This window comes from Pelodiscus sinensis, chromosome 6 (assembly GCF_052426305.1).
Source record: "Pelodiscus sinensis isolate ZL-2025 chromosome 6, ASM5242630v1, whole genome shotgun sequence".
Taxonomy (NCBI): domain Eukaryota; kingdom Metazoa; phylum Chordata; order Testudines; family Trionychidae; genus Pelodiscus; species Pelodiscus sinensis.
This window is the reverse complement of record NC_143057.1, coordinates 22,814,815-23,319,609: the sequence shown is the minus strand read 5'-3', so window position 1 is coordinate 23,319,609 and position 504,795 is coordinate 22,814,815. Positions and strand designations below refer to the sequence as shown.

Below are 504,795 nucleotides of genomic sequence, written 5' to 3'. Positions count from 1 at the left end.
TGGGAAGTGCAGGAATACTATAATAAATTTTATGAAGTAAACATTATTTAGTTAAATAAAAGTAAAATTCTACTGCTCATGCTTCCTTTTTCATTAATATTTGCAGCTAAGGCTATGTCTAGACTGCAGGCTTCTTTCGAAAGAGGCTCTTTCGAAAGCATCTTTCGAAAGAGCCTCTTTCAAAAGATCGCGTCTAGACTGCAGGCGGATCTTTCTAAAGAGAAATCTGCTTTTTCGAAAGAGAGCACCCAGCGAGTCTGGATGCTCTCTTTCGAAGACAGCCTCTTTACATTGAAGAACGCCTTCTTTCGAAAGAGGAGCTTTCGAAAGAAGGCGTTCTTCCTCGTGAAATGAGGTTTACCGCCATCGAAAGAAAAGCCGCGTTCTTTCGAAATAATTTCGAAAGAATGCGGCTTGAGTCTGGACGCAGGGGAAGTTTTTTCGGGAAAAGGCTTCTTTTCCCGAAAAAACCCCTGAGTCTGGACATGGCCTAAGTTACTATCTCAAATGCTATGACAATAAAAGTAAGATGAGTATACCACACACACAATTTGAGGACATGGCTGAGACTCAAAACATTTGTTATGTGGAAGATTATAATTATTATTAATAATAATTTTGTGTACTAAGATAGTACCCAGGAACTAACCAATAACGGGGTCCCACTGTGCCATACAATGTACAAAAAAAGTAATAGACGCTCTCTGCCCTGTAGAGCTTACAAACTAAATAGACAAGACAAAGAGTAGGGGAAAGGGACATAACACACAAGCAGAGTGAACAATGTGAAGGCTTGCAAAGCATCATGTTAGTTTCACAACGGTTGGCAGGGAGGCACTCCTCTAGTATCATGATATCAGTAAGTGACTTAGAATCATCTTTCCCTACCACACTCTGGCTACTTCTATACTGCACCTCTCTTCTGCAAAAGCTTATGCAAATGAAGTGCAGATTAGCATATTGCCACACTTCATTTGCATAATTAATTAGGGGCCATTTTTGCGCAAGAGCCATTCTTCCTGAAAAAAATGAGGATGAACGACTGTTGTGCAAGAGGGGTTTTTTGCACAAAATGAGCCATCTACACAGCTCCTTTTTGCACAAAAGCCTCTTGTGCAAAAATGGCCCCTAATTAATTATCCAAATGAGGCACAGCAATATGCTCATACGTGCTTCATTTGCATAAAATTTTGTGGAAGAGAGATGTGGTATAGATGTAGCCTTTGCCTCCTGCAGCAAGTACAGCCCGGCCGAATTCAGGGATCTTGTCTATAAAATGTAAATCAACCTGGATGTCCACATTTGTGACTGTAAGAAGTATGTCAGTCAAGAAGAATATACGAACAGCTATACTGGATTAGACCAATGATCCATCTAGCCCAGTGTTCCATCTCTGACAAAGGCCAATGCCAAGTGCTTCAGAGGGAATAAACAGCATAGGTAAAGACTAAATGATCCATTCCCTGTTGTCAGTTACCAGTTTCTGGCAAGCAGAGGCAATACACAGTATCTGAAAATGACATGACTATAGAGCAGGGGTGGAAAACCTGTGGCTCGGGACCGTATGCGGTTCTTCAAAGGAAAAATTGCGGCTCCCGCAGCTATGGCTCTTCTCACAGTCCCCTGCTCTGACCCTTTTTTCCTTGTCTAGGCAGGGCGCCGTTTGGCACAGTGAGATCTGATGCTGCAGCCAATAGAAGCCTGATTGGGGCCACATGCAGCTCTTAAAGGGGCAGAGCTTTTTTTTTTTTTTTTTTTTTTTGCTCAACAACTTCTTTCCCTTGGCTCTTTATGCTGTATCCACCACTATTTTGGTTCTTCGTCTGTAATGGGTTGGCCACCTCTGCTATAGAGTCACAGAATTTAAGGCCAGAAAGAACCACTAGATAATCCAGTCTGATCAACTGTATAGCACAGGCCACAAATACCACCCAGCACCTACACAGTTACTTTGTATTGTGGTAGTTTTTCACAATAAAATGTAAATATTATTTTACCTACCTTTTAAAATGGAAACCACTTTTTAAAAAACAGTTACCATGCCATTAGGGATTTGGGATACAGACATTGCCTCACTGTGCTAGTGCATGAGAATGTGAAATTCAAGAGTTCTAAAAATGAATTATGAACAAATATGAAGTTGATTACTGTCGTTACTTTTAATCTTTGTAAAATTCCTTCAGATTGAAAAGAAGATGTATTTTTACATTCTCACTTAGGGCTTTGTCTACACTATATAGCTTTTAGTGACACAACTGTTGACATGACTATGTCACTAAAAGTCTGGCAGTGTAAATGCTCTTTGCTGGCACTTTTGCCAACAAAACCCTGCAATGAGCAGGGCTTGCATTGCATTGTGCTCTGTAAACTGCCACTTGCAGCAGCAAAACTTTTGTCTTTCCTGTGGCGGTGGGGGGGGGGGGGGGGGAGAGGATGATTAAGCACCGTGAATGAAAAAAGTTGTATCGTTCAATTGTCAGTATAGACAAACCTTTGATGACATAATACGTCATTAGTAACATGGTGGAACTAATAATCCATGAATGCATATCCTGCATAGTAATTTACAGCTGTGTAAAGTGGGTATAAAACACTACCATTTCTAAGTATCTCATAGCCTACTCTGCATGCGAATGAAAGACTACATAAAGCAAAAGGCAGCAGAGAATGAGAATCCCTTTGATTCCCACTAGAACTAATACTGGCCTTTCTCATATGATTTTTTTTATTAGCTTCATAAAAAGGAGATGATTATCTGCAAATTCTCTAGTGTATAGAGTTCACAGGATCTTTGAAACATCATATTTCTTTCACTAAGCCTTGTTTGTGCATATCTTGTTGTATAGTTTGTATACGAAGAAAATAAAGAAAAGGAAAACTAGGGTGACATCACCCGATGGGAATTTTCTGTCTCACATTTACAAATAAAATACATAACTAAATAAACAAACAAATAAATAAAAATTTTACAATAAAAAATATTTTCTCTCTGCCTCCTGCTTTTGTTTTTTGACCTCTCTCATATAGTATGTTTTCAGCAGAGCAATGTGAGCAAATGGTTGCACATTCTCCCGCATCATCAAAGAATGAAAATGCCTGAATGGAAACAAGATAATAAATAGACTGAAATTTTCACATACATGCAAAAATGCTCCAATTTCCATAATGGAATTTAATTAATCTCTGTGGATGGACCTTCTGTGACTTCAGTCATGTGGCAATAGTATATAAATGGAGAATTTGTTGTCATAGGCCCTTGATTCGTATTTTAGGAAATGTATGGGAGGATCTCTTACAAAATCATTTTATTACCAATTTTAAAAAAGGCTCTTTTTAGTGACAGGCCTGATACCATCATCTGCTCCTATAGGAGAGACAGTGAAAATTCTGCCACTGTAGAAATGTTGCAACATCTGTATTCCGCAGCCTCTGACAAGGTCCTAACAATACAAGATTGCAGCTGGGGAATAGGATGTAGTCCAGTGACTTAGAGCCAAGGGCATGGAGGAGACAATCTTGTGCATATTCTCTGTCTGTACAAATGACAGTATAATCTACCAATGAAAACTCTTGGTACATGTGTACAGAGGGCACATTGCTAGGCCCCTGGGAAAAGTGGGGGGCCAGGTCTATGCTCCTGAAAGGGGTGGGGCCTGGGGCTGAAGGGGTGGGACTGGAACCAGCCAGCCCTCAGCATCACATAGACCATACCTAGCCACACCCCTTCACCTATCACTCTTTGGGAACATCCAATCCCAGCTTCTGGCAGTTAGAGATTTACAGATCCCCAAGGCATGGGGTTGCATTCCTCACTACCTTGGCTTATAGCCATTGATGGGCTTATCCTGCATGAACTTATCAAATTCTTTTTTGAACCAAGTTATACTTATGGCCTTTGCAACATCTCCTGGCAATGAGTTCCACAGACTGACTGTGCACTGTTGGTGCTCTAGAATTAATAGGGAGAGCCCATGCACTGTGGGAGCTATCCCACTGTGTTGCTTGCCACCTTCTGCTGCTAAGAAAACACAGGTTTGGTTGCAGAGCATCATGGGTGTGGGCTCAAATCCCATGATGCAGTGTATCCATCCCATCATTCCACAGGCTTATGATTGCATTTTATAGCATTTTTAAATGGTCCTTGTGCAGGTCTCAGATTGTGAGCAGTGGCTGAGGAACTTTTGGGTGCATGAAACCCCACTCTTGTAACTGTGTATGGTGCTTACCCCAGCACTACAGTGCAAGAACACCAGAATGGCAGCTGCCAACTTGATGGAGAAGTGAGTGACCCCAGATTGCTAGCAGTTGGTCATGAATCAGTTTGATGTTGGAAAGTCCACCACTTGGGCTGTGTTAACCCAAGAGCGCAGGCCCATTTTTATTTCAGTTTTAATGTAAAATCTAAATAACAGATGTAACTGAAACCCTTCAGAAGAGTTAGTCTTTATTCACACTAGAACACATTGCTGACATCCATTAAAGTTGTCAGGCTGTAGTATAAGAACAAGTGTTGAATTGAGATAAACTTTTCCTCCAAACCCTTAAAATCTATTTACCATTGCTATCCTGAATTATCCAATCCCTCCCTAGTCCCTTCAATAAGCATGCTTGGTAAAAGTTGCTCAGATGTCATTCATCTCAGAGAAATGAATGAAAACACTTCTAGAATGATGAACCTATCCAGGCTGATGTTTATATTAAATATCCTAAAACTTGGTTAACACAGAGTTATGGTTGTCCAATGGTCCTTGTGCCTGTTCAGAATGCAGAGTGACTACACTTAAACCGCTGAAAACCAGTAAATACAAAGTTAAGGTACCCACAACCCTATAACAACCTTATTCCCACCTGGAACTATCAATAAACATTCTAAATGGAATCTGTAATGGTGATGGAAAAATTAACAAAATACCAAGGGAAGCAAGTGATGGAGTCTATCTCTTGATGTCTTCTGAACAGAACTGGATGCCTTTGTAAAGTAAATATGCTTTACTCAACCACAAGTTATTAGACTCTATCCAGAATTAACTGGGTGAAATTGTATGCCCTATGTTATATAGAATATCAGTCCAGATGATCTAACGGTCCCTTCTGGTCCTAAAAATATATTAATTTATAGTAAATAAACACAAAGAAGGACTAAGGGATTGTGCCTCTGTGTTGTATTGTGTTCCATAAATTTGTATTCCAGAATGTATCTGTGTGCACTCCAGCTGTGTTCACAATGCTAGAGAGTTGTACTGAAGATTAGCTGGAGCAGGTTGGTAGAGTTGTCACTGTGATATAAAGAGATCTGCATATGTACTTTGAGAGATGAAGAATGTCTTATTTCAGCACTGAATTTTGTAGGATGTCAAAACCAAGATGTACAAGGCTGTCTTCTTACCATGAGGATGGTTAGGGATCTGGTGGCATATACGCCTGTGGGCTCTAGTTTTTAGTTAAGGTTAAAGTAAGGCAATGTTTCAGAAGAAATCCTCAGGACAAGAGAGAAGGGAAGGTGTGAGGGGGTTCACTCACCACCATAGCACCCTCTGCCATCTGTCCTAGGAATTAGCTCCTTCTGCTGGCAGGGTACCTTCCCTCAGGTGGCGTTTCCCCTCTTTCCTCCAGGCCACGGCATTCTCTTCAGGACACTGCCCTCCAGCAGTGCCCACGTCAGTCTCTGAGTCCCCCCTTCCAGGGATTGTTGTTTCTTCAGCAGGCCATTCTCCAGGCCCTGCAATCTGAGGGTTTGCTTGGCCAGAGCTTCCCTAACCCTGCCTTAGCTCCAGGGAGCCTCCTACTCCCCCAGCAGCCAGACTCTCACTGCTCTCCCTAGGAGCAGGGGCCCATCCTCTTATATAGCTCCCAGCTGGGCCCTAATCAACTAATGCAGCCTCAGCTGGGGCTAAACTCCCAGGCCCTGCTCCAGGCTGGGGTTTGCCCTTAAAGGGCCAGTGCAGGGCAAACACCCTGTCACAGAAGGTAACATTTGAAAGTGTGGGTGGTTTGTATGAATCACACTCAATATCTGAGTCTTCTTCCTTCATTATGGCAACTTGAAAAGCAACATTAAAAAGTCACCATTCAAGTCTGTCATCCATTCCATGGCTTTCAGAGACATGGAATGAATCACAGTCCTCCCTGATGTAAAGGGCAGTGGTTCACTGGATGTTCTATGGTTTGGTCATCTTCTCCACTTTGTCATATCAGCCTATTCTGTTTGAATGAAGTTATATCATAGCAAAGAAAAATCCCAGAGGGGTTTAATGGATCATAGCGGACTTGGTAAGAGTAGGGCACGTGATCTCTGCTGTGATGAGGTGAATGAAGCCTGGAAAGAATGTATATGTGCATAACTATTAGTACCTTGCAAATCAATCACTCAAGGATGCTCAGAAAAGTCACCAGCTGACAAACATCAACATCACTTTTATGTTAATTTTCTGCTATCTTTCAAAGTTTTCAAGAAAGTATTGTGTAAGAAATATTCTAGTAGTTCCACATGCTAGAGAGCCTTTGCTTCCCATTTATCATACATAACTTCTGTTGTTAATTTTTAAGTGGCATTAACTTGCAAGATGAATATCCACACGACATTCAGCATCTTGTGACTATTCAGAAAAGCTACTAACAAGACAAGATATTTCACACTCAAAGGTGTTTTATTTTAGTTACACTAACTGAATTATCTCTAATATATAGCCTCCAAAGAACCACATTCTTGGGGGAAATCCTATTGAATCCCCTCCGATTTCTCAGAATTCCATGAATATTTAAGTACTATTTTATGTATATGAATTCTGTAGTTCTTGTGAACATAGTATCTGACCACTTTACATACCTTAATGGATTTATAAAACCTCTGAACCTCTGTGAGACGAGAACTATTATTACCCCCCATTTACAAATAGGGAAAATGAATCACAGAGAGGTTACCAACAGGTCCACTGACAAGGAGGGAAAAAAGGGGCAATTACCCCAGGGTAGTACTGAGGGCTGACTGCTCCCATCCCTCCCTATCTGCTTGAGACCCTGCTCTTTGCAGGAGTACAGAGTCACTGCCCCCATGCCCAGGGGCCCACCAAGACTGTCAGCCCTGCTGGTTATCAATAAGTGATTTTGAGAAGTCACGCAAGGAGCCTGTGAGGGTATGTCTACACTACAGCGCTAATTCGAACTAACTTATTTCTAATTAGTTAATTCGAAATAAGCTAATAACGCATCTAGACCCAAAAACTAATTCGAATTAGTGTTTTGCTAATTTGAAATAGCGCGTCCACACTGATTGGACGCTGGGTCGCATTTAAGGGCAGCTGAAACCGGTTCTGGCAGGGCATCAGGTCAGTAGTTGCTTTGTGTGGCTGCTGTCTGAGGCTATCTGAGGGTCGTGCGTAAAGGGACACCCCTGGAAAGCCAGTTCTCAGCTTTTTTGCTTGCTTGCCTACCACGCCGAGAGACAGCAAAGCGTTTTCCTCTCCGCCTGCCTGTGTCGGTGGTTCCCATTGGGGATGCCACCGCAGTTGGCACCATGGAGCCAGAGCTTGCACTGGGCATGCTGCTCCAGTTTTTGGATTTGCTGCTGCAAGCCAGCCAGCAATGGCTGGAGGCTGCCTGGCACCATCTGGTGCACGTCAGCCTCCTGCCTCTCCCCGTGGCCTCCCTGGGGGTTGTGGAGGAGCCGCAGCAGCGGCCGGATGCCAGCATGCCCCGCCTCATCTGGCATCTGGACACCAGCAGTGACTTGTGGGACTGCATCCTCCTGGAGCGCTGGGGAGACCAACAGTGGACCCAGAATTTCAGGATGAAGAAGGACACCTTCCTGGAGCTCTGCAAGTGGCTCGCCCCTGCTCTGCGGCGACAGGACACTCGCATGAGGCCCGCCATCCCCCTCCAGAAGCGTGTGGCCATCGCCCTGTGGAAGCTACCTATCCGTCGGGAACCAGTTCGGCGTGTGGAAATCCACCGTCAGAGCAGTGCCAATGCAGGTATGGCACTCACCAGCCACTGGGCTGGGAGGGAGGGGGGCTGCAAGGAGGAAGGGGGGCTGCAAGGAGGGGAAGGGCCGCCCCAGGGAAAACAGGGGGGAGGAAGCGAAAGTGCCCCGCACGGGAGGGTTCGGTCTGTCCCAGCCGTACTACGCTGCCCGGATCGCAGCGGGGGGTCACTTCCATGAGTGGGGCAAGGGGCAGTGCCAGTGAATGAACACTCCCAGCCACCCAGGTGCCCCAGTGATTCGCGGTTTGCTGTGTCTCTCTGCAGGTGGTCAAGGCCATCAACCGGGTGCTGCTCCACAGGGTGGTCTGCCTTGCCGACCCGGACGCGGTCATCCAGGGGTTCAGCGCCCTTGGCTTCCCCAACTGTGGGGGGGCTATCGACGGGACGCACATCCCCATCCATGAACCGGAACACCAGGCCTCCCAGTACCTCAAATGCAAGGGGTACCTCTCCATCCTCCTGCAGGCCATGTCTGACCACCGGGGCCAGTTCCCGGACATTAATGTGGGCTGGTCCGGCAAGGCACATGACGCCAGGGTGTTCCGCAACTCCTCCATGTGCCAGAGGCTGCAGGCCAGGACCTTTTTCCCTGACCGCCACATCAGGGTCGGGGACGTGCACATGCCCATCTGCCTGGTGAAGGATGCGGCCTACCCCCTACAGCTCTGGCTGAGGAAGCCGTACACGGGGTACCTCAACCCCTCCTGGCAGGCCTTCAATGCCTGGCTCACCAGGGCCCACATTGTGGTTGAGGGGGGCCTACGGACGCCTGAAAGCCCAATTTAGATGCCTCCTCACCCACCTCGACCTCACCGAGCATAATATCCCTCCCGTGGTGGCAGCATGTTGTGTGCTACACAATTTATGTGAAAGGAAGGGGGAGGCTTTCCTGCCAGCCTGGATGGTTGAGGCTGAGCGCATGGCTGGCCAGTACGTGCAGCCCCACACCGCCGCCATCCTGGAGGCCCAGCGGGGGGCCATCCAGATCCGGGAAGCCCTGCGGGAGAGCTTCCAGGTGGAGGAGGACTGAACTGTCCCTGTATGCCCCACTGGGGCCTTCTCCCACCCTCCCCTCCTTCCCCTTTCCCCTCCCTAACCCCTCTTCCCAATGGAAAATAAACACACCTGTTTTGCCAAAAAAACCTCTCTTTAATGTACATAACTGGGATGGGGGGAGGGAGGAATGAGGGTGAGAGAGGGGAGGGGGAAACCTGGGAGGAGGGAGCTGGAAAGTGGTGGAAGGGGAGGAAGGGAAGGAAAAGCTCAGGCTTGGGGGTCCTGCTGGCTCTCCCGTCTCACAGCACTGTGGATGCGGGGGCATCGGGGGGGGGAGTGGGTGTGGAGGGTGGGGCAGGAGGGATGGGGGGTGCGGAGGAAGCGGGAGGGGGAGCAGGGGTGGGAGGAGGAGCGAGAGCTGGGGCGGCCACAGGGGCTGGAGCAGGAGGAGGTAGGAACCTGTCCACCAAGGTCTGGAGGTGACCTCTGAGGGCACGGTCCTGCTCCTCCAGCACCTCCAAGCTCCGCTGCCACAGCCACAGGTCCTCCCGGACCTAGTAGTCCTGGGTGCAGAGCTGGTGCTCCAGTAGCCGCAGGTGCCACCAGTGGTAGTCCTCCAGGTTCCTGGTGCGCCTGCTGGCCTGGGTGCGGGTGGCTGTTGCAGGTGGGGTGGTGCGCCCTGCAGTTGTGGGAGAAAAATCAAACAACTCCAATTGTGTCTAAGGGGGGACTGTGCAGGAAATCAAAATTCTCTAAAAGAAAACTGCTGTAAGGGTTAAAAGTTTTCCAGGCCTCTCTCCCTGTAACAGAGAGAAATCAAATTAACTCTAATCAAGACCCTTACAATGCCTCCTATCTCAAGTTCATGAAGACTCCTAGTCTGTCACAATTTGTCATGTAAACTCTCTCATGTGCCTTTGTTCTGTAAAACTTACTTCTAGCACTCCTGGTGTGAACAGAAACATCTCATAGTACTTCTGCTGAGACTTTGATATGTTAAAGAAAAACAATCAACAACTATTGTCTGAACATACTGTATAAAGAATCCCTGAAACTGTCTCTCAGGGCTGGCTGCTAACTCTGGTAGCGGTCAGCCTGCATGCATGCATAATAAAGTTTTCCTTCTAGGTTTCTCTCCTGCCTCACTGCTTTGACCTTCAGCCTCGGACCCTTCTGGGGGCTCTGTACCCCAGGGGAGCGAGATTTCCCCCACACAGTCCCAGGTGCTGTGGCTGTGGTGAAACAAGACAGCAGTGGTCAGTTTTCCCTGGGGACACAGTGGGTGAAACCCAGCCCCCCTCTGCAAGGCGAGGTCAGCATGTGGAGAATGGGACAGGGCCCCTGCATGACACCCAGCTGCTGCTCCATGGTGGGCAAGGCCCAGGCACACAGTCCCTGGGCTCCCTCTCCCCTATGCTCCCCATACACATAAGGGAAGCATGATGGTACTCACATGTGGAGCCCTCCCCGGCCTCGGATGACACAGGCATGTGCTCTGTGGGATGCCTCGGAGGTCTTGGGTCCTGGGCAGGCTCCCTGCAGGCTCCTGGCTCTCAGCATCCTCCTCCTCCTCTTCCGTGTCAGGGACAGGGCCCTCTGCCCTAGGGTCGATCACCACCCGGGGCACATGGACTGTGTGAGCCCCCAGGATGTGGTCCAGGGCCTCATAATGAGGGCATGCCTCCGGGTCGGCCCCTGGCTGGGAGGCCCTGGAGGAGGCCTGCCGCAGGTCTTTAATCTTGCAGAGAACCTGCTCCCGGATCCGCATATGGCCTCTGGTGGCCAGGCTGTCAGCCATGTGGCTGTAGACGGCCACGTTCCTGTGGTTAGTGCAGAAATCGGGGACGTTGGAGGCCTCCCCCCAAACCTTGATGAGGTCCATGATCTCTGCACTAGACCAGGCAGGTGCCCGCCTCTTGCGGCCCCGGACAGGCTCCTGGGAGCCACCAGCCTGGTCCTGGGAAGAGGCGGAGGGCTGGGTGGCAGCAGGTGGCTGGCTCATGCCGTGCCAGGTGCAGGGTCTGGCTGGCTGAGTGCTGGCAGGCTTGCAACTGGCACAAGCACTGTAGCCAGACCGTGTCCCTTTAAGGGCTCCGGGGCCAGGAGGGGGGCAGACAAGTTTCTCTGGTTTGGCCCAGAGTGGCCACCAGGGCAACCTGGGAAGGGCTAGCCTCCAACTAGTTCGAATTAAGTGGCTACACAGCCCTTAATTCGAACTACTTAATTCGAACTAGGCGTTACTCCTCGTAGAATGAGGTTTACTTAGTTCAAATTAAGCGCTCCATTAGTTCGATTTAAATTTGAACTAGCAGTTAGCAGCTGTTAGTTCGAATTAACTTTGTAGTGTAGACATACCCTGAGAGAGCAAGAAATAATATCCCAATAATTCTAATGTCTAACCCCATGTCTTGACCCTGGATGCATGGAAGACCCTTCGGCTACGTCTACACTGTGGCAGTTTTTCGGAGGAGGAAATGCAAATGGAGTGCTCATTTGCAAATCTTACGCCCTCATTTGCATATTGTCTTCCGATCCTTTTGGGCAGAAGAGGTTTTTGTGATAAAAAGCCCTGAGTAGACGGGGCCATGTGTTGGAAAAACCCTGTTTTGTTCAAGATCCTGTAAACCTCATTTTTTGAGAAATAAGGGATTTTGTGCAAAATGGGGTTTTTCCGACAAATGGCCCGTCTACACAGGGCTTTTTATTGCAAAAATCTCTTCCGCAAAAAGGATCGGAAGAGAATATGCAAATGAGAGCATGATATTTGCATTTCCTCTTCCAAAAAACTGCCGCGGTGTAGACGTAGGCTTACTGATTAGCAGCAGAAAAAGTGACAAAGTTGGGGAAGTTTTGCTGGCTACATGTTTCAGAATTGAAGTTTTCTCACATTCCTAATTGGAATTCAACCAAAAATACTGATAAGTTGTCCTGGTCGTAGGTAAACAGAGTTAGAACCTTAAAAGTAAATGTATTAGTTCTAAGAATTAGCTAGAGTAATATCAACGGTGTCCTAGTTCCTGTTGAGAAATTTACAAAACATTTCTGATGGATCTCTCTTCAATGTTTATTTCTTTGACAGTATCTATAACAGTTTTTCCCTCTCAATTTTCTCTATATATGGATGCTCAGCTGGATCTTTTATAGTCATGGAGATCTAGACCCTGGTATGTGTAGCTTTGTCAAATATGCTCCACTAATGTACTCCTGTTTTCCTCCCTTTTCAGGTCCTATTTATTAAAATGATTAGTTTGAATGTCATATTATACCAAAGATAATGTCTTATTTTGTGTACTTTATATTAGCTATGAATTCATACAGATTTGTGGTCCAGGAAAAACATTATTTATACTCAGAATAAGCTTATAGGATTTATTTTTCCACAGTCACAAAGCCTATTTTCTGATAACTTGAACTCTGCTGAGAGAAATACTGAAGCACAGATTGCTAGTATAGGACTATCACTTCATATGTCCAAGTAATTCATGATTTTGCTTATTTTTACACTTGCTTTTTGCCTGGCTATTCATAGTCTGATTATGTAATCTTGCTGGAGCAACAAAAGGGGTTTGAGACAGCTAATAAATACTCCCTTAGTACCATATTTTCCATTACAAATAATTCAAGGAAGGATTTGAAATGTTTGCTCAGAGGATACTGCCAACCTGATTAGACCTAAAATGTGAGCCACATAGACATTTATATGTAGAGTGAGTTCCCTTAAGGATGCAACCAATCTCTGACAAAATGCTTTGATTTTCAGTACATCTTACAGACTAACACATGTGGGTGAGTTCTTACTGTAAACACAGATGGCTATGAAATACAAAAGGTCACAGTGAAAAGTCAGACATTTATTTGCTAATTTCTTATTTCCCGCTGAGGCAAGGATTAGCCAGGAGAGAAATACATGCTTATAGCCCTTAAAACAAGACCTTTGGACTGGACCATTTTAAACAAAAGATTGAATTTTAGGCCCAGAATGGGAAATCTTAAGAATGAGACTGTCTGATCCTCAGCAAGGCTGACAGCCACTGCGAGTCCCAGGGAATGGTGTGTGGGTGCGTCGGTGGGGGTGGGTGGGAGGCGAGTCCACACTATGGAAGGGGGTAGAGCTTTGGGAAGGTGTGGGCTGAGGGCAGTCAGCCCTTAGCACTGCCCAGACTGTGGTGTCCCCTCCCCCATCCCCATCCCTCAGAGCTGCACAGAGCAGCACTCTGGCAGCAATTCTAAGAGGCCCAGGACTCCAGATACCACTGCTGCTATAGTAACAGCAGCAGCTGTGAGCTCTGGGCCCCTCTAAATTGCCAGTCCCCTGGTCAATTGCTCTTTTGCCCCTGCCATCAGTAGGCCTGCTAATCCTGTATCCCTTATTCATACCAGTTGTACTTTCTCACACACATAAGGATTGCAGGATCTCACATCCTTTCAATCTAGGGTGACCATAATGTCAATTTTAGGGGACAATCCCTATTTTTGGATCTTTATCTGATATAGGCACTTATTACACACCATTGCTTGTCTCAATTTTTCACACTTGCTATCTGGTCACTCTATTCAGATCTTGTATTTAAATGAAGGATACTGTGATAGAGACTGGCCGACGGGAAGCAGAGCTGGCTGGGAGGGAGTTGGGGGGAGCGGGGCTGGCCGGAGGAGATTGGTGGTGGTGGGGGAACCGGCTGGTGGGAAGTAGAGCTGGCCGGGAGGAGGTCGCGGGGAGCGGGGCTGGCCAGAGGAGATCGGAGTGGGGGGGAACTCGCTGGTGGGAAGCAGGGCTGGCCAGGAGCGGGTTGGGGGGAGTGGAGCTGGCTGGAGGAGATTGGGGGAGGGAACTGGCCGGCGGGAAGCAGGGCTTGCCAGAAGGGGGTTGGGGGGAGAACTGGTCAGTGGGGAATGGGGCTGGCCCAGGCGCATGCAGATCCTGGGGTGCTGCCTTTCCTGCACATGGTCATGGCGGGGTGCACGGGTGAGTCTGGCCCCAGAGATTCCATCCCACCCTGGCCCCAGCCCCTCCTCTGCCTCCACCTCCCTCCTCCCCTCCTCTCTACTGTGTAGTTACACACTGCCTGGCTGGTAGACACGTTCATGCAGCAAGAGTGTGTCTACCAGCCAGGCAGTACACAACTACGTACTGATACTCACGATAATAAAAACTTAATTAGAAAATACCGGACAGAAAGCTCAAATACCGGACTGTCTGGTTCAAAACCAGACACCTGGCAACCCTATCAGCTTTGACAGAGACAAAAGGCCAGATTCAACATATGTGCAAATCTGAGTGGAAGATTTCACGCCTGTCTGGGCCAGCATAAGAGAAGTCACCTGTGGCAGAAACCAAGGCAGAGAACTACACTGCTGCAGCACAAAATGACTCTAGAGGAGAAGGATGGTTAGCAGTTAGGATGCAAGCCTGAGGCTTGAGAGACCTTGGTTTGATTGCCTGCTGCACCACAGATTTCCAGTGTGACTTTGAGCAAGTCACATACTCTGTGCTTCAGGTCCCTATGAGGACAACAAAACTTGCTTTCCCTCACAGCAGTGTTGCAAAGAAAAGCATATTAAAGCAGGAGTGAGGAACGTAAGGCCCGGGGGCTGGAGGAGATGTCCCTTGGCTTTCCTGGATCTGGCCCCCAAGCTTCAGAGCCCAACCCCCTCAGTATTGGGGAGCCTGTGCTGGCACTCTTGTCCCCGTGCTTTCCCACTGTGGGGCAGGAGCACACAAAATTTACTAGCCTGGCCCCCCAGACTCTAGTGTACGAGAGGAATGTGAGGAGTGTCTTTCTCCTTCTCAGTTGGAGGCCATGTCAGTGAGGTTTTTTTCCCCCTTTCTCACTTGTGTGTGACCCCAACTGATTTTTCTGTGGGTCAACAGTCACTGACCCAAAATAGGTTCCCCACCCCTGCATTAAAGGCTGTGATGTGCTCCATTAGTATGATGATGGGGGCCATGCAATACCTAAGATAGATAGAAACTACTCATATGGTGACTCTAAGGGGACAGCACCTGAGAAGTAGGAGGTCTAAGCAGCAGTGGGGGGGCGGAGGGCGGCCAGAGAGTAGATTTAGTTATTCTGTTCTGTGGGTTGTGGTTCCTGCAGCTGGAATTCCTACTGAGCCCTGGTCTATACTACACACTGATGTCTACACTAGAAGATTTATCCAGCATTGCCCTGGTCCTTCAGGGCAGGGGGCTGGCAGTGTGAGGGATTTAGGAGTCAGGACAGGACCTTGGGACTGTAGGTGGACACAGGGCAGGAGTCTGGGAGCATAGGGGGAGCAGGAGTCAGAGTGGGGGGTTCGGGAGGTGTTCAGGGCAAGGGTTGGGATGCCAAAGGGTGTAAGAGTGAGGGCTAGGAGCGAGGAGAGGCTCAGGGCAGTGTGTCCCATCTGGAGGCGCTTTCTCTCCTCCCTTGGCTGGTGGGGCCTTTTCTCCCCACCAGCACCCCAGCCAGCAGGTACCTTCTCTCTCCTCCAGCCCCTCTAGCCTGCGGGGGTGGCAGGCAAGCTGGTGAGCCTCAGCCCCAGCTGGCCACTGTGGTCACTGAAGTATATCTCTTCCTTATGCTCATTGCCCACAGGGGTCACTCTGCATATCGCTCTCATCTGATCAGCCCCTCCCTTTTCATGGAAAACAGTCCTATTCCTAACTCGTCCCATTTTCCTGGAACAACAAATCTTGATCTTGCTTTAAGTTAGGAGAAGAGGAAGCTGTGTGCCAAATTTGGTGGTCCTAGCTCTTACAGTTTAGGAGGAATTCTTGAACAAATGGACTCACACAGACAGACAGATGCACATTTCTAAACTACGTAGATAGATGACTACTGTACATTATTGAAGAGTGTAGATTTTCCAAACCTCTGAGTAATATAGTTATACTACCTTAGACAGCATTATATCAATGGGTGGGCTTCTCCTTGGATCATAGCTACCATTTCTTGGGGTGGTGGGCTACCTATGCTTAGGAAACAGCTCTACATTGCTGTATCATAGGTGGTGTCCTTACTAAGTACTACTGCAATACAGCTGTATTATTGCAGTGCTGAAAGAGTAGGCAAGCCCAAAATCCCAGCAGAGATTAAAGATGTCTCTCTAGTAGCAACCACCCAGGAAAAAAAATGATACACATGTGGAAGTGGAAACAATTGTTACTTTCCAAAGAGGTGACACCTCATGGCCCATCTAAAAAAAGAGCCAGCATTTCCCCCAGACCAAAGCTGTGTCGTCAGATGATGGGACGTTAAGGAAAGAACAGGAAGACAGCTGGCAATGCAGCAGCTGCTCAATTGGTCGCCCCCTTCCCTTTCTGATGTGGGCACTGACGCAGAGCAAAACAGAAGGGGCTTCATTATATAAGGAATCAGGCAGCCAATTGCTGTGCACAGGGCATGTTGCTATTGGGAACTGCAGGACAGATTCCAGTACAGAGGCAACCAGAGAGAGCTGGATAGATCCAGACAGCCTGCGAGTCACAAATGACATTATGTTGATTCAACCAAGGAGTCAAGGATTAGGAGACCAGAATCAGAGCAGTTCCCTGAGGGCAAAAACCCATCTGCTATCCCCTCAAGGGAACAAACCATCTGCAGTCCCCAGATGCCTTGCTCTGCTTTCTTAATCACTAGGGATGAGTTGTTTCTTAATCACTAGGGATGGGTTGTTGGCACCTACAAGGAATTAAATCTACCTTAGACCAGTTCAAAAGCACTGACTTTTCTTCATCAGAATGGTATAACTCTACCATTGTTTCCATTATTTAAGTTCTTGAAACCCTGTTAGATTTAGCAGTCCCATTAGTGAAGTATGAAATCCCCTTTGTGCCCCTCTAAATAATTGTAATGACATTTAACATTGATAAAATGTTGGGATTTTTTTTCTCACGCTTATAAAAATGAGTCATATATCCCGTGGGCATCATTTGTGATGACTGTCTCAAGTAAAATAGTGATAGAAATGTAGCCGTGTTAGTCGGGTGTAGCGGAAACAAAAAACAGGACTATGTAGCACTTGAAAGACTAACAAGATGGTTTATTAGGTGATGAGCTTTCGTGGGCCAGACCCACTTCCTCAGATCAAATAGTGGAAAAAAATTGTCTCAAGTAAGAACTTGACCAATTCTTAATTCTGTGTGCGTGCGTTTTAATGTGCATGACCCCTTATTAATATTTAATGTGAAATCCTGTTCACAATGGTGTGTTGTCCAGGACTCTATCCTTTTCATTTCAAGTAGGGGAAATGAGCAAATGGTGTCTGTTGTCATGCCCACCACAGGTATTAGCATAAAAGGGTACATGCACAATAGCTTGGGGGAGTACAAAGTACCTCCCATCACCTGTTCTGATTAATTTGGCCCAAAGTTGGCATACGTTTAAACACAAATCAAGAAAATCTTGAAAATCATAATAAACATAATATGCTGAGAAACATAATAAATAAATTCAATACATTAATGAATGAATTCAGAACAGTAATGATCAAAGGGGTACACGAAGAGAAATTCCCTACTGGCATGTCCAGCACCAGAGTAATCATGTTATGCTTTTATTATTTATTACTACTTTGTTGAATAGCAGTGAGTGACAGAGATCCTCACCAAAATCACAGGCTCTGTACCATAGTGGTTTATCAGGGTCTAGCCAACCCAGGCACAGAACCGCATTGCTGGAACCCAAAGAATAAGCAGTCAAATAAACTGATGGTATACAGACTTATTATTCTATACCAGGGGTGTCCAAACTTTTTTCAAAGAGGGCCAGATTTGATGAAGTGAACATGCGTGAGGGCCGGCCATTTTGCCTGACATTCTTTGAACCATTAAAATTAAATGCAAATTAACTATTTTGTGCAAAGTTTATTGCAAACGGCATACTTGTCATTTCGTCACATGGATGACAAATCTAAACAGGTGTTAAATCACTCTGCCTTTCATATCTGAAGGCCAGATGAAAAAAAAAATCCAGGAAGATGAAATATATGTCAGGAACATTGTAAAGTACATTACATATTATTGGTAATAAAGGTTGTCTGTCAACTTTTAAGTTCAAAAAATATGAACAGGATCATAACACCAAGTATACATGTTGTGTCCAAATATATTTATAACTGATTTAGACCAACTGACATTAACTGAGATTTTACAACGTATTCATCTCAATACATATGGATTCGTTGGGGGCCATAAAAGATAGATATTGCCAAATTACCTGGGGGGCCGTATTAAACCGGAACATGGGCCGCAATTGGCCCGCGGGCTGGACTTTGGACATGCCTGTTCTATACTATGCTCCTGTGATGAGCTGTTTCTGTTGTAACATCTTACCCTCAGAAATGTTTGTCTTCCCCCTCCACCATTTTCTTGCCCATGGTCTATGACAGTCTGAAGTTCTGAAAATGGAAAGGTAATCTTGGCAAAAAGAGAATGGATTAATCATTTGAGCAGGATCTGACTTGACTGAATATGTATTAGGAAATCAACCTCACACCTGGACAGCATAGTCTGCCTAGTAAAAGCAAAACCTCAGTGACAGGAAATCCTTGATCTATGCATCTCATAAACAGCTCATACTTCCTAATTGGGGATTCTCACAATGAAACATTGGAGCAAAATGTGGCCTACGGCATCCAGAAGCTTTCTACAGTGCAAAGTGGGGGCAAACATGGTCAGTCATATGGCTGAGCTCAAGTACAAATAATAATTATGGTTATCTTTCTTGTAATTTATTTTTCAATGTAAATATTCCTGTCTGCATAAATTAGGAGTTCAGTTAGGACTCTGTCAAGTTATCAGTCTAGGCCTTAGTATTGTAAGGCTTGCACACACCTACTTCAACATGCGCTTAAAGCACACTACGATTATTCCAAACCCTTCTTCTTGACATTTGATTTGTAGCTGGCTTGAATTATGCATATTCTCTTCTTTCCTTTATTTGTCTTTTTGGCTACATCTACATTGCCCAGTCTTGCACAATAACATATGCAAATGAGGCTCAGTGATTAATATCGCTGCACCTCATTTGCATACTTAATTAGCCGCCATTTTGCACAAAAACCTTCTCTTGTGCAAGAACTGTTCTGCCTGAAAATAAGGGGCAGAACGGCTCTTGCACAGGGGGGCGGGTTTTGCGCAAGAAGGAGCAGTGTAGACTCCCAAGTGTAGACTGCTCCTTCTTGCTCAAAAGCTCCTTGTGCAAAAATGGAGGCTCATTAAGTATGCAAATGAGGCCCGGTGATATTGATCGCTGCGCCTTATTAGCATATGTTCTTGCATAAGACTGGGCAATGTAGATGTAGCCTTTATGTCTTCCTGTTCTTGGTGAAGTTCTGTCTACTGTTTCAATAGGTAGGAAGAACAAACAAATCAGTGAGACAGAAGCTATGGAGAACACTGAACATCTGTCTCCCAAGTATTTGTGATATGAAACTATTTTCTGTACCCCAGAGTGGCTAGCCTCAATCTGTATGTATGTGGGGTTCAATACCAGAGAGACTGGTGTACTTACTCTAACACCTTTGAAGACATCCTTCAACTGAGAATCTATCTCATTGTGTGCCTGTTTTTACTTGTGTGTCCCATCTCCATTTCACCAAAACAGTATTTTTTCCAGTGGAAGGGAAGAAGAACCTAATTTAAACACACAAAAATCAATTCAAAAAATGCCACAACACAGCAAACAGCACTTTGGCAGATCAATGCCCATTTTGCATGCTTATGTGACCATCTGTACATGCAAACATAGGGGCTACGTCTACATTGTCCCCTTTTCTGGAAGGGGCATGGTAATTTTTCAGATCGTAATAGGGAAATCCGCGGGGGATTTAAATATCCCCCGCGGCATTTAAATAAAAATGTCTGCCGCTTTTTTCCGGCTTTTAGAAAAGCCGGAAAAGAGCGTCTACACTGGCCCCGATCCGGCCCGATCCTCCGGAAAAAAGCCCTTTTCCGGAGGATCTCTTATTCCTACTTCAAAGTACTTGAATAAGAGATCTTCCGGAAAAGGGCTTTTTTCCGGAGGATCGGGCCGGATCGGGGCCAGTGTAGACGCTCTTTTCCGGCTTTTCTAAAAGCCGGAAAAAAGCGGCGGACATTTTTATTTAAATGCCGCGGGGGATATTTAAATCCCCCGCGGATTTCCCTATTACGATCTGAAAAATTAGCATGCCCCTTCCGGAAAAGGGGCCAATGTAGGCGAGCCCAGGATGCGCATGCATAATTTATGGAATCACATTTTAAAATAGTGCCCATCATGAATAGATTTAAGTCACGGAACTGAACATAATAAGGTCCTACACATTAAGTTCCATGGGTTTCTTGTCCTAGGCCTGTTCCCTATTCCAATATCTTTAGGGAAGGTTACAATCCCGTCAGGAAGATGCACATGGTTTCTCTCTTGGTATTCTATCCCCTGGTCTTGCCTCCCCCCCCATCCTCTCTTTTCTGTCTGTTGTTTACCATCCATCTCCTATTTCCTTTCTGAGTTTCTTACTGTAGTTCTTATCTTTTGTTTCATCTTTTAACAAGCTGCACAATCTTGCATTCCTCCTCATTTTTAACATTTGCTAAACATATTAACTCAGATAATCCAGCATGACAGACACTTTAGTGCTCCACACCCAGCTGCACCGACTACCCAGCTGCCACAGCTAAGGGCATGGTCCTTAATGTTTTAAACCACTTCTGCCCCAGATTAGAGCTCTGCCTCTTTGATTGTTTGTTATTTGCATAACAGTTCAAAGGGACTTTGTGGTGTGCAATGAGCAGATGTCCGGTTCTAAATGATCATATAGAAGATAAGTGGAAAGCAAGAAGCTTTAATTAAATTGAAATGTTCATCAAGCAGATATATGTTCTACCCTTCCTAGGAGCCTTTTCCAGCTCTCTCAGCCAAGAATCCACTGCCAGTCCTTCCCCAGACTTTTGTTCTCCCTCATAAGAACGGCCATACTGAGTCAGACCAAAGGTCCATCTAGTCCCGAATCCTGTTTTCCACCATTGGCCAATGCCAGGTATGTCAGAGGGAATTAATAGAACCATGAAGTTGGGGGGGTGGGGGAAGGGGGACACATACCCTCTCGTGCCCTTGCCTACATGTTGTCCCTGCTGGGTGAGATCATCTGTGACAGGATACAAGTCAATCTCTAAGGCTATGTCTAGACTGCAAATAAAAGTCAGAAAAAGTCTACATGGGGCCAAATTTCAGAAAAACCTCCTTTTTCGGGACATCCCTACTTCCTCATACAATGAGGAATACAGGGATGCTGAAAGAACGCATCTGCTTTTTCGGAAACTGTTCCAAAAAAGCGGACGCTTTCCTTGGATGCAGCATATCCCGGAAAAGTTCTGCAGTGTAGATATAGCCTAACTAATAGAAATCAGGAGGAACATCCTGTGGAAAACCATACCACATGTTTCTACTGCAGGGTTTCTTGCTTCTCTCTCTGACACAGCTGGTGCTTGCTCCTGCTGGAGATAGGATATTAGAATGGGTCTGATCCAGTATGGCAGTTCCTGTTATTTCTTCATTTTTTTACACATGAAGAACTGAGACTAACGGAGATACAGGACCTGATTCAAAGCTGATTGAAGGTTAATGGGAGACTTTCCAGTTACTCAAAGGGGTTTGGATCAGGTCTTATGAAATTTGCTCACAATAACACAGAAAGGTGACAATTGCCCTTACATCTCTAGTTCAGATAAGCTCAATCCATTTTGATTATATAAACGTAGCGGATACCATATCTAATAAGAAAAATTCAAATCAGAGGCAGTAACGAGTTGCTCATGTGGCTTTTTTAAAGCCAACTCCTCACTTTAACTTTAGACTAAAAATATCTTATTCACAGTTCATAGAAACTATATTAGTTACAACATACATGAAAGTAGCTTTTCAGAAAATAATATATTTTGTCCAGAGCCAATGAATTAAGCTTGTGATCATGAGGAGTATAACCATGCCAGGATGTATTTTTAAATAACCTTTACACATTTGGTACATGAAAAAAGATCATGATACAAAAAATGATTATGAAGAAATAGAAAACTGTTGGAGAAGGTTGGTGAAATCACACCAAAGAAAAATTAGGAAAGCTAAGGGGCAAGAAAACAGTGCAAATTATTATACAAACATTCTTGTACACTCAGGCTATGTCTAGACAGCGGGGTCATTTTGGGATAACAGAAGTATCCTGAAATAGCTATTCTGTGTCTTTAAACGCGCCTGTTATTTCGAAATATATTTCAAAATAATGGGTGCGCTATTCTGGCTTCCCTGTAATCCTCATTCCATGAGGGTTAAGGGACCTGTTGGAATAGTGCTTTATTTCAAAATTACGTAGAAATAAGCTCTGCAATTTACCTAGTGCAATTTGCATAGCTTATTGCGAGGTAAGGATGTTGTGTAGACGCTACCTCTGTGATTTGGACTTCAGTATCAATTTCTACCTGAGATTCACAAAACACATTGCAATAATAAATTCATCCTCAAAACACTCCTCTAGAGAGGTAAAATATCAGTATACATAATTTATGGTTGAGTAAACTGAGCCACAAAGGAGTTAAGTGACTTTTCCACAGATACAGAGTAAATAAGTCAGTGGTAAATATGGAAATAAAACTCATAGCTCCTGAATAGCTAAGCTTTATGCTTTAACCACATGACTGTTTCCTCCTGTAAAAAATATCTTGTATACTATGAAATTTTCCTAATTGCAAACCTCTAACCAATACATATTTTTAAAAAATGCTAGCAATATTGGAATGAACAATAAGACATATTTACCAAACTACTAAGTGAAACTGGGTTGCACACATCCATATTCCCACCTGTGACAGATAATACAACTCATATTCTTTACCTGTGCTTTAATTCAAGATTAAAATAAGTAACCCAATACAAGGGTTACTTAAAATAAGTAACCCAAGACATTAAACTCTAAAGCCTCTGTGTACAAATAGTTCTGGCCAAAAGCATAGCAAAGAATTTGTGAAAAAGATTAAGGAAAAATATGTAACTAGAATCCAAACAAAACACACTTTTTATCATTACACTGGTGGGCCTTGGGGTTGGATATGACAGGTTTCCCTCAGTTACATTTAGGAAAGCCATTTGATTTCTCTGTGCCTCAGCTTCCTGCTTCCTTCCTTGCACTGCCTTTAATGAAACGTATGAGATTATCAGAACAGATTGCAACAAAAGACACACACAGAATATAACACAGGCTTTCCAGAGTGCTGAAAGAATGAATGGAGTGAGAGCTGTGGATAGAGTGTTGCACATGTCAAAATAGAGAAGGTGTAAACATTTGAGACAGGTGTTTGGGCTAATAAATCTACTATAAATACTACCATTTGGGCTTTAAAAATAAAGTGTGAGCCCTGCTCTATCCAACTTTCATGTACATTATTGTGTTGAGATAGTCTTCATACCCTTGCCTTGATATGTAAAGCCCCACATTAAAAATAAAAAAGCTGTTTACACTACAGGACTCAGGACTGAGTCAGACAGTATATGTTGTTAATTTGCATATGAATAATAACGCTTTGGTGGTGGAAAGTACTGTAGAAGTGCAAAGCTCCCCAACTGCTGCACCCTTTAGCTACAAATGCATGCATTGTGCCAATGTGCCCCCTTTACCTCAACCTCCACACAGTGCTGCCTTCACTCCTAACCCCTGCACTTCCCTCCTGCCTGCTCTCCCAATCCTAGTCTTGCATTGCCATCATGCTCTGCCAAACTGCCCCCTTGCCCAGCACCTCTACCCTCTTATGCCCCATGCCCAGTGGCCCCTCAGTGGCCTGGCCTCCCTTCCCCGAACCCAACACAGTAGTGTTTGCTATTCTGCAATCCCAAAACCTACATAGAGCATATCAAAAGCATCTTTGAAGAGACACTTTTCCCCAGAGCAGGCTGGGTCTGGGGAAGGAAGAGTTGTGATGCTGGCCTGGGTCTCTTCTGTCTCAAAAGCACTTAATGTCTTGTGTCTAAAGAGTGGATTCATTTTAAGTCTTAAAAATAAACATCACCATTTGTGTGGGAGAGGATTTGACTCAAGCAGAGGTGCTTTTTAAACTATCTCCGAATGTAATATTAACTACCCCCAGTTTTTATTCTTTGCGGTTGATTTTGGTATTTTGCCACTCAGCTACTTCATTGGCTGAGGCGCCAGTCGGTGTCATTTACTTTACATCACATTTCTTCTAGCCAATTACAAAGAAACTCCACAATAAAAACAAGGTGGGAATGGAGACCGCTCCTAACACAGTGTGTGACCTTGCAGTCTCGTTCTTGGTGGGTTATACAACAAGCATGAGCCTAAAAACCACCAAATCAGGGACAGAGGCAGTTTCTCAACTGTTGTTGAAGCTGCTGATTCCAAAACATTTTCATCTTCTTTTCTGGGCAGGAAGCATCCTTTCCCTTCACCTTCCTCTCAGGGTCACCCTGAGAACTTTCTCTCTGGGAGGAGCTACTCTCTTTGGAACTGTCTAATACTTTGCCACATGCACAGATTCAGTCAGCATAATAACTTGGCTACAGTTACAGTTGCCTGAAGTCCTTTAATACAACAGGGCTACGTCTAGACTGGCATGATTTTCCGCAAATGCTTTTAACGGAAAAGTTTTCCGTTAAAAGCATTTGCGGAAAAGAGCATCTAGATTGGCACGGACACTTTTCCACAAAAAGTGCTTTCGCAGAAAAGTGTCCATGCCAATTTAGACAAACTTTTGCGCAAAAAAGCCCCGATTACCATTTTCGCAATCGGGGCTTTTTTGCGGAAAACAAATCTGAGCTGTCTACACTGGCCCTTTTGCGCAAAAACTTTTGCACAAAAGGACTTTTGCCTGAACGGGAGCAGCAAAGTATTTCCGCAAGAAGCACTGATTTCTTACATGAGATCATCAGTGTTCTTGCAGAAATTCAAGCGGCCAGTGTAGACAGCTGGTAAGTTTTTCCGCAAATTTGCGGAAAAACTTGCCAGTCTAGACACAGCCTAAATGTGCCATATTTTTTCATCTCTGTACAACAAGAGGAAAAGTTCCTAAGCGCTACACAAAGCAGCAAGAAATGCCAATGGCAAATGCAGGTGAGTATTGCTTATGATTAATTATAGTTATTAATAATGATAATAAATAAGAATATCAGGAGAAGTGATGCGGGGGTACTAAGAAAATAGTACCTTTTAAAAACACAGGTTGGCAACCCTGGTTACAACACACTTGACTGAAACTTCAAAGAAACATTTCAGCTGCAAGAATACTGGAACACTGCAGGCGTCAGCCACAGACCTCATCCCAATGAGAGCTCTGTGGTATCAGAAGAACCCTCTTGTGCTGGCAAATTCCTTGGTGGCATTTCTCTTCACCTTAGGGTACCATCCAACCCACTGAATTTCAAACCTCTTTTGTGTTGGGTCTTTTGGAGTAGACCTTCAAATCTTGTTGGCTCTGCATCAGCTTTAAAAATCCAGGGAACATTTCATAAGACATAGCATGGCCCCCAGTTCCCTTGGACACAATTTCTCCTCTCTGCTCACAGTATTTTGCCATGTGTTGGTTTTATTCCAGGCCACCATCCTCCATCCCAGAAGTGGCTATGTGTCAGCGGAGCTGTGTTTTCAATATGTAGATTATATTATTATTCATGCAGTGCCGGTTGATGTACAATGATTAATGTGTACATCAGAGAAAAGAGGATCTGCTTCAAAGAGAGGTTATTATACAATAAAGAACAAAGAGTGGGATGTGGTTTTTGAATGTGGAATGAATAACTCATAAAACATCTTATTGGGGAGAGGGCATTTATAAGTGTAAGAGAAAGAGGTAACCTTTAATCAGGATGCTGTTGCAAGGCCAAGGAGTGGCACTAATAAAAAAGAGTGATGGATGCAGAGGGAGCAGTCAAAAAGAAATGATGTGTTATGAACATGGTATAGCTATGACTGATGTAAAAGATGTAGGTGGGAATGGAATTTTGCAAAGCCTCAGCAGTGAAGATGGGCAGCTTTAATTTGAGGCATGAGAAGAGTCTTTTTCCTATGGCTAATCTAAAGATAGAGCAAAAATATATAATTTACATTTATAAGCCAGATAATTATGACTTAAGTAGCAGAGTGTATTGCTGTGATGCCTCTTTCATATTTGTATATTGCACATTGAGTTGTTATATATTCCACAGTCTGTTTTGGGTGACAACTATCATACTTTGGAGAGTCTTTAATTTTTCATTTATACAGCAAATATCTACTTCTGTCATATTTGTGTGGATATAGTTTAGGATTGCCCATGAGCTTTCTGGGAGATTGCATTGAGGGATTGCCTGTGTCAGGTCTTTCACAAGATGTTTATTTGTGACTTTTTGTGAGTTCCATTCAACTTTCCAAGCTTCATTGGGTTGCGTTGTTGAAAGTTAAATGCATGGGCTCAAAAGGCCTTAGGTGACTTCGAGCAATGTGTGAGGGACATTGGTAAGATCCTGGTGAATGGGAAAGCATTCATTTTCCATAGTCCTCTGGAATTCCCAAATGGTTGTGGCATCGCAGCAAAGGGATGGGGGAAGCAACGTGTGACAGCACCAGCAGACAAGGTGTTGGGATCAGCTTGAGGATTCCATTGATGCTCCACATTGCAGTGTTCATTTGGACACCAGCAAGTCGAATGTGGCTACTTCTGGTCCATACCACTGCACAGTATTCGGCTACAAAGAACACAAGGGCCATCTCTAATGTCCATAATATTGATGCTGATGTTCCTCAGCTTGTGTCTGCCAGTTTCTGAAGCAGGTCGACCTTTGTCTTAATCTTGCTAGCTGCCTTCTTCAGGTGGCATGGAAGTTTAGCAGGTGATTCTGCTTCAGTCTGAAATAGTTTGGAGTAAGATCATGTTGCACAGTGCTATTGCAGAAGGTCATTTTCAGGGTGCGCTTCTCATTCCTGTTATCAAAATGGAATGCAGTGATTTTTGTTTTGTGAGGGTTGGCATGAGCCTCCATTTCCAGAAATATTCCTTCCTGGTAGTCCCTATTCAAGGTGGACTTGACATTGTTGAAGGTGGTTACTTGCATTGCTAGGGCAAGATCATCCACATATGCAAATCTGTGTGACTTCACTGAAGGCATATAACTTCATGTAAACACTGAAAAGCACTGGCATGAGCAATAACTTTGTGGCAGACCATTATTGAGGTGTTGGGCCAGAATGACTTAATTGCCCAAGTAGACATGTTGCTCAGCATCAAAATCATGACTAATGCCATTAACCTGGTGACTGAACACTGATTAATGATCTCCCAGTCTTCAGAACAACTCAAACCATCATAAGAGCCCTCTTCAGTTCAGTTAACTTGACACATAGGTTCTGAAACAAGGATCCTCAAGTGTAGTATGGAGGGATTTTTTGAGTGAAACATGAGTATCTTGCAAACATGCTGAAGATGCATAACATTGACATCCTCATGCTCCAAGAAACTCACATCGCCAGTGAACAACAGGCTAGCCACCTCCATATCCATGATTACAACCTCATGACTAGCCACTATCATAAAAAATATGGATTGGTTGTTTATGTGAAGAACACCATCATAAATGTTGATGTTTCCCCCCAGCCCTAGATGAAAAAAGAACCCACCTATACCACTCCCATCGAGACAGAGGAGTTGTATATTAACAATGCATAAGCCCCTAATTTAAAATGGCCAAAGCCAGCACTCCCAGCCAATTCTAGTCCTATACATTGGTGACTGTAACAGCCACATTTGTGGGACTATGAAGTAAATGAGGCCGACAATGAAGACCTCATGGACTGGATGTCCACCGATCTGAAACTGGTCTTTGATCTCAAACAGCAAGCAACTTTACATTCTGCTTGCTGGCAATGCATCCTCACAAATACTTCCCAGGCTCCCCAACAACCAACATAGGTCCATCATCATCCATGTTGGCATCAAAATTGTTGTGCTTAAAAGAAGCACCTGGGATCTTCTCAGGGGGATAAGACAACACGCCACATTTATTGAACATACATAGATCAATCAACACTTTATCATATGCATATGAGGGTATGTCTACACTAGCTCGTTAGTTCGAGCTAGGTAGGCAAATTAAGGCAACCGGAGTTGCAAATGAAGCCCGGGATTTTGCACCTTCTCGGGAGCCACCATTTTTAAATCCCCCTTAGTCCGAACTCCGTGCCCGCGGCTACACGCAGCATGGAGTAGGTAGTTCGAATTAGGAATGAGGTGTACCGGTAGTTCGAATTAGAGATCCTAATTCAAACTACCTACTCCATGCCGCGTATTTAAAATGGGATTTAAAAATGGCGGTGCCTGGGAAGATGCAAATGATATTTAAATCCCAGGCTTCATTTGCAACTCCGGTTGCCCTCATTTGCCTACCTAGCTCGAACTAACGAGCTAGTGTAGACATACCCTGATATATTACTCTCATGCACTCCTCAGTCACTCACACACACACACACACACACACACACACACACACACACACGTACACTCTGTCTTGTTGTTACCAATAGTTGCTCTCCCTAACTACACTAGCTAGGTGAGTTAGATGGGGGAGGATTGGAGCCGGGCTTCTGCCGATCTGGATCGATGCTCCGATGTTGACAAGACGAAAACCCGGGGTCCTTCTGCAAGATACCTCATATTTATCCCTCTCATGAAGCCAGTTACTCCACACCTCGCCTTTTTTAATGCTTCAAAGAGAGTTCTTTCAAGGGTAGGCACTTGCTGCTCAACTCCCAGGGCCATCTGTATGTCCAGTCTTCTTTTCAATGAGCTCACTTATAGACTCATAGACTTTAAGGTCAGAAGGGACCATTATGATCATCTAGTCTGACCCCCTGCACAATGCAGGCCACAGAATCTCACCCACCCCCTCCTAGAATAATCCTCTCACCTATATCTCAGATATTGAAGCCTTCAAATAGTTTGAAGACCCCAAGATTCAGAGAATCCTCCAGCAGTGATCTGTACCCCATGCTACAGAGGAAGGCGAAAAACCTCCAGGGCCTCTGCTAATCTACTCTGGAGGAAAATTCCTTCCTAACCCCAAATATGGTGATCAGCTAAACCCTGAGCATATGGACAAGACTCACCAGCCAGACACCCAGAAAGTTCTCTATAGTAACTCCTATCATTCCTCTAATGACCTATTTACCATTGATAATGGTCAATTAGTTACCAAGATCATGTTACTTCACAGGTATTGTCTTGGATCTGGCTCTCAGCCCCTCTCCACCCTTGCAACTGGTGCTGGAGGTGCTCACCTTTCATTCTCCATTTACACCTCATTCATTTCAACAGGGCAATCAAGGAAAGGGGAGAGATCTATTCTTCTCCCAGCAAAAGAATATTTTCATTACCTTAACTATTCCTAAGACCTATAACATAAAGAGACAAGATCTCTCTCTCTCTCTCTCTATAAGGACGTACAAAGTTTCTCTTAATACAAAGTTATATGAGAATGATACATGGTTATATGGAAATGTTACAGATTTATCCACAAAATCCCAGTGATACTGTTGAAATGAATCCTACAATGGAACCTGACCAGAGTCAACTGGGATTGCTAGAGGAAAGACATTGAAAACGTGGTGACCGAATCCCTATGACACCAGAATGTTATCAGATATGTTTGCCTCAGCACTGCTGCCACCAGGAAGAGCATTGTGCTTCATGAAAGAAAACACTCCCTGCTGGACAAAAGAGACCCAGGACCTGCACTAGCAATCAGAGCCATTCCTAGGGTGGTGCAGAACCCGGGACAAGCCCCATCTCCATTCTGCCTCTGGCCTCACCTTCCTGCCCACACACCACCCCCAATCCAGCCCTTCCCTAAAGCCCCGCCCCTGCTTCACCCCTGCCTGCCTCTTCCTGATCCACTCTGCCCACATCCTGTACCTATTCCTCCCCTTTCCCAAACCCCCTCCCCTGAACAACATGCCCAGCGGATTAGTGGGAATGTGGCGCCAGCAGCAGGGGAGGTACCCACTCCCACACTCACCATGGCAGTGGGAAGCAGAGTGTCCTACTTCCAGCCAGCTTCACTCCATTGGCTCCCAGCCATGTCACTCCACTTCCTAGCCTCTCCTGTGACTGTGGTGGAGCGGTTCCACCCCTTCCTCCAAACCCACTACCTGGGTTATATGGCTGGGAACTGAGGAAGTGAAGCGACCTGAGCCGGGCTGCTCCGCTTTCTACCACCACTGGCAATTGTGAAGACAGACTTCACCTTTTCTCCAGATACCAGGCCCCCAAATAGTCCTTTGGGCTGCCCTAGGACCTGCAGGTTGTTATCCTGAACCATCCGATGGCTTTGCCAGCAGTACAACCAGTCAGGCAGGAAAATAGGTTGTGAAGGCCCTATTAAGAGTCTTTAGACTCAGCCAGATGCCAGCGGTGAATTGAATGTGTTGAAGGTGTGAACTTCACACACGCTAGTTGCCATGCTTGGGCCTTTCTACGACATCTCAAAGCTGCTAATATGACAGAATACTGAACCACAAAATTCTGGCCCAACTTCATAGCCTCCCAATTGGTGGAGAGTACAAAAAGGCCACTCAACAAAAACACCAAGTGAGAGATCAACTACATCAGACAGTGACCTCAATCTTTCTACGAGACCCCATTTCCATCAGTGCAGAAGAAGTGAAGAGAGTTTAGCCACAGTGAAGACAGGAATGGTGGCTGGCAGAGATGTTGTCCCCCCGGGAATTTCTTCATCTACTTCATCTGGCAAATTCTACACCAAACCATGGAATCTGGTTACCTCCCAAAGTCTGGTGTGAGATGATAGTCATGGGCCATACTCAAATCAGGCAAGCCAACAGACAACCCAGGAAGTTAAGAAAGTTTTTTTATATCCTTCCTCTTTAGTGTCTTCCCTTTACCAAAGTTTCAGGACAAACCTCACTTGTTGTCCCCCACACTCCATTCATTGCTCCTTCCACATAGTAGCTTTTGTATGGACCTGTTTTTCTGACTCCTTCTGGTCATGTCATGTCCTCTTTCAAGCAGCACTCTAAAATATACTCTTTTCTAAAAGGTTCATAGTTTTGTTTCTCAGAAAAGTACTAATAGTGGTTTGGTGAATTTGGAAGAAACTTCTCCTAAAGCCAGATGATTCCATAATTGTCCAGTATGGGGTTTCATGCACGTCTCTGTGAAGCACCTGATGTTAGACATATAGTAACTCATACGCAGGAGCGGCCCCAGGCCGGCTGCTGCAGCTGGCGCCCCAGGTGTAAGGCGCGATTGGCGCCCCCGCCTGCACGGCCATCAATAGCTGTGACGCAATCACGGGGCACTCCAGCGCCCTGTGACATCATCATTGGGCGCCCGGGCCAGCGGCGCCCTAGGCAACTGCCTAGTTTGTCTAGGCTCATGTGCCACCCCTGCTCATATGGCTACACTGCCGTTATTTTCAGAAGAAGATATGAAAATTGTGCTTGCATTTACATATCTTCTTTCGATTCTTTTTGTGGAAGAGGTTTTTCTGATATTTGGCCCCGTATAGACAGGGCCAAATGTCAGATGAAACCCTCTTTTGCAAACCTTGATATGGCCTCTACATGGGGCCAAATATTGGAAAAACCTCTTCTGCAAAAAGAGTCGGAAGAAGATATGCAAATGTGAGTGCAATTTGCATATCTTCTTCCGAAACCCCCCCGGCAGTGTAGCCATAGGGAGAAAAGCTCAATAGAGAAAAATAAGCATTAGAAATTTTCTAACAACATTATGCTAGCTTAACTGATTGGTCTTTTGTATCTTATCATTTGTTTATTGCCCACTATGGTGCTTACCCTAAATATTAGAACTGGTCAAAAATGCTAAATACAACATTTTCATTTTGTTAAAAAATTACATGTAATTTTGACAAGATAAAGCAATAAATTCAGAGAGAAATTTCCTTTCAAATATTTTGACAAATGCTAGAAAATCCATGCAACCGGAATTAAATTTGCTACTGAGTAGTTCCATTTCAGTTACCCACCTGCCTGGGCATTTGCACAACATGGTCTGTGGGTCTGAATCCTGCCATGTGAACCTCACAACAGGACCTTTACACTTGTCAGGACCTTTATACTCCCTCTGATGTCAGTGGGGCTCTAGATCAGGTTGCAGTTTGAGAACTTTAGAGTGTAATCTCTTCCAGGCAGGTGACTTCTCTCTATAATTTTTTGAAAAGAACCATGCTTACTTGGAAGCTATCAAAACACGCTGCTAACAAATGCCTTGGATTAAAGGCACTTTAATAGAGTAAAGCTATTTTTCCAGTAATTGTTTTCTTTAAAAATATTCACATATGTAGCATTGTCTTGACATCCCACACCATGACATAGGAGAGTCACCTGCTATCATCATTTTGTTTATATGGTGAATCTGCAATTAGAGCTGTGCTAATTTTTCAGGTTTTTATTAGACAATCAAAAAACCTTTTAAAAATAAATAAATATCAAGTAGTAAAAAAGAAGCTAGTTTCTTAGCAGGCTATTTCATTGTCACAAAGGTTTGGGCCACTTTGGGCCTGAACACAGTGCTCTAACAGCTAGCGCTGCCGTGCGCACAATGCGATAGGGTGCAAGGAAACCACCACGTTGGATTTCTGCCTGGGAACTGAGCCTCTTAATTGCAGAAAAGAGACAGGCGGATGGGAAACTACAAATCCCAGCATGCAGCGGGCCCTCGGGCCGCTGACCTCCCCGTGTGCTGTAGACATGGCTGGAAGCAGTGAGAGCGCTAGCAGCAAGGTGCCGGAATATGAGGTGCCCGATTTGCACACTCGCGTGTTTCACGTGGGCTCCTTGGGCGCGCTCTGGAAGGAGACCCTGCAAAGGGCGGACCTGGCTTTGCAGGAGCCGGTGGCGGAGGACGGGGCTGCTGCCGTGGCCGAGGATTTGGGCTGCCCGCTGGAGACAGCCGCAGAGCTTGGGGCTGTGTGCAGGTAACTGCAAGTGGGGACAAAAATCTTGCCCCCCCCCCCTCCTTTCTTGTGCGGCTTCCACTAGGGAAAGCAACAGCCTGTGTTGAGCCAGGACTAAGCCAGGCAGCTGGTCAGCCTGCTAAAAAATGTACTGGCGAGGGAGGTGGGAGGGAAATGCTTGAATCTATAACGTTGTTTCTCAATTGGTGCTCCGAGGAACCAGCACTCCCCTGGCCCCTCTGAAAGAGAGAGTGCCAGCCAAGCAGCTTCTTAAAGAAGCAGCACACTTGTTTCCCTTCCTGGAGATGCAGAGGCGTAGTGAGGCGCGGGCAGAGGGGAACAGTTGCTCCCAGCCGGCACACTAGGGGGGTGCCAGACAGAGGTGACCCACAGCGGGAAGGGATGCACTGCCAGCATCCCCTGAGTCCGTTAGACAGGAGGTAGCAAATTGAGAGATTTTTCTACCAAAAAACACAGTTTCTCTGAATTTGCAACCAGCCAGCAAAGGTAGCAATTCCTGAGCAGTTGTACCAAATGTCATGTATGTATGACAGAAACTGTGACGGTCACAAAAACGGAGAGGTTTCACTTTTTGCCTATACACCGGCGCGCGCTGCCTGAACAGCTGGGGCTGTGGCACCCGGTCACTTAGTTCCGCTGCCTTTCTGCCTAGTGTGGGGGTCAGGAGACCCGGGTCTGTGCAGCTCCGACTGTGCAGGCAGCGCTCTCTGCCCTGGGGCTCCCCAAACTCCCCTTCCCTGCAGGACGCATCGGGGAAGTAAGTTGCTGGAGTGCAAAAGTCCCTGCTGTTCAGGCAGCGCGCACGCCAGCAGTTTGGGGAGGGGGAGTGCAGTTGCACACTTCCTGGAAACCAGAGGTGCTGCAGGATTGCCAGGTACTGGTCCCAGCTGCCTGCATCCCTTGCCCAGACCCCCCACGAGTACTCTGTCCCCTGCCACCACCAGCGCTGTCCCCAGCACCCAGTAGTACCCTGTCCCCAGCACCCTGCCATCCACCCTAGCACCCAGCACCCTACCACTCACCCCAGGACCCTGTCCCTGGCCCCACTCACCCCAGCATACAGCAGCACCCTGTCCCCAACCCCAGCACCCTGCCATCCACCCTCACACCCAGCACCACTCTGTCTCTGGCCCCAGCACCCTACCACCCACCGCAGCACCCAGCACCACCCTGTTCCTTGTCCCAGCACCCTGCCACCCACTCCAGTGCCCAGCAGGACCATATCCCTGACTCCAGCATCCTGCCCCAGCACCCTGCCACCTGTGCCAGCATCCTGCCACCCAGCAGCACCCTCTCCCTGGCCCCAGCACTCACTAGCACCCTGTCCCCTCCAGCACAGTTTGGACCTCATTAATGAGGCTTGGGGGGGGAGGGTTTTTTTTGCATCTCACTTGTGTAGCCCCAATTGACTTTTCTGTGGGTCAGTGACTCTTGACTCAAAACAGGTTCCCCGCCCCTCTCATAAATAAAGACAATGCTAAAACCTTTTGAGATTGCCATAATATTTTATTTAAAAATGAAGCCTGGCCAGCATGCCCCCAATTGGGGCCAGATCCCCATCTCACTGCAGCATCATCATATCCTGCACCACCTGACCCCAAGTCTGAGCCTGGCATACACTGGAACCCCCTGTCCTGAACCTCTTACATCCCCAAACTCCTGCATCTCCACATCCTCAGTCTTCTGCCACAACACTCCTGCACCATTCACACATCACATCTGTGTCCTGAGCCCATCATACTCCCAGCCTCCTTGCCCTGAGCCTCTCACATATCCAACCCAAACTCCTGCACCCTCACATCCACAAGCCTGTGATTTGCTCGGCACACCAACCTTCCACCTGATCCCAACACTGCCCAGCCTGGAGCCCCTTCCCCAAGCCAGCCCCTTTTCCTGTATCCAAATTCCCTCCCAGAACTTGCACTTCTCACCCCTTCCCACATCCAAATCCCTCATTCCCACCCCAGAGCCTGCACCTCTTGTCTCAACTCACTGAGAGTGTATACGAGCTGGGGATAACAAGTGATGGAGAGAAGAGAAACAGAGAGGATGGGGCCTCAAAGGGGTGGGATTTTGGGTAAGGAATGTGATTTTTTTTTTCCTTACCCATTGGTGGGTTCTGCTTTTTTTTTTTTTGGCTTGACAAACCTAGGGGTTCCTTGAAATTCTGAAAAGCTGAAAAGGCCAAATAAAATTGGGAAACACTGATTAACTTATAAGATTTTATCGGTTAATCAACTACACTATTACATCCCTAGTTTTAATAATAACTGCCTATATAGCTAGGGCTCTATTTACTATAAAATGTCATTTAAAAAATTTCTCTAATGGATAGTACAGTAGTGGCAAAAGTTTTCTTTACCTTAGCCTGCCTTGTATTCTGCATGGGTTATTTTTGCCAGGGGCTGGCAATAAGCACCAGCAACACAGCTGACTGACCCTTTGGGGCCTCTCCACAGACTTTCAGTGTGGGTGTGAGGGACAACAGTCTTACTTTCCTGCCTCCACTGCTAAGACTGGAATCGTGTAGTAAGCTAATTTTGCTTTGCCCCTTTGGGAATCTCACACCTGCTTGCAGACCAATACAGTATATGGTAAGGCTGGGCCCTGATATCAGAGGAGAGAGTTGTTCAATGGTTAAAGCAACAGACTGGGTCCTGGCTCTGAGAGAGGGCTCAGGGCTGGAATTTGGGGTGCGCAAGGAGGTAAGGGTACACAAGAGGGTGTGGGTGCTGGCCTGTGGTCAGGAGGCAGGGATGGGATTTGGGGTGCTGGTTATGGGAGGAGGCTGAGGATTGGTGTGCGGCATTCCACTGGGCAGCACTTACCACCAGTGGCTCCCAGCAGGCGGCTCGGTGAGGCTCCCATTGGCCGGAAATGAGGAACTGCAGCCTGTGGGAGCTGAGTGGGTGGTGCTAGCAGAGAGGGGCAACATGCCTGGCTCCCCACCCCATGGGCTCTCTCCCTGCCCCACGCCCATGGGGTGGGGAGCCAGGGTTTGCATGTTGCCCCTCTCTGCTAGCACCACCCACTCAGCTCCCACAGGCTGCAATTCCTCGTTTCCGGCCAATGGGAGCTGCAGGGGGGGCGGTGCTTGTAGGGAGGAGTGGCCCTAGGAGCACAGGCATGCAGGGAGTCTATTTTAGCAGCAGTACTACACCACCACCAGAGACTGTTGTTGATTGGTTGATCGTATAATCCAGGGCTACTCAACTTTGGAAGCCCCAGGGGCCACAATGATACTCACAGCACATCCCGAGGGCTGCAGCTTAGGGGTGGTTGCAGATCCACCAAAATATATATGCAAATAGCTTCTTTCACACTGATGGGCATGAATACAAAGATTAAGGCAAGACTACACAACACATAGGCCCCATTTAAGTCAGTTCTGCTGATAATTACAGTAAAACTCCAGTTGTCCACCATCCAGTGGTCCGGCACTCCCGATAGTCTGCCACCAACCAGAATCCGGAAGTGCTTCGGCCAGCCGGACAATTGGAGCTGCTGTGAGCCCCATGGGCACTCATGGTGGGAAAGGAAGGGGAGAAGAGGGGAAGGGGATTATACCCCTGTGACGGGTCTGCCGGAACCTGCACTGTGACAGGCTGGGGGGTGGGTAGGGAAGGGCGTTGCGAGGGACGAACCTTCCGCCGTTTTGCAGGAAGGTGGGGGAAGCCCCGCGCTGCCGCCGAGAGTTTCCGGGAGGGGAGTGGGCTTCCCACCCCCCAGACTGCAGTAGTTATTTCAGAGCAGGGGGGTGAGGAGCGTGCTGCAGGACCAACCCGGCAGCACCCCAGCTGCTCTGCTCTGCAGCTTCCCTAAGTCCTGCTGCTTGTCAGTTTCGACAGTGGCGGACTTGGGGAAGTGGCGCGGAGCAGAGCAGCTGGGGTGCTGCCGGGTGCCGAGCAGGGGGTGAGGGGTGGCGCTGCTGTTTTGAACCGGACAGTCTGGTATTTGAGGGTTCTGTCCATGTCCGGTATTTTCTAATTAGGCAAGTTTTATTATTATTAGGAGTATCACTACGTAGTTGCAAACTTCCTGGCTGGTAGACATGCTTACGCTGTGTGAGGGTGTCTACCAGCCAGGCAGTATGCAACTATGCGGGTGGGGGCGGGGCCGGGACCGTGTGCAGGATGGGCAGCACCCTGGGATCTGTATGCGCCGGGGTCAGTCTAGCTCCGCACTAGCCGATTTCTCCCCCCCTTTCCTCCCTGCTCTTTTTCCCCCCGCCCCCGGCCAGCCCTGCTCCCACCAACTCCCTCCCAGCCAGCTCTGCTTCCCGTCAGCCGGTTCCCCCTCCCCCATCTCCCCTGGCCAGCCCTGTTGCCCCCAACACCCTCCCCGTCAGGCCAGCCCTGCTTTGGGCTGGCCAGTTCTCATGCCCCCTTCTCTTCCTGATCTCCCCCGTCCAGCTCCGCTGCCTCCCTCCCCCTGCCAACCCTGTTTCCCACCAGTCGGTAGTTTTCCCCCTCTCCCCCCTCCCCGATCTCCCCCAGCCAGCCCCGCTGCCCCCAACTCCCCACTTCCCCCCGGCCAGCCCCGCTGCCCTCCCATCCGATCCTCTCCCCCCTCCCGTGAGATCAAGTGTGTGTGTGTGTGTGTGTGTGTGTGTTTAAGCCATCTGGTAACCCTACAGCTAATCCATGTTGGCCTATTTAGGCTCATGAGGTTTTGGATGTGGCGCGGTGTAGATTTCTGGGCTGGAACCTAGGCTGTAGGATCCTCCCAACACACAAGGTCTTGAGCCCGGATTGCAGCCTTTGCGTGAAGATTTACACAGCAATGCAACAGCTGTGCTGCAAGCGTGAATTGATGGGCACAGGGCCAGCTGTGAATTTTTTTTCTTTCTTGTGTAGATCTATTCTGTGTCTCAGCTGTGTGCTAGGTGGCACTGTGCTGCTAGAATTGTAATCTTCTGGATGAGACATACAGTGAAAGTCTTGACCACTTGCCGTTAAATTTCACACAAGTAAAGTGTCCTGCCCAAATTCCAATTTGCCATGTTCTGCCTATCTCACATATTCTGTGTAGTTTCAACTGCACACAGTATTCTACACTTCCTGCCTTAACTAAATGATGTATCTTTGTGCTGTCAAATAGATTTTGTTTTTCATCCCAGAAGGGCTTCACTATAGTTGCTGCTGAAAGTCGTTACTGTATATATTTTATAATGTGCTTTGGGAGCTGTCAAAATGAGAAGTAATTGTGATGGAAGGCCTGTTGTCTTTCAGCATGCATTTCATCACAAGGGAAATTGATAAATCCTTGCAACTTCTCTGACCGCTAAAAAAGATAGATCGTGGCTTCATACTAGATTATCCTAACTCTCGAGTGACAGCCAAGAGTAGTGGATGTACAAATTCTGACCAGTAAGAAATATATACAGCAAGGGCATCATTTCGGGAGAGTGGGCGGTGGGGAGTGTGTATTAGAGACGTAAACGACTAGTCGACTACTCGATAAACATATGCTTATCGGGTAGTTGAGTAGTGATATGAATAGTTGCTTCCCCCCTTGCTGTGTCTATCTGAGAGAGGCAGCAAGGGGAGAGGAGCAGGAGTTGGTGGAGGGGGGAGCCAGCTTAAAAGCTGGTTCCCACCAGCATCATCTCTGTGGGGGAGGCAGAGGAGTAGAGGGGGACCAGTTGCAAGATGGGAATCAGCTGATTCCTGGCTCACACCTGGTCCCAGACGCTGTTAGGGATGTAAGCGACTAGTTGACTACCTGATAAGCATAAGTCACTCAACTAGTCACTTCTCTCCTCCCCCAGCAGCTCTTAATACATTTAAAAGGCAGAGCCACAGCGGGGTTAGCTCCTGGTCTGTAGTTTTCCCCCCTTATCGACTAAACAAGTAGTCAATGGAAATTCCATTGACCACTCGATTAGCTGATTAAATGCAATTTAATATCCGTAGGGCATACCGGGATGTGGCTTGCTTTTCTTCCCTCCATCAGAGGCATGCACGGAATCCAGGTATTTTCTCCTCACTCCCTGATAGGGGAACAGGAAGAAAAGCAAGCCAGGTCAGGAGTTGAAGATGGGAAAGCTACGGGTAAGGGTAGGATGATGATTCTTGTGTTGGTGACAAAAACTATGCTGTGTGCTCTGGACAATACATCTCCATACACTCTTAGGTAAAATTGTTTTTGTGACCTCACCCCTGGTGTGGTAATGAACTCTGATAACTGGAACTTGACAAAGAGGTTAGGTGAGGGATAGAGTCATTTTCTCTGCAAGTTGGGGAGAATCTGTGAAGTTGACCAAGGAATGGGCGGTAGGGACACTTGATATCTAGAGGTGATATTTTATTTTCTTTTTCTGGGCTTTACAGAATATTGAGTTGAGATGTGTTATTCAAATACTTCTGTTTTAGTATTTTCTATGCTTGTTTGTAATAAGTCTTCAATGTAAGAAGAAAATAGTTAAGAATACTGCTGTTGTCCTGAGTAATTTCATGCAGAATGCTCCAAAGTAAGAATCCCCAACCTACCCAGGTTGCACTAAAGGGTGAAGAGTTGGGAAGTCTGACCCCCTTCTTCCTCCTCCCCAAGTTCATGGTCTTAGTCAAATGAGGTGTAGCTTAGTATCCTTCCCCATTAAATTTACTGCAGCCTGTGCACACAGGGGAGAAGCCAGTTCCAGAATGAGAAGGGAGTTGGTGGGGGTGTCTCTGCTACTTACATATAAAATATTTTGCCTTTAAAATATTGGTGGCAAAAAGTTCTATGGGTTTTTAAATCCCTTCAATTACTATTACCTGTGATTTTTAATTTTTCAGCATCCTTCAGTTTCCCTTATTTTCCCCTGCATCTTCTGTGTGCTTGAGTTTTCCTCCTGCAGATTTTCGTTTTCCTCTGCAGTGTTGCTCCCCCTCCATTGTTAAAAAACAGCACTTCCTTCGATTTGTCTTCTGTTCTGCAGAGAGCTGTGAACTCTAATGCCCTCCAGGAGAAAGGCAGCAGCTATCTAGGGGAGAGACAAGTCACCTGATAGCAGCCTATTGGTGCTGCAGTGGAAGGAAAGCTGGTATGCATACACCGGAATAATCTGGCACTGCTGCAAACTGGCTCCCTAATCTCTCATGATGTTCTCCTCTTCAAACTAAACAGCCCTTTTTTTCTGAATCTCGTCTCATACAGGCTTTCCCTACTCCTTAGTGGCTCTGATGACTTTCAATTCTTTCCTTTATTTTTTGCCCCTCTTTCTGTGAGATAAGGTGACAATATGAATACATTTTTCTGTCTATATTAGAGAGAGGCCACAGGCCAAACTCATTCTTATTGTAACCCTGACTTCACAGCACTTGAAGCAAATGCAACCTGGATGTAATCATTTTCGGTTTTATCTGCAACTACTATTCTCATAAATGAAGCAGTGATTTCTATGAAAAAGTAAATTCATGCCCCATTATACTTGTGGGTGGGTGAAAGACAGAGAAACTTCTCCCTCACACCCTTTAAATAGCTATGAAAAAGATAACAGAAGCATTCTGTTTATAATGGGTGAAGGATCTTCATACAAAAGAATTCATAGGACATCTATATTTTCCATAGTTAAATCCTGTTAACTATACATTAAAACACTGTTAAAATACATTAAGTGGTCAAATGTTTATTCCTGACAATCTACCTCATCAAATTACCTGACATTAGGAAACAATGGAATAATATTTAACTTAGTGCATATTCTTGTATCTTATGCTTCTATTAAAGTTCTTAAAAAATCTACCAAAGCAGACAAATTGGGACATTGTCTGGCTTTGTTTTAGATGTCAGAGGTAACATTCACTTGCCTTCCTACAAATTTTATCAGGTTATATATGGAACTGATTTTTTATAGATCCCTCAGTTTCTCCTGAATTATAAATTAACTCATATAAAAAGCTATACTTATCTTACAGATGTCATGAGCAATTATTGTTTTGCTTAGCTAACCTGTACTCCAGTGGCTATGTTCAAGTCTCTTAGCACTTCTAAGCGCTAAGGGATCAATTCATTAATTTAGAGATTAAATAGGTAATGTTGGTCAAGTGCTTTGGAGACGGAAAGTACTAAGCTTTATTATTCTAGTTCACCTGCTGAATTATTCATTGTGTACATGTACAGCAGGCTTAGAATACAAGATCAGAGTGGATTTTAGCTAGGTCAGGAGAGGCGAGGTTGCAGGTGCCTTATTTCAATGCAGCCCTAATTCACCTTCTTGTTTTATTAGCAGGTATAGTTGTAAGTATCTCCAGGAGTGTGTTATAAAGCTGTGTTAAGCTCATATTAGTGTCTTAAAGTGTTAGTATTTATTGTCATTAGTATTACCCTCTCAGAGGTGATAAAAGTACTGCCCTCAGGAAAAAGAAATGTAGCATAAAGGGTAATATATCTGATTGCAGGAAGTAAATCAGATAAAATGTTCTAAATGCTTCTGTGGCTTTCCAATGTACGGAAGGTCACAATGAAGAGATGGTCTTTTATTTCCAGGGACCACAAGTCCAAGTTTGTACAAGTTTATTCAGCTTTTTATCCCTGCTATTAGTTTTACAGCTGGAAAGCATCTTTCCAGAAGAGAGCAATTGAATTGCTGTCACAGATCTAATCAAATGCTTCCTCTTGGGCACTTGAACTGCTGAGAGTGGATCCAGCCACTGAATCACTGGGTGCTTTAAGACTCCAGCATCTGAACAGAGCCCAGGCACTAACCCTGTCCTTGGGCACAATCCTTTGTTCAGAGCTGGATACTGAATCCCAGAAAGCTTAAACACACGGTCTCTCAGAACTCCAAGACTGTGTCTAGACTGGCCAGTTTTTCCGGAAAATCAGCCGCTTTTCCGGAAAAACTTGCCAGCTGTCTACACTGGCCACTTGAATTTCCACAAAAGCACTGACGATCTCATGTAAGATTGTCAGTGTTCTTGCGGAAATACTATGCTGCTCCCGTTCGGGCAAAAGTCCTTTTGTGCAAAAGGGCCAGTGTAGACAGCTCAGATTTGTTTTCCGCAAAAAAGCCCCGATTGCCATTTTCGCGACCGGGGCACTTTTGCGGAAAACAAATCTGAGCTGTCTACACTGGCCCTTTTGCACAAAAGGACTTTTGCCCGAACGGGAGCAGCATAGTATTTCCGCAAGAACACTGACAATCAGGGCTTTTTTGCGGAAAAGCGCGTCTAGATTGGCACGGATGCTTTTCCGCAGAAAGTGCTTTTGCAGAAAAGCATCCATGCCAATCTAGACGCTCTGTTCCGAAAATGCTTTTAACGGAAAACTTTTCCGTTAAAAGTAGTTCTGGAAAATCATGCCAGTCTAGATACAGCCCAACTGAGTGGGTATTCTGGGTCCTCACACTGACTCTTCCAGGCCATGCAGAGTCCTTTCTGCTGCAGTGCATGACTTGCCTTTCCAGTTAGAGAGCCTCTCCAGCCAGCTGTTCCCTGACCCTAGCTGGTCTGTCCTTCCTCTTTCCAGAATCCTGCTCCAATCCTACCTATCAACAAGTCTTTCTCATATGTACCAACCACAACACCTGATTCCTTTGTTTTCTTTCTGGTGATTTCCTCCCTCCCTGCCTCCTGCACACGACTCCTAGGGATGTGAAAGTTAACCGGCAAACATCACCCTAAATGAGACTGTCTTCCCCAAGGGACATATCTATGTTCTCCATGGTGTGGACATGGAGTCCCTATCCAGGATTCCATCCAGTTCTTTATACAAATGGCATATTGCAGGTGTGGCACCAGACTGGCTGTTTGCTTCTTTTGCCTTCTGGTGCGCCCCCTGAGTTCCTTTATTTTTGCCCTGCATTGTAGGGTTTCTCGCTTACACCCCTTCTCACAAAGGGCTTGAGAAATGTGACCATAGATATTCCAGTTCCTGTGGGTCACTCGTTCCTGTGATTGTACCATTCTTCACCACATAAACTGATAAGATCCAAAAGCTCTGCACTGTTCTAAGCAGAAGAGTGTCTTGAGCAATAGCCACTCATATTTCCCTGAGAAGATGCCATGAGGACCACTACACAATGAGCCAGACACCAGGAAATGGATTTTTAAATTTCCTGGGGTTTGCAGATGGGAAGAGTGCATCTGTTGTGTTCACGAGGGATATAGTAGTGTAGTCCGATGTAACCGATAAGCAAAAGTTTATAGGGTAATGCTATAGACTACATGCATTCCCCGCTCCCCCCGTATCGCCAGTACATTTTTAGCAGGCTGGCCAGCAGCCCAGCTCAACCCTGCCTTGTGCCGGGCCTGGGACCTGCCCCTGCTGTAGTGCTGTACTAGGAGCCAGGCGGGCAAGCAGTCTGGCTCTGTTTTGGCTCGTGCTGGGTCTGGGAGATCAGTGCCCTTCCTCCCCCCTGGACAGGCGCTGCTGCCTCTGATACAGAGGCAGCAGCATGGGGTGACAGGCAGCCGGTACATGAGGGGAGCTGGTTTTTAAACTAGCTCCCTTCCCAGACAAGCTCCTGCCATACAGAGGCGGCAGGGCGCCTCTCAGGAGTGGGGCTGGAGCGCACGGCTGCTGGCCCTCCCCTCGGGGACTGTAGAATAGTCAAGTAACCGATAAAAATTCATGAGGTTAATTGACTATTCAGTTAACTGATATTTAACATCCCTGCTGTTGACGTGGCTGCAGAGCAGCAGTGCTGACCAGACTGGCTGATTGGGCATGACGGGAAATATGCTGGAGATCAATAAACTCAACCAAAAAGATTACTGTAATTGTTGACAGTAAAGGGTGGGGGGACAGAAGTGTCACGTGGAGGTAGAAGTTTTTTGTCACCAAAACTGGGCATTTGTCGTGACATTTGTCATGTCACAATGTGAACGCTCTCTGGGTTGTGTTGCCAAAAAGTGTGGACAAGAGCCTAAAAACAAAAGCTTCACCCCTTTTGAAAATGAGCATCCCTGATTTTCTTATATTATTATGTTTCTGTGTCAGGATCCTTTTGCTTTTCTTTAAAACCTTTTCCCTATATTGGCTTACATAACTGTTCTGTCCTGGTTCTCCTCTTACCTCTTCAATTGCTCTATTACTGTGTCCTTCAGAGGAATGTCCTCATCTGCCCACCTTTCAGCTTCCTGGAGGTGAGAGAGGGGGTGAAGGTGAAAGAGCTCGGAAGGAATTCAGGTGTTCTCTCCTGTTTTTTTTAAGGGTGAAATAACTTGGGTTTTTTGGGTTTTTTTTCCCTCTCCTCTCTGAACCAGTGCATCTGTGACTCTGGGGAGCTTTTTTTGTAAGCAGAGCCTATAAAGGCAAGGTATTTAATGTCTGTGTGGGCCCCCACCTTCTGCACTTGGAGTGCCATTGTGGGGAAACATCACTGACAGTGTCCAACTTCACGTTCTGACTAACACTACTCCGATGCTTCTTACACTTGCCACCTTTACTTTTAACATCACTTGCACTTCCTTTAGGCATGTGGAAGGATTGCACAAGATAACACAATACTGTACAGTATCAGTCACAAATGTACTGTAAAGAATGATGCGGCAGGCACGCATTTCTTGTCAGAACATGACTGCACACAACAAAGACAGAGCTTCAACGCTTAGCGCGAGTTGCTACAGTGCACAATGTTCCTCTGCGTCTGCACAGTGCACGAGTTGGCCATTTTCTTTGATTTGCGTTCAGGCAGCTGACTTTCATTTGAGCAAATTTTTCTATCTGAGCGACGTAAGATAGGAGAATGGGAGGACTTCTAACAAAACAGTTCCTAAATTCATCCACTACGTTTTTGCCGAACCGACGTATACCGGTGCGACTTATAGCGTTGGGCAGCCTGTATTTACATGTCAAACTGCAGAGCCATAGGTATTCGTCGAGTCTTTTTGACAGTTGCATTTACACACTGCCCACTAATCCACTTCCCTGCAGAGATATCTAACATCCCAAACCCCTGAGCAGCTTCAAAACAGGTGCCATTTAAAATATCCTGTCACATAAATTGCTCCTTTTCCCCCCACAAACAGAACCAGACCAAGAGAAGCAACAGTCCATCCTAGACCTGCGACAGGTTATTTATTATATGTATTACCGTAGCATCTAGGAACCCTAGTCACAGCTCAAGACACCATTGTGCTAGGCACTGGATGAGTGCAGAACCAAGGGAGACCTGTCACAATCTAAAATGTAAGACAACAGCTGGACACAAGGGGCTCGTCTACACTGGCCCCTTTTCCGGAAGGGGCATGTTAATTTCAGCTATCGTAGTAGGGAAATCCGCGGGGGATTTAAATATCCCCCGCGGCATTTAAATAAAAATGTCCGCTGCTTTTTTCCGGCTTTTAGAAAAGCCGGAAAAGAGCGTCTACACTGGCCCCGATCCTCCGGAAAAAGCGCCCTTTTCCGGAGGCTCTTATTCCTACTTCAAAGCCGGAAAAAGCCTTCTAAAAGCCGGAAAAAAGCGGCGGACATTTTTATTTAAATGCCGCGGGGGATATTTAAATCCCCAGCGGATTTCCCTACTACGATAGCTGAAATTAACATGCCCCTTCCGGAAAAGGGGCCAGTGTAGACGTAGCCAGGCAGATGGGGGAAGCTCAAGTTAAGATTGGTCAGCGTAATAGGCAGTGGTCTCAGAGCATCAGCAGCCTAACGAATGCACAGGTGCTGGAACGAGGGGCATGGGGGTTGCTGCAGCATCCCAGACTTGAAGTGGTTTCCATCATACGCAGGGTTTACGGTTTGGTTCAGTGGCTCTCAGCACCCCCATTGTACAAGTTGTTCCAGCCCCCCTGAACAAAGTGTCTTGTGTTGCAGCAAAGATGAGTTTTAAGGAGGGATCTGAAGTGGGATAAGGTAGCTCTTCAGATGTTTATAGGAAATGCTTCTCTGATGGGATCTCCAGAGTTCAGCATGGGGCTTTGGGACCACTGTGCCCCCTTTTAACTAGGAAGTTGCCTGCCCCTCCCTCCACTTTGATAGAGGCAGCAGCGGGGGGTGTGTGTGTGGCGGGGATTGGGGAGGGGGAGCAAGTGGAACTGCAGAGGTGGTGCTGGAGGGAACCAGCTTTTTAGCTGGCTCCTCCCTCTCTCCCCAGCGCTGGCTCCCATTCCCCAAGGGCAGCAAGGCAGAGGGAAGCGAGTAGTCGAGTACTTGACTACTGGCTTACATCCCTACTCCTAAGAAGATGGGGGCTTGGGGGGAGGGGTGAGGTGCTTGTTTGAAAATGTAAGAAGTGAGCAATGGAGGCCGACGCCATAGGCCAACTGGACACAGCCATCAACAGGTCATAGTGAATGTGACAGGATAGCTAAGGTGGAGATGGGCCACAAATGGTCTTCAAAGACTCCCAGTGAGCAGAGGGCAGCCCCTGTCTGTGGAGGGGCTCAGTGTGGAGCTGGGACCCCTCGTGGTCAGGGACTGATGCCTGTGCAGCCTGTGTTCACCTGGGCTGCTGCAGACAGGGGCTGCTGGACCTGGTGCGAGCCGGGACTGAGCAAGCCTACCTCCGTCCCAGCTCGTGCCGGGTCAGGGAGCTACCCCCGCTGCGGCTCTGCATTTTAAATGTAGTAATAGCCACCCGGCTATTTAAAATACAGAGCCACACGCGGGGGTAGCCGGGACTGATTTGGTCTTGCTCAGTCCCGGCTTACGCTGAGTTTGGGGTCTAACCCCCACCGTGGCTCTGCAGTTGAAATGTAGTAGGAGCCAGGCTGCCTGCGCACCCTGCTCCTACTACATTTAAACTGCAGAGCCACAGTGGGGATAGTTCCTGGACCCGGCAGGAGCTGGGACAGAGTGCCTCCCCTTATCAACTAATTGTGTAGTCGATACAAATTGTTATCCACCTCTTAACATCCTGTGTGTGTGTATATGAAATGAAATTTGTTTACTAGCTTAACTGATTTTTAGTTATAAAAAGAATGAAAAAACAAGTAACAATTATTCTTATTTTTAGTATTGACATGTTAAAGTCCCCGGATAAGAAAGAAGATCCAGAGATTATTTTGGAAGACAGCGACCTTGTAACTCTTCGGTATGTTGGGTTTTGGTATCCTTATGAGCTAGATAAGATCAGTTATTCAATTGCTGTAGTACATAAAGTGTATGTTTTTCAGGCAATATTGCAACTGCTGGGCAGTTTCTAGTAATACATTAAAGATCTGGAAACTATCTTAGGGGAGCATAAGTTGCACCAACCCACTACTTTATGGTCTTTTTTTTTTTTAATGGGCTTTCAAGAATTTTGGAACAAAAAGAGAAATTTTGTGTGTGTGCCATCTTCAGTGGAGGATCTGATTTAAATAAAGATGGTCAGTTATAATACACAAGATTTTGATATGGCTCTAACACCAGATGCTTTTGGACTGACTTATAGAGAGTAAGAGAGTATAAGGCCAGAAGGGACCACCAAATTATTTAGACTAACCTCCTGCACGTCACAGGCCTCTGCTCCACCCAGTTCTCTCTCACTAACCCTAACAGCCATAGTCCGAAATAGTATGGCCGTTAGGTGAATGAATTGTGTGACACAGACAGAGCGCAGGCGGGACTGAGATGCGACAATGCCTGAGGCGAGGACATGTGGTGAGACATTCCCACGTGACCCTGGCAAGAGAGCCACTTCCTATGCTAAAGAGAGGGGCAAAAACCCTCAAGTTCTTAAGCCTGGGCACGTGAACAAGAACCAGCCACTACTGATGCACCAAAGAGAGAAAATCCTCAGTACACTGGTGGCTTATTCCCTTCCTGCCCCTTGCAGGTGACCAGCTGATGCCCTGAAGCATGAGATTTTTAGGAATAGCTGGCATGAAACAGAAAGGACCCTCAGAGAACAGGAAGCTAAAATGAAGTGTAAAATGGACCAGACACAAAGTTAGAAGAGAGGTTGTCCCAAAGAGTGTGAGGTGGCATGCTAGTCCCTGGTGATGGGTGGTTATATTGCTGTGTCCAAAGAAGCTACCCTCCAGATTTTAATGAGATCACAACACTGAGCCATAAATTGCTAAAATAACTACAGTGTTAGTGACAAACCCAGCTTTTTAAATCTTGGTTAAATTATCCCACTCTTGGCTAATATAAGCCTTGATTCATTGGCAGTACTTGACATTCTGTTTACCTTGTATAGAAAAAGAAAATGTGATTTATAGATAGAATTAGTGTGGAGGGGTTGCTATTGAAATAACACATCTGGAAAAGCCTGCAGGTAAATAGATATGCACGTGTAACACAAATTGTTAATATTTAACTGTCTGAATACATACATTTAATATTGTTATGGGTTGAGTTAAACCCTCCTTGAGATTGGATATGAACACACCCTTTAATTAACACAGTTGAAAGAATTAGTTAATTGTGAGTCTATTATGTAAAACAAAAGGAGGTTATGAACCTACCCAGGAACTCTGGACTGACTGGACAAAGGAATTTTACTGTGAGGTGTCTGAGTGAAGGCATAAGACACATATCTGAGGAGTCCCTGAGGGGCAGAGGTTAAAAACAAGAAAGTTAGCCAGCAGCCTGTAACACAGTGTGGCGTAGAAAATGCTAGTGAGAGCTTTGGGGTCTGGTGTTGAGTCTGCTGTAGGCTAAGAAACTGCTCCATTTGTTCTTGGATCCTTCTGAGTTCAGAGACCCACGGTTTCGTACATGTGTGGGAAATAAACAGGATTGCATCAAAGAAATACCCCCCATGTTCTATCACTGTTTTCTTTCACATGGAACATCGCAGGGTTCCAGTATTTTGTGTGGATCAAAAAGGGGCAATGGTGTTATGCCATACCTGAGATTTATAGTTTCTTCTAGGAAGGGATTTACAGTATGCTTTGAAAGGAATTTCCTTATCCTTTTTAATTTTACACTTGACTTTATAGTGTTGTTTAAACTAGACTGAATAGAAGTAGTTTGGGTGACTGTGTGACTGTGACTGTGACTGAGAGAGAGAGAGACAGACAGACAGACAGACACTCTCTTGCCTTGTAATTAGGGCACCCATTCGTCCCTCGGCTCCAGTCATTCTTTCATGATTTATCCACAGTGGAACAATTTCAACAGGAGATACTAAGCACCTCTGCATCAGAATACTTCATAGCTCAGTGGCAAGGCATCTTAAGAGATGGGACATCCCTGTTCAAATATATTATGTTCCTCTGGCAGAGGGGTGGAAATTTGAACCTGGGTCTTTTGCATCCCAAGTGAATGTTTTAATCACTGGGCTAAAAGTTATAGGGTGAGCACAACCTCTTCTTCCTTTCAGCTGTTTTATGTGGAATGAGGCAGGTGCCTAATTGAGTCACTGGCTCAGGAAACAGCTCCGGCATCTAAATTGCCTGACTCCAAGTGATCCACAAATGGGAAGCCACTGCCCGGAGAAGTAGGCATCTCCATAGTCATAGAAATTTAGGCGCCTGTATCCATGAGGCTTAGCGCACACCCCTGTTGTTAGCATCACTCTTCAGCTAGCTTCAACGGCTCTGGGCCTAGCATGCTGGCTTTTGTGAATTTCATTTGAAGGCACCTCTCTCTCTCCCCAAGTGCTCTTCTGATTTTCCAGGTGTCTGAAAACTAGGCACCATGATACTCTGCGTTGCAACTGGTAAACATTTTAAATGGGTTTTTACATTTCTAGTAAAACAGGTGGTCAACTGGTCAGTTGACATTATTCAGCTGATCAGCTTGCCAAGCCTCGTCTCCCTATAAGTGTTGAGTCTATTCCATTTTTTAAACCAGCATTGCAGTCTGATGTTATTTTAAACATCTGTCTAGTTGCACTAAACAGCAGGTTTTATGATGCCATTCTGCCTTGTGTCTCTCTCCTTGCCCCCTGCCCTTATCAAGAATTAGAAAGAAGGCCCTGGAGAGGCGAGAAGAAACCATAATTGTAGATCGTGCTTGCAGACAAGAAACATTTACTTACGAGATGGTAAGATTTCCCTCCCCCACCCCTTCTGCCTCTCAGGTTCTCAAGGCAATCAAACCCTGCCAAGCAAACAGCTCTCAAGAGCTTCCTTCGCTTGTGTGTGGTTGATTTGTTGGTGAAGCTAAGTATATCATTCACATTGTTGTATTATGAGTATGCAGTCAATGATTAAGATGACAGGTAGCCCACAATGCAACACGTTTGGGGCAGGAACTCTCTCTCACTGTGTTAGTACAGCCCCTGACACAGTGGAGTTACAATTTTGGCTGTGGCTTCTAAGCATTGACATAATATTACTTTTAATAATAATATGGTTAATGTTTTCTATAGGAGCCCCAATATGCTGGGTGCTGTACAAACATCGGACGAAGGCATAGGCATTATAGGCAGTGCTGCAAGCTCAGGAGTCATAGAGGTTGTGACACCATCCGCATTGGAAGAACAATATTCACAGCCATTAAGGAGAGAGACTCATTAAAAAAAAAAAATGGGGGTGAAATTCTTGAATTTCCAAATCCTGGAAGCAATTGACTATGGTGTTTTTCTTGCAAACATTTAGGAATTACCCCATGTGGCCCTACTGCACTTAAATGCACATACCACCACCACCACCACTGCCTCCCTTTGCCTTATCCTGTGTGTGTGTTTAATGCTGTTCAGCGTACATAAGAAACAAATAACAAATTGGAGGTAATGAGTTGATACAGATATTTCCTAGAAAAAAAGCTACTCAGCAGTCTTGTGATCCAAGCTCTTTAAAAAGACACGTGCACAGCAATTGATGCTCTAATACTGCCATATCCGTAGTTTCAATAGAATTTATGGATGTAAGTAAAATGTACTAGACAGTCTGAGTTTTGTTTATATTAGTAAAACAGTGATGGAATCCAGTTAGCTCATACTTTAAGGAGTAGCATTTATCTCTGCACAGGGCTACAGCAACAGCAAGCATCTCTGCTATTAAAACTAAAGAGGACTTGGTGCTTTCAGCCAGTTGGGACAACAATAGGAGATTGGTTGTTAGGGAAGGCAGAAAATTATTCTGTTATTCTGTTTGATAGCCGGGAGCTCATCTTAAGGAAAGAGCATAGCATAAAACTTTCAACTCAAATCCAGAACGTGCTAGTTTGTCCTATTGGAGGTAGTGCCTGAGGAACGAAAGAAGTCATGCTGAGTTTTTGACTTTTTGATATTCAGATAAAGAGGCATTAAGTCATGTGCATCATTAATGAGAGTCTCTTGTTTTTACAAACTTCTCCCATGTTTAGTTTCTCGAACATTGTACAATTACCAAGAGAATGCACTTGACATATGTGTTAACATTTTATCTTCCTAGGAGTCTCATGCAATTGGAAAGAGGCCGAAAGATCCAGCAGATCTAATTGAGGAAGGAGAGCTTCTCCTAACTCTGAACATCTTCTATCCTGTCATATTTCAGAAGGTTGGTATTAAATTCTCTGGGTCAGATTCTGATATAGTTTCCCACCTTAAAATAGCACCTCACTCCACAGTCTTATTTGGTGTCAAAACTGAGAATTCTTAATCTTCAATTAGCTGGTAGATGCTACCACAGTTTATCTAAATTTGGAGTGTACTGTGCTAGTTACCATATAAACATACCATAAATCACACACACAGGCTGCCAGAAATTGGCTTTCTGTGATTTGAGGTGGCAGTTGTAAAAGTTGCAGTCTTTTCATAGAATCATAGAATAATAGGACTGGAAGGGACCTCGAGAGGTCATCGAGTCCAGCCCCCCGCCCTCAAGGCAGGACCAAGCTCCACCTACACCATCCCTGACAGATGTCTATCTAACCTGTTCTTAAATATCTCCAGAGAGGGAGATTCCACCACCTCCCTTGGCAATTTATTCCAATATTTGACCACCCTGACAGTTAGGAATTTTTTCCTAATGTCCAACCTAAACCTCCCCTGCTGCACTTTAAGCCCATTACTCCTTGTCCTGTCCTCAGAAACCAAGAGGAACAAATTTTCTCCTTCCTCCTTGTGACACCCTTTTAGATATTTGAAAACCGCTATCATGTCCCCCCTTAATCTTCTTTTTTCCAAACTAAACAAGCCCAGTTCATGAAGCCTGGCTTCATAGGTCATGTTCTCTAAACCTTTAATCATTCTTGTCGCTCTTCTCTGTACCCTTTCCAATTTCTCCACATCTTTTCCAATTTCTCCACATCTTTTCTTAAAGGTTTAGTAGTAACTTCATAGTTATACTGTAGATCTAAATGCTACACGTTCTGAAGTGTCTATAGGGCTGACCCAACAATTGTACTACAGTTACTTGCTACTGTGAAAAGCTCAAAGTCTGCACTACAAATTATTTCCCTTGCTCTAAAAACTGGCTGCATCTTTACAGGAGCTGGAGAAAGCTGATGTCACCCTTTTTACGGGGACGAGTTTGACCTTGTGCGGCTGCTGTTAATGACCCAGTTAGTCATTCTGTAGAGGTATTAGTAGTAAAGGCCTTCTAGCCTTGTTGTTAATTGAAGGTTGTTCACTCTTTCTTTTGTAGCATAAAGATCACAAACCTTATCAGACAGTTCTTGTGTTGGGCTGTCAAAAACTCACTGAGCTCAGAGACTCCATTTCCTGTGTCAGCGATCTTCAGATCGGTGGTGAATTCAGCAGCCACCCTGACCATGCACCAGAGCACATTAGCAAGGTACAGTCGTCTAAACTAAAGCAGATGAGTGAGTGTGAGTGTGTGTGTGTGTACACGTGTGTGCTTGTTTTCTCCCCCTCCCCCCCCCCCACACTGAAATGTAATGGTACAGTTGGATTACATTATCCTAGGAGAATCCAGCTATCATGGTACGAGGTCAAGTTTAATAGCGAGATACATATGTAATCTGAGAGAGATTTACTGACCTTTACAGAAGGATTTCTGAGATGTATGGAGAGTAGGGATAACTTTCAGGAAAAAAAAGTCTAACTATTCTTAGTAATTAAAAATAGAACACACTGCATTTATTGTGATTTATTAAAATTAAACTCAGTGTACACAAAGTATACATATCTGTTGAATCTTATCTATCTGCTTAATTACACACGCAACATGCAGGTAAAACATTCCTAAAAGCACATCAGATTCATTTAAAGAGCTAAATCTTAAAATGTTTCCATAGGGAGTCTGGCTAACATCCCATAGCAGCCTTCTTATTTCTGTACAGAATTTTACCTTTGTAATCGGGGAGGGGGAGGAGTCTGAGAACACACCCATCAATGCTTGAAGCTTTGAATATGGATAAAAGACTACTTTTCTCAGTCCCCACGCAACTGATTACTTTTTTGGAGAAGATGGGGGTTATCTTTTAAATCCAGGCTCAACTTCCATGGTCTAGACTTTAGTAGTTTAGCACCATCTGTGCTCTGGAGTCTCTGTGAGTGCTCTGGGGCTAGGGCGCTCATGAGGAAGAGCCTGGCCCTGCACTCAACAATTCTTTCCCCACCCACTCCAGCTCCGGGAGGGAGAGGGAAGAGCAAGGATGGGGGACACTTGGAGGAAGAGGCAAGGTGGCTGTGGAGTGCCAGGGACTGGGACTGCAGCCTCATGGCTGGCAGTGGGGCCCAAGAGCACAGCCCAGTGACCACAGGGCTCGGTGTGCTCCTTCAGGGCTGCGCTTCTGGCCCTCAGCCACAGTGCTCCATTGCCACCCTGCTTCTTCCCCTGCACGCCTCTCCCCCAGTCTCCGCTCATCAACCCTGGCCCCTCTGCCGCCGCCAGCAGAATCAGAGTGGTCGGCATTGTGCTCACTTGGTCCAGCAAGATTCCCTGGTTTAGAACCAGTCAGGCCCACAGGGTGCCGGACCAGAGAGGTGCAACCTGGCATCTATAATTTCGCTTTGGGATGCTCCTAGGGGAAATTGGCATCTGACTGACTTATACATTTGGTTCTTGCTGTTCCTTTATATAAACATCTATGTATAGAGAGACCTTCTGCAGGCTCTTCACTAACTTTCAGCTGTGTATTTGTGAGGTTAATCTATCTACTTTTGTCTACCTTTCTGTTATTTTAAATTCCCAAGCCTATGAAAAAAAAAAAAAAAGCTTTATGGCGTGACTGCATTTTCTATACATATACATCCTACTTGTTGCTCATTGTAGCCTGGCCACAAGTACAGTTCTCAATGTATTGTATAGCTCAGCTGATTGACAAAACGACACATGGATATTTGCCTGATCCGTTTTTTTTGTGTGTGTTGTATGAATAGTGGATACTCATTGACTAGCTTTAGTAATTTCTACTGATGTGCAATTCTGTGAGCCCTGTTAATGTTGATATGAATGGCACAAGACACTAATTATCCTCTGTGAGGAAACTGTGTGATACAAATGGCCAGTCTGTGTGACAAATTATGTAATTAAGAGGGCATTTTCTGGGATGCTGGAACTCTCCAGAGCACCCCAAAAGGGTATGATTTGACTTTCTGAAACCGCATTTATGTCTGTCTTAGAAATGTGAGTAGCCACTGTTGTTACACAGCCACCTGTATGTGTTTTGGTGCAGGAATGCAATAGTTAGTGACTTGTCATCTTGAGGAACAGCAGGTCTTGTGGCACAGCCTGCTCTGACCTTGCCAGTTTTCAGCACTTGGGAGCAGAGCTAAACTCCGTAAACTATGTGATGGATATTAGAATGGGGAAATAAGTACAGATAATAGAGTAAATATATCCGCATGATTAGTTTGCTGTCAACAGAACGTCTCTGCCCTAAATTGAAGTTCTGTATTGTTTGCAATATCACACATTGTAGTGAGTGACTGGTTACATTGTGACATCAACATTTAAGCTGAACTCACCTATGAAACAAATAGGGGAGGTCTAGCTGTAGTATTCTGTCCATTCTTAAGAGAACATAATGTGTATATATATAAAGTGCACCAGAAACAGGCTTCATTTTGCAAGATTTCTGTTGTTTTTTAGTACTAACATTTTTTTCTCTCTTTCTCTCTCTCTCTCTCTCCAAGGATCTCTACAAATCTGCGTACTTTTATTTTGAAGGTGTTTTTTACAATGATAAAAGACACTCGGAGTGCAGAGATCTGAGCAGGTATAGTATTCCCAATCTCAGTGGACAGAGACTCTTAGGGCTCTAGGAACAGGAACTTTTAATACTTGTGTGCGGCTGAAATCATGACCCCCTATTTAGTACATTTTAAAGTGTATCCTCCTTGCCTGCCCTGTTTTTTTACACTTACATTTTCCTTTTCTTGGAAAAAATCCTAATTTTTCTTCCTCTGTAACCATTCCTAGCACAGAAACTGATTTTCCTGAAGATCTAAAACTGCTTCCTCTGTATGAGCTGGACCCATTTTTATTTATTGCCAGCTGCAGTTTTGCCTAGGCTAGACTTAAAAATGCCCTGACTATTTACAAAGGGCTTTTCTACATGGGGGGAATTAAATTAAAAACGTGCTATTTTTGTGAAGCCAGCAATATCTAGTCTTTTCCATTACTGAGTATACATTGAACACCTTTTTATAGGAATGCCTCCTGGAGTTGGCAGAGAGAAGTTGGCAGATTTTCACTGAGAGAGGAAATGGGTCAGGCTGGGTTAGAAGGTGTCTTTGAGACAAGTTTCAAATTGTGGTCCAGTTCTGAAAACATCCAGCACTAAACCATCAATACGTATTTATGCCAAGGACCAGTGTTCCCTGTAAACTCTGCACTTGTGCAATCACTCAGGAGATTTAAATGCCACCCAGCATTAGCAGAGCACCCACAGCTAGGTATTTTTTTATTTCTACTGGTGGTGTGCATTCATACATGCCTCACTGCATATAAAAATTTATTCTGCAGATGGAAAAAATCCGCACTCTAATGGAAAAGATTAGAGGGGAATATTGCCAAAGACATATGGCCTTTGTCAGGAGCTGAGCTGTTTATTATGGTGGGTGGTAGAAAACACCCTGAGAGCTGGATTTTGGTGCCACAGATTTGCAGTACGATGTTGAGCAAGATGTATAATCTCTGTGCCTCACTTCTCTGCTCTCAAAATGAAGATGATTGTATTTTCTTGGTTCAGAGAAGTGTTGTGAATAAATGCTATTTGTGGTAGCATAGCTCCTCATAACAAGGAACATATTCTAGGTTGGGAAACCCAGTAAATAAATGTGAGCTAAGGTCAGAAATAATGGTCCAAAAGGTGATGGAGACTTGGAACGCTATAAAACATATGGTTTCCATGCACATCCAGAAAGTTCTTCACTTGTACTTGGGCAGTCTCAAGGTACAGTGTGTAATGGTGAAAACATGGTGTTCAGTAAAGCCCTATGCACTAATGTAAGAAACGTTGCTAATATTTTTTCTAATCAGTGCCTTGATGAAGAGTTTGGCACACCTGAAATGCAAGATGTGCTGCTAACTTTCATCTAGTTTGAGCTAGCCTCACCTATCGTTTATCCATGAAAATTTCAGAACCGTTATTGAGTGGGCAGAATCTCATGAACGAGGCTATGAGAACCTTCAGACTGCTAAAATGGAAGACTACACATTTAATGACTTGTCCATCAAAGTTGGTTTTCCATACCTCTTCTGTCACCAAGGAGATTGTGAGCATATAATTATCATCACAGACATAAGGTAAAATTATTACCATTTGGGAGTACTCATGCTGTTACTATAAGTGCTTTGCTTTCTTACAAAGCCTGATGTCAGAGAGATTAATAAACACTAGCTGAAATAGAACAAAGTGAATAGTATAATAGTGTAATTTTTATGCAGAATTGCATATTAAAAAGGTTTTATTCTGTGTGCACCTAACCCTTTGTAGCAAGAAAGGAGCTCATCTTGCACAGTTTGAATCTCTGTTGTCTGGGGCTCTCTGGTCCAGCAACATCTGTGGGCTTGATTAGAGAGCCCCAGCGCAGAGGTTCCTGGCGAATGGGAGCAGAGCCAGCTGGCTGGGCAGCGGAGCCTACAGGGCACCAGAGCCCACAGCTGGTGGGACTGGGAAGCCAGGGGGCTGCAAGTGCCTGCTGGGGAGGTGGGTGCGCACAAGCATTGCTGCAGCCGAGGGACTGGGGGCAGCAGTGGCATGTGGCTGGGGAGAGGAGCCCAGTGGAGAGGCTGGAGTCCCCCTTCCCAGACCTCCCCTGGTCCAGCAAACTCCCTTGTCCAGGACTGGTCAAGTCATGAGGGTTCCAGTCCAGGGCGCATTTTCACCCTTGTACCTTTTGTTAACAGCCTGCTCCTGCAAGCTGCTGGGTGTCTGCCATGAGTTGGTGAGAATCCATGATATGATATGTGATGACTGTTCATGTCTTAAGATTTGTGTCCATGTTCCATAATGCTAAAAGTGACTTTTCCTGTTCTGCACTGCCCTCTAAATTGTGGTCAGCATTGTCCTCTAACCTGACTGCCCAGGATGGAGTTTAGACACAATAAAATGAGGCAGTCTAGCCAAGCCCTTATTCTGTCCTTCTCTGTGTAAGGCTTGTTCATCAGGATGACTGTCTGGATAGGACACTGTATCCCTTGCTAATCAAGAAGCATTGGTTGTGGACCAGGAAATGCTTTGTGTGCAAAATGTATACAGCCAGGTAAGTGACCTGTGCTATTTGGAAAAACTTAAACATTGAATAGTCTAGCAGCACCTTAAAGACTAACAAAACATGTAGATTGTATCACAAGCTTTTGTGGGCACAGCCCACTTTGGTTAGCCTGGTTTCTTCATGCATCTGTGACTTCTTCTGTTTACAGAAATCTTTCTAGGTGTTTGATTAAAAAAACCAAAAAACCCTCCTCTCTCCTTTTACTCCAGGTGTCTGTGTAGAATTAGTTCAAATTATTACTGGCAAGGCACAGCACATTTTTCTTCAAACAAAAATCCTCAATTACTAAGTCCCGTTTTCTGAAGACTGTCCCTGTCGTGCCCATCCTATAGACTACTGAACGACAGAGATATCTCTTGTAAGACAACCGAAAGAGTGGAAAAATGGAAAGTTAACCCTCTCTAAAACTCTCTTACTTTTGATACATAGATCTGGAGTCTGTGCTCATATTTTATTTATTTTAGGGTTTTCAATAGCATTTATTGGCTTGGTAAATTTTAATGATAGAGCAAAATCAGAGTGCCTTCTCCAGTCCTTGTGTTGTATCTGTTTAAAAAACAGTGTCTGCATTGAAATGTAAATAGTAGAGAGTGGAGGGGAGGGGGGCAAAGCAAAATAGTAAAATCAGGTCATTTCAGTGAAATCATTTTAAAGGTTAAAAACATAAAATATTAGCATCTCTTCTCTCAACTGTTTAGTGGGTCATCACACTCTCCACCCCTCTAATTGTCTCTTGAGGCTCTGTAGGCAAAAAATTACATCCTGTGGCCACTTGTGCAGTCACAGGGAGCTGTAAGCAAACCCTCTGTCCCCTGAAATACTTTACATCCCATTCGTCTGGGCTTAGGAAAAGCCTATCTGCAGATGCAGTAAAAAAATCTCTGTATCGGGAAAATAAACCAGACCCAAAAACTAGACATGACACCCTGGTATTTGGAGATTTGGCCTCTTGCTCTAAGTGATGGTTCATGTTCCTTATTCCAGTCAGGTACATGGACTGTGCTCCTTGACTGTCAGTACTTTGCTGCGGGATCACTGGGATAATTGAACAGAATGCTGTCGGGATAGTTCATCTTGGCATTCTTAGCAAGTCCCCTGGCTGCCATCAGAAATGTCCATAATCTACCTAAGGTGTCGGACCATAAGGGGAGGTGGAGCCAACGGGTCAGTGTCGGGGGGACGACAGGGTGGGCAATGCTTTACCAGAGGTGATGCGCTCTAACTGCATTAAAGTAAAACCAGGATTAAGCACTAAGATTAAGTGGGGAGATGCTGAGCCATGACTGACCAGAGCAGCTTTGGCTGGATATCCTGCATGTTCTGATCTGTGTTGGATAGCATCCTCAGTCATTTTTTTTAAATGAGTAGCTAAAGTCTTGTCTACAATGCATAGCTACACTGGTGTAAATATTTGCCTTTGTTCACTAGAGCAAACCCCATAACATGGATGTGCTGCACTGGTGCCGATGGTGACTGGAATCAGTAGAGTTTAACCTGTTTGCTTCTCGTTTCTTGCATTAGTGAAGCCATCTACTCAGTGTTTATAGGACATTCATACGGTCCCTCAGTTCATTGGGTGCAGGTGTCTTGATCTGTGTCACCTTCCTAAGTGCTATCGTATAATTATTTACTTGCACATCTACCATTCTTCATCTTGACTGCTGTATTGATAACCATCACCTCTACTGAGATGTTCTGTGCTGTGATTTAGCTCTAATTTACCCCAAATGGCTTCTAAGAGCCCAGTAAGCAGTGGAAGTGCTGGTAATGCTTTTAGACATTATTGACTACCGTGGTCCATCAAATTCTCTTTATAAATCAGCACTCTTCCTATTTAACCCAGTTTCTTCTGCCTCATTTAAGCCTATGATTTTAAAGGAAAATATAACTTTGTGTGACCAGACTGCCTCTCAAATACATTAACATACTTAAAACTGCCAGTCTTCTACTAATAGCAAGTAAGAGAACTTGGAACAGGTTAAAATCTCAATTCTAATGACTGAGAAGAAAAGCCACTAGACTTTGCATGGTAGTGTTCAGTGTCAATCACAATTATCTCAACCTCCCTTTTTAACAAAGTGTTTCCTCATTCAGTTGGGTCCTAATTCTCTGATCTAATCTTGTTATTGCTCAAGCAGTTTACTTGACAATAGCTTTCCAGCTGATGCAAGCTCCCCTCCCGCCTTTCTCCAGGCAAATAGTTTTAATTTGTATTACTTAAGTTTCCAGGCAATTATTAGATGCTTCATATTCTAATTTGAGTACCCAGAAGTTTGCTGAAAGCTTCACACAAGTGGGGACACACTTCCTGCTAGATGCTGCTACAAGCTTGTGAATGTGATTACAAGAATGTGGTTCTTGGCAGACAGGTTTGGGAAGGAGCTGCCTGTGCAGGGAGATGGAGAAAGATGACAAGGATAAGACTAACCACAGTGGGTTACTGTATCTTTGATATTTCAAGCAGACACAGGTGTTAAATGTAACCAAGAATAAGATTTTAATGGTGGGCTTTTTGTGTCCTTCTTACATCAAATATGCCAGTGTAAAGTGAAACACCTGTGTGTTAAAACTTGCAGGTGGGTGACCAATGAGGACAGCCTTGCTCCAGAGGACCCCTGTTTCTTCTGTGATGTTTGTTTTCGAATGCTCCATTATGATGCAGAAGGCAATAAACTGGGAGAATTCCTTGCTTATCCTTATGTTGACCCAGGGACTTTCAACTAACGCTTCAACAAGAATGAATGTAGTGAACTGGATCTGTGGATCTGCTGGTGTGGCAGCTGGTTGGTTCTGGACAGCTGTAGTCTGAAAGACTGCTGGGGTTTGGGTTATGCTATCGTTACTTTGTTCAGAGCGGGTTGTTGGTAAACCAGAAAGAGAGCATTTATTTTTACACTGGATTAGCGTGCAGAAAATACCGCCAGACACTAATTTTATTAAATTTTCATAGTTAAAATGAAAACAGTACTTTTTATACAAGTGCCTCAGCACATTATATGTGGGACTATAGACTTCTAGGCAGAGAGACTGACACTTTTATAAAGGGTCCTGAACAAAAGAAATCTGAACTTAAAAAGATGAGCAACTTTGGCTTCCGTTAATTTCAAAGGATGCTCCATTTGACTTGTAGGCACCCTGATTTGAAAATTTGTGTCGCAGTCCCCTCTGAACAAGGTCAAATGACTTTCATTATCTCTGGTTTGGATGACTGCCATCAGTCAAGAGGAAAGAATACAGCCTATGAAACCAGTCACAGAGTGCTAATGTATTTCTAGGTCTTTTGCACCAAACAATGGCTACTTGTTTACTTCCACACATTTTCCTTTCTTCTTTCTCTCTGTGAGGGAATAGCCATTTGTGAAGGTTGCATTTTAGCAATGCACAGTGTCACACATTTCAAATTAATTTTACATTTATTTCAATTCCTATGCTTGAGTTCATCTACTCAGTTGTTATTTAAAGTTCATAATGAGCATTATTGGTTGCAAGTGCATCTTTGCTATTTTAATATGCTTGACTTCTCTTTATTTCAAACTGAATAAAGACCAAATTAAAATGTGACCTGTCAGATGAGTTTGTTCTGCTCATGCAATATTATACAGGTAAGAGTACCTGATGTGTGTTTAAAATATATTTCAATTTTCCTGGGAGCTTAGAGGTAGGATTTTTGTTTTTAAGTAATCTGAAATTCTGCGAAGTTGAACAGAGCAGACCTTTGCTGTTTAGTAAAAGTAACAGCATGAATTGCTTTTCTCACATTAATGTGAAGAAGTCAATCAGCTTAGAAAAAATCGTCTTTGCTTGGCATGGACTTTCCTTCACCGCAAGTATATATGAAAAGATTCTATCTGTCAGAATTGATTCTATGATGTTCAGATCTTTATAAGCCACAATTCCACCAACACTTACACACGTGCCTGACTTCACTATTGTGAGTAGTTTTGCTGTCTTAAGAAATTAAGAACTTGTGTAAGTGTTGGCAACGGACCAGGGCCACCCTGTGTCCATCACTATAGTATCTGAATAGTATCCTGAAGTACATTAAATATTCGTATCCATCCGTGGTTTCCTCTCCGGTGTGAGGAATTATGTGAGGTTTATTTTTATTTTACTTCATAGCAGTTATGCTCTGTCCTTCAAAAAGAAGGTCGAAGAAGCGCACCTTCAACTTGGGAGGGACAGTAGGGAGATTTGTGATACTTCTTAGTACCTGCTAAGTGTGAGTGTATCATAGAATCATAGCAGACTAGGACTGGAAGGGACGAGAGGTCATCGAGTCCTGCCCTCATGGCAGGACCAAATACTGTCTAGACCATCCCTGATAAACATTTATCTAACCTACTCTTAAATATCTCCACAGATGGAGATTCCGCAACCTCCCTGGGCAATTTATTCCAGTGTTTGACTACCTTGACAGTTCAGAACTTTTTCCTGATGTCCAACCTAAACCTCCCTTGCTGCAGTTTAAGCCCATTGCTTCTTGTTCTATCCCCAGATGCCAAGATGAACAAGTTTTCTCCCTCCTCCTTATGACACCCTTTTAGATACCTGAAATATCTGTGCATTCGGTGGTGATCAGCCCACCAAACTCAGTCATTATCTTAGACTGGGTGTCCGGGGTCGCCCCTTTGGACCACCCCACTTTATACCGGGGTGCCGGTATAATCTCTGGGGCAATCCCTGAATTTCTCTAGTCCTGCCAGGGAGCCCACTTCTGACAACACCGCGGAAAGGCTGCCTTCCGGGGACCTCACATTATCATTGTCCAATCCCGGCCTAATCCTTGGTTTTAGCAATCACCCCTGGGAGGGGGAAGTGGCGCTCGGGCCCACCCACTCTCCAAGCCCCAGCCCAGGGCCCTAAGACAAGGGATCTGCTCGTCCTTGTCTAGACTGGCAGGGCTGTTGCCCACAACTTGCCAGTCCTTGGGTTCCTATACCTGCCCTGAGCCTCTTCCTTCCTCCATCCCCTCAGTGGTCCCTGTTCTCGGGTCCTGGAGTCTCCTGAGTATCCCCGGCATGTTACCTCATGCCCGCGGGGGGTCTCAGCATCCTTCTGCGGACCCCCCCTCCTAGTGGGGGGCCCTCCCTCTTTTATATTTGCCACCTCCATGTTGCTCCTCCCCTCGGAGTGACATAGGGGTGTGTCACTTCCCGCAGGCACCTGGCCCGCCTCCCTGGGGTCCTCTTTGGGCAGCTGCTGACCCACTACGCTGTGTTGGTCTGGCCATAGCTCAGACGCGGTGCCGGCTCTCTGTCGCTTGCCACAAGAATGCGGGGCCACATTGCCCCATCACACTGGGTAATAGTGGGGAAAAGCCAGTGAAAAGCAAGGTGATAAACATTTCACCAGTATTCCAGGTCAGCAATTCATCCAATTTTTTTTCCTTAAAGAACTTAATAGAGGCAGAGATATCTAGAATGTGAATGGGTGTGAGTAGAAATCCCACTGAGGTATGCATGCTCTTGAGCCTACCCCAGGCTCTATCTTTTCACAGAAGGCCTGATTTGTACTTCTATATTAGGTCTTCCAGAAATCACCTTTTAGAGTACAAGTTTTATTGCAACTTTCATGTTTCCTTCACTGACACTTCACCAAACTCCTCCTCTTTGGCTGCCTTCTATTAACATATGGGTTTACAATCCTCTTTAGCACTGCACTGTGATCAGACAGACAGCTGGTGTAATTTCTAAAGCTACAGTTTTGTGTTGTGATAGTTTATCCAGCTGAATTCTAAAAGACCATTCAATACAGGTTTTCTTACTAGAAAGAGTAAAAGAAATATTCTGAGATGAGGCCAAAAACTTAAGCTTGCTCTGTAGTTTTACAATAGTTCTTTATTATCCTGTTTGCTCTCAATACCCCAAGCCATTTACCACTTCACCACCTTCTGCAAGGCAAAGTCTCCAACTTGTGTTAAAATGAGTGGTTTATATAGAGTTTAAAAAAACAATCAAAATTTGCTAGATCCAGTCTTCCATTTATCGAATAATGCTAAGAGATGCAAGGTAGAGCTCTGTGAGAATTTGCTGTATGTATTTTCCTGCAGGGAAGATGGGGACAGAACACAACATGCAACATAAGTAGCATTCCTATCACATGCCAAATGAAGTGACTTGAATGCCACATTGAATAAAAAGATCACAAATTATATTTTGAAAAAACCCTTAATTCCTTGAGTCCCAGGAGCTGTCATAGGACAGCTGGGGTTGGTTCTGGTTTGGTATTTTCTTCTGAACGAGTCCTTGGAGTCAAACCCAGTAATGGACCCAGCTGTCCATGTATAATTAAATTTCTAAGATACCAGCTGGGTATTTGTGTTTTGGCTACTTATTTAATGATGTTAGCATTTAAATGATCACAACTTCAAAGTCTGTTTAATACCTCATGAAGATAAATGAGCAAAGATTGTACCTTTTTATTTTCTCTGGCTTAGTTATCCCTCAGAGCAGAGGAATAGTCTGAGATTGAATGAAGCTGACTTGTGCCTGTAGTGGAGACTGCAAGTGTAGAGTTGTGCCTGTAGTATATGCTGCTGTAGCATGGTAGTGTAGACATCTGCTCCAGTGATGGAAGGAGTTATTCCACTGCTGTAGTAAATCCACCCCTCTAAGAGACAGTAACTAGGATGACAGAAGAATTCTTCCATTAATCTAGTGGCACCTGCAGTGGTTGGTTACTGGAGATGTACTGTGAAACTCTTCATAGCCCTGAGTGAAGTAACTAGGTCAGCTTAAATTTTACATGGAATGTTTTTAACTAGTAATACTTGGTTTATGACTATCTATTACATAGAAAAAATGTTACCCGGTTGTCACTAATTGCACTGGACACATTTTCTGCCCCCCTTGCATCTAAGTATTATAGTACGGCTTAGGTTACCTGATTGCACAACATGCAGCAAATTATACATCTAAAGTTGGCCACCAACACATCAACAAGATCTTAGTTTATATTGCTATAGATGGAGCTTGTGACTCTTTTGGAAGACTGTATTATCTGAAAGAAAATAGAAGCAAGCAGTGAAAGCAAAACTCTGCAAAACACCAGCACCACCAGAGCAGGCAAGACATGCAAGGGTCTCTGATCCAAAAGTAATAACCTGGGGGAACGAGAGACTTAGTCAGGGTCACACAGCAAGTCAGCTCAATACCTGTGTATAGAACTCATCTCTGGGTTCCACTCCAATGCCTATTCACTGGACTGCAGTGCTAATTTTTATTTATACACAAAATGTCTTTTTTCTTAAACCTCCACATGATACCAATACCTGTTGCCATGACAGAGGGGTGAAAACTAGGCATTGTCAGGGTGGCATGAATCCAGACATGGCCTCACTCCTACTCCAGTATATAAAATTAGACCAGATTGGGCCTCTTCAAAACAAGTCATCTGCTTTCAAGAATTAGTCACTGCCAAAGCTCTTCCAATATCTACAGTGTGTTGTTTTTCTTCCCATTTATTCAAATAAAATTGGAAAGCTGGTAAGTACATTGCTGATTTAATATGAAATCAGAAACTACATTAGGAATTTTGGGAGATATCTCAGGAAAACCTTGCCCATTAAGAAAATTGTATAGGGATGTTCTTATCCTAAAACTCATGTCCCCTACTGTCCTGCAAGATAGCAATCAAGAGAGTCACCTTTAGACAAGATTTAAGAGACCAAACTGCTAGGAGCTGAAACGAGGGATCCATCAATTTTGCTAGAACTAAATTTAAACTCCACTGTGGAATTGGGCTGTGAAACTGTGAGGATAATCTGTGCAAACCTTCTCAAATCCTATTCCAATCAGATTTCTAAAAAATAGATCTGTTATACATGGGAGGATAGAATGGTTGCCAGGAGGACTGGGACAGAATTAAGAGCTAATTCTTGTTGAGAAAAGATAGTCCAAGGTATTGTGAGCTGGAGGGGGAATTACCTTGCAAAATGGAATAAAGTAGATGTTGAAGGCTTCGTGGTATTCAGCAGAACATCCTGCACTCCCTGAGAGCAATGCGTACCAGGTGAGACTCCTGTACCCAGAGTGACGCAACCACCAGCAGGTTAAGCAGCTCTGTGGCTGTCTCAAAAGCCTTGAGTGTAGAGGCCTCCGGGAAGGGCTCCTGAGTCTGCCATACCAAAAGGTAGAGTGGCCCTTCAGGGAGAGTGGCCCTTCAGCGTTAGGCAGCTCTATGGGGACCAGCACGCGCTGCAAGCTGGCTTAAAAGTTTCTGCCCCCATTGCTGCCTATGATGCTGTCCTTTTTCTATTGGGGTTTGAACCCTGTGCACATGTGACTCTTGACTAACAAGCATCTCAGACACTATGGCAGCTGGCTGTGGGTTGCTCACTGGCACAGACCTGCTACATGAGCAACAGGCCTTGAAGCCCAGAGAAGGAGGGATTAGTCTGGTACCATGCCTGGTTCCCAAGTAAGTAAGTAACTTTAGGGGAAAAAAACCCTCTTAAATTTTTATGTAGACACATACTGCACTAGACTGAAAATTAATACTATAAATATCATGTACACTAAACAAGGGAAGACTTGCAAATACAAGAATTGCAGCTCCAAGGAGGTCAAGAGAAGACGGGCAATCTGCTGGAGTTTGCCTAGGATGTGTCAGTGGAGTTCTGGTGAGTGTCCTATTCTGAAGTTGTGGGGGCGAGGGGGGTGCTATGCTGTGAACTGGTGAGGCAATAGTCGAGCGTGTGTCTGCTGTGACCATCTGTGACTGGAGTTAGTTGCAGGGACTGTTTGACAGTCTTATTTGTTATAAATTTCAATTGCTATTCTATTGTTTCATCACAATTAATTTGAGTTTATCTCATGAGTTAATTGCAATGAATCAACATCCCTAATTTTAATGCATATCGATAGAGAATGGACAAGAGGGTGCTGTTTAAATCTCAAATATGATTTTGCATTAGTGATTTTTTTCTCCTTACATACAATGCAGACTAAGCTGTACTGAGACTAAAAGTGTAGCATATCAATCCAACAATACAATATCATATTGCACTGCTCCTGCAATTGAGAAAATTAATTTGAGGGGTCAAATCAGGAAACATAACTGAATGTGAGACTAATTTTATGAGACCAGTACTTCTGGATAAGAAAACCCCAAACACTAATGACCCATCTGTAGCATCTGCGTAACTCAATACATAGCATATGAACATAGTTATGCAGAGCCTTTGATTAGATTCACTTACATTTGAAATGTTAATGCAATTACTATATCCTATTAAAATTGAACACTATAGGCAAATTCTACCCCTACTGGTAAACATTCACAGTTTTGCAAGACTGTTGCACACCAGTGAACTATTTTTACTTTCCAATACTAGAAACAACCTTCTGGTTAAGTACTAATGGAACAACTATATCTACACTTCCCTTTTCTCTTGGCATTTTTGATGACAGGGCACCACCTGCTGCCTTTACACCTACATTTGTCTATCTAGTAGCATTTGGTATTGAAAAAGATGAATGAATACCCGGTAAAACATTGCAATAAGTGAAATAATTGGACAGTATATACAAAGCAAATCCTTGACACCTAAGCATTTTCATCCTCCTATGAATTATGCTATCAGATAATTATTTATACTAGCAGCTGCAATGCTTGAGCTTGGATTCCTAAATTCACCATCCTCTTCTCTGTCAAAGGAATGCTACATTCATTTTCTTAACTACAATCTGAGAAAGATATATCCAAGTTCTGCAGTTTTGAAAATCTCAACTCTTTCTAGGTCTCATCAAATAGGTTTTAAAACAAGCTCAAGGTATGTTAATTTTTGAATTCCATGAGAAAAGGAGGTATTTTACAAGGACACAAAGGGAGTTCAATAGGTGTTTGGTGTTTTGACCCCTTTGTGGCTTTGAAAGTGTTCCTGATATTTCCTGAAAATACTAAGTAAAAACTTTTAGATCATGTCACAAACTAAATCCAATAGAGTCTTATCAATCTTCTTATCCTTTAGATTTTCAAAATTAGGCCTGGTGTTGGCCATGATACTCCAGGACCATATGAATGCCTGTTAATTTAAGCGATCTAAGCAGAAAAAATGCAGGGTCATTTGCTTATGTATTGGTTCAAATTCTTTAATTTTTAGAAAATGTTCAAGACAATGTTTTCTTATCTATGTGCATCAATAAGTACAATGGAAATATCAGGTCAGTTTTTTTCCTAGTGTGACATCTATAATACCAAAAGCATACCATGGAAGGTCACAGTATTATATATTGGCACAAGTTTGCAAGAACAAAACTAAACTCTTGTTTAAAAAAAATGAGTGATTATATGCACACTTATACCTTAACATTTTAATTCCTATAAAAATGCTGCTTTTAACTCCTACAAAACACAGTGAAAAGACAGTCTGACAAACAGCAGTTTTGAAAACTATGCACAAACAGAGGTCAGTATTTTAGGAATAAGATAGGTTGATGCAAATGAAGCTGTTGGCAGTTTTTAAAAAGTGCTTATACTTTTTCCTGCCATTAACTAGACATTAACATATAGCAGTCAGGTAAAAATATTACTACAGCTCCAACTCCTGTGACATACAAGAATTTTTCAGTTGCCTAAATTTTCTTTTCATATTTGAACTGTGTATAGCTTTGTCTGGTATTATACAAGCTATCAGCAAGAATGCTTAAATACTTTTAAAACCAACATTAAAGGGGACTTTTATTCCACAAAATTTTAAACATTAAAATACTATGCTTATAAAATTATTTAAAACTTTCAGCAGTCTACATTTGAAATCCAAAACTTAACAATCCTCTTCTTTTGTACTTAAAAAAATTCCAGTGGTATCATTTATTTTCAGAAGAAGAGTCCTTTGATGTTTTTTCAAGCTCTCTTTCTTCACCAGATGTTCTGGAGAAATAATAAAGAAGAAAGAGGTTAACACTCCAATCACACTTAACACGTGAAGTATCCTATGTGATAAAGTAAGATTAGTAGATCCATAGTGCAGGTCAGACCTCTTTTGTCTGACACCCTCAGGACCTGAGTGGTCCCGAACAGCGGAGTTTGCCAGATGAGCGGAGGTCAAGGCTTCCTACCCGACTACAGGCTTTGCTTCTGGGCACTGCCACACTGTGCCAGGCCTGGTCAGAACTGCGTCTACTACTGCGCCAGCCCCGGCAGGGACTCCACCCCCTCTGCTCCAGCCCTGAATGGGGCTGCACTCCAGGCCTCTAGCGCTACTACCGCCCACCCTGGCTAGGGCTGTGCTCTCCATCGCGCTGACCCAGCTGTGGCTGGGCCTCCCCACTGCCAGCCCAGTCCAGTTTTTGAACCTGGACAACTGGGGCTTGGCTGGACCATGGATGTTGCCAGACCAGAGTGTCCCAGATTTTAGAGGTTCAACCTGTAGTTTGTTACATAAAGTAAAAGCCTCAAAGCTATTCATTCTTCCCGGCAGGTCATGCTCATGTAGTAAATAATCCTCTGTGAACATTTGCTAACTGCTTTATGTTCTCCTGTAAGGTGAATATAAGGCACCACACATTTAATGTAAGTTACTAGTTTAACTTACTATTGTTCCAATGCACTAATTATTGAACATGTACCCAATTTTTTTTTTCAATATAGTTTAGTTAAATGGTAAGCATCCCTATTAAAACAAAATAATAAAAAAGATTATTCTTAACCTGTCCCTATTACACATACTTGGTCTCCACTGTTCACTCAGATTATTACATCTTCAAAAAGGTATGAAAAGACAGAGGTTTTGATTTTTCTAGCTAGCAGATTGGTTAAAGATTCATCTGATTACTTTAATATAGAGCTGTTTACACTAGCACTGTTGTGCATTAGATTGCAGTGTAAATTTAGAAAAAGGTTTACAGACTTCAGGGGTTTTGTAACCTGTGTTATCCGGCACGCTTGGGGATTAGGGCGTTCTGGTTATCTAAAAAGTCCGGTTATCTAATGGTCCCATCAACCTAGGAAAAACCAATGGTTTATAGTAGTAAAACAAGTTTTTAATATTGGTAATTTTGTAGTGTAAGACGGTTGGTCTCACATTTCTGTTTTGAGTTAAAGATGATTGGTACTTCTTAAATAAAAAAATTGATAAGCCAATCATGGTAAACCAAGCCAGGTCTGTGTGCCTGAAGATGTGACAGTATTGTGGCTGGGGGCAATGCCAGTTAAAGTTTTCTGGTTAACAGAGTGCCGGATAACAAAGGTTTCACTGTAAGTTGTTTGTTGCACACACACTCTCTCTTCTTCTTCTTTTTTTTTAACATGTGTCCACACAGGAGTTTGCACTGGTTTAACTAAATGTGCTAAAAACAAGAAACTGTATCTTCTTAACGTGAATGTGTGTAGACAAGGCAAAGAACACCCTCTGCTACCACAATTTATAGAGTCTCAGCCAATATTCCCAGGATAACCAGTTTCATTCCTTTTCTCCACTCCTTAAAATAAATAAAATTATCAGTGGGAATGCAGGTGTTTGGTGAATATCATCCCACTCTTAAGGGAATCTTTCCATGTACTACACACAGTGATACAGTAAGCATGACAGCTAGCAAACAACCAGAGTTAAGAATTTACATTTGAGAGAGTTATTTTTAAATAAACAGTTACTCTCCTTGTTTGCATTTTAAAAAGGGAATATAACAATGTTAAAACAGTGCTCTGACAAGTTTAAGTGAAAATGCCAAATAGGATAAGAAACCATTACTGAATCTTAAGGTATCAGTGATTCTTCCATGTGTGTTGTAAACATTCTGTTGTTGGTACCCATGGTGTCCAATGAACTCAAATTCAGATTTTTAGCTAGCAGCATCCTTTAGAGAGCAGGCCTTCAGAGTATCATGCTGTGTTCAAAGACATAAAGGGCAGGACTGACCGACCAACCAACCAACCAACCACCCCTCCGTCCCTTCACTGGTACCGAAGCCACATAGGAGCAGGGAAAGGAACAATGAAATAGGAAAGAACAGTTACCTTTTGTAACTGTTTTTTGAGATGTTGCTCATGTCCACTTCAATGCGCATGCGCTACATACATGATTGTTGGAAGACTTTCCCCATCAGGTCAGCTGTGGTGCCCTCTTGTGGTGATATCTACTAGCATCACTTACATATCCCTGCCAACCCGACCCCTGCTTCAGTTCCTTCTTGCCAGAACAGTCCAACGGAGGAGAGGCGGATAGGTTTGGACTGAATGTGAGCAACACACATCTAACACCAATATAGTTATGAAAGGTAAGTAATCGTTCTTTCTTCTTAAGAGTGATTACTCATGTGCATTCCAATCTGTGACTTACCAGCAGTTTGTATGGAGGAGGGAGTGGACCTCAACCTGTTCCCGAGTGCAGGTCAGCCCTGCAGAACACCATATCGCCCCAGAACGGCTGGGTGAGGGCATAATGAGTCAAGAAGGTAAGTACTGAGGCCCATGAAGCTGCCCTACAGATGTCCTGAATTGACACTTGTGCAGAAAGGCTGCCAATAAGGCTTGCGCTCAAATGGAATGTGCTGTGATAGGCAGGGCGGGCACTTTGGCCAAGTCATAGCACAGCTTGATGCACCCTGTCAGGTGGTTTTGGGGAGAAGGACATCCTGATTGAAGTGGAAAGGCGACACAAGCAGGAATGCAGGATGGGGCTTCAGCTGCACCGTACCCTTATAAAAATGTATTTGGGGGCTCGGAGCTCTGATACCTGTGTAGCAGAAGTCATAGGTACCAATAAGGCCGCTTTGTATGAGAGCAGATAGCAAGGGACTTGGAATGGGAAGGCCATGAGGCAAAATAACACCAAATTCAAGTCCCACAGCGGTAATGGCTGCTTCACCTGAAGGTAGAGTTGGTCCAGATTCTTAAGGAAATGACCCACCACAGGATCCCTGAAGAGGGACTTCACTCCCAAACCTGGGTAGAAAGCTGAAATAGCCCCTGGATGTACTTTAATGAATGAGACAGCCAAACCCTGGTGTTTGAGGTGAAGAAGGTACTCCAAAAGCAGAGGAACCACAGCCTGCTGAGGGTTAGCACCTTTATTGAGGTACCACAGGGAAAACCTCTTCCATTTGATGAGACAAGTAGCCCTAGTAGAGGACTTGCATCTGCCCACTAAAATTTCCCTTATTGAGTCAGAGCACTGGAGTTCAAGGTTGTTTAGCCATGAAGCTTCCATGCTGTGAGGAAGAGCAGCTCCAGATTTGGGTGGTGCAACTGGACAAACTCCTGTGTCAGCAGGTTGGGAACGACCCTTGGTATTAATGGTACTGGGAGCAGGGGAGGGTGTACAGGAACTGCTCTGTCCACAACAGGTGGAAAGAATCCAAGAGAGACCCTGGCTATGGCCCTGAAAGGAGCAGAACCAGGAACACTTCCTGCTTAGGCAAACCTACTTCCTGAAGATGGAGAGAGCCATATCCTCCCTGAGGGACCACTCATGGGATTGAAGAGACTGGCTGAGGTAATCTGCAAGGTTGTTCCGCATGCCCAGAAAGTACAAGGCTTGCAGGTGAATGTCAGGAGCAATGCAGAAGTCCTGCAGAATGGCCTCCTGGCCTAGGGGTGAGGCGCATGCACCACGCTGTCGTTCGATATAAAACATCGCTATGGGGTTGTCTCGTCAACAAGACACACTTGCCCCTCAGCTGAGGAGGAACTCCTGGGAAGCCAGCCAGACCACCCTGAGTTCCTGGACACTGATACGCAACATCATTTCTGTGAGAGACCAAAGCTTTGTGTCTGTAAATGAGTTAGGGGTGCATCCCATCCTATATCTGAGGCGTCCTTCAGGGTGCTCTTTGGCTGTGGGCTCATGAATGGGACCCCCCTACACACACTGTGGGACTGCATCTACCAGTTGACAGACTGCAGGGTTGCCAGCAGCATTGTGACGATGTGGTCACAGGACGAATATATGTATATGAATGAATAAAAACAAACCTCAAAACCCTATAAAGGCATTTGGGAGCGATGTTGTGTTCTTTGTTGAAGGCAGCTGCCAGAACAACATCACCAGTTCTAAAACATAAGAACGGCCGTACTGGGTCAGACCAAAGGTCCATCTAGCCCAGTAGACTGGCTGTCGACAGTGGCCAGTACCAGATGCCCCAGAGAGGGTGGACCAAAGACAATGATCAAGCGATTTGTCTCCTGCCATCCTTCTCCAGCCTCTGACAAACAGAGGCCAGGGGCACCAATTATATCCCCTGGCTAATAGCCTTTTATGGACCTAACCTCCATGAAATTATCTAGCTTCTCTTTAAACTCCGTTATAGTCTTAGCCCTCACAGCCTCCTCGGGCAAGGAGTTCCTTCATTATTGAGCATTGCGTGAAATACTAGTACTGAGAGGCATAAGATGTCCAGGAATGCGCGTAGGTGTTTGTTTACTGGACCACTTCATCTGGAATTATCAGTGCGTTGGTTCTGTACAGAATAGCTATCTAAGGTAGATCATTAAGGAACCACTTCCTACAGAGATGATGAATGAGCTGGGACACGATGGTCCTTTTCTTGTGACTATTAATCAGAGCTATTAACAGACTGGTCAACTGGCTGTAAGGCTCTCGTGTGAGGTGAAGGGTAATCTAACCCTAAATGCAAACACTGGCCTTCAAGGATGATACATTCCCCACAGAGTCCAATAAGGCCAAAGGGAGGATATCAAAGCACCATCCCTTCTTACTGCTTCTAGATTTATAGCAATACAGATTCACTTCTTATCTCACTCAACTGTATACTGGCCTGAATACCTACACCTCATGGAATTAGCTAGTGAAACCTCCCTTAGAGCCAAAGAGAAAAATGAGTAGTCTCGTAAGAAGCAACTGTACCAGCTGGTATTGTAGACATCAGTATAAGACATGTCACGCTAAGAACTTACTAGGAATTTTATGCAATACTGAGGAAGCTGGTCAATACTGAGGAAGCTGGTCAAAGGTGTGATCAGTACCTAACTGGGTGACAGAAATACTGTTTCTAAGCCTTGTGCTATCCTTTTTGTCTGGGGCTTGAGGCAGCCTTGGTGTAGGATACCTAAATCTCTTCTCCCCGTGCTTTGGAGATTTTACCAAGCATCTTTGGGAGCAGGAACTTTAGCTCAATGCATGGAGGAGCCAACAAGAAAATTTTAGATGACAAGTGCTCAAAAGTTTCTGACTTGACATCCCAGATTGAACCCCTTATTCAGACTCAGCAAGCGTCCATCATTGAGAGACATTACAATCTCACACAAAGTGCAGTTTTTAAACCTGGAGATTTACATGCAGTAATAGTGACCAATCCCAGTATTAGTGCTAAATTTTAGGCAAAAGCAAACAAGTGAGTCTTCTTTTGAAGGAAGAAAAAGAGCTGTCAAAAACAAAACCTCTAACTCTAATCCTAAAGGAAAAACAAACTAACTAGCTTAGCACCGGTCTATAATTATTTGCATATGAAACTGCAGCATAATAAGCAAAGGTTCCCATCTATAAAAATTTAAATGCATAGCCACAGGCAAAGACATTGAAATGCCAGGCAGTTGGGGTTGTCTTGCCCTTTATGCATTCTATTGGAAACACTCAAGACACAAGCATGTGGCCCAACACACAAAGAATATGAACTCAAGTGCACAGGGCACATTCACCATTAGCAGAATACAGCATATGGACAAGCCCTGAAGTTTCCGCAAATATCTGATGTTAAACTTTTCCTCTTTTAAGGCCCCCTAATGTAGCCCAGGCGTGGCCAACCTGCGGTTCACAAGTGGCTCCCCCCCGTTCCCCAAAGAGCAGCTCACTGTTCCTGAGCCTCCCTCAACAGCCCCCGCTCACCAGGTCGGCGATTCAAAACGGCGCCCAAGATGGTGGGCATTCATGGGCACCTGATATGGCAAAAAAGACTAAGCTTGCTTGCTTCTTAAAGGGGCAGTCTCCTTTATTTTTTTTTGTTTTTGCTTGACAATTCTGGTGCGGCTCTTCTCATTTTTTTCCGCCGCTGTTTTGACTCTGTTAAATGGGTTGGCTACCCCTGATGTAGCCAGTCGACTCCCCCCCCCCCCCCAAATGTATTGCTGTCCCAGCACACACAATACTGTCACAACTACCCTTGTCTACTGGCACCATACTGACAGATAATATTGTGGAATATCGCTGGAGTGATAACTATTCATAATTTTCTGCTTAAGTGATTTTACAAAGTTTTCCTTTTAAATATTTAGACTTAAGGATCAGAAATAAGCAGAAAACATCTTGATCAGAACACAACAGCTGAACTTGTGAACATATTTAATAAATCTGCCCCTGTAAACCACAATATTTTGACATTTCACAGTAAAACAGCTTGGATAAACAATCTTTTGAGGATTTTATAATTAAAATTAGCAGTGTAATAGGATTATGTATCAGTGGATGTTACACGAATAACAGATATTTTGTCAGTTTGATGGTAGAAATACAGCAGTTTCACATAATTTTCTATGTCATTTTCCCTCTTAACATGGGCTGCTTTTGCTTCAAATTTAAACAGTTTCCACCTGTGAAAATTTCTGAATTTTAGTCTGAATGTTGAGACAAGTATTAATTTTGAAATTCTCTCATTTTAATTTGAAATCCTCAGGGAAAGATATGTAAAACATCAGTCAAGTACCCAAAATAGAATTAATGTAGTAACCTAACAATAGCGCTCCATTTTATTATTCATTTAAAAAAAAAAACTTTTAAAAAACAAAAGAACAAGTAGTTCATTGTTACAATGATTAAAATTATCCTCACTTTTTCTTAGTGTTGACTTCGTGCCTTTCTCTTTTTTCTTCAGTGCTGTCTCCATTGTGCTGTGACTGGTTACTGTCTTGAGCATCAGGCCCTCCATTCAGTATTTTTGAACCTTTGAAGTTCCAAAGCAAAAAGACTGCATAGTGTCAGCAGAGTGCATTAGTAGTGAAAGGCAAAACTGTAAGTTACCGCAGAATCCTTCTGTAGCTAGCTAGGGATGTTAGATGTTGTGTATTTTAGAAATTGTGTAGCTGCAACAATTTTTAGTTATTACATGGTTACTAAATACAGTAAAACTCAGATGGTCCGGCATCTGACGGTCCGGCACTCCTGATGGTCCGGCACCATCAGGAACCCGGAAGTGCTCCGGACAGCCGGACCATTGGAGCTGCTCTGCCCCCAGCTTCCTCTATTCAGCTGCTGCTAAAACTGACCAGTGGCTGAATTGGGGAAGCTGGAGGCAGAGCAACTGGGGCACTGCCAGGTAGGTCCCATAGCGCTGCCCCTCAGGTGTCCCCGATTCAGCCGCTGCTGAAACTGACCAGCGGCTGACTCCAGGAAGCCAGAGGCAGAGCTGCTCTGCCCCGGGCTTCCTGGAATCAGCCGCTGGTCAGTTTCAGCAGCAGCTGACTTGGGGACACCTGGGGTAGAGCAGCTGGGGTGCCGCAGGGTTGGTCTCGCCGCCTCAAGGGTCGGCGCTACTGGACCAGCCCGGCATCACTCCAGCTGCTCTCCCCTAGGCGTCTCCGATTCAGCCGCTGCTGGTCAGTTTCAGCAGCGGCTGAATCAGGGATGCCTGGGGCAGAGCCGGACTATCGGAAGGGGGGGCTATGAGGGGTCTGGGGTGGCATCCCCCCCATCCCAGACCCCTTATAACCTCCCCTTCCAATAGTCTGGCATATCTGATAATCCGGCACCCCCTGGGTCCCAAAGGTGCCGGATTATCAGAAGTTTACTGTACTCCCCGGGGCGGGGGGGGGGAGAAGGGGGAGAGGTGGGTCAGCAGCCAACGTGCTCTGGCACCACTCCTGGGGAGCCCCTTGTCACCCTGTGCTGCTGCTTCTGTTTAAAAATCTGCTCCCTGACATGCTACTGCCTTTATACAGAGGCTGCAGTGTGGGGCGGCAGCAGCCCTGGTTCGCAGGGGAGCCTGAGCTCCCCACGGACATAGCCTGTGCTGGTCTCCCATGCAGCAGCCTCTGTCTGTGGTGAGCCCGGGACCACTGCAGATAGAGGTTGCTCCACAGCAGCAGCCCCTGTCCGCAGTAGGCCTGAGCTCCCCATGGACAAAGTCTATGCTGGCATCCCACCTGCTTCTCCTCCCCCTCCCCCTCCGCCCCACCCCGGCCTACACTGCTGCCTCTGATACAGAAGCAGCAGCATGGGGGGAGGGGACAGGTGGCTCAGCAGAACCGGTGCTTGGGGGGAGGCTAGTTTAAGCTAGCTCCCCTGAGCACTAGTCTTCTGCCTGCTTCCTGCATAACTGCCTATCAGAGGTGTGGGAGAGAACCATGGGAACCAGGAACTGGCAGCGCAGGGATCTTAAAAGCCAGCTTCTCCCTTTGCTACCTCTGATAGAGAGGCAGCAGGGGGGGACGTGGTGCTGTGTAGTTGTCTGTATTTACTGATAAGCCCAGGTTTATAATTGTTTAAACAGCTATACACAAATATCCGTATGGCTAGGGGAGTTTGTAATTTTTAGTCTTGAAACCTTGAACTGAAATAGTATCTAAAAAGCAAAAGCTAGTATTGTGATGAATTTTATATACCCAAATAAGCCTCAAACTTCCTTGAATATCTAAATAAATAGAGCAAGAGTCCCCATTTTCCAAAGGATATTTAAAAGATCAAAAACATATCAAAATATTGCTGAAAACTACTGATTTCATGGTAATTTTTGTTCTTGTAATTCACAACACACATTCCCAAACAAAAACTCAAGGTGGTTAGGATGAGTCCCTAAATTCAGAAGTAACAGGCTTACAAAAGTTATATTGGAAATATTAGGACAATTTGAAAAGATTTCCAGTTCTTACTGGTTTTGGCCAGATTGAGATACCAGAACAATTTTTACTCTGGCATCTCAGTTGGATCCACCTCCACTTGAAATGGAGGACAGTTTCTACAGGAAACACAAGTATGTGGAGAGGGTACAATGAAGAAGAGCGTGAAGTTGATTTACTGATGAGATTTCAAATATTAAAAAATAGTTACTGCCTGGGAACTGGTCATCCTTGAAACTATCTGTTGCTCCAGTATTACACAGGAAATTATGAGTAAGCAGAAATGAAAAGATAAGCATGATAAAGAAACCAAATACTGTTTTTGGTGTTTATTATTAGGATTGGTAGTCTAAACAGTAAAAATGTTAAGGATCTCCTATAACTGGATCAAAAGGTATTGAAAGTAGCTCCTAAGGAGAGGACATTAGTTTCAAAGGTTTTATCTCAATGGGCAGTATCAGTCTAGTTGGTATTATTGAAATTGGTATAGGTGAGAAGAGACAGAAGAAGAGTTACATGAGGGCAATGTTAAAACTTAAGCCACTGGCGGAAGAAGGGGAGAGAACGGACAGTGTCATAAATGGCATGTGCTGAGTCACTGGTAACTCTGAAGGGAATGATCTTGAATGCTTATTGATCAATGTTCTAACAGACAAAGCACATGATAGGGTCTTAGCTGGTATCTGGTATAGATTAGGGTGACTGGCTCTCTCTTTAAGCACCTATCTATAAAATGTAGGAAAATAAGCTGTGTTATATCACGGGGGACTTCAAGCTGAGTGATACGTGCTTAAGGTCTCATGCTGCCCACACAAACACACGCAGAATTTCGAGGTATTATATATGGTAGTTTCCTAATAAGAATGTACTGAGTCCAACATGGGAGAATCCTGTATTACGTCTCATTTTGAGGGATAAAGAAAGGACTGTTCACAGCTAAAAATGTATGGTGGCTTAGGGATAAGCAATCATGACTTGATCATACTTGTTTATGTACACCCAGAATAAAATAGAGTACTACATTTAATTAGTGTTTTAAAATGGCCAAAGTCTCAAAGCTTAAAACAATTATGAAACAAATTAGTTGACACAACAAAAATGTATATGGTAACAAGCAAATAATAACTGGGAACCGTTTAAGAACATTTACTACATACTCAAAAATAGCTATCAATAGCAGGAAGAAAAAGGATGGCTGCTCCTCTAAAACCTGAGGAAGTTTCAAGAAGGAAGTTTAAAACCTGCCTGGTTTACAAAGTGAAAGCAAATTTTCATGCAAATCCCCATTAGCTCCCACAGAAGAAAGGGGAAATCAGTAGTAATTAACATAAATCAGAAATTAGGAATTGTAGAAAATAAATAATATCAATCTACGGCCAGCAGAGTTAAAGAAAATAAGGACTATTTCAAATACATTAGGAATAAAAAAAATTCTAACAATAACATTGGCCAGTTAGTAAGATGAAAATGGCAGAATTGTCCATAATGCAAAGTAGTAGAACTGTGCAATAAGTATTTCTGTTCTGTATTTGGGAAAGAGCCAGATGATGTAGTTATATTACTTTCCATTTCGCTAGTAACTTAGAAGGACATTAAGCAGTAGCTATAAAAGCTAGACATTTTTAATTCAGCAGGTGCAGGTACCTACATCCAAGATTTCTGATGTGCTAGCTTAGGGACTGATGCTGTAGACTTTCAGTAAGTCTTGGCGTACGAGGGAAGTTCTAAAGTATTAGAAGAAATCTTATGTGCCAAAATTTAAAAAGAGTAAATGTCAGTCTGTCGTCAGTCTTGGGATAATGGAACTCTTAATGTGGGTCCTGATTAATAAAAGAGTTAATGAAAGGAAATGAACTGGGGAAATGCAGTTAAGCTGTCCAAAGGAAGCTTGGGGATACCACCACATACCTGTTTGCTCTTTTTCTTTTTCCATTTTCTTGTTTTGTCCTTTCTTCCACTGTTCTTTAGTTTTATTTGCTTCTTCATGCTGTTTTTGCTCAGCGAGTGATTTATTCAGCACTTGTGAGAGGACAGAATCTCCTTCCCCAACCAGAAACATGGTCTTGAACTTGTTGTACAGCATAGTGGATTTCTCCATGATAACCTGGCTAACTTTGAACTTCCGTATCTGAAGATACACATGTGAGAGATTAACATACTTGTACATAGTCTATGTTTTTTTTTTTTAAACAGATATCTGCTCCCCTTTCACATTAAACAAAGTGCTATTATGGTGCTTAATCTGCTAACTATATTCAGACTTCTAAAGAAAGAAAACAGCAACTTTCATAAGGTCCAATGAATTAAAACAGCTTAAATGATAACTCAAGAACAGCTAGTACATTATACTGTTAGGCTAAAGATGTATATTATACTGTTTAGGAAGAAGTTTCAAATCTTACTTTCTTTAGCGTCAAGATCATCTCTGTGTGCTTCTGAGCTTGTTGCATTGTGACCTGAAGTGAAGAAAGCTCATCTAGAGCCTCAATACATCTATTCACATCCTGTTAAACAAGAAGCCAGTTTCAAATCTCAACTTGAACTCATCTTTAACTTTTTTTGTCTGAAGCAGTAATATCAGAAATCAAGATTATAAGCAATACTAGAATATAAATACACATACACACACACACACACACACACACACACACACACACACACACACACAGTGCTTTTTTCATGATGGTACGGCCCAGAACGGCGTAGTCACTTATTTTCCCAGCCCACAGAAAAGGAATGGGATTTCCCCCACGTGTACCAGCACCTGTTTTCCTGGGGCGGCTTGGGTTGGCTCCTGACGAAAGCCTGCTTGGGACGCGCGGCATGTTTTTTTTTTCAGCTCCCAGCGCAGTGCTCTGGCTCTTAAAGGGGCTGAGACAGCATTTCAGCCCCCAGCGAAGTTTGTTTTTTTGGCTCAACAAGTTTGCCGCAGAGTACCAGCACCATTTTTTTAAAACAAAAAAAGCAGTGTGTGTATACACACATACCATTAGTTAAGTCTTGATTATTAAAATCTATTAGGGATACAGATTAGTTTTGGAGGGTGTCGCTCTCTTCTGTACTGAAGCCATTCCATTATGAATGACTTAAATCAGTGTTTCTTAAACTCTGTTCCTTGGCACACCGGTGTTCCGTGAGGCAGTCGGAGGTGTGCCACAGAGAACAGAATAAAAAATGGCTGCCCTTAAAGGGGCAGGTGGTTTTTCCCTCTAACTTCCCCCCCAACAAAAAAAATCCTTGGTGTTCCTTATAAAAAAAAATTGTTTGTTCTTTCGTCTTAAAAAGTTTAAGAAACACTGACTTACATATTCATTGGAGTAGAGATGTTAAATCTAGTTTAATCAACTAATCGATGGATTTTCCTGGCTCCCATATCAGGTATCTGTGGCAGACACACAGCTCCTGCCCTGGGGATTGGGGTTCAGCTCCCCCTCCCCAAGATGGAAGGACACTACTAACCTAGGATGGAGCCAGAAGCCAGCTGCACAGCACCAGACAACCCAGCTGCAGCCACATGGTCGTTGCTGGCAGGCGGCAAGAGTCTGGTATGTGCTGGGCTCAGCCAGGGAGAAGGACTCCCTGCTGCGCTTCATGTGCCGGGCTCTCCCTGCACCCACCAAGTCAGGGCTGGGCTGAGAGCTTCAGCAAGAGAGCCAGGCCTCCAGGTTACCCTCCCTGCTGGGACAGCAGGGTCAGCTCCCAGCCCTGGGAGTTAATACATTTAAAAGGCAGAGCCACAGCAGGGTTAAGAGTTGGCAGGCTCTTAATACATTTAAAAAGCTGAAGCACAGCAGGGGGGACCTGGCGCAACTGGGACAGCCGATTCCCAGTTCATGCTGGGTCCCCCCCCCCCGCTGCGCCTCAGCTTTAAATATCAAAAGGCTGGAGCACAGCAGGGGACCTGGAGTGAGCCAGGAATCAGCTGTGGCTGCTTGTGCCAGGTCCTGCCCCCGCTGCGCTTCTGATTTAAGTGTATTAAGAACCGACAGGCTCTTAATACATTTAAAAAGCAGAGGTGCAGCACCTGGGACTGGGCAGGAGCCAGGAATCAGCTGATTCCTGGCTCATGCTCGGTCCCCACTAATTCCGTGCCCCCCACGGAGACAGTGCTGGGGGGAGCCAGCTTTTAAGCCTGCTTCCCCCAGCACCAGCTCCTGCTCCCTACCCTTGCTGCCTCTGATAGAGCCATCGGGGGGAGTGAAAGGGGGGAAGAGAAGTGACTGAGGGACTAGTCGACTAGTCAATGAGCTTTTGAGGATAGTTAACTAGTTGCTTACATCCCTACATTGGAGCAAGAGAGGGAGGAAAAGAAGAAAAAGAATGACTTTATAGCCTGGCGGTTAGGGTACTCGCATTTAAGGAGGAACACTCGTCCATGTTTCTGATCTAATAAACTATACTATCAAATAGTTTTAATATGATAGATTAAAAAAAGCTATACTAGAATAGCCCATGGGCTCAGGCACTCTCCTGATACATAGGTGACCACCACATTCTCTAGCCATTTTGTGACCAGCACCTAAGTTCCTCTCAGACACAGTATGCCAAAAGTATTCAGAAATTCACATCAAATTTGCTAATAGTTTGGGGTCAGCTAAAACTGTATTTTTTGGCAAATAATCTATTTATCAAAACTACTGTCTAGCTCTATATGTGAGGAAAAAAATTAGGACTATGGTCTCTGTACAATGCACTATATTTCCCCATATTTGCTTAACAATAAACATGATCAGTTAAAATATTCTTCTTATTCTGCAATCAGCTTCCTTTGCCCCGATGAGCACACTGCCACAAAAAATAAGGTAAGAAATAAGCCAGTTCATGTTTAACTCATTAATAAAAAAAAGTCACTGAAGATGTTGAGTCTTTTTACTGATTTAGCATCTAGTCAATGATCTGCAAAATAAACTGAAGATTTAAACTGGAAATATTTTTATAAACCTAGCATCAGTGAATTATTAATTCTCAACTGCAATTAAAAATAGTTACCTTCTTGTAACAGTCGTTCTTTGAGATTTGTTACATCTTTTGAGACGTAGGGGTCTGGAACGGGTCCCATATGAGGAGAGGTTAAAGCGACTGGGACTTTTCAGTTTAGAAAAGAGGAGACTGAGGGGGGATATGATAGAGGTCTATAAAATCATGAGTGGTGTGGAGAGGGCTGATAAAGAAAAGTTATTTATTAGTTTCCTAAATAGAAGAACTAGAGGACACCAAATGAAATTAATGGGCAGCAGGTTTAAAATTAATAAAAGAAAGTTCTTCACACAGCGTGTAGTCAATCTGTGGAACTCCTTGCCAGAGGAGGCTGTGAAGGCTAGGACTATAACAGAGTTTAAAGAGAAGCTAGATTATTTCATGGAGGTTAGGTCCATAAAAGGCTATTAGCCAGGGGATAAAATGGTGTCCTTGGCCTCTGTCAGAGGCTGGAGAGAGATGGCAGGAGACAAATCTCTTGATCATTGTCTTCGGTCTACCCTCTCTGGGGCACCTGGTGCTGGCCACTGTCGGCAGACAGGATACTGGGCTAGAAGGACCTTTGGTCTGACCCAGTACGGCCATTCTTATGTTCTTATATGTCCATTACAACTATAGATTGTGTGTGTGTCCAGCATACTTGTGCTGAAGAGTTTTCCTAATGGCATCATGGGTACAGCTCAGCCCATCTCTTGGCTTCTCCTGAACAGAATGAGGGTACAGCTGCTCACACTGACTTGTGGAGTGTGCCTGTCCTACGCACCGGAAGCACTGCCAGTGGCTGTCCAAAACTGGTATGGAAAGCCTGCAGGACAGGCAGCATTTGAAACCTCGGGAATCATGCATCCCATGAAAAACCAACGGCCAGAGGGAAAAAGGCCCAAAACTAAGCAAGGAAGAGTTTTAAAAAACTAACTAGAACAAACTTAACACTATAACTAACAACTAAAAATAGCTACAACAACACAGTCTCATCTAACAAATTACAGTTAGCTGCGCATGCAGAGTAGCCACACAGATGCTTGCTGGCTGCTCTTTGTGTGCAGCTCACCGAGGGGACTGCTACCTACTCGAGGTGCAGCAGTGCCTCTGACTCCTAAGGTGGAGCACCCACAGGGACACTCCTGGAGGAAGCAGCGAGGAGAAAAGGAAACGCCCCACATATTCTGTCACCAGCTCAGAGATGACAAAACCCCTTTCCAGATGCAAACACACTTGTTCAAGTGATGAATGTATGTGAAATATACTGATCTGAGAGCCATGCAAGTAGCATTTTGAGGTGCAGCTGGTGAGAGGAATCATACTGGATATGTCTACATTGCAATTAAAAACTTGCAGTGGGTCCATATCAGCTGGCTCAGACTAAGTGGCTGTTAAATTGCAATGTCGATGTTTAGGCTGAGAGAAGTTTTCCCATAATCTTCTGTCAGTTGTTTAGCAAATACTGTATCTTCCTGTTAGAATACTTGCATCTTGACAGCAGTGGCTGGAGATTGGCAATATGGGGTTGTAAATTCACCACAGGATAAATCTTTCTACCAAAAAGGCCAAGATTATTGGCATCACTTTCTTTAGCAGAAGTTTTAGCCCAGCCTTGATGACTCCTTTCGTTCACCACAACCACTACTCGTGAGTTTAGGATTTAAATAAAACTGCTCAAATGGCTGTGACAGAACCTGATATTTATGTTCCATTCATTTGCCCAGAGGTGGGATGGAAGAAGGTATCGGTTACAGAGCTGTGTAACTATCATTTACAGGGAGGCATACCTTTCACACCATGGTGAGATGTAAAATGTCAGTCAGCTTGTGGATGTTTTCCTTCACTAGCCCCGTCCTGAATGCCAAAAGAAACTGCCATTCTGCTCAAGTGATTTCAGACCTATGTCATGTATGCAATGCTGGAAACAGCATGGATGGCTTCCTAGCCATGGTAACATGAACCATAGAGGAACTGGTACTAGAACTGATGAGGCTCAAGTGATTAGTATCTGTCTTGCAGCCAATGGTCAAAGAGAGTTCTGGTGCAGATATTTTCATGTGCACTCACACCAGCTGACAATACTCAAGCTAAAGTAATCGCAACAGTGGTGATGACAAACATAGTCCGTTCCTTTTTGTCATAAGCCTCAGGCATCATTGGTACTGACGTGGGTGGTTATCCTACTGTGATGACTGATCTGTTGCCAAAAGAACACATTTCAATGGCCCAGAGTCAATGGCACCAGAGTCAATGGCTCAGGACCCACTATATAATCCAATACCAGAGAAGAGAGTCAGTACTCAACCATCGGTACTGGACCAACCTTCTCTGAAGGAATTCCAATCTTTGAAGAACCTGATGCCATCTTATTTTTGTTTCTGACAAGTCCTGGTGATGGGGACCTTATGTGGCTCTTATGTATAGATGGAGCTAGGGGAGTGCTCTGGAAAGGAGTTGTGAAAAAACTTCTCTTGGATGATCTAGGTGGATTTTGATTGCAGTTTAAGTATCACTTCTATCAGGAGGTAACAAAGGCACTCTTTCTTCAGCATTTTCATTCTGGTTTCCATATTGCAACAAATGGATCACCTGTCTCTCAAGTGGACTTTGCCTAAGCACCTGATGCAGCATTAATGAGGATCTCAGGCAGTCATGGGCTTCCAACAACTTGAGCAAAGTCTGTAGACACCCAACCCCAGTAGCAATATTAGCTTAAATGTTTGTTATGGTTTCTACCCCCTTCCCCAATCTGTTTTATGATTTTTGAACTTGAAAGTTAGTGGACAGTAGGATTTAAACATCCCCTTGCATTCTTGTGCAAACCAAATTTCAAAGCATTATCATGTCCAAATTTCAGTGTGCACCAGTTCCAGAAAGTAGACTAGAACTCGACAGATTATTCAAGTGCATATTTTAAGAATTTACATACAATGATGAAAAGTTAGAATTTTGGAATACAGTTTGAAAGTATTAATCTTAGCATACCTTTAAATGCAAACAAATTTTCAGAGCATTCCAAAACATTGTACATATACACCTGTTAACACAATATACTTACAAGATTGTCAATTTTGAGTGAATTTTTAATTTCTGCATGTATCCTTTGAAGCCGAGAATCCATTGATGTTTCTAAAGATTAAAAATAATTATATTTGAATGCTGTAGTGAATAAATTTAAGAAATCTTAATGCAGAATAAGATTTCTATAAACCAGGAGTTGCTGACTGAAGAAAAATGTATGGATAAGCAGACATATCAGCTAACCAGAAAGTACTCATAATAGCTAACCATAAAGCATTGCCAGTAGATCTAGAGAAGTGATTATTCCCCTTTATTCGGCTCTGGTGAGGCCACATCTGGAGTATTGCGTCCAGTTCTGGGCCTCCCACTATAGAAAGGATGTGGATGCATTGTAGAGGGTCCAGCAGAGGGCAACCAAAATAATTAGGGGGCTGGAATACATGACCCTTGAGGAGAGGCTGAGGGATTTAGGTTTGTTTAGTCTGCAGAAAAGAAGAGTGATGGGGGATTTGATAGCACCTTCAACTTCCTGAAGGGAGGTTCCAAAGAGGATGGAGAAAGGCTGTTCTCAGTAGTGACAGATGGCAGAACAAGGAGCAATGGTCTCCAATTACAGTGGGGGATGTTTAGGTTGGATATTAAGAAAAATTATTTCACTAGGAGGGTGGTGAAACACTAGAATGCGTTACCTAGGGAGGTGGTGGAATCTCCATCCCTAGAGGTTTTTAAGTCTCGGCTTGACAAACCTCTGGCTGGGTTGATTTAGTTGGGGTTGGTCCTGCTTTGGGCAGGGGGCTGCACTTGATGACCTCCTGAAGTCTCTTCCAGATCTATGATACTCTATATTAATCACAAGTATCAGAGGGGTAGCCTCTGAATCTGCAAAAGCGACGAGGAGTCCTGTGGCACCTTATAGACTAACATGCATCTGACGAAGTGGGTCTTTGCCCACGAAAGCTTATGCTCCTACACTTCAGTTAGTCTATAAGGTGCCACAGGACTCCTCGTCGCTTTTATATTAATCACAGCCATTATAGCGTGTAATGTATTATGACAATTATTTTAAAAAATGGACAATATTTGGTAAACTACGCAATGTCCTCTGCAGCAGCAAAGGCTACACATTACAATAAAGTCCAGTTGTCAATTTGGAAATGCAATATGATTGTTAAACGGAGGAAAATAGTTTAGATCATGAGCAAGAGTAATTGAAACAGCCTTTAGATAAGGAGCCTAGGACCCAACAGAATGGAGTAAAGTAGGTATCTTGCAAGTGGAAGTGTGTCTAAAAACTTAGGAGTAACCTGTTACTTAATAGTTCAAATAAGATGGTTGGCAAGCAGTCAATGCATGTGCTTTGTTATGATGAATTTATTGATAGAGTAAAAAAAAAAAAAAAGGGTGATTGTTTGACTATTCATACGCACTGAACTATAATCTGTACTTTTATTGGTTAATAAATGGCTTTTTGGATAGAATACAGACAAATGGAATATTTGTTCTTTTCTAGGATTCCCAACTCTCCTCAATTCATTGATTACAAGGCCAGAAGGAGCTATTGTGATCATCTGGTCTGATGTTCTGTACATCACAGGCCATGGAACTTGCAAAAAATAATTTCTTGATCATCGATTTTAGAAAAATAACTAACTGTGATATAAAAAATTGCTAGTGATGGAGAATCCAATACTACCGTTGGCAAGCTGTTACAAGAGTTTGTTGTTATCCTTATTCATTAAAAATTTATACTTTATTTCTATTCTATATTATCTTTCCTCAACTTCCTGACTGGACTCATGCTATACCTTTCTCTGCTAAATTGAAAATCCCATTATTAAATATTTGTTCCCCATGTAAGTATTTATAGACTAATCAAGGTATCCCTTTAACCTTCTCTTTGTTAAGCTAAATAGAGTGAGCTCTTTGAGTCTATCACTGTAAGGTATGTTTTCTAATCCTTCAATCATCCTTGTAGTTCTTTTCTGTCCAATTTATCAACATCTTTCTAAATTGCGGACCCCACAACTTGATCTACTGTTCCAATATCAGTCACACCAGTGCCAAACACAGAAATAAAATAACCTTTCTACTTCTACTTGAGATTCCCCTGATTATGTTTGCAAAAGTTGAATTATATTAGACTGTCTGGCCACAGCACTGATTTTGAGCTAATGGTCAGCAGATTATCTACTATGACCCCCAAATCTCTCTCGCAGTCACTGTTGCCCAGGAAAGAGTCCCCCTTCTTGTAAAGACGGCCCACATTCTTTGTATATATAAACACATGACTACATATACACACTTATCTTAAAACAGTTTCCTATAAAATACTGGAGGAATCTCAGATTTGTCTTAGTCTCTGCAGCTTCACCACACTCAACCGAATACCTGCTAAGTAGTCTTGAAACACCTATGTTAGTTTTGTTAAAAACAAAACTTTAAACAGTAAAACCTCATTCATCTGTATTAAGGATCATGATGGGGCTATTGTAGAAGCATCCGAAGACTTTTCATGGGAGTAGAAGTAGAGCGGACCAATTCCAGAAAGGAAATAAAGCAACTGGGATTCCCTTATGGATTCTGAGCTTTTCTCCAATCTTAAATCAGGATATGGCAAATATTAAGAAATTTTAATAAGGTGGTGGTGGGGGGAGAGATATTGACTGCCCCTCAAAATTCCCCCCCCTTTTTTTTGTAAGGACAGTCAACTCTAATGATATACCCTTGCAAAGATGTCCGTAGAGTAATCTGGCTTAGTGCGCAAGGATGTGGAGGTTCCAGTAAGCTATGCAGAGCCTGAGTCCTTCCCTTGGCAGAACAGGTCTGAATAGTTGTGATAGGGCTCCTGAGAGTCTTAAAGACTGAAACACCTCTTCAACTGCTCTCTTCTGATGGGGCAGAAGAGAAAAAACAATAGAGCACTGTAACTTCCTGAGTAGCCATGTTCAAGGTGCAGAAAATGAGAAATTTTTCCTGAGAGATGGAGAAAGATATTGCTTCTTGTTATCCAAATGAACAGCTTTAAAAATGGGATGACAGTGGATAAACTGGGAGTACTGGAGATTGATTTTGTTTGCATTGCTGAAGGCAAAGAAGCACATGGGAGGTTAAAAAGGGGGGAGGAGGGAACAAAAACACACAGTTTAAAGTACTTGCAAGAAGCAGAATTGCAGCCCAAATATCTTGTATAGTTTTGATCCAGAAACCCCCCACTAGTGAAGTTTCAGTTTATAGATTTATTTAAAAATAAAGAGGTTAAAATATTCTGCATAGCTTCTTTACACTAACCTCGCTTCTTCTCCATCTTCTTGACTTCTGGTTTCTTGTTTTCCTCTTTACTCTGCCTATTAAAAATGTTAAACATTTTACAACATGTTTGTCTTCTTTTAAAGTCTGTAATTGCAACATATTTTAAAATGAGATGAGATTTCATGACTAAAGCAGTAACTCAGAACATTAGCAGAAGAAAAGGACAATGAAGTAGATTATGATTAATTTAATTACAACAGCAAGGATAACAGAATCTTCCAATTAACAAGTCGCTTTCAATAGAAATTGGCATTTACACAAAGCAAGTGATTAAAGGAAGGGTAAACAAATTAATCAAATCACAAGGAAGGATACAGATTTATAAATTTTATTCTCTGCTTTTGTCACATGTGCAAGTTAAAAGAAAAATGCACTGCATGAAAAATTCACACAACAGAATATTGTATAACTTAAGAACACTTTAATGGCTCACATCAGACTTTGAAAGGGACCCTTGGTTCTACCTTAGCTATGCAGTGTAGTGGAAGTATGTGCGGGGGCATGCTAATACTTTATTATATGGCAATTTTGTTTCCAAAAAGCACATACAAACCCTGCCTCCCACCCCCTAACAGTCAGCAGTTGAAAAGGGGGGAAAAATTGATAAAACTCAAGTGCCCTAATACAAATAGCAACATTTTGTATTAATCACTTTGAAACACCTTAATAAGCATAGAATTGTCAATAAGTGAAGTGTTTTACCCCCTTCACAGTATTTTTATAAAACTCATGGCTCTTTTCCTTAGGATGAGGGAAAATAGTACAATAAAACTGTTATTTGGCACTAATTTAAGCAGAAAGATCAATTAATTGGCATTTCTGATCTCTCAATACAAATCTTTAATCTAGTAACCAGGACTATTATACTGCCCAGCATGTTATGCAACTCTAAAGAGGCAGAAGCCAAGTAAGCAAGCCAAAATCAGGGATTTATTCAAAAAAGCAGTCCTAGGCTGTCCTACACCTTCTGGTTCTGCAGTGATAACTGATGAACCTGATGCACTGCAAGATCCTGAAATGCCTTCGGAACCAAAGAAAGATTAAACTATGTTTAGTATAGTTTACACTACACAGCAACATGACTATCTCTTAAAAGTTGGTCAGAGTAAATGCTGTTTGCCAGCACTTTTGGCAACAAAATACTTGCACCTCCTACCACTGGGATTTGTGTTGTTAACAGGAGAATGTTCCTAATGACCAATCGCTTACATTGCCACTTACCGCAAAACATGTGTCTTTCAAGGGGAGGGGGGAAGGGAAATTTAAGGACCTGTGAACAACTGGCAGTGTAAATCGAACACTGAGGGCGTCTCCGTCAACCCAGTACTCTTCACAGTCATGAGGAGTAAGGGAAGTCAATGGTTGCATTTCTCCCGTTGACCTCCTGCTGTAATGCTGCCCCAGAAAAATGATACAAAGTATGGAATCAGCCGCTGATCTGTTTCAGCAGTGGCTGAATCGGGGACCCCTGGGGCAGAGCAGCTGGGGTCCTGCTGGGTTGGTCCCGCAGCACCGTCCTTTGGCGCTGCGGGACCAACCCGGCAGCACTCCAGCTGCTCTGCCCCAGGCGTCCCCAAGAGCAGCTGGATTGCTGCTGGGTTGGTGCCGTAGTGCCGCCCCTCGGCACTGCGGGATCAACCCGGCAGCACCCCAGCTGCACTATTGCAGGCATCCCCGATTCAGCTGCTGCTGAAACTGACCATCAGCAGCTGAATCAGGGACGCTTGGGGCAGAGCCGGACTATCGTAAGGGGGGGGCTATGAGGGATCTGGGGTGGCATCCCCTCCCACCCCACTCCAGACCCCTCATAGCCCCCCCTTCTGATAGTCCGGCATATCTGATAATCCGGCACCCCCTGGGTCCTAAAAGGTGCCGGATTATCGGAAGTTTACTGTATATACAAATTCTAATTCTATGTTTGGAAAACTGTAATTACATTTTCTGCAGTGCACATTCAGTATATTTTTTGAAATAGCGGATATATAAAAAATTGACTAAAAAACAGTTTGTAAGCGTGTCCTTAATATTCTTCTCATTCTAACCAGTTATAGGTTCACAGATTTACAGGAAAACAAAACAATTTCATAGATCATCTTTCATGACACTTGTAGCCCAGAACAAAATGCAGTTTTAAATATAAAGGAATAATACAGAGGCGCAGTGAACAAATTCAAGATACACAAGCAAGATTGGAACAATTTTAAATTGTAAATTAAATCTTTTTAGATTATTAGGTCCATGAGGAATAACAGACTTCCTTCTGTATCTTGTATTGCACTAATAATTGTTGATTCTTCGATAAACAAATGGATATTACTATTCATAAGACTAATAATGAAATGTTGAAGCAAATCATTAAGATGAAGTTAAAATGGCTAGCAACAGACTAAAAATATCCAGCATATTTTCAATGTGTTGGCAGAGGGCCCTGCAGAAGGAAGTAACACATTTTTAAAGGATTTTTTTTTAATTTTAGGTTTAGTGTTGACATACTCCATGAATATTCCATGTTATGCTGAAACCCAAATGCTCTCCTACCTATGATAATTTAAATGCAATTGTTTCTAGCTCCTGAGAAGCATAAAAGAAAACTTGAAAGATATTTACACATGAGAGTTTATTTAATTAGTACTGAAATGAATATCCAATTCAGTATTTTACAATTTGTTGCAGAATTAAAAGTGTACAACAGAATTAAGCATTAATATACATTAAGACCGATTGTTAGAGGGGAACCGGTACCTTTTAGACTCTCTCATTACATGGAGATGGAAGGACAGTTTTCTCATCTCCTTTTTCTCTCAGAGCTTTGTTTCTTCCTCCCTCCCAACCAACTGTGGATGAGGACATCATGATCTCTTGGTGGTTCCTTCTTCACCCATTCCTGGAATTGCTCTCCAAAACAGCACAGAGATTTCTTCCTAATGTTTAAATCTCTCTCCCCCTGGCCCTCCCCCCCCAAAAAAAACAACCTCCCCAAACTCTGGCAGCATCTTCTCTTCACTCGTTTGTGATTGTTTCTCTTCTGAGTGCAGACTGCTCTTGAAATCACTCAACTGGCTTTGCAGAGCCAGAGCAGCATAAGCCAGAACCTTTTCCTTGTTCTGTCTGACGGTGCAGTCTCCAGCTGTCAGACAGAGAAGGAAATGTTTTCCAGGGAACCCTATGCATTCCATAACCTGATCAGAATTCTAGCGTTATGGAATTAATGAGCTATAGCACACACTCAGACTCCCATATTAAAGATTTAAGGAACAGGTATATGGATCATAGTTAAGTTCTCTTTCTTCATAACGATAGGCTTGAATATAGGAAACATTCATAGTCATGTTATTTCTAGACCGAACCTGCCAACTCTGCCGTGACATTGAGAAGCCTAAGATATTACGAGATTGACAGTATTCTTTGTTTTCTCTGAAGTTCAATTTTCTCCCACCATCCCTCAAATTATATTGGTATCTTATACTGATTTATAGTAACACATCCTCAATTTACTTAGAAGTTAGAAAAAAGGCAACCACCACCACGTATCTTCAGATTGGTCGCTAAAGGAATTCCTCTTCAGCTTTTGTCTCTTTATGTTACCCTCAGCCTCTACTAGCAGCTTGCACAGCCAGCGTATATTAAAGAATATACTCACGGCTCAGATTCCATCGGCTCTTCTTGCTTGCGTTTTTTCTCTCCTACATCTCGCTCATGTTGGCCTTTTAACATATTCTTCCTATGGGCACCCTGAACGTTTCTTCCTCCTTTTCTCTTCTGTTTCATTTAACAAAGTTTAGAGTTTGGGATTGGAAGAGAGGAATACTTATATTACTACAAATCAAAAAAAATGTTGACAGTTAAACAAAATTTCAGGACTACATCACTATATCTGTTTGATAAGGACACCTGCCAAGGTCTACAATTCTCCACAACTACATCTAATAAGTGAGTGGTAAGATTCTTATGTATGTGTTGCTAATAAATGTTAAGTTTGACTGGCACTCGTTTTCTTCTCTCTAATGGAGCTAATCATCTCTTATCCCAACTTCAGGAATAAGAGACAAAGAATCCATAAAAAGAATCAACTCTAAAATAATCAGAGCATTCTTTTTTCTTTTCCAAATAATCTTACAAGCAATTTTAGAAAAAAGCCCTAGGGTTTCGAGGTTCTAATGGCATTTTCACATATTAAAAAATGCTACTTGCCCAAGGATGGATTTAAATAAAAGCTACTTAAAAATTACTCTTGGTTAATACTAAGGATGATAGAAATGGCCTTTTTGAAGAGAGTTCTACAACTTCTCATTCCACAGCACGCCTCTGCATAGGAGTGTGAACACTAGACTGCAACTTTATTGTCCAGAACTGATAATCTGGAATAAGCTTCAGGGCATATCTTCACTAAACGATTGTTTTCAGCGGATATTTTCCTCCAGTTTAAAGGAATAAACAAGCAGCCAAGATATAAACTACTGAAAAAACCCCTCGTATCTTACCTTATCACCTTCCTGGTCTTCTCCATCCTCTTCAGAATCAGAGGCCGATGTAGAACCCACTTTACTGGCACTTTTCCTTTTTGGCTCAGACTCTCTTTTTCCTTCCTTTTTTTCAATATCTTTCCTTGGTTTGTCTTCTTCCTTTTGACCCTCCTCATCTTTTTTCAGCTGTTTTTTTGGTGGTTTTTCTTCTGGTACTTTTTTCTTGGTCTTATCCTCCTCATGAACACTAAAATGTCATAAGAATTTATCAGTTGATGTCATGCTTAAGTTTCATAATCCTTATATATATATATATATATATTTTTTTTTTTGAGTGTAAAAATAAAGACAAGTATTCTCAATAGCCAAAGGAAAAATGAATACTTGCATAAATGCTTTATTAAAAAGAAAAACTTAAAAAACAACAAATAGTCTAGTAGCACCCTGAAGACTAACAAAACATGTAGATGGTGGTATGAGCTTTTGTGATCAAAACCCACTTCTTCAGATGACAGGAGTATTAGAAGTCCAAATCCAAGAATAAATAAGGGAAGGGAAGGGAAGGGGGAAAAGGGTGGAAGAAAAAAAAAGAGAAAGAAAATAAAAAGGAGAGGAAAAAAGAGACTGTGATAGTTCAAATAGTTACAAGATGCTGATAAGAGTGCTTAAAAAAAAAAGCTTCATCACTTCATAGTTTATCTTTACAAATTAAAAAAGTTATTTCCCAATCTTTTTGATTATAAAGCTATCTTTGGAAAGTGAGTTTACTCTCTGTTGTCTCTGAATTTAGAGACAAATAATAGCAATGCTCAGTAGTTGGGCCCAACAAACACTTATGCATTCATTGTGCTTAATTGTATTCATATATACAGATCTCTGAAGTTAGTGCAAGAAGTCAGCGAGACTATTCATGTGCGTAAAGTTAAGTACGTGCTTAAATATTTGTAAATTTAGGGCCAAAGAGATGCAAAATCATTCTTCTCATTTTAAGTGAGTTAGATAGGGTAACCATATTTCCCTATGCAGAATATGGGACATCAAAAGGGAGGGGGGCAGCGGCTGAGGGTGCTTGGGGCTTTAGCCCTAAGTGAGGAGAGCCTGCTGGCGCTTATTGCTTCAGACCCAAGGTGGGAGGGGGCTGCTGGTGCTTGGGCTTCTGCCCTGCAGTGGGAGGGAATGAGGGGAACTGCTGGCACTCGCGGGTTCAGCCCCAGAGTGGAGGAGGGGGAGCTGCCGGTGCTCAGGGGTCTAGGAGCTAAAGTACTGAGTACTGGAGGATACCTGCCTCATCACCCCCCGCCCCAGGGATGAAATTCAGCCCCGCAGCATGCAAGGTAGGGAGGGGAGCTGATGGCACTCGGGGGTTCAGCTACCAGAGCCCCAAGCACCAACAACTCCTCTCCACCACCCCCAGCTGCAACGGAAATACAGGATAATGTGCCTTCCTTTTTTTTTTTTATCAGAACGCTGGGAGGAAGACTTAAATAAGGTACTGTCCCAGTAAAAACAGGATGGATGTTGACCCTGGACTTATGCCCCAATCCTATGTAAAACCTTGTTCACTTGATTAAGCGTGTGAGCAGTACCTATTACCACAATGGACAGGCTTACATCCTTAAAGCTAAGCACATTTAAGTTTGACGTAAATGCTAACCTTTTCAAATAAATTACATTAATACACATTTAAAGCACATCTCTAATATAGATGTACATATGTCCCATAAGCCTTCTAAAGAGAACTAAGTTCAGAATATACAAATAGTAGAATATTCTTTCAATTATTACGATTGTTCAAGTCTAGCATGAGCAATATAAGTGGAAAGTGATGTGTACATAGCAGTGACAGTCCCACCGTGTGCACCTGTGCAATTTTAGGGTTTTCTTCTTACACCTTTATAAAGCCATTATAAAAGGCTAGCACAGGGTTTATTTTGCAAGATCCTTCCTGCTTCTTCATCACAAAAAATGAATGTTATATTAAGGTATAAATGTACAGGAAAACTCAACAGAAAATAAAGATCTTTGAAATTTTTTTTGCAAATTAGGAAAATAAAAAGCTTTCTGTAATGCCTGAGGTTTACCTACCATAGCATACTTACAGATTATTTAACTACTTAGCAGCTGCTTCCCCTATACCAAATCAAGCAACCAGTCATATCACATACCCCAGTGAAAACACTGCTCAGGCACTCAGTAACACAGTCATGCTAAGTGGTCAGATGTCTCATTTTTAAAGGGACAATCTGATATTTAAGGCCTCCTGCATGAAATCTAACTTTTTCTTAAAAATTGGCCTGTATTTTCTGCCTTCCCTTATCAGTACTGGTGGGTCCCTACTTGCCAGCCACCTGCCCACCATCAATGGGGGAAGGTCCAGTGGCTGATGATCTTGGTGGGTGTGCAAGGCTGGTGGTGAGGCGAAAAGCAGTGCATGGGGCCTGCTGCTCTACCTGCTCGTCTGTCAGCACAGCTCCTGCTGTCTGCTAGCTCTCAGACAGTAGGGACCTGCTTCCCATCCCATTTCTAGCTGGCTGCATGTGCTGAAACCCCACATAGCACTACAAGACAGACTTTCTGTCCCTCAGCTAAGCTCTGGAGTAGCAGGAGCAGGCAAGGGAGTGGAGGAATTTCCAGAAGCTCCTGGGGCAGAGGCACAGAATCCTCTTCACTCACCTCCACCCAACCTTTGGGTCCTGTTCCATCCTCAAGAATCATAGAATCATAGAACTGGAAGAGACCTCAGAAGGTCATCAAGTCCAGCCCCCTCTTCTCTCCTGTAGTGTGCCCTCTTCTGTCCCACAGGGTGCCCTCCTCTGCTGAGTCACCTCTCTAGCTGAAGCCCCTGATTCATAATGCATCCTTATGGCTTAACCCCTTCCTTCACATATTGTAGCCAGGAGATAGATGGGTCATCTTGGTGGCCAGTAGGTGCCAGGAGATGTTAGATGTCTTTGAGTGAGCAAGGAAGGGACAAAAAGCTTCCAGTCACACTGGAGCACTGGTCGGGGGAAAGAGAAGGGAACTCTGCCATATCATCCCTCCTTCATACTCCTTCCCCTGGAACCAGCTCCCACCCCTTCCTTCCTGTACACAGTGTCAAAAGGCTACTGCTGCCCACATTCTGGTGAAAATTCTGTCAGAAATTTGGGAAGAGGGGATGTGGTTGATTGCCAGTGAAATTGCCTGAAAGAGTAATTTTACTAGGTGTTCCATATTCAGCACAGGGAAATATGGTCACCCTATGCTAGCTTATCAAAAACAGTCATTTGATTTATATTATGTAAAAAGATTATATATTAAAATCCAACTCACATGTCACTTTCTGAAGAACAAGGAGGTTTCACTAATTTGGGTCTTCCTCTTGGTTTTGGAACCTTTGCTTCTGTAGCTAATGTTCACATAGAAAGATCAGGTTAGTTTACAATCTCTACCTATTGCTTATTTAAAATTGACCATTCTCACAGCAACATCAACTAATAAAAAACAGCAGCAGAGAGCTAGATATTGAATGGGATAGGTATGCTGACCTATCCTCTTTTCAGAAATAAGGTAAAAGAACTAAATTAGTTTGGTGGTCTCATCCAAAGATGATTTTCCTCATTTTAGGCTATCAGCGGGGCTAAGTAGACAACCAGTATCGTTGGGGCCTTTGTGATAACTCTTTTTTGCAACTGTGGCACAACACAGACAATAATACACATTTTTGATGAAAACCTCCCATACTTTTTTGCATCATGCCCTCCTTTTGATTTTTTGAACCCCCCCACCCCACCCCAATAGCAGCAAAACTTGCTGAGCAAAAAAAAAAAAGGAACTGAGCAGCAAAACTATATTGGGGAGCGGGAGGCTGGGTCGCCCCTCGCACCATCCCTGGAATTTCTTCATGTCCCTCCAGGGGGCACGCCCCCCTGGTTTGGGAATCCATAGTCTAGAAGAACTGCATCACACAACTGAAGATGCCATAATTGGCTAGACAGCTATGCATATGCTAAATAAGTAACTGCTATAGATTCATCAGGATGTTGTAAACAACAGAGAAGGTGGATTGGTAAAGCAATACGAGAGGCTTACACATCATGTACCTGTTATGAATGGCAAATATCAAAGCCATCTATCAGACCTTTAATGGGAATATCAATTCATAGTGTGTGACTATAATCATGTGGCTATAGATATATCTGGTTCAGTTCTGGAGACTCTGTCACAAATATATTTAAGTTACAAGCGTGAAATGTTATAATAGCAAAGTGGTGCAGAATATCTATACAGGCAGTCCCCGGGTTACGTACAAGATAGGGACTGTAGGTTTGTTCTTAAGTTGAATTTGTACGTAAGTCGGAACTGGCGTCCAGATTCAGCCGCTGCTGAAACTGACCAGCGGCTGACTACAGGAAGCCCAATGCAGAGTTTCTCTGCCCCGGGCTTCCTGGAATCAGCTGCTGATCAGTTTCAACAGCGGCCAAATCTGGACGCCTGCAACAGAGCAGCTGGGGCGCTGCCGGGTAGGTCCCTGCAGCGCCGCACCTCAGCGCTGCAGGGACCATCCCGGCAGCACCACAGCTGCTCTACCCCAGATGTCCCCAAGTCAACTGCTGCTGAAACTGATCAGCCGCTGATTCCAGGAAGCCCTGGGCAGAGCAACTCTGCCTCCGGCTTCCTGTAGTCAGCCGCTGGTCAGTTTCAGCAGTGGCTGACTTGGGGACGCCTGGGGCAGAGCAGCTGGGGTGCTGCTGGGTTGGTCCAGTAGCGCCGAGGAGCGGCGCTACTGGACCAACCCAGCAGCACCCCAGCTGTTCTGCCCCGGGCGTCCTGATTCAGCCGCTGCTGAAACTGACCAGCAGCAGCTGAATCAGGACACCTGGGGCAGAGCAGCTGGGGTGCTGCTGGGTTGGTCCAGTAGCGCCGAGGAGCGGCGCTGCGGGACCAACCCGGCAGCACCCCAGCTGCTCTACCACAGGCGTCCACGAGAAAAGCCTCGTCTGCTGGGGGGGGGGGGCTATGCTATTAATAGCTATGCTATTAATGTAGCTGAAGTTGCATAATTTAGACCACTCTCCCCGTAATGTAGACCAGGCTGTAGAAGCAACTTATCTGTTGTTCACATTAAGGATATTAAGAGGCAGGTAATTGGGTAGTTGATACAATTTGTATCAACTACATGATTACTTGATAAGGGAAGGTGCTCAGCAGGAGATACCTCTGCTGCAGCTCTGCAGTTTAAATTCACTAAGAGCTGGGCATGTAGTCAGCCTACTATATTTAAACTGCAGAACCGCAGTAGGGGTAGCTCCTGGACCTGGTGCAAGCCAGGACCGAGGCAGGCTTGTTCAGTCCTGGCTCATGCTGGGTCCAGCAACGCCTCTCTATGGGGGCCACGGACAGGAGCTGCTGTGGAACAGCCTCTGCTTGCGGCCAGCCTGCTGCTGACAGGGCTGCCAGCACAGCCCCTGTTCACAGCCAGCTCCAGGCACCACAGACAGGGGCTGCTTTTGTTGCAGCAGCTCCCGTCTGTGGGGAGGTCCCAACTCCCTATTAGGACCCTCCACGGACAGGGGCTGCTGCCTGAGTAACCTTCCCTAGCCCCTCCACACCGTTGCCTCTGATATAGAGGCAGCAAGGGGGGAGGGGATTGTGAGTAGTTGACTCGACTATCCGATAAGCTAAGGCTCATAGTAGTACATTAAATCTTGCTACTTTCAAAAACAGAGCAGAATTGTTAGCAATATTTTTCATATTACACAGATTTCATAGGCAGTCCAGTTCTCTGTTTAAGATGTTTACCAAACTATTCACTGCTTTTACTGTTCCTCAAAGAAATCTCTGCAGTCCCTCAAATGTTTTTCTTACTCTTGTCTGAGCTCCCTATAGGTTTTGTGTTCAGGTATCCAGAAATGAATGCTTTATTCCAGGAACATTCTTATCACTGCTGCACAAAGAAATTACCACCTACATAATGAAAAGAAAAAAAGCTTGTCTGTGCAAGAGACAGAGCTTTCCCAAGGGTTGGTCTGAACATCCACAGGAACAAAGGACAATCACAAACGCCAACAACTTCTTATCCTAGTACAAGGCACATCTTCCTGGACTTTGCTTTCCCTAACATATATCAATGTGTGTTGAGTGCTTCATAAAAAAATCCAAAATGAAAGCCACTTCATTGCACCTACTTTTCATATGAGAGAGCAAATGAGAGCTCAAACTCATAACAGTTATTAGTCACGCTGCTTAATTCACTACTTAAAGGTGCTCAGACATAATGGTTGTAAGTGTGGTGTAATCTACATGGAACAGCATACCCCTATTATGTCTGAGATCCCTTTTGAATAATCACTCTTCCTTATGTTACATTATGTTACATTCCTTAACTGTTACATTATATTTATTTTGAGTCCCATCTTTGGTTTATTTCAATTTTGTCTCTGGAAACCTTTACTATTAATAGAAATGTATCTTTATTGATGGCAACTGAGAAGTCATTTTCAGTGTGGTAATTTAGAACATTTAAGATATAATTTAAGTGTTCCTTTTTACCCAGCATAATAGAGCCTGATGAACCTTTAATGAAAGGTGAAATAAATCTAGCAGCCACAAATATATATGCTTTAATTAATGGGCATACTAAAGAATCTGCAGTAATACAAAGAACATTTGCCTGACGTCCCATATAATAATACCTATCTCTTATAAAAAAAATTGCATTAGTAGCTCTCAAAGCACTTCACAATCTTTAGTACACTTATCCTCACACAGTTGCCCAAGGAGGTTATGAAACTATTGTACTACTCCATTGCTGGCAAATAATTCCAGGTAAATACTCAGTTTGTTACATGTCCTCTTCTGGAATCACAGAAATGCTGTGTCCTGCTCCAAGTGGCACCTCAGGATACCTTATGCCAGGGCTGCTCAACATGCAGCCTGTAACCCATTTGTCTGTGGCCTGCAGTGCAGTTTGAGTTGATGTGTTTTAGTAGTTAAATTCCTGGACTTTTGTATATGCAACCACACTTAAGGTGCAGCCCTCGGCATGTGCTGTGAGTATCATTTTGGCCCTGAGGGCTTCCAAAGTTGAGTAGCTTTGCCAATGCTCTCACAACTAAAACAGATATCCAAATAATCAATAGTGCTCTTCTCTTACTTGTTTAATTGTAGCCCACAGGCATGCTTTACAAAGTATCAGTTTTATAACTTTTGTGATAAATATAAATCTAGGCCACAAGGAAATAACTAGCTTTTACCAAACTCTATAGACAAAGCAGCGTTCTGCAACAGCTGTGACATCAACAGCATGGTGAGGGGATACTTGTATCGCAATTGTCACGTTACTGGATTTTAGGGAAGCAGCCAGATTACTGGTGCACCCGGGGGGGGGGGAGGGTTTTGGCCCCAAAAGTGGTACAAAGGGGGCCATTTGAGGTGTCAAATAGAAGCTTACTTTCTTCTGATTCTATGTATGCTATTCATGTAATTGTATAATGTCTGTGTGTGAAGTTATAAGCATGCACTTGGTATGGGTACTGAATGTTTCTCTGTATGTGGTTGAGTAATGGGCAGAGCTTGACCTATAGACATGCTAATGAGCAAGTCTCTATGGAACAATAGCCCTCCACAGGCCAAGAACACACCTCAAGAATAGGGACTGTTACCTAAGGGCTACCAGCAGGGAACACAAGAATAGGCTGCTGTCCAGGTGACCTGCTGTGGCCAAAAAGAGACGGGGAAGAAGGTATAAATATGCCATGTGGCCGACTCCATCTTGGTGCTCAGCTCAGCCATTCATCCCAGAGACAGCAGTGCAGGGATCGAAGAGCCAGAAAGAGCTGTGGACCCATCCTGACGCAGGATGTTCACCAAAGACTTTAAAGCCAGCAGTTATAATATCTCTGCTGCGAGCCTGCATCGAGAACTGGGAGATTCGATGCATGTAATGTATGATACTTTAGCAACCGTGATCTCATGCTTTTCTTTCTTGTAGTAATAAACCTTAGATGTTAGATTCTAAAGGACTGGCTCAGCGTGATTTGTGGGTAAGATCTAGAGGGTAAATTGACCTGGGATCTGTGGCCGGTTTCTTGAAACTGGACAGAACTTGTTCAGGGAAGGTGAGATTGGGCTCTAGAACCCCTCACCTGTGCATGAGGCCTGGGGCCATCTAGGGTGTTGGAGGGGTTTTGCTAGTGAGGCTTCAGGCAGGCAGCTGAAGCACTCTGTGGGACTGGCTTGTGGCCTGTTTGGAAAGGTCTCCAGTCTGGGGGCTATAAGGAGCCCCGAATTTGAGCAATTTGCCCTGAGTGGACACCCGGCCTGGTCCGTCACAGCAATGTAATACATATATTAATTCAGTGAACTTGTCACAAAATCTAATAGCTGAAACTCAATATTTGAATACTCGGCACACAACCCTAGTCCTACGCTGTTTAATACTTTGAGGTGACCTTTAGCACTAAGTTATGCTTACATTACGTCTTACATCACTTGGAGGTGTGATATTACACTGGCATAAGCGAAGGTACGTACAGTGCTATGCTGATAGAAGAGCTTCTCCCACCTTCACAGCTCACCACTGCCACTTGTTGCAGGTGGTTTAATTATGTCAATGGGAGAGGTCACTTCTATCAGCATAGAGCAGAAACACAAGACATCTTACAGTGGTGCAGCTACACCAGTACAGTTGTACCACTATAAAGCTCTCTAATGTAGACACAGCCCTAGAGAGCAAATACATTGTAATACTTGTATATCTATACAAGTAAATTTTCCATTCTCTATTAAAAATTAAATGGGGAAAACATTAAGTCAGACTTATGGTGAAATTACCTGCTGGTCTTCCTCTTTTAGGGCTTACTTTAGAAGTCACAACAACTGCAGTTGTTGCTGCTGCCACTGTTGCAGCTGCTCCCACAGCTACTGCTGCTTCCTCAGCTTCTGCTTGTTTTTCAGACTGTTTCAAAGGATACAATTCATATAATTAAAACCAGTAAACTTCCTTCGCCTCTGTTCTCCCACCTACTTCGCAGGGCTTGTCTATACTTACAGCTAAAACAGCACTGCTGCAATCGATGTAGCAGTGTTGATTTAGTGGGCCTGGTGAAGGCAAGCTAAGTCAATAGCAAAGCAATCTCTTGTCAAAGTCTCTACCTCACCTCCCCAAGAGCGGAAGGTAAGTCAGCGGGAGAGCATCTTGGGATAGACACTACTCTAAGTCAACCTAAGCTATGCTGACTTGAAGCAGTGTCACTTAGATCGATTTACAATGTTAGTGCAGACCAGCTCTCATTTTTGCTCTGACATAATATACACACACCACTCATATACACCACAAATGCAGCAGTGTCAACCATGACACACATGCATATGCTGGGTATCAGCTGAAAACACTTATACGAAGTTTTAATAATTTAGACTACATTTAAAATATAGTGGTTTATCCACACTATGAAAACTAGACCATACAATAATTTTCAGATTTAAATAAAAAATACACATGCATTCATGCACAGAATAGTAGCTAGTATATCACACATGTTCAGATAACTTCAGAGTTATAAACAGTCCTGGAAAAAAATTAGACAGATCTGTAAAAATTAAGTCTTTGAAAGATTACTTATAATGTACATTCTTTTACTGTTAAAGACTGCTTCTGGAACTCAAAAAAAAAAAATAATTATGGGACAGTATATGAACTTTACCTGTTCTCTGATGTGGGTACCTATTGCTATGTGATCCATGACAACTGCATAATTAATTCTCCCTTTTCTTCCCCTAACCTCTCTAGCTTCGCAATACAGTAACTTAGTGGAGCTATTCAGAGAACTGACAGCCCAAACTGAGAGGATAATCTATACATTCTGATTAATAAACATTAATAAACAAATATCTTGCCTAGAGATGGTGACTATCTACTTACTATTTATATAAAATAAATGAAAATACAGGCAGTCCCCGGGTTACGTACAAGATAGGGACTGTAGGTTTGTTCTTAAGTTGAATTTGTATGTAAGTCAGAACTGGTACATATTGTACCCCAGGTGTCCCCGATTCAGCCGCTGCTGAAACTGACCAGCGGCTGACTACAGGAAACCCGAGGCAGAGCTGCTTTTCCCCAGGCTTCCTGGAATCAGCCACTGATCAGTTTCAGCAGCAGCTGACTTGGGGACACCTGGGGTAGAGCAGCTGGGGTGCTGCCAGGTTGGAAAGGCAGCGCCCCAGCTGCTCTGTCCCAGGCGTCCAGATTCAGCCGCTGTTGAAACTGACCAGCAGCGGCTCAATCAGACATGCCTGGGGCAAAGCAGCTGGAGTGCTGCTGGGTTGGTCTGGTAGCGCCGACCCTTGGTGCGGCGGGACCAACCTGGCAGCACCCCAGCTGCTCCTGGGGACGCCTGGGGCAGAGCAGCTAGGGTGCTGCTGGGTTGGTCACGCAGTGCCGAGGAGCGGCGCTACTGGACCAACCCAGCAGCACCCCAGCTGTTCTGCCCCATGCGTCCTGATTCAGCCGCTGCTGAAACTGACCAGCGGCTGATTCCAGGAAGCCCGGGGCAGAGCAGCTCTGCCTCGGGCTTCCTGTAGTCAGCCGCTGGTCAGTTTCAGCAGCAGCTGACTTGGGGATGCCTGGGGCAGAGCAGCTGCGGTGCTGCTGGGTTGGTCCAGTAGCGCTGCACCTCGGCGCTGTCGGACCAACCTGGCAGCCCCCCAGCTGCTCTATCCCAGGCATCCTGATTCAGCCGCTGCTGAAACTGACCAGTGGTGAGAAAAGCCTGGTCTGCTTGGGGGGGGGGGGGGAAAGAGGGGCGCACTAGCTGCATCCCCCCCCCCAGCAGACCAGGCTTTTCTCACTGCGGAAGACGGGGGCGGTGGGACCGCGGCGCGTCTCGGCGGTCCCGCCGCCCGCGTCCTCCACGGCTTTGCTCTGCGTCTCCCTGGTCTGCTGGGGGGGGGAGGGGCACGCAGCTAGTTCGGGGTTCCTTCACCCCATTCTTAAGTAGGGATCCGACGTAAGTCGGATCCACGTAACCCGGGGACTGCCTGTAGTTTTATGGCAAAGGAAGATCCTAATAAAGGAAACCCAGGATTTTTCCATCTCTCTACACAAATGCTGCAAAAAGGTGAAAAATAAAGACTAAGAGTATCCCTTCCAGCTGAAACTTAATTCAAATTAGGATGCCCTGCATGGCACCTCAGGGAGCTTGAAGAGTGCCTTTCAGTGACAGAAAGTTACGGATATAGGTAGATTTTACTTTTCTCCTTTGTGGGGCTCCTGGTGCTCTATGATCAATTTACAGCTAGGAAGTAATCAGCTGTAACCAATCTCCACAAACAGGAAGAAAACAGAATCAAGAGGGAGAACAACTTACACCTCTGAGGGTTTCATTTGTTTGTTCATTCATTCTGGAGTCTACATGCCTGACTGAATGAGCTCTCAGAGAAGGAAGGAAATCTCTGATGAACAATTTATAGATCTGACAAATTCCTGAATGTATTTATCTGGAAACATTGGCTAGGGGACACTGTATCTCTTCTGAGGTCAGCCACCTAATCCTAAAATTGCACCTCATTTCCTTCAAAGATTTGTTTTGTGTAAAAAAAAAAAAAAAAAAAAAAAAAGACGGTAAGTCATGACACAGCTAAGTTTACAACCTTTTCTGGAAGGCCTTAGAACATGTGGAATACAAATAAATAATGCATCACAAGAACAGCAGGTCACCCAATGAAATTAATAGGCAGCAGACCTAAAACAAACACAAGGAAATACTTTACACAATGCACAACCAGTGGAACTGTTGACAGGGTATACTGTGAAAGCCAGAAGTGTAACTGGGTTCGAAAAAGAATGAGATACGTTCACAGAGAATACCAAAATGGTCTGGGATGCAACTACATGCTCTCGGTGTCCCTAAGCTTTCAGCCTCCAGAGCTAACACTGGGTAACGGGATGTACAACTCAATGGCTCTGTTCTGTTCTTTCCTCACCATCAGAAGACAGTGGGCTAAATGGATTACTGACCTGACCCAGTTTAGCCACTCTTATGTTTAAATAAATGGGTACAAATTAAAACAATAATTTCAGGAGACCAAAAATGTTGGTGAGGCCTAAAAATCACCACATCTGCAAAAAGCTACAAGTAAGGAACTTATTAATGCTCCTCATTTATGTAACTACTTACAGAAAAGCAGGTTAATAGGAAATAGGGGAGGATTCTGCCATACTTTTTTTTAAAAAAAGGTTAAAAGTGATTATTTGAAGCATTAAATAATGCAAATAGACTCCAGACAGTCTCTCTCAAGAGATGCAGGTTTAAAGGACTAGCAAGTGTGAGGCTGAAAGTGGAATGACTATACCACAAGATCTGTCACGGTACAAGCTGAACTTTCAGGAAGGTAGGACTTCTGTCCAATCAAGAGCCCTGTCTAGAAGAAACTTCAGATGATATAATTCTGGTTGTAATGGGATTGTTAGTGTTTAAAAATCAGAGTAAGTATCAAGTTCTCAAAATGGATTTATGGACAGTTTCAAAATATGTGCAATAAGTTCACATGCGCTACCAATTATTCATACTCTAGAAAGAAAATCTCTCATATTTTATGCCAAGTGTCTCAAGAACTGAAGGTCTGGAAATCTGAGGGGGTCCTCGACAAGAAGTTCCCCTTACACCAAGAGGTTCAGGGATGCTGAAACATAGCTTTAGAAATCTGAAAGACTCTCAACATCTAGGCAACCACATTTCTGTTAAATAGTTAAGGAATCCTCCCTACTTAAGGAATCAATGGTTTATTTCTTATTCTTTAAAATTCTTAGCCACAAAGGCCAATTTTTTGCTTAAAAAAATCATTAGATGCTTTGCATTGCAAGCTCCTCATGTGCACTTAATGAGAGTTTTGAAAACACCTAGTTGACACTACTGAAAAATATACAATAATAATCTACAAAACATCCTGCTCCAGTAAGAAGAGAGATTCCTTTGCTTTATTTGGGAATTTTAACTTTACCTACTTGTTCCTACTTGTGGGCATTACTTACTACAAACTCAAATATGCTTTTAAAAAACTGGGATATAGTTTTCCAGGTTTGTTTGTTTTACAAAAATAAAACAAAACAAAAACACCCCCACATCCTCCAGATTACATTTTGTTCAACAGCTACAGAATTTTTGCAATAGGATATATTACACAACCAGTGTTATACTCCATCCGTACAGAGAGGGAATGAGAAAAGAAAAACCAAACAGAGCTTGAGCAGAACTGAATAAAAATGTTTTCATTATTATAAACTTGCAGTGTCTAAAAGGTAAGAAAGCTGACAGTTTGTTGTGTGAAGTGCCTAGCACATTTTTTGGCACTATAAACATTTTTACCTTCCCGTTCTTGATTTCTCCATCCATTCTATAGAGCTTAATTTCTAAAAATCAAATTGGCCATGTATTATGTTATGTAGAATTAAAATACAGAACTGCTCAATAACTTATTCTAAACACCAAAGTACAAAATCCTTGATTTACACTAACTATAAACATGTCAACAAGCACCTACCACAAAGAACAGACATTCTCTTTTATGGAAGCACCTAACAAATCCAAAATCAATATTTAAAAGCATAAAAGATTAGCTGATTTGGGGAAGAGTAGAAAAATGGCACCAACTTATATGAAGCTACTGAAGTAGCAGCATCAGAACGATCTTTATTGAGACAGAGATGAAGAAAATGCCAGCACAGAGGCAACATTCCACCACTTACCAAGAAATCTGTGAACCTAAAATTTTGGGTGACTGCTCACAAATATTCTGTTGACCTCATCTGGACTACTTGTACACGCGAGTGCTCACAAACAGGAATTCAAATGATAAAAAAACTCTACATTAATACACAGTTGAAGTTGCATGGTAATATTGTGTTCCCTTGCAGAACACTGAGTTGAGTAAAACTCAAACGTCTGAAAACCAGGAAATACAGTTTGCATAGGCAAACTACTATCCTCTTTTAGTAATGTCCAGTTAACACACATACTCCCATTCTGTCAATCCTATGTCTACTGAAATGTACAAGCTCTTCGCCACTTTTTACAATCCATTCACATTCACTCATAGGATTCCATCTTTCCAACCTACCCCTGCTCAAAACTCCCACCCTCTGGGGAAAAAAAAACAACCACCAAACACCACCACAAAAACAGGTTGCCCATGCCCTCTTCAAGCAATGCCTCACTATGCACAAACTCACACTGGTCTCTGAAACTTATGACTCAGCAGGTTCCAGACCATACACTTAATACACTTGCCAACCCCCCAGAAAGAATACCATGTGTACAATTTAAGAACTAATTCAGACTTTTACAAATATCCTAACACCTATAGGCTTTCATCTCGGCCTACACTTTCACTTAAGCATCATTAAAACGTTAGAATTCTTCCATATTCTACCTCATTGCTGACAATACCTTTGTTACAAAAGCCTTATGTCCTGCTACTGATATAACCTCCACAATATTGTATGGAAATAATATGTACTGCATCTTAAAGGTACACGTGAACCTCTTCCTTTTCCTCCCACAAGACTAAAAATACCAGTGGCTGGTGCGTTTATCAAGGAAAAGAGCATCAAAACAATCCCTCCAACTACCCAGACAAACATGGAGTGGTCGCATAGAAATCCTCTCAATAATTTTTTTCTGTAATCCTTACGGGTTGCATATTTGTTCAAGTAAATGAGTGAACATGTTCATCAATAATGTCCACAATTGGTTTTCATAAAGACTAGTTTTTCCCCAAAGTAATGCAGCACCCAGTGAGAACATTTAGATATTCTGATCTTTAGCTTTGCTCAAAATTTACCTGCTAGAAACTCTTTGAAAAATGGCTATTACCTCAGGACTTGGATCTCCACAATTCCTGGCTCAAATGACCCCAAGTTTGGGTTGCTAATCCTAACCGAGAGGTTGAGACATAACCTTAACTACAGTAGCACTGCCATGCCACTATTATAAAGATGCCAAAAGGTTAGTCAGTCTCATCCCTCTTGCATTCTCAGAGCTATATCAATCTCAAGGAGATAATCATACTGAAGACATTTCTTAAATCTAAAAAACTTGAATTTAGTAGACTGCTTCTGTGTAAGCGTCCAATGAAAGGGAGCTTTTCTGTACTATGGGATTTACTGGCATTTGCATTGTATTCTAAAGCAGTGTTTCTCAAAATGGGCAGTGGGCCCACTTTGAGTAAGCTGCTAATAGGCCACTCTGATTTGTTTACTTAACAGCTCCGTAACCATGGAGGCTCATGGCTCCCCTTGGCTGCTAATGGTAAACCACAGCCAATGGGAGCCATGAGGCTCCGTGGCCGTGGAGCCAGTAAGTAAACAAGCCAGAGGAACCCCTTAGCAGCTCTCTCAAAGTGGGCCCAAAGCCCACTTTGAGAAACATTGTTCTAAAGGAATTTAGTAAATGAATGAATTGTTGATATACTGCTTGCAATTTTGTTACTGAAAAAAAAAAAAAAAAAAAAAGATTATCCAATAAGAAAGCCACCATCACAAAATGACTGATAAGGTAGAGAAATCAAGTATGTTACCTTTCTTTTTCTCCCTCTTCTAGCAACTTTAGGAACAGGTACATCATTAGCTTTCACCAGATCCTGAAAAAGTAGCATTTACAGGATTAGCAAAAAATATAAGAATTAATTCAAGTTATTATGATGCTTGAAGAATCATCTAACCGTAGCCTTTACTATATATTTTAGCAAAAGACTCTACTCTATGCACACATAAATGTATGTGTTATCAAGTATCAATATTAGGCAATTTATGTTTATTTCTAAAACTGCAGTAGAAGATTAAGAATCAGAGACACCCCTCTTCAGAGACAGTGAAAGGCATAATGACTTGTTCTGAACTTTAGTAAATTGCAAATTAAATACTAATTAAAATTTTATTTAATATGAATGGCCATATTTTATTGAACTCATCAAATCACACAGAGGCAGCAGGGGAAGGTGGGAGCCACCTCCTCCTGAGAGGAGCTCGGGGCCCCACATGGACTGGGGCTGCTATTTGTCCCATGCTGCCTCCAAAACCGGACCCTCCCACCCCCGGGGGATCAGCTCCACCTGCCACCCTACGCCGCTGCCTCTGATACAGTACTGGCTGCCAGTCCCGACCCCGGGGATTATTTTAGTAACCATTAAAATTATTGCAGCTAAACGATTACTTAAATACATAACATCTAACATCCCTAGTCAGAGCTGATAGGGGAATGAATGTGGCTCAGGTGACCTATGATGTCTGGAATATGGCCCTTGGCTGCAACCTTGGCTTTGGTGAAAAGCCCAAGGAGTCCAAAAGGACCACTGCACAGGGGGCTGCCATCAGGCTGACCACAGCACTGTTCCCAAGTAGATATGGATTTTCTGCCCTCACTGTGGTGGGACCTGTTCAAGTCAGACTCGGAAGTATCTGTGAAGGAAGACCACAGAAGAACCATACTTCTTGGTCACAAAGTTTTAGGGGTCAGGGCTCAAAGATCAATCCTGTTTCTCTGCCTGATTCGGTGCCAGGGAGAGATGTACCCAGGTGTAGGGATGTAAGTGACTAGTCGACTACCCGATAAGCAAATGCTTAACAGGTAGTGGAGCAGGTACTCGAATAGTTACTTCCCCCTCTCTGGCTGCCTCTCTCTGACAGAGGCAGCAAGGCAGGGAGGAAGCAGGAGCCGGTGCAGGGGAGATCTGGGTTAAAAGCTGGTTCCCACCAGCACCATCTCCGCGGGGCTCAGAGGAGGCAAAAGGCAGATGGGAAATGGTGCGAGTGGGGAGAGAGACAGTCCCACTCATGCCAGTCCCGACAGTCCTGCTGCCTCTCTCCCTTTGAAATGTACAAGAGCTAGCGGGTGACACATGTACATTTCAAAGGGAGAGAGGCAGTGGGATAGCGAGCAGCCCCCTTATCGACTAATTGAGTAGTCGATGGAAATTCCATCAACTACTCTATTAGTTGATTAATCGAAATTTAACATCCCTACCCAGGTGGGGGACAGGCAGGCCATCAAGGCTGGTTTACTCCTAAAAAGTGCCCTGGAAGGGGCTGCTGCTGGCAACTTTCTTCATTTGGGGAAAGAGCAGCACCAAGTACTATGCAGGAGCTTCTACAGAATATGGAACGCCTCCAGTGCCGAGGGTAGACAAAGCTCACATATAGATTCTGGTGAACAGGCTGGGAGTGGACTCAAATGCCTTTTACCAAAGGCACAAGTGGACTCAACCAACATTGAAGATGCAACTGGATCAGAGCAGCCCAACTTGGGTCTCATAGCTGCCAAGTCCTTAATTCTGGCTGGGAGAGGATCTTCCCTCCAGATCTTCCCCTGTCCAATATCCTCTTCTTCTTCTGTGGCACTGGCAATACATAGCAGTGCCTATGAGCAGTGTGGAAACTGTGGGAAGAGCCCATAAGGTGCCAGAAGTCTTTAACAGGCACCAGGGAGAGTGAGGATGGTGATGGCACACTGGGTATGAAGCAAGAGACACTCCATGCAGGGTATGTTGAGGCAGATCAGGCTAGGGCCTTTGTGCTGCCTCCATTAGTAAGACCTGGAGGTGCTGATCTCTGTCTTACAACGTGCAAAGTGAAAATGTCTCGCAAATTTCACAGTCACCGTTTTGATGGTCCTCTCCTACACACTTCAAACACTAAGTGTAAGGGTCACTTCTGTGCATATGTTTGCCACAGTTTTCATAGAATCACAGAACATTAGAATTGGAAGGGACCTCGAGAGGTCATCGATTCCAGTCCCCTGTCCTCACGGCAGGATCCAGTACCATCTAGACCATATGTCTGTCTAACCTGCTCTTAAATATCTCCAGAGATGGAGATTCTACAACCTCTCTAGGCAACTTATTATAGTGTTTAACCACCCTGACAGTTAGGAACTCTTTCCTAGTGTCCAACCTAAACCTCCCTTACTGCAGTTTAAGCCCATTACTTCTTGTCCTATCCTCAGAGGCCAAGGAGAACAATTTTTCTCCCTCCTCCTTGTGATACCCTTTTAGATATCTGAAAACTGTTATCATGTCCCTTCTCAGTCTTCTCCTTTCCAAACTAAACAAGCCCAATTCTTTCAATCTTTCTTCATAGGTTATGTTCTCTAGACTGTTAATCATTTTTGTTGCTCTTCTCTGGACCTTCTCCAATTTCTCCACATCTTTCTTGAAATGTGGTGCCCAGAACTGGACACAATTCTCCAATTAAGACCTAATCAGTGCAGAGTAGAGCAGAATAATGACTTCCTGTGTCTTGCTCACAACACGCGTATTAATACATCCAGAATCATGTTTCACAGACATTGAAACCTGGAGTCTCTGCATGCCTTGGTGCTAAAGGCATGGGGGAGGGGAAAAAACCTCCCAACTGAAAATTCTTTTAACACTAGATGACTAAGAACTGTAACCCATTAACAACTACAAGAACAGCAAATGAAGTCAATGGACTGCTGCTTCATTTGCAAACAACAGCACAGGGGAGTTCCAGCTAGTCATCACCAGTGGTTAGAAGTAACTGAGGAGGGGGTGGGTCAGCAGGGCTCCATATCTGGCACCATGAAGGCACCACTTCAGGGGATGCCCAGACCAACCTATATCTAGCTGCTAGAGGGAAAACGTTCTGGATACCATGCATTTACATACACCCAATTGGAATGCACATGAACAAACACACGGAAAAGAACAGTGTAAATTTATAAATGTTGTAAGTATTGTTCATTGTAACTGGAGTCAAAGTCTAGAACATAAGCTTAATTACCTTTACCTAATTTGCATAGATGGCTGGATAGTTACTAGGGATGTTAAGAGTTTGACTAACCACAACAAGCTGGTGCTTATCAGTTAATGGTCTCAGTTAAACTCAGCCAGTTCCTGGGGAGGCAGCTTAACTGTGGCAAAGCAGCAAAGTCTCCTTCCCCAGAGCTGGGTGGGCAAGGGGGCTCTGCAGTATAAAGCTTAGCAGTATAAAGGTTAGCTTTGCTTTATACTGCAGAGCCCACAACGCGTAAACCACTAAGATTATTAGCAGCTACACAGTTACTGTATTAAATGCTTTTTTAACATCCCTAATATTTACTCTAATAATTAAGAGCTAAAGTCTGCATTCAGATGCATGTTCTTAACTCCCAACAACTTTAATCAGTTATATAAACATATAATCAGAACTTGATTTTACATTTTAAGTCACTCTTGAAACATGTTAGAGGATTATTCTGTTAGTGACTGTAACTGATATATAATATTTGTACTTAGACTTATCAATGCATCTTTGTAGTACAGTATTACATTGCTGAGTAAGCTCAGAATTTAGTAATCCCAAACTGTGGTACACATATTACTTCACTTGTAAGTGGTATGTCAGAAACTTTTAAAAGTTTGAAACACAGTCATCATGTTCACTGCAGGGCACCAGAAAAATCACCAAGAAACAAAAAATGTAAATCAGTCTCCTGGCCACATTCAGCCCGAATGGTGAACTACACTTCTGTCACCATGCCAGTACTGCATTTATTTAGTAGTGATTTAAAATATTGTAAGTAAGTAAGTTAATAAATAAATATGTAAAAAAATGTGCAACAAAATAAAAAACCTAAGTAAATTTCAGCTCATGTTCAATAATATCCAGATAAAAATTAGTAGGAACTTTGAATTTAAAAGTAAACAGGCTAAAAAAAAGAAATCAAGTCACTGAACATATTTCAACAGCACATCAAAATATATCAAGACCTTTTATGATGTCTGTTTCTTATAATTTGACGATCACAAAAGACAAATAATAGTGGCTGCTTCATTGTGTGTTTTTGATGTATTGTCTAAAAAAGTGAGATATCTGTCAAAAAGAAAAGTCTTAAAACAGCAAACAGCCCAGTGGAAACCCAGAGAATCAGATTCAAATCCGGTGGAGCAAGAACTTAGAACATCCCAGGTGAGTGCTCTAATTACTGGACTATTAGTTATTATAGGATGACTTGTGTTTGAGTGTGTTTTGTTCCATGTAGTATTTCAAGAGGTTTCTTTTTAAACTGAAACAAAAGTAAGTGGTAAAACCTCTTTTTTCTGTCAAATAGAATTGTTGTTTTCAAGCAGCCCTACTTACAAATGAACATTTTAGGCTCCCTTATGCATTTATTTTACTCTAGCATTTGTAAACACTCAACCCTATATTAGGACCTATAATAAATGCGTATGAAGGAGAAATCTGCATGTAGTATTTCAAACATCTGCTTTCGGCAGAAAGAAAAATATCCCACATACTTCACTACTGAGTTTTTCTGAAGGGACATCTTCTTCCTTTGCAGCATCCATCTCTTTTTCCTCTGTTTCAGCTTCAGTGGGTAAATTATCCTGTTTAGCAAGTAACTGTAAATACAAAAATCAAAGTTGCTAAATTTCACAATGTATATTAATTGAAATCTAACAGAACCCCAAAGGAGAGCAGAATCGTCATTGCTATCTAGTTGCTTTCCATCTTTAGAGAGAGAGAAAGAGTGAGTGAGTGTGTGCGCGCGCGCCTAAATTTACTCACAAATATAAGCTACTAGAAGATTTACCTGGCATTGCTCAAGTCCTTTATTCAATTAATTTTCAGTTTTTGGAAAGTAAAATGAAAATGAGCATGCTTCTTTTGAATCATTGCTCTGGGCTGGGGCTAGGGATGAGGGGTTCAGTATGCAGGCTGCTCCAGGGAGAGAGGACTACCACAGCCCTTTCTCACTGCAGCAGCTTGGGGCCAGGTGAGAAGCGCCTCTCCCTGTTCACTGCAGCTCCAGCGAGCACAACAAGGGGAGGGGTGCATGTTCCCCACCTGAGGCAGGTCCAGGTTCATCTGTCCCTTGCGCTCTCCAACCAGAGTAAGGAATGGAGAAAACTGTGTGCTCAGCTGCTCCCACCCTCCTCAAGAGTGCCGGGAGGGGAGGAAGGAGATCCTGAGGGCTGGGAGCTGGGCGGGCAGCTCCTTGTGGGAGGGTGGGGCCAAAACTGCTGGTCAGTGGGGCTCCCTCCTCTGGTGTTCAGCACTGCTGCTGAGGGCCAATGGAGAGAGGAGGCCACTTACAGTGGTCGGCAATATGAAGAGCTTTGGTCCCAGCTGGCCACTCTCTTCCTGGTGCGGCTGCTCCCACCTGCGGTCACTCTGCAGTATAACTGTCCCCCATACTCGCTCCCCACTGTGGTCACTGTAGAGCTTAAGTGTCCCTCCTATCAGACCCCTTCCTCTCCATGTTATGGAAAACAACAGAATCCTAGGCACATCCCATTTTCCTAGCACAGCCAAAATTTGACCTTGCCCTAACGTAGGGTAAGAGGAAGCTGCACACCAAATTTGGTAGCTCTAGCTCTTACCGTTTAGGAGGAGTTCTTGCACCAATGGACTCACAGACGGACTCACGGACAGACAGACAGATTCACAAACTCTCTAAAATATATAGATAGATAGATACTGCTTTTTCCAGAAAGCCTGATTAACTAAGATTTAGATGCTGAAATTAAGATTTTAAAAATTAAAAGTTATATCAACTATTCCTGCCTAATTTTGTGGTTTTACAATCATACACCTCTACCCCTTAAAGCACCCTCTCCCTTTCTGCTACATGAAACATTGATACAAAGGAGATCAAACTTTACTATAGAGGGATGGGATGGGGTGCCTACTCTACACAAGGTCCGGATGGCTTAAAGGGGTTAGGCAGGCCAATTAACAGCCCAGGCTACCCCGATAAAAGAGACAGGAAACAGGCCACTACAGCCAGTCCCTGACTTACAAATGAGTTACGTTCCAAGCACTTGATTGTAACTCGATGTGTTTGTAAGTTGGACCCCACTCATTTCAATGGGACCGCGCTGTTCATTAGCGTGGATCGCCGTTCCTAAGTCGGGGACCGGCTGTAACTGAAAATGGTCTCAACTGGATAGGAACAGGAGGAGTCTGTATAAAGCCCAGAAGTGTGAGCAGCAGGAAGCTGCAAGTTACTCCCTATGAGGAGGGAGCTTGGGCTGGTAAACCCAGGAAGAGAAGGAAGCTAGATAGGCAGGAAACAGAAATTCTCTCCAAGCTGTACTGCCACATAGCTACCTACTAAGTGCTATGCAGGCGCTCAGGCCAGTGGCAGGGAGGGTATGTCTACACTACCACCCTAGTTCGAACTAGGGTGGTTAATGTAGGCAACCGAAGTTGCAAATGAAGCCCGGGATTTAAATGTCCCGGGCTTCATTTGCATCTTGCTGGGCGCCGCCATTTTTAAAGCCCCGGTAGTTCGGACTCCGTGCCCGCGGCTACACGGCTCTCTAATCCGAACTACCTACTCCGTGCCGCGTGTTCATTTAAACTAAATATGTAAAATTGTGTTATCAAAATTCTTAACTGAAAAGATTTCAAAGACAGATACTAAATAGTTATTTATAAAGTCACTTACTTTGGAAGTTGTAGACTTTCTCCTTTTGGCTCCTACTTTTTCTTCACTTCCCTCACTAGGCTCTTGACAGCTTTCCTCAACAGTCTCTTTAACAGGGTTATTAACATTTGGATGGGACTTTAAGACAAAAACAAACATTTCCACATTTATGAAGTCCATAATTTGCTAAAGTAATTAATAATATTTACATTTAGTTTTCACTGTTGGGTTTAAAATTAAAAACAAAATTGTCTTTACCTGTGTTATAAGTAGTCCTATAGCTTATTAGAACCACTAGAAGTCTTACCTGGTGTTGCCTGACTCCAGTCTGGGGTGAGGATATGCACCCTGGCTGCCAGATTCAACCAGGGTTTGACCGGCCAGGGGGGACAGACTGCGCAGGCCACCTCCCAGTGCTCCCTAGGTGTGTGCGTGCCAGCCAGCACGCACCTTTTCCTCAAGACAGGCTAGGGTGTCAGGTGCTGCCAGCCATTGGCTTCTCACTTGAGCAGTTGCTGCCCCATGTTGTAATTCCACAGTATAATTGTTCCTCCCCCCTCCCTTTCCATTTTATAAGAAACAGTTGAATTCAAGGTACATTCCATTGTCCTGACAACTAAACCCTAACCTTGATTTAACTTAGGATAAGAGGAAGCTGCTTGCCAGATTTGGTGGTCCTAGCTCTTATGGTTTAGGAGGAGTTCTTGAACAAATAGACTCATGGATGGACAGAAGACAGCCACACATTTCCAAAATAGATATATTTTAAGAAACCTAGTTTTTTCCACTATACATGATTTTAAAATTTCTCTCAGCTGAGAATAAAATAAAATTTCAAATTTGACTCTCATTTTCCATTCATTAGTAAGTAAATTGTGTTTAGATAAAATACATTTTCCCTTGCAATATTTGTTAAAAAGCTTCCATTGAGATTTAATTACAAATGTTGAGCCAAGTACAACGGGGTAAAATCCTTAGTACACCAGAACTCAATTCCAACACACTGACATTTTCTATCCCCTGCTGAACATAAAACATACTACAAAAGCATTTTCTTGCACATCCCTCCCTCACTATACACGTGACTTGCCATTTAATAATGCCTCAACAAATGCAAAATCTGACACCATTCTTTAAAGCTTTTTGGGCTGTGTGAAGGGGCATTAGACAAAAGTTTGCAGTTTGGCTACAACCAGATAGATGTCTAAGATTGTCCGTCAATGCTAGATGAATTATAAGCAAATGATTGTTTTCAGGAAAGGCAAAAAGGATAAAAAATATTCTTTGATTCAATGAAGATGGGAAGAATAGCATCAGAACTATGGAAATAATAATAAAGGGAAAATCACTTGCCTTTCATTCTGCTTCTCTGCAGATAATATCATGCATGAGTCTCACTCCTAGGACTTACATCTCTATATGAGAGTAGAACACCCCTCTTGATTTTTTCCCCTGTTGAGGGCAGTTGTTTTGGAGTAGAGCCCAAAGCCTCCATACTAATAGCTGGAAACTATCCGCAGCAAAGTATACCCTGTGTACATTCAAACCAGTTCCTTCATTGTTGCAGAGCAACAGCTCTGCTACAGTTAAATAGGTTAAGCCTGGCTTTCTGCCTAAAACTTATCTCTGTGCTCTAAAATCCCATGGTTGCTTGGGCTGCATTGAAATTGTGTGCGCCTCAAAGGAGATGTCGTAGTTATCCAGATTTGGGGCCATTTGACCAAGATAGTCCTGAGATACAGCAGCCAGAAAAAATAGTCTTTTCTTAAAGGTAATAAATTCTGTCATCCAATTTATGTTCATAGATATACATCAAATGAGGGCTCAGGTCATTGCACAATGGTCTCCAATATTCAAGGTTATCACAACAGAATGTATAGCCCTTTGAGGAAACGAAGTTAAAATGTCATTTTAAACTGTCATTTCAAAGAGTTCCCTTTTGGTGCTTATGATTAACAAATTAATCTGACCATATGCAGACAAAGGCTAACTATCTGGAAAACTATTTTTTTTAATCACAGGACCTCGAAGGCTCTAAGGGGACTATTGCAATCCTTAAATCTGAACAGCCTCCCCTCCTACCCCGAGCTCAAATCCAACTTAGTGCAAAAACCTCAAGTAAAAAAGCAAGCATAATGATACAATCTACCACTAACATAAAGGATTGGGGGGAAGAGGGGAGAGGAAAATGTGATCATAATACAACAGAATATTCAGAAAACGAACCTATTTTTTGAAAATACATCACACAAGGAAATTCTAACCAGGAAGAGTGATTAACAGTGAAGAGTAGGTAAGAGTAAGAGGAAAGGCTTTGGGGCTGGGGGTGTGACCCTAGGGGAGTGAGTGACAGGAGGACTGTGGGAGAACAGGGGCAGGGGAGCGGGTCAGCTCCAGATTCCTGTTGTGTATATGCACTGCAAACTGAGGCCCCTAGTAGGGATGTTAAATATTGGTTAACTGAATCATCGAGTAACCTCATTAATTCTTATTGGTTAGTCGACTATTCTATAGTCCCTGGAGGCGGGGCCAGCAGCCAGTGCGCTCTGGCTTCACTCTTGAAGAGCCTTCTGCCACTCTGCGCTGCTGCCTCTGCTTCATGGTGTCAGGAGGGAGCTGGTCTGTGAGGGGACCCAGTTTAAAAGCCAGATCCCATTGCAGACCAGCTGCCTGTCACCCTGTGCTGCTGCCTCTGATAAAGAGGCAGCAGTGTGGGGTGCAGTAGCCCCTGTCTGGGGGACGTATGAGCTCCCTTACCCGGCGCGAGCCAGAACTGAGACGGGCTGCCTGCCCATGTCTCCCACATGTCAAATGCAGAACTGAAGCAGGGGTAGGTCCCGGACCCATTACAAGCCAGGGCTGATCCAGGCTGCTGGCCAGCCTGGTAAAAAATTTACTGGTTTGTGGGGGAAGAAGGAGGGAGGGGGAAGAGAGGGAGGGAAACGTGTATAGTCTATATCATTAACCTATAAGCTTTAGCTTATTGGTTAAATTGACTATACTATTAAATCCCTAGCCCCTACCCATCTCTGGTAGTGGTCACCCTATCATGTGAACCAGGTTCTGTGGGTTACTTTTCTGTGGATGCTTGACCCATGCTCCCTAATCCCTTCCAGTGATTCAAGAGTAACTGCTCATATATGGCTGTTTGAGCCCTGCTCCCAGCTTACACTGTGTGGCTGCCAGGACCTGGGGACCCCTGCCCCTGGACAGAAGTTTCAGTCACATCCTTGTCGCGCTCTCATGACACCCAGATTAGAAGTGGTGGAGCTTGCTTTTTATGGTGTCTGATTTAAGAATGTTAAATACCACATAACTGAATAATCATATAACCAAATCAAATGTTAGCAGTTACATGATTATTTGATAGCCCCCGGGGCCAGGAGCCAGTGCACTCCTGGCCCCATTCCCGGGGAGCCCCCTGTCACCCTGAGCTGCTACCTCTGATACAGCACCCACGACTCCCCTTGCAGACCATCTCCCGCCTGCCGCCCTATGCTCCTGCCTCTAACACAGAGGCAGTAGTACGGAGGCAGCATCAGCCACCATCCACAGGGGGTCTAAGCTCCCCAGGGACAGAGGCTGCACTGGTATCTCACAGAGCAGCCTCTGTCCTTGGGGGTTAGGTGGAGCCAGTGCTCGTGGGTGCCAGCTCCCCCAGAGCACCGGCTTCCCCAAACTTAAAGTCAGCTCCCCCAGAGCACCGGCTTCCCCAGACTTAAAGACAGCTCCTGCAGAGCACCGGCTCCTGCCTGTGGGATACAGCATGGGGCGCGGTTAGAGATGTTTAATTTTAATTAGCTAATCGAGTAGTGGATGGAATCTCTCACTGCACTTCTGCCTTTTTCCCACTGCACCTCTGCCTTTGAAACATACAAAAGCCACGGGTGGCTCTTGTACATTACAAAGGGAGAGATGCAGCAGTTAGGACACCATGCAAGCTTGGAGTGCTTCAGTCCCTGCTTGTGCCATTTCCCCCACTGCACTTCTGCCTCCCTTTCCCCGCCCTGCGGACTGACTTTTAAGCTAGCTTCCCCCACTTGGTGCCTCAGATAGAGGCAGCAAGGTGTGGGGAGAGCAACTAGTCAAGTAGTGACTCGACTAGTCACTTACATCCCTGGGAAGGGGGCAGGTGGCTCCGCAGAGCCAGCATGCATGGAGAGCCAGCTTAAAAGCTGGTTCCCACCTCTTTCCCCCACCCCACCCAGGTGCCTCTGTTAGAGAGGAAGCAGCATGGCAACTGCGGGAATGGGGGCAGGTGGCTCCCGCCTCACCCTCCCTTGCTGCCTCTGATAGAGAGGCAGACAGTGGGGGAGTGCATGTAGTCGACAGGATTTACCAATAAGCCCAGGCTTATTAGTTAATTGTGTAATCATCTATATATTGACATCCCTAGTCTGAGACCTTCTCCCTGCCCCATGTGAGCTGGAATCTGTGGAAATCCCATCCCCTGGTTGGGAAGCTTAAACCAGGCATGATTATAGCAGGCACCAAGAATATTGCTGAAACTGAGGTGAGGAGCTGAGCATGGGTATGTTTGACACATCAAAAACTTTCCAGTGCTGACAAAAGAGGAAGGTAAAATTATACTATGTCTAAACTGGCAATTAGGGATGTTAAATTTTAATTAACTAATGGAATAGTCAATGGGATTTCCATCGACTATTCGATTAATCAAGAAGAACTTCCAACTTTGAAATGCACAAGAACCCCCGCTGGGGCGGAACGTGGCATGGAGTCTGGGGTCAGCGGGGGACTCCGTGGTGTGCCTGCTTTGAAATGTACAAGAGCTGCTGTGCCTCTGCCCCCTCCCACGGACCTGGCTTTTAAGCCAGCTCCCTCCAGCACCTCTTCCACTGCCCCCCCTCTTGTTGCCTCTTTGTGATAGAGGCAGCAAGGGGTGAGGGGAAGCTACCAGTCAACTAGTGTGTCAACTATCTGATAAGCTTTTGCTTATAGGAGAGTTGACTAGTCGATTAGTAGCTTAAATCCCTACTGGCAATCAGTGGTTTTTAATACACAACCTCCCCATCCCTAAAGACAAAATTAGTGTCAATGGCAGCGCTCTCCTGCCAACAATGCAAAAACGTCACTGGAGGCATTGACTATAGTACACAGCTTTTAGCCATTTAACCGTATCGACACATCCATGTCACTAAGGGTATGTCTACACCACAAAGTTAATTCGAACTAACAGATGTTAGTTCGAATTAACTTTGATAGGCGCTACACATGCAAACCGCTAGTTCGAACTTAATTCGAACTAGCAGTGCGCTTAATTCGAACTAGGTAAACCTCATTCTACGAGGACTAACGCCTAGTTCGAATTAAAGGCTGTGTAGCCACTTAATTCGAACTAGTGGGAGGCTAGCCCTCCCCAGCTTTCCCTGGTGGCCACTCTGGGCACCACCAGGGAAACTCGTATGCTCCCCTCCTGGCCCCGGAGCCCTTAAAGGGGCACGGGCTGGCTACGGTGCCCGTGCCAGGTGCAAGCCTGCCAGCACCCAGCCAGCAGACCCTGCACCTGGCACGGCTCGAGCCGGCCACCCGCTGCTACCCAGCCCTCCGCCTCTTCCCGGGACCAGGCTGGCGGCTCCCGGTAGCCTGCCCAGGTCCGCAAGAGGCGGGCGCCCACCTGGTCTATTGCAGACATAGTGGACCTCATCCACGACCTCCGCACTAGGCACAGGAAAGTGGCCGTCTAGGGCAGGAGAGCTGCCAGCCTGGTCACCCAGGAGCAGGTTGGCATGAAAATCAAGGTGGTCCACTGAGACCCCCGACCCTGAGCCTAGAATGGCCGTACTGGGTCAGACCAAAGGTCCATCTAGCCCAGTAGCCTGTCTGCCGACAGCGGCCAACACTAGATACCCTGGAGGGGATGGACCGAAGACAATGACCAAGCCATTTGTCTCGTGCCATCCATCTCCAGCCTTCCACAAACAGAGGCCAGGGACACCACTCCTACCCCCTGGCTAATAGCACTCCATGGACCCAACCTCCATGACTTTATCTCACTTCTCTTTAAACTCTGTTATAGTTCTAGCCTTCACAGCCTCCTGAAGCAAGGAGTTCCACAGGTTGACTCTTTGCTTTGTGAAGAAAACTGTCTGTTAGTTTGAAGCCTGCTACCCATTCATTTCATTTGGCATCCTTTAGTCCTTCTATTATGGGAACTAATGAAGAACTTTTCTTTATGCACCCTCTCCACACCACTCGTGCTTTTATAGACCTCTATCCTATCCCCCCTCAGTCTCCTCTTTTCTAAGCTGAGAAGTCCCAGTCTCTTTAGCCTCTCTTCATATGGGACCTGTTCCAAACCCCTCATCATTTTAGTTGCCCTCCCCTCTCCCACCCTCTCTCTTCCCCTCTCTCACCTTCTTTTCCCAGTCTCCCCGAGTTTTGTTCAATAAAGAGAGTTTCTATTTTTGAACACACGTGTCCTTTATTTTGTACATCAGGAAGGGGGGCTAGGGAGGGGTAAGTGGAAGGAGGTGAGGGAGGAATGGGGTACGAGCCCCCGATGGGGAGGACTGAGCTGGCTCTGCGGGCTCCTCGGGGTGGAAACTCTCCTGAAGCCCCTTGATTGACCCCGCCCCCCGGACGGCAGCCTGCGGCAAGTGCAGCCGGGCTGATGGCCGAGTGCTGTGATGTGCCGAGTGTGGGCACTCAGGGCACTCCAAGCCAGGACTGCTTTGCAAGCTGGGAACCCCTGAGAACTGTCTGTCCAGGGTGGGGGTTGGGTCCCTTTAAGCACAGCCCTCGGCTAGCCTGAGACAGCAGCTCCACGCTCTAAGTCCTAATCTGATGCCCTGCCGGCACTGCTTCCGGCCATCCTTAACCTCAGTTCAGGGTCCACTCAGTGTGGACATGCTAGTTCGAATTAGCAAAACGCTAATTCGAACTAGTTTTTAAGTCTAGATGCACTAATTCGAATTAGCTTAGTTCGAATTAACTAATTCGAACTAAGTTAGTTTGAATTAGTGCTGTAGTGTAGACATACCCTAAAAGTCTACAGGGTAGCCACTGACAAAATACTTCTAACCCTCTCCTGCAAACAATGTAAATGCTGTTTGTTGAGTAACTCTGCCAACAACACGCTGTTCACATTGGTACTTTTTGTGGCAAAACTTGACTTTTAGTGGAGTGGGGGAGGAAGCTCAGCACCTCTGAAGAATAATTTTTTTGTCATTCAATTGGAAGTATAGACATAGCCTGACTCTTGATGAAGTTCACACCTCAGAGCTATTATTTCAGGCTGTATTCGTCTCCAGTGGATATTCTCTTTCATTTGAGTACAAATTATCGAGATTAATGAGCCAATTACTAACCCCTCTGAGACTTCAAAACGTTAAAGTCTGCAACCCTCTCTGGGCAGAAATCTGAGAATGTACTGTAAACTACTGGGAAAAATATGCCCCCTCAAAATTGTTTGTTTTGTAGCTTGTTTTTTCTTAAACCAGTACAGCAAAATATTCTGAAAGTGCTAACTATGGGAGCATATCAGCTGAAAACTTAGCTGAGAACTACAGCTACCTAGGGGTACATCTAGATTACATGCCTCTGCCGACAGAGGCATGTAAAATAGGCTACCCGATATAGTCAATGAAGCAGGGATTTAAATATCCCCGGCTTCATTAAAATAAAAATGGCCGCCATGCTGTGCTGGCTCAGCTGATCGTCAGCACAGCATGCGAGTCAAGACACAGATCGGTCGACAGGGAACGGCTTTGTCAATCGCTCCTGTAAACCGCGTTTCACTATGTCGGGTAGCCTATTTTACATGCCTCTGTCGGCAGAGGCATGTAATCTAGATGTACCCTAAATGACCACTAAACTTCAACCAACAAATATTTTTCTGTTTTTAAAAAAAACAAAAACAAAAGAAAACAAACCCTTATAATTTCCTACGGTTGTCTGGTAATAATTTGTGCCCTTCCAGAGCATCAATTTCAGCAAATCTCAAAACTTCTGAAAACCAGGAAATACAGAGATTAAATAAAGGTTCATACAACATACATTCTTGCACTCTGCCTTTTCACTCTACCGGACAAAAATTATTTGCACTTGGCCTACATTCAAACACAGAGCCCACTCCCCTGACATAATACCACATTTGTAAAATTTAATGATTTCACAACCCCTTCACACTTGTATACAGGGTACCATTTACCCCTATACTTTTCCCCTACTCATCAATAAATCCATAGATTGCTTTCATAGCACTATTGACAATACCCCTGGCAAGAAGATTCCAGTGTCCTGACTCTAAACCACCTACAAAATTATGTATTGAGATGATGGAGACTGAACTCCCAAGATGCATATACCTTTCCTTTGATAAACACATGGGAAGATCTCCTATCATAATTACAGCTCTTTCAAGCTACTGCAACTTATTCCACCATCATTCAAGCTACTGCAACTTATTCCACCATCATTCAGCACAGTTTACACTTAACAGGAATGTATGCCATTATAATGGCTACTGATAGCAAGGGGGGGGGGAGGAGAGAGGAGGTAGGGAAAAGAGGGAGGGAGGCAGAGCTAAGGTTCCAGAATACTTATTTTAACTCTATTTCTTTGTTTTAAGAAGTCTGAGTTTCTGATTAAATTGATGTTCTAGAAGGGCAAGAGCTATCATCCAGAAACCTGAATTCTGCATCATTTAGACCTGGGTGGCTGAACTTGGGCTTTGGCTTCAGCCCAAGGTCATGGGGCTCAGGCTTCAAAAAGGGGTTGCAATGCAATGAATTTTGAGCACCGCTGGGCTAGAGGAACATCCTCTGAACGGAGTATTGCTGCAGTATGACGCAATTAGGCCAATACCAAGTGTTAGCAGAGAAGCATTTACAGTTAAACAGATCCTCTGTAAGCTCATCATACATAGCATGCCAGCCAGAAGAATGAACCAGAACCAGAGAAACAAACAACAAGCACATCCTAAATTAAAAAACAAACAAACAAAACCTCTCTCTTTTTGTAGATTGGGAAAAAACATTAGTTCCAGAGTATGGAGAGATCAACACACAATTCCCTCCTGAATGCCAAATCCAGGCAAAGAATACATTGTGAAAACGTGAAAGATAACATGGCTGCTTTGCTAATGCCTATAATGGAAATGTGAAATCAACAAGAGAGTGCAAGATCTACAGGAAGGATTACACAGGGGGAGGCTGTCCCGTTTGATGTATCTTCATAAAGGACTATTTTGATATACAGGTTGGACCTCTATAAACCAGATTTCCCTCATTCAGCAACATCCCTGGCCAGGCTTTTATGAGTGCTCAGGGAAGGGAGCACTCACAGGAAATAACCAGAAGCCCTGTACTCAGTACCTTAGCTTCCAGAGTGCCACAAATAGCTCATTTGTGGCATTCAAGTCAGGGAGGGAGGGGAGGAACGGGGACTGGGAGGGAGGCAAGGGAAAGAAAGAGGCAGGGTAGCTGTGGAGCCCTACATCCAGCAGCAGAGATCAAGGGGGCTGCTGGCCCACCCCGTGACTGCCTTGGCTCTTCTCCCAAGTGTCCCTCCATCCCTGTTCTGTCAATGCCAGCCCCTGGTCTGGCAAATTCCCTAGTTTGGGACCAATCAGGTCCCAAGGATGCAGGACCAAGGAGGTTCAACCTCTATCAGAGGTTGCAAAGAGACACATAGTATTCTTTATCCAGGGAACAAGCTGACAGTGTGTTCTGTCTACAGAAAAAATGAGTATGAAAGCCAAGTCTGCCTGAAATATGCTGCAAGGTCTGTGGGGTGAACACAGGCATTAACTTAATAAGATCATGTCTTATAAAGCACTAGAATGCATATTATGATTTTATTGTATATGTAACCATTTGTTTCCTCTATTTCTATTTACTATCATTTGAATCTTCCCTCTTTTTCAAATCAACTTTTGTTTTTACTATATCAAACATAGCTAAGAGCAATGTATTAAATGGAGCAGTGATGTGATGCTAACCATAGTAAGCTGGAGAGTACAACTTCTTTAGTAGCAGTGGATCTGCTAATACTGGGCACGTTCAGTGGAATATATGCTAGACAAACAAAGAGAGGTGGGCAAGATCTGGCCCACAAAGCCTTTTAATTGGGTACACCTTGCTGGGACTGCCAGGCAGAGAGCAGCTCTACGCCGCTCAAACCAGCTGGCTGCTCCATGTGGCTCTCTTCCCTATGGGCTGGGGAAGAAGAGGAGAGAGAGAGAAGCTTCACACACTGCCTCCACCCCAATCTCTCAGCTTCAGTTTGGGCATACAAAGTGAATTATGTAAACAGAAAAAAAGGACATAAGATTCCATTGGTTCACTGAAGATACCAAGAAACTATTTTTAAAAATGAAGAAATGTAGAAGCTGAGACTTGCAATGTTACCCTGGTAATGATCATTAGAAGACCTGTTCCAACTTGTAATGATTTCCACTAAACCCCATGAAACAGTTATCAAATTTCCTAAATTTTGCCATAGTAAACTCACATCACTCAATACAAAAAAATTTCCTTGATCCTATTATCTATTTACTGAAAACCTTAAGACCAATTCTGAACTATAACGTCACTGTCAGTCTTAGCTGCAATTGAATGAAACTGAACCACAATTTATCCCCATTTACATCATCTGAACTATCACTCTACTTTTTTACAACAGCATGACAATCCGAGACATTTAACTAGATTAGAAGAGAACACCAATAATACTTAGAACTCTGTAAGCAATGCATACGAACATCACTTACTTGTTGATGAGAGAATTTTACTTTGGGATTGTTGTCAATTTCCCATAATCCTTCATTAAAGCCTTTTCTTTTATTTGGTTTTCCATATTTATCTTTATTCTCAGAATATGGGAATATGTCCTTTGGTCCCAAAAATGCCCTGTAAAAAGTGAAGAAGGAAAAATTAACAAGTAATTTTTTCTATTGCAACAGTTCATTTTAAATTCTTAAAATTGACACATAAAAGAGATACAGTCACATAGTATGGAGAAATCAGATTAATTACTTAAGTACTTGAGGAGATTGAAGCTGTAAGGAAGTAAAGAATAAACATAAATGAAATAGAGGGAAGAGTCCTTAAATCTTGAAAGTGTCTTGGGATAGTACAAGAGATTATGGCTTCAGGGTAAGGAAACTATCTTGCAACAATAAAAAGCTACTGCTCTAAAAGTAACTGAAGACTTATATTTAAGATACAAACTGCTTTCAGTGTGTATTCTGTTGTAGCTGTCTCAATAATATTACACAGACGGTCCATATGCTGTTTCCACAGTCGGTGTGTATTTTGTATTAGTATTAGGGATGTGAATGCATAACTGTGTAAACAGTTAACCAATAAGCCTGGGCTTATCGGTTCATGGTTACATGCAGGCTCCTGTCCCTCTCCTGGGGAGCCAGCTGCCACCCCCCACTGCTGCCTGTATCTCAGAGGCAGCATGGGGGTGGCAGCCTGTTCTGTCCCATGCTGTTGCCTCTGATACAGAGGCAGCAGCAGGGGGTGGCAGCCGTTGCACGCCAGGCTGGCTCTTGGCACATACAAGCTTCTAAGAAGCTTCCTGCCGCCCCACGCTGATGCCTCTGTATTGGGAACCAGTATGCATGGGAAGCTGGCTGTGAGAGCCAGTATGTGCGGGGAGCCAGCTGAGGGAGCGTGTAACGGCTCTGTTTTTCATAGGTTATAATTACCCACATTTTAATATCCCTAATTAGTATAACCCCCTTTTAAGTGCTTACAGGCAAAGAAAGATTTTAATTTATGCTAACTTAAAATACTTAAGGAAAATATGTTCTCAACACCTGTGCCTTTAGTGCATCATACATCTGCAGAACAGGAAACTTAACTACGAATATCAAAATAGTGTTGCAAGTAGGATGTAAGCAACTAGTCGATTATCCGATAAGCAAAAGCTTATCGAATAGCCTACTAGTGACTTGATTAGTCATTTCCCTCCCTCCTTCCTGTCGCTCTTTGATAGAGACAGCAAGCAGGGGAGCAGGAGCCGATGCTGGGGGGCCCAGGGGCGCAGCAGGTAACTGACAGTACTTCTTCCTTTGAAATGTAGCAAGAATGTGGCTCTTGCTACATTTCAAAAGAAAAGCACGTACAGGGAGCACAGGGCCAGCAGGGGACTCAAGCAGTCCCCTGCTAGCCCCGCATTCTTTGCTTCTGACTATTTGATTAGTTGATTAATCTAAATTTAACATCCTTAGTTGCAAGATTATACTTTTAAAAAGCATAAAAAGCTTTTACTTTTTAAATGACGACAGTAACTCAGACAAATCAATATGGAGATATACAAAGATAAAAGTTATTTGATGTATTCATATTCTGTCCAGTCAGGAAACTTTTTTAATGTATAGATGTTCAAAAATACCTAATTCCTAGATTTTACCCAAATCAGTAGAGTGAATCCCTTAATTAGCAGATGAATGTTAAAAGTGCTCATTACTTTAAGGGTTTTTCCCCCCCCAATGAAGAGACCAGAAATGAGTTTTTCCTCACTACCTCCCAATTTGTTGTTGTTTTTAAATGTTTTTTTTTTTTTCCAGTTTTGAAGGCTTTTCCCATTTCTAAAACCTGGACTCTTCAGTGTTAACCAGCAAATACAAAGCACATTAGAATCAGCCTCTTCAGAAGTAGATATCAAATATAAAAGGCATTATGTGTGCCACAACTATATCTCCTTTTCCTTTTAGCACTTTCCCTTTACATCAAAATCGCAGTATCTAAAGTGCTTTTTCTACCCAGGTTCTCAGAGAACAAGATTTAAAAATAAGTACTCAATACTAGTATTTCTCTTGACATTGTAGAACACTGAAACAGATTAAACTTCTCTTTGTTCTCCTATGTTTCCATGTTAGAATTTCCTAATATCAATGCATTTGTTGATAACTGCAGAGTTTAAGAACTCAGTGGTTTTTGCTCATGTTCAAGCATGTACCTACAACTAGTTCAGTTCAAAATATAAGCCCAAGACCCAGTCACTTTAAAAGCTCCACTTTCTCTCTTTTATATAATCTATAACAGTCTCTTTTAAACTAATGTCCTACTCATCTAGGTAACAAAAGAAAAGTTACAGAACATTTAGAAGATTTTTACATTCATAGATTCCAACGTCAGAAGAGACAACTGTGATTATCTAATATGACTACCTGTACAACACACAATCCATTAGAACCCCACCAAAATAATTCTTAGTATCTTTTAGAAAAACATCCAATCTTGATGTAAAAATTGTCAACAATGGAGAATCCAACATGATCCTTGTAAACTGTTCCAGTGGTTAATTACTCTGTTAAATTCAGATGGGAAATTAGATGTAAATTTTTATCTAGCTTCAACTTCTATCCCTTGGATCATTAGATCTCTCTCTTCTAGACTGAAAAGCCCATTATTAAATATTTTCCACAATGTGTAAGAGACTAATCAAGTCATTCCTTCTTAACCTGCTCTCCTGCTCCCAGATGTAATCCCCCACCTGGGAAGCTGTCTCCCACTCCTATACCCCCTACCCTGCAAGCTGGGCTCCTGCTCCTGTCCTTGCCCCCGTCTCCCCTGCGGCCATTTTCTGCTCCCAGACCCAGTTACCCATTCATATCCCTAACACACACGGGCTATGTTTACACTGGCGGGTTCTTGCGCCAGAAATATGCAAATGAGGCTAAGCATGGAATATCGCTGAGCCTCATTTGCATACCTAATGAGCCACCATTTTTTTGCAGAAGAGGCTCTTGCACCAGAAGGAGCATCTCCACTGCCCCTTCTTGCGCAAGAAAACCCTCTTGCGCATTGCCATTATTCCTGAACATAATCAGCGTAGCAGCAATGAGCAAGAGGGTTTTTCTTATGCAAGAAGGGGCAGTGTAGATGCTCCTTCTGGCACAAGAGCCTCTTCTGCAAAAAAACAGCAGCTCACTAGGTATGCAAATGAGGCTCAGCAATATTCCACGCTTAGCCTCATTTGCATATTTCTGGTGCAAGAACCTGCCAGTGTAGACATAGCCATGGTGTCCATGAAAAGTTTCAAGTATTAATTTTATGACATTTAAGTCATAAACTTTTGCCTATGACCAATCACACCAGAAACAATTTAACAATTTTCCACCAGGAGGGATGAACAAAACTGAAACAATGACTATCAAAATGTTTATTATAATTATGCTTCTAAAGGAACTATATCATGCTTCACAGATTGCTGTATGAGAATGAATCCAATGAAGAGAAGATTATTAAGAATTTCAACGATCACATCCCATTCATAGCAAACCAAGAGACACTGAAACCTAGAATTGCGTGAAAATAATAATGCAAATTCAAACTAACAGTAAGTTGAAAAACTGCAATCCACTAATATGTTACATAAAAGTTAGAAAATAATTGATTGAGAGTTTTTTCTAGCATTGTGTGGTTCTTCCCTAATCGTACCTATAGAGAAATGCATAAGGACGCCTTTGGAGCCAGGAAATAATCACTCTTTATGTAATCCAGAAAGACTGTTTTGCATGATGACACCAACGCCTGATGGCCTGGAAAGTGTATAAAATTATGCAACTGAAAATTTACAGAAAATTGTTAGCTCCAGATATTATATGGTGAACCACTGAGCAACATAGCTCAAAACAAAAATTGGTATGCTCCATAATTAGTATACCCCCATATCAGGGGCGTCTGTTCTCTCTCATGGTTATTCAGTGCTCTCTGCCTTTAAAGTAGGTCAGTAGTTCTCAAACTTTTTGGCCCGTGGCCCACCTGGCTCAAGGCAAATCTTTCTGAGGACCACCAGTTGCTAATGGAAACTCACCATTAATTACCTAATTATGCCCAAGCCATTTTGCTAGTGCTGCAGCTAGAGAGAACGGTTTAATATAACCGGTAAGAAATGTAATATGAATTTAAATTATTAAACAGATTAAGCACTTTAACAGTCTCATGTTAGCTTATCAAACTTCATTTTAAATAAAGTAAAATATTAATTATGTCCAACACAAAAGGTTTCAATGTTTTCTTTATTTATGGAAGGGGTGGGTAACCTTTTAGGGTCAGAGGCAACTGACACACACAGAAAAATCAGTCGGGACCACACAAGTGAGAAGCAAGAAATCCCCTCCAAAACCCCCAATCCTCACTGATGTGGTCCCCAACTGAGGCACCTCATTCCTGGGGTTCAGAGCTTCCCATAGGCCATATTTAATCTTCTGGAGTTTCATGGTTAGTGGATTTTGTGGAGCAGGAAGTGGGGTGCAGGAGTAGGTCAGAGTGCAAAGGTCTGGGTGGGAGGTAGGCTGCAGAAGGAGGCGGGGGGTAGGGTGTCTGTCTAAGAGGAAGGGAGCAGAAGCAAGGAAAGGTGCAGTGTGGGGCCAGGAGAGGGGGGTGCAGGAGCAAAGGTTGGTGCAGGAGCAGGGTGTGAATAGGATGTCTGGTTGAGAGGGAGGGTGCAGAAGTAGGCTGGGAGTATGGATCTCAGCAGGGGTGTGTGGGCGGGGGGTGTGGGCGGGGGCTGGAGGGCGGAGTCTGGGCATGAGGGAAAGGAGCACTTAACTGCCTTTGCACCCCCCAGGCACAACCTCCCGCTGCTCCTATTGGCTGGATTCCAGCCAACCGGAGCAGTGGGGAAAACCTCCAGGCAGCATGTCCGTGCGCTGCTGTTCCACCAGTCAGAAGAGGGGGAGCAGCAGCATATGGTGCCACTTCTACCTCTGCTTCTTCCCCATGAGCCAGATCCGGAGCAAAAGCTTATCAGATAGTCTACTAGTCCCTTGACTAGTCACTTCTCCGTCCCCCCTCTTGCTTCTTTATCAGAGGCAGCAAGGGGGTGAGCAGGAGACAACTTAAAAGCTGGCTCCCCCCAGCATCATCTTCACACGAAGCAGGGAAGTAACAAAGACCAGGCACAAGCTGGGAATCACCTAGTCCCAGATGTGCCTCTGCTTTTTCAATGTAGTAAGAGCTGATAGGCTCTTAATCCATTTAAAAGGCAGAGCTGCAGCAGGGTTAGCTCCTGGAGCCAGAGCTAACCCCAATGCAGCTCCCCGCTTATCAACTAGTCAATGGAAAATCCAATGACTAGTCAATTAGTTGATTAAACTACATTTAACATCCCTATTAAGAACTAGGGGAGAAATGATATTGGGAAATACATTGCAACGCTGTAAGATAGGACAGCCTTTGAAAAAGTAGTAATAACGTAACGCACGGGGTTGGCCATGTTTTAATTTTGTAGTAAACATTTTTTTTAAACTGCCTAAGTTAGGAGTCTAAATCACATCTGAAAATGGAACTTGAGCTTTTGCCCAATGTTGCCCAAGATTTTCAAATATTATTAGATGTTGGCTCATGTAGATTTCTTACTTCTCTACCCCGATCTGTGATCTTGAAATCAATATGCAGATGCATTCTGGAATACTAATAAAAAGCAGCAAGTAGTAGAATCAAGAATAGTATTTAATCAGTGAGGAAAGGAACAGATGGATGGCATTCTTATTTGTATTGCTGCAATGCCAAAACAAACCCAAAAGGGTTGAGCTCCATTCCCCCCCCCCCCCCGCCCATGCACATGCAAATTTAAGATACACTGAGCGTACACAAACCTGATCCTGCAGACAGATGTGAGGGAAGATAGCATAGTGATAGGAATTGGGTAACATGGACCAAATATGCATTCAACATGACAGTTCTAACTTCTTTATAAAAATGAGCATAAAGTAGAAATCAAATCAGGGAGGATGGGTGCCATTTTTATCTTTTTTTTTACTAGAAGAAGATTTACCCAACGTTGCTTGGTCCTTAACTCAATTTTTAGTTTTTGGACAATAAATTGAAAATGTACATGCTTCATTTGAATCATTGTTCTGGGGTGGAGCCGGGGATGAGGGTTTCAGTACGCAGGCTGACCTGCATAGAGAGGCCTACCTTAGCCCTCTCTTACTACAGCAGCTTGGGGCCAGGTGAGAAACATCTCTCCATGGCTGCTATAGCTCCAGCTGAAAAAGGGGAAGGTCAAGGTTCGTCTGTCCCCTATGTTTCCTAGCCAGAGTGAGAGTGAGGAAAACAGCAAACTTTCCCATCGCTCCCTGACAAAAGGGAATAGCCAGAAATGTTCCCATACAAATGCGGGGGGGAGGGAGGGAAGTGGGGAGAAACTTCAGTCCCCTGCCCTCACAGCTGGGGAGGAGAGGCTTGGGGCTGAGGCCGTCCTAGATTGGGGGGAGGGCAGCCAGCCCCTTTCACCTGCTTGCCGATTCTGTGTCTTTTTTAAATGATTTTATGAGAAACAGTCCCATTCCAGGCACATGCCATTGTCCTGGAACAACCAAACCCTTAACCTTGCTTTAAGTTATGATAAGAGGAAGCTGTACACCAAATTTGGTGATCCTAGCTCTTACCATTTAGGAGGAGTTCTTGAACAGACTCTCTCAATTATATAGTAGATATCTTATAATTTAAGAAGCACAAATTTTCTTTTCTTTTCCTGTTCATTGAGAACAAAATAAAGGACAGATGATGTTCAAGGCCAAAATGAATACCTTATTAAAAAACAGAGGGACAGTCAGGGTAGTCATAATAGCTAGGGATGTAAATACTCATTTAATAACTGTGTTACCACTATAAGTAAGCTTTATACTGCAGAGCCCACAGCAAAGCCTCCTTGGGTCCCCTCCCAACTGCAAAGCTTCTTCCCTGGGAGCAGCTCCCTGGGGGGAGGTTTCACTGTTGCAGCAAAGCCACTTCATAGAGCCGATGTAGACTGCCAACTTTGCTGCCGTAACAAAGCCACTTCCCCAGGAGCAGGGCTAGCAAGGGTTGCCAGCCCCCGTTCTGGGGAGGCTTCATCATGTGGAGCTGGCAATCACTGCTCCTAGAGAGCCAGTGTGTGACCTGCAGAGAGGAAAGGAGGGCTGGGGTGAGTGTGTGTGTGTGAAGCACTCCCTGACATCTCATGGAAGGTTATACTCAACAACTCCCCTCAGTATTTCATGATAGATGTGAAGATGAAGCAGCCTTCATTTTAAGTTGTTTATCTTTCTGAGGGAAACTTTACCTATTTCCAAATAACAATTGTGACTGCTTCATATGCAGGCTGGCTGTGGAATTACTGTCAAGAAATTCTGCAATGAAAATGGATGTGCTTTTTTGTGTAAAGAACTTACGTCTCATGTGTTCCAAAAAAGAAAATAGGCATTTTATTTGTAGGAGGTTTCACTGCTCCATCAGGAACTTCATCCACCTAGTGGGAAAAAGTTACATTATGATAATTAAAATATTTAGTAACAACAAAAAACAGTGTGTGTGTGTGGGGACATTTAAAATGTTATTAAATCTGAAAAACAACAGTATAGAAAAAAATCTTACAATACAGAAATCTCAAAGATATGTTTCTTATAACGTAATAGAATGTAAATATCAAGTATGACAAAACAATGACAGTATACTTCAAAATTAACATTTGTTTAAAAAAAGGTACAAAAAGCATGGTTAGAAGCAGCATGGTTTCCTACATACCCAGTATTTCCTCCCCCTACTCTCATCTGCACAGCCATCTTCACCAAAACCCATAGCAATGCTTCTCAACTAGTTGAGCTGATGACTTATACTAGCACAATGTCTTAAGAGAGATGACAGTTTAAAAAAAAACAAAGCCTTTTACAATTCTTAATCCAGAATTTTATTCATATAAATTGTACACTAGTCTTTCATCTGTGAATCAAAATCACCAACTGAAATATAACAGTCTCAGAAACTTCCATCACTTTAAAGGCTACTATTAAAGTTGATGGAGAAATTAGACTGGCTTTCTGTTCCACAGTGAACAGAATACTTAGTGGTACTGTTCCTCCAGCAGACTGCATAGCATAATGCACACATTCATAACAGTAATGTTTTGTGAAATAAAGCTAGCTATTTGGGAGGCGTGCTTAGTGTTTGTCCACACCCTTGAATACTCCCACAGGTTATATACTACAGTGACAGAGATGCAGCCGTGTTAGTCTGGTCTAGCTGAAACAAAAGACTCCTGTCTTTTGTTTCAGGTTATACTACAGTCTTTATTACTAACATCTAATCACACTAAAGTGGTAAACAATGTGAGTATGGTCTGTAAATATCTGCGCTACCTCCACCTCCCAGTAACAGTTGCTTCACCATCCTCTCCCGTAAGTTCAACTGAAAAAGCTGGTGCATCCCAGAAAATCCTATTTGCCTATGGCAAAGAGTCACGAGAAGCCAAAGACAGGAATGAGCGCTGCTGAAAATACTGCTATTTAGCCAGGCATGTTACAAGTAGAGAGGCTTAAAATTCAGCCAAAAAAAAGTAAAACGCAAGACTGAGTTGCGTCCAGAGGCACCACCAGGCGGGCCCCTCCACACTAGGAAAACCTGCTCGTGTGACACGCATTTCAAACACCCTCCCCCCTAAAAAGTGGGAAACAAAAACTGCAGCGCTCCATTCCCTCCCTCAGCCGAAAGAGCTGCGCCGGTGTTAGCGGGCGTGTAGGCGCCCCGCAGTGATGGGCTGAGCGAAGGCCGGAGGGGCGCACGGGGATGGGGCACGGGCCGCGCAGGTGAGAGGCGGCGGCGGAGCAAGGGGGCGCTTACCCTCGCTGGCCAATGCGGGTAGCCCTTCATCTTGGCGAAGATCAAGTCGCCGGGTTTGAAATCTCGGCTCATGGTTCCCGAGCGAGGGGGCGGCTTTGCTGAGGCGCTCCCGGCCGCCGGAGATCCCGCTGCAACAGTGCACAGGGGCGAGTCAGCGAGCGCTGCCGGGCTTGCAAGCAGGGTGGGAACTCCCCGGCACCTGCCCCCCCCCCCCCGCTGCGCGCCTCCTCCCGCCGCCCCTTCCCCTGCGCAGCCCCCCCCCCACTGCGCGCCTCCTCCCGCCGCCCCTTCCCCTGCGCAGCCCCCCCCCCCTGCGCGCCTCCTCCCGCCGCCCCTTCCCCTGCGCGCCTCCTCCCGCCGCCACTGCGCGCCTCCTCCCGCCGCCCCTTCCCCTGCGCGCAGCCCCCCCCACCACTGCGCGCAGGCCCCTTCCGCTGCGCAGCGCCTCCCCCCTTCCCGTCCGCGCAGCCCCCCCTCCCCCCAGCGCTACGCCCGCCCCGCGCGCGCAAAGAAGAAAACCCGCCTGGGTCTCACGCGCCGCCGTCCGCGCCCTCTTACCTGGCGCGGCCCCGCAGCCTGCTTCCTCCAGCCCAGGGCAGCCGCCGCGCTGCCTCCCGCCAGCCCGGCCCACACCACCCGGCACGGGCAGGAGGGGCCGCAGCTCTCGTGTGAGTGTGCGGGGCGAGGTGGAGGATAGGCTTGGTTCAGCCCTACCCGTCTGAGAGCGGGGGGGGAAGGCGAGCGCCTCCCTCGGGAACGGGCCCTGACAAGCGAGGGAGCGGGGGGGACACTAACGCACCTACCGCCGCACCCCCCCACAGCCGGGAAATGGTGCGCTCCTCCCGCGGCGGCTGCAGCTCGGGAGGCGGGGCGCGGGTGGCTGGTGCTGCTGCAGCAGCTCACTGGAGCGGAGGAAGGGGCCGGGGAAGCGGGATGCTGCTGCCCGCTGGGAGGGGGGTTTGGGTCCCTGGGGGAAACGGCCCGGGCTGAGGTGCTGCACGAGGAGGAGGAGGCGGCTGCTGCCTGAGGCACTGGGCTCCGCAATGCCAGCTCTGTGCAGACCCTGCACCGCAGCTGAGCACCCACCTCTTATGTAAGGAGAGGCAGCGCAGCCACAGCGCACGCAGAGAATGACAAACTGCATGAGACCAAGGGCAGCTGAAGGGAGCGAAGGCCCTGGCTTGGGCTCTCTCAAAGCAGAGCCAATCATGTCATTTCAATCTATTCAAAGTATCATTTCAATCTATTTAAAGTAGCACAGGTACTGGGCAATTCATTTTATTTTAAGAATGATTTGGGCATAATAGGGGGCATAAAGATACCCCCTGCTGCAGAGAAACTCAAAGCCAGATGTGACTGGAATCTTAATATTTAGGAGACAGAGGGGAGAGCATTTCATTACACCTGGGAAGCAGCTACACAGCACCCTAAACTGGAAAGAAGATACACAGCTTGTGCTTATTTGTATCTTCTTTTGAAATTTGGCACGTCTACACAGCTCCACGTTTCAAAATAATGCTCTGTGTTTGGGCCTTCCCTTATCCCTCATGCAACAAGGTTTAGTGGGATGGTGAAATAGTGCTCCTGTTGTTTTGAAAAATATTTCTAAATAACAGGCGGCTTGTGTAGATGCAGGGTAGCTATTTCGGGTTACCACTGGTATCCCAAAATAGCCATGCAGCATAGACATATCCTTGGGCTATGTCTACACTCGAGGCTTCTTGCGCAAGTACGGCTGTTCTTGTGCAAGAATCTGCAGAGCGTCCACACTGCCCGCCTGCTCTTGCGCAAGTACATTTACAGTATGGCGTGGTAAGAGAAGGCTCCTTGCGCAAGAGCAATGCTCTTTTTTTAACAGGTGTAAGCCCTCTTGCGCAGGAGCTCTTGCACAAGAGGGCAGTGTGGACACTTGGCAGGGATTTCTTGCGCAAGAAAGCCCTATGGCTAAAATGGCCATCAGAGCTTTCTTGCACAAGAGAGCGTCCACACTGCCATGGGCGCTCTTGCGCAAAAGATGTCCTTGTGCAAGAAGCCGCTAGTGTATTCAAAGCCTTGGAGTTTGGCACTCTGCACTCAGTTACTTAGCCTGATTTTCAATAGGGATTTAAGTGAGCAGGTATGCAGAAATACATAGATTTGATTGCAAATGCCCTATTCTCAGGCATATAGCTAGGAGGTTAATGTGGAAGTTACATCCATTCGGTCCAGACCTTTGACTGCCTCCTGCTCTTTTTACATCATGTCTCAGTTTTCTCTAGGCCTTCTGAGGGGAGGAGGGGCAAAGGGAGCAATTGTGCTGGAGCTCCTGGCGGCTGATACTTCTGCTGCAACAGGAGCTGTGGTTGGACCTTCAAACCTCTTTGAATTGCTTCCAAAGCGCTGCTCCATGTAGCTCTGAGGGCTGGGAGCAAGGGGTGCTGGGGTTACCGTCCCAATCTATAGTATTCAGTTTTCCTATACACATTCTTAGATTTTATTCCTATGTTTTGGGTCATTCCCAACAAACATGGTTAAAGGTATCTTTCATTTTTCTCTCCAACATTAATTCAAGCATTCTTCATAGATTTTCTTTAACAGAAGGGCTAACTGCCCTTGGCCCTGCCCCTTCAACTCCAGACTCTACCTCCCCCTCTCCCAACTTTGCCCCTGGGCTCACCTTGGCTGTCAACCCCTCTGGTTTACTCAATTATCTAACTCAAAATCAGTTTGTTCAGGAGGCCCATTATATGCATTGTCTGGTAGGAGCCAGGTTGGTCTCCTGATACTTAAATGCTTAACTCTTCAGTCTTAACATTTACATAATACATTGCACTTTTATAGTACTCAAAATGCATTAGAATTCAGATGAAATGGCTAGCAAAGGTATGTACCAATTAACTCATTTAATTCCTGAAACCGATCTTAAGCAGTCTATAAGCCTTACGCTGCCTCTCTATACTAGGGATGTTAAATATCGGTTAATTGAATAGTCGATTAACCTCACAAATTCTTATCAGTTAGTCAACTATAGCCAGTCCCCGAATTGCAAACAGTCAACTTACGACCATTTGCGGTTACGACCAAAGCTGTTGTAAATGGCGGGCCCCGAGTTACGAACGCGATCCTCGCTTACGAACAGTGCGGTAACTCAATGGGGTCCGACTAACGAACGAACCGAGTTACGACCAATTGCTTGGTCCGTAACCGGTTCGTAAGTTGGAGAGAGGCTGTAGTCTATAGTCCCCAGGCAGCCCCTGTCCGGGTGGGAGGAGTTGGAGCTCCTGGACCCGGAACTAGCTAGAATTGAGCTCGGCTGCCTGCCCACCTGGCTCCTAATATACTTTAAATGCAGAGCTACAGTGGGGGTAAGTCCAGGACCCAGTGGAAGCCAGGACTGAGCTAGGCTGCTGACCAGCCTGCTAAAAAATTATTGGCAAGGACCAGGGGAAAATGTGTGTAGTCTATAGCATTAACCTGTAACCTTTTGTTAATTGGTTAATCAACTACACTATTACGCCCCTGCTCTGAACCAGGGGTGAGCAATAATTTTTGAAAGGGGACCACTTAGTGAGTTTCTGAAGTAGTTGTGGGCTGCCCTGGAAGGGGTGAGGCCTGAGGCAGAAGGGGCAGGGCTGGGAGACTTTGAGTGCTCCCCTGCCCACAGATCCTGATTGGCTTGGGGGAGCATGTGAAGTCTTTGTCCCCCATCCTGCCAGGGGCACCCCATACCTAGGGAGAATCACCAGTTGTCTTGAAGAGCTGGCAGTTCTCTCTAAGGCACTGGCTGGGAGCCCTTGGCACTGTGAGGAGACTTCCTGTGCTCCCTCTGTCCCCAGACCTATCAGGGGATGCACTCCTCTCTCCCCCACCAAGAAAGGAAAGAATGAAGGAAGGAAAGAAGAAAGAATGCAGTAGCTTTGTGGGGGCTGAAGGGAGGTTTTCCCCTTAGTTTGAGAGGTACCTTGCCTCCCTTCCCCGTGCATCCCGGGGGAGTCTCTGGCTCCCCTGCCCAGGGTGCGCAGTTCCCTCTGGTGCTGTGCGCCCCTGGTAGGGAAAAGGAAATGTCACACACTTCCCCCACCTCCAGGCCAATCGGGGCCTTGGGGCGGGGGACCACGCAGTCTCTTGCACCCCACCCTACCAAAGTGCACACCTCCCTCCTGGGAGGGTGGGGCGAGTAGTGAGAGACTTCCAAAGTCTCCTCCCCCTGTGAGGGGTGCATGGTTCCCTCTGAAGCCACAGGCCCCCGGAGGGGGAGAAGACTTTGTGTGCTTCCCCGTCCCTAGGTCTCAATTGGCCTGGGAGTGGCAGGGTGGCTACGAGCCGGATCAACCGCTTGGCAGGCTGGATTCAGCCTGCGGTGCCCCCTTTGCCCACCCGTGCTCTACACAGAGATGAAGAGCATTCAGTCATGAAACAAAAGTAGGTAAATGTCCAGATTTCTGTTTTACAGGTGGGAAAACTGGAGCAGAGGAGTGTCTAGCCTAAATGTCACAAAGTAAGTGTGGGCCAAAGCTAAGAAAGAAACTCAGAATGATCTCATACATTCACAAGTAGATATAAAACAGTAGGAGTCAAGCTGCCTTCTCTTTACATTTGAAAACACCCTCTATAGCAGTGATGGGAAACCTGTGGCCCATGGGCTGCAATGCGGCCTACTGGGGTACTCTGTGTGGTCTGCGAGACATTTGTTTATCATTGCTCACAGAGTTGCCAAATTCCACTGATTTCCATCAATGTTGATTTTTCCCTACTAGTATTGCTAAAGTGACATACATATAAAGCAAAGGTATGTAATGTGAGGTGTGCACTAATTACACTCATCGCACAGGCCCAAGTCATTTATGTCTGCATCCAAAGAGCTATTATGGTACAGTTGGCACACGCTGCAAATTCTAGATACGCAAGCGTAATTAGCAAGATTATCCTATTCCAGGAGATCATCTTGATGATGAAAATCTTGTGGTCCCTTGGGATGAAAAGGGCCACTCATGTAGTCCACTCACTAGCCTAAGTTGCCCATTGCTGCTCTATAGTCATACACATAAAAGAACATTAAGGTTGCAAAATCAAGCACTGCAAAGTTAAGAAATGTCATAGTTTAAGTTTGTCTGAGAGACCTTCATTTGGCTTCCTTGAACTTAATATACAGTTTCTTTTTTTGGACCAGTCCGATTCCTGCCCCTCCCACAAGCCTCCCAGTTGCAATCTCCCACATCCCAATCTAATCCCCCAGCTCCATCTTTTATCTCCTTTGGAGTTTTAAATCAGGAAGTTTCCTCCTCCATGCTGCCTAGGCCCCGTTGTAGAGGCACCAAGAGCGCTGGAAAGAAAATATTCCTGTTCTCAGTTCTGGTGCCTAGTTCCAATTGGGTCAGCAGCAGCCCAGACATACAATTGCAGGAATGTTTTTATCTGATGCAACAGTGTTTTTAGCTGTTAGATTCGAGGAAATCAGTATTGAGAATGTGCGAACAGCAAATTATATAGTCTTATAATATGGCTAAATTTGGATGGATTTTCACTGAAACAGTGAAAGGCACATGGCTGATGTAAAAGCTACCTCCCTACCAAATTTCATATCCCTTCTCCAAATATGGGGATGGTAGTGGTGCCTAAAACCCAAAGGTCACCAGAGATTATTTAATATGGACAGAATAACACATTTTTGATAGTCTCATTCTTTACAAATTGGCTGAATTGTTTGGTTGAAATAATAATAATAAAATATTTATAATAATAACTAGCTGGAGTTAGCTGGTATTGCTCAGTCCCGCTCCCCACTGGCCAATTTGCTCCGTCCCTGCCGCCAGCCCTGCTTCCTGCCAACCGATTCTCCTCTTCCTGATCTCCCCAGGCTAGCCCGCTCTCTCCGACCCCGCCCCTCCCAACAGCTCTGCTTCCCGCTGGCCACCACTCCCCTGTTCTCCCCTGGTTAGCCCCTCTGCCCCTGACACTCCTCCTTCCCCCCCCAACCAGCTCTGCTTCCCACTGGCTGCCCCTCTCCCGATCTTCCCCGGCCAGCCCCACTGCTCCCGGGCCCCTCCCCTTCCTCCCAGCCAGCCCCACTCCCCTCCTGGCTGGTTCCTCCCCCTCCCATCAAGTGTGGCCTTTTTTTTTTTCCCCCCCAAGACTACCTGGTAAACGTAGCTGCGCAGGGCAGGGCAGATACCCGAGCTGTTGTGCGTGTGGGGGTGGGGCGAATCCTGGACGGTGCTTTGGGGCCGCATGACCTAGGGTGGGCGTGGCTGCCCCTGCAGCACAGCACGGCAGGTTATTTTTTATTTTTACAGGTTGAGATCAGGCCTGATCGGGTCCAATAGTACCTTAAAACCTTCTCCTGGAGGAAAGGTTATCCCATGGAAAGTTTAGTTGCGGTAGGTCGTATAGTGTCCAAGTTATTAGAGCACAAACATACAAACATTTTCCTTTATATATTAGATAATAATTAATAAATAAATCCAGACAGACCCAAACACCCTGATTTCAGTCCAAATGGTTAAAATGTGGCAAACCTATAAGTAACTGAAAACAGTGTCTTATAAAGAGAAGTGTTCAGCCATCTTAATTAGTGGAGCTACCACCTGGCCGATAGTGTTCAGTTTGTTATATGCATTGCTAGGTTTTATTCCTGTGCTTTGGGTCATTCTCAACAAAAATGGTTAAAGGTACCTTTCATTTTTCTCTCTCTATCACTAATTCAAGCTTTCTTCATAGATTTTCTTTAACAGAGGACTGTTTAATATTTTTGTGATACTTATTTTAAATTATCCTGTACATATGCTGTCCTTCAACCCATTATGGATCCATATTATAGGAGAATTTCTGTGGCTATTTTTTTCTATTTTATCATAAAACTACATTTGTCTTCCATATCTGATTTAATAAGTTCACATTTTAGTATTTTGAAAGCTCTCATGTCTTATACAATTTATTCTCTGCAACCTTACACTTTGGCTACGTCTACACTGGCCCCTTTTCCGGAAGGGGCATGTAAATTTCAGCAGTCGTCGTAGGGAAATCCGCGGGGGATTTAAATATCCCCCGCGGCATTTAAATAAAAATGTCCGCCGCTTTTTTCCGGCTTTTAAAAAAGCCGTAAAAGAGCGTCTAGACTGGCCCCGATCCTCCGGAAAAAGCGCCTTTTTCCAGAGGCTCTTATTCCTACTTCAAAGTAGGAATAAGAGCCTCCGGAAAAGGGCACTTTTTCCGGAGGATCGGGGCCAGTCTAGGCGCTCTTTTCCGGCTTTTTTAAAAGCCGGAAAAAAGCGGCGGACATTTTTATTTAAATGCCGCGGGGGATATTTAAATCCTCCGCGGATTTCCCTACGACGACTGCTGAAATTTACATGCCCCTTCCGGAAAAGGGGCCAGTGTAGACGTAGCCTTTGTGTGGTTGTTCATATCTATGCAAATTTAGCACAAATTTGGTGTAAAATTGTATTTACTAAAAAACTGAAGACACATTTCAGTTGCCAGGAAAGTGGCCTCCTCTCCCAATGATGTCAAAAATCAAGAGATAAAATAAAGTTATTTAAAAAAATGAAAACATTACATAATTCTTGGTATTTGAAAGGATTAAAGAATTTGGGTTTGTTTGTTTTTTTTGTGAATAAGCTTTCAATTTTTGGGGGGAATTAAAATTGACAAGCTATTCAAAATGAGCCCAAATATTATGACTAAAGTATTGTATTTGTTGCATTCGTAGGTAAATAAAATGAAACACAAACAAATCACATTCTAATATAGTCAGTTAACAGTTCCACATACCCCATACTAAGCCACGTCTCAGAGGGCTCACTGTGTTAATCTGTAACTTAAAAAGGATTTGTCCTGTCACACCTCTCTAATATATATAAGCTTTCGTGGGCACATGACTCATCTGAAGAAGTGGGTTGTGCCCACAAAAGCTCATGATACTATGTATAGTTAGTCTCTATGGTGCAACAGGACCGTTCTAAGCATATTTTAAGCTCCTGTGTGTGCCGTAAAAAACTTTGGAAAGAAAGAAAGAAAATTAATATTGCAATTCAGCCTTCATTACATTTTTCATTTGAATGTGTTTTTCAAATCTCTTAAACCAGTAAAGCAAGGTCCTGCCAAGGGCTTGTCTGTAGGGGAATATTTTCCCCCTCTAATTATAGAGGTGCATTAAAGAGGTGGGATTGTGGCTATTCTCTGTATCTTGAGGGGTGAATGGTATTGGAACTGTCTCTCTTCCAGTCAGGGGAACCTAAAGTGTCTCCCAGTATCCTGTATCCACAATAATCCAGGGGTGCTGGAATATTTTTTTTTATCATGGGGCTGCTGCTGGTGGAAACCATGTATTCGGTATTTGTTACTACTTCAAGTTGGAGGATGCAATACCACCCTTGTTCCAGCACCACTGAACCTATCTGCTTCTGCACCAAGTCCAATATCTTTTCCTGTATTCTCTTTTCTTCATTTTCTGCCTTGACAATATCCCAGCCTTTCCCCTTTCTCCTCTCTTATTCTTTCCTTCCATCCCTGTGTGCCCTGTGCTAACTAAGACTCATGCATAAAGACGGCCGGCAAACATATTCGCCCTTGCCCTCTTTCTGTCCTGCCTCGCGGGAATTACAGAGCTGAGAGCGGGAGGAGCACACTCAACCCGGCTTCCCACCATGGGCCACCCTGGCTACTCGAGTCCCCAACTTCACCCGATACGCACGCTCGCTCTGTTCACGCCCCAGGGCTTCAGTAGGCAGCGCATGCTCACTTCTAGCCTGTATGGTCGACTTCAAAGCCTTTCGTTGTATCTCCGGCCATTGGGAGCGTGATGCGTCACAATACTCTCCTCTTCCAATCGGAAGCACGGCTCTGGAACAGAAGGGTGGGACCGGGTCGCCGTGGTGTTGTTACCGGAAGCGGCCGTTGTAAAGTTCTCTTCGAGCGGAGGGGAGGGGCAGCAGAGTGGATTTTTCTGGGTCACCTCTGGGTCCTAAAGCCCACCCAGTTCTATCCCCCCCTTCCCATCTAGTCCAGACTCTGCCTGCCGGCCTGCTGCGCCAAGTCTGCTCTCCGCAGAGGTGGGAGGTAGAGGGGACGGGGGGAGAGGGGTGGTGGAGCGGGAGCAGGGGGAGACGCGGACTGGTGGGAGAGAGGTGGCTGGGGGGGAGCGGGTTTATGGGGAGGGGGTGCTGGAGACTGGTTGAGCAGGGGACGGGGAGGGACAGAGGGTGAGAGGGGGCGGCATTATCTAGGTACAAATGTGCCATTTCTTTGTAATTTCTGTGTGGCTGAGGATCCTGCGCCCCAGCGCCTCTTTTCCTCATCAAATACGCTTCGGATTTGGTGGCTTTCAGATGCAGATCGTGCCTCTCATTCTGAGTGTCCTAATTCCGAAGTGTTTTTTCCAGTTGTAAACATATTACCCTTTTCAAATGCAGCCACTTCTGGGGTGGCAGGCAACAAGTTGGTGCACAGAATAGCGAAAGAAGGAGAAAACAGCAGTGGGCGCCCTTGTGTTTTCAGGGAGTTGTTAGACTACTGAGCACTTCCTTCCAGTAAAGTGGAGATTTCTTGTAGCTGGATTATAGACAAAAGCAGTGAAACTCTGGATGTGTATCAGTTCAGAACTTGTTTTCCTAAAATGTTTTTGTACTCAATAGAAAACTAAATAGCAAATTCTAATTGGTGTAAGGCCAGGGGCTGCTTCTTGTTGTGAGTTTTGTATACATTACAAATATTCCTAAAAAAACCCCAACCTGGTCATTCTTAGAATGTTCATTGCATATTTGCAGAAAACTGTTCTCATTTTGTATGATTTTGTATCCGAGTGCTCTGGCTTAGGGATGTAAATGATTAACGGATAAGCAAAAGCTTATTGGCTAATGCTATAGACTACATGTCCCTCCTCTCTTCCCCAGTAATTTTTTTAGCAGGCTGGCCAGCAGCCCAGCTCAGTCCCAGATTGTGCCAGGTCCAGGACCTACCCATACTGTGGCTCTGCATTTAAAGTGTATTAGGAGGCAGGCAGGCAGGCAGCCCAGTTCAGTTCAGTTCCAGCTCGCACCGGGCCTGGGAGCTCAGACCCGGCCTTGACAGGGGCTGCTGCCACCCCATGTTAACTGTCTCTGTATCAGGGGCTGAAGCGTGGGGCAACAAGCAACCGGTCCACAAGGGGAGATGGTTTTTAACCTGGCTCCCCTTGCAGACTAGCTCCCACCTTGCACCCTATGTTGCTGTCTCTCATACAGAGGCAGCAGTGTGGAGTGGCAGGGCGCTCCTCAGGAGCGGGGCCAGAGCACACTGGCTGCCAGCCCCACCCCCAGGGACTATAGAATCCTTGAGTAACTGATAAGAATTCCTGAGGCTAATCGACTATTTAATTAACCAATATTTAACATCCCTACTTCAGATTTGAATGTCTGAGGCTCAGAAAACTGCAAACGAGATCTGGCTGTGAAATTGAATGTACACAGAAGTAGCAAGAGAGCTTTATTTATTTATATGTTTTACTAGAAAATTGACCTAGCATTGATCAGGTCCTTCAAGGCAGGAGTCTGGGGATGTGGAGGGTGCAGGAGTCAGGGCAGTGAGTGGGGGTCTCAGGAAAGGGTTGGAGGCAGCCAACGGCTGCTCCCTGGGACGGCTGGGGCTGCACTGCCTGGCAGGCTACTGCTCTGCAGCTCTCTGGTGCTTTCTGAGTAGCAGGGGTGTGCTTGCTTGCTACCCCTTATGGTCATTCTCGAGTATAACTGTCACTGCTGTCACTGCCCTCCCTTTCTGTTTGATAAGAAACAATTGCATTTCACACACATTCCATTGTCCTAGCACAATCAAACCATTACTTTGCTTTAAGAGATGGTAAAGAGAAAGCTGCATATCAAATTTGGTAGTCCTAGCTCTTACCATTTAGGAGGAGTTTTTGAACATACAGACTCACATAGACAGATGTGCAGACAGATGCAAAAAATTCTCAAATATATAGTAGATGTTATATTATATATTTGGTTGGAAAACTCTGATTCTTGTTATGTCTAGATATTAATGATGTACCATTTTGAACAATTACTAAAATTCAAAAGATATTAGGTTATTTTGCTTTATTTAAAGGGATGCTGTTATTAACATAACATAAAAACAAAGTCTGTGCCTTTGTCACTTACCTTTGGATTATTAAGAGATTAACCTTTTAGTACTGTTATTATTTATTATTTGTATTACTGTGATGCTGAGGACCCGGTAGCAGTAGGTACCATACAAACCCAGAACTAAAAGATGGTTCCTGTCCTTAAGGGTATACAAACTAATTATAAAACAATGGATGAATATAGACACATGGGTAGTGAGACAATATTGGTCAGCATAATATACAGTCCTTTCAGTACACCAGCAGACTGCTGTCAAATTTTGTGTACGTATCATGGCCAAAGAATTTTAAGGAGGAATTTGAAGGTGGATAATGAGATTTAGGGATGTTAAATTGTGTGTAATCAGCTAATTGATTAGTCGATAAGGGGGGAACTGCAGACCACAGCAGGGTTAACTCCCACCCCGGGAACTAACCCCACTTCAGCTCTGCCTCTTAAATGTATTAAGAGCCGCCCAGCTCTTAATACATTTAAAAGGCAGAGGCGTAGCAGGGTGCCTGGGTGCAAGCAGGGAATCAACTGATTCCTGACTTCTACCTGGTCCCCCTTGCTGTGCCTCTGCTTTTCAAATGTATTAAAAAGGTGTTTCCCCCCAGCACCATTTGGGGGAACAGAGGAGGCAGAGGCATAGCTGGGACCGGGCGCAAGCCGGGAATCAGCTGATGCCTGGCTCCTGCCCGGTCCCCACCCACTGCACCTTTGCTTTTTAAACATATTAAGAGCTTGGAAATTCCATTGACTACTCGATTAGCTAATTAAATGCAATTTAACATCCTTAGTATCTATATTGTGACTTTGTAGGTCTAAGGTATTTTTTTATAGAGGGATGCAATCTGGGGAAATGGAGGGATACAGTCTACAAAGAGATAATTTTGTATGTTTCACTCTCTTTCTGTTAGAAATGTAGTCTCAAACATGCTTTTCCGCTTATTAGGAAATGCAGTTTTCCAGCTGGCATCAGCGGAGCTCTGTCTGGTAGTAAATGTTAGCCTGACTGAGCCTCCTAAAGTTTAAATTGTTTGTTTACTATTTGTGAGTAAATACCAATGGTTCCTTTTACAATGAGATATAAACTGCCCTCTTTTATATTGTTATAGGTTTTAACGTATCCATATAATGCAAAGAGAAGAATAATCTTTGAAATGGTCTCAGTTTCTGTAAAGGAATATAATTGAAAATTATGCTCGTTATAAAGCTGACGATTCATCATCATGAATTCTATCTCACCGATCAGTTATACTATTCCTGAAATCAAACGGTGAGCTTAAGTTCCTTATATTAAAATCCACTAATATATATTGTCTTTCTGTGGAAATTTTTAATTCATATGGCAATTTGGAGGTAAGTCATTCCAAAATAAAACAACTTAAAACATACATATAATCAGGGCTTGACAAACTCCAGAGAGAGCTACTCACCAGTCCCGCACCACGCATGTGCCAGACTGGCACTGCGCACGCGCGAAGCGCCAGTGAATGGGGTGCACGGAGCGACCGGCTGAAATCTACTCGGCACGGGCGAGTAGATTCAGTAGTTTGTTGAGCCCTGCATATAATCTTATACAGCTTGTTTGAGAACAGCAGGCCAGAAGGCATGAATGATATCTCTAATAAAGCATAAGAAATGCTAAGAAAGAACAGAAGGATATAAAAAGAAAAAAGGCTGTGAGATGGAATGGGTCATCAGATATAGTTAGGAGCATTTGCACTGGGTTACAGAAGTCTTTCATTTGCTGGACAAGACAGCATTTGGTTACACTTTCTATAACTTTTTCAGTTGTAGGACTAGTTCTAGAAACTTGGGTATTGAAGGGAAGAATCTGTTCAGGGAGATTGTGTGCTGAATTGAAACTTTGTGTTTCTGAAAACTTTCTGAAGTATGTCCCATGGGTATGAAGGTCCTCAAATTCACAGATGGAAATTCTGTCAGCATCTTTGCAGTGTATTGCCATGCAGGGGTGATTTGGGGAAGGAATCAAATAGTTGGCATAAATGACCTTTGTGTTGATAAATTAGGCTATCGTATAGCTGCATTTGACAGTTTTTTGGATGTAATTTTCAGGAGTAGTGAACACCACCTTTACAAATTTCAGCCTTTAGTGTATAGTTAAATAAATTATTGCCCTTTTGGAAACCACATAGTTTTCTGGTTTCTCAAGTACTTCCAATTGGTTAATTAGAACAAGTGGAATGCACAATCGCTTTTTTTTTTAATGCACACTATGGAAAGGAGAGAAGAAGGCTGCCTTATGCAGATTTATGGATATGGCCTTTATCACTCACATCAATGCTTTTGGTTTTCTTGAGCATACAGTGTCTTGAAACAATAGTGTCATTAGCAAGAACATTGTTTCATTCTAGTGATATTGATCCTAAGCACTAGCTGTTACCATTTAAAACCTAACAGTATATGATTCCTAATTGTTTTGGCAGAGGTAACAGAATTCTGTGGTAAACTCTTTATCCTTGAAACATTATCTATGTTAGATTAAATTTTTGAACATAATTTATGGTTAGGATAGGTATGCAGAATCCTCCTTTGGCTATACAAGTTTAGAAAAATCTTAAAGCCAATTAACAAGTGGAAGAAAAATCAATCTCTTAGGGTATGTATACACAGCAGTGTTATTTCAGAATGACATAGGGCATATCTACGCTACAAGTTATTATTTTAAAGTAATGTCGATCTGGAGGATTTTTTACTTCAACTCATGGTAACCCTCATTTCATAAGGAGTAAGGGAAGTTGAAAGAAGAGTGCTCTTCCTTCGATTTCCTGCTGTGTAGACAGCATCAAAAGCAGAATTAAGTTATTTCGATTTAAACTATTCAGTTGATGTAGCTGAAGTTGCATAGTTTAATTCGACTTTAGTCTGCTGTGTAGATGTACCCTTAGTTGTGGCATAATTATAATTGCACAACTTTATTTTATCAGGGGTGACGACAAACCCTAAGACAACTTTTACAATATTGTAACCAATATGATTGCAGTACGCAAGTGAACTTTAAAGTCAGCATATTGATTTGCTGAATTGCCCATGTTTAAATTTTCATTACCTAGCTACTTCATCTGCTCTTATTTTTCTTAAAGAATATTAGAGGCAGTGTGAGGGATGGCATTTTATATATGATTTTGGTAAAAGAATACTTTCATAGTGAGATTATCCATCAGGAATATTAAATAATAGAAGAACACTTTTGAACAAGGCCGTACAGTCATCTCACTTGTAAGCTTCTGTTTATTCTAATAAAAGTCCATTGTGTGTGTATTGAGCCTTATCACTTACATATGCTTTAGTTATCTCTTCTAGTTATTGTTATGGTTTGTCAGAATCCTCTGTTCATCATATGTATATGTACAGTAAAACTCCCAATTGTCTGGCATCCAGTGGTCCGGCACTCCCGATAGTCTGCCACCAACTGGAACCCGGAAGTGTTCCGGCCAGCCGAACAATTGGAGCTGCTGTGAGCCCCATGGGCACTCATGGCTGGGAAAGGGAAGGGGAGAAGAGGGGAAGGGGATTATACCCCTGTGACGGGTCTGCTGGGACCCGCACTGTGACTGGCCTGGGGCTGGGGGGTGGGCGGGGAATGGCATGGCGAGGGGCGAACCCTCCCCCATTTTGCAGGAAGGTGGGAGAAGCCCTATGCAGCCGCCGAGAGTTTCCGGGAGGGGAGTGGGCTCCCCACCCCCCAGACTGCAGTAGTTATCGCCGAGCAGGGGATTGGGGGGGGGCACTGTGGGACCAACCCGGCAGCACCCCAGCTGCTCTGTCCTGCAGCTTCCCTAAGTCTGCCACTCGTCAGTTTCAGCAGCGGCAGTGGGGGACTTGGGGAAGTGGTGCAGAGCAGAGCAGCTGGGGTGCTGCCGGGCACCGAGCAGGGGGATGAAGGGCAGCGCTGCAGGACCAACCCGGCAGCACCCCAGCTGCTCTGCTCCGCGCCGCTTCCCCAAGTCCGCTGCTGCTGAAACTGACGAGTGGGAAGGTGCAGAGCAGAGCAGCTGGGGTGCTGCTGGGTTGGTCCTGCAGTGCCGCCCGTCTTCCCCCGTTCTGCGATAACTACTGCAGTCTGGGGGGTGGAGAGCTCGCTCCCCTCCCGGAAACTCGCGGCGGTGGCGCGGGACTTCCTCCGCCTTCCTGCAAAACAGTGGAGGGTTTGCCCCTTGCTGCGCCGTTCCCGCCCACCCGCCAGACACAGTGCGGGTCCTGGCAGACCAGTCACAGCCCCCTGCCAGAGTACCTCCCGATACTCCGGCATATTCGATAATCCGGCACCATTTAGGTCCCAAAAGTGCCGGATTATCAGACTCCTACTGTACTAGGAATAGCTCTCACATAGGGTGCAAAATATCAGAATGTGTAAAATATCAGAATACTGGATACTCTGCCATTGTTCTTGTGATTTCCTTGTGTGCCTGAGGCAGGAATGTAAGAGTTTAATCATTTAACTGGTTAACCAATAAGTATTAGCTTATTGTTTTCCTTTACGGTTAATCTTTTCTGTGCTAGCGTGTGCTGACTCCTGGGGAGCTGGCTGCCACCCAGTGCTGCAAGCTCTACAGTATGAGAGAGTCCAAATTTAAGTTTGTACTGCCTGCAATCATCAAGGTTTTGCAAAGTTCCTCCCAGTTGCTCTTCTATTTCTAGCCCTTCATACCCTCCTTACTACTACTTGATTTTCCTCTACACTCCAAGCTGCTTCTTATAATAACTGTGAAATGTGGCATAATTGAATATAACACATTTTAAAGTTATTTTATTTTTAGCTACATTATGAATTTCTTGTCACCGTGCTTTGTTTCTTAACTAATTTTTACCTTCTTTCTGTTGATTCCTTTGGGTATAGCTCCCATAGTAATACTATATGTCTGTTGTGGTTCTGTTGCAATAAATCTAGGTGCAATTTCACAAATGCTAATTATTCTTCTGGGTGAAATTCACTTAATAAACATGAGAGAGAATGATCTATGACACGAACAATTGGCCTGGTTTCACATAAAAGCAGTGGACACTGTGATATAGACACAATATAAACATTAGATCTTAAATATATATGGGATACTGTCAAGACAATTACATTCGTAATAGATTATTGACTAAATTATTCATAATGCCTTGAAACAATTAAAGTTGACAATGTTTTAAAAAAACAACTTATTATTTACCCTTTATTCTATTTTTGTTTTTCATGTTCTCAGGTTGGATGACAGCATTATTCTAATAAATGTCTCTTTCTGGTTCTCATTTAGTGGAAACTGTAATTTAGTGTTTGATAAACAATACTAAAGGATAATGTTTATTTTTAAATTTAAAACTACAGCAGTTTTTGTGATACTCTTTAATACTTCTTTTAGGTTAAAATATACAAACCATTGGTGTTGTTAATTGTGTGGAAAATCACACAGACTTTTGTAAGTCACTTTGGAGGAAACCAGGTTTTTTTTTTCATATGTGGCATGGCCTCCATTTGAAGTCTATTTTATTTATAATTGTCTTGGTTGTGTACATTTTTGTACACAAAAAAGTAGCCTTTTTTCAAAAAAAATTCAGCTGCGTCTAGACTGCAGCAGGGTTCTTTCAAAAGTAAAACGAAAGAATGTGGCAGTTTTTTCGATCGCAGCAAACCTCATTTTATGAGGAATAATGCCTTTTTTCAAAAGTACTCCTTTGAAAAAAGGCGCTATTGAATGCAAACTGTGCTTTTTCGAAAGAGCATCTAGACTCTTTCAAAAAAGCGGCTCGCTTTTTTGAAAAATCTGGTTGTAGTCTAGACGCTCTCTTTCGAAAGAGGCTTTTTCGAAAGATTTTTTTCAAAAAAGCCTCTTTCAAAAGAGGCTTGTAATCTAGATGTAGTCTCAACAAGCCAAAATAACGGAGATCTGCTGGTTCTCTTTTTAAATGATAAGGTTTATGCCTTTGCAGTGTCCTTCTAACATTTAATCAAATCAGCACCAATTAAAATTGATATAAACAGGGAAGCAATGATCGTTAAAATAGACTTCTGTTTTGCAGCCTACACTGTATCCAGAGTGAGCTGAGAATAGTGCAAAATAGTGGTCAGTCAGAGCTAGATGTTACTGAAGATCTGAGAAGGAAGCTTCATCAAGCCAAAAAAGAAAAACTGGACATAACCACTAAACATAATCAAGATGTAAGTTTTTATTCATAGAAAAAAATCAATATTTGAAATTAAAGTACTCTTAGACACTACTGCCTGTACTTTAGAGAATTCACTTCTTGTAAAAATAAGAAGAGAAGAGAAATTACATAGCAGTGCTCACTTCATATCTCTTGCAATTGACCCTGATTTTGCATTTTGGAGAACTGATGTGTGTATCGGTGGGGTTGCTGTCAGGAGGTAGCAATGGAGTCTGGTTATTTAAAAGGCACAGAACTGCTGGATCCTTTAAATCAGGGGTCAACAAACTACATCAAAATTCAGAACAAGTGTTCAACAAAGGGCTGTATAAGAATGTCCATTTGCATGACTGCATTATTATTGATAATTGACATAATGATTAACAATAGTATAAATAAAACCTTTTACTCACAGACTTGATTTAATGGGACTTCTGCTGCTGCATTTTTTCGCACATTCCTTTGAAGTTTACATCATAACTGGTCAAATCCAGCTTCATGCAGGGGTATAGGATATGGGCAGGATGTGGGGTATACGAGGAGGTGAGGGTGCGAGGTCTGGGTGAGAGGTAGGCTGGGAGTAGGGTGTTTGCCCAGGAGGAGGGGGCAGGAGCAAGGAGTTCTTGGGCTCACAGACAGACAGAAAGACTCACATATCTACGATTGTATATCTATAATATATATACATTAATAAAGTTTCTGAAACCTATTTCTCTTCTAGCTGTCCAACTATGAAAGCCAGATTGCCAGGTTGCGATCTGAAGTTGAGAAAGGAGAAGCCATTCGACAAAGTCTGGAATATGAACTGGTCATTGCCAGAAAAGATGCTGGTCTTCAAAGATACTCTGCAGAAGAAAATTTATGTGAAGCTAACAATCAACTTCAGCAGATGCAAGGTATGTTTAGAAAACTTTATATGCCCAGCAATGAGTAAATATTTTAATTCAGAGCCTCTGTATTAAGAGTCAAGCAGACAGTGACTTAATATGGTTTGCTAGTCATCACTAGTTTGGTTTGATTTGAGCTCTACCATATATTTCCTGTCTCCTCTCCAGCTCCCTTTGTGAAACTCTCTTGGATCTCCCATTACCAAATTAAACATACTAAAACTGTCCTCTCCATTCCCCACTCCCAAACAACATTCCTTTGAAATGTCCTTTGAAATGTCACAATCAAATTCTCTTTCCTCCTTCTTGTCCAGGTACACGACCTTGATGGTGTTTGACTCCTTTTTTCCTTCTCTCCCCACATCCAGGTTGTTACTCTATCTTCCTGTTCTTTCTTTCTTCTCTATTTCTATGGTAGAAATCTTGCCCCATGCCTGGTTATTTCTCTAGCCTATCTGTATCTCACTTAACACTCTCTATAAAAACGTCTCCTCTTTCTTACCTCCAACTCTTAATAATGAGTTGCAGTTTGGTAACGCTTCCCAAACTAAACACTCATCAGATTGTTGTGTTTCAGTCCCACCATGCTAGACTTGTGTGTTTTATTCATAAGCTCTAGAACAGGCTCTTTTCTTGGCCTCTGGCTCACTTCCTGAATAGTCGATTAACCTCATTAATTCTTATTGGTTACTCAACTATTTTATAGTCCCTGGCAGTGGGGCCGGCAGCCAGTGTGCTTCAGTCCCACTCCTGAGGAGCTACCTGACACTCAACACTACTGTCTCTGTATGGCAAGACCTGGCCTGCGAGAGGAGCCACTTAAAAAACCAGCTCCCCTTGCGGACTAGTACAGAAGCAGCAGCATGGGGTGGCAGCGGCCTCTGTTGCAGGGAAGTGGGAGGGTGGCACTGAGTGCCCGGACCCGGTGTGAGCTGGAACTGAGCTGAGCTGCTGGCCAGCCTGCTGAAAATTTACTGGTGGGGAGGAAGTGTGTGTAGTCTATAACATTAATCTATAAACTTTTGCGTATCGGTTAATTGACTACACCATTAAATCCCTAGTCTAGACTAGTTGTAATTGCCATCATCATCATCTCCATCTCTCCCCCCCCATCTTTTTTTGATTTCCTCCTGTCCTCTTTGTCGAGTAACCCATTCATCAACCTCATCAGATGGCCATAGTCTCCCAGCAAGTGCTCCATTCCTTAATTACCAACCCACCTGCAGTTCTGACTTGAAAAATTGGTTTGCTCTGGGCATTAGACATTTTTTTTGTCTAAGGGTAAACAATTTGAATTGATCATCATCAAGGTTTAGTTCCATTTTCTGCCCAATGTCACTACCCCTTGGAATTTCACCCGAAGATGAAGATAAAAAGACAGCAGAGAAAGCACAGACTATGCAATCAAAAGGGAGTTTGTAGTTTGATATAGACATACATATGGAAGGTTCACAATATCAAACATCGACTGTACATAGAGTTCTCAAGCATCACATAACATTCCTCTCTTTGAATCTTTCCTTTGTTTGGTGCAAGAAGTTTAAACTTTTCCTAGTGTGTGTGTCAGCTGTCCTTTTCAACTTCTTTTCCTCCTATTCTTTATTCTCCTTCTCCTTACATGTTACAGGTAACCTACAACGTTTTTTAAAAAATGGGATTTGTGCTCTTTTTCTTTACTTGTCACGTGTGAAGGACTTGAGAATGGTGTGTGTGTTAATGAAGCATTTTTCTACTTGTTTTTATACGGTAGAGTAGACATTCAGGTCTTATATACTCTGAAATTCAGGTTTTATACACTGAGGCTATGTCTACATTGGCCCCTTTTCCGGAAGGGGCATGTTAATTTCACGAGTCGTAATAGGGAAATCCGCGGGGGATTTAAATATCCCCCGCGGCATTTAAATAAAAATGTCCGCCGCTTTTTTCCGGCTTTTAGAAAAGCCGGAAAAGAGCGTCTACACTGGCCCCGATCCTCCGGAAAAAGCGCCCTTTTCCGGAGGATCTTATTCCTACTTCAAAGTACAAAGCGGCGGACATTTTTATTTAAATGCCGCGGGGGATATTTAAATCCCCCGCGGATTTCCCTATTACGACTCGTGAAATTAACATACCCCTTCCGGAAAAGGGGCCAATGTAGACGAGCCCTGAGTGGATCAGTGAAGAATTGGTAGGTTTAGGATTAAAATAGGAAGTGATTTGTTTTTGTTAAACACTACTTTTTTAGTAAAACATGTCTGTGTTAAAGGTTCAGCATTTAGTGAAGGACCTAGAATGCTCTTACTACATATTTTTGAGTTTTCAAAGAAAGACAATGAGAAATCTGTTCTTTGTTTTCAGGAATGCCTTATGAATTGTAAGAACAAGGGCGGAGGGAAGGCACAAGTTAATGATGGCTTACAAATGATGCCATATTTAAACACTTAGTTGTTAGTTTCCTTTTAATAGAAATTTTCTCCATTCTTTTAAATATCAGGTTATTAAGTATCTCCTATATAAATATGGAACATTGTAAGTTTCAGTTTACATAAATAGTCAGCTGTCAAAATCTTGTTTTGTGACTTATTTCCTGGTTTGGTTAAATAATTAGCTGATGAAAAGAGCCAAATCATGATTATGTTGCTTCTCTTTATCCATGTATATGGCTTAATGTTCATTCTCCCCAGTGCAAGCCTTCTTAAGTCTTTTCTTGATTACTTTCTGCTTTAATGGCCCCTCAGTGGCTTACTGCTTTGTTAGATGGACCTCTTCTGTGAGCTTGCAACTTTTCCAGTCTTTCCTATGGATTCTGCTATTTTCCTCTGGCAACCTTTGGTTTGTTCCATTAATTATCTTTACCTCTTAATTTATCCTTTCTTTAATCTTTTTAAGAAAATCTCTTTATTTACACTTTTAAAATTTAGAAGACAACAGAAATTAATAGTGAAAGAATGGAGCTTATATTTTTGCAAGTCTTGCTCAGTACTGCACTGTGTATTAAGTAAAATGAGAAACTAAAATAAAATCAAAGTTAGCTTAATATGAAATCCAGATCTGAAAAATATACTACTACAGGTACTTCATGGCTGATCAGCCATATACATAAAATAGTGATAGTAACATGGTTTTCAACACGCCATACTGGCAACGTCTTTAGGACAGGAGTGCGCACACAAAAGCATACAGTCTTAGTTCTATGATATATCTTCATGTCCTGCATGAGTTTTCTTGTCATGTATCTTTATTAACAATGAGGGTTTTTAGAAAAGAGATCCCTTTTCTGTCCAGGTTAACTTTTATATTTTGGGATTTTCTATAGTTCCTGCACATGCATACCTGGTGTGAATCTTCACTGAAGTCATTGGGGCTCGCTGGCATGCAGTTGTAGGGTTAGGGTATAAATGTTTCCTACAGAATGAGGATTTTTAAAGAGGGTAAGTTAGGAGAGAGAAGATTTCATCTAGGACAACAGGGAAGTCCAGTATAATTTGGGATTTTTTGGGAAGAGGGTTAAGAGATTGGGTTTTGTGGAGGGAGTTGAAGAAAATCAAGTGAAGTACAGAGAGTCGGTTTGCAATTATTGGAAGGTAATAAGGGGGAGAGATTTATTATACCCAGTGTTGAGGGGAAAGGAAGTCGGGGATTCAAAATGTATATTGAATTGTTAGAAAAGGGTGGCGAGATTAGGTTTGGGAATTAATCATTTGATAAATCCAATGAAAAATTAATTAAGATTCAGGGATACAGAGAGTACAGAGAGTTTCCCCCTTTTGTCATAGTGATCTTTAGAACTGGGAATTAGAGCAATTGGAGACAGGAGAGGGCGGTATGAATCATGGTTAAAAGAAAGGAGTGTTAAAAATATTGGAAGGAGCAGTGTTACAGATATGCATTTGACTGAAGGCAGATGTGGTGAATTCCTGGATAGTATGTAATGGATGCCAAGATCAGAGATTTAGAAGGGAGATGTATTTGCTGGAGCTTTCATCAAAGGATACTTTTATCTGTTAGCAGACTATCAATATCTAATTGGATTGAAGGAAGTAAGATGAAGACAGGAGTTGAACCTGAAGAAAAAAGCCATATAGAAGACTCTTAGTGAAGGAGATATATTAGTTAGATCTGTATCCAAGTGATATCCAAACAAAACATGGAAATTAGTTGGCTAAGGGGCATTAACTTTATGGGAATATGAAGTTAATGACTGCATGTTTCAGTCTCTCCATTTTACAAATTGAGGTAATTCTTAACTATTCATAGAGGTGTTTTGAGTTCAGTTTATTAAAGTCTGTAAAGCATATTGAGATCTCTATATGAAAAACGGTACAGAAATGCAAAATATTATTGTTATTGTTCAAGTATAGATTATTTTTAATCTATAGCTCCAGAATCATTACTGTGTATCTCCTTTTCTGCTATAAATTTAAAGGATCATAATACAAAGGAGAGCTAATACTTGTTTTATCTTTTTTTAAATATTTTTAATAAGCTAGCTGATGATGTTTCTCTCTTAAATAATAGTCATGAATGCAGAGCTTCAACAGAAATTGGTGGAGACCGAGAAAGTGTTGCTTGTTTCTCAGCAGAATTGGAAGGAACAACAGCAAAGACTTACAAGTGACTTAGAGGAGAGAGAGAACATCCTCAAGACCTGTAATAGTGAATATGAATTACTCCTGAAGGAAAGGACTAAACTGGAAAACATTATACAGGTATAATGTTAAATAGAAGTAATGAATGGAGTGACATAATGATGTCTGGACTTCTATTTGTGTGTGAATAATTTTGCTCTGAACATAAGAAAAATGTTGGTATTCTGTAGAAAGTGAAATACTTCTGCATAGACTTACAAATGTACAATCCTTATTCCTTTTGAGAGTTATGCTGTAGCAATGTACAACTTCTGACTCTCTGCTACTTATATAAAAAGTCTCCAAAGTTGCTTATTAAAATAACAAACCAAATTCTGCATGCAGTTTCTCTGAAATGGGGAGAGACTACACTTATGGTTACAATGGAAACCCTGGTGTAGATCGGGCTCCAGTAATTGTTAGTCTTCTAAACACTCAGAGCAAGATGTCAGTGTTAAGACACTGTTGACTTTCAGTGTTTTGTCTGTATTAACATTCCTACAGGTGGTGCTGACCTGATGATGTCAAAATGTCCTGCCATTTGGCAAAAATGCCTGTTACATCAAGATAGATTGTCAGGCTTCTTATATTGCAGTTGCTTGCTGCTCTTCAAATAAGTATTTGCATTAATTTGTATTTCAACATAACAAAAATTACATGGAGTTAAGATTTAAGAGTATGTACCAGCAATTTAAGAGTGAAATAATTTAACAATAATGTAATTATTCCATATTCAAGCCATACAAATTTAGGAACCTAAAAGGTGAGATTATGCTTAACAGTTTAAGGTATGAAAATACACAGGTAAGGCACCTGAGTAACTTTGTTGTGCGCCGTTGTGATATCTTGCAATTGCTGTGCAACAAAGTACATCTACATTTGAACTAGAGTAGTACGTCCCAGCTTGTGTAAATATACTGGCACTAGGTCTTCTCAAGCTTGTGTACTAAAAATAGCAGTGTAGCTGGAATAACTCAGGCAGCAGCTCAGCTAAATCACACCTCCAGCTCAAATATAAACATGCCTGATGATTAAGGAATTTTAGTGTCTGTGGTCCCAAATTAGATAACATTGATTTATAGACCTATTCAATCGTTTTCCTTCAAATGTTATTATATTTGAATACATAAGTTTTCTTTATGTTTTTAAGAAATGGGTTCTTGTGAAAAAATGAGTGTCAACAAACATGGCAGACATGTCTATGCCTGTGGTGTCCAATAAGTTAGCCACTAGTTACATGTGGCTATTTGGCTGGTTGAGTGTGGCTAGTTTACTAGAGCAATAGCCACTATTGTGACTACTGCTTCATTGCTGCTTGGACATCACAGGTGTAGACATATAGAAAAAGAGCAGATCACTGCTTTAAAAATCCATCTTCATGTTTTCGACAAGGGGATGATTCTTGAATATTCCCCTTTTTCTCTTCTTATTTCTCTGGTTTTAATTCTTTGTATTGAACTGAGAACCATTGGACATGGCTTCTTGCACTCCAATTAGCTCTATTCCTGAGCTAGCTATAGGAGGCTCTGACATGAAGCATTCTTGGTCCTGGATGGCAGAGAACAGGAGTCTGTAACCTATGGTTCTAGAGCCAAATATGGCTCAATACACAACCAAATATGGCTCTTTTGCCATTGCCAAAATACACACAACTTTTTAAATTAAAATGAAAAGATAACTCAAAATTTTAAAAATGCATAATTACACATGTCAAGATGGTTTTTTGTCTTTTTCACCTTTAACTGTTCATATTAACAACTATCCATCCTCTCCACTCATTGGGGCTCATGCATATTCTCTTTTTTTTTTGATTGATCGAGATATCTTTCCATCATCATACCTGAAGGGAAACTCTGTAGGCCCCAATAGCAAAAATGGTAAAGAGAAAGAGAGATGATGAGTACTGATATTTTCAAAATGAGCAGACAGACTTGTGTGCATTTATGGATAGGTCTGGATCTCCACACTGTCTCATTTGTAGTGCAAGACTGCCCTCAAACAAAAAAAAATCAAATTTAGAATGTAATTTCAGGACAAAACATGCAGCATTTGCTACAAAATATCCCAAGGGTGGCATGTGAAACAAAACCCTGCAAGGAGTTGCAGTAAAAAATGAACATTGGGCAAAATAGCTTGCTGGCACGCGTTAAACTCTGCAAGTTTTGCAGGATCATACAGCATTATTCGAGAGGGGAATCCCCACTGATGGGGATTACATGAAGAGATGTCTGCTAAAAACTGATCATGAACTATTTGATATGTTTCACAGCAAGGACAAAATCTTATAGAAAATACAAGACATGCCATTATCAGCAAAAACAGTTCATGACAGAACTGTGAAAATGGCCCATCAAATCGACAAGGAACAAATGCAAAATTTGTAAAGTTACTTATATTTGTTCGCTTTGGACGAGACATCCAACATGTGACATTAATCAGTTGTGTATATTGGGACGATATATTTGTGGAAATGCTGTGCATGAAGAAATGACTGAGATATTACCAATGAAATCAAACAAAGGGCAAAGACATTCTTAAAACTGTAATGAACTTTGTAAACAAGAAAAAGATAGTTAGATAATCTGGTGTCTGTGCGTACAGTGCACCTAGCGTGGTCAGGAAATACAGGGTATTCTTTACTCTTGTCAGAACAGCTGAACTGGCTGCTTTTGAACTTTCATTGCATTGTGCATCAGGAGGAGCTTCTTGTGCAATCTTGTGGATCTGAACTCATGAAAGTAACAGGACTGGTTGTTCGCACTGGCAATTGGATTCTTGCTCAAGCCCTTAATCTCCATCAATTTCAGTCACTGCTATGAGAAAGTAGATTCCAAATACCCCAATCTAATAACTTGTGAGCATTGCTGTGCATTATCTCATGGCAAAACTTTGTCTCATTTTGCTGCCTGCATTAATGAGATTGACACCCTTGATACCCAAAAATGACAAATACCCCAAGCTTTCAGACTGTGCGACTGGCTGCTCAAGTTTTACTATCCCATATTCATTACTGGTCATTTGAATGAGTTGATGCTTAAGCTATAAGGGTAAGGAAATACAGTCCTGACTCCGCAGCAGGCAGTGTTTAGATTTGAGTCAAAATTGACTGACTTCATCAAACATATCAAGATGGTCTGACTGGCGCTTTTTGAAAGATTGCAAATGTTTTGTGACTTGTATCAGAGAATCCAAGTAATGGTCTCAATTTGCAGTAGCTTGCCAGGTTTGTTTCTGAGCTCCTGAAGGCATCCAAGTCTCATTTTCTTGTCTTTTGCAAACACAGTGCTCTGTTTAATTGTATGATTCCTCCACCTAAAGCATCCATTGAAGAACTGGATTTGACAGTCATTCCAGGCATCTCAGTCAGTGATTTGGAAGTGGAAATAGCAGATTTCAAGGTGCTGGATATCTGAGTGGAAAAATTCATAAAGCTGAATTCTGATTTAGAATATCTTGCTCAAGAATGTGCAGAATTGGCACAGCTGCACAAATGGGCCGACGTGAAGAAATTGGAGCATGATGATCAGATTCTGCAAGAAAGAACTTCCTGTCACATACAGCACCGTGCAGAATGTCATCTTGGCCTTACTTTCTATGTTTGGGTCCACCTGTATGTGTGAGCAGGCTTTCTCTCATTTGAATCACATCAAAAGCAATTTGCGCTCAAGACTGACAGAAGACCACCTGAATGTGTGTTTAAAGCTGAATTTGACCAGTTATGATGTAAACTTCAAAGAAATGTGTGAAAACATGCAGCAGCAGAAATCTCATTAAATAAAGTCATTGAGTACAATGTTTCATTTATGTTATTATTAATCATGTCAATTATCAATAATATTAAGTTGTATATTTTCAGTCATGCAAATGGGTATTGTTATACAGGCAGTCCCCGAGTTACGCGGCTCCGACTTACGTCAGATCTGCACTTAAGAACGGGGCTTTCTCGCCCCGGAGCTCGCAGGCAGCGGGACCGCCCAGAGCGCAGCAGTCCCGCCACCTCGACCTCCGGGGCGAGAAAAGCTGCTCCGGGTGCCCCTGGTCTGCTGGGGACCGTCTCCAGCAGACCAGGGACACCTGGAGCAAAGCCGGGGAGGCGGAGGGGTCCCGCGCCTCTGAGGCTTTGCTCTGGCGAAGGCTCAGAGGCGCGGGACTCCGCCGCCGCTGCGGCTTTGCTCCCGGTGTCCCTGGTCTGCTGGAGATGGTCCCCGGTGTCCCTGGTCTGCCAGAGCAAAGCCTCAGAGGCGCGGCACCCCGCCGCCGCTGCCGCTTTGCTCCCGGTGCCTCTGGTCTGCTGGGGACCATCTCCAGCAGACCAGGGACACACGGAGCAAAGCCGGGGAGGCGGAGGAGTCCCATGCCTCTGAGGCTTTGCTGTGGCAAAGCCTCAGAGGCGCGGGACTCCGCCGCTGCTGCCGCTTTGCTCCCGGTGCCTCTGGTCTGCTGGGGACAGTCTCCAGCAGACCAGGGACACCCGGACCAAAGCCGGGGAGGTGGAGGGGTCCCACGTCTCTGAGGCTTTGCGCAGCTAGTGGCCCCCCCCAGCAGACCAGGGAGACGTGGAGCAAAGCCCCTGGCCTGTGGTAGAGCAGGTGGGGCGCTGCCGGTTGGTCCCGCAGCACCGCTCCTTGGCGCTACTGGACTAACCCGGCAGCACCCCAGCTGCTCTGCCCCAGGTGTCCCCAAGTCAGCCGCTGCTGAAACTGACCAGTGGCTGACTACAGGAAGCCCCTGCCCCGGGGATGCCTGGGGTTCTTAAGTTGAATCTGTATGTAAGTCAGAACTGGCATCCAGATTCAGCCGCTGTTGAAACTGATCAGTTCCGACTTACATACAGATTCAACTTAAGAACAAACCTACAGTCCCTATCTTGTACGTAACCCGGGGACTGCCTGTACTGGCTTTTTGTTGACCACTTGTTTTGAATTTTGATGTAGTTTGGCTCTTTGGTTTGAAAAGGTCGCCTAGAAGCTAAATCCAAATCTTTGAAAAACTACTAGGACACTAGTCATAAAAATGAATTTTTAAATACACTTTCATTCAAAGTCTACATGTCTTAAGGCTAGACAGCAAGGGTTAAACAGTTATCTAGAGCAGTGGTTCCCAACCTTTTTGAACATACGGGCCCCTCTTCAATCTATTAAAATTTTATGGCCCACCCTTCCTGGGAGGGGAAAAAAAAGCAAAGGAAAATAAAAGTAAGGAAAGAAAAAGAAAAGTAAGTATCAGGCTCACGGTAATGGGCCTGATCCTAATTTTTACACTTCCCATGGAACCTCTGCAGTACCATCACGGACCACCAGGAATCTGCGGACCACAAGTTGGGAACCACTGCTCTAGAGTCATAGTAAATTTGATATATGTAACAGTTTTTAAAAGGATTTTGTAACTTCTTATGAGTTTTCAATAATAAAACAAAACTATCTCCATCAAGGAGACTCTGGAGCATCACAAGGAGCAGATGAATATGATGGAATCACAAATCAGGGAGACAGCAGTAAAGGAGTTCAGGTTTCAGTTAGAGCAGTGTGAAGCAGAAAGAAGAGAGTTCCAGTTTATGTTACAGGTATTTTAATTAGAGTACAACACTACTTAAAAATTGCCTATTATGCCTTTAGAATAAGCCATGCATAATATCACCACTTAATTTATTCTGTTAATAAGGAGGTCATTTTATAGCTTTAAAGGCGTTTTTAATTTTAAAAAATTGTCTTCTTGAAACATGTTATCCTATTTGATCCCTGAAGATTGCAGTCCACTATTTATCCACAGAACAAGTAACGAGTAGGCAGCAGTAGCTTTTTTTTTTTTTTTTTTTTTTATAAAGTACCTTTCTTCTGTGGAGGGGAAAATCCACAAGTTCATTACAGTCAATTTTTCCCTTTTAGAGAGAAGGTAATTTGTTTTTCATGTCCCATTTAAACCCAGGCCAGTCTTTTTGGACTGGAAATAAGCATGCCAGTCGTGTGACTGCCCTTGAAGTAGACATTGTCTCTGACACTACAGTTATGTTGCATAGGTCACTGACGTGTTGTCAGATAAGTCTTGATCACTAGTGAAAAAAGTGAGCTGAATAAAAATCAGTTAAGTTAGTAGTGAAAAGTTAGTCATGTCACGTTAATCTCTGATCCTCTGAACATTCAGACCCATATTTTTGGGGCTTTAGTTGTGATTAGGACTCTCAATTGACCTCGGTTAATGCCTGCGATTAATGCAGGGCAGGATTAAGGCATTAATCCTTTAACATGTTAATTGCAGGTGTTAATGCTGCACTGCCCCTTTGAAGTGCCCCTCTGCGCAAGAGGACCCGGGAATCAGCTGGAGCCCCCATCTGATCCCCGGTTCTGAGTTGCAAACCCCTTTGAAGCACTGGAGTGGCACTTCAAAGGGGCTTTGCAACATGGAGCCGTGAATCATCTGGAGTCCCCAGCTGATACCAGGCTCCTAATGCGCTGCCCCTTTGAAGCGCTGCTGCAGCACTTCAAAGGGCCAGTGCTGCATGGAGCCCGGGGTCAGGTAGGGACTCCAGGTGATCCCAGGCTTGTATAGCGCTGCCCCTTTGAAACACTGCGGCGGTGTTTTAAAGGGGCAGCGCACACAATTAATCTCGATTAATTTTTTTAATCCCATGACAGCTCTAGTTATCATAAGTGATATTTAGTTGCACATTATATTACATATTTGTATCAGATGATAAATAGAACTATTGTCGTTCAACAAGTTCTGTTAGACAATGCTGGATGATGTGAAACTTTAGTTACTCTACCTCTGTAACTTTATTAAAAATTTAGAATCTTCTTCTGTGTAACATGGCTATTGAACCACCCTTTGTATCTAAGTCCTCAAGTACATGTGAGATTTTTTTTTTTTTAATTTACCCCCCACCAACTCTTCTAACTCGAAATGGTTTAAATTTATATCCTGGGTCAGATCTTTGTTGTGCCTTCAGGGGCAGTCTATAGAGGACAGAGTAGGAAGAATCTTGTATTTTGAGTCTCACAATTACCTTTACTTTTACTTTTGAAGTAGGGACCTTCAAATGGTGCAGTGCTGATGAAACAATCAGCAGAAATCAAGAAGTATGCTGGTGCTGTGTGCAGTGTATATGTCCATAAATTACATAAAATTGTTTGGTGATTTTTCAGAATCTTCCCCCCTCCTGTCTCTTTTATAACACTTTCTAACACTGAAGCAAATACACACAATTAAGGGCACACCTGCCATTGATTGTATTATGCAATTTATGGACAGCCCTTTAGTAGTGAATGTAGTAGTATTACCTGCACAAATTTCTCTATTCCTCCCACACTTTAGGGGCACATGCCTTTACGCAATTCCTAGGGCTCAAGGTGCAGCCCTGTTAATTTACACACCTATCCGTACCCAATTCCTAGGGCTCAGGGTGGAACTTCCTGCGGGTTTGCAGGGTCTTTTGCAACTGAAAGAGAGTCACAGAGTAATATTCTTACTCTCTATTTATTGACCATTCCCAAGCAAGCAGAATATACATGCTAAGCACACAGTGTCATGCATGCTCACCAATGCTGATACAGGCAGGCAGACTTCTGCTATTGGCCAGGCAGGGTCAGTCTCTCTGGATCTTACCTGCTGCATGTCACGGTCATGCAGAAGAATCTTGGCAGCTCTGGTCTTAGGCTGTGTCTTGGAGGTGAGTTTCTTTCTCTCCCTCTCCTTCTCCCTCTCCCTCCCTCCCTCCCTTTTGCTCCTCTAGCCAGTCTCCTTGGACCCAAGTTTATATAGTGAAATCTGAGTCCTGCTTAGCTATACCATAACCAATTATTTTAGTATGATTTTACTAACCAATCATAACATACAGTAACAGAATTACCTACCACCTTGGTTTACACCTAGCAAAATTAATTATACAGCAGACAGAAACCTTTACAAACCAGACAGAGATCACACATATAAACAATGGGAAAGTGAGGACAATAATCATAGACTGAGGATTCTACAAGCTTGACTATTGATAAGCAGTTTCTTGCCAGACAAAATGCTGTTAAGTTTTCTTTACCCATCTTGATATCTGTTTCTTATCTGGTGACAGTGGGGACCATTAGGACAGGATCCCCTTCTCACAGCCTAGTGTGACACTGTTTTAATGCAATTTAGATGGAATGTGAGTATATGACTTCAGGCTTTACAGCTAATGGCTGTGCTCTTCAGTCTGGCTGCAGAGGAAGGCTTTAGTTTAGGCCTTCCAATCTGGCTACAGAAAAAGCATATTGTTACAGTAGTAGCATTGAAGCTAGCAATGGACAACTTATGATGAGTTGTTAACCCCACACAGGATCGCAAGGGTTAATGGAGGCTTTGCGGGCCTTCCATACCCTGTTTCAGAAAAAGAGCCCAAAGGTCTTAAGGCTGCACAGGAAGTAACCATTTGGAGAGAGGCTGCATAGAGCAACCAATCAGGGAACAGTGGAGATAGTGCAAAAGGATCTGCACAGCAGAGCAGGGGTCAGTTGTACCTGGGACAGAACAGTTGTGGCAGGGACCAAAGGTTCACGAGGGAGCTCCTGGATGGCTGCTTGGATTTGCTGGCTGAAAACCCTGAGAAAAGGGAGAAGGTGGTGTTGGGACTGTGGAAGAATGGCTTAAAGAAATGAAGCAGCGTCGAAGGGAGTAAAGGAGATGCAGCAAGAGGTTGCTATCTGCAGGGTCCCTGGAAGGGGAAAATATGGATGATGGGTTGGCTGGAGCGCCAAATCACAAAAAGGATACTGTGGTATTTGCACTGAGGCAGGTCTGCAGGCAGAGACAGTGACAGGAGAGGCACCACCAGAAGAGCATTTGCTGGCTGGTAGAGCTAATCCCCATGACAGCCAATAGGAGATACTGCTGTGACAGGACCTTATTACATTAGTTGCTGTATAAACACAGAACAAAACAGTCCATTTCTCAAGCTAGGTAGAAAACAAGAGACAACATTTGGAGATTGGTGAGTAAAAGAGACAATGGAATTATATTTGTCAGCATACAGGCAGTGGTATTGGCGCACCAATGGCTCAATTGACATTTCTTTTGTAGACCTCATGGCAAAGGCGATTACTAGGGAGGAATGTGCAGGAGAAGTATGAAGTAGCTTTGTGAATGTTTATGGGAATACCTTCCAACTGTGAAAAAGCAGTCTAGGAGAAAGCACAAAGGTACCTGTTTGAAAACATAAGTGGGCAGCAAAAGGCTGGCGTCCTGGACTGATTGGAGGTGGCAGTTAACACCTCAGTAATGATTAAGAGATGATAGGTAGGGAGGTGATAGGCCTTGAAGATTCTTGAAAGTGAAGAAAAGCAACTTATGCTCATTGTGATAGAGACGGGGAAGCCAACTGAGGCACGCAGGGAGAGGAAGTTTGTGGGTAAAGCAATAGACTAGAAGAGTGACTTTTGCAGCAGAATTCTGAATGTATCTGAGCAGAATATGATTGCATTTGGCAAGGTCAGTGAGAAGGAAGTAACAGGAATCAAGGCACAAAATGAAAAGAATGGATGGGAGAGTTTTAGCTGTATGGATGGATACGAAAGGCCAGGTCTTAGCGGTGTTATAGAATTATAGGACTGGAAGGGACCTCAAGAGGTCATCTAGTCCAGTTCCCTGCACTCATGTCAGGACTAAGGAATATTTAGAACATCCTTGACAGATGTTTGTGTAACCTGCTCTTAAAAATGTCCAATGATGAAGATTCCATAACCTTCCTAGGGAATTTATTCTAGTGCTTAACCACCCTGACAGGAAGCTTTTCCTAATGTCCAACCTAAACCTCCCTTACTTTAATTTAAGCCCACTGCTTCATGTTCTATCCTCAGAGGTTAAGAAGAACCATTCCTCTCCCCACCCCCAACGTTTATGTACTTAAAAATTATTGTATCCCTTCTGTCTTCTCTTTTGGTCAAAATCAAATCTAGAACAGGCTCTCCCCTTCTTGCGTTTTCTACTTTCTGAAACGTAAAAAGTCTTCAATACATTCCAAGAACTTGCTGGATAATCTGTGCCCTGCTTTGTTGTTTTCCCAACTGATGTCTGGATAATTGAAGTACTCCATCATCACCTCATCCTGTGTTTTGGATGTTTTTGTTAGTTTAAAAAAAGCCTCATCCACTTGTTCTTCCTGGTTAGGGGATCTTTAGTAGACTTCTACCATGACAACATCCTTGGCCTTTTTACTCCTTTTATTCTTACCCAGAGATTCTCATCAAGTCTGTCTCTTATTTCCATTTTAATTTCAGTTCAGGTTTACACATTTTTAATAGATAAGGCAACATTTCCTATTTTCCCTCTCTGTCCTCCTGAGCAAGTTGTACACTTCTGTATCAATATTCCAGTAATGTTCATCACCCCACCAAGCTTGTGATACTAACTATGTCACAATGGTGCTTATTTACTATCATTTCATGTTCTTCTGTTTTTCATTTACTTGTGGTTTTTGGTCCCCTGTCCACTTCAAACCTAGTTTAAAGCTCTCCTCACTAGATTAGCCAATTATATTCAAATATGGTCTTCCCCTTCCTTGATAGGTGCATGGACCCGATCTCTGCTTAGCAACAGAATCAGCAAGATTTAGACACAGCCTAAATGTGAAAATCTTGAGAGAGGTCTGAACCAAAGATAACGCCCAGGTTGTGGTTATGAGTGACCGGCTGGATGGTTTCGTCCACAATTATTTAGAAAGAAAGCAGCAGGGAAGAGATTACAAACTTTTTTCAGTTGTGCAGAGCTTGATGAGCTCGTTGTTAGAGATCGACAAATTGATGTCAGAGAGAAACAGTCTTGGGTTTTAGTTTGTATAGGAGGTCTGGAGTAGAGTGGTAGCTCTGTAAATCATCAGCATAGAGATGATAGTTAAATATGTAAAAACTTAAAAAACAACGAATGGTCTAGCAGTACCTTAAAGACTAACAAAACATGTAGATGTTATCAAGAGCTTTTGTGGGCACAACCCACTTCTTCAGATGACTGGAATATTAAAAGTCCAAGTCCTCTCTGAGAGGAAAGAATAAAGACATTGGCTGGCTCGCACTACCTTCCATATCCTAATGACTTAACCAACCAAACAGTGGGTACTTATAGAGGTGAAAATTATCAGCTTCTTGTAACATGAAAAATCTAATTGACTATTTTTTTTTGCTTCCCCTTCTCTCCCCTCCCTCACCCTCGCTCCTCCCACCTCCCCCCCCCCCCCGCCTTCCCTTATTTACTCTTCGATCTGGATTTTTAATATTCCAGGCATCTGAAGAGGTGGGTTGTGCCCACAAAAGCTCATGATACCATCTACATGTTTGTTAGTCTTTATGGTGCTGTTAGACTATTCGTTGTTTTTTAAGTTTTTCCACTTACAGATTAACTCGGCTACCCTCTGAAGCGGTTACATTTGTGTTTGTGGTTGAGATTGCCCTAAATCAACCAGGGCAACCTTGGCTAGTGATTGGGCAACATGTGTGGATCCCCTTCATCTTACTAGACTGCAAGATTGTCGTACTAAGATGGTCTCCCAGCATAAGGTAATTTTGCTATCTGCATTTGTGTACTCAATTTTGCGGGGTGTGCCAATTGAACCATAGCAGCATTTTGATTGGACACAGAGGGAACTCGTGCTCTCACAATGCTGTGTGCAATCAGCATTCAGCTCACTTAGCGTGCCCTTGTTTTAAGTGCATGTCACTTTTGTAATACTGGCAGGAAAAAAATCTCCATGGATGAAAATCAGCAGAATCTGGCAACCATGTGCTTGAGCAACAGTAAACAAAATGTCTTGTGGGCCACATGTGGCACGCCGTTGGGCCACAGGCTATCCACTATTGCCCTAAATTGTAGATGGAAAAGAGAAAGGGGCCAGGAGCAGAGCCCTGTGGACCCCTGCCACCCAGATAGATGAAGGCAGATCAGGAGGAACCTCCACAGGATATGCAGAAGGAATGATTAGAGAGGTGAAAGAGAATCAGAACAGGTCAGAGTTATGGACGTGAAGACACGACAAGATTTCAAGAGGACTGAGGTTGACTGTGCTAGAGGGGGCTGACAAGTCAAGAAGGATGTGGATAGAGTATTGGTTCTAAGCTTTGGCTAGGAGGAGAGGTCATTAGAAACTATAGTAATGGCAATTGCAGTCCAGTGCAAGGTGCAAAAGCCTGATTTGGAGAGGGAGGAGATGAACTCTGAACAGACCATCTGTAATTGTTGTCCAGTTAGTTGAAAGGGATATGATGGAATTAAGATACACGGCTGCTTGAAATAGGGTGTCCCCCATATCAAATGTATAGAAGCCAAGGAAGTAGAGTTGCTGATCAACTCGAGCGAGGATAGTTCCTCCTTTCTAGAATAACTGTGAGGTGGAATCACTGCTAAATGCTTCTTTGTCTTTACCCACTAGCAGCAGTAGATTCCTCTACTCACAGGGTGACTGTATTCTCACCATATTATTCCTCTTCTGTGATTAGAATATGCATTTTCCCTCATGGGCTTCCTATTCTTCCTAAGATACCATGCAGATGTGGATTTTATTAAATATATATTGACTGTCTTGGTCATTATTTGACCACCATTGGTATCTGTGGTTTAGTTTTAAATTCTACTTTGATAGTTGGATTTAATGAATAAGGAAAAAAAAATCAGGAAGCATCCAAAATCAGGGAAATTGACTACAAAAGTTTGCTAGAGACTCTGACATTGGGTACTTGTGGCTACTTTCAGGTTAAAATGCCGACCTTTAGTTGTGTACTCATAGTTATATTTGTGAAATTGTTGGAAAAGTTGAGGTTCTTTTTAAAAATGTGAGTCTTAACCTGTATATTGAAAGCTAGAGGAACATAAACTCTCGAAGGCAGGTTTGGAGTTAACATCCATCATAGTACAGTATATAGAAATGATTCCAGCTTAAACTATTGGAGTGTGTCTCTAGGGCCGTGTCCAGACTCAGGGGGTTTTTCGGGAAAAGTAGCCTTTTCCCGAAAAAACTTCCCCTGCGTCCAGACTCAAGCCGCGTTCTTTCTTTATTTCGAAAGAACGCGGCTTTTCTTTCGATGGCGGTAAACCTCAATTTACGAGGAAGAACGCCTTCTTTCGAAAGTCCCTCTTTCGAAAGAAGGCGTTCTTCAATGTAAAGAGGCCGTCTTCGAAAGAGAGCATCCAGACTCGCTGGGTGCTCTCTTTCGAAAAAGCGGATTTCTCTTTCGAAAGATCCGCCTGCAGTCTAGACGCGATCTTTTGAAAGAGGCTCTTTCGAAAGATGCTTTCGAAAGAGCCTCTTTCGAAAGAAGCCTGCAGTCTAGACATAGCCTAGGAGACAGAAGGAGAATAGTATGTTTTCTAACATACTAGGGAGACCCACACTGTAGCATGCTTGGAATGCTAGTTGCCTTACAACTAAGAAACATACATTCAGTAGGAAGTGCAATAGCATCACCTTGTGGTTATCCTAGAAAATACTTTCATAGTAAGCACTGTAGGGGGTTTTAAGCTACTTATTTTAATGAAAACTGATTTTTTTAAAGTTTCTTTTACTTACTATTTATTTTTGCTATAAAAATAATATTCTGCCTGAAATACAGTTATGTAAGCATGCCTGCATCTCTTACAAAATTAGTCAATTATCGTTGTACCTTGTTGAGTACACGTGATACTGTTTTTATATTGTTCAGTTAGGAATTGTTTCTGCAAGGTATACAGTGCTAACTTAGAGCTCTGAATTCTTACTAACTTCCATGAGAACTTGCAGGAGAGTTCAAAATCCTTTATGGGAACAAGTCTGTAATCTGTGAAAGATAAACAGTCAACATTATATATAGATTTTTCCCGATAGACTGGCCATTAAAATAACACATCAATTGAACTTTCCATCAAATTTCCCTCCTCCTTAGTATTCTCTGTACTATATTGTGAATATAAGGAATGTTGTTTAAAGGGAACATTATAATGTATGTCTTTTCCATAGTGGAGATAATACCATATCTGTTTATGCACAAGTAATGGAGACCCAGCATAAGTTCAGAGCTCAGCTTTCTTCCCTTTCTCATAAAGATCACCAGCTCCAAACAGAATTTCCCAACTTACTAATACACATACATTTGCTAAATTCAATGTCACAAGAGTAGAAAATAGGATTTTACCTGAAACTTTCTCAAGTGTAGTGTTTGGATTATTTTTAGAAGTTGCATAATACCTTACTCCAATTTCCCATACTTTTTTACAATTTACACAAGTGGCCACCTTTCCAGGGGACACCAATGCAGCCTAATAATACCCTAAGTGAAAGAGAGAATAAATCTATTTTTAGTTATCAGTAGCTCACTAAATTTTGTGGATCTCAATTTTTGTTATAGCACCGGATGTTATGAGAAAACTATTGTGGGTACTGTTACATTCTTGCGGCTAATTTTTTTTACTGGGGTTTCTAAAACATTCCATTGGAGCTGGTTTCAGGAAATCCATTTTAAGCTTTAGCAAAGGGCTCAATCATTGCACATGGGTAAGATGTCATCAGATTTCACTTTCTGCTAAAAACTTTGTGAGTAGTTTTCTCCCTCACCCCGCTTTGGAGATGCTCAATAATTAGCGATTTCTAGAACTAGGGTACATGACATAACAGTAGTAGCAGAATTTGAAGATCAAATACATAGCTATCTAGTAATTATTTTTTATTTCATTGAGTATCTTTTCTTGTGGTGGTGAATGGAGTAATGATGGAGTAAAAGGACAGAAGTGTTTATTGAAGTCATGCTATTACTGCATAGAAAACCATTTTGAGAAATTGTGTCAAAGATCCTCTGTCTAAATCACTGGATTAGGTCTTGTTTGTGATGCTAGTTATGGAAAAGCTTAGAACTGTCCAACAAACCACAACTATTCTTTCTAGCCCTTTTGGGAACTACTGCTTAAGTACTGCTAGGGATATTGGGAGTTCATTTCTTGGGTGGTCTTTTATCACCTATGGTTTGTGTGGGTTCTATAGATGTAACTCCTGAATTTCTGCAGTTAGATTAATAATGATCCCAGTGGTGGTTTGGTTTGGTAATGCATCTACCATACATGGAAATTTAAACAATGACAGCTTGTTTAATTTATAGTACTATAAACTTTAATTATTTATAGTTCACCCTAGACTGTTTTGTAAAATAGTTCAGTTTCTAAACAGAAAAACTATTCCTACTCAAAATTTCCAGAAACCTGAATTATTTACAGCCTGTAGAGACAGTTGAATCAGTTTACAGTAGAAATATTTTTTTGTTTTTCCAACCTCACCAGCTGGGATTTAGAAATAACCCACATACTGTTCACACAGAAAACGTTTTGAAATTTCAGATGATAAACTCTTATCTTATTCTTTACTAAATCTATAAATGTCTATCCCAGAGTAGACAGCCATTTTACATTTTTTCTGGCTCTACTCAGGCAGTATATTTTCTCAGTATGCTCCACTTGTTGTTGTAAAGGGCCATTTTAAAAAAAGTCGTTTTCCAGACCATGGGTGAAATTCTGTCTCTTGTTCCAAGCTTATTGTGACAAAGGAGGAAAGAAGATTAAGGATGTGACTAAACAGAAATCCCCTTGAGACACTCACTTGATGTGTTGAAATACCACTGAGCCGGCTTACCTGCTCTTTGGAACAGCCTCCTCCCCCTCCCCCCGTCCTGCTGAGCCAGGCCATCAGGTCTCCTCCAGCAATGGCACAGAGTTGGAGTTACAACCCATAGCGGAGTAAGACGGACCCTGAGATCAACTCAGCTTTGGGAAATCTCAGTCAAAGGAGACTTGCCATAGTACCTAAGTGTGCAGCTCCAATTAGACCAGAGCCCCTGATAAATCTGTGTTGTTCTAAATAAAGTTTTATACAGAACACACTCATAAAATGTTTGTGCCCTTTATCAGTGAAAAAGAGAGATGCACAATTGTCTTCCCCAGTAATACTAGATTTATTAATAAACAAAATTGATTTTATTAACTATAAAAGGTTGGATTTAAGTAATCATAAGAGAAGTAGAGAGAACAATGTAGGTTACTAAACAAAATAAAACAAAACTTATAAGTTCTCTTCCACCCCTGTTATTTTCAGGTGTTTTCATGTATCCTCTTGGAGGTAATGAAGCAAACTGTAAAGCTTGCTGAAACACCGTCATTGTTTACTTCCTGCACTTTATATAGTATTTCCGTAGAGCGAGAAGTCTTGTTCGATTTTCTCACACCTGTGTGGAAAAGTACAAAATTCAAGATGGATTCCAGCATCTGGTGACATGATCACATGTCCTTGTGGGGATTCTGAGCTCCTCCTGCTAGCTCTTTTATAGGATAAACAAACCCATTTACAGATTATTGTTCGTATCTATGAGCCATCAAGTTTCTGAAAATACCTTTAATGGTCCTCACTTAGCATGTCTAGATTAGTAAAAACTTAAACAACAAATAGACTAGTTAGTAGCACCTTTAAGATTAACAAAACATGTAGATGATATCATGAGCTTTGGTGGGCACAGCCCACTTCATCAGATAACTGGAGTGTTAGAAGTCAAGATCCAAGAATAAATAAGGGAAGGGGTGGGGGGAAGGTGGAAGAGAAAAGAAAAAAGAGAAAGAAAAGGAGGGGAGGAAGAAGAAAGAGAAACAGTGAGTAGATAAGCTTCAGAGGGGTAGCCAAGTTAGTCTGTAAGCATATGTCTACACTTGCAGCCTATTTCGGAATAGGGCTGCAAATGTAGGCATTCGGAATTGCAAATCAAGCCCGGGATTTAAATATCCTGTGCTTGATTTGCGTCTTCCCGGCCGGGTGCCACTCTTTTGAAATTTACAAGCCTGGAATAACTGCCTTCATCTACATGCGGTAGTAAAACGGGCGTTGGAAATAAAGCCCTATTTCGAACTACCTGTTAAACCTCATTGCAGGAGGAATAACAGGTAGTTCGAAATAGGGCTTTATTTCAAACGCCTGTTTCACTGCCACGTGTAGACGCAGGCAGTTATTCCAGGCTTGTAAATTTCAAAAAAGTGGCGTCCGGCTGGGAAGATGCAAATCAAGCACGGGATATTTAAATCTCAGGCTTGATTTGCAATTCTGAATGCCTGCATTTGCAGCCCTATTCCGAAATAGGCTGCAAGTATAGACATACCCTAACACCCAAACTTTTTTCAAAGAGGGCCAGATTTGATGAAGTGAACATGCGTGAGGGCCGACCGTTTTGCCTGACATTCTTTGAACCATTAAAATTAAATGCAAATTAACTATTTTATGCAAAGTTTATTGCAAACGGCATACTTTTCATTTCGTCACATGGATGACAAATCTAAACAGGTGTTAAATCACTCTGCCTTTCATATCTGAAGGCCACATGAAAAAAAAAATCCAGGAAGCTGAAATATATGTCAGGAACATTGTAAAGTACATTACATATTATTGGTAATAAAGGTTGTCTGTCAACTTTTAAGTTCAAAAAACAGGAACATAACACCAAGTATATATGTTGTGTACAAATATATTTATAACTGATTTAGACCAACTGACATTAACTGAGATTTTACAATGTATTCATCTCAATACATATGGATTCGTTGGGGGCCATAAAAGATAGATATTGCCAAATTACCTGTGGGGCCGTATTAAACCGGAACACGGGCCGCAATTGGCCCGTGGGCCGGACTTTGGACATGCCTGCCCTAACAGGAAAAACTTAAAAAACAACAAATAGTCTAGTAGCACCTTAAAGACTAAATAGTTACAAGAAGATGATAAGAACCATTAGCACTTCCATTGTTTGGTTGTTAGGTTAAGTCATAGGACGGGGAAGATAGTGTGCCAGCCAGCTAATGTCTTTGTTCATACCATTTGCATAAGAATTAAATTTGTAAATGAAGTAAATCAAGTTTATACTTCATATTTTGAACTTCAAATACAGGAACAGTACATGCACCCAAACGGAAGAGAATATACACATTCAGTAGATTATAATTTTTCAAATTATACCTTACAAGAAGTATTTTGCATGTAGCATCTTCCAGTTATGCATATTCAGATTAATATTTTCATAAAGTACGGGGAATGCCCTAAAACAAGAGGCACCATCAGGAAGTTGGCTACACCTCCCTGATTCTCAGGTGGCACCAACCCATATGTACAACAGCATAGAACAACCTGCTATGGGCCCTCCTCCTGTGACTTTACCGTCTGCTCACTTCTCCTAACTGTGCTCCTGTAAGCTGGTGGGAGAGGACACTGGCATAGGAACTAGCTCTTCACGCTTTACATATTTTGAGAATTCCCCTCCCCTTGGGAGATTGGATTTATCTTACAATGGGTACGTCTAGACTACAGGCTTTTGTCGACAGAAGTTTTGTCGACAGATACTGTCGACAAAGCTTCTGTCGACAAAGAGCATCTAGACTACATTCAGTTCTGTCGACAAAGCAAGCTGCCTTGTCGACAAAACCCTGTAGTCTAGACACAACCCTAGATGCAATAACACCTTCTGTTGACAGAACTCTGTCAACAAAAGGCATTATGCCTCATAAAATGAGGTTTACCAGCGTCGACAAAACTGCTGAGTTCTGTCGACGTTATGTCGACAGAACTCAGCGGTAGTGTAGACGCAGGTATAGTTTTGTCGACAAAAGTCCACTTTTGTCAACAAAACTCTGTAGTCTAGACACACCCCAAGTGTGCAAAATATTGTGTTCTGTCTGATACTGTGTTAGAAATGTGTGTGTCTTCATTTGATTTAAACTTACCCACTAATCTTACATAGTTTGATATAAACTTTGTCCAGTCTGTATCATGATGCTAAAGTGGTTGTCAGAACAGCAAATATATGGCAGACTTAGTGGACACTGAAACAATATTTAGGAAGAGTAATCTTGTTTCTTGACCAAGTTTAATTTTTACATAGAAATAACTATATATCTTTTTGGGTATGGTGTGATGGTGATCGTAACGATGGAAATAGATGATATGATAGCAATTTTAGTGAATTTGAGGAATCTCTTCACTAGCAAATGGCAAAAAAGAAATGCATGAACATATATGAAAGTAAAGGTAACAGAATAACTGAAATAAAGGAATCTAAGCAAGAGAATAAAATCTGCAACTTAGATTCTTTTTTACAAAAGGGAAAACTTTTTTTTAAAATATTTTGGTGAGGTTAGCTATTTTCTGTTTGCAATATCTGAAGTCTGTTTTGAGAGAGGTGAATAAGTACTGAGAATGAGTAGGATTTTAGTACATGTATTTTCCCATTTTACTAGCTCATGACCCCATATTTCCTTCTTAAATTTTGCATTAGATAAAAAGTACTTCTTCCCTATTATTATTTTGTTTTTCTGTTACAATATCACAAGTATTTAACATACAGTAAACTTCCGATAATCCGGCACCTTTAGGACCCAGGGGGTGCCGGATTATCTCATATGCCGGACTATCAGAAGGGGGGGCTATGACGGGTCTGGAGTGGGGTGGGAGGGGATGCCACCCCAGACCCCTCATAGCCCGCCCCTTACGATAGTCCAGCTCTGCCCCAGGCGTCCCTGATTGAGCCGCTGCTGGTCAGTTTCAGCAGCAGCTGAATCGGGGATGCCTGCAATAGAGCAGCTGGGGTGCTACCGGATGGTCCCGCAGCGCCGTGGGGCGGCGCTACGGGACCAACCAGGCAGCCACCCAGCTGCTTTGCCCCAGGCGTCTGGATTCAGCCTGCTGGTGAAACTGACGCTGCTGGTCAGTTTCAGCAGTGGCTGAATCCCGACGCCTGAGGCAAAGCAGCTGGGGTGCTGCTGGGTTGGTCCCGTCGCGCCGCCCCTCGGTGCTGTGGGACCAACCCAGCAGCACCCCAGCTGCTCTGCTCCCGGCTTCCCCGATTCAGCTGCTGGTCAGTTTCAGCAGCAGCTGAATGCGGGAAGCCTGTCCAGCTGCCCCAGCACTTCCGGGTTCCTGATGGTGCCGGACCATCAGGAGTCCCGGAGCATTGGATGCCGGACTAATGGAGTTTTACTGTATTATTATTATTGGGTACATTTGTCTGGTGCTGTGATACATATTTTTGATATTTCATAAAACATGCTTTTTCTGACTCCCTTGCTCCTCTTTCAGCTTTGCAGCACCTGTTTCCACCCACCCATCCAGGCTAGGGATGAAAAATCCTATTTAATGGGTTAAACTGGTAAACACAATGCTGACACTGAGTTTAACCATTTAACCGATTTAAAACGGTGTGTATGTGGGGGGCTGCTACAATGGGACTGGAATGGCTCACCTGACCGCTGAATTTGGACTAGAGTGGTTCCTACTGCAGGCAGAGGCTACTCCAGCCCACCTGCTCCTGGGTCCCGCATGGGCGCTGGTGGTCCCAGCTCTCACGGCAGTTGTCTAAATTGTTAGTAATATGCCATAATCATTATCTTTATAATAACTTGCAGATCTGAAATCATTCTCCAGAAAATCTAAAATCACACAAGGGTTTTATTTTTAGGTTCCCTAGTAAAAACTTGGCTCTGGAACTGTGCTCCCCTGCCAAGCTGTGGGACAGGGAGCAAATAAAGTGTGAGTCTACTTGGAAAAGTCACTTTGCAAAAAGTGGTATCTTCTTACCCCACACATCTGTATTTCTTAACTTTTGCTGCTTTTCACACTGTTAGCCCTATAGAGATAAGACAACTACAGAAGACTAAGCTGGAGTCTATTCCTTTTTATTTATAATAAACCAAATTGTTTACTAGATTTTAATCAGTTCTACTTGTGGTAACCTGTGAAGAGGAATAACTGAAGAAATAATTTTGTCCTCCGAATCTTTTATCATTGGTGCTATTGTGAGAAAGGAAGAACTCAGTCTGACTTTCAGATCTCTCAGTGAGTTTTCAGAGGGTGAAGTTAGAAAAAATACCTTTCTGCATCTGTATCCCTCCGTTATGGTCTAGCAAGGGCACCCATGCTAGGCTTCAGGTGCCCTAACCATCACCTCTCTTGAGTGGAGACATGCCTCATTCCCTTTAGACCAGGATACTTCCAGGCTGTCCAGACCCTTGGTTGTGATATCTTAGAGACTCTGCCTAAGTAGGCCTGCTTACTTTCTCTTCAGACTCTAATAACAAAGTAAGGTATCACTTGTCACTTCTTGTGCAAGTCTATTTTATTCAGAAGGTAAAAAGCACTACAGGTTAGGCCTCTCTGGCCTGACACCCTCTAGACCTGATTGGTCCCAAATTGAGGGGATTTGCTGGATAAGGGGAGGGCCCTCCTCTAGTGGCTCATGCTGCCCTGCTTTCTCCGGGCTAGGGCTTGAGCCTGGTCCTCGTGCTTCCTCAGCCCCCCCGGGGCTCTCTAACTGCCATTGGGGCCAGAGCTCTGTGACCAGGCCAGAGTTCCCTGGCTATCACCAGGGCTGAAGCTCCACAGCCAGGGCTGGATGGCCGGGTCCGGAGCTCCCTAGCTGCTGCTATGGTTGGAGTTCCCCGGCTGCAGAGCTCCGGCCCCATTCTTGCCCCAGTGGCTGGGGAGTTCCAACCCCAGTGGCAGCCAGGGACCTCGGCCCCAGTGCTTGTTGTGGAGGTCTGGAGGTAGTTAGGGCCTGAGATCCACAGCTAGGGCTGTGCAGAGAGCTCCCTGACTGCCACTGGGACTGGAGCTCCCTGGCCACTGGGACCAGAATGGAGCTGGAGCTCCCTGGCCCCCACTACCAGAGCTCTCTGGCCACAGCTGGGCTGGAACCCCCAGCCATACTGCTCACTCTCCCTAAGAGACTCCTGGCTGAGTCGACACCTCCTCTCCCCCCCCCCCCCCCCCAACTGCACTCCTGCCCTGCCTTCAGACCTCTCTCTTCCTAGGCTGTATGGTCCAGGAACATCCATGGTCCTGCTGGACCACAGATAATGATGGACCAGAGTGTTCTGGTTTAGGGAGTCACAACCTGTACAAAGAAAACACATTAAAATCAGCAAAACCTAGGCACATGCTAATAAGCATATCAGAGATCACCCTGACCCTAACATGGGTTCTGGCAGGAGCAGTCCTTCAGACCCCACCCGGAGGGGACAGGCGCCAACTTTGCAATGTGCCTGTGGGGTCTCTACCCTCGGCTCTGATCCAAGCCCCTACCCACACTGCACCCTTTCCGCAAAGATCCCAACTTTGCCCAGCTTCTTCCTGACCTTTCTCTTTTCCTGAGTGTACACTCCTTACTCCGGCCCCTTGCATGCCGTGAAACAGCTGATTACAGTGGGCAGAAGGGAGGGGGAGGAGCTGGGAGGAAACAGCTGGTGGCTGCTCAGCACTCACTTTTTTTTTTTTTTCCTGTGAGTGCATCATCACTGGAGCACTGATAATTGGCATCTGTGCTCAAGGTGTTTCCTTATGGTTCCAAGTTCATTAGAGCTCCAGCTCGGAACAAGCACAAAGCTGAATCCATCCTTTATACAGTCCAGATGTCTTTTATCTGGAATTTCCAGTAGCAGATCATTAGTAGACGATGGGTCTCTTCCATTTCTTCAGAAGGTCTCCCGGCTACTTCCTAGGAAATCCTCTTCACACATATTGTCCCGAACTGTTATTTGAAATTCCTAACATTTGTTAGTCACATGACTAGAAGAGTTACAAACAATCCTATAATAATACATAAATAATTGCATTTTGAATGCAATGGCCCCCAAAGATATTCGGCCTAATTCAGTTATGTTTATTTTAGTTCCATAAAATTTGTCTAAGATATTGTCAGTCTTTCATGCCTTTTACTTATTAACTGAGCAAATTTGATCCTAAACCAGTGAGACACACATATGAAACATTTTACAGTAATGTTTCAGAGTAGAACTGCACTTTAACTTATAGCTGGGATTGTACGCGAGCCACACTCCTGGCATCTTCCTTGCTGATGTGCTGAATTAGCTCATATTCTAGATGCCTTCTTCATGCCTTTCTCTAACTAGCCCTGCTTTCTGCACAGTAATGACCATCTTCAGAGCCCAAGGGGATGCAGAAGTTTTCTGTTCTCTTAAATTACTGTTATCCTCTAGCCTTTGCCTCAATAGACTTATTGCCATTGAGAAGTGAATAAACTCCATTTGGCAGAAACTGGTTGCAAATATGTGTGTCAGTCTCTGAATGATGATACTTCTCTTTGTTGATTATTTCAGTAAGCATAAAGTATAGTAGTAAAACGCACATTGTTTTCAGGAGCGAAATAATGTACTACAGACTATGCACAAGAAAATACAAGATTTGGAACTGGAACATAATGACTGCACAGAGATTTTGCAGCGACAGAGCAACGAACTTAAATATAGTACTGAACGAGAGGAGAGACTTAAAAAAGACCTTGAGGCAAGTACTTTTTCATTTGTTCCTATTAAGTTGTTTTTTGTCTTCTCCATTTAATGAGATTAAATTAGATCTTGAATTTTATACAGGGGCAGTTTCTGCAGTTAATGTTGTATCATTTTGAATGAATTGTTAATTTGCAATGCTTGACTTTCATTTAAGATGGAACATGACCTACCTGTTTTGTAACTTAATGAAAAGCTGAGCAAAGCAACACAACTGATTTGCTGCATAGTTGTAGCTTTGCCTGGTCTGGGCCCTGGTTTTCCATTGGATGGAAAAGGCCTCAAAGGAATAGAGAAATCTGGAAAGAGCTCAGTGTACCAAATCATGAATGATCATCTTTTTTTTTTTTTGTATTAGTTCCTTACTTTAAGAAAAGTGTGCAAATGTTATTCACCCACTGATTTCTCTAACTCAGATGGTATCTTGATGACCCTTATCACCCATACATTCCCCACCCCTGGGCTAAACAAACTAATCTCTTTGGCTGTGTCTACATTGGCATCCCTTTCCGGAAAAGGGATGCTAATGAGACACTTCAGAATTGCAAATCCGCGGGGGATTTAAATATCCCCCGCGGCATTTGCATTTTCATGGCTGCCGCTTTTTTCCGGCTCGGGGTTTTTGCCGGAGAAAAGCGCCAGTGTAGACGCGATTCTCCGGAAAATAAGCCCTTTTCAAGAGTAGAAATAAGGGATCCTCCGGAAAAGAGTTTATTTTCTCCGGCTTATCTACAAGCCGGAAAAAAGCGGCAGCCATGTTAATGCAAATGCCGCGGGGGATATTTAAATCCCCCGCGGATTTGCCTATTCCAAAGTGCTACATTTGCATCCCTATTACTGAATAGGGGCCAATGTAGACACAGCCCTTGAGTTTACAGATTCATTAAGAATTGGAGACTTGCAATTTCACGTGCCGCTTGCTTTAATATTCTTAGAGATTATTCAGGCCCCCTGATCTAGACTCATTACGCTTTTTGAGTTTGACTTCTACCTTGGATGTGGTAATTTCTAAGTGTGATTTCAATTAATAGTCATATTTTAAACATGATTTTAAAACAGAAGTGCCTCATGCTGTGAAGATGGACTAATTATATATTTTTAACTACAGTTTATCTCATTCTGAAAACAAAGGGATGGTCAGGGAGGATCAATGATTTAAAAAATCGTTCTTTGTATAGAGCTACCTTTTTAGGCCCTGATCCTGAAATGATCTCTGTGTGGTGGACCTTTGTACCCACCTTTGGAATCCTGCGCAAGTCAACTGTGTGAAGTGGCCAACAGAAATTGAAATAGAAAACTTGTCTGATCCTAATTTTTATTCTAAATTCTCTTATATCTTGGGGCATTCTGTGATAGCATGTCTGAGGTAGGCCACAATGAAAATGCCACACTCTGTGCAGATTGCAAGAAATTGTGCAGACAATGTCCAGAAGTGGTGGTTTATTCCATAATTAGATTAACCAAGCCAGGAACAAAATAGTTCATGCGGTAGTGCACTGGTTAACCAAAAGCCCAAAACAGTCCCCCTTGCACATTCCAACTCTTGGCTTCCATCTAGGCAACATGCTCTAAAACAGTGAAGGTTATCGAAAACCTATTTTACTATATATATCAGGTTTACTATATGTCCAGGGTGTCTTATAATGTTAAAAAAATGTCCCCTGACTTGGCCATAAATGCTGAGACTCCTCAGGCAAGTAGTATGGGCTGTAAATAGAAATCTCCATATAGCTTTAAATTAAAGTTTTTAAAAAATCTGTGAATCTGTGACTTAATTATGTTGACTTTTGCATATTCTGTCAAATGGGTAATCCTGCACTGGCTTGGCAGGCTTGATCTCCTGAAGGAAACTTTCTCAGAACAGAGTTCATAATTATTTGTATTTGCCTTGTTAAGTAGTGGGGGAAATTAATTAGAAATAAAGTTGTTAATGTTTAAAAATGTACTTGAGCACAGGTGCAAGTGAAAATCCCATAAATACTTGAACTATAATGTTCACCATGGATGTAGTACTGACTGTTGTACTCAACTTGGCTATGTCTACACTGCATGATTATTTTGGAATAAGCTATTCTGGAAGAAATACTCCAAAATTAACTTATTTCGAAATAGCGCGTCTACACTACAGGGGAGCCAGGAAATTAGTCTGAGGCAGGCTCCCCAAGTGTGGACATGCTATCTCAATTTACAGCCCCAGGAAGCACTGGGGAGTAATTACTTTGAATGGCTTGGAGGAGGAGCTATTTTGAAATAGCAGCAGTGGAGCGTCCGCACTACTAATATTTTGAAAGAGATGTTATTCCTTGTGGACTGAGGTTTACAGATGTCGAAATAAGCCACCCATTATTTTGAAATTATTTCAAAATAATGGGCTAGCTGTCTAGACACTCGCATAGTTATTTCGGAATAACAGACATTCTGAAATACCGCTGCTGTGTAGACCACAGCAATTTGTAAGATTTATTTCCTCAATCATCCATCCAAGTGAAAGACCTCAGTAGTGGTAGAAAACAGTATAGTGAAGGTTGCAAATTTGTTTCCATGATCCCAAGTCTTGGGTCACTTATTTTCTAAAATATTCCCTAATTCAGCTGAAATTTTCCAAATGATCAGAATGTCTTTAAATCTGCCGTTATATTTGTTTAAACAGATTATCCACTTTTTGTTCGTGGCTGTAAACAAACTTTATGGGGCTGTGGGAAACTTGGCCACACCCATGATAAGTAGACATCCCACTAAGATCATGCCAGACCACAGATGTTGCTGGATCAGAGAGTGCCAGACTAGAAAGATTCCACCTGTAGTCGCTGTCTCCATCTCCCCAGTTAGAGCCAGATTGTCTCTCCACACTCCGATTTGGAGGAATGGGTGTGACAGAGGGCAGAATATGCAACACTTTGCCCAGTCATCTGTCAGAGGGTAATATGTCTAAAAATCATTCTTTTGATATCTGCATATATCTTCTTTTTTTTCTTTTAAATAGTCATTTAGCTGGGCTAAAAAAACAAAATTGAAATAGCCTACTGGCAGCAGCGAGTATGGATTCCTAGTAATCCTAACTTGTAAGATAATATAATGCTTACCTTAAGAATCTTATACCTTGAAAATCCTTGTTAAAACATAACACTATTGAAGCTGATACCTGGTTTTTCGTAATGTAAACATCTTTCATATTTTTAGGCAGCAACTGTGAGAGTGAAGAAATTGGAAGAAAACATTGAGGCAGAGAGAGCAGCACATCTGGAATCAAAATTTAATTCTGAAATTATCCAGGTATCAGGTGTCAAATATTTGTGGAATTTCCAGTTTATGACGGAGAAGCCAGTAGAGCTGCAAGGCCCCAAACAGGGCCTAACGTTGTACAGGTTGTACCTCCCCTAACCAGGACTTCCTGGTCCAGCAGCATCCACGGTCTGGCACAGACCATGGATGTTCCTGGACCGTAGAGCCCATGAACAAGGAGGTCTGGCGACAGGGCAGGGGCACTGTAGGGAGTACCCAGTGTAGCGGGGGGCAGGGGAATGGGCAGTACGGCAGGGAGCTCTGCTCTCAGTGTTGGCTGTGGAGCCTCGGCCCCAGTGGGAGCCAGGAAGCTATGGGCCCAGCTGTGGAGCTCCGGTCCCAGCCCCATTCTGCCTCCAGCAGCCAGGGAGCTCCGGCCCAAACCCCAGCCGCAGAGCTCTGGCCCTGGCTGCGCAGCTCCAGCCCCAGCTGTGGAGCCAGGTGGCTGTGGAGCTGTGCCCTGACTGCGGAGCTCCGGCCCTGGCTGCAGAGCCAGGCAGTTGTGGAGCTGTGGTGCTCCAGCCTCAGCAGCAGCAGGGTTGGCGGCATCTAGAAAGCCGTAGGGGCCTGGGGCAGCAGTGGGGGCAGGTTGGTGCCCTAACCCGATAGCAGTCTGGGCCAGGAGGTGAGGGATCTCCCCTCATCTAGCAAATCCCGTCATTCAGTACCAATCAGGTACTGAGAATGCCAGACCAGAGAGGTCCAACCTGTATTAGTTATTACATGACTACAGGGCGGCTTAAAGGAAATGTCCTACTAGTAAAACATTCCTGTACTGTTAAAATACCCAATAATTACGTTTTTGCCAGGATTGCTGATGGACCTGAATGAAGATTGAAAGCACACATGTAACTGTTTCATAGGAGCAACAAACTATGTAACTCAGTCCATAGTTCTCTGAAATTACTGCTTAAATATGATTTTTAGTTAGCAGATTTTATCTTCAAACAAGATGATTGTACAGTATTGACAGATAATAAATGTGATTATGTATGTGAGCAAGCTTACTACATATTAGATTATAAAAATTAAAATTTTATATTTTAATTTTGTGCTACATGGTCTTTTAAATAAATAGTTAAGCACAGTTTACTTTAAAGAACAAATATGAAATCTTAGTGTGCTGAAATCATTTAAAAATGTATTCTTTTAATTATTTGTGTTCTTTTTGCATTCAGACTTTTATCATTTTGTAGCCAGTTTTATTTTCTGGTTCTTGCACCTTCTAGTTCTCCCTGCAAATGCTTTTCAAATGTCCACTACAGTAATATTAAAAAAGGATAAAGAAAAATATATTTAATTTTCCTCTTTTACAAAAATATAAATGAATTGAAATGGCAACATTCTTTGGTGTTAGAAGATCTGTTTTCTGAACAGAAGACTGGTGAGGTTTTCTATTGTGGATGTACATGGAGTTGTCACATTTCTGCTCTGCGCGTTGTGAAATTTAAACCTTCACTATTAATCTTATTCTTAAATGAGATTAAATTTATGTAAAATATAGAACTCCACTGATAAAACTTACCAGTATACTTACCTACATAAATTAATACAATCTAAATTCCATCAAAGTGTAGTATAAGGTACTTTTACTTATACTGTCTCACACAGCAAAACAGAATACCACTGAAGATTAATGATAGCTTTCCCTAACTTGCTTAATTGCTTTCTTATCATTTGGTAGTTAAGGATTCGAGACCTTGAAGGAGCTTTGCAGGTAGAAAAAGCCAGCCAAGCAGAAGCTCTTTCAGATTTAGAAATGATCAAGAAAGAATTCAAAGAGGTGGAAAACGCATATGAGAGAGAGAAACGTAAAGCCCAAGAGAGTTTGGAAAAACTCAATATGTAAGTTTCTCTACTAAATGTATTGTAAGCCAGCAGTAACAGCTTGTGTAGTACTATACTTTGCATCCTTTTTAGGTTGCAGTTGCTAGAAGATGATGTGATCATGAACATTTGTGTAGGCCTGACATTGCATCAGTGCTGCTGGTAAATAAATACACTACAGATAGACATTTAACCTATTGTTATATGGATCATTTGCAAAGCATTCATATTGGGATGCTTGCTAGCAACGTTGGATGAGACCATTTTTTCCCCTTCTTTGCATGTTAATATTGATTTATTTTTAAAGCAAACCCTAATTTACAGACTTCTAAGAAAAAGATGCAGATTATTCCTGGTGAGGAATGCCTCGTAGCCTTTGTATGCAGTGTTGAAGCCGGGTTGATTCCAGTATATTAGAGAGACTAAGTGGGTGACACAGATGCCACTTCCCCCCCTTGGTTGTGCTCTACCCGCCTGCCCCAAGGTTCTGCCCGATTCTGCTTTGTCCCTTCTTATCCTCCAAATCTCTACCTTTGCTCCACTTCCACCTGTCCCCACTTTGCCTCCTTCCTGAGGTCCCAGTCTGGTCACTGCTGCCTGCCTTCCCCTAAGCCCTTCCCTCAGCCACCAGTCAGCAGTTTTGGTGGGTCCTCCAATCAGCTAATTGAGGATGCCAACAAACAGCTGTGCTGAGCCCATACTTTTTTCCCATAAGTGCTCCAGCTTTGGCGCACCTACCGATTTGGCACCTATGGTGGGTGAGTTAATATATTGTCATTGGACCAACTTTTTTTAGTGAGAGACACAAGCTTTTGAGCTTTCACAGAATGTTTCTTCAGATCTGGAAAACTTGAATTTTCTTGACCAACAACTCTTGGTCATGCCATGAGTGGTTAATTAGAATGCTCTTTAATTATCTGTAACAGCCTAATATGTTGCCATCAGGTTTGCTGACTGACTGGGAGGATTAAGCTTGTGGAATAAATACAAAACCAAAATAAAATAGCTAGATAAAAATGGCATACCCATTTTAGAGCTATTTTTAGTATTGTCATTTTATAAATATATTTTTATGTCTTTTGGTGCAACAAGAAATTAGGCTTAATTAATACTTGGTTAGCATATGAGACATAGAGAGGATTTTCAATTCTGGCATCAGAACTAAACAGTGGTGTTCTACAGTTTACTCTCAATTGTTGATCTGGGCAGTTTTATTAGTTGCTATCATAGCATGACTTTTGCCTGTTGAGTATTTAAAACAAAAAAAACCACAACCCCATCTCAGGTTGGGAAGGTGAGTTGTTCCTCTAAAGAATCCAGACTCACTCCAGAGAAGTGGCAGGTAAAGTCAAATAGACAAACTGCAAATCTTGTAATGAGGTTTAAAAGAAATGGAAAAAGCCCCTTACCAGAGTTCCTTCCTCTCAACTATTCCTGAATTTCCAGATTCTCTCCAAAGATCTGGCGATGAAAATCAAAAGCAAACCAGCAGAGATCCCTCTGACTCAGAGAAGCTGTCAGCACCTTTATCCCCCTCTTGTGAAGGAAAAGATGATTGCTAATATCTTGCCACTCCTTTTCCCATTATGCTTTGCTGTGGAGTCCTAAAAATCTCATGTTCTGGGACTTGGGGCTGCATTCCCCACGATTCCCTCTGACCAAAAGTACAAAGAACCTGACTCACCCATGCTTTAAGGTTGTGATCCTCTGCCCTAGATGGAATCAACAGTGTGGGGTCTCTTCCAAGTCATAGACTGACACCACAAAACCACTTCCCTACCGTTTTTCCTTTTCTCCCTTGTCCCAGAAATCTGTCTTGAATGTCTCTTCTATACATCTAATAGACAAATTAAGGGGAAGACCACACTGGTAAAACAAACTGGTAAAAATAAAAAAGCAAGGAATAGGATGGGCTTTTTCATTCCAAGCTCTTGGACAACACTTACAGCGGTAATGAGTGTAATAATGTCCCTAGCATTTAGAGTTAAGTCATAGTTAGATGTTTGTTTGAGCCATCTGTTTGGCATTAAAATCCTATGCCATACAAGTTACAATAAAACATAACCAGATTTTATATAGACACGGTTGGTGCTATTGTTATGGTTTATTTTTAAGTTGGTTATGGAAGACTTGCCTGGAGACTGAAGGAGAGTCAATTTTTGAGGTAATTGAATGGTCAAGAATTTTGTTCATTAAATGTAATCTAGAGGGCACATCAAGACCACTAAACCTATTTTACTTATGACTGCAGGCATAGTACAACACTTGGTTATCTGAAGGGGAAGTATAATTTCTTTAATATCTTTCATTTAAGGAGTGGATTTTTTTATGAAAAAAAGTAAAGGCAACTTTTAAAGCCTCGTGGCATGAAAACACGATATATAATACATCCGTTGATTGTGCTTAAAAGTATATAATGTTGGTTGACAAAAGTATATTTGAAAACCTGTTTTAACACTGAAACTTTTCAGATTAGAAAGAGAGTATTTCTCCGCAAACAAGCAACTTAATGAAGAGATCGAGGAAAAGAAGAAAGTAATTACAGACCTCTCTGAGAGACTCCAGGATAATGAAAAAAGTTGTCAAGAATTACAGGAGGAACTTGCAAGGGTAAGAGAGAAGTCTCGTGGCACTTGCTTTATTGGGAGAATAGATAACATTGTATATTTTACCATGTAAAAAGTTGAAGAATATTATGAAAATTATTTGATTACACTGAAGATTTAATCTAAGAGCATGTCTACTCTTTCTATTTAAAGCAGAAAAAGTCCATTTTTGGCATAAAAGATGGGCATGTCTACACTTGCAACGACATTTTTTCAATGATACTCAGAAGTTTCTCCACAAAAAGAAAGCCATTTCCACAAGAGATGTACAGCTTTTACTGGTGATGCTTTTGCAGAGATGTGCAAGTGAAGACGCGGTCTTCATGTATACACAACTTTTAAACTCTGCAGGATATCCCACAGTGCTAAGGTGACCACTCTAGAACAGTAGTGTTGAAATTGGTCTGTGGACCCACTCTGAGAAAGCTGCTACTGGGCCACGCCAGTTTGTTTACTTACCAGTTCTGCAGCCTTATGGCTCCCATTGGCTATGGTTTGCCATTTGCAGCCAAGGGGAGCTGTGGGAAACAGCATGACCCTGGACACGGCTTCCTGCAGCTCCCCTTGGCTGCAAATGGTGAACCGGAGCCAATGGGAGCTGTGGGGCTCTGTGGCTGCAGAGCCACTAAGGAAACAGATTGGAGTTGCCCGGTAGCAGCTTTCTCAGAGTGGGTTCATGGATCACTTTGTGGAACACTGGTCTAGACAGAACTGCTGCTGCTATGACACCAGACTCTCCTTCCTATATTCTTGGCAAGTATTCACTTATCTGGCCAGGTGACAATGCCTGCTCCGCAGAGCACAGGATCCCCTGCTTGCAGCAGTGCTGCGTTCCTGGAGTGGAGAAAGAAGGATATGCAGGAACTAAGATCCCCTATAATCACGCACCCCCACTCCATTCCTGAGAGAGCTACACTGTGGGATAGCTGCCCTCAAGGCACTGCTTTCCATGGGATGGAAGTCCTGCTAATGTGAATGCTCCACCTCCATCTCCCAGGGCAGCCCGGACTAGTTGGGAGATGTTGGTGGAGTGGGACTGGCTTGGGAGATAATCGCGGAGTGGAGCAGGCTGCTCTGTAACTCTACTTCCCCATATCTCCTGCAGCCATAGTGAGTGTCAGGGGAGCCAATCCCTGCTGCCAGCCCCAGCCCGCCCAAGGCTCCATTGGCTAACCTGGGACCATGGGATAGGGGACCATCCCATCCATAGGATGGCTGCGCCAAACCATGCTATCGATGGATGACTCTGCACGCAACTCCCATGGACCACAGGGTCATGCTAGCAATGACGCAGAGCTATCAGACAGAAACTGCACTAGCCCCACTGCGCTACTGGTGGTAGTACTGGAGGTCCCTGGGCGGGGCGCAAAATTGCCTAGGGGCAATAGGTGGGGTTGGGGCATGCACAGGGGGTGGGAGGAGCAAATGCACTGGCTAGCAAGTGGGGCCAGGGGACACATGGGGGGGAATGCATGGAGATACCCCTGAACCCCCAACTCCTAGCTAGGAGGGTACCTGCTGGCTCACTAAGGGCACATCTAGACTGGTTTTTTTTCGAAAGGAGATATGCAAATTTGGCACTAATTTGCCTATCTTCTGATAGTATTTTTTGAAAGCAGGTCTTTCGGAAGTGAAAGTCTGGATGTGGGGGTTTTTTTTCTGGAAAAAAAACAACCCTTTTTCAAAGAATGCCCCCTCCCCCCCCCCCTTTTTTTTTTTTTTAAAGAAAGAGCATTTTTTTTCAAAAAAGGGTCTATCTTGGCTTGTGTTGCACTGGCATGTATCACCAACCAAAATTGCAGCCATTTTGTGGGATTTTAATTTATGTGGTAAACCATTACAGAGTTTAATGTATAAAATACATTGGTATTGTATTACTTTCTTACTCAGTGCTGGAATTTTCTCAGGAGATTGAGGGAGCAGGGAGCTAAGAGCTCCAGCCTCAGCCAGGCTCCGAGTGGGGAGCTTTGTGGAGAGCTGACAGCCCAGGCTCTCAGCCCCCCTCCCTGCTCTCTGGAGTCAGTGGAAGTGCTCCTAGTGAGGATGTGCACCACCAACAGAAGGAGAGTATTGTAGGTGTGGAAAACTGCAATAATTACTATGGTGGCTGGAAGTTGACCAAACATAGGGAGTATAAATTTGTAGTGTAGACATGGCCTAAATCTCTTCATGTGGAGTCCCCTGAATCTCTTGTCTAATATAAGGGATCTAGTGTAGTTCTGTTGTGTTTAGGAAATTCTGTACTGTAGGGAGCAGCACTAGTCATAAAATTATTGCTTTTTCCAGGAGAATCAGCACTAAGAAAAATAGCTTTAGAAGCATAAGGACTAGAAACATTTTTTAAAAAAGTAAATGAAAGCTTAGATCCTGCAGAAAATCTGATGGTAGGCCACTAATCTCTAGTGTAGAACCTTACCCATTCTCATTAAGTATGTGCATTAGGAGACTGGGAAACCCTTTGATATATTCTTCTCAATGCAGATTCACATCTATATTTGTTTTCTATTTTGCAAATTTAAGGGAAATGATCATAGGCTACAATGATAGGGGACAGGGAACTAGAACAGGAATTAGAAAGGAAACAAAACTGATTGTGGATAAAATATAGAAGAGCTGGCTAAGGAATTTCCTTTAGATATTTAACTGCAATTGGAAATAGAGACTGAAATTGGCATGGAAACTTATGGACACAGTTAGGAAATGTGAGTACAGAGCAATGATGAAGGCCACATAAATTATAATGTACTGATTAAAATGTGGTGAATTTAAAAAAAATAGATGTCTGAGTTAAAAAAAAAAAAAAAGCACATTTGTTTAGGTGCGCTTAGATATGACTTTTCTGTGGGATAGATTCAGTAAGTATGACCTTGTCTGTCGTAGAGTAGCTTATATTAAAAAAGAAAGCCTTTTTCTTACTGTGATATTGACCATACTGTTATATTTTCTTATTGACAGTATGCATGTAAGATAAATCCTTTAAATGTTTTTACATCCAGTGAAAAAGATAATCCTTTAAATTATATTTTATTGGTGTTCTGCAAATATAAGCACTTGTATATATGGATTTCAGTAGTGTTGGAAATTCTTTGTGAAGTATAGTACAAACTATCACATAGGGAAATCCATGTAAGTGCTACAGGGAACCTAACACTGAAACATACATGAATAATATATTAGGGGATATACAGCACATATAATTAAAATTGAAACAGTAAAACAAATTTTATAAAATATTTAAACTAAATAGTGGCGAACACCACAGAAATTTGCATATATTTGTTCTTGTTTGCCAATGATATGCTCCCAGTTCATGAGAGAGTTTTTGGGGGCAAGATGTTTTCCATATTGGAAAAACTGCTTGAATCCTTGAATAGGCAGTGGTATGTTGGTCTGTACATACTAGACATTATAATAGAATTTTCTTGGGGGTGTGGAGAGTAAGCTTTCTCTGTTCTGATCAAATAGGAAGCAAAATGTATTCAACCAGGGAATCATAATTTTAGAACAGATGATAAATAACCAGTAACTGGTCAGGGCCAGAAACAGGAAATGTGGACTTTATTTCTTCATCACACCTCCATTATAAGGATATTGTGCAAAGGGTACGTTTAATTATTGCTTACTTCTGACTCCTTTTCCACTTGTCGTCTAGACACATATGTCATTTTTCATTTAATTGTAAACTCTTTGGCAGAGTCCATGTATACATGTTCATTTGGCAGGACCCCACTCCTAGGGCTCTAGGTGCTACCATAATATAAGTATTTGATTTATAGTATTCTGGAAACTTCAGTAACGTTCAGTAGTTACTGAAGTTCTTCCCATCTGAAACCCCCCGTTGGATATATCTACACTGCAATAAAAGATATGCAGTATGGCCTCAGCCTTGACTGGAATATGGGCCCTTAGGTTATAAAATTGCAATGTAGAAGCTGGGCCGGAGCCTGGATCCTTCTCCCTTGTAGGGTCTCAGAGCCTAGGCTTGGGCTGAAGTTCAGGTGCTGACTGGTTTGGCTGAACCAGGCTCCGAGATTTGTTGCCATAGGTTTTTTTTTTTAATCACAGTTGTTTCTCATGTAGGAATGAACCCTTATTAAATGCTACTGTATGCATATATTTTAAAACCTAACTAAAGTTATAGGGTTCCTTTGGCAATTAATATTTACCAGTACTATTATGATATACACAGGGTTTGTGTGGTGTAGCTATTCTGATATAGCAATGTCAACAGAATGCCCTAATGTGGAAACCGGAGTTCTGCTGGCAAAGTTAAACCACCTCTTCAAGTAACAGTGATGCAAACAGAAACTCTCTCAAAATTGCATCTATGAAACCAGGGTTTTAGTTGGCACAGATGTGTCACCCCCGCCCCTTTAGCACTCATAGCTGACATAGCTATGCCAGCAAAACTTCGTAGCACAGTTCAGACCTTAAATTCTAGGATCTGTATGTACCAGAGTGAAGTAAGTGAGATGTGCTCAAAGTGCATTCTCAAATGCTTTCGCCGGATTGAGGCCTTAGTATTCTGGTGGATATCCCAATCCTAATAATAGAGAATGGCAATAGTTGTTGCTTAATTTTATTAACACTGTACAAGTTAAGCTTAATTGTCATAGATCAGGATGTGAGTAGTCATGCCTAATAGCTGGGGCAGATTTGGTAGCTGGGTAACCCAAGGTCAGAGCTGCAGTCAGAGTCCAAATGCCAGAGCCAAGAATCGGAGACAAAGTCAGAATGGGAGTTGAGGGTCAGAGCTGGGTTATCTAGAGCGAGACAAAGCGGAGGCTGTGAGAGAAGTGGGTCAGAGTTAAGAGTAAAGTGGGAGTGGGATTAGAACAAGCTGGGAGCAAACCTGAGACCAGTAGGTGCAGGGGAACTATTGCAACCACATGCAAATGCTCTGAGCAGCTGCTGAACTTCTGCTGCTGAATTTAAGAGCTGGTCTGCTGCACCTTCCCACCAGTCAGGTGTTTTGGCCAAGCAGGCAACCTACAACAGGCTAGCTACACTTGTTAGTAGCTGAATCATTCCTGACATTAGTGAGTGCATATTTGGCCAGTGCCAAGTGTTTAATGTGCTTCAGTGCTGAGTGTGAAATATAAAGCTAACCTTGTATTAATATTCTTTAAACATATTTTCATAGAAAAAGAAAACATGTCACATGCTGCCTCAATATTCGTAGCTACATTTTACGTTCACTTACTTTAAGTGCAAGACTTTAGGTATCACAATAAAGATGAAGGGAGAAATCTAACACCTCCTTCAGATTCTGCTCCTCCAGTGGAGTCTGCTGCACAGAGCAGGGAAGAGTGTGATGTGAAATGTAGATGGAGTGTGAGGCCACAGCACCTACTGCTATGCTTATCCTCCCACTCTCTGTGATAGTGGAGTACAAAGATAAGTCAGCTGATGGGCTGAAACAGCCATTGTGGATTGTCTTTGCAGCTATTAGACAGGCTTGTGGGAAAGGTGTCTCCCCCATTGCCTGTGTAAGCGGGGGAATGGTCCCGCTCTTGTGGGGAACTTTCCTGGCTTCTATACACCCCGGTGAAATGAACCAGCGAAAGGATCTGAGTCCCCGCTGCCACTTCCTTTACCCCACGGCTCCCTGATCCTGAGGGCTCCCCCTCCACTCTCCTGAGTAGCAGAGCCCTTGAAACCCCAACAAGGCTGGGCCCAGGTTTCCTGGGGCTTAATCCCTGACCTTGTAGTCACTAGGGGCAGGAGTTAGGGTGTCCCCACTCCGAGGTGCTCTCTTTACACTGCAGGCCTTCTTGGCCCAGTGACCACTTCATAAGGTTCAAAGCAAATACAATTTATTAAACATCAACTGATTAAAGAGAAGAGAATAAGAAACAATGAGAATGGTTAAATGGGAACACACAGCCCTGCTCTGTAGCACAGGGACATCAACACAGCAGTCTGCAGAGTGTAAGGACAGTTCACAGTCTCTTCCTTAGAAGCCCTGGATGTGCTGCAAGGGGCTGCAGGCTGGACACGCTTGCACTGGCAGTGACCACACGGCCTCAGTCTCTAAGTGGCCAGACCCCTCTCCCAGTCCAGAGCCTTTCCCCACACTTTGCAGGTCCCAGTAGCTCACCACATCCAGCTGCAGGCTGTGCTGCTTGGCCAGTTCCAGCTCCTTGTGTTGTTTCTCTGTTCCTTTTGGCTTTCTGAGCACTGCCAGTCTGCTGCTCAACACAGGGTCTGCACTGCTTGGCCTGTCTGTGTCTGGTTCTGTCGCTGCAGGACTTCTTCTTGTACTCCTCTTTCAGCTCTCTGTCTTTGCAGGACCTCTTCTGCACACAGCTTGTTTGTTCAGAGACAGAGCCAGAACAATCCCCACTTACAACCTGTCAGTCAGGCTGAGCTGGAGTGTTGACTGCTTTCCATTGTCTCTGGGGTCTGTCAGTCTCATGAACCCTTCCCCTTCTGAAGTTGGTAAACCAAAAAACTCCCACAGAGTTTTAGTAAGGGGTAACAGTCCCCTTACACCTGACTCCGAGTCCATCTACGCAGGTTGGTTGCTGGGCTACCCTTTGAAGAAGAAACAATAATCAATATGAAATAATTAGTATCTAACATTTTATTTCATTCTAAATATTTTCAGACATTTTAATGTTAACTGGCCCTCAAAATAGGGTCAACTCCTTAGTTTGAACATATTCACAAGATCCCTCAGGGGAAAGCTTACTGAAAGTAAACCAGATGCTGGGAGTTGAAGTGTTTTTCACAATCCTGTAATTTCTGGGACATTAACTAGAAAGAAGAATTTCTGAGATTGGACAAACCACTACCTACCATGGAAAATAAATATAGCTAATAATGACACTAGGCAAATTGCTACTACAGTAGGCATGCTTTTCCAGAGAAGCAGATCACAGATTTCCATTCCATCTTCTCAGAAGCATTATGCCTTTCCATATGACCTTTCAGGGTGCAACAATTAGCTTTGTTGTTTGTATGCATAGGCAGCATATGACTATTTTAGCTACCCAAAGAAAAAAAATCACTGTACTTTTAAAAACTTTACTAAGGCTTTGTCTATACTACACGGCTTTTAGTGATATGGCTGTGTCGACTCTGTCCGTGTTGCTAAAAGTCAGGTAATGTAACCACAGTTTTTGGAAACTTGCCAACAAAGAAATTCCTGCTCTCTACCAGTAGCATTTGCTTTGTCTGCAGGAGAGCCTTTCTGCCAACCAAACGTTGTTTGCACCCTGGCAAAGCTTTTGTCATTAGGGCTGTGGGGAGGAAACGGGTGTGATGAGGCCATGTGAACAAAAGCTTAGTCGCTCAATTTCCAGTGTAGGCAAAACCTTATTCTGACTGCTTGAAGGCCCACACGCTCCCTCCACCACTGTTTATCCCAAATGCATGTTAATACACATTTAAAAACTGTTTTAGCTATTTGTTCTGTCACATTGTATCATCTTGGTTTCAGGAAAAAGGAATGCTGTGCAGAGAGACATTTTATATAATTAGTTCTACAATAAAATGTTGTTGTAACGCCAGTTTATTTACCACTTTAATGTTTTTTTTCCTTTACCCACGCCCTGTCAAATAAAGGCCAAGAAACACCAGACATTCCTAAAGGAGACCTGTGAAAACAACGTGAGAGAACTGAAGTTACTCTTGGACAGCTTTACTGTGTCAAGCCAGCGGACAGCAGGTTAGTTGAAGGTATAAAATGACAGATGCATCTGTCAATGTTCCAAAGTCACTACATTGTGGGAATTCTGCAGATGCCTCTTGCATTCCCTCTTCTCAACATGCTTTGATTTGATGACATGATAAGCACAGTTCTCACAGCAGTCAAGTGGCCTCACTAGCTGAGAAAGGGTGAGAGAATGTGGACCTGCTGTTGTCAGCCCAGAACTTGATTTACAAGTGCTGGGGTCTATATGATCGGTCAGAAAAGGGCTCACTTGCTGTGCTCTAAATCCAACAGAGAAAAAAGTCCTTACAGTCTACCTGCAAGGAGAACAGATGTTTTCACTGAACTGAGCCAAATTCTGAGGCAACCTTCAGCAACTTAAAGGTCACATATTTAAAAAGGTTATGTAGGACACAGGGTGGAACACAGTTCTTTTTATAACATTACTTTACTCTCTGTGTTGCATTCGTTTATTTGAAACCAACACTGATATTGTTCCGATTTAATACACAAACATGAAATTGCAGATTAATTCCACTTCACCATATATATTTTATGGTATTATTTGTGTGTGTTGTATTGAATGCAACATACTATTCAAAAATTGAGATGGAGACTAAGATAAATAGGAATTATTGGGAGACCCCATTCATTTGAAATCTGGTAAATTTATTTTTGAAAAAGGGATAAAAGTAGTTTTAGGTACGGCAGCTGACTGTCATTTCCCCTGTTAATTTTTGTGATTTTTACGGACTCATATTCTTATTTTAAAAGTTTTTTTTCTTTCTGGTTGGTGCATGAAAGATGCACAGGCCCATACAAAGGAACCAGTCAAACAAAGTATCCATAAAGTGCTGTCAAACACATACAATAAGTGAACTGAATAAATAAAGACACGTTTTTCCTGATTTTTATTATAACAATTTTAAGAATTACTTTTATTTCAAATGTATGGATTTCTTTCCTGATCCAGCAAACAAATGGGAGGACCTCAGTCCACAGAAGATCCCAGTCCTTAGGCTAAGGCTGGAAAGATCCAGGTTTGCCAGAAGCCATTTATAGTTGAGATTAATTTTCATAATCTTATTAGCGTGCATGTAGGTTCTTTTGTTGTTGTTGTTAGTGGTTTCTTTGTAATGCATTTTACCTTAAGATGTAGGCTTTATTTAAATCTGTGTGTTAACTTATATCTGTAGCAGTTATACTTTTTAATTCAACTCTCTAAAAAAACAAGTGTAAAAGCACTTGTCTGTGCTGGGAAATACACAGTGGAGGCAAAGAAAGAAACATGTATTTCCACTCAGAAAGGCAATGTCAGGGGAGCTGGACACTCGGAGAGTGAGTGCCATTGTGATATTAGAGGGGAAATACAGGTGCAGTTACTCTGACTGTCACAAATGTTATTCCCTACAAAAAGCTTTAGACCAGCAAAGTTGAGTGGAAGAACATTTGAACTGCTCCCCCCTCCTCCAGTATGTCTGAGGATTCCAGTTTCCCATTAAAATGTCATCTGGAACCATGGTGCTAAGACTTCCTCACCTGCACTTGGGCCAAATAACTCTTCAGAGTGTTTCCAGGTATGCTGTGGGAATTAGTGAGAATGAATGCCAAAAGTGTCATCATTAACTCCTATGGGTATTTCTCCATAGTTTCACTGGGATAGTGTGCCATTTAAAGTAGCTTTTGTCAGTAATGAGTCCTAGGGTTGCCAACTTTCTAATTCTAGAACACCAAACACCCTTGCCCTGCACCCTCCCGAGTCCCAGTCCCTTTTCACCTCATCCTTCCTTCCCTCCATCACTTGCCCTCTCCCACCCTTGCTCACGTACTCATTTTCACTGTAAGGCCCTCATAGACATATTTATTGCTTGGACAGATGTATTATGCTAAGTTCAGGTTTATTTGTTAGAGGACACTAGTGCTGGTAGCAAAATAGTCAAAAAGGGTAATTCAAAAAAAAAAAAAAGAAATTTCACAAAGGTTTTCATGATTCTTTCCCTTCCCTCTTCCCATTTTTTGTACCAGCTCCATGGTTTTTGTTCACTAAAGTTATGTAATTTTGTGTGTGTAATTAGGATCACACTTTCTCACAGCAAATCCAGAGAGCAGAAACATGGAAGTGCAACTGTCCAAATACCTATATAATTAAATCTGTAGAAACTGATTCCCTACCTACATGCAGATATGCGCATGTATTCATAACTTCTGCATTATTTATTATTACAATTGTTGTTCAGTGCCTAGATACCCAACTAAGGGCAGGGTCTGAGGTAGCAGGTGCTGGATATGCACATAAGAAGAAAGAATCTGCAACACAGAGTTTATAACTAGTCTGTAGCTAGACAAAGGTGGTGAGAAATGCATGATAAATTGTCTCTTCTGCAATTGCTAGTCAACAACATTCACTTTTCAAGAATTATATTTTAGTGTTCCTTTATGAAATGAATACACACATTTTGTCATCCATGTTTTTGCACACAAGCCAGCAAAAGGAAAAAGTCAGAGTTAGGCTGCAAATTTTATTCACATGCACACGCGCGTGTCCGCACTCATGCATCAATACATGCACCTCCCTATACAAAGATACACAGGGTATGTATACACTGCAGAGTTTTTTCCGGAAAAAAAATTAATTTTTCTGGAAAAGCTACACTTACGTCCACACTGCAATTGCGTTCTTCGACAGAAAGTTGAAAGAACACAGGGTTTTTTCCGACGGGGTAAACCTTTTTCTACGAGGAAGAAGCCTTTTTCTGAAAGAGCTCTTTCAGAAAAAGGCATGTGTGGATGGGGAAGAGGATTTTTTTTTCGAAAGAAGAGGCCCCTTGGAAAAAAGCACAGGTGCCCTGGTGGCCACTCCATCCATAGTAATCACAACTTAAATGTAAGAGAGCGTCCAATCAATGTGGATGCTATCGTTCAAAAAAGCAGATCTCTTCTGGAAAAGCTTCTTCTGAAAGAAGCCTTCAGTCTAGACATAGCTACAGTCTTTAACACTCACATAATGCATGCATGCACACACCTGCCTACATAGAGACACTTTTTCATACAGTTTTCCAGGGGTGGTTATTACGCATCTAGGTTCTTTTGCTGGTTTTAATGCGGGGGAGGAGGGGCACAGGCGGGGAGAGTTGGTAATGCTTTTTACCTTAAGAATGAAGTAGGTTTACGTAGAAATCTGTGTGGTAACAGGCAGTTACACTTGTTATCCATCTCTTAAAAAAAAAAAAAGTGCCCCTTAATCACCCAGATGGGAGCAGGATGGGCTGGAGGGGAAAAGATGGGGGGAGGCAGGAGAGCAGATGAAAGAAGCCAAGGATGGAAGCAAGATGAGGGTGAGAGGGGGCAGTGAAGGAGAGAGGAGGGAGTGTATATGGATGGATAGTCATGCAGGGGAATGCTGAAGGCTATAGGTTCATGAAGAGATAGGGCCACAGGGTGGATAAGGACACTATGGGAGTTCAGCAGTGAATGGAGGTGACTGGGATGCAAGAGTGTGGGGGATGAGGGATATGGGGATCATGGCTCTGGAAAGTGGAGAAGATGGGTGGGAGAGAACTGAAAGGGGTACAGGGTTGGGATGAGTAGGTGTGAGGGACAGGATGGGATGGAGGTAGGATGCAGTGAGGGGGTTAGGGGTGAGATGGGATGGGGGAAGGATGCAATGAAGAGTATGGAGGCAGAGGGTAAGATGGGGAGGGATTCAATTACAGGGGATGTCTTGTGGGTCACACATGGCAGGAGACCAGGATGCTTTCGCTTCTCCCAAATCAGTCAGGGCTCCCAGGCAGAGCAGGCAGGTTGTTTGCAAGGCCAGACCAGCAGTGCTGGACTCCACTTCCCACAGCACCCTCAATCTGCATGCCCACCTCACCCAGCTGCCTCCTGCTCTCTCACCTGTAAACACTCTCCCTGTACTCAATGCCCAGTGTTCCCTTTTCCCCCTCCAAATGCTCCCCTTTCCAGTGCTTTACTCTGTCCCATCTGCACCCCTTCAGCCTACCCTTCCAAACACTCCCCCTGCCCTACACAGCACCCCCCATCCACACTCCCTTTCTGTGCCCCCTCTCCCTACCCCATCTGCGCAATAGAGGAGGCAGGAGCTTCTTCTGTCTCAGATGGAGAGCAGGGGAGGTCAGGAACAGCCAGGAGCCATGTGGCACAGCATGATGACTAGCAGGAAGCCCATCGCACAGCGCCATCAACTGGACAATCAAGCCACCAGGATCCCTGTTTGACTGGCTGTTGCGGGCCAAAACCTGATACCTGGGCACCTTACTGGTACCTTCTCTCAAATCTATGGTACCTCTCTTGCAGAGGGTTTAAAGGATAGTGTTGTCCGTTGCTGCTCAGAGGCAATTCCTAATCAATTTATAGTCATTTGAAGAGGTTTTCCATTCTTCTCTTCTCTCTTTTTCTTTCTCTTCTATTGCAGATATTACAAGGAGTGATTTGAGCCTGTATTTCAGAAGTTAGTGTTTTAAATGTGATTTGTTACTTACTACCACCTTTAATACATGTAAAAATAAAATTATTTAAAGCTTCAAAAGCTGCTGTAAAGAGTTGCACCTCAGCAGAGTTAAGTCTGATTTGCTACTGCAAGTGGGTCCTCAAACCGAATGTTGAAACCTCAAAAAAGTTGTAGTTTGAGGGGAGACTAACAGTAAAATTCTGCAGTTTGTCCTGCAAGTTCACAGCACTTTTCAATTGAGCACATTGTATTATTTTTGAAGTTGTTTGGCTGTCTTCTTCCCTACTTATTCTTCTTGTATATATTTGTATAACTTTGCTGTTTCTACTATTTCTTTCATACAAAGAGACACTATTGCACTGTGGTGTGAACTTGCAGAAAAATCTAGAACCAATAAAAATAGAGTTGGAACTTTTAAATATCTCCTTATGGCCAAACATAGAAACAAGTTGGAAATGAGGAGCGTTAACACCATGTTATCAGCCTGCTGTCTACAAATCAGTAGAAAGCGTTTAATCGATAAGAGTTTTGAGAGCTGCAACTTTACATCAAGTATTGCAGATCAAAGCCCTGAAGGGTTGAGAGTGGGCATAGTCCTACCAGATGATCTTCGTGACCAATTATGTAGCAGTGAAGGACTACAGACAGACTCAACTGATGATAAACTCCTGGAAGGGGTGCATCAGAATTTTCTCACGTGTGCCATACCTGAGAGGGGCTGATGTATCACATTTGTGTACCAGCTATAGTTCTATGTGAGAAGATGAGAAAAAACTGTTCCTAGAATGGATGTTTTAAAGGTGACTTATAAAGAGGAAAAGAATGTGGACTTCCTATTTCTTTATGATGCAAAAAGAAAGGCCTTAAGGAATTTTGTTTTTTTTAAGGGGTATTATTAAAGACCACTTTATAACCCCAATAGTGTCAAGCATTGAGTTTCCTCTTTTTGTTGGAGAACTTGAGAAGCAGTGGTGATCTGACTTTGAAACCTGAACAGAAGAGGAAAAAAGCCTTAGATTTTGTCTACATGTCAGAGTTTTACCAGTTACACAGGTGTAATGATCACAGTATAATCACTCTTGTGGACACTTACTCCACTATCAGAGTACATTTTTTTCTGCTTAACTTAAACTCCCTTCCCAAGCAACATAACTGTAATATAAATAATAATAATATGGGTTTAAATTCACCCCTTATCTTATGTTAGTGTAATCTTCATGTGAAGACAAGCACTTAGTAAAACTGTTTTAAAATGCTTGTTGTTGTTGTTGTTGTTTTTAAACACCTCTTTAATTGAAACATCTGTCAAATGGTTGAAAGAAATGCTCTTTTGTAAAAGGTTCAACAGTGCTGTTCTTTCACTTAAGGCATGAGATGAGAAATCTACCAATCTCTTTGAGTTCTTCAGGGGAGAAGAAATTTGACACTCCTGATATTTCTAAAGTAAAAAACAAGCAGGAAAAACATAAAAGAAATTTTTAAACCCTTATCCATACATCATAGAGCAAAAAAGGTCACAAACACATTCTCTTCCTCCCCCCTTAGGTCACCCTTAAAGCCAGGAAATTTGGCTGATTATCTTCATTAATTTATCTTATTAAACTGTTGTACCATGTATGGAATACTTGGGGGGAGGGGAGAGATGTATTCTGTGATTTCCCACCATCACAGATTTTCCCACAAAGTTGTACTTGATAATATTATCTTTCATTTTAAAAAAATCTAGTCCATAAGGTTTAGGGGAGAAATTTATTTGACCTGATATATACTTTATATATTAATTATAATGATTACTTAAGAATTCCCAGTTATCACTGAGGGTTGGCATGAACCAAGTGTAAACTCATGGAGTATTGCCTACCTGAGTCAGCAGAGAGCCTGAAAAAATAGCCTTTAGCTGCGTGAGCTGTTCCATTCATCTCAATGAGAGTCCTGTGGAATTTGGCTTTTTTCCAAGTTGTCACAGTATTCCACACTTAGACGAAGCCAAGAATCTGATATTTTACTTTTCTGTCACATGGTCTGACTTTCCCCACAAGGAGGGTGGCAATTTGTTTATGTTGCATGCTTCCTGAACTGTTCTGTGAAACCAGACAGCAAGGTATCAGAGCTTACAGTTTAGTTTTTAGTTAGTAAGTGAGAGTGAGAGTGAGAGTGTCAGATATTTAGGCTGGTCTGTCTGTAGACCACTGTAGCTAAGACTATAAAACAGGGTGATAAGTTTCTGAAACTGGCTACAAATTGCTGTTATGTGGCAGAGAGGATATTTCTGGGACTGGACTCCTAGACAGCACTGCAGGGTTTGAAGCTTGGAGAGTGGTGTTGGGTTATGTGGAAAACTCAAAAACCCATCACCCAAAATAATTGACTAATTTAATGACAGGTGAAAATGGTGTGTGTGCAAGCTCTTGTATGATGGGAGGGATGAGAATGAAACATATTTCATGGCTATAGAAGCATTGATGTTGCTATAGAATGTTCTGCTGCTGTGGAATTTAGGGGTGTTTGCCATGTGATCTGAGCTGTGGAATACAAAAGGTACTGAATGCTGAATACTGTTGTTTTCTCCAGTACATGGTTTAAGCACAGCTGGATAATTTAAAGATGGAATGTCTTTTTTAAAATCTAAATAAAAATTTAATCTTATCATATATGGCCAGATTCTGCTACCCTTACTTATAACGATAAATACTGCATGCCACAAGTCAATGGGCTAGCTTGTGCAGTTCTTGTATATTCTAGAAAAGACAGCGCTAAGGCTCTGGGTTGGGAATCAGGAGATTTGGTTTTCATTCCTAGTTCTGCTACTGACTTGCTATGGGTCTCTAAGCAGTCACTTTTCTCTGTCCCTGTATTTCACCATCACCCTCTGTCTTCGTTATTTGATTTATAAATGCAGAGATGATCTCTTAGGCCAGTTGGACCTTGATTTTAGTTGAGGTGCCCTCCAGGTGTTTCAGTAATACAAATGATAGAGCAAAGATAGGATTATTTAGTCCATAATTTATTTTCAGTCTTACTTTTTTCTTAATATTGAAGAAGTGACCAAAACAGACTGTGATACCTGTAGCCTTAGAGTAGAATTACACCCTGGGCTATGCTCACCAGTTCCCATTGATCTAACTGAAAAAAATTGTGTTTATCATAGTGCTGAATTTGTCCTTAGGCTGATAACATTCTCATCAGCCTCAAGAAACAGAGGGTAAAACAATTTGCACTCAAATGCTACTTGTGTAAGGCCTAGTTTTAACAAAAAGTGTAACTGAGAGAAAAAAAGGGACTAAGAAATAAAAATGAAAAGTTAGTGTGTCCAAGAGTGAAGTACTTCTTAAAGCCCTATTTTGTACTTCCTGGAGTGATTAAAAGAGGAAAGTTACTTTTGCAGAGGGGTTGTGGGCAATATTCTGACTTTGTGTATGTGTGAGTGTTCCATTGACTGCAGCTGATGCCTCTTGCGAGTATCCAAAGCCAGGCTTTATGTAATGCTTCACAGTGGTACTTATCCTTCAATTTTTTTGTTAGAAAAAGCTAAACTAGCATTTTAAAATTGTCAAAAGTTAGACAGGTTGCTCTTGAAAATGTAATTTTATTGGAAGTTGTGGCTGGTCTAATGGAAAGGTTTAAAATACAAGACACTGTGGCTACCTCTAGATTGCAAGCCTCTTTCGAAAGAGGCTTTTTCGAAAGATGCTTTCGAAAAACAGCATCTAGACTACAACTAGTACTTTCGAAAAAGCTGTCTGGATGCTCTCTTTTGAAAAAGCACAGTTTGCATTACATAGCGCCTTTTTTTGAAAGAATACTTTCGAAAGAAGGCGTTACTCCTTGTAAAATGAGGTTTTCCGTGGTCGAAAAAACTGCTGCATTCTTTCGATTTACTTTCGAAAGAACGTGGCAGCAGTCTATATTCAGGGGAAGTTTTTTCAGAAAAAGGCCACTTTTTTTGTAAAAACCCTGTAGTCTAGACACACCCTGTCTGTGGCCTGACTTTGTTTCATCCTGGAAAAGTTGATGGGATCTAATTTTTTTTCCAGACATTCTGAGCAACTGTAGCTTCTGTTGACTGTAGTGAGTGTTGCAGATGCTTTGCATCTCTGCAAATCATGTTCTTTTACCTTTTTATTCCTTTATGTCTCCCTAGTTTCAGGGTTTCATAAAAACATATAACATATAGTGGATATATCAGCTTTAAGATTTGTAATTGAAACATTATGTAGGAATGCACAGACATATAATAAAAATTGTGTTGTTTCCTTTTGGACTGGAATTCAAGAACATTTAAGAGTTTTCAGACCTTTCCAAGCATAACAACGTCATGTGATTTTTGGCTCAGCAAAGGTTTGTTGAGTAAGTGATGTATTACTACATTACAAAATACATGGTTGGTCAGAAGACACCAAAATAATTCTGAAAAAGTGCAATCCACTTACATTTTCCAAAACATATAAAATTATCCCTATGCAGTGTAAAAGTTTGGTGAGCTGACTGAATGACTTATAGGCCTAATAATCACTAAGCTATTATAAAACTGGATATTGCGTTCATTAGTTGGATGATAATAGCAAGTATTAACTGGAGATTGCAACTTGGTTGTACAACAGAGCTTGTACAAGCCAGTTCTATTTGACATGAAACTATAGATGTAAGCCTTTCGGGAGTACAAGACTGTTGCTCAATATTCTTGCTTGTCACTGTAGCCCTAACTAATTTTAATACCTCTATTTTATTTTAAGCAGTTCTCTCTCTCTCTCTCTCTCTCTGACTTTAAGGGCTTTATTTTCATTCTGTAATTTTTCTTCAGGCAGTCACAAGGACAAAGATAAACCTCCAAGCCTCTCAGTTGTCCTTGAGACTTTGAGGAGTACCTTGACAGATTACCAGAACAAGCTGGAAGATGCATCTAATGAGGTAACATTTGCACTGTTTGGCTTCACACATATAGCCTTCGGCCTGCAACAGTACATATACTTCACTTGTTACAAAGGTCAAAAGATTGAGAATGTTGAGTTGACAGCTACACAAATACTAAAAAGAAATAATGTCCGTCACTACTTTTTCTCTAAGCTTGCCCTACGGTAATGTTCCACTTAAATATATAAAAAATAGTTTATAGTTTTTTATTTTAAGTGTTGAACTTCTGATTTTTGTCCGTAAATATACACAGAAATATGATACACGTCAACCTCCATCAAGGTGTTAAAAGATGACATAAGTATTTTAAAATGCAATGTAGTACTTGAATTTTAGCATGCATTGGTATCAGGTGTGTAAATGTGAATGCCCTAAGAAAAAAGTGACATTATTTTCAGAGATCAGTTCTGTTTGGGTGTGTTTACACTTGCACCCTCTTTCGAGAGAGGGATGCAAATGAATACATTCTAAATTGCAAATGAAGCTGGGATTTAAATATCCCATGCTTCATTTGCATATTCGCGTTATGGTGCTATGTTGAAATAGCGCTATTTTGAAATAACAGACGCTGTTAAGATGTGGTTATTTTGAGAGAAAACCCTTCTCTCGAAATAACTGGTAAACCTCATTGTAAGAGGAATAAGGGTTATTTTGGGAGAAGGGTTTTCTCTCTAAATAATCGCGTCTTAATAGTGTCTATTATTTTGAAATAGCGCCATAACGCAAATATGCAAATGAAGCGCGTGATATTTAAATCTCAGCTTCATTTCCAATTTCGAATGTCTTCATTTGCATCCCTCTCTCAAAAGAGGGTGCAAGTGTAGACATACCCTTATTGATGAAAATTGGTAAACTTCATAGTCTGCGTTTTTTGTCATACAGAGGAAGTGATATCTTCATTATCGTTTCAAAATGTAACAAAGAACAATAACAAACATTTCTATTTAAACAAGTGCATCTTTTTACATGCAGTTCTACGGGTTTTGGTCACTGGCTGAGAAGTATTTATTTTTATTTATATTGCTAATGTGATTTGGTTAATCCTCTTGGGTTTAAAATGTTATATGAATTTGTAGCTTTAAAAACTGTAGACAGAAGTTAACTATATCTTGTCAAAGTCCTTTAATTGTACATAAAATTGGCAAAGCACTGATAAGTGTTGGTATTTTATTTTTTCCTTTCTAAGTTTTGTCTTGTGTTTATTTTGTCTTATTATTTATTCAGTCACAATTTATTTCAAATTTAATGAGTATTAATTTTGCTTTTTTATTGTGGAAGAATAGACTTATTCAAGTCCTCTGAGATTTGTTGAAGAGGAATAGAAATAAGTGACCACAGAAATAATTGTACTTCTGTAAACAGCAAGCACTATTATAAGTCTCTGCAGTGAGATAAGATAACCGATGTGTTTAGCAGTTATGAATCTCTTCTGAAGCCCAGGTTTGGAAGCTGAAGAGTCACTAGAAACATATTACGCACAGTGAATTGTTATTTGGGAGGATGAATGTCACATGATCCTCAGCACAGTTGAAAAGTCGACTCAGCAGGCTTTGGCTTAGTAATGTGCTTTGTTGTGAAACAGTGCCAGACAGAGCAGTGGGGAGGCCAAGGGGGTGGCTGCTAAGAAAGCAAAGAGAGTACTCTGACAGAAAGAAGAATGAACTGTCAAGGAAAATAAATCGCAAGCTGATGACCTGCCACAAGACTTCCCAGTAGGACTGCATGTGACAGACCCTGAAGTTGTCATGCGGAGCGAGAGACCATTGAATGCCCTCGTGGTACACAGAAAGGGCACTGTTCTCTCCTTTTTGATTTTCCCCATAGATACTGTTGCTTCTGGCTTCTTCTGCATTTTGTCCTTAAATGTGTTTTGTAATAAATCTTTTTAATATTGCAATAAAACTCGCAGGGATTAACAAAGGTATCATCCAATAATGCTTTTACATGCAGCACTAAGGTTTTGGGCTTATTTAATTCTGTTAAGTTTTTTAGGATATAGCTTATGACAGAACCACATACACAGATGCATGTAACTAAGTATTTATCTTTACGTTTATGGTTGGATCTGTTTGGTGAACTGGTGACATTTTATTAGCTCTAATTAGCTAAATAAACATGAGTTAATAATTCCATTTCTGTATTGTCAGTGCACATTAAAATTCGAGTATATACTTTTACATGTCTTCATGAGTTAGGTGGTTGAGTAGCTGATACACAATGTGGAAAACACAGAAATAATTTCAGTAAATTGGAGAAAGCAACTAACATAGTTGGCAAGGATTGAGGGAGTGCAGATGCTACTTGTGAATTGTGAATACAATATAGAGATACTATAAAACTTTGAGGAACTCTTGGATGTTTCAGGAAGCAGCAGTGATCAAGATTGCTATAGGTCTGATTAGAGGAGCCTGGTATTTTCTTTCGCATACAGACTTAGCTACTATTATTTGTGTCTTTTGACACTCAGGATTAGATTACTGATAGACTGTTCTGTCAGTCTTTACTCTGAAACTGGAAAGTTGAAGCTAGCACATATTGTGGCCACCTGTTTATCAAAAAGACATCTGGAAGAGGGCATATAACTCTAGTGCTCCAGGATCTTCAGTGGCTGCTTGTAATGCTCTGAATGGTTTGGGAGTATAGATGACTGGAGAGACTATGCTTTGAGTAATTCTGGTGCTGCAATCAGCAGAAATTCATGAGTTGGAATCTCCTCAGTTTTAAAAGGAAGGATGCTGCTTGTAGGGCATTTACTGGGATGGCGTCCGTTGACTTCGAAACTTGCTTCTTGAAAATCACTGGGATCTAGGTTTGTTAAATTTTCTGGTACAGTGCCTTTTCCCAGATAGTTTAGAATTCATGGGGCCAAAGCAATAGTGAATTTGGTTTAGGATTATTGCTGCTATTATTTATTTGTAATATCATTATTAATATTAAATCATATTTATTTAATGGGAAATATGCTAAATTGTTTACAGATAATATCTGAGGAATTTTTAAATACGTACTGATTTAACATTGGTATAGAAAATATTAAGCTACATTTAAGTCTCTACATAACCTCTCGAGCCTTCAACTGTTTTTCTCTTTTCCCAGATAAAGAAAGTGAAAGCTTCCTGTGAGAAGATGACAAAAGAGATTGACTCATCCAAACAAAAAATACAGTCTCAAAGTCAAGACCTTATGGTATATTTTTTATCAACCATAACTTCTTAACATAGTGCATTTATTTCTGGTATGTCTCACTTAGCTTGTATCTGCGTGATACTACATGATATCCAAATAAGTGCTTGAATGTGAACAAGAAATTTGCCCTCAAAAATATTTTTTACTCAGCTGTTTGATAATTTTTTATATTTGTTACTTCATTACTCAATCACTTATTTATGAAAATAAAATTCAGTAAATACTCACTTTTCTTTTCTCTTTCGTGTATTTGTCAGATTATTTGTCTCAGCATGAAGTTTTCTAGAATTACTCAGAAAAATGCAGTGTTTGAGCCACATGTTAAAAAGTTACAAGACAGACAGGAGTGAGAATGAATTAATCACACAGCCTCTTTGGGGGAGATATAAAGAGATTAGTAGACAGCTGAGGATGGACCTCTGTTCATCTTAGTGGCTATGGGAAATTTGATCACATACATTTGGAATATTTCAGTTAAAGAACTGTAAAGGTTAAAGTCATAGGATGAAATGGCAAAACTTACAGTAAAGAAGGATATCCATAAATTATTATGGACGTTATGGCCACATTCTGTGTATAATTCCACCAAACATTAGGTAATTCCTGATAATTGGAGAGAGCTATAGGCCTAAATTACTTCTAGTAAAAATTGCTGATCCTTTTAAGCCGAGCACTTGTCATGGGTTGTTGGGGTTCTGATTTTATAGTCTTTTTCAAAATAGAATGTGTTTTTGTCCCTCTTTGCAGGGGCTGACACATCACTTTCATAATGTGTCATGTCTGGATACATCAGTGTCCAAGGGACTGAAGAAGTCCTGAGGTCACTGTTAAACTCTATCTTCCAGCTGGTAGAGTTTTGTATTACTGCCAAAATTAAGTGTGGCCACTTCCAAGGTTTCTCAAATTCTTATACTTGAGATACACTATTTCATTGTTTCAGTTTATTATTCAGAGTCTCTGTAGCATTCATTGGTGATAACACAGTGGCCTTTCATCTTATGAACTGAAACTTGTCTAATGTTAATTAATATAATTTCAGAAACCCCCCTCCCCTGTGAGGTAAAGTACTGCTTTATTGATTTGTGTAGAGGAGGATTCTAATGAACAATAAGATTCAATGATGTGTTGAGTACTGACTTCTCCTGCTGAAGTCATTACAAGTTAAGAATAAGGCCCTGCATCTGAGAGGATCAGGTGACTTGCCCTGTGACACACAGGAAATTGGTGACAGACCTAACAGTAGAGTCCTGATCTGCCTCTCAAATGCTTTGTCCACAAGACTTTTTTTCCCCCCAAACATCCTAAAAACTTACAGATTTTTGTAATGCAAATTCTACTCTATATGACAGAGCTATTCTACCAACTCTTTTTCCTCTTGGTGTAAAAGTCTGCTCCAATTTAGTATTGGTTCCATTTCTGATGGTGATTTCTGTGATATGGGCACCTGACTACTGTAAATTGGACTGAAAACCACCAAGTCATTTCACATTGACAGCTATACATGAAACAAGATGACAACAGCCATTGGTTGCTACTAGTCATTGAAAACAGTTATCTACAGAAGAAAAGAATTGTATCCTTTCCCCAGGGCTATACAGTTTCTTATGTCAAAAAGGAAGCTGTATTTTTTGCATTCTGTCTAGATTTTCAGCTGAAGGAATGCTCTGTAAAGAGACAAACCCAGCCCCAAAAAGCAAGGAAGTCAAATTGTAGAGACTTTGGTTTGGCAGAAACATTAAAAAAGGAGAAAAGGGAATAATTTTGTTGGACTCGTCCTTTGCTTCACTCTATTTTCTTACTCCCAGAGTAAAACAGACTGAATTTAAAATTTGACACTATCATTAGAAGTAAGCAGATAGCTTATTTTAGGTTGTTTTGAAAATATATTTTCATATAGACCTTTACTTCCAAGGATACCTAACATTGGCTATGATAATGCTCTATGTGATAAAGCTGTTACCAACCTTTCTGTTTGTGTCTTTTTTTCTATAGGAAGCTCAGGATAGGCTGGTTGATGTCAATGAAGAGTTAAATCATCTGCGCACTAAGTGTGCAGACAGAGAAGCTTTAATAGGCACTTTAAAAATGGAACTGCAGAATGTACTGCACTGCTGGGAGAAAGAGAAAATACGAGCCACAGACTCAGAAAATGAAATCCGGAAGCTTACCAGGGCTTACCAGAAGGATACTGAGGTATTACCAGAGACAAGACAACTGTCAAAAAGAGCCTTTTATTTAATCTTAGCTTTACATACATTGAATGGTTGCATTAAATCTGTTAAGATTTATCTGCAAAATATAATTTTAAGATATGTTTTAAAATGCATATTTAGTGTCTACTAAATTTTCAAGTGTCTTAATTCTTTTTCATAAAATGAATAATCAATTTAACTCTTCCGGTCATTTACATTTTAAAACGTGTAGCAAGCATTGTTTCAGGCAAATGAATTCGTTTAAAGAATCATGCCTGGGATTTTTTTTTTAATTTTTTGTATATGGAATCTCATGGTGTAAATTACTGATTCAAATAGCAATCTGACTCAGCCCATACCCTTGACTCCACAAATAGCAAATGTAGAATTAAGGTCATTTTGCTTGCCCACTACCAAATTAGTGTTTCCTGTGCTTCTTTGGAGAGACTGCACCTCTCCCTTTCAGTTTGGGTATATGTGCGCCCATGCACCTGCCCTGAAAACTATTCAAAGGGAACCGGTGCCAGGCTATTTTTTGGACTCTGGTATATACATTTTGTGCCAGCTTCAAAAATTCTGTGTTGGTGAATGACTTTCACTTCACTTTCACTTTTCCCTGGGTAAGAGCCATATTTGAAACCGTTGGAAGATCTGCAGGAACTTCAAATTGAAGAAAAAATTATAAAGAGATGAGACTGAATTAACTCCTTATGGAGGCCATCTGCATCCACCTTCTGAAAATTCCTGCTTGGGGCAGTCACTGAATACTGCTGCCTCAATCAGGAGTGCCCTTCTGGACATTTTATGAGAAAGTTGACACCATTTCCTGTCACTGGTGCTGAAAAAGAAGCACACATCATCAGAACAGCATTCTTCAAAGGAGCCAGAAGTTCAAGATTCTCTATAATGTCCACTAATAAAAAATCTGGAAATAGGGCTCTTCTAATTAAAAACTGTCAATTCAAACTCATCACCATAGACTTGTCAACCTTGACTGCACTTCTGACTCCTTTGATCCAATAACAGAAACATCATGGAAATATTTTGGTATTGATGGGACTGGAATTATATAACACCATGGGACCTGCTCTTCCTCTTGATGCTGGATTCCCCTGTAGTACAGAAGAGAAAACAGTACTAACGGATCCTCAGGCCCTGTTTGTTAACTTCCCTTTGAGACTAGTTGTGTCCTTGATGCCATGGCTACCAAGGCTATGTCTTTAGACTATCCAATACTTCCTCACCCAGTATAGTTCAGAGCTAAAGGTCCTTTTGTGGATTGGTAAATGGTTAAAAGACAGGAATCAAAGGGTAGGAACAAATGGTCAGTTTTCAGAATGGATAGAGGTAACGAGTGGTATCCCCCAAGCGTCCATACTGGGGCCAGTCCTATTCAACCTATTTACAAATGACCTGGGGAAAGGGGTAAACAGTGAGGTGGCAAAATTTGCAGATGATACTAAACTGCTCAAGATAGTCAAGAACAAAGCAGACTGTGAAGAGCTTCAAAAGGGTCTCATAAAACTAAGTGATTGGGCAACAAAATGGCAAATGAATTTTAATGTTGGTAAATGCAAAGTAACACACATTGGAAAAAATAATTCCAACTACACATGCAATATGATGGGAACTAATTTATCTATAACTACTCAGGAGAGAGATCTTGGAGTCGTTGTGGATAGTTCTCTGAAAACAGTCACTCAAACAATGTTAGGAATTATTAAAAAAGGATAGAGAATAAGACAGAGAATATTTTATTGCCTCTATATAAATCCATCGTACACCCACATTTTGAATACCGTGTATAGGTGTGGTTGCCTCATCTCAAAAAAGATATATTGGCATTGGAAAAGGTTTGGAAAAGGGCAACAAAAATGATTATGGGTTTGGAACAGGTGCCATATGAAGAGAGAGAAAAAAGACTGGGACTTTTCATCTTAGAAAAGAGGAGACTAAGAGGGGATATGATAAAGATCTGTAAAATAGTGACTGGTGTGGAAAAAAGTGAATAAGGAAAAGTTATTTACTTGTTCCCATAACATACGTACTAGGGGTCACCAAATGAAATTAATGGGTAGCAGGTTTAAAACAAACAAAAGGAAGTTTTACTTTACACAGCGCATAGTCAGCCCGGGGACCTTCTTGCAAGAGGATGTTGTAAAGACCAGAAATTTAACAGGCTTCAAAAAATAACTAGATAAATTCATGGAGGTTAGGTCCATCAATACTACTTAGCCCGAATGGATAGGAATGGTGTCCCTAGACTCTGTCTGTCAGGGGCTGGAAATGGATGACAGGAGAGGGATCACTTGATGATTACCTGTATCTGTTCACTCCCTCTGGGACATCTGGCACTGGCCGCTATTGGAAGACAGGATACTAGGCTAGACGGACCTTTGGTCTGACCCAATATGGCTGTTCTTATGTTCATCATGTTGTTTCTGGTACTGACACCTGTGGAGTCATATCACCACACTTTGGTACCACCTAGTTATAAAATCTCCATGGGTAGATGACCGACAGTCATCCTCTGGATCTGAATTCCTATGGCCCTCGTTGTCATATCCTTGGGTTTATCATGACTGGGGTTCTGTACCTGTTCTGTGCCTTGCCTCCCACCAACAGATCTTCCTAAGTTCTTTCTTCATATAGATTCCCCACTCAGACACGAGGTTAGTTTCCATGAAGAGGCTTATGATGTTATTCTCAGTATACCAAGCCTCAAGACAGCCTCAGATTTCAGAACCTCAGTCCAGCTGGATCAAACTCAGTCTTCTTTGTGCTTCTCCTCATCACCTGACAATGATGCGCTGTCTGGGGTTTCTTCTGCTGGTTCAGGATCATTACAGGGCCTACCAGGGATTACTAAAGAGAATATCTCCCTTGATATTCAGGAGAGTTCCCGTAAGCTGGTGGACATACTGGGACATACAGGACCATCTAGAGTGGCTCTATCTATGAACGGAGCCATTGTACAATCCACAAAATATTTGTGGCAAATGCCACATAATGTCCTTACTCAAGTTTTGAGTAGCTATGTTCTTAACCAGAAGGTCCAGCCTCTCTTTGATTTGGAATCTATAGAAGAGGTTCCCCCCTCTCCATGCAAGCAAAGGCTTCTGTTCATATTACGTCCTGAGTAGAACTCAGTCTTGAAAGGATCCATTCCCTCTTCTGTGTACTGAGTTTACTGTTCAACAAGGACAAGTCCTTTTACCTCCCAGTGTAGAGCAATCCTGGATTCCAGAGTAAGTGTGGCTGTTCCAACTGAAAGCATTTTCACATAATATGAAACTTTTCCACAGGTCCCATATAGTCACAACAATAGGAAACTGCCTCACACTACTGTGACACATGTTTATCTGTACATATGTGTTGCAGCATGCCAGACGTTTCAGAAGTATGCAGGTCTGGTTGAAGTCAGTGTACTTTCTGGCTCTTCACTTGTTAGACATGCTGATTTGAGTACCTGCAGGAATACAAGCTCATGGGTTTGGCACATAGGTCCAGGTAACGTGTATATGGAAGCCCTCTTTGTCCCTACATAACCCACAGATGTTTCTCCTTTAAGCTGGGGAGCTCACTTTGGAAACTTAGAAAACCAAGGTCTGTGGCCTCATCAACCCTAAGTTGGCCACATAAGCATTCAGGCATCATGGGAATTTATTTGGTATGTTGGGCTTTTCTTCCTTATGTCAAGGGAGAGACCCAAGTCCTCAAGGACATTACTGTGGCAATGCACTGTGCAAGGCAGAGCAGTCCATCTCTAGCAAGAGACCATACATCTTAGGGAATTTTATGCCACAGAGCAATACATCTCTAAGTTTCCCATCTTGCTGGTGTTCAGAACAGTCTGGTAGATCTCCTGACTGTTTCAGTTTGTTCAGCAGAGATCACAAGATCTCTCTCAAGATGGATATTGTCAGATTCATTTTTCAAATGTGTGTGGTGGTGGGGAGGAGAATCCCTCGATAGACCCATTTCTGTTGAGATGATCTACAAAGTACCAACTCTTTTGTTCCAAGGCAAGACATAGGGCAATATGCTGTGTACCTACCCTCCATCCCTTCCCATGGTTGTGATCCAGATCAAGCAGGATCATGCTTGCTTGATCACCTCAGCTTCTTTGCCAGGACTCGTTTGATACTGCCTTCTGATTAACCAGGACCACAATCACCTGCAATATCCCACCTTAGCTGCACTTCATCTTACAGCCTGGATGTTCAGTGGTTAACAAACACCTCAAGAGGTGGAATGTGCAGGAAATTTTCAAAACATAATCCTGAAGAGCAGGGACCATCTACTATGCTTACCCGCTGGAGTGGAAAGCAGTCTCTTTATGGTAAAAAATAGAAGGGTATTTCAGTTGTCCTGGCCTGTATCCAATGTGTTTTGGACTGTTCCACTGAAACAACAAGACCATCAAAGTTTACCTGGTGGCTACCTTTGCTTTCCACCCACCTAAAAAGAGCTGTTCAATATATTTTTTTAATCCAATGTCAGGTATATTCTTAAGGGGTCTGGACAGGTTATATCCCTATGTCATGGATTCTATTCCTCCTTGGGGCTTAAATCTGGTGCTAGCAAGGCAGATGGATCCATCCTTTTGAAGCAATGGCTACCTGTGCTTTATTGCATCTTTCTATCAAAATAGCAATCGTCTCTGCAAGAAGAGTAGCAGACCTACGTGCATCAGTAGGTGGCACTCCTTACACAGCTTTTATGAGGAGAAGCTATGTTAACATCTGCAGCTGAACTTCCTCATTGAAATAGAATCAGAATTCTATCTCAATTAAGTTTGTCTGTCTGCCCCCTCCATCCTCAAAAGACTGAGGAGAAGCTCAGTACGTTAGATGTCAGAAGGCTCTTGGCTTTTTACTTGGACAGGACTAGACCTTTTAGATCATCATTCCAGGTGTTGGTCACAGTTGAAGACAGGATGAAAAGACTTTCACTCTCAATTCAGCGAATTTTGTCTTGTATAGATCTGTTTGTCTTGTTTGGACCTTGCCGATTAATCCTCTCTAAGTAGGGTGGTAGCATGATGTACAAGATTCAAGCATCTTCCACAACTCTTTTGCCACAATCCCTTATAACAGACATGTTATAGCGTTACAACTTACAGTACACCTCTTTACTACTCATTATACTAATCTCAGCATTCTGGAAATAATGCCAAACTTGTACTAGTAGTTCTTCAGTCCTTGTTCAGAAACTCACCCCCAATTTGAACTTGTGAGGACATAGCATGGAATAGACATGTGCAATCCGTTGAAGAAAAATTTTGTTATTCATTTCTTCTGTGACTGTTTTTTGAAATGTGCTGTACACATCCATTCTGTCATTCATCCTTCTTTCCCTTTATGGGAGTTTCTATGTGGTCAGAGTGAATTGAGGAGGATTGGGAGTGGGCTTGCCCGTATTTTTACCATTATGTGGCAGCATGAAAGTGCTAAGTGCTCATGTATCACTAAGGGGGAAATCTCTGATTCCGGTTCACTGGGCACACCCACATTTGAAGTGGAATGGGCACAAACAATGTATCTTGATGAACAACCGTAAGAGAACAGGTTAGTAGCTGCTATTTCTTTGTGTATTAGCTGATTGTGGTATGCTATATGTGGTAATTGCTTCATGAAGTTTTACTTCAAAACCAGATTTTCTCATAAGGTTGTTTACTGATCTTAATAATTGTCTCCTTTTAATTTTCTCCACATAAAGTAGTTCTGCATTAGCTATATCAATCACACTCTTTATCTCAATTGTTCTGCATATTGAGCTCATTACTCCGGCAAATACGAACACAAATGCCAAATTGAATAAAAAGGAAACATTCTTTCCACCCTTCTTACAGTCATGCAATTTAAATCCCAGAAGCAGTTGGAATTGTTCTACACATCAGATAATGATTAAAGGAAAGGAAACTAGAAGCCTGACTGTATTGTAAAGTCAGCATGTCTACATCATTGTGGTTGAGTTCAACATGTGTGAGTTGATTCTGAGTCTTGGGATTTCTTTTTCTCTCCAAAGGGATGATTATCATGCTTGGTTTATCAGAGCCCAGGCAAAAAGGAAATAATGGCGACATGGTTAAACTATTCCTAGGGAATTAGAAGATTAGCTGGTAACATTTTAAAAATGTTTTATTGCTTAACATTTATGAATTGCAAACAGAAATGTACCCAAATATAGTTGGAGAAGACACATTAGTAATTGCTGTTGCACTGGGAGTGAGGCAGAGGAGAGAGTGTCCTTAGTACCTTTATGAAATGTCAGTGTTGGATCCATTGTCCTTTGCTTTCAGTGAGCATTGTTCTATTGGCTAAATGGGCTTTGGATCAGAGCCCTCGTTGTGGTTTTGGTACTGTCTTTGATTTGTCTTAATTTTAAATTGCTAGATTAATAGATCAACTAAATAGATGCACAAACAGATTCTGATCTCACCCTGGTGTGAATAAGTACCAACACTACTGAATTCAATTCAGTATGCTATAGCATAAAATCCACTGTAAATGAGATGAGGATCAGGCTTGTAGAGTTTAACTGATGCTGATAAAAACCTGTTTTGTACAGTTACATATTCACATATAATCCATGTAAAGAAAAACATCAAATGAAATTATTTGTAATTGCTTATGTTTTAAAAATAATGTAACTTGTTTTTTATCAGATTTTGTGCTGCCATGCTCATTAACTTTTTTGTTGGAGTATATACTCTATGCTATATGCTGGAAACAGATAAAATTTGTACAGAACTTCAATTGAGTGGAATAAGTGTGTGTGTGTGTGTGTGTGTGTGTGTGTGTGTGTGTGTGTGTGTGTGTGTGTGTGGTGATGTAGAGAGGATTTAAACATTAGTTGCCCATAAAATAACATAGTTTCATATGTTTAGTTAAATAAATGAAGGAATCAATTTGCAAATATTTATTACAGGTCATGGCATTTTTTTATCATGAGGATTGTGGGACAATATTTATACGTTATATTTATTTAAACAATCTTTTTCTCTTTTGATTTTGTCAATGTGTTTAGGTGCGTAGTAAAAAATAGTTCTGCTGAAATTGAAGTAGAATTTCAGAATATTAATAATTATGTCTTTTCAGATGTATACAAAACACGTGTGATTTGTGTGCATGATGTCTCTCTAAAGAGTCTAATATTAGAATCTAGAGTTAGTCTAACAACAGTTATTTTTTTTCTTTTTTGTCTCATAGGAGAAGCTAACCTTCCTCCATACTTTATATCAACATTTGGTAGCAGGCTGTGTGCTTATAAAGCAACCAGAAGGCATCCTGGATAAATTCTCCTGGTCTGAGCTTTGTGCAGTCTTGCAGGAGAATGTTGATGCTCTGATCCTAGACCTCAGCAGGGCTAATGAGAAGGTAACTGTCCTCAGGCGCCAGATACCTCTATTAAATTCAGTGACATTTGTCCACATCACAGTATCATTAAAAGGGACTGACATTCATCTTATTTCAAAAAGAATTTGGATGTTAATAATTCAATACCATTAATTATGGCTTGTCTACAACTCAGTTTGATGCCATTGCTGTGGGCATGTAAATGTGACTGAAGTCTGTATGAAGTCTCTAAGCTCCACTTTCTGTGCAGGACATGCTAATACTACTAGCCAGTATTAGCCACAGGGACCTAATTAAATGAAAATAAATTAATCTTACTGATGAAGCAATTCAAAGAACTTAGTCATTTATACTAATAAACCAACTCTTTATCTTAGCATAAAAGAGAAACAAAATACAGGAGTATCATCTTAAAACTGTTTGCTTATGAATCAGAGGTATTATTTTAAAAAATTGTGGTTTTAAAAATGTAATTATTTGGTTGTGGCACGTATAGTCTGAACTATAATTAATGTAGAACAACCATTATGAATTTAAAAACTATAAATATTTGTTTTGGGGGACACTATATTTTTATGGGTGATTTCATACTGCTAACTCTATTAAAAATATATTTTTGAGAAATCTGCTTTGTTACAATAAATTAAAGGGGCTCAGCAGACAAATATGTGCTGCTCCTAAGGATTTCCGTTCAAATTCTGGCTCCATTGATCAGGTCATCACTATGTTTCTGTGGTCTAGAAGAAAGATTCCAGATTTTGGCTATACTGACATTTGCTCTTGGGGGACAAAAAAGGAAAAACTGTTTCATGAGTTTCTCATCTGTTGGAGTTATGAACACTCTCTTGGATCAAGTTCAAGAACAGGGTTGCTTACAGTTAATCATTTTGACTCTTACTTACTATTAGTAAATATCCCAGCAGTCAATGGAAATCATTAACAGAGTTTGGTTAGACAACTATGTGGATCATGCAGATTAGACATGAAGGAAACCTATCTTTTTTCCTTGCAGAGGAAATAAAAGAACAACAAAATTAGTGGCACATCAGCTTCTTAGAATTGAACAGTGTTGTTTGCTCCATTAAAACTGCTTTTCTCTAAACAGATTTTTCCACCTGAAATTTTGTACAATGAATAGAAAAGAATATGTTTAGTTTCAGTATTGAAAAATGCAGGCCCATTTGAGATACATACTTAAATGGAAACACAGTTCCACTTAGCTTTAATAAAAGTTGCACGGGTAAAGCCTTGATCACTAAATTATATCCCTTAAGCTGCTCATTGAAATGCATCATAAAATTAACAAGCTTGCCTGGGAAAATAGTCATCATATCTATTGTAAAGCTCTCTTGAATCGCAGCAAATACAAGTTTATTTGGTTTTCAAATAAAGCCTTACATAAAAATGCAACCTCTGATCATCATTATTACTTAACTTGCTGCATGTTTATCGTGCTAGAATTATTAATTATATAGCACCAGAATTGTTCTCTCCGCATTTCAAAGCAAATAAGATAAGGGTTCTTATGCAGAAGAATTCTAACAAAGACCAAAATAAAGCCTGGGAATCTATTTAGCTACAGGAGGTATAGGGACAACAACATTGATGAAATTAGCATAGGTTTCTGTTGTTGTTTTTTAAGAAGTGGGTTTTAAAGAAGTATTTGAAGCAGGAGATGTATGATATGCTTAGCTTTTTACTTCTCTGCTGTCGGAAGAAAATGCAATCAGAGTCTTCTTTCAAAAGTAACTGCTTAAATTAGGATTAAAAACAAACACAAAATAGCCTTTTTTAAAATAAATGTTTTAAAAAACATTCTTATGATGCAGGTATCTCACCTAGAATATATTTGCAAGAACAAGTCTGACACTATGAGGGAACTTCAGCAGACACAGGAAGACACTTTTAACAAAGTGGCTGAACAGATGAAAGCACAGGAAAGCTGTTGGCAGAAACAGAAAAAGGAGTTAGAGAAGCAGTACTCTGGACTCCTTGGGGAAGTTCACACAAGGGCACAGGTACTGTACTTATTCCAGAAATCTGTAAACTTTGAAAACCTTTCTGTACATATTTAGTATATTATTTTAGTATTTCAAGTTCTAAACCAGTTTAAATTTGCTTATGAATATATTTTGTATTTTAAATATTCTTTTACTATTAATTTTTAGTTACTTTAGGAAATGGAGGACTTAAAACATTCCTGAAATGCATTGCTTAATTAGATCCTGCAGTTGTATTTCCCTTTTTGTTATTTTTTAGAAGAGGTTAGAAACCTCAGCTGTAGAAACTGAAGTTTTCTCTGGACAAATAAAAGCTACGCATGCTGACCTGCCAGTATATCTCAACTCTCGCCATGGTGGGCCATTTCTTGTTGAGAAGGTGGTTCTTTTCTCTTTCAGCTCTTTACTTCTGTATTGAGACAGAAGTGTGATAGATTTCCCCCCCCCCCCCCGCGACATTATCAACTTGAATGGGACTCAGGTCAATTACCTAGAGAATGAGGTCCCTATATCTCAGTGTCAATTCCAGTCCTTGTCTGCCTTCTCCCACATTGTTCTGCTGATGTGGTCAGATTGAAAGGGAACCGATTAAATTAATTTTTCTGAGGAGCTTTGAAAAGTTGGTGACATATTGTGTTAGGTCTAATTCAGGATGACCTCTTAGATTATGAATGATCAGGACAAGAGATAAATGCAGGATGAGAATTCTTATTCCTGAGCTCAAGGTGCCTGTTTTGTCCTTCTACTCCACCCCATGTGGTCACACCTATCTGCAGTGGGTCTAAACCACTATCCAGTGCTTTTTTTGAGTAGGTACTACGTGGTACGCAGTACCGGCACCTCCAGTCAGTGCTCAACAACTTTTCCCCTGGAGTACCAGCACCTTTTTTAAATTTTTTTATTTTACAAAAAAAGCACTGCCCCTATCAAAGCTGAATGATTGCTTAATTTGCACACAGTGTGCCTAGATATAAATGGCTACAAAGGGTGCAAGGCATCTGATATCCAAGCAATGGCCTATACCAGTGTTTCTTAAACTTTTTAAGACCAAGGAACGCCAAACAATAATTTTTTTTATGAGGAACACCAAGGATTTTTGTCAAGGGGGTGGGGGAGTTGGGAGGGAAAGGGAGTGGGGGGGACAGTTATTGAGGGGAAAAAGAGTCAGGGGAAAGTTACTGAGGGGGAAAAAAAGTAGTCTGCCCCTTTAAGGGCAACCATTTTGCGTTCTGTTGTTCTCTGCAGCACACCTCCTACTGCCTTGCAGCACACTGGTGTGCCGCGGAACACAATTTAAGAAACACTGGTCTACACCGTCTAGAGTTCTCCATGAGTATATCTTTGAACATTGACAATGGAGGGGTTGCTCTTAATGCTGTTTTGTACCATTTCTTTTGCTATCATTTTTAGGGAAACTGGTGCTGAACTTGAATTTGATCCAACATTTTTGGGAATCAGGCCTTTTTAATAGGATTTTATATGTATTCTATTTTGTATTCTGTGGCAAATGCTAGGCTCAACGTTTTCCTTTGCGTGGAGAGAAATCGCTTTTTTGATTTATTTATTCAAGTAGCGATATAAATACAGTTAAGTGTAGTAATGGCACAGCATTTGAAAACTGCTGACTTCATCTGAAAAATATAATTCTTTGCACCTGAATTGTGTCTTCCTCCCAAGGATCTCAAAGTACATTACAAACATTAATGAGTTAAGCCTTCCAAGACCTCTTTGAGATAGAAAATGTATTACTAAACTCATTTGATATTCACCATGCTCCCTTTCAAACATTCACTGTTAAGATTGTTTAAAAGTTTAGATAAGGGACTTACAAGCTGTGGTTAATTTTGCAGGCAATCATCAGTATTAGTATACAACATTGAGAACTGTCTCTGCAGAGAGGAACCCTGGAAATCTTTTGATGAGGTCATCAGATTAATTGGAACTGGGGCTGTAAAGCAACATGAGTAATGGTACTTGTAGACGCTTGGAGGCTTAGTATTGCATTGGTGCAGTCAGCCTTCCAAAGTACAATGTGAGATTCCAGTAACTGGCTTTTTATTACTAAAATATGACATTTCAATTTACAAGCTTTGTGCCAGTATTGTAAGGACATCTGGCAGTGCTTCTATCCTTAGACTGTTGCATTCAGAGCCCCAATCCCAACTGATGTTTCTGGCTGCTGTTAGATAATATTCTTTTGCTATTGTTTTCCATTATGTAGATGACCTAGTCAGAAAGCAGGTTCAGTGTTCTTCTGTGGAGCTGAAACTCTCAAAGTGGCCTTGTCAGGGATGGCTGTAAATGTGTTAGAAAATGCCTGGAGCTCCTCATTTGCAGCTGGGCTTAAAATGAATGTAACGTCCAGTGCCTTGTGGGAAGAGGAGGGTTGTCCATTTTCATGTTCATAGGGTCACGTATGACATCGAGTGGGGTCTGCAAATAAATTCCATCAATCTGAAATAAAAATGCACATGTGCAAATGTCTGCTTTGAGAAAGCTAATGAATATAAGGAATGTACTAACTCATCTTAGATATGTCCTTTCTTCAGAATGTGTGCAAACTTGCAGGAAATATCCTGTGATTTCCAAGTATCCATTACTGTGAGTAATTACTCAAAATAAAAGCAAAACCAGTTTTCAACATTTTAGTGAGCTCACTGTGTTAGAATTATAGCAAGGTTTGCAAAATAGGAAAGGGAAAAAAACCCTCTAAAAGGAGAAAATGTTTCCTTGTTGATTTGGCATGATTTATTAAAAAGGAGTGCTCTTTTTTTTTCTTTTTTCTTTTTTTTTTTTTTTAACAGAAGAAACAGGTGAATTAGATGAAGACTTTGGTATAGTGCAACTGTATCAAAAGTCAGTGTTGTAAGAGATAAAAATAAAATAGTTTAAATACAGTGAAACCTTTTGAAGTCCAAGTGTCATTAAGTCTCTAGTTTGCAGTCTGTCTTCCTGCCAACATAAAGGATAAGGACCCAGCAAGAAATAGGATAAAATAGAGTTCTACTCTCCGGGGGAGTGTCTAATTTTTGTTAATGATTCTTGAAGTTCACAGAGTTCTTTAACCCAGTAAGGCATCCCTCAAAGCTCAGACACTCCAGGAAGTCGGTCCGCCACTCTTAAAGGAGCTTAACCCTGCTATCTTTTTTTTTAATGTAGTTTTATTTAAGTTTCTAAATAAACTTAGATTAGATATTAGAAACGATGTAGAGTAAGATGGAAAACAATTTAAAATTATTGTAAAAGAGAGAGCAGATGTAGCTTCATCTTTTAAACCCGTGTTTATGGTTAAAGAATAATTTATATACTTCAACATATTTATAAGATTTTGAGTTTTGTTCATTTTTTTTCATCCTGACATTTTAAAAATAAGCATTAAACAGAATGCAGGATGTCAGTGCTGGAATTTGATAGACCTATAGGGACTGCACCTTAACTATGCTTACTTAGCTGCTGGCCAATCAGCTCTGAGGGTTAGGAATCATAAATTAGTTTCCAAATCCAAATTACCTTTTTTAGTGCCTTCCTAATGCACTATAAGATAGTATTAGACCCTTGTAAAAGAAGGCCAGTAAATAATGCAGTAGTCCCAAAAGACTTTGTAGATGAACAAACTTCATTTTAAAGTAAAATAGTGATGCAATAAATCCTATAAATTAAATAATTAAATTAATCCTTTTAACGAATTTCAACATAAGTAGAAATACTGAAATAAGTGTTTCTTCTAATGTAATTTGTCTTCTACTTTGAAGAGCAACATAATTGTTCTTTCCAAAAATTGCACCTGTGTTGCTTGCAGATAAGATTATTGGGATAGAAGAGTACCACTTGCTCAGGAAGGATAGGCAGGGAAAAAAGAGAGTAAGTCTTTCCTTGTACAGTAAAACTCCAGTGGTCCGGCACGCCTGATAGTCCGGCACCACCTGGAACCCGGAAGTGCTCCAGGCAGCCGGACAATTGGAGCTGCTCTGCCTCAGGCTTCCTGGAGTCAGCCGCTGGTCAGTTTCAGCAGCGGCTGACTTGAGGACGCCAGGGACAGAGCAGCTGGAATGCTGCCAGGTTGGTCCCGCAGTGCCGAGGGGTGGTGCTTCGGGACCAACCCAGTCCCCCAGCTGCTCTGCCCCGGGCATCCCCAAGTCAGCCGCTGCTGAAACTGACCAGCAGCGGACTCGGGGAAGCCTGGGGCAGACAGCTGCTCTGACCCCAGCATCCCCAAGTCAGCCGCTGGTCAGTTTCAGCAGTGGCTGACTTGGGAAAGTCCTGGGCAGAGCAGCTGAGGTGCTGTAGGGTTGGTCCCTTAGCGCTGCCCTCTCTTCCCCCCCCACCCCACCCCACCCCACCCCAGACCCCTCATAGCCCCCGCTTCCGATAGTCCAGCATATCTGATAATCCAGCACCCCCTGGGTCCTAAAGGTGCCGGATTACCAGAAGTTTACTGTATATTAAAAACGTATACACTTGGACTGAGGTTTGAGATGGACATAGGAGACAGACTTGTTGAGAGTCTCTGGGTTAGGTTAAAAGGTGTAAAAACAAGGATCATGTCATGCTAGGAGGTCAACCACAGACCACCAAACCAGGGAGAATGGGTAGATGAGGCTTTTTTTTAAACTAACAAAATCATCCAAACCTCAGGACTTGGTGGCGATGGAGGACATCTGTTGGAGATGGCAGAGGTGCTTAATGACTTTTTTGTTTTGGTTTTTACCTGGAAGATGGATGGTTACTGGATGCCTAACATAGTGAATGCTAGAGGAGATTAGGTAGGTTCCCATGTCCCCAAGGCCTAATGAAATGCATCCTAGAATACTCAAGGAGCTGATAGAAGAGGTATCTGAGCCATTCGCTATCATCTCTGAAAAGTCATAGAAGTCTGCAGAGATTCTAGAAAACTGGAAAAGGGCAAATGTAGGGCCCATCTATAAAAAGGGAAATAAGAACAACCTAGAAAACTACAGGCCAGTCAGCTTAACTTCCTAAGAAGTGGGTTTCTGCAGGGGTCAATTTTGGGACTGGTTTTCTTCAATATTATCATCAATGATTTAAATAATGGCATAGTGAGTACATTTATAAAGTTTGTAGCTGATACAGAGCTGGGAAGGGTTGCAAAGTGCTTTGGAGGATAGGATCATAATTCAAAATGATCTGGACAAACTGGAGAAATGCTCTGATGTAAACAGGATGAAGTTTAATAAGGACCAATACAAAGTACTCCACTTAGGAAGGAACAATCAGTTTCACACCTACAGGGGAAGCGACTGTCTAGGATGGAGTATTGAAGAAAGAGATGTAGGGGTCATAGTGGACCACAAGCTAAATATGCATCAACAGTGTGACACTGTTGCAAAAAAAAAAAAAAAAAAAAAAAAAGAGCGCAATAATGATTCTGGGATGCATTAACAGAAGTGTTGTGAGCAATACACAAGAAATAATTCTTTCTCTCTACTCTGTGCTGATTAGCCTCAGTTAAAATTGAAGAATTGTGTTCAGTTTTGGGCTCCACATTTCAAGAAAAATGTGAAGAAATTAGAAGGGGGTCCAAAGAAGAACAACAAAAATGATTACAAATCTAGAATACATGACTTATTAGGGCAGACTGAAAGAACTGGAAAAACTTAAAAAACAACAAATAGTCTTGTAGCACCATAGGGTATGTCTACACTACTCCCCTAGTTCGAACTGGGGGGGGTAATGTAGTCATACGGAGTTGCAAATGAAGCCCGGGATTTGAATTTCCCGGGCTTCATTTGCATAAAGCTGGCCAGTGCCATTTTTAAATGCCGGCTAGGTCGGACCCCGTGCCACGCGGCTACACGCAGCACGGACTAGTTAGTTCGGATTAGGCTTCCTATCTGAACTAGCTGTACGTCTCGTGGAACGAAGTGTACAGCTAGTTCGGATTAGGAAGCCTAATCCGAACTAACTAGTCCGTGCCGCGTGTAGCCGCGTGGCACGGGGTCCAACCTAGCCGGCATTTAAAAATGGCGCCGGCTGGCTTTATGCAAATGAAGCCCGGGAAATTTAAATCCCGGGCTTCATTTGCAACTCCGTATGACTACATTACCCCCCCTAGTTCGAACTAGGGGAGTAGTGTAGACATACCCTTAGAGACTAAAAAACATGTAGATGGTATCATGAGCTTTCATGGGCACAACTCACTTCTTTCCGTTACAGACTAACTCAGCTATCCCTCTAAAGCTTTTGAAAGAATTGGGTTTGTTTAATTCGGAAAAGGGAAGATTCAACAGGAACATGATAGTAGCTTTCAAGAGCCTAAAAGGCTGTGTGGCGGGGTCGAGCTCCGTCCAGCCCAGTTGACCCCCGCCTTCAGTCTCTTCCCCCTTTTCCCTGGGTGCTTCACTGTGGTCCCCTTACAGTCTTGGTGGGCTTGTTGGCTCGGCCGTACCCCCGCCCCAGTTCTTACTTCGTCAGTGTCCTGGCTCGGGCCCGTCCGGCCCGTCTGCTGGGGGCCGTGTCGCTCCTGGGACCTCCTGTAGGTGTTACCCCGCCACTGGTCCTCTCTGCTCTGGCATCTGCTGTCCCTGGCTTTCGCTGCCCCTCGGACTCTCCACCTGTGGGAGGTGAGAGCACAGCCAGCCCCTGTTCTCCTCCCCCCGATCCTCCTGGCCGGCTCCCTTTTGGGTGTCTTGGCCGGCATCCCGCTCCCGCGCAGCCAGCCCGCCGGCCGTCCTTCCCTGGGCCCTAGGGTCCGCAGCTTGCATTCCGGCCCCTACTGCGCCTGTGCTGCCAGCGCTCCGCTCACCACTTTCAGAGGCAGCAGCAGCACTGCCTGAGTTGTTGGGGGCTGCCGGACAGCAGGCGCAAGTGCGGGGGGAGGTTTCCCCGGCACAGGCTGTTACAGGAAAGGGGGAGAAAATTGTTCTACTTGTCCTCTAATGATAGGATAAGAAGTAATGGGCTTAAATTGCAGCAAGAGAGGTTTAGGTTGGACATTAGGGACAACTTCCTAACTGTCAGGGTGGTTAAACACTGGAATAAATTGCCTAGAAAGGTTGTGGAATCTCCATCACTGGAGATATTTAAGAGCAAATTAGATAAACATCTATCAAGGGTGATCTAATTGGTGTTTGGCCCTCACATGAGGGCAGGGGACTGGACTTGATGACCACTCAAGGTCCCTTCCAGTTCTAGTATAAAGATAGAGAAAATTTAAAACAATTCTGATCTGAATAAAAGAGGAAAAAAATGTAATAAATAAGCATTTTCTTTTAGCTTTAGTCTGTGTAAAGTTCAGTAAATATTTCTTTAATTAAAAAATTATGCTCTAGTTAAAATCCCCTTTTGTCTTTACAGAAATATCAAGAAATTGCAGAAAAAGCCAAAGAAAGATGTTCTGTCATTGAAAAAGCACGAGAGCAGTTGGTCCATGAAAATTCACACTTGAAAAGTATATTAATGCACACACAAAAGGAACACGAGTCTCTCCTGGCAGCCTGTGCATTAATGAGTGGTGCCTTGTATCCTCTATACAGCCGATTATGTGCTTTGTCTACACAAAGGGACTTTCTCCAGGATCAGGTCCATGCCTATGAAGTACTCAAGCAAGAAATCAGGACTCTAGTCTGTGCTTTGTCTGACGTAGAGGAAAAGAGGCAGGATGAAGTGAAGAAAAAGAAAGAGCCTTTCAAAGGCATGATATGTATATTCCGGAAAGGTGTTATTGCAGTTCTAGCTGCACACAGACTTCAAATTTTGGGGCAGTCAAGTAGTTCTCTTTTCTCCTGGGTAGATGGTTTCAAAGAAGGCATAGGAATCCTAGTTTGCATAGGAGAGGCCAAGGGGAAACAGAATGTATCAAGTAAGATATTTGATTTGTTACTTTATATTATCATGTCATATTACAACATTTGTGCTTTACTTATTATTTAATAATAATTATTATAATGCTTAAAGACAAATATCATGATGAATGCAGACTAATGGATTGGAGGCACCTCCAATTACAAATATTTTCTCTCTGTTTTTTGAATGGCTGAAAAAGTTAGGTCGGTGTGTGTATAGTATGGTATCATCCCATGGCTAGCCATCAGCCACATGTGGCTAGTTGGCTTGAACAATGTGGCTATTTGGCCATTTGAGTGTGGTTAGTTTGCTATAGCAGTTGCCAGTGTGGATGTCAACATGTACTTGACTATACAATTAACCGATAAGCCTAGATTTATCGGTTAATCTTGTCAGCTACATTCATTTACCCTGACCTTGCTGCCTCTGAATTGGAGGTAGCAAGGCCGGGGAGCAAGAGCCGGTGTTGTGGGGGAGCCAGTTTGAAAGCTGGTTCTCCTAGCACCAGCTCCTAATTGCCACCTGCCACCCCTCCCCCCATACTGCTGCCTATATCAGCATCCTCCAGAGCAGCCTCTGTACACGACAAGCCTGGGCCCGCTGTGGGTAGAGACTGATTTGCGGCAGCAGCCCCTGTCTGTGGGGAGTTCAAACCCCCCGGCAGACTGGGACTGCTGCCACCCCTCTGATACAGAGGCAGCAGCATGGGGCAGCAGGCAGCCAGACCGTGAGGGGAGCTGGCTTTTAAACCATTTCCCCTTTCGGACCAGCTCACTCCTGCCACCCTGCACTGCTGCCTCTAATAGGCAGCAGCATTGAGGTGTCAGGGAACTTCCCAGGAGTGAGGCCAGAGCGCACTGGTTATTGGGCCCACCCTCAGGAACTATAGAATAGTCATGTAACCAATAATATTTTATGTGGTTATACAACTATTCAGTTATACAATAGCTAGCATCCCTAGTTGCCACTAAAGTTGCTACTGCTTCAGAACTGGTTGAATGCCATGGGGCTATCATCAGATATCTGGGGTAGATTTGTATTACCTTTCCAGAACAAGAGATTGCAAACATTTTGTTATTGTGTTGCTTGGTTCACTGTTCTGTGAAGCCTCCAAACAGAGAGAGGTCCAGAAGAAGGGGCCTGATTTAAAAGCCAAAATGCCAATATATATTGTATGTATTTCATATTAAAAATAAAGTAGTATTAGTATGGGATTATTAAACTTTCATTTGTATAGTAAAATACTTTTTGGGTTCCTCCAAGAGGAAATGTTAAACTAAAGAACAAATAATTTATTCCGTATTGAACAGCTGAAGGTGTAATAGTGCATGTCAACACCACTTTAAATTTTGTGGGGGAAAAAGTAGAATCCTGGCATGAATTTTGTATAAATTTTATTTTGATCTATTTCTTAAACACCTGAAGACTGCAGCGTGACATGTATCTCATATATTACTATTTATTACCTTTTGTTTCACAGAACACCAAAAGGAACAAACCCATTGTCTTCAAGCACTAAATTGGTTTACCAGTTCTGACCTTCTAGCTGCAATAATGAGTTCGGTGGCTGAATTACAGGAAGTTGTTAGCAAAACAGGTACATTTTAAAATATGCTGCTGTAGAGAAGAGTATAAATAGTAGTATATGATATGTTTTCCTGTTTCAGGATTTTATATCTTCAGATGTCTCCTCTTCTGGTTAAATTTCTGGACGTGGAAAGCTGCTTGGGCAATCTAATTTTCTTAATCTTTATTGATAGTATTACTTGTAGGTTTTTTCTTTCGCATGCTTTTGCATATACAGATCCAAACCTTTGCTCACATGTGGTAGTATGTAAATAATAACCTGTGGTCATTGCTTCTATATAGTTAGTGGCAAAAGCAATAGTTACATAAGATTGTATCACAAAATGGAATTGTGAATATGATATATAATACATGTTTTATGTTTACAGTCATCTTGGCATTAGTTTAAATCTGGTTTCTGTCGGTTTTTCTTTGTTTAACAATACAGTAATCACTTACCTAATTTCCAAAATAGGTTGCAAAATATGCCCATTTGTTTTTTCTATCCGTATTCTTACAATTTGCATGCATCTCTCTTTATTTAGTGGTTTTCTAATTTAGCCATGTATAATTTATCATCTTTGTTGTTGTGTTTTCTAAATCTCTTGTGGTCTCAATCATGCTGTATAAACAGCATCTGTTACTACCAGCATAACAGATTGCATTAACTTCTAAAGAGTGGTAAATAAATTATATAAATCTGACCATAAAGGGAGATTAAATCTAAGTTTAAATTAACCATATTTGGATAGTGTTTGCCACCATGTTCCTGTTCAAGAATCATAAGACATTCTTTCCCTTCTCTGTAAATCTACCCCAGCATGATATTCAAATTAGGGATATCTTGTCATTTTAAAATTCTTTGTGTAATATTAAAAAGTTAAAGTGACCACTTTCCCTAATATTAGTGAGGTTCAAATGCATAAGACTCACAAGTAATAACTTGCTGCTGTGGTAAATGGTCTCAGCTGCACCAAATATTTGTTAGTTAAAAATTATTTTAAGACAACTACTTAAATTTCATTAACTGGAGAATGATCAAAGCAGTCAAAGTTTCAGAGAAACTAATCTTGTGTTTTGAAAGCCAGTAATTCCTGAACTGAATCCCACCTCTTCCACTGACTCAGCATGTAGCTTTGTACCTTCCTGTGCCTCATTTACCTGTGCGCATGGGGAATAATATTTAACAGTCTCATAAGAGTGTTCTGAAAATTACTTTGGTTGTGTGTAAACTCCTTTTAAGAAGACGTAAGAGTTAGCCTGATGGTCTGTCAGCAAATCCTATTCCGTGAACAGCTTGTTAAAGAGAGGTCATTTGATTTGTAAAAATCTACAGAATCATAGTTTCAGTGGTGTCCACTTCTGTGGCATGACAAGAGGGGACACACTGCCCTCCTTGACCTCTCGATCCTCTGGTTGATGGAAATTTTGATAACACAACACATAATTGGAAATGGGTCAAATTAGGTATTATTCAAAAGTCCTGTCTCCAATGAACACAGTGGTGCCAAACATGATAAATCTGTAACTGCTATGAAGATACATGCTAGAGAAAATCTTTAAAAATAATATATTAACAAAACACATTTTTAAATTATACTTTAACACATATGCATTGTCATACATAAAAAGGCATTGTTCTTTGATAACCATAGGTAAGTTACTGCAGACATATAGGATTGAAAATATTTATTCATCAGTCATCATAAGTGTGACCTTTATCTAGGGCACCACTGCTTAGACATATTGTTGCACTGATCCTCATCCGTGGCACCTCAAATAAAAAGTATTAAAATTGGAAAAAAATACAGAGAAGGGCAACATAAATGATTAGGGGTTTAGAACAGATTCCTTGTGAGGAAGGAAGCTGTTCTAAGTTACCATTTTCAAATGGAGTCCATTAATTTCTGGATCATATAATCGTAGAATATTAAAGTTGTCTCTTACCTGAGTTTTTTTTCTAATATCCAACCAGATCTATCCCACTGCAATTTGAGACCATTGCTTTTTGTTTTGTCATCCGTCACCACTGAGAACAGATGGACATTTTGAAACCCTTTTTCAAGTATTTTAAGGCTGCTATCAAATTCCCCTCATTCTTCTTTTCTGCCGATTAAAATGAGCCCATTTCCCTCAGTCTCTCCTCATAAGTCATGCACCCTCACACCTTAATAGTTTTTGTTTCCCTCTACTGGACACTCTCCATTTTGTCCACTTCTTTTCTGTAACGGGAGGCCTAAAACTGGACTCAGTAATCCAGATGTGGCCTAACTAGAACCGAATAGAGGAGAATAATCACTTCCCTCGATCTACTGTCAATGCTCAGTATGCCATTAGCCTTCTTGGCATTGTTGACTCATATCAAACTTCTGTTGGCTCATATCAAACTTTTGCCTGTGGCATACCAGCTTGGTTTTCCCTTTGATATTTATATATCCACTGCCTCCTTTCTTTCCCCTCCCTTCCATTTCTCTCCTCCCCCCATTTATTTTGGTTCTGGACGTATAACACTTTGGTCATCTGAGGAAGTGGGCTGTACCCACAAAAGCTCATGATACCATCTACATGTTTGTTAGTCTTTAAAGTGCTACCAGACTATTTGTTGTTTTTTAAGTTTATTCTCATCCACTGTAATTCCCAGGTCCTTTTCTGCAGTCAGTTCCCAGCCTTCATGGGATTCTTTTGCATGACTCTGTACTTGTTCTTGCTGGACCTCATCAGATTTCTTTCCCACCAATGTTGGACCAATCCTCCAACATGTCTAGATTACTCTGAATCCTACCTCTACCCTCTAGCATAAATACTGTTAACCCCCAGCTTAGTATAATCCACAAACTTGCTGAGGATGCAATTCAATCCATCAACCAGATCATTAATGAAAATGTTGAACAAGACTGATACTGCCTGTTAGACATCGAGCTGTTGATCGCTACCCACTGAGCCCAACAATGTAGCCACCTTTCCACTGTGTAGTCTATTCAATCAAATCAAACTTCTTTAACTTTCTGGCAAGAATACTGCTTTGCTAAAGTGAAGATACCTCCTGTCCACTTCTTTCTCTATATCCACTGAGCCAGTTATCTTATCCTGGAAGACAATTAGTTTGGTCAGGCATGACTTGTCCTTGGTGAATCCATGTTAACTGTTCCTAATCACCTTTCTTTCCTCTAAGTGTTTCAAGATGGATTCCTTGTAGACTCGCTCCATGATTTTTCCAGGGAATGAGGAGAGATTGACTGCTCTGTAGTTCCCCAGATGCTCCTTCTTCACCTTTTTTAAAGGTGGGCACTACATTTGCCTTTTTTCGTAGGCGGTCTGGGACCTCCTCCAATCACTATGAGTTTTCAAAGATAATGGCCAGTGGCTTTGCAGATAATACTATCTGGATGGATACTGACATCTTAACCAGAGCCTCATTGTAACTCTTTTGGCAGAAGAGTAATACTCAGAAGTATTAAACCACTTGCTTTTTGCTGATGATAGCAAAATCAACACTCTCTCCAATTATATTCTCAGAGGGGTAATTGTGTTAGTCTGTAACTTTAAAAAAAACCTTAAACAATTAGTGGTCCTGTAGCACCTTAGAGACTAACATATATATGATATATAGTATATCATGAGCTTTTGTTGGCACAACTCACTTCTTCAGATGAGAGGGGTATTGTGTGTTCCTAACAGCCAGTAATCCATCATCCTGTGGAATTTTCATGTAAAGAACTTCTGTATCCATCATGGCCAGGATGGTGTTTTCAGGAAGATTACTGATGTTCTGTAGTTTCCTCAGGAAGTCAGTGGTGTCTCATAGGTAGCTAGGAGTGCTAGTAGCATACAGTCTGAGGAGAGAATCATCATAACCAAATAATCCTGCTGTAAGTGTGCTGATGCCTGAGATGATGGGACATCCAGGATTTCCAGGTTTATGGATCTTGGATAGCAGATAGTAGGGATGTAGTCAGTTAATCATAAGTAAATGCTCATTGGTTAATGCTATCGGCTACATTCAACACGCTTCTCCTACCCTCTCCACGGTTCTGCAAGTACATTTTTGGTGGGATGGCTGACAGGCTGGCTCAGCCGCTGCGGCTATGTATTAATAAGAGATTGAGGAGCCTATTAACCCTTATTGATTAATTGTGTAGTCGACAAAAATTTTGTCGACTACACAATTAATTAATTACATGCTTCTTAACATCTCTCGCAGATAGAAGACTTGTGATCAGGTATTGGGGATGTGTTTGTATGGATTTGGTCCCACGTTGTAGCAGATGGTGTAGTCTCCATTTATAATATTCGGTAACATTAAAAAATTCATCAGGTGTCATCCTGGGTATTAACTGATAACACAGTACTTCAGGTGAAGGCCACAATTTAACTTTGTGAGGCCTCTAGGCTTGACATGACTGTGTTAAAGTAGAATTTAAAGATTTTCTTGAATATATATCTGCATAATTGTTCTAGTTGTCATGTTTGATACTGTTGTGTTTGAGCGGGACAAGGGATTTTGAATGATACCTAATGAAATTGTGTTATCAACATTTCTATTAGCTAGAGGACTTGGAGACAGGGAAGCAAGCAAGTCCCCTTTCCTCCTCTTTCATACCACAAGAAGTGATAACATTAAATGTGTATGATTCTGTAGAATTTTATAAATCAAATTATACTTGCCTTACCTTACTAGGTTTAACTTGCTCATAGAATTACACATGATCCCAGGTTATGATTTAGTTGATAGCTAGCAAAAAATACAATGACCTGTTTTTCTTGTGAGATAGGAATAACCACACCATCCAGATTCAGAGTGCCAGTTTGTGTACTCATATATTGGACAAAAGCATCACCAAAAGTATCCAGTCAGAATTTCAAGTCTTCAGGCATTTGTTCCTTAATGAACAAAGGAAATCTTTTGTTTCATTATCCATTTCCCTTCTGGTGGAAAACTTGATCATTTCCAACATACTGGAAACCCTTTAACTGTCGGTATCTCTGAAATCTTCGGAACCTGAATGAATGCCTTATTCTGCCTGTATGTTCTAACCAAAGCTGGTTGAAAGGCTACATTTCCAAATGAGCTGTGCCCTTAAGCAATGCTCTGGCCACAGCACTGTTCCACCAGTGCAAAGTGATTGGACTCCTAAACCTGTCAGATTCAACCTCAGAGGACCACTCCTGAATGGTGGGATGAGCTACTGTAATGGCTCCTACACATCTCTCTGCAGCCAGAGAAAAGAGCTCATCGTCAGAGTGTCTGTATATCTTAGAAAGCACTGTTAGAATAGCAGCCTTCAAGTTGCTTTGAACTTGTGTCAGGCACTTGACCTCTGCAAAGCACTGTCAGGATTAGAGTAAAATAAAGACTACTTAGTTGTGCCCCATGGCTTCCAGTCACAGCTCAGGATCTTTGCTCCCATAGCATTATGTCCAGCTGTGCTTTGCAAACAATGAACTGAAAGTTCTTGATCACTAGTGGCTTTTGTATTTGATGTGCTTGTCATGAAAACATAGGAATTGCCGTAACAGGTCTCGTCAGGGGGTCTGTAATCCAGTGCCATGTCTTTGACAGTGCACAGCACCAGTTGCTTCTGGAAGAAGGTTCAGAAATACCTGTAATGAAGAATTCTGGAGTAACTTGTCATTGAGGAAGTTGCTTTCTTAAACTTGAAAGTTTAAAAAAGGAGTGGTCCTGTGGCACCTTAGATACGAACAGAAAATATAGTTAGTATCCTGAGCTTTTGTGAGAACAGCCAAGTTCTTCTGTTGACAAATACGGAGCAAGAGGTATCTGAAGAAGTGATTTGTGCCCATGAAAGCTCGTGATACTATCTATACTTTTTGTTAGCCTCTAAGGTGCTACTGGACTACTAGTTTTTTAAGGTTCTTTTGTTTAAGTTACAGACTAACACGGGTACCCATCTGAGATCTGGAAAGTTAGTATTTGGATAAAGACCTGACGCATGATAGTTTATGTATCCCTTATATTTTAACATGTTGAGTGTACTCCATATGTTCTTATTAATCAGATAAATGTTTAATCTTTTTTTAATCCTGGTTAATTCTTGACTTTGCTGATATTTTGTGAAATGGAGTTTCACAAATTAATTATTTTGTATATTCAAGGAAGCTTTTGACTCTTTGCAGTTGGTTATCTTCATTTCTCTTTGCTCTTTGGTAGTCCTATAGTCACAAATTCAGTGTATCAGATATGAGGAAGTAGGACTATAAGAAAGGAAAGATAATTAAGGAGTAGAAAAGTTGTGATATATCCAAGATCAAACAGCAAATGGGCTCTAGGGAGCTAGGAACAGAACCAAGATCCCCTCACTTCAAGTTCTACGCTCTGTCCACCAGATCATGCTGATATTCAGTCATTCAAATTCAACACTGCCAGTTCAAGCTTTTTGGAACAATGTTTGCACTGTTTTTCAAAATGCATAGGAGGCATTTAAATAGAACAGGAGGACATGCATTCCATATATGGGCTATTTGTCTGATCAAGAACAGCACTTTAAAAAAGAATTTCAAAGACAAATCATATCTACACTAAGGTGCTAAAATGACTACCTTTCTTATGCTACTCAAATGCAAAACCATTTTGCTGATAGTGAAATATAGCAGAGTCCTGCTAGCTGTTGTTTTGATGCAAACTTTTTTGTTTGAGTCCGATATTATAGAATTCATGGGCAGAATAAAAGAGGCATGTGAAGGCCTCAACAAGAACCATGTGGGAATATTGGGTCTGATGGTCGCAAGAGATTTTCTGATTCCCCTCACTTATGTTCATTTATTTCACCCTCAGAGTATCCTGATATCTAGCTGCTCATCTGTAACTTAGACTTTTGATCTTATCTAAGTGACAGAAACCCTTCTAGAAACTTGGTCTTGGTAAAAATAGTAAATTATTTAAAAGCGGGGTAAAATTTCAAAAGCACATAAATGACTTGAGAGCCTAAGCCTCATTTTGAAAAGAGAATGTATGCACCTATGACCCTAATTCTCATTGACAGTCAAAAGGATTCATGTTCCTAAATGCTTAAGACTTTAAGTCACTTAGGCACTTTTAAAACTGTGAACCTAAGTGTTCAACCTATTTAGAGCAGCTGCCCTTTTGGTATTGTTATGCACTTTTGAGTTTAGTCTTCCAAATACACTTTAGGGTACGTTGCAAAGGGGAGAAACATAGAAGTATGCATAATTTTACTGAAGCAGCTACACATACATAAGAGAAATGTGCTGGGTCTTTCTAAGAAATTTAAGTATGAATAAGTCAAAAAGACAGCAACATTGGGGACTGCAGTCATTTGGAAGAGGTTGAAGTTAGGGAAATGAACTGAGTTCAAATCTTTCAGAATACCACAATTTTTTTTGGTAGTGTGCTTTTTAGCTTATTTGTGAATGGAAAGGAAATTTGTGTACCATTGTTTTATTTTTAAATTTGAATTTTGAAGTTGTTCCTTTTATAAATATTTTCATATAAAACCTTTTAAACTAATATATTTGTCCTTACATAATCATATAGCTTTTGGAATGGTTTATCTTTTGATTTACTTAAAACAACCTTTAAAGTACATTTTTCTTTTGTTTTTTAATATACATTGCTTTTCATTAACACTCAGGGGAATCAAGCAACAAAATACAGATATTGTCTTCTGTAACAGAAACTGAATTTCTGAAGCTTAGTACACATATTTTAGTCTATGATATTATTGAGTTTGTTCTTTTGTTCTATTTCAAAACAAAACAAAATTCTCCCTCCACCTGTCATGAGAGGAAGGTTTGTCGCTTTTCATTGGCTTTTGGTTCATTTGTTTAATAAAGAATTGATTGTTCTTTGTACTGTAACTTTATTTGTGTAAAGCATTTCTTATATGCTCCTCACAACACAAATTATTTATTGCTTTTACTATAATTCCCCGATAGTCTGTGGCCAGTTACTTTAAGTGTATAGATTCTTTTCCAACTTTTTATAGATACAGAAGAATACAGGACCTTATGGAATTACATTGTATTCTCATTTCACCTTGCAAAGCAGTCAGTAAATCACACCAACACATTTGTGTGTTTTACTCAAAACCATTGTTCATTAAAAATTAACTAGAGGTGATGCTTTGCTTTATGTTGCTCAACCTACCAAAATTTATTTCTGTGCTAATCTTCAAAATGAAAAGTCTACATAGTCAGTCTCATGGCATACAAAATCTCTTCTTTAAAAAAAAAAAAAAAAAAAAAAAAGGTGGAACAATCATTTCAAAATCCATGTGACAAAATATGGTGCATTGTAAACACTTTGTCATGCTACACTATTCATTATTCACTCGTGGTTGATTCTACCTGTGTAATTTCAATAATGCTCTGTGAATTATGCTCTATGAGTATTCATGTTCCATTTGTTTGAGTCATTTGACTTTATTCTTACAGAGTAAAGAAAAAAATCTTTATTTTCAAGAAGCTCTCGATTTTTTTTTTTCTGCTAGAGCTTTAAAGAAAATATTTTAATTCACTAGTGCAACAGGAGATCTGGTGTACTACTGAATGTAAATACGTTCCACCATGCTTGTCATCTTACATTGATAGTATCATAAGACAAGTAATGACAGATTAAGACCTGCCTAGCAGAGGGAAAACTAAATTACAAGACTTTTATTAAGGCATAAATAAACCTATTAACCATTATCTGGAATACCAATTAGTAGAAGGAGCACTGACAATTTTATTTATCAACATTAAACACAATTATTAATTACAGACCTGACGAATCTAGCAGTAAGCAGGACATGTTGGGTGTGCTGGGGCCTTAAGTCCATTATATGAGAAGGATGATTACCAAAATCCTGTGGGAAAATAAGTAATTGTAGCTGTAAATTTTTAATTGCCTTGGAATAAGGTAAATTATATTCTCTTGTCTCAGAATATAAATAGTATGGCATTAAGGTACCAAGCCTCACTAGTTTTAAAAGGCAAATCATTTAGATAACTATGCTGAAAAAGAAGAGAAACAGTTATATAATTGTATTTTAAATATTGCAATAAAGTGATTTAACTTTCACTGTCAAGTACAGTATTTTGGCATGTGTTCACACATTTGTCATACAATATATAGTTTTCATGCATCAAAATTTTTTTTATTTTACTAATCCAAAGGTTGGGCTACATATTAAAAGGCTTAAAATACAGAATTGTATGAGAACATAGAGTTCAATTGGAAAATTATGTATTAACAAAGGCTTGGTTATTTAGCCAAATTCTGCCCTCATGTGTACAGATAGCTCCAGTGGTAGTAAGGAGAGGCAGCACGTTATATCTGAAGATAGAATTTGGCCCAAATTCTCTACTTGAGGAAGACTCATTTTGATTGTAATAGGGGCATTTTCAGAGTAAAGACTCCAGGATCAAGGCCAATGAGTTCAGTCTTCCTTTCTTGATTCAATGACAACATTTCCACCAATGTTATTCCCACAAATTTTTTATAAAATAAGAACAAGAAAAAATGTATTAATATGTATTTCTTTTGTCTTAAAGATCCAAATTCCTGGCTTTGTGGACATTTACTTATAAGTGCAGCAAGGAATTCTTTTTCAAAACTCATGGACAAACTTAATGTACTAATGGAAACTATAGAGGTGGATAGCAGCAGGACCATCTCATATGCAGAGAAGGACTCCTTGGTTCAAAGACTGGCTCGTGGACTTCATAAAATAAATGCACATGCCCTAAGAGCTGGCCGAGCTGACAGAATACCCATTACAGTATGTGTATTTCTTACTAACATATATATATAGATGCTAATTTCATTTTCAGGTTGTGCTTTACAGCTGACTTGAATTGAATTATTTCAGATACAAATTAAGTTGTGATTTACACCTGAAAAGATTTGGATTTGAATCAATTATCTCTTTAAAAACAAAATTAAAGAATTATAATGCAAGAAATTTGGTTGTATTAAACTTGAAATAATTTTTCTCTTCCAATTTCTGTTAAAATTTGTAAAAATATTCATATCCCTTCTTGAAGTTAAAATTAATAATTATTTTGTTCATTTTTTGCTTTCTTCTTTCAGTCTGCTTTGATAATGTAAAATACATGTTATCTTTTGAAAAACTCAATTAAACTTCTCCCAAAATCTTTTCTTTCTTTCTCTAATTCTTTCTGTCTTTTGGAATTTTTCATTAACCCACAACAGCAGGTGAAACAGCCCTCTTTGTGTGTGTTTTTGTGTTGGTGGGTGCATTCAGAATGAAAGCTTCATTTAATTTGCTTGGGTATTAAATTATATTGATTTATTGCTAAAATAGCACATTTTATAGCACATAAAATTGTTTCCGTTTACTAACAGAAAAGCATAGCATCCTTGCAGAAGCAAATATTTGAATTTACACAAAGGCTGCATACAGCAGAAGTGGAGCGCCGTTCACTACGCTTAGAACTCACAGAATTCAAACGGAATTTGAATGAGATGAAGAAAGAGGCTGACAAAGCCCAGAGCCTGCAAGAACAATTAAATGCGTTTAAGCAATCTGTAAGTACATTTGATTTAGGAAAGACTAGCTTAAAGGAGAGCTTTCCTTTTACACATTTTTCATTTTTGTTCTTTAGAGAAACAAGTATAAAGCTGATTTATTAATAGCATTTTCCAGAAAACTTGCCCCATGAATGCTACCACGCTGCAAGCCAGATGTACTTAAAAAGTAACATTTCCATAGGAGTTTCTCTTTTAGTATTCAGGATGAGATATTTTGGGTGAATTATACGTGTTTGGTCTTTGACAGACCAATTTTTCTTTCACATGCTAAAAATGTTCATTTTTGATTTGCACACCATAAAGGATTTATATATGTTCTCTCAAATAGAGGAGTCGGGCATATTTAATAAGTATATTCATGACTACATAGTACAGCATAAACACAATATTTTAGGCCTGGTTTTATCCTTGCTGCATATTCTGACACAGTTCTTTATTGTATCTATTGTATCTTTTGTTAGGAGTCAAGTCCTAAAGCTGGTTTTTTGTTAATAAGTCCAACCTTGAGAATAGTTTATTCCTTGGAGGGGAGAATTTATGCAGATGATTTTACCACTTCCCTAGCAGCCTATATTTGCCAAACCGCGTCTTTGTGCCTCTTCCTGGATCCACTGGATTTACTACAGCTGTAAGGCTGCATTGATCATAGCACAGCTCTATCTGGTGGGGATGAAAGGAAAGTACTAAAACCAGGTCCCTTTATCATTAAAAAGCCCAAACACTTTAGCACTGGATCAGTGGAATTACTTGAAGAGCTGAATCCTCCGTTGACTGTACAGGGAATGAAGGTGTTTCCTGAAGTGTCCTCACTGTATACAAGAAACTGTTCACTGTTATAACCATGTGACAGACTCTCCATATCTGTCAGAAAGAAAGTAATACATTCCCCTAGGAGGTTGGAGATGCACTGGGCATCCTCACTACTTTCACTAACAAAACTCTGAGCGCATTTCTGTAGAGAGTATTCATACCAAGTCAGTCTTCACCCAGGAGAAGGGAATGAACAGTCACATTAGTGCTCTGCAGCTTCCCTGCTGTGTGAGGAAACATCCTTCTTTTGGCATATGCAGTACAGGTTGGACCTCCCAGGTCCGGCACCCTCCGCACCTCGGTGGTCCCAAAAGAGGGATTTTGCTGGACCAGTGGAGGTCATTTCTTTCCCCCCTACCACAAGCCCCCCAGCCAGGCTTTGTTCCTGGACTGGCCTCCTGGCTGGATCCCCACCTGCCACCAGCCCCGCTGCCCTCTCTTGGCAGCCCACGGTCCTGCTGCTGGGGCTCCCAGCTCCACCAACCAAGCCGCGGTAGCACCAGCCCTGTCAGCCCACAGTCCCGCTGCTAGGACTCCTGCCCCTCAGCCTGCAACAGACCAGTGCTCAGTCGCTGGGGTTCCCGACCCTGCTAGCCTTACCAGTGTAGCACCTGTCCTGTTGCTGGGGCTTCTGGCTCTACCAGCCCTGTTATGGCAGCGTGTGGTCCTGCCACCAGGGCTTCCGGCTCCACCACAACAGACCACTGCCCAGCCCCAGGGTCCCTGGCCCTGCCACGGCAGACCACTGCCCCATCAAACCCTGCTGGCATTCCAGCTCTCTTGCCACCAACACAGCTGGACTTCCACCACAGGCCTCTCAGCTGCTGGCCTCCCTGCAGCCAACCTGTCTGGGTTTCTGGCCCCCAGATGGCTCCTGCCTCTGACCCTCCACTGGGTGTCTCTGGTCCAGCAACATCCATGGTCCACTAGTGTCATGATTATGAGGGTTATCCAGCAGCCTGGGGATTAAGGGGTTAACTACACCTAGCCAGGTGGAGTGACCAGTAGGAATGTAGGTGGGACTTTCAAACTGGGACAAAGGATTTTGGACTTTTTCCTTTCTCCCTTTTGTCTCTCAAGGGGGAGTTCTCTGCAGCTACAGAGAGGGACAAGCATGTCTCTCTCTCTCCAAGACACCATTCTTCATTTTCTGTAAGTAGGGTAAAGTTTAGGTAGTTTCATTAGGCTTTATTGTTTTAAGGATCTGGCACTGTTTAAAAGATGTTTTAGCTTTTCTTTGTAACTAAGTTCTAGGCCCATGGAGTTCTCCATGAGTATATTTTGTTACCTTCCCATCTAGTCATTATGCTTGCAACAGGAATATTGTTGTAATAATAAAAGTTCTTTCTTTTCTTTTTATTAACCTGGCAGTGGTTAATAGTGTGCCCTGATTTTTATTTTAGGGGTGAGATTTCCTAAATGATCTTTCCCCTGATTTCTTTATCAACATTTGGGTGGTGGCAGCGGAAGTTTTATTCCCAAGATCTAGGTTTTTAAGATTTTGGGGGAAGTTTTATACCAAAACCTGATAGATAAGGCTTTGGGGTACACTTGCTGGCCCCCACTTCTGCATTTATCATGCCAGAGTGGGGAAGGAGCCATGACAACTAGGACCACGGATGTTGCCAAACCAAGGAGTTCCAGTTGAGAGAGGTTCAACCTTTAATTTCCACAAATACTGATGGATTTTTTTTTCTAAGAATTCATTGCTGCATAACAGCCATAGGCCCTGCCTAGAAGGATATGATTTCTCAAGCACCAATGTATTGTGTGCTCAGTGGGCTATGTTGACCCTGCTGGCATGAACTAAAAGTTCCCTATTGTGTATCAATGTAGTGTGGCATCAAGAAATGGAGACAAGAGAGCAGAATGTTCTATAACTTCATTTTCTCACATCAAGGGTCTGTTCCTTGTGTCTCCATAAGATAGAAGAGCTATGCAAGGGTATCTAATGTCTTTAGTTTGGTTTTTAACAGGTATTTTCCTCTACACTTTCTTAAATTGTCATATTAAATTGTTGCTTTTTAGATGGTCAGTTAAGTGCTATTTATTAGGAGACACTTCCTTCTTTTGTTGTTTTCTGGGACAGTTTGGGAGAAACCGGTCACATAGGAATTTCTAAGGGGTTATCAGGATGTGTCCTGAAATGCAGAAATACTTACCTGAAAATTCCTTCCTTTTATTCAACATTTTCTTTTAACAATTGAGATTCTTTGAGTGTTTTGGTCTCAAAGAAAAATGTCAGTATAGTTTGTAAATCCTCTACAGATTTTTTTGAGGAAAATGCCCCCAAATAAAGTAATTTAACATTAATGTTTTGCCATTATTTTCACTTTAAGAAGAAAAGATCTCTTAAGTAGATATCGAGCATTTAAAAACTTTTTGCATTAGAATGTTGTATATTAGCAAGTGGACTTCTAAAGTAAAATAAAGTGCATAAACAGTGGGTTATTCCATGATGGATCATAACTTATTTCCTTTATTAGAAATTGATCACCCATGAGAGATTTGAAAGTGCATGTGAAGAACTAAATAATGCATTACATCGAGAGCAGCAAGCACAAATGCTTTTGAATGAACAGGCACAACAGCTACAGGAGTTAAATTATAAACTGGAGTTGCACTCAAGTGAAGAAGCGGACAAAAACCAAACCCTAAGTGAAGCTGTAAAGGTAAGACAATATTCCTTGCAAATAGAGAACAGAAGTTGTATTTGCCTCTCAAGTGCATGGGCCTACATCGTCAGTCCTCACTGCTAGCTGGGGGCACGTATGAGACATGTACTACCTTTTATGATGAGGTCTTGCAAGGGTGTAGCTTCCATTTTTATAATGGGAGTGGCATACATGTATTTAAAAGTATTATCACTATTTATTTGTTAAATCTGGAAAATCAGTTTGATCTGGTACAAGATACAAATCAAGATAATCCCTCTCTAAATCTAAAAGCTAGAGAGGGTGATACTGAGACAGGTAGTGAAGATACAGTTGTAAAAATTAGTTATTTTAATCTCGCACTCTCCTCGAAGATAACTTTCTGGCAGAGAAAGCATTTGATGCAGTTTGGCATATCCTGGAGTAAGTAAAAAGAGAAGGGGCCCTATCTCATTAAGATGTAGAAGCTGTTTTATGCATAAGGGATAACAAGAGAAAAAGGAAATGAAGTGAATGTCAAGGTGACATTTTTGTCAAATTGAAGGAGTAAAGAAAGGGATATGATCAGAAATCAGAATAATAGATTAAACCCAGAAGAGACCATTATCTCAATAATTCTTACATCAAGCCCAATAGCTTGTGGTCAAACTGGAGCATATTTTTAAGAAAGGCATCCAGCCTTGATTTAAATGAGACTGGGAGTTCCCCAGTTCTATGTATTCTATGCAGGCTAGAATGGAGCTGAACCGGTCTTTAAACTTCACACCCTTATCTTAAAACTTGTGATGAACTACTGAGAGCTAGTAGAGGTATTCAGAGAAGAGTCATATTCTGATCATTTCTGCAATTATATTTTGGACCAGTTAAAAGATAGAAGAGCATGGATAGCTATTATACACCGAGGTCAGCAAGAAAGTGTTGATTCCTCAATACATTATGGAAAAAGAAGTGGCATAATATTGGAAATGTGAGTGGTAGGGAAAATAGAGGTGTCGCTTGAGCTGACAGCAAACAAGCCAGGATATTTTGGAGATAATCTAAATAGGAACTAAACAAAAGAAGACAGTGAAGTATGCAGATATAGATTTGGGAGTCATGGGCATAATGAGTATGTGATGAACTAATTTCATTTAATTTCAAAATAACTAGCATTTTTTCAAATAATTTAGTCCACGTCTACACAGCAGGCAGTTATTTCAAAATAATGTCAAAATACTGTCAAGTTGGAGGACTTCTTACTCTGACTCCTGTAACCCTCATTGTATGAGGAGTAAGGGAAGTCAGAGGAAGAGTGCTCTATTTTGAAATAAGTGCTGTGTAGATGCTCCCAGTTTCAAAATAAGCTACACAATTGATGTAGCTCAATTTGAATAGCTTACTTCAAGTTAAGCCCTGCTGTGTAGATGAACCCAGAGAGAAGGGGCAACATCAGAGCATTGTGAGAATCCAATAGAGAGGTAAGGAAGATGAACTGTGAACGAAGACGTTTGAAGAAAATCAAGAATATTAGTTACATAAACCGATTTGAATAAAGGGCATCAAGAAAAGAGTGATCAACAATATCAGAGAGAGCAGAGGGGTCACGGAGGATGAAGATGGGATAGAGGGCATAAGCTCTTGGTCAGGAAGAAGTCTTTGGACTGGAGTGGTAAGTGGATCATGGTCTGGTGTGAAGGAAAAGAAAGAAAGTTAAAGGTACACTGTCACTTTAAATATCATATTATAAACAAATTTCTTTACTTTTATGTTGTAAAACACATTGGATTATTGAAAATGAAACTGAAAAACTTAAAACAAAAATTCAGTTTTCTCCAAATTTCAGTTGTGTTTAAGTTTTACAGCATTTTATTATTTTTTCAATTGAATTTTTCAGTTTCCCGGTCCCAACAGACACCACCAACGGGGATGTTGTCCCCAACCGGGACATAAGGTTGGGGGAGAAAGGGGACTGGGTTATAGCAGGGAGGGGAGGTGTTTGGCTCTGGGTAAGGAAAGGGGAGAAGAGGGGGATCGGGTTGGGAGTATGCCCCTGTGACATGTGTTTCGAAATAACAGGCGTGATATTTCAGCATCCCAGTAACCCTTGTTCCACAAGTGTTAAGGGATGTGTCCAAATAGTGCCTTATTTTGAAATTTGGCACTATGTAGATGCACCAAATTTCAAAATAGCCTATTTTGAAATAGATTCGAAATGAGATACTCATTTGCATAGCACAAATTGCATATCTTTTTTTGAGTTTAGGGTGCTGTGTAGACGCACCCTAAGGGAAGAGAATTTTTAAAAAAATCAACGAAGTGGTAGGTTAATGTACCAATCTTTTCTTAATATCTGGTTTAGTCTGTATCAATAAAATATATTTTATTTACAAATTATGCTCTATTCTATCCTTTACTCTTTTCTTTCCTATAGCTTTTACTCCTCTTCTTCAGTAAAAGGGTATAGCTTTCACTCCTCTTGGTTCAGTAAACCAAGAATAGTTGCAAATTTAAATATTTCTTCAATTTGGGGTGTAAGAATTGTCATGCAGGATAATATAGAATTACTGTTATAACAAGGAATAGAAAGGTTTTTTTGTATTAAGAAAAATACCTATTACTTTTCAAATTTTTAAAAATAAAATATCTTTTTTGCTTATCACAATCTTTTTTCCTAGTTGACTGAGTCTCTCTTCCTCAGTTCTTTTTTGTGACCTGAAAGAATATTATTTTCATACCCATAAATAAATAAATAAATGATCCAAATATTATAAAACCTCGCTTAATATTATGTTAAAGATTTATAATGGAAAATTCTTGCCGTCACACACTCTAAATACAAAAGTCATGTATAAATGAACCCAGCAGAAATGCATGCACAAAATTAAAGAGTAATACATTGTATACAAAGTGACACATTTGTTGATGATTCTTAACTGAATTTGGCAAAGGAATAATCTTGATGAAATTTTAATAGCTGAAGCTAAAATATTATACATTGATCTCTTTTTAAAAATAATTACCTTAAAATATCAATTTATCATAATTTTCTAACAAAAAGAATAGAAAGAAATTGTTCAGCATTTAGAAATTTGATTCACTGGTTTGAAATTTACACACACTTCAAAAGTAATCAGGAAGGAAATATCTCACCATTTACTTACTTTCATATAGTAAGTTTATTAAAGCAGTGTTGCTTAATTTCTTTGCCTTATCAGTTTAGATTTTAATCCCATATATTTTTATCTTCTTAATGGCATTTACCACTGAGACATACATGGGAGCCAATTACATTTCAAGGTCAGATAGGACTAAGCAACAATTCTAATAAAACAAGTGGTATTAGATTAGGTAAATTACTAGCTCTAATCCCAACTGCCTGTGTAGGAAAAGAGTTTTTGTGCTTGCTAGCCAAGTACCCAGAGCACAAAATATAAAATTGTACTGATGCTAAAACCATATGTTAATTTAAAAAAAAGTCTCCATTTTACTTACGTACAGGTGCGCTCTGTGTGTGTGTGTGTGTGTGTGTGTGTGTGTGTGTGTGTGTGTGTGTGTACACAAATGCAATTTATTTTACGGATACATATTAGTACTATTAAAATATTTTTAAAAAATTGTATTACACTGCAACTTATCAATTACGGTGGAATCCTTTCATAATGGAGAAGGCAATATTTTGCATACATCTTTGGCTTTGAAGGTGTTATGTTGTGTCTTCTAATGTACTGGAAGACTTACCTGGCATTTCTCAGGTCCTTTAGGGCAGGGGGCTGTCTGTGTGCGGGTGCAGGGGATTGGGAATGTGGGGGGATGTGAGAGTCAGGGTTGGGGGGGTGAGGAGGGAGTCAGATCTGGGGATGGGATGCAGGAGTCATAGCAGGAGGTTAAGAGGAGGGGCAGCACAATGGCAGGGCCGAGAGGGTTAAGGTTGGGGGGAGAGGGTGGCCACCGGCTTCTCACGGGTGAGTATGAGAAGTTATACTCACTGTTCCTGCCATCACACCCCTTCCTTTCTGTTTGATATGAAACAATCACATTCCATGCACATCCCGTTAACCTGGCACAGCCCTGACCTTGACTTAAGTTATGATAAGAGGAAGCTGCATACTAAATTTAGCGATCCTAACTCTTACCGTTTAGGAGGAGTTCTTGAACAAACAGATGGACAGACAGACAGACACCCATTTCTAAAATATATAGTTAGAAGACTTTCCCAGCATTTCTCTGGTCTTTCAGAGCTAGTGGTGTGAGTGGTGTTGGAGTCAGGGCAGGGATTGGGTGTGAAGGGGGCTCAGGACAGAGGGTGGAAGTGCAGGAGTCAGAGCTCTGGGCAGGAGGTTTGGGGGGTGGAGAACAGGGGGTTCAGGATTCAGGGCAGAGTGTAGGGGCCCAGGGCAGGGGTTTGGGAAATCTCAGAGGCTGGGGGGAAGAAGGGGGAGGTCCCTGCATACATCCCATTTTCTGGCACAACCAAAACCTGACCTTACTTAAAGTTAGGATAAGAGGAAGCTGCATACCAAATTTGGGAAGAGTTCTTGAACAAAGAGACAGACAAATGGACAGACTCACTGACAGACACACAAACTATCTACAATATATGTAGATTACTGACCTAGTCCAAAAGCATGAGACATTATTTAAAGGAGAATAACATCTGGGGCTAGATTCTGATCTCATTCACAGAAATTTAAACCCTGACTAGCTCTGTTGATTTCAGTGAAGTTACTTTTGATTTACAGCAGAGTTTGATCCTGGTGTTTTGTAAATTTATGTACTGTAGCATTCTCTTTGAGATCAGAGTTAAGATGAGATGTTTGGTTCCTTTAGATATTTCTAAATCATTATCTATAGATAGCCATAACTATACCCTACTTTTAAAAAGCATAGTGTCATTTAACTAAATTGAATTGCAAAGAGTTAAATTTATATCTGCTAGAAGGGAAATTGGAATTGTATCCTTTTTCCGGCAGGTTCTTCTTCTGGAGGCCAGAATGTGTTGCTTAGATTGGATAGTATTGTTGCTTTTGTACTAATAGTGAAAATGTTTTTTAGGGATTTTTTATATGTTTTCTTATATTTTCATTGTTGCATTGACTTTGAGAATGCTACCAACTTGTTTTGACACATGGCAAGGCAAAGTCTGCAAAGGATAGTGTTTTAACTTTTATAGGGGAAAAAGTTGCCCATCATATTCAACAGGAAACTTTGTGTATGACCTCCACCTCAAAGAACATCACTAAAGATACTCTCACTATAAAAACAGAACATAATTTTTTGAGTTTTGTTTTTAATCACTTTTTCTTCTGGTGTGACAGTCAAGATTTAGAATGCTCTCAAGGAAGCTGTTGATTCCAAGTAGCTTGTGTGTCACATTGGGAAGAAGGGGCAGTTGTACACATTGTCTCTGTTAAATTAAATTAAAAACTGTTCATTAAAGAATGTAATGTAGCTAATTATTTATTAGTGTACAATGTAATAGGAAACTATATTAATCAAATTTAGCATGTTAGAGAGCACATTCCCTTCTGAATTAGTTGGAGACTAAAATTCATAATTTATTAATTAGTTAAATGTTTTTGTTGTTTAAAATTTTCTATATAATATATGTTCTCATCATTTAAATAATTTATGAAGTAGTTAAGAATAGATTGTAAAGTAGGATTGCCACCTGACCTATTCTCAGTAGAAAAGTCATAGATTTTTCTCTCTATGGTATAATGAGCCACAGGTTAGACACTCTCCTATATTTCAGTTTTTGATTATTATCACTACTTTTGTTCTATATCTTTACTATATTTTTTAAAATAAAGGAGGTAAATGAGAGAAAAAGTACATGATATTTGTACTGATCCTTTTCCTTCCCCCTCATCCAGTATCCACAAGAGACTGGGGATAGTCTTGCTTCAAAAGTTTAGCCGTACCAATGCCCTTCTGCCCTCATCCCATCCACCGTAGAACACCTTGCACTATAGAACATCTTCCAGGAGATCCACAAGAAAAAGGGGATGCTATTACAGAGGCAGTTGACCCTCCTTTCCATGTGGCAGGGGATAACATACGTTGTGTGCGATTACATAGAGCCAAACACCTTCCTCCTTGAATAGTTGTGATAAGGGGACTGCACTCCACCTTTTCAGTTTTGTTTGCCTTTCTATCAGTATCAACAGTATCACAAAACATGAATGTGATTCAATGAAAGTAATTCAAATATAGACTGTCTGTCTGTCTGTCCATTTGTTCAAGAACACCTACTAAACGGTAAGAGTTAGAGCCACCACATTCGGTATGCAGCTTCCTCTTCTCCTAACTTAAAGCAAAGTCAGGGTTTAGTTGTGCCAGGAAGACAGGAAGTGCAGGGACTAGGACTGTTTTTCTGAATATGGAAAGGGAGGAGGCTGCTTTCAGTGGTATATGATACCCTAGTATAACCACGGGGGGCAGCAAACAGAGAGGAGAGCTATCCTGTAGAGTGACCACTGGGAATAGTCGCAGCACCAAGAGCGTGGCCAGCTAAGGCTGGGCTCTGCCATCTTGCCTGCCATCAGACCAGGTAAGTAGCCCCCGTTTGCTAATTCCCCCCCCCCCCCGAACCTCCCAGCCCTTGGTACCATGGGGAAGGCAGAAAGGCCTGCTGGATAGGGGAGCCCTGGGGCAGAGAAAAAAGGCCTGCTGGACAGAGGGGTGGAGGAAGAGAAAAAGAGTCCTCCCAGATGGCATCCCCCACCCTGAGCCCCTCCTCACCACCCACCCTCACTCTTGTAGGCCCCCAGCATCCTGCCTGCCCTGCCTTCTGCGCGCACACACTCACACACACACATAACCAAGCCAGCCCCCTGCCCTGAAGAACCTGGCCAATGCTGGGTAAGTCTTTTAGTGTTTTATAAAATTACAAACACATACATTATGTTGTATGTTTCTGTGAACATTGCCATAGTTGGCTAGTTATTCAGGATCTAAGAGTGGTATTGGTTTTCTCCAGGAGCGGCCCGAGGCTGGCTGCGACAGCTGGCGCCCCAGGTAGAACGCGCGATTGGTGCCCCCGCCCGCAGGGCCGTCAATGGACTGATGTCATTGGTGGGCACCCTAGGTGCCCCCGTGATGTCATCATCAGGTGCCCCGGGCAGCGGCCAAGTCCGCCTATAGCCACAGGCTGCTCCTGCTTTTCTCCCTCACTTAAGTTCCTTTATTGTCAAATTTTCATGGCCATGTATTTTCTTCACTTCTTCTTGATACCAATGGGCATTACTTGCAGGGTTAGAGGGTATCATGTGGCCTTTAAAAGATAATAGTCACACCATAGATCAGAGGTGAGGAACCTCAGACCCGGGGGACAGATGCGGCCCCCAGCTTGCTTGAATCTGGTCCCCCAAGACTCAGGGATCCCCCTCGCCTTGGGGAGCCTGCGCTGGCACTCCAGTCCCCCTGCCACCGACCCATGGGGATGGAACACTCAAAATCTACTAGCCTGGGGCCCCCTAAGCTCTGGTGTGCAAAGAAAATGTGCGGAGTGTCTTTCTCCTTCTCAGTCAGGGGCTTCTCACTTTGCTTCTCACCTGTGTGCAACCCCTGACTGATTTTTCTGTGGGTCAGCAGCCCCCGATGCAGAAAAGGCTCCTCACCCCTGCCATAGATATTGATGAAGGGTGTGTCTCCCTAGCAAATCAAGTACTAAACGTTTTTCTTGAGTACGCTTTCATCTGAGCCCTTCTGGACCTATGTAAGCAATGAACAGAATAAAAGAGAAAAAGCAGAAAAAAATATTAGGTTATGAAATACTGTATTAATTACTGTTTGGTTTAAATGAAGGACTTTGTTTACATTCAATAGGTTTTAATTCCCAGACTTTGTTTACAAATAATACAAATTTGCCTCACAGAATTGCATTTAGTATTTTAGCATCACTTGCAATTGTAGTTTTTAATTCTTCTGTAATTCTTATTATGTTTAGTTTTGTAAATTAATCCCATAATAATAATTTGCTAACAGTGCAGTCTGAAATGCTAGCAAAGTTTAAAGTATTATGAATGCCTTCACTTTTTTCACATTAAGTAAAATAGTACCCAAATTCCCAGGCAGATATCCAATTTGTATTTTTTTTTCTTCTGCATGCTACAAATAATTATTTTATTGGCTAAGAGTAAGAATACTACTCATGCCCTTTCTAGACAAGCCACTACCAAGTTCATTTCTTAAAATAGTAAAACCCATAAAAGGGAAACTTTAATTGAAATTACATCTAAATTTATAAAAACAAGTAAGAAGTAAAGAAAAAGCAACATGAGTCAACAGTTTAGGATTCAGTTTTAGCCCAGCATAGCTTAATAAAGCTATGTAAGATGTCAGAAGTCAGAACTGTGTTGCACTTCTTGTTGTATCAGTTAGGCTGAGTCTAGACTGCAGGGTTTTTTCGAAAAAAGTAGCCTTTTTTTAAAAAAAGCTTCACCTGTGTCTAGACTACAGCCGCGTTTTTTTGAAATTAAATCAAAAGAACGCAGCTTTCTTTCAATAGTGGTACTCCTCATTTCACGAGGAAGAATGCTCGATGGAGATCCTTCGAAAAAAGTGTGTGTGGACGCAGGGAGCCACTTTTTTCGAAAATAAGGGCCTCCAGGGAAGAAGCCCTGGTGGACAATCTGGGGCATGCCTTGCGTCTCTCTGGTTCCTGTCTGCAGCCATCTTTTAAAGGGACATTCACCCTCATCATAGCCAGTTGTGACAGCAAATCAACCAAAGCACACGACTGTTCCAGTGCAGCCATGTCCCAGCCGCAAGACCCTCCTGGCCCTTCTTGACAGCCTTCTGAGGACCCAACCAGGGGTTCCAAACGCCGGGCATCGGCATGGTCTGAGCCAGAGCTTAAGACCCTTCTTGAGCTCTGGTCAGAGGAGGAGGATTTACAAGCCCTGAACACCAGCCAGTGAAATGCGGACATTTTTGGTCGCATGGCAGAGGCCCTGGCCAAGAGAGGGCACCATCCCTGCACCCAGGACCAGGTGTGCTCTAAAGTGAAAGAGCTGCTCCAGGGCTATGTAAAGGCCAGGGAGGAGAGCTCCGGTTCTGGGGCAGCTCCCCACTCCTGCCCCTATTATTTGGAGCTGGCCCAGATCCTTGGTAGTGGGGAAGCACGCACACCACTGCGTCTTATCCAGTCTGGCTTGGGGGACCCTGTAGTGGATGCGCCAGAGCAGGACCTAGAGCAGTCCGTGGAGTCTGGAGACGGGGAGATGGTGCCGGAGGAGGACAGTGAGGAGACGGTGACCCTCGCTCTGGATCCCATCACCCAGACCCCAGAAGCCTCCCAGGTGTCATCTGATGCTGGAGACAAAGCAGCAGGTGAGTGCAGTGAAGTTGTGTAACACACAGGGTGGGGGAGGTGGGTGCACAGTGGGTGATGCACAAAGGAAACCTGTAATGCTCTCCATGGACATCATACAGCTGGCTGTGCATGTGTGACACATGGGGGTGCGCCACATGGTGGCATAAACCATGTCCGGAACACACCCAGGTGAGTTGTCAGTGTGAGGTCCCATTGGCACTTCGGGACCCCTGTGATGGTCAGGCTGATGCCCAGGTCACACATGATGTTACCTTCAGAATGTCTGAGTTCCCTGTTTGAAGGAGAGGTCATGCCTTGAGCCACATGCCATGAGCCTTGTGGATAAGGGAGAAGCGGTGGATGTCATATATCTAGACTTTAGTAAGGCATTTGATACAGTCTCGCATGATATTCTTATTGATAAACTAGGCAAATATAACTTAGATAGGGCCACGATAAGGTGGGTGCATAATTGGCTGGATAACCGTAGTCAGAGAGTTGTTGTTAACAGTTCTAAATCCTGCTGGAAAGGGATAACAAGTGGAGTTCCTCAAGGGTCTGTTTTGGGACCCATACTGTTCAATATCTTCATCAATGATGTAGATATTGGGATAGAGAGTACGCTTATTAAGTTTGCAGATGATACCAAACTGGGTGGGGTTGCGACTTCTTTGGAGGATAGGGACATAATTCAAAATGACCTTAGCAAGTTAGAGAAATGGTCAGAGGTAAACAGGATGAGGTTTAATAAAGAGAAATGCAAAGTGCTCCACTTAGGAAGGAACAATCAGTTCCATACATACAAGATGGGAAGCGACTGTCTAGGAAGGAGCATGGCAGAAAGGGATCTAGGGGTCATAGTGGACCACAAGTTGAATATGAGTCAACAGTGTGATGCTGTTGCAAAAAAAGCAAATATGATTCTAGGTTGTATCAACAGGTGTGTTGTAAGCAAAACTTGTGAAGTCATTCTGCCGCTCTACTCTGCACTAGTTAGGCCTCAGCTGGAGTACTGTGTCCAGTTCTGGGCGCCACATTTCAAGAAAGATGTGGAGAAATTGGAAAGGGTACAGAGAAGAGCGACAAGAATGATTAAAGGTCTAGAGAACATGACCTATGAAGCCAGGCTTCATGAACTGGGCTTGTCTAGTTTGGAAAAAAGAAGATTAAGGGGGGACATGATAGCGGTTTTCAAATATCTAAAAGGGTGTCACAAGGAGGAAGGAGAAAATTTGTTCCTCTTGGTTTCTGAGGACAGGACAAGGAGTAATGGGCTTAAAGTGCAGCAGGGGCGGTTTAGATTGGACATTAGGAAAAAATTCCTAACTGTCAGGGTGGTCAAATATTGGAATAAATTGCCAAGGGAGGTGGTGGAATCTCCCTCTCTGGAGATATTTAAGAACAGGTTAGATAGACATCTGTCAGGGATGGTGTAGACGGAGCTTGGTCCTGCCTTGAGGGCGGGGGGCTGGACTTGATGACCTCTCGAGGTCCCTTCCAGTCCTATTATTCTATGATTCTATGCCCTTTTGGACAGCTGTTGCACACATGACTGATTATGTCTTCCTCTTTTCCTCCACAGCTGGACCAGCTGTGCAAGAGGGCCGTAGCACCCTAGCCCCACCTCTATCTCGGGGACATGGGAGCCGCAGACACAGGCGTGTCTATGCAGACATCCTGAGGCAGCATGTGGCAGCCGTGCAGGAGCTCAATACCATCCTGCAAGAGACGACAGAGGCAGAGGCTCGGTGGCATGATCGGCTGATGGAGGAGCTTGTCCAGCAGCGCACGTCCCTGTGTGCCACTCTCAGGGAGGTCTGTGGCTTGCCTGCTCCTGTGCCTGGTCCTGCTCCTCCAGCACCCCATGACCCCGCCCCACCAAACCCCCCTTCCACAGCACCATCCCTTTCCCCCCTTGTACCTCCCTCTCCCCCAGTCCTCCAGCTCCTCTCTCCCCCTGGCCCTCTTCTCTCCCAGACCCAAGTGCCCCTACCCTCTGTCGTCCAGCCAACAGACAGTCGCCCCACCTGATCCCAAGGCCATGGTGGACCCCGAACATGAGGCGCCAGCAGGAGACTAGGAACAGATAAGAACCGTCCAACCTGATCCCCTTCCCCCTCCAGGTATCAAGTCCCCTTCCCCCCTCCAGGTTTCAAGCACCCCCCTAACCCCAATTAAACACAATGTTTGGTATTTAAGAAAATGTTTATTTTTGATGGAGAAAGTATACTTTGAGGAAAAACTATGTACAATAAACAAAAGCTTTTTTATGTTTGCAACAGTTATACATTTTCAGTTATTGATATTTATAACAATAAAACAGAAGTTATTCTTTTCAGACAAACCCTGGTGTTTATTATTTCTACAAACAGGGACAGAAGCAGGTCTGGGTGGCTTTTTCTTTCGAAAGAGCGTCCAGCAGTCAGGATGCTCTTTTTCAAAAAAGCGGATCGATTTTCCGATCTGCATAATGTAGTCTAGACACTTTTTCGAAAGACGCTTTTTCGAAAGTTTCTTTCGAAAAAGCGTCTTTCAAAAGAGCCGTGCAGTCTAGACGTACCCTTAATGTTTGACACAAACCTCTAAAGCATTCTGGTTTTGTCATCTTTAAAATAGGGTGATATTACTTACCTGTTCGAAGAATGCTTGCAGATTTTTGTTCACTGCACTCTACTGTTAAATAAATATGTTGGCTTATTTTCAAAGATTAAATACAAACAAATTGTAAAAGAATAACAACACTTTGACAAATAGATGGCATGAAAGCAATGAGTATTTTATGGTCTTTTTTGAAATTACCAAAATTATACTTGATGCTTGCTTAATCTGCTACTGCTGCTGCTAGGATCTTAAAAAAAATATCTAGAAGTGAAGGCTTAATGTATTATTGCTACATTGTAATTATACTAATAAACACCTCCATCCATGACCTTGGAATTTATAGTGCAGTGGGAAAGATTTATTGACATGTACTTTGGAAGAAAAATGGGATTATTGCAGAAGTATAATGCCTAGTTGTTTAGCACATATACGTGCATACCATTTATCCCAGTTCATTTAAAGCTTTAGACGATCTTTAAGTTTTCATTCAAAAATACAGGAAGGCTTTTTGTTAAATCCAGAGTCCTAAGAGATTATTGTTATATTATTGAATCAACTACAAAGTAACTATGTTACCTTGAGATGTACAGAGGGAATCAATAGACCTATAAAACTGCATGTGATTTTTTTTTTTTTAATGTTCTAAACCCCATTTTTTCTAGTACTGTCAATACCAATGCATAGGACTTTTCTGGTGCTCCTGGTCCCTTATACTTAGTAGTTTTTTGGGTTTTTTTTGTTTTGTTTTTTTAAACCAAGAAATGCTGCTTATAGTATGTATCCTGAGGGTGTCTTTCTTTTTCACCTTAATCAACTTTTCCAATGATCTCCCTTTTCTTTTGTGTGAAGATTAAGTATATAAAGATTTTTTTTATCGTATGGTTGTGAAACCCATAGATAAAACAACACTGAAGTGGCTGTTCCAATGGAATTTGTAATTCATATCTCATTGGCATGAAGTAAGAGGAAAAACTCCATCCTACCGCTATTTGACCTTGCTCAACTAAGCAAAATGTTTGCATCTGTAATCAGCTTTGTTTGTAACTTTTCTTTCCTTACTTGTAGACCGTGTTTTCCCCAGGAATTGAAATGGGGGGTGGGGTTAGAATTTACGGTGGGTGGGGTGGTGTCAGGGCCGATGAGGGGTGAGATTGTGAGGGTAAAGGTGAGCTGTATGACACCACAGTAAAAACTGAAAAATGTTTCATGACCATTTTATTAGATTTAACTCGTTTTAAAATCACACAAATTGAAGTTGGCTACTCAAACCTTCTACGAAGCACTACATCTACATCCTTCTTGGTTTCTTGTTATAATTTTGCACAACTCTGTTAATGAACTTCTTAAATGCAATGCATTCATCTTCAGTGGCTTCTCGTGTGTCCTGTACTTCCATTCCTTCAGTTGATATGCTCATTAGCAGGGCTCGCCAAGCAGCAGCGAGCCCTGCTCGCCAACCGTGCGGTTCTGTGCTCTGCGCATGTGCAGATCGTTCTGCGCATGCGCAGATTGCTCAGCACCGGCTCTTCCGGGTTGTACTCGCCAGGGTGAGTAGATTACATTATTTGTCGAGCCCTGCTTATTAGTTCATTCACATGATCAGGCAGAAGGTGACTTCTTTCAGAACACAAAATTCTATTCAATGATGAAAAAGAATGTTCAACTGTAGCTGTTGTAACTGGGAGTAGCAAGAGATGAATTCCTACTTCTTTCATCCCAGGAAACATAGCACAAAGATCCGGTCGAGCCACTAGTGATGACAAAAAAGAAGTTGAAGTCAAATCTTCATTCATTCATCAAATGATATTCCACTCTGTGTTCAAATTCTCTAGTCTGTTCTGAGCACATGGCAGCCCCATGGCTGGTAGTGCCTCACACCACTCAACTGTCTGTGTTTTATAGGACAGGCATCTGTAAACGCTACATAGAGGTTGAGTAGAATCAAGAAGTTGCTGTTGTAGATTTTTAAGAATCAAGTCTGTGTACTTTTTCAGTTGTCTTAACAAACACTTCTTATCCTCTTCACTTAAGGATTCAATATAAATGCCTTCATTAGTCAACTTCTAGACTGAAATCTTTGCTTCTTCCAGTACTTTTTCAATGGATAGCTCTTTGATTGATCCAAATGTAGCTTCTATTGCTGGACAAAGATCTACTACTGTTGTAGCAGATGCCCGGATGGCATTGTTTAATGACCCAAATGATTTCAACAGTACATTTATGAGAGAGTGAATGGCAATAGTCTTCTCTGACTGTAGTAGCAAAAGTAATCCACCAGCCTTACTACTTAGATCCATCCCATCTTGGTAGATACTTTCCAAAGCCAGTAACGGCTGGAGTAATTTTAAGACAACAGCCAAGGATCACTCATGAGAAAACCAGTGAGTTTTCCCAGGTTGGACTAATTTGAACTTCATCCCAGTGTATCTTCTATATTTTCCAAGATATTCAGTTTTTTTGGACTCTTGCTGAAAAAAGAATATAATGAAGACATTAAATTTATAGCTTTTTTTAATGTCTTTTGAAGATTCTGCAGCTCGTACTAGTGCTAGGTGGAGTAGATGGCCTCTGCAGTATGTATATGAGAGATTAGGGTTACACTTTTCTCTGATCACAGCTTGTACTCCACCATGTCTTCCAGAGAAGTTTGCAGCTCCATCAAATGCACAAGCAACCATCTGTTTGGGGTCCAATTGACAAGCATTTAACTCTTCTAAGATGTGGGTGTCTCAAATGCAGCTAATGTGTTTTCTATAACTTGAACATCTAGAAATGCATCTACTGGCCTACCACTGACATCAAGATAACATACACAATGATTTAATATGTGATGCCCATTTGCATCGGTGCATTCATCAGCCATGTATGCAAATTTTTTGAATGTGGTGAGAGAGTTCTTCACTTTTTCAACTGTTGAGTCTTTCACTATTGCACCGCATGCTTCTAGCCAGTCAGTTGAGTTTCTTGCAGAAAGATAGTGAGCATTTGCTGGTCTTGTTTGGAACCAGTGTTTAACTTCAGGATGAACAAGTGACAATGCACTTAACATTGGCCTCCAGTTTGTAGTGTGTGGTATCTCCTGCTCCTCCTCTTTTACCAGTTATAGCATTGGAAAGCTTTCCGTCTTCAGAAGCATTTTTGTAAGAGATGCACCAGTAGCCATCTTTTGTATCTTCAATAAATGGGAACACTTTGATCGACAAACATTGGGAACTGCCTTTAGGTTTTGGTGACACTGTTTCTTCAGTAGGTAGCTGTATTTGTGCTTTAGGCTGGTCGGATGTAGATACACCACTTGACCCTTCAGATGACAAGTTGATATATTCTTGGTTCTTGAGGTATTCTTCATGTTGGTTAGTTTTTGAGGCCTTTGAGTGGAAAAATTGTTGTATTGTTTTTTGTCTTTTCATTTTCACTTTGACCTGCAACGTATAAAAGAGATATGAATAAATTAAATGTTTTGTTAGGATAATGCAAATTTAACATAAGGATAATGCAAAATACACCAAAACACATAACAGAAAATATCATATTGCCTATATATAAATCCATGGTACATGCACACCTTGAATACTGTGTGCAGATCTGGTCACCCCATCCCAAAAAAGATATATTGGAATTGGAAAAGGTACAGAGATGGGCAACTAAAATGATTAGAGGTATGAAACAGGAGGAGAGATTAAAATGACTGGGAATTTTCAGTTTAGAAAAAGAGATGAATAAGGGGGAATTAGGCAAGGGGGTGTATACAATCTTGACTGGTGTGAAGAAGGTGAATAAGGAAATGTTATTTAATCCTTCACATAACACAAGAACTAGCAGTCACCCAATGAAATTAATAGTCAGCAAGTTTTAAAAAAACAAAATAAAGTACTTCTTCACACAACATAAAGTCAACCCATGGAACTCTTTGCTGGGGAATGCTGTGAAGACCAAAACTATAACAGGATTAAAAAAAGAACTAGATAAATCCCTGGAGAATAGGTCCATCAGTGGCTATTAGGCAGGATGGAGAGGGATGAAATACCATGCTCTGAGTGTCCCTAGCCTGTTGCCAGAAGCTGGGAATGGGTAACAGAAGATGGATCACTTGATTACCTGTTCTGTTCATTCCATCTGAAGCACCTGGCCTTGATCACCGTTGGAAGACAAGATACCGGGCTATATGGACCACTGGTCTGACCCAGTATGACCATTCTTATGTAAAAATTAATTATAATAATAAAAATGTTTAGTACAGAAACTCTCCAACATAATGACCTTTCAAGATGGCAACAATGTGAGATAACAACCTTGGCAAATAATGCATTTTAAAAATCTTGGCCTACTAGGAAACACATTTATTTATGTTTCCATTCCCAGTCACAAATCTAGCATTCTGGAGCAAAGTCACTAAAATAAAGTCCAACAAACAAATGTTTATTTAACGTGCCCCTCATTTTCCCCTCCACCTCACCCCACTCACCGGTGTTGTCCTTGGTCAGTGGAGACTCAGAGTTCAGAGGTGCTTTCAAGTGACTACATCTCCCAGGTGTGGGGCAAGAAGGCACCTTGCTTGTTCCTCCAGCTGCTCACTGTTTGCTCTGGCCACTGTTGTTCATTGTGCCACCGTTTACTCCATCGCTCTGTTGCCTATGGCCCTGCGCTGTCACCTTCTGCTGCCACCTGCCACTGTGACCTCTGCGAATTGGTCTCTTGAGGTTCCACCCAGCTTTCAGTGATCTCAACTGAACTCTCAGTGGGGGAACCTTGCTGCTAGTGCAGTCTGGGCTGTGTTCTAAGTTTGCCAAATATTTTATATTGAGAAAACTGAGCACTCGTGCACTTGCCAAAATCAATTAAACACATATGTAGGTTCCTTTGCTAGTAGCTTTTAGTTAATTGTGAATTATTGGTGGAATCACTGGTTTTATGGCCTCAGCACAGTCACCATCTGCTTAATGTTTTATATGATGTGTTATTGCTATTGTTGAGTTAGCATCTCTAGAAATCAGATAAAATCCCAATGTATTTAATACCAATTTACCTTGTACTAGTAGAAGAAACATATTTAAGCACTAATCTTACACCTTCAGCATAATAGTTGCAGTAATTCATTGATTTGGTGATTTTAACATGTCTGCTTCAGGACCCAGTAATGTTATGCTCAGAACATGTGCTCACTATGAATTGTATTCTATGTTGACACTTAATATACCACAAAGCATACCCAAAAGGAAAGGGAGAAGTCCAGACGATATGCTTTTACAACTTTTGGCTCTTCCTGTAGAATGCTAGGATGTAATATGTGTCTGAAAATTCTTCTGCAGGATGAGTTGAACATTGCTTCTTAAATCAATACATTTTTGTTTTACTGCATTTGCACTTTGTACTGAAAAGATTACACTATCCAGTCTTAACTTAAATATGGGAATACCGCTAATCTGTGTAGAAACAGAGCAGCTGAAATTTTACAGTACAAAGCACATCAGATGATGTATTTGGTTTAAAGAGCACAAAGAGGAAATAAAAATATGTATGAGTATTTTCCCTCTGCAGATATTCAATATGTAAGATGTGGGTGGCATAATATGTGATGGCCAAACCTACTGATTTTCCAAGCCACATACGATAATCTTCAGAAATTCGAGAGCTAGGAAACACCTGCCAGGGCTAGAGCTTCAGTCCCACTTCTGAAGTCCTGAGCCCTAGCAGGTGTAGCCCATGAGGCTGAAGCTTGAAACCCCCATTCCCTGCTGCAAGGTAGAGGTCCCGAGATTCAGATCAACTTTGAGTAGTTTATTTTCCTGTGGTATTATTGCTCATTAGTATTTAATATTCCAATTTTTTTCTTATATTGTGAATATTGTCCTACTATTATCTATTTGGCAAAAAGAAATAGCTTTTAGGGTACTATAGACGTGTGTATTTCACACGCTACTTTTAGAATAATAAAATGATTTTTCAGAACAATTTGTAGGCATACTGCTTACTCATGATTTATAACACTGTGGGGCTAAAGTCTCATGCAGTAAGGCTATTTTTGATAGTCAAAAACATATATTCTTTAATTGAGTTAGCTCAGCATTGCTGGAAAAACCCTTTTCAGCCCTAAATTACTGCCAGCTAAGTTGTTTGTAAATATGGTAGCCTGTGTCTTAAGTAACATTTACAATGTTTTTCAACCACGTAAAGCTAACTCATTTGAGTTTAACAATTTTTGCTAATTAAGCAGGGCCATAGTGCAAACATTTTGCTGTTACTTTAATCAGATTAGATTTCCTGCTGGGAAGTAGGTTAAGACTCAGGAAATTAAGTTCGTTTTAGAAATGTAGAAGAGTCAGGACCAAATAGACAAGATCATCCCTGACAGATGTTTGTCTAATCTATTCATAAAAAACCTCCAATGATGGGGATTCCGCAACCTCTCTTGGTAACCTATTCCAGTTCTTAACTGTCCCTGTAGTTAGAAAGTGTTTCCTCATATCTAACATAAATCTTCCTTGCTTCAGATTAAGTTTGTACTTCTTGTCCTACCTTTGGCTGATCTGGAGAACAAACTGATCCAGTCCTCTTTATAACAGCCCTTAACATATTTGAAGACTTCTCAGAATACTCTTTTTCTCAAAACTAGGACTAAAATAGGACTGTTGCAAATAGATCACTGTTGCAACTACTATTCTATAAACGCAATAAATCCTGTACAAAGTGTGCCAATTGATGTGTCTATATGAAAAGCTTATGGTTTACTGGTTATAATTATGCCATTTGTGTGCATGTATCCGTTTTGTATATGAAATTATGAATATTGGCTCTATACTGGATTTCAGATGTTTGCTGCTGAGACACATCAACAGGAGGTTTGGTCAGCATATTGTTTGAAAACAGGTTGAAACTCTTTTAACCGGCACTTTCTGGTCTAGTAACTGGACCACGGATGTTCCAGGACCAGAGAGTCCTGGTGGAGAGCTAGTGCCTGGGAGCTGGGCAGGCTGTCAGAGCATCATGAGCGTGATGCAGGGCAGTGGGAGCCCCACGTGCAGTAGTGGGGCTGCCCAGTAGGGCAAAAGGAGCCCGGTGCTCAGAGGCCGCAGGGCTGCCTGGCGTGGCAGCTGGAGACCAGTGCACATGGAGGTGACGGGGCTCCCTGGTAGGGAAGCCAGGAGCAGAGAGAGGGGGAAGCCGGCTGGGAGGCCACTAGTGAGGCCAGGGCTGGAGGGGACTGATTACAAGGGGGCCAGAAATGACCTCCCTGTTCCAGCAAAATCCATCATCTGGGACTGGGTAGGTCCCAGGAGTGCCAGACCAGGGAGGTCCAACCTGTAGAAGTTCTTAACTGTCAGTTGGCCTTGGAAGGTGTCAATCTACATCTGTCACCTCCAGTATATTCTTTTTTTTTAATAAATAAATGTTTGGTTTTTAGATAGTAAAGGAGTGGCAACAATACAATTTTTTTGGTTAGATCTGAAGTATACATATTGAGCTGGAAATGTGGCTGATCCTTTGGGATCAGAAGAATCTATAATTGGGGGTATTGGTTTTCATAACCATTCAGTCCTGTAAGGAGCACTGTTGGTGGGGATATTGGAACTGGAGTGTTTGGGTGAATTACTTGTATAGCTTCTTGCCAGCCAATGTGGTGGAACTCAAGCTCTCTTTCTGACTGGTTTGGGGTACCTTGTAAATGAAAGATCTCCAGTTTAGGGCCGTGACAGCCCTGTCTCTAAGCAGTTCATACTGAATGAGATACTCTTTGTAGTGCCCCCTCCCCCCCCGATCCCCCGAATATGTCTTGTTACAACTGCATATTGGCACAAGAACATTTTTACGAGTGGGGTTGTTGAAATCCAACTCCTTATCCCTGTCCAACCTCTTCCCCCTCCCTCCTAGCCAGCAAAGCCCCAGTGTGCTTGGCTGGGATCCAGGGTGCAGGGCTGGCAGCAGAGCCCCTGGCGCACAGAGTGGCATCCGAGACCCCTGTGTGCAGGGCTTGCAGCAGAGCCGGCAGCATGTGGGGCAGTAGCTAAGACCCCAGGCACTAGGCTAGGAGCCATGGGGTACTGCAGCACCCCTTCCATCCATAGTTCCTGTGTCTGTGACTGCACAAGTCCAGTTTTTATAAGTTTTCATTATAGGTTACATTTGTTAAACCTTTTATCGCTTTCATTGCTCTTTTCTGAACTTTTTCCAGTCTGTCCACATCTTTCCTGAAATGTGATGCCCAGAACTAGACACACTACTCCAGCTGAGGCCTAATGAGAGGGGAGTAGAGCAAAACATTTTCTTTTCATGTCCTGCTTACAACACTCTTCCTAATACATCCCAGATGTGTTTTTTTTTTGGCTACAGTATTACGCTGTTGACTCATATTTAGCTTGTGGTCTACTATGAGCCCTAGGTCCCTTTCCACAGTACCCCTTCCTGTGTAGTCACTTGTGCAACTGATTGTTCCTTCCTCCTTCATAAAGGCAGCTCTCAGACCAGTTTTGGTGCTGAGCTCAACAGCTTCTATGTGAAATGCTCCACTGAAACTCTACTGTTCCTGGCACCATTCTTCATGTCTACTGCCAAGGATGAAGCATAAGATACAGTGCAGTGTGAGAGGGCATTTGTAGTGCTGAAGAGGGGAAAAGCAGGGAGTGACCAGCATTGTGAGGTCACTCATCCTGCTTAGAGCCACTGTTGACGCTGTTGGCTTCATTTAGAGCACTGAGTGCAGACTGGAACCTACTTCCAACTCCTGGGAACTGCTGCGTGACAATGTACCCATTGACCCTTGGATTGCAGAGGCTTTCTAGGTGACAGAGGACCTGAGGTCCCTTCCAATCCTCAAAGTTCCCTGCTAGTCAAGGCAACTGGTATAGAAGGTAATAAGGAGTGGTGAACTCCACTGCGCCACCATCAATGTGCACATCTTCCATACAGTGATTTCTGGCCTGTTGCAAGCCCCCAGTTCTCTGGTGCCACCTGGAGGCAGAAGTATATATTACAACTCATGGTTTTCAAGGCAAGAATCTTCTTTGGAGTGCAAAGGGGAATCCTGCACTCCACCTAAGGCCTATTAATGCCTAGTATACACACCAGACTTTGGTGTTGGAGCATGCCTACTGATGGCAGTATTGGACTCATTGTGATTTCCTGCAGTACATGGCCTTCCTTCCCATTGCTCATACTTGGTGGTGTCCCATCTGGCACCAGACCACGAATCTGATACCAATTCTGGTGCTGATGTCCAAGAAATGGTCCCAATGGATGTGGCACAGGCAGAGGAAGAGAAGGCAACAGAGCTCTTGAAAACGGTCACCACAAACTTGGGACTGGAAGTCGAGGCTCTCAAAGGGCCTGCACACAGCTTAATTGGCATTCTGGCTGCAGCAGTTCCCTCCAGAGTGGCCCTGTGTGTTAATGAGGCGGTGAGGATGGAAAAGTACTGTGTCCCAGACAGTGGGTTTGAGTACCTTTACTTGCACACGTGCACTGCCCAAGGGTGTGGGCAGTGAATAAGAGGATCAGACAGAGCAATCAAATGCAACCCCCCAGAAATAGAGGCCAAGGGACCAGACCTGTTTGTATGCAAGATTTATTGGATGGACAGTCTCCAGTTGTGTATCTCCAATCAGCAGGGTCTTCTATCTAGGAAGTATGATTTAATGTATGGGACTTGTCTAAATTTCAGGATTCCCTGTTGCAGGAGTCAAGGCAGGAGTTCACAACTATCATAAAGAATGGCAAAGTGGTGACCAGGACCTCCCTCAGGCAGCTCCAGATGCAGCTAATTCAAGGGCCAGCAGCCCCCCTGGTTCACTGAACTTCCCAGGCAGGAGTCCTACAAGAGAAAAGGGAAAGTTTCTAGGTGACACTAACCCATACTTTCTACCTCATCTTCCCAGGCGGGCTCACATATATATCCCAGTAGGGCCAGGCAAATCTCTTAAAGGGATGCCTGAGGATGGTATATCAGTCTCAATGCCAGATCCATCTACCTTTTTGTTTTGGCCTGCCTGTCATGAAGGGCCCAAACACCCTTACTATTTGCATACTGTGAGGCGCAGATAGCTGGATACTGGCCGTCAGAGATCCACTGATCACAGTGGGTCCTGTGGTAGCTGTCCTGCACAGGGGTTGAGGTCTCCAATGCTAGACTCTGATCAAGGCACAGCTACTCTGGGTTGTGTCAGCGGCAGATCAACCCCCCAGCCCTGTCAGTCTCCCAGACATTGGCAGAACCATCGATATCATCAGGACCTTACATACCAATGGCACTGCAACTCGTGCATTGAACTCAACTGTAATGGCTGGCATGATGAAACCTGTGGTACTCCATGGAGGTTTGTTCAGCTGTCTACTCCCAAGAGGCCTACTTGATAGCTGGGGCCTCGGAGAGACCAGTCACTTCCCTCTCTCAAACCATCAGGTATGTCTCAAGTGTAGGGACCTTATTAGCTCCTCAGGGTGAAGGAGAGAATATCCTGGGACAGATGGACCCAGTTGAGAAACCAATGCTGGAGCATCTTCCTCGTGCTCACCCAATGAGGCTCTCACTGGGCCCCACCCTGCATCCATCAGAAGCTGCTGAGAAGGATCATCTACTTGAAGGGAGAGGAGCTGGAGGAGCCCGTCAATGTTCTTCTCTCTGTGGCACCAGTGAAGGTAGCACTGCCAATACATTTTGGGGTGGCCAGAATCACTAATACATAGTGGCAAACCTCAACTTCCTTGCTTCCTATCTCCAAGACAGCCAAAAAAAGGGGCAGTTGAGTCTTTGGATCCATCCCTCCCAATATTTTCCAGCCACCTGTCCTGTTCCTCCCTGTGTGGGCATGGATTACATCTGACTTTTGGGTCCTAAGTGTCATTTCCCCAGGTTTACACACTGCAGTTACTTTCTACACCTTCTTCCTACCTACCTTCCCCACCCCTCTTCAGGACCCCTCTCACAAGCATCTGCTTGAGCAGGAGGTACAGGTGCTCCTAATGATGGGAGTGGTGGAAGCTGTTCCCACAGACTACAAGAGTAAGGGGTTCTATTCTTCCTATTTTCTTATCCTCAAAGTAGGCTCATTCTCATTCGGGACTGTGAGACTTGAACCACTGTCTGGTCTCCCTGACTTCCATTGTTCCCTCCCTGGATCTGGGAGACTGTTATGCCGCCCTTGGTCTATGACCTGTACTTTCATCTAGCTATCTTCGAGGTTCACAGAGATTTTCTACAGTTTATGGTAGGTCTCAAACTCTACCTATTTGTGATCCCCCTCTTTGGTCTATCAACCACATCCAGGGTGTCCAACAAATACATGTCAGTGGTGGCTGCTTACCTCAGATGTTGGGGTATCCAGATCTATCTGTGCCTTGATGACTGGCTGCTAAATGGGAGCTCCAAGTCTCAGGTGCAGATGTGCCTGCTGGCCACATGCCACACCTTGGTGTGTTGGTGAATGACAAAAAATCCACATTAGTTCCAGTGCAAAGGATAGAATTCATTAGAGCGGATGTTTGAATTCACAGCAGTCAGAGCATTCCTGCCAATGGAATGGTTTGGAGTTCTGACATCCCTCATTGATGAGGTCTCCAGATGCCCCATGATGACATCAGGGTATGTCTTGTCCTTTTAGGGCACATGGTGTGCATGTATATAGTGCACCGTACTAGTCTTTGTATGCTGCTTCTCCAGTTATGGCTGGCCTCAGTTTTCTCCCAGTTGAATATCACCTGGAAAAGGTTCTTAGCATTCCGGGGACCATATTACCTCCGTTTGGTGGTGGAGCAATCTGAAGACCATTCTAGAAGGAGTCCTGTTCCAGAGTTAGGAGGTCAAGGAACCTGCATTAGCCAACTTGGTGTGAGACCCGTGGCTCATGGTTGGAGTGCTCACTTTGAGGAGGTCAATTCCCAGGGTTTATGGTCACTAGAAGATGTGGATCTGCGCACAAGGGTCAACGAGCTCAGGGCAATCTGCCTCGTATGCACAATCTTCTCTCCTCTGGCAGGCAGTGTAGTCAAAATCCTCATAGACAACATGGCCCTCATGTTTTACATCAGCCAACAATCAAGGTGGAGCTATGTGTGGTCTTTTTACCCAGAGGTTGTCAGTGTTATCATCCAGAAGTTGGGGTCTCTCAGGTGTTTGCCATCAGATAGAACAAGAAAAGCCATCCATTATTCTGTTCACTGTGTGGGCTCTCTGTCTGATGCCTTTCTCCTATGGTAAGCAAAATATCTAACGGTGTGTCTAGACTGCAGGGCTTTTTTCAAAAAAAGTGGCCTTTTCAAAAAAACTTCCCCTGCATCTAGACTGCTGCGGCGTTCTTTTGAAAGTAAATCGAAAGAATGTGGCAGTTTTTTCGACCGCAGAAAACCTTGTCTTATGAGGAAGAGCACCTTTTTTCGAAAGTGCTCTTTTGAAAAAAGGCGCTATGTAATGCAAACTGCTTTTTCGAAAGAGAGCAACCAGACTGCATGGGTGCTCTCTTTCGAAAAAGTGGCTTGCTTTTTCGAAAGTACTGGTTGTAGTCTAGATGCTCTTTTTCGAAAGAGGCTTTTTTGAAAGTATCTTTCTAAAAAAACCTCATTCGAAAGAGGCTTGCAGTGTAGGCGTAGCCTAAATGTCTACTTATGCCTTCCCACCAATCCCCTTTTGATATTTCAAGAGGATCTTCTGAACCAAAAGTACAAGATAAAGGTTTTTCTGATAGTTCCAGCGTGGCCATGTCAGCTGCTTCTGAACCTCTCAGTGTCAGCTGCACTCGTACTGTCACCCGCCCTGACTTGATTTCACAAAGCCACAGCCTTTGCTTCACCTAAACCTGACAGCATGGCTGCTATGTTGCTGAAACTTGAAGAGCTGGTCTGCTTGGAACAGGGTAGATAAGTCCCTAGGTATAAGCCTTGCACCAGGGCTATCTGTTTGTCCAAATGGAAATATTTCACATGTTGGGTCTCTGAACAGAATCTCTTTCCATCCCGGTTTTCTCTGCAGTCTATGCACCTAAAATATCAAGGCCTGGTTCTCTCATCTGTTAAGTTTCACTTGGCCTTTCACTCTACAGAGCAAGGCAGATCAGTGTTCTTCCAGGAGATGATGGTACGGGTTTTGCAAGGGGCTGGAAAAACCCTTAACTTCAATTTATGATCCAGTCCCCTATGGGACTTAAACACATTCTCAGGGCCTCCTCTTAACATCATGCTCCATACCGCTTCTTTCATGGAAGGTCACCAGTAGGGTTTCCAAGATCAAAGCTGTAACATCAGAACTCCCTTGTATGGTGTTCTTCAAAGACAAGGTCCAGCTGTGCATCTATCCAATCTTTTTTTACCTAAGGTGGTGTTGCAATTCCACAACAACCAGGCCATTTTTCTTCTTGTTGCCTTTCCAAAATTACACAAGACTGCTGAGGAAAGTCAGCTTTCTACATTGCATACTAGGTACGCCCTCACCTTCTGTATTGAGAGAACTAAGCCCTTCTGTAAGTCTGCGCAATTCTTTGTAGCATTGGCAAAAAGGATGAAAGAGCTGCCTGTCTCATCTAAGAAAATCTCACACTGGAGCCTTCTTACCTCATCTGGCAGACAAAGTAGTCAAAGTTTTTATGAAAAAAATGGGAGACCCACACCAATAAAGGCACTGGCATATGGTTAGGAGAGTCACCTGGGTTCAGAATAGGACTAGAACATGGGATCTTCTATATCCCAGAGTGTCACCAGGCTATTGGCTGTTCTGGGCCTCTCTCACATTCTCCTGTTCTTTGTATGAATAATTAAATTCAGAAAGTGACAGAGAGTGATTCTATAGCCGAGTAGCTATGGCACTCACTTTGAGGGCTGTGCAGTAATCATGTTGAATAAAGTGTTTTCCCAAATGTAGGGTAGCAGAATTAAACTTCAATTTCTGTTCCTGTCATCTTAATAAAAAAAAGTTTACTAACTACAAAGAACATAAGCTGTGTAGAAACAAAATTATGCATGGATCTTCTAAGTCAGCCTACGTGCTGCTGCCCCAGAGATTTTCCTCCTTTGCTATTAGTTAGTTTGCTGTTTCCACCAGCAAATTACTGTTCACGCTCAGCTTAGGGGAAAAAACAGCTACATTCAAGTACTTCCTCTAAGGAATCTGATGGGAACTCAGCTTATGTATGAGATTTTTTGTGGGCCACAGATGAATGAACATGATTGTGTGGTGAATGAGCATAAGAATACCTAAACATCTAAACTAATTAGATCAAATGACTGCTTATCAAATGTAAACAAAATGGAGTTCAGATTTTAAAAGTTGGTTTAAAATCCTTTGTTCTTGAAACTGAAAACTCAGCATCTTTGTAAAACTATGTGCAGCCATAGTGGGATTTTTTTTAATCTTACTTTCTTTTTATCATATTTAGCTTTAACTTTCTAAAAATTGGAATAGTCCACAGCAACATTTTAAGATAAATGCTCTATCAGTCTTGGAAATTTTCTTATTTATGTAAACATTAAGACCCAGGGAACAAAATAAGGGCTATAGCGTGGATTAAATGAAATATCTCAAGGCTGTGCTTTTCTGATAACTGAACCTGAAGTGACCTTTCTCAGACACAATTACAGAGCTGTATGTTTTTCCTTTAATTTCATCAGGGGTTTAATTAGTATACAAATAAAACTTCCCTTATCTTCCTTTCTACCTAATTGGCTTGTCTTAGCTTATATATGAAATATGTGAAAGTGGGCTGTAATTAGGGTGACCGTGTTAACCTTTTTTTCTCAAATGTACTGTTGCCTAAAGGCCTCAAGTCCTAGAAACAGTGCTTTGGATTATTGCTTTGCAATCACTATGGCTGTCCCATAGGTTTTCTCATGAGCAGAAGGGCTTTGGGTGCTGCAGGTTCCCACTGCTTAACAGGATCTTCATTCTTCTCCCAACTAAATGTTTATTGATTATCTCACTGTTCCACACTCAGCCTCCAACAACTTAATATCAGGTGACAGTCAGGAGAGTTCTCCAAGTAATTAGAGTTGAGCATTGGGGGAACAATTAGGAGCAGAGTTATTAAACTTGATTTATCCTATTCTCTCCTGAACAGTTTCCTGGATATCTGAACATCACACTTTCACAATCTACCCTGGTTGAGAAATTAGTGGCTAACCTGCTGCTTATCATTGTTGCCTTGCTGCCTTGAGGCGCACCCTCTTGGTTTCAGTCACTCAGCCAGAAATATTAGAGTCCATAAAGTTTATCAAGGGTTTTAATTAGATCAATCTGAAGAAAGGGGGAAAAGGCTTAGCAGACCTTCCTTTAAAGCAATATAAATTGTGTTCAAACAATTCTAAATGTTTGACTTTAACTGATAATAGCAAGGAATTTCAAATGTAAAGCTGAAACTTTGGTGTTTAAATCATCCATTGTGCCTAAGCATGGCAGCTTTTGTGGCAAATACAACTACTGAACGTTTGAAGACCCTGCATTAAGAGGCAGAAATTAAGACAGTGGTCGCCAGCCTTTTAAAGCGTGAGATCACTTTTTGAATTTAAACTTAATCCAAGATTTACCTCATACCCAAATACCCTTACCCTGCCTCCTTTGTACCCTTTCTTTGACGCCCTGCCCCCTGCTCACTCCATCCTCCCTCACTTTCACCAGGCTGAGGCAGAGGGTTGGGGTGCAGGCTCTGGTTTTAGATTAAGGGACTTGGCATCTGAGAGGGGCTCTGAACTGAGCTTGGGGCAGGCCATTAGGTTGCCAGAGGGGTTCTAGGTGCAGGCTCTGGGAGGGCGTTTGGATGTAGGGGTGCTCAGGGCGAGGGCAGGGGCTTGGAATGCAGGAGGGGTTCATGACTGGGGTGGGATTTGGGGATGTGGGCTCCAGTTGGGCCCTGCTTACCTCAGGTGGCTCCTGTGTGGTGGTGCAGTGGAGCTAAGGCAGGCTCACCCCTGTCCTGACCCTGCACCACTCCCAAACGCAACCAGCAAACTCCATCCCAAGTCCTGTTGTGCCTTCTCTCTGCTCTGTGAAGATAGGATACAGAGTGGGAAAAGGGGACATCAGCACCCTCCTCTCCATCTCCTACACAGCAAGCAGGAGGCTCCTTAGGGGACAGCTCCAAGGCAAAGGGCAGGAGAAGCACAGCAGTGTGGGGAGGAGCAGCTGAAGTGCTGGCACTTGATAGCCTCTTTGCCATACCAGTCAGGATCCCGTCAGTAAATCCCAATCTACTGGTTGGTGACCACTGGATTAAGAACTTTGACTTCTCTGTGTTCTATTTTCACATTATCACCAGCTAGTAGAGGCTGTCCATAATAGTCACACCTCTCATAGGTCAGGACTAGCTGCACAATTGTCCCTCTGATGGTCTCTTCTGAGTGCGTCTCTTGAGCTTTCACCTCTCCGGGGAAAAATCATGCCATTCTCCCACTCTTAAATTGGGCCCAAGGCTACAGTACCCTATGTACCAACTGTGATTACTCCTCAGGTTTAACTGGATTCATTTATCTGCAGTTCTTCCCATTGGGAGCTGTGACCTGCAGTGAATACATTTACCCAAAACAGCCTTTAAAAAACAAAATGTTGTTTAATCTTAACAATAGGAGCACAGGAACAAGACAGGAGGATTTTTTTTAAAACAATAAAGCAGTTTATATGCATATATCTTATCTAAAGTCTGAATCCTCTCTTACCTAAAACACCCTACCTCTGAAGTCTGGGGTGAGAGGTCAGACTGCTTCCCAACAGTGTTGTTCTCCTCTTCTCCCTTAACTTTTCAAAATTCTCACAAGAGTATGTGTTATTAAACCCCTCTGAGGCTTTGGAACTTTCTCTCCATCCTCTCACAGGGCTCTAGGGGGAAAACATGCCTCTAGAGGGCTAAGAGTATGTCTACACTGGAAAGAAAAATCTGCAGTACCAAGTCTCAGAGCCCAGGTCAGTTGTTTCGGCCTTGAACTACAGGCAGTCCCCGACTTATGTCGGATCCGCAGTTACGAACGGGGCTGCCCCGGAGGACACGGACTGCGGGACCTCGTGGTCCTGCCGCCCGTGTGCTCCAGGGGCTTTCTCTGCGTCTCCCTGGTCTGCAGACCAGGAAGACACGGAGCAAAGCCGCGGAGGGGCTCGGGCAGCGAGGCAGCCCAGGCATGCCTGGGCTGCTCCTCTGCCGGCTTCCCCGAGGCTTTGCAAAGCCGCGGGGGGGGGGCTCGGGCAGCGAGGCAGCCCAGGCGCGCCCCGCTGCCCCGCTGCCCGAGCCCCTCCGGGCTTTGCAAAGCCTCGGGGAAGCCGGCAGCGGGACAGCCCAGCAGACCAGGGAGACTGGGAGCAAAGCCGCGGAGGACCCAGGCGGCGGGACCGCGGTGCGTCTCGGTCCGCCGCCCGCGTCTTCCTGGTCTGCTGGGGTGGGGAGGGCGCAGCTAGTACGCCCCATCCCCCAGCAGACTAGGCTTTTCTCCAGACGCCTGTGGCAGAGCAGCTGGGGCGCTGCCGGTTAGTCCCGCAGCGCCGCTCTGTGCGCTACTGGACCAACCCGGCAGCACCCCAGCTGCTCTGCCCCAGGCGTCCTGATTCAGCCGCTGCTGGTCAGTTTCAGCAGCGGCTGAATCAGGACGCCTGGGGCAGAGCAGATGGGGTGCTGCTGGGTTGGTCGAGTAGCGCCGAGGAGCGGCACTACTGGAGCAACCCAGCAGCACCCCAGCTGCTCTGCCCCAGGCGTCCCCAAGTCAGCTGCTGCTGAAACTGACCAGCGCTGACTACAGGAAGCCCGAGGCAGAGTTGCTCTGACCCGGGCTTCCTGGAATCAGCCGCTGATCAGTTTCAGCAGCAGCTGACTTGGGGACGCTTGGGGTTCTTAAGTTGATTCTGTATGTAAGTCAGAACTGGCGGTCAGTTTCAGCAGCGGCTGAATCTGGACGCCAGTTCCGACTTACATACAGATTCAACTTAAGAACAAACCTACAGTCCCTATCTTGTACGTAACCCGGGGACTGCCTGTACTATGCTAAAAATGGCATTCCCACTTAGGAGCAGGCACTCTGACTCTCAAGGTGTGTCTAAACTACATGGCTCCATCGATGGAGCCATGTAGATTAGGCTGATCGGCAAAGGGAAATGAAGCCGCGATTTAAATAATCGCGGCTTCATTTAAATTTAAATGGATGCTGCGCTGAGCCGACAAACAGCTGATCAGCTGTTTGTCGGCTCAGCGCGCTAGTCTGGACGCTCCCGCGCCGACCTGAAAGCCCTTTATCGACCTCCCCGTTATGCCTTGTAGGATGAGGTTTACCGGGGAGGTCGATAAAGGGATTTCATGTCGGCAGGGGAGCATCCAGACTGCCCTGATCTGCTGACAAACAGCAGATTGACAGAGCGGGGCAGCCATTTAAATTTAAATGAAGCCGTGATTATTTAAATTGCGGCTTCATTTCCCTTTGCCGAACAAACAAATCTACATGGCTCCGTCGACAGAGCCGTGTAGTTTAGACATACCCTCAGTGACAATATTTCTATTCTTACAAAAAATTCCATGGGATTTTTGAAATCCACTAGTGGTCTGAACTTGGAAACTATGTCTTACATAAGAGGGCTTCCCTAGCAGTGCAATACATTTTGGCTCAATGCTGAAACATTGGCTTGCTAGTACTAACTTGAGAGACTGTCTCATAAAACAGTGTAGCAGGATTCCTTGGGGTTGACAAAATCAAATGGATTTGGTATGACATTTTAGTTTTAAATGCTATATTTTATTTCTTTTGCAGATGGACATTAATTCAATATAGTTTTAGTCTTTAATTTCCTTTTTTTGGGACAATTGTGTGTCTGGATGTATTTAGAAAGATAAAAATTGTATTGACTTTTAGCAGTCCTTGAAGTGTCTTTAGATTGCTTATATTCTCAGTGCTCTGTAAATATTTACCAGAGTTCTATGTCTACTTTTCTTAAAACACAGTGATAGTATGCTATGAATGCATGTTCGTGACACTCCGCATTCCATTTTATGGATTTAGAATATAAACTACACAGAACATTCTTAATATGAAGTTACAAAATATACTCAGAAGCCCTTTTGAAAAGTATGTAAGGCATGGATCATTATTAATATTATCAAATGTTTAGTTAAAATTATGTTTGAAAGATAAATATTCTACATATGCAGTAGCAATTTTCAAAACCTTCCTATCTACGTGTTTCCTTTTTTAATTTCAAAAGGAATTGGTCTACAATGAAAGCATAAGACATAAAACATTTTATGAACTTTAACCTGTCTGATCCTCAGCTTCCCATTTGCACGATGGAAGTTGTCTACTTTCCAACATATCTGGGTCCTGGCTATCAGAGGTGTCGAATGTCCAGAGTTCCTATTGACTTAGCTGGAATTGTCGGTATTCAGAAATTCCGAAAAGCAGTTGTTAGAACATTAAATCCTCAGACGGAAGTAGTATAGAAATGTAATTTACTATACAAATAATAAAACTTCTGGCACCAGTGATGAGAACATATCCCCTAAATTTGCAAAGCTGGCATGCAAGGACTTAGCTCAGCAACTGCACAGCTAATTCTCACTATGTTGATTTGAAAATGTTTTTTTTAAATTTCTATTTGAAAGTAAGCTTATAACTAACATGTTTTGTAAATTATTTTTAAACATGGAAGAGTCAAATAAATCACCATAAGCAAAAATATAGAAACAACATACTGTAGTACCAAAATGTAAACACATTAATGCTACAAACAATAGTGTTAGTAAAGATCCCTTTTAACAAAACAGAGAAGGAGAACTGGAGCAGTGAATGGAAAGATGTTATGATCACTGTATTACATTATAGCAGAAATAGTGAAAAAAACTTGACTATAGTTTTGCCAGTCAGGTTTCTTATTGTTCAACTTACTGTGCTATTTGACATCTATTGAATTAATCTGAATTCATTTTAAGCACGAAGATTTAATGATGCTAAGTAAGAGATAGTTGGGTATACATTAGGGAACATGCAAAATAGTTGGAGATCTGAAAAGTAATGAAGTAGTCAATGTATTATAAGGTGATATGTTAGACACAACTTGCAGTGTAGTTAACATTGATTTTGCACACTAGAATAACTTTATTTTATTTATTTTTATTTTGGACTCTCTCCTTTCTGTTGATTTTTGTTAGGTAGGTAATATTGCTGAATATTTAAAGGAACAATACTTTCCATTTTAGCTGGAAGTTCCATTATTATGGAGCGTTTTTCCTTCATATTTATTGTGTGGTTTTTTAAATGATATTCCTGATATTTTAATGTGCCAAAAATATGGTGTTTAAGTAGCATCTGTCTTTGATTCAGCAGATGATTTTGTCAATTTATAAAACATTTATAAATTGTATGATGCACTAAAAAATTCAATTTCTATAGTGTTGGTAAATAAATAATACTGTTGGTGGAAAATGTGTAAAACCTTGTGTTTGTAATGGCCCAAATCTGCTTCACAGTCAGCCTGTATTCCTTGTTGTTTAATAGCCTATGGCATAAATTGAAGTTAATTATCAGGGCTGACAAGTAACTCTGCTTTCTGTCTGCTGGCAGAGTCTCTCTGAGGCAAAGATGGAGCTGAGAAGAAAAGATCAATCTCTGCGTCAGCTCAATAGACATCTTACCCAGCTGGAGCAGGACAAGCGTCGACTGGAAGAGAGCATCCATGATGCAGAGAGTGCCCTCCGCATGGCAGCAAAGTGAGCACTGGGACCTTAGGGAGATCACTTAAAACAGACAAAAGATCAATTCTTACTTTCATGCGCAGGGCTTTAGTCCTGGATAATGCAGTGGTAAAAAACAAAAGTAAAGCTCGCTCGCTCTTTGAAATGCAGTGATATATCCTCTAAAAAGAAAAGTCTTAGTTCAGTCTACTAAGTGTGTATTTTATATAAAAAAAATCCCACACAAGTGCTTCACTATCTCTGTCCTGTAATAGCAAGAGCATTTCTGGTTGCCTGCTACAAGTTGGTCCCCAAGTGGTATTCCTATGGGTGCTCCAGTTCGGTGCACATGCACCCCTGCACCTTTGATGGGAGATTTTCAGTACCAGTAACTGACCTACGCATGTGCCCTGTACATCCTTGTGCACCTTACCGAGGAAACCATGTGGGTGACCCGCCCTTAGTTCCATATTTGCAGTGTTTGGCCTGAGATAGTGATGAGCATGCTCACTTACTGTAGCTTAGCTTCTACTATAGTTAGTGTTAGTTTAGTTTATTATAGTTTATTGGGATCATTATTTTCCCTTGATCGTTCATCTGTGATTGAGGAGTTAGTCCAGACTTTTCTGGAATGCCAGGCTCCTGAGGCTTAGGCCACGTCTATACTTCTGAATCAATCTTCTGGAGTTCGATTAATGAGTCTAATAAGGGCCTGCTAAATTGAACGCTGAAGGTGAGCCGGTCGGCACCAGTACTACTCCTCACAAGCAGTAAGGGAAATCAACAGGAGTGTTTCTCTCATCAACTTCCTGCTGTGGGGATGACACCAAAGTTCGAATCAAGGTATGTTGACTCCAGCTGCACAATTAACATAGCTGGAGTTGTGTATCTTCATTAGAATTTATTCCTTAGTGTAGGCCTGGCCTTAGAAGGAAGCTATGCCAGTTAGCAGTGGAGGCTCTCAGTACCTCCAGTGTTTAGGAGACACTGATGTCCCCAGTATGTGTAAGACACTGAGGTCCCCAAGCACGTCCTTCAAAAGCAGATCTCAAAAACAAACAAACAAAAAAAACCCAGGAGATCAAATTCTCATTACTAAATTTGGAGCAAGCTCTAATATTGACTTTTGACCCCCTTTGTAAACAAGCCCTTGAGTTCTGCTAATGCCCTCTGTGCTTCAAGATCCTAGTCACCAAGGGTGTGTCTAGACTACTGAGTTTTGTCGACAAAAGTGGACTTTTGTCGACAAAACTATACCAGCGTCTACACTACCGCTGAGTTCTGTCGACATAACGTCGACAGAACTCAACAGTTTTGTCGACGCTGGTAAACCTCATTTTACGAGGCATAACACCTTCTGTCGACAGAAGGTGTTATTGCCTGTAGGGTTGCATCTAGACTACAGGGTTTTGTCGACAAAGCAGTTTGCTTTGTCGACAGAACTGAATGTGTCTAGACGCTCTATGTCGACAGAAGTTTTGTCGACAGTATCTGTCGACAAAACTTCCGTTGACAAAACCCTGTAGTCTAGACGTACCCCAAGAGCCTTAAGAGATACAAGTGCAGCTGCATAATCCACCTCTAGGTCTTGGTCCCAGAAGGCCTGAGGAGAGGCAGCATCCATATCAGTGCCTGCAGAACAGAGAGCATCACACTGCATCTTGAGGTACAGACAAGAAAAGTAGGGTATACTAGATCTCCTAAGAAATCTCAGGTTCATAGTCAAAAGAAGGCTCCAGAGACCTCCAGTCCAAGAGAGTTCCAGTGAATGGCTTCAGCACCATTAGAGCATCTAAAGTACAGATGGGCAAGATATGTCTCTCAGGCTGGATCTGGACTTCTGAGCAACCGGACCACCTTGCTGGGATCCTCAGGCATGCAGCAGCCACTGTGTTAAACGCAGGATTCCTTCGTGTGGCTTCTCTGCTCAGGAGGGAAGTAGAGGCTTTGTGTGATTTCCTGACCCCAGCCCAATCCTCAGCTCCTATTAGTCAGAAACAACTGGCTAATAGGAACTGACCTCAGCCAATCTCTCAGCTCCTATTGGCCAGAATCAACTAGCTAATGGGAGCTGAGAGAGAGGCCTGGAGGATGTGGTCAGCACAAGCCTCTCCCCATCCTGGAGTTGAGAGCCACATGCAGGGAACTGCCTGAAGTTTTAAGTGTTCTGGGGCTGCAGCAGGCAGGGAGCCCAGCCTACTTTGGGGATGCTGCATGGCTGCTGGCTGGAAGACGCTTAGGTAAAAGCCTCTCAGCCAAAGCCTGCCTCTGTCACCCCTGCCCCTCCAGCACCTCAATTCCCTCCTTCAGGTCACCATCCAAACCCTCTGCCCCCCCACCCCAGGTCACAACTCCCCGCCCAGACCCTGTACCCCCTCCTACATCTCTCTCCCAGGCCAGAATCTTCTCCTGCACTCACACTCCCTCCCTGACCCTATACCCCAGTCCCCTGATGCAGGTCACAACCCCTCCTTCACCCAAACTCTGTCTGACCTCATGCTGTCTCCTGCACCTCAGTCCTTACTTATCCTGTGCGCTCTTCTGCACCCAGCCTCTATCTTAGACCCCGCATCTTCTCCACAAAAAAGTGAAGCCCTTGACCACTTTCCAAAATCTTAGACTGGTCCCCCACCAAAAATTATTGCCCATCCCTGATCTAAAGCGTCCTCTACAACTCATACTTCAAAAAATAATTGGTACAGAGGACCTGTTTGGACAGCTATACCCAGGCTATCAAATGTTCTGTCTTAAAGAGTTCATTGGACCCTGCCGTATCTCTGGTACCTATACCATCATCTCTTACCTGTGCATTGAAACCAACAGAGTCAGACTCTGGACAGTCTGTATATATGGCATTAGTGCTGAGGCTGGTCTGCACAGGATCTCTCCTAACTCCAGTCAGTGTACTTCCAGTACTATAGCAATTTAGATACTCAAAAGGCTTCCTTGTTTCCAGTGAGCCAGAATCCTCATTGTGGGTTAAAAGTTGAGAAGAAATCTAAGAATAATACTTTCTGTATTGTTTAAAAACATACATGATATGAAATTGTTGATAAGCTATTGAGATTGGAAGAAAATTAGCCTGTCTTTACTAAAGCCTCTGGTTTACTAAGGCTTCATTTTTCTTTCTTTTAATAGAGATAAAGAATTAATTGCCAGTCATATGAAATCAGTGGAAGCCACCCTACAGAAGGTGATGTATTTAGCATTTTCATCTCAATTTCATTTTTATTTCAAGACATGCCAAGCACTTGGAATTGTCTATTTTCAGGAAGGCTGATGGTAGGAGTGGTTACAATTATACAAAGACATATTCATAATTATATTTAGAGTATCAAAAGATCTCCCCTTCAACTTCTTTTTGTCTCCAAGGTAGCATTTAGATAAGCAAGCCAAATATCATCATACTATTCTAAGCAGGTAAGTTCCTTTTATTTTTAATAGGAAAGTTGTTACAAACCCTTTCCCTGCAGTACTGTTTATGCTTGCTAAAGTAAATTAGGATGTTACTGATCATCCCAAACTATTTGTAATTGCTCTTGAATTATCTCTGTAATTCACTGAGTGATGCAGAGGTCATTCAGCAAGGTCCCATATCAAGTGGTCATAAAGAATTTGACTTCATATGCTGTACTTTAATCTTTGTAATAATTAAATAGAATTAGAGCAAAGGGTGAACTCTGATGCACAATCTGAAATATCACAGTGATTTTAAACCATTTTTTAAATTGAATAGCAATCTAAAGTTGACCCTTTGGCTTGTATTATTTTGCTGCATTGCTGTGTTATCATGAATATCAGCAAGACTGAATATATTAAGTCTTTCTCTCTCCTTTTTTTTAATTACAGATCCTATTGACATTTTATGGGTATTTTTCCTTTTGACTACAGTGGAAATGAGATATATTTCTATTATCTTGGCATGTTAATTTTCCTGCTATCAAATCGAAACCCCAAGCATCAAAGTATAAATATATTCTTAAATTTTATTTTTTGTAACAACCAGAACTGTCAAAAGCTTCTGTTCATTTATTTTTCACTTACATTACTCTTTTCATAGAGAATTACCTCTGCACCTCAAGTCCCAACATCTAGGAAGCATGCAACATCCACCTATGCAACAGCCACATATCTACATGTTCAGAATTCTTTTTTTGATGCACAGAACCCCAAATCTGTATCTCCAGCATCCTAGCTTTTCTGTAGCAAGGTGGAGTAGGTATGGACCTGAGACCAGTAATGGTAAATTAAGCATTGTTCAGCCATCAGAAGTGTTCAGGGTTCAAATTGTCACTTATGGATCACTCACAAGGGTTGGACTGGTAAGTCTTCTTTCTAGGTGAGCTAGGATGTCTTTCTCAAATATAAACTCTCAGAAGTTCTCTAGGTCCTAATTAAGTATAAGTTCAATTATATACACCAAGGTGGGTGACAGACTTTGCCAGGTCTTGGGTAATGTGTGTATATGGGGGGGGGCTTGACTCCAGGCCTCTGGGTGGGGCCTTGGGTGGAAGGGGCAGGGCTAGGGGCATTCAGTCCTCAGCACTGCCCAATCCATGCCACTGGAGTGATGGTGGCAACTGAGAATGCCGGACCCTTTTAAATCAGTGGGCCCTACAGCAACTGTCCTTACCCACACATACCTGCCTCCTATTGGCGGCCTTGACACACACACACACACACACACACACACACACACACACACACACACACACACACACACACACACACACCCTATGTTAAGAGAACATTATTGCGATTGGAAAGCCAAGCACTCAAAAATCAGGGAACAACAAAATTGAAGTTGTCTGTACATTCTGGGCTCCTCGTAAGTAATTAATATGACTCAGGCCACGTCTAGACTATGGAGAAGATCGACGCTGTGATGGTCGATCTTCTGGCATTCAGTTTAGCAGGTCTAGTCAAGATCTGCTAAAGTGAATGCTCAGTGTGACCCTGTTGACGCTGAGACTTCTACTCCTCACAAGCAGTAAGAGAAGTTGAGGGGAGTGGTTCTCCCATTGACCTGCTACTTTGAGGACAGTGCTGAAGCTTGACGTAAAGTATGTCAATGACAGCTACTTTTTCTACATAGCTGGAATTGTGTACCTTAAGCCAACCTTTGGCTACAGCGTAGACCTGGTCCCAGTCTTCGTTTACATTGTCACATATTATTTTCCATGGGATTCTTCCTCTATCAGTATGCAGGATGGATGGTACTCACTTGATGAGCAGCTATTTATTATTTAGCGTTATCCTTTTTCTGTCGTCGTCGTCGTCATCATCATCAACAACCGTGGTCTCATCGCCCATTGGTGCCTCCCTCACTATTTCCTTCCATCTTCCCTGCCCAGTGCGGAGCGGCTTAGTTTCTGTAGACTAGCTCCGCACCAATCTACTGTATCATCTACCCATTCTCTGTGCAGTCTACCTCTCTTGTTCTGTGAGTGGCCCTATATTTTATTTTCTGCGTGCTATTTAGTACCTGCTCCGAAGATAGAATTATAAACTTCCTCATGTGTTTTTCTGTGGCACTAAGGTTCCCCTAAAGTGAGGGGACAGTGGTATTATCCCCATTTTAGAGATGGGGAGCTGAAGCACAGAGAATAAAATTAAAAGTTTACATTAATTTTGGGTGCCCAATTTAAGACACCTGGGAACTGATTTTTTCAGAATGTTTAGAATTATACAGTATTTTCTATATTCAAAGCATAGCTCTCACATGACTCCCTTTGCAGCTGTGAATACCCAGCAATTCTGCAAATCAGACCCCAGTTTATCCAATTGGTTGCAGAACTCATGGTATCATAGTCCAACTTGTGCAAGGGGATGGCTATGTTGAGGCAATATTCTCTTAAAAATCACTTTCCACAGAATATCTATCTGTCTGTCTATATCCTAAAATATTAGTATATTGATATTAGTATATATTCAGACAGATACATTGGACTTTTCTGTATCCTTCATTTGGATGGTAAGAACATTTGTCATTTTTGCTGACAACTCATATTGAAAATTCTTTATACAGAATTCTTTGTTTTTTCTGCATTGGTGGGCTTTTATTAGATAAATCTACCTATTAAAAGAATCTTAAATTGATTAATCAGAAAGGGCCTCTGCCTTCCTAGTCCAGGTTACAAAAGTACGGTTGCTTTTATTAGGTTGGCATTTGGTCTGAAATTCAGATGTCTGTTCATCCTCCAAGTGGAAGGCTAATTGTTTGGAAGGTAGGGAAATAAGTTAGAGTTTTACAAGCTCTGAGTGAATACAGTTTGATTTTGTGGACTGGTTTCTTTGTGTGGACTATGGTTGGTTGGCTACTGATTGTTTGCACTGGCTTGCATTTTTAGTTATTTCTCCAGGGCACCTCGAGCTTGGGATAATTATTCTTTTATGTTTCATACATTGAAATGTTTGTTTTTATTTATACTGGAGACCAGCTGTCTTTTGGGGTTGATTGGAAAATCAGAACAGAAACATAGTTGTTAATCTAAAATACTATTGACATATTATATCTTAAGCATTTTTATGTCAATGAAAAATAATTATTTTTTGCATAATGAGGACTGGTTCTTTTTAACTGGAGTACCTCAGAAGCCAGAGAATTTACATTAAAGCTCAAAGTTCTCATCTCTCGTAAGTTTACCACGAGACAGATGATATTTGCTGTTTTTCTTTAACTTCCCACTAGTGTACTAGAATTAAGTGATTTATATGATAATCAGGTGTTTCTTTAAAAAAAAAAAAGGCAAATTTTTAGTTCTCATGGGGGTGGAAAAAAGTTTGAAAACATGACGTCAGTGTACTCCTGTATCAGGTTTTCACTCGCCACTGCTGGTGTGTCTGGGAATTAGCTCATCTTCGGCCTTAAAGTGCCTTCTACTGTCTGGTTTATTTCTTGCTGTTACCTGCTCCCTATCACTCTTCAGGCACACCTCCCTCCCAGACCACAGTTCCTGTTAGCTTGGGTGTAGCCCCAAGGAAGAATTCACACTTTGGGTGTCCTCCCCTCCCAGGGAACCCAATTACCCTGAGCCCTCCTTGCCTCAGTAAACCACTGCCAATCTTTATCAAACTGCAGTCTGAACTGGTCACTCATTGGCTAGGTGAGGAGTGGGGGGTGGACCTGCGATCTACTCCTGCTCTAGGTACTCCTTTGCATCCTTAGAACCTCCCTGGGCCCTTTGCACTGGGCCTCAGCCTGGGGTTTATTCAGAAGGAGCTCCCCTGATTCACCCTGCCTTTCCCCAGTACTGTTCTGTTCAAGGTACCCTAAGTAGCAGGTAGCTAGGTTGCTTTCCCTCCAGATCTCGAGGGAAAATGAGTTCCCATAGGCGATCAGTGCTTTTATACAGCCCAGCTGGCCTCTGTTTGGGTGCCTCATGCCTCCTTCTAACTGGCTCCAGGGATGATTATCATCTACTCTGTTTTTAATCCCTTACAAAACAGAAAGGGGCAATCACCCCATTACAACCTGAAATGTGAAAAGCAGAAAACAAATTTTAAAAGGCTATTGAAAAAAAACCACTCATGATTTTAAGCCTATCACACGACTTTGAGGCCTGATTCATAATCTTGGAATTCTTGGAATTGGAAATACTGTAAGCCATTTCATACTGGGAACAAGGTAGTATTAACCACAACTGTATTTACAGTGGGCATCTATGCCAGGATTAGATCACCCCATTTTTATTTTAAATAATTTGACTCTAGAAAAATGTGACTTTACACAGTTTCTAAAGAAAGATCTTTAACTTCACTGGTCAGCAAAATTCTCCTAGACTCATATTTCGTCTTCAATTCATTGTTGTAAAATCTAAAATACCATTATGAAATGTATGCTATTATAATCCAGTTTTTCATAGGTTATACTTAGCATTCACTCATCTCTTCATCTGTAACTTTTCATGGTTTTCTTGGCAAAACTTTTTTTAATGTTTATTTAAAACTCTAATAGTATATAATATTTTTATTATAAAATCTCAAGCTTTTCCCTCTCAAAAGATCATAAATATTTTAGTGTGCGTAATATGTAGTATTTATGTTGACAAACCATATTTCATTAATACTTTATATATTTCCGAGTAATAGTAGTATGTTTATCACATTACTGCACATGCTAAACCTATTCTTTTTACTGACTAGCTTTATAAATACAGTGCTTGTGAATTACCCATTATAATCAGATAACCAGCCAAAGCAATATTGGGGCTCCAGCTCTGTTGAAACCCTAAACTTTGACTTCACATCTCTTCTCAACATGATCACATAGCTCCCTTCCCCACATTTCTTCATGTGTACAATGCCGCCATTGCAGATCATCCCATCATGGTCATAAAATTGTGAATACTCCTCTCTCTTAGCTGTTTTAACTTAGATGCACCTTATAAGTTGGTGATCTTCTTACCTTCATCCAACACCACTCACTGTTGGCAATGTAAGCTCAAAAACTTGCTCTTTTCCTAATGTTTAGCTTTATTAATGAATTAACACAAAATAAAGAACTTCTGCTCAAGAACAGACCCTAGGTTTTTCTGCCTAGAGAAGCAACTCCTCATTGTCCTGATCAATTAGTGAGCTCCACCTCTTACAATGAGTTAGAAATCTTTTAGCATTTCCCAGCAAGGTACTGACACCTGTTTACAGAGTAACCCAGCTGCCTGTTGAGATCAGTTCAGAGATCAATCACAGGTCACCAGTGGAAACAAAGGAATATGGGGAGTTAGTCTGGAAGGAATTCATCCATATAGACAGAGCAGTTCACAGGTTTAATAAAGTTCTGCTTGTTCAACTTAACCTGCATTCAGCTCACCCTGTTCTAATGACACACTCTGGAACAATTCTCCTCCCAACCAAAAATCCTTTTCTGCATCGCGTTTTCAATTCAGAATCACATTCATGCAAACTTCTTTTTAACACAGTCATGCTCAAGCACCACATTATAAAAACCAAAGGACCAAGGTTGGAACTCCCCGCTCTATATTCATCAACACTCTTTTTTCAAAACTTTTTCAGATCTTTTCTAGTTTTATAATGCATTTAGGGGATAAAATTTTTCTGAAAGAATAGTAAAATGTTTTTAAAAAGTATTAGCTATTCTGTGCAACCAGTATGTATCTTTGTATATATGGAAAATAGATTATTTTGGTTTAAATATTAATGGGATTTTTTCTCTTGTGATTTCTTACTTTTGTGGTTTAGTGTGTAAAAGTGTACCGTTGTTTATTAAAGGTCGATAGCGAAGAACTCATACAAAACACTATATGACAAATATACTGGGCTTTCTAGGCCAACATTTTCTAAATTTCTACATGAGTATAACTGAGAACACTGGTTATAGTATTTTTTAAAAAAAGTCACTGTCAAAGTTGGGAGGCTCAAATTCATTCCTTTTTTTATTTTTCTCCTCAGAAAATCAATGTAACTGTGTCTCTATGTGTGTCTAGATAAAATTTTAATATATACATAGGAGGAGTTGAGGTAGGGTAGTGGATAGCTTTAAGAATTAGAAATGTGATAGGAAGTCTAGTACCCTAAATGCTAGGCCACTATCTAAGGTGTGGTCTATAGTGAAAAATTCCTTTACTTTATGATGAGTAGTCCCATAGCACCTTAGACTACCAAAAATATACAGTATCATGAGTTTTGTGGGTATGAGTTACTGCATCAGATGAGTTGGAGTGGAAATAACAAAATCCAAGATATATATAACAGCAAAAGAAGTATGTTACTTCTAACAGGTACTTCTTTTACTGTTATATCCACTTGCTGCTGTGGATACAGTCTCTCTTCTTTACTTCAGGCTCCAGTAATGTTAATGTGACCACTATTCCAAATGAGTGCACATGTGCAAGTGGAATAAACAAATTATAAAAGAAGTAGATTCAATTTTAAAGCTTCCAGATGGGTTTGTAAGGAATTATAATAAGACACAGGATATTATATTTTGTATCTTAAAACATAAAATATTATTTTCTCGTCTTTCTGCTTCCTTCAAATTAGCACCTCTCCCCTTTAATTTTAACATTTTGTAAATGTCTTTTGTTTCATCTCCCTACTAATCTGTCTTTCTTGATCCTTGTTCCTAAAGATCAGTTGTGCAGGACATACAGGTGTTAGCACAGCTGGTTTGCTGATGACAACTCTGTCCATATAGCTGTCTAGTGTGTCATCATTCATATTGTTCAGTGTCATTCTGACCTAGCCAAGCTAAAAATGGTACTCCAGCTCAAGAGGGATTTAAAAACCTTGACAAACTAAAGATAAGACATTGCAGAATGTCATATCCATGTGTTTAACTGTTTTCAGTTTAGACTTACCTAAATAACCAATTCCAGAGCTCGACTGACTTCATTCTTTTGGAAGTCGGAAGATTTTTATGTAGTTTGTCTTAAGTAAGAAAATATCTTTTTGTGGGGGACTGTAAAATTAGTTAATGAATTAGCCATTATTTTATCCAGACATGGGTTCATTTCCAGCCCAAGGTCATAGAAATCTGTTCATAGGGGACCTATTCTAGTACACAGCCCACAACTACAGCATAGCTTTGGCACAATGGTTAGTGTTTGCTAAACAGGGTCTGGATCAAATTAACATCTTACCCAACTGAGCATGGATTTTTTTTTTTTTGGTCAGGTAGTGTGTATTGTAATTCTAGTTAAGCATAGGATTGTACTTTTTCACACTGACAATTAATTCTATGACTTTAAATATTAAGCTTCCTTTAAATATTACTTGAATAGTTGGAAGATCCGTGATTTCATCAATGCAAATAGTCTCACCACCGATGCAGATCACATCTTTTCCATGCCATCCTGTTTTGTGCGGCTGTCCATGTCCTTCCATGAATCCTTTGTAAAGGATCCTCCCAGCATGCTGGAGGCCTTCCTCTCATTCTTTTCACTTCTCGTGGATACCAATTTAAAGCAACTATGAACTTTAAATATATTAAGTTATTAAAATTCTCTAAGGTACTGTCCATGTGGCCCCTACTTCAGGGGATGTGCATGAACTCTCTATGCCAAGTAAAAAAATTCCAGAAAACTGGCTTTCTTGAGGTTGTGTGCATACTCCTTTGATTGGCGAGAGATTATGTAAGGAGCTGTGCATTCAGATACCATTATAATAGTAAATACCCAAGTAACTATAGCAATGAAATCAGAAACACCTTCCTCTTTCTCCCAATTGCATGGGAGAAATAAATGTAGGATTCTTGCATTTGAGTATGGTTTCTTTATTTTATTAGGCCCCGTGCCACTGTGTAGCTTGTCTGGCTCCATTCCCAATACTGGTTCCGATCTGATTAGCTCCCTTTACCTGTGGGTTATCTTGTACTTTTGGTTCAGTTCAGTTCAGGTGATGGTGGACTTAAATCGCTCAAGATTTAAGAAGTGCAGGCCTGTCATAAGCAGTCCCAACTGATTGCCTCCGCACTAGTGGCTACCTTATCAGCCTTTGCATGAAGGAGTGTTGAAGGAAGTTGCTCAGACCTGTCATAAGGTTTGATCTAAAATTTTAATTGAAGAAGAAAATGGAAAAGGGTGTTGCTGGTTCTCTGGGCTTGGAAGATCTGAAGGTTAAATGGCATCAAGGAAAGAGGAAGCACAATTGATGCAAGTAACCTGGGTATTCTCATTCAGATATGAAGAATCATAGTAAGCATCAGGGAGGAGTTTGAAATCTGTCTGTACCGCAGCACTAAGGGAAACTAAGGAGACTGGGATTTTTCATCTTAGAAAAGAGGAGACTAAGGGAGGGATATGGTGAAGGTCTATAAAATCATGACTGGTGTGGAGAAAGTGAATAAGGAAAAGTTATTTACTTGTTTCCATAAAATAAGAACTAGGGGTCACCAAGAGAAATTAATAGGTGGCAGGTTTAAAACAAACATAAGGAAGTTCTACTTCATGCAACACACAGTCACCAGAGGACCTCCTTGCCACAACTTTAACAGGGTTCAGAAAAGAGCTAGATAGATTCATAAAGGATAGGTCCATCAATGGCTATTAGCCAGAATGGTAGGAATGATGTCCCAAGCCTCTGTTTGTTAGAAGCTAGAATGGGTGACAGGTTAGGAATCACTTGATGTTTCCCTGTTCTGTTCATTCCCTCTGGGGGTACCTAGCATTGTCCACTGTCGGATGACTGGATGCTCGCCTAGGTGGAATTTTGGTCTGGACCAGTATGTTCTTATATTATATCTGCTAAGGATTCCCCTGCCATAGTCCGTTCTATGCTGCCCGCTCTAGTTGGGGGACTGTGGCATGGAAAGGACAGTGTTTGCCTAGCTCGTGAGCTTGCCCAGCATATCAGGTCCTTGGAATTGTGTAGCCACTGGCTCAGGTTAGAGCAGATCTAGAGCTGGTTTGGTCCCCAGTAGCAGTCCAAACTGCATATGCGCAGAAAAGTGTCATAAAGCACGTTTGGAATCTATGCAGATTCAAAGAGAGAATTTTATACCACTGTAATTGTGTATCAGTGGGTGTTCTTTTTTCCTGTCTTCTGTTTATCATCTTCTCCTCTTGCAGCTTTGGCATCTTGAAGGCAGAGATCACCCTTGAATGAGATTAATTTCTCAAGGTCAATCTCACTTTTATTGGGGTAGAAGTTCAAGATTCATTTTGAGGGCTATCCCTGAAGGTGTTTTTATGTATAGCCTATTTTAGGGCATTGTGGATATTCCCTATATCATCAGACTCAGCCTGCTGTGCGGCCAGATTATATTTATGTATTCTTTGCCTGACCCTGGTGGGGCTGAAAGAGTTGGATGCCAAGTTGTTAGATGTCAAGTCATTTTTTTTGTAAAAGTTACTAAAGTATTTAGTTTGGAGAAATAAGAAATGGTAGGCCAACTCTTACCAATTGTTTCTCATACTGCCAAATCAGAAGTGTGGAGCTCGTTAGTTAGTCCTTTATGTGCCTTAGAGGACATCATGATCAAGACCAAGCAAAAATAATCACAATTATTTACCCTTGCTATTTTATTAAAGGGAGGAAAAGAAAACCTGAAACTACCCAAATAATTAACTGGTAACTTCTGTTACCAATATCTTTTGCATGCCTCTCCATGAACAACTTTTAACTGAGATGATACTCCTGAGCTGGAACACTTCTGACATGTACTTTCCTCTTGGTAAATTAACACCTATGTATGTTGTTTCTCCAAATTATTGTGACTGTCAAAGATAATGTTCAGATAATCTTAACTCTGTCCACCGATCCATACACATTACAATATTCTCTTTAATTGCATAATCACTTGCTATTCCACAAATAATATAAGTATAGATATATTAAATCTTAAGTATATGCATAGAATAGTCTAGTACTGTATGAATGCTAAGCACACATTCAAGTAATTCGTAAGCAAAACATGCAATGAGTAAGGCAAGGTCTCCATACATAGTACAGTCTCCACAGCAAAGGGAGTGGGCTTGTCTCACACAATGTGCACTTCATTCAGTGCACATTTTGAGAGATATGAGCATTCCTCATGCAGCTAAATTGATCACCTGGTTGTGAATGATATGGTTGTTTGAGATTTTATTTTTATTTTAAATGCCACGTTCTATTTTAAAAAGTGTCACTAAATGTTTCTGTTAATTATATGTCATGTACAACAACTTTTTTTCTTGGCACTCGCTGGGAATGACCTGCACAACCCTCATTGTTTCTTAACTACTCAGTAACGTGACCATCTCGCAATCACACTGATAAAGATATTTATACAAGGCCAAAAGAAAGAGATAGAAATCTCTAACTACTCCAGATTTACTTAGTGCCACTATGGAAGGCCAGTAGATAGACAAATGCACCTTAACTGGGATTTTTCAATACTCTTGAAAGTATTGAACAACTATTGCTAGTTATATCAGATTATGTGGTAGGGAGATAAGTGTTGGTGATGTAGGTAAATGGGTACTCGGATACACCCAGAACTATTTTCACTTGGGACTGGCAAAATATTTTAACCTCTATTTCTAAACATGAAAGTTTAGTACATTGAACTTTGTGTCTCAGCTATACTTCTAACCTAACTTTTGATGTCACGTTATGTTCTTGGAATTACTTTTGATCTGAATTTACCAGTGCTTTATTGATTTAAAATTGAGTTGGCATAGTATTTACACTGAGTTTTTTCAGCTCTTTCAGTTGATTAAAAAGTTAATCAGACTGTTATAAATCCTTGTGTTCCACTGATTCAAAATGTTTTCATGGTCTGTAGTTTCCGTGCAGATTTACAGATCCATTAAGTTTTAGCCTATTTTCCAGCACCATTAAAAAAAATCCTGGATCCTGGAAAACTATGCATGTCCTTCACTTACCCACTCTGCCAGTGAAATCTTCTCAGTACATAAATTTAAGCATCTCTGTAAGTCTTTGCAGGATCTGTATTGGTGACGCTGTCTTTTCAGAACTGGAAGCCTATCCGAAGTCATTGCAGCAAGGTGTATAAGAGTATTTTTGCTTGTGATGTTTGCTTTTGATAATATTCTCTTTGTCTCTGCTGCAATCTGTGAATAAAAATATCTTTGTTATTTGCACAGTTTTGTATAAGCACAACACTTAATTCCACAAGTTCTGTTTTTCTTAACTTAAAGTTTCACTTTGCATACCTTCTGTTGTCCTCTTCAGAACAATAAAAATAATCACCTCCTCCTCACCCATCAGTCAAGCACTTAAACAAGTCTTCAGAGTTTAGAAAACAATTTTTACTTTCAACTTAAAATCTTGACAGGGTAGTCTGTGGGATTCCACATAAATGCATAACATTTTAGCCGTGTGGATCCTGTAGAATTGGGGCCATAATGCATTGGAGTGGATGGTCAATCAAAAGACTGTTTTGACTTTATTGGTGAAGCAGCATAAGGATGTTTGCACAGTCTGTAAATAAATGAAAGACCTCAGTTTTCTGCATTTCAATGAAAGCTTCACAAGTACAATATATACGACTCTCAACTTCTCAAAAGGAAAGCTATAAATACCTAATCTAAGCAAAGTGTCCAAGCAGATTGAAAATAAGATACATGATTTTATACCTGAAATATTTAAAAAATTATGAAATATTTCAATTGGGAATCTTGATATTAGATGTCATATATTTAAGGAACTTGTATGTTCCTTTCTGATGTGATTTTACTGATTTATACTTCCTACATTTTTTTTAAATGTCTTGTTTTATTGTCCATTGAGTGTCAGGCCCCAGTAGCAAAACATGTTGTCTGACACTAATAGGGTTAAAAGGATCTCCGCTATGTGTACTATCCTGTGCATTATACCTACATAGCTTATACATTGTTTCCCCTATCTCCCCCCAGTATTAGCAATCTGCTTTTGTACTTTGACATCAGGGATGTCCCTAGTGAATTTTGTCACAGAAAAAAGAGAATCATCAATATCGCAGTTAAACTTGACTTTCAAAGCTAATAGTATCTCATTTGGGGGCTCAAATTTAATAAATTTTCTTTGATTCTGGGTGAGTTTTTAAACATCAAACAATGAATTGGCCAGGGTGCAGTAAAATATTTAGATCTATTGACTATGGTTCAGAAGGGTAGAAGGCAAAACACTAGTGGTTTGATGTTGATAAATTCTTAGTACCTTAATCCACATTAATGTTGTCTTTTATCTGTGTGCATATTGGCAACTAAAAGAGCCTGAAAAGTTGACACATATAAACTATAAAAATTAAATAAAATATATATTTAAAATAAGATGTTTGTGTTATATTAAGCAAGGTTAATACCTGAAGAGCATTAAACATTCTGACAGAAGACCCTAGAGAATGTTTGTTCCACAGGACTGTATATCCTGAACTTCGTGCACTATGTGAGAAAAAGTATGTGGCCTATACTGTTATAAAAATTGCATTATAGGGCATATATTTGGCAGCCACAGGTATTGACAGGAATTTTTTAGGTCAACCTGGGAAATGTAGGGTTCCCTGTTCCTATAGACTATAGCAGAGATTAAAAAATAACATTTGTATCCTGAAATGTACTTGTTTAGTCATAGTAGACTGAATGTTTTGATGCTAAAATGGGTACATTTTTCAGTATAATCAACAGCATTTAAAAAAGTAGAAGCAGTTAACAGAGAATGCAGATGTCATCTAGAATTTTAAATCAGGTTTAATATATTTTAATTTAGGATTGATCGGATATTTTAGGAAGGTTTAGCTATATGTAAGAGAAGCTGCCCAAATTCATCTTTGTAGAATGTTGGCAAATGGTATGTTCTGTCATTTTATTATTCCCTTCTAAAACTATTCATTGACAGTAAAAATGAAAAATGATTTTTTCTATGCTAACTAATCTTTTGTAATAGATATAATGTATAGCATATTAGTGTATAATATAATTTAATTTGGTTTAATTACTGGAATTTTATTTTGTAAGATCCAACAATAATGTAAGATTAGGAAAAGGGAGTAATAATAATTACTTCGTTTATCAAATAAAAATGGACAAATTGGGTGTATACCGTTATTACATGTGTTGTACATGTAATATGTCAAGAGCAGGATAAAATACACAAATATATATACTTATATACAAATAAATACACTTATTTTCAGTATGTGGGGAAAAGTTGTTTTTAATTAATGAAAATATTTTATATTAATGTGACACAGTAACATTTTTGTGGACATTCAAAAGGGAAAATATCCATCATATTTATATAGCTGAGATTCTCGTGTATTTTTATAATTTTAATGGCATATAAGTTTATATCATATATTAAAAGCAGTTTTTTTGCTTAGCCAGCAGGTGGCAATATGATACCAACTGCATATAGATACATTTGACAACATAAGTAGCGCACTCACATTTATATTTGGTGGGAGGCAGGAAGTTGATTATTATGTTTGATTTTTTTTTTTAAGGATTGCAAAAAGTAAAAATTAAACTATCTCGACTTTGTACAAATACTACTGGGTTTCCTCTTCCTTGTTTTGAAGTTGTACAGCTAAGTTGGATAATACTAATCATGTATTCATTCCTTTATGTGAATCGTCAATAAGAAATATAACAGGCTGTACAATTAACATAAGAAAAAATTACTGCTGCAGGTAGATTTTTTTTATTTCTATTTTAGGAAGGATTTTAAATTTAGTTCTGGGGCTTAATTGAGTTTATAGTATTGAACCTCACTACAATATGAATGTGATCTGTACACAGCAGTCAAAACTCGTTTATTTTCTCTGCTCTTACGTGTTGTTGCACAGTACTTTATTAATAGTTGATGATTGTTGGATGGAAAGTGTAATTACTGCCTACAGTTTGGTTTGTTTTCTGTTAGGGGTTTTAGGAGGGATGGAGCTGTAAAATTTGTACACCAGTTGGAGCGAAGCCCTCAGTGAGTCTTCTTCCCTTCTCATTTCAGTCCAGAGGAGGATGCTTTTTCTTCTTAACATTCTCTCCCAGCGCTCTGAATTAGAGATTTATTTGCAACGAAAAATCAATTAGTCCTAAATTTATTCATGGATTTCAGGTCCAACGATCAATGCAAGTCCACTCAGTGGGCTCAAGGGGACCCAGTTCATCCCAGTTAATGTGTCTGAAGGGGAATTACCATTGATGCTGGGTTTTTTTTCCCTTTAGGTCAGAGATCAGATCTCGCTGTCACGGACTGCGGCAACCAGGAATGACTTCACCCTGCAGCTACCCAAACTGCACCTGGAGACCTTTGCAATGGAAGGGCTGAAGGGCGGGCCAGAGGTTGTAGCATTTCAGGTTAGAGTCTAAATAACCTTTTTTTTTTTTTCCCCCAACTGAGTATAGAGAGAAACAAAACTGCTTTAAGTGGGGAGAACAAAAGCTTCAGAAATTTTGTAGTCAACAGCTAAAAAGAAAAGCAAACTAATTTCCTTACATATCTTTGAATTATATAATTCAGAATCATTTAGGAACTTTTCGTATTGGAGATGAAATATTAAATAATTGGGGAAAAAACAGGTACCACAGAAAAAGATCTAAAGTAAAGTGTTATATTTGAACATTAGTGTTGGGAAAAGCTGCTTTCCTATTTAATTTAACTTGAGCATCACAGAAGAATGAAGACAAGGAACAGTATTTTCCTGCTTCCCTATAGCCAGTTTTAAGATGATTTTTTTTTGCTAAAATTAACAGATTACTGGAGATTTAAACTGTCAAACAGTCAACATTTTTTAGAGCAATACTAATTTAAGACGAATTGCAATTTTGAATAATCAAGCACAGAAAATATTTTGTTCTTGTAATCCCTGGTTTTAGAAAATGCCATGTTTCCATGTCTAGACAGTATTAATTCAGAGGGGAACAATGGTGGTGATGGTGGGGAATTGGTATGAGCTAAAGTAGGACCATATTCAGCTTAAAAAAACGAACTCTGTATGTGTTTAGCTTATGTCTAATTATGCACACATTATCCCTTATCTTTTTATAGCCATTCAAAATAACTTCATTCTTGTGCTACAGAATTGCTAAAGGCAAACATTTTTTGTTTTTGAATGAGAGACTGTAGAGAACAGTGAATAAATATTTCTTTCACTGTGCTCTTGCTATGTATGAAAAACTGAAGTGTGTTAACTTGTGTGCCCGTTGTAGGGATTATCACGTCATTTGTCGCACAATGGATGTGTGCTTTCATATTGTTCATTTTTAAAACAATATGAACTGTGTATTCCGTAAAAGGTATGTCACGGAAGTGTTAGGGTTACACACCTAATCACTTACATTCAGGAATCACAGAATTAAAGTTGAACGTTCTTTCTTATATCTGTCCTCTTCCACATATAAAAATATATGATACAGTTTTTAATTATGCAAAATACTGCCTGCAACATTTTTGAATAATACGAAACAGTATAAAACTCTTAGGGTGTTTTTTATGAAAAAATAAAATTGAAATGTATCTATTCATTGGAAGGATGTAGGGAGAGGATAGAGAATAACCTTTCCTTAACTCCCTTCTTAAGAGTGAGATTCCACAAGTAATGTCTCCTGAAAGGCATGTAAAAACAAAACAGCAAAGATGCTGCCTTTTTAAAGCTGTTTCCTCCTGCCTCTCTATTCTGATAGCCTGGTGTGAGGCCACCTGTCTTTTTCTTTTCCATCCCATGGCCCTGGTAATGTTGCCGAAGCTCTTGCAAGATAGCCTGTCCCTTTGTCCTCTTTAAGGGGATGAGGATGAACAGAAACTGTATTTCAGGACTTCACTAAGTGCCAGGGTACTGAACTAGTGCACAACATGTTCCCTGAGAGGCTAACTGGTGGTGTGATTGCACACATGTACATTGCTTCTGCCCTTGACAGCAGAAGCAGCATCTGGTTACTTTGCATATAGGTAAACAGCAGACATGGTCTACAGTTTATCTAAGCCTGAATTTCTGAGGATTTTCTTTCTTATTGTGTTTATTCTGAAACTATTTTCTATATCAGCAGAGAGCATATTGTTAATTCTATTTTCCAGATTTTTAACTTTACTTTACTTTTAGCATTTCCTTTTTTATGTTGGGTGCCCAGTTAGTTTAATTTTAATTTCATTGCATGGATTAAATGTATGCAAAATGTGCATCTAAGTATCCTGCCCCACAGTCTTGAATTATGAAGTAGCTGTTACTCATGCAAGTAGTGCAACATATTAAAATCAATGGGATTATCCGCACAAGTTAAATTTTCTTGATTACATTGAATTACTGGTAAATATCTTTCAGTCATGTAATAAAGACTGCATTATATGCAAATATTAAAAATGAACTTTCAGCCCCAACTATAAGTGCACTGAGTTGTGTGTGTTTAATTTCTTGCACATAATTCTTTTATTTCCTTTTTAAATTCAGAGAAGGGGAAAAAACCAGAAATGGGTGACAGTTATAGCAATAGCTATTGGAATCTGTGGCTACTGACCTTAGCTATGTGACGAGGAAGTAAAATGTTATCAGTGTGATCTATATTAATTGACGAGGATCAGTAAATAAAATTCAGGATCTAAACAACAACCCCAGTGTGTTGCCTCTGTATTACATGTAGTGAGAAGCAAAAAAATCTTTGCAATAAAGTAGCAAATGAGTCCACCTGAATCATTCACTCTGTAAGAGAACCTAGAGCTAGAGCAGTGTTTCCCAATTTTATTTGGCCACGGAACCCTTTTGAACTTGAAAGAATTTTGTGGAACCCCTGACTGACTGTCATCATTTTCCCTACTCTCTGGCTAAGCTGGCATTACACAGGGACGCTTATCGTGGCAAACACAAATGAAAATTGTTTTCAATACAATTCATAAATGAATGAAAATTTCATTCCATTACAATAATTCAGGTTGTAATGGAATTTTCTCACGGAACCCTTATTTTCACTTCGGAACCCCAGAGATCCGTGGAACACCATTTGGGAAACACTGAGCTAGAGGAACTGGTCATAGTGCTTCCAAATTTCGCAGAAAGTGATTGGTATTGTAGAAGAATCAGAGAGGATGAAAGCCGCCATGTTTGATGCAAGTGTTGGACCCAGAGGCATTAGAGATTTATAATGCATTTGGATTGAAAATGGTAGACAAAGTCATTCAGAAATTTCAAGAATATTGTGCACATCTGAATGTCACTTTGAAAAGGTAAATAAACTGCCAGGTGAGATGCTCAAGCATTATGTCACATGCCTACATAGTAAAGCTAAGTTGTTTGAATTTGAACAGTTAACCGATTCAATAGAAACCTAGTTCTTTCTTGCATAACTGATAACCAAGTCAAAACCAGAAGACATTTCTTGAAAGAGAATGGACTGAGCTTGCAAAGAACAGGTTGAAAAATACATATTAAGTGTGAAGCTTACCGAGGAGCTTCTTACCCTGGACATGCTTTCAAGAATATCCAAGACAAGGAAAAATAGTGTTCCATTAAGAGGAGTGATGCAGGAATTATGACTACCCATTTCTCAAACAAAACTCAGCAAGCTGAAACAAAAATGACAATATGAACCCATCATTATAGCAGTTTGAGAGAAGGCATTCATGATGGATGATCAGCAAAAAAGCCCCGTTACTTAAAAAAAAAATACAACTGTATAGTTAGAATACAACTTTTTAGTTACAGTTGCTGGATATGATGTGATTCACTACAAAGGATGTGTCACAGTGTACCCTTGCGGGTACAGAGATAAGTAAGGGCTGAGCTGGTGGTGCTTTTCTGGCCAGACATGAATGTAGCCGAAGAGAAGAGAATGGTAAGATATCCAAATGTGAAACCTGCAATAAATACAGGAAACAAGATGCAAAAGACCCTATTGAAACAATCTGAGTGAGATTCCTGGCAGTCCTAACCAAGAATTTATCAAGGTCTATTTGTAGTAAACTGGAAATATTATCTTTTGTTAACACCTAATACCCACTTAGAGAAAAACTGAACAGAAGCACTACACAACAGCAGTTTCCTGGGTTAATAACACTGGTCTTTTTCACAATTTCTTTGATGGACCAGTTCAAGAATATCACAGTGAGGTGTTATACAGAGTCAGTACTAAGAGCAAGACCTTGATATTAGAAAACCAGAACCATCCTTGTCATGTCAAAGAGTATGCATGTAGAACATCATCTCAACACACCTTGCAATAATTCGTTATGATCATGAATTCAGAAACTTGCATGCAGAAGAATATATCAAGCAAGCATCTTGGACCAAAGTCAGTTAATCACGGCATAGAAAAGTGCTATATGCCAGAAAGCTAGCACCGGAGAAATACAACAATAACATGCCTTCCCACTCACAATGGAGGTAAGTATTAAATATAGAGTAACAGGCAACTTGCCAAATGTATAGCTTTGCCACTTTGAGGTTATATGTCCTAGCCAGCCTTAGAGATTGGTCCTACCAGAGGAATACAACATATTTAAACAAAATCAAGGAGAATTGTGGCCCTGTTTATTGAGAACATCCTAAATGCTAATGATACTGTTCCTCTGCAGACCAAGGGAAAACATTTTCACCCAGTCACTAAAAACAAACATGGATTGCAGTTGTCAGCCCCACTTTAGCTGTCGGAAACTCCACTGCAGAAGAAACTAGTGGTATATGGCCATGTGGCAAGACAGCCATTGAGGTTCAGAGATTGGTAGTTGCTGACAGATGTGCAATTAGAGACAGAATAATCCTTTCATCTCTCAAGGGATCTACCTTGACCTCCATCCTAGAAGTCAGCATGTGCATGTTTTCCTAATTGGTTCTATTAAATTGTGGGTGTTGTTTTTATTTGATACTATGTTTTATTTGCATTTTGATGTTTATTAAAGAGAAGTGGAATTGAAGACAGATATTGCTGTCTGTCATGTCATAATGGCTTTAGCTTTTTCTAACCTTAACTCATACAAAGTGATTAGGTCTAGGAATTACAGTTCAATCTCTTATCCTGGCTTCTCCTTTATTATAAGGAGAGTACAAATTTTAGACAGGAAGGAAATTTGAGAAAATGTGGTGCGTGTATGAGGGTTCCTGTATAGATATGTGAAGACTGAGTCTACTGGCTGGTGTGACAGCTTGAATGGCTGTTTACATTGTGTGTGTGTGTGTGTGTGTGTGTGTGTGTGTGTGTGTGTACAGGTCAGTTGGAGTCTGTGTATGAACTGAAGGCTCTGAATGTGTGGGCTGTACATGGGGCTTGAATAAGTACATGCATGTATGTTTGAAACTGTTTCCCAGTGTGTGTGTGAAAAGGTACGGTGTATCAGGATGATACAGGCTTCTCTGAGAGAATGAAGCATATATTCCATGTGTGTTTGAGTTTAAATATATACAGAGAGAGAGAGAGAGATTGTACAGATGAGTGGATTCTTCTTTGATTCATTATTGAACCATTGCCTTGTGTTGTGTTAGAGATACTGCTGCTGCATGTGCTACCTTTCAAATGAAACATAAAACTAACCCTGAACAGCCCTGAGCATTAAAATCCCATTGCACTTTTCACAAACATTAGTGTTGTTAGCTTTGGTGCCCTGAGTAAACTTTACATTTGGTTATCTATGTTCTGCTTAACTAAGTTCCCCCATACATTTTGAATTAGATCTGATATTCCTTACTTCCTTTGTTAAACTGTGCGTAGTGTATTGGTATGTGCTGCCAAGTGTTCAGTGTGCTGCACTTGGGAGGTTGTCAAGGGTTTCATATTCTGCATATGTATTTAGGGTGTGTGCAGTCCCTCTTTCTCTTTAGCATTCCTTCCAATCTCACACTGATCTACGTGTACATAGATTTGGATAGTTAGATATACTATATATAATTTATATACATTTTATAGTTTCCATAGAACTGTTTTTTTCTTTGGAATGAAAAGTGCTGTATAAACACAATGTGTTAGTATAGCTCTTCTTTGCAGAGTGTCCCTGTGGGTGCTCCGCTGTAGGTGTCTCGGTGCTCCTGCACTTATAATTGGAACTTTTTAGTAGCAGTACGCTGGGTGCTGACACGTGTGCATGATGCCGCTAGCACTGTAGCAAACGTGCCAACATGCTTGCATCATCAACCATCCCTCAGTTCCTTTTCAGCCACCCCAGGCTTTGTTGGAATTCAGCAGTGCTCCACTCTCTTTACCAGATAAGATAGTTATTAGTATAGTTTCTAATTACAGTTTTCCCCTAGTTAATTCGGGTGCCTTTCCTTCCTTCCTTTTTTCCTATTTAAAAAAAAAATCCCCTTTTTTTCCCTTATTCCTTTCCCAGTTAGTTGGTTAGAAATGCCAGGCTCTCCTGGGTTCAAGAGATGCCTAACTTGTAGGATATGCATCCCAGTATCGGATGGACATGCCCAATGTATCCAGTGTTTGGGGCAAGATCATTCTCCACAGAAATGCCACCATTGCAAAAAGCTTTCCTACAGATCCCTAAAAGCTAAGGATCTGCAGCTTAAGCACCTCATGATGGAAAAGAACTATTTAGAAAAATTAGACATACACAAATCTATGGGTCCAGATTTAATGCATCCATTATCTTTTGGCCATTATCTTTGAAAATTCGTGGAGATCGGGAGAGGTCCTAGATTATTCAGAAAAAGCAAATGTAGTTCTCGTCTTTAAAAAAAGGAAAGAAGGACAATTCAGGGAACTACAGACCCATCAGCTTCACCTCATTCCCTGGAAACATCATGGGAGGACCCTCAAGAAATCCATTTTGAAGCACTTGGAAAAGGAGAAAGTGATCAGGAATAGTCAACGTGGATTCACCAAGGGTAAGTCATGCCTGACCAATCTGATTAGCTTCTATGAGGAGGTAACTGGCTCTGTGGACATGGGGAAGTCAGTGGATGTGATATACCTTGACTTTAGCAAAGCTTTTGATATGGTCTCCCACAATATTCTTGCCTACATTTTAAGGAAGTGTGGATCGGAGAACTGGACTGTAGGGTGGTTAGAAAGCTGGTTAGATTGTCAGGTCCAATGGGTAGTGATCAACGGCTTGATGTTTGGTTGGTGGTTAGTTTCAAGCAGAGTGTCCCAAGGATCAGTTGTAGGGCCGGTTTTGTTCAACATCTTTATTAATTACCTGGATGAGAGGATGGATTGCACCCTCACAAGTTTGCGGATGACACTAAGTTAGGGGGAGAGGTAGATATGTTGGAGGGAGTAATAGAGTCCTGAGTGACCTAGACAAATTGGAGGATTGGGCCAAAGGAAATCTCATGAGGTTCAACAAGGACAAGTGTAGAGTCCTGCTCTTGGGATAGAAGAATCCCAAGCATTGTTACAGGTTGGGGATGTGACTAGCTACGTAGCAGTTCAGCAGAAAAGGACCTGGGGAGATAACAGGTGGATGAGATGCTGGATATGAGTCAACAGTGTGCCTTTGTAGTCACGAAGGCTAATGGCATATTAGGGTGCATTAGGAGGAGCATTGCCAGCAGATCTAGAGAAGTTATTATTCCCCTTTATTTGGCTCTGGTGAGGCCACATCTGAAGTATTGCATCCAGTTCTGGGCCCCCCCAATATAAAAAGAATGTGGACACATTGGAGACAGTCCTGCGGAGGGCAAGCAAAATGATTAGGGGGCTGGAGAACATGACCTACCAGGAGAGGCTGAGGGATTTGGTCTTATTTAGTCTGCAGAAGAGAAGAGTGGGGAGGGGGGGGGGGATTTGATAGCAGCCTTCAGCTTCCTGAAGGGAGGTTCCAAAGAGGATGGAGAGAGGCTGTTCTCAGTAGTGATGGAGGGCAGAACAAGGAGCAATTGTCTCAAGTTACAGTTGGGAGGTCTAGGTTGAATATTAGGAAAAAGTATTTCACTAGGATGGTGGTGAAGTATTAGAATGGGTTACCTAGAGAGGTGGTGGAATCTCCATCCCTAAAGGGTTTTAAGGCTTGACAATGTTCTAGATGGGTTGATTTAATTGAGGTTGGTCCTGCTTTCAGCAGGGGGCTGGACTCAATGACTGCCTGAGATCTCTTCCAGCCCTGGGATTCTATGAGAAGACTGTGCAACTATCCTCCGAACCAGTATCACAAGCCTTTGCACCCCAGATTTCTCCCACAGCAGCTTCAGACTAGGGGACGTTGGTACCACCAGAGCCTCCAACTAAGAAGACCTCAAAGAGGAAGCACTCCTCTCCTACCACTGAAAGACCTACAAAAAAAAGTATCCCCTCAACAGAAGCCTTCTTCTGCACCGATGTCACAGGCTTCAGGGGATATGGAGGTTCCGGGCACAACCAGCATGGATAAGTCCCAAGGGACGGTGCCAACCAAGGAAGCAAACCCTGCAGTCCCAGCTCCAAACAAAACAAAATAAAATAAAAAAAAGCATCTGCACCATTGGTATCAACAGCACTGGCACCAGAGCAAGCGGAACCAAAACCAGTGCACCACACCAAAGCTAAAGGCCACTGAGATCCGTCGGCACAGACCTAACCTAAGATGATGCCCGGGCTGCATGTTGAGACCTCTCCGGTACCGATGGCAACCAAGACTCGCCATCATGATGACTCCGTACCACCACAGCATGCCCAGGTGACCATACTGTTTGTACCAGAGTTTCCACCTCTCAGGTTTTCCTAGGAAGGTGGAGGATCTTCCCTTTGAAGATCAAAAACTATTCTCTACAACCATAAATGGGTCTCTTTAGACACTGAAAGATTCCAGGGCTACACTTAAAACCTTAGGCACCTATGTCCCTTAGCCTAAGAAGAAGCAGAGCTGTCTCTACACTCCCTGTGCTAGATCGTCCTCATACACCTCACAGCAGAGAGGTTATGACTTAAGGCAGCATCAAAGACAGCTAAAGGGGAGAGAGCCTCAGGACCAATCTGTTGTGTCCCAGCCTGCCAACTCCAGACAGGCAGGAATTGGTTGAGGGTTCAACATTAGCTCCTACCAGCAGCCAGCAGTGATACAGTCTGCACCCTTTCCATCAAGCCTGGTCCCACCTAACTTCGGATAATGGGCTTTGGAGATAATTGGTTTCTTTGAAACCAATCTCCTTCCCCATCCTTCTTCAAGTATCCCTCTCACGAGACTCTCCTGCAACAGGAAATAGACAAGCTTCTCGCAATGGAGGCAGCAAACCAGTACCACCCCCACGAAGGGAAAAGGACTTTTATACCCAATACTTCTTGACTCCTAAAATATTAGGAGGCTGGAGACCCATCTTGGACCTACACAGACTGAACAAATACCTAAAAAAACAACACTTCACCATGGTAACACTGGCAAAGATAATCCCAGCTTTAGGGAAAGGAGACTAGATGTTGTCCCTGTCCTACAAGGTGCTTTCTTCCACATTACAGTTCAACCATCATCACTGCCAATACCATGTCCTTCCCTTCAGATTCTCCTCAGCTCCAAGGGTATTTTCAAAGGTCCTTGCGGTAGCCATTGCTCACTAAAGAAGATCGGGGCTAATAATTTTTTCAAACCTGAACGACTGCCGTATAGTGGCTTTCTCAGCCCCTCTAGCAAAGGAGTCCAAAGCAAGAAATTTGACTTACAGATAAATGCACAGAAGTCCCACTTGACTCCTACTCAGGAGTTGGAATTCATAAGTGCAATTCTGGACTATGTCCGAACACAAGCCAGACTTTCACTGCAACATTTCTAATCCTTAGGTCTGTTGGTCCAAACAGTCATCATGATTACAGCCAGACAATGCCTGCAGTTACTCGGCCACATGTCAGCTACAACGTATGTGGTCCCATATGCCCGGTTACATGTATGTTGCCTTCAGTCATAGCTCCACACCTGTTTTTGACCACACAAGCACCATCTGCACAAAATCCTGAGCCCTCCAAAAAGGGTAAAAGACTCTCTCTAGGGGTGGTTGCAGCCTGACAACCTTTACAAGGGAGTGCCATTCCAACACCCCTATACCTCCATCACAATAACCATAGACACTTCTCTGGAAGGGAAGGGCATGCACCTGAATGGACACAATATGCAGGGAAGGTTGTCTCTATCAGAGTCAGCACTCCACATCAACATTCTGGAGCTCCAAGGGGTCAGGCGAGCCTGCAAATATTTCCTCCTCCAATCCAGGACGAATCAGTGAGAATGATCACAGACAACACAGTGTGCATGTTTTATATAAATCACCAAAGGGAGTCAGATCTTACCATCTTTGCAAGGAAGCCACAGCCCTGTGGCACTGGTGCATCCAGCATCACATGAGCATTTCAGCTGTTTATCTACTAGGAAAGCAAAATGTGATGTCAGACCATCTGAGCCAAAACTTGAATCAGAAATACAAGTGGGAGATCCACCCTTAAATCCTGCCTACCATTTTCCAGAAGTGGAGTTTTCCATACATAGACTTGTTCACCATGTTTCACAATGCAAAATTTCCCAAGTACTGCTCCAGAGCAGGTCTGGGCAAGAAATCTTTGGACAATGCTCTGTTATTCAACTGGGCAGACAAACTAGCCTATGCTTTTCCACTCCTACCACTACTTAACAAAGTCATTCATAAAATAAAACAAGACAGGATCTGAGTCATATTGGTAGTACCGGCGTGGCCCAGGCAGACCTTGTTTCCTTACCTGTCACTGATGTCTGTTGTTCCTCCATTTCATCTTCCACAACTCCCAAATCTCCTGTCATAGGACGAGGGCTGAATTCTCCACCCAGATGTTCAGAGGTTACACCTCACAGCCTGGCTCCTTCAAGGCTGACCACATCCAATCTCACCTATTCAGAAGAGGTCCATCTTTTACTTATGAACAGTCACAAAGTGAGCACCAGGAAAACATATGCTCAAAAGTGGCATCTTTTCATTATTTGGACTACTCACAATGCACCTTGCAGAGTGCCGCTACCAAGAGTGCTAGATTACCTTCTTTTCTTAAAGAAGCAGATCCTATCAAACTCATCAAAGTTCAGTTGGTAGCTATCTCAAGTGAGCATTCCCACACAGACGACACACACTCTTTTCTCATCCGACTATGAAAAAGTTCTTGAAAGGACTCAACAATGTGTTCCCTCCGTTGAGACAAATCACACCATCTTGGGATATGAATCTCATGCTTACCACCTTGTTTGATCACCTGTTTGGACCAATGGCAACTTGTTGACCTCCACTTGTCTCAATGAAAGTTGCTATCCTCATGGTCATCATCACAGGAAGAAGAGTCAGTGAGTTCACCACACTCATGGCCGACCCTCTCTTTACGGTATTATATAAGGACAAAGTCGTGCTCAGGCCTCATCCACAATTCCTTCCCAAAGTGGTCTTGCAATTCCACATCGAGCCCTTGTCCTTACTTGTCTTCTATCAGAAGCCTCATCCAGACGCCGATACTGCTGATCTACATTCCTTAGAAGTCCATTGAACTATCTCCTTCAACCTGGAAAGAACAAAACAATTTAGATATTCCCCTACCCTCTTTCTTTCTATAGCAGAACACTCTGAAGCTCAGGCCATTTCCAAACAGACTCTTTAAGTGGATGGTAAATTGCATTGGAATGTGTTACACGGTCAACAAAGTACCACCCTTAGACCAAGTACGAGCCCACTCCACCAGGGCAATAGCTGCCTCTACAATGCCCACATCACTGACATTTTTAGAGCTGCAATGTGGGCCTCAACATGTACCTTCACAAAACATTACATTATAGATAGGTATGCCGCTCAATACACAAAATTTGGAGTGGCGGTTCCCTCCACTACTCACAACAGAGATCCAAAGCCCCTCCTTCCAAATTCTCAGGGCACTGTTCCATAGTCACCAAAGCCTGAGCGCCCACAGGGACACTCGTCGAAGAAGAAAAAAGAATTTACTCACCTTGTGCAGTAACTGCTGTCCATATGGGCACTCCATGACCTTCCCTCCTCCCCTTTGCTTTGTAGTTTTAACATCTCTCCATGTTAGAGAAGGAACTGAGGGACCGCTGATGATGTATACATGTTGGTACACTCGCTACAGCGCAAGCAGCACTGCACATGCATGTAGATACCCAGGGTGCTGCTGCTAAAAAATTCAAATTATAAGCGCAGGGGTGCCAGGATACATTGGCTATGTCTACACTGCCCCCTCTTGTGCAAAAAAAATGCAAATGAGACAGTGTGTGGAATATCGCCGCATCTCATTTGCTTAATTAATTAGGCTTCTTTTTAGAGCAGGAGACTTTTGCACAAGAGCCGTTCTTCCTCTTCTTTCAGGAAGAACAGCTTTTGCGCAAGAGGGGGGTTTTGTGCAAAAAGGAGCTGTGTAGATGGTTCCTTTTTGCGCAAAATCCTCTTTCGCAAAAATGGAGCCTCATTAATTATGCAGATGAGGCACGGTGATATTCTACACTTGGTCTCATTTGCATATTTTTTTGCGCAAGAGGGGGCAGTGTAAACATAGCCATAGAGTGGAGCACCCACAGGGACACCGATCTAGAAGAACACCAGTTGCTGCACAAAGTGAGTAACCTCTTTTTTTATTGGTATTAGTAGTAGTAATATAGTTGAAACTGACATCTATTCTCAATGATAGAGTGTTGTCATTATAAATGCATAAAGAAATTTTATTCTTCCATTTATTTTATGTAAATTATGCATCCAAGTCTGATATAGTCATAGCTTATTATACTGTACCGAAGGCAGAAATAAAACCCATTTTTCTAATCAATTGAGCAAACATAAATGCAGTTTAAAATATTGAAATGTATATTTATATAATTTTCTATTTTCCTCAATACATTTAGATTTATTTCTGACTAAATTAGAAGCTAAGAGAGTTAACATTAAAATTAGGTTTATTGAGTTCATCAAACAATAAATACATTATTTTCTTTTACACATTTAGTTACTGATGAAGTTGTGGTCAAATTGAAACAAGCAAATGACCTCAAAGTAAACACTGAGGCTAAATCTAGACTGCAGACTTCTTTCAGAAGAAGCTTTTCCAGAAGAGATCTTCTGAAAATACTTCTCCCAAAAGAGAGCAGCTGCACTGCGAAAGTGCATCGAAAAAGCAATCTTCTTTTTCGACAGATAGCATCCATTTAGTGTGGACACTATCTCGCATTTAAGCTGTGATTACTATGGGCAATATGGCCACCAGGGCACCTGTGCTTTTTCCTCTTTCCTCTTCTTTCAAAAAGACTCCCTCTTCCCCGTCCATACACGCCTTTTTCTGAAAGAGCTCTTTCAGAAAAAGGCTTCTTCCTCGTAGAAAGAGGATTACCAATGCCAGAAAAACCTCTGTTCTTTTGATTTGCTTTCGAAAGAACACAATTGCAGTGTGGTTGTTACTCAGGTTTTGTTGAAAACACAGCCGTTTTTCCAAAAAAACTCTAGTGTAAACCTACCCTGACTCTTCATCCTCCAAAAAATGAGGAGTAACGTTAGTTCGAACCAAGGGGTTTGATTCGAACTAACGCGTCCTGGAGTGTACTTCCTGGTTTGAATCAGTTGTTGAGCAGAATAACGCGCAGGTGAGATTATGCTAATGGAGCGCGGGATATTTAAATCCCCGCTTCATTAGCAATTTCGGTCAGCTACATTTGAATCCCTAGCTAGAACTAGGGAGCAAGTGTAGACATACCTTTTAATCTTTATTCAACTGGAATAATGCCTCAAGATGTTGAATTCCCCATGCAAATCTGTCCTGTTGCAAACTTAAATTTACTAAAAGCTACTAAAAATTACTAAAAAATTACTAAAAATGTACTAAAGATTGCTGCAAAGCTACAAAAACAATACTGGGCAGTCATATAAAAATCTGGATGAGCAACAAGAACACCTTTACTGAATTTTATCAGAAAAACTTGCCTTGTTCTATCCCAAGTACCGAGCCTTGGATCTAACCTCCCATATTACAGACCTTTTCTGGTTTGTTCCCACAGACTGTTATAAACATAGTTTTGACCACTAGCAGAATTTCAGGGTCTTTAACAGCTCTGAAAAACAGCCCCTGAGTGTTTCAAGCTGGGCACTTAGAAAAGGAAGTACCTAAATTGCAAGGATGAGTTTGAAAATGTTAGCTTACAATATCTTGTCCAAGGTTATAGAGCAAATCTACAGCAGTTCTGGAAACAGAGCCTGTGATAGAAAGCCCATGTGTTTTGCGCTGTCCAGCCCTCACCTGGACAGTCCTGATATATTGCCCCTCTAAGACAAGATGATCAACATACAACAGTTTGCTATCTTAAGTGAAGTTACCCAAACAATTCACAACACTGGATTTGTTTTAATTAAATTAATAAAGCAAACTTATTTTACTATATATAGAGAGATTTTAAGAGAGTGCAAATGCAAGGCATTGAAGTCAGAAATTGTTGAAAGAAAGATAAACTTTCTAAATGTAATAAACAGCCCTTGGTTCTAGGTGAAGCTCTTATTTCTTGTTCCAACTGAACAAATTTCAGATTAGGATCTGCTCCCGAAGTCCATAGCCTGTTTCTTTGGTTGTCTTAGGTGAAAAAGAAAGATGAATAAGAAAAAAGAACTTGGGGTATTTTTGCCCCTCACTTTTATAGTTCAGAAGCTACAGGGGAGAGCCGAGTTAGTCTGTTACAGAAAAAAACAACAAATGGCCTGGTAGCACTTTATAGACTAACAAAACATGTAGCTTTCATGGGCACAGCTCATGATACCATCTACATGTTTTGTTAGTTTATAAAGTGCTACCAGACCATTTGTTGCTTTTTTATAGTTCAGTTACCCTTTGAAATGCATTTTCCTGAGGATTACCCATAATTAAAGTTCATTCACAGTAAAGAAGACTGGTGGTGAAAAGAAGTTCCATGCTATTTCTTCTCAACTCTGTTTGCTGACATATTTTCTTTGTCTCCTGTCTTCCCCTTCTCACTGTCTGAGGATACTGTCTATAATTTATATGTAAATTGTTGTAAACACACATTCCTTTGTTTTAGTGAGACCTGCTTGACCCTTTCTGCCTAATCCAGGCTACATGGGTTTGAATATGTGCCATCAGGAGAGAAGCTGCAATTTTACATATAATGTTGATACATACATTCAGCCATAGTGGTATTGACCAGCAAGTAACCTTTTGAATGATATTTTAAAGGATCTATTTTACATAAAGGTTATTACAATAATGTGTAGGGTGTAGATACTCTTTAAACATAGTAGTCCCTACAAGTTGTTATAGCTGGATGTGTAGTTACATACTTCTGCTTGCACTGAGTAGAAAGAAATGGGTTTTCTTCAAGTGTTTGATCCCTGTGTGTTTTTTCACATTTGGATACACGTGAGCCCATGTGCCTGGTTACTTGAGATTTTTAGCAAGTAGTATCCATTCAGTATAGTTTCTGTACCTCCACATTTACCTTCCTTGTACTCTGAATTGAAGATGCCTTTCCAATTCCTTCATATTGATGTGTGGCTTATGTCAGAATCCTCTCTGTCCATAGCTATCTGCATGCTTCTGCTTCTGCTGCTGCTTCTTTTTTTTCTTTTTCTCCCCCCCCCCCCCTTTTTCTTTTTTCTTCTCTTTTTTTCCCCTTTTCTTCTTTATTTATTTGGACATGAGCTTTGGTTATGATACACTGACAAAGTGGGTTCCAGCCCACAAAAGGTTATGCCAAATAAATTTGTTAGTCTTTAAGGTGCCACCGGGCTCCTCATTGTTTTAAAATTCATGATCTCTCTTTGCATTCGACATGTGAGTGCATGGCACCTGAGACCCAAGATTTCTGGTGAGTCCTCGTTTTTGTTGAAACAGACTAGCATGGCAGCCCCTCTGAAACAAAGAACTTCCAGTTACAGACAAGTAGCCTCTATTTCTTTGGATGTTCATATTTATTTCATGGATTCATTCAAATAGTACAGTAATAAGTAAAATTTTTTAGATTATGATTCATTTTATAAACTGGTAATGTCAGATTCTTGTATATGGCATGTGCTGAGCTACTTTATAAAAGCCTCTTGACTGGCACATCATTGGCACAATAGATCTCTTTGTTCTTTTAATTTTTAAGCAGTATGCTTGCGAGGCTTGCTGTAGATGCTGTTATTTGAGATGTATCATCCTTAATTTGTCTTCCTGTCTCCTTATCACCTGTTTGTTCACACTTCCTGCCATTTTCCCTGTACTCCCTCTACCACATTTAAATAAATAATTAAATACGGTTAAGAAAAGAAGCACTAGCAAGCTGTATGTCCATTATCCTGCCAGTCACTCTACTTCACTGCATATTCCCCTACCCTTACCTCTGAGCCCCCTTGTTGTCATTTTAGTTTGTGAGCTTTTGGGGGATAACCCTATGGGCACCAGTCCTGTTTAGGAATCAGCCATAATCCATAAATAATCTTAGTTCATAAAACACCAAAGACAAAACAAACACAACAATTTTTCAGCTATCTTTTTTGGAGGGTCCAAAAGACAGATTGGAGGTAGAATGGGTAGCTGCCACTATCGAGTTGTCAGTTTCTGGAAACAGAATATCGGTCACAATGGGGAATTATGTTCTGTCCTTGTATTGTACAGAGAAAAGAAAGGGAAGTGGAGACCCTATGAGGGGTTCGGTCACAGAGATGCCTTTGGGACTGTTACTTGATGTATTCAAACACCACTGAGCCCACCTTTTAAATGTATTAAGAGCTGACAGCTAACCCTGCTGCAGCTCCCCTGCTTATCGACTAGTCGATAGAAATTCCATCGAGTAGTTGATTAAACCAAATTTAATATCCCTAATAGATAGCAGATAAAAATAGGGTGTAAGTGGTTGTAGGTAATAGCACACAGCACAGAATACAGTACTAAGCAGAATAAAACCAAAACACACCTGCTTAGCCTAATACACTAAGACACTGGTTACCCCTCTAGTTATTCTGATAATCTTCTTTCACTGACTAGACAGCCTCTCAGTCTGGCTTGATTTTCCTTCCTGCTCAGTCTTAGATGTTTCAAGCAATCATCTTGGGAGATAACCAGGGGTCCTGATACCTGCCCTCCACTCCTATTGTTTGGCCTCTCACCTTTCTATAAATTTTGCCCAAGGTGGTACTCCTTGTGTTCAATTTTTTTTGGACTTTCAGTGAAAAAGTACAGTGTCCAAAATGGGTTGATTAAACCAAATTTAATATCCCTAATAGATAGCAGATAAAAATAGGGTGTAAGTGGTTGTAGGTAATAGCACACAGCACAGAATACATTACTAAGCAGAATAAAACCAAAACACACCTGCTTAGCCTAATACACTAAGACACTGGTTACCCCTCTAGTTATTCTGATAATCTTCTTTCACTGACTAGACAGCCTCTCAGTCTGGCTTGATTTTCCTTCCTGCTCAGTCTTAGATGTTTCAAGCAATCATCTTGGGAGATAACCAGGGGTCCCTGATACCTGCCCTCCACTCCTATTGTTTGGCCTCTCACCTTTCTATAGATTTTGCCCAAGGTGGTACTCCTTGTGTTCAATTTTTTTTGGACTTTCAGTGAAAAAGTACAGTGTCCAAAATGGGTATCAGCATCAGATGTCCTAATCATATGTCCTTGTGGGGATTCTTAGCCACTCCTGCAAACGGGTCCATAGGAAAAACAAACCTATTTACAGATCGTTGATCTAATCAATGAGCCGTCAAATTTCTGAAATACCGTTAATGGCCCCTCACTTAGCATGTCTATATTAGTAAAACAGGTTTATGCTTTATATTTCTAACTTGGAATACAAGAATGATATATGCACATAAAAATAGAATATACACATTCAGCAGATTATAACTTTTCAAATGCTACCTTACAAGAAGTATTGTGCATAAAGCATTTTCCAGTTATGCATATTCATATTCATAAGCATATTTCCATAAAACATATGGATAGCCCCATGACAGACTCTGCCCTCTTTTATTTTAAGTTTGTGATTTCCTGTGATGACTTTCAGATTTAATTAGTTTGAATCCTGCTTACAGTTCTACTTTCCTCTTATAGTTTTCAGCTTGTCATTAACAAGGATATATGCTCAGGAGCCAGCAAGAAGTATGGGCATTATTTCATAGTAATCATTACTTTGGTAAAATGAGTGTTAGATTGTGCTTTTTATATATGCCATTGCTACAAGAGGAAAATGCCTGGTAGTAGGAAAATAGCCACGGATATCTTGGGACTGCCAGAGTTGTTAGTCTCCTTTTTTACTTGGAGAACTCCTTTCCCATTTAGGCAGGGGTGGGCAAATTCCAGCCACTTAGCTGAATCCAACCTGTGAGGTTAGTTTCTTGCTGCTCCTCACTTTCATGTTTACCTGCACCACCTCAGGAATCAGAGGATCGCAGCTCTGGTTGACCGCGAATCGCCATTTACAGTCAATGCAAGCAATGGGAAGCAGTATCCCAGTCCTCAACGCTTCCTGCCACTCGCATTGGCCAGCAATGGTGATTCACAGCCTACCTGAGCTGTGATCCTCCAATATCTGTGGGCAGCGACCCACCAGGGACTAGTCTTGTGGGCTGCCATTTTGTTTTATTGCCCACCCCTGCTCTTAAGGATGGTCTACACTGTTGCTTAAATTGATGTAACTTATGTCATGGCTCCTTCCCCACTCTGGCATGATAAATGCAGAAGTGGGGGCCAGCAAGTGTACCCCAAAGCCTTATCTACCAGGCTTTGGTATCAAACTCCCCCCAAAATCTTAAAAACCTAGATCTTGGGAACAAAACTTCCGCTGCCACCACCCAAATGTTGATAAAGAAATCAGGGGAAAGATCATTTGGGAAATCCGACCCCCAAAATAAAAATCAAGGCACACAATTAACCACTGCCAGGTTAATAAAAAGAAAAGAAAGAACTTTTATTATTACAACAATATTCCTGTTGCAAACATAATGACTAGATAGGGAGGTAACAAAATATACTCATGGAGAAACTCCATGGGCCTAGAACTTAGTTACAAAGAAAAGCCAAAACATCTTTTAAACAGTGCCAGATCTCAGATCCCATACCCAATCCTTAAAACAATAAAACCTAACGAAACTACCTAAACTTTACCCTACTTACAGAAAAGGAAGAATGGTATCTTGGAGAGAGAGAGAGACATGCTTGTCCCTCTCTGTAGCTGCAGAGAACTCTCTCAGAGGCTATGTCTAGACTGCAAGCCTCTTTCAAAAGAGGCTCTTTCGAAAGAGAGCGTCTAGACTGCACGCGGAACTTTCGAAAGAGCAAGCCGCTTTTTCGAAAAAAAGCACCCAGTGAGTCTGGATGCTCTCTTTCGAAGAAGCCCTATTTACATTCAAGAACGCCTTCTTTCAAAAGAAGCACTTTCGAAAGAAGGCGTTCTTCCTCGTGAAATGAGGTTTACCGCCGTCGAAAGAAAAGCCGCGTTCTTTCGATTTAATTTTGAAAGAACGCGGCTGCAGTCTAGACGCAGGTGAAGTTTTTTCAGAAAAAGGCTACTTTTCCCGAAAAAACCCCTGAGTCTGGACACAGCCAGAGAGACAAAAAGCCAAAGGAAAAAAACCCAAATTCCTTTGTCCCAGTTTGAAAAGTCCCACCTACTTTCCTATTGGTCACTCCACCTGGCTAGGTGTAGTTAACCCCTTAATCCCCAGGCTGCTGGCTAACCCTCATAATCATGACAACTTACATTGCTCAGAGTTTTGAAAAAGATACACCCTGAGCAAAGTAAGTTACATCCACCTAACCGCTGTTCACACGGGTGTTATAATAGTAGGAGACACTCGCAGAGGTGAAGTAATTATGCCAACAGAAAACCATTCTCGCGTAGGGATATCAACATGTAGTCGGCTATACAATTAACTGATAAGCCTAGGCTTATTGGTTAATCTTGTCAACTACATGCATTACACACACACACACACACACACACACACTGCCTCTGTATCAGAGGCAGCAAGGGGGGGAGCAGGAGCCAGTGCTGAGGAGAGCTAATTTAAAAGCCAATTCCCCCCCCAGCACTGGCTCTGCAGTGCTGATTGCGGCCCCCCCCCCCCTTTCCTATCAGAGGCAGCAGTGCAGGGCGGGTAGGAGGGCTGCCGTGAAGCAGCCTCTGTCCATGGCGGGTCTGAGCTCCCCACGGACAGAGCCTGCTCCAACTCTCATGGACCCCCTGCAGCCAGAGGCTGCTCTGTGTGAGGTGGAGCAGTCTCTGTCCATGAAGTGCTCATACCGGTTTCCCCACCCCCAGACAGGGACTGCTGGATCAGTCTCTGTCCGTGGCGAGCTCGGCCACTGTGGACACAGGGTGCTTTGTGGTAGTCTCCCCTGTTTCCTCCCCCTACGCCCAGCAGCCTCTGTCTGCAAGGATCTTGGACTCCCCAAAAACAGGGGCTGCAGCCACCCCATACTTCTGCCTCTGTACCAGATGCAGCAATGCAGGGCAGCAGGCAGCTGGTTTGCATGAGGTGCTGATTTTTAAACTGACTCTCTTCATGGACCAGCTCCCACCTGGCAGCCCAGGCTGCTGCCTCTGATACAGAGGTAGCAGTGCGGAGTAGCAGGGGGCTCCCCAGGAGTGGGGCCAGAGTGCACTGGCTGCTGGCCCAGCCCCCAGGGCCTATAGAATAAATGAGTAATCGATAAGAATTCACGCAGTTACTCGACTATTCGATTACCCGATACCTAACTTTCCCTACTTTCCCATCAGCATATTTTTAGGTACGTGATTAGTCGTCAATTTCAAAAGTTTATCCAAATCTTCCATCTTTTTGTAGCCATTTTTCATTTAACAGCCCACTATTTCATCAATATAAACTAGCCTGATTTATCTTTGCATATCCTTATTGATAATTTGAAAGTGATGAGAATTTATGAATTTATATTACTGCTAAGATTTTGTAACTGAATTGAGGGGGTTTTGGTCAAAGGCAGCATTTGATAAGATGTTTAGGTAAAGGCCTGGAAAAGGAAGGGTTATCTACAACTTTAGTGAGTTTATTATGGCTTAGTGATTTGCTGATTGATTTCGTTTGCTGTCAGTTAAGACTCTCTTAATGTCAGTTTTCTTCGCATGATGCCTTGAAATAAAGACTGATGAAGTTTCTCAGATTGATGCCGCTTACATAAACTGACCCCGATTTGCCCTGTTCTGCATACAATTTAAGTGACAGCAGTTAGAGGAAATATAGCAATGAATATGCAACTTAAGGATTAAGGAAAATTCAAGTAAACCTTTCAGAATGTAAAAACTAGGTATAGAAATGAAGCTGTTAGGTTAATTCCACAGTTTTCTTGTGTTTAAGAAATAGACTAATATTGTGTCCCAAGTGGTGTACTGATGAAATGAAATTCAAACAGAAAATTTTAGAAAGGATTAATAATTAACCTATATATTTCTGAATTATACTAAATCTTCTCTTATCTTTATTCTATTTGAGAATGCAGTTCTAGAGTGTGTGTCTTGTAAATATGTTAATATCAGATGGATAGTGTCTTACCATTTGAAATGCATCTGTTCTCTTTTGTCCTGCATGTGTAATTTAAACCGTTGTCTTTGTTATTTGGTGTGACATACGAGGGTACAATCGAAACTAGCGGAGGGCTAGCTCACCTCTCACCTGGGGTACTCTGTAGTGTCTTGTTGCTGTAGCCTCCAACCCGGGTTGCTCACAACCAGTCAGCAGCTTTCAGGTCTCTTGCAGATGTGTGTGTTTGTAACAGCAACCAGTCAATCATACTCTGGCTCTCGCTAGCCTTGGATATACTGCAGGATGATTTCAACCCACTCTTGATTTTCCTCCGGGAACGTATGTCTTGTTTTGCCCAGCCATCTTCTGGAATGTCCAAATATATTAAGATCATTATTCCTTTAAGTGAATAATATATACTAGCTTTTTATCCTAAATAGAGTTACCTGTCTACTTTAACTTAAACTCACTGGATTAGATAAAACAATAAAACAAGTTTAACTACAGAGAGATTTTAAGTGAGTTTAAGTAATGAAGCATAAAAGTCAGAGATGATTACAAGAAAAATAAAGATAAAACACTTCCTGTACCTAACTTAACAAACAATATTAGAATCAAACAAAGTTTTTCGCTATATCCTTCTAGCAGCATTACTGTCCAAACTTTTCAGGGCAAGACCCTCCTGCCCCCCTAAGTGCATCTACACTGCACTGGTAGGGTGAAGTAAGATATGCAATTTGAGCTACGCAAATTGCGTATCTTATTTTGATCCAATTTTGAAATAGCTTATTTCAAAATTTGGCGCTGTCTACGTGGAATGAGGGTTACAGGGATGTTGGACTAGTGAGTCTGTTATTTCAAAATCTATTTTGAAATAAAGGGCTGGTGCAAAAGAGGCAGAACAGCTATTTCGGGATACCTCCCAAAATAGCGCCACAGTCTAGATATACCCCTAGAGTCCAACAACCGTTTCCTTTGTCGTCTCAGGTGCAGCAAATGAAGTAGACAGAGGAAGGGAGAGGGGTGTCTTGGGGTGTTTGCCCCTCTTTTTTATCATTTCAGTTCCTCACAGAGAAGCATTTCTAGTTAAGAACAAAGAGATGTGGGGGGGGGGGGGTCTGGTGAAGAAGGGAGACGTTTTGCTGTCTTTTCATTTAGATGCAAACCTCTTTGTTCCCACCTCCCTTTCTTTCCAAAGAACGGCCACTTGATTGCCTTAATTTGCATTTAAGAAGGTAAATAGAGTAAACGTATTATTATTTATTTAGGACAGACCTGTTTGCTGATTTCTGCCTGAGCAGGGATGTGGATTTGGAACACATGTTATTAACATAATATAGGAGAAATATAAAATGTTGCTACCCATATTTCATCATGACAATATTGACCTGCAAGTTATAAGTTTTCAAATGATACCTCCTAAGGTATACCTTATACAAACATTATTATTATATTGTGCACAGGATTGCATGTAGATGTTTAACCTGTTGTCTTGGTTATCAGGTTACTGAATTGATTAATGGATACTGGAATATGCTGCTAAAGAATTAACAAGAGTCAAGTCAAACACAAGAAATAGGTTACCTATCCACACTTGCTAGTTGCTGCCAGTACTAAAACATTTGCTAAAGTAGTTGTAAAACTGGTTGTCTAAACAAATTTCAGGACAAAATCAGTTTCCCAGGGTGTTTTTTGTTTGTTTTTGTTTTGCTTGAGACTTATGTGTGTTAGACAGTACAACAGAATGAAAACGGTTTATACAATTCCATTTAAAAATACTTTGACTATATAGAGGTTGCAGGGTACTTAAATTCTGTCCCATTGTATGTGTATGCTTTATGGCATGCCCTTTAACTATGAGGTTGTATTTTCTAATCTCAAGAAAAATCAATATTCCTTTACTGTTTTTTCTTCCTTTTCTGTTTACACGAATTATTTGGTTAAAATAATCCTGATAAAGTTTGAATTAGAGTTTTATATAAAATATATGTGGCATTTATTTAGATAGTTTTGTCAGTACCCATGCTCTTATAATATTTTCAGCCATCAGGTGGGTGTGGGTTTTGGGGGTTTTCTGGGGGGAGGGGACACTCCAGTCTGAGTTGGAGAAGACTTTAAATTACTAAGCTAATGTACCTGTGTGCACATGGATACTGCAGAATTTCTTAGATGTATGTCACTTAACGAGGAAGCTGAATTAACTGCAGAATAACATACTCCCAATGCCTTTAGGAGACTTGCTGTTCCATCCCCCACAATACCTTGAAAATCTAATACTAATTTCCCCATTTTGCTACCGTCCGATCAGTTCAAAACGTAATCTTTACAATTATCTTCCTTGGCAGTTCATCAGGCAATATCACTCACTGTTCATGTTACTCTATTAGCTTTCTCTTATCTACCATATCAACTTAAATCTTTTTATCTGCCCCTTAAAAACCTAGTCTGAATCTCAGATGAAGTTTCTTATTGTGTTCCCCTTAATGGTGTTAGTCTTGGTGTGTCTGTCATTTCTTCCTCCCACTGCATCTTCATGCCCACGTCAGGATGCCCTCAGATTCATGGAATGACTTTCCAGTTCTGGTGCCTTTCTTTTCTTAACAAAAAGCCTTCCAAAGAGTCTCTTTCTCCATAAGACCCACACGTACTAGCCCACAATAAAATTACCAACACCGTATAAGAAGAAGAGAGAGAAAATGGGAGAGAGGAGGAAGGGAGTCGCCTCTTCCTCTTCCTCTTCCTCTTCCTCTTCGTTTCTTGCTTTAATTGTAAGCTGTTTGGGGCAACAACTGCCTTTTTTTTTTTATTTTATACGCTACTATGCCTGTTAGCATGTAATAAATAATGGAAATAATGTTCCATGTGTCAGCAAGATCTTCCTTTTTAAGTGGTAGGTTGCTTCAACGGCTCGAGGAAAGTTCTGAGTCCCCAGAGCCTTACCTAGCCACTTTATTATGAACCTCTCAGTATCCTCAGTACCTGAACTTATCAACGAACTCCCTGCCTAATGGTCTTAATTTATAAATTATTTTATAGGCTCAATGTTATTCTTGAGCATCTTATTCCATATAATAATTTCCATTATTATCGTTTTATGTTCATCTGCTGTGGTTTCCAGAAGAAGCAATTTCCCTTCAGTGTCTATCAATTTCAATGCTTTCTCTTCAATTTTCATGTAGGAAGTCATGTCATTACCTCTGACAGAGAATCTAGCCTTTTATTTCAAGCTTCCTTCCCTTGGGCTATCCTCTGAGACCTTTGGGAGAACATAATTGTTATAGAAACAAAGGGGATAGAGCTAGGCCCCAAGTGTGGCACTGAGTCAGCTTTGGTTGAAAAAAGTTGTAACAGAACTGGTTTGATATTTGGCACATTTAAATTGTATGTGCCACGGTTGAATGGAGCCCAACAAAAAGTTTAGTGTTGAAACAAGATACCAGGAGAACAGATCATTAAAAAGGTGCCAAACAGCTGCAAAAGTGCAATTTTGCTGAATGTTGTCTCCCATGAGGCCCTTTTTGATGCCTGAGAAGCTGATATATTTACATCCTCTACTGATGTTGCCACTAGACATTTTGGGCAATGGGACAAGACAGCCAGCCTGAATTTTCAAATGCTAAAATGAGGGGGGAAATTAATCCCTTTCCCCACAAAAACAGCCTCCACAGAGTTATAATAAATATCATAAAATCACTTGGGGTTGGTCCCCTCAAAGCCAAAATTAATTGGTATATGTTTGTTTTTGTGAACCTGTTAATCTAATCTTGCTTATGTAATATTAGGGCCAGACATAAACTAGAGTTGCAGTAATAAAAGGCATATTGTAATTTATCCATTAAACTCACAGCCCTCCAATCTTTTGAGTTTTATTTCCATACTGATTGCTTTTGCCCCTATCACACTTCAGCCAAACTTAATACAATGCATAAAATTGTTAGTCTCTTCAGATTTTTGTCTGTGTGCTTTGTTTTACTAAAGTTAGGCTCTCATTTTTCTGTGGTCCATTTATTATTCCTTTTCTTGTTCTTAATATCTCTTTATATATACTGTCCTTGGATACATTTTACTACCTGCTAATACGCTCTTTAGTTCTGGATTTTCTGAATAGGGAAACCTTAGGATTAGAGTTAGGGCAAATATTAATTTTTCTTTTTCATACTTTAAAAATAAAAGTATAATATGTGAAGTATTTGGTTCTTGATTTTTCTCACTGCTGTATTATACAATATATATTTTAGACTTACGTTGTCTGTCTGGTCAGTTTAGGACATGTTCTTCGATTTGCATTAGCTCATAATAGGTTTTCTTATAAATAGGAGATAAAATTATGTCTAGGCATGTTGTTGTACACTCATGATCAGATTTTCAGCTGGTGCAAACAAAATGAAAGTCAGTAGCACTATGTTAATTTACAAGCTGAAAATCTGATCCTTAATGCAATTTGTTTTACAGTTTGGTATTTATTAACAGCTTTGGAAACAAGTAAAGCTATGAAGGCATTAGAAAACAGTTTCATCATTTGTTTTCTGCAAATCAACTAACACAAAATAGAACTGCAGAAAAAAATTAAAATTCTTATTGGATTGTATCTATTCTCACTAGGTTACATGAAAGGGGTGTCCCACTGACAGAGTATTTCCATGTGGAATAAATAACTGATTTTCCTTTCCTCTTAAAGTATAATAAACACATCAGTACTTTGACAAAAATGATTTAATAATTTGTGTACTCTAATCTGTATGTTTCCTAAAATATTTTTCCACCAAAAGTTTTCAACTTGGTAATACTTTGAGTGATCTTTATCTATTGAATTAAATATAAAGGATATGCTTTAGTACTTTAATCTTCATATCTCTTGAACATTGTTGCATAATTTATCGGTGCCAGCTACAGAATTCCATAAAAATACTCCAAATATTAAAGTCTTTTAGCTGACAAATTTCTAGCCAATAATATAATGAAAAGGATATTTAAAAGCATAGTGTTGCACTACACATCTTAGAATTGCAGTTTCTAAATAACAGTGAGCATGAAGAGGTGATCAGTCTGTCATATCACTGAGGGGAGGGAATATTTGTAACTCATTTTTGCATGTGCTGTAGATGCACAGGCCCCTTGTGAAAACTCTTGTTCTATTCTAAGGTTGATTGGAGGGGGACAATATGATAACTTTAAAATTACATGTTTGCTCCCTAGTTGATTGTATTATTTTAAAAAATCATATAATGCTTGAAGTACTTTCCTCACTGACATTTTGTCAGAGTAAGATGCTCAACATCATAGATCGTTGGCCCAAACCAGAACTATTTGTACAAGTAAGCCATCCTCAAACCTAATAGTGTTTGATAAGCAGGCTTCAGCTTCCCCATTAGTTTAAATAGCCTTCTCTTGTTCTTGTTTATCCAGTGTTTTGTTATGTTTTAAGTAATCCTTATCTTTATCAGTTTTAATTTAAAACCGATAGTGTCACCTTTTATTATCCATTTTATACTTCCACTTGTTTAATATTGGCCAAATATCTATCTGCTCACTAACAGTGCCTCCATCATCACAGTAACTGAATGCATCACATTACAGGTTGCACCTCTATAACCTGGAACTCTCGATCATAGATGTTCCAAGATCAGAAAGTCCTGGAGGGGGTGGGTGGGCCTGGGAGTCTGGTGAGATGTGGGAGGGAGTGGTGTGTGGCCCAACTGGGCTGGGGAGGGGCCGAAAGCTGGGAGTCCACGTGTGGCTCAGCTGCGCTGCAGGGGGCAGAGGACTGGGAGCCAGCATGCGGCTCAGCTGGGCTGTGGGGTAGAGGTGTGGGGTGGGAAGTCCCATGGTGGGAGCAGGATGGAGGGGCCAGTAGCAGGGGGGCCTGAAATGACCTCCCCTGATCCACCTGAAACCCTCATCCAGGACCAGTCAGGCCCCAAGTGTACTGGACCAGAGAAGTCTAACCTGTAATACGTTTATTCTCACAATACCTCCTTTTACTGATTGGGGATAGGCATACAAGGAAAAAGAAAATTAAAGGTAACATATTCAAAGGTGTTTAAATTCCATTTTCAAAAGTAATTTAAAAAAGGGACCTGCATTTAAAAGTATTTAGATATTTAAAGATACAGATGGGTACCTTGTGGAATTTTCAAAATATCTAGGCACTTAACTCCCTTTACAACCACTAGCCATCCAGCTCCACTTTTAAACTCCTAAAGACATTTAAAAATCAGCCTTTCGCCTCTTAAGTTTCACTGAATGCCACATTTTAAAATGGGATTTAAGTACAGGTCGAACCTCCCAAACCCGGGACTCTCTAGTCTGGCAACCTCAGTAGTCTGGCAAGGCCACATACATTGCTGAACTAAAGAGCCCCGGGAATGGGAGATAGCTGGGAGACTGTGGGGTCTGCGGAGTCCTGGCTCAAGGAGTGACTAGGCAAGGGACTCCTGGTGTCTGGGGATCAGGCAGTCAGGGAGCTCCTGGCAACGGGGCCAGGCAGCAGCTAAAAAGTCCCAGCCTCAGCAGGAGAATCTTCATTGGCATTGGAGACGGCCTGGTGGCCCCAGCCACAGAATCCTGGGAAACCATGACAACCTCCCTGGCAGCAGCAGGCCTGGGCTGCCGCAATGGGGCTGGTGGTGGCCGGGCAGACCCAGGAACCCCAAGGAACTCTCAGAGGTTGCAGGGAAAGCAGCACCTGAATGGAGCTGGTGGTGGCCAAGTGGCCCTGGCTGGGGATGGGACAGCAGGGCAGGGCCAGCATTCGTGGGGCAGCAGCAGGGGAGGGAGCCCCAGTCTGGAGAGCCTCATAGAGCCTAACTGGCAGCAGGGCAGCCAGCCAGGGAGCATTACTTCCCCTGTTCCGGCAGACTCCCTGGTCCAGGAGAGCTCAAGTCCTGAGGCTACTGGACCAGGGAGGTCCAACCTGTACTTCTTAAAACTTTACCCCAATCTAGTACCTTAATTTGAAGACCTTGTTTCTTCATGCTACTCTCTTCAGTACTCTTTTTGTGTCATTAGTTGCAGCCAGTTCAATATGTAGCCCTTCTATTTTCATGAAGCTGACAGTGTCTTCAGAAGTAGTGTTGCAACATGGATATAGTCTCGTAGTTAGAACTCCTTTTGGTATTATAGTATGCTTCTATAGACAACAGCATTATAAGATATATGAGCTAAATAAAATAACTAAATCGCTAATGAAATGGAGGCCTGGAGTGGTAAAAGGAAGGGGACTCTGCCTATTCTGAATTAACAAAAAAGGGAATTCATAACCATTTTTTACACTAAAATTGTCAGCACTTTGTAAGTTTCAACCTTTATTAACTCACATTCTATATTCCATACTTCAAGTGGCTTTTTAATGTTTAAAATTAACCTTCTTCGGTCATTAGAATCGCTGTGGCCTATTTAACTAAGTCTGCTGCCTCACTGACATTCCTACAATACTCGTCAGTCTGAAAGAGGTTTTAGCTTTTAAACTGAATGTGTGAAAATATATGTCTGGGTTGCAAAAATTGCTTCCTATAATGTTCAGGGATCACTATGACTGGCTTTTCTGAATGAAAATCAATGTCTAATATGTATTTTAAAAATCATTCTAACTTGTAATGAAAGATGATTTGTTACTCATTTCAGATGTTCTATTCCCAGTTTGCATGTCACGCTATTACCAGTGTACTAAAAAACTGAAGGGTTCACTAAAATGTGGTTCCTACAGACATGTCTTAATGTCAAATTTAGTGCTATAAAAATAAATCCAGAAGGCTACAAAAGGATCTGTACTTGTCATTGTTGTATCTCTCTCTTAAAATCTGGCATGCTGGTAGGAGCAAGAGGCTATAAAGCTCTGTTTCTGGAAGATCCCTGATCTTCAATGCTGTTACCAAACACAGCTGATCAGTGAATAAACCTTATTTGTAGAGTGACACAGATGTTATATATGTAGTATACAAATAAGGATTTAAAAAAAAAAAGTGCAAGTCACATACTGGCAATAGCCCTTAATAGTTACAGAAAAGAAGTTTTATTTTAAACTAAAGTCACTAAATGCCACAGTCTAAATTGCACTTACAGCCTAAGTCCTCTTCCCTACTGTGTATTCATCTTTAAGTTACAAAATAACATATATTTTCACAAATAATGGAATGGGGCAAGATTTTTTCCCCTATATCTTGAGATACAATACACATATTCAGCCTCTTGAAATGTATTTTCATTTTGGTATACCTAACCGTATCATCATTATTAGAAAAGTTTAGAATATAATATAATATACAGGGGTCAAAATTAAGATGGGCATGCAACCTCAACTTCGATATTTTCAGATTTATGAGTGCTCAGTCACAGACCCTGATGCATTAAGAAATTGTAACATATGTCTAAATTTAAGTCCATGCATAGTCACACTGAGATAAAGTATCATACTGTTTTGTATGTATTCTTTGTTTTGACCTAAACTGTTCAGTAATTTTTTTTGTAAATGGCTACCCCATTCTACTCAAGATACAGATGCATTTGGTAGGAATCCTCATAGACAAGCCCTTATGCTAGCTTGGATGTCTTTCTGGCATTGGAGTCTTAGGCTATGTCTACATTATAGCCTCTTGCGCAAAAACATATGCAAGGGAGGAAAAGCATGGAATATCGCCGTGCCTCATTTGCATAATTAACAAGGCTCCGTTTTTGTGCAGGAGGCTTTTGCACAAAAAGGAGCTGTCTACACGGCTCCTTTTTGCGCAAAACCACCCTCTTGCACAAGAGCTGTTCTTCCTGAAAAGAAATTGCAAAGAACGGCTCTTGCACAAAAGCCTCTTGCGCAAAAACAGTCTAATTAATTATGCAAATGAGGCGTGGCGATATTCCAAATTTTGCCTCAGTTGCATACATTTTTGCACAAGAGGGTATAGTGTAGACATAGCCATAACGTATAAAACTTTTTAGGATCCTTTTTAGTGAGAATAGCTACCATATATGTGGTAGGAACCTTTGACAAGGTCCCTCACCAAAGGCTCTTAAGTAAAATAAGTTGTCATGGGATAAGAGGGAAGCTCCTTTCATGGTTTGATAACTGGTTAAAAGATAGAAAACAAAGGGTAGGAATAAATGACCAGTTTTCAGAATAGAGAGAGGTAACTAGTGGTGTCCTACATGGTCCATACTGGGACTAATTCTATTCAACATAGTTAGAAATGATCTCGAAAAAGGGGTAAATGGTGAGATGGCAGAATTTGCAGGTGATAGTAATCTGCTCAAGATAGTTAAGACCAAAGCAGACTGTGAAGAGCTTCAAAAGGATCTAAGAAAATTAGGTGACTGGGCAGATGAACTTGGTAGATGAATGTTCATATTTATAAATGCAAATTAATGCATATTGGAAAACATTATCCCAACTAGACGTACAAAATAATGAGGACTACATTAGCTGCTATCACTCACAAGAGAGATCTTGTAGTCTTTGTGGATAGTTCACTGAAAACATCCACTCGACGTGCAGCAGCAGTCAAAAAAGCAAACATAATATTAAGAATAATTAAAAAAGGGGTATTGAGTAAGATGGACAATATCTTATTGCTGCTGTATACATCCATGATAACACCCACATCTTGAACACTGCGTACAGATATGGTCACCTTATTTCAAAAAAGATACATTGGCATTGGAAAAAGTTCAAAAAAGGTTAACAAAAATGATTACGAGATTTTAATGGTTGCTATATGAGAAGAAATTAAAAAAGACTGAGAGTTTTCAGCTTAGAAAATAGGAGACTAAGTGGGGGTATATGATGGATGGCTATAAAATTGTGACTGCTGTGGAGAAAGTAAATAAGGAAATGATATTTACTTGTTCTAATAACGTAAGAACTAACAGTCACAAAATGCAATTAATTGGTGGGTTTAAAACAAACAAAAGGAAGTGTTTCTTCATGCAACTCCGTCATCTGTGGAATTCTTTGCCAAGGGATGTTGTGAAGACCAGGACTTTATCAGGGTTCAAAAAAGAGCCAGATAAATTCATGAAGATTACATCCATCAATGCTTACTACTAGCCAGGTTGGGTAGGAATGGTGTCCCTAGCCTCTGTCAGAGGCTGGGAATGAGTGACGGGAGGAATCACTTGATGATACCCTGTTCTCTTCCCTCTGGAGCACCTGGCATTGGTCACTGTCAAGAGACAGGATACTGGGCTAGATTGACTTTTAGTCTGACCCAGTAATGCTGTCCTAATGTAAGTAAGCTTCAGGGGGTAGCCGAGTTAGTCTGTACAGAAAAAAACAACAAATGGTCTGGTGGCACTTTATAGAGTAGACTAACAAAACATTAGTCTATAAAGTGCTACCAGACCATTTGTTGTTTTTTTCTAATGTAAGTAATTTGCTAATAGTATTTGATCATATTCATCCCTGGCGTGATTCATTTGACTTCAGCACTGTTGTTTTCATTTTATTTGCACGAACAGTAGAAAATGTATAAGACAAAGCAAAACTGAAGGCATTGCCTTTAGTGCTAGAGAATTTATTTTAACCTACATCTAGTGACATTCAAAAGTAGATTAACTCACTACAGGTCACTTCAGAAGGGAAAACTGTAACCTATAAGTTGTGATTAACCTGTTATAAAGAAGACCAATAATTCTAAAAATGTTATACTATTAATAGTAGATATAAAGCTAGTAGGATGTCAGATCTTTTTTTTTTTTTTTTTTTTGGCTGTTAACTTTATTATCAGTCTGATCAATATTACACAGCTGGAACATTTTTCCATTATATACACATGCACAATAATATTTTCCCAGCTATACTGTAAACAGGTTATTTACTTTAAGAGGTCTGGAAATTTACTGATTTCTTTTGTTGCATGCCAAATTAATTTTTTTTAATGTGAGTTGAGAGGCTTAGTATCCATTCAATTTGAAAATGTTCATTTTACCTCAAACTGTTTCCTGCTGATAGAAATTGATCGTACACTGAAACTTGTATTAAGTATAGTGAAAAGTAATATCAGCTGTTGATTCTATTACTACATATTTGAAAAGAATCCCTAATTTAAGTGCAAGGTTGTGTGCTTTCTTTATTGCTGTTTCAATTTTGGTATGGCCACATAAACCTTTTCTGTGTCTTTTAATTGTTAAATACTGCTGCTGAACTTTAGAAAAATCATCCAACCTTTTTCTTTATTCATAAAAGTTAGTGTAATTCTATAATAACTTTTTGTCTGTATGCATACTGGCATTTATGTAAGATTCACATGGTATTGATTATTTACTTTACTTTTTAAAGGCTCTGATGATAAGTTTTACAGATGTCTACCAACTCACAAGCTCCAGAGTTGCTACACTGGAAAGAGAAATAGCATCTCATCGACATCACATTGCAGCCCTGAAATCAGAACTCCAAACAGCTTGTCTTCGTGAAAATGAAAGCTTACAATCAGTAAGTCTGCTATCCATACTTTAATTTGCTTCTGAAATGTGGATATTCAAATTACTAGACTCTGTCTAGTCTCGTATTGTGTAGTTCCAATAGCAATGTATTATCATATTTCTTCAGTATAACTAATTTCATATGCTAGTTTAGCAAAATAATAAAAAAATTACATGTACAAATATGCTATTGTGATGCTTGATATTTGGCTCATGGGGAGAATTAAGGGGTGGATAGAAATGGGAGAATTAATTTTACCACAATGCCTTGTATAAAGATGTTTTCATTGTTACCAAAGCTGAAAACACTGCATCATGGCTTCTTTGTCTTTGGTAGTGAAGCTGACAGTTGGATTTTGGACCTGAAGCATGTAACTGTCTGTAGAATCAGCATGTCCTGTTAAACCAGAATGTTATTAATTATGTGTATAACCAAAATGGAAATTAGAACATGTGATTATTCTCTGCAGGCAACCATCCTTTTTTATAATACATGTCTAGTGAAAGAAAAATATTATGATTCATCCTCTATAAAGTTAACGTCAAATTTCAAGAATCATTTGATGTCTAAAATATTGTTGTCCACAAATAAATTTGGGTTCATTTAAGTCTAATAAGGTGATTTTCCAGATCTGAGAGCTGTCTTTGGGAGGTTATGGATGTATTTGTGTCACACAGGCATCAGACAGACTTACAAACTGTCTCAGATATGTAATTAAATAGGTCTTTAGTGAGATTGTGTAGGTAAGTTGCATATTAATACATTTTTCCCAATTCTTTCTTCCTTTTTACTTATTTTATAAAGAGTTAAACAGTTTTTGTCTTGTTCTTTTTCCTTCTTTTTCTCCTTTCACTCTGGATGATGCAAAGGACAGTAAGGAAAACAGATAATGTTTTACATTGAGTGTCAAGTAGGAAGAGGGGAATTGTTAAAACAAACCAAGTAAAGACATTAGCAACGCATTATTCAAGGGCTGTACTTGTGACTTTGGTTGCCTCCAAAAGAGCTTGCATTAATTCCTCACTGACTCACATCTATATTGGAACAGCGCAGAGGGAGATTAAAGTAATGAGGAAATATGTTCCTTAGTGCTGAACTTAAACTTTTAAAATGTTTGAATTGAAAGGTGGAATATGTGATCTAGTGATAATCACATAAGCGGAAAGCTTTGTTGATAGTTTGTCTAAAGTCACAAATATAAGAGACCTATTGAAATTGCTTTTTTTCTTGTCTACTTTTCCTTTATCTTTTGTGTTCCACTTAGTTTACATGTGTATTGCTGAGCCTGTTCAGTCTTACTAGGTTGCTTCAATGTCTTTTTATTGTTGAGGGTTTCAGTCAAGATGACCACTTGTATAACTAAGAGTAGGCTGCCTGCCAAGCTTACTGCAGTGAAGTTTTGCTTTCCTTTGGCTATAGAACGCTTTTAGGAAAGATTATGCTAGTAGTCTTTGAAGTGCTATTCCAAGGTATGATATAGCACAATAAAAAACAATGATGCCTCTGATTTAATTTAATCCTTACTGTAAATTATATAAATCTATATACATTATCAATGCAAAAACTGTGGTTTTATGGTTTGTTGTTTGTACTGTAGGTAGCATCTGTGGCTTCACTCAGAGGACCTTTATTATGCTCAGTGCTACTCAACCCAAACAAAGACAACCCCTCTTCCCAGGTGTCTGCAGCCTACTTACCTCCTAAGTATAAGTATTAATGCAAAATCTATGGTTTAGGAATTAAACATAACAAAGACAGGAAATTCAAAGTTATTTTTCCTGAAACACCTTAACTCAACTCACTTGTTATATTTGTAAAATTGGAAGCTTTATCTCTTAATATATGCAGTGATTTCAGCAAGCCTGAATTTTAGCAAATTTGGCAGTCATAAATTTGAACTTTCAGACTATTCTGTGTTTTAAATTCCCAACCTTAACACTCTAACAATCCAAATTGTGTGGGGGTATTTTTGCATTGAATTTCCTTTCTTATGGCGTGTGATTGCTTGCTGAAATTATATTTATATATATATTCTCCCTTTCTATCTTCTCATTTTTCAACTTGGTTTCTGAATCAACATCTCCATTCTCCACTTCTTGGTCTACTACTTTTCCTCTTGACAGTGGGACATGAGGTTACCCAACTTGCTTAGTTTTTTCCCGGGTTTATATTGTTCATTCATATTCATGCAGGGTGAGATGTGATCAAGTTAGATAAGAATCCGCTGAATATTTGTATATTGGCAGGTAATGAGAGATGAGCCAATTATTTGGCATGGGGGTTGGGAGCATGGAACATCAGTGGCAGAATGATACACAGGCCTGTCTACTCGTGTCCCCCAAGTGTCTGAATCCTCCTCCCGCCTTTTCTTTCTCCGTCTGCATTGTCTCCCAGGGTGACCTCTTTTTCTCCCATGGTTTTTATCTCTTGTGTTTCTGTTGTTTCACAAATATATTTCTCAGTCTCTGGCCATTCTCCTGTTGTGCAGCCCTGCATCTCTGCATTTCTCTAATGTATTTTTCATTCTTGCAACCACCTCAGAATCAGTATGGCTAAAACAGTGCTTATTATTTTTCCATCTAGGAAGTCTCTTCTTACACCTTTTTCTGGCATCATTACTTCCCCTGTACTGCTTGTCTCCCCTGTTTGCAAGCATGACTTGAATTTTGAGTCCTCTCTATCCCATCACACCTATGCTCCCTCCAAACTCTGCTGCGTCTTCCTCTATGTTTATCAACTTTCTTCTTGTCCTCCTTCTGTGGTACCAAAACATTGTGAAACAGTATAGTAATACTATAGAGACTACTGCAGTTTCCAAGATATAGAATCATAGAACTGAAAGTGACCTCGAGGGGTCATCTAGTAGAGTCCCCTGAACTCATGGCAGGACTAAGCATCATCTAGACGATCCCTGACTGGTTTTTGTCTATCCTGCTCTTTAAAATTTCCAATTATGGAGATTCTACAACTTCTATAGTCAATTTATTCCAGTACTTAACCACCATGTCAGGAAGTTTTTCCTAATGTCAACCATAAACCTCCCTTGCTGTAATTTAAATCCATTGCTTCTTGTTCTATCCTCAGATGTTGAGAAGAGAATTTTTCCCTCCTTCTTGTAACAACCTTTTATGTATTTGAAAATTGTTCCCTCTCAGTCTTCTTTTTTCCAGACTAAACAAGCTCAATTTTTAAAATCTTCCCTTCCTAAATCATGTTTTCTAGTCCTTAAATCATTTTTGTTGTTCTTTTCTGCACTTTTTCCAGTTTGTCCGCTTCTTTCCTGAAATACGATGCCCAGAACTGGACACACTACTCCCATTGAGGTCTAAAAAGTGCAGAGTATAGTGGAATTACTTCTTGTGCCTTATTGACAACATTCCTGTCAATACATCTCAGAATGATGATCATTTTTTTTGCCACAATCGTACACTGTTAGCTTCTATTTAGCTTGTGGTCTACTAAGGCCCCCAGATCCCTTTCTTTCTACTTCCTAAACAGTCATTTTTCATTTTGTATGTGTGCAACAATTGTTGCTTCCTAAATAGAGTACTTTGAGTTTGGTCATATTGAATTTCATCCTATTTACTTCAGACCATTTCTCCAGTTTGTACAGTTCATTTTGAATTTTAATCCCATCCTCAAAACGTTATAAGTGTATTCTCAATACCATTATCTATCTTATTGATGAATATATTGAACAGAACTGGACCCAGAACTGATTCTTGTGGAACCCCACTCATTATGCCTTTCAATCATGATTGTGAATCACTGATAACTACTCTGGTTTCCAACCAGTTCTGCACACACTTTATAGTAGCTCCATCTAAATTGCATTTCCCTAGTTTATGTTTGAGAAGGTCATGCAAGACGGTATTAAAAGTTCTTCTGCATGGTTCAGGATAGAGCAAGTCAGTATAGAGGATGAGATGAGCACCTAATAAGTGCATCTACCTGCAGAAGCATCAAGTAGGCAGCTGACAGTGGCTTTCCCTGTTCTCCTCCATCCAGTTGGAGTCCAAATAATAGTGGGAAGAGAAGGAGACAAAAAGGGTAGACACAGAAGCTATGTCTAGACTACAGGTTTTTTTCAAAAAAAGTAGCCTTTTTTCGAAAAAAAACTTCACATGCATCTAGACTGCCGCTGCGTTCTTTCGAAATTAAATCAAAAGAATGTGGCGGTTTTTTCAACAGTTGTAAACCTCATTTTAATAGGGGAACGCTTTTTTCGAGAAAGCTCTTTCGAAAAAATCAGAGGCGTAGCGGTGTTAGTCTGAATCTGCAAAAGCGATAAGGGGTCTTGTGGCAACTTATAGACTAACAGATTTATTGGAGCATAAGCTTTTGTGGGCAAAGACCCACTTCTTATATCCATGCATCTGACGAAGTGGGTGTTTGCCCATGAAATCTTATGCTCCAATAAATCTGTTAGTCTATAAGGTGCCACAGGATTCCTCATCGCTTTCGAAAAATTGCCTGGGTGCTCTCTTTCAAAAAAGCGGATCGCTTTTTTGAAAGAAGTTGTGACTGTCTAGATGATCTCTTTCAAAAGAAGCGTGTAGTCTAGACGTACCCAGAGAGTAATGAAAAAAAGATGATGGAGAAATAAGGTCCGACTGGGGGGGAACAACAGCACACAGATGCACTGCCTGAAGGCTTTTCCTGCTGCTCCCATTGACTGGCCAATGGGATCAGCAGGAGGCCAGACCTAGGCCATAGAGCCTGGGAGCAGGGCGGGACACGAAAGCAAGTAAGTGCCCCTCCCATCACCTCATGGCCAGACCCCCTCATTCTCACCGCCCTCATATCCTCCCCTGTTGAGACCACGCACTCCTGCACCCTCCCCCCTGGAGAGACACCCCACCTCCACCCTGTCCCTCTACCCTCTCTTCCTCCTGCACCCTCCCCACAGTAAGACACCTTATTTCCCCAGCCTGCTCCTCCACTCTCCCTCCTGGCCAGACACCCTACTCCCAGCCTGCTCCTGCATTCTGTCTCCCACCTAGACCTTGCACCTTCACCCCCTCTTATATCCAACCTCTCATCCAGACCTCTCACCCCCACCTCCTGCATCCCCATCCCTATTCCATTTGCTGGCGGCCCCGTTCTGCACACTGAACCCCTCATTTTTGTCCCCATCCTAAAGCATAAAGCCAAAATCCACTAATCTCAGAACCCCAGAAGAGTAAATCTGGTCTATGGGAAGCCCCCCGTCCTGTGTGAGACTGGGGCACCAGTGGAATGAGGTATCACAATTGGGTGTCACATCAGTGAGGGTTGGGGGTTTCTGCAGGGGTTTTTTTGCTTCTTACTTGGGTCATCCCCAACTGATTTTTCTGTGGGTCAGTTGTCCCCGACCACCAAAAAGTTTTCCCACCCCTGCCATAAATAAAGAAAAACTTAAAAAACAACAAATAGTCTTGCAGCACCTTAAAGACTAACAAAACATGTAGATGGTATCATGAACTTTCGTGGGCACAGCCCACTGAAGAAGTTAGTTAGAGACTAACTCAGCTACCCCTTTGAAGCTTATAAATAAAGAAAACATTGAAACCTTTTGTGTTGGACATAAATTAATATCTTACGTTATTTGAAATGAAATTTGAGAAACTAACAAAGTTAAAGCACTTAATCTGTTTTATCATTTAAAGTAATATTTCCTTTCTTACTGGTTAAATTAAACTGTTCTCCTTAGCTACAGCACTAGCTAAATGGCATGGGTGTAATTATGTAATCAATGGCAAGTTTCCATTAGTAGCTGGTGGTCAAACAATTTGAAAACCACTGTGTAAAGGAAATGGAAATTTGGTGGGCATAAAAGGAGATACTGAAGGAGCTCAACTTATTCAGTTTATCAGAGAGAAGATTGAGTGATGACGTGATACATAGAAAAGACAAATTCTGCAGCCTGTGACACGTGACTGGGACTGGGACTGGTTATCATAATGGTTCTTTTTGGCTTTGGAATTTGAGTCTGTGGGTGGTCCTGTTCATGTATAGCTCATCTAATCAATTCCCTGCATTACAGGAGTCTTGGTGTCACTTACGGCTCATCTAGACTATGAGAAACGGTTGAAAGAAGATATGCAAATTCCACAGGAATTTGCATATCTTCTTCCGATCGCACTTTTGAAAGCAGAGCTTTCAAAAGTGAAAGTAGTTAAGACATGGCTTTTCCGGCGAACCCTCCCCCCTTCATTGAAAAGCCGCTCTTCCTCAAAAAAAGGAGGTTTATGCGGCTTTTCGACGAAGAGTGGGGTGGAGGTTTGCTGAAAAAACCATGGCTTAACTACTTTCACTTTTGAAACCTCTGCTTTCGAAAATGCGATCGGAAGAAGATATGTAAATTCCTCTTTTGACCGTTCCCCATAGTCTAGATGAGCCCTTAGTCTCTCCTGGTCTCTGCCTGCAGCACACAATGCAGTTTCCTGACAACTGAAATGTGTTTTGCTAACTAAATTTGAACTGAATATGGGTGTTTAGGTGAAATTTAATGACCTGTGATATACAAGTGGCCACACTTGGTGATCTGATGGACCCTTCTGGCCTTGAACTTTGTGAAACTGAAAAATTTCAGAGGAAGGAAAGAGGAGTGTGAGGAAGAGGAAGGAGAGACCAAAGAAGTGAAGATTGTGCAAGCGTGACTTGGCATTTCATCTTGCCTTTGTGAACAATAAGATAGAGCCGCAAAGTGTTCCCGGTAAGCTGTGAGTTTGTGGGCTGCTCAGCAGAAATTCAGATGCTGCCCAGCTAATTAGCAGAGTGCCCACAGCTAGGTTTTGTGTTTCTGTTGGTGCAAGTTTGCTTATGCTTTAATGCACATAAACAATTTATTCCACACATTGATGGAAGAAATCCTCACGTGGATAGAGTAGATTGGGAGAACATTGGATGAGGAGCTGTTGTTTTTGGATGCCTATAAAACCAAATCAATTAGGGTTCTCTCAACTTGATATTACTGTGGCTCTGTGTAATCTAAACTTTTTTTTTTGCACTGTTTGGGTGGTGTTATGCGTTAAGTTTTGCAATGATAGGTCAACATTGTGAAACATGACATAGTGATGAAATATGCAGGATAGAGAATGCAGGAGTGAGAGGGGTTTTAGATCAAGCAGGAGATGCAAGCTTAAAGAACAATCTTGTCTGATACCGAGCTATTTTTAACACTCTGATAACTGATAGTTCCTTTAAAAAATGCTACATTTCAGTAGAATATTCACTCAGTCTTTCAATATGGTGAAGACCACCCCCTATATGCAAAATCTTCCTTTTAAAAAATTCAAAATATTACATAATGAAAATGTATCCTGTGTAACCCACCACCATTTTCTTTACACATCAGTCTAGCTCAGGACTACTTAACTTTGGAAGCCCCAGGGGCCACAATGATACTCATAGCACATGCCGAGGGCCGCAACTTAAGTATGGTTGCATATATGTGCAAATATATATGCAAATAGCTTCTTTCACACGGATGGGCATGAATATAAAGATTAAGTCAAGAATACACAACACAGTTTAAGTCAGTCCTGCTGATATTAATAAAATGCAATATTTACCTGATCTCCACCCATATGACACCACTTTTAATGAGCATTGACAGTCCAGGAATTTAACTATTAAAATGCATATCAACAGAAAACCATTATATTGACTACTTTTTTTATTTTGGCTCCCATGTAAACTGAAACTGTATCATGGGTCACAAAAAACGGGTTGTGGGTTGCTTATTGAGTAGCCCTGGTCTAGCTGCTCAAGGGTTGTGTGTGTGTGTGTGTGTGTGTGTGTGTGTGTGTGTGTGTGTGTGTGTGTGTGTGTGTTTCCCTCTTACAGCCACACCTCACCTGAATCAGTCAGTGCATCAGGACTATGGGACTGTAGCTCCAGTGTACGAATGGACTTTGGCTTACATTGCTGAATTGTAATAATTTTTATTGTCCCTTCCTCTCCCCCACCCTTATTTGCCTTTTGATGTTGTATGTATTGAAGAAACACAGCCCATCTGTTTTAGACATGCTGGAGGAATATGTCTCTTGGGTAGGCATGACTGCCATATCCTGTGCCTTGGAATGTGTCTTGACTGGCATATCAGAGAGAATTCTTCCCAGGTGTTGTTAGGAGCAGAAAGGTCATGGATAGAGCATCTGAAAACTCTCCTTGCTTTTTCCACTACTTCTCATTAGTCTGATTTGAGGATGATTTAGGTAGCCTTGAAGGCTTTGGCACTTGGTGAGCCGGGTGTTGAAATGTATTAGTTTCTTCGATGGTTTGTAAAAATGCATTGAAACTTAATATTATCATTGGTCCCTTATTCTTGCAGTGCTTTTTGGGCACTAGTCCAGTACTAAATATGCTTTTTTCATTCCATGCTATTAATGACAGTTACATTGTTCTTTATAGTAGCGTATAGAAGAGTGTTCTTAAAGTAACAGAAAAAGAAAATAATTTGTTGAGCCCACATTTTTCAGGTATGCTGTATACATGCTGAGTAAATATTGCTTTGCAAAGAAATTTTATATAAAAGGCAATAGCGCCCTTAAAAAAGCGAACATGAAGATGCATTGAAATACTTTCATTTTATAGGTAATTATAAGCAATTGGCCATTAGCTTTGTGCCTTACAATACACTCAAGGCATGCAGGCATTCTAGTATAAATGCACATCTTGTCATGTGGTGTTGCTTATGTTAAGTAAGAGTCATAACCAAACAGTATAAATCATGTAATTTAAACTGTTTGGTTATTATATATCTCTAATAACAAGTATAATAATATGAAACCAGTATTATAAATCATGTAACATGACTTGGGGCAAGGTGCTCGAAAAAGTTTGAGTAATCTGACCATATATATTTGCTTTTTTGTAAAGAACACTTCCTTTTCAATATAAAGTTTTTTTGATATTCAATATGCTAAGTATGTGAACTTTTAACTTGTCAAACTATTGTAACATATTTGAAAATTATAGTAATTTGATTATAATGTTGCCTATAAGGCAAAAGATTCGGTTAATAGAATCCATATGTAATTAAAATGCAGAACTAAATATAATCAGACCCTAGTGACTATTGCCTTCATATTGATAGTTTTACAATGGCCTCTGGGGTTGAAAGTTTATGCTAAGTTACCAAATGTAGCAGGGATACAGAAAATGAGCAAGATGACAATTTGGCTCTTTTAAATTCAGCAACGTAGTTAAGTTATAGGCATATAATAACAAGTCTCTTGATTTTTGGAGTTTTAGGAATAGCTCCCAATTGGCAGGTGCTAGAAGCAGGAGACGTGTTCTAGTTGAAGAGCTGCATTTAGTAGTGGCAGTGTTATATAAACACCCTGATATGACGAGTCCTGCTGCAAGTGATGACTGTAAAAAAAAAATATGGTTACTTAATTTGTGTGAATTCATGTTTGAATCATCTGAAAGTTATAGACACACCAGTATATAACAGCCACAGAAAAAGTTTAAAAAAATTTCCTGAACTTGAAAAAAAATTATTTTCTCTGGACAGTTTTAAGAGTTGACATCCTGTGCGAGAGTTCTCTAATCATCACCAGCACAATTTACAATCAGAACACACAGAGAGCCAGTTCAGACCAGCTCATCTGTTGACTTTGGCAGAGGCCCTTAATCTCACTGTGTGCAGCTGCCACTGGAGAGATGGGGACTCGGCAGAGAGCCGAAGGAGGGTGGGATGCAAAGTTGGTCAAGGCATGAGTACATAGGCCTGCTTCATTTCAACTGTTGTATACTGCCTTTTTTATAGTCTTTTTTCATTTTACTGCTTTTTTTTAACCTGAAATTAAATGAGGACCTCTCATGAGTCTCTGCGCTCCAGGCATAAGAAATTGCAATGTCTGGCTTCCAGAAACTGTCCCGTCAAAATGTGCTTCTGATTAGGTGGCTTAATTACAGCTGTGAAAACAATGTTGATTTAGGCCTCAAGAATCCAGTGCATGTCACCCGTTATTAGCTAGCCTTGGACTGAAGCCACCATTTTAAAACTCTGTACGCTAAAGTCACACACTGCCTGACAACTTTTTATTTAGGCAGAAAGGTTGCCAGAAGCAACACAGTTTATGCAAAATATTTTTCATTGTGCAAATTTTAAATGTGACACTATTGATAGACACAAAGTGGATAGTTACAATTGAGTTTCACCAAGTCCAAAGCCCAAACTTTTGCAGGAAAACTGTTTAAAATAGTTCTTATAAAGTTTGACTGACATAATGCTTAATTTTTATTCCTTTAATTCAGTTTTATTCCAAATCCAGTATGTTGGTTTAACCACCCAATTTTATTGCATCTAAATTTTCCTGACAGTTTCATTTGCTGTCAGGAAATAAAATTGCCATTTTTGCAACATGGGAAATAATGGCTAGCTTCAAAACCAATATGTTTGAAACTTCCTTTGCCTGAAGCAGGTTAAGGCACACACTCAATTTACTTTAGGGGAAAAAGCTCATTAAATAGTTTTTAATATTTTAATATAATTTAAGTAACCACTTTCACAGTGGGAAAGCTTATTAGGCCCATGTATTTACATCTGTGAAGAAGTAAATGTTGGGATAATTAGATGGCTTCCAATATTTCCATTTTTCAATATAGTTGCACAGTTAATACTATGAATATTGTAAATGAATATGATGCATTCGTTGCATTTAAAACTTGCATTTCCATTGGCAAAATAGTTTGATTTGAATGACTTCCACTTTTTAAAAGTAATTAAAATGTTCCTTCTTTTGTCTGAGATTAAAAATCTCCTTATTGAAATTAAATGAAATGTGCCTACATTAGCTCAAAGCAGACCTGTGCTTTTGGAACAGTAGGATCTAAATTCTAATCCCACTGTTGTCATGAAATTCCAAACTTGGATGCAGAGCTGCTTAATGGAAACCATGACTGTCCTCAGTGGGCACAGGTTTGTTCCAATATTAAACACAAAACAAGTCTTACAAGCTGAGCCACAAAAAGGGAGGATTTTGTTTTCACAAAGCTAATCTGTCTCATCCCCTTTTTGTTAATATTTTGCATTTCTCTGTCAGTAATTATCGGGCAGAGGCTTTTCTGTGGAGGGATATGAACTGAAAGCTCAAAAATAAAGGTACTCAATTTTCCTTTAGATTGAGAAATCTCATTCTCAAGATCACAGATCAGACAGGTATTGAGACCTCAAAATCTCTCTCTCCTTTCTGCCTTAAATACTCAGGACAACACAGCAGTGGTCCATCCAAGGGTAATTAATGGCAAATTACAGTTTGGAGAGAGAATTGATTTGGTTAAGGGGTTGTGTCCTAAGTTTAGACTAAGTTTTGACCCTTTTGCAGAAAGTCATAGATTAGGGTTGGAAGAGATGTCAGGATGTCATCTACTACAGCCTAAGGATGTTAAGGACTAGCCGACTAGTTGATTCCCACCCCCCTTGCTGCCTCTATCATATAGAGGTAGCAAAGGATGGGGGGAAGGAGGGAAGAGAGGGTACTTCAAAGCGGCAGTGCCACACAGAGCTGACCCTGGATCAGGGGAGGTGATGACTTCCTACCCGGGTGTAGGGTTCTGCTCTCAGCTGGGGCTGTGCTCTGTACTGCCTATCCTGCTGTGTCTAGCCACCTCTCCCCCCTCACTGCACCATCCCTGGACGGGGCCGCCCCCCTGCCTTCAGCCCTGTCCAGGACTGTGCTCCTAGCTGCTGGCCCTGCTGCCTTTAGTCCCAGCCGGGGCTACACTCCCCACCTTGCTAGCCCTGGCCAGAGCTGTGCTCCTGGCCGTCAGCCCTGGCCAGGGCTGCACTCCCCACTGCCAGCCCAGGCCGGGCTGCACTTCTGAACCTAGACAGCTGCCAGACAAGAGAGACCCAGATTTTAGAGGTTCAACCTGTACTGGAATTTACCATTAAGGAAAGGTTCATTTTATACATAGAGCATTTCATGTTTTAAGAAAGTGGTTTTATGTTGTCCTCCTTATCAGACTTATTTGTGATAATTGTACAAAATACAATTCCTAAATAATGTACACTTTGTTTTGTTCACCAGTGACAGCACAGCAGCATACATGTTCTTTCCTTCCTCTTTCCCCTTCATCCTGTTCCTCTTAAAGCTACAGTGCCCATCTCATCAAAATAGAAGGCACTTTAGTTCTAACAATATTGCCTATGCTGCGGTAGGAATTGGCAACCACCCTGGGCCCTATACTTTGTGGGGGCCCAGGTGGCCCAGGGGACTATCAGGGGCCTGTCACCAGCAACAGGACTTGGGCTTATTCCAGCTCCAGCCCATTCCACCCTCCTGCTCCCAGCTGCACCTCTGGGGAAGGGGTTAAATCACGCCCTGCACTCTCCAGTGACGTGGCTGGGAGCTGGCAGAACAGAGTGGGCTAGGGCCAGGTCACTCCACTTCCTGCCACTGCCAGTAGGGTTGCCAGATGGTTTCAACAAAAATACCGGACACACTTGACATTACATCACAATCGACATTACATCTTATTTAGAAAATACCGAACAGTTATATTTTCTCAATTTGTTTCCCGAACAGAAAGCTCAAATGCTGGACTGTCCGGTTCAAAACCAGACACCTGGCAACCCTAACTGCCAGTGTGTGTGGGGGCAGGCCCAACCCTTGCTCCTGGTGCCAGGTCCCCTACTAGTCCTTCAGGGCTGCATTGCTTTGGAGAAGGGTTTTAAAGGAAGGGGTGCAATGGGGACAGGGAGGGGATGGGAAGAGGCATGGCAAAGGTGGCGCACAGGCGGGGGCTTGAGGGAAGGAGTGGAGTTGGGGCGGTGGTGGGAAGATGCAGAGCAGGAAGCGGCCTAGGGCAGAGGGGTGGTTGTCTTAGATCCCACATTCCCAGGACAACTCTGGGTAGGAATAAAAGCACTGTGAATGCTTGACAGGCAGTTGTTATTTTGTGAAATGGATATTATAGATCAGGATATGTAACACCCAATTTAAAAAAAAATACGGAACAGAGGCAGGGGCATTATTTTACTGGCTTTACAGAAGAAAATGAATATTCTGTACTAAGGAAGACAAATTCACTTCTTCCCAGACTGAGGGACTTTGATTCTGGCCAGGAGGTACTTCCACTTTCCTTTTGAAGAAGATATTTCAAGATAGATGGCGAGAAGTGTCTATTATTCTCTGCTAATGGGTTTAACTGTGGGTTAAACATGAGGAGAAAGTGTGTTTATTTTGGCGCGATGAATCAACTGAGAAATTTTGGAGGGGATTGAGCCTTGTTCAGAGAACAAGCTGGCACGGAGTTGAGGGACTCCAAACTGTCATTCTTCTTGTCGATCCTTTGACATATTTAAGATCATGTAAAATAACTGTTCCACGTCATGATTTGCTTGTTCCTATATTTCTTTTGTTTTCTGTTCCTAGGTATTTCTGGCTACAAATAAAAATGTGGTAGCATTTATGATGATGAAATGCGGTCCTGATCATTCTTGATTAGTGTTACAATAAGATGTTTTGTTTTGCTTGTGGTCTTGCTTGTGTTTTCTTTATACGGTGTTTAAAGCAGATCAAAACAAAAAGCGGCTTTTGGTGGCTTTCATGTTTTTCAGTGTTGCTTTTGATGCCATGATTTACTGGGATGATAGTACGCTGGAAGTACAAGAAAATGGGAACTATAGAAGAAATCCAAAATGTGTTCGTGTCTCTCATAGTTCCAGTCTATCTAGTCTAGAGATGGTGATATATATACTGTTTAGATTTGATCAGGATTGAGAATCTATATTGATTAGAAACAGATAAAAATGGAGGACCCATGGTTTTTCATCAGGCCATTTGAAAACACTTGATGCACTTTCCCGTCGTGCATTAGAAGATTTTAAGTCCTTTCAAAAAGAAGTTTTATGCAAAATTTCATGTATTATGATTTTTATCTGTACTTCTGTCTGGATTGGAGGTGGCAATGGGTGATCTGTTCTACTTGCCCTCTCCCCATAGAGGAGAGTTGAGCTATTAGGGTAGCAGCTGTTCCTTTAGACTCAGAGGGAGGTGGACAGGGAAGTCTTGGCTGAGGTCAGGTCTACACCGTTGGAGAAAATCGACGCAAGATACGCAACTCCATCTATGTGAATTGTGTAGCTGGAATCAACATACCTTGCATCGATTTTCTAGGAAAGGCTCCACAGCAGGAGGTCAATGAGACAGTCCTATTGACTTCCCTTACTCCTCACAACAGCCAGGGATGTCGTTGCTGATGGGGGTACCATCAGCATTCAATTTAGCGAGTCTTCACTAGCCCCGCTAAATTGAACCCCAGAATATCAATCACTGGTGTGTTGATCCTCCTGTAAGTGGAGACGAGGCCCACAATATCTCTGCTTTTCCTATCAGCAATTGCTGCTGCTCCACTTGCTGGTAGGAAAAGGCTGAGAACCACAAAAACCCAGATTCCCCCATATTGCCATCTGAGTCTTCACCTCCCTTGTTAAGGAGAAGCAATTTGGGATAGCAGCATTCTCCTGAGGCCAAGAGAGGTGGTAAATGGGAGTAAGAACCAGTAATGCTTTTTCCTCTCTCTTTTTGGATATATTCATGTCCCCACAGTTTGAAGAGAAGAAGAGGCTTTGTTTTTTTCTGTTGAACCCTTATAAAGTACATGAATTTACTTTGACATTTTTACTAAGAAGAAATACTTTTATGCAGAAAGACCTTTGTTAATATGTATCAACTGCTTGATTGTTTACATTTTATACTTTAACATTTCTTATTTATATCTTTTACTGAGCTTTACATTTTTAAGCATAGTAAGATATCTGACATACACAGATAAAAGATAGGAAGTTCAAAGTTAGGGCATAAAAACTTAGCACAGTTCTTAACTCCTCATTTTGTTCCTTTTAATATTGACATGACTTAAAATCAAACCATCAGCAAATAACATCTCAGTATTTATTTTAATGGGTTGTATACATTTAAGTTACACCTCTTTATGTTAACTAAACATATGCTTATACATTTGCTTTTTGGGAGGTATTTTAATTACATATAGAACTCTTTTAAAGAAGGCTGTGGGATCTACATCACTTAGGGTATGGCTACACTGTGGGGCTTTTTTCGAAGAAAGTATGCAAATTGTCCTCGCATTGGCATATCTTCTTCCGATTCTTTTTCTGGAAAAGAGGCTTTTCCAATATTTGGACCATCTGTACAGGGCCAAATGTAGGAAAAAAACCCTCTTTTGGAAGCCCCTTGTACACCTCATTTTACAAGGAATAAGGGGTCTTCTGAAAGAGGGTTTTTCCCCCGACATTTGGCCCGGTGTAGACAGGCCAAATATTGGAAAATCCTCTTTTCCGGAAAAAGAATCCGAAGAAGAAATGAAAATGCGAGTGCAATTTGCATACCTTTTTCGAAAAAAACCACACAGGGTAGCGATGCCCTTAGTGATGGTACAGATGTTCCAGTTGATCTGGTAAAGATTTGTTTATTTTATAGATCAGGAGGGCTCCCTGGAGCAATTCAGATCTGTTAAATAAGTGGATATTGAAACAGGCGTTTAAAATGTGGACTACGTACCCAATAGACTAGATAGCTTTATTCTGTCAGAGGGAGAAGATGTTGGCATGGTACTTAAAAATAAAATCTGTTTCCTTGCCAGTATTTTTCTTTCTTTCATTGTGTAGGCATTAATTTATGGTTAATTGCATTGTTCAAGAGTGCTGGGTTGCTGACATATTGCTTTTTAAAAAACATAAAGCCTGAAGCATTTGTTTTAGTGTGCAATAACTATTTATATGCAATTTTTAATAATGAATTTTAGTGTGGTTAGCAGTTGGAGGATTGCTCTATGCTTAATACTGCTAGGACTTAAGTATATGCAAAGTGACACTAATATAGTTGCCATGATATCCAATATCCCATTTTATCCTTTACAAATGGCACAATTAATGCACTTGGTATATCTTGTACAAGGCAGTGGTCACCAACCTGTTGATCATAATTGACTGGTCAATCCTGGAGAGTCTCCCAGCTGATCACAATCGACAGGCTTCCTGCCTGCCCTGGTGGTTTCACACTGTCAGCCCATTCCTGGAAGCTGCCAGTGCAGCCCGGCAGCCCCCTTGTATGTGAAGGGGGTGCAAAGGGGCAGGAGTCTTGGAACACTTCTCCTGCCTACAAGCACTTGTCCCATGTAGTCCCCATTGTCCAGGAATGGGGAACTGTTAGCAATGGGAACTGAGGGGGCAGTGTTGGCAGAGAGGGGCAGTGTGTGGAGCCATGTGACTCCCGCCTCCCACTCCCAGGGCCACAGAGGTGTATTGGTCCCTACTAGAAGCAGCATGGGCCCAGAGCAGGCAGGGAGTTTGCCTATCTTATCCTTACTGCACCACCAACCAAGAGCTGCCCATGGTAAGTGCCACCCAACAGGAGGCCACATGCTAACCCCTGCCCCCTCCCATAATCTGAAACCTGAACCCCAGCCCTGACCTCATCCCAGAACCAGCACCCTATACCTCCTTCTGCATCCCAACTCTCTGCCCCAGTACTCCATACCTCCTCATGAACCCTGACCCTCTGCCCCAGCCTTGAGCCCCTTCCCAGAGCCAGCACCCCATAACTCTCCTGCATCCCAAACGCCCTTCTGTACCGGGCGCCAGTCTGGAAAAAGTAAGTGAAGGTGGAGGAGAGCAAACATCAGAGAGAGGGGGGATGCAGTGAGTAGGGTGGGGCTTTGGAGAAGGGGTGGGGCCTCAGAGAAGGCACAGAGTAGATCCTAGTTGCCCTTAAATTCAGAAAATGATCTTGTACATAAAAAGGTTGGTGACCACTGGAATAGAGTCACTTTAATACCATGTATTGCTTTGCGGATCCAACACTTAGGAGTCTGAGTGTTAATATAGAACTGTGAAGTTTGAGTTCATAATAAGCATGCAAGAACATACAGGTACCACTACTAAACTTCCTATTGCAAAATGCATACTCGTTGATCCATGCCATTCCTGCTCTGGATGTTATAAATATAGTCAGATTGATTAAGGGAGCAAGACCTTGGTGGCCAAAGACAGCACAATAGAAAAGTTTTGGAATGCTCATTGATGCTCCAATCTTTGCAACAGTGGTTACGAGGACCATTTTTGTCTTCCCAATTGCATAGCTGACCTGGCTGATGTACTCCATTGGACAGGGTCACTGATAGGCTTTCAAACAATGTCTGGCTTCCAAGCTTCCTCACTTGGGGACTTGGAAACATAGCACCCAAAAGGAAGTGAAATTGAGTAGACATTGTCATTTAATCAAGACTTTGCCCAGCTTCCTGATTCCACATACCTACCAATGCTATATTTATTTAAACAACTGGTAAATCTGTCTCTAACTATTACAAACACAATAGATTAGTCCCTGTGAGCCAGAGCAATCTGAATTTTATAGCTGAAGTTCACTATCTTCGATATGTAAAATACTAGACTTACCTGGTGTTGCCTGGGTTCTTCAGTGGAGGGGGCTGGTGGTGTGGGGTGTGCACGGGTCAGGCTATGACCTTGGAGATGTGAGGGGGCAGGTCAAGGGGTTTCTGGCTTGGGGGATGTGAGGTTGAGGTGTGAGGAGGGTTTTAGGGTGGGGGATCCCATCTGGTGGGGCCTTCTCTCTCTCCCTGTCTTCCCATAGCTGGCAGGGGCCTTTTCTCTCTCCCCAGGCCACCCCCTTCACTGACAGGGGCCTTTTCTCTCCCCATCCCCACCCCTCCAGGCCAGCAGGGACCTTCTCTCTCCCCCTCAGCCACCCATGGCAAGACACAATGAGTCTCCATGATATTGTATGTATAGTTAGGAAAAATGAACAAGTACAACAGTGCTGCCAATTCAGGATTTTGACAAACACTAAATTCACTCAATAAATAATGTTTAAAAACATAATGCAAGTGTTGGTTAAATTAGAGGATCTAACTTGCCATTCTGATTAATAATATGAAATTGAAATTATTCCATTTTAGATAAGAAAGGACGCCACATTATGGAATTGTCTCTTTGTAAAAAGCCAACAAAATAGATCCAGTATTCCACAACTTATATAGTATACAAAGGAAAAAGAATATGTAGGAATGTGGGCAAGCATGCAGGAAAATATATAGGAATTTATAATGCTGAGATAACTACAACGTTATGTGTTATCAAAGTTTTCAGGGCTTTTACAATATTTTCAAAATCTCTTTACATGTTCCTCATGAAAAAATTTTCTGATAAAGTTTTTCATGCCTGATTTCTGTCTGTAATATTATATGCTTTTTAAAGACTCCACTTAGCTTTCAGAACAGTCATATGGCTTATATACCAAAGGATTAAATTCCATTAACAATTTGTTTAAAATGTTGATCCACATAAAATGTGATATAGTATGCAAAAAATATTAGTTCCATTTGCTTAGCACCATTCAGACTGGATGTTAGGCTTCATATAAAGTGATGTTCCAGTACCTGAAGTATCAGTTGAACATAGAAGTTGATCGTGTTCTTGAATCTAATAAGTATACAGGATTCCGTTGAACTAATTATTAAGCTTTTATTTAATCACATCTGAAGTATAACTGTATAAATATACGGTGCCAAGAACAATAGAGACAGTAACCCTAGTTCACTGACACTCAAATTGTTTATAATTGATAAGTTTGATTCCTTGCCCAGTTAGTATAATTTAGGTCTTGCATTTACAAAAGACCTACGTATTAGACATCAAACATATGAGGCTCTTTATTTTAAACTATTCAGATATCAACTGGTATTTTCTGAGTAATGTCTCAGAAAGATCAGTTCTTTTCTCAAACTAGATTCTGATTTGAGGAACTCACAAGTGCCTGATTCTAATCTCACAGCAGGGTATGTCAGGAATACCTACATTAAAATTTTAGTGCCCTTACACTAATCAGTGCAAGTGACATCAGGCTCAACCCCAGCTGATTAATGCAAGCTGCTTTTATATTTAATAACATCCTGAAGTATACTCTGGTTTGCTAATAATGGAGTTTTCTCTCAAAGTCATGAAGACATGCTACCTAAAACAATAGTTAACTTGGAGCACTACAGTATGAAGTTTTTGTTCTTTCCTGGCTTCAAAAGGATCTTTAGCAAGACAGTATGGTTGTAAACTAACAATCATAGCTAAAATTAGCTCACATGAGCTGAGTTACAGAGCTGAAGCTTAAAGCTTATGTCCTTCCTGTACCTACCTTCCTGCTTTGTAGAATGGATTGGAATAGGTCTATTCTTTAAGCATGAGCAGATAGATGAGTTGCCCAAGACGATAAAAATCCATGGCTCGGATTCTCTTGGTTTCTCACAGTCCAACCCAGACCAGCAGTCTGTCATCGGATCTTAAAGACAGTGGGATCTATCAATTTAGTATTTCCGTCACTTTTTCTAGGTTAAGGACACCACTGTGACAGAGTCCCCATGGTGCAGTCCACCAACCTGGATTGTCCTTCACACTGTAATTCTACTGTCAAGCTGCCAGCCTCTGACAGGTGCTGCACTTACATAGCTATCCACAGGCAGGGGCACATCCATCTGGGTTACGTGAATGATCTCCCAGTCACTCGTGACTTGTTAATTGAGAGGTGCCAGCCAAATCCCCCCAGTTCTTAACCTTGCACCCCAGAACTTTGCTGTCATTCACAGCTCAAGGTGCCCTTCACCATCCTTCTTAGTGGCATGGACACACACTAGCCTTTGTCAACTGAGATGAGATTTCCCAAGCACTTCAGCCAAAACCACGGTATTTTAGATAAATAAAAAACAGGTTTATTAACTACAGGTATAAAGATCAGAGTTGATTACTTATGAAAGAAATACATTTGCTGTCTCTGAATTTGAACTTAAATGGACCAAGGAAGATTTGAATCAAGCAGTGTCTAATCCTAACACTTGGCATGAGCATCTTACACTTCCTCAATATACAGACTTGGAACCAAATTCCCAAGTCCCAAGTCTTTGCCTTTTCCAGATGTTGAAATGGGGGAGGAGAGAAGTCAAGTGATGATGTCACGGCCTCTCTTTTTTATATTTTCTTTTAGCTGTTGAAAAGATCCTTGCTGTGATATGGGTTGGTCTGCCCCCTTGGTGTACCTGCCTTCTCAGATAAACCTCTGAGATAGTGGATTACATATGAATAACCATATGGGGACAGACCAAAGGTCCACCAATCCCATATCCTGTCTTTCAACAGTGGACAGTGCCAGGGTCTCCAGAGGGAATGAACAGAACAGTAATCCTCAAGTGGTCCATCCCCTGTTTGAGTTCAGGTCTGAGCACTGTCATTCCCCTTCTCCACCTCCCTCTAGAGGTACTTGCCTGAAGTCTCCACCCACGCTGCTGCTCCCACTGGCTAAGAATTACATCCAATGGGAGCAGCATGGGATGATGCTTGCAAGTGCAGGGCTGCACAGAGCCACATATTCCCCCCCCCCCTCCCCAGGAGGTGTTTCAGGTAAGCCCCCAAATCCACTATCCCCTCCTGTACCTACTCTCCCTCCCAGACTCTACACCCACATCCCAGGCTGTTACTGCACTCTCCTTCCTGCCCAGACTCCCCTCCCCCCACCCAGACACACACATACACCCCTCATTTTTGGCCCAGGGTCCCCTACAAAATACTATCCCTGAGCCCCCCAAAAAGTTAATCCAGCCTTGCTCATCCTCATGACATCCCTTGATATGCAGCACTGCATAAGCTGGATGTCCAGGGCGCTCTGCTTCTCTCTGTAGAGAAGAAAGACACTTTGTGAAAAATGCTGTGTATTTTCATTCCTTAAGGAGAAAAATAATCAAAGGGAGAAGTCCATTTCCATTTAACATTTGTGCAAATGGATTGCAAAATGTATCTGAACTTGCTATATAGTGAGGTATTGGAAGGCCTCTTAGCTATCTTTGAGCTACTATAGGTTAAACCTGTAGGGCAGCTACACAGAATTCATTGGAGACATATCCAGGATAGATCTCTTTGGGAAGCTGTTCTACAGTCTCGGTTTAATTAAACATATTGTTCCACCACCCTTCCTAGAAAAAGTGTTATAATTAGTGAGTTTTCAGAAATGAAGGGTTGGTTGGTAGAGGGAATTTACCAAACGGTAACTTAGTTTTCTATGCCATTAGCAAGAATTTATAGAAAAAAGTTGCTTACAAAGAGCCCTGCCTCCCTTCATCTTTCCCTAATTTTTGCAATCACTAAAATATGATTGCATACAAAGAACATAAGAATGATCATACTGGATCTGACCATAGTTCTATCTGATGGACCATGGATGTTCTATCTGATGGACCATGCCACAGAGCACAGGTGGCAGAGAGTCACGCAGCAGGAGGGCTGGCAGCTGGAAGCTCTGCTGGTCTAGGAGCTCAGCGGGGCTAGCAGCAGCCCAGCAGGGGAGCCAAGGTCATGCATCAACCCAGCAGAAGAACAGGGGCTGTACAAGCAGGGGAGCTGGGGCTGTAGCAGTGAGGCCAGGGGACTGGGCCGTGGCAGTCCAGAGGGGTAGGTGGCAGCCTGGCAGAGGAGCTGGGCTGGGGATATGTAGCAACCCGCCAACCCAGGACCATTGTCAGGCAGTCTGGCTGGGGCCAGAAGCGGAGCCAGTGGTGAACTAGAAAGCCAGCAACAGGAGACCTCCCCTGGTCCAGCAAATTCCCTCATTGGGAATCGGTCATGTCCTGAGTGTGCCAGACTAGGGAGGTCCAACCTATATTGTGATAAATCACCCGTAGCCTTCTCTTTTTTAAGCTAATTAGATTGAGCTTCTTGTGTCTATCATTATAAGGTGTGTTTTCTAAGCCTTTAATTATTCATGTGGATCTTCACTGAACGCTTTCCATTTTATCAACATCTTTGAATTTTGAATGCTGGAACTCACACAATATTCTAACAGTAGCCACTCGATTGCCAAATATAGAGGTATAACAGCCTTTTAGATTCACGAGGCTCTTCATATCCTTAGTCTCAACACCTGTCAGCATACTCTATGATCCTTCCTAATCAAATTGCTTTCAACAGATATAGGTTCTGCATTGTATGACCCATGATTTGAAAAATGCTTATCTGTGGAGGTAATCAAAGGTGCTCAGCACCCTCATATGGTAAGGCATAGTCTACAATGCAGGGTTTTTGCGCAAGAAGCCTTTTGCAGAAGAGTTCTTGCGCAAAAACTTCTTGAGCAAAAGCATGTCCAGACTTCAAAGCGCATCACAAAAGCAATGTGCTTTTGCATAAGAGAGCATCCACACTGCATGAACACTCTTGCACAAGAAAGCTCTGATGGAGCACCTGTGCTTTTTCCGATAGCGGTTTCTTTTGCAAAAACCCTTCCGGCGCGTCCACACCTGCCTTTTTGCACAAGAGCTGTAGCGCAAAAAGGAGTTATTCCTAGTGGGGAGAGGAATAACTCTACCGGCAAAAGCCCTCTGTTCTGCCAATTTTCTTGCGCAAAAGCACGCTTGAAGTGTGGACACTCCGCCGGTTTTTGCACAAAAACGGCCGTTTTTGCACAAAAACCTTGTAGTGTAGATATAGCTTGATTGCAGGGAGGGAAAGTGCTCAGGACATTACCAGTTTAGCCCATATATTTGGTGAAAAATATTAGAAGTGTTAAGTAATCTGGATCTGTTTGCAAAAGGGTGATAAATAAGTCCCAGATACTCTCAGACTGAAAATAAGTGGTGAGTGGACACTTAAAATCATTTTAAGAAAAAGATTTATGATTCATTTATTTTCTTGGATATATAGATTTATGGATCCTACATATTTTTACTTGAAATTACTACATACTTAGCCAAAATATATAGGAAAGTTAATTTTCTAAATGTTTAAAGATTTTTATAATGCAAGAAAACTGAATCATAAAGACACTTTAATTTCTTTATCGTCCTTTCTCCTCTAAAACATAAAATGTTAGTTAGAAATAATGCCTTTTACCCTCTTTTTCACCCTGTATCTACATTGCTAATACAATATATATTTATTAATTATAAAGTGATCAAAACATTTTAGTGAGCCTGTGTAATTTTTTTAATCCAAAGCTTTCTGGTAACTTACCCCAAGGATCTGCTTTAAAATTAGACTTTTGTAAAAGATAGCTTAATGCTCCACTGGCAGATCTCAGCTTCCCTTGACCAGTTTACTAAATAGGATGACTAAATTGTAGTCACACCAGTTCTGAGCAAACAGGGAAGAAGGAAGATAGTTAAGCATCTTGCTGTGCGTGAGCAGTTAGAGGGCAGGCAGACACCATGCACCTTGACCACCTATTATGAAGCTTTTTGCTGCAATGTCAAGTGAAAGCGAGTTAATTGGGTGAAGCTGTAGAGCATGTTAGGGGCATGGTAAAGGGTTGCTGTCTGACAGCTGAATGTCAGCCAAAGCTAGTCAAGTGTGGCTGAGAGACAGAGACCTGTCACAAAGTTCACGTGGACTATAGCACAGTTAGGGAGCTGAAATGTGGTTCAGTCTCACTTTCTCCCTCATTGCATTCAAGCACCTTAAGATTTCACACTGAATGTGTCAACCCTTGTTCTCTAAGCTGTTTTCTCCTAACCCTTCTGCATTCAAATGATTGGACAAAAGATGTTAATGTCTGGCAAAGTGAATGTAAATATACTTTTTTTCCTCCTTTTCTGCTGGAGCGTCAATGTACATCTGACTCAAAAAGAAACTGTGAAGGGTTATATCAAACAATTAGACTGCTTGGTAGTTCAGCTGATAGCTGAGTCTGTTTCTCAAGAAGCATAGGAGGCTTGACAATTAAAACTGTTGAATAGGCAATGCTTTCTTGCCAGGATAGGAAAAAATGGGTTTAGAGGCAACAACTGTTGTATGGCACCCCGATGACACTGAGTGTACTGCTGAGGTCACTCATGTTCAGTTTCAGATCACAATTTCCCTCACCGGCTGACTTGAGGTAAAGTGCTGTGGAGACAGCTATTAGAAGTACAGCTACAAGGAAGATAAACAGTGAAGAGTTGTAGGAAAACTCACCTGTTGGGAAGGGCTTTCCTGGAATTGAGAGAAGCACTCAGTTACACATAGTAAGAATATTATATACTGAAAAAACATTTGGAGAAAGAGAAAAACAGTTTAATACGAGTACAGGTTATAAGTCTCTATACAAAACACAACATAAATCAATAATGGTTCAGGCGAGCTAGTTTTCAAGGGTACCAGGACATTGTCATCAGGGATGGTCTAGACCATGGGTTCCCAAACTGGGTTTTTTTTTATCCCCGGTCAGTTCCTTTTTTTTTTTTTGCTCAACAAGTTTTGCTGCTATTGGGGTTGGGGGGAGTAAGGTGGCATGAGGGTTTCTCAGAAATAAAAAATGGAGGTGTGATGCTGAAAAGTTTGGGAACCACTAATCTAGACAGTACTAGGTCCTGCCATGAGGGCAAGGAACTGGACTTGACCTCTCGAGGTCCCTTCCAGTCCTAGTATTCTATGCGTCTATGATTCTATGACTGATAAATAAATAGCATAAGTGAAATGTGCGTCTATGATGAGAATGTGTTGCATTAGTAAAGAATTACTGAAATCAATGCATGCTGAGTATTATATTGTGCAAATAGCACCTTATGCTTTGTTTTTAATATACCTGGTAATAATAGAGCAGTGTAAAACAATTCAGTTTGAAAACTGGGTTTTCCTGGGACAACATGTGTATAGTACTGTGTCTCAGAAAGAATCTTGCAAGACCATATAGATTGTGTGTGTATTTTAGCTAAGCTATTCTGAAATTATTCAAATTAACGATGCAAAAGATGTAGAAGACCATCTCTTTGCCTACAAGATATAGTCCACGAATAGCGTGCATATCAGATATTAAACTGATGATGGTTCTAGTCCTACAGGTTCATCATATGTACAAAGTCTTGTAGATTAGCATAGGTACTCCTTAGACTCTGGTTATAATTCAGAAAAAAATCTATTCAAGAGCTTTTTAGGAATATATATGAAATATGTGGTTTATTATAATATTAAATCTTCTTTTTTATTATTTTTAATCAGAGCCTATAACTGATTATTCTACTCAGCATATAAAATGCTAGAGCATGCTGGGGGTAGGATAATAAGTATTGTTACCCAATAATTACATAATCATTTGTTAACATAAAAAATTCTGTAAGCATAAAAGGAAATTCTCCAGTAATGGAAAAGCTATTTAGAAACTATTGCTAGGAATTCTGAAAGAAGAAAGTGTGATGTGTACCTTTCTGGTATGTAGTTAGTTGGCAGTCTACTGAATTGTTGCCTCTGACATCTTGTTTGTGGGATCCAGAAAGAAATGCTGATGGTGAAGATTTATACAGCATGTTACTATGTTACTACTCTGTTTGTTACAGACCACCGTGAGTCCTGCTGCATCAACATACAGAGTTATGACACCATTGGCATGGGAAAGAAACAGTTATTGTTGGCTAGTGTACTTTCTTGCTCTGGAAAAGTTTGCTAGTTCTCATTAAGTCACAGTGGCACCAAGTAGCAGCACTTTCTCATATTAAACACCAGATTTTAGACTTTTCATCATTTTTATGTTTTATTTATTTTAGCCAAAGTGAAAATGTCTCCTTCAAGCTATTTCTAACAGCGAAAAGACTCGTAGTATCCTGGAAATGTAGAATGGTTTTCATCATGTAGCAAATAGGCCCCTCCATAGTGGAAACACGTGTTTGAAAGTAGATTATATCATCTAAAACCTTGCAACTTTTTAGAGGGGCCAAATTTTGCCTCCTATCAGCGATGTTCCCAAAAGGATTCACAAATAGGGACAGTCCATATAAGATTTGTTTTCCTTCTCTCTTTCTATGAAAATTCCCATTGACATGCCTCTCCAGTATGTCACTTTCTCTGAGATATTCTTGACAACACTGTAGTTAAAATGCCAGTGGAAGCCACAGCCCTATACTGGTACTCTTTTTACTGCTGGTGTACACGATGAGAGGGAAAAATGGGAAATCTTGAAGAGAAAATGACCAGTTTCAGTAAAGCCACACAGTGTGCTGCTGAAATAGTGCTACTTTCTGTCATTTTCCTTAGTCTACCCAGGAATGACCTGTCTGTCCCCCACTTTAAATCATTGCACTACATGGAAGTAGAATAAATCCAATTGCCATTGCCAGGCCAGGAGTCACCTGTGCACAAATATGTAGGCTATGTCCCATGACTCCTAGACTCTACCCTATAGCACACTGCTTTTCCTCCTGGTATTCACCCTTTCCTCAGAGAAGATGGAATCAGCGCAAGAAGTTTCTACCCAGTGCTCCCCCATTATCCTTGACTGTTTTCTGGCAGACACCCCTAACTCTGACTCCTGTCTATTTTTTCTCATTTGATGTCATTCTAGTGTTAAAGACAGATATTTTGAAGACTTATCTTCTGGGTGGTCTGCTGATGTAATGATGTATTATGCCCTTGCATAATTACTAAGGGGCTGCACCCCTGCTTGCTACATTCACCAACCCCCCTCTCCTTGGCGGCTTTTGCGGCCAGAAAGCATGATGATGTCATTTTGTCACCTGGCAGGAAAAGCTATTTTATATATACAGAGAGACTGATGCTGGAATTTGCATGCTGAATTATTGAAAAGGTATTAACATGAAATAAAAACTTTGTGCCTTATTTTCAGAGGTGAAGGGTGTCATATCACCCATCAAACTCAATCACAGCTGAAGATGCTCAGAACCTTTGTAATCAGGCCTGTTGTTTAAAATTCAGCAGATCTAAATGATAGAGAATCTGGTAAATGAGATATTTAATATTTTTAATTTTCCTATTTTTATTTCATTGTATTTATTGAATTGTGGTTATTGCATCTTCAAAGAGAGAATTTCTACTGTAGTTTTGGATAGTGAAAACTAACGGTGCAACATCAGATATTAGAAGTATTATTGGTGTAACACATTGCAAGAATGGAAAGAAATAAAAAAGTGGAGGGTGGTTTAAAAGCAACGCATAATGATGGGAATTGTAGTACAACAAAATTATCCTTGCATAGACTTTAAAGGCTGAAACTATCCTGACTGATTTGTGAGCTCACTCTGGTTATGGATTTTTATTGTTACCATTGAAGATAAACAGTATACTGTACAACATACTTCACTATAATAGTAGGCGGTTGTTAGTTATCCATCTGCACAACATGTGCACATACTCCACCAATCCCAAATGCAAAATTACGTGTGTATTATTCCACAGGTATTTAAATATTAACACCTGATCTCAGCGTGATGCCATTGCAATTGCTGACATTGCTAAATAATTTCATATATAAGGATGTCACAGATGACTGTATTATAATGTTTCCAGACAAAGTCCTATGTAGTAATAATCAGTTTTGTAAAAATATTTTACATTTTAGGAAAATCAACTACGTTTTCATGAGGCAACCCCTAACATAGGATCAAAGCTTAATCTCTAAGGAGTTATAAAAGAAAATAAGTTTAGTGTCATTGTTTTACAAGCCTCTTTTTGCTTTCATCTGACTAAAATATGACTTTGATTTAAGTACAGTTTACAATGCAATTATTTCATAATATGGACTAATGGTTTTCTGTTTTGTTTAATAAAGAGCATATTTTAAAAATTTGGTCTTTGAAAAATGACTTATGAGCATACCTAATTACTATGTGTCAAACATTTTGAATTAATATTTTAAGCATAAATATATTTATCTGAAGGAGTGTAATATTTTGGATGGAATCGTTTACAGCTGTCTGGGTAAATAAAAGTGTCATGGTAAAGATTTACTTAAATAGACCCCTTATTTCAGGTAACTGATTCCCTTTCAAAAAATCACCAACACACACATTTACATGATAGATGATCATCACATCTCCTGCCCAGCCATTTCAGTATGTCATTTTAGTAACTTAAGTATGTAAATACATATGGACTGCAATGGTTTCAAAGGAGGCTTGTTGGAGAAATAATAACTAGCTTTAAATTTCATGCATTTGCACACAGTGGCATTTCAAAATAGTTCTAATTTATGCCACTTTAATTTTTTTACAGTTCTGTGGAATATTAGTTTCCTATTTGTTGCAATTTAATATAGGTTCAAACCAGTTCAACAGCAGTGAAGATTTTTTTTTACACCAGGCAAGTTACTGTAAAATTGTATTTCCACCCTATTCTGTGACTATTATTCTGCACTAGATTTGTGTGAAGTGCAGCATAGGATCTTGATAACTAAAACAGACACACACACACCCCAACCCTGAAACATTTACTGTAAGATAGTCTATTGACTTGCTGCCAGTCATTAAGTTTCATACATTTTTGTGGAACTCTCAAAGGAAACCAGATTTCCCAACTCCTTACTTGGGATTTTGATCTTAAAAAAATGTCTGGGGAAAATCACTGTGAGAGAGTGTGATTGTGGTAAGTGATTTTTAATCAATATGATAGTTTCATTAATTGAGACATGGAAAACGTGCAAACTGGTATATATGTTAAATAGACTCTTCTTCAATATTTGTCACCTATTTGGCAATCTGTTTACAATTTATATTTTAGTGACTTTATTTCCTTAAACACAGAAAACAGCCTTTTCAGAATTATATAGTTTATTCTTATTCTTTATGTTGGCAAAACTTATGAAAACAAATAACAGAATCTCTACAAAGAGCTTGAAGAATTCTGCATTTGGACTGTCAATTTTATTTTCTATTTTGATATTTTTAAGCTAATTAAAATAAATTAATAAATATAAAACTGCTAATTGATACAATAGATTGAAATTAGAGTTCCATAAAGGCATCAGATTGTTAGTTACATATAAAATAAAGTTTTATTCTGGCCTCAGTCCTACATAACCTGAGCAAAATGGAACTGAAATGCTAGGGGTGGCGCAGATCAATATTTGCAAGTGCTTTTGGTTAACTCCCTTTCATAACCACAATAGTTTAGTAAAACATAAGCTACTGCTTCATTTTTAAATATCTCCTTGCATTTGAAGGAGATCTGTACTTGCTGCCATATTGGTTCTCCTTGAAAGTCCAGCGTAAAGCTTGCTGATTTCAGTCAGCTACAATACAGCTGGTGGAGTATCAAGAAATCAAAAGAATCAACATCAAAGAAAATTGCTGATCTAGGTGTGAGATACAGCTATTGATTTTTCCTCAGCAGAAGTATCGGGGGAGTGGAAAGGGGAGAGGAACCCCCCCCACCCCTTTTATTTTTATATAAAAATCTCAGCTCCAAAACTGTGCATCATATTTTGAAAGCTTATGGATCATGAAAGTACAGTAACATTAACCATTAGAACTCTGGCATTTTTTTCAAAATGCTAATCATGGAAATTTAGGAGAACACAAACACCTTTTCTAAAAGAAAAAAATAAAACTCAATAACATATTGTACTTTTGACCTTTACTGGGCTATTTTAACCAGTGAACATTGGACAGCATAATGGCTAAATTTGGTGTCCTTTAGGTGTCTCATACATGGAATCTTCAACATGCAAAAGTGGGAAGAGAGAAATCAGCAAGTTGCTTTTGGGAGTATTTGGAATGATACTGTTGTACATGACAGTTTATATAGATGTGAATGAGTTCTAATGGTCACGTTATCTTATAGCCATATTTCATGAGCTGTCAAGATATGATACACTATTATTTGACCCTGAAATTTTCTCAGTGTTAAATATTAACTGGTACTTACCATTCTAACTAATTGACTAAATGCTCATATTTGTAAAAATATGAATCACATTTTCAAGTAAGCTTCTTTGGGAGTATGTACAATAAGGATTTTATGGTCCAACAAATATTAACCAAAAGTTACAGGAAAATACAGTTAATAAAAGAAAAAGCAAATATGAGCAAAAATGAGTATTCTTCCCAATACAGTGACAGCGAGAATGTAAGTTAAGGTATTTATCAAGAAAAAAACCCTCTTAATGTCATTTCTAAGGTAAGATTTCCAGCATTACAAATGGTAAATATGTTCTGAATATATGCAGAATTCTTTAGACTATAGAAGTTGATGTTTCCTAATGGCCAGTACTAATGTAAAGTGCTTTATATGAAGCTCTTTTCTATTGATTACCAAGTAATATGCTTTTTATACATTAATAAAACTAAAGAATTTGCACATAAATGTGTGAAGGAGAAATTGAATTTATTTCTGCTGTTTTTATTGATTTTGATTGATTTACAGTAAGTATGTATGGCTTTTGTTTTAAACTTTATTCCAGGAATCACGAGACAGTTCAAACATCCCAATGGCTTCAAGATCAGCACTTCAGCCTGACCAGACCTGTATCCCAGATTTTTTGCCATTGCAAGCTGAGTCAGATACATCTTACAGTTTTATACACAATAGACCCCATTCTCGGTCTTCATCCTATTCTTCTGCCCTCAACATCTCAGCCAGCACCAAAAGAACAATTCAAAATGGGTTTTAAGATTTTTTTGTATTAATTTTATGAGGAAAAACTGTATACATTTTAAATGATGCAATTAAAATGATATTGAGCTATCTTAGCTTTGAACTGTGCTTTAGCATGTGTATTTTGGGCACTAATTTTTACATTTGTTTGGTGAGTGTCTGATCATATGTCCATGTTCCCATACTTCTCACTTCTAATGAAACAAAGCAGTCCAGGGTTTTTTATTTTCTTTTTTTGTTGGTTTTGTTTTTTAGTTTTAGTTTTATTTATCACTGTTGTTCATTTTTATGTAATATATTTTTAAATGTTAAAGAATGACACATTTTGGGTAATTTTCTTCAGACTTAAAAAAAATCAATAAGCCATTTTAGTCTCTATCTATCAAAGTTGTTTCATACTTGTCTATTTTAAATCAGGACTGCAATACTTTAATAGGATTGAGAGAGCTATTTGAAATGTATGCCAATGATTCCTGTCATTTCATGGCAGCCCTGCCATGGTTCACTGAGCCCCCTCTTCTCTCTTGTCAGCTCAACTGAAGACAAGCATTTAGTTGCAAACTTTAAGCAGGTTGTGCAAAACAGAAATGATGTGACTGCTGCTCCTCCTGCACAATAATGTCACTCCTGGTCAATGTGAGAAGGTCAGGTTGCTCCTACATGATACCACTTGCCCATTTGAACAAGTTAAGTTAACTGCTGAATCTGGTCCCTGCAGGCGTTGAAAACTCATCCTTTTATCAAGTCTGCATTTGATGAGAAAGTAGAACAATTGTGCAGGCAGGATTTCTGATGACATGTTTATGTACTTTATAAGGACAGTCCCCAAACCACTGTTACAGGTAATATATTTAGTTTAAGCTGAAATACTTTAAAGTAATGGCAGTTTTGACCTTCAAAATAGACTCCTTTTTTGTTGTTGTTGGTAGGACCCAAGAGTGACGCCCATCTTTGATGCTGACAGAATTTAAAGCAAAGCCATTGCCCTGCATTTTCTGCCTTGTAGCACACAAAAGTAAAATTGTATGTCAGGCCGAGATGTCGGGGAGCTGACAAGATGCCCCAGTGACATTTCAGCTGGAAAGAGCAAGTGTCTTGCAACCAAGTGGTCAAATATCAAATAATAGGTCAAGCAGGAAGGAGCTGAGTTCTAACCACAAAGAGGTTTCTGGTAACTTACTTGACAAGCTTTTGGGTGCTTTGTGGCTTGACAAAGTGATGTTCTGTTGGGTATCGCTAGACAGACTGTTCTTTATCGCCTTCAGAAGATCAGACATTGACATTGATTAAACTCTTTAACCCTTAAAGGTTAAATTCTAGCATCTTGCATCATTGAGAGTGGGAAAACAAAAGAAAATTTATAAGATACCATTTGTTTTTGTATTAATCACTGAATTCCCTAGTGCTATTAACTTTTGATGTGCGATGTAGTTTTTGACAAAGAGATTGAATGCAAAATCTATATATTAGATTGTTTCTCATTGCGGACCAGTAATACATTATAAAAATAACATTATGCATTATGAAATTTGTAATGTCTTGTGCTATGTTAAAAGTAACATTTGATTCTAAGAATTCTGACTACTGAAATGTTCTTTATTATTTTGCCTGGGAGATATTCACATACATAAAATACACAACATTAAAAGAAAAATCATGCAAACTCCTATTCTCTCTTCTACTACGGACTCTATTACAAATATTAGGTTATAAAAGACTGAAACCTACTTGAAAATTTTCATGTATTTCTGATATTCAAGATCTTTATTTATATGTGCTTCAGCAGAAATGCTGGTGTAGATCTGCACAAACACATCATAATTGAGCTAATTTTATTGTCAAAAGTACTGATATAATAAGTAAAATTACTTTTTCTTTATGTTGTGTTTAGACTGTTTAAGACATTTTCTATTCAAATGGTAAGACTCAGCTTCTCTCCTTCCTAACAGTGACTATTCTTTGTATAAGTATTGAACATACTGTACATTTTTCTCACATATGTAATGTCACAGCTCTTTTATACTTATAACAAATGCTTTGTGAAATGTATCTATTGTGTGTATGTGTTTTTCATGTGTATGCTTTCTTTTAAAAATAGTGCCATTTGAAAGATGTCATATAGTCTGAGAGATACTTTGGCGCATGAACTCATTAATGGCTCCATAATGAGTATTCTGGCTCATTAACAATCAAATAATACCGCATTGTTCTTCAGGCTTATGAAAAACTTTCAGGGCCAAGTGAAAAATTCGAAAGGAACAGAGGAGATCCTGCTTAAGCAGGTCTCACTTAAGAGGGTTGCAAAAAAACTAGTTGCCTCCATGGCATTCCCTTTTTCCCCTTTCTGGGAATATTAGTAAGCCCACAGTGCTGGGATTCCATAGGTAATATCCTAAATCCATCTCAATCTGATTAAAAAATGTAGGTCAGAAATGGCCCAGGATGGATGTAGATAATTTCTCTTTTGCCACCATAACTTTCATATACACATTTCATTCCTCCTATTTGATTTACTAGTTATTTGAAACTGCTAGGAGAAATTATGAGTCACCTCAGTCTTGAATGCTGGCAACATGTACATGACACCCTTCCCTGTTTACTGTTCCCATCATATACAAACACCAACACTGCCCATTTATCCTGGTACTTGAGACTATGTCTATACTACAGAGATTTGTTGGAAAAACAGCCGTTTTTCTGACAAAACCTGAGTTATGTCCACACTACAATCGCATTCTTCTGAAAGTAATCAAAAGAACAGAGGGGTTTTTCTGGTGTTGGTAATCCTCTTTCTACGAGGAAGAAGCCTTTTTCTGAAAGAGTTCTTTCAGAAAAAGGCATGTGTGGATGGGAAAGAGGGAGTTCTTTTGAAAAAAAAGGAAAAAGCACAGGTGCCCTCATAGCCACTCCATCCATAGTAATCACAGTTTAAATGTGATATAGCATACATTCAGTGTGGACGTTATCTTTCGAAAAAGCAGATCACTTTTTTGATGTGCTTTTGTGTGGGGATGCTCTCTTTCAAAAGAAGTTTTTTCAGAAGATCTCTTCCAAAAAATAGGTTCTTCTGGAAGAAGCCTGCAGTCTAGACATAGCCTAAGTAAGGGGGAGCTGGCTAAAACAAAGTAGAGTCTCTGGTGGTAGGCACAGGGAAACATTTTAAAGTGCTTCTCATAACTGTTCATTTCTTCCTATTAAGAATGCCTGATCCTAAGTAATTGTAGTATGTAGCACAGGAGTATTTCTGTATTTCTTACTGATGTTAGGCTTCAGATAACACTGACTACAAAAAAAAAAAGTATCTAGTCTGTATGGACCTTGCCCTTTCCATTGGTGACTCGGCCTCAGTAATATCTGACTTTTGTTACCCTTACATTAAATAAATTAAATCCCGATAAGCCTGGGCTTGAAAGAATGAGCCTTGGGAAAGACATGCTTCTCGTTGTCCATATTGCTCAAGAGGAGTTATGCCACATTTTTTACATCACCCCTGTAACATGCCATTTATTCTTGGTCCTTACTTAAAGTAAGTAAGGGATTTAAGATTTCAAAAGGACTGCTTCATTCTTGGGACCTTAACTGCCCTCAATAGCTTTGTTCCAGGAGAACATTGGAACTTGTTTATCTAAAGGGCAGGAGCCACAGCTGTTCTGGAACATTGGAACTTACGCCCACAGGAACAAAGAATGACCCCAGACCTGCCCAGTTACAGGTCTCAAATGGAAAGCTCACTTCTTTGAACTTACTTTCTTACAAAGCAACTGGACTGTGATTACAGTTAACATAAGGAAAAAGTAATAAATTATATTGTTTTTCCCTCCCCCTCACAATGGAAAAGAAAGTTTAAATTTGTAATATACATCATGTGTGTGTATTTTTGGCAAGGCACCCAGGTAGCATGATGATGGATATGGTATAAGAATGAGATTAGAAATGACATCCTCACATTTTGCAAAGGATCAAGGTGATTGCTGAAGGCAGCATAACTTCAGCAGTAGCAATGTGCCTATGGGAAGAAGCGGCACATATGGGCTGACATTTCCCTACCTAACATTTCCCCAGCATCCACTTCCTTTAAATCACTCCCCTATAAAGGAGCAATTTGAAGGACAGTCAGCAAGGCTCATCTCAGAGAATTTCACAGTTCCTGAAGTTTGTAGATATTGCCATAGCATGATACCATTTACCCCCAACTGCTTTGACACCATCTTTTCTCCTGAGTTTTTAGGTCTCTCCTTGATTTCTTTAGAACTGTAGAACTGCAAGGGACCCCAAGAAGTCATCGAGTCCAGTCCCCTGCCATCATGGCAGAACCAAGCACTGTGTAGATTATGGCTGAGAGTTGTCTGTCTAATCTGCTCTTAAATATCTTCAGTGATGGAGATTCCACAACCCCGCTAGGCAATTTATTCCAGTGTTTAGCCACCCTCACAGAAAGTTATTCCTAATGTCCAGCCTAAACTTCCCTTGATACAATTTAAGCCCATTGCTCTTTGTCCTAGCCTCAGAAGACAAGGAGAACAATTTTTCTCCCTCCTCCTTGTAACACCGTTTTACATACAAAATCACTATTGTGTCCTCTCAGACTTCTCTTTTCTAAACTAAACAAGCCCAGTTCTTTCAGTCTTCCCTAGATCATGTTTTCTAGACCATTAATAATTAATCTACTACTATTAGTAAAGATGACAAATAATAATGGGAGTCCTCTTCAATGCTAGAGAAGAAGTTGGAGAGCTTCACCAAGTCAGATCCTTAAATAGCTTTGATCTTGTGGTCACACACTTCTGACAAAAGCCCTCAGATTTCTAAACTTTGAAAAAGACCTGAGTGAGTCAAGTGCCATATGCAACCTCTTCATGAATTAGGTCAATTTGTGCAGTCGATCACTTATTTCAGCAGCTGATCATGCTGCTTTCCTATAATTTACATTCAGTCAGTGTTTTCCATGTTCAATGATGTAACTGAGTTCACAGGAAATTACTTCATCTGACTTGTAAAGTATGGACTTGTCTCATAATTGTGCCACAGGGAATCAATAAACATGTGGACAAGGGGGATCCAGTAGGTATAGTATACTTAGATTTTCAGAAAGTCTTTGACAAGGTTCCTCACCAAAGGCTCTTAAGTAAAGGAAGTTGTCATGGGATAAGAGGGAAGGTCCTTCCGTGAATTGATACTCAAGATAGTTAAGACCAAACTGCTAAAGATAGTTAAGACCAAAGCAGACTGTGAATAGCTTCAAAAAGATCTCACCAAACTAAATGGTTGGGCAACAAAATGGCAAATTAAATGTAATGTTGATAAATGTAAGGTAATGGACATTGGAAAAAATAATCCCAACTATACATACGAGAGAAATCTTGGAGTCATTGTGGATAGTTCTCTAAAAACATCCACTTAGTGTGGAGCTGCAGTCAAAAAAGCAAATAGGTACCAAATGTTAGGTATCATTAAAAAAGGAATAGAGAATAAGAGAGAAAATATCTTATTGCCTCTATATAAAACCATGGTATACCCACATGTTGAATATAGTGTACAGATGTGGTCACCTCATCTCAAAAAAGATATATTGGCATTGGAAAAGGTTCAGAAAAGAGCAACAAAAATGATTAGGGGTTTGGAACAGGTCCCATATGAAGAGAGATTAAAAAGACTGAGACTTTTCATCTTAGAAAAGAGGAGACTAAGGGGGGGATATGATAGAGGTCTATAAAATCATGAATGGGGTGGAAAAAGTGAATAAGGAAAAGTCATTTACTTATTCCCACAATATAAGAACTGCAGGTCACCAAATGAAATTAATAGGCAGCAGGTTTAAAACAAACCAAAGGAAGTTTTTCTTCACTCAGCGCAGTCAACCTGTGGAACTCCTTGCTAGAGGATGTGGTGAAGGCTAGGACTTTAACAGGGTTCAAAGAAGAGTTAGATTTGTGGAGGTTAGGTCCATAAATGTCTGTTAGCCAGGGCTATGTCTAGACTGCAAGCCTCTTTCGAAAGAGGCTTTTTTGAAAGTATCTTTCATAAAAGCCTCTTTCGAAAGAGCGCGTCTAGACTACATGCGGAACTTTCGAAAAAGCAAGCCGCTTTTTCGAAAGAGAGCACCCAGGCAGTCTGGATGCTCTCTTTCTAAAAAGCCCTGTTTGCTTTCAAGAATGCCTTTTTTCGAAAGAGCACTTTCGAAAGAAGGCATTCTTCCTCATGCAATGAGGTTTACCGCCGTCGAAAGAAAAGCCGCGTTCTTTCAATTTAATTTCGAAAGAACGCGGCTGCAGTCTAGACGCAGGTGAAGTTTTTTTGAAAAAAGGCTACTTTTTTCGAAAAAACCGCTGAGTCTGGACACAGCCCAGGATGGGTAGGAATGGGTTCCCTAGCCTGTGCTTGTCTGGAAATGGGTTACAGAGGAGGGCTCATGTGAGGATTACCTGTTATGTTCCCTACCTTTGGGGCATCTGGTATTGGCCACTGTTGGCAGACAGAATACTGGGCTAGATGGACCGTTGGTCTGACCCAGTATGGCCATTCTTATGTTCAGCTATTTAGTTGTTTATAATTTGCAATATTGCAAAAACAAGCCAGCTGTACTAGATTTTTTTACACTCTGTTAGCACCATTACTTCTGAATCTTATGTGATATTTCCCTATAAAACTGAAGTTTTAGTATACAAGAATCTGTCTGAAACCATTTTGATCCTAATTTTAATCAAAATAATCCATGAACCTGCAACAGGATCTGCACAATCGAATCCTTGTACCAGAATGGAGTCCTGTGGAACTCAGTCGTACTTTGCCATGGATTCAATGGTTTGACATGGATCTACTTACAGTAGCTAGGACCATGAGGGGAAAAGGCTCAAGGAAAATTCTGTTTTACCCAGTTTTATCTACTGTAGTCAAAGATTCCAATAAAAAAAGTTTTATTCTTTAAACCAGCTGTTTAGTGGTGGCACACTTTTGAAGTACATTAAGCTACCATTTTGTATTTAAAGTGCTGCATGATGGATAAAATGGCAGAAAAATAACTATTCAGAAATGTTTTTAGAATTCGGGGTCCCTCAAGAAGATTATTCTAACAAATATGTCTGGATCCAGGGTACAGTTTTCATGTTACCATTGTTTCTTCACTGCTCATATGTTTCCCTCTTTTCCCCCTTTATATAACTCAATGGAGTATGTGTTAAATTGGATTTTTCTGTGTTACATCATTAGAATGGGAGTAGCTATGTCTTTGATTGAAGACTGGGAGGTTTTTCTGGAGTCTAATAAAAATCATGCATCAAGAAATGACATTTCAGAGTTCGTGTTATTTTTTGAATTTGCTGTTAATGCACAATATTCACTAATTTTTCATTGTTAAGAGAGGGATTTTTTTACAACGTATGTAGTTTTAACACAGGGAAAATTTACTTTAAATAGTTTTCAAAATGAGAAAGGGCCAAACCAATAATATTTACACTATAAATGAAAACAATTCTTAAACGATACTCAGCCATTTAATTTTTTTGCCAATACATGGTAATACAATAGCAGTGCCATGATTAACAATAAGCAAATTAACAATAAGCAGTAGCAGAGAAGTCTTATCCTGCATACCCTTACTAACATAAGTACCATACATGCATGCACACTAAGATTTGCAGAATGAATAAGGCACATGCATTGCAAAATTTAAAAATTCAAACATTTGGATCAAAGAAGTGTGGGCATAAGCACTGACTTCTCTTCCTTCCAGGAGGTGTTCAGTCCTCAACTCCAGGCACTCCCCCCCACTTTACCCCATCCCCCAAATCCCTGCTCCTGCCCACCTGTTCCTGCCCCTGCTCTGTCCCCACTCCTTCCCTTCCCTTCTGGGGCTTGAATGCCCCAGAAGGAGGGGGAGGAGTTTGTAAGCATGGGGCCATCAGTGTATGAGAGACGTGGGGGTGAGGGATGGGCACTCACTAATCTTTTCCCATAGGTGCTCCAGCCCCAAAATACCCATGGAGTCAGCACTTACGAACGCGGGGATGCATATTCAGCTGAATCCCACCAAGTGCTCATTGTTGCAAGTCACATGATTAACATTAAGCAAATGCTTTCCTGGTTTGAAGAAACAGTGTGCAGCACTTTGCAGGGCTCAGCCCATAATGATTAATGCACAAAGTTCTACTAAAGTGCAGGATTCTGTTGGCACAGATTGAGGGCCAATGCAGTACCTGATTCCATACCATGCCAATGGCCCATTTTATTTATTTTTTGCAATGCATGTGCCTTATTCATTCAGCTATAACCTCCATCCCAAATTCTTGTCATAGTTGCAAATCCTAAAACTCCAAAGAGCAAAGAAAATCAGAGTTCAGTTTGAAACTTCTTCTTCATGTCATGTGGAGGTCAATAATGATAGAGTGACCTGATAACCATTATTATATTTCTGTATGTTGCAACATGTGAGCGACACTAGATGAATCTTGGTTTCAGTCTTTGCTCTGCACTAATGTGCTGGGGTGGACGTAAGTCAGATGCTTAGCGGATATACATTTTTAAAATTCTGACCTTAATGAGAGTCATGCAGCTATAATCCTGCACTTGTTTTAAAATGTCAGGGGATAATGTTATTTGAATGCAGTCTTTGGTGGTTTAATTGAGTCATGCTTTGTTGTTTTTTACTGCCCAGTAATGCCAATGAAACAAGGATTGTTGATAGAGAGTCCTCTTCAGTGAAGCATCCAGTGACACATTGTGTTACTATAGAACAATACAACAAGGCTATGTCTAGACTGAAGAGTTTTTCCGGGATACCGAAAAGCTCTGCCATGTCCAGGGAATGCATCCCGAGATGTTCCGAAAGAGGAGTTTTTTACAAAATTTGGCCCTGTGTAGACGGGCCAAATTTTGGAAAAGCCTCTTGTGGAAAAAGATATGCAAATTGCGGTTCGCAATTTACATATCTTTTTCTGATAAAACTCTGCAGTCTAGATGTACCCCAGGAAAGCAAATGTTCTTACCCTGCTCAAGAAGATGCTGATACAATCCAAGCGATAACTAGTATTCGCCATATTTTGTGAAGAGCTGTGGAGTAGGCTGTGCTTTCCACATAGATCTTGATTCTGTGTTGTCAGCCTGCCTTTTGAGCTAGTGATGGTATTCAGAGGAAAATGTTGGTGGATTTTTTATATACATTTTCCCCAGGCTATGTCTATACATAGCCGCAGCATTGTTTTGGAATAATTGACATTATTCCGAAATAACATAATGTGTGTCTACATAATGCTGAGCTGGAGGATTTTTTACTCCTGACTCCTGTAACCCTCATTTTATGAGGAGTAAGGGAAGTCGGAGGAAAAATGCTCTTTGTCTAACTTCCTTCAGTGTAGACAGTGCCAACAGCCAAAATAAGCCATTTCGATTTAAGCTACATAATTGACATAGCTCAAGTTGCGTAGCTTATTTTGGCTTTAGCCCTCTTGTGTAGACGTGCCCTCAGAGACTTAAGGAGGAGCATGCATGATATTTTAATACATAAACTTTGAAAAATGTAAAGCAAACAATGCAGGCTAGATACAGAAGCGCCTTCTTGTAGCTTTTGTAAATTTGCCTTAGGTCATGCCTGCGGCCTTTTATCTTGCTTTTTTAATACACAAACATAATAATTTGTTGTCTTTTCATGAAGTCATCTTCCAGTGCATAGCTTATTTTCATCTGCCATAACACCCTCAGATGACGAATAATTAGGAATAGTGCATATAATTTCAAAACCTTAGGAGCCTGAGTTCCAATTTCAAAATGATTTAGGCACTTAAAATCTGAAATCAAATTAACTTCCAATGTGACAAGTTCTTTAGCGCCAAAGTCACTCTTTAAAAATGGGACAGATTCCTAAGTCACTTTGCTTTTGAAAATGTTACCCTAGATTGGCAGAGGCTTGTTAGTCATCTGCAGTGTGTTGATTGTGGCTTCAGTTGTGGCTTTGCCATAAATCCTGACCAAGAGTCAATGCATAGTTGTGCTATCCCCAGGAGCAGAGGGACCGATCAGAGACAAGATCTCTGATTGGATCTCCTCCTGCACACCTTTGCTCCAGAGACAAAGTCATCTATGCCAGCCCTGTACATGGTTCAGGTTGCTTACTCTCCGTGCCACCTGGGCTTGCTGAGCAGCACATTGTGTGTATGTGTGATGGGAAAAAGAAGGTTTCACTCACCTGCTGCTCACCTGAAGAGGAGGGGTGAGTGATGTTAGTGAGGCCGCTAAGTGCTAACTCCATCAAAGATAGATGCAAGTAGACCTATGCCACGTAAAGTGGTGATGCATGGGGTCTGAGTGCTAAGTAAAGTGGCTTGCAGCTGAGCTGTCTTTGAACATCTCAACCTAATGAGGGAGTCACAAGTAGTATAGAAATTAGAACTGGGGAAACTTGGGGTCTTTTCCTGGTTCAGTTACTGTCTCTCTGGGAGATCTCAGGCAAGTCACTTAGGCTGACATTTTCAAAAGTGGGTGTGCTAACTCAAATAACTTAGATGTGTCAGAAGTGTGGGCCTCCCAGAACTTCCATTGGAGTAATGGGAGTTGGTGGTCTTCAGCAACTTTGAAAATCCAGCTGCCCATCTAAGTACTTTATGGATTTAGATGCCTAAATTTAGGTACCAAACTTGGAAATTTGGCCTTAACCTCTCTGCCTCAGTCAAATGGGGATAAACAAAATACTCGCTTTTCTAAAGGCCTTTGAAATGCTTGAATGCGAGTTACCATGCACATGCAAAATGTGATCAGTTCATATACTTGTGTGACTGTGGACTAGTGACACATAATGGCATTTTATGAATGTATGCACGTTTTTCTATAACCCACATAAAAGCCATTGTAAATGTTTGCTCTACATGTCTGAGGTCTTGTGAATACGTTTGAAACTGGGTTAGCCCCTCTTTTTAACTGTGATATATCAATTCTGCAAACAAATGCCTTTCTTTTGGAGAAAAAAGGAAATAATTGCTGCTAAGATTTGGATACATTGAGAATAGTGTAATCCAGTAGATAAGGTATTGAATTCTGAGCTAAGAGAACTATGTTCCACTTCTATTTCTGCCACCAGCTCCGTGTGTGACACATCCTCCTTCCATTACCAACCATACCTGCAGCAGGTTTTACATAGCATTCTTCCTGATGTATTAAAAATCAGATCCATTCTGTATAGAATATGAAATAATGTAATCCTACCCAAAAAAACCCTCAAAAATGATATTCTCCAGTCCTGTCTCCTGCCAACTACCGAATGCAAAAAATCTTATCAAATGGGAATAATTTATCCAGTGTTCTGAAGACCTTCAGATGAAAAGTGGTATATGTCTGCAAGGATTAACATCATCATCATCATTATTATCGAATACTCAGCAGTCAGTGAATGCATTCAGTTTTAGTTGAAAATGCAAATTGTCTCCACTGTGAAAAATGTTTCCCTGCACAATGGTGACTACATCAAATGTCTTCATCAAGTGTTTTGGGAGTATTTATGACATCTGGGCCTGCACTTCTGCATCTGAATGATTGGTTGATCAGAACACTGGAAAAAATATGGGAATTGATAAACATTACTACTAGTACTGGGATGTTAGATCTGCTAGATTCGAAACACATCACTTAAAACCTAAAGGAGAAACCCTGGTGGGTCTGATTTTAGATCTGTTTGGTATACGTTCAGATCTACAGCTTCCAGTGTTCTACATAGGTGAATATAAATCAAATCAGTAAGGGGTTTTGTCATCACCTGCCCCGTAATCTTGGGTGCCTTTATATTGTGCAGCTTTAGTTCAGACCCGTGCTGCTAGAAGCCTACCCACAAAGCTATCACCCTGGAAAAAGTAAGCCCCTGGCTTCCAAAAGCCACTTACTCCCCATGGAATGATAGCAGTAGCCCTTCCAATCTGGAGTATCCCCAAATCCATCCTTCCTGAGTTCTTAACTATCAGATACACAGACTTTCTCCCTCTGGTTTGACCCCAAGAGGCAGGAAACCAGCACCGCCTCCTTATCAGCTCTCTTTGGCTCCTAGACTCCACACAGTTTGCACAATAGAGACCTCCTTGTGTTAAAAATAAACAGGATTAGTAAATAGAAAAACTACAGATGCAGAAACCAGATACAAGTTACACAAAAAATAAAGGCTCCGCCTCAGGCTTTACATATATATATATTTAAAGATACAATGCCGTATCTGACACACGTTACTTATTGTCTTTGAGCAGTTTCCCATTTTACCCCTAGCCACAGGGAGAACCCCGTGTTTCATCACTAAGTCACTGTCTCTCAGTTCCTGGATGCAAAACTTCAGACACAAGCCTGCTTTTTTAAAGATGGTGTTTTTTTTCTCCCTCTTCTCCCACAATACCTCAGTGTGGAAACTTTTAGATTGGAAAGTAGCGATGCTTCAATATCGTTCCATTATCTTTAATTGTCCACCAGGATCTCTTCCGATTGGACAATGGGGCTACATCTAGACTTCAGGCTTCTTTTGGAAGAAGCTTTTCCGGAAGAGATCTTCCAAAAAAGCTTCTTCCGAAAGACAGCATCTACACTGCAAAAGTGCATTGAAAAAGCAATCTGCTTTTTTGAAAGATAGTGTCCACACTGATTAGACGCGCTCTCATATGTAAGCTGTGATTACTATGGATGGAGTGGCCACCAGGGTACCTGTGCTTTTCCTCTTTCCTCTTCTTTCAAAAGAATTCCCTCTTCTCCGTCCACATACACCTTTTTCTGAAAGAGCCCTTCTGGAAAAAGGCTTCTTCCTTGTAGAAGGAGGCTTACCAATATCGGAAAAACCCCTCTGGTCTTTTGATTTTTTTTGAAAGAACGCGATTGCAGTGTGGACATAACTGAAGTTTTTTCAGAAAAACTGCCATTTTTCTGAAAAAACTCTGTAGTGTAGACATAGCGGCTATGTGTACACTACAAGGTTTTTGTGCAAAAACCCATGGAGCATCCACACCTCAAGTGCATTTTTGCTCTAGAAAACCTACAGACAATAGACAGAACAAAGGGCTTTTTGTGGTGTAGTTAAACCTCCTTCTACGAGGCATAACTCCTTTTTGCTCTACAGCTCTTGCACAAAAAGGCATGTGTGGACACTCCACAGGGGTTTCTTGCACAAAAAGAGCCTATCCAAAAAAGCACAGGGTTTTCTTGCGCAAGAGCATCCATGCAGTGCGGACGCTCTCTTGAACAAAAGCACATCGCGTTTGCTATGTGCTTTGAGGTCTGGATGCGCTTTTGTACAAGAAGTCTTCTGCAAAAGGCTTCTTGTGCAAAAACCCTGCAGTGAAGACAAAGCCAGCCTGTGTTGTTACTTGGAGTTGATTTCATGTTAATGCCTGTCTGGGGGTGTGTGTCTCACTGCTGTGAGGTATAGTGGAAACTATAATATATAATCACAATCTGAATGCACAGCTCCAAATGACCATCCTGTTTAGAACATCACACTATTTCTTAAAAGACCCTACAAGATTCATTTTTAGTACATTAATACAGTACGCAATCAATTGGTTCATCTGTCCATTTTTGGGGTTTAAAGCTTCTGTTCTCCCTTGAGATGCCTAGACCTTGATATGTTAACTGATGCACTCTCCATTTATTTTGCAGTAGGAATTTGTGTGCATCTTTCTCCAGCAGTCCCCTGTGGATGGAAGGTCCTGACCAGGCTATGAAAGGATAAAGCTTCATGAGCCATGTAATGCCATTCTCTGCAAAAGGAAAATTAGGTCCCTTCTACTCACAGAGACAGCTAGTTTTACAGTGGGCCGAGCAGAACCAGAAGCTTCTTCCTATTTAAAAAAAATCCTCTTTCTCTCTCACGTACACACACAGCATGACTTCCCAAAGGGTACGGATTAAACAGTTGGGGTTATTTGAAAAAGTGTCTGAAGTCCTCGTCCTCGCCAGAAAGAATTGCACTATAAAGATTTATAATTTGAAAAGGAGGAGTTTCTTCTTTTGGTGCTGGACAAAAAGACTTAAATTCTTTTAATAACTGAAATGGCTCCTACCTATCTAGGAGTCTGAGAGAACCTCTCAAAAAGTTCATAGTAGTTACAGTTCACCACATGAACTAGAAGAATACAAACTTATTTCATTGAGCAGCTGCTACTCATCTTTGTTCATTAAAACATTGGAGCACTTGAAATGCAATTTAGATATGAATCAGAGGGGTAACCATGTTAGTCTGTATATGAAAAAACAATTAGGAGTCCTGTGGTCCCTTAAAGACTAACAGATTTATTTGGGCATAAGCTTTTGTGGGCAAAACCAACTTTGTCAGATGCATGGAGTAAAAATGATGGAGGCAGGCTTGATATAGATATATATATAGAGAGAGAGATCTTATAGATGTATTCTGGGCCTCTTTTTAGATCAACTCAGGAAAGCTAGTTGTAAATCTTGATGCCACTAAGCTGAGATCAATGAAATAACTGGTTTGACAGTAATTTAACTGACACTAGTATTTGGGCCATTATCCTCAGGAAAGCATTCACAGAAGTGTCTCCCAAGTTTTCATGCTGTTTTCCTTATCCTCTGTTTAGTTTCCTCTTCTCATTTTCCTCCTATCTGCTCCATCCATTCCTTTCTTTCCCTCTCCACATCTCTTTTCTTTTCATCTGACTTTTGCCTTTTCCCAACTCATTTTTTTCTTCTCCTTTTTCCCCACAATGAACTCTACTTTGGGAAGAAAAGAAAGAGAAAGAAAAGAGATGCAATGCCCGATTCTTTCTCATACCTGACTGTATTTCTGAAGCAGAGGTTAAAATATCCTATGAAGAGTTCAATCTTGCCAAAACCCCGGCTCCCTCATGGTTCATGTTTTCATGGGCATATAATAAAAGATACCATTGCTCCATCCTCACGCAAATTAATTTAAAAAAATAAATAAAATAAACTATTTGCATATAAACCAGAAATTGAAAAAAATGGGTGCCCAGAGTTATGTGAAGATGGTAGAAAACATGAGATAAAATCAATTCCTGGAGTTCACAGAGTATTGTATCCAGTATGTGATGCTAGCAGTATGAAAATCACTCAAATAAGAAATTATAAATGAAACCAAGATACTTTAAAAGATGAGGTCTACATACATAGCTAAATTAAATGTTTGTTTGTTTGTTTGTTTGTTTGTTTGGAAAAGTGGAAATGAAAAGGATTGAAACGTCCTGAAATTCCCTCAGTCTCTCCCTAAAGTGATTACTCCCCCTGAGAGAATAAAAGACAAAGGAGTTTAAGCATTGCTCCGATTTTATAACATTAGCTCATCCATTTAGGGAACTGTAACAACATCATGTGATTGAGGTCAGCAGTCCCATGGCTCAAATACCAAATCACAGGCGTCAAGTAATAAAATTAATAGTTGCAGCAGTTTGCAAAAAACCCAGGAGCTAAATTTTTAACAAATGGTTCCTCAAACAATTAAGAACAGCAAACAAATTTGCAGAATATTTAATCTGTTTGCAGATAACTTGTGGATATAAAGAGACACTAAATTAGCAAAATAAATGATTCACCAAGAATTTTATCACAGCTCTACTTACATTTTAAATTCAATAAAAAGTACAAAGTGGAAATACTTAGTCAACAGTCATAGGCAACAACTTATTCCACATAAGTATGAATATGAGGACAGAATTATGGCTATTTGTGGCATATTAACTCTGAATTCCAGACTTTCAAATGTTTGTTTATTGGTAGATTTCTTTTATTTAGAATTTTCTCACTTTTAAATGTTTTTGCTAATAAGGTTGATAACAGAAACATTTGACGTATCTTCACAAGCACTTTTCTTGCATTAGAAGCATTTGTATAGTTAAGACTTAATACTGGGTTTATCTCCTTTCCTTTTGAAAGTCAAAGAAGTATAAGACCAATGGCAATATTGTTTTTAAAAAATTCACATTATTGGCTAAATGGAATGTCTCTACACTTGTTAGAAAGACACTCTAGAAGTAAGTGGTGAACAAGAATGGATAATTTAACACATGGATAAAAGTGGAATTTATAGAAACTGCTGATGTTCAGAAAATGAAAGGGCTGATAATAGCAATTAATGATCGTGAAGTCTGCTGCTCTGTTCTGTGAGACTTTAAAACCATTTCTAAAAAGGGGAGAAGATTAAAATACGTATTGATCGGCTGATGGGCAAAAGGTAAGGTTTAAAAGCAAAGAATTGACCAATATGTATTATATTAATTAAGTTCTTCTCATCGTTGTGAATAAACAAGAGCTGATAACCTGTATCTGTAAATTCCTGAATTGATTCCAGATTGAGTGTACTTCAAAGATCTAAGGCATGTAAGCTAGAAATCTCCTTCAGAAGGTTCTTTCTGCAGCAAAGGCAAACTGTAAGATACTTTGTTTTCTGCTGCATCGTTTACCTCTTAATTGTGTTGTTTTGTTTTACTTGGTTAGCATCTATATGTTGCATGGTTGCAGAAGTGATCTGATGCACTAGTGGGCTTAGAAATGTGAAGGTATTTACTTGCTAACCAACTTTACTCCCATGAATACATAGGAAGAGGAAAAAGCAAATGTTTAAACTTAATCATCTGGTCTAAGTCAGATATGAAAATTTTAAGATGAGTGAGGGATATGCCTACAGCTGTGGAGTCAGCAAGGAATTTCTGAGATTTGGAGGTAGGGTAGGACACTGGAATCAAGACTCATAAATTATCTATAGATTAAAAAAAAAAGAGTCACTTCATGAATTGAAGTGAATGGAAGATTTGCCTTTAATTTTACTGGAGCCAGTGTTAAAACCTACAACTACTAGCAGATATACTAGGCACTGCTCAGGTCCTTAACTATAGTAATTTTTTTTAAATTAAAAGGTAAATAGGCTTTCTTCAAATGATGGGAGGCTCAGGACAGGCAGTGGGGGGAGGGGAGGCAACGGGTGAGGGGGCAGGAGTGAGGGCAGGGGGCTGGGAAGTGTGCGGAGGCTTAGGATAGGAGGTGGCAGACCTGACATCAGGGCAGGCCCTGGTAAGCTCCCCTTCCTCCCAGCTCCCTGCCCTGGGCCTTCTGCTTTGACTCCTGCATCATCTCCCCCTCCACACACACACTCTCTGCCTTCACTCCTGCACCACCACCCCATGTCCTGAGCAACCACCACTCTGCTCTGAGCCTCTCCCCTCATACCAAACACCTGTGCTCTGAGCCCCTCACTCCTTGTCCTCATCCCAAACCCCTACCCTCATCCACCCACCCATGCTGTGAATCCTAGTGAGTCTAGTGAGAGCAATGCTGCATAGGGACACCTGGGCTGCTGCCATACCAGCAAGAGACTTGCCAGCTGGGGACAGGGCTCTGCAGCTGAGCAGGTAAGTGTCCTCTCCTACCCCAAAACAGTGGGGGTGGGGGGAAGCCTCTGTCCCACCTTGCCACCCAACTCCAGCCCTGCACCCCAAGGCCCTCCTGTCCCCAACTCCCTCCTCCTTGCATGGGTCTTCCAGTTCCACCCCCAAGAGAGAGACAGGCTGGGAATCATAGCCCGGCAGCAGACAGTCTGTAGGCCATGTGTGCATGGAGGGTGGGTACTGCAAACCATGGGTGAATTTCTTGCTGGTGCAGCTGCCCCCAGTGGTCCATCTGCAGTTTAGCTCTCCCCTGCAGGCTCACTGCCTCCAGTGGCCATTCAGAGTGTCAGGTCTCCTCTTTCTCCCCCTCCCTTTTCAAATTCTGGAAAACAGTCCCATTCCCAACACTTCCCATTTTCCTGGCACAACCAAACCCTGACCTTGCTTTCAAGTTAGGGTAAGAAGAAGCTGCCTACCAAATTTGGTGGCTTTCACTCTTACCATTTGGGAGAGACCCGGTGGAAGGCCAACAGTAAGGATCCCTGCAGGGCAGTGGGCTGCCCGCAGCGAGCTGATGGCGGGGCTGCCCAGCATGTGGCTGCAGGTCTGCCCAGTGAATTTGGGAGATATGTGCATGACTGCCTGGTGGAGCTGGAAGCCGCGGTAGCTTGGTGGGGCAGGGATCTGTGGTGCACAGCTGCCCTGTAGATCCCACATCCCCAGTGCGGTGTGTGCAACTGCCTGCAGGACATGGAGCCCCAGTGTGGCATGTGCAGCTGCCTGGTGGGAACCAGAGCCCCAGCACAACATGTGTGGCTGCCCTATGGGTCCCAGAGGCAGGGCAGCAATAGCTGCCCAGCGGAGTCGGCTGGCCAGCAGGAGATGAGGAGCCAGCTGGGAGGCCAATGGACTGGGCGCGGGATTCAGCAGCTGGGGGTCCAGAAAAGAGCTCCCCTGGTCCAGGAAAAATCCCTCATCCGGGACTGGCCCATCAAAAATAACTCTTTTGAAATAACATGTCCACACTACAGGGACTCCTTGAAATAAGAGGATATTCAGCTAACTAAAATCATGCTGGATCTCAGATGTTGCCAGATCAGAGATTGCTGAATTAGAGAGGTTTAACCTGTATATAATTAATTTCTCTCTCGTGCGTAAGTTCACTCACCTACTCTCTATGGTTGGGTTTTCAAAACAGTCTAAGGAAATTAAATGTCCAAAATGCATTTCATTTTAAAGGGAACTGTGTGTGTAACTCCATTACACTCCTTTGAAAATTGCAGTTTAGGTAATTAATAAAATAGGTATCCTGCTAACCCTGGTACATTCATATAGTTTCACGTACTTCAGTGGTGGGCACCAGCTATGTAATGAGCATTATGTTTAGGTTTTTAAAGTAGTGTTATGTCTGAAAATGGACCAGATTTTTCAACTGCTGCTTTGTTCTGAGCAGGACTTTTCTTAATGTGTCCTTTCCACTGCTGCAGTACAGTGGATTTCCTGTCAAGCACATCAGCAGGCATTGGTGGAAAAACGATACATAATTTAGACTTGTATGATAAACTGCCTGAAAATGATGACTGGATAAATATTTTTGAATGTGAGTAAAGTGCATGTACTTGCCCTTTAAATCCACTTATAAAATTGGCACGGCTTCTCGTTTTTGTTTTGTTTCTTTCTTTCTTTCTTTCTGTCACATTATGAAGTGGTCTGTGCTGCTAGTGTCTGTCAAGTTTCCCCCTTGTAATGGAAACATGCGTGTGCCACAGGAGACATTTCGGCATATTGTATCCAAATCTCACTTTCATTGAAGATGTATAGCTACCATGCCTCAGCTTAATGCAAGGAATAATTAGGGGGCAATTACAAGGAAATCTAGCAAATTACTAAAACCAACCAGGAGTAGAAATCAGTGGTCATGATTGATTGATTTATTTGATACCTTGCCATTTGAAGGAAGCGATACCTGGGGCAAAATCCTCTTGGTAGAAAGGTAGGTTCATACATGAAACAGAGAATGCAAAAATGCAGGGATCACTTGTGATATTTATAGGCTGTCTTGCTTTGGAACAGGAGGGGGCATGCACTGAATCAAAGGGACCTCTGCCTCAGGGAAGTGCAGTTTGTCACTAAACTTTTAGGCTAGGGGAGATTACTGCCACTTTACCATTGTATTTGCTTCCTGCTGCCTGGCAAGCCAGCTAGCTCTCCTGCCCTTGTCTCCCCCATCCTGTAGGGTGGTTTGCTCTAGGACAGAGCAGTCCTTTGCTTTGCACATCCATCCATCCAGCAGGCAAACACAAACTGGTCCTTAGTGTACACACGTAGTGCATATAGTCGTGCCCCTGCCATGTTGCACAAGAGTGTGTTAGCACATGCCAACTGAGCACAAGAGGTGTGATTTGAAGAGATAGAGGGGCACTGATCTAAGATTCAGGGGCTACGTCTAGACTGGCATGATTTTCCGCAAATTTTCCGCAAAGTTTTCCGTTAAAAGCATTTGCGGAAAAGAGTGTCTAGATTGGCACAGACGCTTTTCCACAAAAGCACTTTTTGCGGAAAAGCATCCGTGCCAATCTAGACGCACTTTTACGCAAAAAAGCCCCCATTGCCATTTTCGTGATCAGGGCTTTTTTGCGGAAAACAAATCTGAGCTGTCTACACTGGCCCTTATGTGCAAAAGCTTTTGCGCAAAAGGACTTTTGCCCGAATGGGAGCAGCGTAGTATTTCCGCAAGAAGCACTGATTTCTTACATGAGATCATCAGTGTTCTTGCGGAAATTCAAGCAGCCAGTGTAGACACCTGGCAAGTTTTTCTGCAAAAGCAGCTGCTTTTGTGGAAAAACTTGCCAGTCTAGACACAGCCAGGGAGTGCATACCGTGTCATCCACTACAAGAGCAAGATGACTCCAAAAAGCAGCAAGCACTTTGCTGCAGAGGAAAGTAACAATTACAAGTTTTTGACTTGCGACCTTTCCAAACTACATTACCCCTTTTAGGAGTCTGATTTGTCTCACATATCTCCAAGTTTCACCACCCTTAACAATTACTTGATTATAAAATCATATATAAAAAGACAAAATGTCACAGCACATTGTTACTGAAAAAATGAGTGCTTTCTCATTTTACCATATAAATTAAATCAATTGGAATACAAATATGATACTTTCATTTCAGATTTTAGACTATATTTTGGAGATTGGATGTCTGTTTGTGTGCCCATCCAACTGTGAATCTGTTTGTTCAAGAACTCCTGCTAAAAGATAAGAGCAGGGATCACCAAATTTGGTATACAGCTTTCTCTTATCATAACTTAAATCACAATGAAGGTTTGGTTGTTCAACGACAATGGGATGTGCATGGAATGTGATTGTTTCACATCAAACAGAAAAGGAGATGTGTGATAGGAGGGGCAGTTATACTCACAAAAGACCAGGGGCGGAGGGGTGCAGCAAGCACACCAGTCCTGAGGAGCAGCTACTGACCAGCAGCAAGGCCCCACCACCCTGGCCTACTCCAGGGAGCAGCTGCTGGCCTCTGCCTGGCCCCTGCCTTGCCGGGATGGACCCAGACCCAGGCAATGCTGGGTAAGTCTTCTAGTATAATATATAGAACAGTATAAACAAGTCATTGTCTGTATAAAATTTTAGTTTGCCATTACCTTGCTAGTGCTTTTTAGGTAACCTGTTGTAAAACTAGGTAAATATCTAGATGAGTCGATGTATCCCCTGGGAAACCTCTGTGTATTTCAGGGTACTTGAACTCTGGGTTAAGAACCACTCGTATAGTGAACTAGCTCAACATGTACAATTTCAGCCTCTGATGACAGGATTTCCATGGCACTGGATGCTCCTGACACCATATTTGGGCACATACTGTCCACTAGGATTTGACTCAGAAGAGGACTCAGAAGAAATTTTCAATTCTAAGGCCTAATTCCTACCTATCTTTATAGTGGTACCTGTATGGCCCCTTTAATGATATTTGTGAGCCTTGAGTCTTTTCATATTTACAGTACCTTTACACCAGTGTTTCTTAAACTGCATTCCGCAGCGCACCAGTGTGTTGCGAGGCAGTCGGAGGTGCGCTGTGGAGAAGAACAGAATTCAAAATGGCTGCCCTCATTTTTTGTTTTGTTTTGGTCAATAACTTTCCCCCGACACTTTTTCTCAAAAACTTTCCTCCGTCCCCTCCCCCTGCTCCCTCCCACCTTTTTTTCCCCTCAACAAAAAAATCCTTGGTGTTCCTCATAAAAAAAAATTATTGTTTGGTATTCCTTGATCTTAAAAAGTTCAAGAAACACTTCTTTACACTGTTGTAAGCCCATTGGCTTGAACTGAGCTACACTTGAATCATAATGATGTAAGAGCAAAGAGAATTGGATCCTTGGTACTTTGAGTGGGATTTTCAAAAGTGCCCAGGGTTGGAACAACTGTATGGTTGGAGTCAATAGAAGAAGAAAACAGAGTGCTTCAGAGTTTATTTGAAAATGAGGATCTATACACAGAGATATAGGAATGAATCCCACTGCTGAAAATGAAATTATGAAGTAGATTGTCTTCAGATGCATTAGTTTCTCTGTTTCTCCTGTAGGTGAATTATGAATGCTCTAGGACAGGGGTGGGCAACCCGCACCCCAAGGTCCACATGCAGCCAGTTGGGGTTTTATGTATAGCTCATGAGAGATTTTGTTTGCCGTTGCACATGCAGGGTTGCCAGATTCCACCAGTATCCATTCAGGTTGCCTTTTTCCTATGGATATCGCTGAAGTGATACAGGCATAAAGCAAAGAAACATGAAATAAGGAGAATGCTGATTGTACGCAACACTGATTGTGAGAGCTGGGTGCTCCCTCTACATCTGAAGTGCTGCTATGGTTCAATGGGCACACCCTGCAAATTCACCTTGCAAGTGCTGTTTGCAAAACGACCCTGTCCTAGGAGGCCATCTCAGTTATGACAATCTTGCAGCCCACTGAGATGAAGGAGGGCCACTCATGCAGCCCACTCACCAGCCTAAGTTTCCCATCACTGCTCTAGGAGGAGCCTGCTAAGCCAGTAGCATCTAGGTAATTAGTATTTTCAGACTCTCAAAATCCAAACAGTAAGCTCCAATGGCAAGGAATATAAATGTTATCTTCTAAATGATCCTTCACATTTCCCCACAGGCTGGCCCCATAAATTTCAGACTAACATCCTGGCTCAAGTGCAGCTCTTTGACCTCTTGAAGAAAGCACTAATGTGTGTCAGTTCTCAGGCTGCTGCCCATTGTTCTGCCTGAGGTCGGAAATAGGCTTCATTTGAGAGGATTTGTGGCTAGACCGTAAACTGGTGTCCCCAAGATGATTCACTCAACGTTAGTTACACACACTAAATGCAAATGTTTGTTTAATCAGGCCTAGTGTCCTTATTATTCCTATACTGGGTTGCACTGATAATGACCCAAAGAAACATTCTGCTGGGTGAATTATATTTTATTTACAAGGATGCCATTTGTTCCTCTGATTTTTCCTTTCGTAGCTTGGAGAAAAATATTCCTAGTATCCTTTATAATAAAAAAATGTAGCTGCCCAAAACTCTAAATCAAGGATGGTTAAGAAGGTTTCCTTTTGCTTGCTCACATAATTCCTTTAATCTCTTAAATTAGAATAATTTAAAACCCAATGCTTCCCTGGCCTTGAATTTTACATACTACACAAATATTTATCTAGATTCTTATAATTGAAACTAATGGGCTTTATAGATTGGAAAAAAGAACAAAGGCAGGCTCAGCCAGACACAAAGGGTTAAATTTTAGAACCATGCCTGGGGAACAATAGTGGCAATCAGGCCTAATTCATTGACAATGATACACCCCCCTCAAAGCCCGTCCATGGAAAGAAAGTGTTAAGTAGGATATTGTTTGCATTAAGGGGCTGAATTTTCCACTGGGTAATCATCAGCAAAATCCAGCGAAGGGCAAATGAGGATGGCAGCCTGATTAATTAAACATGTGCTCCAGTGCTAAAAGCAAGACTTATGCTATTGGTTTTACAAGAGTCATTGATATTAATACTGCTGGCGGAAATTGTGAACTGCTGTTTACTGAATCCATTTTTCATAGCAAAACTGCTGTTAAATGTTCCAGTCAGGGGTTGCAGAAATACTACTGTATCTCTCCAAACATTACCCATTTTGTACAGTAGTGAGCTGCTATTACGTGCTCAACTGTCATAATTTCCATTATAAACTCCAATTTCTAAGACATTTTAATTTGGCTATAAATTCAATTTGGACTGAAACTTGCCATATACAGATCTCAATTCAAGATATATAAATATGTGTTTGTGTGTGTGTGTGTATGTGTGTGTGTGTGCACGAGCTTGCATGTGCATGTGTGTGTCTTTTAAATAAGTCAAAAGAAAAATAAAACAGTTCAGGCACTTGTAAGTTACTACAAAATGTAAACATATCCCATAGTAGTTTGTGAAGCTTTATGCCCATTTATAAATCATGTTTTGCTAAATTGAAATAATTCAGACTGGTGCCTATGAGCATGAAGATTGGGGCAAGTTGAAACTGGAGGAAAATAGCTATTGCTGATGGACACTTCTTTTTATAAACAAAATGTTGTTTGAGAAATAGAAGCAGGTTTCCAAATCAGTACTATGCAAGTGTCAAAAATGCAACGTTAACAGTTATGAAAATGAACATACCACCTTTGGTTTGACAGAAACTTCATTCAAAGACATAGACAAATAATTATCTATTGGATATTGTATACTGATGGTAGAGGATGATCATCCTTGCCTCAAAAATACCCAGTTATTTCTGAGCTTTATTTAAAAACAATTCTGTCCTTGATCAATTAAACTACTAAGAAAAGGATTTTTCTTTGGTTTAAGTGGGCCGGTGCATTTGGTGTGAGTCCAGTAATCAGATGTCTAAAGGGCATGTCTACACTACACAGCGTTTAGCAACCAGGCTGTCAACATAGCCCTGTTGCTAAAAGTCAGTGCATGTGAACACTGTTTGTTGGTGCATTTGCCGACAAAATATGCCTACCCCTCATGAGCATTTTTACTTTGTTGGCTGGAGAGTACTCCTGCCAACAAAGCAGGTTCATGGTTGCCCTTGCCACAGCAAAAAATTTAGTTGTTTAGGGTTTGTTTTTTTTAAGTACCTGTGAAGGACAAAAGTTTTGTTGAGCAATTGCAAGTGTAGATATAGCCTCAGTATCTATTTGTCTTCCATCCATTTTAATTGTCTTAGGTGTGTGAATTTTTCCATAGTACTAACCTTTCCCATTTTTTGAAACATTCCTTTATCTTTGGGAGGATGTTGTTCCTAATACTCTAACAAATGAAAATTACTTATTCATTTCTTTTGTGTTGAGTGTTATTGTATCTTCTAGGAAGAGCTAGGATGATGTAGTAAGTTTTCTAACATTGGTAGCACCTGCACTGAAATGGTAATCCATTGAGGGTTTTTTGGAGAAGCAATTTCCCAGCTCTATCTTGACATGACAGATCATAAGTCACCACACTGAAGGAATAATACATGTATGTAAACATAGAACAAGCTAAGATACTAACCTCAGAGAGGCATGTCTCTTAATGTATCCCCAGGAAATCGTGAGGTGTTCTGCCAAAGACCATTTAGAAATCTGGACTACCATATAAACTCACCAAGTTAAAGGTGCTGAGCTAATTTTCAATAGGCTCAGCAGCACTATCAAGTATGCTGGTCTGGTGTCAAGGCTGAGAGGTTTATGAAGTTAGGCTAGGTCTACACTGTAGCCTTTTGCTCAAATACATATTCAGATGAGGCTAAGCATGGAATATCACTGTGCCTCATTCGCATAATTAATAAGCGCCCATTTTTGCGTAAGAGGCTTTTGTGCAAAATCCCCCTCTTACACAAGAGCCGTTCTTCCAGGGGAAAAAACCCCTCTTGCGCAAAAACGGGTGCTAATTAATTATGCAAATGAAGCATGGTGATATTCCACACTTAGCCTCATTTGCATATGTTTCCCGCAAAAAGGTTACAGTATAGATATAGTCTTACTGACTCAGCACTTGCATCTTACTTGCTTCTAGGCACAGTTTTTTCTGTGAGGCCTCTTGCTCAGCTCTACTAGTTTTCTTCCAAGGAAGCTTCTGGGAGGTTACTGGCTCACTACCTTTGGCTGACTCTAATGACAAGCCACCGGCTTTATCACATCACTGGCTCACATCTGTAGTGTGTCAAGTTGATGCCAAGATAGAACATTCTCTGTGAAGTCACTAACTCAATGATTGTAGAAGATCTCTTACCATAGGCTGGGACAGTACATTCTTTTATTGTTTGTGTCACATCTGATCAATTGAAATTACTGTATTAGGAGACTTTAAATCACGTGGCAATGATTTGCATTTTCTCATGGGACTAACATGAAACCGATCTGGCAACAAGACATAAATAAACATTCAGAACACAGAGCTTCTTTTACATACTCATTTTTCACTTTTACTGGTGGCATGGTAATAAGAAAAAAAAATCTGGTGGACAGATGCTACTTTGAATTATAGAACAAAGTTCGGCATTGAGAGCTAACAGACCAGGGAATTAATTTTATTGAACTTGCAGTATCAGGCCAAGGCTATTAACAAGGTGCATCTTTCTCTTCCTCACCTTCTCTTTAGTTTGTAAAATGTAAAAGGAGTTTTGGAGGACTGTGTTCTTGTCTACATTAGGACTCTAGATGCCATATTAACTGCAGATCAGGCCCTGCTGCAAGTCAGTGTCTGAATCAATGTGGCTAGTCTACTTATTCTAAGAGTTGCATCACTAAGTTAGATCAACGGCTAATAGCCCTACTGTACACCATTCCTGAGTTTAAAAAGAAATATTAATGATATGGCCTGGGTGAATTAGCATTACTTATAGTGATGTGCTAAATTACCTGAAACGGGTGTTCCCAAATTGTCTATTTTAGAAATCAAGCTATTCACAGCTACATAGCTGCTCTTTCAGCTGTATCTGTACAGGACACTGGGGAAATCCATCATCTAGTTAGATTAGTCACAGGTGTGAATTTCTTAAGGGTACCCTAAGGATATACCTCTCTCCACATTTCATATCTAAAAGCAGTCTTCTGGATCCAGATATGTTCTCAGCACCCAGAGAAAAGACACCTTGGACTGCTTTTTGGGCACTGTCAAATTAAGTGAGACTTTTTTATGTGGAAGAGTAACATTGCCATCATTTGTCTCTGTATGTGTCTGCTGAGGGATTTACCATACTTTGCATCCTGTACAGTTAATTGCAGTGTGAATGTGCTGCCCATCCACTGAGGAAAGCGGAACGCTGGGCTTTACTTTTGGCTGTGCCACTTGTTATATGACCTTGAATAGGTCAGTTAACCTCTTTGCCCCAGTTTACGTGTAAAACACTTGCCTGACTCACAGGGGTATTGTGAGGCTTAATTAATGCTAGCAAAACACATTTAGGTTCTTGATTAAGCCATAGATATGGATATATAGATATATGCAAAGTAAAGCTGCATAGGTGATGTAGAGACTACATGGGACAACTTTATACAATTCATGAAGATGTGGTAGCTAAGGACAGCAGTTAATCTGACAAACCTGTACTTACTTATTACTAAGGACTAGAAAGCCAAATTCATGAAAACAAAAACCAGCCTGATCCTTTGCCCCAATATGCATCAAACTGTGCTCATGGTATTATTTATTCCTATACTTTGTTTCTTAAAAAAAAAAAAGGTGCAACTATGTATCCTGGCTTCAGCCAGAGTCAGAACTGAAAACTCCTAAGAGACCGAAAGAGAGGAAGATTTTTGTAGCCTAAACAAGGGTCTACCCCAAGTGTTTGGTATGGCTCACTGATGCTGCTTGGTGCATAAAGTTAGATTCCAAAATCCCCATTTAGGCACCTCAATAAAAGGATCCTAATTTTCAAAATCACTGGCACCTCCTGTTGACTTTGCTGATAAGTTAGGAGTGCTCAGGACATCTAAAAAAACAGGTACCCGGGTTTGAAAATTGTGTCCATAATGCCTGTAGAGTGTGTGTAGAGTGTGTGTGTGTGTGTGTGTGTAATTATATATATATATATATATCCATCTACAGTTTTAGTTGGCTCCTATTAATTCTGCAAAGAGTTCTATGATGCATAGGAATCTATATGTGTGTTGTGAGGATGAGAGGTACATGCAGCTAAGTATAACTTTAAATTTTTGGTGGCACATGTTTTTTCCAGAGGAAAAATTGTCCAGTTTTTGAAATCAGACAGTTTCAGGAAAGCTATTTTCAAAAATAAAAATGAAATTAAAAGAGGCAAAAATTTAACCTTTTCAGTTTCAGGTTTATTGGCTTTCCCTTTTTTTAAAGCCCCTTTTTCCCCTCGTTTTCATTCCCCTCTCCTCCTTTAAGTGGAAAAATGGAGTGAGGGCAGGGGAGGGGAAAGAGAGGGTAAAAAAGAAGGGAATCAAAAACCAATCTAATCAATCAAACAAAAAATTAAAAATGAACCTTTCTATAAACATAACCATGAATATTTTTAATAAAAAATTATAGTTCCTTTTCCAAACAAAATATTTTCAATATTTTAAAAGTATTTTGCAATTTTCCCCTTGCCATCTTTTCTACTAATTTCCATCCCTGTGCGTTGTGTAGGCTATGCTGGGCTTCAGTTTCTGCCTGGTAGTGCTGCCGTCCCACTGTTATGTCACATGGTCACCAGTCATGTGGTGTTATCGCCATGGGTGCCAGAGGCTTGGTTGCTACAGTGAGCCAGCAGTGAGTGTACACACTGCCTGTGTCATTTGCAGCGGTTTCTGCTGTAAACTCAAGGTATGTAACCATACAGTGTATCTATTCTTAAACTCAAAAAACGGCTCCAAAAATCAAGTTTGCCCAGGTTGCCATTTTCTCACAGGCTAACTGTTAGGAAAGCACAACTATTCAGGAAAGGAGCTTAAGCACTTGCTTAAGTTCTATTGAAGTCAATATAACTCATGCATATTAATTTTAGATATCTTAAGTGCCTATTCTTCAGTAAAGATGAGCTTAAACAAATGTTTAAATTACTTCCAGAAATGAGGCCTCAGTTTGTATTGCCATTCCCTCTGTTGATAGCACATATGATGCTTGAATTGTGCATTGATTTCTTATATAAAAGTATCCTTGTTTAGTTGAATTTCATGATGACACTGTAACAGATGCATTAGTTAGGGGAGAATATCACATTCCAGGGTGCAATCACCACCAGGTTCTGTCACCACCTGCCCTGAAAGCTTGGTGCTTCACAATGATTTGCTGTTATACCTCTCAGCCTGGGCCATTTACAAACAGCTAAATCAAATCCTCAGGTCTGGGTATAGCTGCTACAACCCTAGTCAGCACCTCTGGAGCATGTCAGCAACATAAAGCCAAATTCTGATTCCCAGCATCCTTGGTTATTACTTGTAGGGTAACCCCACCACACTGCCAATGCCAGTTTGGTTCTGTATAGTTCAGCCCTCTTTTAGACTGTCTCAATATTAGATGTTCCTTACCTCTCTTGGGGATCAATATACAACAGTTGATATATTATTTGGAGTTACCAAACAGTTCAGTTCAATCACAACATTGGATTAGTTTTGATTAGCAAAACCAAGTCTATTTGACTACAAAGAGAAAGTTTTAAGTGAGCACAAGTACAGTGTATTAAAGTGAGGAGAAGTTGTTAAAAAGACAAACATAAAATGTTATCTAGTAGTTAATACTGAACAAACCCAAATTGATTCAGTGTGAAATCCCTACCGCATGGTCCCAGCAACGTTGCTGACCAAATTCTCAGGTCTGGATGCCTCCCCAAAATCAAAGGCTAGTTCCTTTATTTTCTTAGGTGAAGAGAGTGTGAGAGGGATAGAAAGAGGAAATCCCCTGAGGTGTTTTTGACCCTCACTTTTATACTCCACCAGCAAAAGATACCTCATGAGGCATATATATATATATTACTGCGGTGGGTGGGGGTGTGAATACAGGGGAGACTAAGAATGCCTATGCTTCCTAAGCAAGGCAGAGAGGAGTGACTCAACCAACAACCAATTTTATTTAAATATTTTGTTCCAATCTCACATTTCCTCTTTAATTTGGCATAACAACGGAGGGAAAAACAATGGCCAATTCCCCAGTTTACATGCTGTCAAAGGCTGTGTCTAGACTACATCACTCTTTCGACAGAGGGATATAAATTAGACACTTTGAAATTGCAAATGAAGCGGGATTTTAAATATTCTGTGCTTCATTTGCATAATCGCATAATGGCACTCTTTCAAACGAGCACCATTTTGAAAGTAAAACCACAGTCTAGACAGGATCCTGTACAGGAACTTTCAAAAAAGCCTGCCATTTTCGACAGAACCATGTCTAGACAAAAACATGGACTCGATTATGCAAATGAAGTGCAGGATATTTAAATCCCTGCTTCATTTGCAATTCGAAGTGTCTAATTTACGTCCCTCTATCTAAAGAGGGATATAGACTAAATACAGCCAAAGGGGTTTACCTTTTCCAAATGGTGGGTGCTAGGTTGTTGGTTTTTAATCTGCAGTTTGTATACTTAGGGTTTCTTTTTAATGATGTGACAGAACTGAACATAAGAATAAATGCAGAAAAAATTATGGAACTTGAATTTGTGCAGCTAATTAATACTATTTTTTGCATTCTGAGCATGCTAAGGAAATAATTCTCTGCAAGTGATACATCCTGTAGCATTAAGTAAAGTATAATCCTCTGACTAGGAGCCTCATGACTCCAAAAATTAAAGTTTCAGTGATGTTTTGTCAAAGTAGCAGCCATTTTGTTCACCGCTACACTCTGAAGGTCTGCTTGGTAAGCAACATTCACATGTTGGTATGAAGCATACCCATGATGCTACTGGCAGGTGGCAAGCGACTTTTGAAAAGTGATATTTAGGAACCCAGTCCTGGAGACAGCACAGCCGTGCACTGCTTTAATAATTAGAAAGACTTTATCTTCAGACAGTTGACTGAATTCAGGCCTGGTGCAATGCAACACCTCAAGAGAGCATCTCTAGGCAGGACAGCAATTAAGCAGGACATGCTTTCCATTCAGAGTATGTTTATAGACAAGTATGAGCTTAAGTACTGTCTTGAATAAGCATGGACGATACACTTCAATACTTTCCTGAACTGGGGCAATTCAGCTTAAGTCACCAATTCACACTAGATCTGAATGTGACCCCTATTCAATTATGTTTGAACAGTAATGGTTTTGCAAGGCTATGGGAATAAAGCATGTTGAGAAATATTTTATATACAAGCCATCCAAGATATGTTCCAAAAAACATGGACATATAGTGAAGCAACGTAAAGCGGGGAATTTTTCCCCATAAGAATTAACATAAATGGGGGGGGGGGATGCATTCCAGAACAGTTTTATTTCTCCTTAAAGACGCAAGGCAGGGAATTTTACTCCATAAGAATCAATGGAATAAGGGGAGGTTAGGTTCAAGAACTTAGGAAATGCCACACTTCTGATTTTAACAATACGTAAACATGATTTTATGACATTTTACTATAGTTTTGAATACTGTAATCTGACCTTAAGAGGTGATGTTTTTGCTTGTGGTGTCGATGGAGAATTAGTTGGAGGATAAGGAAGCAGGTGGAGGATCATCAACAGCCATTTCAACATCACAAACATCCACTCACCACCTCGATGACTGGTGATTCAGCAACACTGGCTGCATTGGTGTCAATAACAAACAACATCACAACTTCTGGAGGCTCTTCAATAGCTGCTGCATGGGTTTTTTTTTCTCTGCTTTTTAATGCCAGAAGGTCCTGGTTGGGTCTTATCCATGAATGGTTTTGGGATACTTTTTTAGTAAAGTAAGTATTCAGTGTTGTTTGCTTAGTGTGCTTAAGTTTGGTATCTAAAATCCGTCTGTAACATGACCGGCCATCTGCCATGATTGCTGCTGCTCTTGATGACTGGCCATCTGCCGTGATTGCTGCTGCTCTTGAAGAATGATCAATGAGATGTTCTCATTCCTTAAAAATATCCATCATCTCCTCATACAGGTCAAAGATACTTCAGAGGATAGGAATTGTGAGGCTGACATCTGCATCTTTATCCTCATCTTCATTGACGCTATCTTCTTCGTGGCACTGTTTATCCAACTTTGCTAGATCCTCGTTACTGAAAGGCAAAGAATGAGATTCCAACAACTCTTTCATATCATCCTCTTCGACTTCCTGAAAGCCAGCCTCCTTTGCTAGTTGGACGATTTCCTTGCATATGAGGGCTTCTGGAAAGCCTACAAAGTCATACATAGTATCAGGATATAGGTTCTTCCAGGCATTGTTCATTAACTGATTGGAGACTTCTCCGCTGGTGGCACTGATGATCATAACAGCAACCATGTTGAATTTTTTCCAAAATTCCTGGACTGTGGGTTTTCCTTCTCCATCAGTTTCCCAAATGAGCCTGCGGAAATTCCTCTCCAAATAATAAGCTTTGAAGTTTTCTATAACCCCCTGGTCCATCGGCTGCATGAGTGAGGTTATCCTTGGTGGCATAAAAACAACTTTGATGTTAGGACAGAGAGATTTGAAATCCAGGTCATGGGCACTAGCCTTGTCCAGGATGAGGAGGATCTTGAACGTAAGATTATTCTCCTTGCAATACTTTTTCATTTCTGGAACAAAATAATCCCCAAATCATTCATGGAAAAGATGCCTGGTCATCCAGGACTTTCTGTGGGGTTTCCAAATGACAGGAATCTGAGATTTCACATAGTTTTTCATAGCACATGGATTTTCACTATGATACACTAACAAGGGCATAAGCTTCATATCTCTGCTGTCATTGCCCCCTAACAACAGAGTTTGATGATCCTTCAAGACCTTAAATCCAGGAGCAGATTCCTTGTTCACAGAAATATAGGTCCTAGACGGCATGTGCTTCCAATACAAGCCCATTTCATCAGCACTGAAAACTTGCTGTGGGTCATAGCCCTCTTCTTTTATGATGGTCTTCAGCATTTGGGAAGTGCTTCAGCTGCATCCTTGTCTGCACTCTCAGTCTCTCCCTGCACCTGCACATTCATGAAGCCGTATCTTTTCTGGAACCTGTGAAACCATCCTCAGCTGGCATTAAAAGGTCCAGGTTCACCAGTATCTCCTTTTATCTCAGTGTCTTTATACAAGCTCATGGCCATGAACGGTCAGAGAAGGTCATGGCCATCTCCAGCCCTGCCCTTTCTGCTAGCTCCCACCCTCCCTGGGAGGCAGAGTGATGTGCTGCACATGTGCTTCCCCCTTCCAACCATGGGGAGAAGAAGGGAGTGGGTGCGTGCTTGTTGCAGCCTCCCCAGTCCCAGAGGAAAGCACATCGCACCACGTGGCCTGTCTGAGCTCAGCCCAGCATTGGTGGAGGGAGGAGGCAGAGCATGCTGCACCACATAGCATGGTCCCAGTCTTCCCAGCCCAGGAGCATCAGGGACTGAAGGAGGGCACGCTGCGCTGCCCAGCCTCTCCAGCAGTGGGAGGGCGGGTGCTGGGGGCAGCAACACTCCACCCCCAGAATTCTGTGTGTGTGTGGGCGGGGCCATGGCTGGCAGTTTGTGAAGGCAGAGCCTTCCCCTGTCTTACATACCCAACACTCATACTCATGACCTTCTCTTGAATGAAGGCTAGGCTAATGGGCATATTCAGGGTGTACAGATCATGCAGCCATATTAACAACAAGCATTCCATTTTCTCCATCCTGTCATTTCTTTGCCATATAAGCTTCACAGACGCATACTTAGGCACAAGTTTTGCTGTCTCCAAAATGTTCTCATGATTCTTAATAATCGTGCATATGGTTGTCAGAGGCAGTCCAAAATGGCAAGCAATATCGGCAGAGAGTTCACCCTTCATATTATGATCTAATACGACCAAGTGGACATCCTGCCTCTGATGCCTCTAACACTCATCAACTTTACTTTTAACATCACTTGCACTTCCCTTAGGTATGTGGAAGGATTGCACAAGATAACACAATACAGTATCAATCATAAATGAAATGTACTGTAAAGAATGACATGGCAGGTTCACGGTATCTTTCCGCAATGTCTGCACACAACAAAGATTGAGAGCATCGACACTTGGCACAGGTTGCTACAGTGCATGGAATTCCTCTGTGTCTGCTGCATCTGCACAGCACACGAATTGTATGTTTTCTTTGATTTGTGTTCAAGTGGCTAACTTTCGTTTGAGCAATTTTTTTTTTTGAGTGACATAAGATCAGGGAATGGGAGGACTTATAACAAAACAGTTTCTAAATTCATCAACTATGTTACTGCAGAACTGACATATACCGGGATAACGTATAGTGGGGACAGGCTGTAGTCTCCAGCACTGAGGTCCCATATCACGGTTGCCACCCATCCCAAAGCAAATGGTAGGGCGATTACCTTGCATTTGTTGTGTGTACATTTTCCCCTTCTATAGATTTGTCTGCTAGGACAAACTCTTCAGTTGCCCCACTGTGGTGATAGATACACTGTCATGTTTGTGTGTGTTGTAGTTGTCACCGCTTTCTGGACACAATGTCACAGAAATGTAGGGCTGGAGCAGGACATAGTATACCTAGATCATCCCTAACTAATGTTTGTGAAACCTGTTTTTAAAACTCCCAATAATGGGGATCCCACAACATTCCCATGTAGTATGTCACCATGTCATATCATATCATCTGGGAGCTACATTTTTCCTGTGACTTGAGTTTGAGCTTTGCCATAGTATGTCTATTGATTTGAGGATGTGTCAAGTGAGGATGTAAGTAAAATGTTTTAGAAGAGTGACAATTGCACCATTGTACCTTGTCTGCCAATGGTGGGGTGAGAATATGATATTTATGGTATTAATAAGAATGTGCATGCTCTTTGCACCTCACATAAAGGAGCTGGCCTAGAATACAACTATTATTCAGAGAAATTAGGGTGAAGAATCCAATAGTGAGGGTGTAATAGCCATTAGTTCCCAGTCATGTTCATTGTAGAGGCATTTACATCCCTTTTCACTAATTATGAGGCTTCCTACACATTTAGGTATAAGAATTCATGAATGGCTATTGTTAAAATGGGGGAAACTGTGGAAATAAGATCTAGAGACTGAAACAGTGAGGTACAATAGAAATACCTGAGAGACAGAGACAGAAAAAGAGCGCGACCGATCCAATTAAATAAAACCAAATCGAGATGAGGGTTTTTTGCTTTTGTTTTTTTGTTTTTAAATGGCAAGTAACTACCTTGATGCAATCAACAAGAATTAGACTCATGCTGGAAACTTTGGTTTTCAGTGCTACATAGAACATTGAATAAATAAAATAAACAACATGGGCAGATTTGATTATCGTGGTTGCCATACCAGGGCTAATCTTTGAACCCAACCAAATGCTCCAAATTTAAAAAAAAAAACAAAAAAAAACCTCATATTTTTCTTGTGGGAGGGAGATATGTTGGAGGTCTCACAGAGAGTTTACTATACTGGGACTTGGTGTCACTGTAGTATTATTATTGAGTTCCTGCTCTTTGTCATAGTCCATTGTGGACCTGGATTTAACTTGACAGCACTAAATGTTTTCTCTGAAACTGCTTCAACTGTTTAGTATCACATCCACCCACCCACTGGCTAAAAATCCCTAAGAGGCAGCAGTCATGGATCCTTTTTTTTGTGAAAAATATAAATTCCATGACTCCCGTAATAGCTATGACAACAACTCAGCTTCAGCTATGACTCTGCTATTGAAATTTTGTATAGTGCTTATTTTATTTGATCCCTACTTTTTGATACTTCCTTTTCCTTTTTTAGTGGATAAAATTCTAAGCCTTTCCACACTTTGGTATGCTCAAGTCTATACATCATATCTAAACAACTGCCGCCTTCTAACAAGCTGTAACATTTTCAGTTAAAGAATGACAAACTTCCAAAATAAAAAATCTTCCTGCTATCCTTTACTGACATGTGTCCCTCTGAAATATCATCTGGGCTAACATGCAGAGAGAGCAGGGGCATATCGTTTCACTGGAATGGTTCAAGGGATCACATGTAGATCATATGTGCTGTAGATAGATTGACAAAAGCACATCATTGCTCCCTTAAGAAACCTCACTGGAATCAATATCTGTGTCTTAAGGTCAATGAAGCACCGGGCATAAGCTGATTGCTGACCACCATATGGATGTAATGTGAATCATGTCAACCCCTCATCCATCCTAACCATGTCCTGCAAAAGGAGGCATCAACCTTTCCCCAAAATCTACACATTGGTGGGGAGCAAAGGCTGGCTTTATTACTTAATGAAAGGAAAGTTCTAGGTAAAATTATACCAATGACTAAAGGACACTTGCCAGTCAAATTAATATTGAGAGAGAGAGAGAGAGATGCCATATTAATCTCCCCTATGTGTATATATGTGAGACAGAGAGAAAAGGCAACCAAGTGGATTTTGGGATCAATACGTTATGTGTGTGATAGAATGTGAGGGTGTAAGGAAATGAGAAAATGTTTAGCAGAGAATGAGTGAGACTATGTGAGTGAATTAATGTATGGCTGACCAACCAAAGAGGCCCAAGCTTGTGACAGTAGGCAATGGAACTTTACATTGTTCTTCTGAGGTGAGACCACAAGGCAGGGTTGACTGTAGAGGGAAGCATTATATTCCCACAGGATACAGTACATTCATGTGGGTCATACAACCATGAGCTGTGATATAAGGAGTAGAACGGCACCTAACAACTGAAGTGTTTGTCTGCTTGGTTAAGGACACTAATCAAACTTCAACTTTTTGAAAAATAAAATAGAATACAAAAATCACAGACTATATCCTCCTCCTTTGTTGAATGTTTTAAAATAGATCCTAGGTGATGAATCTGCTGGAATCTAAGTACATGCATATCCTAATGGCCCAGTGCTGACTTAGAAAACAATTATTCACTCACAAAGTCAATGACTGGTAACAGCAATATTAGTTTAAGAGAACAAACCCAAGCTTTGGGCAGAATTCCTTAGAATTTTAACTCAGGCAATCACTGATTTAAGTCAATAGGACCTTCCCTGAGTAAGGTCTGAATAAACAATAACATGCAAAATGCATTAAAGATGCACTGGGGTGCTGAATGCGTATCATGTGCTTGATAGAACAGCTTCCTTCACAGGCCTCCTGAACTAGGGATGTAAAATACTGTTTAACCGGTTAACCGGTTAAACGTTATGTTTAATTGGTTAACCAGTTAAACAGGGGTGGGCAGAGACTCCTCTGGCTGGGCTAGAGCACCCCCTGCCTGTGGTGCAGCAGGCTGCTCTCACCAGGCCAGGTCAGGCCTGCCGTGGGTAGGGGCCTCCTACACGCTGGAGCTACCCCCCACCCTCTGCCACGTCAGGTAAAGGGGCTGCTCTAACCCAGCCGGGCTACCGGTTAACTGGTAGCTGCTAAACATCACCCAAAAAGGATGATGCTTTCCGGTTAACCATTGACATCCCTGTCCTGAACCACCATTTAATACTTGAATAAACCTAGAGCCCATTTGCAGTTTCCATAAGTAAGAAAAACTGGATTAGTTAGTTGCTCCCGGCAGATGTATGAATATTAGGGATGAGGCACCCTGTACTCAGAGTGGGAGAGGAGCTGGCTGCCTGGCTGTCTCTTTTCCTCGCTGCAAGATCTGCCAGGGCAGGTATGAAGTACTAACTGGGAGCTGTGGTTCACTAACGTTTTTGAAACCACAGATTCTTTTCCATTGGGAAGTGGGAGGTGATGGTTCAGTCTGCTGCTTCTTTTATCTAAATTAATCTGCTTTTCTCATGGTGCCATGCATGCAGAGATATATCCTTTCTCTGCAAAAGAAAAAGATCAGAAACCACGGAAAACCCTGTTAGCTTTGTTGAATTCTGACCAAATGCTTATATAGGCACTTCCTCTCCACTGCTGCCACACAATGGTAATACCTGAGAGAAGTTGTTATGTTTTCTTTGGCTTCAGGCTGGTATCATGATCACTCAGCCCTTTAATGGGTGTTATAGGCAGTGAGGGAAATTTAAGTCTGTTCTGACAGTTATTCATGATATAATACATATTTTTGGGCCACAGAGGAGGGAGAGTATTGTGTGAAAATGCCTTTTCTGACTCCTCCATCATCCTGACCATGCTCCCATTGACAACAACACAAGTAGATTATGGACAGATTATTCAGGTAAGTTGTTGGCAGGTCTGGTGTGTGTGTTTGTGTGTGTGTGTGTGTGTGTGTGTGTGTGTGTGCGTGCGCGCGTGCATGCACACATCTGTCTCATTTAGTATGGCTGCCATTCTCCTTCATGAAGCTGCTTGCTCCTTTTCCCCGCAGGTTACTGTGACTTGGTTTTCTCCTGCTCCTTATTGCAGAGAAAAAGATAAGTGCATAGTGTATATTTCTAATTTAAACTCTGCCATTTGTAGGTGTTTGGGATTCCAGTATAGTGCTGGGGAAGTTGGTGCAGGCTCTGCAGTCGGTGAGCTTATTCCAAAATATTCAGCCACCGTCTCAAATTGCTACCTCGCCACAAAGTGTTTTGTATGAACAGTAAATTCTGCTATGTGTACTCCACCACAGAACCACTGCAAGGCCCATAAGGGTCCTTCATTGTTTCAGAACATCCTGTCACATTCTTTTAAAAATACAAAACAAACCTTGTTCCAGTTCTCCACAGCAACTTTGTGACTCAACTATTAGGTCTGGCTACCTCTCAGTTGAAGGAAGTTCCCATATTCTGAATGAGAAGATCCTGCTGAATCATCTACTTCCTATACAAACTACAAAAGCAGACATGCCTGACAGACAAATTTTCCAATGATTTTCTTTTTTGGCCCGAGTTTTTTTCCACTTAAGGCTTTTTACACTTTCTCTGTCAGTTCTAGTCTTCTTAAGTGACTTAAATCCTTTCCTTCAGTGAAAAGGAAGACCAAGTTCTTCTCTAAGGGCATAGCTACACTAGGAAATTATTTCAAAATAACTAAATTTGAAATAACTCCTGGAATAACAAAATCGAAATAGCATGTCCCCACTATGGCTACGTCTAGACTGCAAGCCTCTTTCGAAAGATACTTTCGAAAAAGAGCATCTAGACTGCAACCAGTACTTACAAAAAAGCAAGCCGCTTTTTCGAAAGAGCGCACCCAGGCACTCTGGATGCTCTCTTTCGAACAAGCACAGTTTGCATTACATAGCGCCTTTTTTCGAAAGAGCACTTTCGAAAAAAGGCTTTATTCCTCATGAAATGAGGAGTACCACCGTCGAAAGAAAAGCCGCGTTCTTTCGATTTAATTTCGAAAGAACGCGGCTGTAGTCTAGATGCAGGTGAAGTTTTTTCAAAAAAACCCTGCAGTCTAGACACAGCCTAAGAGGCAGCTTTGAAATTAGTTCTAGGTAGGCTTCGTTAATGTGCATGCGCTTCCTTGACTTAGAGCCCCAGGAAGCACTGGGCAGTAATTATTTCGAATTACTCTGGAGAGTAGTTATTTTGAAAGAGCATCAGCAGAGCGTGCACACTAGCACTATTTTGAACAACTATTTTGAAATAAGTGTTATTCTCCGAGGAAAGCAGGAGCATAGATTTCGAAATAACCAGCCAGTTATTTCAAAATAACGGGCTTGGCAGCGTGGATGCTCTGCTTATTATTTCGAAATAAGGAGGGTTGTTTCAAAATAACTCCCTAGTGTAGGCTCAGTGAATTGATGCAATGCTACTCTTCATATTACAGAGAGCACAAGCTTTCCTATGGTATTTAAAACCATCCTAAAGAATTTCATAGCCAAGAGGAAATTATTCTGTTCTCCAGGCTGTCACCAGACAGATATTGACCACAGGAGAGTTACGCCAACAATAAGGCATAGTCCACTGGGTCACACTAAGTGGGTCCTATGAGATGCAGAATATTATAAACTCCCATTGACTATAGAGGAAATTGAGAGCACTGTGTACCTTGCAGGATTGGACCTTAACTCGTAGCTGAATATGGTCCACAGAGTCTGCGAGGGAGGGAGAACCTGATGGAATGTACTGTGACCACAAAACAGCTTTCAAAAAAGAAAATTGGCATTTTGCTTTGTCTGTGTGTGTGAAAAATAGAGAAGGGTAAACCAAACAATCCTGCCCCAAGATAACTAGGATTATAATTCAGCTGCTATAGCAGCAGCAACCTGCATGGCACTCTTCATCAACTGTCACATCTCATCTCATTCACTTTTGCAAAGGATCTTTGTGTCACTGCTTTCGTGAAGAGATTAGGCCACTCTCAAAGAATTTCCTTGGCTGCTACCTGATATGCCATTATTCGCCTCTTATCATTTTAGCAAAGCAGTTACGCTGCTGTCAGAGGTAATGGAGACTATGCCACTAAGAAAATTGGCTGTAATTTATTTATCAATTGTTTCTACATACCACAAAAGAGACCATCTACTTTACGGCTGGGTCTAAGGTATTTGAGAGCCCCTGAAGTTCATGGTTTTCCGGTATTCTAAGTTCTACTTATGGCTTTTCCTGTATATGACACACAACACCACCCCTGTGGTCTTGAAGGCCGATTTCTTCTTTACTTTCTTTAGTCACAAATCATTCTGAGGCATCCCTTAAGTGCATTTGTATTGTTAAGTGCACCGGCCTGATTTGGTGTTAATTCAATTTGAGTGCCCTTAATATCTTGTGGGGGTGATGCAATGCATGCAAGCTGTACCTTGTAAAAACAGGTTCCAGGTCTGCCTGAGAGCAAAGCACCTTTCCCACAGCAATTTACCAAAGTTGCTGATAAAATTTTCATAAGGAAACCTTTTTAGTCTGACCCTATTGTGTTATTCTACCATTAAGACTCAGGGAATTGAGACTGTCTTCTAGTGACAGTTTATCGCATTCTCCATTATTGCTGCATACACACAACCTACTGATGGGTCATAGCTTAAACCCCCTCTCCTTAAGCCATGGAAACAGCTCACAGGGCCAGAACCTGGGAGCTCTATGCTGCCAGTTTCTCAGTATGTGTGTCAATCTAAATGAACTGAACTCTTGGTAAACCAGTCCCCTCTAACCTTTGAATGATGGGAGATTGTGGGACATTTTAGTGCATTTGAGGCTAAGGGGAATGGAAAGAAGGAAAGAAAGAGGAAAGGGTAGAGAAACCAATAGAAAGAAAGCAACAGTTGTTGAAAATATAGAAAGAACCTAGGGCAGCATTTTAATTAAAAGAAAAACTGCTAAACAAAATTGAAGGTGAAAATAAAATAATCACTTTTATTCCTAGTATCGTTATTTAGAATAAGCAAACACTAAGTACTACTTTGGCTTGGGGCCAAATTCTGCTCTGACTTACACCACTCTTAATCCTAAACAATTCCAGCCCGTTAGGTTCAATTACTACAGATTTTAATAGTAATAGAGATGTAGCCGTGTTAGTCTAGCCTAGCTGAAACAAAAAACAGGACTATGTAGCACTTTAAAGACTAACAAGATGGTTTATTAGATGATGAGCTTTCGTGGGCCAGACCCACTTCCTCAGATCAAAGTGTGGAAGAAAATAGGCATGACCATATATACCAAAGGGATACCCATTACAAAGATAGCTTCCCCAATTACCACCTCTAATATCATTAGCTCACAGACATTTACCTCCCCCCCCCATCCCCTCTCTGTTCTGAAATTTGATTTGTCCTTTTTATACGTGTTCACGTTTTTTGATTGTATCCCTTTGGTATATAGGGTCATGCCTATTTTCTTCCACAATTTGATCTGAGGAAGTGAGTCTGGCCCACGAAAGCTCATCATCTAATAAACCATCTTGTTAGTCTTTAAAGTGCTGCATAGTCCTGTTTTTTGTTACAGATTTTAACTGAGAGCAGAATTTAGACCTACATATGTGAGCTCACACTGACCAGAGAACAAGACCAAGAAGAACAAGAGTCTGCATAGTGGTTAGACACCAGTAAATTGCCTTCTCCCTCCTGCCTCATCCCCAATACCCATCCACCTAGAGTTTCTAGTAATGCTACATTATGTGCCGAAGAAATTGGATTTAAGTGCTCAGCTATCACTTGTGTGGTGTATGTGTCCGATGCTGTGTATTGTGACACCTCTATCTGTCAGTTACTTATTTAAAACACAATAAAATAAGTTTTTATCAAGTCCTATTGAATGTTCTGGGCACATCCCCTCCAGATTTCAGGCCAGAATTTTGGAACCACTGAAGAAGAGATTTCCTCCTCCAAAAATAATCCTGGGTTTTATACTGCATCCTGTGCAGGCTGTAACAAGATTTTAAGAACTTACCAGGTGCTAGATGACTTTTCTTACAATACAGGCCCAATGTATGTACCTCAATACAGAGACACAGTAGTTTAATTATAAGGCGTATCTTACATCATAAAACCCACCCTGAAAAATTTGCTTCACTCCAAACTGCCTTGGTGGGGTGAGGCAGCTGTTCTCTCCCACCAACATGACTCATCTTGCCAATGTCTAATGGGCACAAAGGGCTTGACTCTGCACCCACTGAAGACTGTTGGAGTGTTGCCACTGACATTAGTGAGTACAGGATCAGACTCCAAATGAAAAATGATCATGTCAAGTTCAGCTGGGCCAGATGCATAAATAAATCGGAGCCTCATGTGTGGAATTAGTGTTGGTAGGGAGTGTGTGTGTTCTGGGGGGGTGCTGAACAATGTGAATGTGCGTGACAAAAGCAAGCTGATTAATTATTGGATAAAGCTGGAGGCAAACCAGGGGCAGATTCACTGGTCAAAGAACTGTGCTACAATGGAATTTATAATATGTTAGTCTATCAGCCTCTTGATCTTTGAGAGTATTCAAGGAAGATGGAGATGAGGCAATTCTTTCTTCATGGTTTCAATAGGGAAAAGAAACAGCAAGCATGAACAGCCTTTTCCCCTCTGGTGCCCAGGGCAGTGTGCATTGGAAATGTGCTCCAGTTTCAGTCCTTTTAGAAGAAGATTGTAAGTTCCCAGGAAAGCGGATTAAAAAAAAAAAACCCAAACATCCATCAAATTACAAACTCAAGAAGGGATTCAATCTGAGATCCATCCCAGTATGCCATCCAGCCTGCATCAAGGGCTGAGACCAGACTACAAAAGGTTGGGGGGCAATTTCACAAAGGCATTGCACCCCTATGAACAGTGCTCTACTGGCTCCCTGCAAGTTCTAAGATAGGAAATATGTGCTGGAGAGAGGAGGGCCCAGAGCGTATGGAAATATGGAGATTCTGGACTGCTGTAGGCTGCATCAACACTGAGGGAGGCTGTCCTAAAGTAGAATAGCCCCTGGCTATTTTGTTTTATTTGAGGTCTATTTTGACCCTTGGATTACACCAGAATTCTAGTAATAAAAGCCACCTTTGCTGTCTCTCTTTGTGCTTCTCCTTCCATTCAGATTTTGGAGGGGAAGATGTCCCCCTAAAACAGTTATACTTTTTAGAAGAAGGGAAAGGGCAGTAGTGATTCCAAACAGGGGAGCTCTTTGTGATGTTCCATATGAGCTTCTGCCAACTCTGTTGCTCCAAACTCCAATGAGCTGAAGTGATTAAAGAGAAAAGGGACATGAAGGTAAAGCAGTCAACATGTTCCATTGCAGTGAGGAGAAGCTGACATATATAGCTCGTGGCTCTTGAAAGTGCATAGCTAAATCCCATCACATCACCAATTTCACCATCCTGGTAAACTCGTTGCACAAGGATTAAGGGATGGCTCAAAATAGTTCATTATTTCAAAATGTGGCACTGTGTAGATGTGTGAAATTTCAAAATAGCCTATTTTTAAATAGATTCAAAATAAGTTTTGCAATTTGCATAGCACAAATTGCATATCTTATTTTGAGTTTAGGGTTCTGTGTAGATGCATCCTAAGTGAGAAATAGGACATCTAGGCTGTGTCCAGACTCAGGGTTTTTTTTTGAAAAAAGTAGCCTTTTTTCGAAAAAACTTCACCTGTGTCTAGACTGCAGCCGCGTTCTTTCGAAATTAAATCGAAAGAATGCGGCTTTTCTTTCGATGGCGGTAAACCTAATTCCACGAGGAAGAACGCCTTTTTTCGAAAGTGCTCTTTCGAAAAAAGGCGTTCTTGAAAGCAAACAGGGCTTTTTAGAAAGAGAGCATCCAGACTCACTTGCTGCTTTCTTTCGAAAAAGTGGCTTGCTTTTTCGAAAGTTCCGTGTGCAGTCTGGACGCTCTCTTTCGAAAGAGGCTTTTTCGAAAGTATCTTTCGAAAAAGCCTCTTTCGAAAGAGGCTTGCAGTCTAGACATAGCCTAAGTAGTGGACTATACTCTTTGGTCTTCATATTCTCTCCTCCATGAGATAACAAATGCTTTAACTTACAATGGGAGACAAAAAAATTAAACACAACCAGGAGGAGACGAGTTCTCTAAAGATCTTTGGTACCTGAATGACTTTTTAAAGACCATGATCTGATTCCTGTGTCCTAGAAGGCAGACTGTTCTGTGTGCATGCACCCTAGACTTCAAAGTCAGCTATTAAGAAATTACAAGGTTTTTTTTAAGATCTCTTCAGAGGGACAGTTAAATAACTTGAGGGTCCCCCACAGGAAGAAATTCCCAAATGTGTCTTCCTGGGTTCTCTAAGTGGTTTTTGCTTTTGAGTTGTGGTAGCATACCATCAAAGGTCAGGGACTATGTGACATTGGAGAGTTTTTAAACAGAAGTCTTTAGTGGCAAGGTATTTTAAAGTCTCTTACAGGCCTCCACCTTCTGCACGCAAAGTGCCAAAGTGGAACAGCTTTGACAACTGTACATGGGTTCTGTTGTAAAATGAACCCTGAGTTCACTAGGAGCCATAAGCTAAATATGAGTCAACAGTGTGATATTGTTGCAAAAAAAGCAAACATGATTCTGGGATGCATTAACAGGCGTGTTGTGAGCAAGGTACAAGAAGTCATTCTTCCACTCTACTCTGCGCTGATTAGGCCTCAATTGGAGTATTGTGTCCTGTTCTGGGCACCACATTTAAAAACAAATATGGAGAAATTGGAGAAGGTCTAGAAAAGAGCAACAAAAATGAGAACATGAGAATTTGAGCTAGAGAACATGAGCTATGAGGGTATGTCTACACTACAGCATTATTTCGAAATAGCGTATTTTGAAATAATTAATCTACACACAAAATGCATTTCGAAATAGCGTTTTGCTATTTTGAAATAGCGCATCCACACTGAATCGCACTTAAGGCCAGGCAGAACCAGGTCCAGCAGGGCATCAGGTCAGGAGTTACTTGGTGTGGCTGCTGCCTGAGGCTATCTGAGGCCTGTGCTTAAAGGGAACCCTCCCCTCCGCCCCTCCGGACAGCTGGGGTATGTCTAGACTACATGCCTCTGTTGACCGAGGCATGTAAATTAGACATACTGGCATAGTCAAGGAAGTGGGGATTTAAATATCTCCCGCGTCATTAGAATAAAAATGGCCCCGTTGCATGAGGCATAAGAGATCGGTCGGCAAAGGCTTTCCTTGCCGACTGATCCCCGTCTTGACTGCCGCTTCGTGCCGACAAACAGCGGAGCTGGCACAACGCAGCAGCCATTTTTATTCAAACGAAGAGGGAGATATTTAAATCCCCACTTCATTGACTATGTCGGTATGTCTAATTTACATGGCTTGGTCGGCAGAGGCATGTAGTCTAGACATACCCCTGGTTCTCAGGTTTCCCTGCTTGCTTGCCTACCTTGATGAGGGACAGCAAAGCATTTTGTCTCTGCGTGCTCTGATTGCCCTCACTGGGGACACCACTGCACTCTGCAACATGGAGCCTGAGCTGCCCCTCGGCACTTTGGTGCTTCTCGTTGACACTCTGCTGTGAGCCGGGCTGCACTTTCTACAGGCTGCCATCTGGGAGGTCCATTGCGGGGCTGTCAGTATCCAGGAGGCCCTACGGGAGAGCTTCCACCCTGAGGAGCACTGAGGGCCTCCCTAGTCTGCCCCACTGCAGGCTTGTGCCTCATCCCTCCCTCTTGTCCTTCCACTTACTCTTCCCTAACCCCCCCTTCCTGATGTCAAATAAAATACACGTATTTTCATGAACACAAACTTTCTTTAACAAAACTGGGGGAGGGGAAGAAACTCTGGTGAGACTGGGGAAAGGAGGCGGGAGAGGGGAAGAGAGAGAGTGGGAGAGGGGAGGGAGAAACCTGGGAGGAGGGAGCTGGAAGTGAGAAGCAAGAGGAAGAAGGGGGAGGGGAAGCTCAGGGCTCAAGGTTGGGGGTCTCGCCGGGCCAACATGATTTTCATGCGAACCTGCTCCTGAGTTTGCATATGGCCTTTGGTGGCCAGGCTGGCAGCTATCTTGCCATAGACGGCCATGTTCCTCCATCTAGTGTAGAGATCATGGAAGTTGGGGGCATCTCCCCCAAACCTGAATAAGGTCCATGATCTCCACCCTGGACCAGGAAGGCGCCCGCCTGGGAGCTGGCAGACTGCTTCTGGGGAGCGGTGGAGGGCTGGTTGCCAGTGGCTTGCTGGCTCATGTTTTGGGGCCACTGGGTCAGGGGCAGTGACTGCTGGCTCTGGGCTGGCAGGCTTGGAGCTGGCACAGGCACTGTGGCCTGAGTCAACCCCTTTAAGGGCTCCGGGGAGGAAGGAGGGAGAGGAGTGTTCTTGGTTGAGGCTGAAGTGGCCACCAGGGCACACTGGGAAGGCTGGAGGCCCCCCTATTTCAATATAAGTGTCTACACAGCACTTATTTCTAAATAGCTATTTCGAATTTGGTGTTATTCTTCATGGAATGAGGTTTACCAAATTTCAAATAAGCACTCCACTATTTCAAATCAATTTCGAAATTGCGATTTGGCTGTGTAGTTGCTAGTAAAGTTATTTAGAAATGATGTCTGTTATTTCGAAATAACTTTGCTGTGTAGACATACCCTGAGGGAAGGCTGAAGGAATTGGGCTTGACTAGTTTGGAAAAAAGAAGATGGTTTTTTCAGGTATCTAAAAGGGTGTCACAGGGAGGAGGGAGTAAAATTGTTCTCCTTGGCCTCTGGTGATAGGACAAGAAGCAACAAGCTTAAATTGGAGCAAGGGAGGTTTAGGTTGGACATTAGGAAAAACTTCCTAACTGTCAGGGTTAAGACTGGAATAAATTGTCTAGGGAGGTTGTGGAATCTCCATCACTGGAGATATTTAAGAGCAGGTTAGCAGACATCTATCAGGGATGATCTAGATGGTGCTTGGTTCTGTTTGAGGGTACAGAACTGGACTTGATGATCTCTCAAGGTACCATCCAATTTTAGTTCTAGTAGTCTATGATTCTATGAGTTAAGCCTCTTTCCCCAATGGATTTAAGTAGATATGCATCACAATGCTCAAAATACTAAAATATCTGACTGGTTTTAGTTGGGATCAGTCTTGTTCGGAGCGGGGGTTGGACTACTTGACCTCCGGTGGTCTCTTCCAAACCTAATCTTGTATGATTCTATGTAATCACTGACAACTGCAAAGGATAGAGTGTCACCTTCTGTGTGCAACATAATTACATTGTTTATGTATCACATATTTTAAACTATACATGGTGCGGAGTGGAGCATCTGTGATTGCTTCTGAACTTTTGCGGCAGCGCAGACTGTGGGCACCATACACTTCCCTCCGCATCTCCACACATCCCCTGTAAACCATCTCTGGTGTGTGACAGGTACCTTGAATGCCTGATAGTAATTATTGGGAAGCTCTGGACCTTGCCAACAGGAAAATTTACAGTTCAACAATTACATTGTTGAAACTCTGACAAATCCCTCCCAGTTTATGGCTTTGAAAATAAGGGATAAGTGTGAGCAACTGAATATATTACACACTGTATTAAGGCCTCATGGGGGCTGTATTATAGAATCTGTTTACTTTGACTGACATTTTTCATTTTTTCTTTTCTTCCAGACATTATTACTGCAAATGATATCTGTGCTTGATATGGATTTGCTACTCAAAGAGCAGCCCGGATATTTGGATAATCATTTTCTAAACAGGCTTTTTTTCATTATGATTTTTGGATCCACTCCAGTAATAATGCAACAGGGCAGGCAATGGATTCAGAAAAAGCAAACAACTGTATTAACATTAGTACATCACATTAGATGCAGGTGAGATTTCCAAAACTTCTCTGCAATGCAAAACAGTGCTAAAATTCCATACTCAGACAAAAAAGACTTTTCCATCATTTTCTGCAAACAAAGCTGGAAATCCCTGGGTACGTCTACACAACAACATTATTTCAAAATAACTAGCATTATGTGAAATAACTTAGTTCACATCTATACAGCAGGCAGTTATTTCAAAATAATGTCAAAATAATGTCAAGCTGGAGGACTTCTTATTCCGACTCCTGTAACCCTCATTGTACAAGGAGTAAGGGGAGTCAGAGAAAGAGTCCTCTATTTTGAATTAAGTGCTGTGTAGACACTCCCAATTTCAAAATAAGCTACACAATTGATGTAGTTCAATTTGTGTAGCTTATTTTGAGTTAAGCCCTGCTGTGTAGATGCACCCCCAGAGACAAAGATGGGACCATCTGCTGAGGGTGGAATAAAAGCCACTCAGAGGCTGAACAACATTCGATGTATTGCACTCACATTTGTGTCCTGAACAAATCAATACAGGCAGTCCCCGGGTTACATACAAGATAGGGACTGTAGGTTTGTTCTTAAGTTGAATTTGTATGTAAGTCGGAACTGGTACATATTGTACGGGAAACTCTAGCCAGACATTTCTCCAGAGCTCAGTTTTATTCTCCCACACCTCACTTCCCTCAGTCCTTTATTCTCAAGCTGAGGTGTCTGCTGAAAAAAGCCGCTCCGCGTCTCCCTGGTCTGCTGGGGGTGGTGCTAGCTTCGCATCTCCCTGATCTGCTGGGGGGGACGCAGCTAGTGCGGGGTTGTCTCACCCCGTTTGTAAGTAGGGATCCGATGTAAGTCGGATCCATGTAACCCGGGGACTGCCTGTACATACAATGTTGTAAAATATAACTATGGAGAGCAAAACAAGAACAAATACGGCTAACGAAAGAACTCCCAATCAAAAACTAAAATTGGGCAATGACAATAATAAGAGTGGCTAAATCAGATTGTGGCTTGACCCTGAAGCTAGAGTTAGACTGAGATCTGTGTGAGCTACTGAGGCAAGCAATTAGTCCAGGAGTTTCTGTTTTCCCCAGACAGTGAGAGATGATACTCAGCCTACCGCTACCCAAAAGCACAGGACCCACTGTGTGAAATTAAGAACTTCATCACAGTATATAGATATGAATTTGTATACGCTACTATTTATTATTTTTTCATCACAATCCCTAGGAGACCTCATCAAGGGCCAGGACTCACTTTCCAGACTTTGAGAAATGGAATATCCCAAGTACTCTCTAACTTCAATACATCCAATACAGGCAGTCCCCGAGTTACGCGGATCCGACTTATGTCGGATCCGCAGTTACGAACGGGGTTTGCTGCCCGTCTCCCTGGTCTGCTGAGACGGGGAGCAAAGCCTCTGAGGACACCGGCAGCGGGACAGCCGCAGCGCATCTGGGCTGTCCGCTGCCCGCATGCTCCCTGGTTTTGTTCCCCGTCTCCCTGGTCTGCTGGTCTCCCTGGTCTCCAGCAGACCAACGAGACGGGGAGCAAAGCCTCTAAGGACGCCAGCAGCAGGACAGCCAGGGAGACGGGGAGCAAAGCTCCCGCTGCCAGCTGTCCCGCTGCCAGCGTCCTCAGAGGCTTTGTTCCCCATCTCCCTGGTCTGCTGGTCTCCAGCAGACCAGGGAGATGGGGAGCAAAGCCGCGGAGGACCTGGAAGGCGGGACCGTGGTGCGTCTCGGTCCACCGCCCGCGTCTCCCTGGTCTGCTGGGGATGGGGGGGCGCAGCTAGTACGCCCCCCCCCCCAGCAGACCAGGCTTTTCTCTGGACGCCTGTAGTAGAGCAGCTGGGACACTGTCGGAATTGGCGTCCAGATTCAGCCTGTTGAAACTGATCAGAGGCTGATTCCAGGAAGCCCGGGGCAGAGCAACTCTGCCTTGGGCTTCCTGTAGTCAGCCGCTGGTCAGTTTTAGCAGCGTCTGAATCTGGATGCCAGTTCCGACTTACATACAGATTCAACTTAAGAACAAACCTACAGTCCCTATCTTGTACGTAACCCAGGGACTGTCTGTATACCCCTTTGCAGTTCTTTTTCAGAAGCCCCTTCTGAAGAGAAAAGGTGCATATGATATTTAAATGTCTTGCTTTGTGCCTGGAGATATGGGTTTCAGTAACAACAGATAAAGCAGAGAATTCCACCTGCTCCTAGCTGAGCTGATTCAAGGCAGGTTGATTTGTTAGTTTTTGAAAGAGGTGAGGAGCTATGAAGCAACAGCTTAAGTGACTGCATAGCTTACGAGTACTTAGTTTCCTAAGCTGGGTCCACATTTTCCTGTTTCCTTTGTGACAGCAGAAATGCAATGCAATAGCCACAGTTTTGCTGTGCAGGAAGGCCAGAAAGTAGAAACACAATGCAGGGAGATTCACTGACCCTTTGCGTGCTGCAGGACTAAACTCTGTGATGAATTTCTGTGAGAGAATATACAAGTGAGTTTTTGTTAGACTAAAGGAGTGGTAACAACACAGTCAGCGGGTTTGCTATCGGAGAGTATCCACTGGCCGTACCCTCCATGTGGCTGGAGGAAGGAGGCTATGTAATACTATAGCAATCCGCAGCACATCTATTCAAGTGCCCACTGTCCTGCCTACAGAACGAGGGAGGATTCCCTACAAGGGCTACACTGCCTTTGTGTGTGTCCCCTTTGTGTGGAAATCAAATTAGGGCTGTGTCAAATTAGGGCAGGGTCATGGCAAATATGGTACATGGGAAAATTGTACATTTTTAATCATATGGTTCATTCCTCGGACATCTCCCTTTACCAAACCTTTGGTTGCATGTTGCATGTCACAAATAAAAATAATCAGGAAGACAAGGTGAGTGAGGTACTATTTTTATTAGACCTGTTTCTGCTTGTGAGAACTAAGCTTTTGAACGACACAGAGCTCTTTTTCAGGTTTGGAAAAGCTATTCCCAGTGTCACAGCAAAACACAATGTGGAACAGACTGTTTAGTGTGAATAGTTATTGCGGGACCATTCAAGGTAGAGTTAACACCTCTGAAGCCATAGAACAAAAAGAGAGGTATAGTGGCTTACATCCATAAATCTAGTGTCTTTGTTCAGGCCATAATTTTTAGTATCTAGCAGAGTGATGCATTTAAGCTCCTAGGCTCATCTTTTAAAGTGTTATGCAGGTTTCCTTTGAGCATGAAGGCTAATAGGTCAAATATAGAGTAACTGCTTTGTGAAAAATGTTCACTTAACAGGTACATATCCATGTACATAAATACCAAGATAAATAATCATGTCAGGTACATTCCATGTTTTTCCTGTTATTAGAGACCATACGCCTTGGCTGCGTCTAGACAGGCAAGTTTTTCCGCAAAAGCAGTTTGATTTGTGCAAAATCACTGACGTTCTACTGTCCGAAATCAGTGCTTCTTGTGTAAATGCTTTGACGTTCCCATTCGGGCAAAAGCCCTTTTCCGGAAATGTTTTTGTGCAAGAGGGCCAGTATAGACAGCTAAAAACTGTTTTGTGCAAAAAAGCCCCAATGGCGAAAATGGCGATTGGGGTTTCTTGCGCAAAACTGCGTCTAGATTGGCACGGACGCTTTTCCACAAAGTGCTTTTGCAGAAAAGTGTCCGTGCCAATCTAGATGCTCTTTTCCACAAATGCTTTTAATGGAAAAACTTTTCCGTTAAAAGCATTTGCGGAAAATCATGCCATTTTCGCGATTGGGACTTTTTTGCGGAAAACAAATCTGAGCTGTCTACACTGGCCCTTTTCCGCAAAAGTTTTACGCAAAAGGACTTTTGCCTGAACGGGAGAAGCATAGTATTTCCACAAGAAGCACTGATTTCTTGCAGTAGGAAGTCAGTGCTTTTGCAGAAATTCAAGCGGCCAGTGTAGACAGCTGTCAAGTTTTTCCGGAAAAACTGGCCAGTCTAGACACAGCCTCTTTGTAAATATAGAACAGAAGTAAAATTTGAAATGAAAATACATTTATAATTAAAACATTAAATTTAAAAATGTTGAAACTAAATAGTTTTGATTTTTTTAAAAATTTTTGTTTGAAACAATTAGGCAAATTTCACCTGAATTTCTGAACTATTTCAGTTGACCTGAATCTGCATTTTTCACTGAAATTTTTCCCAGCTCTAGTCTGATCATTGCACAACAATTTTATGTTCTGCCTATGTAGCTGAAGGTCACACTTAAGAGAGGGTCCTTTAAGATGATATAATGAGACTTATGAAGTATGAGTCAGGAGAAGTGAGCTGAAAGCTAGAAAACCCTTACCTCCAATCCTTGATCCATGATACTTCCTCTGCTTGTTGTCAACTCCTTAAATCAAGCCCCTAAGACTCTATAGTGAAGTAAATAACATTGTAGGTTTGATTGACCGTATCTGTGCTGCAAGAGTATTCTCGTAGCACAGATTAAGACTTTCAAAATGATGTCTCACAATGCACTGGGTTCAGTATAAAATGCAGAATGTCTTTGTCAGTAGGAATAGATGGTCCTTCTTTGGTTGCTCCATTGTTTTGGACAGCTCTGGAAATCATTATGTCTCTAGGCAGGATACTACAACATTTGCTTTGTCGGAAAAGAATAGCTGGGGAGGGGAGAGCATGTGTTCCTGGATCACAGCTATGATTTTCACTTTAGTCTACACTGCACCGTTATTTCAAGATAATTAGTGTTATTTTGAAATAACAGAGCGAGTGTCTACAACAGTGATTCCCAACCTTTTTCCCATGGAGGAACCCCTAAAATTATTTTTCATATCCCGAGGAACCCGTACCTATGAAAACATATGCTTGGCCAGAAAAAGTTGACAGCAGGGAGCGCAATTCAATTACTGCTAAATTTTTTCAAGAAAATTTCTTTGTAAAGAGCTGTTATATGTGTGTGTGTGTGTGTGTGTGTGTGTGTGTGTGTGAGCTTACATTATAAGAAAAAAATTGGAGTATTTTTTCTGTCTTTTTTGTATTATCTAATCTTTTTTTTCAAATATCAAATATCCTCCCCCCTGCCTCTCTCTTTCTTTCTCTTCTCCTCCTCCTCCTGCCTCACTCTCTTTCTCTTCTCCTCCTCCTCCTGCCTCACTCTCTCTTTCGCTTCCTCCTCCTGCCTCTCACTCTTTCTCTTCTCCTCCTCCTCCTGCCTCACTCTCTCTTTCTTTCTCTTCTCTTCCTCCTCCTGCCTCACTCTCTTTCTCTTCTCCTCCTCCTCCTGCCTCACTCTCTCTTTCTCTTCCTCCTCCTGCCTCTCACTCTTTCTCTTCTCCTCCCCCTCCTGCCTCACTCTCTCTTTCTCTTCTCCCCCTCCTCCTGCCTCACTCTCTCTTTCTCTTCTCCTTCCCCTCCTGCCTCTCACTCGGGGAGCCCAAATGGCTGCTTGCTCCTGTGTGGTGGCCCGGCTGAGCAGCTCAGAAGTCAGCCGAGCGCCAGGGCGGGAGGTGAAGGGCGTGACAGATGCTCCAGGCCCCGCCCAGCATTATTTATTCCACGATTTCTCACGGAACCCCTAATGATGGTCCACGGAACCCCAGGGTTCTGCAGAACCCCGGTTGGGAAACACTGGTCTACACAGTCATTCAGTTATTTTGAAATAATTTTGAAATAATGGACGGCTTATTCAGAAATCTGTAAACCTCACTCTACAAGGAATAACACCTATTCCAAAATAGTTACTTCAAAATAAGATGTGTGTAGACACTCCACAGCTGCTTTTTTGAAATAGCCCCTCCCCGGGGCCATTCGAAGTTATTCCTTCCCAGTGACTCCTGGTGCTGTAAATCGAGATAGCATGTCTACATTAGGGTAGCTTGCTTCATATTTATTTTGAGGCTTCCCTACTGGGTAGACATGCTATTTAAAATAAGCTATTTTGGAATAACTATTCTGGAGTAGCTTATTTCAAAGTAAGTGTACAGTGTAGACGTACTCTCAGGCGCAAAGTGAATTATTCTTTTTTCCAGAAAATGAAATCAGTGAACTTCATCTAGTGTTCCTTCAGGTCTAACATGTTGGACATCTTTATTGATTTCAGATTCTTTTTTGATTTCCAAAATTCTGATTTTATGCTCACTTACACTACTTTTACACATGTGTAAGACCATTTGCCATCAGAAGAATTAATTCTGATTTTCCGTGGGAGGTGAATCAGGCCTTAAACCTTTTGTTCCACCCAGTGGTGCATTATTAGGGTAGGAATGCCGGGGAGAGGCTGTTGCTAGTGCTGTTGTTTTTTCCCTTTGCTAAAACAAAAAGATGTGGTCATCATGGGGTAAATCACAAATATCTTTCCCATGAGTGGGAGATAATAAATCACTCTTCACAGGTGAAATCTTTTATTTATGCAGTGGGATTCCATTTTATTGAAGAAAGGTATGTTCTTTTGGCTTCAGCTAGTCTGCACTTTAGCAAGTGATTCAAGTCAAGCATTAGTGAGGATGTTGAACACTCTGCGCTTTATGCACATTACTCCGCTGCTACTTTCACTATAGATGTTTGCTCTTTTTTGGTTTTGTTGTGGAGCAAAATCATGACCTGTTCTTCACATCAATGGAAAGTCAACTGTGATGGCTATTGCTTAAAAAAAAAGTGGTGGTGATAAAGTAATAACACACTAACAGCTCAGCTTGAGTTCATTTTCATGGCCTCTAAATAACCAGACAAACCCTCTATGTATTAAGTGTTGAGCACTATCTTTGTGTTCAGCCCTGTGCAATTCATTCAATAGCAGCAGCAATGTCCCCTGCTCCCAGAAGCATGTACAGTTTAAACTGACCTCAAAACAGTTCATATATTGTCATTTATTTTATTTCTAAACCAACTATTGTCATAGCAACTAGGTACTGATTTGTGAAAAACAAACAAAGAACATTAACAAAACCCCATTATAAATGACATAGACCTACTCATAATGGGTAGAATTGAAATCACTGTCCTTTATGCAAGAACAATAACACACATAAAAATCACACCCATTCTTAATCACATAAGAATGTCTTACAGTGACTCATATTTTAAAAATACACCAGAAGGACAATTTATATCTACATTATTTGAAAAATTCACAAAATTGCTGTCTCCCATATTAGGCTTTGAATATACCTAATTAGTGCACGCTTATCTTTGCAAGCAAGAAATTAAATGTATACTCTGTTCAAAACTGAATGGTTGGACTAATAAAAATCTAGTTGTAAAGGTCTGAAGACATTTGAGAATATGACACACATTTCTGTAATTAAATTATTCCCTTTTAAAAATCGCTACATGATTCCACAGTAATGGTCACAAGCACTGCACAGTGGCTATGTTATTTCAAGGGCTGTTAATGGTCTGGGCAATCACTGTAGAAAGGTCATAATTTTTTATAAGATAGTACAACGGGTCTGGGATACTCTTCTATTTGTTAGGGCTTCCGCTGGAGTTAAAGTATTTCCAGAAATGAGCAGAGATTATGTTGGAGTGCAGCTAAAATTCCCCTTCCCTATCTCATTCTGAGGCTTGTGATAGGTCAATTCCACAGAGTTTCTCCTTCAGCTGCCTCTTCAATAGCCAGTGAAATGAGAACTTATCAAGTGGAGTTTGAAATGAGAGTGGCAGGGGGAGATGATGCCTCACTGAGGTGTATATGGAATGCCAAGTCTTCCTGTCAGCAGCTGGATCTCCACCAGCACCAGATGAGACAATTGCCTGAGCTGGAAATCCCCTATCTGCCACTTTTGTCATTTAGAAAGACCAGTTCCCTGGCTGAGTCTCTTTCTGTCCAGGGAGGCAAAAAGGGAAAGAAGACCTTGCTTCTTCCAGCTCTCTCTCCCCTCCAGGACAAAAGAAAGACCTGCTTGCTCCCAGTTGAAATTCATGAAAAACAGAACAACCCTGCTGATAACCAGTCCTCTCCTAGCACTCCATAGTGGGGTATGTGGCTGAGGCAAAGATTTTTGCAAGCATATGGGAAACCCCACTGAACAGTTGCATGTTGGGATGTGCATACAAATTTTTGTTTGGCTGACTATGATCCTCCAGGGGAATGTGGAGTCCATTTACTTTTCATTTGTACGTATGCTCTTCCCTGCAACATGCCACACAGAGAAACAAACACATATATTCCATAATTCTTCATCCTTCCTCAAAGTGGGCACATGCACAGTTTAGATAAGGGGATACACTACATACTAACATACTAATGGGATTTTTGTGGCACCTCTTTGTCAAGATGTTGTGAGATCATGACTCAGTCCTACAATTCTGAGTGGACATCCCTGCAGTTTTGAAAAAGCTGAGAACAGTGATCTTGTTTCAGGAGTAAACACAAGATATTTCAGTGCTGTTTCATAGCATGACATCAACACCTATGATAACATACAATCACTGTAGAAGGATGGGGCTAATATCTCTAAAATGAAAACTTTGGCATCATAGACAAAATGGAATGTCTAATGAATGGAAACAAGCGCTAGCTTTAACATGACTTACATCAGCATACTGGAAGCTGAACACACACGTCATATGTATACACAAAGAGTAACTCTACAAAGTTAATGACATGGAAAGGCGACACTGCTATTTAAACAGTTACACATTGCTAATAAACTATGAAGGTAAAAATCTCCCTCTGAAAAGCCAGTTTCTGTTCTTTTAACATTATAATAATCATAACAATTAAACTGTGTCAAAGTTAAGGATTTTCTCTCTCTCTCTCTCTCTCTCTCTCCAAGGTGAGTGTCTGCTGTAGTGGGGTCTATTTGGAAATCATGAGAGGGTGGGCAGGCGAAGCCCTCTGGCAGCCATTTTGGGCCCAGCCTAGCCCCGCCCCCTCACCTGACTGGAAGTCAAAGGGCGGGACTAGGACTATAAGAAGGTTGCCTGGGAGCTTAGTTTGGGCCCAGCCTCTGAGGGAGTTGGAGGCCAATCCAGAGCTCCTGCCTGAGGAGACTAAGACCTGGGCTAGGCTGTCCTCAGCCACCTCCCTGGAGGCCCACCAAGGCTTCCCTGCCGGGACTACTGAGGCCTCGCCACGCCACGCCAGCCAGCAGAACAACCCGAGGACCCAGAGGACTGGCCCGAACCACTAGACCAGCTGGACCCCCAGTGGGTACTGGAACACCAGGGCCGGATGAGCCCGTGGGACGCTACAGAGCTCCAACCCCTCGATCCCTGGATTGGGCCGCCTGGACCCTGCTGGGACAACACCGACCTCGACTCCATGACGGATCTGCTGGAACTACAGGTACCGGGGAAGGGGGGGATGAGAAGTGGCCCAGGGGGTAGCCGGGCGGGGAGCTGCCCACAGCCAGCAAGTTACGGGCCAGAGCCCTGCTGAGCCAGTTGCAGCTGCCCGGCTGCATTCAGGGCCCCTGGACCGGGGCGCAGTGAGGTGGGTGGGCCTGTGCCCCCCCGGCCACCCCGAACCGGGTGGCAGTCTCCCCCCTCACCGTGGCTGCCGATGCCCTACCGGGCCCGCTCCTGAATGAGGAGCTCCTACGAATGTGGGGTTGGTTGGGCCGCCCGGCTTGAGGGCCTGGCCTAATGGACTGTGTTTGTGGCCCGCCCTGCTTGAGGGCGCGGGTTTACCTACGGTACGTCTGAGACCGACCGTGTGTCGGGCGGGACCCCTTAAAGGGGCCGGACTAGACTGGGTGCCACGCCCTGACCTGTGCAATAATAGACTGACTATATCCCAGACCTGAAGGAAGGCCAGGAGAGACTCGCCCATTAAATTAAGGCGCAGTAACACAGGGAGGCAGCCGCGTCTCCCGCTGCGCTGGGGGCTGAAGAGCTGCCTCCTGAGGGCCTACCGGCCTATCACAAACCCATCAGTCCCCCGGAAGGGGAAAACTTAGAGGCTATGGTTGCCACTGCCGGAGGGCAGTGACCTAAAAGGCGACGTGGCGACGAGAGCCACCCCGCTACACTGCCTAATAGTTCACGTGCTTTAAGATATTAATGTACATACAAAATTCATACAGATCAATATAAACTAAAACTCTCCTAAATAATCCCTAATAAACTTCCCTATAATCACATATCTCATTCAGCTCCCTCCGGAAAAGTCAAGGAAGTAGATAAGCTTTGGCATGAGAGCCAGCAAATCAAAGCACTACTGGAACAAAGGAAGAATAAGTTTCAGAATCAACTTAAAAAAAATGAATAGTTCTGCAGCATCTTAGATATGAAGATGGTATCATGAACTTTTGTGTGCACAACCCATTCTTTTTTTTTAAAGCGTTTTCAGTACCGACTGGCATGGCTACCCCTCTGAGAATTCCAGAATCAAGAAACCCTCCAGAAGAATGACCTACCACTAAGTTCTCTCCCATTTAGATCATGGGGCTTTTTGCTCAAGCACTGCAGCAAATTGCAGCTGCCAGGGTACTACACAGAGATTTGTCTGCACTGGAAAATATATAATGTTGTAACTCACTCATAACAAGATGCTAAGCATAACTTAGTGTTCAAAGTAGATAGCTGCAAACTGATCTGAGATCTTCTCAAAAACGGTAGGTCCTATATTCTAATGGTCATCCCTGATTGGCTTTAGGGAGAATGGAATAATCCATGATCTTTAGGAAAGATCAGTGACAACCTTTCAACCCTCCATCAGTTTCCATGGATTTATATTTCCATGGATCTCTTTGTAAGGCAAAGAGCTAGGAAATTCTTGCCTAAAAATGCGAGCGCTGACATTTCTAAATGCATCAGGAGAAGCCATTCTAAGCTTGGTGTCTGGCTTTAGAAAAACATCCTTCTGGTTACAGGAGCATGAGAGCCCGTATTCACTCCAGAACAACATTGTCACAGGGTGTCTATCACGATTGCTACTTACCCTCTCCTCCTGTTCTGCCATCATTATGACAACATTCCACTGGAGTCAGTAGATGGTTAAATGTACAGTGCCTGGATAGATTCAACAGCAAAGCAGGCAGATCCCACCAAAACAGGCATAGAAAACCCAGCAGCTGGAGCTAAAAAATCAGCACAGAAAATGGATGCCTAGCTGACTACTGCATTGCGAGGCCACTCCCCACCTCTGCCTACCAGCCTTTTAAGTGTTAATCCATATATTTCAATAAACAATATTTTTTGTACTTTACCATTATTATAAAGTATTGTGTATATATGATTGTGTTCATAATAAAATATTAGTATGATAAGGGATTTTTATTCCCCAACGTTGGTATATTATTTATTTATATGTTATTTAATTACATGGGGCATTTAATGACGTGATACATTATTAAATGAGGGCATTGATTGTTCCCATGATGTAACAGTAAACAAAAATCTAATATGCATTCAAATAACTTGTTATATAGCAGCAGCTCTCTAAAATAGTAAAGTGAAATAAAGGTGGAAAAAAGTAATTTTTTATCATTTTTAAGCTTAGAATATAATTAAGTTCAGAGTTCGAGATTCAAAAAGTTTTTTAAATTGGGTAGTCTTTGCTGATATAAGATCTGGACTCACCAGTGTATATCAATGAGCTTTAAGAGTCCAAGTGATGTAGGAGCACAAATCCAATTGGACGTGGACACTTTTGAAAACCACATCCTAGTTCTTAAACTCCTATGCTCCCTACAAAAAAAGTTAGAATTTTCTCCATGCCATCTCCATTCTTCTACTTCAGTGTCAACTTCCCACAGTTACTAATCTACGTGACACTAAAAAGCTTGTTTACACTGAGGGCTTACTACATACTAGCTTTGTTTTGTGCACATTAAAATGATCTGTGTGCACATCACAATTCTTAAAGCAAACTAGCTTGCCAGCTAATACACTTTCAAGTGAATTACAGGTTATTACATTCATTCCATATTGAATAAATGCAGTGTGTATGAACCTATTGCCCTGATCCAGCAATAGTTCACAAGGACACCTCCTCTGCATGATGTTCCACTGACTATAGGTGTTCACTCACTTGGATCTGATTGCAAGGCTGGACCTGAAGAAGTTTGTGGTGAGCAGACAATCAGGTGTGTATAATAGCTGATGAAAGTCTACGGTTTGTAAGTAAATACAGTGTCTCTAGAATACCCTAAAATGACCTTTCACAAAACGTTTTCAGCAGATAAATGCTAAAACCCTAATGCCTCAAAGGGACATAGGTAAAAGGGCTCAACAAACTGCTGTTTCTACTCGCCTGTGGCGAGTAGATTTCAGCCGGTTGCTCTGTGTGCCCCATTCACCGGCACTGTGCGCATGTGCAGTGGCAGTCTGGCGCATGTGCGGTGTGGGGCTGGCGAGTAGCTCTCGCCGCAGTTTGTCGAGCCCTGTATATATATTACAAACAATGAAGACAATTTCTCCTCTACCAGCTTTTACCTTATGTCGGTGGGGTCCACACTGTTTCTATCATAGCCCATTATTTGAGTGTCTCTTACAGGCCAGCTTCTTTTTTTGTTTTTTGTTTGGTTTTTGTTCATGCTCAGATAACATCCCTGTGGTAACTACAGCCATTCCTTACATGGAAAATGAATATTAAGTTATGTATTTTTTGCTGTCTTAACACAACTGAGCTGCTGGAGACAAGGAGAAAAAAGCAGTTCTATCTAACTAGCCAGCTATCTGCACACCATGTGGCTAACATCTGCCAGCTCGCTGAGAACAGCTCTGCTCAGTGCAGAGCAACAAAGGGGCTCAAGACCAGGCCCAAGATGAATAAGGAAGGGCATGAAAGAGGACTGCACAATCAGACATGACAAAGATATGGTAAATTGGGCAAATCAGAAGCCCAGCCCTGAAGCAGGTTGGTGTGATTATTTACCCTTTGTCATAAAACAAAAACACAAAAGGTTGCTTAATGATTCAACTCAGTCCCAGTGTTACATTAGAGGGGGCTTTTGGAACCTGCTGTAAAATTCCACCACCAAACTGAAGAGAAAGATAGAGTGGTTTCTTGGCCTTTGATGCTGTTCATTTTACCCCTGCATACTGTTATATCATCTCTGACAGATATCTTATCCCTGATGCTTCATAGAACCATACAGTCATGGGGTTCGAAGAGAGCTCAGGAGGTCATCAAATCCAGCCCTCTGCCCACAGCAGGACCAACCCCAACTATATCATCCTCACTAGGGTTTTTTTCAAGCCGGGTCTTAAAAACCTCTAGGGATGGAGATTCCATCACCTCCCCAAGGAATCCATTCCAGTGCTTCACCACCCTTCTAGTAAAATAGTTTTTCCTACTATCCAGCCTAGACCTACCCCACTGCAACTTGAGACTTGCACTGCCATCTGTCACTACCAAAAGCAGCCGCTCTCCATCCTCTTTGGAACCTCCCTTCAGGTAGTTAAAGGCTACTATCAAATCCCCCCTCACTCTTCTCTCCTGTAGACTAAACAAGCCCAAATCCCTCAGCCTCTCCTCACAAGCTAACCATTTTTGTTGTTCTCGGCGGGACTTTCTCCAACGTGTTCATATCCTTCTGTAATTGAGGGGGGGCGGGGCTAGAATTGGATGCAATAGTCCATATATGTACAAGTATTTTGCCTTAGAAATGGCCAGATTGCATCAAATGACAGAATGTAAAAAACGTCTTGTGAGACAATACCTCTCTGTAACGAAGGAGAGCGGCTTTCTTCCAAATCAGAGGAGGAGGGACCACTCTTGGCACCTGGGAAGATGGAACTGGGATGTGTCCACCTCTCACTTAAGAAGTTGAGAGGTGGCACAGGAAGTGTAAAAACTGAGGCCTCCATCTTGGTTGGGCAAGAGCCTGTAGACGAGACAGAAGCTTCCAACCTGCTGCTGGAACAGGAGTCCAGAGGGGACCTCTGCAGCACTGGGGACTCATCAGTTCTGTCAACTGACTAGATCACCAATGCTAAAGGTGGCGTACCCAAGGGAAACAAAGGACGACCCCAACACACAGGTACCGCACAAGATGCATGTAGGAAGTAGCTCAGGGACACCAGATAGTAGTTTGGTTGTGTTGTTGCCTGAAGCCCCATCAGTGTGTTTCAATTGAATCCTCCCTGCCGCAATGGTGGAACACTTTTAGGGACCTCAGCTGGGACCTGGTGGAGTAGATTGGGCCCATATTCCCCTACTTCTTGCTGCCAACCCCACTCCTGGGGTGGCTTCCCCACCATTAAGCCAAGAGACCTACATCTGTTTACTCTCAGCCTAACCTAAGACTACAGGTGATATACTGTTGGTCAGCTCTGCCCTGCCTAAGGGCCTGAGCCTTAAGACAGTTTGTTTACCCCATGCCCACGAGCCTGGATTCCTAGATTAGTGCTCCACACAAACCTGCTCCAGGTTTGGGCCTTTGTATGGGCATCCGGTGGCTTAGGTGGGGGAAGGCTCTGCCCCACTTCCACCCCCATCCGCCCCCAGAACACCTGCTGTAGGCATTCTGGGGGCGGAGTGTTGCTGCTCCCAGCACTCGCCATCCCTGTGGTCTGGTGCAGCTGAGCCCATACTCCCTTCCCACTGCTCCCGGGGGGCAGGGAGTCTTGGGCTGGCTCAGGCCATGGCCGCTTCCCTTCCTGCTGCTCTGTGGCTGCGGAGGTTGGAGCCACATGGCCTCCTTCCCCCTCCCCCGAAGCTCTGGGAATGGTGGGGCGTATGTGCATTCTCTTCCCCTCCCTGTGGATGGGGGGGAGCACATGTGCGCTTGGCATGCTGCTCCTCCTCCCCTCCCCTCTGTGTGGTGGGGGTGGGGCCTCAGCAGATGTGGCAGGGCTGTAGGTGGGGCTGGGGGAGTGGTCTCCTGAGCCAGACAGGGAGATACAACTGATACTACACAGTGTCATTTCACAAGGTCTCCATGTCCACCACCTCTTCAAATTATCTTGTTAAACACAGTGCTATGCCCTCAGTACACTCAATATAGTTTTCAGGAAATAGCATTTTTATCAATGTGTAGCTTCTTAAAATGATGTTGCCTCCTTCCCTGTTTACATTGATGAGCATTTTTCCTTGAAAGGAGAAACAAACACATACATTCCATACATCCCCATCCTTCTTCCAAGTGGGCACATGCACAGTTTAGATAAGGGGATTCATTACATACTAATGGGATTTTTTTTGGTGGCACCTCTTTGTTAAGGTATGTGAGATCATGGTTCAGTCCTACCATTCTGAGTGGACATCCCTGCAGTCTTGAAAAAGCTGAGAGCAGTGGTCTCGTTTGAGGATTAAATAGGGACTATTCTGTCTTGAAGGATTCTTTTCAGATCACATATCTGCAGATTGAAGGAGCAAGAATGTCAAACTTCTCTTTTCGGACTATAGATATGGAACACAGAGACCCTGTAACCAGATCTATAGCAGGGACTTTGTTTTATGCTTAAATCAAAGCTGGGAAGTGAAAATTACTTTTCAGAAAAGTTCCCTTTCAGAATGAGAGCATTTATCTCGCTCTTAAAAGATGGTTAGGGCACAGGAACGGAAGTTACAGGACCTGGGTTTCATTTTTGGGTCTGCCTCAGAGGTTCTTTGTAATCCTGAGTGCCACGGTGAGGATTTGCCCTGCTTTTTGGTAGAGGGAGAGAGGCTGGCTATGTCCATGAGCATCTGCAGTGCACAGGGTAGAATTTAGCCATTCATTTCCAGTACAGCTGGATAATATGGATACCAGAGTTTTAAGTACAACTTTATAAAAAAATCATTTATTTTTGTACAGGGGAAAAACAGCTATCCTATCCTATTTTTTTTTGTAAACGTCACCCTAGGATCTTGCAACGCCACATATATTACAATTGTTTATATACACTGTGAGCTGAGAACAGACTCCAGCTCTCCAGAGAATTTTACTGCTTGATGACATCTTCATTGTTATTATTACTCATTACAAACAGATTTCTGAGAATGAAGTCATTCAATGGCAAACCCATCAAAAGCATTTCCCAGACTGCATTCCTGGAGTAACCTTGTGGACATTTTTTTCTTGGGTGGGGGGGGAGGAGGGCAGTGTAAGTTTGAACTAGACCTTCCTTATGTAGCAAAGGGAGAACTCATTATGCCACCTTTAAACCCTCTCCAGAATTATGGACTCCAGGTTGAGAGCAGAACTCAGCATCTTTGTGGGCCACGTTCAGTTTGACTAATTCTTGGTTGTTCTATGTTTTATTTAATTTTATTTCCTTGGTATTAGTAGAATCAGAAGAAAAAATACTTTCAAGCAAAAACCTCCATTGTTTGTCTAGCAGAAAAGGTTCACCTCCAATAGAAATAAATGTCTGGTTTTAAATTACACTTACAGGACTCTTGCCAAACCCAAATGGACTTCTGGTGGGTTTTTTTGTACATTTGTGTGTTCAGCAAAACCTGAAACAGAATCAGTGCTTCTATCTTTTGTGTTTTCTCATGCCATTCTTCCCAATAATTGAATGCAGCATGTCTCCAATGCTTCATGTAAAATATAATGAAATTCATGACACAATCAAGAAATTTGGTCACTCACTCCAACATCCCAGGCTCCCCAGCATAGAATCATAGAATACTAGAATGGTCATCAAGTCCAGTCCTCTACTGTCACAGCAGGACCAAGCACCATCTATCATTCCTGATAGATGTTTGTCTAATTTGTTCTTAAATATCTTCAATGTTGGAGATTCCACAACTTCCCTAGGCAATTTATTCTAAACCATTTCTTCAGTTTGTCCAGATCATTTTGAATGATGACCCTATCCTCCAAAGCACTTGCAACCCTCCCAGCTTGGTATCATTTGCAAATATTATAAGTGTACTGGATATGCCATTACCTAAATTGGTGATGAGGATATTGAACAGAACCTGTCCCAAAACTGAGCCCTGAGGAACCCCACTTGTTATGCCTTTCCAGCATTATTGCAAACCATTAATAACTACTCTCTGAGAATGGCGATCCAACCAGTTATGCACCTGCTTTATTTTAGTCCCATCTAAGTTGCATTTACCTAATTTATTAATAAGGTCATTTGGGACTATATCAAATGCTTTCCTAAAGTATAGGTATACCACATCTGCCACTTCCCCCTTATCCTCAAGACTTTTTATCCCATGAAAAAAAGCTATAAGGTTGATTTGATATGATTTGTTCTTTACAAATCCATTCTGTTATCTCCTTACCTTCTATTTGCAAATGGATTCCCTGATTATTTGCTCCATTATCTTTTCTGGCACAGAAGTTAAGCTGACTGATCAAGTTTCCTGGCTTATCCTTATATTTGCCCTTTTCCGGTCTTCTGGAATCTCTCCAAATTTCCATGACTTTTCAAAGGTGATAACCAATGGCTCAGATACCTCCTCTATCAGCTCCTTGAGTATTCTAGGATGAATTTCATCAGGCCCTGGTGACTTGAAGACACCTTTTCTAAGTAATTTTTAACTTGTTCTTTTCCTATTTTAACTTCTGCACCTACTCCATTACTACTAGTATTTACTCTGTTAGTCATCCAGTCACCACCAACCTTCTTGATGAAAACTGAAAGAAATAAGTCATTTAGCACCTCTGCCATTTCCACATTTTCTGTTACTGTTTCTCCTTCATTGAGCACACAGGTCAATGTTTCTTCAGGATTGGAGTCTGGCCATTTATTTCACAATTCATTCTTTAAACATAAACATTTCATTAAACAAATGTGTGAGGCTTATCAGATATAGCCTCTCCATTCTGAAAATGTCTCCCAAAGAAATCAGGCCCATTACAGTTCCTGAATGGGGTAAGATGCTCCTGCATTTAGCCACTTTTTGCCTAGGAGTTTCAGCCATCTGATCTGGAGAACAGAAGACTTACACTAGGTTGAGACACGTGCTATTCTAGGCTGGATCTCTACTGGTAAGTCTAAATATAGAGGATTATCTTAGAAAAAACAAAACATCCATTGGAGAGATACTGGACAATGTTTTAGTATGATCAATGATCACTAAGAAGCAGTCAAAGTCAGGGTCCACCCAATCAGGGAGAAAAAGATGAGGAACAGCCAAGGTCAGGCATCCAGATAGGGACCAGCAGCCCTGGTGAAGACTGTTCCACACTCTGGCTCTTCAAATGCAGAAGAAGATACTTTAAAATACCCTGCCACTAAAGACGTCTGTTTTAAAATCTCCCTAAGGTCACAGATGCCTTGACGTTGGATGATACTGCTGCCACCACCCAAATGCAAAAATGCCTCTGAGAATCCAGGAAGATGCATTTGGGAATTTCTTCCTGTAGAGTACTCTCAAGTTCCTTAACCCTCCCTCTGGAGATAACTTAACATGAATCCTCCCTCCCCCGATAATTTTATTAATAGCTGACCTTGCAAATTTAGGCACATACACACAGAATCTTCTGCTTTCTAGGACACAGGAATCAGATCACGATCTTTAAAAAAAGTGATTTGTATTAACTAAACAAAGAAGACATACTTATTAAAACTTTACTTGGTTGATAGGTGTTATAGTGCAACTAAAAAAGAAAGATTAAAAACACGAAGAATTGCTTCCCTGGGATTCAGTTTAAAAGTTTTAGTGTGCGTGTGTGTGTGTGTGGGTGTGGGGGGGGGGCTAGTAAGTGAGCTCAGCACAGAGACGCCCAACTTCCCCCCCTCACAAAAAATAACCTGATCGCAACTGACTAAATATTCCCTGTTCTACTCGTATATCTGTTGTTTCAAGATTTAGTCTTTCCCACGGCATGGATGTCACTGAAGCTTCCATGCCCTGTTCTTTGGCTTAATTCATGTGTCCCAGCCCTGCGGTGGTCACACAAAGACTGGCACAGGAAGATCACTGCTTCCAATTCAAAATCCACACTTTGTTTGCATTGGCTCTCCTGGCTTCCTGCCAACAGTTTCTGCTTTCCTAGCATTTGTGGAGACTCTCTGGGTATGTTTACAGAATTCTGTCATAAAAATGGCCATTTTTCTGACAAAACTTGAGGAACGTCCACACTGAAATTAGGTTCTTCTGCAAGAAAATCCAAAGAACAGAGGGGTTTTTCCATCTTTGGTAATCCTCATTCTACGAGGAAGAAGCCTTTTTGTGAAAGAGCTCTTTCAGAAAAAGGCGTGTATGGACGGGGAAGAGGGAATTCTTTTGGAAGAAGAGGAAAGAGGAAAAAGCACAGGTGCCTAGGTGGCCATTCCTTCCATAGTAATCACAACTTACATGTGAGAGAGCGTCTATTCAGTCTGGATGCTCTCTTTTGAAAAAGCAGATCACTTTTTTGATGTACTTTTGCAGTGTGGATGGTGTCCTTCGGAAGAAGTTTTTTTGGAAGATCTCTTCCAAAAAAAGCTTCTTCTGAAAGAAGCCTGTAGTCTAGGACCCACTCCCTGTGCAATTAATCCTTACATGAAATATAGTTAACTGAGTGGCTGAAATGTCCAGAAAAAGGTAGTGCCCCTCCCATTCATCACAAGCCCAGTCACCTCCGCTCCCCCTCAGCTAATGGCAGGAAGTAGCCAGTTCCTCCTCCCAGGTTAAGACAAATACTAGACAGTACCAGTACTAATAACATTGTCAGCTCCAACTATTAATTCATGAGTTAAGTCCCCCCAAAATTGAGATTGGTTTAAACATTTTGCATAGTTTTGTTTGCTTTCTATTTTTCGATCCCGAATGACTCACATTTCAAGCTTTTTTTCTAAACCATAAGGTTTAGAAACATGAAAAAAAAAGTGAAATTCTCAAATAAAAACATGAGTCCACGAGTCTGGAGCTTTTAAACTATTCAATATTGCAAGAATCACAGTACCATCATGAGTTGTCAACATTGTGTTTGTAATTCAGCCACATCCCTTTACCTGCCCTGGACATGGAGCATCCAGGGCAAGGCCTCAAAGAGCTGCTAGACTTACCTGGATTCTAGTACAGGAAGATGCCAGAGGCATCTGGGAGCACAGTGGTTCCTGTGTTCCTAAAACATGCTCTATGCTACAGTCTTGTCAGGCTTAAGTTCAAGTAATCAAAATATTTGCAGTTGCTCAAGGTAATGTATATTTATAAAATGTGAAAATTATGCCTTTGAGTTATTTGTGTAAAATTTCCAGACTACAGAGCCTTCAGCTTTCTAAGGTACATAAAAGGATAAGGATATGGAAAAATGCTTTACAGGGTTTCCCAATTTAGTTTTTGCCCTTGAACAGTGTTTCTCAAAGTGTTTCATGAGCCCGCTTTGGGTAAGACGCTAGTAGGCGTACACACTTTGTTTACCTAAAGGGTGCACAGCCTCGGAGTCTCACGGCACTTCCCATGGCTCCTATTGGCTGAAAATGGCGAACCAGAGCCAATGGGAGGCACAAGACTCCAAAGCTATGGAACCTTGGGGTAAACAAAGCAGTGTGCATCCCCCTAGCAACTTTCCCAAGGTGGGTCCTCGGTTAGTTGTTGCCTCTGCCCAGAATACCACGTTTAAAATATTATTTTTAGCACGCTAGCTTGATGTGCGCTAGCAGAAATCTGTTTGTGACAGTTGAATACCACAATCCTGGCTGCAAGAGTAAACATATTTATGGTGAATATTATTACCCATTTTATACATGACGTGCCCACGTTGAACAGAGAACCCATATCTTCAATCGCTAAAGCCCACACTCTAACCATTATCCCAATCTGCCATTTAATATGTGAGAGAAGACTAGCTCATCAGAAGGAGACAGGAAAAGGAGAAGAGTGCTCTGGAGGACCTGACATTCAAACTCCCTCCTCAGGCAAACTATCTTAAATGGAGAGCACTGAATGAGTGCTGAACCTGACATGAGACCTAAAGAAAGGAGAACCATTGTGACTTCAACACAAAATAAAAGGTAAAAGTTGTGACAGTAGAACGAATTAGTAATTCCACAAAACTTGTACTTAGTACCCTTGCTTGTATCATTGGGGTAAAACTCTTATACTTACACTGCTACATGTCATCATAATTGTTGTTGGAACTGGCCTGAATAGATTTATGGTAATGAAGTCATCCAATGGTACCCTTTCGGGCATTTTTGCTAACAGGTTTTTCCTAAGTGAAGGTATTAGAAAAAGCAAGGCTGTGATCTAATGCTCAGTATATTTGTTGGAATTCCAATCAAAATTAATCACTGTTCAGTTGCTACATAACACAATTGTAATCCAGAACCATGTTGACGTTGGCATCTAGTGCGATACAAGCTCTTTGTGTGATATTGAGGATTCTGTGTGTGCTATAATCTCCAAAACTTTTGGACGTGATGTTTCATTCTTATTTTCAATATTTTTCATGCCCAGATAATGGGCAACTTGCATGCTGAAAACTAACCTTGTGCATAGAAACCTCAGACATCCCTGTCTTTTAATATTAATTAAACCAGCATTGTCACTTTGCCTGAAACACCCTGATGTTATCTTATATGTCATTAGAAATGAGTGCTTTCTAAGACAAGCAGGAAAGTATCTAGGCTGCTTGGTGTTAGGTGGTGGTTGTTTTCTTTTGTTCTTCACTTTCTGTTTAAAACCTCTTATGAAGTACTCTTGTGTGCCATTAAACAGTTGCTTTGTTTTCCACAAGGGAAGTTGCATTTCAGTGGTGGATGAAGTGATCCTTTTATAAACATGTCTTAAGCAACCACGCAAGGAACCACAGAGTTGCCTGCTTGAGGTGAGTCTTCAATAAAGGTTAAACCAGATTGCACTTGGAAATCTTGGGGATATTGTGAAGTCGTCACTGGAAGGGCTTGATCTTGTGCTGCTGAATGCCCAAATGCCCTCAACTCACATTAATATCAAGGGTGCCGGAATGGGGGTGGACAAGGGACCATGGCTTTAAAAATTTTAAAAGTGGGAGGATACATCTTCCCACTTTTTACTGGCTATAAGAACAAGAGAAGGGGTGTGTGTGTGTGTGTGTATGTGTGTGTGTGTGTGTAGAAGGCAGGACCTTAGGGAGAAGGGACCATGCTTTGGGTGTGGGTGCCCCCTACTTTTAGGGAGTTTCTGCCACTCCTGATTGACATCAGTAAGAAATGAAGGTGCACAGCACATTGCAGAACTGCGCCATTAGTGAAAGTTTCACTGCAGAGTTTGTTAATCCTTTGTTAACATATATGAAGACATTTTGAGATCTCTATAAATATAAGAGGTCATGTATTACTTACCTTAATTTATCCATCAGAGAGCCCCAGTGGTGAAAAGTCTGCTGGAAAGAGAGATTATAATAGCAACAAAAAATGGTCCCAACCTCTGTTCTGCTGGGATTCCGATGGGGTTCAGTGTAATCTCAAAAGTAGGTTGTGATGAATTGGGAAAGCTCTATCAGCCAGGGAAACATTGACTTAGCTGAAGCCTCCACTGGTTCTCTGGAGACTTTAACAGAACTTAAAGCTGCTATGCCTCCTTTAAGACTGAGTCTCTCAAGGATGTGGTAGCTCTTGCTACCATAATTGTGGAAATTAACCTACTCAGTAGCAGCAAAGATGAATAAAGATGGTCTGAGATCATTACCTTATAGAAAACAAAGAAACAGTTACAGGTTAGGTTGTAAATAGAGCTGTGTGACAACAACATTGGTGAGAAAGGGAATTGGCATTCATTCTTGCTTTAACAACGAGGAGTCCTGTGGCACCTTATAGACTAACAGATTTATTGAAGCATAAGCTTTCATGGGCAAAGACCCACTTCGTCAGATGCTCCAAAATCTGTTAGTCTATAAAATGCCACAGGACTCCTCGTCGTTTTTGCAGATTCAGACTAACACGGCGACCCCTCTGATTCTTGCTTTAGATTACTCTGAAAAAAAAAGTGGGAAAATGTTATTTATGGCAAGGAAAATGATGCTTTTACTGTGAAAATGCCAGTGGACATAAATGGCTTGGTTTTCAACAGTACTGGTGAGAAGTAAAGATGACTCCAAGTCACTTTTCTGTCTACCTGACAAAAACCCTGCTCCAACGTATAGTAGGTGAAATGGACCCTTTAAGGAACTGGCATGAGGGTGTACAACTGGCAGAGTGTAACATGTTCTGCATACTGCTGGTTTTCACAAGAGCCCAAAGTCTCAAATTAAAACCTATTTAAAACAGCTGAATTTCTGTTGGTTTAACGTCCTCAGCACACAATCATAAATTGGCTTTAACATGGACCTAGATTAACAAAACTTTTCATGAAGCTGGGCTAACTACTGAGTCTTAAAAGAAACCAGACCATTTCCAAATGTTTTTGTTTTCAGCCTTTTGCACAGCTTCCTAACTACCTTGACATTATTCCTTTATATTGGACACAAGGCCCTTCAGGTATGCTAGGAAATTCACACTTGTGGCTATTGCAAGTTAGCATTTTTCAGCTGAAATGGTGCTTTGTACAGAGTAAGATGTAAAGAAGCCCCTTGTATAATGATGCTGTAGTTTCAACTATTTCACACATTTTCATATGACTGAGTTCCAGGAATAAAATTCAGTGGTATAAATTATTTACTAGACTTTCCAATAAAAAGCCAGCCAGGGAGAAATAAATGCAGGAACTTGTGTATTCCCATTTCTTTCCTGTCACCTTTAAGCAGTTTCACTGCTGCCTCTATGATGAATTTTGACCCTGGTTATTACACAGTACCTCCTAGAGACACAATTTTAAAGCTTTAAGACCAGTATTGAGCAAAAGTTAACAAGAGCCAAGGGTTCTTCACTAATATATTTCTTTAAAACCGTTTTTTTTGTTTTGTTTACAAAGTCTACATTCAGAATTGAAGGCTTTTGCTCCCAAAGTAGATATGATTTTTTCCTCCTGAATAATTGTTATGTACACATTTCTTAGTTAAACCCTATATTTTGGAACACCTCCTGACCAATGTGTTCACTCAGAGGAGGTGGTTACTCACCATTAGCAGTAATGGACTTCTTTGAGATGAGCATGCCTATGGGTGCTCCACAGCAGGTGTCGGTGTATCCCAGTGCCATTGACCGGATTCTTCACAGCAATGCCTAGGGAGCCATGCATCTGCGGTGAGCAGGGCATGCAAGTGCCATGTGGTCCAACCACGCATGCATGGCCACCCTCCTCTCAGTTCCTTCTCTACCTGGAAATCAACTTGTAGAAAAAGAGGTCTCCAAAGTAGCAGGGAGGAAGAGAGGGTAGTGAAGCACCCACAGAGATGCTCATCTCAAAGTTACTGCTAAAGGTGAGTAACCTCCTTTTCTTTGACAGAGACGTCCCCGTGGGTGTTCCACAGCTGGTGACTGCAAAGCAATGTATCCTAAGGATGATGGGACTTCAGATCTGGCAGGTAAGCTGTAGATAACACCTCCTTGGTGACCCTTGTTGGGGAGAGAGGTCCATGAGAAAGTGAATAGTGCTTCACAAATGTTTGGTCAGAAGTCCATGTAGCTGGAGCGCTAGGTCCTCAAGAGGGATCTTGCAGAGGTAAGCTACAGACGTGGCCATGGCCCTAGTAGAATGGGCCCAAATGAAGGTAGCTGGTTGTGCTAGTAATATCAGGCTAAGCAGTCAGATATCTGATGACAGTCTTTGGGAGGATAGCTGATATACTTTTTTGCATTCTGCTATGTATGTGAAGAGTATGAGCGAAGCTCTAAAAGGCCTCGTACTGTTGGTTTTTGTTGAGAAAAGCCTCTTGCCCTTGAACAGCAGATCCTCCACTGTGAACTGTATTTCCCTGGGAAACACTGAAGAATTAAACCAGGAGGCTCTTATCAGGATGACCTCCGTGGCTGTTGACCTAGTGGCTGTATTAATGGCATCAAAGGCAGCTTGTAAGGCTGTACAAGAATTTGCACGGCCTTCAGTCATCACTGCCTTAAATTGTTGTTTCTCTGCCTTGGGTATATCATCAATAAATGTATTAAATTTCAAATAATTGTTGAAATCGTATTTACTGAGCAATGCAGCATAATTGGTGACTCTAAACTGTGGGGTGGATGATGTATAGATCTTTCTACTGAAGAGCTCTTGCTGTCGGCAGGGGTGGATCATAGCTGATGTTGTTTGTTTCTTTAGTGAGCAGCTTTGACTACCAAAGAGATAGGTGGTGGGTGGGTGAACAGAAATTCAGATCCCATTGGGGGAACATAGTATTTTCTATCAACTCTTTTGCAGGTGGGCGGTATGGTTGCAGAGGTCTGCCAAATCATTTTCATGGGGTCCACCATGATAGCAGGATTTATGGGGAGTGAAATCTTTGCAGTAAGGGTGATCTGTAGGATGTTTGTAAGCTCATGTTGGGACTGTGATTTATGAAGTAGAGAGGAGGTGCATTTCTTGGGGCATTCTTTCCACTTGTCAGATTTCTGTTTTTTGAGCCCTTGAGTGCCAGGATCAGAGGCAGGGCATGGTGCTTTTTCAAGCATAAGCAACTTCAGGCAGAGGTCTCTATCCCTGAATGTATGTGCCTTAAGCTTAGCACAGTGGTGGCAATCTTGCTGCACATGACTCTTGCCTAGGCATTTAACACACTTCGAATGTCTGTCAGAGATGGGCATCACATCATTACAGGCAGAGCAGCATTTAAATCCTGGTGATCCAGGCATTTCTGTGCAAACAGGCAAGACCAGAGTAACGGGGGGAAACAACTTGGATAACAGGCTGGTTTTTTTTAAAGGGAAAGGATCTTGGATGAGACCAATTAAAGGAAGAACAATGAGAAACAGGTGACAATGAACTACTTATCTACATAGAACAATGCTGAGTGAAGAGCACTGCCGAGCTCTGTCCTAAGCCAGGGACGATGAGACGGTACTGAGGGGAGGATGACCGCTCATACGCAGTTGCACCATGCAGCGCTCATGCACCCTGCTTCCCGCACATGCGCGGCCCCTTAGACACTTCTGCGAAGTATCTGGTCTGCTGCACTGGGATGCACTGACATCTGCTGTGGAGCACCTACAGCGACGTCTCTCTCGAAGAACTAGATATTCTGTTTTATGAAAAGGGTGGAGACAAGTTTTTAAGAAAAAAGTATGCCTTTATTTACATAGACCGTCTACTGGCTTTTCCAAGAGTACATTGGGCTCAGAGTGTTTACATTTCCCTGAGGCACCAAATTTGACACCCATGTCAGCAAATAGGCGCATGGAATATTAGGCCCTCTTTTTTTTCTGGTTTACTGTAGTTTCATCTCAGTGAAAATGGGAATGACGACAAGTGCCTCACATTGAAAGGTTTCCCAATTTCATGGTCACTTCTGTACCTCTGAATCCCTTTCTGTATTATTACACCATAACTTACTGTAGCAGTGCTCAGTAAATCATAACAGATGTCTCTGCTACATCTTACAGCAATCACTGCTAGACATGGACTATATTTTTCTCCTTCTAGCAATAAAAAGACACTATTGTACAAAGGTGCATGAAACAGTAGTATATGGGAACACTATCCTCTGTGTAACTTATTTCTCATTACTTCAGGAAATGTTTGTAAATTGAGAAAGAAAAATTCTAAATAATAAATTATAGAAATCTCAGATTACTTGTTGTGTAAAACCTCCACCCAATCCAGTATAATATGAATGAAAAACATGTAACATTTTGTATTATAAGTCATGTCAGTTTCAGCTGTTGGAAGTCAGGTGGCTCTCTGCTATTGTAAGCCATGTAAATCTCAGTTCTAAGTTATGTCAGTTTCTATTATAGGCCATATAACTTTAATGTAAAGCTTCAAGTTCTGCAACTTCTTGCAAGCGTTGTAACTTCCAGCTATTGCTTGTATAATCTTTAAGATCTGTAACAGTCTATCCTGTGACAAGGGAGTGTGTGGCTGTGTGTAAGTGGTGTGAATAGGGTGTGTAAGTGGTGTGAAGAGGGTAATGTCTGCTCCTTTGTAGAGAGAGCCAAGAGGCTACAAAGAGGAGCCAGGGGCAAGGTGGGGTCTGATGTAATCTTCGCTTGCACATGAGAAAGACAAGAAACAGAGGTGCTGCGAAGATGAGAAGAAGCAATTAATATGCACGAGGAAAATTAGGTGTGGGCTGGCCTCTCGGCGATGGACACAGAAAAAGAACTCAGGGTACGTGTCAGGGGCTGCCAGCTCAATAAAGAGAAGAGAACATCGGTCATACGATCAGCTTGCGTGCCCGGATTGGTGACTGCAGGCAGACTCACCGGACACACCATGCTTGGCTTCGTCTGCTTTCTCTGCGCAACTCACGCATGTGTAAGTATCTGGGTGTCTGAGTGTATGAATGTATGTGCGCGTGTGTGAAGACGTCCTATTTCCTTTTCGCTTGATCCAATAGCAGCATTGAATAAATCAATATAAGTGTAACCCTGGGGTGGTCTCCAGAGAAATTAGGTAACATTACCTATCACTTTTCTATGCATATGAAATTCATGGGGGGGGATTACTATTTGTATTTCAATGGCACTTAAAGCCCTCAACTGAGATTGGAGCCCCTATGGTGCGCTGTGCTGTGCAAGCACAGAGCAAAAGACAGACACAGGCTTTTCCCTAATGTCTTTACAGTCTGAACAACGAGGCAGCCCAAGGGAGTGTTGCTGTCTTCATTGTAGAGAGGAGAAATTGAGGCACAGAGTGATTACATGATTCGCCCCATTTCACAAGGGAAGCCTGTAGCAGAAGTGAATTGAATCCATATCTCTTAAGGCCCAGTCCAACACACTAGTCAGAAGTCCACTCTTGTGCTCTGCAGCACTGGAAACTGTATTATTATTTTATTTCTCAACCTTAGAGAATATTATTTATTCTATGTATTGGAGTAGTGCCTAGAAACCCTAGTCATGGAGCAGGAGCCTATTGTGCTAGGTGCTGTTTTGCCAAGAATGGGCAATAATAATAGTTTCCAGCATTATGTAGAATTCATTTTTTTATTCTAGTAAAACATTTCTGGAAAGACAACTTTATTTACAAAATTCACAGATCAATACAACCAGAAAATCTGCATATTAGTGAGTATATAAATTCTGCTTTGTAGTATATTTCCTCTCTTGCCTTGCGAAATTTTCAAGCATGAACTTCCTCACCCTACCCATCTGGCAGGACATTTTTTTAGTCCTTGGTCTTTTTTTCAAGCAAAGCTGCAGCATGTCTGACACTCAAAATCACTCAAAAAAAATCATGATTCAGGTCCCCTGAATTCCTTGGACTAAAACACAACCAATAATGATATATTTGGAGTCTCTTTCTGTGCTCTTGAGTCAGATTTGCAAGTTTTAGTCTGCAATCATGAAGGCTCAAAACTTATTGTATTAAGATGAAAGCCGAGAGTCTCACCTGCTCACACCCAGCTAAAAAGTGGGTCTTTCTGAAAAAAGCCAGAAGAGTTGAGAATTGGAGATACTGCTTTGGAGTCTGGAACTTTTCCTTGAAGAGCTTGACTGTGACCAGCAGATTTATTCCACTAGGTCATTGGGACAATAGAAACACCTCTCGATCCTAGCTACTTGGGCTGAATAAGAACAGGGGACTACAAAATGAAAAGTTGTTCTGTCCCATTTATTGTTAGTCCCCTGAATGATGCATTCATTCCCTGTTTACCCATTTCCAGACACTTGCATTCTTAAGGGACATTAAAATACTCCATTTTGTTTTTCCTAATTTTGTATTCCGTTCGTGCTTACAGAGTCATCAGTCTCTCCCTTCCTGAGGACCTGCAGAATCAGTTGTCTTTGTCAAAAATATATGCAGTTATTCTCCTGATCTATCCCATTCTGAAAAGGAGTCTGGTTAATTAACATTGATTACAATCCACCAGCTGCGAGTAAAAATTGATCGCCAGGGTTCCTAATTTGAATGCCTCAGCTTCTCTGTCCTGATTTCACTGTTTCTATGCCAGTCCAGAGAGAAAGAAAGAGAGGCTGAACCCACTCTTTTTAAGTACCGGTTATTTCCAGGTTCCCCAGTGTATGACATCAGTGATCCTTCTGGTCCTGCTTTATCACCCATGGGATGGCCATTTGTTAGCACTGCATCTAATTGCTGCAAATTGTCAGTGTGCACATTTGGACCCTGTTCAACACTCCATATTTTATGGAGAGAGGAGCAATGGTATTGATTTTGGATAGCCAGGGAGAATGCCAAGGATATTAGCAAGGAGCGGAGAGAACACAGCACATAAACTTTTATGACATGATGTCAAACTGGATTGTGCAGACATAAATGAAAAGGACAACATGTTCTGTAATTACTGCAAACACACACTGGTCATCTATTAGCAAAAGGGTGCATTTGAATGTAGCAGAGAACACACAAATGGAAACGCTCCAGAGGAGCAGTACAGTGTGGTGTAGGAGATAGAAGGCAGTATTTCCCAGTGGTTAATGCAGGAAACTAGGCATAAGCAGATGAATTCTGCTCCTGCTGCTAGTTTCTTGTGAGAGAAATTCTTCCCCGAATAGAGGCATATCACACCTGTGTCAAACTTGTGGCCTACTTTGAATTTCACTCTGTAACCATGGGCAAGTCACTTGATCTCTCCAGGTGAAAATTCTCTCTAGTGCAGAGGACCAGCACAAAGTCTGCACATCACTTAAACCCTGTTTTAACCCTCAAAAAAAGTCTCTTCCTGGTCCTCTCAACTGGGGTGACCATTTTTATCTATGCCTAAGCTTCTTAATCGGTGAAATGGAGATGAGATGTACTGACTTGGAAAGCACTCTGAGGCTCTCGGACAGTTATTGAGTGAAAGGAGTGATTTTGATACCTCCCACAAAGCAAAATAAACTGACAAAACATCATAAGTGGAACAGTTTCATTTTGGTTTCAAAGCTCCAGACATATTCTAATGCATCTGCACTTAAGAAATCGTTCTCTTCTATCTTTTCCAAATTCTTTCCAGTATCAAACACCTCCATCAGCCTGAGTGATTAGCATAGGCTATAGGGATTGGTAAGAAAAACAGAATTGAGGTTAAGACAATTTTCCTTTTTATAAAAAAACCAGCTGACACACAAAAAGAAACAAAACACAGGTGTCGTTCTGAATGCATTGCAAATAATACTATTTTACATGTCACCAGATGCTGGAAAGTTCACCAGTCAATGTGACATCTGGGCACATTTCACATCATAAAAGTTAGCATCCATTAGTAAACAATAACAGTAGAGAAAGAAATGGCTTAGATTAAATAGGAGATTGATTATAAAAATGATCATTGCATCATTCTCATCAGAAAAACAAATTTGAGAGATCACCGATCTGCAGAAATAGCGACACTCTGTACTGAAGCCATTTTTCTTCCTGTCTCCAGTCTATACCAAGAGACTGTCACCAGAAGCAGCTCAGCTGATCTGAGCAGTCCAAATGGGACTGACCTAGAAAGGCTCCATTTTCATGTTCCAATTTATATACAGCTTTATAGATTAAGGGGTGAATTCTCAGCTGACATAATTTGTCATGCTCTATTGTCTTCTATGATAATTTTCACCAACCAGAGATATGAGCCTAAAATCTTGACTTGTACCTGCATGACAAGAAGCAGAGTTATTCTGTTCTGGTGGACCCTAAGATAAAGAAAAATACTTTTTATGCCCCTACCACTGTCGTGGCGTAGGAATGTAAAAATGCCATTAAACTACAATCAGGCTTTCTGCCACTGGTACACTAGTCTCCTCCTTGGCCCATTCATTGGTCTTTACTCACCTGTATATTGTCAGAGATAATTAATGGGAAACCCCTATGAAATGAGCAGTGTCTAAAAGAGGACCAGTGAAATTAGTTCTCTGTCCATATGCTCATCTCAAGAAAGTGATGGGAGAATCTTGCCTCTGCCGGTGAGGCAAGCAGGGGAAGCAGCTAGTGGCATTCTCCGTCATTACTGCTGGTATACTTGGCTGCCCCCACTACTCAGAGAGAAGGGAGAGTTCCTTGTGATGATGGGTTCTTTCCATCAGGATTGCGGGTTCAAGCCCCGCCCTCCCAGGAGCATCAGCACCAGCTGCCCCATTAGGAAGGCCAGATAAGGGACTCGGTTATGTCTTCAGCCTGGCATCTGTGCTGCCCTACTCCTGGGAGTGTTGGTGTACAGCTGGCCATACAGAGGTTGATGAACATGGTTTTGGCAGGGCTGAGAGGCTGCCAGAGGCTCAGGCTTGTTGTGGTTCTCCTTCCGTCCCAAGGGTGAGGTGTCTGGTAGCAATGAGAGCAATGTTGTAAAATGGCTGTGATACTGATAGACAGTCTTATTATTTCTTTCTGGCTCCTCTGGGCCATAAAGAGGAAGAGCCCAGGGAAGTGAGGATGGTGGATTGCAGTGACTAAAAGAAAGCTGGTAGTTAGATCACTGCAGGTTCTTACCTCCTGCTGCTGGCTGCCCTGGCCCAAAACTAGAGGTAGGCCCTGTGGGAGAGGTAATGGTCTCTCCCGCTAGCCACTTTCTATTCTGTATTACATCCAAGGATCTGATGGTGTTTTTCAAGGTATGTCTCGCCATGTAGCTATTCTACCCACTGCAGAGATGTGGAAAGTGAAGCACAGAAAGGATAACTGACTTACCTTAGGTGACTTACTTGTGCAAATCTATGGCAAAGGCATGAAGAGTACTCAGGAGTCATGAGTCGCAGTGTCTGGCACTAGTATTTAATGCTATCTTGGGCTTCACAGATTTGTGTTTGTAAATAACCTTTACAGGTTATTGGGCTTTTCAATACATTGTGGTATGCTGTAAACATCTTTTGTATTACGACCAGTGTTCGGTGGCTACTAGAAAATGAAATCCTCACCAGATGAGGTGGAATAAGATCAGGACCACGTTGTATAGTGCATCGGAACCATCCTTGATGATATCTATGCTAAAATAGAAGAAAAATACTTGTGGACCATTGGAGATCTGTGTGGTATCAATAGTTTGCACATTCTCTGTTAGCCAGTCTGAAAGGTAGAATGCTAGTTATAAGGACTCAGCTGTAATTATCAGCTTGTGACCAGTAAGTAAAATAAAATGTATTTTTAGATACACTGCAACTGAGGCATGTGTCTATAACATTGGGTGAGAGTGCTGGAGGTGCTGCTGTGTTCTCTTTATCAATATTACAATTCCCAGAATCTTGCCACATAAATGGGAACTATAGGATTATAGAATCATGGAATACTAGAACTGGAAGGGACCTTGAGAGGTCATCGACTCCAGTCCTCTGCTCTCACATCAGGATCACTCACCGTCTATCTGGTGTAGGGATGACCTTGCAGAATCTGAAATACTAATTGGCAGCAAGGAGCTCTTAGATGTAGTCTCTAGAAGTGAATTTGAGGATCTAGTACTCCATCAATCAGATAGATCACTATGGTTAAGATTTGTGGCAGTGTGTTCTGATGGAAAATGTGGGTAGGGAGTACAGCATAAGGGGTTGGTGAAGTTAGGGCTGGGGGAGAAAAGCAGGCATTCTGGGGGTGGAGTGTGGGTGGGGCAAGGCCAGAGGTTTGGAAAGGCAGAGCCTTCCCCCACCTACCATGCCAGTTGCCCATGGAGTACAAGTTGAAACTCTTTAGTCTGGCAGCCTCGGAATCTGACCAGTACCAAACCAGAGAATTCACCAAACCACGGGTGGTCAATATTGTCTAGCAGCATAACCAACACTTCCACTGCTTACTGAGCTCTTAGAAGACATTTAGGAGTAAGTTAGAGCTAAATAACAGCACAGAACATTGACAGTCAGGACTGGTGGCGATAAATAAACGCTATGGGACCACGGGAAACTTGGCCACACCCAGGATAAGTGGACATCTGGCTAACCAAAACCATGCCAGACCAGAGATGTTGCCAGATCGGAGAGTGCCAGACTAGAGAGGTTCAACCTTTACAGCCCAACTACAGTCATCAGATCGGGCAAAACATAGGTGATTCCCCACATTTTTCAATGTTTTATCTAGTTCTGCAGGTATTGTCTGGTTCTGTTGCTGTTTAAGTTACAAACATTCAGATTTTATCTAGATTCTGAGAAACATGAATGTTCTGAGGGAGAAGGTTGGATTTTGAAGATACACATGGCTACTGAGTGGCACTCTTAGCAAGGAATCAGTCATCTGCTGAAAGAGGGAAAGAGCGTGGACATTTGCAGAGAAATCCCCCAAGCAATTGACCAAACCTTCCGCAGACTTTGAAATTCAGCTTATGCACAGCCTGAAGCTCTAAACTACTACTAGATGAATGGTGAAAGCTGCAATGATGTCAACTACTTGCACAGCGGCCAAAGAAAATACTAAGGGGCCCTCAAGGGCTTCATCCCTGAATTTGCTGCAATACAGCTGTAAGTAATAATTTCTTTCTTTTTACAACCATAGTACAGTACATCTGAAATGGGTTCTGAATTTAGTAGTTTCCTGACTATCTATTTGTTTCCTTTGGGATCAGGAGTCTTTCAAGCATTATACCAAAGAGCATGGGCTGAACACACAGTATAGAAAGAGCGATGGGTGGTGGTCTGCTGTTCTGACTTCTCAGGTGGCATGTTCAGTGATAGTAAAACTGTAACCACTGTCTTTCCTTACAGCCCTTTCCTATATTTGTCAGTCATCCAAATTTTAGGGCCCAATCCTGCTACCACATGTCGAAGAATGTAGCAGTTACTACCACGTTAATGCCAAAGGGAACAAGACAGTTATTGGACTACTCATAGTAGCCAGTGTTATGGTCAGTAGTAAGTGTTGGAAGGATTGGGATCTTGGATTGCTAGACCTTCATGATGATGGCATTTGTTTAATCTTGTGTTGCAATGTAACCATACTGATAAAAATTATGTAAGTGAGCTCATTAAACAGGATCAGTCAGAAGAAATGTATTGAACACAGTGGCATGAAGTGGTGTAAAACCAGTGTGAGATCAAAATCAGGCCCAGCATCTGCCAAGAGTCTACTGTTAATGCCTTTGACCAGTTACCAGAGTGCCTCCCTAGAATACTAATTTTAGATTATTTTAGTTCCATAAATGACTTTCCAAAGTATATAAAAGCCTCTTTAAGACATTCATATCAATAACAATGTGGTTGGCTTTCGTAGAACTGAAGTGCCCATCTCTATGGTGAGCGTTCCATGCCATCCTGTTGCTATGTTTGAAATAATAGTAATTAAGTCTGCAGGTGAATTAGAAAAAAATAACTTTATTAAGAATCTTAATTTCTCTGCATTTGGGAGGAGAGGGGGAGGAAGTGGCGCTAGAGAAAAGGGCTATTTGTTTTCATTCCAGAACTCCATCAACACAGTCCCTTGCAGGATGCAGTGACAACCCACTCAGCTGGTGACACACATGGCATCATTACAACAAACTCCACTGCTTAATCATCCTCAGCATAGAACACTGTTTCCTAGCCACTTAGGCCAAACCCATGGGCTCCATGTCACAGAGAGAAGCAGCAAGGCCCAATGGACCAGGGACTGGGCTAGGAGCGCTGCCCTGGCAAACCACCCCCTCATTCTATGACACTGTTTCCCTTTCCACCCTTTGGCTACATTTATACTTGCAAAGGGAGCTCTCATTTGCATAGGCCACGCTCTCTGTTGCATTTCCTCTTCCTTTCCCTTTTGCGCAAGAGGTTTTTAGCAAAAATTAAAAATGAAAGTATTACCAGAAATCTCACTCAACAGTAAAAGCTCCTCTAAGCCGTTCCACTGATACAAGTAAGGCAGAAAGAGGAGCAGCAGTAGTGTTTGAAGTGAATGGACCAGAGTGGCAATAGTGCTAGAAAACCAGCAGCAAGCTGCTTGGGCAGTGACAAAGAAAGTGAAACAAATTGCAGGGAATGCCTTCACTCTAGGGAACAGAGAGGGAAGCCATTGCTGCATAAAGATCTCCCCCCTCCTTCTTCCCCTCTAGGTATTGCAAGAGCAGTTAGGAGAATTAAATCCTCTGTCCTATGTCAGTTGCTAGTACAACTGTCATATTAATCCAGTGGGTTCAATGATTTAGTGTTGGTAAGGGATTAAGAGACTCTGAGTGAAAACAAAGTTTCCTTGGTGGGGGAGGAATGGCGTGCTGGGAGCCTGGGTCACAGAGGGAAATAAGGACTAAAACCAGAGGAAAGAGAAAACATCTGGAGGAGTGGGAGAAGGTTCCTGAAACCATCTGCTTCTTGCATTGCTAAAGAGCCTGGAAAGAAAAGCATCACCTCTGGTGCGGGGCAACAGGACAGCAATGATGCAGATGTGGAATTGGTTGTAGAAAAGGCTTAGAGGGGACAGGGCAAATGTGAGGTGTAGAAAATAACCATGCAACATCTGAGCTGAGAGAAATACCTACTCATTGTGATGCAGCAAGGGATGGGGGAACAGAAGCAGGGAACATGAAGATTTAGAATCGAAGCCAGGTGAAAATCAAGACTAGACTCCAAACCTGTATGAAATCCTCCAGGGGTTGATTTGCATGAGTTTGGTGACTGTTACCAATGAGTAACATGGGTTTTGACCTTCAGGATACTTGAACCTCAAACTCAAAGCCAAACCATACAAACCCAATTGATTATTATTACAACTGATAAAACCCACCAAGATCCTGATAGGCCGCCACTTCCTGAATGGACTCCTAAGCCTTATCTCTTGATCTCAGCCCAATGGCCTGAAATTTTACTTCCAGATGCCTTTGGGGAGAACAGCTAGAATTCTCTGCCTCTAAGGTTTTCTGAGGACAATCAGCTAACTTGGTCTTCCCAAATGAATATACTTCTAGGCTGCATCTAGACTGGCAAGTTTTTCCGCAAAAGCAAATGCTGTGAAGGCTAGGACTATAACAGAGTTTAAAGAGAAGCTAGATAATTTCACGGAGGCTAGGTCCATAAAAGACTATTAGCCAGGGGATAGAAATGGTGTCCCTGGCCTCTGTTTGTCAGTGGCTGGAGAAGGATGGCAGGAGACAAATCGCTTGATCATTGTCTTCGGTCCACCCTCTCTGGGGCATCTGGTGCTGGCCACTGTCGGCAGACAGGCTACTGGGCTAGATGGACCTTTGGTCTGACCCAGTACGACTGTTCTTATGTTCTTCACATAAAAGAGAAGGTAGAAATAAGTGGGTTGCTAAACACACCAAACATTTCCCTCTGGAGGCATGCCGTTAGGAAACCATGTCAACAGGTAGAGAAGCTGATCAGAAAAAAAAGGCGAACTGAGATGACACTGAGGTAATTCTCCTCATAAGAGCTGCCATCATAGCAGATAAGACCAATAGTCCACTTGACGCCAGCAGTGGCCACTCCTGGATGCTTCTAAGGAAAGTGTGACCTTCCTCCCAGGCCCCCAAGTGCTGTTACACAGAGACATGTCTGGCAGTATTTGCCTGAAACAGCAGATGTGCAGCCTGCTGGGAAATGTTAAGGGGGGTTGCTGACTTTCTGAGGCAAGTGACTCATTACTCCCACCTACAAACAAAGGAGTTGGGAGTGGCTGTTTTGAGAATGAGAGGCTCTAGGGTATAGGCGGAGCAGTCCAGAGGGGAGAACCCTGCTTTCTGCCAAGCCTGAGAAATTGTGAGTTGGCCTTTTTGTTGTATCTTTAATTTCTGTTTTAAGACAGCCAAACCCTATGCAGGAGGGGGAGTGAGTGAGGACTCTACATAATACATGAAAATGGTTTTTCAGACAAGGTTGGGAATGTAACCCCAAAATGGGATTTTCTGCCTAATCTCAAGCAGCTAAAGGCTGGTTTATATAGTAAAACATGAGGATTAATAGTCCTTACAATTTGATCTTAGTTAGGCAAATAGAAGTCTTCTAATTTTTCCTATAAAGTTCCCTTTTAATTAGTCTCCTTTCTAAATTAAATATTCATTTTTCTAATTTCTCCTCAAATTACATATTGGTTTTCCTCCTGTAGGCCTATTATCTTTGTATTACATCCTTTTTGATTCAGCCTTACATTCTTTTCTATGGAGTAGGACCTGAGTCCACAGGATCCTGTACACCACGCAAGCACAAATCATAGCTGTCTCCTTGTGCACTGTAATGCTTTGTTTCATATTGCTTCCTGAAGTGGGTAATTTTAGAGGAGGACTAGTTAGAACGAGGGCCCAGGCAAGGCTTTATAATTAAATGGATCTGGTAAATAGAGCTGAAGCAGGAATTAAGGCTACTGCAGCTTCCCTGAAGACCTAAAAAGCCTCTGCAGCACACACCTCATTGACTCCCATTGACTAGGAGGTTCCTGAGGATCTAAGTTCTTTTGAAAATAGGACTTAGGGTCCAGAGTCTTTTAGAGACTTTTGAAAAGATTACCCGTAGTCTGTAACTAGACCATCCATCTTTGCACTGAATGAGATAAGGATCCTGCGGAAAAGTTACATAACCACAGATTATATCTGTAGATTTGTGGTAATAGACAACTTTAATTCTGGCATTTGTAAATTCTGAGTGCTTGACTTCACAATCTTAATGTAATCTTTTGTGCATAATGTTTCTACCGCTTCAGGAAATGACGGGATGCTAAGCCTCCAAAATGAAAAATTGCACATATGTTGGCTGACCTATTTCTCCTACCATCCTACAAAGAAGGTTCCTGTAATCTCTCAGGACTGGCACAACATTTTAAATACAACATAATCACTATCTGTCAGGGCTGTTCCCCATTCTGGCACTCAGAGTGCAGAAGATGGAGGCCTGCAAGAGAGCTTAAATACCTTGCCTCTATAAGCTCTGCTTACAAAATCTCCCCAGAATCACAGATTCACTGACTTTTTGCAGGGTGTAGCTGACACCATCAAGTGAAATAAAAGAAAAAACCCTTTTTTCTTGAACCCAGAAAGAAAGCACTTGGACTTCTTCCAGAGGGGACCTCCCCCCAAAGCTCGTTTACCACAAGAGAGTTCGAAAAACAAAGAAAAAACAAAGTACAGTCTGTAGTAGCTGATGTCTTTGTCTGAGGCATGCATGCATGCACACACACAGACAGACCTCCTGTTTCTTTCCAGGACACAAGGGTGATTTTATTAACAAAACAAAAAGATATACTTGATAAAGCATATTTAGGTGCTAGGTGTTACAGAGCAACTGAATAAAACAAATTAAAACACAGAGAACATCTCTTCCGCTATGTCTAGACTACAGGGTTTCTTTAAAAAAAGTGGCCTTTTTTTGAAAAAACATCACCTGTGTCTAGACTGCTGCTGTGTTTTTTTTAAATTAAATCGAGAGAACGCGGCAGTTTTTTCGACAGCGGTAAACCTCATTTTACAAGGAAGAATGCCTTTTTTCGAAAGAGCTCTTTTGAAAAAAGGTGTTCTTGACCACAAACAGGGCTCTTTCGAACGAGAGCATCCAGATTGCCTGGGTGCTCGTTTTCGAAAAAGGAGATAGCTTTTTCAAAAAAAGTTGTGGCTGTCTAGATGATCTTTCAAAAGAAGCTTTTCAAAAATACTTTCAAAAGAAGCAAGTAGTCTAGACGTACCCTTTGATAGGGAAGGTATGAATTCACACAGGGTATGTCTACACAGCAACATTATTTCGAAACAACTAGCATTATTTCAAAATAACTTAGTCCACGTCCACAAGCAGGCAGTTATTTCAAAATAATGTAGAAATACTGTCAAGCTGGAGGACTTCTTACTCCAACTCTTGTAACCCGCATTGTATGAGAAGTAAGGGAAGTCACCGTAAGAGTGCTCTATTTCGGAATAAGTGCTGTGTAGATGCTCCCAATTTTGAAATAAGCTATTTCAAACTAAGCTACACAATTGACAAAGCTCAGTTTGCATAGCTTATTTCGAATTAAGCCCTACTGTGCAGATGCACCCACAGAGGAGTTTAAACCAAACAACCAAAATAAAGAAAAGTTCCTGATTGCAACTAGATAAAATGTTCTTTATACTCACGATCTGTACTGATCTGTACTTCAAGGCCCAGTTCACTCCCATGTCCAATATTTCTTATAGGCATGGTCATTCTGATTACTGCATCCAGCCCTTAACTTAGAATCACACAAAGAGAGCAGGCAAAGTATCTAAATACAATTCAAATTTCAGCACTGTATCCCCATTGGTTCTTCTGGTCCCCTACCAACACCATTGCTAGCTACCTAAGTTTAACCCCTTAGTCACTGGGTGCTAGCCAGCATCCTCCTATCCATTACACTAGATGAGTTGCAATTAGAGATATCTAGGGCACATCTACACTATAAAATTAAGCAAATCTAACATACGTTGGCATATAGCCACCATTGTTTGTGTGTGTTTATGCTTCGCTCCCTGCGTAGGCACTCTGTGTTCTCACCAGGAGCAGTTGCACCAATTGAACTCTCAGTGTGAGGCATTGTGTGACAGCTTCAGAAAGCCAACAACAGTCAATGTAAGCAACTCGTGTCTATTCACACTGCCTCAATCTAACTTCATTGATATGAACTCTACGCCTCTCGTGGATATGAAGTTATTAAGATGATGTAGTGGGCAAGTTACATCAGTGGGAGTAAAATTTTAGTGAACCCAATTACAGCGTTAAGTTGATGTAAGATATCTTGCATCAGCCTAACTTAATACTGTAAGTCAGGGCTGAGTGTGTGTTAGCTAACTCCCTGTGGTGTTTGTGTTTCCACCCTGAGAGGATGGATCCTGGACCAAAAGGGTGCTTACTGCCTTCAAGTCAGTTTTCCTTGACTTTAGCTGCTCTTTTCCTGTGCCAGGACTGAATAAAAGCTGGGATTTGTCCATGTGTATGCTGATATGAATGGTACTTGGTTATGCATATGAGCAGAAACACCATAGGCATGAGTGGGCTATAAGTACCTTGCAGCAGAGCTCTGGCCTTGCTTTTAGGGGTCCTGCACTTCCAGGCAGATAGTGTTTGCTGTAGAGACTCCTTGTGGCCCTCCACATAGCCACTCACCCTTTACCAGAGGCAAGGATCATAGCCTGCTGAGCCATCCTCATTACAGGCCAGTCAAACAGCTCTTTAGTCCCAAACTCCCCCTTCAGGGGTGGCCTTTGTTGAGGTGCAGAGAGGGCTGGGTGGGGAGGAATCCAGGCCCACCCTCTGTTCCAGGTTCCAGCCCAGAGACCCTAATGGCAGCGGCAGCAGCTAGTATTTCCTCCACCATGAGAGCTGAAGCTTTTCCCTGAGCCCCTTCCTCAGTCAACTCCTCCCAGTATCCTTCTGCTCTTCCCCAGCATACCTCTTCACTCCCAGTCATTGGCTTGCTGGCCTTCCTTGAAGGGAAGACTTTTAAACCCTGCTCAGCAGGTCCTTAATGGGCTGCAGATGTACTGATTCACCTGCTGTGTCTGGGAAGCTCCTAATAGGTCTCAGGCTCTTCCTGACTGTGCTGCGGAGGTCCCTGCCCTGGTTACTCAGGGAATAGAAAACCCTTCACCCAGGGACCAGCATCTCCACCTTCCATCAGACTGCGGTAGCCAAATGATCTGGCTTGGTCACAACCTAAATAGAATCACACAGACAAGACTGTAATGAATACATCTTAATAAAAGCAATTGTGTTCAAACAAACAAGCAAACATTCACCAGCCTGGGATTGGCTCCCAGGTTTCGGGCTGATGAAGGTGACAGAACAAAGTGTTATATCTGCATCTGGCTTTCTTTCTACACAGTTTCTGCTTTGATCTCCGTCTCTCTGAACATAACTGCGAAGTCTGAATCAGCTCCATGCACTTATTTCTGCTGTCCCAACTTGCCCTTCTCCCCAGTGCTGAAGGAAGAGAGAGAGAGATTTTCAAACACTTGGCTTTTATTTTTAGTCCAATAAAAGGGACCACCTGCAACTTCAGGTTGCTTTTTTCTTTTTATTACTTACTTTTTATTATGTAGCCAACATCCCCCAAGAGTATCCAATAAGTGATTATAAAATATAATTAAGCTACTGAAATGTTCTTATCTACTGTAACTAAAATCAGTATGTCTACTCCTCAGATGATGTACATTGGCATGGCTCCATTACACCAACCAAGAGTCTGGTCCACTGAATTTACTTAAAAGTTTGACAACAGCACATTGAACCAGACCTTCTGCCAATGTAACTTACTGTAGCTAGTAATAGAGATGTAGCTGTGTTAGTCTGATCTTGCTGAAACAAACGATAGGACTATGCAGCACTTGAAAGATTATCAAGATGTTTTATTAGCTTTCGTGGGATCTGAGGAAGTGGGTCTGGCCCACTTTAAAGTGCTGCATAGTCCTGTCTTTTGTTATTGTAGCTACATTGACTTCAGAAGATCTATGTTGATTTCCACCACCTGGCCCTTTATATGTGCTGTTAATTTCAAATTTTAACACATAACTATTGTGGAGTAAACCAAAGCCTGTCAAATCAGTAGGGTCCTTTGTGTTGTCTCCAGTGGGCATTAGATCAGGCCCTAGGAGCCTCACCCCAAGCTTTGGGTACTACTTCCCAAATTTTAAAAACAACACAATCATTGCTATAATCACTGTATGAAAGTACAATCACTACTTCCTTACTGCCTGGAAGATAACAAAACCAAAATAATCACCAGCCTCTCAGAAAACTGACACATCTGTTTGTTAATGCACTGTCTGGCAAAGATATGACTTACTTTCTTTGTTTAGATTTTACAGTTTTAGAAGCATTGAGATTAATACATGAGAAATGGTTCATCTGCTATTCCTGCTGATACGTGTCTGTAATTATGGCACCTATATTTACAGCTCCCAAGCAGTGGGCCTGATTCTTTTCTCACTTACCCTAGTGTAATCAGGACTAACTCCATTAGAGTAAGTGGAGCATAAAACCTGTGAAAATGACAGCAGAATCAGGCCCATTTCCTCTAACTTTATAGCATTGGTTTTGTATAAGAATTGTCATGTTTGCCCTAGACACATTTGTTGACAATGAGCTTAGTATTTCATCCTTTTATTAGCCAGAACATTTCACTCAAGTCGATTTTATGTTACCATCGCAAACAGTACACATGTCAACTGCTTGTGCCTAGTGAATGTTATAAATTCTTCTGGGAGAGTTAGGTTGTAAAATAAGAACATTAAGTGCATGCTTAAAAAGCACAAGACAACTGTTTAGTTACTACATAATTATGTTTCCTTTATTTGTTAATAGGAAGTAACAAGGCAAAGGTCAAGTACCCACCAATTGCTAGCCATTCTGACTACTGAACCAAAACAAACAAAATGTACCCAATCCTAGTTCATATTTACTAGAGGGGAAATAGTCAAATCAGTCAGCTATTTCTTACATCATATGAGGAGAACAGGTCAGATGCTGGAAGCCTGGGGCCTAATTCTGATCTCATTCACACTACTTCTACTGAGGTGTAGACTTCTGTGATATTACTGCTGATTTACACTGGTTTGAATGGGAGGAGAATCAGGCCTCTGGTATTTATAGATTGATTTGTGTTGCCTAAAATACATCTGCATAGAAAAATAATTCCATGGCGTGAGTCTTTCTTTAAAACCCAAGTGCTAAAGATGTTGACACTTGTAGGAACTGATGCATTTTAAGCCCTTCCATTCTCCACTCTTAAGGGTTACGTCTAGACTGGCATGATTTTCCGCAAATGCTTTTAACGGAAAAGTTTTCCATTAAAAGCATTTGCGGAAAAGAGCGTCTAGATTGGCACGGACAATTTTCCGCAAAAGCACTTTTTGCGGAAAAGCATCCGTACCAATCTAGATGCGCTTTTGCGCAAAAAAGTCCCTATCGCCATTTTTGCGATCGGGGCTTTTTTGTGCAAAACAAATCTGAGCTGTCTACACTGCCCAAAAGCTTTGCGCAAAAGGACTTTTGCCCAAACGGGAGCAGCATAGTATTTCCACAAGAAGCACTGATTTCTTACAGTAGGAAGTCAGAGTTCTTGAGGAAATTCAAGCAGCCAGTATAGACAGCTGGAAAGTTTTTCCGCAAAAGCAGCTGCTTTTGTGGAAAAACTTGCCAGTCTAGACGCAGCCAAGTTGTGCATCCTGCCCCGCTCCCCAATTTGTGCAAATGGAAGTGAGCCATGGGGAGAAAAAATTCCTCACTTTAAATTGTTCGCTATAAGTCCAAGTTTTTTGGAAAGTGTCTTGGACTTATAGCAAGGACAGCCTGTATTTAGTTAACAAGTTGAACTCTTTCCTGGAGCTATCCTTTAGAACCTTTATTACTCGAGCTAATACAGAAAAGTTTCCCTGAAACAGTGTAATTCTTTTGACAGATGTGGTAACAATAATTATATTTGTGTTTTACTGCTAGCTTTGCTTTCATTCCACATTTCTGTATCAAGCCATTTTTGAGCCTTCTAGATTTTCTCTAAAGTTGGGACCAATTAGTGCTATAATCTGACAGAAATACCTGAAAGCATGATAGTTAAATACATTGTTAAAATAACAAGGAGTTCTGTGGCACCTTAAAGACTAACAAATTTATTTGGGCATAAGCTTTCACTGGCTGGTACCCACTTTGTCAGAAAGGTTATGCCCAATTAATTTGTTAATCTTTAAGGTACCACAGGACTCCCTGTTGGTTTGATGAAACAGACTAACATGGCTACCCCTCTGAAATATAATACATCATGCTTCTAAAATGTGCTTCATCCAAGGACCCTAAAGAACTTAAGCAACATTAATTAAAAGGACCTAGTTAAAAAATGGCTATCTTTATCCTGTATCCATATTCCTGCTCTGGAAATTTAAATAATGGTTCAAACAACTTACACAAGGTGTAACATTGTCAATTAAATCTGTATCTATAACATTTTATCACAATATCTCTTTAACTCTATTTAAATGTCTATAGAACCCTATCGCTATGTCTATACTGCGCTCTCTTGTGCAAGAAAATATGCAAATGAGGCGAAGTGGTCAATATCACTGCACCTCATTTGCATACTTAATGAGCTGCCATTTTGCACAAGGGTTTTTTGCACAAAAAGGAGCCGTCTACTCGGCTCCTTTTTGCACAAAACTCCCCTCTTGCACAAGAGCTGTTTTGCCTGAAAAAAAGCAGCAGAACAGTTCTTGCAAAAGAGGGATTTTTTGTGCAAAAAGGAGCATTGTAGAGAGCTCGTTTTTGCGCAAAAGCCCTTTGTGCAAAAATGGCAGCTCATTAAGTATGAGATGCGGCGATAGTCACCGCTTTGCCTCATTTGCATATTTTCTTGCACAAGAGATCGCAGTGTAGTCATAGCCTAATGGTGTAATCCTATGACCTTTTTTATTAAGGGAGGAAAGCAGACTTAGTAGTGGTTGTACAAAGAGAGGGACCATTGTAAACATTCTTTCTGTACCCCACACAACTACTGAGAAAAGAAAACTCTGTTTTCCAAAAGTGACAGTGCAGTGTTTAGTGGTACTTTTTTGGTAACATTGAAAAAATAGAACAAATCCATACACAGTTGTCTAGGCTTCTGAGTTCCTTATGCAGAATAAATTGGGAGGATTATTTTCCTGTGAAATATGCATTCTTAGGACATAGTTCAAAATGTGAGATGGAATTTGACAGCATATTTCCCCCATCTCCCCATATGCACTGTACTTCCACTGATGTCTAAGAGTGACCTGGACAGGAAAGCAGAGCCAAAGGTAAGAGTCAAATTCCATCAGATAGTTGTGATGATATATTGCTATGCAATCATTTTAACTTTATATTTATCTTCCAGTTTCCATACATTTTATATTATGTAATATTACATCTACACATACGTTCTGAATGGTTGTCTGGAACAAATTGTCAGTGTTTTGATATTTTCCAGGGGTTATGGCTCCTGAACACACAGTAATTCTGTTTGGTGCTGTGATAAAACAGGTGTGTGTGTGTTCTCTTTCATGAATACAGGAGGTTTACTTGTGATTTTATAGCTGTCCTGAAAAATAAGGCAGTAAAAGGTAAATCCACCATTAGACTGCACAGGGTCCAATTTCAGTGTTGCCAAGCGTGCACAGTACCTCTGAAAATCAGGCTCACTGACTTTATTTCTCCAGAAGGAAAAATTAAAATACAGAGGCATAAAGCAACTGCTCTCAACATATGAGTCATGGCCTTGAGAAGTTATCAGTTGCTGCTCATCCACCATCCTGGTTCTGGTCTTCCAAATGGTCCGCAGAAGTAGGCAGTGTTCCATAAACTATGGCAATACAGTAAAACTCCCAATAGTCCGGCATCCAATCGTCCGGCACTCCTGATTGTCCGGCATCAAAATGGCAAGAGCCTAGTGAGTGAGCTTTTGCCCAAAAAAGGCTCCTGGATGCAGGCTCTCCCATCTAAATTTTCAAACAGGATACCGGAAAAGCTCTGCTGTGTCCAAGGAATGCATCCACTTTTCTGAAAAAAATGTTGGAAAAGCGGACGTGTTTCGTCAGCATCCCTGTAAACCTCATTTCCCGAAGAAGAAGGGATTTTCCAAAAGAATGTTTCTTCCGACATTTGGCCTTATGTAGACGGGCCAAATGGCGGAAAACCCTTTTTCAGGAGAAAATGGAAAAAGATATGCAAATTGTGCTTCACAATTTGTGTATCTGTTTCTAACTTTTCTTTGTAGTGTATAGCCTCACAGGTGATCCAGCTGAATCTGCAAAATTAGATGCTAGTAAGATGTGCAAACTGTTCTGTTGGACATTAAAATACATATCTACATACATAACTCTTATATTTTGCAGGCACAATTTAGGATTTTTTTAAAGTTGGCCCTATCTTTCTATCTGGACTAACATATATGTGAGTCAGAAACCTCTGAAAATGGTAGTCACAGTGAAATTATTGATGCAGCATTAGATAACATGACAAGGTCTCTGCTATGGTAGGGGAAGAATAAAATTTCAAAAACAGGATTCAGTTTCTAAGCTGGGATGTTGGAGAAACCTTTCTGAAGTGTAATTAATTTGTAAATGCCTGATTTGTGCAAGTTAGATCTGTCCAATTATCAGACACAGACTACTGCTCATGCATGCTTTGTTTTCATGGCAATATTTATACAGAAAACAATTATATTATCAACCTACATATCTACCATCCAATCAGACTGCTAGTGCTGTGCCAAACAAAGACAAATGGAAACCCATATTCCTAGCAGAGGAAAGGAGTTTAAGTGACGTTACTAAAATAACATGTCTGACTTGTAACAAACAGAAATTTTGGGAGGGATTCTCTTTCTGTTAGTAAAGACTAATTGCTAATATGATGATCATTCAATCTGAGATCCCAACTTACAGACAAATATTCTTGAAGTGGACTGCTAGAGTTCAAATAGGAGAGAATTGGGCTTTATCTAGCACTTAAAAAAAATTAAACAAAGAAACAAACCAAACCAAATAAACCTACCGATATTGTGTGTGTGTGTGTGTGTGTGGTGGAAAGGCATAAGGCCTAATGCTTTTTCACAGTAAAGATCACATTCACTTCAACGGAACAGAAGCAAGCTCATAAAAAGTCCTTTGCCTATTTACTAGTCTAGTTCTCATTCCTTGATCCCTCAAACTTTCTTCCTCCCCTTCTCTCTAGATAGAGGACAGCAGAGGACTATTCTATTATTACTAGGTAGATCAGGTTTCTATATCTGTGAGGTTCCAAAAGAAGAAAAAATTTCTTCTGAAGATAAGAAAAATCCTCAATAAGAACTGTGGACATGTTTTAATTGGAAAAATAGTTTAAAAACGTGTTAGCAAAAATGTTTTAACTAATTTGTTTTACAAACACTTTTCTTCAGCATTTGTTCAGACAAAATTCCCAAACTAGTCAAAGGGAAAAATAACCTCAAATGTGAAGTCAAAAGCCTTTTCTTGATTAGAATTTAAGGCATCATGATGCTAGATCATGTTAGCTGGCTTGATATGATTACATCTTCTAAAATTCAACTGAAGACAACTCCTTCCTCTTCCCCCCGGGTAGTGTCTACACTAATGTTTGAAAACATGTTAGTTTGTATGTTAGTTTAGACATTTTTAAACTATTTTCCTAGCCTAGACAGATGTGAATGTGAATGTGTCTGTGTGTATGCAGGGGTGGCCTGTGACTATAAGCCAACTCAGCCGTTGCCTAGGGAGCCGCCTTCAACGGGAGTGCCCGATGATGACGTCACTTCATTGATGGCCATGGAGGCGGGGGCGCCGATCACGCGTTCCGCCTGGGGCGCTAGCTGCTCCAGCCCACCTCAGGCCACTCTTGTGTGTATGTTTCCCTAGGCTTTGACTTCAACCAGCCAAAGACAACTTGCCTTGTCTTCATAGAGTTCTAGAAGATGTAGTCAGATTAAGCTACTTGATGTGATCTAAAGTTATCATGTTTTAAATTCTAGACATATCCATTGACTTCATGTCTGCAGTTACTTTCTTCCATTTTTTGCAGTTTTGTTTGAAAATAAATGAAGAATGTATATACCCTGCAGTACTCTGGGAATTTTGAAAATCCACAGACATGTTATTTGTCATAAAATGAACCTTCTATATAAATTTTTGCTACCCGTATAAAATTTAATTTAAAAATAATTATATTTCTGGACTTCACTTTTGCTAAGAAAACTTAGCCTAACATCAACTGAGTGTAAATTAAATAAATTGAGTGTTGCCTTCTTTAGTCTGTAGATAGCCTGAAACAATAGCTCTGGGGTGCAGGAAAGGCTCCCTTCAGTTGATTTGTTCATTCTGAAACCTAATAATGAGTTTAATAAAGTTAACGGTGCTAGGTATTTCACTGTTGATTATTTTAGCAGAATTGTACTGTTGCTGTATTTATCCAGTGGTTCCAAACGGTCTCTTACTACTTTTTGAATGCCTAAAGTCCCAGTCATCCCCTAGTGAGCTACCAAAATCTCCTGAAAACTGCTGAGAGCTTTATAGCGAGCTTGTATCTTTCTAGTCCAAACCCCTGGGACACACTGAAAAATGAAAATGTAAGGTTTAGGTAAATTAAATTAAATTTGGTATCACATTAAATAACACAGGGATTATAATATGAATTGTATTCTTTATGTTATGGCTCTGCAACCTTTTCAAATCAAAGAGTCAAACTACATCAAAATTCACAATAAGTGGTCAACAAAGAGCCAGTATATGAATGCACACTTGCATGACTGAAAATACACAATTTAATATTATTGATAATTGATATGATGATTAATAATAGCGTAAATGAAACATACTCACAGACTTTATTTAATGGGACTTTGCTGCTGCTTCGGGTGCAGTTTGTGGATGTGGGGGTGCAGGAGTCAGGGTTAAGGTTTATAAGATGCTCAAGGTAGGGGGTTGGGGTGTGTGGGAGGTGCAGGAGTCAGGGCAGAGCACTGAGGGTGGGAAGTAGAGCATGTAGGGGGTCGATGGGGCCAGATTATCTTACCTGGCCAGGGCTGGGATGCTGTACCCAAGCAGCAGTGGCTGGACAGGGCCAGGATTGCTGCTGCTGGATTGTGGCCTCCCTTCCTACCCATGCCACAGCAGGATGGGGGCTGCCATCAGCCCTTCCTGCAGGCAGACGGGGACTGGACCGTGACGCCTGCCCCAGGATTGGGTCCGGGAACAGGAGGCTGCAGCCAGATGGAGGCCAAGCCCTGATTGGGGCTTTGTTGGCCAGGTGGCCGCAGCCAGAGCCTAAGCCAGGCCACCATGGCTGGGCCGCAGGGTCTGCCCCAGGAGTAAGGCAGCTGGGGACACACCGTGGCAGTCGGATGAGGGCTGGAGCTGGGCCACCGTGGCCAGACAGAGGCAACTGCCACCGCTCTCCCCTCACTATCCCAGCTGAAAGTTCACACGCGTCCCTACAGTGCCCCCTCAGACAGCCCTTTGAAAGAGCAGAGTGCCCCAGCCAGCTCTTTCCACAGCACAGCCGATACTTACCCGGGTGCACCGCCTTACTTTCACTTCCGGTTAAAGGTGAAATAGACATACACAAAAGCCCATCTTGACATTTATTTTTCATTTTAATTTAAAAAGGTGTGTGTATTTTAGGAATGACAAAAGAGCCATATTTGTTTCCATGCTGTTGGGTTGAGAACCACAGGTTGCTGACACCTGCCTTATGTTCACAAGTAAATTAAATAAAAGCTCCCTTTATTACTTTACTTGAATCTGACACAGGATTTCTAGTCTCCTGCACCAGAATGCCACAAAACCCAAGAGGTCTTGCAGCTTGCACCGAATATATGGACTATGTCAATGGGTATGTACTCTATGTATCTATATACACACTGTATGCATACTCACCAAAAGAGAGGGAGAGCATGAGTTAGATTTTTCTGTGCCTTTCTTGGTACTTTATATAAATTTTCACAGTGATGAGCAGCCAAATAAATCAAAGCAGTACACAAGAATTGCAAACCATAGTGCTCAGGTTCATCATTATTCATTGAGGTGGATCCGATAGTTTTACAAAGCAATATTTTTCTTTTCTTTTCTTTTCTTTTCTTTTCTTTTCTTTTCTTTTCTTTTCTTTTCTTTTCTTTTCTTTTCTTCATGAGGAATATACTTTAGCTCAGAGCAAGGGGACAGCATGAAAAGCAACCCAAAATACAAAAGCTGTGAAAGCCTTTAAATTCACATAAACTGGTTTATAGTTTTTGCACCTATCCACTAAGATGGGACAATGACAGAGAAAATATCCATGCAGTTGAGAATAAAGTTGGACCACATGGTCTATTTGGGTTGAAAACTGCTGTTTTATGTTGTTTTCATTTTTGCATTGATTGTGTGTGTGTGTGTGTGTGTGTGTGTGAAGAATTCTTTTAAAAAATATTATTATTCAAGTGCATGCTGATATGGAATCTTGCTATTTTTACATCATTTTTCATTGGATTGTTGCAACCCATAAAAAAAATCCAATTAAATTTTCCTTGCAGGCAGAGAGATTCATTCAGCGGGCATTTATAAAGCTGGCTTGTTGTATTGTATGGCATGTCTATGAATTGAGAAACATAGAGTCCCTGTGCCATTCATTGTCCTGTGTGACAAGATGTAGAGAATCCGCCAGCAGTGTTTCAAAGAGCTGTATTATCAGATAATATAAAAGCTTTGCCATCGTGCTGCTGTGGTTTAGAATATGCATGCGCCAGTGCATCTGCTGAACAATTTTGACCATTGTATGGTTAACATATTACCTTCTGGATCTTTGAGTTTTCCCTGTCATTATTTTGGGGACATCTGATTCAGGGTTTTATGCTATGTTGAAGGTAAATAAATAAATGTTCACAGAGGCTTTTCTTGAGATTAATATACTATACGTACAAACTGCATGAAAGGAGAGCATTCTTTTACTACCTTAGAAAGAAGAATCCAAAATGTTCTGGAATTACATTATAGAGAATTAACCGCTATTTTGTCAGCACCTATTTGCATTATTTGTTTGTTTCTTATTAACTTAAATAGCATAAGAACATTTTGATTATTGTTAGCATGTGGGACCTGCACCTCCTCCCACTGATAGCAATGGCTAAATCTTCAGTATAATTAAGATCAGACTCACAGGCTACGTCTAGACTGGCATGATTTTGTGGAAATACTTTTAACGGAAAAGTTTTCCATTAAAAGTATTTCCGCAAAAGAGCGTCTAGATTGGCAAGGATGCTTTTGCGCAAAAAGTGCTTTTGCACAAAAGCATCCATGCCAATCTAGACGTGCTTTTGCGCAAGAAAGCTCCAATGGCCATTTTAGCCATCGGGCTTTCTTGCACAAAAAATGTAGTTGCCTGTCTACACTGGCCCTCTTGTGCAAGTATTCTTGCACAAGAGGGCTTATCCCTGAGCTTTTGCACAAAATCTTGCTAGTCTAGACACACCCACAATGTTTGTTTTTTCCATATCCATACCATATTATATAAACATATGCACAGTGAGTTTCATTAAAAATTGGAGATTTCTCTAGCTATAGTAGTGAAATATTTACCTTCTAAGTAGAGGGAATAGTCCAAATATCTTAATAAAGCTGTCTTAACTCACATGATGTTCTTTGTGGCTATAAGTACCAAGAAAGAAGGGCATGCAACAAATACTATTCTACAGACTCACAGTAAGTTCCACCTCAAAGATTGTAGGTACAGCTAAAGATTTGTGGCACACGATCTAAATGTGTAAGAAAGAGAACAGACATCTCAAAAGCAAGTGCTGTCTCTCACCTCCTACCACCTCCTTCTCTTCTCTATCCTGACACTGGAAAATGGTCTGAGGGAACAAAATAATGGCAACAGAGACTCTGGGGATGTTAAAGGCCTAGTTAGGCAATCTAGTAATGCATCTCTCAGCTAGTGCAGTATTGATTCCTATTCTATATTTATTAATGTTTTGTCTAGTCTAGTTTTAAATGTGCCAACTGATCACTTCCCTTGGGAGATTATTGTATGGCCTAATATTGTGGTGCTAGGCACATTATAGCTCTGATTCAGAGAAAAACCTTAAGCACGCGTGTGACTTTTGGAACATGAATAGTATCATTCACATGCTTAAAATTACTCACATGCCTGAGTACTTTGGGGGCTCAGGACCCATTAGAACATAGCTAAATAACTTTCACTGCCTGGAATCCTCTCCTTCTATTCAATCTAACCTTTTCTCTTCTTCATTTCATCTAATTATTTCTAGTTATATATCCTTTTTAACTAAGCTAAATAATTAATTGAAATTGTCATTGACTTAATGGCAGCCATGCATGCACAGTAGAGGACACATTTTAGTTTTTAATAAAGAAATAAGCTATTGTTTCACCAAGAAGACATCCCTCCCCCCCAAAATAAACTTGCTTTCACATGGGAATAGGAAATAGCTTTGCTTGTAATGATGGAACACAGAGATGGTATTTGTATTGTTTCTTGATGAACTTGGCAGAAAATAATATTTAAAAAGAGAGAAGTTCAGAGAGTGAGTCATTTTCACAGTGTGAGAGACTATTGTAACAAGAACAGTGTTTAAACACAAGGGTTGTTCTTACTGGTCTAGCATGGTTGTTTTTCCTGTAGCTCAGTGGTTAGACAACCTGCACCCTGTAGGCTGCATGCAGCCCATCAGGATACTATGTGTATGGCCCTTGAGACATTTTGTTACCCGTTGCCCATTTTCAAGATTGCCACATTTTGCGGGTTTCCGTCTGTGTAGTTTTTTCCTACTGGTATTACTAAAATGACATGCATGTAAAGCAAAGAAGGCACGTATAGTGAGGAGAGGGCTGTTTGCACACAACATTGACTGTGAGAGCTGTGTGCATCCATTCAAAGTACTGCTATAGTTCAATGGGCACATCCTGCAATCCTAGGTACACAAGCGCAGTTAGCAAAACTACCCTCTCCCCGAGACTGTCTTGGTTACAATAATCTTGCCGCCCACTGAGATGTAGGAGGGCCACTTATATGGCCCACTCATTAGGCTAGGTTGCCCATTGCTATAGTAGACTGTCTGTAGTACAGTTTATTCTATGCAAAGCTCTGTCCATATTAATCAGAGATACTAGCTTTGAATGGCTTGTTGGTAGAAAGGTTTCACTCTAGTGTGGATTCATCTGAAATGTTCATTTTTCTTCCAGGGAAGGGATTGTCAGAAAGCGGTTGTGCCAGGGACTGATTTGAAGACTTTTTTGGAGGTATAATACCTATAAATGATTTGGATGTAATTTAGCAGATGATGAGAAACAGTGCTAGTAGATTGAGAGCTTTTGGGATCAATGACAAGGCCAATAAATGGATAATGTAGATTAATGTAACATACAGTAGTATGTCAGGTGGCAACAAACAAAAAAAGAAAACTTAGCACATATTACCTGGAATAGACTCAGGCAGTGAAATGAACAAAAAAGCATTTCAAGTTTGGGTAGAAAACATCCTTGGTTTTGTCCAGTGTCCCATAGGAAAAAGGGAAATGAGAGACACTGGGATTTGGTGTGTGAACAGAAAGATCCAGCATATATCAAAATAAATTGCCACTATAAATGATTCTGGTCAGATGTCATCCAGAGCACTATATTTTGTTTAGGTCACTTTTTCATATTCAGAAGAACATTTCCCTGGAAAGAATATAGCCAAGGACGAACATGACTGATTACAGATTTTAATAATGTTTGAGACAGAATGTTTCCTCAGTGGACAAAGAGCCAGTATTAAATAAAATCTCTGTGCCTTTCTCTGACCTTTACTAGAGATGGTGGGATAGAGAGAATAGTAAAGCACATGTAAAAGAAGAAGCATGCTCACAGGATTGTTATCCTCTATTCCTAAATTCTTGACCCATCTACTACTAGCTCATTTTTTGACCTTTGTCCAGTTTTCAAACTTAGGTTCACACTAAGGTTACATACCCAAATCCATATAAATAACATGGGCTGGATTTTCATGTGTGCTATCTGACCCTTTTGTTCCAGCCAACAGCTCAGTTTTACATGTGTCAGTAGCTTTTTAGACTGGGGCGGGCATGAAGGGGAAAGGGATTTGGGCATGGCAGAACAGGGTAGGAGATGACATGGCATCCATGTGTTTGGCACACCTGCTTTGTAGGAGAGTGTAACTTTCTCTTCCCGCAGGAGCAGGTGGATGGGAGAAGGAAAGGATCTAGGCGAGGCAGCAGGGCAAAGCAGGGACTCAAGGCAGGTTTCACTGGGGATGAGCAAATGCAGAAGCATCAGCTGATAGCTTCTCCTGCTTCATCCAAGTTGGCTTGCGTGATATCAGTGTTCTCTGAATCACACAGAGTAACAGGGAGCAGATGCTGATTGAATGTGGCCAGAAACCTGGACCTTACGCTGCAATACTTTGTGCTGCAATGGCACCAGACCACATACTGCTGGCTTGGAGTGGAAAGGTGTCCTAATGTGGAGGATGGAATAAGCCAGGCCTCCCCAGAAATCTTGTGAAAAGGATTAAAGAGTAAATGTATGAGAGTTTTATGGAGATGTGCAGGGAAGATTTCCACTCTGTTTCCAGACATGTTAACAAGCTGTTCTGAGGACTCCTACACCCACCCCACTGTGTAGGCACAGTGGCTGCCACAGATCATGTTCAATTGCCTTAATCCTCTTTTAGCAAGATAAAAAACATGAACTCACCAGAAGTGCCCTCCCCAGGATCAGTGCCCAATTGTAAGACATCCTTATAGGAGCGTATTTTCTCCAAGGTTATAAAAAATTCTTGGCTCTCGGTGACATCAGTTGTCCCGCTCACCTGTTGACCATTCTCCTCCTCCTCCACCATGCTGACCTTCATGCTGCTATCTGAGACTACCCGAGTGTCTTGGGAGGAATCCATGGACTGGCTGGGGAAACTGGTTGAGTCCACCCAAGAACTTGATGCAGCTGCTTATAGAAGTGGCATGTTTGCAGTGATGCTCCAGACCATCTATTTACCTCCTTTGTCTTTTGGTAGGACTGCCTCAGCTCCTTTATTTTCACGCCGCATTGCTGGGCATCCCTGGTGTATCCTTTCTCCTCCTTTCTCTTCAGTGAGAGTGATTTCAGCCACAGATCCATGTTGAATGTACAGCAACGTTTGCATGATTCTAACTGTCACAATTGTTCCTTCACACAAAGGCGCCACAACATAGATTTTTGGACAGCAATTAATAACATTATTGGAAGATATTTAATTTAAAAATAATAATTTATTGTAACTTTGCAATGTATTTAAAACTTATTTTCTATGATCCTTTTTATTTATCTTTTATTTTTTTCATGGAACCCCTGCAATACCCTCGTGGACTCCCAGAGGTCCGTGGGAACCACTGGTCTAGATCATCCCTGATAAACATCTATTCAACCTGCTCTTAAATATCTCCAGTGATGGAGATTCCACACCCTCCCGAAGCAATTTATTCCAGTGTTTAACCACCCTGACAGTTAGGAACTCTTTCCTAATGTCCAACCTAAACCTCCCTTGTTGCAGTTTAAGCCCATTGCTTCTTGTCCTATCCTCAGAGGCCAAGGAGAACAATTTTTCTCCCTCCTCCTTGTAACACCCTTTTAGATACTTGAAAACTGCTATCATGTCCCCTCTCAGTCTTCTCTTTTCCAAACTAGACAAACCCAATTCTTTCAGCGTTCCCTCATAGCTCATGTTTTCTTGACTATTAATCATTTTTGTTCCTCTTCTCTAGACCTTCTCTAATTTCTCCACATCTTTCTTGAAATGTGGTGCCCAGAACTGGACACAATACTCCAACTGAGGCCTAATCAATGCAGAGTAGAGCGGAAGAATGACTTCTCGTGTCTTGCTCACAACACTCCAGTTAATACATTCCAGAATCATGTTTGCTTTTTTTGCAACAGTGTCACACTGTTGACTCACTTTTTATTGATTAGGAGGCCATGCAAGACTGTATCAAATGCTTTACTAAAGTCTAGGTATACCATGTCCACTGCTTCTCCCTTATCCACAAGACTTGTTATTCTTGTGGTACATTATGACCCGTAGATCCCTTTCTGCAGTGCTCCTTTCCAAACAGTCACTTCCCATTCTGTATGTGTGAAACTGTTCTTTCCTAAGTTGCGTACTTTGCATTTGTCCTTGTTAAACTTAATTTTATTTACCTCAGACCATTTATCTAGTTTGTCCAGATCACTTTGAATTTTGACCCTATCCTCCAAACCACTTGCACTCCTTCCCAGCTTGGTATCATCTACAAACTTAATACGTGTACTCTCTAGGCCATCATCTAAATCATTGATGAAGATATTGACCAGAAACAGTCCCAAAACAGACCCCTGTAGAACCCCACTTGTTATGCCCTTCCAGCATGACTGTGAACCATTAATAACTACTTATCTGAGAATGGTTATCCAACCAGATATGCACCCACCTTATAGTAGCCCCATCTAGGCTGTATTTCCCCAGTTTATTGATTAGAAGGTAATGAGAGATCATATCAAATGCTTTACTAAAGTCTAGGAATACCACATCCACCACTTCTCCCTTATCTGCAAGTCTGGTTATCCTGTCAAAAAAAGCTATCAGACTGGTTTGACAAGATTTGTTCTTTGTAAATCCATGCTGGCTGTTACCTATCATCTTCTTTTCCTCCAGATGTTTGCAGACTAATTCCTTAATTACTTGCTCCATTATCTTCCCTAGCACAGAAGTTAAACTGACTGCTTTGTAGTTTCCTGGGTTGTTCTTATTTCCCTTTTTATAGATGGGAATTATATTTTCCCTTTTCCAGTCTCCTGGAATGTCTCCCGACTTCCATGATTTTTCAAAAATGATAGCTAAAGTCTTGGATACCTCCTCTATCAGCTCCCTGAGTATTCTAGGACACAGCTTAAAACCATCTCAGTTTCCCTCCTTAACATGCAGTATTTGTTATTCAGCTTTAAAAAAATGTTTGGGTCTTGTCATGGGACTCATTTAGAGACTACAGTAAATTTGTTTAGTTTATAAACCCACCACTAAATCAAGTTTTCTCTATTAGAAGTTGTCACTCTGGCCTGCATTTGGGATCCAAATTACACTTCTAAACCTACCCCATTTCCACTAGCATTACTGTGTTAGGCAGTCACCATCCATCTTCTTGGTGAAAACCAAAACAAAGAAGTCATTAAGGACCTCTGCCTTTTCCAAGTTTCCCATTATTGTTTGGGACTACGCTGTTCTTGGTCTTCTTCTTGCTTCTAACATATTTGGAGAATGTCTTCTTGTTACCCTTCATGTCTCTAGCTAGATTAAGCATGTTTTATGCCTTTGTCCTTCTAATCTTGCCTCTGCATACTTGTATTATTTGCTTATATTCATCTTTTGTCATTTGACCTAGTTTGCACATTTTATAAGACTCCTTTTTGATTTTTAGATTATGTAAGATCTCTTGGTTAAGCCAAGGTCGTCTTTTGTCATATTTTCTAGTATTTGCAATGACATGCCCTATTTTCCAGGAGGTGTGTAAATAGAAGAAGCAAAACAAGACTGTCATTATGTGGCAAATTTGACCCAAACTCCCCTTTTGCCTAATCTCAATTTTGAGATCTAAGCAGGTTCCTTACCTGGAAAACTCTCCATCCTGAACTATATGGTTCCCCAGAAAGCATGGCCAAATGATGACTGTGAAGGAGTAGGGAAACTTCAAAATGGGATAAGACAGGGGAGTGATGAGAACGGAAAAATAAATAAATAACTTTTTAAAAAGAGGGAATGTGGGGGTGGGGGTAGGTGAGATTACACTGGATTAAATATCTGAGCTATTTAATTTCTGGGTCCTACCTAGGATCTTGCTTGATTTCTGATGCCAATCAGTCCTTCAGAGAGCTTTGACTAAAAACACATCTATATCCAGGACATGTAAATATTCCATTCCGTTGCTAAAAACTAGGCTGAGGTTTAGCTATAACTGTAGATTGGCAAACGTGACCATGAAATGAACAGAGTAAACAGATAGCTAAATGTATGCCTTTTTGACTGCACAGAAGGATTTAGAGATAACATATAGCAGTTGGACTCCAGAGAATAAAGAGATAGAGTTTCAAAAGAAGAAAGTAAGGAAAGAACAGGGCTGGGAGGATTTTCTCTGAAATGTATTCTACATACTCAAAAAGAAAAATGTGTGTAATTTGGACCCCAAATGCAGGCCAGAGTGACAACTTCTAATAGAGGAAACTTGATTTAGTGGTGGGTTTATAAACTAAACAAATTTACTGTAGTCTCTAAATGAGTCCCATGACAAGACCCAAACATTTTTTAAAGCTGAATAACAAATACTGCATGTTAAGGAGGGAAACTGAGATGGTTTTAAACTGGTGTCCTTAGGAAAAAAATATACATAATGTTGTCTTTTTTATAGCTGTTGGCATATAAAATAAGTCATTATTCTAAATAGAAAATTATTGATGATGTCATAGGAACCATTGAAGGACACATCAAGCCAATCTGATGAACTGGGAAATCAATAGATATTTTCCAAACGAGATGGCATGTCTTTTAATTGGTTGTGTGAACATGATATACTGCAGCGTTTGGACGTTTAAAGTTAATTTTCATTTGGCTTGGGGTTTTTATGTGTGTTTCCATTTTTTATATATATCAAGATTTTTATACTTTTCTTGTACATAAATCTCACCTGAATACTGATAATAATAACTTTGCGCTGTAGGTATTTAAATACAACAATGTTGGGAGCAATATAAGTACCTACAAAGACAGGGAGATACAGTACATTTTACCCCAAGAGCTCTACACATGCATTAAGTATCCTCAACACCTGTTGAGGTTAGGCAGGTAGTCACCCATTTTACGGACGGTTAAAGAACTGGTCTAATATCACTGTAGTGGGTCAGTATGGCCTCCCGCTGAGCCTCCATAAGGCCCCTTGGTTGGTGGGGCCCTGAGCTACACAGCCCCACACCGAGGTAGTGGAGGGGCGGGGCGGGGCTGGGACTATAAGGGCAGAGGCATAGACAGTCTCCCTGGCCTCCCCAAGAGAGAGGCACAGCAGCCCTGCCATTTGAGGGACAAATGGATTGGGCCCCTGGGACTGCTGCACAACCCCGACCACGTGCCCCGGCTACCCCGACCACTGCCAGGCTCTGACAATGGGCAGGGACAACCAGAGGTCAGGCCCTGGAGACTGAGCTGCGTCATTGGGGCCAGTGAGTGACCCAGACCCTGAGCCCATGGACACCCTGCCAGTGCCATTATCCACAGAGAACTCCAAAAACCAGCAGGTGTGCCAGGTAGGCTCCCAGAGGGAACTAGGAAACGGCCCAGGGATAGCGAACTCAGTGCTGGATGATGAAATGGAGGTTGGGTGTTGTGGCCTGGACCCCACTGACCCCTCCCTGACTTGGTCAGCATGTTGCAGGCAGGATCCCCGCTGACAGTTAGGGCCCTGGGCTGGGACACAGTGTAGCGGGTGGGCCTGCGTTCTCCCCTCCCACCATTCCACCACCCAGGGAGGCAGGTTCCCCCTATGTAGGGAGAAAACCCCCTGAACTTGTCAGGTCTCCACCAGATCAAGGAGGCCCGACTACCGCTCAGCCTGCTGATAGGCCCAAGCACTGAACTGCTTGAACTGACTCACCGACTGAAGCTCAGCCTGTAGCCAGGCCTGAGCCTTTGACTGTTTTGCTTGCCTGCCGCCCCACCCTGAATCAAGGCTTGGGGCTAGAACTGTTGATTTGCTTGCTGCCCCACCTGAGTAAAGACTCAGAACTGCTGACTGGTTTGTGGCTCTGCCCTAAACCAGGGCCGTGGCTACTGAACTGTATAACTGCTGGTCTGTTTTGTTGCCCGTCCTAACCCAGGAACCCGGAGTTCCTTTGTCGTCTCATCACTGAAGTGGGTCAGCATGGCCTCCCGCTGACCCAGACTGGTACAATCACTCAGCAAGAATATAGCATAAATTAGAATGAAACTCAGATGTCCTGACTCTAATAACTTTACTCTAGACCACACCAGCACCATTTTCAGCTGAGGCATCACACCAATATATAATCCAGGTATTATAAAATGTGTGCATAGTTGTCTAGCCAGTGGATGCCATCTGCAGTAATGTGATGCATTTCTTCTAGAACACCCCTGAACCTAGTCAATGAACATTCATCAACAATGTGTTTTATCATCTGTGTTGCCTCGTAGCTACACAAAGGGCTGTCATGAAGGCCCCAGAGATCTTGTCCAGTCCAGAACCTGTTCAACAGAGAGCACTGAGGACAGGGCAGGGCAAGTCAAATCAGGAGGGCAGACTGAGGGGTCAGCAACGTATGACCGGTTGGGGATTATAACAGATATAAATTGCTCTCGCCAGTGTGTTTTGGCCCTAACATCTTGGCGTGGTACATGAAGCCATAAAGGATAATAGGATGACAAGCATGTGTCTGGCAGTTGAAAAAGGTCATTGTGCGGTGGCAGGCTCGGGTTTTCCAGTAATTTACCAGGGGCGACCTTGCACCTGATACTAGAAGAAGCAATTTTATTCAGAACGGGGAGCCATGGGAAGGGAGACTGATGTAGATAATGCACACGGTGGCATTAGCTGCATTTGCATTAGTTTGGTGTGTGATGATTGACTGCACACTGGTGCATGCTTCTCCACCAACAAATATGAGATGGCAAGAGCTGATGTCCACGGATGTGGAGCACAAGCACCCCACAGTGAATCTGCCAGTTTGCTAAGAATGTTGCACATCTTTACTTTCTCTGCTGTCGCCCTCAGGAGGGTAACTCAGTGTGCCATAGGTGCGGGAAGTAAGGGGGTGAGGGAGCTGCAGCACCCTCAGGGTCTGGGCTTCCCAGCCACACATCCCTGCTGCCCAGGTTCCCAGACAATGGCTCCTGTCACCCAGGGTCCTGGCCGCTGGGCCTACTGTACCCCAGAGGCTCTGCTTCTGGCCCTGGGCCCACTCGACTGCTGTCTCCATGCACAGGCACTCGGGCGCTAACCCCTCTTCCAGCCCAGGGGCTCCACTTCTGGCCCCAGGTCCAGCTCAGCTGCTGTGATAAGAACGGATACTGGATCAGACCAAAGGTCCATCTAGCCCAGTATCCTCTCTTCCAACAGTGGCCTGTGCCAGGTGCCCCAGAGGGAATGAACAGAACAGGTAATCAGCGAGTGATCAATTCCCTGTCACTCATTCACAGTTTCTGACAGAGACACCATCCCTGCTCATCCTGGCTAGCAACCAGGATGCGCTATAAGTGCGGGAAAGTAAGGGTGCAGGAGGTGCTACAGTACTCTCAGGATTTGGGCTTTCTGTTGCCCAGGTTCCCAGCCACTGGCTCCCATCACCCAAGATCCTGGCCTTCCTTGAATTTATCTAGTTCTTTTTTGAACCTGTTATAGTCCTGGCTTTCACAACATCCTCTGGCAAGGAGTTCCACAGGTTGACCATGTCCCCACAGAACAGGTCTTGGCAACCAACTCTGGGTCCTGCTTGGGTGCTTGTGCCACCACCAGATCCCATATGCAGGGTCCTGCCCAGCCACCAGCCTGACTGAGGTCCTGGCCACTGGTCCCATATGAGGGATCCTGGTTGCTGGCATCAGCTGTAAAAGGTAGTGAGGGGCATGGACAGAGGTAAGGGAGGTGCAGCTTAGCACCCCCACTCTAAAAATTGCTCCTGCGCCTCTGCCGTGTGTGATATAAGATCATGCCTAGATAGATGGGTTTTACTTCATGCTTCACCTTCTGACCATTCAGATAAATATTCAGTCCTTGGGTTGTGCTAGCATGATGAAGATGGAACAAACTGGAGACTGTTTTTATGATGCTTGGCTGGAGACAAGTCCTATAGTAGTCAGCTAACTTTCTAAAATACAGCTCCCTTTCAAGACATGTAATTACAAAATCCTTGTGACAATAGTAATTGATCAGTACGAGCTGGGGTGGAAAGAATGCCAGGGGCCTTCACAAACTGCCTTCACTTCAATTGTCTGGTTTTTAATTTGAATTGGTTTTAAAAGAAGAGATGCCGGTAAATGTTAGTTTATTCTGAAAAAAGTTGTCATTATTTTATGACCTTGGTCATCCATCAACTTTCCAATGCTCCTAATGGATTTCATGGTAGGGAATGGCACAGAACAGACACGAAGTGGAGGGAAGAAGGAGGAGGCCTTCACAAGTATGAAATGTTGGCGTTATCATCTGTAGTTGTATTTTTAAAAATGTTTTGTGTGGATTTTGTTATTAGCAAAAGGTACTGAATTAATTAACATTCTCTTTAGTTTACAAAACAGGCTCAGAACAGCTTTCCCCCTGCCATAAACAATATGCTTCAGAAAAACTCTCATTGATTCAATAGAATCAAGATTTAGCCCATAGATTCAAATTTCCAGAACCATCAACATCCACCCATCCATTCAGGAAGTTAGTTAGTTAGTTCTTTTTTTCCACCCTTCAGGAATGTCCAGCAGTCAGATATTTCCCAACATCAGTTTTTTGTTCCTCTAGTTATTGTCTTGGCTTACCACTGTTTTACAGTCTCTTGTTACTTTCTTTTCCTATGCCGTATGTCCATTTATCATGAGCTCCGTCTTTATAACTTTGTTGTCTGCTTTCTATAACCCTGAACCTTAGCTTGTAGTCTTGTACCATATAGCTGACATAACTAGGTACGTGTAAGATACCCCTTGTTATACTATCTAAAATGCTGGTATTTGCCAGTTTCCCATGGGCAGTATTGTTTGTGAGCCACATTTTCACCTGATGAGCATGAGAGACCAAATGCTAGATACAACCTGTCATCTCCCAACTAGTCAAAGTTAGGAAGGGTCATGGTGCAACTTTCATAGATTCCAGATTTCTTCCAATTCTGCAGCTTTATTTTCCAGACGCTTAAGAGTGTCCAAACAGGCCAGTAGCCACAATAGGAGCCAAGTTATTAAAAGTAGCTGCTAAACTTTGCATCCATAAAACTGCACATATACACATTTGCCTGCAAAAATATGCATGTATGCTTTAATTGGATATTTTACTTTATAAATCAGGCCACTTCACAAATAATTAAGGAAATTCTATGTGCAAATATCTATCAGAATGAACAAATGTGGTCCTTGCACTTCCTATGTGTGAGTTTTTCAGCTGTGGCTTGAAAAGTTGCCTTCCCATTGCAAAAGTAAGAAAAGAAAAAGGCCAGGATCCTGTAAGCAGCAAGCCATTGGACATTGAACATTCTGCTGCTTCTGCACCCACACATGTAATTGCTAATAGATAAATGTAATGTTCATTACCTTCAGCAGTTTGGAAGGCTCTTATTTCTTTGTGAACTGTAAATGTAAAGGTTTTTTAAAACCCATCTTAACTATAATCCCATGAAAGAGTAATAGCTGAATTCCTTTCTTATCTTGTGTTTATTTTTAACGTACCTTGGCTGCATTTCATTAGGGATGTTGTTCTTTCCTTCTTGAACAGAGATTTAATATCATTTTTTGAATCTTTAACACCATCCCTGTGAAAGGAAACCTATTCTCTGCACTGTTTTGAAAAATGCAGCAGAAGCTCTAATCATCAAGCGGTTCTGAATATATATTACTTAGTTGTTTCATTAGGGAACATGTGGGAGGAAACTCAGCATTTTCTTGTAATAAATAGTTGCAGTGATGAACAAGTATTTCTTGTTCATAACATAATATGAAGCTCTAAAATATTGTTCAGTTTGGTTGAGAGTCTCAAAGCTAGAAAGTGTACCTAGACTTCCCCAAGTTAGTTTTTTCTAGAAATCTCATGAGCTGAGCAATTTTCTTAGACCTAAGGTTAGGTTCTAGATTAGGATTTAGGCTATTTTAATTCAACGTATGGTTCTGCCACAAACTTTGTGTGTAACCTGAGCAGATCTTTTAATCTGTACTACAGTTCCCTACCCTTAAAATGGGATTTTTTTGTCCATCTTGTGTATTTAGCTTGTGAACTTTTCAGAGCAGAAACTGTCTTTAACTATGCATTTCCCAAGTGCCTAACACTATGGTGCTATGGGCTGGTTAAAAAATGTTTTTTTACACAGAAAAAAATGGTGGGTTTTTTTTTCAGTGGAAATTCAAATAACAGAAAATGTTGGCCAAAACCCAAATAGTTTGATTTAGAGAAGGGATGTAGTACATCATGAGAGATGTAGGCTGAGCCTGATCCATAGAGAGAAATAGGGGCATGAGGCAACTGAATTACAACTCCCATAAGGCACTCTGGCAGCATATCCAAATCAAAATATTTTCAGATCAAATATTATGGTTTTGAGGCATTTTTTTATTAAAAAAAATTGAACTTGTCTATGGCAAGCAGACCCCTTTATATGAAAAATTTCATTTAGTTGAAAACCTGATTTTTTCCACTGAAAAGTGGTTTGATATAAATGTTCTGATCAGTCCTAGAGCAATAATCTATGTTGAGGCCTATGAGGTAGGGGAAAGGCGGCAGTTGCTCAGGACTCAGTGAATCAGAGGGGCTGGGGCTCCTGGCCATCACAGTGGCTGCCACAGCAGCAGTGGTGGCTGGAGCCATGGGCCCTTTAAGACTCTGTCAGATAGGGTGACCAGGTGTCCAATTTTGAACCAGACAGTCCAGTATTTGAGCTTTCAGATTCGGGAAACAAATTGAGAAAATCTAAATGTCCGGTATTTTCTAAATAAGTTATAATGTAGATTGTGATGTAATGTCAAGTGTGTCAGGTATTTTTGTTGAAACTATCTGGCAACCCTCCTGTCAGATCCCCTAGTGATGAGTTCCAGGTAGTGCTCAGAGCTGGGGGTAGCAGGGCTAGCTGCCATAGCCCTGCCCCTTCTGCTTAAGGCCCCACCCCATCCGGGAGCATAGAGTTGCCCCCCTACTTTGCCCAGGAGCCTGCTGAGACTGTCAGCTCCCCTGAGGCCTGTAGGCACGTCTATATCAATAACAACAACAACAATAAAAAGAAAAAGAAGGAAACACTATAACAACATTTCTCTGAAGATGTCATAGGATTTTGAACAAAGTGTGTAGAGGCCTGGATTGCAGACTCAGCCATAAGCTATAGGGTTGCCAGGTGTCCACTATTCTACCGGACAGTCCAGTTTTTGGGCCCTCTGTCTGGTAAAAAAAATGTGCAATGTCCGGTATTTCCTGGATTTCTGTTTGGGTGGCAGATGGAAGCCTGGCGATGGCTAGGGGAGTGGCTGGGAGGCGGGCCACGATCAGCCCTGGGAGCCCTGGCCGCATATGAAGCCTTGGCAGGGAGAAGAAGACCTGTCCCCACTCCTGAACGTGTGGTGGAGCTGCAGCCAGACTCACTCGCGCTTCTCCAGACCGTGCGCGGGACTGACAGCGCCCCGGGATCTGTATGTGCCCGGGTCAGTCCCCTCCCCCCGCTTCCCCTGATCCTTCCCAACCAGCCGTGCTGCCCTCGACCCCTTCCCTACCTCTCCAGGCGAGCCACACTGCCCCCGAACTTCCCCCCACATCTCCTCTGGCCAGCCGCGCAGCCCCCAACCCTCCCCATCTCCTCGGGCCAGCCACACTGCCCCTGACCACTCCTTTATCTCCTTGGGCCAGACATTGTGGTGGATTGGTCACAAGTTGTGTGATATGGAGGCACAGAGAAGGAAAATGCCAGTTAGATTTGCAGACTATCCGGCTTTAAAAGGACTATGCAAAACACTCAGAGGACATGACAAAAATGGCTTGATGAGAATTTTCAGTGAAATAAAGTAAGTCTCTTGCTGGTATTTTTATATTTCAACTACTTGTCAAAACCAGGAAGTGCAGAAATGTGAACAAATTTTTAAAAATATTTCAACTTTAAAAAGATCACGAGTTAGGTTGTAAAACCCTTACTCACACTGGTGACCACTTATTCACATGAATACTCAAAATAAATTTGAAATATATTTCAAGTTTATTTTTAATTTGGGTTTAATTTTTGAGCTTATTTAGAACATTGAATCATTTCCTTATGAGAGAAATGTTATATTTGCGTAGAATATAATTTATTAAAGATTTAAGAATCTATTTAAGAACTGGGACCACATTGCTATCTCAATTACATTGTCATAACAGAGATCACAATTAGATGTCTACTGTATCACAGTGGAGAAAATCTCCCTGCCCTTGAGACATTGTATTTTTCCTAGCCCTACACTAGGGCTACATCTACATTGGTATGATCTTGCGCAAATACCCTTTAACGCAAGAGTTCTTGTGTTAAAGTATTTGCGCAAGAGAGCGTCTACACTGGCATGTGCCTTTGCGCAAGAGATGTGCTTTTGTGCAAGAGCATCTGTGCCAGTGTAGACGCTCTCTTGAGCAAGAAAGCTCCGATGGCCATTTTAACCATTGGGCTTTCTTGTGCAAGAAATTCATGTTGCCTGTCTACACTGGCCTCTTGCACAAGTGGGCTTATTCCTGAGCGGGAGCATCATAGTTCTAGGCAAGCAGCACTGATTTCACACATTAGAACATCAGTGTTCTTCCGCAAGAACTCCCCGCCAGTGTAGACAGGCAGCATGTTTTTGTGCAAAAGCGGTCGCTTTGGCGCAAGATCGCACCAATGTAGACACAGCCAGGGGATTATTTTGAAATAACTCCCCTTATTTCGAAATAACAAGCAGAGTATCCACAGTACCAAGCCCATTGTTTCAAAATAAGGGGCTGGTTATTATGAAGTAATAACGCCTGCTTTCCACAAGGAATAATGCTTATTTCAAAAGAGTTATTTCAAAATAGTGGTAAGTGTGGATGCTCCACTGCTGCTATTTTGAAATAACTAATCTCCAGAGTCATTCAAAGTAATTATTCCCCAGTGCTTCCTGAGGCCCTATGTTGAGGTAGCGTGTCCACATTAAGGGAGCCTAGCCTGCCTTGGACTAATTTCAAGGCTTCCCTGTAGTGTGGACATGCTATTTAAAAATAGTTATTTTGAGAGTTATTATTTTGAAATAAGTTATTTCGCAATAATATCCTAGTGGATACATGCCCCTATTGACCATGCTACAACTGATCACACTGTTTGTTGCAGAAAAATTATCTGACAAGTTTTGTTCTGTGAATTGTTTATGAACAACTCCTGACATGCGGGGAAATGGTAATTATAAATATTCATCAAACAGTGTACTGTGATTTGTTTGCAAGTTGTTTGTGTAAGGCTAGATTGCAGCCTTACGTTACTGTCTATGTAAGGGCCAGTGCAATTACCCTGCCCCAGGAGCAGGGCAGGAACCAGACTGCCATTCTGAGAGTCACTGTCTTGTCCTTGCTTTCCCCATGATGCAGACAGAAGTAATAATGGGCTAGCACTTTCACTGGCACAGCTTCTTTCTGCCTCTGAGCCAGCTCTACTGTGCCAACCTGCCCGTTGGGTCGGCAGAGCCACAGCGCCACCTGCTCCATGGCTCTGCCTGCCACTTCTTATGTGGTTGATGATCACACTGAGCAGATTCTGAAGGTGTGGATAGTCCATGCAGAGGAGTAAGGTTACTCTTTAACACACACAGCCCCTCCCTCCCCACACACACATGTTCTGTGTGAGGAAGCTAGGCTAAAAAATGAGTCATTACATCATTCACTACGTGAGACTGATCACCTAAATAATACGGCATTGCTTCTCTTCTCCAAGTGGGCAGCCAGAACATTTTCAATAAGAGAACAGCATGCAACAAATAATGAATACAAACCGTGAATGATTATTATTGCTGAAAGTGGAGAAACTTTTGGGTTCTGTGAAATTATGAATCAATAAACCAGAAATTCAAATACTCACCAAGTACAACTAATGTGATCCCATGAATAATAGCAGGATGAACTTACTGCAGCCATTTACAAAATTATTTGTGATTCACTATTTGATCAATCCTAGACCAGGTCAACTTTTGCACTGGGACAACCACTGCAGAAATTCCCAATCAAAGTAATCTCTCATCAATGTCCTTCAGCACAGGTCATCACCAGCATGCTCCTCTAACCTCTTCTTCCTCAGGGTTTCATTTCCTCACATAAAAAGTATACTTAAATTCTCGCAGCCCTGTGAATCACTGGAACCCAACTGTGCTGGGAATCAAACATCTATCTTTCATGTGTAACAGGCAGTACACACAAGTACTTTACTATAATACTGATGAGAATAAGTGGTCTTATTGACTAAAGATTCTCAAATATTAATGGACTAGTATGATTTTGTAAATTTTGAAAGTGTTAAGATAATTTTTCTTTGCTTTCTTTTATTAAAAACCACATTTATTTAACATTTATTCAGGATTGTCCTATCAAAAGAATATTAATTAGATAATGGTTTAAGGATATTAGATCTCATTTCATTTTTTCTCAAATATTTATGAGACATGCATATTTATGAAAAGGTTCATTCTGTAATCTTTGAATCTGCTTTATGAGTCTGCATCCAGAGTTTAATCTTGCCAGGTTTTTACAAAATCTTATTGCTAAATCTGAATCTGTTAAGTATTGACTCCAGACTTGTCAGGCAGAAATGTTATTCCGATAATAAAACAACTCTATTAAAGATCATTGATACTATAAGTGAGATAACGTCACAATGAGTGTATCAGTATTTACTTTAATGAAAGGGATTTCCTGGCACATTGTCAGCTAAATGTTTTATACCCAGAGCACTTTGGGGAAAAAAATTAAATTGGAGTCAGTCTGTAGGTTTTTAAAATTCCTTGTAACCAAAAGTGCATAAATGGAATTGCATTAAATAAAGCACAATAATTTGTCCTAGAAATTAGCAAGCCCGTGTTTCACCCATAAACCCATTGTGTTGTGATGTGTAACTGGTCTCTATGTCCGTGGCCTTGATTTATAGTTTGGATTTATTTTATTTTTGAAGGGGTGGAGGCTGGGGAGCAGCAAGACAAATCTATTAAAGCTGTCAGACATGGCAGATTTTCAGAGCTTTGTTAATTCTTAGCATCTAAACCATAAATTGAAATATTTTTAATATGAGAAATGCCTTTTCCAAAAAAAGGTTGTTTCTTTTAGTCAAGTGGTTATGTACAGCATAAACCGAAACATACTCGCGTTTGTTGTGTGAACGCTAACTATTGACATTTAGCCATGCTCTCACTTGTTAAGATTTGTAGAATTAGAGCCCAGATATAGTCCTAGTGGAACTCCACTGATGTTGATGAATTTGGCCTTATATCTTTCTTGACGCTCTAACCATTGCCTGCCTCAGACACAAAAAGAGCCCAGCTTGTTGCAGTGCATAGCATAGGAAAAGAAATACATCCTGCATAACCTAATTTAGATGGGCTTACATCTAGCAGGCAACACAAATGTCATTTGAAAAATAAACACAGATGTATTCAAATAAGGTAGCTTGGGATCTGTTTTTGTGGGCTATTATTTATTGTTGTGGTTCCCCTCTAAAACTACTCCAGTTAAAGGGTCTGTGAATATTTGCATTACAAACATCTATTTTAGAGGGTTATGATTTCATGTTTCAAATTACTTGCAGGCTGCTGTTTAGCATAAAGAGGTGCAGGAGTGGCCAGCAGAACACTCAGCTACCAGGGGAAGGAAAAATGTGGATCCATTTCAAATTATACCCTCTAGTTGGTACACCAAGATCTAAAGAATACAGTACTGAGAATAGCTCTGTTTCTGCTTTTGTATTGTGTTCTGTGTTGAACCACCTCATGTCCATAGTCAGGCAAAATATGCAGATGTATGTATAAAATGGGTATTGCTCATGGGAATGAATCATTTTGTTTGCAAACACCGTGTGTCTGTGTGAATATGTGTGCATTTGCTGTTACCGTTGATGGACATTTTGTGTACACAGCTTTGACAGCTAGGGCCAAATTCTCACTGTAGTTATATTGGTTGGGAAATATATTCTGGTATTTAAGTCTCTAGGGCAGTGTTTCCCAAATGGTATTCTGCAGAACTCTGGGGTTCCGCAAAGTGAAAATAAGGGTTCCATGAGAAAATTCCATTACAATAACATTTTATTATTTAAAAAATAATAATTAAGATTATGTGATTTTGGTCTTTAAATATGTTCAATTAAACTAAATGTTGCTCTCATGACCTTGTTTAGCATTTGTTTATTATTATCCTTACTTACTTGTGGTCTACTTATTCAGCTTTATATATTAGACAGTTGCTGGAGGTTCCGCAAAATTCTTTCTAGTTTAAAAGTGTTCTGGGGCCAAATAAAATTGGGAAACACTGCTCTAGGGGGAGTCCCAGAATACCTGTATTCTCTTTCTAGTTCTGCTAGGGATGTCCTGTGTGACTTTGGGCGAGTCACTTAATACTTTGTCTTGGCTCCCTTCATCTGTGGATTAGATTGTAAAATCTTCAGAGCAGGGATTCTTTCCATGTGCATATGACTAACCTAGTCCTTCATCTTGGCTGGGGACTCTAGTTGCCACCCATGGAAATTATTAATAATGCCAATTGGTTGTACCACCCCATTCATTTCAGGAAGGTGTCATGGGTATAACTGAAGGACAACTACAATTCTACTGGTGTAGGGGAATCCTCCAGTGTGGCAGAATCCTCCAGGTGGTCCTAAGACATCCCCTCTCACAGATCACACACAAGGGCCATGATAGGGCACAACCAGGGGTGCTATTGAACTCCACATAACAGCTCTTTGAAGCTATTGGCAGGCAGGCTTAAAGTCAAGCAGCCAACACGTCAATAAAGTGATAAACTGAAGTACTAGATCTGAAACATACCTGAGTTTTTGGGTGCTTGAAAGCCAGAATAAAGTGTAAATCCTGCAGCTTGGGCCCATCTCTTCATCTGAAATTTGATGTAATAAAAAAAATGGGTTTTATAATTTTCCTCTAAAAGACAGAAAGACATATGGGACCCAAACAAACAAAGAAACAAACAAAAATAAATCTGTTTATTCTGCTTCTCTATAAACCCACAGTATATTAAAATCAGGGTTGTTGCACCTTAATCATACTTAGATTTATGCTTCAATCACAGCTGTCTTGCAATCACACACCTGGACATGTAAGTAACTGAAATCTTAATCTGTGTTTCCTATGGCCACTGAGCTCTGGCCAGAGAAAAACAAGGAACAGAGCTTGTGGTGGATTAGGAAAGCTTTGCAAAACTGCCAAAGCCTGCTTTTCCAGCCATGGTGCAGGGGAATCCAGTGGTGGCTCCCAGGCAGCCCCTTCCCCCAGGTGACAGCACAGTATTGCCAACCCCATAAACTATGAGTCAGGTGCCCCTAAAATCATGCACTTGGCTTAAAAGCCAGGCCATTTTTTAAAATAATTATTTTGCAGCATCTGGTTTCTGTTTAGGTTGGCCACACTCTGCCTTGGTAACTCCTCCCTGTCAGATGAGCAGGGGTCCTTAGTCATTGCTGGGATCTGGGCTATATACTTTGAACGGTAGGGTAACTGTCGGGACATGTGTCTAATTATGACTTTGGTGGACCGATCCTGTGTGATCCGCAGGGCCACCCTGTGGCAGTGCCATGCAAAGTCTTTCCCCGAGCCTGAGTCTTCTCCCACTGAGGTTACAGTCCAAACAGCTATGACCGTAAATGACGTGAGAATTGACTCCTATTTGATATGTACCTCTGCATAATTTTCAGAATTCAAAATAAAAGCACAGAACCATACTTCTGGCTTGCTCTGGAGCTTCTGTCGGTAAACAATACAGCTGGTTTATTGTTTCCATTCTCCAGCAATAAGAGGCTTTTGTTGAAGAGCTCTGTTCCCACCCTGCAGTTACCGAGAGAAGTTGGTAATGGATTTTATTGCGAGTCCACTCCCGATAGGTGATCAGCATCCTCAGCTGCCACTGAAGCCAGATAAGGATGTCAGCGGGAATTGAGGGTGCTCAGCACCTCATCGTATCCTGCTCCATAGGATTGCCTGAGCTGGATTTGGCCCGTGGTTATGTTGTGATTTCTGAAGAGTGCAAAGGGTGTGTCATTGGGGTGCAGCCACTGGAACAGCCCTGAGCATTTAACAATGAATCTGACACAAAGGGAAGAAGTCAGAATTTGCCAGTAAAGGGAATGACGATCATCAGGCAGTTTTGGAGGGTGAGATGGAAAACACTGGTATGTTAGTAATGCTTCAGCAGGCAGAATCCTTCTGCAGCTTGGTAAAATACTGTAAAAATATCATTGTGTTGGGCTCTGTGTGCAGAGTGAAGTTTACCAAAGCCCTTTACTGGAGCCTGTATCTGAGCACTTCAGAGTTTTCAGCAAAACTCCCAGATGTCTTAAGATTTCCTTGAGGAGTCCTCGAGCTGACTTGCAGAGAAGACAGATGTATGGATTGAAATGACTTCTTTCTTTTTCCTTATTCTAGTTAAATCTTTCAGCTTCTCCTTTTCCGAGGTACTTAATGTTGTAGCTAGTAGTATTACTGTGCAATACCTTACTGTATCAGAGTCATACTTTAGGTTCAGCAAAGTCTTGTGTATAGGTTGAATGGTGTGGCTATTAAAATGCACCCACACCTATGATTGGGCTAACATAAAAGTGAAATTTAAAAAGTACCAAAGGTGAGTGAGGTGAATTCACTTACAATCAGTTCTTTCTCTATCATGAAGTCATATCCTCACAGGCGAGGCCTCCGGATGACGGGATCATATTTTCCCTTTGGTATGTACAGAAAAATCCACCCCATGAATGTACAGACTCTCCCTGTGTGAGGTTAATGAGTTTTTCTATGCTTATTTCAGTCTATCCAGGTATTAATCACACGGCAAAGGAAACAGAAGCACGAATAAGCCTCTGTGTAGTTTTAAGTTTTGTGTAGTCTTTTAACTTAATCCCCTCGTCCCACCCTCAAACCAACAACGGCCAGAGAGCTTTTCTGGTTAGCAGCTGTGGCTGTGATGGGCTGTATTGCAGTAAGAGAAACATTAGAGCACTTTGTTATGACAAGCGAGAAACATGTCTGTCCGTACAGCTCTTTGTGATGGTGGATGTGTGATTTCATGCCTTTGTTGTGGTGTGGTGGCTGGGATAGAATTACACACGGAAAAGTTAAAAGAGACTCTGGGATTGTTTGCTTTATGGCTTACTCAGGATCCTGAAGCCTGAATGAACTGAGGGCCCAGAAGAGGGTGCCACAGCTCTGGGTCTGACTCATACACCATCATGGTTACTATAAAGCAAGATCCCCTATAAGGCAAATGTTTTTGATTGATTCAACGGCGCTCACTCTCTCTCTTTCTCTCTCTCTCTCTCTCCGACCTCGAAACGGCACACTCCGGAGGGAAGCTGAAGTCTAGTAACTGAGTGTTAATTATGTCTGAGTGGATTCTAGAGAAAAAGAAAACCATATACTGTATCAGCAGAGAAATGGTTTCGCTGTGAGGAAACTAATGATGCTTTTATCAGGAACAATATAAAGATTGCTTTTTTACTAGTGTGTGTCCCATAGGGCTTGGACTATGAGATATTTCTGTATCTGGCTTTAGGTTCCTCTGAGCTTTTACATAATCAAATCAATATAGCTATGATTCACCCTCTGGCAACAACTGCTTCTTGCCAGTTGCTGCTGCTTCTTTAGTGACTAAAGAGAAAATAAATAAATAAGTAGAAAGAAACTTATTACAAATCTGTAAACATTGATTTGTTCAGTCTTAGATTTTACTTTCTTTAATTGCCAGGGAAAAAGAAGAAGAAAAAGAATATGAGTTTGTGGTCAGTGAGGCAGGCTGCTGGGTTGACAGTCTAAAAAAATAAATAAAGGGATGGGATTGCATGAACCAACCTGAAGTATTGTCCAGACACAGAGTGAAAGGCATGCTGAGCAAGCAAAGGGCAGAGGCTGAGAAAGCCTGGGCAGGTACAGAGTCGAGGGATGGGAAGATTTGATTTTTCTCTGGTAACTCTGAGTTGTGTGCATCAGTATCTTTTCTTGTATGTTGCTTAATGGGAAACGTTGACCCCTGGGATCCCTGCAAAACTGCCATTAGTTTGCAATCAAGTACACACAAACACATGCACAGTTACACAAAGCTACATTGCCCATATGGGTTTCTTTATATTCCTCCATCTGCCCACTCCCTCTTCCTTTTCTGTCCTAGCCAGTTCCCTACATTCCAGAAACAACACACGCTCTCTCTTTTTCTGTCATATTGTTTTACTGAAAAAAAAATCCCCTTACAGTTTCCCCTGCGGTATAAAAATTTGTTTCATATTACAAACACTTTGTAAATGACATCCCCGAGGATCTTGTGTTCATCCCTTGGGAGATACCTCTGTCATGCTCAGAGATGGGGATGTGCAAAATGATCACTAGCTTTATTTTAAAAGCAAAGCCCAGTTTTAAACAGATTCCTTTGTATTTTCAAAGGCTTCCAACTTCACCCAGCGTTTCCTAGGAGGGAGTCCAAACTAGTTGTTGTGAGAACAGGGGAATGCTTCTGGGTTCTATTCCCAACCATACCACTAACTTGCTGTGCGATGCTGGGGTTTCAATATGCCTATTAACCTCCCAAGGCTTCTGTTTACCCTGATGTAAAGTGGGGTTAATAATATTTATCTGTCTCGTGTGAATGTCATGAGGCTGAATTAATGTTTGCAAAGTGCTTTGGGATCTTTGGATGGAAACTGCGGGAAAAGATCTAAGTGTTATTATCTGTGAGGTTTTGCGTGTGGCCTCATGGTAAAACAAACAAAAAGTGTAACTGCTTGTGTTGCTTTTCTGTCTTCCTTTTTAATATTCCTCTTGCTTTCCCCCATTTATTTTTAAACAAATGAAAGAACATTTTCTGTAATAAAACACAGGGGAGGAGTTTGATGTCACAGCACTGTCAAATGTCTTTCATACACAAATCAAGGCAAGGAAAATCAATGTGATAGATGTCTCGTAACATCATAGGCCAAATTCAACCAAGGTGTAAGCTCTGTTTCTTTCCACAGAGTTAATAGCAAAGACTAATTTGGCCCCATGTGTCCCTTGAGACCCGTGTTTCTTTGGGCAGACAGGAAATCAGATAAGTGCATTGATACAGCAGGAGAGCTCTGCAGTCCGTAAGCACCAGAGTTGGACAAATGATGACCAGAATGATTTGTAAATCATTCATTGAACACGGGTGCAAAAGAGTCCATAGATAGTCTCTGATCAGCTTATGGAGAGGGCCAAACACCATGGAAAATTATTTATTCAGTAATTTAAGTGACAAACAGCTATTCAATGATCATTGTTCACCCAGCTCTGATACAAGTCTTGTGCTATACGTAAGGGCATTCCCACACAGTGAGTTTGTAGTTTTCCTTATAGTATACTGTGGTAGATGCTGTTAGAGCAGCCGTGTATTCTGCTGAAAGATTTATGCCCTGCCTTAGTTTCTAGGACCAGATGATCGAAATTCATGGACAAGACACTTCGCTTCGCTCCTCTTGCAAGCACAAGGAAGATTTTTTGTGTGTGTGTTCAGTACTGCTGTGACCCCAGAAGCTCTGTGAGTTGTTTACTCAAAAATAAAATGGACTCCTAATTTTTATAGTTCTCTTTTATTCTCCAAACCCAGTAATGTTAGCAATTAAAGCCCCTAATGTCTGCTGATAGCATAGTACAATGGACACAGAGATAGAGGTTTATCTTCCAAAGGGACACTGTGGGATAGATCCTCTGATGATGTGGTGACAATTTACGCCAGCTGATGATCTGTCCCTGAATGTATGAGAGTATGTCTTCCTCCAAACTCACTCTCTCTCATATACACAGTCAGAAAATACACTTTAAAAATCTAATAATACTTACTTGAGGCTTTTAAACTCCTTGGGGGTAGATAGATACAAGGCAGTAAACCAGTAGAGGGAAAGAAAAATAGTTAAAAAAAACTAATAAAAAAATCCCATAGGAAGGAAATGAAGCCCTCCCACCCCACCATTCCCCACCTCTGAGGGGGGAAAATATTTAAAAGGGTGTTAAATTGTTGTGCTTGCCTGAAATAAGTCTACAAGTTGAAGGCATATGGTGCTTATATTGAAATTGTTTTCTAAATAGATTTTTGGGGGTGGGTATTTTTCACCTCTCTCAAACACCCTGTGCCAAAAGCAGTAAAAATGTTGGAACTATTGATCTGAAATCATGAACCTATGTCTGGAAAGGACCTCTGTTGTTGAGGGAGAGGGCATCTGATTGGAAGTGGGGAGGGAATGAAGGAGACTTACCATGCTAGTGGTCTAATATGTTTGGATAGAGGATAGTCAGCCAGATCCTGCTATTAGCTACTTATGGAGAGGGCCAAACACCATCATGAACCTTTGGAAGAATTAAAGCAATTAACGGTCACATGGGGTACACAGGAAAGTTGGACACAATGACATTTACTAAATATTAATGTGTAAGAAGCAAGTAAAATAATATTTTATGGATTTTTTTGTAGGACAAATAAGAGCCAACTAAGAAATCGGGGATCAAGGAAAAAGACGGTATCAGCATCCAAATAGTAGGACAACAGTTGAAAACTATTTGTGACTAATCTCACAAAACCAGCTATGCTTGCAAGTTACCATGAATTCAGCACTGGGAGAAGCTGCATCATTTACTTCAATAAACATGGTTGTCTGAAGCCAAAAAATATACATTTTTGAGAATTTGTCCCAAACATGGCAATTTTTGCAATAAAATAAGCATTTTTTAAATGTCATTCTCCCCAACTACAAAACTACAGCAGTGGTGTCTCAGCCTGGGATCTTATCAGGATGTTCCTGTCCATTACTTGACAATGAAAACCAAAGGTGCTGAAGTTAGTACTAGTAATTCAGAAAGTGGAACCTGAGAAAGCACTGAACCAATGCTCCTATATGGCTATAAGGAGGAATTCTGCTAATGGCTGGGGCCATCTTTGGGGTCAAATATAAAGCCAATGTGCTCATCATTTGTGGGCATCAGATATTCTGTGGCACTTGTTTCTCTGAGTAAGGCTGTTAACTCTGGTGTCTTAACCAAAATTTCCTTCCCATTCTACCTGCTCAATTGCCCCCGTGCAGCAAAGACAAGTTACTTTGTGTCCTACCTTGCACTGTGGAACAGTTCTGTCAAACGGTGATTGTACTACTATAATGTGCAGTATAAAGTGACTTCTAATTATACAGAGCCTGAAAGGCACATCTGCTTTTGCACAATGAAGGGAACCCATATCTTGAATGCTGAGATCCAGTGTCATGGCTCTGCAGAATAATCTACCCTTTCCCCCAATTCTGCAGAAGAGCATCATGGGATCATGGGCTGTTGAGGAACCTAGCTTCGTGCAGTGACAGGGTCTCTGAAACACGGTCTCTTCTCAGCACTGTGGCTATGTCTAGACTGCAGGCTTCTTTCGGAAGAACCTTTTTTCAGAAGAGATCTTCCAAAACAACTGCTTCCAAAAGAGAGCGTCCACATACAAAAACACATCGAAAAAGCGATCTGCTTTTTCGAAAGATAGCGTCCACGCTGAATGGACGCTATCACGCATGTAAGCTGTGATTACTATGGACAGAATGGCCACCAGGGTACCTGTGTTGTTTCCTCTTTCCTCTTCTTTCAAAAGAACTCCCTCTTTCCCATCCACACATGCCTTTTTCTGAAAGAGCTCTTTTGGAAAAAGGCTTCTTCCTCGTGGAAAGAGGATTGCCAATGCCCGAAAACCCCCTCTGTTCTGTCAATTTACTTTCAGAAGAACATGATTGCAGTGTGGATGTAACTCAGGTTTTGTAGGAAAAACAGTTGTTTTTCCGACAAAACTTTGTAGTGTAGACAGACCCTGTGAGTGTGGGATGCTCATATATAATAGCAGAGGCTGCGTGGGGCATACTACCTGTGCGGGGAACTATGTTCCAATCAAGGCCAAAAAGAAGCACTGCAGGACCCTCATGTAGGTTTCAGCACACCTTTAAGTTTAAGAGCGAATACCCACTTGCAGGCTCCATGAGGAGCAGAGCCCAGCACTCAATAGAACAGCTGGGTGAAAACTGCAAGCCCAAATGTTTACTTACCTGACTCCAAAATGGATTTGTTTCAGCGTGTGGGAGAATTGGATCCTTAGGGCCAGATCTTGCAAGTGGAGCCACACGGAGAGATCCTTGCATGCGCGGGAGCTCCACTGCACTTTTGGCAACAAACTGCAAGGGCAGGATATTTTCCCCCCACAGGTGAGAAGAAATTTGTCTTTTGCTTTGCATTATACGGGAAAGAAATGCAGAGAGAGATGAATGGCTAATGTATTCTTTCCACAAATATTAGGAGGGCTATAGCTCCTAAGGGACATGACTAATTGTCTAATAAAACTGAAACCATTTCAAGCCGAAGAGGACATACTATGTCCGTTAACGGAATATGATGACTGCCACTTCTCCTGGAAAGTTTTAGTAGGTGGAACTGGCAAATGCTTGAAATAAGAAGCAATGTGAGGCCACAAAGATATCCTGTAACTCATACTTTTTAGTTTCACATGCAGTGTTGTCACTAGCTGCGGCACAGCTTATTGTCACAAGCACATCTGGGAATCAGGACTTCCTGTGTTGTAAACCTGACACTGCCTTGCTATGTAGCTCTGGGCAAGTCACTTAGTCTTTCAGGGAGCCAATTCACGATTGCTCTGAAACCTGATAGAAAGAGATTGCAAGGCAATTGCTTAGGCTCTGCACAGAATACATTTATTGCAGGAAGCATTATCCCACCATACACATAGCTGGCTCTGGGCCCCAACTCAAGAGCCCCCAGTACACCAGCCATGGTAGGAGTATGCAGGGGGCAATGTGTGAAGGAAGGATATGGCCAGTGCAATCCTATGAGCCTGCTTCAAGACCCACGGGGGGAGAACGTTTATCATTGGTAAGGTGAAAATTCAGGTCTTCAAGGCTGTCCTACCCAATCCTGGCAGCCAAACCCCCCAGGCCCGAATTTGACTGTGTGTGTGTGTGTGTGTGTGTGTGTGTGTGTGTGTGTGTGTGTGAGAGAGAGAGAGAGAGAGAGAGAGAGAGAGAGATGCTCTGCTTCCCTCTCTGTCCTCAAGGTGTTGTGGGATCTTCTAGCTGCGCTATGTAAAGTGCAGAGGTGATATAGACACAGAGTAAGTGCCGTATAGAATGCGGTCAGGGACCAGCCTCTGTTAAAACATCTAACCTTCCACAATACTGCTCTGCAAAAGTCCTGCTCCTGCTCCCATGAAATTTAATGATAGGATACATGCTATTGACTGACTTCAGTGAGACCAGGATCTGTCCCAAAGAGAGTTACCGAGCCAACTTCATACCTATTATAAGGCACTGCTGGATTAGAGAAGTACCAGATGGGTGGTTTGGAGAGAGTTTGTACCCTGCAGTTAGTCTTTTCTGTTGCCTGTTCCTGACCTTTCCAAAAGTATGTTAAAATGACTCCAATCCAAGAAGGCATATTGCATATAAAATGAATGACAGCTCCTAGCGCCACCAAGAAAATCAAGCCCTTTGTTTATTTAAGTTTTTTTTTTAAAAAAAATACATCTGGGAGGAGAAGTCACAGGGTTATAAATGAGCTCCCTGACCACCACCAAAAAATAATAATTATAATAAAAATAATTGTACCATATTCCCTGATAAAGCAATGCCAGAAAAGCTCTTGGGGATCAAGTTTTTGTTCGTCCCCAGCTTTTACCAATTTAAATTCTTGGCAGCATATTAAAAAAAAAGTATAAGGTATTTGAGACTGCAATCCCTCAGGTACTAAATCTAGTGTTTCCTGGCAATAGATGAATGTTGCTAGAGTTAAAATCTAGCACCAGAGCACCAGATCTCCATAGCTGTTCATATTTATACTTAACAGACAAATATGTCATTCTTTCAATATTCCTTTACACAGCCAATTTTTTCTCACATTTTTTCTGATAAAAACAGAGGTTAGAAAGTTCTGAACATTGACTGACATTTTCCTGCTTTGTTTGCTTTTCAAGTTGCTGGGATGCACCTTTTCTATTTGGAAATTCCTGCTATATAGTGCAGTTTAATTACACGACAGCAAAGAAGGCAATTTAAGTAAAGAGTCCTCCACATGTAAAATTGTCCTGTGCCCTCTAATCATTCCTACCCATGTGTGGATTTTGTCCATCTATGTGCAGCTTAAATTTTTATGTGCACCAAGACATATGCAAATGTGCACCACCAACAGAAACACAAAAACCTCTCTGTGGTGCTCTGCTAATCAGCTGTGTAGCATTTGCATTTCTCCTGAGCACACAGCTTACAGGCAACACTGCTGCCTTATCAATGAGTCTGCTTTGACAATGTACACCAGTATTTCCCTTGCAGATCCCTGGCTCTTAGCAGAAGCTTATGCCATTGGCACAGGAGATGAGCCTGATTCAAAAACCTCAGACTGAGGAGTCTTGAGCTTGGCAGGGCATTCAAAATTTGACCCCAAATATGGATCTAAATTTGGCTGCTGGCCCCTATCTCTATACTAAACCAAACCAAATAACCCAAATGTGCTTTCCCCCAACCCAAATCCCTTACCTGAATTTGTTTTTTTTCCAAATTAGGATCCAGCTCAAGTGTTGTAGTTTAAGATCATCTCTAAAGATGAACCTGATAGCTTAATGGACAACTATGGAGCCAGCTGCCTCTTGTGCTTGTGTCAGTTACAACTTTTTTTTAAAATGTATTTGTGAAATCATAACAGGTGAATAAACTGTATTCCATAATGTGGCAAGTGCATCGCTCGTTTGTAAAGGGCACCCATAATGGCCCAGATTCTCAGCTTCACTGAGGTCCACTCAGTGTAGGAGAGGCTGGAGAACTATCAGAGAGCCACACACAGCTCCCTCATAAATTGAGTCAATTTTTACCTGCTCTCATCTTGGGACTAGGTGGGCCCTGCACTCCAGCCATACTTCTTGGCTACGTCTAGACTGGCATGATTTTCCGCAAATGCTTTTAACGGAAAAGTTTTCCGTTAAAAGCATTTGCAGAAAAGAGCGTCTAGATTGGCACGGACGCTTTTCCACAAAAGCACTTTTTGCGGAAAAGCATCCGTGCCAATCTAGATGCGCTTTTTCACAAAAAAGCCCTGATCGCCATTTTCACGATCGGGGCTTTTTTGCGCAAAACAAATCTGAGCTGTTTACACTGGTCCTTTTGCGCAAAAGGACTTTGCCCGAATGGGAGCAGCATAGTATTTCTGCAAGAAGCACTGATTTCTTACATGAGATCGTCAGTGTTCTTGCGGAAATTCAAGTGGCCAGTGTAGACAGCTGCTTTTGGGGAAAAACTTGCCAGTCTAGACACAGCCCTTTCGTGTGCCTCTCTATCCCCATGCCAGAACTGCATGGGGGGGACTGGTGTAAGGGCCAGCGATGCCAGCTCTAGGTTTACTGAGGACTCCCCTGTGTCAAGGGCCTCTCCAGATGGAGAGAGTCCGTACAAAGGGTGGCATCAGTCCAGATGATCTAGACTGGTAGCTTTACTAGACACGTGGCCTGACCATGCAAGGGAATGGGAGTATTACCATATACTTCAAATGAGCTTTTGAGCAGGTCCATGATGCATTAGGTAAGAAATGCACTTTGTTTTGCCAGAACCTTATCACATAACAATGTAATAAACATCTTCCATGGATATGTTTTAATATTGGTGTATAGGCTTACACGTATCTGTGTTGTTATAATTGCTTACATAATGGGCAGTGGGTAAACTGAGGGCTTGGGGGGGGAAGCTATCCTTTACCCCCTGTTCCTGCCAAAGCCCAGAGGTATCCCCCACAACCCCAGTGTGCTTAGTAGGTAAGTGGGTAGGCAGGAAGGGCCGTGCCCTGGAGTAGGAGGTGGGCAGGCAGCTGAGTGCAGCCCCCAGTGCTGAGAGCAAGTAGCATGGCCCCCTATACCTGGAGAGAGGGGTGGACCCCACTAGCTCCAGCCTTCCCAATAGTGGGCGGTGCAGGTTACGGCAGGCAGCTCTCTGACTCTGTTCCAGGCTCCCTGCCCATGGAATGTGGTAGGACCCAGACTTCCTACAGCTGTCTGCACAGCTCTCCCTGACCTGGCTGGGGCAGTGGCACCTTGGGAAAAAGCCAGGCAGGCAGCAGCTGTGGGGAGCTACCTGGATGGGAAGTGGGGCTGAGAGCAGCTCCCAGCCCTTGTACCTGCCCCCTGGGCTCTCCATGCCCGGGTTAGGGGTAGGGTCCCTGACTCTGGCTCTTCACAACTGCCCATGTGCAACTCTTATCGAGGCCATGGAGAGCTGAATGGGCAGCTGTGGGAGGTGGTGTAGAGTTGTGAACCATCCTCCTACCTCGAGGGGTGGAGACACAGGCCGGTGGCTCTCCTCAGCTTCCTTGGATCTCCATCCAGGCTCAGTGCTGGCCTGACCGGGCAATGGCCCCTTGTCTTCTTTCCCCCATTCCAGTACTACTGGCCCAGGACCCCCACAGCAGAGCATGGCAGGCAGCAGGAGGGGTCCTGGGTGGGACTGTGCAGGAATATTGGGTAGGTTTAGCCTTCCCCTATCCCTGTTACCTCTGCCGTGCATAAACTGCACAGTTAATTACTCCTTTATTCCTGCAAATTCCCGTGTTTTTAAAAGGTCAGAGTCAACATTCTTCCTGCTGTAACTCAGGGACCTCAGTCAACTGACACCTGTGATGAACTTGGCTCTCGAAGTGAAATGGCTGCTTCAGCCATAAAAATAAAAGCACCCGCATTAGGTGGACATTCTCCCCTAACTTTGAGGGTAGTACTTAATGTCACATTTATCCAGAGCATTAAGTTCTCCCAGTAAAAATAATGAATTCAATTCAGCTTCATTATTCACAATAATTAAAGGAGAAGAGGCAGCAGCTACAGTGTGCAAAACCATTCATACAGTATGGGGACACAGCAACGACAGCACCAAATTCTGCTCTGATGCCCACCCTGTTGAAGTCAGTAGTTATCCAAGACAAGTCAGAGCAGAAAGTGATTCAGATTGTTGTTCATGTCCCTTCAGCAGATAATATTAGCCAGCCTTCCACGCTGCTTGGATTTCCCAGCACTAAATACATGGTATAGTCTGCTGGGTCCACCAAAGGCAGTGTCAGGGAAATAAAAACACAAAGGCTACGTCTAGACTGGCACGATTTTCCGCAAATGCTTTTAATGGAAACGTTTTTCCGTTAAAAGCATTTGCGGAAAAGAGCGTCTAGATTGGCACGGATGCTTTTCCATAAAAGCTCTTTTTGCAGAAAAGCATCCATGCCAATCTAGATGCGGTTTTGTGCAAGAAAGCCCCGATCGCCATTTTTGAAAATGGCGATCGGGGCTTTTTTGCACAAAACAACACTGCGTTGTCTACACTGGCCCTCTTGCGCAAAAGCTTTGCGCAAGAGGGTTTTTGCCCAAATGGGAGCAGCATAGTATTTCCGCAAGAAGCACTGATTTCTTACATGAGATCGTCAGTGTTCTTGCGGAAATTCAAGTGGTCAGTGTAGACAGCTGTCAAGTTTTTCTGCAAAAGCAGCTGCTTTTGCAGAAAATCTTGCCAGTCTAGACACAGCCAAGGGGTTGTTCCCTTTCTGTCAGTGACACCTCAGGCTTTGGAATCACACAGCCTCCCTTCCCCATTGACTTCAATGGGAACTGCGTCTTAATGTAGAATTTGGCTTTTTGGCTGTGGGTTTCCCCCCTGCTCCTTTCACTCTTTTGCTAGAGACCTGATTTTGCAGTGTCAAATAGGAGAGAGGGTGCATGTGTGAAACTGAACTAGGGTCAGGGGTGGAGGTGAAGAGAGACTGGTAGGAGGGGGAGGGGCTGTGTATTCTATATGATATGCAGCTCCTTATCGATAAAACCCATTTGGTGGATTGTAGATGAACCTAATAATCAGATCCTGCTTAAGCTTGTGCTTCCCCGGTAATTGACTCTTGCATATTGATTAAGATGTTGATGTGTCCCAGGATTTCTCAGTGGTAATACAGCTGAGAATGGGCTTCCTCTCCCGGCGGTTCTCTGCACTCACTGTACTGCTGTCACCACACTTGCTCTAATGGATAAAGCTGTCATCCTAAAGCTAGAATGTCTTGCAGGCATACAGACGAAATTAACTGTTCAATAATTTATGGGACATGGAAAAAACTTTACCCAACAACTTCAATTGATTGCTCTAAGTGTTTTGACTGCACTAGCCTGTTTTGCATAAAGTCAGCTACTTTGGAGACCCTGATTTCCACTTACAGTAACTTCTTGGCCCTTTCCATCATAAAAGTTTTTAAGAGCTTTAGCTTGCTTAAAGGGATTTTCCTGTACAGTGCAGTGATGACATTTTGACTCTCCTCTACCGGTTCATGAGAAATCCAAGACCTTTGGTGAAATCACCTGGTGATCTCAGCACATGGAGCAGAGAAGACGTGATACAGAAACACCAATGCTAATTGGCTTAGTTTTAAGATATCCTTCTTTCCAAATCAGGTACCATTACACACAGACTACTCCAGACAGGACAACTCATCACATCAATATTGGGGCTATAGAACCTCTCATCTCTGGGATGTTGGTTCAAATCAGCTCAGGCTGGTAATGATGACCCATATTGTCATTTAGAGGCTGTTCAGTGCCCTAAGTGAAATGAGCTCATAGTCTTTGTGCAGTGCCCATGTGTGTCCTATATCACAAAGAACACTGCCATGAAACAGGTGCCTTGTTGGTAATTTTCAGCAAAGAGGTCATGGCTTGAATAGGCCTAGATACTAAATTACTCTCATAAGGTAGCATTATTAGATTGGCGAGGAAATTAGCTGTACCCTATATTAATTAGTTGTAAACAGAACTTCATTATCTGGGGCTGTCAGTCTGCACCTTTCAGTACTTACTATAAACTAAAAACAAGGCACTCTCCACTATCTGGCTGCCTGCTGGAATGATTGGGTATTTTTTTTTCTAATTTTCCTGTCTTTTGTAATCACTGTTTTTTGTTACTACTTTTTTCAGTGAATTGGATGCTGAACAAACTGAGAGACTGGTATTATTGGCTAGACTCAGGCACAGAAATAAGTCCTAGGCACGTCTCTCTAACACATTTGCCATTGCATCTCAGATCTGATCTACAATATCCTTTATATTAATACTTAACATTTCCACAGTGCTTTATATCTTCAATGCTGGAAAATGCGTGTCTTTCCTATTTGGAAAATGTTTACTGATCCTATTGTGGAGCAGGAGTCCAGGCTGAGTAATCCAAAAGATACAGTCTTAATCCGCTACAGCAAGTGAGATGACTCAGCTAATTTTCAAGCATTACAAAAATTACAGGGCCCCATAGAAATGAGCAGTGAACATCTATTCCCAGAGAACCATGTGGCCAGGCCGGCACTGAGTGCAATTCATATTGCTGTCAAATTTCATTATTTCAAGCCATGGTTATCCAAAAATTCAGTTAACCAAAGCATAGTCACACCCTTGGGCAGGAAGGCACAGCATTCAGTGATCTCCTCTTTCTCCAACATGGTGTTTTCCCCAGATATGCAATGAAACTTTCACATAACTGGGGTCGTGGGCAGGGGAAGGCAATGTCCACCCAAACTGCATCACCCTGCCCCACCCATACTTCCCTGGGGTCCCCAGCTCCCCTCTCCCTGCCTGCTGTTGTGATGCCAGAGACTGGGGCAGGCAAGCTGGGGGCCATGCTGTGCTGCCTCTCTTCCTGGCACTGGGACCACTCTGGCTAGCCAGCACCTGGGCTGGCGGCTCAGTCGGGGTGGGTTGGGGTTGCTGGTCAAGGAGGCAAGAGGCCAGGGGCAGATATAGGGCAGGGTGAACTGGGCGGCTGCCCCGGGCCCCGCGCTTCAGAAAGCCCCGCGCATGCGCCGTGGCAAAGGGGGCCCCCGCGGAATTATGCTGCCCAGGGCCCCGCAAAATGGTCATCTGCCCCTGCAAGTGGTGCAGCCTGAGCTTCCTCATGCCGTGCCTGCTGGAGGGCTCTCCAGAGCTTCAGGGCCAAGGCAAGCTGTGGCCCCTCTGGAGTCAGGGGAGGCTGCAGCTTCACTGTCCATCAGCTCTCCAGAGCTCTGGAGGGTACAGCAAAGTCCAGTGACCACTTTGGGAGGGGGCTAGACAAGGGCCAATAGCAGCCACAGTTGGGGGGGAGCAGCTGGTTCTGGTGGATGTGGAGGGGGCGGGGCTGGGGAGGCCTTGCCTCCCCAAGCCATGGGAATCACCCACTGTCCAAGAATGAGGTGAACTCTTAGGCTGTGTCTAGACTGGCCAGTTTTTCCGGAAAATCAGCTGCTTTTCTGGAAAAATTTGCCAGCTGTCTACACTGGCCACTTGAATTTCCGCAAAAGCACTGACTTCCTACTGTAAGAAATCAGGGCTTCTTGCGGAAATACTATTCTGCTCCCTTTCGGGCAAAAGTCCCTTTTGCGCAAAACTTTTGCACAAAAGGGCCAGTGTAGACAGCTGAGATTTGCCATTTTCACGATTTGGGCTTTTTTGCGCAAAAGCACGTCTAGATTGGCCACGGACGCTTTTCTGCAAAAAATGCTTTGGCGAAAAAGCGTCCGTTCCAATCTAGACGCTCTTTTCCGTTAAAAGCATTTTTCCATTAAAAGCATTTCCGGAAAATCATGCCAGTCTAGACGTAGCCTTAGTGTGGGGTGATGTGTATCATCCTGTGAAGGGTAGAATTAGAAACACTCAAATGTTTGACAAATCCCCTATACTGCTAATAGTAATCAGACGTTCTACTTCAGCTCAAGTAGCCTTGGAAAAGGAGGATGGGAATTCTAATCCTATTGTCGCAATGAAAAAATAAGTGAACACTCCATAGAAATGTTGGACTGGAAGAGACTTGAAAAGGTCATTGAGGCAGAATCAGGTATACCGACATTGTCCCTGACAGGTGTTCATCTAACTTGTTCTGAAAAACCTCCAGTGAAAGGGATTCATGACTTCCCTAGATAACCGGTTCCAATACTTGTACAACACGTACAATTAGAAAGTTTTTCCTAATAGCAAATGTAAATCCCACTTACTGCAAACTAAACCAATTACTTCTTAGTTCTACCCTTGCTGAACATGTTGAACAATTGGTGCAATCTGTTGAAGACTATTAATATGTCCCTGCTCAGTGTTTTCTTCTCTAAACTGAACATGACCAATTTTACTATGAAGTCCCAAGTGGCTTCAGATTTGTTACAGAAAAAATTGTAATTTGTTTTATTTCTGTCAGCATTTTAAGACTTAGCCTATAGTTTTCTAGGGCCATTACTAGAAGAAAAGCAATGGCGCATACAATGTGAAGAGAAAATCGAAACAGAAAGAAACAGATAATGAAAGTATATACAGTCATGTTTATTTGCTTTTCTCCCTTCAAGGTGTTAATCCTGTGTTACTGAGAACATTCCCCGAATGTTTCCCAGATGGAAACCCAAGTGCACCAGCATTTCCTGCCTTTATATACTATGTTTTCATTTGTTCTCCTTTGAGAAGCTCCTTCTATCCGATCTCACGGAGTGGGAGGATGTGTTGATTTCCAGTTTATTGTAGTGCACAGTAGTTTAGCACGAGCCGTCAGAATTTGCAGTAGTCTCTGCTGCTATTTGCTGCAGTGTGTGGTATCTGTTCGATGTCCAGACCTCTGACAGGATCCCCAAGAGTGCTAGAGCTGGGACTGTTTGGATATCAAAGTCCAAATTAAAAATTTATTCCAGTGTTTGAAAAATATCTGACCAAATCTTGGTATGGATTAAATCTCCCTTGCCTCACAAGCATCTCCAATTGAGAAATGCGTATATATTTCTAAAAAGAAAAAAAGCCCCAAATAGCTGTGTAAACTGACACAGGGCAGATGTTTGTTTCCTAAATCATCATTGGAAAAAAGACCTGGGAGGCTGCAAAGCTACTGGCCTTTTTTTTTTTTTTACCACCTAAGTCAATCTCCTCCTTCCTACATACAGTAGATCAATCCTCCAGTTATTACAGTATGAGGAAGACCACCCCACTGGGAAATCAGTATGCGAGAAGGCAATCCCCACAGGACCCCTCTGGCATTGAAATGCAATGTTGGCACTCAAAAATGCAGCACGTCCAGTAATAATGAGCGTAGTGTATGTAGCTATGTAACTGTTATGATTTCAATTTCGGTCTCTTGCACTTTAAAATGATCAGAAGTCAGCTACCATTTTGTGACAAAGAGCTGACATGGCATGTTATAGAGAAGACATATGGGACTCTTTCAGGAAGACTTTATTTTCATTCTTTTCCCCCCCTCAATATAAAAGTCTATCATACTGTGTTGATATAACATAACAATAAGCTGGCAGCACTACCCAAATAGGGACATTATTGATATTAGGACAATGTTTCATTTGCCCCAGCCTTGTGAGGGGTAATCACTCTGTGACTGTGGTCTTTCCCTTGTGTCTCTAACTTCCCCTTATTGGGGAAAGTGACTAAGCCCTGGTCTACACTAGCGACTAATTTCAGAATAACTCCCCTTATTTCGAAATAACAAGTGGAGGTCCACACTACCTGAAATAACGGGCTAGTTATTTCGTAATTTGTACTCCTGCTTTCCTCGGGGTATAATGTTTATTTGAAATTGTTTTTCAAAATAGCATTAGTGTGGATGCTCTGGTGCTGCTAATTCGAAATAATTGGCTTTCAGAGGCCTCTTGCAGATGCACTTGTGTCTGCTCTGGCTACACCTACCAGGTCCACTGCTCCCCTTCTCCTGCAGAGCTTACAACAGTAGGCTGCTGGAGAAGGGTGTGTGGCTTGTGGCCAGCTTAGCAAGCCACATGCCAAACAGCATCAGCCAACAGAGCCACGAGTCACCCCAACACTCCCTCTGAGCTCCCCACAGCAGCCAGCACTCCCATAACATCCGCGGCTGCCAATGGCCAGTGATGCAGGAGCGCACCAGCCTGGACTGGTGTGGAGATCCTGGACCTCATTAAGGTCTGAGGTGAGGAGACCAACCTCCAGGATCGCCACACCAGAAAGAGGATTGCCAAACCAGATGGCCACCAGCCTGGCCAATAAAGGCCACAGCTGGACCCTCGACCAGGTCTGGATGCAAATAAAAGAGCACCAGCACCTACAACAAGGCCAAGAAGCAGCGTGGATGCTCTGGCATGGCACCAGATACCTGCTGCTATTATGAACAGCTAGATGCCATCCTGGGGAGAGCCCTGGTCACCTTCCCCCCTACTCCTCATAGTCATAGGCTTTTAAAGTTTTCCGTTAAAAGCATTTGTGGAAAAGAGCATCTAGATTGGCACGGATGCTTTTCTGCAAAAGCACTTTTTGCGGAAAAGCGTTCATGCCAATCTAGACACGCTTTTCCGCAAAAAAGCCCTGATCGCCATTTTCGCAATTGGGGCTTTTTTGTGCAAAACAAATCTCAGCTTTCTACACTGGCCCTTTTGTGCAAACTAACCAAGGCAGGTGCCAGTCCAGCCCCATCCCCAGGGCTGGCCTTACCATGAGGCGATCTGAGGCGGCCGCCTCAGGTGCCAGACTGTGGGGGAGGAGAGGGGTGCCACTAGGACCCAGAGTGTAGAAAATTGTGACTGCTGCTGGTGCAGCGAGGGGGTTTGGGGACGTCATTTGAGCTCCCCGCCTCAGGTGCCAAAATGTTGTGGGCTGGCTCTGCCCATCCCTGAACCTCACTGGCTCCTCCCCCATTCCAAGTTCTTTCCCCAGACCCTCCCCTGTTGTATACCCCCCAAATAAACAGTTTTTTAAAGCCTTTTTTATTTGCTCTGCGGGGGCGGAGGTGGGAAGGGAGGGCAGGGGAAAGGAGGGGTGAGGGAGGAACGGCACACAGAGGGAATGAAGGGGCCCTTATGGAGAGGCATGGGGGAAGAGTCTCACAGCTGGGCTGGGCTGAAACGCTCCCTCAAGGCCTCTCTGATCAGCACAGCCCCTTTATTAAAGCTCTGGCTGGAAGACATTGCCATCTCTTGCTCCTGTTTCATATTAACAGCCAGCCATAGTTCTCCTTACTGTCTCAGAAGACACATGCACCAGTTATGGACTGGTGAGGACTGAACCACTTAGCCCTTTCGGTTTCACAGGGGACCGGAGTTTGCAGAAAGTGGAAGGAGCCACTCATGAACTGAATCTTGGGGTTTGCAAATGTGAGTCCTAATCAAACAACTTTTTCAGAAGCCCCACATATTTTGGAATTGATGCAGTCCCGGTGTCTGAATATCTAAAAGAAACATGTGGTCGAAGGGTAGCTGACTAAAGCTGTACACAGTTATAACAAAGCTCATGCAGGCAGGGAGGCAAAAGTAAAACTTTAACTAGTGCAATAATTTATGGTTAATACCGTTGTATGGACAGTGCTAGGGATTTTCACTGCAAGGAAGAATTGCCTTTGCCTGGGGTCTTAAGGATAGCTTCACTCCCCTTTGAGCATGTCCCGGTCTTCCCAGATACAGAAGATTTTTTATAAGACTTGCAGCCTCTCCCAAGCTGTTGATTATTTCTTGGGAGCACCTGGGATCTTAAAAACTCATTACTTTGACTTCTTTTTCAGAAGGGGAAAGATAAGTCATTATCCACTTGAAAAGCTGGAGGAAGCCTTGACTTTTCCACTTAACCTTCTCTTCTTTCCAATGGTGCCAGAGTGTGTTGCATCATTGGTCAGAGGTACCAAATTAAACAAGTAATGAAATATAAGTTAGGGACTCCCTATGTTGCATCCTGTACAGACAATCCATTCCATTCCATTCAACACTGTCTGACCCCTGAGCAGGGGAGGTTGTAATGCAGAAGGGGGCTAGGAGAGAAAGAGGAATAATCCTTTCTGAAGCCTTCTTGGTTGTGCAGTGGCACGTGAAAGTGCAGAAGTGCGTGATTTTCTAGCGGCATTGTAGTTTTATTGTTTTGTTGACTTGTTTGCTGCTGTCCTATGAAATATTAGATACTCATCACTGATTCTGGACTTGCAGGGCCAGTATACTAGTCCCACATGGCAAAACCCATCTTCTTGTGAGAAAAAGATGTATAATGTTTTTCTGTGCACCAAAGCTGGCATGTACACTTGGTAACAGTGACTTTTCTTTTTAGATAAAGAGAAGCATAAGAGAGCAAAAGTAAAGTCTCTGGGAGAGAGCACACAAAGTGTAGTTATCTATTATAATTAGGACTGAGCCTTGCACACAGGCAGAGTACTTAGAAATTTAAATTTACACTATATAGGAAACATATAGGATGTTTATTTTTTAGCTTCATACACCTCTGGATGGATAAATAGAATGGGGGGAGCTAAATTTCGTTATAATGTTTTGATGTTCCGTATTGCCATGGGCCTTGGAATTTTCCCACTTACTGCGCAAGATGCAGAAAAATCTCCAAAAATAAGTAACCCAAGGTTCACCAAGCTGACAGGCTTGGCAATTATACTAGTCAATTATTATACTAGTTCTGCTATTTTTAGCACGGTTGTCAAGTATGACTGCCAGTAGGAGATAAGGGGCCAGTTTCTGGTCTCATTTTCATGCTGGTAAATCCAGGATAATGCCACTGATTCCAGAATCTGAACTCGAGTGCTATCCAAATGTGGGGTCTGATTCCGATTTCAAACTGTGCAGCTACAACATAGGCGTTATTCCATGTGAAAGTGACATCAGGCCTGTGTAGTCTGGAGTGAACAGCTGATAATGAATTAGAATGATTTTGAAGCAAGGCCCCACTCAAGCACCAGTCTGAACTGTTTGGATGTTTAGGAGAAATGTAACATCTTTCTTTAGCTACCAATGGATCCCATTCGGTTTATTTCAGACTCTGAAAAATCCATGGTGAGACTCTGGCAGGTCAGATGCCGAATGCTCCCCTCAGATTTTATATAAAAGGCATAAAGTGTGCAAAACATGATGAGGTACAAACGCCCTCTTCCAAGGGATCCCTCTGGGATACCATGGACAATAATCAGGGATGATGAGTAAGGTGGTATGAGCCTCTCTTATACCTCTCTCCCAATGTACACATGGATATAACGCTTGCATAGCACCTGGAAGAAATCCTCAATCTCACTTTACCTTACATCATCTTCCAGCTCCTCTGCGTATGTTATACCAAGCTTCATTCACTTACACATCTGTAGGATGGGGGCGAAGGACTCTGAAGGAGCTTATCTGAGTCGTACACATACCACCTCATAGAACACCATTCATTTGGCCCTCTGGCTCTAGGCTGGGCAGAGCAGCAGGGGGCTACGTTTGCACTGTAGCCTTCTTGCGGAAAAGCTTATGCAAATGAAGTGCGGCGCAAGAGGCTTTTGCACAAAAAAGGGCAGTGTAGGTGGCTCCTTTTTGCACAAAACCCCCCTGTTGTGCAAGAACCATTCTTCCTCATTTTTTGAGGAAGAATGGCTCTTGTGCAAGAGGGGAGGTTTTGCACAAAAAGGAGCCGTGCACATGGCTCTTTTTTGCGCAAAAGCCTCTTGCGCAAAAATGGCTGCTCATTAATTATGCAAATGAAGTGTGGTGATAGTCCACGCTGAGCTTCATTTGCATAAGCTTTTCCGCAAGAAGGCTACAGTGTAGACGTAGCCCAGGAGTTGATTGTATTTGGATAAGGAGCGTAGCGGAGTCATGTAGTGAGTGGTGGTGAAGAGGAGGAGGAGAAGGAGGAATCTAGAGTTCAGTTTAGGTCATGAAGGAGGACGAAGACCTTTTCAAGGTCAGATACATTCTGATAAGTTTGAAGAAGGCTCCACACACTTGAAGATATTTTCTAAACTTCCTAATCTTGTTACATTTCCCCCTCACTAGTCCAGAGGTGAAGTGATTTATGAATATATATACCCACACCGTTCAGTGTGAGCATCCTGATAAGGTAAATATATCACACAGCAGGAGGCTCTGCTGCACACCACCATCCTTCCTTAGAGAGGAATTCAGTGGTGTGGGCCCCAGCAATCCCTCTCTGGCACAAACAGGTTGTGCAGTTTAGTTCTTCATTAAAAAAGCCCCATTGGGATGTTTAAACACAGATTTCCCTGTAAGAATGAATACACTGAATTTCCCTCCATCCAATACTCTTCCATTTAATTGGTATAAAGCAGCTTCCTCTTGGCTACATATTCCCTTGAAATTGCACAAGAAGCCTAGCTAAAAAGGCATAGGTAAATATTTTACATAGTGGATTAGGAGCACAGCTATCATTAACCAAAACCGGAATTGCACAGCTGATTTACCCCTCTCACTGCGCTGGAAATGTACCCAATGGAATGCAAAGGCTTGGCTCCCAAGTGCCACCTTATGAAGAAGGTGTAGTACAATTTCATTTAATATTGTGTATGTTTCCATTAGCATGAATCAATTGCTCTCCATCCTCAGTTTAAGATTCTCTGTTTCTCTAGATTACAGTTCTGTTTCCCAGCGCCTGCCAATCCTCACTAGTCCTTCCATATAAGCCTGAAATGTTTCAGTGAAATAAGACATAGCATCTTGCCTTTTATTATGTTTATAACTTGTATTCATAATTACAGATATGCTGAAGGTGAAATGCCTTTCTCTACCATTGCCAAGAAAAAGGAACTCTGTACTCGCTAAGGAAAGTGCAGCCCACAGTTAACTTGTGACATAAGATCACTGCTGCCTGAAAACTGTGCCATTGTAACAAGAGAGTCAAAATTATTCATTTTGACTTTTTCCCATAAAAAATTCACTGAAATCAACATGTTCCTACAACATGTTTTGTTTTTGACAAAACTACATTTTAGATGGAAATTTATGCTGCGGTGCTGCTCAGATTTTTTCAGGCAGCTCTATTCACAACACAGCAGCTACAAAAGTTCAGACTTCAACATGTAAATCTGTGCTTCCTCCTAAGCATTCCCTAACTGATCCTGTCTTTTGTTTTGAGTTCCTTGCTAATAAGTAATGAAAACCTCACAGCCTTACAGCTTGTTTTGTGGTTACAATTACGTAAGCATTATTAATAAAGAAACAATGTCAAAACTGTGTGAAACCAAACGCACATTTAACCACTTGCAATAAACAGATCTAAAACAACAGATGTCTCAGTTTTTGTTCTCTAATGATTTCATCCCTTGTTAAAAATAAATGTCTAGTTTAAAAAAGAAAAGGGCTTTTCTCCACTCTTACACATTAATTGAAGCCAGAGTCGGGTAATGCAACTAAGCACTTTTAAAAAAAAAGTTTACTGTAAAGTAAGCCAAGAATTCCAGGTACTAAATGGCTTTACCAAGCCCCTAATATCAATCTGAGATAGAGTCAAGATACCATGTTTGCAGCCAGATCCAAACTCCCTCAAAGTTTGGGGGAAAGAAGTGATTTTCCATCTGAGGTTTTTGGTTCAGCCTGTTAGACTGATGCAAGCAATTTACAAAGTTTGGATCAGAATTTGGATCAGAATTTTCCAAATATACAGTGAGACCTTTTGGGTCTGCAGTTTTGCTTTGAATGCACCTTTTATACCAATCACAGTGAAACGAACATGAATCTAATGATTGACCTAAGAACTAGTGATGGGGCAGCCTCAAAGTGGCAGTGTTTCAGTTTATCCAGCTATCCAAAGTCTAGGTGCCTAATTGAACCATCCACATCTTTTGAATTTGTAACACTGGGCTTGAAACAGTGGAAGAGCTAATAGGAAGGGTGTGTGCGTTGGGGGGAGGTGATGACCACATGACAGCTTTTCAAGCCTATGATGTGGTTGACAAAAGGAGGTGTATGACTTGGATCTTACTTTATGCTGGTTAGCAAAGCTGCTTGCATTCAGTTGGCAGTGGCAGTTGCCATCCTGTAAGACTGGGCTCAGCTCCTTGCTGCAGGTGCCACAGAATGAAGAAAGATTCTATCCCCACAGGATTGGAGCTGCTGCAGCCAAAGTTGAGCTGCTGCTGCTGCTGCTGCTGCCAGGCTTGCTCTCCTGCCCACTACCAATAACGCATTGTCTCCCCCAACTCCACCATGGCTGGAAATCTTACTGTTCTATACTGTTTCCAAATGCTTCCCTGAAACATTTCATACACTGCTTGTTTCTACACTTAGCCAGAAGTACCTGTGCTTCTTGAGGAATCTGAGCACTTCTTATTCTAGTGCTCAGAGGATGCATAAAGGTTAAAAAAAGTGAAGGAGGAAATCGAAATTTAAAAAGATTTAGGTGTAAAAACAGACAAGATTTGATGGCTCTCTCAGGGAGAGAGATTATTATTTAACCAAAGCATCCTAAATAAGAATATCAGGCATCCACTGAAAAGACTCTCTGACAGTAGCTCCACAATATCATAGAAGTTCAATACATTTTTTGATTTACCTAAAGGGTAAAGTACAGTCTTCTGTCTACAACTAGAAAAAACATTTTGTAAGTCATCTTATTTATTGGACTCTGTTGTCAAACAACAAAAAAGCCAATAATTGCAGTAGGTGTTCAAAGTGTTGCAATTTCCTGCTTTTCTATCTTAAAAAAATAGCCCTCATAATGATTACATGTTAATACTGTCAACTTGTCAAATTTTAAATAAATAAACTTGAAGCTGATTTTAGATACTGCTTCTTTGCCAGTGCTGAAGATAGTATATCCCTGTTTAAAATGGCAGCTGAACTGTCTTCAGTACCTCCTCAGTGTTACTCACCCCTAACACCTACAGGCAGCAACTTATCTCTTCTGTAGTGCAAACAATGCTAGAAATTGCAATTAGCTAGAAATGGTCAATGAACAAGCATATAACTGACTAGTTTGTACATCAACTCTATCTTAACAGAACAACCACAAAGACATGTAAAAACTAATCAACAGCATAGTGAACAGATTTTTAATGTATTTTCAGTTTCAATAATGTAACATGCTATTTGTAACACAGGTAAAATACATGTTTGTTTTTTTAAATAATGCATTGGGCCAGATGGTATAAATCAGTGTAGTTCCATTGATGCCAGTTTACAGAACTGGTGAATCTGGACCTTCAGTCATCAGTTTTAAATAACCAGTGTCTGTGATCCCAAAACACTGTCGCTGCATTTCTCTTCAGGCCATGCAAAATGTAAGATACACTGAGGTACTTGTAAACTGCATTTGGGAATCACTCTTCTGCTAATAGCACTGCACTAACAGCAGGATATTTTGAGTGAAATGTTTTCTCAAATTGAAACTCATGAATTAGCACAAATTTCCCATTGTCCTGAATAGGTTAAAAGGATATAAGTTTGACTTTCCCAGTAGGGACTTGGCTCAGATCTATTGCCAATGTAATACTATAGTGAAGGGGTCAGTGTGTTGCCATTACTTAGAAAATAAATTAAACTCAAACCCTTGGGCCCAACTCATATATATATATATATATTCAGCTTCCATCCGAACACAGTCAACAGAATTGGGCCCAAGAATTATGAGTTCAGTTAAAATAAAATAACCCCCATATCTTTGCCAACATTGCATATATTATTTCTCCCACACTAATATTCAAGCTATAAACAAGATGGCTGCCACGTTCGCCTGTATAGTAGTGACTTCATTGCCCAATACCTGACCAGAACAACTCGTTATTTTTATGCATTTTATGAGTATGAAAAATATTAATCAAAACCAAATTCTAGTGCCAAAATCTACTTGGCACATTTAAAACATCACAGTGGAAATACATAGAACTCTCCTAATATCTCAGAAGTATCAAGATATTCTCCCCCTCTGTAGCCACTATTAAATGCAGAATAAGTTCTGAGCCCTGTGCAACTACCCTAACATTCCTACTTAAACGATCAACCCTAGAAACTATCAATTAAACTCTTTTCTAAGATTAGTTAATTTATTACACTTTCTTTACTACAAAGCAGAATTTTCATCATCTGGTTTGGGAATAAAGGTCAAAGTTTAAATCTATATGAAAAACTGGATTTGTGGGTTCCTTTATGTGGGTATTACCTGTCTTAAGGGATTTTATATAAGAAAAATTCAACCTTTGGAAGCCAAGCAACTGAGATTGACCTTTTGGTTTAACCTTCAGTAAACATGTAAATAGGTTATAGCTTGTGTTTCTGTTTTTCAAACATTATAATTATACTGTGTGTTGTGTTGAGCAGAGGCATGTAAATGACTTTGAATATAAGAAACCTTGATCTTTGACTTATAGGCAGCAGGACAAAGGTTAAAATAATAATCTTTTGTTGTCCTGTTTGAAACAATTTCTTTTGAATCTTTTTGCATTCCGCTAATGTGATCTACTGTAATATTCTAATATGCAAATCTCAGGGCCTTTTATTGCCATGGAAAAGGAGAAAGATACTTGGAGTTTTTGTAGAAACATTAATAAAAATATACTACTTGCACTTTTTGTGAACATGCATGCACACACACAAACTCCTGGTCACATAGGGTATGTCTAGACTGCATCCCTCTGTCAGCAGAGGGATACAGATTAGGCAGGTCGACATTGCAAATGAGGCAGGGATTTAAATATCCCATGCCTAAATTGCATAAAAATAGCCACTGCATTTTGCTGACTCAGCACTTTGTCGGCAAAAAGCGGCAGTCTAGAAAGGACTCTATCAAGAAAGAAAGCCTTTTTCGACAGATCCTTTATGCCTCCTGCAAGGAGGTTTACAGGATCTGTCGAAAAAGGCTTTCTTTCTCACTTGATCCCCCTCTAGACTGCCACTTTTTGACGACAAATTGCTGAGTCACCAAAAGGTGGCAGCCATTTTTATGCAAATTAGGCACGAGATATTTAAATCCCTGCCTCATTTGCATTGTCAACCTGCCTAATCTGCATCCCTCTGCTGACAGAGGGATGCAGTCTAGACATACCCATAGATTGAGCACTTGTGAAATGGTGAAAGGTGGCTGGGTATATGCAGCTTTACAAAAGAAAATTTGGGCTTTGTCTACCCAGCTATTTGTATGTGCCAAACTGGAGATTAATTTGAGAAGCCAAACTGGAACATTGGGACTTTGCAAATTCTACTGGGTGACAGTTATTTCATGGTATGTTTCAACTTTATTAAAAAATAAGTTGAAAATAAATGCTGTACTAATAATTATTAAGGACATTTGGGTCAGGGAGAATGAACATTAATAAATATGGTACATTTGATATTACCTTGTACAGAAGCATTTTAAGTGTGCTGAAAGAATTGACTGGGCTATTATAATATGAAAATACCAGGAACTTGACATGAGTTAGCAAAGGGGAAAGTTCACACTTATTTAGAGCTAAATGCTGGCAGCCATGCATAGGGTAGCAGGAAGTAGTCCTTAATGTGGTATGTGATGAACATGCTTCAGGCTTGGAGGACACATGACAATAGAATCACTGCTATAGGCTGTGCTATCACTGTGAGGCATTCTAGTTTGCATATAACCAAAGAACTACAGTTGTTTCATACATTAAAGAATAAACAAACAAAAGCAAACAATTCCCACTCCCTCTTACGGCAGGTCCCTAATTATCTTATCCCTTGCCACATGTAACTCCCATTGACTTCAATGGGTATTCTGCTGTTGCACTTATTGCGGCAATGAAATCTTAGAGGAAATTCAGACGTGACATGAGTAGTGGCCTAAAATACACTCTGAGTGTAAGCTGATCATAAAAAAGAGGTTTTGATTTGCATTTACATTTACATTGATTTGCCCTACATTCTAGTTTCTCTATCACCCTCCTAGTCGCTTATTCTACTACCAACCTTTTTTCTCTTTCAGCATGTAAGCTAAACACACTGAATGCCAAATCAGTGCACAAATTTTACTGCTGTGCAACCTTTTTCTGACCAGTTTACATCACCATTTATGTTCACTACTGAATCTGGACAAGAGATGACTATGGGAAATGCACCTGCTCACCCCAAGTCTGGACTTGGCTTTGTGTTTCAACCTATTTTTCACTTTTTTGATAGTTGGATGCTACTAACAGGAACGTTCTGTAGCAGAGAGCATTTCCCCACACAAAACTCAAATGGAAAAAATCCCAGTTACTGCCTATACACTTTAAAATAACACTTTATAATGACTCCTCTTGATGATGTTGACACATTTACAATGTGGATTTAAGGAGAATGGAATGCATAGTTCTGCCTGACACCAGGGATATAAAGTTATCAGCGCTCTATATAAACTTATTGAAATGATTGTCAATATTGCCAGAATACTAGCCATTCAGAACTTAGAAAACAGGCAACATGGTTTGTGAGGGAGTAAGACCCCCTTTTGAAGGCTCTCCTTTACTGTTCCTCCAAGGCTTGATTGAATTGGGTAATGGGTATGGCATACTGTAGTTATTAATTATTTGGCTTTACAGTGCCTGAACTTTTTGTGAATTTAGATTCTATAACAATAATAAGATTTCTTTCTTTCTTTCTCAAAGCCTTCTTCTGTCAATAAGTTACTCCTGCCACTTCTTAATTGACTCCCATGTATCTCCAATCTGTGTAGTAAACTTCCTTCCATTTTTCAACTTTCCTTTTTTTAATTTTGTTTTTGCACTTCCGTTCTATCTTTCTCCAGCTCATTTTAAATTTGCTATTTTAAACTTTTTCATTTGTCTTTTCCCTTTTTTTCATTCTTTATCTGGTGTTGGTGATTCCATAGGTAGCACTCTTACCTCTGAGTCAGTGCTGAATCATGGTCCCAGAATGAAGTAAGGAAGTCACTGGGACACCTTGCTGATGAGATAGGATGGGAAACTTGGGTTCTGACCAATTGTGCTCATTAAAAAAAATCTCATGATGCATTCTGCAGGAAAAGGTGTGTTAACTCCTGTCTCCCAGCCAAATTCCATCTTGAGTGATTATATTCTGCTTACCTAAATTCCCCTTGTGGTTTCAATTGGACATACTGATCTTTATTGTGAATCCTAATCTGTTATTCAGTGTTACTGTTGGCCGCTAAACAGATGCCATGTTCTAAAGAAACAGGATAAAGAGATTTTGCCCTTTTTGTTCTAATGCTAGGCTTATTACAAACCTAACCATAGTCATGGGATTGGTCCTGCCTTGGGCAGGAGGCTGGACTTGATGACCTCCTGAGGTCTCTTCCAGCTCTATGATTCAATGATTAAGCATGGTCACTATTGTTAGGTCTATCAACAGACCAACCGTTCCAACCAGGACTTCTTATAATAATCTCCATTTGCATGTGCCTAGAAGGGTTAGGGCAGGCTGCTACAGAAACCGTAGCGCCACCAATAGAAGTCATGGCATGGTCCAAATAATAAGGAGAAAGGCATCAGGCTGTTGCTGGGATCAATACAGGTGCTAGACACATACTCTTTGGACTGTATGAACCAGTGAAAAAAAACATTTCCATGTGTCTATGCAGGTTGAAATGGTCTAATAAAAAGACAGTTTACTTGGGTTCAACTCCCATAATAGTTTTTGTGACCTTTGCAATCTTCATTATTCAAAATCAATTGATGACAGTTCCTTTTTCTAAATTCCTATAATTACACAGAGCCAAAACCCACTCTTATCTGTGTCCACACTGCTCCTGTTTGTGCAAATAGGGCAGAATTTGGCTCATGCGGAATGTCTAGTTTTTGCTTTCTTTTAGCACACACTCAGTTAAGATGCTGAATGCTTCCTTCCCTACTAGTTTTTTTTTTTTTTTTTTTAAACAAATCTTACTTCTGCCATTCAGGACAGTTTAACACAGTGGTTCTCAAATGTATTTGATTGCACCTCCCTTCTTTATGTCTATAATATTTCATGGCCCCATTATGCTACACAGCTACATATACAGATTTTAAAAAATCAACATGCGACTCTACTAAATATTAAAAATAGTAATGCATTGATTCAATCAGAGCCAACGATCCACTGTAATAAGACCGAAATCAAAACTGCGACTGAGGTCCATGTGTACAATTAATTGTGCATGCCACATCATAGCAAAAGATTAATGTATAGATGACTGACTTTTTATAATTCTATGTAAGCTTAATAGAAAGCCATCACAATGCACAGCACCATCTAGAATCAAAAGTATAGCATCTTGTAAGGACCTGATATGTCTGGAGGAATCACCTTTGCAAGTTATTCATTGCGATAGGTAAAATGTGTGGATATCAGCCCTTAATGAAAGATCAAAATAATATAGACAGCAATCCATAACTCAATATCTTAGATCTGGAGTATAACCTTGCACCCTAGCTCAGAAGTACTCCCGAATGCATCCCTTTCTACAGTGCAGGATAAGAGCTGTACCACCCATAAATACTTATTTTTCAGCATTCAGTGCCTGTTTTCTGGCAAAGTTTATACTGGCTTTGGTGGGATCAGATGTTTTCCTTATGCAGCTGCAGTGTCTTAGCTTATTTTGCATCACAAAGACTAATGTTATACTCTGTCTCATCATGTTGTTGGCACACTATATTGAAAATGGCACATGATATCTAAATGATAAATGGAAATAATTATTCTTAGATCAGGAGTTTATTATCAGTTTGACAAGCCCATTATCAGCTCATTGATCTGCTGGGCTCTATTTTAAAAGTTGGTGGAACAAATTCTGCCCTTTATTGCAACAATGCAAAATCTACAAAAGTGTACTAGATCTGTCAAGAGCTACATTTTTGTCCATTGGATTATGTTTTTAAATTGCAAACAAAATCAATTACAAACCTCTCCAAAATAATATGGTAGAGGTCGCATATGGCCCTCATGGAGTCTCAGTCAGTCAAGTGATTTGTGAATAAAAAGAAAATCCTGAAAAGACTTGTGCATGAAACAGGGCAGCTTCAGGAAGG

At 41.9% G+C, this 504,795-nt stretch overlaps 3 protein-coding genes across 9 annotated transcripts; 2 read left to right on the top strand and 1 right to left on the bottom strand.

Annotated features, from left to right (window-relative positions):
* The first annotated feature begins 32,654 nt into the window (after positions 1-32,654).
* SNAPC3 (small nuclear RNA activating complex polypeptide 3) lies at positions 32,655-60,906 on the top strand. The gene is made up of 9 exons (XM_006117825.5): positions 32,655-32,924; positions 46,813-46,890; positions 49,692-49,776; positions 51,110-51,214; positions 52,304-52,453; positions 54,760-54,842; positions 56,210-56,374; positions 57,226-57,333; positions 59,922-60,906. The coding sequence occupies exons 1-9, from the start codon at positions 32,698-32,700 to the stop codon at positions 60,067-60,069; spliced, it is 1,149 nt and encodes a 382-aa protein (XP_006117887.3). The 5' UTR covers positions 32,655-32,697; the 3' UTR covers positions 60,070-60,906.
* Positions 60,907-67,410: 6,504 nt separating this feature from the next.
* Positions 67,411-135,504, bottom strand: PSIP1 (PC4 and SRSF1 interacting protein 1). Of its 3 annotated transcripts, none has more exons than XM_075931544.2 (17): positions 135,370-135,504; positions 134,812-134,939; positions 133,368-133,444; positions 125,961-126,099; positions 115,250-115,366; positions 113,094-113,198; positions 108,378-108,440; positions 101,637-101,760; positions 96,135-96,210; positions 92,841-93,069; positions 92,000-92,118; positions 88,339-88,394; positions 85,088-85,158; positions 79,473-79,574; positions 78,979-79,198; positions 75,068-75,203; positions 67,411-68,217 (listed from the first exon to the last, which is right to left on the bottom strand). In XM_075931544.2, the coding sequence occupies exons 2-17, from the start codon at positions 134,881-134,883 to the stop codon at positions 68,154-68,156; spliced, it is 1,770 nt and encodes a 589-aa protein (XP_075787659.1). In that variant the 5' UTR covers positions 134,884-134,939; positions 135,370-135,504; the 3' UTR covers positions 67,411-68,153. The 3 variants fall into 3 exon arrangements, with proteins under 3 accessions (XP_075787659.1, XP_075787661.1, XP_075787660.1); XM_075931546.2 differs by having other exon boundaries at positions 75,068-75,179; XM_075931545.2 differs by lacking the exon at positions 135,370-135,504.
* CCDC171 (coiled-coil domain containing 171) lies at positions 135,357-363,984 on the top strand. 5 transcript variants are annotated; one of them, XM_075931537.2, is made up of 27 exons: positions 135,357-135,479; positions 147,005-147,165; positions 151,920-152,058; positions 152,767-152,941; positions 157,430-157,620; positions 162,971-163,102; positions 180,689-180,839; positions 184,022-184,110; positions 185,804-185,964; positions 188,418-188,556; positions 196,122-196,224; positions 205,482-205,588; positions 208,688-208,777; positions 210,770-210,970; positions 218,184-218,351; positions 220,160-220,348; positions 227,645-228,149; positions 229,614-229,730; positions 239,213-239,439; positions 240,027-240,209; positions 243,509-243,694; positions 276,069-276,214; positions 279,317-279,371; positions 293,782-293,913; positions 326,193-326,345; positions 327,934-328,014; positions 356,507-363,984. In XM_075931537.2, the coding sequence occupies exons 2-27, from the start codon at positions 147,119-147,121 to the stop codon at positions 356,714-356,716; spliced, it is 4,077 nt and encodes a 1,358-aa protein (XP_075787652.2). In that variant the 5' UTR covers positions 135,357-135,479; positions 147,005-147,118; the 3' UTR covers positions 356,717-363,984. The 5 variants fall into 5 exon arrangements, with proteins under 5 accessions (XP_075787652.2, XP_075787651.2, XP_075787657.2 ...); XM_075931536.2 differs by lacking the exon at positions 135,357-135,479 and adding an exon at positions 143,644-143,840; XM_075931542.2 differs by lacking the exons at positions 135,357-135,479; positions 356,507-363,984 and adding exons at positions 143,644-143,840; positions 352,937-353,014.
* The last annotated feature ends 140,811 nt before the right edge of the window (positions 363,985-504,795 follow it).

Coding starts and splice junctions, on each gene's coding strand:
- CCDC171 (XM_075931537.2), top strand. CDS start 147,119: ATGAATTCTATCTCACCGATCAGTTATACTATTCCTGAAATCAAACG. Junction 293,914..326,192: donor CAGAGGTTGTAGCATTTCAG/GTTAGAGTCTAA, acceptor TACTTTTTAAAG/GCTCTGATGATAAGTTTTAC. Junction 326,346..327,933: donor AAAATGAAAGCTTACAATCA/GTAAGTCTGCTA, acceptor TTTGTACTGTAG/GTAGCATCTGTGGCTTCACT.
- PSIP1 (XM_075931544.2), bottom strand. CDS start 134,883: ATGAGCCGAGATTTCAAACCCGGCGACTTGATCTTCGCCAAGATGAAG. Junction 93,070..96,134: donor TGTTCTTCAGAAAGTGACAT/GTGAGTTGGATT, acceptor ATGACATTTTAG/TGTTCATGAGGAGGATAAGA. Junction 79,199..79,472: donor TGATCTTGACGCTAAAGAAA/GTAAGATTTGAA, acceptor GTGTATCTTCAG/ATACGGAAGTTCAAAGTTAG.
- SNAPC3 (XM_006117825.5), top strand. CDS start 32,698: ATGGCTGGAAGCAGTGAGAGCGCTAGCAGCAAGGTGCCGGAATATGAG. Junction 32,925..46,812: donor GAGCTTGGGGCTGTGTGCAG/GTAACTGCAAGT, acceptor TCTTATTTTTAG/TATTGACATGTTAAAGTCCC. Junction 57,334..59,921: donor TGCAAAATGTATACAGCCAG/GTAAGTGACCTG, acceptor TAAAACTTGCAG/GTGGGTGACCAATGAGGACA.